This window comes from Phoca vitulina, unplaced genomic scaffold (assembly GCF_004348235.1).
Source record: "Phoca vitulina isolate PV1807 unplaced genomic scaffold, GSC_HSeal_1.0 scaffold6, whole genome shotgun sequence".
Taxonomy (NCBI): Eukaryota; Metazoa; Chordata; class Mammalia; order Carnivora; family Phocidae; genus Phoca; species Phoca vitulina.
The window spans coordinates 50226677-50752091 of NW_022589709.1; the positions used below are offsets into that span (position 1 = coordinate 50226677).

The 525415-nt window shown below is 40.6% G+C and overlaps 3 protein-coding genes across 10 annotated transcripts; 2 read left to right on the forward strand and 1 right to left on the reverse strand.

Annotated features, from left to right (window-relative positions):
* The first annotated feature begins 20388 nt into the window (after positions 1–20388).
* OTP (orthopedia homeobox) lies at positions 20389–28332 on the forward strand. Its single transcript, XM_032403498.1, has 3 exons — positions 20389–20425; positions 21733–22142; positions 27802–28332. Exons 1-3 carry the CDS (start codon positions 20389–20391, stop codon positions 28330–28332), a joined length of 978 nt encoding a protein of 325 aa, XP_032259389.1.
* Positions 28333–185593: 157261 nt separating this feature from the next.
* WDR41 (WD repeat domain 41) lies at positions 185594–238874 on the forward strand. Of its 3 annotated transcripts, none has more exons than XM_032404146.1 (13): positions 185594–185927; positions 188168–188283; positions 199050–199098; positions 200277–200408; positions 203123–203185; positions 208822–208933; positions 211672–211734; positions 215702–215812; positions 226669–226853; positions 229822–229943; positions 230765–230853; positions 231676–231809; positions 234240–238874. In XM_032404146.1, the coding sequence occupies exons 1-13, from the start codon at positions 185877–185879 to the stop codon at positions 234390–234392; spliced, it is 1380 nt and encodes a 459-aa protein (XP_032260037.1). In that variant the 5' UTR covers positions 185594–185876; the 3' UTR covers positions 234393–238874. The 3 variants fall into 3 exon arrangements, with proteins under 3 accessions (XP_032260037.1, XP_032260038.1, XP_032260040.1); XM_032404147.1 differs by lacking the exon at positions 229822–229943 and adding an exon at positions 229944–230005; XM_032404149.1 differs by lacking the exon at positions 234240–238874 and having other exon boundaries at positions 229822–230052; positions 231676–231763.
* Positions 238875–238931: 57 nt separating this feature from the next.
* On the reverse strand, positions 238932–486880 carry PDE8B (phosphodiesterase 8B). Of its 6 annotated transcripts, none has more exons than XM_032404155.1 (22): positions 486854–486880; positions 352716–352772; positions 339536–339726; positions 336153–336212; positions 333765–333822; positions 327219–327307; positions 321220–321298; positions 317406–317546; positions 315765–315853; positions 313572–313632; positions 263714–263756; positions 259852–259929; positions 254397–254473; positions 252818–252982; positions 250397–250442; positions 249826–249961; positions 248738–248936; positions 246117–246334; positions 244621–244741; positions 242270–242437; positions 239752–239881; positions 238932–239224 (listed from the first exon to the last, which is right to left on the reverse strand). In XM_032404155.1, the coding sequence occupies exons 1-22, from the start codon at positions 486863–486865 to the stop codon at positions 239115–239117; spliced, it is 2328 nt and encodes a 775-aa protein (XP_032260046.1). In that variant the 5' UTR covers positions 486866–486880; the 3' UTR covers positions 238932–239114. The 6 variants fall into 6 exon arrangements, with proteins under 6 accessions (XP_032260046.1, XP_032260045.1, XP_032260044.1 ...); XM_032404154.1 differs by having other exon boundaries at positions 352716–352775; XM_032404153.1 differs by lacking the exon at positions 486854–486880 and adding an exon at positions 476068–476154.
* Between the last annotated feature and the right edge of the window lie 38535 nt (positions 486881–525415).

Sequence of the window (525415 nt, forward strand, 5' to 3'; positions counted from 1 at the left end):
TCCATGTGGCAGGTAGAATTCCTCTGGGTCAAGACTTTTGTTCATGTTGTGTTTTTAAATTAGCGATCCTGATTTTTCTTCTTTCAAGATTTATTTATTTATTTGAGAGAGAGAGAGAGAGAGAGCAAACACTGAGTGGGGGGAGGAGCAGAGGGAGAAGGAGACTCCCCGCTGAGCAGGGAGCCCCATGCAGGCCTCAATCCCAAGACCCTGGGATCATGACTTGAGCCACCCAGGTGCCCCAGCAATCCTGATTTTTCTAAGGATTGCGTTAAATCAGCAAATGCTTCTTGTATAATTCCGCACCCACTATTGGACAGCGTGGGTCACTAAAATGTAGGAAAAGAATGGAAATTTGGGGTCCTGCTGCATGATGCAAGATTAGATGTCATTTGGGAATATTTTAAAGATATTAAATGTACTCTGTTCACTACAGTGACCACTATATTTCTTAAATTAAAGAATACTTTCTTTTGCTTGGCATGAAGTATAGCACTAGGTTTTGTGGGCTTTTGTTGTTATCGTTTAAATGAGGAAGTTAATGAAAATCGAAGACTGGCTGGCTGGCAGAAACAAAATAAAGTCACATCTGGAAACATTGTAGCTGCTCTTGTAATTAAATGGCATTTAATGTGACTAATATCAAAAGGGTGGGTTTTTCCTCCCCCTAGCATTAGGGATGCAAAATTCAGTGTTCCTGGCTGCTCTATTATAATAGTTTTGAGTCAGTGGGTGTTTAGAAGTCATTCTGATATTTATAAAGGAAAACCCCCAGTGAGCTATAGAGATTTGAGTCAAAAGAAAAAATGAACAAGAACTGCACAGTTTGAATTTTGAGAACTGACATAAATTTTACAGTCTTTTCCCCCCAAGCGTTAACTGTTCAGTGTTTCAGTTCAATGAAATAAAGGCCTCTTGTTTCCCATACCAATCAAGTGACCTCCTGCCTTGCCGTAATTAGTGGTAAACTTCAATGTGCAAGCTAAAAGACCACCTAATTAAAAAGTGTAATTAATTTACATAGATCATTCAAAATGGCTAGATTAGATAGCTTATGGAGATAATGTAAAACTCTCTGAGCTGCTTTTATTGGCTTCTTTCCCTGCTGTTCCTCAGGTTCTGAGTATTTTCATGGGAATGAGTTTATCAAAGTGGGAAGGGCTTTGAGGTGATGGTTTTAGCTAATCACTGCTAAACATTTAAAGCTTTGCAATTATTTTTTTATCAATTACTCAAGTATAAAACAAAAAAAAATGGCCTTATCTTCCTGCTTGGTGCTGAGTGGCCTAATGTTATTAGTGAATACTTATGAAGTGCCTGTTGAGTGCTAGATGCCACTCAAAACACACAGTTATTCTAGAGCCCGCCGTGTGAGCAGTGACTCCTCCCTCTGGGCCGGACAGCACTCTGGCTCTTCAGATCACTAGGAGACGGCTGCCAGATTCAAAAGCAAGATAACAGTCAAAGGGTTTCTCCCTCCCTTTACTCATAATTCACAATGCCAAGCAATGTCCTGTATTATCTACTCTTCAGTACAGACAGTATTGGACTGCAGAGCTTGGCCAAGCCCGTGGGTGACAAGCAGCAGGCTGTTCCAATGGTGAGGGAAGAGAGTTCTGATTTCTTGCCTGCCCCGGTGGAGAAATCGTGGCCTCATGGTGACATTCGATTCCAAATTTCCTCCCCTTTACCTGAGTTACAAACGGAGAAATTGCCCCCCTCTTTCTGTATGGAGGAAATACATCGGGAGAGAGATCTCTCAAGCAGGGGTTCTAAAGAAAGAAGCTTCAGACAAGAGATTTGTTACTATAGGCTGTCTTTGGGAGAGAATCCCAGGGACCTTGGCAACACCTTGCCAAAGAACAATAGATAAATCATCACCCTCTTTAGTTTCATCTGCTTCTCCTAAGAAGGAAAAATTGTCACAGCATTAGATGATCTTGGTCTAACTGTAACAGGGTTGTCCTGGGAGTATCTCGTCATAACAGCACATGCCAGTTTCCTCTCTTTGTATTTGACAATATATATCATTGTGACACGAACTTTCTGTAAGTCCTCAATAATTTGGGGCTCTGAATCATTTGATAAGGAATCCTCCCCTCTCCATGTTGTGTTATAAGTGTTAGAACCTGAATCCTATGATTAAATTCCTATTAGCTTCTAAAATTCCACCTTTTTGTTCTCTGTAAACATAATCCAAGTTCTACTTCACTTTCTATATGCCTCAGTTCCCTCATTACTATGCTTCTGGTAATAGCATCATAATCAAGCAACTTGAAACTTTGATACAATCAGTTAGAATAATAGTAAATATCAACTAAATTAAAGATGCTTGGGGCGCCTGGGTGGCTCAGTCGTTAAGCGTCTGCCTTCGGCTCAGGTCATGATCCCGGGGTCCTGGGATTGAGCCCCACATCGGGCTCCCTGCTCCGCGGGAAGCCTGCTTCTCCCTCTCCCACTCCCCCTGCTTGTGTTCCCTCTCTCACTGTGTCTCTCTCTGTCAAATAAATAAAATCTTTAAAAAAAAAAAAGATGCTTGAATATTGATGCACATAAGAATCTTCTGGGGAGTTCAGAAGAAAAAAAAAAAAAATCCAAATGCCCAGGCTGCATCCCAGACCAATGAAATAACAATCCGTGAGGAAGGATCCAGGTATCAGGCTTTGTGTGACTGAGCAATAAAAGCTTTTTATTATATGCCTTTGAGTTTTGAGGTGATTTGTTAGGAAGCACTGTTGTGAGTGTAGCTCTCTGATACACTCACTCATTCATTCCTTTCTTTTCTGAATAATGACTGAGTAGCTACTATGTCCCAGGGACTTGCTAGGTATTAGGGATACAGTGAAAAACAGTGATGGCCAAGGTCCTTGCCCTAGTGCAGTTTATGATCTTGTGATGAGCAAAAAAAGTGAACACATAGCTATATCATACATTTTCAGGCATCATTTAGAGCTATGGAGACAAATAATTCCATAGTAATGTGAGGTAAAGAAAAACAAAGTTGTATCTATAACCCATATCTTATGATAAAATTCCAAATAGATTGAGGACTTCAATTTTAAAAATGAGGAAAAATGGGGGACCCATGAGCCATAGACTACGTAATACCATCCTCAAAATCAAAAGGCAAAGATTAAACCAAGAAAAAAATATTTATAATTCATACATCCAAAGGGGGACTTTTCCTAATGTATGTAGATTTCAGAAAATTAATAAGATCCACAATCAAATAGAAGAAATGAACAAATAGTTCATAGAGAAGGGAACTAATAAGGGTTCTTAAATATAAGAGAAATTCAATCCACATGTAATAGTAGAAATGCCATGCTAAAACTACACTGAGGGGCGCCTGGGTGGCTCAGTCAGTTAAGGGTCTGACTGGTGATTTCAGCTCAGGTTACGATCTCAAAGTCTTAAGATCAAGCCCTGCGTGGAGCTCCCGTTCAGCTTGGAATCTGCTTGAGATTCTTTTCCCCCCTCCCCTTTTGCTCCCCTTCTGCTCCTCCCCATATGCTCTATCTAAAATAAATAAATAAAATCTTTAAAAAAAAAAAATAAAACTACACTGAGGTACTATACTCAATAGATTGGCAAAGATCCAGGAGCTCCATAATACGCTGGGTTGGCCAGAGTGCAGGGAGACAGGCATTCTCATATATTGCTGGTCCAAGTATAAATTGGCACAACTTCTATGGATGGCAGTTTGCTATAAACATTTTGTCCAGTGGTTTGTTCCACTTCTCTCTTACTCTCCGGATGTGTTTGCATACGTGTGAAATGATGCAGCATTGTTTTAATGGCAAAATAGTGGAAACAACTAAACGTTCATCAACAGGGGATGAGTTAAATGAATTATGACACATCCATGAATACTGGGTAGCTGCAGAAAAGACCGAGAAAACTCTTTCTATGCTGACAGGGAAAGATACCTCAATTATTCTCTTAAGTAAAGAACAAAAACGAAGTGTGCAATGGGGTACGTGAGTACACTACCTTTTGATGAAAAAGCATATAAAAGGGTAGATTAGATACAGACAAACACACATAGATACATATATACATACATAGGTAGTGTGAGTGTAAAAAAGTTTTAAAAGAATACAGAGACACCCAAATATTTGTTTATATATAAGCACACACTGAGACCAGTCATTTTTATCTCCTGTGGGAAGGAGAATTGTGTGGCTTTGGGACACGAGCAAAAGGGAGATTTTCACCATTTGCCTTTCTCTAATTTTAGAATTCGGAGCCATATCATTATTTATTCACAAAATTAAAAAATGTTAAATACTGAATATATACTATGAATGTGTTTATATGTAAACACATTTAAAATTAAAAAGAAAATTGTTAAGGGGTGGACTGCAGCAGAGCAGGCCGGATTCTGTATGAGACAGGCTTTTTGGGGAAGGGCTTTCTGCTGGGGTGGCATTTGATAAAGAGCTGAATGAAGGGAGGGCAGGGGCTATATAGGAAAGCTTGGGGGAAAGAAAGCATTTCTGGTAGAAGGAAAAGTCAATGCAAAGGCCCTGAGAGAGATGACTGGGATTTGGAGCAGCAGGAGAGTGTCCGGAGATGTGGTCCAAAATCCCTGGTCCCATGGGCCTTGTAAGTCATGGCAAGGGATTTTGAGTTGATTATGCCTGATAGGAAGACATTAGAGGTTTTATGCAGAGGAGTTACGTAATGGGCCTTCCATTCTAACCTCTGTGCAGAGAGTAGCCTGACAGGAGGCAAGGGCAGAGAAAGGAGGCTCTTCAGGGTGTCAGATGGTGGTGGCTTGGACCTGTGGCAGTGAGGGAAGGGGGTGAGAAATGGGCAGATTTGGGGATATATTTTGAAAGTAGAGCCAAGAAGGTTTGCCACCACATCAGACATGGGGGTGATAACAAGGGTTGAATCAAGGATGACGTCAATTCTTTCGGCTTGAGCAAGTGGGAGAATATTTAGTGAGCACATCTTGTATTCTGGACATAAAACAGACATGGCACTGCCCTCAGGAAGCTCACTGTGTAATGGGAGAGCCAGACAATAAATAAGCATGCACTTGATAAACTCAAGAATAGCCCTGGGAGAGGGTCAGGGAGGCATGTGTGAAAGCTTCGAATTAGGGGGGAAAGATTTGTTTTACAAATGTTCACCAAGCCAAGATGGCTGGTCTGGAGTACAACAAAGGGGGGTAGGTAGATAGGCAAATGGTGCTCATAGGCTAGGGAAAGGAAGAATGTTATTGTGTGGGTGTATTTATTTCTGAAAGGCAATCAACAAGTAAAGTTTTGTGACTTTATGACACCTGGCCTCAGAATTCTGGAAACAAAGGGGACAGGCATGGTATTCTGCCAAGACTTGGCCTAAACAGGTTTGGTGCTGGTTACTCCATTATTCCATTACCACCCTCCTTTTTTTCTTCTGAAGTTGGGCCCCCAATATTTTCTTGAGATGAACAACTTTTTTTTCTCCGGATCTCCTGGTTCCCCAGAAAGACAGAGAATCTGGTATTCTTTGACAGCTCAGACCGACTAGTATTGGTGGGACCCCCTTTCATGGCAACCTGTTCTGCTGCAGGTTGGCCCACTTTGCACCATCCCCTCATGAGCAGGAGCAAAATTCGGTGGCCATGAACAGGTGAGAAAGAGCAAGGACTACAAAGTATTAGAATCAGGATTTCCCAAGCCCAAGTGACAGCAGGGTAACCTGGAACTGGTGTGAGAGCCTGTGTGCTGTCACTACGTGAGGCAGGCTTTCCTCCATCTACCACAAGCACTACACCAAATTTCAGAAGAGGAAAAAGAACAACCTAATGGTGAGCTGATGAGCTGATCAATATTCTTAATTTACCTCTTTAGCTACAGGGTCCAAACTGAAAACAGGACTGTGAGAATCTCAAAGGGCTGCCACCGTGGCACATCCCTGCCCCCTGAGGAGCAGTGGCTTCTTGTCCAGTATTGCTGCAGAGGTTTGGGGGCACCTGCCTGGGAGAGCAGGGTGCTCCTGCTGCTTGGACCCTTACAGATCTGTGGGGGCTGCCTCCCTGGTTAGAACTTTAACCCTCATGAACACCCCCCACCTCTGCCCTGGATTAGAATGGGGCTCCAGGGGCCAATCCTGTTCTTTCTAGAATCACTGTGGTCCATAATACAACTTCTCAGCAAGAATATGGGAGATTTGTACATTAATGGATGGGAATTAAAAGGGTAAATTATGAACAGAATAATTGTTATCACTGACCTAGCATTTACTATGTATATGTGTTCTACACCAAGCCCTTTAAGGCTCAACCTCATGAGGTACATACTGATTATCCCCATTTTACAGATCATCAGTAGGGGTTCTTTTAATAAGCTTTGCTACACTTAATGTGTGATGGAAGTTTCATCCAAATTCTAGAAGTTTCTCTGAAACTAATCAGGGTTAATCCACGAGAGTGGAAAGAGACCTGGGGGGTGGGAGACCTGAACTCCAGCCCTAATTCTCCACTAGCTGTTATGAGCTCTTGGCTCCTCAGGGCCTCAGTTTCTCATCATTAAAAATAGACATGTTAGACATTAATCCCTAAGGATTCCTGGTTCTGATGGCGGACCCTTCATGTTGGCATCCTCTATTTTGTCTACCTCGAATTTCAGTCCAGTCCTCTGTTCAAACACTAAGTCTCTCACCAGTAATGAATCACAAGGCAGTCTCTGCACTGGGCTCACTTTTCAAGGCTCAAAGCTGAGCACAGAGCTGGAGAAGGAGAACCTGACTTCCTTGACAGAAGCCACACTTGACTTGTTGGCAACAAGGCCATCTGGACATTTCACCGTCGGTCTCCTTCTGGATCGCTCTGCACAAAGCTGACCAGGTTAGCACCATCCTACATAGGAGGCATAAATCCAATAGTAATGACCTCTCCTTCATAATTCAAATTGCTTAATAAGTGTAATTTGAATTGGAGTATCTGATTCCTAACTGCTATTGAACAACTATGCTATTCATTCATTCTTCCTTTCATTAATTCACTCAACTAAAACTTTTTTGAAAAGATTTTATTTATTTATTTGACAGAGAAAGAGAGCACAAGCAGGGGGAGCAGCAGACTCCCCGCTGAGCAGGGAGCCCGATGCTGGGCTCAATCCCAGGACTGTGGAATCATAACCTGAGCCCAAAGCAGACGCTTAACCGACGGAGCCACCCAGGCGCCCCAAAACTTTTTTGAACATTATTATGTATCAGGCACTGTAAAGGCTCTAGGGAAACTAAGGGGAGGAGGACAAAGTCTCAGCCACAGTGCTGGTTTTCTCAGATAAAGAGGCAAGAAACACACATGTAGCACCCTTTCAGGCAGTGGTTAGTGCTGTGCTGAAAAAATAAAGCAGGGTAAGGGATAAAGGATAAAGAATGATGGATATATTTGACTCTTGGGGGGGGGGGGACTTTTTTTAGACTTGGGAAGGGGATGCAGAGAAGGCCTCTGTATAGAAATAACATTTGAGCAGAGACCTGAAGAAAGAGAGAGCTAACCAGGTGAAAGTCCAGAGAAGTGAGTTTTGGGAAGAAGTGACAAACAGCAAGGTACCAGGGCTCTGAGGTGGGAATAAGGATGGCATATCTGAGGAACAAGATGTATGCATCTTGGTGGTGGCCTTCCATCTGAGAGATGAGGGCCTTCCTTCCTAACCTGACTTGTCACAGGTTGGAAATTAAAAGTATGAGCTGCAGGGAAGGATTCACACACAGTGTGACTTTAAAGATGACAAAATATTTGGCAAGACAGCCAGGCCTACCCCCTAACATTTGCAGGACCTGGAGCAAGAGAAAAATTAGAAGATCAAATACTATATGTCTAAATATTTAAAAATTATAAAGCAAGCTAACAAGCTGCTACATGACATATGTTCATTCTCTTATCTTGACAAGTATGTCTTCATAACAACCTAGAAGTTCAGATTGAAATTTATAATTTTTGGAGTCTTAGCCCCAGGCGCTGGGCTTTCCCCTTTTCCTCTTCCTACCTCCCAGCTGCATCCAGGGCTGCAACAGGCCTTCCCTATATGCACGTGATCAGCCTAGCCTTTTTGTCCAAGCTCCAAAGATATCCCAATACAAACAGCTGCCCCTCAGGCCTAGAGGTGTGTATACTGTAGAGGAACTGACATGGGAAGAAGCCCACACAAGTCCTAGAAGCAGGAGCAGGATGTTGGGCAAGGAATTCTGGAGCTCCAGGAGGGTGTCGAGGGGGGAGAACAGGCTCTGAGGGGGCTATAGCTGGTCCAAATGGGGCCATCTAAAGCCAGAGACCAAGGCAGGGAATACCTTATTGCTCAAATATAGGGTGACACCATAGGTAGTTTTTGAATAATTAAGGGTAAAACCAGCATTCTTTGTGCAGAAACAAGCTGGGGACCAAGGAATGAGGGCTGTGGTCCAGGGGCCATAGTTGGGCTAAACCTCTGAGACAAGAGTGAGGAAGAGTTGGTAGATATCTTGGACTTTTTAACCTGGGGATTTTTACAAGTTTCTTATATTTTCTGTGTTTATTTCTTCTTTGTTTTCTTGGCATTGATAGTCATCTCTTTGAAAACTCCATTCAGTCTTGGCTAAGGAAATCCAGGGAAAGGGTTGAATCTTTGCTCGAGCCAGAATATTTAAGAGGGCAACACACCTGGGGGACAGCAGAAACTCAAGTGAGAGAACCCAAAGCAGAAGGTAAATTTGTGGTTCAACCCCTCCCCCTCCACACACCCGCCTAAAAATGTTCTTTCCAGAGCCAACTTTGGAAGTTCTTTCCAAGTAAGAAAAGGAAACCCTTAGTGCAACAAAACTGTGCGAGGCTCCCAGTGCCTGTTCTCTCTCTCAGTAACAGAACTCCTACTGTCACCTGGAACATGACTGCCTAGTACAAAGACACTGGTCCCCATCCTTCCTTGTAGCTAGCTGTGATTTTTTGACCAAGTTCTAGTCAATGGGATTGGGTGGAAGTCCTGTGTACAACTCCTGGCTTGTTCCTTTAAAGCAAGAAGGATCCTCTCCTCTTCCCCCTTCTTCCTTCCTGATGACTAGAATTCAAGCCATCCTGAACAACATAGACAAGGGGGATGCTCTAGTAGCTGCTGAATTCTCATCCCAACAAATACAGTACTTTGACCACCTCTTGGAGGGAATGATTTTCACAAGTTTAATTTCCCCTGTATAAAGAACTTCCTTTTATTTGCCTTGAAGATTGTGAGTTGTCTCCTAATCCACGTTTACTTTCTTGTAACTGTCTGGAACTGTAGAGATTTTGATCACATGTCTTTCAGCACATGTCTTTCTAAGTTGAAATCCTCCAAGTTTTAGTCTGACCTCATGGAGAATGCCTCCGCATTTCCTCAAATTCAGTGACTTCAGTTTTATTCTCTGCTTTCAGTTAAATGGTACCATAGGCTATTGTCTTCAGGCCGGTAACCTAGCCTGGAACCTACAAATGTTTATTGAATTAAATTAAGTTGAGTTGAACTTCAAACAGCAGTTTCTCTTTAAAGAGAGCATGAACTAAGTTCAAGTTTCCAGACTTCATAGCCCCGGCTTTCAGGTTCTACCCCAAGTACACAACATGAAGCTATGCAAGAAATGCAGTAACCTTTGCAGGAACATTTGCAGGAACCCTCTCCCTCTTCTGTCCCCATCTCGCCTCCATTTCTTGGCCAGTCCCTATGTACCCTTCATGTCTCAGCTTACACATCACTTCCCAGACCCCAAGACCAAGTTGGTTCCTCCTCTGATATTATCTCATGGCTTATGGTACTTGGTTTTTATTATTATTATTATTATACACACTCATGTTTGTATTCACTTCTCTGCTGTCGTCCTTCAACTCTAAAGGCATGATATTCCCATTATATCTACAGGTCTCAGCCCAATGCTTGGCTCATAGCCAATGCTCAAGAACAATTTGGCAAACGAATGAGTGAATGAACTGTCAGTGAATAGATGAGCAATGAATAGCATTGTCCTTGACTCTTCTCTCTCATCCCTATGTCTAGAAGCAAATCCTAGGCTCTCCCTAAGAAATATTTCTAGATTCCAACCACTTATCACTTCTTCCACTGCTCTCATCATTTCTCCCTTGGATTATTGCATCAGGCTCCTAACTGGCCTCTGTGTTTCCATTTCCCTTCTCTTCTCCCCCAACACACACCAATCTTGCAGTACAAATGTGAAGAAGTCCTAAGTGAGGGCCATGTTGAAGATAGCAGTTTAGTCCCGTTTAAAGCAGGAAAGCCATGGAGAGTCCTTTCTTGTGTTTTAACTAGTTCAGATAAACACTACAGTTCCCAGTCCCCACTGAAGTAGCAATGGCCATATGACAAATTTTGGTCACTGCCCCGTGAGAAAAAGTGATTGATAGATGCATTTTTGAGCCATGACCTTAAAAGAGGCCGCAGTGGGGTGGTGGTGGAGGGGGGAGCGTGATGGTGAGTCGTCCTCTTCATCTCCCTTTCCTGCTGCCTCAAGCTCACAGGCAATGGTAGGAGCTGGAGCAGACATCTCAGACCACAAGACAGAAACCAAATGTTGAGGAAAGCAGAACAAGAATAAAGAAGCCTGGGTTCCTAACCTTTTGGAGCTGCTATATCAGCCTTGGAATATCAGAGAGAATAAAATTCCATGTTTTCGAAGCTACTTCAATTTGGGGTCTCTGTTCCAGCAGCCTAATATGTATCCTAACTAATACCTACTCCCCTCCCTGTTGCCGTCCCTCCGTGGGAAGTAAAACAAAGATTATGCCAGGAAAATGGATATGGAAAAGTCAATATCCCTCCTGATGGGTGATGTGGGAGACCTCGTGAAAATTAAGGGAGAGGCGGAGAATAAACCCTTGTCCTAAAGCAGCCAGGAAAGAATGATCTCCTGCCTCAAAAGACTCCGTGGTTCCATATGTTAGCATCTTGGGAAAGCTTGGGAGGGTGACGAAGGCAGGTCTACCACTTGGTTTCAGTCCTAAATGTGAAAAATTCCTTTGGGGAGTGAATAAGAGAATTAGCTTAAGCTCTGGATTTTGGGGCTCTAGTGGGCTTAAACAGACTTTTAATCACCCTTCACTCCCTATGGTCCCAGGGTGTGAATTTTAATCACAGTCACTTGCATCTCCACCAGGGCAAGGTCTGAGTATTTACGATGCACCATGGTGTGAGGCCACTGCCCTCCCCAGCCAGACGGCCCGCTGCCCAGGGCCTGCATCTGGGCGAGAGCTGCGCACCAACAAAGTAGGTTTCCTGACAAGTCTCTGCAATATGGAAAAATTTTATATAGATTTGGACTAATATCAACCTGTATTTGGGTCAAATGGAAGATACGAATTTGTTACAAATTTGTTAGACTGGGGGCGCCTGGGTGGCTCAGTCGGATAAGCAGCTGCCTTCAGCTCAGGTCATGATCCCAGGGTCCTGGGATCCAGCCCCGCATTGGGCTCCCTGCTCTGTGGGGAGTCTGCTTCTGCCTCCTTCTCTCTCTTCTCCTTATGTTCTCTCTCTCTGGCTCTCTCTCTCTCTCAAATAAATAAATAAATAAAATCTTAAAAAAAAAAAAACCTTTAAAACAAAACAAAAACCAAAAAAACAAATTTGTTAGACTGCATGCCTCTTCTCACCAGTTGTTTTCTTGGAACTTACTGGTTGACAATTTATTTTTGATTTTTGACTTACCTCTTCCCTAGATGCAGATTTATTGATAGAACTCCTCTGGAGATTTACATGATTTCTTCTCTGAAAGTCTTAATCACAAATATTAAAGGCTCATCTAGATACTACTCTTTCATAAGCTGGGGCTTGTGGGGGGCCGAACCCCCTGAAGTTGTTTGCAAATACATGCATTTTGGGGGGAGGAGGGACACAGCTTTCATCAGATTCTCAAAGGGATCTGTGACTCCCCAGGGGAAAAAAAAAAAAAACCTCTTTTAAGTGCAAGAGTTTCTACCAGAGCTAGCCCTGTTGATTAGGGAAGCAGTAATTTGGGATAGCAGTGATTTACCTCCAAATCGTCCTCTCCCAAGCCTCCAACTGCCAGCAGAAAGATGTGGAAATCACTCCGCCAGGCAACTTGCCTCTCCTTGAATTCCTGTTTTAAAATGGGAGCATTCTATGGAGGATATTTACATTAGCACCTAACACCAAAGGAAGTTGGTTTGTCAAACTACTTTCTTCCTTAGGACCCCAGCTTCCTGGGTGGGGAAGGTGGGAGGCTCAGACGACGTAAGATAGACTTACCTACTTCCCAGGTTTTTCTGTTTCTCAAAGGGTGCAATGCCTAGTGGCCACATTCACCCACATTCACACATTCAGCACCCATGGCTGAATAATTTAATGCAGGGCACGCTGAACTCTAAGCTACACTAGGCCAAGGATCTGCCCCTCTGTTCATCTCTCCCTCACCAGGGCCCAGCTCAATGTCTAGCACATAGTAAATGCTGGGTAAGTATTGGTTGGATGAATAAAGGAAAGTATATCAGCTACGTCATTGCCACGTTGTATGGATAACGTGCGTTTCCTTGTCCAATTCAGAATGGTCCGAAATGATAAAACTGAATCAAGGAGAGGGTTAACAATCGAATTAGAAATAAAGACGGAGGCATCACCTTGTCTGGATAATGGGAAGGTGCATGTGTACACACCTTGATGTAAAGAAGGAATTCATAGGCTCTCCTCAACCTCACAAACCTGAAAGGTCAGAGCTACCCATTTAGGAAATCTTTGGAATAATTTATTTAAGACTTTTTTCCTATGAGGTGGTTAGAACAGAGTTGTTGCCTTGTCAGTACTTTAATAAAAAGTTTGGGAAATGACGTGGAGGGAATGAGAACCCCCAAGGCCCTTCCATGCCAGGTCTCTACGCGGTGGGAAGACGCAGCGTTTGCCGCGTGCTGATGCCTCCCGCCGCGCCGCACTCCTGGCGTCTGAGCACCTGTTTGTTGTGACTCGCTCTTTCCCGGACGAACTCACATCCCACCTCACCCCACCCCCACCCCCGTCCCCAGAGGGCTTCCACCTGCGCCCAGAGATTCCCAGGCCTGCCCCTCAGCTCCCGCTCGGGGCAGGGGCTCCCCGCTCGGACCTGCTCCTGCGTCGGCCGGTGTCCTCGAAGTTGTTTGTGCAAACCCGGCTCCGGACGCGGAGCGGACGCGCGCGGCCGAGGAGCAGCCGGTCGCCCCCACACCCGGTGCGGCCGCCCGGGTCCGCCCCGCCGGTCCCGACCGCGTCGCCCGCCCTAGGGAGGAGGCCGCGCGGCTGGCGCTGCGCCCCCTGGGGGCCGGGCGAGACCGGCCCGGGCGCCCCTCGGGGACCGGCGGGACGGCGCGACGGCGTGAAAGCTCGGCGGCGGCCACTTCGGGCGGGCGGGCCGGGCCTGCAGAGGAGTTGGGCTATTTTGTAACTGCACCATCCACCCAAGCCTCATTACCACCTCTTAATGAGACCCCTTTACTCCGTGACGTGCAACCGCTCCATCTCATTAAGGAAATCGCTCTTCAATGCTGATTATTTTATTTGCAGCCATAATTATATTTCTTTCGGCTAAATCACGGTTTAATCGAGCCCACATGGAGGGCAGCAGCACTAATTACGGCGGGGGATGCGGCGGCGGCGGCGGCGGCGGGCGCGGGCCGGCTGGGGGTGGGGGGCGGTAGGGGGTGCCCGGGCGGCGGGCGCGGCCGGGGGGCCTGCGGGCGGGGAGGGGCGCGGGCGGGGGGCGGGGGCCTGGGCTCAAACACAACAACTTATTACTTCTAATTCCCCAACTGTCACCAAATCACCTGCACGAAACAAGAATCTAATTTGTTAAGCTGGCATGTCTGCAGATGGAAGATCGATCTTCTCTGTAGATTTCTCTAATTGAGTGAATATAGACGCCCGGAATTAGCCGCACTCGGGCTGCGGGGAGGGGACAAGGGAAGGGGTGTAGAGAGAAAAGAAAGGGAGGGAGGGAGGGAGAAGAAAGCAGAGAGGAAGGGGAATAGAGAAAAGGGGATAAAGAAAGAGAAATGGGGAGAAAAAGGAAATAAAGAGGGCACGAAGGACGGAGGCAAAGAGAGAGCAGAAAGAATGAGAGGAAAGAGTGAGAAGATGAAAAGGCAGAAAACAGAGAGAAAAGAGAAAGGAGGAAGAGAGAATAAAGGGAAGAGGAAAAAAGGAGTGAGGAAAGAGGAAAAAGGAAGAGCGAAGGCAGAATGATAACGAAAGAAGGGAAAGAGAGGGAAAGAGAAAGTTCTGAGGAAGGCTCATTACGTATAGAATTATATCTCCCTCCCCTACTCCACCCCCAAAGTGTAAAGTAGCCAGAGAAACCTAGCCCGGTGTCAGTCGTAAGCTGGGACTAACTGCATAGGAAAAGGAAAAGGCTAGGACCAGGGAGCCCGGCGGGGAGCGAGGGGGGAGGGGCGGGCGCCGGCGGCTCCAAGAAATGGCTTACAGAATTACATTTGTTTTTCTTGTGATTTTATTAAAAGTCACTCCTCATCTCCAGAATGCGTGAAAATATCTACTTTCCACTCAGATACACCGCATTAACTTGTTGGAGGCGAATTTGTTTGTTTGTCTATTTTATTTATTTGCTAGATAAGATTGATGCAGTCTTATTAGCGCTATATCTAGTTATAGAAAGAGATAAGGATGAGATGTTTTTCTTTTTATTCCAATTACTAGCCTTGTCACCTAACTGAATAACTGATATATGATTATTTATCCTGAGTAAATAGAAATCAGAGAAGCAGCGAACTTAACACATACAAATAAAATCTCTATGTCGCTTATTGTATTCCGTGTGGCTAATTGGGGCCATTAAAATTACAGGGCTAAAGGCAAAAAAAGAGGAGATACGGAATCAGGGGGCAGGTTCTGATCCGTCATTGTTTTGTGTAGAGCTTTCTGCGTTGAGGACCGCTGATGTTAATTGTCAGAAGGCAAGGATAGGAAAAAAAAAAAAAAAAAAAAAAGCAAGGGACAGGCCCCAGCGCCCACGAAGAGTCACGCAGGTGGGCTTCATGGTTATAGTTTGTAAACTATATGTTTGCAATATATGGGATGTATGGGAATGTATGGGAAACTGTTTATTGCAGGAGAAAAAAAAAATTATGTGGTGCTCCTGTATCGCCACAGGCTTCCAGGAAGGGTAGGAAACCAGACCCTTTCCGGGCGAGTTTTCCGCCGCTCCGTCGCTCCCGGCACATGCCCGAGGTTCGGGTGAGCAGGCAGTGGACACACGCCGCTCACACAAGCGCTCGCAGAAGTACACGCGTCACGAACACGCAGCCCCCGCTCCCAGGGCTTAAAGAAAAAGAAGCCTGGAGTGTGGGGCCTTGGCTTTGAGTTCACAGGCTGGGGAGCCCGAGTCCTGTTCGCAAAGAGTTTTTGCGGCCCTGGGCTCCCGCAGCGACATCCAAGGGACAACCCTGGCTGAGAGCTGCCCAGAGTCTCCGCGCTCCCGGCCTAGGGAGGCCTGGAGCAGGCAAGTTTGGGGCTAGCCCCAAGCCAGGTTGGCTAGGGGTTAGAGGCGCTCACTTTGCGTCCGAGAGCCGCCGCCGGAAGGCGAGCCGAGGGGGCTTTCGCAGTGGCCAGGCAGAAGCACTCAGCCAAAGCCTCTTTGGCTGTGATCTCTTTTGCGGGGAACCTCAAGAGAGTTCTTTTATGCAGAAGAGTGTGGGAGTGCCTGTCACCCTTTCCCAGAGACTTGGCTGCCCTCCCAGATCTCCTTCCTTCCACTCATCCACCCTCAGATTGAGTCCCTTCAAATGAGCCATACATCAAGCAGTCCCAAACTCTAGCGTGGCGAGTTGTGGACCACTGACCCCTGTCCCCGACGGGGGCGGGGCGATGAGGTTTGGGGCTGGGGGAGCTTCCATTCTGGCACCTGGGGTAAGATATAGGAGAAAGTGGTCACCTTTGTTTCAGACACAGTGGACTTGAGAGCTTCCTGTTTCTTTTTTTCTCTCGAGGATTTGCCCCCCACCCTTTATTCTTTTTGAAGTTCTAAGGTAGGCCTGAGGAACGCGATCTGATTTGCCACTGCGTTTGGGTTATTGCATATCTGGAAAAGTAAACAGGATTGTTCAAGTCACTTGATTTGTTTTCTGTAAGCAAATAATACCCAAAAGCATGGCTGTAATTTACCACGAATTAAAATTGATTCTTTTCATCAGGCAAGAAAATAGGAAAACGTGAGATCGTTAATTATTGAGGGAGGCGCTCCTCATTAAAGGGAACAATGTTACAATTCAGCATTTAATAGCAGGAATGTGAATAATAACGCGCCATATTTCAGCCCACTGTCTGCAAAGAAAAGAGAGCAGTTTACAAACAACCCAGGCAGCCGAAAGTTACATTTAATAAACACCCGAGGTTTCTGTAAGTGGAATAAACAATCAGGGAGCTGGGCACACGACCCAATTCTTCAGGAGCACCTAGTATAAATTTTTATGCTTTCTGTCTGTCTCTACAAAAGATTCACAATGAGCACAGAAATACAATTAGAGAGAAAATCAGAATTACAAACCTAATTAGCATAAATCCATCATTAGGGCACTTGCTGCCAGGATCTCCCACCCCAGTCACCTCTCCGTCCGACTATACTGTATTTCTAAATCTTTCTCTGGACCAGGATGGCAAAGCAGGAGGAGAGACACCATTTGGTAGTCGCTGTGCTTGTAGTTTACATAATCAGCCATCAAGGTTTTGATTTAATATATATAAATATATCCCAGAAAGCCCATTCTCTCAAAACTACAAAGTTCTCGGGCTCGGTCTGGGCGCTCGGCCGGTCGGGAGCAGGAGCGGGTTCCCTGGCCTTTAAATGCTCTTTGTGCTTCGTTAAAAAGGAGAAGGGGAAAAGAGGAGAAAGAAAAAAAAAATGATTTCCCTGTGCATCGCCCCTTGGCAGGCTCTTGTACAAAATTCAATCTCTATTTTTTATGAGAAGTAAACTGTCTAAATAAATTTTATTAGGGGCAACCAATATATTTTCTGGTAGTTCCCTTTGTTCCACTTCTACGTGTGTGTAACAATCTAAAACCTATTTATTGAGGAAAAATCACTGGATCCGTCATAGAAAATCCTTTTACTTTGCTTTGAAGTGATTTCTGAAGACATTCTTGTCATTCCGAAGATTTGGGGGCCATTGCGCTAAAGCCTCGCCTTGTTAGGGACTTCAGTTCCCATGATCATGTGGGAAATGCCTTAAATTATCAATAGCAATGGGCCTGACCGGCACTTTCCCGGCTGCCCCAGGAACGTGGGAAGATGACAGGGAATAAAACTCTGGTAAATACATCTCAGGCGCTGCCCAGGTGGATTCAGACATTGGCCAGAACGAGCTGCCGAGAGGGAACCGGGCGCGGGGACGAGCATTTTACATCCAGACGATTGTCGTTTTCCTCGCCACGCCTGCTGGCAGCCGGCTCCTGACATCCGGCTCCAGCTCCAGCTTGCACGCTCCCCACCTCGACGCCCCCACACCACCCCCCCCCCCCCCCCCCCCCCCCGATTTCCCTTTCTTTTTTTTTTTTTTTTCCTTTTTCCCCCCCCCCCCCCAAGATGCTTATGCTCTGAAGTCTTGGAAGAAATGATTTAGTTTGTTTATACTGCTATAAAAATCAAGACCAATAGAAAAGTCATAAAATGAAGCGGGCTATCAATCACGCCGCAACATTGTTATTCAGTGGTTACTAACAGAGATGGATAATCCTTTGATTTCGTCCCATTGTTATTACTCTGATGTGTCTTCACATTAACTATTACACATTTATTTATCGACCTGAAAGATACAACAAAACAGAATATACGAGCGGGTGCGTGTGGGAGGACGCTGCACGGCCCGCGGCTGTTCTGGGAGTGGCTGTGGGAGGAGGACAAGAGCGCCTGTGTGCACACAGGAGTGGACTCGGGGCCCCGCGCCCTTCTTCTCTCCCCACGTCGCGGCCTCTCCTCCCTCCCTCCAGACACGGTGCATGGCCAAGGCAAAACGGGCCTCCACGGACTTGCCTGTTTGGAGGAGCAGGGTCAGCTCCCAGGCCCCCTCTCTCTTGCTCTGACACTTCTGCCCACCTATGCCCCTGCGTTCCGGTCTTGGACCCCCTGCAAGTCCCTCCCAGGTGGACACAACCCCCTGCGAATCCCCGGGAACGTGCAGCCAGGTGCGCACTTGGGAGCCACGTCCAGGGCGCACGCCGCCCCGCCCCAGGCCGCAGTCTGGCCTCTCGCTGCGAGCGCCTGGCGCCGTCGCTTCTGACTTGGGGTTTTGTTTGGGGAGGGGGAAGGTTTTACAGGAGGGACTGTATTTGCTTTAGGTTAGGTATGCTACTTCCAACCAAGCCTTTCTCTAAAGGACAGTAGGCGTCTGCGGAACACCCTGGTGGCTTCCGAGCGTGCCGCTGCCACCCGGGCTCCGCCGAGCTGCTGCCCGCGTTCCCGGCGCCCCAGCCCCACACAGGCCGTGTTGGCATCAGTTGCGGCGGCCGCTGAAGCTCGGCCAGGCTCAGAGATTCCGGGGAAGCGGTCTCCGCAGCTTGGGAGGAACCGATGTGGCTGATGCCCGGCATTCACGCGTGTGTGCATGTGTGTGCGCGCGCACGTGTGTGTGCATGGGAGGAGGGGAGCAGGCTGCAGGAGAGAAGGAGGAGGAAGCAAAACTGCCCCAGAGTTCGCCTTCCTGCCTCCTTTGTCTCCTTGCTCGGTCCCTGTCACACATACAGCTAAGGACACACACACACACACACACACACCCATTCCTCTCGCATCTGCTCTCAGGCAGCATTTCCAATGTTTTGTGTAAGTCAATTGGACGGCGAACAAAAAAAGCCATTTGCTCGGTATTATTTAAAACAGACTTCATAGGACCACCCTTTTGTGGAAGCTTTATTTGCACTAAATGAATAATCTTAATTGCATCACTCTCGAATTAAAAATCAATGTTAATCAAGATGAGAGTAGTAAATATCAGTTTTCATTGTGCCTGGGTAGAGGGCATTTTTCTTGTGTTGCAAATAAAAATACAAGTCAAATAACTTTAAAAGGGCATTATGTTCTGCTACAAATACAATTGAAACGGATTGTTTAGGAGCAGATCAGAAATGGTACAGAATTTTGCACTTAATTTCCTCAGTTATCATTTACAATAAGAACCTCTGGGCTTGACAGCCAAGTCTAAACAGTAGTAAATTAGTACAAATTTATACTGATTTTACTCTAATAATCGTAATAAAAGCTTATAGATTTGGCACTAATTACATAAATGCCTAATGATCTTGAAAATTACTCTGGTTAGAAATATATTACTAATCTAAACTTTGTTGTTGGCTGGCTCTGAAAAATCAGAACATTAGAGATGGTTCGCTTCACTTGTGCAAAGCACTTTAAATTGTTCAAGTAGTTTAACATATTCAAGAAGAAAATAAAGAGCATTTAACTTTATTTACAGCCATAAGTGGAATTGGGAACCGAGCTGAACTTAGAAACTTTGACCAAAAGAGCAGGATGTGGGCCAGGATGCAAGCGCGGTGGGCCGGGCGGAGGATCGGGAGCCCGGCGGGAAGGGTGCAGAGGGCGCGAATCGACACTCTGCGCGGGACCCTGAAGCTGACTGCGGGCCCTGGAAGCACCGCGGGGGGAGCCGACTCCTTTTTTCCTCTCTAGGCCTGCTGAGGGGGTGGTACTCTTTAGGCGCGGGGTCCCAGCCGGGGCATCTGTACCCTCGGCTCAGGCCTGCTAGGCGGCAGCGAAGTCTAGGCGCAGTCTAGAGGCCGCGCTGGGCCCTGGTAGTGCTGCGTATTGGCAGGCCCGAGCCCGCAGCAGGCCAGTGTTGCCCAGAGCGCGCGGGCGGGAGGGATTCTCGGGTCACGCGGGGGTCAAGCCCTGCTCTGTCCTTTGCACTGCCTCGGGCCCGGGAAGATCCTAGTCGTCGGCGACTGAGCTGCACCTGGGAGGGACGAGGGGCAAGGAAAAGGAAAGGTGTGACTGGAGAAAATCGCGGGGAAGAACCATCGGAGGCCGGGCCGCGAAGCCCGGGGCGAGGCCGAGGCGGCCTCCGCTGCTTTAGCGGCTGCTCGCGGCTGGAGCTGCCAGGGCTGCCGCCACCGCCTCCTCCGGGCGGGCGCGGGCGGGCGGGCGGAGTGGGGGACTCTCCCGGCGCTGACATTTGCAGGCTGCCCTCCTGATTGGTCCCCTCGCCGAGCTGCTCACGGGTTCATTCAACTGTTAAGCACCTCCCCGTCTCTCTAAAGGACATTATAATGCAAGAAGCCCCCTTTTTAACCACAAACCGAATTTTCTTTCATTTAGGTGATCTATATATATCTATATCGTATAGCTTATAGCTTATATCTATTTTAAATAACTTAAAGCCGCTAAAATTTGGGGGGGAACAGCTTTCGCCCTGGAGCGGTGCGCGATGCTGTCTCACGCCGACCTCCTGGACGCCAGGCTAGGTGAGTGCGCGCCTCTCGCCCGGGCAGCCAGGAGAAGCCGGGGCAGGAAATTGTCAATTTGTTCCTTATTTTACCTTAATGCGCCCTAAATGGACTAATTTCTTTAAAAGTAATTGTGCTGTATTAAAGTTTAATTTGATTTAACATCGTCTTTTTTAAAAAAAAATCTATGGAATATGTAGATCCAAAAAAGGACTAGGGAAATGTTACTTTTTGTTTTTCCTTTTTTCCCCCCTTTCCTCCCTCTCCCTTATTATTACTAATTTTTTTTTTGAACGGCGATCTATCCTGAGATAATTTGTTAGGAGGTGTTTTTCTTTCTCTCTTTCCCCCTCCTGTTTGCTTTGATTTGGGATTTTTTTCTTCTCTTTTTTCCTCTCTCTCTCCCCACTACCTCCTTCTCTACCCCTCATTTAAGTATGATTGAACTTGTAAAAATCTGGCATAAACGAGAAGCCGCTGCAATCGAGGCGGATTTTCTAAGTGTGTTCATTGAGAAAGGAGAAAAGCCAAATTCATCCCCACAGGCATCCCCGCCTGCAAGGGACTCGGCATTGCCAATGTCTGAGACGAACGCGCCTTTTATTTCTCCGGAAAGAAAAGTTGAATTCTCTAAAGTTTGATTCACTGTTCTCCGTATAGAGTTTACTTGAGTTTCCTTAATGCGGTCTGGGTTGCTGGGCTCTGGGTTTCCGGTTTGGGAATCTTTGGTGATGGATGTGACTCCATTTTCCAAACACTTTCTCTGATTCGAGGGAGAGGCGGAGCTGATTTGGGTTGATTTCAGAGGGAGGAAGGCTTGGAGAGAATTATTCATCTTCCAAAAGTGAGAGGGAATCGGCTGAGGGCCGCAGGTAGAGTTCGCTAAGCTGCCTAAGCGCAGGTGGGGCAGCAACCAAGGAATCGCTTAATTTTCTTTCTTTCTTTTCTCCCCCCGCCCCACCCCGCCCCGGTCCGAGGATACGCTTTCGCGTTCCTGCGGCTTACAGGGGTATGGTTCATGAAAGGGACTCGGAGGCACGTTTCTTTGCCGGGACTGGGAGTGTTTCACTGCGGGAGATAAGAAAGCATGTGCCGGTTACTACGGGAGCTGGCTGCCGAGAGAGGGGAAAGGGCCGGGAGATGGTATTCCAACCTGGCCGTCCAAATTCTGGGGAACCCGGCTGAGCATCCCGGGAGTCTCCCCCGTAGGGCGAACGTGGGCGCGGAGGGAGCCGAGGATGGGGCTGAAGGCGGACCGCGCCGTGAGGACAGTCCCTCCTGGCATCGCCAGGAAAGTAGTGACCGCGATCCCCTTGCCTCCTCAGGTATGAAAGATGCCGCCGAGCTTCTGGGCCACCGGGAGGCGGTGAAGTGTAGGTTGGGCGTGGGGGGCTCCGACCCTGGGGGCCATCCGGGGGACCTAGCGCCCAACTCCGACCCAGTCGAGGGAGCCACGCTGCTGCCCGGGGAGGACATCACTACAGTGGGCTCTACGCCGGCCTCGCTGGCGGTGAGCGCAAAGGACCCGGACAAACAGCCGGGGCCCCAAGGCGGCCCGAACCCCAGCCAAGCCGGCCAGCAGCAGGGCCAACAGAAGCAGAAGCGCCACCGGACGCGCTTCACGCCCGCGCAGCTCAACGAGTTGGAGAGGAGCTTCGCGAAGACTCACTACCCCGACATCTTTATGCGCGAGGAGCTGGCGCTGCGTATCGGGCTGACGGAGTCGCGAGTGCAGGTACGCCGGGCTTGGGCGCGGGGGCAGCAGACAAGGAGGGGCGGGAGGATTTGGGCGAAAGAAGTGGGGTCTTTTCCTTGCCGGGATCCTGGGCTTGCGCTGCGGCTGCCTGTGAGTTCCATGGACAAGCAGGTCCCCCATCTCCCACCAGTATAGCCACATTCCCACAGAAATGCCTCAAAAGCGAAGCCGGCGTTGTTCGACTGTTAGGTGGTCTCATTCGTCTTGACTGAGAAGGGAAGCTCCGTATCTCCCGGCCTCCGCACCTCCCAGCCTCTGCGTCTCCCTGGCGGCTAAGCTGAGCGCGCACCTCCACTCCAGCTCGAGTTATTGACAAGTATTTCATTACCCCCTAATGAGTTTGTGGAAGGCGTCTGGATAAATGGGGGAATGCAACAATTACACAGAAAACTTGAAAAGGCGGAAAATAAGACATAATGGCACCTTAACAAAAAATCCACACCTGGGGTTCACGGTGTAGCTTTATATCTCCCTCCCGCCGCTCTCAGGGAAAATACCCCTAGCTTTCATGTTTGCAAAGGTTTTAAATTTTGATGGTCTACCAGTGCGCTGGGGGTGGCTGAAGAGATCCGTTAGTCTGTGAGCCCTGGTTTTCCCCTAAGGAAACTGGGAAGGGGAGATGAAGGCTTTCTGTTGTAGATATCCGATCTGAAGAAAGGACATTTAGGGCAGGAATGATTGACAGGTAGTAGACGAAATCATTACTGACCCCTTGTTCTCGTCCAACCACCCTCCAAGTTGTAAATTATATATAACTTATAAAATCACACCTATAACTTTTCCGAAAATTGGGGAATAAAAATATAAGCCCAGCGAATCTCAGATTTTTTTTCGCTTTTTAAAAGAATGAAAAAAATATATCAGGTATTTTATGGACAAGTGCTGGAGGTGAAGTTCCAAGGCGCGCAGTTAGTCTTGAGCTATCCAGGGTTCTGAAAACCTTCCTTTCCTGTCTCGGTCGTGGTATTTTCTCTCTGTCATGCTGGGTGTCAACTGTAGCTCTAGGTGCTTTAACAAATTAAGTTTAAAGATCTCAGTTCCTTTGCATTTGATCTAAGAAGTAAGAGACAAGGGTGTCCATAATCACAGGGTTGAATATTTCTGTCTTTGTGCGACATTTTAAAGACAGTTTAACCTGGAAAAATAGCATATGCTCTGTTCTAAATAGTCAGCAAATGAATATCATCATTGGGGACTTAAAGTGGTCAGATTAATACAGAAATAATCAAGGTATAATATAGATTAACATTTTAACTCTGTATAAGTCTGGGTGGTTTAATTAGTGAACTTTGGAAGCCTTGAACCATGGGCCATTGAAATTAAATACCCAGAGTGTTAATTGCATTGTGCAGATATATACTATTCATGCTTTAAAAATTTTTTTACCTACCTCCTCTTTTTAAATCTGAAGTTGAGTCCAAACCTTAACAGAAATACACAGTTTCAATACTTCCATTACTGTTAACGATAATACTGACTTGTTAAAATCTTGTAGGTTCAAAGTTCATAAATTTGCTTTTTGTCCCTCAAGAGAAATACTACCTAATATTTTTTGTTTTAAAGAGTAAAATGCTGTTGCTTAACCTAGACATAGTGGTAATTAGCTTAAATTAAAATAGAACTTAGAATCACAAATAAAATATAATTGGACAACTGACTTTATGAAAAAAGAAAATGAGGTCTATTAAACTTTATTAGGTCTTCCAAAGGTTAATGGCAGTGATTCTTTTAATAGAAAAAGTTGTAAATGAAATAAAATACAAACTATGTAATAGAAAGTTATTTTCAAAAAGTACACAAAAGAATAATCAAGAAGAAAAAGACAAAGTACTTTAATTGTTCTAGCATAATGTTCAACAAAAGATAATAGCTCGAGGCTGCTGATAGGAACAATTTAATAGAATGGCAATTTCAATATTTTTAAAAATAATGTTTCATAGTTTAAAAAGTAATCAGATCAACATAACCTTCTTAATTAACACTTCAGAATGATTAACATTATGTAATGTAATGCAGAAATAATTTATGGAAAATGTATTTACTTCACAATTCACTGTACCACTGCTCCTTGACCAAATTCAAATTAAATAGTAATTGGTTTATGTTCTTATATGATGAGTCCTTCATAGTTTTCTTTATAGTTAACAGATTGCCACACATTCTTTTCAGTATGTGGGCCACTGCACTGATTAAAAATGATCTAAACATTTAATTTATTACAATTGTATGTTTTTAAAGATGCTTTTTAATTCTAGACTAACTGATCCAACATACTTGTTTTTATCTATATCTGGTATATATCATACTTTTAAGTATTTATTAAAGCACCTCTACTTACATGGAGGCCAATTCCATGTCTGATATTGCTGCCTTTTTCTGGCTAGTGTAATAAAACCGTTCCTTTTATAGCATGCCATTATTAGAAACCAATTTCAGAATTATTTATAACCTGGAATGGCTTATTAAGCAGCAATGCGAGAATCATGCAAATTATGCGATCAAATGCAATATAATAAGCATAATCATTAGTCTCTAGCACGGATTAATTAACTTTCAATATTTTATTTACATAAAAACCAAATCAGTGAAATAACTTCTGCACAGTCAGGCTTGCCTTTCAATATTTTATACGAACAAAAATAATGTGCTGTAATTCCATTGACCGTGTCCCCCAGAATGGCCCTGTCACCTGCCACATCTTAATAGGGGGACAAGCTGAGAGTATTTTCTAGTTTTCTAATGGAATGAGAAATTGCATTTTCTTCCTCTCCCAGCACTATTAAAGTGTAATGAATTCGGCCCAGAGTTCACGGCTGGCTGATCGAAATGAACCTGAGATCTCGGCTTTAATACAGCTCCCCAGATTTCCTCCCAAATCTTCACATTAATCATTTGCTGGATTCCAATGAGATCTTCATAAAGCGTTTGCTTCGAGGGGGGGAAAAAGTAATATTCTCTCTTTCTCCCTCTCTTTCTCTATTTCTGAGCCATTTATAGTTGGGGAATTAAACGGGCTATATATTTTAAAATACATTTACAGTATGTCTATATTACTGTAACAGCAGATATCATGAAAGTGGATTTTTAAATTCCAACCTCCATTAGATTCTCACTGTTGTATTAAGCATTTTCTAAGAAGAGCTGCATTTCAGACTGAGTACAAAGTTGGCCCTTGGCTGCGGTTAATATATTTTCTGGAGTTGTCATCTGTGCATTCTCAAAATCTCCCTTAGGTTTTCCCTGCATTTTAATCCGTCATGCTCTAGTTTTCAAGTGGAAACATTCACATTTTAAAAACATATGCATCATAGCTTGGAACGGAGGTGCTCAGACCCCATGCAGATTTTTTTCCCCAACCCCAGTAAGCCATGAAACATAAAAAATTTTGTAGCCATCATTTGACTACTAACCCTCAAACATAATTGAGCACAATTTTTCGATTATTCCTATAATATTTAGTTCTTTAACAGCTGTTCTTTTCCACCTGTGCCTGAGGTTCAGAAACCTTTCTAGCAGGTGTGTTTTCCACTGAAATTCTATGGGGCAATCCCACCCCCCCTTCTTTCTTTCTGCTGCTTCTCTTCCCACTCCCCCACAGATGTCCGCCACCCTCCTCCCCCACTGCCCGTTCCAAACATTCAAACATTTCGGGATTCACTGACACTTCGCAGGATGTTAGGAACCAGTCTTTATAGATACCTTTCAAAATATATCCGGCTGTGGAATGTGAGATGGGACCACTTGGATATAGACACCGTCCCTGTCTAGGGCTTCACCCAGTCTACTTCCCCTCATTCCAGCCTTGGATGGGGAATGCAAAGTGACCTGTGGCCGCAGGTCTCCTCGCTGGCTCCTGCGGGTTACTCTCCGCTCGAGGCCACTAACAGCTCAATTCGTGGCCGGCGGCATTGATCCCAGTTACTATCAAGGGCCCCACAGCCTCATTAATCCGTCGTGCCACCAACTCAAGGGGCTTTAGCAAGTAAGGGACCCGGCATCTTTATACATCCGGAACTTGGGGTAGGCAGAAACATGGCAAATGAGGCAGAAACCAGAGAAAGATAATAGGGTGGGCAATGGCACCAGTAGAGTAGCAGTGCCAGGCCCGACCCAAAGGCGGGCAATAATTCTAGATTGCAATGCCGTTCACACTGTTAAGCATAGAGTGTCTCCACCTGCACGGGTGTAACACGCCTCTGTGAATAGCTGGCTCACCGACAACGGGTCAGGTACGTCCATACTCAGGATCCTTTATCTTGCAGAATAAACACTAAATATTAGCTTGGATTAACAGATGAATAACATTTTGGTCATGAATATGGTCAAATTGCGTTTGCCAAATTCTAAGAGGAAACTCCCATCAGTACCTGAGCTGTGTCTCGCATCATTTATATTTATGCACAGTAAACCTCCAACTGACTAGATGTTAAAGTGCAAGCCTGCCAAGTAGGCATGCTGCATATTATTATCATCATTTTTAAATATCAAATTCAAATATAGCGAGACAGGAGGCTCCCTTGGTCAGGCAGCTTACTTGACATCTTTCAGAAGAAACTTTCCTTCCCCTATGGTAGTGAATATGACATTAATAGGCAAATTTGTCTGGTAAGTTCAGAAATTCAGGGTTACTGTGAATAAAGAACGAGTAGAAGGTTTATTTTTATTTGGAGTATATTTTATCAAACACATCTCCTGGCTATTGGGTCTACGCAAAATTAAATTTGATTCATTACTAGTGTGAACTTTAAACTTGACCTTTAATTTGTAGTCAGAAAATTTGCTTTCAGTTCATAGATGAAACGGATGAAACGGGAGGGGGGGACTTGAGGAATTGGAGACCTTGTAGTCTCAGGTCCTCAGTAAGTTCCTGAAAATAGACTGGCAGGCCCCAGGGCTCAGGGTTCTGGCAGCAGGTTCCAGCATATCTGCACAGCTCAGATAAAAGGTGCTCCTAGAGGGGTTTGAGAATGAGGCAAGGAGACTTGTGGCAGTAGCACCAGTCGCTACGAATCACAAGTCACGGTGGCGACCCAAACTACACCGTAGCTCAGTGCCGCCCGCTTTCCCACATGGATCACTATATTAACCTCTCCGCTCTGTCATCCGTGGCGTTAGAGGTTTTCCTTTGTCTTTCGATTTTGAAACTGGCTATGTCATCCACAGCCTTTTATCAATTTCCAAATTTCCAGCGTTTCTGAAAATTCTATACCCCATCAGTGTTATAAGGCACGCTATTAAGCCACATGGGTACACATGTTTATCTTCATTTGTACACCTGTGGGTCCAATTTTGACACATGCCTGCCTGCAGACTTGTGCATCTAAGCTGTGCACAGAATGTGCCAGCGTGCAGGGGCGTGGTGAACACTGCACGCGGTTGGTATGTTTGCCCCGAGTGTAAGCTCCGGGGCACCACCACGCAGGACCCCGGAAGTTGGCGCTTGCTGAGTGCAAGGGGCACCAGTTGTCTCCAGCTGACGTAGAACCGCGGTCTCTGGCTGGCCGTGGGGCGCGTTGGGTCGAAGGCACTCGTTCCACCTGGGGCAGTGCCTGACGCAGGTTTCTCAGGCTCCAGCCCCCGCCCCTCCGGGCCGGCGGGCTTGCTAATAGCGCTCTGTCTCCCGCCCCGCCCGCTCCAGGTCTGGTTCCAGAACCGGCGCGCTAAGTGGAAGAAGCGCAAGAAGACCACCAACGTGTTCCGCGCGCCGGGAACGCTGCTGCCCACGCCAGGCCTGCCTCAGTTTCCGTCAGCCGCCGCCGCAGCCGCCGCTGCCATGGGCGACAGCCTGTGCTCTTTCCACGCCAACGACACCCGCTGGGCGGCGGCCGCCATGCCGGGCGTGTCACAGCTACCGCTGCCGCCGGCTCTGGGCAGGCAGCAAGCCATGGCGCAGTCGCTGTCCCAGTGCAGCCTGGCGGCCGGGCCGCCGCCCAACTCCATGGGCCTGTCCAACAGCCTGGCGGGCTCCAACGGCGCGGGGCTGCAGTCGCATCTTTACCAGCCCGCCTTCCCCGGCATGGTGCCCGCCTCCCTCCCCGGCCCCAGCAATGTCTCCGGCTCGCCCCAGCTCTGCAGCTCCCCGGACAGCAGCGACGTGTGGCGGGGCACGAGCATCGCCTCCCTCCGCCGCAAGGCGCTAGAGCACACAGTCTCCATGAGCTTCACTTAATGCAGCCGCGCCCAGCCCGCTCCGCCCCCGGCGCCGCCCTCAGAGCCGCCCCGAGGTCCTTCGGCGCGCGCCCGGGCCCCCGCTCCCTGCCCGGGCCCCTGCCCCGGCGCCCTGCCCCATCCCCTCCCGGCCTCCGCCACTTCTCGTTTTGTTCTCTCCTCTCTCGTTCGCTCTCTCGGGCTCACCCCAAGCCCCAGCCCGCGAGGCCTCCCCTCCGCCTGATTTCGCTCGCCCCGGTCCCCTCGCCCCCTCCCGCTCAGCTCCTCTTCCCGTCTCCCCTAATCTTCCCTGGCGCCCTTCTCCCGCGCCTCACCGCGCCCTTTCCAGCTACCCCCGGCCACCCGGCTCGCACGTAGAGTGCTCGCGCCCTCCTCCCAGCCCTCCGACTGGCGGCACTCTCACCTACACCTTCAACACGACGCCTACGACCCCCTCGCCCGCCGCCTCCCCTCCGGTCCCTTCTTTACCCGCACCTCACGCCCCTCCTCCCGCGCCCTGCAAAAAGCATCCTTCCCGCCATTTTACTTACCAGGGAGTCGACTCAGGATCTGAAATCAGACACCAATGGACTGGTTTGTGGGCAGAAACACACACACTCGCAACTCTCGCTCACTCTCAGACACTACATACACTCGCGCACACACACATACACAGTGCACCTAGGTCACACACGGACGTGTTCAAGGGACAGCACAATGTTAGGGATTTTCGTCTTAAAGGAGGACAAGCATCTGCTACAACCGCCTCATCTGAGGGCCCAACTGATATAATTTGATTTGTCCCTGTATTCTTTCTCCGAACTCCTCGTTTTCTTTCCTCTCCCACCACCCTACCCTTGCACCATCCACCCAGTCACATCCATGCAGCCCTCTATTGGCTTGCAAAAGAACACTTTTATTTTATCTTTTATTTTTTTAAGCACAACTGTGTGAGGTTATTGAAGGGAAGGCTTCTCAGGAGGAACATGCCAGTGGATTGGGTGGCTGGAGTAGACTAAAACAGTCATATGATGAAGAAGAGGTGATCTTACCCATTTTGATTAGTCTTTATAAGGAAGAATAAAGTAAACGTAAGAAAATTTTCCTTTTGTAAAAGTAAAAGCCACATCTCTTTTCTGGATCCTTCAGGACTGGGGTTTGTTTGCTTCCTTTTCCGTTTTCTCTCTCCTCGCTGCTCTGTGCCCTAGGTTGTTTTGTGGTCGTCCTGTCGTCCCTCGTGCCCCTCGGCCACCGCCCTGGCCCTTGCCGGCTGCCGATGGATGCACTCGGACATCTACAACCCTGCAACTTTGTACAGAGAAACACAATCAGCTCTTTCTGCATGTGCTGGTCAAATCCAAACCCAGAGAACAGAAGCGCTTTCGAAGAATGAGCAAACATGTGAAATAGGATGTTTTGTGTAGATAAAGCATTCTTGTTACATACTGGTCAATTTGTGATATGTTTTAACTTATTGTCTGTGCTTATTTATGGAATTTGGTTTTCTTAATAAATGTTTGAGCTAATATAAAGCATATTATTTGACTTTTCCGGACAAGTTTATATCAAGTTAAATGTAAATGGTTAAAATAAAATCATTTTCAGTATGTGATATGGAGAATGATGGGTTTTGCTGTGACTGAATTTCAGGAGAGGGTCTCATGAGGGAGGGGGAGAGAGCTCGTCCTGTAGGCTCTCAATTCGAGCTCAACCGGGCCGCGGGATCCCGGAGTTCGGGACTGTGAGCCCTCCAGCCGGCTGGGGTTCAGTTTCCGGGTTGCACGGCAGCCTAGGCAGCGCTCTCCCGCACAGCGTCTGGTCGAAGAGGCCAGGCCTCGAATCACGCAGTGCGCAGGCCGGAAGTGAGAAGGCCGGGCGGTGAGGGCCTCAAGCGAGCTCGAGGCCTCGCGAGGCTTTGGGCCGGCCCGGGCGTAGGGAGCGGGAGATGGGCCCCAGGGCACAGCTGCGGGCGGGCACAGCTGCCGGCACTAAACGCAGGGCCCGTGAGTTGATAAGCTTTTCGTGTGAACGGTTTCCCCCGGGCAAAGGAGTGGAGGGCGACCCTGGGCTGGCTGCGTGCGTGTGATGGGAAGGCGGTAGGGGAGCGTAAGGACCACAGAGAAGGAAGCGTGGGAACCGGGAGCTCTGCCCTCCGGCGTCACCGAAAGTCCCATCTGGCCTCAGGTACACAATGGATGTGAAAGGGCCGGGGTGGAGGGAGGTGGGGGGTGGGGGAAGGTAGTGATTTCCTTTCCTAGGCCCTAGGCCTCCCGGCCTTCTGAAGGAGGCTACCGGGTCCCTTTGTGTCCTCAGGATCTAGGCTCGGCTTCCGGTACCCGGGACTCTGGACCTCCCATGCGGAGGGAAACTGCACATCTGAAAAAGTGTGCCCTGGACGACCTGGCTTTGGGTTGTGCCTCTCAGGTTTTGCCTCATCTGGGCACTCTCATTTTCTCAGGGTCCTTACTTGGTGCGAGCTAAGCTCGAATATAGCCACGTGCTCGGGGGACATCCCCACACTAACTAGTAGTGAAAATTGCTGTTTCTTTGGTAGTCTGGGAGGGACGGTGGTGGGTGTGTTTTAAACTTGGAGGCAAATCAATATCACAGGCTTTCTTTGGAAGGCTAATCAAAATCGATCTTGTGGTTTAAAATTTAAGGGTCATTATAGGCGTTGAGAGTGCACCCATTCCCATGGGAAGATTTCTCATTTGGTTGCCACTGAGTGTAAATCCTGAAAGGACCCTTGCCCTAGAATATAGTTTTGTACCACAGGGCTACATGTGAATTTTAGGAACTATTGTAATTGTTACTCAACTAAGAGCACAGTCGAATCTCCTCGAAGGCAAGGACAAAAAGGCATGATTTTTCTATGATAAAGAAAATTTATATCTTCATGTTACCTTAGGAATTAGAGGTAAAATTGGTGGGTAGGATTCACAGAATATTTCAATTCTACATTTTCTAAAGGGTATTTTTAATATAAGGTTAAAATATTAAAGAAGATAAAAACATGCTCATTTGGGATTTGATATAAAAATGGAACATTTCTATATTTTAGAATTCTAGAATTTAGCATAATAACTACATTTCTGAAATGTCTGTAGATGAAAAATACGTTTTCTTGTTTTTACATTTCATCATATTCTCTCTTGTCTTAACGTAGTGCTGTTTTTTTTTTTTTAAATTGAAATCGTAGCTACTGTAATCTCAAGTCACATTTAAGAGATCAGTACAAATTACAGATTGCTTTACCAGCGAGCATGGAAGGTTGTTTACAAGGATGCTAATTTTACAGCTTTTTTATGCTGCTATAAAGCATAACTTTATGATGTAGGAATGCAATAAAGGATGCTAAATGGAATCCTTAAAAATTGTATTTCTCAAAAGCAAGGGAAATCTTTCATTTGAAAAAAAAAAAATGGCCCAACTCAGAACACTGATGAGAAGTTACAAATCAACTGAAGTGATAGATGCTTTCAAATATACTTATATTTCATAATATAGTGGTTATTTATCAATATTATAATGAAAGTGTACAGAGTTTTTTTCACTTGACCTGACTTTAGAATAGTATTTGTTTCTATAGCAATAGATTTCTGTGTTAAGAATCCTGAATATTTTAATGTCATATATGCTATTAGCATAAGGGAAGGCAACCTGGTCTAAATTGTTAAAGTTGACAGTTTAGAAAATGGTCATAAAAATGAGAGAATGAAAACCTTAATCATAAGCCTGAAAGATTTCTGCATTTTGAGGGAGGAAAAAGAGCCTAAAAACAAAATAATGCTTCTTATTATTTTTTACTCTTTATCAGCAGCAATTGTGTCTCAAAACTGTTAAAGTTATAATAATAATTACATTCAAAAGGGAATAAAGACAAAAATGATGACTAATATTAGAACACAAGGTAGATAAGTACAACATGCTGGATGTCCTGCCTCTAATGAATTGTACTTTTTGCTGAGTTGCCTGTTTGGCATTGAATACCATCACCACATGCTGGCTAGAAAAAGTCAAAGTTTATCATGATGTTACTATGTGATTGATTTATTTGAATATACATATTCATCCTTGTGTATTTTTTTCCTCAAGATTGGTACTAAATATATGTGGCATAACAAGATGGCCTAATAATGATGTTGCACTTAGTTTACCTTTTGCTGATGGTGGAAGAAATAGGGTATAGGAATTCAACCTACTAAAGATGATGTTAGGTATTGAATACAAAATAGGATGTGGAGCAACTTGGGTAAATCAAGGTAGATGTAAATGGAGAATACAGACGAAATCCTAACATTGGAGCAATTTATGTTTGATGTCCTCAATGACTGCTTCTTGTAAAAATGAAAATGTTTTTAATTTGTGTTGAGGACTTTATATTTTAATTTTTTAGGATAAAGAAAAAACTTAGCCCACAAAGATGTGTCTTCTAGTAATGGCAGTAGTTAACCTGTCAGTTGAAAGAATGTAACCTTCCTTTTCTCCTTTTCATGAAGTAAAGGTAATCTCATCTGAGGGCATTTATGTGAACAAGTAACAGCATGGCATGGTGAAACTACTGGCTCATTAATCGTGGCATCTACTTCCTACAGGGTTCCTTGATTAGTTAGATTCATTCATTGGGCATTTCGGAGTTTTTGATTTGTCACCATTGACTAGGCTCACTGAGTTCAGGCTAAATTGAGCCAGAAGCAATGTTTATTAGTAATTTTGTAGTACAGGCTACCCTAATAATTCAGCCCAAATATCTCATCTGAAAAATATCCAGTCACCCTCGCTTCTAATGTGGGTTGCAGCTGTGTTCATAGGGAATTGAAAGAGCACAAGTGATTGGGCATGTATTTTCTAAATTATTAATATGATGGCTAATAGCTGTAAACCCATCCTCGTATCCAATGCAGAAATTATGATTCATTTTAAAAATGAAAGCAGCAACAAAGGGGGGCACCCCCTGCCTGGCTCTCGGCTCTCATCAGTGCAGAGCTTTTGGTACAGGAACCATGGCCTATTTAGCATGTGGTCATTACGGAGAGAAACAGAACAATGCCTTTCGCTTTTCTTCTTGTGTGCTCTATCAAAATAAGGCATGCATTTATAAGACTTACTAGAAAATGCTTTTAAAGAATTTTAGGCATGAGCTACAAAGAGGCCCTCTCTTGATTTTGACAAAGTTGTAATCAGTCTTTAAGCAGGCATAATTAGTTGTTTGTGCAATTAAACTGCATCATCTAGTCACATGATCAAATATTGCATATAGCCAAGTTTCCATCTTTAAAGCCAAGTTGGATTTGAGATAGACTTGTTGCAGTTGCTCATGCTGCCACAGTCCCTTTTAGTTCTGAGTTGATGTAAATTCACAAGTACCAGGAATAGATAATTAACCCACATGACATATATAGTATATGTTCTTTATATCTTTCATCGAAATGTCATAGGGCTTTATATGCTTCTGCTCACAGTCATTATTGAATCTATTTTTTTTTTTTTTATTGAATCTATTTAAGATAAACTCAAACAAGGTCAGATTAAGAACTCTAGAAACCCTTACTGAAAAGATTATATGTGATACTTAAGAAATTAAAAAGTAAAAATAGTAAAACACAAAACATAGGTATACTGACAGTAAAACAGATTCTTTCTAGATTTTATAATTGCAAAATTCTGAAGGGGTTCAATGAGGCTGAACTGGTTTCTCTTCTTGCTGTCCTTATATTATTAATTATCACATGCTTAGTCTGCCATTGGTACTCCAACAGAGTATTTCAGAAATAATATTTCAGATGGTGTTTATTACTTATCCTCTAGTACCTTACATTTGAACCCTGTTTTTCAGTTTACAGAGCACACCATCTCTTTTTAATCATCATGTCACCTTTATGAAGTAGATATTATAATCTTTATTTTGCAGATGAAGAAATTGAAACTCATAGAGACTAAATAACTTGCCCAAGGTCACATACCTAATAAGTGGCAGAGATCATTTTTTAAGTCAGGTCTTCAGATCTTTCAGCAATACCATTGTATATGTGACATGTAGATGTTGTTTTTATTCTTAAAATATTTTCAAGGAAGAAACTAAATCACTTTCTTTACTTAGAGGTTTAACAATCCATCTCTGTTATTTAAACAGGACAGATGATTTTTGACGGGACATGATAGCTGCACTAAAATTAAACATGGTTTCAAGAGTCTAGAAAGCACCTTTCCTCTTAAACGTTACCCTCTTTCTAGAAGTGAATTCAAGGTGGTTCTACCATGCCACTGAGAAGACTCTTTACTGTGTGAGGAGTGTTTGTCAATGGAGCTGTCTTTTTGTGGCATGAGCTTTGGGCTGATGTAACAAGAAACCTGGGAACCGGCTCTGAGAGTACTTTGGGGGGGTGTTGGCATTGTAAAGGGGAGGGGTTGGTTTGACTGTCCACAAGGGAGAGCATCCTTGAATCCCTTGGTGCTACAGATATGTTTTTTGTCTTTCCCTGTAAGATTTTATAGGGAGATCTTTTGATGTTGCTTAATATATTAAATAGTCACAACTCGGGATAATCTGTTTTTCATTTTTCCGTCCTTCACATATTAGAAACCCACTGTCAAACATAGAGTCATAAAATCTTAGCATTTGAAGGGGTATTTGAAATTACCTAGTTCACAGTCCCTGACCACAGTTGTTCTTTTTCATTTATCACCAAGTGGACTTGCAGATTCTGGTTGATCACAAGACAGATCTCCAGTATTGGCTCAACAGCCATGGAGTCCTTCGTTTTATTGACCTAGTCTGCTTCCTGTTCTTGCTGCTACAGTCTTGCCTTATTACGACTTTACATCAGGTATCTTAGTATCTAGATGATTTTTACTTTTAGCCTTCTGTTAATATTTCTATTAGTATAACACTAGGTTATGGTATGGTACCACATAATCCTATCTCTGGCTTTATACAACCTGTGTTTATTTCTTGCTCACAGAAATTCCACTGTAAATGAATGATTCTCAAGGACAGCTCCCCTTCATGTAGTGACTCAGTGATCCAAACTGTTTTCACATTTTATGGTTTGACCACCTCATTATGGAGTTTCCATCGTCTTTTGGGAAGGAAAAGAAAGAGCTGCAAGGTTGTGAATTGGCTCTAATGCTTTGGCCTGGAAGCTTCTGCTTATGGTCCAATAAGCAGGAACTAGTTACATGGCTTCCTCTAATTGCAAGAGGGCTGGCCAGTATAGGAGAGCACATGGATATTCAGTGAGTAGAAAATATCTCCGCAGTCTTACTTTCTCTGTCATAAATACCCTTAGTTCCCTTATTTAACATGCTTTCGTACTTAGAAGTCAACAACTACTTTTTTTTGTGCTTATTGTAAAGGCAGCGGAGATGGGGGTGCCAGAGAAATAGATGATGTCCAAGCTCTTTTTTTTAAAGATTTATTTATTTATTTTAGAGAGAGAGCATGGGGGAAGATGCAGAGGGAGAGAAAGAGAGAGAATCCCAAGCAGACTCCCTGCGTAGTGCAGAGCCTGATATGGGGCTCCATCTCACGATCCTGAGATCGTGACCTGAGCTGAAACCAAGAGTCAGATGCTTAACGGACTGAGCCACCCAGGCGCCCCAATGTCCAAGCTCTTGAGGATCCTACATATAGATTGTGAGACAAGACAAATACATTTTTTAAAGAAAGCTACACACGGCCATTTTTTTTTTTTAAAGATTTTATTTATTTATTTGACAGAGAGAGACACAGCGAGAGATGGAACATAAGCAAGGGGAGTGGGAGAGGGAGAAGCAGACTCCCGGATGAGCAGGGAGCCCGATGCGGGGCTTGATCCCAGGACCCTGGGATCATGACCTGAGCCGAAGGCAGATGCTTAACGACTGAGCCACCCAGGCGCCCCACACACAGCCATTTTTAATGGTTTGATCAAGTGCTAGGTACTCTGATCTATATAATAAATGCAGTAGGAATTCAAAGAAGTAGGATATCACTGGGGCTAGACTTGCTGGGCAAGGCTTCCTGAAGGAACTGGGCCTCATATGATAGCAATGTCTCCCTTTAGGATTTTCTTTTCCACTTTACTGGAATTCTTTGACTTCTCTTTCTGGGCTTTATTTTCAGATCAATAAATTAGGTGTGGTATATTTATCTCTATTATTACTAAGTTCTCTATTATCGTCTTAAATTTGGAGCCATTGATCAGATTTAGGTCTCTAATGACCAGGACAAGCTATGGTGGACCATCTGCCATACCCACATTATTAGCCATTTATAATCTCATATAGTGTTGTTATGGTATCACTGATGGATAGTATGTAGTGTTGGTACAATATCACCACATGGATAAATTGTAGCAATGTAATTCCCCAATGTCTAGCATTGACTCTGGCACATAGTAGGTGCTCAAAGATGTTTATTAAGTTGAATTTAGGTCAGATGTGTTAGTGTTAATGCTCTCAGCTTATTATTCTTGCTATTTGTCTGTTATATCTAGGGGAGTAGTTACCAATTAAAAAAATACCATATATTAAAGGGCTTATATGATTGTTAAGATGAAAAATAAATCACTCCTGACTACAAGCAAAATTATATTTTCATTCCCATAAAAAGAGACCATTCTCATCCTATGGTGAGCTCAGTGCTCACTTGGAGTAAACTAGTCACCCATGGGAGGATAATTACCTTTTCCAAAGAGCCAGGCTACCAAGTAGTGTCTTCACAAAGATAATTTAGTAAATGATGCCCTGGTATCTTGGAAGAGTTAATATGCCACTCTTAGAAACTCCAGTGACAGGATTGTTTCCCACAATAGAGGGAGGAGCACACGCTTGCCAGGAAACCTGCTATCTTAGATTTCCCTGTTGGAAGACTTAAGAGCTTCATTTTCATTTTAAGCCTAGTGGCTTCTCAGAGAACTGGTTGTATGCCATGAGACATTACAGATTTGAAGAGTTATGATGAGAATTTTCTCCTTAGGCATACTAACTCCATAGCAGGACCTCGAGGCTTGCTTTGGATACCCTGGATTAGGAGATTGCTGCTTCTCCAGGAGATGTTCCCCCCGCCCCTTTAGTTGTAGAAGAACAATCCTTGCCCCTATTCTGCTGTAGTTGAGGACCATGAAGATAGGCAGCATGGTTTGGAAATCATAGTTGTAGTCCTTGATCAGCTATTACTGAACTATGATCTCGTTTCTTAGCAGCTATGAGCTTCTATTTCCTCATCTATTACCTGACGTTCTTTCCCATTGCTAACCGTATCTAATAATGCTGTTAGGTCTGTATGGGTGACCAGTGTGGGGATGTCAGTTTAAAAATACTTGTTAATCAGAGGCCTGGGCAGCTCTTTGTCTAATATGTCTTTTAAAGGTATTGTTCTTTTATTTGGGAGGAAAGGATCTGATTGTGAGTCAAGTCAGCATTGTGATAAGGGGGTGAAAAGGTGAGCACATAACATCAGTGCTCTGCTGAGAGTTGCGGCCACTGATAACATCCCTAACCTCCTTGTAATGGGACCCAGGCAAGGGGTTGGGACTGCATTGAGATTATTTTCCAGGATAGGAAAGGAAGATTGGAATATGCAAGAATTTAACTCTCCATAGAAAACATGGCTGTGCTAAGAAATCCTCATCCCTGTCCTTAAATCATTAGTGCCATTGGGTTTTTATATCATTCAGTGAAGTATGGTTAGTCCATGGATTCAACTGAAAAGGAGAAATTAGAAAGAAAATAGACAACCTAGACATATTCTCCTATAAGAAGCACTCAGTAAATTTTGGTTGGATTGACTGGGTTTGAATAGTTATATATACTATATATAGTTATATATACTATATATATTAATATATATGTATACTATATATGTATATATATAGTTATATATATAGTATATATATATTAATATATATAGTATATATAAAGTGTATATATATACTAGTTCCTTGTATAAAGTTCGCAAGGCACCTGGACAACTACTTAGAAGCTAGTATGTGGCAGTGGCAGTGTATTTATTCAGTTGCCAAGGCAATGCTAGGTGTTTCTGACCACACGGGAGAATGAAAAGAATGGGCAGCCTAGTGGCTTGTTCAGCTGAGTGCATGGACGTAGGCCAGGAAGTATCTCTGCTCATACCTCTTTTTATGTATGGATGAAGACAGATAGTTCAGGTCCAGGGGAGACTAGTGAAGTATGTGAAGTTTTTTAGGAGGCTTCGGCTTTTTCTCTCCCCTGACATTTTTAGTCAGGACCTTCTCTTTCAAATCTTTTTTCCCATTCCCCAGGAAATTAACAGTTATCATTTACATTTTGACTGAATAAATTTAAAGCAGTATGCTAACTCATCCATTTCAAACCCTTTTAGTGTAGAAGGAATGTCTTTATCTTAATTAAAAAATTAACCATTAGGAAGCAAGTAAGAATGATGTTGGAGATAGAGTGTTTGCACAGGGGTATTCTTCACTTTAAGGAAATTATATCACACCTGAGATATCCCCAGATAAATCTACTTTAGTTGTTTAGGGATGCTCCAGAAGTTGGAGAAAAAGGAGTGAAGAAAAATATTCTTGGTGTGGAAGGTAGAACATGGGTGTATTTTATTATTCTTCAAATGGTATATATATTCTTTTGTTTGTTGGACATTTTCACAATAAGAAAAAACAACAAAGTATCAGTTGAAATTTCCTCCCTGCCACAGTGTCCTATCTTCAGACATCAGCTTTTCTAGAGTAATCAAGATTTTACAGATTTCCTTAGAGATTGATTGTCTAAAAACTTCTGAGGCTGCAGAGGCACCTTCCACATTGTAGGATTCTCCTAGGTGACACCGTGGGCTCCACAGTTACTTGGGCCTTTTGTCTGTCTCCTAGCTTTAAAGTAGTCTTCCCCACACACTGCTCCCCTAAAAAACAAACAAACAAAACCCACCTCTTTTTCTTCCCCATCTTTTTTCCTCTGCTTTGAAATCCCCAGAGTCCATTTTTATTATGTAATATACTGCTCTGAGCTTCCTTCTTCCTTCCCTGTGGTAATCCTGTTGTTCTTTCTAGACAGGCAGTCCTCATCCTCCTGGCCCCAAATTTCTGCTGCCTCAGGGACATCTGGAGCTGGGGTCAGGGCTGAGGACAACAAAGAGCTGGGACATGTTGTCCATGCATCCCTCAGGTAATTGTGGTGAGGGGGAGAGGGAAAATGGAGGCTTAATTGGGTATAATACAGGAAAGTCTGACCTGGAGCATAGGGATAGGTTGAGACAATGAAATCTGAATTTTGGGAGAATGACATCTGGGACTTGGTCTCTTGTGTGTATTGATGATTAGTTTAACTATTTCCTGGCCTGAATGCATGGCACCTGACACTTCCTGAATGGTAAAAAATAATCGTTGAATAAATGATACTGAGGTGGTAATAAGGTGAAAATACAAAATTGACTTTGATTTTAGGTACTGGAAAAGCAAAAGAGGAGTCAAATGATTTGCAGTGTAAAAGTAAAAAAAAAAATTATTTTGTTGTGAGTTGCTTATCTAATTATCATGAACCACTGAAGCAATTATATATAAAATCAGATACTTTAAAATGAAATTTGAGGGTTTTTTTGGTAACAGTAGTAAGTTCTACTAGATGTTATGTCAGATAAAGGGCTAATATAAAAAATCTATAAAGAACTTACCAAACTCAACACCCAAAAAACAAAAAAGCCAGTCAAGAAATGTGCAGAAGATATGAAGAGACATTTCTCCAAAGAAGGCATACAGATGGCGAACAGGCACATGAAAAGATGCTCAGCATCACTCATCATCAGGGAAATACAAATGGAAACCACAATGAGATACTCACACCAGTTGGCATGGCTAAAATGAACAACCTAGGAAACAACAGATGTTGACAAGTATGCACAGAAATGGGAACCCTATTATACTGTTGGTGGGAATGCAAACTGGTAGCCACTCTGGAAAACAGTATGGAGTTTCCTCAAAAAGTTGAAAATAGAACTACCCTATGACCCAGCAATTGCACTACTAGGTATTTATCCAAAGGATACAAACATAGTGATTCGAAGGGGCAATGCACCCCAATGTTTATAGCAGCAATGTTCACAGTAGTCAAACTATGGAAAGAGCCCAGATGTCCATCGACTGGTGAATGAATAAAGAAGATGTGGCATATGGATATACAATGGAATATTAGCCATCAAAAAGAATGAAATCTTGCCATCTGCAACGACATGGATGGAACTAGAGTGTATTATGCTAAGCAAGCTAAGTCTGTCAGAGAAAGATAAATACCCTATGATTTCACTCATATGTGGAATTTAAGAAACAAAACAGATGAACATAGGGGAAGGGAAAGAAAAATAAGGTGAAAAAGAGAGGGAGGCAAACCATAAGAGACTCTTAATTCTAGGGAACAAACTGAGGGTTGCTGGAGGGGCGGTGGGTAGGGGATGGGATAATTGGGTGATGGGTATTAAGGAGGGCACTTGATGTAATGAGCACTGGGTGTTATATGCAACTGATGAATCACAAAATTCTTCCCCTGAAACTAATACTACAGTATATGTTAACTAACTTGAATTTAAATAAAAAAAACAACTTATTGAAACAAAATTCTACTAGATGTTAGGTAGGGTGTATTAAGGTAGGAAGGAAGGTCACTGGTCATCTAATCGTATTGTCAGATCCTTCACACAAATTCTAGACCAGATGGTTATTTAGCATCAGTTTAGACATCTTCAAGAGACAGGAAACTCAGTACCTGATAAGATATTTCATTTCTTCAAATACATTCTTATATTACACTGAAACCCTCCTCTATCTTACCCTTGATGTCCCAGAAAACAAGTCTGCAACCATTATTATTACTTGACAGGTCTTCCCATGTGTAAAGACAGCTTTCCTATTCTCCTTCCTTTCCTAAAATCTTTGAAAAGATAAGGGGCTAGGGTCAGAGGTGCCCAAGTTATCAAAAAACACGTTTAGTGGGACACCTGGGTGGTGTAGTTAGTTGAGCCTCCACCTCTTGGTTTCAGCTCAGGTCGTGATTTGGGGGTCGTGAGATCGAGCCCCACATCAGGCTCCAAGCTCAGTGCGGAGTCTGCTTAAGATTCTGTCTCTCCCTTTGCCCCTACCACTCGTTCTCTCTCTCTCTGAAATACATAAATCTTTAAAAAAAAAAACATGTTTAGGGGTGCCTGTGTGGCTTAGTTGGTTGAGTGTCTGCCTTTGGCTCAGATCATGATCCCAGGGTCCTGGGATCGAGCCCCACATTGGGCTCCTTGCTCAGTAGGGAGCCTGCTTCTCCTTCTCCCACTCCCCCTGCTTGTGTTCCCTCTCTCGCTGTGTCTCTCTCTGTCAAATAAATAAATAAAATCTTTAAACAAAACAAAAAACATGTTGTCTTTATTAAATAGAAGACAGATTTTATCTGTAAGGAGCATGGGGGGGTCCTTATTTTTTTTTTCCTATCCCAGACATTTTTTGGGTGTCAATTTTTTTAAAATCAGTATTTCTCAGTCTTAAGGGATGGGCTTTAAGAATCTCATTTTGAAGTTTGAGAACCACTGTTTCATTCATTGAAGCTGTCCAGATGAATTAAGTGTAATAGATGCTAATCTCAGGAATGGGTCTCCCCTAAAAAGCAACGTTGAGCCTTTCTGACCTCTCTGCTAACAGACTTGGAACAGTCTTAAGTCTTTTACTGACTGAATATTAACATCAACTCACATTAGCTCTCATTTACAAGCTTTCTTTCCCCATTTTCTTAGTCATAGATTTCTCAATTTTAGTTACACCTTCCCCCCATAGCACACGAGTTGAGTTCCTTTCAGTCTCCTTATCCTCAGCCCTCTAGGTTACTGCTGATGTAGGATGGTCATCTGCTCTCAACATTCTGAGATTATTTCTATGCTCTTCAACCTTACTTTATTTTTCTAACTTTTGTGTATATACAAACAATGCAACTCAACATGAATGAAATCCACTTTTAATTCCTTCCTCCATCTGATGATTTTTCTTTGGTTTATCATCCCTTCTAATCCTCATACATGTACCTATTTAAATTTTTAATATTTGTGACATATATATGCATATATATAGTTTATATATATAAATATATATATATTTGTTTTTTAGCAAGAGAGAGCGCCTGAGCTGGGGAGGGGGGCAGAGGGAGAGAGAATCTCAAGCAGGCTCCATGCCCTGTATAGAGCCCAATGCGGAGCTTGATCTCACGACTCTGAGATCATGACCCGAGCTGAAATCAAGAGTTGGACACTTAACCAACAGCCACCCAGGTGCCTCCCAAAAATAGATATTTTGTATTCTGTTTCTGTATATTTTCCATATTGGGGTATGTCTTCATATGTATAGTTTTAATGACTATAGCATATATAGTTTATATCCTTTTCTGATAATAGTGTTAACTGTTTATTGTAAATATTGTTAAATATAAACACATACTTATTCATTCAAAATATATTTTGATTCCATAGCTCCATCATTCAGTTAAGTACTAAGATTTGATGTATGAGCATGTGTGTGTGTAGATGAAAGAGAGAGAGACAGAGAGAATGAGATCTCTGTGAAAACAAAATAGTCACTTACAGCTACACCATCCAGTATGGTAACCATTAGCTACATGTGGCTCTTTAAGTTAAATAAAATTAAAAGGTCAGTTCCTCAGTCACAGTAGCCACATTTTTTTTTTAAAGATTTTATTTATTTATTTGACAGAGAGAGAGATAGTGAGAGCAGGAACACAAGCAGGGGGAGTGGGAGAGGGAGAAACAGGCTTCCCGCTGAGCAGGGGGCCCAACACGGGACTCGATCCCAGGACCCTGGGATCATGATCTGAGCCGAAGGCAGCCACCTAACCGACCAAGCCACCCAGGCGCCCCCAGTAGCCACATTTTAAGTGCTCAAAAACCACATGTGATTAGTGGCTACTATGTTGGTTGTTAATATAGAAAGTTTTACTGGGCAGTGCTAACTTGTAGCATTCTAGGCTAGGGAGATAGAGAATCTGGTCGCTCCGCTTCTTGCTGAATTCCATGGGACTTTGCTCTGTGCTGTAGCTGTGGAATTGAACAATAGAAGTGGATAAGGGGTACAGGGTCTTTGAAGAAATGCATGTAAGAACTTACCTAGCCATGGGGTTTCAGTCTAGGTTCCAAAGTAAAATTTAAAAAAAATGAGGTTAAGTGGAAATAAGGAAGGTGATTTTAACTACCAAGGGTATGAAATGGGAGGGATGTGCAGTTTGGGTCTACTATTTCTGTTCTTGCTATATATCACTCTTTGAATCCACCATTTCAATGATTATCTTTGTCAGTGGTAACCGAAGAATGCTTTTTATATAAGGTTTTAGATTGGCTCTGTAGATAAATTTGGGGATGTACCTTGGCCCTTTAAGGTGGGTATATGAGAGATGTGGTGAGGAGTAAAGGAGGAGAGCAACTATGATTTGAGACAGATGCATGTGTGTACACACACATACACATTAAGCTTCTCCTCCAGCTATGTCATTGTGGTTTCAGAAAAACAACTGTCTTACCACTTACAGCTTGTCTGGTGCCTGATCTGAAATTAGCCTTACTTTCTCCCCAGAGCATCTTCAGTTCCCTGAAGATCTCAAAAATGGTTATGCGTCAAAACCCTGTGGACCTGGTCAGATGTGCTGTTACATTAATTATAATGCAGATCAAGGTTGTGAATTCTGTATGCAGATGTGCATAGAAAGCCTGCAGATGTGCATAAAGGAAAAGCTGTTGAAAAGGCTTGAATACATTGCACTGGTGCCAGGCATATTTATCACAGGCTAGTTACTGAGAATGCTGATGGATTTATTTCATGATGTAGGCAGTGTCAAGTATATAATGAGAGAGATTCAATTGAGCTAGTAGGAGAAAAATATATATATATTTATTTCCTCCTGATACCCCTCCCCCTCCAAAGCCCCCAAACAAATACAGTGGGCTTATAAAAACTTGTGAAGTTTCAAATTGTGACTTAAAAGTAACCAATGAGTGTTTTTATGGGGACTTAAAATAATTCTAAAAATGGAAACTTACTTAAAAATGATAACCTGGTATCTTTGTTGTTGGCAGTATTGGGGAATCACAAACTCATCATAGATTTGGTTTGTAACAGTGACTGTGAGAGGGTATTATTGTAGCCATTAATTTTTAAGATTATAAAAAATTCCAAACATATACAAATACAGAGAAAATAGTACAATGAACTCTTATGTATAAATTACCCATATCTAATAGTTTTTAAGATTTTGATTCATTCTTTTTTCCATCTTTTTTCTCTGTTTTAGTCTATAAAAGCATATCTCAGACATTGTACATATTTCAATATGCATCTCTAAAAGCATGAATAAATATTCTCTTCATACCCCCCAACAATTAAATTTTTTTTGTTGGTATCATCTAGTCCAAAATCAAATTTCTTTGACTATTTCAAAATGTCTTTTTAGAGTTAGTTAGAATCAGGTCCAAACAAGTTCCATACATTAAATTTGTCTCTTAAGACTTTTTAAGAACAATTCAGTAATATTTAGTAAACTTAAAGAGTTGGGTAATCATCATTATCATCATCCAGTTTTTTAGCATTTCCACACTCCCCAGAATTTCTTCAAGCCCATTTGCAGTCAATCCTTGCTCCCACCTCTGGCCCTTGGAAACCACTCATCTGCTTTCTTTTTGTGTAAATTTTCCTTTTCTGGACATTTCATATCTTAAGTCTTTTAAAATAGTGTCCTCCTCCCCTTCCTTTTCCCTTCTGCCATCCTTTTATTGTTCTGTAGAATGCCCTGCATTCTGGATCTGTCTGCTTGCTTCTTTCTGGAGTCACCTTCTTTGTTCCTTTATTCCTCTTGTTCTTCCATATTTCTTGTAAATAGAATTTAACTCCAGAGCAGTATAGGGGCGCCTGGGTGGCTCAGTTGGTTAAGCGACTGCCTTCGGCTCAGGTCATGATCCTGGAGTCCCTGGATCGAGTCCCGCATCGAGTCCCGCATCGGGCTCCCTGCTCGGCAGGGAGTCTGCTTCTCCCTCTGACCCTCCCCCCTCTCATGTGCTTGCTCTCTCTCATTCTCTCTCTCTCAAATAAATAAATTAAAAAAAAAAAAAAATCTTTAACTCCAGAGCAGTATAATCCAGTAGAACTTCTGCAAGTGATGGAAATGTTCTTTATCTGCACTATTCTGTATATGTACTGTCTAATGGTTACATGTGGCTTTTGAGTACTTGTGATTAGGAAACTGAATTTTTAGGGGCACCTGGGTGGCTCAGTTGGTTAAGCGTCTGCCTTCGGCTCAAGTCATGATCCTGGGGTCCTGGGATCGAGCCCCTCGTCGGGCTCCCTGCTCAGCTCACTCGTGATCTCTTTTGCTATCTCTGTCTGTCTCTCTCAAATAAATAAATAAAATCTTAAAAAAAAAAAAAAAAGAAACTGAATTTTTAGTTTTTAACTTTACTTTTTAAATTTAAGTAGCTAGCTACATGTGGCTAATGGTTATCATATTAGTGCAGCTCTGGAGGCTTAATCAGATTTAGGTCCGACATTTTCAGGCATGAGTATTTCATAGGTTGTGCTATATGCTTCATATTGGATCATATCAGGAGGCACACAATGTTTGCTTGTCTTAATTTCAGTGATGCTGTGATTGGCCACAGCGTTCAAGTTGTGACAGCCTGATCTCCATTGTATAGTTTCCTGTCACCATTTTAGTTAATGGTTTCATATATTTGTGAATGTTGTGTGAAGCATTTGTTTCAGTTGGGCTTGCAAAATGGTGATTTTCTCATTCTGTCATTCCTTCCACATTTTTTAGCTAGAATTCTTTAGTAAAGAACTTTCCTTCACCAACTAGAGCTATTTGATTAACCTAAAATACATTTTGTACATAAAAGGCAGGATAAATGTTTAATTTTTTCCATTTTAAGTGCCAATCTTCAGAATAAGTAACGTATGCCCTAGTTATTTCCAGTAGTGTTTAATGAAGAGATTTTTTTTTAAAGTATCATTATGAACTTGGGTTTATATATTTGGTGTACTTTAATCAGTTATGTTTGTATATTTTTTGATGCTCAAAGTATCCCATCTTTGGCCATTTGGAGCTCTTTCTGTTGGCTCATATGTCCTTTTGATTAAAACCATAGAGAACACTAATCATTAGGGAAATGCAAATCATAATCAGCTCATACCCATACTATCAAAAACCAAAACAAAACAGAAAAATAGCAAGTGTTGGCATGGATGTGGAAAAATTGGAACCCTTGTGCACTATTGGTGGTAAAGTAAAATGTTACAGTTGTTTTAGAAGACAGTAGAGTGGTTATTCAAAAAATAAAAATAGTATTGCTGTATGATCCAGCAATTCCACTTCTGAATATATACTGAAAGAAATTGAAACAGGGACTTGAAGAGGTATTTGTATAACCATGTTCATAGTAGCATTAGTTGTAATAGCCAGAATGTGGAAGCAGTCTAAATGTCCATAGATGGTTGAATAGATAAACAAAATGCTTTAAAAATGAGAGGAAATTCTGACACATCCTGGATGAACCTTAAAGACATTATGTTAAGTGAAATAAGCCAGTCACAAAAGGACAAGTACTGTATGATTTTACTTATATGAGGTGCCTAAAGTAGTCAATTTCAAAGAGACAGAAAGTAGTAGGGTCGTTTTCCAGGGCTTTGGGGAGAATGGGAGTTATTGTTCAATGGGTATTGAGTTTCAGTTTTACGAGATGAAAAGAGTTCTGTGGGGGGACAGTGGTGATGGTTGTGCAACAGTGTGAATGTACTTATAATCACTGAATTGTACACTTAAAAATGGTTAATATGGTAAATTTGTTATGTGAATTTTACCACAATTTTCTTTAAAAGTAGTTTCTTAAAGTTCCATATGGGCAAAAGCCTAATTGGGTATGCATTTAAGTGAGAATGAAAAGGAGTGGAATTGGAGAATGTAGATATAGGCAATTATTTGAAAACTTAAAATATATATAAAACCAACAAAAAGTGTTTATTTTTATTTATTTACTTGTTTATTTTTTAGTAAACTCTACACCCAACATGGGGCTTGAACTCACGACCCCAAGATCAAGAGTCACATACTCCACCAACTGAGCTAGCCAGATGCCCCCCTTTCTTTTTAGTAAGAACAAAAAGTATTTAAAAACCCATTTATATGGCACTTAAAAACCAACCATTGTTATTTTTGTACATATGTGTATATTATTGAAGAAATTTCATACGTGTGTATATTATTAAAGAAATTTTTATCATTAAACCTATAGGGCAAATCCTCCCTCCCCCACCCCCTGCCCAGTATCCTATGACACTTTAAACACATTTAAACCAACTTATCTTGGGATATCAGATCTGGAAGAGTCATATAGAGCATCTAGTTTAATCTCATTTCTAAGAAAAGGACATGGGGCCACGAAGTTGTGTTTGTTCAAGATTATGTAGCTGAGGGATGGTGCAGCTGGCAGAATACCTGTTAAGTCTGGTATTCTTAACACTGCACCATAGCTGCTTCTATTACCCCCTTGAGAACTGGTTTTACCTCTTTGTTTCCTTATATCTTTCTGTGTCATCATCATTGCTCCAGCTACCAGGGGGTATATGGAGGTAGTAATCATTAATTCCTATTCTCTTCTTTTCTTTTGTCTCATATCTAATAAAGTCCTTTGGAAATTTTCTTTGTAGCATTTATCACACTCCCATTTTCTCACTTTTAGTAATGCTGTAATCAATGGGATTAAGTGGTGACAGCCTTACCTTCATTGTTTAGTTCACTATTAACTTTATAAAACATCCTTTCCTTGATGGATATTACTCTACTCTTAATTCAGAGACTTATTTCTTCTTGCTTGTCTTCTTGTGATTTTTGGTTTTCTCTCCATGTGTACTACTGCTTGGTTTTTCTTTTTATATATCTTTCTGATCCTCCTCCTGTTTTACTCAAAACCTTTTTCATAGCCTAGCAGATGTCTGTGGCCTTACATTGTGTGACCGGCAAAGTATTTTTTCTTTAATTTGAATGCTTTTATTTTTTTAATTTATAGATATATTTATTTATTTGAGAGAGAGAGCACACGTGTACGCAGAGGGGAGGGGCAGAGGGAGAGAGGGTCTTAAGCAGACTCCATGCTGAGTGCGGAGCCCCTTTGGGGCTCCATCTCACGACCCCAAGATCATGACCTGAGCCAAAACAAAGAGTTGGATGCTTAAGGGACTGTACCACCCAGGTGCCCCAGTTTTAATGCTTTTAGATATGGCATAGCTTCATCCCAACTTGCATGATTTTCTTTTGCTTTTATTTAGCTCACTTCACTCATTTGTACTTCCTACTTGTCCTGTAGCCATTTTGAGTTGCCATGCTTCTTGATATTTAGCATGGTCTTCAGTGCCCTGAATAATGTTAGCACTCTATTTTCCCCGACGTTATTTCTTACAGCTCCCTCTGTAGGAAACCGTTATCCATTTTCTTACCTTTTTTTCCTTTTCTTCTCTCTTACCCTTAACCAAATGCTTTGAAAATGGACTCATCTCACACTTATGACCTGTTTCTGGCATTCTGTGTGGAATTAATGGATGAATGACTTTTTCTGGCAGTCATTGGGCTCATAAAATCTTTGTCTTCAAGGAACTCAGACTGTGGGAGACTGTGGGAGAGACTGGTATGTAACAAGCTAATTTTAATAGCAAATTTAAGGGACGCCTGGGTGGCTTAGTGGGTTAAGCATCTGCCTTCTGCTCAGGTCATGATCCCAGGGTCCTAAGATCCAGCCTCGTGTCAGGCTCCCTGCTCAGTGGGGAGTCTGCTTCTCCCTCCCACTCTCCCTCTGTGCTCCTTGTCTCTCTCTCTGTCTCAAATAAATAAATAAAACCTTTAAAAAAATAGTAAATTTAAAAAGGCAGTTGTAAAGAGTGATGAATTCTACTTGGGAGGGTAGGAATGGTAAATTTTGCCTGGGAGAACCATATCTTCTGGCTTTCCCTGACTGCTCCAAATCATTGACTTCTTGCCTTGTCCTCTGACCATACCATTGCTTACCATGTGTTTTTTAGTTGTTTATATCTCTAGATTATGATCTCCTTGAGAACAGTGATTGTATTTGAATTTTATACTTTCGTATCCTCCCCTGCTCATAATTGGTTCTCAGGTTTTTTTTTTTTTTTGAAAGTATATCAGTCCAGGTTTTGATGACAAGAAAAGAGAACTGTCTTGGTGTTGTAAGGAAAAAGGGTGTATTGTAAGGATAACGGGGGATCACCGAAATGACAGGAAGCCAGAGGAGCAGGCTTAGAAATTGGGCAGGAACAAGAAGGGCCCCAGAGTGTAGGCAGCCATAACATCTGGCCAACTAGTTGCTTTCATCTCTGGATACGGCCATCCTTACTGCATTCCTCCATAAATCAATCCTAATTGCACCTTTGACTTTGGGTCATTCTTCTAAACTTCAGAGTTCTAAGCAGCTCTGCCCTTAGAGAGTAGAGAAGGGAATGATCTGTCCCCTTTGGCCCCTCAGAATAGAGCGTCTCACAAGACTATATACAAAATAGATTCCCCCAAATAGGAAAAGGATTTGACGCTGGACAACTCCCATCCCAACATGTTCCCAGTCCCAGGGAAGTGAAAAACCAACAACAAGTATCCATTACTAATAGACGAAAAATGTATGTAATCTTTGCCTTGGGCAATGTGGGGAGAAAGTGTGGTAGAGAAGGTTATGGTGAGGATCCTTGGGCATGTAGGGTAGGAAGACAGGGTCAGAGATGAAGGCTTTGAGCATAGACAATGGTAGGGAACAGAGTGTGTGCTAACATCGGGAAAGCAGAAAAGTAGGGTGAGGATCCCAAGGACAGTCTCCATCATTTGACTTAGGGCTGGTTCTAGTTAGCATATCTTTGGTGGCTCATCCAGGAGATGAAAGTTGGCTCATCCAGTTGGAGAGGCTAGATTTTTCAGCACATAATATATGCAGATGCTTAAGAATTAAAACATAAAAGGGTCTACAGTAAAAAGCCTTCCTCCCACCTACCCCTGACCCCATACATCAAAATTCTCCTTCTTAATGGGTAGTCATTAGTTTCCTGAATGTGCTGGAGATTTTTAAAGTGTATCACAAACAAATGTGATTATATATCCCCCCCTGCTTTAGTAAACAAATGGTAACATTTTGTTTCACTGTTCTATGCAGTGCTTTTTTTCATATATTTTGAAGAACTTTCTTATTCTTTTCTTCATAGTATTTCATTGTATGGATGTAATATTTAAATCCCCTGTCAATGGACATTTAGGTCTTCTCTTATTACAATTAATGCTATAGTGAATAATTTGAACATTTATCATTTCATGTGTCTGAGTATTTCCTTGGGGTAATTCCTGGAAGTAGAATTGCTGTGTCAAAGAGTTTTGCACTTTTAGTTTTATACATAATGCCAAATTGTCCCCCACAAAAGTTTAACAACTTTCTGTTACAACAACAATTTATGAGAATTCTGGTCTCCCCATGACTGAGGATGATTTTTAAAGATTTAGCCTTGAGGTTTATGATTAGGAAAAGAGGCTGAAGAGGAGTTATTTTTTACTTCATTTCCACTTTGAATCTTTGAAGGAGACATCAGAGGAGAGATGAGTGATTGGGCAGTGAACTTGAGATGTGGGTAACAGTGAATATCTCCTTATTGGAGCAGCAGACACTTTCCCTCCTGAGTCCTCAAGTGCCAAACCCTTATTACATTGTATTAAAGGCTTTATAGATGTGTCTTCAGGCTACTTTTTTCCACTCTCCTAAACTGGCAATGTAAATGTTTCATTGATGAATATCATACACAGTTTCTCTGCTTTATTGACGTCCTTGCAGTTCTTTCTGATGTGGTTTCAGTAAAATACTATAGCATTATTCCTTCCCTCCCCAGAAATTGGCAATTGGCTGATTCCCAGCAGTTGGAAAATAAAATGATTTCCAACTCTCAGACCCACTTTAGTTTAGGTTTCATCTCAGTTGATATGTCTTGGCAAAATTAAAATTCATTGAAGGATCAAGTTTTTACCCTAAAATTTTCCTTCTGATAATTTAAAAAAGTAGTCCGTAAATCCGTCCTATTCTTTTACCAGTTCCACACCTTCATTTTGTCCTTCAGGTTGAATTCTTTCGGTTTCAAAGGGAACATTTCCCCTAGCCAGCCTTAGGAATTTCCAGAACTCCAGTGTTTTAAGTTTTGCTTGAACCCCTTTTCTGACTCTGTCCTTCTTGAATTTACTCTTGCCTTGGATGGTGACTAGACACACACTAAGTCACCCCTTTTTTTCATAGGTAGTTAGATATACAGCTAGAGGAAAATTTATGTAGTAAAATTCACCCTGTTTAGATGTACAGTTAAGAGTTTTGACAAACATATGCAGTCATGTAACTCACACCACAATCAAAATATAGAATATTTACATCACCTCCAAAGTCCCCTCAAAGCCTCTTTGTAGTCATTCCCCTTCCCCTACTCTCAATCGCTGATCTGTTTTTTATCCTAACAGGTTTTGTCTTTTTCAGAATTACAAATAAACGGAATCATGTAGTATATAGCCTTTGCATTTGCATTCTTTCACTTAACATAAAGGTTTTGAGATTGAGCCATATTTGGCATGTATCAGTGTTCTGTTTTTATTGCTAGGTAGTATTCCCTTTGTATGGCTGTACCAAGGGCCATAATTTTAGTATGTTATTGTCAAGAGAGATTTGAGTATATTGGTCTGGTTTGAGTACATAGATCAGTGATTTTGGTTCATTCATGGTCAAGCCCAGGTTACACTATGAAAGTTCAGTAGGGCACTCTGGCATAGGATTCTTAAAATTTTTTTAGGATTAGGCTATGTAGAAGATAGCATATGAGTTCTACTTGGAGGCATAAGGAAGAAGAATGCCATGAGAGAATCCATGGAAGAGTGTTACAGAGCAATAAGTGAGCATAAACATTAGACTCTGAGTTCCTTGAAGAATTTGTCTTGATCTTTTCTTTTTTTTAAAATCTGTTTCATTTTGTTTTTTAATTTTTATTCCTCTTTTCTATATTGTTTCACTCTCCAGTGCCCTTGTAGTTCCTTGACAGTTATTTGTTGAGTAAGCCAAATTTATCCCCAAATGTTGCCAGGTTATGATGTTAATGTACTTTGTCCTTGAAGCATAGTGCTCTTAAAACCACTGTACACTTTGGATTATGCCTTCTCCATCCCCTCTCTCCAAATGGCTATAAAGAAAGATTATCAGGGGCGCCTGGGTGGCTCAGTCATTAAGCGTCTGTCTTTGGCTCAGGTCATGATCCCAGGGTCTTGGGATCGAGCCCCGCATCAGGCTCCCTGCTCAGTGGGAAGCCTGCTTCTCCCTCTCACACTCCCCCTTGCTTGTGTTCCCTCTCTTGCTGTCTCTCTCTCTCTGTCAAATAAATAAATAAAATCTTAAAAAAAAAAAAAGATCAGCCTCTTATATTAGTGGTTTTAAAAATTTTTTAATAAGGTTTTTAATTTTAACTCCATTATAGTTAACATACAGTGTTATATTAGTTTCAGGTGTATAATAGAATGAGCAATTCTATACATTACTCAGTGCTCATCGTGATAAGTGTACTCTTGAATCCCCATCACGTATTTCCCCATCCCCCATCCTCTTCCCCTCTGGTTACCATCAGTTCTCTACAGTTAAGAGTTTGTTTCTTGGTTTCTCTCTCTCTCTCTCTCTTTTTCTTATGTTCATTTATTTTGTTTCTTAAATTCTGCATATGAGTGAAGTCATATGGTATTTGTCTTTCTCTGACTTATTTTGCTTAGCATTATACTCTCTAGCTCCATCCATGTTGTGCAAATGAGAAGTTTTCATTCTTTTTATGGGTGAATAATATTCCATTGTGTGTGTGTGATATTAATATCAGTGGAAATATATATATTATATACCCTACATGTTCTTTATCCATTCATCTATTGATGGACATTTGGGCTGCTTCCATAATTTGGCTATTGTAAATAATCTTAGGGATGCATGTATCCCTTTGATTTAGCATTTTGGTTTTTTTGGTTAGATACCCAGTAGTGTGATTATTGGATGGTAGGGTAGTTCTGTTTTTAAGTTTTTGGGTTATCTCCATACTGTTTTCTTTCTTTCTTTTTTTTTTTTTTTAAGATTATTTATTTATTTATTTGAGAGAGAGGGAGTGAGAGAGAGAGAGCACATGAGAGGGGGGAGGGTCAGAGGGAGAAGCAGACTCCCTGCTGAGCAGGGAGCCTGATATGGGACTCAATCCCGGGACTCCGGGATCATGACCTGAGCCGAAGGCAGTCGCTCAACCAACTGAGCCACTCAGGTGCCCCTCCATACTGTTTTCCATAGTGGTTGGGCCATTTTGCATTCCCACCAACAAACAGTGCACGAGGGTTCTTTTTTCTCCACATCCTTGCCAACACTTGTTGTTTCTTATGTTTTTGATTTTAGCCATTCTGACTGTTGTGAGGTGACAGCACATTGTGGTTTTAGTTTGCATTTCCCTGATGATGAGAGAAGTATCTGTTCCTGTCTTCTGCCCATTTTTTAGGGATTATTTGGGGTTTTTTGGTGTCGAGTTGTGTAAGCTCTTTATATATTTTGGATACTCACCCTTTATCAGATATGTCATTTGCAGATATCTTCTCCCATTCAGTAGGTTGTCTTTTAGTTTTGTTCATTGTTTCCTTTGCTGTGAAGAAGCTTTTTATTTTGATGTAGTCCCAGTAGTTTATTTTTGCTTTTATTCTGTTGCCTCGGGAGACATATCTAGAAAAATGTTGCTGTAGCATTACCTTAGTACTGTTTTTTTCATCACCAAGTGCCATAGCCCTTCTTTTTTTTTTTAATCCTTCACCTCCCCTCCTGTGATCAGACCCCGTGTTTTGGAAGATTTTCACTATCATATAGCATTTAATAAGTAAATAATTTTCTTATTTGGAAAATCAGTCAAGGATATCTATCTAGCTGTCTCACTAGCTATGTATCTGACAGTAATCTGAGCTTCTGATTAGCAAGAGATAACCACTGTTAACTGCATAGAGTAGATATAATTTCTACCAGGAGCTAATATATTTATGTTTTAGTTAACCTCATTAAGGGAGCATATATAACTTGCTTTACTCTTTTTAGAAATTGTAGTAATAGTTCTAGGTTGCTCATTACTGCATTTATACATCCCTAAATGTCTAGAGATACTAGGTTTGAAATTACTGTATGATTTCTTTTTTCAAGAATGCCTGATCTAAATATTAACCAAATGTTTTGAGAACCTGGACTCGTGGCTTACTTAAAACCATAAGAATTCCAAAGTCTTAAAGACAGGCATTGGCATTATGCTTCAGCCCTCAGTAGCAGCATTAGCGTTCGTTGAACCATAGTTGTCTGTGCAAATCTAGGTTGGGCCTTATGGAAAAGAAAAAAGAATTACATCAGACTGGACGCTTCCTACTGTTAATGCCAGGAAACGCAACTCAAACTAACATAGGAAAAAGGAAATTCATTGACTAACATAATTCCAAAGACCAGGTTAGTCTCAGGAATTACTTGATTGGAGCTCAAGCATTGTTCACAAAACCTAGTTCTTCCTTGTGTATCTCTCAGCTCTAACATTACAGTGTCAGAATGAACCCATTACATTCTTAGGCAGATTCTTCCCTGTGGTTCTAGGTTGGCTAAAGCAGCTCCTGTCTGCATCTTTCCAGGTTCAAGTCCAGTGGGAAAGAGAAAGGCTCTTCTTCCCAGGAGTCCTAGCAGGAATTTGAGTCTCATTGGCTTTGACAGAAATACATGGTCATCTTATACAGGGAACTATGCACAGGGAAATGATGCACTGATTGTTTAGGCCAAGGCCAATAAGTCTAGGTCTGAAGCTCCATCCATGGGCTGAGAACTGGGGTGGGGTATTCTGCAGAGGCAACTTGGGATAAAGTTATGAAGGGAAGGAGGGGTAGGTGTATGGTAGTCTAATACCAAATGGCTACGCACTTGCATTTGACATGTACTTGTCATTTCCTATTTGCTAGGTACTGATCTAGATACTTTAACAAGTGTAGTTTCATTTAATTTCATTCTCACAGTGTGAGATAGTTATTTATCTCTCTGCTTTATGGTTAAGGAGATTATCTCAGAGAGGTTAAGTCATTGCCCAGTTTCTTATCAGTGGTAATTTCTAGAACCAGGATTCTAGCCAAAGTCTTTCTGAATCCAGCTGTAGTGCATTTTGCACCACTGTCTCTTTGGTGTTCAAAAAATACTCTTAGCAGTAGCTGCGGCATCACTGGAAAATGACTGTAATCTCGCTAAGTAATTATTTTGAAGATTGAAACCCTCATTTGGATGTGTTTATAAGATGATGAATTGTATTATTAGTTTTTTCTTGTGTAGGCCCATATGGGCTGTGTTCATTCATCTAATAAATATTTGTTGAGTGCCTATTTTGAGCCAGGTAGTGTGCTAGGAACTGAAGATACAGTAGTGAACAAAACAAGTATCCCATCTCAAGGAGCTTATATTCTGGTGTAGACGAAACACATAAAGAGCTATATAATATGAGATCAGGTCATCTTGAGTCTTCCCTTTTAATTTAGATTATTGAAGGAGCTTCAGCCCTCACAGACATTTGCTGGGTCAGGCAGAACCATGAAATTTCATTCATAGTTTGTCTAGTATTGACTCATAAAACTACTCATTGAGACCAAACTCAGATGAGGGCCAGAAGCAAGGTAGAGGAATAAGCTAAGTATCTAAAATCAGTCAAGCTATAAGGAAAGCCAAATGAATTAAACATTCCTTTATATTCAAAATGTCTTTTCCTCAGTTTTCTGGTTTTTTAGAGTTTTTCTTTTTTCTTTCCTTCCAACCACTGCCTTCCCTCCATTCACCCAAAATTACCGATTGTTTAGAGCAGTGATTCTCAAAAGGTAGCCTTCAGATATCTAGGGTTCACTTTTAGGAGGTTTGGGAGATTAAAACTATTTTTATTATAAGACTAAGATATGATTTACCTTTTTCACTGTGTTGACATTTGGTCTGATGGTGAAAAAGCAATGGTGGATATAACTGCTCATGTTTTAGAGTGAATCAATACAATGACACCAAACTGTACTGGTAGTCATGGTATTCTTACAGTTAAAAAAAAAAAATGAAAGAAAAGAAAAAAAAGTTGCACTTAACATTTTAGACGGACACTTAACGTTTCGATCAATAAAAAAATAATTTTATTAAGTCTCAGCTCTTGAGTAGATTTTTGTTTTAATATTCTGGGTGAGGAAATGGGAATCATGCATAAAGCACTTTTGCCTGCATTTCAAAGTACTGTGGTTCTTGAGGAAAAGCACGTGTGTGGTTGAATTGTGAGCTGACCTGGCTGCTTTTTTCATTTTACTTGCGAGAACAAATGACAAAGTATAGCTATTCAGAGTTGAGTATTTGGCAGATATTTTCTCAAAAATGAATAGTGATCTTTCAAGGGAAACAACTGATAGTATTTGTTGTCAATGATAAACATTCGACCTCTCAAGTGAAAACTAGAAATTTGGAAAACTTGTATTAGCCACTGTGAGCTTGATAGTGTCCCAGTATTTAAAAAGACTTTTCTGATAAGATTCATGGTTAATTGATGAATGTGATTTTTAAATACTGTATAATGAAATGTGTCAACATTGGAAAGATCTACATAAGTCAGTAAACTAGTATTTTCCAAGAGACCAATGCATGATGGTACAAAATTATGCAAGTTAGAAGATGTAAAGTGCAAGATAAACCAATGTATTTTTAATGTAACAAAGTATGAAAATTTCATTGCTATGGTTTCAGATTCCATATTGTAACTAACTAACATTTTGGTTTTTTATCAAAGTAGAATATCCACAATTATCCAAAACAAATGTTAAAATAACCTCTTTTCCAACTACATATCTGTCTGGGGCTGAATTTTCTTTATATACGTCAGTCAAAATAATATATCATGACAAATCGAAGGCAGGCTTACATATGAGAATTCAGCTGTCTTCTGTTAAGACTGTCTTCTCATTAAGTTTTTTTTGGGGGGAATAGGTTTATTAAACTATGTTATTTATATTAACATGTAATGGGTTTATTTTAAAATTAATAAATACTCAGGGTTGTTTTTTTTTTTTAGTTTCTCATAGTACAACTATTGAAATAATCTATAAAAAAAAGCTCTTTGAGGTCCTCAATAATTTTTAAGGGATCAAGAAAGTTTGAGAACTCACATGTTGAGAACTGCTCCCTTAAAGAGCTGTTTTTTCCTTCCAAGGATCAATAGATTGTGTTTCAGTTCTCTACTTTTTCTGCATAGTGAACCTAACTGAAGAGTTCCCCACAAAAGTGAAAATTTATCAGGAAACTCTATAATTAGGTGGCAGAATTTACAGATCTCTCTCTGATTATCAGAGTCTAATTTCTAATAATTAAAATCTTGGGATATAAATCACTGGAGCTTTTTATTAAAATTAGAGGATTTCATTTCAGGATGAGGCTGACGTCTCTCTGGGTAGGGAGCTAGTATATGGCCAAGGAATATCCGTGGTATGTACTCCAGCTAATAACTCCTGCCTCTAGAGCTCCTTACCACTTTGCCATGTGAAATTATCTTTTTACCTCTAGCTCACACCATTAGGCCCCTTCCCCAAGCAATTGGTGACAGAGTCAGTACCTTAAAGTAGGAGCTTCTACAAACTCTGTGGCAGGTAGCAGAAGAGTGGGAAACCATAGCTGAAAGACACATGTTCTTGGTTTAAACTGAATGCTCTTTCCCATTGAAATAGGGGAAATAACTTCTGTGGCTCGCTTCTATGACAAAGTTACATGTGGATGGAATAGGCATCTGTGGGCTTGCCTGGAAGCCTTAAGTGCCCTAAGTTCCAAATGAAATGTTTAGGATTTAACTTCTTCATAGTTGGGAACTGCTTCTACTTTTAAAAATATTTTACGTTTTAAATTAGGATAAATATTCTTATAAGGACAGGTAGAATTAAGAATGGTTTTACAGTAGTGAAATGGAGTAATTTTGCTCTTTACAAGACTGAATGATGGAATTTGAACCATAGGTTATGAAATTAAGCCTACAGGCAATATGTAGAAACACAACAGGGGTATTGATCAAGAAGTGCCTGAATCGCCAAATTTTATAAAATGGCATTGTATGTCTCTGGGCTGTTGGCATTCAAAGAAAAAATAAACATTCCACAAAATTGTCTATTTTCTAGTTAAACTGATGTCCTATAACTGTATCTGAAAAGCTAAGTTGTAATTTTGAGGACACCATGGATGAAAGAGAAAAAAAAATTACTACCACTAGTAACAGATGTGAAATTACATTAGATAAATATAATCATTAGTTTCAGTCTCACCCTGGTTAATTTGTTTGTGGAAATGTGCAACCCATTATTCATTAGATAATTTTTCACACATTGATTAGAAAGCCATGTCGAATTGTGACCCTGCACATTTGGGCTTACCTATCTTGCAATGAAGTGTACCGCTTACAATAGTGGAAATGGGGGACAAAATGTTTATCTCAGGCTGATTTTGTGCCAATAAATAAAGTAAATCAATAGCCAGTGAAGTGTGAACAACATTTCTCTGCTGTATAATATGGTTTTGGGGGCAATTTGACATGCTACAAGGGGAAACAAGGGTCTTGAACAGAAAGGTAATAAAAGCAAATCATGCTGGTAACTGTTATTGAAGTCCTGTATTTTTCTATACTTGGGCAGCTTTAAGATGTGAAAAATAATGCACATAAAATTATAAAAATATTGAGGCAACTTTCCCCCATATTTATAAACACTCTTTCTTATAGCTGGACTTTATTTTATTGGTCATGCATTCTGTACCTGTGACAAATCTTTTCTATTTTCTATTTGATCTAATTTAGTGCACAAATTCAGATAACTTTAATATATTTATAGCAAATACAACACAAGACCTTAAATTTCAAGTAGACTTTATTAGCACTCAGTAAGACTTCATCTGAATTTTACTTTCCAATATTCAGATAACTACATACAGTAATCAAAAACCTCTCAAATTAAAAAATTTGTTTTCTGCCCTGCGAAAAGCTTCAAAGAGAAACCCCCATTTTATCATCTTGCACCTTTCTTACCACTCCAAGCACCACAGAACCATAGGAAAATGAAGCTCTTTTCTAATTCTCTGAAGAATAATGATATAAGTACATTTGTAAAGTGTATCTTCTTGCCAGTTTGAACCTCTGATGTGTCTTTTAAATTAAGATGAAAGTAACACATTTTTCCACATAATGCAGGATGCATTCAAGTAATTAATGGTTAATTAAAAGCAGTTTTTTTCTCCTGTAGGTCAGACAGTGAAGGGCTACATATGCTATGTTACCATAGAAAGGAGGAGATTAGGCTGTATGGTTTCTAGAAGAAGCATTTTGGCCCTCTTGGTCTAAAATAAAATCCTAGCTAGGGAAGCCTGCAGTTTCAAAGGAGAAAATGTTACTGGTGTCACAGAAATTGTGCTTTGCTGCCCTGGAATGTTACTTCCTTGACAAATTCTTTATACTGTTAGAATTTCAAAAAACCATTGGCATTTTGATAATGGGGCTAACAGGGGCACCTGGGTGGCTCAGTTGGTTAAGTGCCTGACCCTTGATTTTGACTCGGGTCATGATATTGGGGTTGTGGGATCAAGCCCTGCATCGGACTCCGTGCTGGGCATGGATGGAGACCGCTTGAGATTCTCTCTTTCCCTCTCCCCCTCCCACCCTTCTTACTTGCCCTACCAAAAAAAAAAAAAAGGGTGCTAACATGTAGTGTGGTTATTTATAGTCAATGACTTGATTCATGTGAAGAGTCCTACAAAGAGTCCTACAAGCCATATGTATATATGGCTTATTTTGAGATTACCCTTTCTCCTCTACCTTTTTTATTTGAACATGGCTTCAGTCTACTATAGATGAATTTTAAAAATCTAGATTTAAAAACAACTGATGTTGGTGAGGATGTGGAGAAAGAGCAACCCTCTTACACTGTTGGTGGGAATGCAAACTAGTGTAGCCACTCTGGAAAACAGTATGGAGCTTCCTCAAAAAGTTAAAAATTGAACTACCCTAAGATCCAGCAATTGCACTACTGGTTATTTATCCAAAGGATACAAACATAGTGATTCGAGGGGCACATGCACCACAGTATTTATAGCAGCAATGTCCACACTAGCCAAAATATGGAAAGAGCCCAGATGTCCATCGACAGATGAATGGATAAAGAAGATGTGGCATATATATACACAATGGAATATTACTCAACCATCAAAAAGAATGAAATCTTGCCATTTGCAATGATGTGGATGGAACTAGAGGGTATTATGCTAAGTGAAATAAGTCCGTCAGAGAAAGACAAAAACCATATGATTTCACTCATATGAGGAATTTAAGAAACAAAACAGATGAACATGGGGGAGGGGAAGGAAAAATAAGATGAAAATAGCAAGGGAGGCAAACCATAAAAGACTCTTAACTCTAGGGAACAAGCTGAGGGTTGCAGGAGGGGAGATGGGTAGGGGGATGGGGTAATTGGGTGATGGGCATTGAGGAGAGCACTTGATGTAATGAGCACTGGGTATTATATGCAACTGATGAATCACTAAATAGTACCCCTGAAACTAATAATACGGTATATGTTAATTTAAATTTTAAAAATCTAGATTTCAGCATATTAATAATAGTAACGGGTCTAGAGGGCATACTGCTAAGTGAAATAAGAGAAAAACAAATACCTTATAATTTCACTCATGTGAAATTTAGGAAACAAAACAAATGAGCAAGTCAAAAAAGACAAACACCAAAAAAAGACTCCTAAGTACAGAGAATAAATTGGTAATTGCCAGAGGGGAGGTCTGTGGGGGAATGGGTGAAAGAGGTGAAAGGCCTTAAGAGTACACTTAGCATGATGAGCACTGGGTAATGTCTAAAACTGTTGAATCACTGTAGTGTACACCTGAAACTAATACAACACTATACAGTAATTATACTGGAATTAAAAAAAGTATGTTAGTAATAAAAGATTCTGTTTTGATTTCTCATATCAATGTCAAACTAGCAGACCATGGGTGAGATAGAATGAACATTAGATTGAAAATCAGATCTATATTCTAGGTTATTGCTGTCAGATAAGACCTGTAACTTTTCTGATTTTGGTAGACGAGGTGAGCTCTAAGTCTTTTCTAGCTTTAATATTCAATGCATGGAATACCTTTATAAAATACCATCATACTGTATACTGATGAATAAACTTTATGATTCAGATAATAGTCTACATTTAATATAAACATTTTTCTTTGTCCTTATGTATTTTTTTATACCACTCATAGTTGACATTGCTTATAATGGCTGTATCATATTCATTATATAGATTTATTATAAATCATGTAACCATCTCCCTGTTCCTGGACACAATCAAAGCTATCATTGTATCTTTCTTATAATGCTGCCATAGTTTATTAATTGATCTCGCTTTTTCTGCTCTTGCCCCTGTATCATCTATAATCCTCACAAGATAATTTATTTTCCTTTTAAGGGCAATCAGATACAATACTGCCCTGATCAAAACTCTCCAACCATCCTTAGAATAAAATCCTAAATCATTATGTGGCGTATAGGTCACTGTGTAATCTAGCACCTGCCTACCTCTGGGACCTTATTTCTATAGTCTGCCTCACTCTCTGCACTCCACCCTCTGTTCTTTTAGCTGTTCTCCAATTCTCTAAGCATGTCCCAACCACAGGGCCTTTGTTCTTGGTGTTTCCTCTACCTGGGACACTCTTCTTTCTTATACTTGGATAATTTTTTTTTAAGGTTTTATTTGTCAGAGAGAGAGAGCACAAGAAGGGAGAGTGGCAGGCAGAGCAGGCAGAGGGAGAAGTAAGTTCCCCGCAGAGCAAGGAGCCCGATACGGGACTCGATCCCATGACCCTGGGATCATGACTCGAGCCGACGGCAGCCGCTTAACCAACTGACCCACCCAGCCATCCCTGATAATTAGTTCTTTTATTCCTTTAGATCTCTGCTCGAATGACACTTCCTTAGATAGTTCTCTGGATATTCTCTCTAAAATAATATTCCTCCACCATTCTCTATTCTTTTGCTGTTTTTTTTTCCCTACTAACACTCATTACTACTTGACATGATGTTATGTATATCTTTTGAAAAATTTTCTGTCATCAGTGTATAAACTCCCTGAGGGTAGAACTGCATCTATTTTTTTTTTCATTCTTACATCTCTAGCACAAAGAAATATGCTTACCTTATAGAAGGCACTTGAAAAATATTTGTTGGGTGACTTGAGGCTTTGTTCAGTATTCTTCTGTTACAGATGTAGTAGGATGAGGAAAGTTATTTTGTTAGTTATCTTTGTTGGGAAAAACATCTTGATGAGCATCTAGAATGTGTGGCTCTGAGGAAATGGGTTGAAAGAAAAAGACAAAGACATAGTTACACTACCTTAAAATGAATAATAATTACAGGTAGAAGAGAGGAGAATGAAGAGGATAGGGGGATGAGTGTGGAGAGGGAGGGTCAGACTATAAGGCAGAAGGCTAAAGCATGAGTAGTTAGAAATGACTGAAGTTTTTAATAGAATGGGAATATTTCATATTTATATTGTAGTAATTTGGCAATATAAGCCTTCTCCCATTAACCCCTGAATCTCCCTGGCACACAGCTGCCTGATGTCAGTGGCAGTGTTTTATTGGGGGAAATCAAGAAAAGCAGGTCTTATGTTTGAGTCAAAACCCAGATGGTGCTAAAGGAACAGTTTGTTCATGGAGAATGAGTATTCAACAGAAATCAGAATGAAGCCAGAAGTTACAGGGAAGCCATTGGATTGCTCGCTGGAAGTAGGAAGGGGAATTAAGTAGACCTCCTCTAGCTCTCAAGCCTGAGTTATAGAAACAACACAGTGGTAAATCTTTGTAGCTAATTCTTTTTTTTTTAATTTTATTTTATTATGTTAATCACCATACATTACATCATTAGTTTTTGATGTAGTGTTCCATGATTCATTGTTTGTGTATAACAGCCAGTGCTCCATGCAGAACGTGCCATCTTTAATACCCATCACCAGGCTAACCCATCCCCCCACCCCCCCTTCCCTCTAGAACCCTCAGTTTGTTTCTCAGAGTCCATAGTCTCTCATGGTTTGTCTCCCCCTCCGATTTCCCCCCTTCATTCTTCCCCTCCTTCTATCTTCTTCTTCTTCTTCTTTTTTTTTTTTTAACATATAATGTATTATTTGTTTCAGAGGTACAGGTCTGTGATTCAACAGTCTTACACAATTCACAGTGCTCACCATAGCATATACCCTCCCCTATGTCTATCACCCAGCCACCTCATCCCTCCCACCCCCCACCACTCCAGCAACCTTCAGTTTGTTTCCTGAGATTAAGAATTCCTCATATCAGTGAGGTCATATGATACATGTCTTTCTCTGATTGACTTATTTCACTCAGCATAATACCCTCCAGTTCCATCCACATTGTTGCAAATGGCAAGATTTCATTCCTTTTGATGGCTGTATAATATTCCATTGTATAAATATACCACATCTTCTTCATCCATTCATCTGTCGATGGACATCTTGGCTCTTTCCACAGTTTGGCTATCGTGGACATTGCTGCTATAAACATCAGGGTGCATGTACCCCTTCGGATCCCTACATTTGTATCTTTGGGGTAAATACCCAGTAGTGCAATTGCTGGATCGTATGGTAGCTCTATTTTCAACTTTTTGGGGAACCTCCATACTGTTTTCCAGAGTGGTTGCACCAGCTTGCATTCCCACCAACAGTATAGGAGGGTTCCCCTTTCTCCGCCAACATCTGTCGTTTCCTGACTTGTTTATTTTAGCCATTCTGACTGGTGTGAGGTGGTATCTCATTGAGGTTTTGATTTGGATTTCCCTGATGCCGAACGATGTTGAGCACTTTCTCATGTGTCTCTTGGCCATTTGGATGTCTTCTTTGGAAAAATGTCTGTTCATGTCTTCTGCCCATTTCTTGATTGGATCATTTGTTCTTTGGGTGTTGAGTTTAATAAGTTCTTTATAGATTTTGGATACTAGCCCTTTATCTGATATGTCATTTGCAAATATCTTCTCCCATTCTGTCGGTTGTCTTTTGGTTTTGTTGACTGTTTCTTTTGCTGTGCAAAACCTTTTTATCTTGATGAAGTCCCAGTAGTTCATTTTTGCCCTTGCTTCCCGTGCCTTTGGCGATGTTTCTAGGAAGAAGTTGCTGCGGCTGAGGTTGAAGAGGTTGCTGCCTGTGTTCCCCTTTAGGATTTTGATGAACTCCTGTCTCACATTTAGGTCTTTCAATCATTTTGAGTCTATTTGTAGCTAATTCTTGATACCATGTCCATGATTTACTTAGGGTAAATTTCTAAAACTGGAATTGCTGGATCGAAGTGTGTTGGCATTTTTAAGGCTTTGGATATGTGATCATACTGCCTTCCAGAAAAATGGTACCAATTTAAAATCTGAAATGTTTTATAAAAGCAAGAGTTATTAAAAGAAACCTCAGGGGCACCTGGGTGGTGCAGTTGGTTGAGCCTCTGAGTCTTGATTTCAACTCAGGTCATGATCTCAGGGCCATGAGATCCAGCTCTGCATCAGGCTCTGTGCTCAGTGGGGAGTCTGCTTGAGATTCTCTCTCTCCCTCTCCCTCTGCCCCCTCCCTCATGCTCTCTCTCTCTTGCTCTCTCAAATAATAAATCTTTTTTAAAAAAGAAAGAAATCTCAATATTTTAGATCTACTAGGCTGGCTATAATAAAGATGGAAAATAAGTGTTGATGAGGGTGTGGAGTAATTGGAACTCTCACCTATTTTGGATGAGAATGTAAAATGGTATAGCTGCTCTGGAATACAATTTGGCAGTTCCTCAAAAAGCTAAACATAGAGTTGTCATATGACCCCAACAATCCCACTCTAAATTATATTCCCAAGAGGGATAAAAACATATATCCACATACTGATACATAAATGTTCATAACAGCATTATTTATAGTGGCCAAAAAGTAAAAACAAAACAAATGTGCCCAGTAACTGATGAATGAACAAATAAAATGTGGTATATCTATACAATGGAATGTTATTTGGCAATGAAAGTACTGATACATATTATAACATGAATGAACCTTGAAAACATTACCCAAGTAAAAGAAACCAGTCACAGGGGTGCCTGGGTGGCTCAGTCATTACGTGTCTGTCTTCAACTCAGGTCATGATCCCAGGGTCCTGGGATTGAGCCCCGCATCAGACTCCGTGCTCCGCAGGAAGCCTGCTTCTCCCTCTGCCACTCCCCCTGCTTGTGTTCCCTCTCTCACTGTGTCTCTCTCTGTCAAATAAATAAATAAAATCTTAAAAAAAAAAAAAAAAAGAAACCAGTCACAAAAGCCTGCACATCTGAGATTTGAAACAGGCTTGATGTGATGAACACAAGGCTGGAAGAAGTAAAGGAATGAGTAAGTGATATAGAAGATAAAATAATGGAAAATAATGAAGCTGAACAAAAGAAAGAATTATGGAACACGAGAGTAGACTTAGGGAACTCAGTGACTCCATCAAATGTAATAATATTCACATTATAAGAATCTCAGAAGACAGAAAAGGGGGTAGAAAATTTATTTGAGGAAATAATAGCTGAAAACTTACCTAACCTAGGGAAGGAAACAGATATCCAGATCCAGGAGGCACAGAGAACTCCCATGAAAATCAATAAAAGCAGGCCAACACCAAGCCATGTTGTAATTAAATTTGCAAAATAGAGCAATAAAGAGAAAACTCTTAAAAGCAGTAAGACAAAAGAAGTCCCTAACATAGAAGAGAAGACCCATAAGTCTAGCTGCAGATCTCTCAACAGAAACTTGGCAAGCCAGATGGGAGTGGCATGATATATTTAAACTGCTAATTGGAAACATCTGTAGCCAGGAATGCTCTACCCAGCAATGCTGTCATTCAGAATAGAAGGAGAGAGAGTTTCCCAGACAAATAAAAACTAAAGGAGTTCATGACCACTAAAGCAGCCCTGCAAGAAATATCAAAGGGGACTCTTTGAGTGGAAAGGAGAGACCAAAAGTGGTAAAGACAGGAAAGAAGCAGAGAAAATGTCCAAGAACAACAACAAAACAAGTAATAAAATGGCACTCCATACATATCTATTAATAATTACTCTGAATGTAAATGGACTAAACACTCCAATCAAAAGACATAGGATGTCAGAATGGATTAAAAAAAACAAGACCCATCTATATGCTGCCTACAAGAGACTCATTTTTAGGCCTAAAGACACCTGCAGAATGAGAGTGAGAGGATGGAAAAACACTTATCATGCAAATGGACTTAAAGCCGGAGTAGCAATACTTATATTGGACAAAGTAGACTTTAAACCAAAGACTGTAATAAGAGATGAAGAAGGGCACTATATCATAATAAAGGGGTCAGTCCAACAAGAAGATCAACAATTTTTTTTTTTAAAGATTTTTATTTATTTGACAGAGACACAGCGAGAGAGGGAACACAAGCAGGGGGAGTGGGAGAGGGAGAAGCAGGCTTCCCGCCAAGCGGGAATCCCAATGTGGGGCTCGATCCCAGGACCCTGGGAACATGACCTGAGCTGGAGGCAGATACTTAACGAATGAGCCACCCAAGCACCCTGAAGATCAACAATTCTAAATATTTATGCACACAAGATGGAAGCACCCAAATATATAAAACAATTAATAACAAACATAAAGGAACTCATTGATAATAATATAATAATAGTAGGGAACTTTATTTAACACCCCACTTACATCAATGCCCAGATCATCATCTAAGCAGAAAATCAACAAGGAAACAATGGCATTGAATGAAACACTGCATCAGATAGTGATGAACATAGATGAAATAACCCTCAAGAAAGTAGGGTTAGAGGGAACATACCTTAATATAATAAAGGCCACATATGAAAACCGCATAGGGTAATATCATCTTCAGTGGGGCAAAACAAAGCTTTCCTCTCTGATCAGGAAAAAGACAGGGATGTCCACTCTGACCACTGTTACTTAACATAGTACTGGAAGTCCTAGCTGCAGCAATCAGACAACAAAGAGAAATAAAAGGCATCCATACTGGCAAGGAGGAAATCAAACTTCCACTATTTGTAGATGACCTGAAACTTGATATAGAAAACCCAGAAGACCCCACCAAAAATTGCTAGAACTGATACACAAATTCAGTAAAGTTGCAGGATACAAAATCAACCTATAGAAATCTGTGGCATTTCTACACTTGATCTTAGCCAAAAGGCCGAGAAGCTCTGTGGCATTTCTATACAGCAATAATGAAGCAGCAGGAAGAGAAATCAAGGAATTGATCCCATTTACAATTGACCAAAAACTGTAAAATACCTAGTAATAAACCTAACCAAAGAGGTAAAAATCTGTACTCTGAAAACTATAGAACACTTAATTATGAAAGAGATTGAAGAAGACACAAAGAAATGGAAACACATTCCATGCTTATGGATTAGAACAACAAACATTATTAAAATGTCTATTTTACCCAAAACAATCTACACATTTAATGAAGTCCCTAACAAAATACCACAAGCATTTTTCACAGAGCCAGAAGAAACAATCTTAAAATTTGTATGGAACCCATAAAAGACCCCAAATAGCCAAAGCAACTTTGAAAAAGAAAAGCAAGATTTATTTTTAAGTAGTCTACACCCACTGTAGGGCTTGAACTTAAAACCCTGATATCACGAGTCTCATGCTGTACTGACTGAGCTAGCCAGGTGCCCTGGTATTAAGTTTTTTGAAATGTTTGGTAGACTTCACATGTGAATCCATCTTGTCCTGGGCTTTTATTTTTTGGTAGTTTTATTATTATTATTATTACTGATTCAATTTCATGACTTGTAATTGGTCTGTTCACATTTTTATTTCTTCTTGGTTTGGTTTTGGAAGATTGTGTGTTTCTAGAAATTTATTCATTTCTTCTAGGTTGTCCAATTTGTTGGCATATACTTTTTTGTAATATTCCCTTATAATATTTTGTATTTTTGTGGTGTCCCTTGTTATTTCTCTTCTCTCTGATCTTATTTATTTGGATCCTTTCTCCTTTTTTCTTGATGAGTCTGGCTAAAAGTTTATCCATTTTGTTTATCTTTTCAAAGAACCACCTCTTGGTTTTATTGATTTTTCTCTATTGTTTTTTAGTCTCTATGTCATTTATTTCTGCTCTGATCTTTATTATTTCCTTCCTTCTACTCACCTTGGGCTTTGTTCTTCTTTTTGTAGTTCTCTTAGTTATAAGATTAGATTATTTGAACTTTTTCTTGTTTCTTGAGGTAGGCCTGCATCGTTACACATATCCCCTCAGAAATGCCCTTGCTGTGTCCCAAAGATTTTGGACCATTTTGTTTTAATTTTCATTTGTCTCCATTTTTTTATTTCTTCTTTGATTGCTTCATTGACCCATTGTTATTTAGTATTACATTTAGTCTCCACATGTTTGTGTTTTTTCTGAGTTTTTCCTTGTGATTTATTTCTAGTTTCATACCACTGTGATAAAAAAAAAAAGATGCATGGTATAATTTCAGTCTTCTTCAATTTATTAAGGTTTGTTTTATGGCCTAATAAGTGTTCTCTTTTGGAGAATGTTCTATGTTCACTTGAAAAGAATGTGTATTCTGTTGTTTTGGGATAGAATGTTCTGTATATATCTGTATGTCCATCTGGTCCACTGTGTTATTGACAGACATGTTTCCTTTTTGATTTTCTGCCTGGATGATCTATCCATTGATGTAAGTGGATGTTAAAGTCCTTTACTATTATTGTATTGCCATCATTTTCACTCTTTATGTCTATTAATATTTGCGTTATGAATTTAGGTGCTCCAATGTTGAGTGCATTGATACTTAAAAGAAGATATTGTTATGTCTTCTTGTAGGGTTAATCACTCCATCATTATGTAATGCCCTTATTTCTTGTTACAGTATTTGTTTTAAAGTTTATTTTATCTGATAAAAGTATTGCTACTCTGGCTTTTTTTTTTTTTTTTTCCCAGTTCCGTTTGCATGGTAAATATTTTTCTATCCCTCCACTTTCAATCTGTTTGTACCTTTAGGTCTGAGGTGAATCTTTTGTATAGTGCATAGATGGGTTTTGTTTTTTTTATGCATTCTGCCATTCTATGTCTTTTGATTAGAACATTTAAGCCATTTATATTTAAAATAATTATTGATAGGTACATACTTATTTCCATTTTAAAATTTGTTTTCTGGTTGTTTTTGTTTCTGGTTCTAGTTTTTTTTTTTTGTTCCTTTCTTCTTTTGATCTCTTTGTGTCTTTTTATTTTTCTTTTGCTTTATTTTTATGTATCTATCATAGGTTCTGGTTTTATGGTTACCATGAGGTTCATATATAGCATACTAAAGAAATAGCAGTCTATATTAATTTGATGGTCTTTTAAATTCTAAAATATTCTTAAAAAAAAAACAGAAAAATCCTTTCTTTCCCTTCTTTTTTCTTTCCCCCTTCTTTTAAATTTTTTAGTCCCTCTTCCATGTTTTATGTATATGTTGTCATATTTTACAAATTTTCATTCATAATTTTCTTGTGTCTAAGTATGGGCATTTCTTTTCCACTTAAAGAAGTCCCTTTATCTTTTCTTGTAAGGCTGGTTTAGTGGTGATAAACTCCTTTATCTTTTGTTTGTCTGGGAAAATCTCTATCTCTCCTTCAAATCTGAATGTTAATCTTGATGGTTGGAGTATTAATGATTGTAAGTTTTTTTTCTTTCATCACTTCAATATATCATGCCACTTTCTTCTGGCGGTGAAGTTTTTGCTGAAAAATTCACTGATAGCCTTATAGATTTTCCCTTGTAGGTAACTTTTTGTTTCTCTCTCTGGCTGCTTGTAAGGTTCTCACTCTGTCTTTAACCTAATTATTACATGTCATGGTATGGACCTTCTTTGATTAATCTTATTTGGAATTCTGTGTGGTTCTTGGACTTGGATGTCTATTTCCTTCCCTAGGTTAGGGATATTTTCAGCTATTATTTCTTCAAATAAGTTTTTTTTTTTTTTAAAGATTTTATTTATTTGACAGAGAGACACAGCGAGAGAGGGAATACAAGCCGGGGGAGTGGGAGGGAGAAGCAGGCTTCCCGCTCAGCAGGGAGCCCGATGTGGGGCTCGATCCCAGGACCCTGGGATCATGAGCTGAGCCAAAGGCAGACGCTTAATGACTGAGCCACCCAGGCGCCCCTTCAAATAAGTTTTTTACCCCTTTCTCTCTTCTTCCTCTGGACCCATATAATGCGAGTGTTTGTTCACTTGATGTTGTCCCAGAGATCCCTTAACCTATTCTCATTTTTAAAATTCTTCTTTTTCCTGTGTTTTCCATTACCCTCTCTTTAAGATTGGGGTGTGTTTTTCTGCGCCTGCTAATCTACTATTGATTCCCTGTAGTGTTTTTTTTTTTTTAATTTCAGTTACTGTATTCTTCAACTTTGATTGGTTCTTTTTTAATTTTCTGTCTCTTTATTGAAAGTCTCATGAGTTCTTCCACTCTTCTCTCCAGCCCAGTGAGTATCTTTAAAGTCATTATTTTATATTCTTTATCAGGCATATTGCTTATCTCCTTTACCATTTAGTTCTTTTTCAGAGTTTCCTTTCTTTCTTTTCTTTCTTTTTGGAGCACATTCTTCTGTCTCCCCATTTTGCTGACTTTCTGTGTTTGGTTCTGTGGATTAGGCAGAACAGCTACTTGTAAATGTGTCTATATTTGTGCCAGTACCATACTGTTTTGATTACTACAGCTTTGTAGCATAACTTAAAGTCTGTAATACTTCCAGTTTTGTTCTTTTCCAAGATTACTTTGGCTATTTGGGGTCTTGTGGTTCCATACAAATTTTATGATTATTCATTCTAGTTCCATGATAGTCCTGTAGGTATTTTGATAGGGTTGCCTTAAATCTGTAGATTGCTTTTGGTGGTATAGACATTTTAACAATAGTTTTTCATCCAGTCCATGAACATGGAATGTCTTTCCATTTCTTTGTGTTGTCTTCAATTTCTTTCATGAATGTTTTTATAATTTTAGAATACAGGTCTTTTATCTTTTGGTTAAGGTTATTCCTAGGTATTTTATTATTTTTAGTGCAATTATAAATGTGATTGTTTTCTTAATTTCTCTTTCTGCTGCTGCATTATCAGTGTTTAGAAATGCAGTAGATTTCTGTACATTCATTTTTTAACCTGTGACCTTATTGAATTCATTTATTACTTCTAGTTTTTTGGTAGATTGTTTTAGGTGTTTTATATATATTATCACATCCTCTATAAATAGTGAAAGTTTTACTTCTTTCTTACCCATTTGGGTACATTTTATTCCTTTTTGTTGACTCATTGCTGTGGCTATGCCTTCCAGTACTATGTTGAATTAAAGTGGTGAGAGTGGACATCCTTGTCTTGTTTGTGAACTTAGGAGAAAAGCTCTCAGTTTTTCCCCAGTGAGTATGATATTTGCTGTGGGTTTTTCATAGGCCTTTGTTATGTTGAGGTATGTTCCCTCTAAATCTACTTTGTTGAGGGTTTTTTTTTTTTTAAATTGTGAATGGATTTTGTACTTTGTCAAATGCTTTTTTTGCATCATCTATCAAAATGATCATATGGTTCTTATCCTTCTTTTATTGATGTGATGTATCATGTTGATTGATTTGTGAATATTGAACCACCCTTGCAATCCAGGAATAAATCCCATTTGATTGTTGTGAATGATTTTTTTAATGTATTGTTGGATTTAATTTGCTAATATTTTGTTGAGTATTTTTGCATATGTATTCATCAGAGATTTTGGCCTGTAGTTGTCTTTTTTTTTTTTTTTTTTTTGGTGTCTTTATTTGGTTTTGGTATCAAGGTAATAATGGCCTAATAGAATGAATTTGCGTTTTCCTTCCTCTTCTATATTTTGGAATAGTATGAGAAGAATAGGTATTGACTCTCCTTTAAATATTTCGTAGAATTTACCTGTGAAGGTATCTGGTCCTGGGCTTCTGTTTGTTGGGACTTTTTTGATTACTAGCATTGAAATTGACAGTAATCAGCGTGTTCCATTTTTCTCTTTCTTTCTGCTTCAGATTTGGTAGGTTATATGTTTCTGGAATTTAGCCATTTCTTCCAGGTTGTCCAGTTTGTTGGCATATAGGTTTTTATAATATTCTCATAGTTGTTTGTATTTCTGTGGTATTGGTGGTGGTTTCTCATCTTACATTTGTGATTTTATGTGGGTTCTCTGTCTCTGTCTCTCTCTCTCCTTCTTTTATGAGTCTGATTAGAGGTTTATCCATTTTGTTGATCTTTTCAAAGAACCAGCTCCTGGTTTCTTGATCTATTCTATTGGTTTTTTTAGTTTCTATACCATTTGTTTCTGCTGTAATCTTTATTATTTCCTTCCTTTTGCTGAGTTTGGGGTTTTGTTTGTTCTTCTTTCTCTAGCTCCTTTAGGTGTAAGGTGGGTTGTTTGAGACTTTTCTTGCTTCTTGAGGTAGGACTGTATTGCTATCAACTTCCCTATTAGAACCATTTTACTGTATCCCAAGGATTTTGGAGAGTTATGTTTTCATTTTCATTTGTCTCCATATATTTTTTATTTTTCTCTTTGGTTTCTTGGTTGACCCATTCATTGCTTAGTAGCATGTTACTCAATCTCCATGTATTTGTGGTCTTTCCAGATTTTGTCTTGTGGTTGATTTCTAGTTTTATAGTGTTGTGGTCAGAAAGGATGCATAGAATGACTTTGATCTTTTAGAATTTGTTAAGACTTGTCTTGTGGCTTAATATATGATCTATTCTGGAGAACGTTCCACGTGCATTTGAAAATAATGTGTATTGTTCTATTTATGGTGGGAAGTTCTGAATATATCTGTTAAATCCATTTGGTCCAGTGTGTCATTCAAAGCCCCCATTTCCTTGTTGATTTTCTATTTGGATGATCTGTCCATTGATGCATAGGGGGTGTTAAAGTTCCCTACTGTTAACATTATTCTATTACTATCAATTAGTTACTTTATGTTTGTTATTAACTGTTTTATGTATTGGGCGTGCTCCCATGTTGGGTGCCTAAATATTTAAAGTCGTTATATCTTCTTATTGGATTGTCTCCTTTATTATTATATAGTGTCCTTCTTTGTCTCTTTTGTTATATTCTTTGTTTTAAAGTCTGCTTTATCTGATAGAGGAATTACTACTCTTTGTTTTGACATCCATTTGCATAACATATATTTATCCATCCCCTCACTTTCAATCCACAGGTGTCTTTAGGTTCTGAAATGAGTCTCTTATAGGCAACAAAGAGATGCGTGTTTTTTCATTTGTTTGTTTTTGTTTTATGTATTCCATCACCCTATGTCTTTTGACTGGGGCTTTTAGTCCTTTTATATTCAAAGTAATAATTGACAGGTATGTATTTATTGTCATTATGTGACTTGTTTTGTGGTGGTTTTTGTAGTTCTTCTCTGTTTCTTTCTACTCTTGCTCTATTCTCTCATGGTTTGCTGACTTTCTTCAGGATACACTTTGATTCTTTTCTCTTTATCTTTTGCGTATCATTGGTTTTTGATTTATGGTTACCATTTTTTTTTTTAAAGATTTTTTTTATTTTTTTGACAGAGGGGGACAAAGGGGGGGGGGGTGCAGGGGGGGGGGGGGGGGGGGTGAGAGAGGGAGAAACAGGCTTCCTGCTCTGGGGCTCGATCCCAGGACCCTGGGATCATGACCCGAGCTGAAGGCAGACGCTCAACGACTGAGCCACCCAGGCGCCCCGTTACCATTGTTTTTATATGAAATCTTCTGCATAGAGCAGTCTATATTAAGTTGGTGGTCACTTAAATCTCAGCCCATTCTTTACTCCTTTCACCTTGTGCCTCCATTTTGGGTATATGTTTTCATACTTTACATCCTTTTATTTTTGTGAGTCCTTTGAATGATTTTATAGATATATTTACTTTTATTGCTTTTGTGTTTCCTACTTTTCATACCCTTACTTATGGTCTTTCCTTTCCACTCTAAGAGTCCCCTTTAATATTTCTTGTAGGGCTGTTTTAGTGGTCATGTACTCCTATAGCTTTTGTTTGTCTGGAGAACTCTATTTCTCCTTCTATTCTGAATAATAGCCTTGCTGGAAAGAGTATTTTTGGCTGCAGATTTTCTGACTGCCCTTTGAATATATCATACCAGTTCCTTCTGGCCTGCAAATTTTCTGCTTAAAAATTTGCTGATAGCCTCATTGGCTTTGTATGTAACTGTCTTTTTTTCTCTTGCTGCTTTTAAAATTTTTTCTTCATCGCTGCTTTTTGCCATTTGAATTACTATGTGTCTTGGTGTGGATTCCCTTGGGTTGGTTTTGTTGTGGGATCTCTTTGCTTTCTGGATCTGGATATCTGTTTCCTTCCCCAGACTAGGGAAGTTTTCAGATATTACTTCAAAGAAATTTTCTGTCCCCTTTTCTCTTCTTCTTCCGGGATCCTTATAATATGTTATTACACTTGATGGAGTCAGTGATTTTCCTAAGTCTATTCTTATTTGACATAATTCTTTTTCTCTCACCTGCTCAGCTTGATTACTTTTCATTACTCTGTACTCCACATCACCAATTCGTTCTTCTGCTTCCTCTTGCCTACTGTTTATTCCATCTAGTGTATTTTTTTTTAAAAGATTTTATTTATTTGACAATGAGAGATACAGCGAGAGAGGGAACACAAGCAGGGGGAGTGGGAGAGGAAGAAGCAGGGTTCCAAAGGAGCAGGGAGCCCAATGCGGGGCTTGATCCCAGGACCCCAGGATCATGACCTGAGCCGAAGGCAGATGCTTAACGACTGAGCCACCCAGGCACCCCCCATCTAGTGTATTTTTAATTTCTTGTATTGTTTTCTTCACTTCTGATTGGTTCTTTTTTCTCTCTCTTTTAAAGGTCTCACTGATGTCCTCTGCTCTTAAGTCCAGAGAGTATCTTTTTTTTTTTTTTTTAAAGACTTTATTTATTTATTTGCGAGAGAGGGAGAGAGTGAGTGAGAGAGCACAAGCCATGAGGCGGGTGGGAGGGGGGACAGGCAGAGGGAGAAGCAGACTCCCTGCAGAGCAGGGAGCCCGATGCGGGACTCGATCCTGGGACTCCAGGATCATGACCTGAGCCGAAAGCAATTGCTTAACCAACTGAGCCACCCAGGCGCCCCAGTCCAGAGAGTATCTTTATGGTCATTACTTTAAATTCTCTACCAGGCATATTACTTATATCTGTTTCTCTTATGTCTTCTGCTGTGTTTTTGTCCTGTTCTTTCACTTGGGACATATTCCTCTGTCTCATTTTGTCTAACTCTGTGTTTCTCTGTTAGGAAAGTCAGCTTTGTCTTTTGCTCTTGAAAGTAATGCCTTATGAAGACATGGTCCTATAGTACCCTGCAGTGCAATGTTCCCTGTTCACTAGAACCTGGCGCTTCAGGGGTTCTCCTATGTGTGTTGTGTGCACCCTGCTGTTGTGTCTTGGCAGCTTTTTCATTCGGTCCAGTCATTTGCAGTGGCTCTTTCTGCCTATGTTGTGGGCAGTGTTTGGTCCCTGTGGTGTTAGTGGACTAGTCTGGGGCCACTTTGGACTTGAGTTTAATCAGACCATGCGTTTGCCTGAGATGCAGTAGCCACCAGACTGCCAGGCACCCTCCTATGTTGTAGGAGCAACAGATGAAGCTCTTCATCTTAAAAACAACAAAGAAAAACCTGTGTTGTTCCCTGAGTAGCTTTTGTTGGTGGCAGTGCCTGCAATGAGATCAGATGAACTGTCTTGCCTCCAGCTCTCTGCTGGGGCCACCTTCTGAATAGTGTGTTAGGTTATCTTCACCTCACCCCAGGGCAGGATCACTTGGGAGTGGTGCTGGCCCCTGTCTGGTCTGCTTGCACACTGTCAGGCTTGTGACCCTTGTTCACATGGGCTCCAGCCCAGAGCTTATTAGAGGGGGCAGGTCATGTGATGCCAGCAAGGTTTGCCCTGAGACGAGGCCCACCGGGCTAGGCCACAGTTTTAACAACGTGTGGGCAGGTCTTCCGTGGGAGGGGACCTGCAGTGCTGGGAGTGAGGCAAGTGTGCCTGGAAAGGGTAGAGCCACAGAATTTGGGATGAGGTGATGAGGGAGAGGGTGTTGGGGCAAGGCTTGGTGTAAGCAAGTTAGGTAGTGAATGTAGATGCTCTGTTTATTCCTCAGGTGGCCATGTGTTTATGCTGTGCCGTGGGGGAGGGAAGTGGTGCCTGCCAGCTCCTTTGTTCATTGAGAGCTCCCTTAGCCATCCCTGTCCCTCCTGGACCAGCTCTGAGATAAGTATATAATTCTCCATTCCATGTGCCCCAGGCATTTTTCAAATTGCTGTTCCTACTCTGTATCTCTGTGGGGTATTTGTGCTACTGTCTCTTTAAGGGAAGGGACTCAGCTTCCTGTCACCCTCTGGGCTCTCTCAGAACTGAGCCCACTAATTTTTAAAAATTTCAGGCTTTAAGTCTTGCTGGTTGTAAGAACTCACAAATTTTGGTCCCTCTAGTTTTCACAGCCAAAGGTTATGGTGATTTGTCTTCCCTATGTGGGCTTCAATGTGAAATAGTCTGTTTCTCTCTGTTCTCTGCACTCTCAGGTTCCTCTCTCCCGCAGATGGCCCCCAAGGTCAGTTTAGCTTCCTATTCTGGGTCTGCCCTGCCTACCCTCTTCAGTGTAGCCTCTTCTCTACCTTTAGTTTTGGAGTTTGTGCTGCCAGTCTTCGGGTCATTTTCTGTGTTATTTACACTGATCTGCATGTTATCTATTTTTATCCATGGGACACAGTGAGCTTAGGGTCCTCCTACTGTGCCATCTTCCCAATTTCTCCAAACCACAGCTTAAAAAAGAAAAGAAAAGAAAAGAAAAAGAATGAAGCAAGAAAAAAAAAGAAAACAAGAAAATAAAACTAGAAACCCAAAACAATAAAAGCAAAAGCAACAACAACAAAAAGAAAAAAAAGCCATTCAAACAAACAAACAAACAAAACCCTGTGGCTTATTTTCTGTGCCTCAGTGTTTGGAGGCTGATGTGGACTTGCGAACCGTGAGCTCACTGAGGCTGCAAGCTGGTTATGCACTGGACCCTGTTCTAGTCTGGGCTTTTAAGGTGGAAGGGGGAGAGAGTATTTCCACAGCTTCTTAGCCCTATTAAACTGTGTTTTGTGTGCATGTGTATGTGTGTGTCCTGGTGTGGGCTTGCGGACCTTGAGCTCACTGAGGCCAGAAGCTCACTGTGTCCATTGGACTTGCCAGTTATGACATATGGACCCTGCTCTGTTTTGGGCTTCTAAGGTGGGATGGGAGCATAAACTGTGTCATTTTATAATGCCTCTGTCCTGGAGAGCATTCCTGTAGCTCCTCTGCCATTTGGCTGAGTTCTAGTGCTATCTCTTTTATATGCTAGTTGCTCTTTTAAACCGCAGTTTTTTTGTGTGCTCAAGGACAGAGGAATCTCTTCCCAGTTCCTCAGTACTATCCCTTCCCACTGCTGCTTGCTGTTCCCTTTGTTGTTGTGTCTCCCTCTCTCTTGCTGTTCTCTTTGGCCTTTCTCTCTATTTTTGGTTGTGCAGAAGCTGTTCAGTTGGCTCTCAGTTCTTCAGGAGAAATTGTTCTATAAATAGGTGTAATTTGGTGTGTTCCATGGAGGAGGGGAGTTCAGGGTCTTCCTACGTCCCATCCTGGACCAGCACCTCTGTTGACAGTTTAAATCAGTGAATTGTATGGTGTGTGAAGTATGTCTCAAAGCTGGTTAAAAATATTATAGAATAATTACTAGAATTAGATTAGAGAAAGCTAAACTATTTGCTTTCATTACATGATAACTTTGACTTTTAAAAATGTATTCAGGGGCGCCTGGATGGCGCAGCTGGTTAAGCATCTGACTCTTGGTTTCAGCTCACATCATGATCTCAGGTGTCCTGAGAGGGAGCCAATCACAGGCTCTGCGCTCAGGGCAGAGTCTGCTTGTCCCTCTCAATCTCCTTCTGCCCCTTCCCCTGCTTGCTTGGTTTCTCTCTCGCTCTCTCAAATAAATAAACAAAATCTTTAAAGTGCATGCCGAAGCTGCTGGCTGTGGAAGCTACCAACTCTGAGTCATGAAGTTAGATGGTGGAGGCCAGAAGATAATGGGATAACATCTATAAAGTGTGGAAAGGGAGCACAGGTGTGGCACAATGGCTCAGGTCCTGATGTCAGGGTTGTGAGATTGAGCCTTGCCTCTGGCTCCATGCTGGGAGTGTGGAGCCTGCTTAAGATTCTCTCTCTCCCTCTCTCTGTGCCCCTACCCCACATCTGAAAAAGAAAAGTGCTTAAAGAAGATAGCAACCTTAGATTCCTTACACAATGAAAGTTCTTCAGAAATGAAAATGAAATAGAGACATTTTCTGATTAAAATAATTGAATTTATTATCAGGAGACATGGATTATACAGTTCTGTATAAGTACTGCACAATGACTGTGCCACTGGGGCACTTTAAAAGGGAGTTCTTTAGCCAGAAGGCAGATGATCACTGGATGGAAACACAGTAATCTAGGAAGAAATGAAGAGCACTGAGAAAGGTAAATATGTGAATAAAATTAAGTGGCTTTGGATAACTGAAAATAACAATATAGGGTTTAAAATGTCTGTAGGAATTGAAAAAATTTATATATATAATATATATATTATATATATTTCACAGGCTGGGTAAAATATATTTTAAAAATAGCACAAAATGTGGGAGGGGATACATAGTGTTGAAGTGTTATAAAGTCCTTGCATGGTCTGAGTTAATGGTAAAAATACTGATTTGTAGTAGATTATTAAGGATACAAGTTCTCGTTTTTAGGGAAACTGATAAAAGAATAATAAATGAGTGTATAACTAATGTGCAGTAGAAGGTTAACTCATCAGGCCTGAGTTGATCAAACCCTACACATTCCAAGGTCTTCAGGACTGGCCCTTGACAAGCTCCTGAGAAATAACCTCTAAGCCCTTGGATATCCTGTCTTTGCATACCTGGTGCTGTGGGCCATACCTGCTAGTTTTTTTGTTAACAGTGTGAATTATGATAAATACCTCCTTTTGTTCATCTGTGGCCCTGGGCCATGCTTTATCAGTTTGGGGGTGGTGGTGGGAGGGGCTGCACTGGAGACTGATTGGCTGAAGTTAGTCACCCAGGTGCTCCATGCCTGTGTGTGATGACTAACCCTCCAGCTCCCCTCCCCCCCAAAAACCTCTTTATATGTCAATAATACCTCAGTAGTGCTGGGGTGGACCCTTGGACACTAAGGCCTGGGTGAGCTTCCCTGGCACTACATCTGTTGGCAATTGTTTGCATGTGTAGTTATACATCATTGATGGGAGAATTACGTGCTGTTACTTTGATTCCACTGGGAGAGGTCACCTGGAAAGCTGAGCCTGGTTTCTTCTAGATTCCACTATGCACTTTTTTCCTTTGCTGATTTTAACCTATGTATTTTCATTGCATTAAATCATAATGGTGAGCGTACAGTTTTTCTAGGTTCTGAGTTGTTCTAGGAGATCATTGAACTTCAGAGTGGTCTTGGGATCTGCTGACACAACAAACAAGTTGTTGATTAACAACTAACAAATTAATACTAACAAGTCAATAGAGGGGAAAAATGGAATAATAATAAATTCTTGATTGATAGACAAAAAAAGTAAGGGACAAACAAATAACAGATGAGGCAAGTGGAAAATATGAATTAAGCTGGGAGATTTAGATTCACATATTATTATAATTATACTCCATGTAAGTGGGCTAAATAATTTTTTTTTAAGGTTTTTTATTTATTTGAAAGAGAGAGAATGAGAGAGAGCACATGAGAGGGTCAGAGGGAGAAGCAGTCTCCCCGCTGAGCAGGGAGCCCGATGCGGGACTCGATCCCAGGACTCCAGGATCATGACCTGAGCAGAAGGCAGTCGCTTAACCAACTGAGCCACCCAGGTGCCCAAAGTGGGCTAAATAATTAAAAGACAAACTGTCAGACTCAATTTTTTAATCCAACTGTATGCTGTTTACAGTGCCACATCTGAAATATAAAGACATGAAAGATTTAAAATAAAAGGATGGGAATAGATATTCCAGGCAAACACAATCCACAGGAAAGCTATTGTAGCCATACTAGTATAAGATGAAGTAGATTTTACTGAGGTAGAGACATTTAATGTTAGAAAGGCCAATTCCACAGGTAACAGTCCTATATTTGTATGCCTTTAATAACATATCAAATAAAATTTACAAAAAGAAAATTGACCGTTCCACAATCATAGTTGGCTATTAATTTATGTCTCAGTCACCAAAAGAAACAGGAAAAAAAATAAGTAAAAATATAAAACATTTGAACAATCTTAATCCAATGGACATAGTTAGAACCCAGCATTCAATAACTGAAGAATGCACATTTTTTCAAGTGTGCATAGAACATTCACTAAAATTGACTATTTGCTGAGACATAAGGCAAATTTCCATAAATGTCAAAGGATTGAAATCATACAGAGTATGTTTCCTGCTTGCTGTGGAAATAAGGTAGAAATCAATAACTGAAAAATAACTAGTAAGTGCCAAAATATTTGGAAATTAAGCAACATTTTATGTGTAACTCATGAGTGAAAGGAGCAATCACATGGGAAACTAGGAAATATTGAGCTATATGATAATGAAAATATAGCATATCAAAATATGAGATACCTCTAAGGTTGTTTTTAGTGGAATGCTTATATCTCTAAAGGCTTTATACTGGAATGAAAGAAGGGCTGACTGTCAGTGAACTAAATATACAACTTACGAGATTAGTAAAAGAACAGTTAATTAAACCCAAAGAATGTAGAATAAGGAAAATAATAAAAGAATAAAAAGCAACTGAATAGTAAACAAAGATACAGTAGAGAAAATCCACCAGAAGCAGTTCTTTGAAAAGACTAATGAATTTGATAAACTAATACTGATGAAGAAATCAGAGAAGGCACAAATGACCAATAACGGTAATAAAAATGAGACATTGCCACAAATCCTAGATATTAAAGAGACAACAAAGAGGATGTTATTTACTCCTTTTTTACATATAAATTTGAAATTTTCAACAGAACAAATTGAAAAAAATAACAGTGGAATCAAGGAGGAATAAAAAAATTCAATTAAATTTTCTATTGAAGAAATTGAGTCTAATTAGAACAACCACTGAAAACTGAAACTAAAGTTTCAGATGATTCACCAGTGAATTCTTTCAAACATTTAAGTAAGCAATAACTCCAATACATAAACTTTTCCAGAAAACAAAAAGAGTGCATTTTCCAACTCATTCTGTGAGACTAGAGTTACTTTTATACCAAAACCCAACAAAGACAAGAAAATACAAGAAAAGAAAATAAAGGCCAATCTCTCTTGTGAATACTGTAGTGAGAAAATACTTTCTTGACACGGTTACTACAATGACATCTGTCATGGATCAAAAGGGAAAAATGGACTTAACCTAGGGGAGACTCCTCTCTTTTATCACAGAAACTACCAACCCATACTAGTAACTCTTTCCCTTTGCTATCCTACTAAATAGAATTCCTTGTTGTCTGCTTTTTTATCTAAAACAACCCACTGTCAGTTTCTCTCTGCACTTCTTCTTAGTCTTTTTTTTTTAAGATTTATTTATCTTTAGTGAAAGAGCACACGTGTATATACACACACACACGTGTGCGCACGCGGTAAGGGGAGGGGCAGAGGGAGAGAGAATCCCAAGCAGACTTCATGGTGAGCACAGAGCCAGATGTGGGCCTCAATCTCATGCCCCTGAGATCACGACCTGAGTTGAAACCAAGAGTCAGTCACTTAACTGCACCACCTAGGCACTTCCTTTTATTCTTGACCTAGCTTTCCAAGTGCTTTCATTCAAACCATCCAGTTTAAGTGTGTTGATGGGGAAGCCCTGCCCTGAAAGTCATACAAGACCTCAACCTATTCCCAGCTCTGCTTTTGTTTTCTTTTTTAAATTTTTAAAAAAATTTTAAATTTTATTATTTTTTTAAAGATTATTTATTTATTTATTTGACAGAGAGAGCGAGTACAAGCAGGGGGAGTGGCAGAGGGAGAGGGAGAAGCAGACTCCCCGCCGAGCAGGGAGCCCGACGTGGGGCCTGATCCCTGGACCCTGGGATCATGACCTGAGCCAAAGGCAGATGCTTAACTGACTGAGCCACCCAGGCGCCCCACTGCTTTTGTTTTCTACTCTTTCACCCCTATGTGCCACCTGTGAGGTCCCTCAAGGCGTGCTGTATTCTTCCTCAATGGAGTTGTAGATCTTAATAAATCTGACTGGTTTCTTCTCCATCCAGTCTGGATGTTGTGTGCTCAGTCATCTGAACCTATTGAAGAAGGAGATGCCTGCCAACCCACTGTGGGCATTGGTAAGCTAGTGAAAACAAACAAAGACATGTAGATCTACAAATTCAGAATAAAATATTAGTGAATTGAATCCAGCTATATATGAAACTAATAACAGTCAAATTAGGTTTATTTCAGGAATGCAAGATTAGTTCAAGATTTAAAAAAAAATCATTGGAATTCACATTAACAAAATGAAGGACAAAAAACCCCAAGTGATCATCTCAATAGATAAAAAACATTTGATAGAAATATAGCACTTGTTTATAAAAGCTTTTAGCAAACTAGGAATAAAAGCCTACATTCTTAAACTCATACAGAATATTTACACAAAATAGTGCAGTAAACATTAAATTTGATATTGAAATATTAAAAACTTTCCTTCTTGATATAGGAACACAAGGATGCCAACTCTCATCATTTCTATTCAAAATTATACAATGCTATACGTCAAGAAAAATAAAAGTTATGAGAATTGGAAAGAAACAAAACTCATTATCCATAGGTAATATGGTTGTGTGTGTACAAAATAAAAAAAAGCACAGATAAACTATTACAAAGCTAATTTAACAAGATCAAAATACAAAGATCAATTATATATCTGTGTATTATCACTGAACAATTATAAAATGAAATTTTGATAGAGCTTTGCATTACCATTGAAAACATCAAATACTTAGGAATAAATATATTTTTTAAAAATTTTATTTTATTATGTTAGTCACCATACAATACATCATTAGTTTTTGATGTAGTGATCCACAGTTCATTTTTGTCATATAACACCCAGTGCTCCATGCAGTACGTGCCCTCCTTAATATCCATCACCGGGCTAACCCATCCCCCCATCCCCCCCCAAAACCCTCAGTTTGTTTCTCAGAGTCCATAGTCTCTCATGGTTCATCTCTCCCTCCGATTACCCCCCCCTTCGTTTTTCCTTTCCTTCTCCTTATGTCCTCCATGCTATTCCTTATGTTCCACAAATAAGTGAAACCATATGATAATTGACTTTCTCTACTTGACTTATTTCACTTAGCATAATCTCCTCCAGTCCCATCCATGTTGATGTAAAAGTTGGGTATTCATCCTTTCTGATGGCTGAGTAATATTCCATTGTATATATGGACCACATCTTCTTTATCCATTCATCTATTGAAGGGCATCTTTTTTTTTTTTTTTAAAGATTTTATTTATTTATTTGACAGAGAGAGACACAGCGAGAGAGGGAACACAAGCAGGGGGAGCAGGAGAGGGAGAAGCAGGCTTCCTGCCGAGCAGGGAGCCCAATGCGAGGCTCGATCCCAGGACCCTGGGATCATAACCTGAGCCGAAGGCAGACGCTTAACGACTGAGCCACCCAGGCGCCCCTATTGAAGGGCATCTTGTCTCTTTCCACAGTTTGGCTATTGCGGACATTGCTGCTATGAACATTGGGGTGCATATGGCCCTTCTTTTCACTACATCTGTGTCTTTGGGGTAAATACCCAGTACTGCAATTGCTGGGTCATAGGTAGCTCTATTTTTAATTTTTTGAGGCACCTCGACACTGTTTTCCAAACTGGCTGTACCAGCTTGCATTCCCACCAACAGTGTAAGAGGGTTCCCCTTTCTCCACAACCTCTCCAATGTTTGTTGTTTCTTGCCTTGTCCATTTTTGCCATTCTAACTGGTGTAAGGTGGTATCTCAATGTGGTTTTGATTTCAATTTCCCTGATGGCTAATGATGATGAACATTTTTTCATGTGTCTGTTAGCCATTTGTATGTCTTCTTTGGAGAAGTGTCTGTTCATGTCTTCTGCACATTTTTTGACTTGATTATTTGTTTTTTGGGTGTTGAGTTTGAGAAGTTCTTTTTGGATCTTGGATACCAGCCCTTTATCTGTAGTGTCTTTTGCAAATATCTTCTCCCATTCCGTGGGTTGACTCTTTGTTTTGTTGACTGTTTCCTTTGCTGTGCAGAAGCTTTTTATCTTGATGAAGTCCCAAAAGTTCAGTTTTGCTTTTGTTTCACTAGCCTTTGGAGATGTATCTTAAAAGAAGTTGCTGTGGCCGATGTCAAAGAGGTTACTGTCCATGTTCTACTCTAGGATTTTGATGGATTCCTGTCTCATATTGAGGTTTTTCATCCATTTTAAGTTTATCTTTGTGTATGGTGTTAGAGAATGGTCGAATTTCATTCTTCTGTATATAACTGTCCAATTTTCCCAGCACCATTTATTGAAGAGACTGTCTTTTTTCCATTGCATATTTTTTTCCTGCTTTGTCCAAGATTATTTGAACATAGAGTTGAGGGTCCATATCTGGGCTCTCTATTCTGTTCCGTTGGTCTGTATGTCTGTTTTTGTGCCAGTACCATGCTGTCTTGGTGTGATCACTGCTTTGTAATATAGCTTGAAATCGGGCAACGTGATGCCCCCAGCTTTGTTTTTCTTTTTCAACATTTCCTTGGCAATTCGGGGCCTTTTCTGATTCCATACAAATTTTAGGATTGTTTGTTCCAGCACTTTGAAAAATGTCATTGGAATTTTGATCGGGATGGCATTGAAGGTGTAGATTGCTCTGGGTAGCATAGACATTTTAACAATGTTTATTCTTCCGATCCATGAGCATGGAATGTTTTTCCATCTTTTTGTGTCTTCTTCAATTTCTTTCATGAGTGTTCTGTAGTTCCTAGAGTATAGATCCTTTACCTCTTTGGTTAGGTTTATTCCGAGGTATCTTATGGTTTTTGGTGCTATTGTAAATGGAATCGTTTCTCTAATTTCTCTTTCTACAGTTGCATTGTTAGTGTATAAGAAAGCAACTGATTTCTGTGCATTGATTTTTATATCCTGCCACATGACTGAATTGCTGGATGAGTTCTAGTAATTTGGGGGTGGAGTCTTTTGGGTTTTCCACGTAAAGTATTATGTCTGCGAAAAGAGAGAGTTTGACTTCTTCTTTGCCAATTTGAATACCATTTATTTCTTTCTGTTGTCTGATTGCTGTTGCTAGGACTTCTAGTACTATGTTGAACAATAGTGGTGAGAGTGGGCATCCTTGACATGTTCCTGATCTTAAGGGAAAGGCTCTCAGCTTTTCCCCATTGAGGATGATATTTGCTGTGGGTTTTTCAAAGATGGATTTTATGAACTTGAGGAATGTTCCCTCTATCTCTATACTCTGAAGAGTTTTAATCAGGAAAGGATGCTGTATTTTGTCAAATGCTTTTTCTGCATCAATTGAGAGGCCCATGCGGTTCTTCTCTCCCCTCTTATTAATGTGTTCTATGACATTGATTGATTTGCGAATGTTGAACCACCCTTGCATCCCAGGGATAAATCCCACTTGGTTGTGTTGGATGATCCTTTTAATGTATTGTTGGGTTCTATTAGCTAGGATTTTGTTGAGGATTTTGGAATCCATATTCATCAGGGATATTGGTCTGAAATTCTCCTTTTTGATGGGGTCTTTGCCTGGTTTGGGGATTAAGGTAATGCTGGCCTCATAGAATGAGTTTGGAAGTTTTCCTTCTGTTTCTATTTTTTGAAACAGCTTCAGTAGAATAGGTATTATTTCTTCTTTGAATGTTTGGTAGAATTCCCCAGGGAATCCATCAGGCCCTGGACTCTTGTTTTTTGGGAGGTTTTTGATCACTGCTTCAATCTCGTTACTGGTTATTGGCCTATTCAGGTTGTCAGTTTCTTCCTGTTTCAGTCTTGGGAGTTTATAGGTTTCCAGGAAGGCATCCATTTCATCCAGGTTGCTCAATTTATTGGCATATAGTTGTTAATAATTTCTAATAATTGTTTCTATTTCCTGGGTGTTAGTCGTGATCTCTCCCCTTTCATTCATAATTTTATTAATTTGGGTCCTTTCTCTTTTCTTTTGGATAAGTCTGGCCAGTGGTTTATCAATCTTATTCTTTTCAAAGAACCAGCTTCTAGTTTTGTTGATCTGATTGTGTTTCTGGTTTCTAATTCATTGATCTCCGCTCTAATCTTACTTATTTCTCTTCTAATGCATGTTTTAGGCATCGTTTGTTGCTTTTTCTCTAGTTCTTTAAGGTGTAGAGTTAGTTGGTGAATTTGGGATTTTTCTATTTTTTTGAGTGAGGTTTGGATGGCTATGTATTTCCCCCTTAGGACCGCCTTTCAGTAACCCATAGGTTTTGGACTGATGTGTTTTTGTTCTCTTTAGTTTCCATGAATTGTTTAAGTTCTTCTTTGATTTCCTGGTTGACCCAAACATTCTTGAGCAGAGTGGTCTTTAGCTTCCAAGTGTTTGAATTTCTGCCAAATTTTTTCTTGTGATTGAGTTCCAGTTTTAAAGCATTATGGTCTGAGAATATGCAGGGAATAATCTCAGTCTTTTGGTATCGGCTGAGACCTGATTTGTGACCAATTATGTGGTCTATTCTGGAGAAAGTTCCATGTGCGCTCGAGAAGAATGAGTATTCTCTTGTTTTAGGGTGGAGTGTTCTGTATATATCTATGAGGTCCATCTGGTCCAGGGTGTCATTCAATGCTCTTGTTTCTTTGTTGATTTTCTGCTTAGATGATCTGTCCATTGCTGAGAGTGGAGTATTGAGGTCTCCTACAATTAACGTATTGTTATCAATATGACTCTTTATTTTGGTTAACAGTTGGCTTATGTAGATGGCTGCTCCCATGTTGGGGGCATAGATATTTACAATTGTTAGATCTTCTTGTTGGATAGACCCTTTAAGAATGATATAGTGTCCTTCTGTGTCTCTTATTACAGACTTTAGTTTAAAATCTAATTTGTCTGATATAAGAATTGCTACCCCAGCTTTCTTTTGAGGTCTGTTGGCATGGAAGATAGATCTCCATCCCTTCACTTTCAGTCTGGATGTATCTTTAGGTTCAAAATGAGTCTCTTGTAGGCAGCATATGGATGGGTCCTGTCTTTTTATCCAATCTGCAACCCTGTGCCGTTTTATGGGAGCATTTAGGCCATTCATGTTGAGAGTGATTATTGAAAGATATGAATTAATTGTCATCATGTTGCCTGTGAAGACCTTGTTTTTATAGATTGTCCCTGTAAATTTCTGTTGTAGATCACTCTTGGGGTCTTTCTCCTTTTATAGAACCCCCCTTAGTATTTCTTGCAGGGCCAGCTTAGTGGTCACATATTCTTTCAGTTTCTGCCTGTCTTGGAAGCTCTGTATCTCTCCATCCATTCTAAATGACAGCCTTGCCGGATAAAGTATTCTTGGCTGCATGTTCTTCTCGTTTAGTACCCTGAATATGTCTTGCCAGGCCTTTCTGGCTTGCCAGGTCTCTGTGGATAGGTCTGACATTATCCTGATATTCCTCCCTCTGTACGAAGGAATCTCTTCCCCTAACTGCCCTTAAGATGGCTTCCTTGGTTCTAAGATTTGCGAGTTTTACTATTACATGCCAGGGTGTTGGCCTGTTTTCCTTGATCTTGGGAGGGGTCCTCTCTGCCTCTAGGACACGAATGTTTGTTTCATTCCCCAGATTAGGGAAGTTCTCAGCTACGATTTTGCCCAAATATATCTTCTAGTCCTTTCTCTCTCTCCACTCCCTCTGGGATTCCAATAATTCTAACATTGGAACGCTTCATGGTGTCACTTATTTCTCTGATTCTATTTTCATGAATTCTGAGTTGTTTTTCCCTGGCCTCCTCTTTTCCCTTTTTATCTATTAAATTGTCTTCCAGGTCACTGATTTGTTCTTCTGCCTCACTTACCCTAGCTGTTAGATTATCTAGATTAGATCGGATCTCATTGATAGCATTTTTAAGTTCTGCCAATTCAGCTTTCATTTCTTCCCTTAGAGACTCTATGTTGCCATTAATTGATTTCTCCATTCTAGCTATTGTCTTCACAATTGCTAGCCTGAATTCGATCTCCGACATCTTGGTTATATCTGAATCCATTTGTAAATCTGTGGCATAAGTCATAGTCTCTGAGTCTTTCCTATTTTGGGGGTTCCTCCTCCTAGTCATTCTGTTGAGGGGTGGTTGAGGGAATGTATAGAGTCCAAATTATTGACCACAACCCAAGCAAGATGCACCAGTTTTATAGGGACCTTAGGGTTGCTGGCCTCTTGTTTTTACAGCCCATCTTCTGGGGAAGGGGCCTGCTGCACTGTTACTCAGGCAACCCTGTTTGGGCAGAGTTGCCCTTCCCCCTTTGGTGGGGGGTGTGCTCAGTGAAAACCGATTTTGGGGGCTTTTGTTCTCTGGCGGCTTTCTCTGGGGGCTTTCTGCATCTCTTCTGAGAGAGCAGAAGAGACCGTTTCCAACCCTCTACCTCAGAGCAGAGAGATGGCAGACTGTTCTTCAGTGAGCTCTTCAGGCCACACTATCTCTGTTTCTGTCTGTGCTGCTATAAACTGCAGCATCCTGGCTTGTGCACCCCTCAGCAGTGCTCCCAGGCCTCACCTCCACATCGGGGCATGTCTCTGCCTTTTGTGCCTCTAAAACCTCCAGCCGCCCCCAGTTCTTACACACAGCCCCGCCACTCTAGGTTTCCATCCGGGGGCTGCCCTAAAGTCCTTCCCCTTTGCTACAGGTCTGCGAGTCTGTGCCCTGTCCCCAGTGTGGGAGGCTATCGCTCACCAGTGGTGCAGGATCCTCACGGCCAGGCTCCCTCCCCCTTACATTTATCCTCTGATATCTGCCTGTGTAATCACAGCTCCCTGCTTTGTACCTTGAAACCAACTGCCTGCGATACTGTTTGTAGAGATCCAGATCTATCTTCTTACATCTCAGGCTGATTTCTGGGTGTTCAGAGTGGTCTGGTAGATATCCAGCTCGATTCTGGGGACTGGTTGGAATAGGGTCCCCTACTCCTCCACCATCTTTTTCCTCCTTAGGAATAAATCTTAAGAAAAAAATGTAAAAGATCTCTACAGCGAAACCTGTAAAACATGACTGAGAGAAAAACATGAATAAATAGAATGATATACATGTGTGGGGTTGGAAGATGATGTAATTTCCCTCAAATTGATCTGTAGATTCAGTGCAATCCCAATAAAAATCCCAGCAGTTTTTTCTTTTTTAATATAATGCAATATCAGTCAAAATGCTGGAAGCCCTTCTTTAAAACTTGATAAGCTGATTCTAAGATAAATACTCTGAAAATCCTGAAAAACAAAATTAAAGCATTTATGCTACTAGATACTAGATTATAAAGCTACAATAAATAGAATGGAATTGGCATCGTGGAATAATATTGCCGTGAACATTCCTATACAAGTATTTGTTTAAGTATCTGTTTTTAATTCTTTTGGATATATACCTAGGACTGGAGTTACCTTTCTCTGGCTTGTTTTATTCAGCATAATGCCCTCAAGGTCCATCCAAATTATAAATGGCAGAATTTCCTTCTTTCTCATGGCTGAAGAATATATTACTGTGTATGTGTACAACATCTTCTTTATCCATTCATCTGTTAATGGACCCTTAGATTGTTTCCATATCTTGGCTGTCATGAATAATGCTGTAATGAACATGTTCCTGTTTTCATTTCCTTTGGATATATACCTAGAAATGGGGTTATTGGATCACTTGGTAGTTCTGGTTTTAATTTTTTGAGGAACCCCCATACTTTTTCCATAGAGGCTGAACCCATTTATATTCCATTTCTTCTTTAAATGTTTGGTGGAATTCAGTGATGAAGCCATCTGGGCCTGGGTTTTTCTTCATGGATAATTTTTGATTACTCATTCAATTTCTTTATTTTTTATTATCCATTCAGATTATTTACTTTTTCTTGATTCAGTTTTTGTTGTTTGTGTCTTTTGGGGAATTTGTCCATTTTATCTAAGTTATCTAATTCATTGGTATACAGTTCTTTTTTTTTTTTTTTTGCCAATTGCCAGTGATTTAATCAATCATGCCTATGTAATGAAGCTTCCATAAAAACCCAGAAGGATGGGGTTTGGAGAGCTTCTCTTGGTAGACAGATGGAGATTTGGAGAGAGTGGCGTGCCTGGAGAGGGTATGCAAGCTCTGTGCCCTTTCCCCACACCTTGTCCTATGCATCTCTTTCATTTGACTGTTATTGAGTTATATCCTTTTATAATAAACTGGTGATCTAGTAAGTAAAATGTTTCTCTGAATTCTGTGAGCTGCTCTAGCAGATTAATGGAACTCAAGGAGAAGGTTGTGGGAACCTTCAATCCATAACAGATTTGTCAGAAGTACAGGCAACACCCCGGACTTCCTGTTGGCACCCTGAATCGAAGGGGGTTGTTGGAAGCTCTAATTTGTAGCTGGTCAGTTGGAAACAGAGGTAACAGTCTGGTTGGCACCCAGCATCTGAAGGTGAAGTGAGGCAGCCCTATAGGACTGAACCCCTACCCTGTGGAATCCAATGCTATCTCAGGGGTGAGAGTGTCAGAACTGAGTTGAATTGTAGGCATGCAGCTGGTGCCCGGAACATTGGTTGTTGTTGGTGTGGGGAACACCTCCTGCTTTGTACACACATCAAAATTGGGTCCAGGAACTTTTTTTTCTGAAGTTCTTGAAAAAGCAGTTTGTCTCAATTTCTTTACTTCTATGTCTCTCATTCTCTCCATCCCACTGCAATCCGGCTTCCAGAAAGTGGTCTCTTTTCTGTTCAGAGAGTTGCTGCTATTCTTTTCTTCAATCTCCTGTTGAGTTTGTAGGTGTTCTGAATGGTTTGATAACTATCTGGCTGAATTCCTGGGACAAGACGAAATTTAGGTCTCCTACTCCTCTGCCATCTTGCTTCTCCCTGGTATACAGTTGTTATTAATGTTCTTAATATTTGAGTCTTCTCTCTCTCTGGTTAACTAAAGTTTGTCAATTTTGTTTATCTCTTCAGATAACTGGATTTTAGTTTAAGTGATTTTTCTTTATTGATTTTCTGTTTCACTTATCTCTAATATTTATTATTTATTTCTCCTGTTTTAAGTTTAGTTTCCTTTAGGTTAATGAGTTATGGTAGGAGATTTGGTTATTGATTTGAGATCTTTCTTAATAGACACTTTTGCCACTATAAATCTTCTGAGCACTGCTTTAACTTTATCTCATAAGTTTGGTATGTTGAATATTTTCAATCATCTCTAAGGATTTTATGATTTCCCTTTTGATTTCTTTTTTGACTCACTGGTTATTTAGGAGTGTGTTGTTTAATTTCCATGTATTTGTGACTTTCTACATTTCTTTTTCTGCTATTGATTTCAAATTTCATTGCACTGTGGCCAGAGAACATATTTTATATTATTTCTAACCTTTTAAATTTATTGAAGTTTGTTTTATGGCTTAGTATATGATCTATTCTGAAGAATGTTTCACATGCACTTGAGAAGGATGTACGTTCTGTGGTTGTTGGGTGGAGTATTCTCTTGATGTCTGTTAGGTCTAGTTGGTTTATAGCATTGTCTGTGTCTTCTGTTTCCTTATTGATTTTCTCTTTTATCCATCATTGAAAGCACAGTATTGAAGTCACTAACTATTATTGTTGAGTTGTCTATTTTTCCCTTCACTTTTGTTAGTTTTTGCTTTGTGTATTTTGGTGCTCTGTTATTGGAGGCATGTCATTTTATAACTGTGTTTTCCTGATGAGTCAACCCTTTTGTGATTATAAAAGTCCCTCTTTACTGAATTACATGTTTTTGTTTTAAAGTCTTTTGTTTTTAGTATAGTTACTCCCAACTTTCAAGTGGTTTCAATTTCCATAACATATATTTTTTATCCATTTACTTTCCATGTGTTTGTATCTTTGAATCTAAAGTGTGTTTTCTGTAGATCTTTTTTTTTTTTTTAACCTGGGAATCTCTGCCTTTTGATTGGATTGCTTAATTGATTTACATTTAGTGTTATTATTGATATGGTTGGATTTACATCTTCCATTTACTTTTTGCTTGCTATATGTCTCATGTGTTGTGTGTTCTTCTATTTCTGCTTTACTACTTTGTTTTGCATTATGTGGATATTTTCTGAGGTAGCATTTAATTTCTTTAATGATTTTTTTTTTACTTTTTTTTGTGGTTGCTCTAGGGTTTACTATATATATCTTATTGGAATAAACTTCACATTTGTACTATTTTAATTTCAGTGACATATGGAAATGTTATTCCTATATTGCTTTATTCCTTTCCCCCCATTTTTGTGGTAGTATTATACATATTATACCTATTAATATCATAAACACAATAGCACATTATTTTAATTATTACTTTACCATCTGTAGTAATTTTTAAGTCCATACAGCTTTGTTCCCACCCACGTCCTTTTTGCTGTTATTAGCAAATACATTACACATATATTGCATTTATATGTTGTAGGCCCAACAATACATTTTTATGATTGTTTTTTAAATCATAGAAGAGAAAAAGGCATTTATACTTGTTTTATAATTATATAATTACCTTTACCTTGTGTATGTATTTGAGTTACTATCCAGGGTCACTTGCTGTCAGCCTGAAGAAATTTCTTTAGTATTCCTTGTAAGGTGGCTCTGCTAGCAACAAATTCTCTGTTCTCTGTTTTAATCCAGAAAAGTATTTATTACATCTTCATTTTTGAAAGATAGTTTTGCTGGATGTAGGATTCTTGTTTGACAGGTTTTGGGAGAGCACTTTGAATATATTATTCCAGTGCCTTATGGCTGTCATTGTTTCTGCTGTGTAGTTGGCTGTTAGTCTTACCGGAGTTTTCTAGTAAGTGATGAGCCATTTCCCTCTTGCTACTTTCAAGATTTTCTCCTTGTCTTTGACTTGAGCATTTATAATATGATGTGTTTGTGGGTCTTTGCATTTATTCCTCTTGGAGTTTGTTGTGCTTCTTGGGTGTGTAGATCTATGTTTTTCCATAAATTTGGGAAGATTTAAGACATTATTTCTTCAAATATTTTTTCTTTTTCTTTCTTCTCTCCTTCTGCTATTCCCATTATATCCATGTTGGTGATTGTGTATTCATGCTCCACATTTCTCTGAGGCTCTTTTACTTCATTCTTTTTCCTCTATGCTCTTTGGTGTGCATGATTTCTATTGATTAATCTTCAAGTTCACAAATTCTTTTTTTCTGCTAGTTCAAATCTATTGAAGTCCTATAGTAATTTTTTAGTATTCAGTTATTGTACTTATTTTATTTTATTTTATTTTATTTTATTTATTTATTTGGCAGAGAGAGACACAGCGAGAGAGGGAACACAAGCAGGGGGAGTGGGAGAGGGAGAAGCAGGCTTCCCATGGAGCAGGGAGCCCGATGTGGGGCTCGATCCCAGGACCCTGGGATCATGACCTGAGCCGAAGGCAGACACCCAATGACTGAGCCACCGAGGCACCCCTCAGTTATTGTACTTTTTAACTTCAGAATGCTTTTCTTTAGTCCTGTGAATATGTTTATAATGGCTACTTTGAAGTCTTTTACTGTTAAATCCAACATCTGATTGCTTTCACCAGCAGTTTTTGTGTCCTGCTTTCTTTTCTGGTATATGGGTCATACTTTCCTGTTTCTTTGATATCCTTATAATTTTTTGGAGAATGGACATATTAGATAATATATTGTAGTACCCTGGGGACCGGGCCCTCTTTTCCCTGGACCTTGTTGTATTTTGTTTGTATGTTTAGTGACTAGCTGGATTATTTTAGTGAATTCTACTTACCCCAACCTTCCTACAGTTTTAAGCCTCCGATGTTGTTTCTCAGAGTTGCAGCTTTGGGTGTGCCCACAGTTATTCTGAGATGACAGTGGTATTGGTAGGGTTCTTTTCTCTTTCCCTGACCACATCCAACTATTAAACTCTACTAATTGCTGGCTGATTTCTTTTCTTTCTTTTTTTTTTTTTTTTAATTTATTTGACACAGAGAGACAGCAAGAGAGGGAACACAAGCGGGGGGAGTGGGAGAGGGAGAAGCAGGCTTCCCGCCGAGCAGGGAGCCCGATGTGGGGCTTGATCCCAGGACCCTGAGATCATGACCTGAGCCAAAGGCAGATGCTTGCTGGCTGATTTCTCTATTGTTTTCAATAATGCTCTGGAGAAGTAAATTACTTTACAAATGTATCCAATAAATTATGTCTCCTTTGAAGGAATAGTTTCTGAAATTAGTGTTTGATATTTGTTCTGATACCAAGAGGGCTCTGTCTAGCTGTTTTATTCCCCTCTTCTCACTTGCAAACTAGTTACCTGTAGTCTAGTCTGTATTTTTGTTAAATCTATTAGTCTTCTCCCAATTGCATTTCACCACAACTTCTACTGTTCATGAGAATACCCTAAGGTTGAACCTCTCATACTCTGTTACAGATGTGAATTCATTTGGGAGGAGATTAGGCTTGCTTCTCGCCACAGGCAAAGTCTCTGAGGCAGCATTCTGCAGCTGGGGGTAGGGACAATGGAAATCTTCTCCCTGAGTGTTACCTCTGCTCTAAGAGCTGAGTGCTCACTGGAGGGGCGCCATCAGCCTGAGATCCTCTTGGCTTGCCTCTCCTATCATGGTACCATCTCTTACCTTTTGAGTTGAGGCAAGGGTAATCAGGTCCCCATTATTCTCAGCATACCATACCAAGATGGGGCCCCATTTCCATGAATGGGGCCTGGGTAGAAGAAGGGAGCTTTCACCTCTTGACCACATTTGCCCAGTATGTAGCCTCAGCAGTAGGTTTCTGTGGGCAGGATGAAAAATGGCAAAGTTATTCTCCAGGAAAGCAAGCCATCCAACTGGTAGATGGGGGCAGAGGGAGCCCTGTGTTCTTAGCTGCAGCAGTCTTGAGTCTCTGCCTCATTAAGCTGGGAGTGGGAGGGAGGGAGCGGTCTTAGTTTAAATACCATAGACTCTGGCCTTTCTTAATGAATTTTCATAGGTTTTTTTGAATATACGTTTCTTCATTTGCTGTTTTCCCTTAGGACCATTTCCAGAGGCCCTAGAGGTTGCTTTTTAATAATTTTCACCAGTTTCACTGGAGAGTGAGTTCATGGAGCTCCTCATGCTGTCATTCCAGAAGTCATTATTTGAGTACTAATTTTTTCTCTCAACATTACTTTAAAAGTATTTATCCTTATTGACACATATTTCTGGTTAGTTCATTTTCACTATACTGTTTTACTGCCAGTGCGTACTATTCTATTCCATGAATAAAGTACGGTTTATTTAGCTATTTCTCTAGTCAGGGATAATTAGGTTGCTTTCACCCTTTCATTAGAAACAGTGCTTCAATGTGCCTTCTTATACATACCTCCTTATGCACTTGTGCAAAGCCTCTCTATGGTGAACCCCTGAAATAAAATTTCTAGGTTATTGTGTAGTGTTACAGCCAACTTTATTTAGTATTGCCAAAGTATCTTCTGGAATATTTGAATGAATTTATACTTCCTCCATCCTTAGCAACATCTAGTGTTACCACACCTAGTAATTATTGTAATTCTAATTAATGTGAAATGATTCTTTGTTTTATTAATTTGCATCTTTGATTGCTACTGAGATTGGGCAACTTCTTACATTTTATTGGTGATACTTCTTTTCTGCTTTGAAAATTATCTGTCTATACCCTTTGCCCATTTTTCTGGTTTGGTTTGGTTTTGTTTTGTTCTGTTTGATGGGGCATGCTGGGTGGAATGGGGATATTGATTTGTAGGGGAGATTTTTATATTGTGGTACCAATTCCTTTTTGGCTGTATGGGTTGCAAATTAATTATTCCAATTTGGGAGCCATAGCTGATTGACTTACAAGTGACACATGACCCAGGCTGGGCCAGTATAGTTCTTTCCTTAATAATATGAAGGAAACTTAGAACATGGAGAGACAGAGACCAGGAATTTTGTTTTTAATTAGGCTCTGGAAAAAAGATCATCTCCTGAAGTTCCCTGTGATGTCCTTGTTCCATCATTTCCAATGTCATCTCTTCTTTGAGTCTGTAAAATATCCCAGTATCCTTTCAATACCCATCTACTGTGCAATCTTGGGTTGATTTCTTGTTGCTTTTAACTACAAAAGCAAATTTTCAAAAGTAACTCTAATACTAATGACACATTTCTGGCTTGAGTAATTTGTCTGTTAGTGGTGCCATTAACCAAAGTAGGGATTATAGGAGAGGAGGAGGGAGTAACATTTGAGGAAAGGTAATTAGTACAGTTTTGGACATGCTGAACTGTGGTACCTGTAGAGTACCCAAGTAGTACTGCCCAGGAAGAATGTGAGGTATGAAAAAGAAAAAAGACTAAGAACAGAAATCTAGCCAACAGTCACTCTTAAAGGATAGGAAAAGGAAGAGGGGTAAAGTTAAGAGAGGTATCCAGAGCTCTAGGAGAACTCATAGCATCTAGGGGTGAAAGAGATTCAAGAAGGAGTGAATAGTTAACAGAATGAATAAGATGCCAGAGTTTCAAGGAGGAAATTGTTATGCTAGGTCAAGTAAGATTTGACAGTGAGGGATCATAAGTGACCTTGGCCTCTCAGGGGCTAGAAACTAGACTGGAGAAAGTCAAGGAGTGAATGTGATATTAGAATGTTAAGACTGAGGGTAGAGAATTCTTTTGAGGAACTTGATATAAAAGGAAGCAGAGAGATAAGATATCTAAAAGGGGATGTGAAGTTGGGGAGGGGGTGATTAAAGATACAAAATACTGTACACATTTACATGTAAAGGAAAGGGACTAGAAGGAGAAGCAAGAAAGACAAAAGAGAACATTATTTCCAGGAGACAGGAGGGAATGGGCAGAACACAAAGGGGTTCTTCTAAGAAGGAAAGAGAGTAAGGCTGTGTTTTGTCACATGGCAAATAACTCTATCCTGATAGAGTACTCTAAATACTCTATGTTTAAGACATGCTATGAAGTAGGTACAAAGTAAAAAGAGGTTATAAGGGAGAGAGCTACTAAATGTCTGTGGTGTCAGGAAGACTTCATCCATTTGATGAAGCTCATTTTGATCTGATACAACTGACTGACTGCCTGTCTGTGTAGCCTGAATATCCAGGGAACCACAGACATGAGCTTTGTCACTTCATGGTCCTGGGGATCAAGGATTCTGTAGACTTGATGCATTTTTTAGGCTCTTCTCTAACTGTATTAAAATATGGCAGGTGATACAGAAAATAAATCTTGCTAACCTTGCACTTTTTCCATATCTCTTTATATGCATTCCGTGAGGAGTCTCAGTTTTTCAGCCAAGTGACTGAGTCCAGAAGTTTTTCTTGCGGTACTTCCCTACTTTTTCTATGTTGTGACATACAGGAAAAAAACAAACAAACAAACCCTGATAATACTAATCCTGCATACTGGGATGAACATACTTCTCACAGTTGGTACTAGGGACTCCTTCCTGCCTGTCTGCCGTAAGGGCTTCAATATCTTGAGCACACCTGAACACACCTGTAACTCATTTGGTGTACTAAGGCATACCAGTTGAGATCTCTGCTTTAAGATGCATTCTTCTACACTTTTCTTTTTTTTAGTTTCTTCTATGAGGTGAAGGACTTTTCCCTCCTGCCATTAAAATCCTTACCAAAACAATTCAACATGTACTTTGGAAGGATGCTTAAATGCTAAAAGCAGATAGTTTGCTGTTCTTTTATATATCTCCTTCATAAATGCATAAATTAAAGAACCATATACATTCAAATATATTTCATAGGTCTGTAAATTATCTCATTGTGAAGTTCTTTCCTGTTTCTCACTATATCAAATCTAGTATAGGTGTCAAAGCTTATTCTTTGACTCCTTTTTTTTTTTTCCAGAAATTACAGATATTTCTTTCACAAATTAGAGTGGTATAATGCTGGGAGAAACTGTGTTCATCACACCAGACATTATACCACAATGTATGCTTAATGCATTGATAAAGAAGGTTCAGTATAATAAAATGATTCATGTATCCTAGTAGGAAATAAGTTATCTTTGTTTTTTAATTTCCTAAATGCCTTTTGGGCTGTTCTGCCATGGACAGAGGCTTTTATGGAGTGTGATTTTTGTAATTAAAAAAATTCCTCATTTCCAGTTATGCATAATGTTATCTTTGGTCTCTGGAGATTAAGAAGTATCATTAATTGTATGTGCCCTTTGTATTTGGCAAAGTTGTGGGAAGATAAGAACTTGGCTTTTCTCATTTAAATTGCAACAAGAAGAAAAATACAGGAATTTGTTATGCAAGGAAGTGTTGAGTTGTATGGGAAATTGTGTTTTAAGACCTACTGTAGATCTATGTCGGTGTCTGTGAAAGAGAGGATAATTAGTGCCTGCACTCTCAGTCATATCAGACGAAAGGTAATGGGGTGTAAGAAATGGTTCATTAGGCTCTCTGAAGTACTTTTACTGTGTCCATACTATTTATACCAGCAGAAAAAATTCAGTCTTTAAAATCAAGTCAAAGCATTAGCCTTAGATTCTTTGGTATGAGAAATAACATTGAGTAATGTTCCCTTAAAGTCAAATGAAAAAATGTACATAAAAAACTTACACATTGTTTATTGGCTTATATGTCACCCACACTGACTAGTTAAAATGTTTGATCTCCTCTCTTTTTGACTGCTGGCTCCACACCTGCTGTGTTTCTAGGAGTTTGGGGTGAAGGAAGAGGTGAAGTCAGAAACCAGTTAGCACAGTAACACAATCAGTATATGGGAATTTTAATTGAAAAGGAACTTTATTGTTAAATGTCTCCTTACCTGAGGTGGGATAAGGAGTATAGATGAAGGAAGCAGGCAATAATAAGGCCTTGATTCTCAGTCCTAAAAAATTGCCTGTGGTGGTAGATAGGAAAATTGGGTTAATTAACAGAGGTTATAAGTATTTTTCCACAAACTTGTTCGAATGTTGCTCAGAGAGGTGTTGAGACAGAGGTATAGTAAAAGGGAAGGGTAGTGTGTTTGATCTTGTATGGACCATGTCTAGTTCTAATGGAAATTTCTCAAATCAGTCTCTTTTAATCACCCCCCCCCCCCCCCCCGCCCCGGTCAGCCATCGTTCCTACTTCTTAAAATACTGCTGAGATGCACTTCTGAGTTTTGGAGTCCATGCTGGGCAGGCATTAGTTAAAAATTCTGTGCCTGCCTGCAGAACAATTTCTCAGCCTATAGGAAGAAGGAGGTCCCAGGAAGAGTTAGAAGGGGGAAAATCTGTCACAGTTAGGAGCTTGGGATAAGTTACATATTTAATTCTTCTGAGTCCCTTCTGTAAGTTTAGAGAATAGGGATAAAGTTGAATAACCTGTAATTTCTGTGCTGAATGGCGTCTATGTGTGTTCTGGCAGTGCTCTGAAAAACTTACCAGATGGGAAGAATCTTGCAGTAGATGACAACAGGCACTTGACTTGTGCCTGGTTTAGTCTTTTAAGACCTCATGAGTTTCTGGACCCCCTAAGCCTTGCAGGTAGCTAAGCAAAAGTCGTGGAAACAGCCCTATCCCATATAGGGAGGGAACTTTGTAAATTCTTTGAGGGCATTGACATCTGAACAATGGTTCTGTGGCACCAAGTGCAATTGTTAGTAAATGCTTTTTTGGTTTGATTGGTATGATAAGAGAGGAAGATTAGTAGAGAGGAAGGAAAAAAAGAACAGGAAATACACAGGAACTGCTTACTCCTTTGCTCACACAGAGACCCTGTTTTATATATCACTTTTGGGGCCGGATTAATCTAATCAAAGAGATATGCAGTGAAAATCAAATACCTACTGTTACTGAAAAACTCAGTTGCCAGTAGATACCTTGGTTAAATAAATGTCAAGAAACTAACTTGAGGGATTTAAAAAAAAAATGAAATTGACTGCTTTGACAGACTTTGCCTTGCTTCAAGTAAATGTTTCTTTCTTTCTTTTTTTTTTTTTAAAGATTTTATTTATTTGACAGAGAGAGACACAGCGAGAGAGGGAACACAAGCAGGGGGAGTGTGAAAGGGAGAAACAGGCTTCCCGCTGAGCAGGGAGCCCGATGCGGGGCTCGATCCCAGGACCCTGGGATCATGACCTGAGCCGAAGGCAGACGCTTGACGACTGAGCCACTCAGGCGCCCCAAGTAAATGTTTCTGAAATGGTAAAATTTCAGCATAGCAGGGAATATGTTTTTTGATAGGCAAAATGTTCAGTACTTTTGATGACTGACTTCGTATTACTTCACTCTCAAGACTGGTCTTGTCTTCATCTACTCTCAAATTATGTCAGGAAATTGGGAAATGGTTAGGTAAAAATTGTCAATGGGAAATGCGTGTAATTAATCAATGCTCTTTATCAGATATTAGAAGTTTCAAATTGGATTGAAAGTCCACAACATGAAACAAGAAAATAAAACCATCTTGAACTAACATTTTTAATGGTTATAGCTCTTACAAAGCAGCAACGACTATTGAATACTCTTTTTTATATAAATTTTTCCAGTTTTATTGAGATAGAACATTGTATAAATTTAAGCTGTATACTATGTTGATTTGATACATGTACATATTGAGAAATGATTACTATAATAAAGTTGGTTAACACATCCATCATCTCACATAATCACAATTTTTTTTTGTGGTAAGAAATTTTAAGATTTGCTCCTGCAGCAACTTTCAAGTAAACAATACAGTATTGCTAACTATAGACACCATACTGTACATTAGATCCTCAGAACATATCCATCTTATAACAGGAAGTTGTACGCTTTGATAACGATCACCCATTTCCCCCATCTTCCCCGCTCCTCGAAACTACCAATCTATTCTGTTTTTGAGTTCAGTGTTTGTTGTTGTTGTTGTTGTTGTTGTTAGAGAGTGGGGAGGGGCAGAGGGAGAGGGAGAAAGAGAATCCCAAGCAGGCTCCATGCCCAGCACAGAGCTGGACCTAGGGCTCAATCTCACGACCCTGATATCATGACCTGAAATGGACACTGAACCTACTGAGCCACCCATGTGCCCTGAGTTCAATTTTTTGAGATTCTACATATAAATGAGATCATATGGTATTTGTCTTTCTCTGATTTATTTCACCTAGCATAATGCCCTCAAGTTTCATCTATGTCATCATAAATGGCAGGATTTCCTTCTTTTTGATGGCTGGGTAATATTCCATTGTGTGTATATACACCACGTATTCTTTATTCCTCCATTGACAGATACTGAAGTTGTTTCCGTGTCTTGGCTATTGTAAATAATGCTGCAATGAGTATGAGGTATAGCTATCTCTTCAACATAGTGATTTCATTTCCTTTGGATATATACCCAGAAGTGGAATTGTTGGATCATATGATAGTTCTCTTTTTAATTTTTTGAGGACCTTCTACACTGTTTTCCATAGTGGCTGTACCAATTTATATTCCCACCAACAGTGGACAAGGGTTCCCTTTTCTCCACATTCTTGCTCACACTTGTTATCTCTTGTCTTTTTAATGACTGTTGTTCTAAGAGTTGTGAGGTGATAGAATGGTTTTATTTTGCATTTCCCTGATGATTAGTGTTGTTGAGTGATTTTTGGTGTGTTTCTTGGCCATTTGACTACTGAATACTTTTGAGAGTTTTTTAAGTTATTAAATCACGTACCTAGAGCAGATACATATAAAAATTTGAACACAAGATTTGGAGTCACAAGAGCCGAATTCACAATTTAGCGTTGCTGCTTCCTAGCTATCTCTGTCTCTTAATTTCTGAGTATTTCACTCATCTGTGAAATGGGTAGAATAACATTAAAAAATAGTATGTCTCACAGTGGAAGTACACTGTTAGTTCGAAAGTGCTGTACAAATAGGAATAGTGGCTGCTGTTTTTATTACTATGGTTTTATAAAGTGAGTCTTCTCATCTTTTTAGCTTGTCTCATTTGACAATTTTCCATATTCTCTCAAGTTTCAATATCCATTTCATCTCAAGCACACTAACCCAGTGAACTTAAAAAGAGACTTGGTTTTTAGGCCTTCCGTGGTTGCTTGCAAAATTGTGTGACTGAGAAGCCTAGCATTTTTCTTGCTTATTCAGGCACTAAGAATGCACATATTAACCCAGTTTTTTTCCATGGGTAAAACACTGTTCCCCCTTTCACTGAGAATTGGGATTTAAACACATTAACGGCAATTAGTACTTGAGCCAAGAATTCAGGTTTTGATAAAAACTATGGTTGACATTTGCTCCTGGAAGAGAGAGTGAAAAATGGTCCATAAAGTTTCTATTAACTTCAAAAGCAGCAACATCTGCTCCAATCCACAAAGCTTCAGGGTCTACTATGGAGGAAGAAAATGCTCTTTGCAAGCTGAGAATCCAGCCAACAGTCCTGTCCACAGTCTTTGTAGCTTGGCATTAAAACATTGAAGGGGGAGAGCATCATTTCCAGCAAAAACTTGGAGAAGACTTATAAACCAAGATGTGAATCCAGTATTCTGCTGTAGACAGACTGAGGGAACACGGATGTGCCACAACCTGAAACAAGTGCTGCCAAATGCATTTATTTCACAAATATTACTCCCATTTCTCTTATTCCTCCTCTTTTTTTTTTTCTTTTTGCCTCCTACTACAAATGTTTGCATAATTCAGTTTAGAAGTGGGGCTCCTGGGTGGCTCAGTCAGTTAAGTGGCTGCCTTTGGCTCAGGTCATGATGCCAAGGGTCCTGAGATGGAGCCCCGCATCAGGCTCCCTGCTCAGGGGGAAGCCTGCTTCTCCCTCTGGCTCTCCCACTCATGCTCACTTGCTCTCTCTCTCTCTCTCTCTCTCTCTCTCTCCTCCCCCCCCCGCCCCCTTCTCCAACAAATAAAATCTTAAAAAAAATTCAGTTTAGAAGTTTATATCCTATAACTCTTCTGGGCTGCTTGCTGATACAAGCACTGACTATTAAAAACAAAAAACAAAAAACACCTTTTCCAAAGAAACTGTGGTTTTTCTCAGTTACACAAATTTCCCCCCCCAAATTCAGGGGAATTCCAGACCGTTTTGCAATTAGTTAAGGATTATATTTCCTTATTTTTATTAATTTTATGTAAAGTGGGATTTATCAGCAGAGCATTCATTGACACTGACTTCAATTTATTCTGATGAAACTGACTGACATCTGTGTGTGCTATTCATCAGTCATAATTTAAACCATTCTTAATTGCATTAAATGTAAATTAAGACATTCAATTTCAGCCATTATTTTTCATAAAACACTGTGAACTGAGTTTTAGTGGGTCATGAGATCTTACATTCAAGATAAATAGGGTAAATTCAAAACCTACCATTGATGTTCATATTTCACACTTTGTCGACTATTACTTTTGTTGCTTACTAGATTGGAACAATTAATTTACTCTCTGAAGAGACGGATGGCTAAGGAAGATGTAGCTGAAGTTTTTAACAAATGATTTTATTATTTTTAGAGCTTGCTTATGTTTTAAATAATGTGATTTTTAAAAATCATTAACTATTTATCTCAGCCAAATGATAATTTGAATCAAAAGTGCCAAACTAAGTTCTCTGATTTGGAATTCATACCTTTAAATCCTTAGATTTTAAGAATTTAGGATTACATATTTTTTTTAAGAATGGCTCCATTATGCTTATATAAAATTTCAGCACTGTGGATTAGACATACTAATGTAAAATTAGCAACATCTATGACATATTACAGGCTATATGACATAATACAGTAAAGTATGACCTCTCCCCTCCTACCTTCTTTATAAGTGTTGCTTTTTCCAAATAATATATTTTGGTTTCATTTGTAAGCAACTGTCCTCAATGCCTGTACTTCTCCCCATTGAATGAAAACAATCATCTTTTAATCATATAATAATTAGAGTGACAATTATAATCATTAATAGTATATAATAGTAGGTATTTATATTATGTATTTTCATGAGAAAATATATAAATCTGTGGTTAATATTCACCCTTAAAGAAGCATTGAAATAATACAGCTCATGATGAAGAGCCTGAGAGAAATCAGGCCCAAGTAAAAATCATGTTGTTAGCAAGTATTAATTTTCAACAGAATTAAATATCAAATAGCTGTGCCTGAGAGATTAGGTTTGGTTAGGTTCCTGTTGCTTATTTTTATCTAGGGAGATATGGGAACACTTTTATGGATGGAGTTTTTGTATCATTTGTTTTGTTTTTTTTACGTTGTTGTCTCTATGTGACTACACACTGGATAATTGAGAGATAGAAAGGAAGTTCCCAAGATCTTCTGGATCTGAGCATTTGCTGAGGCTGTATTGTACTGTGCAATCCCCCCTCCCCAGCCCAGGATATCTAGATTTATTTAAGAGAACACTCCTTTGCTGCTTAGCCCAGAGCTTACAAGGGAATCTCTTGATAGTAAGAGATTTCCTTCAATAACAAACTAGCTAGAACTCTGCGATGTCATTAAACCTTTTTGCTTTCCAAATAAAAGTTGGTCAACAAAGAGAAGGAAACTGTCACACTTGCCTTAGTTACTCATGTAGTAAAATTTTATATGACTATTATATATGACATTTACATTCCCATGTCAGTTCAACTGATGGAGAATGAAGTGTTGCAATAAGTCTGGAGATGGGTAGTGATGCAATCATCCTACCAGTTTCTTGCTATTAATATATGTCTCTTATTCATTTTTAAAGATAGCATAAATGAGAGTACTGAATATAAATGGCTTTTGTAAGTCATTCAGGTCAGTGAAGCATGTCATTGTTTGCAACCTGAGTTCCATGAGAGCCCTGGCTGTTGATAGGCACACCATATATTTTTCTCATAAATGAAAAACACAATATTCACAGTGTTTAATGAGTAATATAAAATAATACAATATGAGTTTCCATAGAAAAAACTAGTTGCATGTACTTAATAGTATGACCTTAGTGTGTCATCTTTGGAATATATAAAGCCTATATAGAAAGGCATTGTGTAATTTATTTCTCCAGATGTAACATTAACAAACATTTTATTATGATTTATTTTTGGCTCCTTGAAAGATGAAGTAAGTTCTTTAGTATTAGCATTGCTAATGATTTTAATGAGGCATTAAAATGTTGCAGTATTGTAGGAACATTTTTCTTTTTTAAAACATTATTTCATTAATATTTCACAGGAGTTTTAATGTTAAATTGATGAAAGAACCTGAGACCATAATCCACAACATGTCAAAGTGCTTGAATAGTGGGAAAGAACCAGAAAAGGCAGGGCACAGTGATGTGGGGAGGTCTGATGAGGTGCCCCTGCACTGGAAACACTCCATGACATTACAGTCTATTATTGCTGAAATGAAAAAAAAATTTTTTTTTAATTTTCTTGCTCAGGGTTTTTCTGCCACAATCCACAGGAATCTAGCACACATAACACATACTGTTATATTCCCAGATTAGGTGTGGGGAAGCCAAGCACACAGAGAGGAGTTTTTCTTGTAGAGGACAGTCTGTTGATGGACTTCTATATTAGAATAATCTTCCTTGTTGGACATTGACAGTTTAAATCCTTTCTGCTACATACTGTTTAATAATTTCTAGTGCTTTCATGGCATCTGGGAGTATGCAGAATGCTTAAGGGCATTACATTATTTAATCCTCACAAAGACCCATATGAACTATGGGAATGTTAAAGGCAATCATCTTTTACCCCAAATCATAGTACTTGTGCAAGGAGTTACTATTTGGATAACTTAAAATTACTACAAAGTGACTATTCATAAAATATATGGACCAAAGGAAATGGGGACACAAGGATTTGTTCCTAGGCAGCAGAGTTCTTATTACAAGTCCATACTAGGAAGAATGACCGGCTTTATTTTAGGCACTGAGAAAGTTTAAACAGCAAGTGAACCAAGGACTAAGCAACCTTTGCAGCTGAGAGTGGAAATCCTGGCACAAAGGGGAACTGTTCTTGAATAAATTCTCCAATGTCACAGGCAAAAATAGCCCTTGTCATGGTTTGGCCTCAGCAGCTGCTTGTTCTGCCTGAATCAGAGCATGGCAGAATCGTATTCTGGCTGGACTGTATCGCTATCTTGTACATTTCATTATCTATAAGCCTGATCCTGCCCTTAAGAAGCCCTCAAGGCTACACCTTAAACCTCCATACACCCTGTGAGTGAACACTTTTTATCACCTCTTGCTTTAGAGGAAGTGTATATTGGATCTTTAACATGGTTTCTGTGTCAGCATAGCTGATTTAGACTCAGCTCACCTGGGGGTCGTGGGACCTGAAAAACAAAACAAAAAAAGATCTCTTGGTTCTGGAACCAGATGCAGGGATATCCTACTCCATTTTCATGCCCCAGGCAGTGACTTTCAAAGTGTGGTCCTTGGGTCTTTCAGACCTGAGTAACTGGGCTAGGAGTAGGGGTGAGTAGGGTGGAGTATGGGTGAATAAAGGGAGAGGGAGTGGGTACTTCTTAAAATGCAGATTCTTGGGCCCAAACCTATGGAGTCAGACTCTCCTTTGGGAAATTTTGGGAGTCTTTATTTTAAACAAGAGCCTTAGGTGATTTAGATAGCAGTAGTTCCTAGTCTTGAATTATTCCCATTATTTATTGATAGCTGGCTTATGGTAAATGTATCATATTTACTTCAGTACATAATTAGTCTGTAAAGATGCCACTTACAAGTGATTAAAAGTAGTTCCATTCACAAAATATTTGCACTACTGCTTGGCATGAGGGGTTTGCACTAACTGTAATGTTGCCATGTGTTAGGCGTCAAGTACCTCTGTGAGGATGGAAAGTGGTGGTCCTATTTCAACTCCAGCATCAACCAGCTGTTTTGCAAGTGCATAAACAGTAGTTTGTCATGGTGGACAAGCTGGAAGTGCAGATCTCTTTTTTTCTATTGGCTCTCTTTAACACCTACCCCAGGACCCAAAAGATGTACAGAAAAAACTAAAAGCTGAAGTGCAAGCCAATCAGTGATACTGCTTGTTAGCTAATATGAAAGCTTCATTGAGGAGGAGATGGCTTAATACCTTGACTAAAATTAAATTTTTGTATTATCTGTGGATTTCAATTATTCATGCTATTCTAAAACTCCAAACCATGAAAAATCTAGAGCTGCTTATTACCTGTTCTAGTAGAGCCACCAATAAGTACGTGGAAGCCATTATCGGTGTAAATAGAGCAATGGACTCTGTCTCTCTACTTCATTTGTTTTTAGCATTTTAATAGGGCTCAAATTTTCGCGTCTGGCCCAAGATATGAAATTTGGTTCAGTACTACCATATTGGACTCTCTCTTAAATGTTGGAACTTATTTTTTTCCCATTGACATGAGCTGATAGAAATGTCTCATTCCATCACGTCGAGTGCCATTTAACTCTGGTGACTTCTGGTGCCCCTCAGATCATGCTGACTGTCAGGAACACCAGACCCCTAGGCCTAAACACATCGTGCACAGACTTTGATTGCATCCAGTTCATGTACCCTAAGGTATAGCAGGTTTGTGTGTCAGAAGTATGTCATAAGTATACAACATATAAACAAGATAGAAAACAAGTCTCTACCCTGACACAAACAAATTTTGATGTCTACTCTACTTTCAAAAGCATATTCTTTTAGCCCCTAGGTTCTCCCTGCCCACTGCCATCTAACCGTGAGCATGTGCGCATGCACACACACACACACACACCTCACTGAATTAACAAATTCCATTCTTTAAAAAATGGCAGAAAAGACCCAGAAATACTGAAAAGGATAACTTCCAATGAAATGTGTCTTGGCCTGCTTTAATGCTTTTCAAAATGGACGGTTTGGTTTAGAAGGAGTTTTTATTTGCATCCTTTTTGTCATAGTATTTTGTTAGGTACACATCACTGCAACTAATATGCATATATTTAGAGTCATCTAAAGAGTTTTATATTATCAACAGAAATAGAACTCCAAAGGGACCTAAAAGACATACAGGAGAGAACAGGTACCTTTAAATAAGCAAACATATGCAGATTAATAAATAGAATAATACCTTCTTAATAGTAGGTGGATAAGCTAGGTGGCCACTAAAGGCCCTTCTGGTGCTAACGTTCTATGGTTCTGTGGTGCATTGGTTAAGAGAATAAGCTTTGGAAAGACTGTCAAGGTGTGAATTTCAATTCTTCCACTTGTGAACTGTTTAAGGCTGGTAAGTTATTTAACCTTTCTGTGTGTATTTTGTCATCTAGAACTGAGTTTAGTGTCGTTGTGAGGATTAAATGAATTAATACAAACATCTGTTATATAGTAAGTATTCAGTGAAGTTTTATTAATTATAATAATCTATTGAGCACCTATAATGTACCTTGAGATACTATGAAGAACATGGAAAAATATTTGACATAGTTTTTTCTTAATAAATTTACAATATATACCTATGGACAGAAGATTTATAAAAATGTTATTCAAGAAAAATTATGAAACAGCAAGGTGCTGTCATACATCACCATAGGAGACAGAGAAGAGAAAAGTATAGGGGAGTAGTATGACCAGAGGACATGTGATGAGAAGGTCGGATGGAGCTCATCTTTGAAGGATGGGTAGTATTTCGGTTGGTGGGATGATGAAGGAATGGTTTTAAACAGTGAACCAAGAAATTGAAATGGGAATAAGATTGTCAAATTAAGAATTTGACAAATTGTTGTTAAATAGTTGTCAAATTAAGAATTCAGCCAAAAAGTAGGGTGGGGCTAGATTATGGAGACTTGGACATTGGCAGAGGAATTTCAGTAGAAATTCCATTAGAATTTCTGGCAGTAGAAAACAATTAGAAAGTTCTAATCACTTAGATATAATCACTGATGTGCCATGATGAAATTTAAATATACCTTGGCTATTGAAATTGGAGAGATAGAGACACGGAATCAATTATAATAGTGGTTCCAAATCTGTTGTGCGTAAGAATCAATTGGAGGGCTTTAGCCTGGGGTGAGTAAGGCTGTGGTGGTCTGAGAATCTGTATATGCAAAGTTTTTTCAAAGTATTGTAAATATATTGAAGTACTTGTGATATGAAAGTGTTAGAGCATCCAGGATTTGAGAAGCACTGAAGTTATCGATTCATTCCAGGCAGAAGGCCCTGGACTACAGTCATGGCCATGGGAGTGAAAAGGACTATTTGGATTTGAATGACGTATTAAAGAAATACATTGGTGGTGGATTGACTAGAGGGAATTAAAAAAAAAAGTCAAAGATTACTTCTAAGTTTTTACTCTGATGGAAGAGAGAAGAAAGGTAGTTTGAAGGAAGGCATGCTGAGATAAGTTATGAGCCAGTTGAGTTTGAATAGATGGCAGTTTGACAGGGCATACATATCCTGGAGGCAGGTAGAACTTAAAGACTGGAACACAAAGGTCAGGACTGGAGACAGGATTTTGGAGTCACTGGCATAGAGTTGGTTGTTGAAGCCACTAGAGTAAATACACTCGTAAGTGGAGAGATGAGAGACCAGTGTTAGGAGTAGAACCTGGGTATGATACCATCCACTGGAGAAAGAGGCAGTAAAGGGATTTCAGTCAGCAAAGGAGACAAGTTAGGTCATTTAGAATGTGAGATGATTGAACTGGAGGCTTTTGAAAGTTTTAAAAGTGGTTATAAAACTAAGTAGATCATCTGATTGGTGTCTATGAAGTCTTAATGGGCGGCTTACATGCAGAATATAACTGTATTGTGAAAGAACTCAATTTGACGATTAACCGCTTGTATCAGTTTTTCATTGGTTCAGGTGTAAGGATTTGAAGTGGCAGCCTTGCAACATAACATTAGGGTCTGGTACGTCTCTCTTCTAGGGGATGAATAAAGTTCCCATAGGGAGAAAGTGGAAAGGAGAAAAGATCACTTACTATGTAGTATGTGCTATCTTTTCACTTTACATGTGTGAGTTTAATCTCTACAGTTGCCCTAAAAGATAGGTATATTATACATATTTTATAGATGAGAAAAGTTTGACACATAATGATTAAGTAACTCACCCAATGAAACATGGTTAGAAAGAGGAGTATTTGGGATTCTAATCAAGATTTTCTTATTCCAAAATATGTGTTTTTTGATAAAGTTTATAAAAATTTTTCAACTGGATTGTCTTGAATGGCGGAAAAGAATGAATTTATATTTAAGGGGATGAGAAGCAGTCTACTGAGAGTGGGAATTGTTTGAATTCTTATGTTTTACAAATTCATGTATATTTTACATTCTATTTTTTTTTTTTTAAAGATTTTATTTATTTATTTAATTGACAGAGAGAGAGACAGCGTGAGGGGGAACACAAGTAGGGGGAGTGGGAGAGGGAGAAGCAGGCCTCCCGCCGAGCAGGGAGCCCGGTGCGGGGCTCGATCTCAGGACCCCAGGATCATGACCTGAGCCGAAGGCAGTCGCTTAACCAACTGAGCCACCCAGGCGCCCCTACATTCTATTTCTTTATCTGTGTTCATTTTAATGTAAAATAATGTTTTGGATCCGTTAATATGTACCATTTTTCCAGTAGCTTCAGATACTCCCTGGAATACTACCTGGTACCTCCTGAGGGTACACAGCACTATATCTTAATTAACATTTTGTGCCTGGTGCATAGTAGGCACTCAAAGAGTTAGAAAATTAGTGTATCAAAGGGCCATAAAAGGTAGCTGAAATATGGGATGGTTTCAAAGGCTTGCCAGAAATGGATAAAGTTTATATTCTGTGAATTGCTGTGTGGTCCAGTGGAGGTATTTAAGTTTATTATACATAGAAGGGATATGAATAGTATGTGTAGGGGACTGTTGGTTTGGTGAGCTTGGATGTAGAGTTGTCTTAGATGAGAATAAGGTCTGGCATGTGATTTTGCTAATGGGAGGCAAAGTCAGAAATCAGAAACTCTGAAGTGAGATCTCTGAATATTAGAGGGACCATTGACCTGTATGTGGTGATTGAAGAAATGAAGGTTTAGGAAGTCATCAGGCATTTATGTTAATGATAAATCTGACAGCTTTGAAATTTCATCAAACAGGAGACTGCTACCATGTTGTAGTCATATATTTGTCATTCATTAATTCATTCAGCAGACATATATTGAGCACTTACAGTGTGTCAGGCACAGGGCTAGGTAAGGTGCTGATTTTAAAGATAAAATGGGGCATGTGGCTGGCTCAGTCGGTGGAGCATGCGTCTCTTGGTCTCAGGGTCATGAGTTCTAGCCCCATGTTGGGGGTAGAGAGTACTTAAAAAATTAAAACATTTTAAAGATAAAGCGGATGTGGTACTTGCCCTTAAAGAGCTTAGAGTCTGTTTCAGGAACTGAGAGAGTATCTATCATATAAGGAAAAAAGCAATAATAATAGTAAGAAAATCATATATCAAATATCAGTAAGAAGCTCAAAGAAGGAGAGGTTTCTTCGTGGGAGAATCAGGAATTTCTTTTGGAAGAGACAGCATTTGAGCTAAGTCTTAAAAGATGAATAGGATTTGATCACTTACAGATGTACTACTCATATGTTTACTAGCCTCTTGGCATGAATTACTCTCACCTAAGTGAGAGCAAGTAACATGTAGGTTTAGAAAGCAAAATTCACCTGATTTTTTTTTTCTGCATACGTGGAACACCTTTCAGTAGTCAAAATACCTAAGCAGAATGATACATAGGCCAAGATGTTATATTTTGTCTCTAAATTTATCTCTTTCTATAACAATTATCATACCATTTTGTGTTTTCTTAGAAGGGAGAATTTGGACATATGCAATTTTCTGTTGAAGACATCATTAAGTAACAGAATTTATTAACAACTATAGTTGAACCAAAGGACACATCAACTGATTGTTAGTTCCCTGGCACCAAATGAAGATATATTGTCAATATTTGTGTTAAACATTCCATTTTAACAGTGCAAATACATATTCATTAGCAGGCAGAGTAACCTTAGAGTTTGCACTTTGCATATGCTTGTTATTTTCATGAAGTCTGAGCAGGTTTTAAAACTTTGCATGACTTCCTGCATGTAATCTCAGAGTCTGTCATTCACATGTAGAAAACTCACCTCTCTATTTAGCCCGTGGTTGGTAAGAGATAGACATTTACAGGGCCCCTCTGCCCTTGAGCTGTTCCATTAGTGCATGGAAAGCACCTTGCAGCCTGTGACAAGCGCAGCAGATCGGCACTAAATCAAAAATCAGTGCCAGCCAGGGATCTAAGCCACCATGAAGGTCACAGCCATCAACTGCATGCCATCTCAATCCAAACAAAACACATTGGATACAGGGGGGATTTTCACAACTCACAATAGGTGACAAACACTTCATGTTAGAGTAATCCATAGCAGTGAAACTGGGAACTGACCTTTTAAGTACTTTTGAGTATTTAATCAAACTTTGAAAAATCTGGAGGTAGTTTTTGATAATATTTTACATTTAAAAGCAACAAAAACAAATAAAACCTTCACAGCATGGTGTTACTGTAATCAAGATTTTGATGAAGAATATTTTTTGTTTTTGGTATTCATGTGTGCTTTTAAGAAACAAAATCATCAGAAACTGTATATAAAAATTTTCATTTGCTTTCTTGAAATATGTGCAATTTGATTCATTATGAAATGAACAATTTATGCTTTAAGCTGCCCAGTTTTACTTATTCTGAGAGTTTATAATTAGCATTTATATTAAATAGGAAATATTAAGACTAGCCTGACTTTAGTACAACTTTACCTTCAGCAGTGTAGTTCAACTGAATTTGGTGAATTTGAATCTACATATTATAGAATTTCTACACTATCTAGTGAAGGTTTTAAATAATATTACATTATTTAAATGTTATGGATCAAATTCCCTTTTCACCTATAACACACACACACACATCCAGAAGGTAAAAAAAGTATGAAAATTAATTTATAAATTTTCTACCTACTTGATAGGTTTTCTTTTATAATTCTGAGACTTAATTGCCTCGGTTAATAAGGATTGGATAGCCAAATGAAATAAGCCAGATTTTGCTAAATTAACTTGGAAAATGCCTGTGCTTTACAAAATGAAAAGCTTATATGCAAAAGTTATTTTCAAAATGGAACCAACATGTTAATGTGACATGATTGAATTATATAACACTGTTATGGGGGTGGGATGTGGCAAAGGTTAGTTCTTCTACCTTTGATGTGATAACTGACAAGGGCTAACATAAGAGATACATACATTATTCTTACCAAAATTAACTTTTGGAAATGATAAACAGCAAAGCAGTGGATGCAGAGAAAAAATGAAATTCTCTTTACAGTCTAATCAGGTTCATAGTGACCAAGACTATTTTGAGAATGTGCCATTTCAGTAACCCAACTATGTCTACCACTGAGTGAGTTCATGGTTAATTTACACTAGCTGGTGAAGTTTCAGGAAACTGAAAATCCAAGCAGTCCAGCAGGAGGGTATGTAATGGAAGAATGCCATCTGCTGGTGAACCCTGTCAAATCTGTATTTAATTAGGAAAGCCTGAGGACACAATCTTTGCAGACCAGGAAGATTCAAAGTTTGTGGAAGCATTTTTTTTTTCCTTCTGACAAATCTGCTGTCATTAAGCTGATACATACCTTTGATATACATTATTCATTTTAAATTAACTTGATTACTCATTTCATGGAGTCACTAGTCAGGAAAGGAAATGGGCGCAAAGGGCTTTTTTTTTTTTTTTCCCCCTTTTTACCAATTTACAAAGTTTTTGTGTTCATCATTCATCAGTAGTCAGCCAGTGAGTCTGTTCTGTTTAAAAGCTCTGGCTTTTCACTTAATGCATCCCATCTGTTTCTGAAATAAATTGCAATAATCCGTGTTTAATTTTAATCAATGTATTACTAAATATGCAAATTATATTAAAAGCCGTGGTTTGAAAAAGCTTTCATTTGTAAATATGGTAGCTTAAAACAGGAAGCATATCTAAAAGCCATTTAGCTACAGTAGCCTAACTCTTACACTGTAGCTGATTTATAAAGCAGATCACAAGTTGATCTTTCTCCCACAAGGGGATATGTAAAACTGTTGCATATCAGATTTTGTTAACATCTGATGGGCTAGTGCTAACACTGTAAGAGACTCATCCTTCAGCAACCGTGTCTTTGACATTTAAATTAAGGTAATCTTATTCCATTCTACATCTTTTTATTATTATTATTTTTTTACACAACCTAACATATGAATTTGCGTGATTGGTATATGAATCACAGTTAAAGCAATTTGAGCAAGCTTTCAATCAATCTTAAATTTTTAGTGTCTAATTTACTTGTGATTTGCATAATTAATTGTGGAAGGGATCCTTTGGGAATCTCTCTTTCCCCCCTTTTCCTTTCCTACCTTGTGTCTTGTTCACTGACTAGACAGAGTGGGAATGATATTGGAGTTCTTTAAGGTCTGCTGGATGACTTTGTTAGGAATCTGGAAATTACATGTTACGTTGCTGGGTCTCATGGGGCTAGAATAAGGAGTAAATTCTGAAAATTATATCTGTTATCTGCAGAACAGTCTATTAACATAGTTGTCACTGAATTGTATATGTAATTTACCAAGCAGTTACCTTAAAGGAGAATTTTGGAATTTTTTTCTATATACAGGTCATGAGTTTATAGGAATACATATAATCACGTTCATATACAGAATTCTGTCTTTTACTAATTGTTGTTCTGGTTTGAGACATAACCTAAAGTGTAGTCTTATCAGTCAGAGGTTGGAACAGAGTTTCAACTGTGTTCTTAAACACAGTCATTAAAAATAAAATTACATAAGCATACATTAAAATAAATTACACAGAAAACAAAGGTAATAAATGCTCAAACATCACTTCCTAATTACTGTGCTATATTTTCTTGTTATTTATGCTTGTAAGGTTTTTACATCTGTTTCTTCTATCTGTATGGTGAAAATACTAGATAATGATGTGCTACAGTGCATTTTTCCGAATTCCGTATTTAGTAACATCAAATTGGTAGCTTGTAATAGGCCTTGGTGGGAGTATTTACACCACTGAAATTGGCAAATGCTACACATACATCAAGGCTTTTTCTCCTCCATGAAGCTAATTGTTAACCAGCACATCACTGTCTTTAATTATAATAGACGTGCTCTGTATATGTTATCTGTTATTTATTCTTGGGCTCTTATAAGAGAAAAACAATATAATTCTCACAGATCCCTTTACAAAAAGCAGAATATGTATTTGACTTCCTATGGAATCTTAGCCCCAGTTTGTTGAACTTTAAAAATTAACTTTTTCTTCCTATGATAATAGATAATATGGAAAATACAGAAATATTTTTTCAGTGACTGCATTATGTTGAAAGGAGTAAAGTCACTTCATATTCAGAGTTTACTAAACAATTTGTGTCTTTTTTATTAGTTTACCAATTTATTGCTATCAAGCAATCCTGAGATTAGAATGTGTTAGAAAACTAGTTTGTGGAATAAACTCACTGCAACAGTATAAATAGTAGAATTATGCCAAGGACCATCTTTGTTAGCAATAAACTTACTTCTCTATGCAGAAGATTTATTAATAATGTATCAGGACGTTTAATAATCAGTGTAAACAAATTAAAAACCTCAGCTTGTGATTCAAGGTCATTTTCAAATTGGAAGTGACCTCAGCCCATCCTAAGAGGGTAAAAATCAGTAGGGCCAAGTCCTCTGGGGAACACAGTGCAGGTCTGCAAGGCTCTTCTGGTGAATGTACCAATCTGCTCTGCTTCCACAGGCACTTTGTGTAGCCAGACTCCCTGGGAAAGGTGGGCTGTCTGCTGTTGCCTAGCACTTATATAAGAATTTTCTGTTTTCAGTTTCCTTGCCTGTTTTCTGTTCTTGGTTTTATACTCACTGAAAAGAAATAACTCATAATCCATTAAAAATATAACCACGGTTAAGTTTTCCTCTCCTAAACAAAAAGAGAATTCAAGATCTATGATTTTTTTCTTGATAAAAGTTTTTTTAAGTTAAATATTAATTAAAAATATGTTAAGATCTGGGGGTCCCTGGGTGGCTCAGTTGTTAAGCATCTGACTTTGGCTCAGGTCATGATCCCAGGATCCAGGGATGGAGCTCCCCCATCGGGCTCCCTGCTCAGCAGGAAGCCTGCTTCTCCCTCTCCCACTCCCCCTGTGTTCCCTCTCTCGCTGTGTCTCTCTCTATCAAATAAATAAATAATAAAATCTTTAAAAAATATATGTTAAGATCTGAAGAACAAAATTTTTATGATTACCTATGTGCCTACTCTTATATATGTATAAAAAACATTTGAAGTACCTTGTGTTTCCATCCCTTCCCCATTGACTTAAGGTCATCATTATACTGACTTGGAGTTTTCATTTGCTTTCTTTTACTCAGCATTTTGACATATTTTTTCTTCTAAACAATATATTGATTAATTCTGTATGATTTTGATATTTATATAAAGAGAATTATACTTGCATATATTCTTTTATACTTTATGGCTTCCACCATTAGTCATTAATTTTCACTGTCATATAGTACTCCATTGTAATGAATATGCTACAATTTATTCATTCTATAAACATATAAACATAAACATATCTGGAAGAGTTTCTTTATGTAGTGTCAAATTGTTTTCCAAAATGATTATACTGATTTATACCACACATAGCAGTGCGTGTGTATTAGTGCCTCACATCAATACTTAATATTGTCAGAATTTTAAATTTTTACAGACTTGACATATTTGAAATTTTATCTTACTGTGCGCCTCTTTCATCTGTTTATGCTATGGCTACTTGTACTTCTTTGTGAAATGCTTGTTCAAGTATTCTTTTTTCTATTGGGTTGTATGTCTTTTTCTTACTGATTAATAGTAGCTCTTCGTATATTTTGGGTTCAACTTCTTTTGGGCATTTAGAGGGTATTACAAATAACTTTTTCCAGTGGTTATCTATGCTTTTTTTTTTTTTTTTTTTAAGAGGGTCGCAGAGGGGCAAAGGGAGAGAGAGATTCTTCAGCAGGCTCCGTGCCCAGCGCCGGGGCTGACACAGGGCTCGATCTCGTGACCCTCAGATCATGACCTGAGCCAAAATCCAGAGTTGGATGTAACTGGTTGAGCCACCCAGGTGCCCCTATCTATTTACTTTTCTTTATAGTATCTTTTGGTAAACAGAAGTTTGTAACTTTTCCCGACTGTGTGCAATGCCACTTTACTAAAAAATCAAGTCTGCTTCTGGGATATTTTTTTCTGCTGGTTATTTTGTCTACTAGTGTGCCAATACCATTGTCTTAATTGTTCTAGCTTTATAATATACAATAATATCTGGTAAGGGTAATCTCATTTGTTTTTCTTCCTTAAAAGTGCCTCAGCTATTCTTGGCCCTTTTTATATAAAATTTAGAATCAGCCTGTTTCCACAGAGAAATCTTGTTAAGATTTTGATGGGACTAGTATTGAATCTTTATATCTTTATGAACTTGTCTTCCAGTTAAGAGTATAAGAAATATCTCTATTTATTTAGTAGTTCTCTAGTTTCAACAAAATTTTATAATTTTTCAATAAGGATCATATACATTGTCTGTTAGAATGATTTCTAGGCACCTTACTTTTTTTATGTTACTTTAATTTATGTCTCTTTTTGATTTTAGATAATTGTGGATTCACATGCAGTTGTATGAAATAGTATAGAGAGGTCTCTTGAACACTTAGGCCTAGTTTGTCTCAATGGTAATCTTTTATAAAACTGTAGTATAATATTATAACCAAGAAATTAATGTAAGTCACTGATTTTATTCAGATTTCCCCAGTTTTAATTGTATGTGTGTGTGTTAAACTGTACACTTTTGTCACCTATTGTTTACAATATCCAAGATAGGAAAGCAACCAAAGCGTCCACTGATAGATGAATGGATAAAGAAGATGCAGTGTACGTATATATGCATATGTATGTGTACACACACACACATATACATACATACATGATGGAATATTACCCATCCATTAAAAAATAATGAAATCTTGCCATTGGTGACAACATAGTTGAACCTAGAGAGTATAATGCTAAGTGAATTAAGTCAGACAGAGAAAGACAAATACCATATAATTTTTGGGATTGGCTTTTTTCACTCAGAGACTCATCCAAGTTGTATGTATCAATAGTCTGTTCATTTTGATTGCTTAGTAGTGTACCATGGTATTTATATACCACAGTTTCTTTCATCGTTTACCTGTTGATTCTAGTTTTTTAGCAGTTACACATAAATCTGCTATAAATGTTGATGTTTAGGTTTTTGTGTGAAAATAATGTTTATTTTTCTGGCATAAAGACTTAGGAGTGCAGTTAGTGAATTGTGTGATAGTTGCATGTTCAGTTTTTAAGAAGATTATCAAACTGTTTTCTAGAGAGGTTATACATTTCACATTCCCTTCAGTAATGCATGAGTGAGCCAGTTTCTCTGCTTCTTTGCCAGCATGTTAATATTTTTTATTTTTGTCATTTTGATATGTATGTAGTAATGCCTCATTTTGGTTTTAATTTAAATTTTCCTAGTGGTTAATGATCTTGAACATGTTTTTATGTGTTTATTTTTCATCTCTATATCTTCTTAAGTAAAATGTTCATTTTTCCCCATTTTCTTACTGTAACTTTTGTTTTTTACTATTGAGTTTTGAGAGTGCTTTATATATTCTAGATACTAGTCCTTTGTTAGATATGTGATTTGTAAATATTTTCTCCTGGTCTTTAGTTTGTCTTTTCATTCTCTTCCCCTGGGCTTTCACAGAACAAGTTTTTAATTTCAATGTGGCCCATTTTATCAATTTTTCCTTTTATGGATCATTGGTGTCAAGTCTGAGAACTATTGGTTTAGCCCCAGATCCTGATAATATTCTCTTAGGTGATTTTCTAAAAGTTTTATAGGTTCATATTTTATATTTAAATCTGTGATTCATTTTGAGCTAATTTTTGTGTAAGGTATGCAGTTTAAGTCAAGGTTCTCTTTCTCTCTCTCTCTCTTTCTTTACTTATGGATGTACAGCATAATTTATTGAAAATGTTGTCCTTCCTTCATGGAATTGGTTTTGCACCTTTGTCAAAAGTAAGTATAGCATATTTGTGTGGGTCTATTTCTGGGTCTGCCATTTTGTTCCTTTGATTTATGTGTCTGTTTCTCTGCCCATACCACACCGTCTTGATTACTCTAGCTATATAGTAAGCCTTAATATAGACAGAATAATTTTTCCCAATTCTTCTCTGTCAAGATTGTTTTAACTACTCTTGGGCGTGTGCCTTTCCATATGGATTTTAGAATAATCTTATCTATGGAAAAAATGTTGCTAGTATTTTGATAGGAATTGCATTTGACTGTAGACCAGTTTGGGGAGAATTGACATTCTAGCTATAATGAGTCTTCCAATTCATGGGTGTGATATATGTCTCTATTTTTAGTTTTCTTTGACTTCTTAAAATCAGCATTTGGTAATTTTTAGCATATAGATTATATACATGTTAAGTGTATAAGCAAGTTTTTCATTTTCCTTGGAGTGATTATAAATTGTATTGTGTTTTTAATTTCAGTTTTGACATGTTTATTACTATAATTGATTCTTGTGTGTCCTTTATATTTATTTAAATTACTAATAGATTGATTTTAACAATTTTATTTCATGATTTCTATTTGTCCTACCTATTCTGTGTTTCTTTTTCTCCTCTGAGGCAGTAGCTTATTTTTTTCATTCAATTTCTTCCCTATTATCGAATTTTATGCTCTATTATTTTTATTTTGGTAGTCATTCTTTTTTTTTTTTTTTTTTTTTTTTTTTTAAAGATTTTATTTATTTATTTGAGAGAGAGAGAATGAGAGAGAGTGAGCACATGAGAGGGGGGAGGGTCAGAGGGAGAAGCAGACTCCCTGCCGAGCAGGGAGCCCGATGCGGGACTCGATCCAGGGATTCCAGGATCATGACCTGAGCCGAAGGCAGTTGCTTAACCAACTGAGCCACCCAGGCGCCCCTATTTTGGTAGTCATTCTAAAATTAGCTTTTGAGTTCTAACTTAAGAAAATCTAACATTAATCAATATAATCACCCCTTTTTAAACATACAAGGTTCTGTTAACATTTTAACTCTAATCACATCACTCCTGGCTTACATGCTTTGACTTACATGCTATTGTTGTTATAGATTATAATTTTATTTATCATTTTTGTTTAGCTCCATGAAACATTACTATTGCTATTTTATAAGAAGCAGTGTTTGTTTAAATCTAATCACATGTCTACCATTTTCTCAAATGGAGATGACTTTCCTTCTATCTGAAGTGTGTACTTTTGAAAGAAACTTATCCTTTTGTCATTATGATCATATGCATGTTAGACCTTCTTACTCCATGGTCCATGTCTCTTAACCTTTCTTTTATATTTTCTATATCCTTGTTTGGTTTGTACAAATATGATTCTGCTGTATTTTGAATAAATCACTGTAATCTACCTTCTAGTTCACTATTTTCTCTTTACCTCCTATTAACCTGCTATAGAATTTATTCATTGAATTTTAAATTTCAATTATTATATACTTGGTTCTTTTTCAAATGTTTAGTTATAATTTATTTTCTCATTTTTTACTCCTACCTTAATTCTTTTTCACTAAATATATTGAAATACTTCTATTCTGTGATAGATATTCTAACATCTAAAGTTTTCATACATTTGATCCTGTTTTTTGTTATTTTTGTTGGTTTTTATTCATAGCAGTTTGTGTTCTTGTGTGTTTTGTGAATTTTAATGACCATGAGTTGATATTTTTTAGAATACTGGGAATTCTTTGAGGCTTGCCTTGGAGGTGAGTTACACCAGGGAAGATTTATATTTCCTTCTGTTTTACGTCTGGAATCGCTTAATTCTTGGCTTGAGGTTTCTTTAGACTACCCAGATAGTATGAATTCAGGATACAAACCATAATATATTGCAGTTAATAATACTTGGGGGGGTTTTGTTTTGTTTTATTTTGTTTTGGGGTTTTGTTTTGTTATGACTCTCCATTTATTCTGCACTAAAGTCAGGCAGTTTTCCCTGCAATTCTTTTTGGGGGCTTGAGGGAAGTGGATTGGGATTATTTTTAGTAAACTTTACATAAAAGGTATAGCACTCTGTGTCTCATCTTTATTAAAGGAATCACTTATTATGCTTTATAACGTGAGCAAGCCCTAGTCTTTTTTTCTCCCTCTCAACTTCTGGGAGGCTGTGGAAATCTAAGATCAAGTCATTTAAGTAGGTATATGCTCTCAAAAGAAGAGTAGATTGCTGTGTTGCATTTACCTCTCTGGGTTCTCGTATTCACTTAGTTTTGACTTCTAAATATTCTTTAGTATCTTGCCAGGTGACTGATGACTTAAAAAAAAGAGGTTTTAATACTTAATCTAGCATTTTAATATTTTCATTAGGAGGTCAGGCAGGTATCTAGCCCACCATACTAATAGAAATGGATGTTCATTTTTCTTTTGAAGGCAATTAAAGTGAAGGTTATAGTTATCCTTACTAGTACTCACAATGACTTAATTTCTGAACCTAAGATAGATACTTTGGTTCAAAATTAACAAAGGGCATATAACTAAATAAATCATCTATCACATATAGATATTCAGTGTGGGGGGATCCCCTCTATAAATAAATTAACAAAAGTAAATGTTAGAACAAATGGGAACATCTGTACTGTTATGGCTTCTCTCCCATTTTTTTTTTACAATTTTTTTTATCAAGATGTATGAGATGTTCTTTACAACAATCCTGTGAAGTTCCTATTTCCTTTGTGCAATCAAGGTGTTCTAAGAGTTGAAGCTGGTAATGAATGAGGATAATAATAGCTGCATTATATTTCATTGACTTGATATATTCTTTTTGTTTTAAAGTTTTTACTTAAATACCAGTTAGTTAACATACAGTGTAATATTAGTTTCATGTGTACAATTTAGTGATTCAAAACACTTCCATACAACATCCGGTGCTCAACACAAGTGTACTCCTTCATCTCTATTCTGTTTCCCCCATTCCCCCACCCACCTCCCCCCTGGTAACCATCAGTTTGTTCTCTATAGTTAGGAGTCTGTTTCTTGGTTTGCCCGCCTCTCTTTTTTGTTCCTTTGTTCATTTGTTTTTTTTCTTAAATTCCACATATGAATGAGATCATATGGTATTGGCCTTTCTCTGACTTATTTCACTTAGCATTATACTCTCTAGCTCCAACCACGTTGTTGCAAATGGCAAGATTTTCATTCTTTTTTTATGGCTGAGTAATACTCTGTTGTATATATTTACCACCTTTTCTTTATCCATTCATCAGTTGGTGGACATTTGGGCTCTTTCCATAATTTGGCTATTGTTGATAATGCTGCTTTAAGTATTGGGGTGCATGTATCCCTTTGAGTTAGTATTTTGTATCCTTTGGGTAAATACCTAGTAGTGCAATTGCTGGATTGTAGGGTAGTTCTATTTTTAATTTTTTGAGGAAGCTCCATACTGTTCTCCAGAGTGGCTGCATCAGTTTGCATTCCCACCAACAATGTAAGAGGGTTTCCCTTTCTACACGTCCTCACCAACACCTGTTGTTTCTTGTGTTGTTAATTTTAGCCATTTGACAGGTGTGAGGTGATATCTCATTGTAGTTTTGATTTATATTTCCCTGATGATGAGTGCTGTTGAGCATCTTTTCATGTGTCTATTGGCCATCTGGATGTCTTTGGAAAAATGTCTATTCATGTTTTCTGCCTACTTTTTAACTGGATTATTTGTTGAGTGTTGAGTTTTATAATTTTTTTATGTATTTTTCTTTAATTGTCACTTGTTAGCATTCAGGTTAGTTCCAATCTTTTGTTGTTTTTTATTTTTTTGTTATAAACACTAAGGTCATAAATATTATATGCATTTTCATCCTCTTTTTTTACTTATAAGAGCATTCTTTGAAATAGGATTTTTGGGTAATAGAGTATGGAAAACTTTAATTATTAAAAGTCTCATTTAGGTATGGTGACTTTTGAGATACTACATTTTCAAGTTTCATGTAATAAACCTCAGAGAACCAAGAAAAACTTTATACTGTTGTTATGGTGGTAACCTCAGGATCTTTACTAGTAATTTTTTTCCAGGACTTTGACTGCTCTTGTATCTGCTCATTTGTAAAAAGACTTTTTCCTTTTAGTTGTCAAACTGTCTCCTTCATTAGTAGAAGCCCATAGGCCTTAGATGTGAAACAGGTTTATACAAGTTGATTGCAATACAATAGTTTGAATTTAGACAAAAAACTGTTTGAAATGGAAGAAGAATTATGTAAACTCTTAGCACTATATTTAAAAAGATTACTGGTTTACTTGGGCCTGAGCAGCATGGCTGTAACCAGGGTACATAGGTATAAGAGCACCTGGCTCCTGGGGTCCCAAATAGACCAGGTTGGGCCACTTGCCACTGACAAAATCCAAAGGCAGAGAGAGAAATGGTGGTGAAACAGGAAGGGAATTTATTTCAGTGAGTCCAATACTGGGAAGACAGCAGACTAGTGTCTCAAAGACTGTCTCCAAAGTGCTGAAAATACTTCTACATTTATATAAGGAAAATGTGAGACAAAGGTCTATGAAGGTGGGCAGTAAAGGTCAAGTTGATCATTGTCTTGGAGTTAATCTCTTGAGGTCAATCACTCATGGTCTTGCTGGCTCAGGGTAGTCCTTATTGCTTGAGAAGGTAATTTCGTTTCCCGTCATGGGAGGCTTTGCCCTCTGTGTCTTTTTTTTGTTTTTTGTTTTCTTTAAGTAGACTCCATGCCCAGTGTGGAGCCCGATGTGGGGCTTGAACTCACAACCCCAAGATCAAGACCTGAGCTGACATTGAGAGTTGAACGCTTAACCGACTGAGCCACCCAAACATCTCTGCCCTCTGTGTCTTTTGCCCGAGTAAGAGACAATCTGGAAAGAAGAACTTAATCATTTAGGAAGTACAGACTGGCCTCTAAATATCTATCCACTCTTGAAAAGTTGTGAGAATTGAGATTTAAAAATTGAGATTCTTTGACCATTTCCATTAGTTAGCTTGTAGCAACAAGACAAGCTGGGGTTCTTGGTGCTGCTGCTATTGTACCTACTAAGCTATGTCCACAGAATTACCAAAGCAAGACTCATTCCATAGGGTCCTGCCAGCTACTAGAGTGACACCCAACCCTGCTCCCACCTCCTTTTACAGAGTATGGAGAATATGAGATACCATAACCATTTCCCTCTCAGGTGAGTATCTTTCCTTTTTCCTCCTCCCTGGGTTGAGGGAGGCTAGGAAATAGTCTTAAAGATTGCTTAGGTTTTATCTTGTGACTGTGTTCTCTTTGCAAAGGCCTAGTTATGTAGAGTGAAAAGAACCTACTCTTGTTTCCCCACCAGGGAAGAAGAAGTAATCTTAATCAGATTAATTTAAATTTTCTTTTTGGGGACTGATGCAGTACCATTTTAAAGTCCTGACCACCAAGCTGTCAGGAAGTCTCATTGGATCCAAAGTTGGTTTATGAGGACATCCTTCTATCCTGAAGACTGTCATTGTTATTATTGCTGCTATATTTATTATTATCATCTTTTTTTACATTGCTGTATTTTTTTGGCTGTTGTACAAATAGTGTGCTAATTTTAGACCAACTCTAGACCAAGTGTTATTATTATCCTCATTTTACAGGAAACTGAGGCTTAGGTTAAGTATCTTTTCTGATGCAACAGAGCTAGGATTCAAACCTATTCTTGCTCTTAGCCAGTTCTATGTACTATATTTATATTGCCTCTCTATTAATATTAGAAAATAATCCATCTAAAATCTCTACAGGCTTTCAGTTCAAAGTGTAACCCACAGACCAGCATCAAAGGCATTACCTGGCTGCTCATATTTAAAGAGGCAGAATCAGCCCTACCCCACACCAGACCTGTTGAGTCATAATTCGTACTTTAACAAGATGCTCATTTGATTCTTATGCACATTAAAATTTGAGAAGGGCTGCTCTAAAACAATACTAAAGAGGCAGATTAGCTTGATCAAGGAAGATGTTCTGGAGGTGGGACATTAACTGATACTTGAAGATGGGTAATTCCAACTTTGTCTACACATGATATGTAGTAATACTGAAAACTACTTCTGAAAAAAGTAAGCAAACAAAAACCTCTTCAGTTTTCTAGTCATTACCTGATTGGTCAATGTATTTATCCTGACCTCATTACAAGACACATAGTAGATATTCAATAAATACTTTAAAATGTGTTTTAAGACTCAGCTTCTTGGTGTGATATGCAGGTCCTCTCATCTGTCTTCAGGATACATTTTTAGTCCTAATCCCACTACACATTTCCATCTGTTTTATATTTCAGTCACATTTAAATAATTTTTCATTCACTTATTTTTTATGCACTATATTCATCCATATAGCAAATATTTGTTTTGCCTCTGTATCTACCAGGCATTGCAGAAGCAGTATAAATTGACTGTATATATTATCTCATTTTCTGTATTCTTGATCCTCTGGCATTTGAGACCTTGATCCTGAAAAATCTGTCCCTCCCAGGGCTATCTAATTCCTAGAGGTAGGAAACACCTCCCCTGTGAGCATGCTTTTGATCTACAAGCCAACCAATGCAGAGCCCGCACCCAACATGCTCTTTATCAAACTCACACACACCAAGCATATATTTCCCCTTGACCTAAATCACTCTAGGACCAGGTACTAGACAACTAAGGACAATCCCTATAGCTGAGAGCCCTCTGAAATCATTCAAACTCTCCAATCCTAAATTTACTGAGAGGACCTATCCTGCTTTGCCCTTCCTTCCCAAGACCGCTCCAATAAAGACCCTGGGCGATGCTCTCCCCACTTCCTCATCTGCCAACCTTAGTATTTCCCTATGTGGCCCTGTGGACCATGCCATGCCTCCTGTTTTTAGGTATCTGTGAGTATCAACTTCTTCCTTCATCACAATCATTTGTGTGTTTTTGTGTCTTACTGTATCTGATGAAAACAAATCCCCAGTGCATTTCTAGAACAAAGCGGTTAACAATGGTTATTCTCATAGAAACTGCATTCTAGGTAGGGGCAGATAGGGGAGGAAGAAGATGTAGGTAAGTTGGTATTCACTTTATATGCACCAAAATATCTGTACTGATTATTACAGCCAACGTCTGTTTTGATTGGTCGGTCGCCATACCAATCTTTAAAGATTTTGAATAACATCTCTCTTAGGCAAACTCTAATCCCATTTTTCGTATCAACTAAGTTTCTTTAGAGAGTAAGGGATGAGGCAGGAACTGAAACCTTAGTCTTGGGATTTAAAATCCTATGTTCTTCCTCTTTTAAAATATAATTCGGAACTACTTAATGCTTAAGCCCCTTTTGACTTTGTTGGTAATGCCCTTTTTCTTCTCTTCTCTGAGTTTAGAAATCTTATTTCTAATTTAACTGCTACATCTTCCATAAAGACTTCTCTGGTATCCCCAGGCAAATTTCACTACCCTTTTTTTTTTTTTTTGCACCTTGCTTATGCATCTGTTAGAATTCTTACTTCATTTTGCTTTGTTTACATATCTGTCTCTTCTATTACCCTCTTAGCTCTCTGAGCACAAGGGAGATATTTAAATTGCTACCTTCAGTACCTAGCACAGCACTGCACACACACAGTAGGATCTCAGTAAATGCTGGAATGAAATGACTAATCATCAGGAGACTTGTAGAAGGGCTTGCTCCTTGGAACCTAAGGTCTAAATATAACTTTCCTCATCAACTAGCATAATCTTGTATGTATACTTGGTAAAGGAGGATATTTGAGGTAGGCCAACAAAACAGTGAGGTATTCTTTAGTGTGTTCCAAGGAATGGGAAACTTATTAGACCAGTAACTTTCTTTAATTTCTTTAATCTGGCTCAGACCTTGATGACCCAGGTCCACTGTGATAGTGAAATCCTTGGACAAAAATTTTGACTATGGAATTATTCATCCTTTTAAGGGCAGATGAAAGAAAAAAAGAATTCACTGGCCCATTTCTCAGTATAACTAAGCTGATCTCATATGAACTAGGAAGGCAAATCCTAGCAAGTAAACTTCATTTGTTCTAATTTTCATAATTTAAACTTCTGCTGATGAGCCTATACCATAATACTCTAATCGAGGAGCAGAGACAATTTGGTCTTGTCATCTGGCAGCTATTCATTAATATTGGTGACTGATAAAGGCTAGACAAATTAATAAAAATAGTTTTTGTGAGTCTAGGATAAACAGTTGAAGCTAGGCCAACTGTTCCTTTTCCTGTAATTATGGAGTTAAACACCTTAGTATTTTTGTGACTCAGGTAACCACTGTGGGAACTACTTAACTGCTGAGATGTGGCAGAAAATAAACTCTTTGTTGTTAGCCCTCTGGGCTAGTCATCCTTGCCTCTGAGCTGTGCTTACACGGAGGTGTTTGTGTGCAATACAGACATAACTGACATCAAAGCAAACGTAATACAGTAGTTTTCCAAGAGAGAAAGCCTTGTTGTTACCTTAGGGTCTGACATTACTTTTGACATTCTAAATCTCAGTGTGCATGAGAAACATCAATACTAATAACCACCCTTTGCATGGGTACAGCACCTTTCTCCCCAGGCTCTGAGTGTTTCACAAGCATGAAGTGTTCTGTGCAGAAGGGGAAGATGGAGTGGGAGAATCTGGCCCCAGACAATTAGGAGCTGAACTTTTTCTCTACAGTGAGCATGGAACATAAGGAGGACAATTTAGGACAGGAAATGAAGGACATTGAGTCCAGCTGAGACTGTAAGGGGAATTTAGCAAGATGGTAATGACCTGACTCAGAGTTTGTCCAGCTAAAATTCACCATGACTCTAAAAAAAAACAAAACAGAACAAAAACAAGAAAAACACCTCAGAAATAACTGGATCCATGAATATCTTTGGTATTTGCTCATAACAGTTAAAGCATCAGATAAAGTTTAATCGTAACTGCTGGCTTCACAAACTCATGTAACTTCAAAACTATTTTGTCTTAATTTGTTAACGTTTTATAAACACAGTCAAAACATTCCTTTTGGTCTGGGGATTTAAGGCATTAAAAACACCACTACCACCACCATATATCGTTTGTTGTTTTTAGATATTGGTCTTTGAGGGCAGGATCTATGTCTTACTTCATGTTGGTATCCCTAGCTTCTAGACTATGCCTTTCCCGTATTTTTTTTTTTTTAAAGATTTTATTTATTTGAGAGAGAGAGAATGAGAGACAGAGAGCATGAGAGGGAGGAGGGTCAGAGGGAGAAGCAGACTCCCTGCCGAGCAGGGAGCCCGATGCGGGACTCGATCCCGGGACTCCAGGATCATAACCTGAGCCGAAGGCAGTTGCTTAACCAACTGAGCCACCCAGGCGCCCTATGCCTTTCCCGTATTAAATGCATAATAAATGTTTGCTTAAATTGAAATTTTGCAGGTGCTTTATAAAAACTTTTTCATAGTCTTTGCTCAGTTACCTTTGGTTTTTAGTTTTTTTTTGTTTATGGAAAAAATTTGCACATATAATGGTATGCACATAAAATGGTAAATTTGTTCTAAAATGTTATCTGGAATTTTATGTTTTAAACATAATTTCCACATAAGATCTATATAAATTATTAGGGCGCCTGGGTGGCTCAGTCGGTTAAGCATCTGCCTTTGGCTCGTGTCATGATCCCATGGTCCTGGGATCGAGCCCCACGTCGAGTCTCATGGGGAGACTGCTTCTCCCTCTCCCTTTGCCTCTCTCCCTGCTTGTGTTCTCTCTCGTTATCTCTGCCACTATCTGTCTCTCTCTCTCAAATAAATTAAAAAAATCTTAAAAAAATTTAGAAATCTATATAAATTTTTAAAAAGCAAAAATTATATTTAATTTTAAAAGAAGTAATGAGTTTTTCAAAACTATTTAAACTTCTTTTCTTGGAATAGAACCTTTAGATTCAACTGGGATGGTTGAAATTTTCTCCAGAAATATTATATTTTGTAGGTTAATATTTATATAATAGCTGAAATGGTAATATGCCTTTCAAAATTCCACATAGATGATATTTGTAGAGCTTATTTCTTTGGTGCAGTGTAACAGCTGTGCAAAGTGATTTTGTGTTTTGCAAAGAAAGATGCGGTGCTGGTGAGAACAGCTCTTTAATATTTTGGAAAGCACAGCATAATATAAGAAGTAGCCACTGCAAAGGGAACCCTAAGAAATAAATCTGGTAGGTTTTAAAGATGTGGATGGTGTCCCCACACTGTTCTTTTTTCCCCCACATCTTAGCCAGTACTTGTCATTTCTTGTCTTTTTGATAGTAGCCATTCTAACAGGTGTGAGATGATACTCATTGTGGTTTTGATTTGCATTTCCCTGATGATTAGTGATATTGAGCATTTTTACATGTGTTTGTTGGCCATCTGTATGTCTTTTTTGGGACAAGGTCTATTCAGATCCTCTGTCATTTTTTAATTGGGTTGTTTGTTTTTTTGCTGTTGAGTTGTAGGAGTTCTTTATATATTTTGGATATTAATCCCTTATCTGATAAATGATTTGCAAATATTTTCTCCCATTTAGTAGGCTGCCTTTTCATTTTTGTTGATGATTTTCTTTGCTGTGCAGAAACTTTTTAGTTAGATATAGTCCCAATTGTTTGTATTTCTTTTGTTGACTTTGCTTTTGGTGTCACATCCAAAATACCATCACCAAGGCAGATGACAGAACACTTATCATCTATGTTTTCTTCTAGGAATTTTATGGTTTCAGGTCCTATGTTCAAATCTTTCATCCACTTTGAGTTGATTTTTGTGTATAGTGTAAGACAGTGGTCCAGTTTCATTCTTTTGCGTGTGGCTGTCCAGTTTTCCTAGCACCTTTTATTGTAGAGACTGTCCTTTCCCCATTGTGTATTTTTGTATTTTTTGTCATAAAGTAATTGACCATATATACGTGTATTTATTTCTGGGCTCTCTGTTCTGTTGATCTATGTGTCTGTTTTTATGCTAACATCATACTGTTTTATGATAATCTTGTAGTATAGTTGGAAATCAGGGAGCACGAGGCCTCTGGCTTTTTCTTTCTTTCTCAAGATTACTTTGGCTATTCAGGGTCTTTAGTGGTTCTGTACAAATTTTAGGATTGTGCAGTCCTTTGGGTCTCCTGGACATAAGCCCTGTTGATTTTCAAAGCCAGACATTTTGGGACTCCACTATCCAATGCTGGTCCTAAGGCTTGGGATGTCTCCTCAAGGAGAAGTTTTGTGTTTGTGAGATCCTCCCTGATTTGGGGATTGCTACACTGGAGATGGGGTATTTGGTGAGACTATGTGTCCACTTCCCCGTCTATTTTTGTTTTTATTTAAATTTTAGGTAGTTAACATACAGTGAAACATTGGTTTCTGGAATAGAATTCAGTGATTTATCACTTACATCTAACACCCAGTGCTCATCATAACAAGTGCCCTCTTTAATGCCCATCACCCATCTAGCCCATCCCCCACCCACTTCCCTCCATCAACCCTCAGTTTGTTCTCTATCATTATGAGTCTCTCATGGCTTGATTCCCTCTCTTTTTTTTTTTCTTCTTTTTATTTATTTGACAGAGAGAGACACAGCGAGAGAGGGAACACAAGCAAGGGGAGTGGGAGAAGGAGAAGCAGACTTCCCACTGAGCAGGGAGCCCTACACAGGGCTCAGTCCCAGGACTCTGGGACCATGTCCTGAACCGAAGTCATACTCAATGACTGAGCCACCCAGGCGCCCCTCTCTCTTTTTTTTTTTCTTTTTCCCCTTCCATTTGTCCATTTGTTTTGTTTCTTAAATTCTACATATGAGTGAAATCATATGGTATTTGTCTATGACTGACTGACTTAGCATAATACACTCTAGTTCTATCCATGTCATTGCAGATGGCAAGATTTCATTTTTTTTGATGGCTGAGTGATATTCCATTGTGTATATATATATCACATCTTCTTTATCCATTCATCAGTCAATGGACATTTGATCTCTCTGCATAGTTTGGCTATTGTTGATAATACTGCTATAAACATTGGGGTGCGTGTATCCCTTCGAATCAGTATTTTTTGTATCCTCTGGGTAAATACCTAGTAGTGCAATTGCTGGATTATAGGGTAGTTCTATTTTTAACTTTTTTTTTTTTTTTTTAAGATTTTATTTATTTATTTGAGAAAGAGAGAGTGAGAGATAGCACAAGCAGGGGGAGGGGCAGAGGTAGCAGCAGGCTCCCTGCCGAGCAGGAAGCCCGATGCAGGCCTTGATCCCAGGACCCTGGGACCATGGCCTGAGCCAAAGGCAAATGCTTCACTGACAGCCACCCAGGCGCCCATCTGTTTTTAACTTTTTGAGGAACTTCCTCCATACTGTTTGACAGAGTGGCTGCACCAGTTTGCATTCCCATCAAGTGTAAGAGGGCTCCCCATTCTCTGCATCCTTACCAACAACTGATGTTTCTTGTGTTGTTAATTTTAGCCATTCTGACTGATGTGAGGTGGTATCTTATCATGGTTTTGATTTGTATTTCCCTGATGATGAATGACATGGAGCATCTTTTCATGTGTCTGTTAGCCTTCTGGATGTCTTCTTTGGAAAAGTGTCTATTCATATCTTCTGCTCATTTCTTAATTGGGTTATTTGTTTTTTAGGTGTTGAGTTTGATAAGTTATTTGTCGATTTTGGATACTAACCCTTTATCAAATACATCATTTGCAAATATCTTCTCCTATTCTGTAGGCTGCCTTTTAGTTTTGTTTATTGTTTATTGTTTCCTTTGCTGTGCAGAAGCTTTTTATCTTGATGAAGTCCCAATAGATCATTTTTGCGTTTGTTTCCCCTGCCTGTGGTGATATGTTTAGTAAGAAGTTTCTTGTCAAAAAGGTTGCTGCCTGTGTTCTCCTCTAGGATTTTGATGGTTTCCTGTCTCACATTAAGGTCTTTCATCCATTTTGGATTTATTTTTGTGTATGGTGTAAGAAAGTGGTCAAGTTTCATTCTTTGGTATGTTGCTGTCCATTTTTCCCAACACCATTTATTGAAGAGACTGTCTTTTTTCCATTAGATACTCTTCCCTGCTTTGTCAAAGATTAGTTGACCATAGAGTTGTGGGTCCATTTCTGGATTTTCTATTCTGTCCCATTGATCTCTGTGTCTGTTTTTGTGCCAGTACCATACTGTTTTGGTGACTACAGCTTTGTAATACAGCTTGAAATCCGGAATTGTGATGCCTCCAGTTTTTTCTTTTTTAGAATTGTTTTGGTTATTCGGGGTCTTTTTGGTTCCATATAAATTTTAGGATGTTTGTTCTAGCTCTGTGAAAAATGCTGGTGGTATTTTGATAAGAATTGCTTTAAATGTGTAGATTGCTTTGGGTAGTAAAGACATTTTAACAGTGTTCTTCCAATCCATGAGTATGAATGTTTTTCCATTTCTTTGTGTCCTCTTCAGTTTCTTTCTTTCTTTTTTTAAAATTTAAATTCATTTAGCCAATGTATAGTATATCATTAGTTTCAGATGTAGAGTTCAGTAATTCATCAGTTGCATATAACACCCAGTACTCATCACATCATGTGCCCTCCTTAATGCCCATCTCCCAATTACCCCAACCTCCCTCCCACCTTCCCTCCAGCATCCCTCAATTTGTTTTCTATATTTAATAGTCTCTTACGTTTTATCTGATGACTTCCCCTTCAGTTTTCCCTCCCTTCTCCCATGAGCCTCCGCACTGTTTATGTTCCACATATGAGTGAAACCATATGATAATTGTCTTTCTCTGACTGACTTATTTCGCTCAGCATAATACCTTCCAATTCCATCCACATCAATGTAAATGGTAAGTATTCATTCTTTCTGATGGCTGAGTAATATTCCATTGTGTGTGTGTGTGTGTGTGTGTGTGTGTGTATACCACATCTTCTTGATCCATTCATCTGTTGATGGACATCTTGGCTCTTTCCACAGTTTGGCTATTGTGGACATTGCTGCTATAAACACTGGAGTGCAGGTGCCCCTTCGGATCATTACCTTCGTATTTTTGGAGTAAATACCTACTAGTGCAATTGCTGGGTCATAGGGTAGCTCTATTTTTAACTTCTTGAGGAACCTCCATACTGTCTTCCAGAGTGGCTGCCCCAGTTTGCATTCCCACCAACACTGTAAGAGAGTTCCCCTTTCTCTGCATCCTCACCAACATTTGTTTGCTGACTTGTTAATTTTAGCCATTCTAACAGATGTGAGGTGGTATCTCATTGTGGTTTTGATTTGTATTTCCCTGATGCTGAGTGATGTGGGGCATTTTTTCATATGTCTCTTGGCCATTTGTATGTCTTCTTTGGAGAAATGTCTGTTCAAGTCTTCTGCCCATTCTTGAATGGATTATTTGTTTTTTGGGTGTTGAATTTGATAAGTTCTTTATAGATTTTGGATATTAGACCTTTGTCTGATATGTCTTCAGTTTCTTTCATAAGTATTCTATAGTTTTCACAATACAGATCTTTTACTTCTTTAGTTAGATTCATTCCTAGGTATCTTGTTGATTTTGATGCAATTGTAAATGGGATCAATTCCTTGATTTCTTTTTCTGCTACTTCATTATTGGTGTATAGAAATGCAACAGATTTCTGCCTATTGATTTTATATCCTTTGACTTTGTTGAATTCATATATGAGTTCTAGCAATTTTTTGCTGGAGTCTTTTGCGTTTTCTATGTACAGTATCATGTCGTCTGCAAATAGTGAAAGTTTGATTTCTTTCTTGTGAATTTGGATGCCTCTTATTTCTTTTATGTAGTCTGATTGCTGAGGCTAAGACTTACAGTACTACATTAAATAGTAATGGTGAGAGAGGACATCCCTGTCTTGTTCCTGACCATGGGGGAAAGCTCTCTGTTTTTCCACATTGAGGATGATACTAGCTGTGGGTCTTTTGTATATGGCTTTTATGATGTTGAAGTATGTTCCCTCTATCCCTACTTTGTTGAAGGTTTTTATCAGGAAAGGACGCTTTATTTTGTCAAATGCTTTTTCTGCACTTTTCTATTGAGAGGATCATATATGGTTCTCATCCTTTCTTTTATTAATATGGTGTATCACGTTGATTGATTTGAGAATATTGAATCATGCCTGCAGCATGATTCCCACTCGATTGTGGAATACTATCCCAGTTGATTGTGGGATAAATCCCACTTGATTATGGTGAGTAATTCTTTTAATGTACTGTTGAATTCAATTTGCTAGTATTTTATTGAGAATTGTTGCATCCATGTTCATCATGTAATTCTCCTTTTAAGTAGGGTCTTTGTCTGGTTTTGAAATCAAGGTAATGCTGGCCTTGTAGAATGAGTTTGGAAGTTTTCCTTCCATTTCTGTTTTTTTGGAGCAGTTTCAGAAGAATAGGTATTAACTCTTCTTTAAATGTTTGGTAGATTTCCCTGGGAAGCCATCTGATCCTGGACTCCTGTTTGTTGGGAGATTTTTGATTACTGCTTCAATTTCCTTGCTGGTTATGGGTCTGTTCAAACTTTCTATTTCTTCCTGTTTCAGCTTTGGTAGTTTATATGTTTCTAGGAATTTATCCATTTCTTCCAGATTGCCCAATTTGTTGGCATATAATTGCTTATAATATTCTCTTATAATTGTTTGTATTTCTGCAGTGTTGGTTATGATCTCTCCTCTCTCATTCATGATTTAATCTATTTGGGTCCTTTCTCTTTTCTTTTTGATAAGTCTGGCTAGGGGATTAATGATCTTGTTAATTCTGTCAAAGAACCAACTCCTAGCTTTGTTGATCTGTCCTACCTTTTTTTTTTTCTATAGCTTTTATTTCTGCTCTGATCTTAATTATTTCTCTTCTGCTGGTTTAGGCTTTATTTGCTGTTCTTCCAGCTTCTTTAGGTATAAGTTTAGGTTGTGTATTTGAGACTATTCTTGCTTCTTGAGGAAGGCCTGTATTGCTATATTCTTCCCTCTTAGGACTGCCTTTGCTGCATCCCAAAGGTTTTGATCCTGTTTTCATTTTCATTTGCTTCCATGTATTTTTTTATTTCTTCTTTAGTTTCCTGGTTAACCCATTCATTCTTTAGTAGGATGTTCTCTAACCTCCGTCTATTTGCAATCTTTACTAATTTTTTCTTGTGGTTGACTTCAAGTTTCATAGCATTCTGGCCTGAAAATATACATGGTATGATCTCAGTTTTTGTCCTGGTGAAGGCCTGATTTGTGACCCAGTATGTGATCTCTTCATGGTTCCACATACACTCGAGAAGAATTTGTATTCTGTTGTTTCTGTTGTTTAGGTGTTTATATACTAGTTTTCTTTCCCTCTTCTTTTCCGCTTCTTTATTTTCCATAATTTTGTCTTCTATATAACCTATTTGTTCCTCTGCTTCTTCCATCCTCGTGATTACATTCGGTCAGGTTTGCATCTCAGTTAAGCATTTTTTTAAAAAAGATTTTATTCATTTATTTGACAGAGAGATAGAGAGCACAAACAAGCAGAGCAGCAGGCAGAGGGAGACACAGGCTCCCCACTGAGCAGGGAGCCCGATGTGGGATTCAATCCCAGGACCCTGGGATCATGACCCGAGCTGAATGCAAATGCTTAACTGACTGAACCTCCCAGGCGCCCCCTCAGTTAAGCATTTTTTATTTCAGCCTGACTTGTTTTTAGGTCTTTCATCTCTGTAGCCAGGGTTTCTCTGGTGTCTTCTATGCTTCTTTCAAGCTCAGCTAGTATTCTTATGACTGTTGTTGCAAATTCTTGTCCAGATATATTGCTTATATCTGTTTTGAGCAAATCCCTGACTGTGATTTCTTCTTGATCTTTTTTTGGGGTGGGTTGAGGCGGGTAGAAGATGACATCACCCTGCACTCTCATCCCTGGGGAGGGGAACTTGCAACTGCAGCTGTTCAGGAGGCCCTCACAGAAAAGTGAGTATCTTCTCTTCTGTGTCCGAGGCTTTTTTCAGATCCCTGTTCTCCCCATGTCTGTGCCTGGCTGTTGGTATGCTCAGTGCCACAGTTCTCCTATGTTTTATTTCTGGACAGCAGCTGGGATTCAAAATAACAAATCTTAAAAGTACCTGTAGTGCTCAGACCTGCTCCCTTGCCCTGGAGGAGAGCCTCAAGCACTGTGCCCAGCACCTTTCTGTCTCAGAAAAGCAGTCACATGCCTGTGGGAGTGCCCAGAGTCTATGTTGAAACACACTGAAAAGCTGCAACCAGGTTATCCGTGCTCTGCGTGTGCCTCTGTCCCCTGCTGTTAAATCACTTCTCAGCACCACCCGGCAAGTCTTTTGTCCTTAGAGAGGCAAAATACCCTCCTCCACATGCATTCCAGGAAGGAGAACATTCTCTCCCTTTGCAACCCAGGGGATCCCTACACCATGGCATCTTGTGCAAACCCGACACACTGCTCTCTCCCTCTGTTCCTGACCTTGCTCCGTGAAAAGGATTCCCACCCCTCCACAGTACTGTGGCTTTTCTCTCTCCCAATTCACATTTTCAAACCTTGCATCTGCCAAGTTCTCTCCCTCCAATTATGCAGATTGTTTTCTTAATCCTCAGGTCGATTTCCTAGTTGTTCAAAATGATTTGATGTTGATCCACTTGTGTTCGAAGGACAAGACAAGTCCAGGGTCCCCCTACTACTCTGCCTTCTTAACTCCTCCTGGTAAATCGTATTTTCAAAAAAATGATCCTTTTTATCTAAAATTTCAAATTTATTGTTATGACTTGTTTAAAATAGCCTTTTAATATCTTTTTAAGGGTTGATATCTGTAGTTAGTTCTTCTTTTGCATTACTGTGTTGAAATCTGTGCCTTCTCTTTCTCTCTCCCTCTATCTGCTTTGATAAATCTTGTTAGAGGATTGTCAGTTTTAATAGTGTTTTCAAAGGATCAGTTTTTGCTTTGTTGAGCCTCGTTGTAAAAATTTTTAATGTTTTACTAATTTTGATATAATCTTTATTTCCTTTTTCTCTTGACTTTAATTTTGTATTCTTCCCCTAACTTCTTGTGAATAATGCTTACCTCATTAATTATCAATTTTACTTCTCTTCTAGCATACATTTAATGTTAAAAATTTCTTTGGAAGCACTTCTTTAAACTGCATTTCATGAGTTTTGAGACTTCATATTTTTGGTTCAAAATATTTCCATGATTTGTCCAGTCCTTGCATCACTTAGAGATAGATTTCTTTTTTTCTTTCCTTCTTTTTTTTTAAATGTCAAACTTCCCCATAAATGTAATGCAGTTCAAATAGAATTCTTAATAGCATTGTACATTGACCCAAACAAACTGAATGTGAAATTTATGTGAGGAGATCATGGTCCAGAATAATTCTGAAAAAGTAGAACAAAGGGTGGGGGGTCTTGTCTTAGCATATCTGTGACAGTATAAAACTTTAATAATTGGAACAATATGGTATGGATTTAATGCCAAGTATCTCTGAGAACTAAGGCCTTGAGAGAGGAATGATTTGAATTTAGTTGGAAAAATAAGGTGTTAGTAAATAAATGATATTAAGTAAATAAATGATATTAGGAAAAGGGATCTTTTATACAGGAAAAAATTTGACTTCCATATGAATTAATTTATCAGTTTTCATTTATATTTAGTAATATTTCATAGATAGCTTCGAAAGTATTTTTCCACTAAGCATTGTCTTTTCTAAAGCAGAAATGTAGTTAAACTTGTATTGTCTAATTTTGTTTAACCAAAGTGTTTTTTGTCAGAATTGAATAAGATCTAAATGCTATTTTGGTTACTGTCTGACTTAATGAAAGGGAGTAACTGAATTTCTGGCAAAATTAGACTAAACAAACAATATTCAGATTTTCCATATCATTTTATTATAAAGTTCCAATTTCAATGTTGACCTTTCTTTTGATGTTTATATATTTTCCTCAGGCTTTCACATATTTTTATAGTTTAAAATATGTTTAATAGTTTAAAACAGAAGGGAAGTATTTTAAAACAACGTGGTATTTCTTTCAAAAGCCAATTCATAAGCAAATCCATTTCTGGCAAATTAACTATGAGACAGAAAAAGGCAAAGAATTATAGTCTGTGATTCATAATGACTTAAACACAGACCCATTTATTAGGGCTTTGTAAGCAAATTACATGATATTGAAAATGCTGTTGGTCAAATAACTTTAGCATTAGTACTTTAATATGTACGGCAGACCTTGGCAGGGAGTAGTAGGCAGTGGTCCTTATACATTAGCATGTAGAGCAACCACTTGAGAAGGCTGTTAAAAACTAATACCCCCATATACTGCCTGAGAGATCCCAGGTACAGATTTTAGAGGCATGGCCAGAGCTCTTCATTGGTAACAAGCATCTACGTGATTTTGATGCAAGAGCCCTTTGACCATGTTTTAGGAAAGGTGGGGGAGGAGAATCAGGGGGATCTCCTTTCTGGTTCTTCTTTTGACAAGTAGCATTTCCATCTTCCTCTTCCTCCTTTTTTGCTGCAAAAATTCAAAGAAGGACGTAGTTGAAATGGACATTGGCCAGGCTGGATAGGGAGAGAAATACCAATTCCCTTTATAGTCTTTATCCTAAGGTCCTTTTAAGTATATTTGTCTGTTTATTTGAGGTTCTCTGTAATGTTATGCAGTGACGTAATCCAAAAGATCTGGGTGTTTGGTTTAACTTTTCAAACATTATCTCTGAGTCTTGAATATCAAAACTGTAAGTTGGTCTAATTCACAGCAGTGCAGTAATGCTGAAATAAAAAAGCATAAATAAAGTGTGATATAGTTGGAAAATCATACCTTGCTTTAGATTTTATTTAGTAAATATTAAAACATCCTTAAGATAAATGTCTATACTCTTTGAATACAGGTAATTAAAAATTATTGAAAAGGAACCATATTACTGTAAACTCTAAATAAGAATTTGAATTCAAATCTTCTACCTGAACAGTGTATTCTTACATCTTTGATTGCTTGATGAACTAGATATAACCAGAAAAACCCACTTCTCCAGCCAGAAAAACAAATAGGATGATGTATTTTCTATTTCTCTGGTTAATCGCTTGATCCCTCCTCTATATCCAGTAGCCATATAAGGCAGCAGTCCAGAATAGTCCTTTTATGATACCTTTTGGCCAGTTGTCCCATATTTTTAGGTTTTATTCAGGTCCAGAGTTGTGGAGCTGCTTCCAAACATGAAGTGGTGAGCATTGGGACATTTTGATCAGTTCATTGTCGGTTGCTGATTCAGGGTTGCCATTGTGTCTGTTTCCAGAGGTAGATTGCTTATTTTCCAAATATTTCCAAACTTGGGAATTTTCAAGTTATCTTTTTTAAATATTGTCATTTACCTTAGTTATATTGTAGCCAGAACATCTCTCTGCGATTTCATTTCTTTGAATTTATTGAGACTTGCTTTGCAGCACATGCTCAATTTTTGAAAATGTTCTATATGCATTTGAAAATGCATTTGAGTTGTTGGGAGGATAATCTGATTATATCAGTCAGGTCAAGTGTCTTCTTTTTTATTTAAATTATATATATATATATAGTCTATGTAATCTATCAATTTCTCCTCATGATTGTCCATCAATTTCTATTCATGATTTTGCCTCTAGTTCTATGACTTTTGCCTTATATATTTGAGGCCAACAAATTTAGAATTGTTATATTTTTTGTATGAAGCAAGCTTTTTATTCTTATGAATTATCCCTCTCTATTTCTCATACTGCTTTTTTGCCTTAAATACTGTGTTGCCTGATATTATTCCAAATACACTAGCTTCTTCTTTTCAAGTGTTTGTATGGTATATGTTTTCCTTCCATTTTACTTTTAATACTTTTATATCCTTCTTAACTCTATGCATTGTTAGAGTTAGACTTTGTTTTTTAATCCAATCTGACAGTATTTTTGCTAGAGCATTCATTCCACTAATGCTTATTTCTTCCAATTATGGGTATCTCTGCTTTGCTTGGGTGACGCAGAGTTAGGCTTTTATTAAACTAAGGCTTATGGAATGGCCTTTCTGAGATATTTACAGCCTACTCAAATTGTCCAATTGTGTCATAGTCATCTTGAGAAAATTTCCTTATTTGTTTAAAATACTCTGAAAAAGGAAGGAGACTGTGGATGTGGTTTCAACCTGAGATTTAAAGAAATTAGATTCCATAAAAGGGATTTCTATTAGAAGCACTGGCCGAGAAAGGAGCCATATCAAGTTTACAAATACAGCCAAACTCAATCTTCACTTTGGCATTGACACAGAAAAGAAAGTATATAGGCTTATTGAGTTATGAATACAGCTGTATGAAATACATACCTATATATATATATATACACACACACACACAGAAATACACGCACATACACATAGCAAGTGTGGTTTTATCTGTAATATAAAAAGGGTCTTTTAAATGGGGCTTTACTGTAATTTTAATAGACTGGAGAAAGTAATGAGAGAGCCATAACTTATGTGTATTGGGGTGAAAGAACAGGAAGAATATCTGAAGTAATCATTGAAGTGTTAAAAATATATCAAGGCTGGGATAAGGATTGGGGAGGTGTGCCTGAAGTTAATGACTTATGTATAAGACCTTTGTAAGTAAGGTACAAGTTCAGAATAGAAATTGTAAAAAGCAAGAAAAATAGTATTGCTGAATCCAAATATTGAATACTTTTTTGTAGTGAAGTAAAAATAAATATTTTAATTTTTTTAAGATTTATTTATTAGAGAGAGGTGGGGGGGGAGGGGCAGAGGGAGAGACTCTTCAAGCAGACTCCTGGCTAAGCATGGATCTCATCTCAGGGTGATCCCATGACCCTGAGATCACGACCTGAGCGGAAATCAAGAGTCCAGTGCTCAACCAACTGAGCCACCCAGGTGCCCCTAGAAATAAATACTTTAAATGAGTGGAATAGCTGTAAAAAAGATGCTTTTTGAGACAAAGAAGGAAATTTAAATATTGATCGGATGTTAGATGTTATTAAGAAATCATTGTTGGGGTGCCTGGGTGGCTCAGTCCATTAAGCGTGGGACTCTTGGGGCGTCTGGGTGGCTCCGTCAGTTAAGCATCTGCCTTTGGCTCAGGTCATGATCCCAGGGTCCTGGGATCGAGCCCTGTGTCAGGCTCCCTGCTCAGTGGGACCCTGCTTCTCCCTCTCCTCCTTCTCCCTCTCCTCCCCGCTTGTGCTCTCACTCACTATCTCTGTCTTTCTCTCTCAAATAAATAAATAGAATCTTTAAAAAAAAACAAGTGTGGGACTCTTGATTTCAGCTCTGGTCATGATCTCTCAGGGTCCTGAGATTCAGCCCGGCACTGGGTTTTGTGCTCAGCGGGGAGTCTGCTTGAAGATTCCCTTCTGCTCCTCCCCCTGCTCATGCTCAGGTGTGCTCTCTCTCTCTCTCTCTAAAACAAAGAAATCTTAAGGAAAAAAAAAAAAGAAATCATTGTTAATTGTGTACATGTGACTGTATTGTGGTGATAGAAGAAATTGTCTTTACTTTTCACATATACACGTAGAAGAATTTAGGATTGAAAACATAGACACAATGTGAGGAATTTACTTTAGAATTTTGTCCTAACAGAGAGAAATGAAAAAAGGAGATAAAGCACATGTATCAAATGTTAAAAACTATTGAATTTGATCAATAGGTTATACGAGAGTGTATCATACTATTTTGTCTAGTGTATGTTTGAAAGTTGTAATACAATTGTTTTAAAGAGTTTTTTTATTTATTTGAGAGAGAACAAGCAGTGGGGAGGGGCAGAGGGGGAGAGAGAGAGAGAGAGAGAAGCAGACTCCCCCCTGAGCAGGAATCCTGATGCGGGGCTCGATCCCAGGACCCTGGGATCCTGACCTGAGCCGAAGGCAGACGGTTAACCGACTGAGCCACCCAGGCGCCCTGTAATAAAATTTTTAAAGAAAAGATACATTCCTGGAAAGGCACTGTATCATGTTAATGTTCAAAAAAATTTACATGTTTTTATGATGGATAAAATTATATAAGTTTTTAAAAAATGACTGGAGGCTAGAAAATGACCTAGAGATTGCTAAGGATGATGCTGGCTGGCATTTGTTGTAGTGGAGTGAGCCCTGGTGTGGTTATATACTTCAAACTACCACTAATGAGTTCTGCCTTATTTGGTAGGACATTTACCAGTCTGGGCCTCAGGAGTTTTTGTTTCTAAGATGGGGCATTGGGCTAAATGAGCTGGAAGTCCATTGTAGGGTCTGTTATATGGGGTTCTGAATGAACTGCCTTTATACTGGGCCTGTTGGAACTTTTTGTTTACTAGAATTGGGAATGTGCATAAGATACAAGGTTTCCAGATTGAGCCCCTCAGAATTCTGGTGCTTTTAAGGAACTCCTTCAAGTTAAAGGAAGAATGCTGAGTGATCAAGCCACAAGTTAGTAGAATAGCTCGGCCTCTATTTTTTTAAATTCCTTGGGGTTTTTTTTTTGTTTGTTTGCTTGTTTTTTGTTTTATTTTCTTTGTTTTGTTTTTGTCAATTCCCCTAGGAAGAGTTGGTCTCTCTGTGCCCACTGTGTACAGTTATTTTTATGATTCTTACTCTCTTGTACTGCTTGTCCCTTTCCACAAGACTGTGAGATCCTTAAGGTAGGGATTTTCTATTTCATTTTTGAATCTTGAGTACCTAGCACACAGCTAGCTTGAAAGGGGCATAATGCATGTTTGTTGAATGAACAAATCCTTGAATAAATAAAAGAAACTAAAGGAAACTTGTGGCATTTAATTTAATTTCATGGGACATATGAAAATAATATGAATCTATCCTTACCCTTAAGTTTAGAAAACTTGGGCTCTTCACTGGAGTTCATTTACATTGGCCCACTCACTCTCCCTGTTGCCTCCTTATCCACCCTCAGCAGTACATCTCCTGCAGGATTGATTTGATCAAAAAGCATTAATTTTTGTGCTCCTCTCATTCCCTGAGTTCCCATAGCTCTAGTTCTAAAACTAGGACTGAGGGAAAGGGAGTTTGGGAAACTGTTGGTGAATTGTGGTGCATCTTCCTAGAGGGTTGATTTTACCCAAATATTTAGGAAAATGGAATGTAAATGGTAGAGAGTTTAGGGCACTGTTTTATATTAAACACAGATGTTTTATGGAGTGGAATGTTCAGTTAACACAAAATTCTAAGATGTATCTTAAGATTGAAGGGAGCCTTTTGGGCTGTGATTGTCCCTCCTACCCAAACTCCTGGCTCTGATTTATTCTTTGCTATGATACTTGGGTAGAAAATCCCTGAGTTGGACTAACTGAAGACATGTAAAAACTCTAGAGTAATAATAAGAGAAAAAAAATTTATTTTTAAACTCACATTTTCTTTAGGAGTAACTTGATAGCTTTGTCCCTTTGTATGAACACATGTATCCTGCTGTTTTGAACTGTGAAATATAATTTATGAAAAGTGTAAGAAAACACATTTAGTAAGATACATAATTTTTAAAAATAATTTGAAATAATTGTAAATTCCCCAGATAATTAGATGCCCCATTGCCCTTTAATAAAAGGATTGGATAATTCAAGTTCTTAGTTCATTCAGATCCTCTTTTTTTCCCCCTTGTTTACTTAGGCTTCAAATGAATGGGCGTTTAAAATCTTCAGTCAGTACAGTGAGTATTCAGTGTTCAGAGTCCTTACTGAACTGTAATTTGATCTTTATTCTTTATATTCATTTTTTTTTTTTTTGGTGTATATGTGGGTATATCCAAATCTATTTCTCATCATTTCTGACTGTTGAACTAAGAAAGTGCCTGGTACTCCAGAGGTCTATATTGATTATAGTGACACTAAATTCAAATATCCCTAATTCAATTCAGTTAAAAAAATTATTAAGCACTGAATAAAGCCAGGCACTATAAGAAGCATGGTACTAGTGTGGCTTTCTGTAGATAGAAGGTAATCAATAAAAGCTTACTAACTAGAAATAGTAATAGAATGAACAAAGTACTTAAACTCTGTGCCTTTGCTCTACCATCTGCAAAATACAGTCACTTCTTATCAAAGTTATAAAGCAGAATAATAAATGAGATGCTTTCCAACCCTCTGATAAATATAAAATTGATGCTGTTATGGGGAGAAATGTTTAGATTATTCAAAAATTGTTACTCCATTTTATTTTGCAAAGGCATGAAGTGTTTACCATTATTTTTCTAATTTTCTGTTTCGTAGGTAACTACTACAGTTGTTTTGTATTTTTTCTCAAATGAGTACCCTGCATTTGTCACCTTCACTCCTTTACTGCACATCAAACATTCCCTTGTTGCCTTACTGAAACTACACTTTCAAAATCTCTAGTGACTTCCATCTAGTCAAAATGTTTACCATTTGCTCAGACACCTCAAAATCCCTAATCTTTTTCTAGCATTTAATTTTTTTGGTCACTCCCTTTAGGAAGTTATATCTTATCTTGACATTTTTTTTAATTATGTTATGTTAATCACCATATATTACATCATTAGTTTTTGATGTAGTGTTCCATGATTCATTGTTTGCATATAACACCCAGCACTCCATGCAGAACGTGCCCGCTTTAAAACCCATCACCAGGCTAAACCATCCCCCACCCCCCTCCCCTCTAGAACTCTCAGTTTGTTTTTCAGAGTCCATAGTCTCTCATGGTTCGTCTCCCCCTCCGATTTCCCCCCCTTCATTCTTCCCCTCCTGCTATCTTCTTCTTCTTCTTCTTTTTTTTCTTAACATATATTGCATTATTTGTTTCAGAGGTACAGGTCTGTGATTCAACAGTCTTGCACAATTCACAGCGCTCACCATAGCACATACCCTCCCCAATATCTATCCCTCCGCCACCCCATCCCTCCCACCCCCCACCACTCCAGCAACCCTCAGTTTGTTTCCTGAGATTAAGAATTCCTCATATCAGTGAGGTCATATGATACATGTCTTTCTCTGATTGACTTATTTCACTCAGCATAATACCCTCCAGTTCCATCCACATTGTTGCAAATGGCAAGATTTCATTCCTTTTGATGGCTGTATAATATTCCATTGTATAAATATACCACATTGTCTTTATCCATTCATCTGTCGATGGACATCTTGGCTCTTTCCACAGTTTGGCTATTGTGGACATTGCTGCTATAAACATCGGGGTGCACATACCCCTTCAGATCCCTACATTTGTATCTTTGGGGTAAATATCCAGTAGTGCAATTGCTGGTTCGTATGGTAGCTCTATTTTCAACTTTTTGAGGAACCTCCATACTGTTTTCCAGAGTGGCTGCACAAGCTTGCATTCCCACCAACAGTGTAGGAGGGTTCCCCTTTCTCCGCATCCCCGCCAACATCTGTCGTTTCCTGACTTGTTTATTTTAGCCATTCTGACTGGTGTGAGGTGATATCTCCTTGAGGTTTTGATTTGGATTTCCCTGATGCCGAGCAATGTTGAGCACTTTTTCTTGTGTCTGTTGGCAGTTTGGATGTCTTCTTCGGAAAACAGTCTGTTCATGTCTTCTGCCCATTTCGTGATTGGATCATTTGTTCTTTGGGTGTTGAGCTTAGTAAGTTCTTTATAGATTTTGGATACTAGCCCTTTATCTGATATGTCATTTGCAAATATCTTCTCCCATTCTGTCAGTTGTCTTTTGGTTTTGTTGACTGTTTCTTTTGCTGTGCAAAACCTTTTTATCTTGATGAAGTCCCAATAGTTCATTTTTGCCCTTGCTTCCCTTGCCTTTGGCGATAGTTGCTGCAGCTGAAGTCAAGAGGTTGCTGCCTGTGTTCTCCTTTAGGATGTTGGTGGACTCCTGTCTCACATTTAGGTCTTTCAACCATTTTGAGTCTATTTTTGTGTGTGGTGTAAGGAAATGGTCCAGTTTCATTCTTCTGCATGTGGCTGTCCAATTTTCCCAACACCATTTGTTGAAGAGACTGTCTTTTTTCCATTGGACATTCTTTCCTGCTTTGTCAAAGATTAGTTGACCGTAGAGTTGAGGGTCCATTTCTGGGCTCTCTATTCTGTTCCATGGATCTATGTGTATGTTTTTGTGCCAGTACCATACTGTCTTGATGATGACAGCTTTGTAATAGAGCTTGAAGTCCGGAATTGTGATGCCGCCAGCTTTGCTTTTCTTTTTCAACATTCCTCTGGCTATTTGGAGTCTTTTCTAGTTCCATACAAATTTTAGGATTATTTGTTCCATGTCTTTGAAAAAAGTTGATGGTATTTATAGGGATTGCATTGAATGTGTAGATTGTTCTAGGTAGCATTGACATCTTCACAATATTTGTTCTTCCAATCCGTGAGCATGGAACATTTTTCCATTTCTTTGTGTCTTCCTCAATTTCTTTCATGAGTATTTTATAGTTTTCTGAGTACAGATTCTTTGCCTCTTTGGTTAGATTTATTCCTAGGTATCTGATGGTTTTGGGTGCAGTTGTAAATGGGATCGATTCCTTAATTTCTCTTTCTTCTGTCTTGTTGTTGGTGTATAGGAATGCCACTGATTTCTGTGCATTGATTTTATATCTTGCCACATTACTGAATTCCTGTATGAGTTCTAGCAGTTTTGGGGTGGAGTCTGTTGGGTTTTCCACATAAAGTATCATATCGTCTGCAAAGAGTGAGAGTTTGACTTCTTCTTTGCTGATTCAGATGCCTTTTATTTCTTTTTGTTGTCTGATTGCTATGGCTAGGACTTCTAATACTATGGTGAATAGCAGTGGTGATAATGGACATCCCTGCCACGTTCCTGACCTTAGGGGGAAAGCTCTCAGTTTTTCCCCATTGAGAATGATATTCGCTGTGGGTTTTTCATAGATGGCTTTTATGATATTGAGGTATGATACTGAGCTATCCCTATACTCTGAAGAGTTTTGATCAAGAAAGGATGCTGTACTTTGTCAAATACTTTTTCTGCATCTATTGAGAGGATCATATGGTTCTTGTTCTTTGTTTTATTAATGTATTGTATCACATTGATTGATTTGTGGATGTTGAACCAACCTTGCTGCCCAGAGATAAATCCCACTTGGTCGTGGTGAATAATCCTTTTAATGTACTGTTGGATCCTATTGGCTAGTATTTTGGTGAGAATTTTTGTATCCATGTTCATCAAGGATATTGGTCTGTAATTCTCCTTTTTGATGGGGTCTTTGTCTGGTTTTGGGATCAATGTAATGGTGGCCTCATAAAACGAGTTTGGAAGTTTTCCTTCCATTTCTATTTTTTGGAACAGTTTCAGAAGAATAAGTATTAATTTTTCTTTAAATGTTTGGTAGAATTCCCCTGGGAAGCCATCTGGCCCTGGGCTTTTGTTTGTTGGGAGATTTTTGATGACTGCTTCAATTTCCTTAGTGGTTATAGGTCTGTTCAGGTTTTCTATTTCTTCCTGGTTCAGTTTTGGTAGTTGATACATCTCTAGGAATGCATCCATTTCTTCCAGATTATTTAATTTGCTGGCATAGAGTTGCTCATAATATGTTCTTATAATTGTTTGTATTTCTTTGGTGTTGGTTGTGATCTCTCATCTTTCATTCATGATTTTGTTTGTTTGGGTCCTTTCTCTTTTCTTTTTGGTAAGTCTGGCTAGGGGTTTATCAATCTTGTTAATTCTTTCACAGAAGCAGCTCCTAGTTTCGTTGATCTGTTCTAGTGTTCTTTTGGTTTCTATTTCATTGATGTCTGCTCTGATCTTTATTATTTCTCTTCTCCTGCTGGGTTTAGGCTTTATTTGCTGTTCTTTCTCCAGCTCCTTTAGGTGTAGGGTTAGGTTGTGTATTTGAGACCTTTCTTGTTTCTTGAGAAAGGCTTGTATTGCTATATATCTTCCTCTTAGGACTGCCTTTGCTGCATCCCCAAGATTTTGAACAGTTGTGTTTTCATTTTCATTGGTTTCCATGAATTTTTTAAATTCTTCTTTAATTTCCTGGTTGACCCATTCATTCTTTAGTAGGATGCTCTTTAGCCTCCATGTATTTGAGTTCTTTCTGACTTTCCTCTTGTGATTGAGTTCTAGTTTCAAAGCACTGTGGTCTGAAAATATGCAGGGAATGATCCCAATCTTTTGGTACTGGTTGAGACCTGATTTGTGTATTAGGATGTGATCTATTCTGGAGAATGTTCCATGGGCACTGGAGAAGAATGTGTATTCTGTTGCTTTGGGATGGAATGTTCTGAATGTATCTGTGAAGTCCATTTGGTCCAGTGTGTCATTTAAAGTCTTTATTTCCTTGTTGATCTTTTGCTTAGATGATCTGTCCATTTCAGTGAGGGGGGTGTTAAAGTGCCCCACTATTACTGTATTGTTGCTGATGTGTTTCTTTGCTTTTGTTATTAATTGGTTTATATAATTGTCTGCTCCCTTTTTAGGGGCATAGATATTTATAATTGTTAGATCTTCTTGTTGGATAGGCCCTTTAAGTAGGATATAGTGTCCTTCCTCATCTCTTATTACAGTTTTTGGTTTAAAATCTAATTTGTCTGATATAAGGATTGCCACCCCAGCTTTCTTTTGGTGTCCATTAGCATGGTAGATGGTTTTCCACCCCCTCACTTTCAATCTGGAGGTGTATTTGGGTCTAAAATGAGTCTCTTGCAGACAGCATATCGATGGGTCTTATTTTTTATCCAATCTGATAGCCTGTGTCTTATGATTGGGGCATTTAGCCCATTTACATTCAGGGTAACTATTAAAAGATATGAATTTAGTGCCATTGTATTGCCTGTAAGGTGACTGTTACTGTATATTGTCTGTGTTCCTTTCTGGTCTATGTTGCTTTTAGGCTCTCTCTTTGCTTAGAGGACCCCTTTCAATATCTCTTGTAGGGCTGGTTTCGTGTTTGCAAATTTCTTTAGTTTTTGTTTGTCCTGGAAGCTGTTTATCTCTCCTTCTATTTTCAATGACAGCCTAGCTGGATATAGTATTCTTGGCTGCATATTTTTCTCATTTGGTGCTCTGAATATATCATGCCAGTCCTTTCTGGCCTGCCAGGTCTCTGTGGATAGGTCTGTTGCCAATCTAATGTTTCTACCATTGTAGGTTACAGATCTCTTCTCCTGAGCTGCTTTCAGGATTTTCACTTTGTCTCTGAGACTCATAAGTTTTACTATTAGATGTTGGGGTGTTGACCTATTTTTGTTGATTTTGAGAGGGGTTCTCTGTGCCTCCTGGATTTTGATGCCTGTTTCCTTCCCCAAATTAGGGAAGTTCTCTGCTATAATTTGCTCCAATATACCTTCTGCCCCTCTCTCTCTTTCTTCTTCTTCTGGGATCCCAATTATTCTTATGTTGTTTCGTCTTATGGTATCACTTATCTCTCGAATTCTGCCCTCATGATCCAGTAGTTGTTTCTCTTTTTCTCAGCTTCTTTATTTTCCATCATTTGGTCTTCTATATCACTAATTCTCTCTCCTGGTTCATTATCCTAGCAGTTAGAGTGTCCATTTTTGATTGCACCTCATTAATAGCCTTTTTGATTTCGACTTGGTTAGATTTTAGTTCTTTTATTTCTCCAGAAAGGGTTTCTCTAATAACTTCCATGCTTTTTTCAAGCCCAGCTAGTATCTTTAAAATCATCATTCTGAACTCTACTTCTGACATCTTACTAATGTCTGTATTGAGTAGGTCCCTGGCAGTCGGTACTGCCTCTTGTTCTTTTTGTTGAGGTGATTTTTTCCATCTTGTCATTTTGTCCAGAGGAGAATAGATGAATGAGAGAACAAAATACTAACAGGGTAACAACGTCCCCAGAATATATACACTAAACAAATCAGAAAAGACCTGAAACCAGGGGAAAAAAAGGGAAAGAAAGAAAAAAGAAAGAAAAAAAAGAAAAAGATACAAACAAAAACAAAACAAAACAAAAAAATAGAATATGATCAAATATGATCAGGCTAGTGCATAGATCAGTGCCACACAGTAGATTTTGGGCATATTTTGGTCTGTTAGAAGAAAGTGCCTCCCAAAACTTTAAAGAAAGAAAAACTTATATATGTACAAAGTAAGGATTAATACGATGAAGGGATTGAATATGACTGTAAAGATGAAAATTATAAAAGATTTTATAAAAGGAATTGATAAGATAAGGAGTTGGCTGAAAAAAGAAAGAAGAGGATTTAAAAAAAAAAAGGGAAGAGAATGTGATCAGGCAGGAGACTAGAACAAAGCCATACACTAGAGATTTAGGGTATATTTTGATCTGTTAGAAGAAACTGTATCCCAAAATTTTAAAGAGAGAACAACTTATATATATATACTAAAAATAAGGGTAACTACTATGAAGGGATAGAATATGGCTCTAAAAATGAAAAATAAAAAGACTTTTTAAAAAAGGGATTGATAAGATGTTGGTTGAAAAAGGGAAAAAAAAATTCAAAAAAAATTCAAAAAGAAAAAGACAGTTAAAAAAAAATTAACTTTGAAAGACTAAAGAATCATGGGAAAAAAGCCATGAATTCTATGTGCGGTATTCCCCTAGTGCTGGCATTCTGCCGTTCAGCTTTTTTCGTTGATCGTTAAATTTGGTCTTGGCTGGCTGTTCTTGCTGATCTTCTGGGGGAGGGGCCTGTTGCCATGGTTCCCAAATGTCTTTGCTGGAGGTGGAATTGCCCCGCCCTTGCCAGGTCTGGGCTAAGTAATATGCTCGGGTTTGCTCTCAGGAGCTTTTGTTCCCTGCAAGCTTTCCGTACAGCTTTGGAGGCCGAGAGTGAAAATGGCAGCCTCCCAATCTCCACCCCAGAGGAGCCAAGAACTCGGGGCCCCACTCCTCAGTGCGCCCCCAGAGAAAAGCAGTCAGTCACTCCCATCTCCCCGGTCTCTGGCTGCACTCGGTGCTCACCCGGCCTGTGACCGAGTGTTTCTATCTCTGGCGCCTGAGTAGGTGTGGAGTCTCCAAACCCAGCAGATCCCTGCCGTGCGCTTCCGCACCACTCCTCCCGGGGGAGGAAGGGGAGTCTCCCCGGATCTGCCACTTGTTGGGTCCCTGCTGGAGCAGTGGCCCGACTGTGCCACGGATCACAGTTTATGGCAACCCCAAGCTGAAAGCCCACGCCCCGGCTCCGTCTCTGCAGCTGGCTTCCCCGCTCTGATCCCTGGGAGCTCTGCCGCACTCAGGCACCCCCTGGTCTCTCTGTGACCCCGAGGGTCCTAAGACCACACTGTCCCAGCGAGGGTTCCACCCCCTATTTAGCTGCTGGAGCGACGTCCCTCAGAGGAGCTGACTTCTGAAAGTTCTGATTTTGTGCTCTGCTGCTCTATCATTAGCCAGAAGCGGCCCACGGAGGCCCCTCCTCCGCCATCTATCCTCCCGAATATCGCCTCGGATTCACTTCTCTGCACTTCCTACCTTCCAGAAAGTGGTCGATTTTCTGTTCAGAGAGTTGTTGCTATTCTTTTCTTCGATCTCCTGTTGAGTTCGTAGGTGTTCAGATCCCTATCCAGCTGAATTCCTGAGACCAGAAGAAATCCAGGTCTCCTACTCCTCTGCCATCTTACTCCTCCCTCTCATCTTGACTTTGATGGTGCTGTGGGTTTTGTCCTTCTCTCTTGGATGGTTTTTTCTGTTTCTTTTAAAGATTCCTTTTTCTCGGGGTGCCTGGGTGGCTCAGTAGTTGGGCGTCTGCCTTCGGCTCAGGTCCTGATCCCAGGGTCCTAGGATCAAGCCCCGCATTGGGCTCCCTGCTCCGTGGGAGGCCTGCTCCTCCCTCTCCCGCTCCCCCTGCCTGTGCCTGCTCGCTTACGCTCTCTCTCTCTCTCTCTCTCTGTCAAATAAATAAAGTCATTAAAAAAAGAAGAAAGATTCCTTTTTCTCTGGCATTCTCTGGGACTATCTTTCTTGGATTTTTTCCTCTGGAATTAGCTGCTGTCTCACAGTTCCAGTTTTTAGTTCTGTCTCCTTGGCTCTTGCTCTGGTACCAGCAGAACCGCAGTCTGTCTGTAAATCTGCCCGGAGGGCCTCGTCACATGTCTTCTCAGATGCAGACAGGCATGGAATTGAATGCATTTCAGGCATGAGGTTCCTCCTAACTTCACCTCTGATGTTTTTAGTCACCTGTAAGTCATGAAGTTCTATTGATTCGTCTGGAAAAATAACTCTTGTAATTATCTCAAACTTAGTAGGAACCAAGTAATTTATTCAGTCACTGAGCTAGTAGTTGGGCCCAGGAATAAATCTGAAGTCCTAGAACCTGAACACCCAAGGCCTTATCTGAAATTCTTGGTACCAGATGTATTTCAGAAAATAACCTTTTGGATAGCACAGCACATGTGATCAACACACTAATATTTCTGCAGTAAAATGTGTGAATATTCACATGTAATGTGATAAGTCAAGACTATAAAAAGCCTCATGTTAATTTAGGTTAGGTTTTGCCACAGAATGTGGTAGGTCAGGTGAAGGTTTTCCACCAAATGAGTTAAGAAAAGTCTTCAATTTTGAGAGCTTTTTGGATTTTGGAATTATGGATAAGAGATTGTGGACCCAGAAAGTTGCTCACTTGGAATTAATGTTTGTAGTTTTGATACAGCATTTTTATTGGGTTGACAGGCGGTTCCCCCATTATTATCTAGGAACAAAGTATTTTGTATCTTAAAGAGAACTTTGGGAAATAATAGGGAGCCTAGGGACAATACCAGTTTGTTTGGGCTACACTTATAATGCAGCCATAGTCTCCTGGCATATAAAATTCCTACAGATTAGGGATTGAGGACTAGACATTCAGGTGGTATTAACAAGTTCCAGCCAGTAAGGTGTTCTGGAGGACTGGGGGACTTAGAAGGATGAAGCATGTATGTATTCAGGTAGTAATGAGGACTTAAATGGGCAGTTGGCCAAGCAACATACTAATCTTTTTCTCCCCTCTTCACCTCTCTCCATTTCACTTCACCTCATCTTAGCATGTTTTCGTATTAGAGGTATTTTATGAGTCTGTGTAGTGAGGAAGTAAGAAAAGACATCAAGTTATAAAATTGAACAAGTAATGGATTACAACTTCAGTTCTCTGGTTCTGGGTTCGGTCATAATTTAGTTTCCTTGTCTTTGGAAAAGGAGATTCAGTGAATTATTACAAAGGCCCTTTTTAGTTCTCAAATGCTATGATTATGTCCTGTCATTTTGTCCACAAATTTTTCTTTACACTCAGCCCATCTGCCTTATCAAAAACCCTACCTCAAAGTCCTGAATTTTCTTAGGCTGTGGCTGCACCAGGCTTATAATTTATGTAGGGGGCAATGAAATAAGCATATAGAAACAGGGAGAATTTGAGTTGACTTGGAAAGTACAATTTTGTGATTTTTTTCCTCACCAGAGAATGGTTATAATAACTAACCATTTTTCTCCCATATAGATAGATGGGCAGAAATAAGGTTATAACAGTAATAGGTATATAAGCTATATAGTAAGGTCTACGTTAAGAACATCAAATAGGAAACTAAGTAATTATCTAATTATTTGGAACAGTGTAAGATAGTTAAATATCATGACTCCAAGGATTTTAGTCCAAATAATTCCATTTGTTCAATTCTCCTGAGAACTGCTTGCTTTTTTTTTTTAAGATTTTATTTATTTGAGAGAGGAAGAATGAGACAGAGAGAGCATGAGAGGGGGGAGGGTCAGCGGGAGAAGCAGACTCCCCGCCGAGTGGGGAGTCTGATGTGGGACTCGATCCCAGGACTCCAGGATCATGATCTGAGCTGAAGGCAGTCGCTTAACCAACTGAGCCACCCAGGCACCCCAAGAACTGCTTGCTTTTTAAATTAAAATTCAACAACATCTGGGGTATTCTTTATAATCCTCATGCTTTGTATAATCTTTTATAATTATATTAACAAACCTAGAAAGAAATGTATTTCCATATTACGGGTGAGGAAGCTGAGATTCAAAGAGGTTAATTGTTTAAATTTAGACTAAGTGGCAGAAATGGATTACTATCCATTTGTCAGAATCTAAACTCTATTCATTATCAAACCAAATTTTCTGCCCTTTTGTTTTTTAAATAAAAACTATTTTAGGTCTTGCTATGTTAAATAGTACCAAGTATAATCCCCACAAGTGGCTCTTTTATTTATTTATTTATCTATCTATCTATCTATTTATTTATTTATTTTTATTTTAAAGATTTTATTTACTCATTTGACAGAGAGAACACAAGCAGTGGGAACGGCAGGCAGACGGAGAAGTAGTATCCCTTTTGAGCAGAGAGCCAACCTGGGGCTCGATCCCAGGACCCTGGGATCATGACCTGAGCTGAAGGCAGAGGCTTAACCGACTGAGCCACCCAGACGCCCCACGAGTGGCTCTTTTTTAATAGCTATAGTGGTACTCCATAATGTTTGGAAACAGGGAGCAAAGCAGTGTTATGGGGTTCAGATGTCAAAGGAAGTTTCTTTCCAGGATGATCATTAGCAGAGGAGGAGCAGGAGGGGAGAAAGTGAGGAAAGGCTTGATTACATGGGAATAAGGCTAGTAAATTTGGTGATGGAGATGGTCATTCTGTGTACACCAGTGTATAAAGCACCTCCTACTTACTCAGTTAAGTTTCCAATCCTTGAGATGTTTCCTTGCATGTGTGACTTTGAGCAAGTTCATTTGTTGTTGATTTGTTGTTTTCATGTGGAAAATTAAATTAACCGTACTTACATCTTACTGCCTCACAGAGAAAGTGTGAAAATTAATGGGTTAATGCTGGAAAAGAGTTTAAAGATCTTTAGACAATAGTACTGTTATCAATCCTAGCATAGATGCATTTGGACTCTAGAATAACGTTAAAGCAATTACTAAGATATTGTCAGAACACATTTATTAAAGTAGATATTTTTTCACATTATATCTGTGGTTTCTAATTTAACAAATGTAATTTTATTTAATCAAACCATTCTAAATGGGCCTGGAACCTAGTCAGAGAGTGATCTCACACCAAAAGGCCAAGATAGATAATTATCCTGGCTTTCTCATCTGACTGTTAGTTCTGTAATTAGGCATTTTTTTCCAGTGAGGCTATGCATGGGCTCTCTGAAAATAACACTCTACGTGACTTCAAGGAAAGTAGTTTTAGAGACCTAAATTTTTAAAGTTATTTTTCTTTAATTTACTGAAAAGTAAAAAATTTTAATGTACTAGAAAAGCATATTGAAATATATTGAAAAAGTAATGTCCTTTAATATTTTCAATGAGAAATACAGGGTCTTAGATTAACTAATCTTCTAGAATTTTGAATATAATAGCTTTCTTGTATGTGTCTGTGTATGATAGATACCAGAAAAGATTTCATACTTTTTGTTACCATGAAAGTTATAAGTAAAAACTTATGAAAAATTTTAAGTGCATGCCTAGAATTGGAATAGTTTTGGCATGGACTGCATATTTAACATAAAAATACAAACCTATTTAATAAAGATGAAAAAGAAAAGACTTAAAAAGCTTGGAATTTACCTAATTTAGATGCAAACGAGACTGTCTCTATCAATATTGTTGTAGAAAAAATTTTAAATCTGGTGTAAGTTTTCACAAGAAGCTATTTTCCAGTTGAATCTTAAATAATTATGTCTCAATAAATACTATGTTTGAATATCTTAGTACATTAAGTTAGAGATAATTTGATACAGCAGGGAGTAGGTTAAATTTGGAAAGAACAAAGACTAAGTACTTGGAGTTAGATAGCAACCTGAACCTTCAATTTAAAATTATGCTGATTACTTAGTAAGTAAAGTGAAAACAAAAGTTATTGTCCTATGGATAAAAATACAAGACCTATCTATATGCTGCCTACAAGAGACTTATTTTAAACCTAAAGACACCTGCAGATTAAAAATGAGGGGATATCAAAAACTAATGATGTAATGTATGGTGATTAACATAACATAATAATAAAAAAAAAAATTAGGGGATGGAGAAACCTCTATCATGCAAATGGATGTCAGAAGAAAGCCGGAAGAGCAATACTTTATATGGGACAAAATAGACTTTAACACGAAGAATGTTACGAGAAACAAAGAAGCATACTATATAATAAAAAAGGGAACAATCCAATGAAAAGATATAACAATTGTAAATATTTATTCACCCAACATGGGAGCACCCAAATACATAAAACAGCTAATAGCAAACATAAAGTAACTAATAGACAATAATACAATAATAGTAGGGGACTTTAACAATCTACTTCCATCAATGGACAGATCATCTAAGCTGAAAATCAACAAGGAAATAATGGTTTGGAATGACATACTAGATCCGATGGACTTAAGATATATTGGAACATTCCATCCTAAAACAGCAGAATACATATTCTTTCAAGTGTGCACAGAACATTCCGCAGAATAGATCACTTATTAGCCCACAAAACCAGACTCAGTAAATTCAAGAAGATCGAAGTCATACCATGCATTTTTCTGACCACAAGGCTATGAAACTAGAAGTCAACCACAAGAAAAAATCTGGAAAGACCACAAATGCATGGAGGTTAAATAACATGCTAGTAAATAATGAATGGGTCAACCAAGAAACCAAAGAGGAAATCAGAAAGGACATGGAAACACATGAAAATACAATGGTCCAAGACCTTTGGAATGTAGCAAAAGTGGTTCAAAGAGGGAAGTTTATAGCAATACAGGCCTATCTCAAGAAGCAAGAGATATCGCAAATAAACAACCTAACTTTACACCTAAAGGAACAAGAAAGAGAACAAACAAAACCTAAAGCCAACAGAAGGAAGGAAATACTAAAGATTAGAGCAGAAATAAATGTTGTAGAAACTAAAAAAAACCAATAGAACAAATCAATGAAACCAGGAGCTTATACTTTGAAAAAATCAACAATATTGATAAATCTCTTGCCAGACTTATCAAGAAAAAATAGAAAGGACTCAAATAAATAAAATCACAAATGAGAGAGAAGAAATAACAACCAAAACCACATAAATATGAGCAATTATAAGAGAATATTTAGAAAAACTATATGCCAACAAATTGAACAACCTAGAAGAAATGGATAAAGTCCTAGAAACCTACAACCTCCCAAAACTGAAACAGGAAGAAATATAAAATTTGAACAAATCAATAACCAGCAAAGAAATTGAAACAGTAATCAAAAAACTCCCAGCAAACAAAAGTCCAGGACCAAATGGCTAAATGGGTGAATGGTACCAAACATTTAAAGAAGAGTAATACCCATTCTTTTCAAACTATTCCAAAAAATAGAAGAGGAAGGAAAACTTGTAAATTCATTCCATGAGGCCAACATTACTCTGATACCAAAACCAGATAATGACACTATGAAAAAAAGAGAACTACAGGCCAATATCTCTGATGAACATAGATGTAAAAATCCTCAATAAAAATGGTAGCAAGCTGAATTCAGCAATACATGAAAAAAATAATTTACCATGGTCAAGTGGGATTTATTCCTGGATTATACAAGGATTATTCACAAATCAGTCAATGTGATACACCACATCAACAAGAGAAAGGATAAGAATCCTATCATTTCAATAGACACAGAAAAAGCATTTATCAACATACAACATCTTTTCATGATAAAAAACCTTCAACAAAGTAGGTTTAGAGGGAACATATCTCAACATAATAAAGGCCATGAAAAAGCCACAGCTAACATTATCCTCAGTAGGTAAAAACTGAGAGCTTTCCCCCTAAGTTCAGACACAAGATAAAGATGTCGACTTTCACCACTTCTATTCAATATAGTACTGGAAGATCTAGCCATAGCAATCAGACAGCAAAAAGAAATAAAAGGCATCCATATTAGTAAGGAAGAAGTCAGACTTTCACTGTTGACAGGTGACATTTCTATATTTTATATAGAAAACCTGAAAGACTCTATCAAAAACCTGCTAGAACTGATAAACGAATTCAGTAAAGCTGCAGGATGCAAAATCATTGTGCAGAAATCTGTTGCATTTCTATATACCAGTAATGAAGCAGCAGAAAGAAAAATTAAGGAAACAATCAAATTTACAATTGCAGCAAAAAAATAATAAGATACCTAGGAATAAACCTAACCAAAGAGGTGAAATACCTGTATTCTGAAAACTATGAAACACTGATGAAAGAAATTGAAGATGACACAAAGAAATGGAAAGACATTTAATGCTCATGATTTGGAAGAATATTGTTAGAATGGCCATCCTCCCCAAAGCAATCTACACATTTAAAGCAGTCTCTGTCAAAATAATAACAGCACTTTTCACAGAACTAGAACAAATAATTCTGAAATTTGTATAGAACTACCAAAGATCCCGAATAGCCAAAGCATCCTTGAAAAAGAAAAGCAAAGCAGGATGCATCCCTGTTCTGGACTTGAAGTTACATTACAAAGCTGTAGTAATTGTGCCAACTTTCCAAGATGGCAGAGGAGTAGGAGACCTTAGTTTTGTCTGGTCCCAGAAATTCAGCTAGATAGCTATCAAATCATTCTGAACTCAACCAGAGAGCTAAGAAAAGAATTGCTGCAATTCTACAGATAGGAAAGTGACCACTTTCTGCAAGAATGACAAAACAGAAAAACTCACCTCAAAAAAGAGTAAGAGGCAGTACTGACTGCCAGGGACCTAATCAGAACAGATATAAGTAAGATGTCAGAACTGGAGTTCAGAATAACGATTATAAAGATACTAGCTGGGCTTGGAAAAAGCATAGAAGACACTAGAGAATCCTTTTCTAGAGAAATAAAAGAGCTAAAATCTAAAGAAGTTGAAATCAAAAAGGCGATTAATGAGGTGCAATAAATAATGGAGGCTCTGACTGCTAGGATAAATGAGGCAGAAGAGAGAATTGTGATATAGAAGACCAAATGATGGAGAATAAAGAAGCTGAAAAAAAGAGAGATAAACAACTGCTGGATCACGAGAGGAGAATTTGAGAGATAAGTGATACAATAAAGAGAAACAATATTGAATAATTGGGATCCCAGAGGAAGAGAAAAGAGAGAGAGAGGCAGAGATATATTGGAGCAAATTATAGCAGATAACTTCCCTAATCTGGGGAAGGAAACAGGCATTCAAGTTCAGGAGCCAAAGGGAACCCCCCTCAAAATCAATAAAAATAGGTCAACACCTCAACATATAATAGTGAAGCTTGCAAATCTCAGAGACAAAGAGAAAATTCTGAAAGTAGCTCAGGACAAGAGGTCTGAAACCTACAAGGGTAGAAACATTAGACTGGCAGCAGACCTATCCACAGAGACCTGGCAGGCCAGAAAGGACTGGCATGATATATTCAGGGTGCTAAATGAGAAAAATATGTGACCAAGGGTACTTTATCCAGCCAGGATGTCATTCAGAATAGAAGGAGAGATAAAAAGCTTCCAGGACAAACAGGAACTAAAAGAATCACTAAGCCAGCCCTGCAAGAAATATTAAAGGGGATCCTTTAAGTGAAGAGAGAGCCCAAAAGTAACATAGACCAGAAAGGAACAGAGACTATATGCAGAAACAGTGACTTTACAGGTAATACAATGGCACTAAATTCATATCTTTCAATAGTTACTCTGAATGTAAATGGGCTAAATGCCCCAAACAAAAGACACAGGGTATCAGATTGGATAAAAAAGCAAGACCCATCAATTCGCTGTCTGCAAGAGACTCATTTTCGACCGAAAGACACCTCCAGATGGAAAGTGAGGGGGTGGAAAACCATGTATCATGCTAATGGACATCAAAAGAAAGCTGGGGTGGCAATCCTTGTATCAGACAAATTAAATTTCAAACCAAAGACTGCAATAAAAGATGAGGAAGGACACTATATCATACTTGAAGGGTCTTTCCAACAAGAAGAGCTAACAATTGTAAATATTTATGCCTCTGACATGGGAGCGGCCAATTATATAAATCAATTAATAAAAAAATTAAAGAAACACATCGACAATAATACAATCATAGTAGGGGACTTTAACACTCCTTTACTGAAATGGACGGATCATCTAAGCAAAAGATCAACAAGGAAACAAGGACTCTGAATGACACGCTGGACCAGATGGACTTTGCTGATAAATTCAGAGCATTCCATCCTAAAGCAACAGAATACACATTCTTCTTGAGTGCCCATGGAACATTCTCTAGAATAGATCACATCCTGGGTCACAAATCAGGTCTCAACTGGTTCCAAAAGATGGGGATCATTCCCTGCATATTTTCAGACCATAATGCTTTGAAATTTGACCTCAATCAGAAGAGGAAATTTAGAAAGAACTCGTAGGATTACATGGAGGTTAAAGAGTATCCTACTAAAGAATGAATGGGTCAATCAGGAAATTAAAGAATTTTAAAAATTCATGGAAACAAATGAAAATTGTTAAAAATCTTTGGGATGTGGCCAAGGTGGTCCTAAGAGGGAAGTATATAATATATAGTATATAGAATATAGAAAGGTCTCAAATACACAATCTAACCTTCCAGCTAAAGGAGCTAGAGAAAGAACAGCAAATAAAGCCTAAACCCAGCAGGAGAAGAGAATCAATAAAGATGAGAGCAGAAATCAACGAAATAGAAACCAAAAGAACAGTAGAACAGATCAACAAAACTAGGAGCTGGTTCTTTGAAAGAATTTATAAGATCAATAAACCCCTGGCGAGACTTATCAAAAAGAAAAGAGAAAAGACCCAAATAAATAAAACCATGAATGAAAATGGAGAGATCATAATGAACACCAAAGATATACAGTTATAATACAGTTATAAGAATATATTATGAGCAACTATATGCCAACAAATTAGGCAATCTGGAAGAAATAAATGCATTCCTAGAAACATATAAACTACCAAAAGAGAAACAGGAAAAAATAGAAAACCTGCACAGAACCATAACCAGCAAGGCAATTGAAGCAGTAATCAAAACTCTCCCAACAAACAAGAGCCCATGGCCGGGTGGCTTCCCAGTGGAATTCTACCAAACATTTAAAGAAGAATTAATCTTCTGAAGCTGTTACAAAAAATAGAAATGGAAGGAAATCTTCCAAACTCTTTCTGTGAGGCCAGCATTACCTTGATCCCACAACCAGACAAATACCCCACCACAAAGGAGAATTACAGACCAATATCCCTGATGATTATAGATGCCAAAATTCTCACCAAGATACTAGCCAATAGGATCCAACAGTACATTAAAAGGATTATTCACCACGACCAAGTGGGATTTATTCCTGGGCTTGCAAGGGTGGTTCAACATCTGCAAATCAATCAGTGTGATACACTACACTAATAAAAGAAAGAACCATATGATCCTCTCAATAGATGCAGAAAAAGCATTTGGCAAAGTACAGCATCCTTTCTTGATTAAAACTCTTCACAGTGTAGGGATAGAGGGAACATACCTCAATATCATAAAAGCCATATACGAAAAGCCCACAGTGAATATCATTCTCAATGGGGAAAAAGTGAGAGCTTTTCCCCTAAGGTCAAGAACACTACACGGAGGTCCACTATCACCACTGTATTCAAGATATTGCTAGAAGTCCTAGCCTCAACAATCAGACAACAAAAAGAAATAAAATGAATTCGAATCGGCAAAGAAGTCGTCAAACTCTCACTCTTTGTAGATCACATGATACTCTATGTGGAAAACCCAAAAGACTCTACCCCAAAATTGCTAGAACTCATACAGTATTTTAGCATCCTGGTAGGATATAAGATCAATGCACAGAACTCACACAATGAAATACCTAAATGTGAGTGCATTTCTATACACTAACAATGAGACAGAAGAAAGTGAAATTAAGGAGTCGATCCCATTTACAATTGCACTAAAACCCATAAGATACCTAGGAATAAACCTAACCAAAGAGGCAAAGGATCTGTACTCAGAAAACTATAGAACACTCATGAAGGAAATTGAGGCAGACACAAAGAAATGGAAAAACGTTCCATGCTCATGTATCAGAAGAACAAATGTTGAAATGTCTGTACTACCTAGAGCAATCTATACATTCAGTGCAATCCCTATCAAAATACCATCAACTTTTTTCACAGAGCTGGAACAAATAATTCTAAAATTTGTATGGAACCAGAAAAGACCCCGAATAGCCAAAGGAATCAAACGACGAGAGACTCTGGACTCCGGGAAACAAACTGAGGGTTACAGAAGGGAGGGGAGTGGGGGGATGGGATTAATGGGGGGATGGGTATTAAGGAGGGCACTTGTTTGATGAGCACTGGGTATTATATGCAATTAATGAATCGTTGAACACTACAACAAAAACTTATGATGTACTATATGCTGGCTAACTGAACATAATGAAAAAGAAAAAATAAAACCAAAGCTGGTGGCATCACAATTCTGGACTTAAAGCTATATTACAAAGCTTTGATTGTTAAGACACTGTGGTACTGGTACAAAAACAGACACACAGATCAGTGGAAAAGAATAGACAACCCAGAAATGGACTCGTAACTATGTGGTCAACTAATCTTTGACAAAGCAGGAAAGAATATCCAATAGAAAAAAATCTCTTCAACAAATGGTGTTGGGAAAATTGGACAGCCACATGCAGAAGAATGAAATTTGGACCGTTTTCTTTTTTTTGTTGTTTTTAAAAGATTTTATATTTTATTTGACAGAGAGAGACATAGTGAGAGAGGGAAAACAAGCAGGGGGGGTGGGAGAGGGAGAAGCAGGCTTCCCGTGGAGCAGGGAGCCCGATGCGGGGCTCGATCCCAGGACCCTGGGATCATGACCTGAGCCGAAAGCAGATGCTTAATGACTTAGCCACTCAGGTGCCCAAAACTGGACCGTTTTCTTACACCATACACAAAAATAGACTCAAAATGGATGAAAGACCTAAATGTGAGACAGGAATCCATCAAAATGCTAGAGAAGAACACAGGCAGCAACCTCTGTGGCCTTGGCTGCAGCAACTTCTCACTAGACACGTCTCCAAAGGCAAAGGAAGCAAAGGCAAAAATAAACTATTGGGATTTCATCAAGATAAAGTTTTTGCACAGCAAAGAAAACAGTTGACAAAACCAAAAGACAACCAACAGAATGGGAGAAGATATTTGCAAATGTCTTATCAGGTAAAGGCCTAGTATCCAAAATCTATAAAGGACTTATCAAACTCAACACCTAAAGAACAAATAATCAGGTCAAGAAATGGGCAGAAGACATGAACATTTCTCCAAAGAAGACATAGAAATGGCCAAGAGATACATGAAAAAATGCTCCTCATCCCTCGACATCAGGGAAATACAAATCAAAACCACAATGAGATACCACCTCACACACATCAGAATGGCTAAAATTAACAAGTCAGGAAACGACAGATGTTGGTGAGGATGCGGAGAGAGGGGAACCCTGCTACACTGTTGGTGGGAATGCAAACTGGTGCAGCTACTCTGGAAAACATAAGGAGGTTCCTTTAAAAGTTGAAAATAGAGCTACCCTATGACCCAGCAATTGCACTACTAGGTGTTTATCCCATAGATAGAAATGTAGTGATCCAAAGGGGCACCTGCACCCCAGTGTTTATAGCAACAATGTCCACAATAGCCAAACTGTGGAAAGAGCCCAGACGTCCATCAACAGATGAATGGATCAAGACCACTGATGTGGTGTACACACACACACACACACACACACACACACACACACACACACTGGAATACTACTCAGCCATCAAAAAATGAAATCTTGCCATTTGCAATGACATGGTTGGAACTAGAGGGTATTATGCTAGGTGAAATAAGTCAATCAGAGATAAACAATTACGTGATCTCACTCATATGGGGAATTTAAGAAACAAAACAGGATCATAGGGAAAGGGATGGAAAAATAAAACAAGACAATCAGAGAGGGAGACAAACTGTAAGACACTCTTAATTATAGGAAACAAACAGGGTTGCTGGAGGGGAGGGGGAGTGTGGGGATGGGGTTAACTGGGTGATGGACATTAAGCAGGGCACATGATGTAATGAGCACTGGGTGTTCTATACAACTGATGAATCTCTGAACTCTACCTCTGAAACTAATAATACATTATATGTTAATTAATTGAATTTAAATTAAACAATTTGGAAAAAAAAGCTGTCGTAGTCAAAACATGTGGTACTGGCACAAAAATAGACACATACATCAATAGAACAGAATAGAAAACCCAGAAATAAATCCACAACTGCTGGTTGATTAATCTTTGACAAAGCAGGAAAGAATATCCAGTGGAAAAAAGACAGTCTCTTCAACAAATGATGATGGGAAAACTGGGCATCAACATGCAAAAGAAAGAAACTGGATTGCTTTCCTACAACATACACAAAAATAAATTCAAAATGGATTAAAGACCTAAATGTTAGACCTGAAACCATCAAAATTCTAAATGAGAATACATACAGGCAGTAACCTGTTTGACACTGGCCATTGCAACTTTTTTCTAGATATGTCTACTGATACAAAGTAAACAAAAGCAAAAATAAACTGTTGGAACCACATCAAAATAAAAAGCTTCTGCAGGCAAAGGAAACAATCAGTAAAACCAAGGGACAACCCATAGAATGGGAGAAGAATTTTGCAAGTGACATATCTGATAAAGGAGGGTAGTATCCAAAGTATATAAAAAACTTATAAAACCCAACACCAAAAAACCAAATAGTCCAATTTAAAAATGGGCAGGAGACATGAACTAATGTTTCTCCAAAGAAGACATGCAGATGGCTGACGGACACATGAAAAGATGTTAATCATCACTTACTACCAGGGAAATGCACCTAAAACCACACCTGTCAAAATGGCTAAAATCAACACAAGAAACAATAGGTGTTGGCAAGTATGTGGAGAAAAAGTAACCCTTTTGCACTGTTGGTGGGAATGCAAACTGGTGCAGACACTGTGGAAAACAGTATGGAGTTTTCTCCAAAAGTAAAATAGAACTACCCTACAATCCAGCAATCACGCTACTGGGTATTTACCCAAAAATTCAAAGACACTAATTCTAAGGGATACATGCACCCTTATATTTATAGCAGCATTATTTACAATACTCAAGATATGGAAGCAGCCCACATGTCCATTGATTGATGAATGGATAAAGAATATGTGAGACACACACACACACACACACACACACACACACACATCAAAGGAATATTACTAAGCCATAAAAAGAATGAAACCTTCCATTTGCAACAACTTGGGTGGAGCTAGAAGTATAAGTATAATGCTAGGCAGAATAAGTCAGGGAAAGACAAACACCATATGATCTTACTCATATGAGAAATTTAAGAAACAAAACAAATGAGCCAATGGGGAAAAAAAAGAGAGACAAACCAACAGACTCTTAATTATAGAGAACAAACTGATGTTTACCAGAGGGGAGGGGGTTGGGGGGTTGAGTGAAATAGATGAATGAGGATTAAGGAGGGCACTTCTTGTAATGAGCACTGGGTGATGTATGGAATTGTTGAATCACTGTATTATACATCTGAAACTAATGTAATACTGTATGTTAACTAAATGGAATTAAAAACTTAAAATTGTTTTTAAAAATTAAAAATAAAGTACAAATTCTGTAAGAGGTTAGTTAAAGTCCTTAGAAACTCAAACAGTAGAATTGATTACGGTGTCTAATACTCAAATACAGTTTGGTAAGTTTGGCATTATATATTTTCAAAATAATTTATAGAAGATTGATGTGTGAGAACTGAAGTGTACAAGTACATAGAACAATAATTGAAACAGATTTATTTTGCTGAATATAAATAACTGGGCAGGACATTGTAATAAAGATTATTTTCATTTTAGTATTCATTACAGTAATTTACTATTGAATTCTGTTAGTCATGTGCCTGAAATTAATGAATATACAATTTCCATTATTTAATACTAGCTGAAAAGCATACTCCCTATACCAACTCCAAGCATTTAGATAACAATCTTGAAAGTGTTTTTCAGTTCAATAAATGTGTGTTCTTTGAAATCAGAGAAACTGAGTCTAAGAAAATTAATAATTTTCAGAAGTCACAAAGAAAATTAGTGACAGTTGCAAATGAACATCTCCTCTGAGATTGTTCATTTGGGATTAAATTTATACTGTGCATATATATTTATTTAAATCTACAGTATGGGTTCTTAAAGACACCTGAAAAAAAATTTTCATATTTTGTTCTTTTTCTGGAAATTTTGGTTTATATCTTAGGAAAATGTTTTCTCTTATTTTAATCAAAACACATTTTAATTTCAAAGCTACTTCAGAATTAGAACTTATTTAACGTAAAGAAGTAAACAAATTAAGAAAATAGTATTTTTCAAATTCACATTTATCATTGGAGTAAAGGGAATTTCTTGTTGAAGTAGTTTCTGATTTGTGCCATATGAAAACAAATGACTTGGGAAAAACAAGGCTGTAATGCCATCTGGGGGCTTTTAGGGACATCACACTTCACAGAACTAAGAATCATATAGGGTAATTCACAGCTACCTCCATTTGCCCTTCATAACAATAATTACCATTTATTTTTCCCTTTTCACTGGTTTTTACGTAATTACATGGAAGGAATAATGGCTCACAATATCCTGTCTTCTACAATCTACATTACCAAGATATTTCTTTCCTGTAGCCTGGCAATCTTTTTTTCTTCTCAAGAGGGAGGATATGTACTACATAAAATGTCTAAAATTTTATGTTACATTATGAGATTCAATAGGATTACAGGGTAAAACCAAGTTAGAACAAACTTAACAAAAAGACATATACTTACATGCATCTCTGGCAGTGGAAATATATCCCTTTTTGGTGGGGGATTAACCTCAAAAACTCATAGAAGGGTTGGTCATACCAGCAGAGTCACTTTATCAGGGTAGCATTTGAGAAGTGGTTACAGTGCAACACCCATTTTTGAGGGAGTTCATTTGCATTCATCAATTATAGTAGTCTTAACTGAATGCGTGTTGTTTGGTAAATATTGATTGTTAAGGAAAAAGAAAGATCCTCTGTGCTAGCAGGAGGTAGTATATACAATACATACAAGATAAAAACAAATAAGAGCTATTAATGTCCTTACAGTATTTTTATTTGTTTTGTTTTACAACAAAATGTTTGCTTTTAAGAATTCTGAAAATGAGTTTGGTAAATCTGATGCTTTAACTGTATCTTTCCCATTTGGTTGATTTCCAAATCCCTGCTGCTATAAGAAATGTCATATTTAATGAGAAGCTCATTATTCTATTTGCCAATTTATACACATCCTTTTTTCTTCCTGTTAATTACCAATTAATCTAATATATAGTAAATGTTCAATAAATGTGAATAAATAAGTCAGTATTTTGGAGTTTTCCTAGTTGTCCCAACAAAAAATACATCATAAAGGAAAAGAAAAAAGTGGCTACTTGTGGGATGAAGGATTTGGTTCACTGTTCATAGGCTGACTCTATTGCCATTTATGCACATGTTCAGAGGACTCGGTCTAGCTGTTGCAGGGGCATTTAAAACAAGTAGAATAAATTTGCAATGAAATCTGATTGTTTCTTAGACAGTTGGTCACTATTGCTCTCTTAAAGCCTCTGATCAGAGTAGATAAGATTGGTCATCTAAAAATGGACGTCTGTAAATTATTTGTAGATTATTTGAACTGTATTACATTACTATGGCAGAGGCTAGTAGTAGTTCTTCAGTATGTCCATCTTTGTCATCAGCAATAGTTTTTATCTGGGCATTAAAATAGAGGCTACGGTCAGCAATCAGACAACAGAAAGAAATAAAAGACATCCAAATCGCCAAGGAAGAGGTCAGACTGACTCTTCACAGATGATATGATACTCTATATAATATAGAAAACCTGAACGACTTAACCAAGAAACTGCTAGAACTGACACATGAATTCAGTAAAGTTGCAGGGTAGAAAATCAATATACAGAAATCTCTTGCATTTCTATACGCCAATAATGAAGCAGCAGAAAGAGAAATCAAGGAATTGGTCCCATTTATAATTGCATCAAAAACCATAAGATAGCTAGGAATAAACCTAACCAAAGAGGTAAAAGATCTATATTTTGAAAACTATAAAACACTGATGAAGGAAATTATAGGCGACACAAAGAAATGGAAAAACATTCCATGCTCATGTATTGAAAGAACAAATATTGTTAAAATATCTATCCTACCCAAAGCAATAAATACGTTTAATGCAATCCCTATCAAAAATACTACCAGCATTGGGATGCCTGGGTGGCTCAGTCAGTTAAGCATCTGCCTTCAGCTCAGGTCATGATCCCAGGGTCCTGGGATAGAGCCCTGCATTGGGCTCCTTGCTCGGCAGGGGGCCTGCTTCTCCCTCTGCCTCCCACTCCTCCTGGTTGTGCTTTCTCTCTCTCTCTCTCTTTCTGACAAATAAATAAATAAATAAATAAAATCTTAAAAAAAAAAATACCACCAGCATTTTTTCACGGAGTTAGAACAAACAATCCTAAAATTTGTATGGAACCACAGAAGACCCTGAATAGCCAAAGCAATCTTGAAAAAGAAAAGCAAAGCTGGAGACATTCCAATTCTGGACTTCAAGCTGTATTACAAAGCTGTTGTGATCAAGACAGTATGGTATTGGCACAAAAACAGACACATAGGTCAGTGGAACAGATCAGAAAACCCAGAAATGAATCCACAGCTATATGATCAACTAATGTTTGACAAAGCAGGAAAGAGTATCCAATGGAAAAAAGTCTCTTTAACAAATAGTGCTGGGAAAACTGGACAGCAACATGGAAAAGAATGAAACTGGACCATTTTCTTACACTATACACAAAAATAAATTCAAAATGGATGAAAGACCTAACTATAAGACAGGAAACCATCAGAATCCTACAGGAGAACACAGGCAGCAACCTTTTTGATCTCAGCCTCAGCAAGCTTTTTTTTTTTTTTAAGATTTTATTTATTTGCGAGAGAGACAGAGATAGCAAGAGAGAGCACGAGCAGGGAGAAGAGGGAGAAACAAGCTCCCCGCTGAGGAGGGAGCCTAACACCAGGCTTGATCCCAGGACCCCAAGATCATGACCTGAGCTGAAGGCAGATGCTTAACTGACTGAGCCACCTGGTTGCCCTGCTGCAGCAAATTTTTGCTAGACATGTCTCCAAAGGCAAGGGAAATAAACGCAAAAATGGACTATTGGGACTTCATCGAGATAAAAAGCTTCTGCACAGCAAGGAAGCAATCAATAAAACCAAAAGGCAACTTACAGAATGGGAGAAGATATTTGCAAATCACCTATCTGATAAAGGGTTAGTATCCAAAATACATAAAGAACTCAACAAAAAAAACAGTCCAGTTTAAAAATGGGCAGAAGACATGAATAGACACTTTTCCAAAGAAGACATCCAGATGGCCAACAGACACATGAAAAGATGGTCAACATCCCTTATCATCAGGGAAATTCAAATAAAAACTACAATGAGATATCACCTCATGCCCATCAGAATGGCTACAGTTAACACAGGAAACAACAGGTGTTGGCGAGGATGCAGAGAAAGGGGAACCCTCTTACACTGTTGGTGGGAATGCAAACTGGTGCAGCCACTCTGGAAAACAGTATGGAGGCTCCTCAAAAAGTTAAAAAAAACTACCCTAAAATCCAGCAATTGCACTACTAGGTATTTACCCAAAGGATATGAAAATACAGAGATGAAGGGATACATGCACAGTGATATTTATGGCAGCATTATCAACAATAGCCAAATTAGGAAAAGAGCCCAATTGTCCATCAACTGATGAATAAAGAAGAGGTGGTATGTATATACAATGGAATATTACTCATCCATCAAAAAGAATGAAATCTTGGTATTTGCAATGATGTAGATGGAGCTAGAGAGTATTATGCTAAGTGAAATAAGTCAGTTATAGAAAGATAACCACCTAATTTCACTCATATGTGGAATTTAAGAAACAAAACAGATGAACATAGGTGGGCAGGGGGGAAGAGGCAAACCAGAAAACAGATTCTTAATTATAGAGAACAAACTGAGGGTTACTGGAGGGAAGGTAGGGTGATGAGGATTAAGGAGGGCACTTGTTGTGATGAGCACTGTGTGCTGTATGTAAGGGATGAATCACTAAATTGTACACCTGAAATTAATACTACACTGTATGTTAACTGGAATTTAAATAAAAACTTGAAAAAAAAATAATAAAATAGAGGCTTCGGCTACATTCTTCTAGCCAATGGGTTGTAAATATCTTGTGGCAACTTTTAGAAAACAGCACATGCCATTTGCCTCTTCTTAATCTCTTCATCTGTTCTGCTGCCTAGAACCAAGATGCTACTCTCTTGAGCCATAAAATAGAGGTCACACAAAAACTATATGCAAGGAGCTAGGATCCTTTGAGTGCTATAACAACCCTGAACCACTTACCGGGGAGAGAAATCAACTGTTATTATGGTACTCATTTTAGGGTTTTACAACTTGCAGCTAAATCTAATATCAACTAATTGCCATGGAAAATAGAGATTCAATTGTTGATGACAGTAAGAATGTATTCATGTTTTCATATTTTTGTATAATATATGTGTTTTTATCTACTGCATTAAATTTGTCCATCCTCTCAGCTTAGAAGTATTGCAATAGTAGTAGAAATGTTGATTTAAAAGAAATGCAAATAATAAATATAAAAATTCAACCTAAAATAAAAATTACAATTAAAATAATAAATTATCCTTTAACTAGTAAATTGAAAGCACTTTTCAGAAGTAAATTGGAATATCAGTTTATTACTTTTGGCATTATAAGTTGGAAAAAAAATTGGAAATAATATGTATCAAGAACCATAAGAGAGGCTCCTGGGTGGCTCAGTCAGTTAAGCGTCTGCCTTCAGCTCAGGTCATGATCCCAGGATCCTAGCATCCAGCCCTGCGTCAGGCTCCCTGCTCAGAGGGGAGTCTGCTTCTTCCTCTCCCACTACCCCTCCCCCTGCTCATGCTCTCCCTCACTCTCTCGCAAAGGAATAGTATTTTTTTTAAAAAAGGAACCATATGAATATATTTGCCTTTTGATCCAGCAATTCTGTTTCTGAGAAGCAGTTATAAGGAAATAATCATAAACACTGAAAATGTTATGTACACAAAGATACTCATTGAAGCATTATTAATAATAGTAACAAACTGGAACAAATCTAAATGTCCAACAGTAGGGAGTGGTTAAATTATGATAATATATATCAGGCAGATTGTCAAATGACCATTAAAAGTGAGGATTACTGGGCACCTGGGTGGCTCAGTCGTTAAGCGTCTGCCTTTGGCTCAGGTCATGATCCCAGTGTCCTGGGATTGAGCCCCGCATCGGGCTCCCTTCTCCACAGGAAGCCTGCTTCTCCCTCTCCCACTCCCCCTGCTTGTGTTCCCTCTCTCACTGTGTCTCTGTCTGTCAAATAAATAAATAAAATCTTTTAAAAAAAGGAGGATTCAACAAATTTATATTTTTTGGCACTTAGTGACATGTCAATAAGTATTTGTTGAATATGAATGCCTACTATGTTGCAAGGATTGTTCAGGTTATATAATGATGAGGAAAAGTAGATAGACATAGTCTTGGTACTCATGGAGCTTTTACATTTTATAGCCTTGTGAAAAAGACAGATGATGAAATAATTACATTTATGGTTAGTGCTATATAGGAAAGGAACATAGTTCTATGAAAGCAAATAGTAAGATAACCTGACAAGGAATCATATGTTAAGATGAGCATCATTAATTAAAGATGTGACCTTTGGGGGCACCTGGCTGGCTCAGTCAGAAGAGTATGCGACCCTTGATCTTGGGGTCATGAATTCGAGCTTGGGTGAAGAGATTACTAAATTAAAAAAACAAACAAACAAAAATATTTTTAAAAAGTGTGACCTTTGAATTGAAGTCTAAAGAATGGATAGAAACATTATGTAATAACATGAAAAGTGCTTACGTTATAGTAACTGGAAAACACCAGGTACAAAAATGAATCTACGATATGATTATGTGCAAAAACAAATGTACAGAAAGAAAGACCGGAAAGGAAACATGAAAATCTAAGAATGATTTAAATGATGGTAAGATTATAGGTCATCTTCCCCCTCATGTGTTCCCAGTTTTCTGTAATTGTGTCATAATTTTATGAAGTTTTTTTTTAAGAAATGCTATTTTTCCATCATGCTAACATATGAAACTATTAGCATAACTCATGTAGGGAAGCTTTGACTGTTACAGTACAAAAAAAAAGTTTTTGTAAAGCAAGATAAAGAAAATAAATGATTAAGTAGTCATTGATAAAAGCCATCTGTGGGCATGCGCAAAGGGTATAAGAATTTGGCTCTTCCCAGACTAAAGGGAGGAAGGTTTTTTACCATTCATAGGGTCTTTTATAATTGAAGGAGCTAGAAAAATAAATTGGACTCATGAACATTTAAAAGGCATACTTAAACTGTGGCAGATACTATGTGGAAATGATTAAGAGTTTCTGGAAAGTTCTTTTAGTGTATGTTTAAATTTTTATGAAGAAAAAAACTACCCCTTTTAAAGGGCTAGTTTAGGAAAAAACTGGACAATTTCTTTATGTCATCTCTAATATTGTGTGCAAAATAATTTCTGTTCCTTCACTCAGTACCAAGAGGAAGAAGGCAGATGGATGAATGAGGAATAGTAATTTAGTTCCCAAGGAAACCCTTTGCTAATTGGAAAAAAAAAAAAGGCTGTTTCAGGATCTGTGACTATGGCGATGTATCTAGACAGCTGTGAATTTTCCTGCTGTTATTTTCTAATCTTGAAAGGAAGGAGTTTGCGTTACAGATTTTAAGTTTAAGAGCTAATTTAGTTATACCACTAGCAACATGAGAAAGGCAATGCCAATGAAGAATTCAGGTTACTACTGTTAGGAGCACAGATCTGTAGAGTGCCAAGCAGTAATAAGACACGAGAGTCCATGAATTAGGCTCAGAAATCTTTATAAAATTTCATTAAATGGGGGTTAACAGAAGAAACTATATAAAAAAGTACATGTGGCATATACTTGACATGTATTCACCCCAAGAATATAGAGGTGGAACAAATCCATATGTATTACTATACATATGTTATTATATGCATATATATTATTAATATACCAATCACTTAAGTATGTTTTAGCCAGCATCTCTGGAATAAAATCATAATTATTTGAAGTCAGCCTTTAGTCTTCAATCAAGTAGGAAATTTATAAGCCTTTTTATTATGCCTTAATCAGAAATTTTCCACTGCTACTTAAGATTCCCTGGGGGCTTGGCACGAGTAAGAATATTATATGTGAGTGTTCAATATGATAATGCATTTATGTGTTAATTACTTCTACTTTCAGAATTTTAAAAATCATTCTACTCGCAGGAAAGCTGAGGTCTCCAGCTCAATTTTATGTCCTGAAGACTTTGCACTGTTGGTCTCTTTGTGACTACTCTCAACATGCGTACGCATGTACACAGACATACAGGCATACACGTAATAACAGACCATAGCTTTTCTTAACTTTCAGTGCATATTACAATCATATGGGGAATTTTAAAAATCTGATGCTCAGGTTGCTCCCTATACTAGTTACATATATTGTGGGTAGAATCCACTAGCATTTTTTAAAGCTTTCCAGGTGATTCTAGTGTGTAACAAAGTTAAGAATTACTGTAATTAAAAGGGATTATAAACAAAGGAAGAATTATTGTTCTAGATAAACAAGGAAACCAGCAAAATTATAAATTCATTTTAGCTTTTCCCTATTTAATCTAACTAAAGATATAATACTTTTGTTCTGTATTGACAGTTCCTGGCTATGTATCCCAATGGAATATTGTATTCATTGATTGATTAACTTTTTGAACCCTAAGGATGGTAGAAGTGGAATAGGTGGTAAAGTAATTAAAATATATATTACATGTTACTGATGTCTTAAATGTGCTCATCTGTAGTATTAACAATTAGGGTGGCTTATGGCTTAAGTTATCCAAACTTATGTAATTCTTCTTGGTAACCTAAATGGAGATTTAGTATCTCAGAAGTTTTATGTACCAGAATTCTAAACAGGCACAGTGATAGTAACAATAAAGCAATTAAGCTTATGTATTCTTGCAACTTCCTAGCTGCTGACAGTGAACTAACCTAAGCTGACCTTTACTAATAGAACTGCAGATGTGATAGAACTGTGGATGGATGTTTGAACAGATTCATATTGCTAAAGATTACTCCATGGGCTACATGGAGAGCAAATAAAAATTCTTTGCTTGTGTTGTTCAGAGATTTAATGTGATACACTATTGACTGACTGTGGTTGATTAATAAGTCATTAAATAAGAGTCTGAAGCTAATTTACACAATGGAAAATGTTATGGTGGATTTCTGTCATCGCCAATGCACTCATTACAAATACTATAATTATGAATGAAAAGCCATTAGAGATAGAGACCAAGAACTCAATTTAAAATTCTGCATTCTGTTTAATTCCATGAAGTATACAACAATTTCTTTAGTAGGAATGCAAAATCCTTAGCTGAACAGTTCCTTGTTTGAGTGAGAGCACAGGATATATTGGTGCAGTGGAGTGTGTTGAAAAGAGGTCACCTGGAGAGAAAATGAACTGGTTGTATTTGTTAAAGGGGAGAGTAAAAAAGAGCTTTAAATAAGAATTGTGATCTAGAGGATATTTCAGTGGAAAGTTATAAAAATTCCAAGTAACACTTGGTTTAGTACAAATCCTACTTAGGGTATGGTTTTTAAAATTCTAATTTAAAATTTTGAGTCAGAAAAACTTGTGTTTGAGTCCTACCTCCATCACCTACCAGACCATATGACCATGATTAAGGTACTTCACATCTTTGTGACTCAGTTTTATCATCTGTAAAATGTAGGTCCTTCTCCTGCTAACCTCATAAGGTAGTTATGAGGAAAAATTAGGACAGTAGAACGGGATTGAAACCTGATAATGTTAAGTAAGTGTGTAGCAAACATTGTTAGCCTGTACAATGGCCATTACCTTCTTTATTCTTTTTGGGAAAACTCTAATTTTGTTTAGATATTTACCCATCTTCCATGGGGTAAATCATGAACTAATTTAATGTGGTGATCCCAGGTCCATACTGGTGATTGTTTTAAAAAGCAGAAAGAGAACCAATCCTGGTCAATGAGATTTGATGGGAAGTTTCTCAAGAGGTTCTGTTAAAGAGTTACTCTCATATGTTGGTAGAATAACAAGATTCAGTGACAGCTGTAGGTTGCCAATAGATACCTTTATGAGTTTAAATTTTTTAAAATAGCTTGATTGAGATATAAATCACATACAGTTCACCCATTTAAGGTGTAAAATTCAATGCTTTTTAATATATTTACAGGTAAGTGCAAATATTACCATAGTCAATTTTAGAATGTTTTTTTATCAACCTGAAGGAAAAACCTTGTATCCTTTAGTTACCATTGCTCTGACCCACTTACCCCAGCCCTAAGCAACCACTAATCTACTTTATGTCTCTCTAAATTTCCCTATTCTGGACTTTCATATGAATGGATCATACAGTAGATGGTCTTTTGTGACTGGCTTCCTTCACTTAGCATAATGTTTTCAAGGTTCATCCATGTTGTAGCATGTATCAGTATTTGATTTCTATTAATAGCTGAATAATATTTTATTGTATGGATTTACATTTTATTTATCCAATTGATGGACATTTGAATTGTCCCTGAGTATGTGCTATAAGCATGCATGTACACATTGCTGTGGGGACATGTGTTTTCATTTTTCTTGGTTATATACATGGGAGTGGAATTGGCAGGACCCCTGAAAAAAAGGGAATTCCAGGAAGATGACGAAAGATACTCCAGGGAGACAGCTGTGCATCAGGCCTAGAAAACAACCAGCTCAGATAAGAGCAGAAAGTCTGAAGTTTTAAGGAGGGAGGTCTCTAGGAATAAAATGGAACTGGTATCTTACAGGTTTGATCAATTGGAAAATTATATTGAGAGCAACGAAGTAAATCATTGATCACTTAGTTCACTAGAAAGAACGAGGGAAAGAGACAGTAAAGAAGAGCCTTCCTGGGAACAGAACAAAACTTAAACAATGACCTCAAAAACTGCCTCTGTCTGAATTTTATTGGATCAGACTGTGAAATAAGTTGTACCCCTGGGGTGTTGTCAAAAACAACCAGACAACAATTAGTGGAGAATGACCGCTAGTTGTAATATCAAAAGGGGCAGAACACTTAAAAGAAAAATTAGGGAGGGACGTCTGGGTGGCTCAGTTGGTTAAGCTGGGATGAGTCCACATGGGGCTCCTTGCTCAGTGGGGAGCCTCCTTCTCCCTCTGCCTGCGGCTCCCCCCCCTTGTGCTCACTCTGACAAAGAAATAAATAAAATCTTAAAAAATAAAATGAAAAAGAGTAAAATCAGGGAAAGAGGCAGTTAGAGAGCCCTGCTAAAACCAGTCATGCCATAGTGACTGTTCCATACCCAAGGCTGTGCCCTCCGATGAGCCACAGAAGTTCTCACACTGTGTTTGTGGCAAGGAGAGGGGGGATAGACCACTAGTCTGTTAGATTAGTCACAAGTCTATTACTTTAGTGATTTAGCCAAGACACTAAATTAATACAAAGCAAACAGCAGCAAAAACAAGCACCAGAGAAAAAGAAATATGTATCCAATGTTTATATAGTACATTACCTAAAAGTCCATTTTTCAATAAGAAAATCATGGCACACGCAAAGAAACAGGAAAGTGTGACCCATACACAGGAAGAAAAAACATGTAATAATAACTCCCTGTGAGGGATGCCAGACCTAGGATTTCACAAAGAGTTCAAAGCAGACTTTATAAATATGTTCAAAGAGCTAAAGGAAGCCATCATTAAAGAAGTAAAAGATTATGTGATGACAACATCTCATCAAATAGAACATACTAATAAAGAGATAAAAATTATAAAACAGAATGAAAAGGATATTTTGGACTTGAAAAGTAAAAAAAAAACAAAATGAAAAATTCACTGGAGGAGCTCAACAGCAAATTTGAACTGTCAGAAAAAAACAATCAGCAAACTTGAGGATAGGTTGGTAAAGATCATGTAAGCTAAAGGAAGAGAAAAAAGAAGAAAAATGACAGAACCTCAGAGAAATGTGGGACACATTAAGCATACCAACATACATGTAATATGAATACCAGAAGGATGAGAAGGAAGAAAGGAACAGAAAAAAATATTTAGAGAAATAATGGCTGAAAACTTCCCAAATTTGATGAAAACCATTAATCTACACATCCAAGAAGCTCATTAATTCAAGTGGGATAAATATAAAGAGATCCACAACTAATTACATCATAGGAATGAAATCCTATTAGTCTACCTTACTCAATAGTGAGTAACATTTATAGTCAAATGTTATAGCCATTAGACTGTAAACACTGAATACTGATTTAATAAAAAATTTATTATACTTTGAGAGGATGGTGAGAACTACAGGTGGACTAGTGAGGTGAAGGAAGTCTAACGTGAAGGCTTGATGGTTAAGGTTTACATTTAGTGTTAATCCTCATCTAACATAAGAAATCAAAGATCTCAAAATGATGCAAAGAGAGCAAAAATAAAAGCAAGTGATAGCACTATATGCATATTTTCAGAAATTGAGAAAAAAACAGCTACAGCCTTGGAAGTGGTTGCCTTTGGAAGCAGCACTGGGACCAGGAATGGGTGGGACAGTGTGTTTCTGTTTTTCATTGTAAGCCCTTAGTACAATTTGACTTTATGTATGTACATGATTTTACATTCATAAAATACAAATTTTTTACCTTCCCACACTTTGGTGATATTTTTTCCCCAGCTTTATTGAGATATAATTGACATATAGCATTCTTCAAGGTGTATAATGTGATTATTTGATACATGTATACATTGCAAAATGATTATCACAGTAAGTTATCACACCTATCACATAATATAATTATCTTTTTTTTTGGTGAGAACATTTATGATCTGTCTTAGCAACTATCAAGTATATAACATAATATTGTTAACTGTAGTCACCATGCTACACATAGATCCCCAGAACTTATTCATCTTATAATTGGAAGTTTGTACTCTTTGCCCAACATCTGTTTCCCCCAAGCCCCTGGCAACCACTCTTCCACTCTGTTTTTATGAATTCGGCTTTTATTTTTTTTATTTTATTTTTTTTTTTAAAGATTTTATTTATTCATTGAGACACAGAGATAGAGAGAGAGAGAGAGAAAGCATGAGCAGAGAGAGAGGCAGAGGCAGAGGGAGAAGCAGGCTCCTCGCTGAGCCAGGAGCCCGATGTGGGGCTCGATCCCAGGACCCTGGGATCATGACCTGAGCTGAAGGCAGACGCTTAACCATCTGAGCCACCCAGGCGCCCCTGAATTCGGCTTTTAAAAATTCCCTATATAAGTGAGATCGTATGCTATTTGTCTCTGTCTGACTCATTTCACTTAGCATAATACCCTCAGGGTTCTTCCATGTTGTCACAAATGGAGGGATTTCCTTCTTTCTCCTGGTTGAATAATTGTGTGCGTGTGTGTGTGTGTGTGTGTGTGTGTGTGTGTGTGTGTGTGATGTTTCTTTGTTTAATCATAGTTGGATGGACATTTAGGTTGTATCCATGTCTTGGCTATTGTGCATAATGCTTCAGTGAACATAGGGGTGCAGGGATCTCTTCAGGATAATGATTTCATTTCCTTTGGCTATATATCCTGAAGTGGGATTGCTGGATCACACGATAGTTTTCTTTTTAATTTTTTGAGGAACCTCCATACTGTTTCCCTAGTAGTTGCACCAATTTATATCCCCACAACAGTGTACAGTGTTCCCTTTTTTCCACATCCTCACCAACACTTATTTCTTGCCTTTTTATAGTAGCCGTTCTAACAGGTATGAAGTGACATCTCATTGTGGTTTTGATTTGCATTTCCCTGCTAATTAGTAATGTTGAGAATCTTTTCATGTACCTGTTGTCCACTTAAATGTCTTCTTTAGAGAAATATCTATTCAGGTCCTCTGCCCATTTTTGAATTTTTTTTTTTTTTTTTTTTTTGGTAGTTGAGTTGTATGAGTTCCTTGTAGATTTTGTATATTAATCCCTTATCAGATAGATTATTTGCAAATATTCTATCTCATTCTATATATTGCCTTTTCATTTTGCTTATTGTTTCTTTTGCTATGCTGAAGCTTTTTAGTTTGATGTAGTCTCACTTATTTTTTTTGTGTTGCTTGTGTTTTTGGTGTCATATCCACAAAAATCATTGTCACAATTAATGTCAAGGAGACTTTTCTGTGTTTTCTTCTAGGAGTTTTGTGATTTCCGGTCTTATGTTTAAGACTTTAATTCATTTCAAGGTAATTTTTGTGAATGGTATTAGATAGGAGTCCAGTTTCATTCTTTTGCCTGTGGTTATTCATTTTTCCCAGCACCAGTTATTGAAGAGACTTTTCTTTCCCATTAAGTATTTTTGGCTCCTTTGTCAAATACTGGTTGCCTTTATATGTGAGGGTTTACTCCTGGGCTCTCGATTTTGGTACATTGGTCTGTGTGTCTTTTTTTTTTAAGGCAAATTCCTGGTATTTTTTTTTTTTTTAAGATTTTATTTATTTATTTGACACAGAGAGAGAGAGAGAGAGCACAAGCAGGGGGAGCTGCAGGCAGAGGGAGAAGCAGGATCCCCAATGAGCAGTGAGCCCAGCGTGGGGCTGGATCCCAGGACGCTTTAACCGACTGAGCCACCCAGGCACCCCTGTGTGTCTGTTTTTATGCTAGTACCAAGCTGTTTTGACTACTCTAACTTTCTTATATAGTTTGAAATCAGGAAGTGTAATGCCTCCAGCTTTGTTTTTCTTTCTCAGTATTGCTTTGGCTATTTGGGGTCTTTTGTGGTTCCATATGAATTTTAGGATAGTTTGTTCTATTTCTGTGAAAAATGTTCACAATTGCCATTTGAAGTTTTATAGAATCTCTTTAAAGTTTTTGTCCGATAATTTCAACATCTGTGTCATCCTGTCATTGGCATCTGTTGATTGTGTTATCCCCTGTGAGCTGAGATTTGTGTATTTCTTCATATTCCAAGTAATTTTGGATTGTAGTTTTGGACCTTTGGAATATGACACTAAGAAACTGTTTTATTTAACTCCTGTAGAGAATGTTGGGTTTTGTTGTTGTTGTTGTTGTTTGTTCATTTGTTTTTAGCAGTTTACCTGGCTTGATTTAGGCACAAGTTCCGACCTTCCTTCTGTGACTGATTCCACTGTTGATTCAGTTTTAAAGTTTTGTAGTGTTGTTTGAATTTGTCCCATATGTGTGCCACCTTGTAATTAGTCTTGGACCTGAGTGAAGTTGTTACTTTAGTTCTCAGTGTCTTTAGTGTGCTAATTAGGATAAGAGCCTGCATATTCAGGTGAAAGAAGTGAGCCCAGGAGTTCATACAGAACTTTATGGAATTGTTTTCCCTTTCCACTATCTCTGTAGTACTTTCAGGTTTTTTGAGATTTCTGTTTGGATCTCTGGTCAGAAACCACTTGCTTCCACAATTGTTCCACCTCTAGTACCAGTTGGTGGAAGAGTAGATGGGGGAAAGACTGATAAAAGGCTTTGGATCTACCATCATGCTGCCTTAACTTCATCAAATGAAGAAGTTTCTTTTCCTTTGGGGTTCTGGCTCCTGTGGGCTCCTGTTGGTAGCCACTGTTGCTGCTACCATTGTTATGGGAGATCTTGGAGTCTGTGACATGAGAGATTGGAGAAAATAGATTGAACTCTCCCACCTCCATGAATTACCCCCAAGATTTCCTCTGAACTTTTAGGGTTTTTTGTGTTTTTTTTTTCTGACTCCTTCAGCCAGAAATAGGGGGATTCTTCTGCATCTTTCTCTGTCTGCATGAGAGTGTTCACTTCGAGATTTGAGGCTACATTGGATTCAGGCTGGAGAGATATTGGAGGTAAAAGAAATGCAGACTTGGTGGTGTGTGAATTATAGTTTTCTTCCCCATTCTACTTTTTTCTCAGGTAGCTGCACTACTTGATCCTCAAGTAGCTGCATTATCCATTCTGTCCAGGTTTTTACAGTGGTCAGTTGGAGAAAAAAGGTATTGTGTGTCTATTCCATCTTACCTAGAACTGGACCCCTGCTACATTTTGAGAATATACTGGATATAAGCCCTTTATTAAATAATGATTTACAAATATTTCCCCTGGTTTGTGGCTTATCATTTCATTCTCTTAAAAGTGTCTTTTAAAGAGCAAAAATGCTAATTTGATGAAGTACAGTGTATCTTTTTTAAATATTTGTACTTTTGAGATCAGATCTAAGATTCTTTGCCTAATGCAAGGTCACAAAGATTTTTTTCTATGCTTTATTCTAGAAGTTTTATAGTGTGAAGTTTTACATTTATGTCTAGAATCCATCTTGAATTTTATATATGGAATGAGATATAGATTTAAGTTCATTTATTTGGATATGGATGTCAAAATGTTTCAGCACCCTTTACTGTAAAAACTATTTCTCCACTGACTGCCTTTATACCTTTGTAAAAAAAAAAATTAGTTTCCCTATATATATGGTTCTATTTCTGGACTCTATTCTGTTCCATTATTCTATCTGTCTTTTGTGGTAAAATATGCATAATATTTATCATCTTAGCTATTTATAAGTGTATAATTCAGTGACATTAAGTACATTCACAATGTTGTATAATCATCACCATTACCTATGTCCAAAACTTTATCATCCTCAACATAAACTCTTTATCTATTAAACAATAACTCTCAAATTATCTCTTCATCCCAGCCCCTGGTACCCTCTATTCTACTTTCTCTCTATATGAATTTGCCTGTTCCAAGTACTTCGTATAAGTGGACTCATATTTGTCCTTCTATGCCTGGATTATTTCCTTTAGCATAATGTTTTCAAAGTACATCATGTTGTAGAAATACAAAAATTCCATTCCTTTTTATGGCTGAATACTGTTCCAGTATATGCATATACTTGGAGATAGTTGAGTTTCTTGGATTTGTAGATTGATGCCTTTCATCAAAATTGGGCCATTTTCAGCCATTATTTCTTCAAATATTCTTTTTTTTTTTTTTTAAGATTTTATTTATTTGACAGAGAGAGACACAGCGAGAGAGGGAACACAAGTAGGGGGAGTGGGAGAGGGAGAAGCAGGCCCCCTGCGGAGCAGGGAGCCCAACGCGGGGCTCGATCCCAGGACCCTGGGACCATGACCCGAGCCGAAGGCAGACGCCTAACGACTGAGCCACCCAGGCGCCCCTCAAATATTCTTTCTGTCCCTTTCTTTTCTTGCCTTCTAGGGCTCCCACAATTCATATGTTGATCCATTTGGTGGTGTCCCTCAGGTCTCAGGTCCCTTAGATTCTCTTCATTTGTCTTTTTAAAAATTTTTTGCTTCTGTTCAATTACACTATCTTCACTACTTCTTTTTTCTGTCTGCTCAAATCTGCTTTTGAACCCCTCCAGTGAATTTTTCATTTCAGTTATTGTAACTTTCAGCCTCAGGATTTCTTTTGGTTCCTTTTTATAATGTATTTCTCTTTATTGATATTCTTATTTCATTCATGCATTGTTTTCCTTTGTCCCTGTCTTCCTTTAGTTCTTTGAGCCTCTTAAAAAAGACAGTTTTAATGGGGAAATTGGAGAGGGAGACGAACCATGAGAGACTGTGGACTCTGAAAAACAAACTGAGGGTTCTAGAGGGGAGGGGGGTGGGAGGATGGGTTGGCCTGGTGGTGGGTATTAAGGAGGGCACGTTCTGCATGGAGCACTGGGTGTTATGCACAAACAATGAATCATGGAACACTACATCAAAAACTAATGATGTAATGTATGGTGATTAACATAACGTAATAATAAAAAAAATCATCTGCTTATCTCTGGAAAAAAAAAGACAGTTTTAAAAAAGTCTTTGTCTAGTAATCTCAGTGTTGGGGCTTCCTCAGGGTCAGTGTCAATTAATTTTGTTCCTTTGGATGGTCCATACATTTCTATTTCTTTGTATGCCTGTGATTTTTTTGTTATTTGAAAACTGGACATTTGAATCTTTTAATGTGTTAACTCTGGAAATCAGATTTTCTTCCTTCCCCCGAATTTGCTGTTTTTTTTCTTTTTGTTTTGTTTTGCTTTGGTTGTGTTTTTGATTGTTAAAGGGTGTCTCTGTGTTGGGGATTAGCCAGAGTTGAAAGCTCAAGGTCTCCTCAGGTCTTTTTGAGCCAGTGTCTTTCCTTGGGCGTGTGTGATGGTGGCTTTCTAAGTTCTTCTATATGTTTATTTGCTTTTGAGTGACCTAATCCTTAAATGTGTGACTCCCAAAACAAGGGAAAGGGTAGGGAAGAAACCCAAACATGTGTCATTCCTTCAAATGCTCTGGAAGCAGCTGTGGTCAATAGGGGTTGAAACAATGGTGGCCGGAAACTGCTAGCCAAGATTTCCCCTGAAAGCTGCAAGCATTTAAATAATGAGAGCTCCAAGATAGTTAATACAGTTCCTGCCAGTACAGTTGTTGTGTAGCTAGAGAAAGGGATTCCTGGTGCTTCCTACTCCTCCAGCTTCTCTGAGGTTACTTTCATATAATCTTTTATAAAGTTCTTTCTCAGCTGTCCTGAAAGGAACCAAGGGAGGAAGTATTCACCCCTGGGCCAGTGCTTTAGAGACCAGAAGAGTGTTCCTTAGATCAGACTAATGAGGCAGTGGGAAAACCCGCCCCCCCCCACAAGAATATGGAAAATCAGAAAGATAAAATGTAGACTACCTGGACAACCATGTTGCCTCACTTGAGGATGGACTTCCAGGACCAAAATCCTGGTATATCTGGGTCCTGTTTCCCTTAAGATGAGTCCCCCTTTTCCAGGACTGAGGAGTCTCTATTTTGGTCTATCTTCAGTTGCATGCAGACTACAATTTGGGGCTCGAATATTGAAGGCAACCTTTTTCTGACCCTTGGGAGTGTTCCTTTGTCAAATGCACTTAAAATGAATACAAAGAGATCCCAGTTCTCCAGGGACTGGCAGTTAGATTGAGCAGCTGCCCTTAAATAACATACCTTTAAGTAGAGTGTATGGTCCTCTATTAATGGTGTTCAGTATATTCTGCCTTGATCCTAGAGAGAAGCAATTTTATTGCTTTTTGCCTTTCAGCACATCTGTACCCAGCACATATTTGTTGAATTAATGCATTGGGTGGAACAGTTGGATAGGTTCTCTGTAAGAATTTACTGCTAGGACCCTCATTTGCACCTAATAATCACGTATGCAAATATATGTATGAACTTCTGTAGACTTAAGTATAAGTAGTCCCTAGACAGTGATTCTCAAACCTTGCTACTCATCAGAATCTCCTGAAGAACTTTCCCCAAACCCTAATTCCTATGTTTTAACCATAGAGATTGTTTTAATAAGTCAGGGGTGGGAGCCAGGAATATGTAGTTTTCAAAAAAAATACCTGCATTATTCTGATAGGCAGCCAGAGTAGAGGACCACAAACCTTTGACTGCCTAAGACAATCTAGTAGTCACAGTAGAGGATATAAAGTGCTTTCTATTATTTAGGGAGATTCTGGGTTAGACATTATAGCATACAGTCAAGAGCAGTAGTTTTGGAGCGTGGAGATTGTATTCCATTCTCAGCATAGTCACTTCCAAGCTGTTAGCCTTAGACAAACTAATCTTTCTGGGCTTTGGGTTTTTTGGTTTTTGTTTTTAATAGAATAGGGACTTTAGGGTTACCATTAGAATTTATGTAAATCCTTCCTTAGCACAATACCTCTATTACAGCACACAATAAATGTTAGATTTATTCTGGTGTATACACGTGCCACTGGATTAGTTCGTATGCAGAATATACTGAAGTACACCTTCTCCAGTCAGTTCTTTAGGAAACTGGTGGGGGGTGGGTGCTAGTTTTCCGGTACCCCAGCCAAGTGAAGGTCAAAAGCCAACCAAAAATGAGGAGTACTATTGGTACTGGTTGTTTTCCGGGCTCCAAGTGCTGTGCTACACATTGTCCACCAGGGGCCGCTGAAGCCACCTAAGCTCAGAGCGCAAAGGGGAGGCCTCCGCGCGTGCTCACTGGGTGCTGCGCGCGCCTCCGAACCCCCTGCGCCACTTTAGATTTCGCCTGCTGTTTTCCTGGTGGCTTCCCCAAACCAAACCTCTGTGGCTGAGTACGGCAGCGCTTCGGGGACAAAAATCTTTCTCTTCTCTGGGCTCCGCCTTGTTAATTGTTCCGTGGTTAAATCGAGCGGCAAGTATTTGGGTCTCCATTGCGCTGCTATTCAGGAGGTAGGGGGAGGCTGAGCCCGGCGCTGAGTTCGGGCTGACTGGGGCTTGGGCCCAGCGAGTCGGTGCCGCTGCGCGGATGTTGCGATGGCTGATCGGGGGAGGCCGAGAACCTCAGGGACTGGCGGAGGTAAACACCCAGGCGACCCTGCCTGCCCCCGCAGAGGCCGAGCTTGCCCGAGCGTGGCTTCGGTCTGAGCTCTGCTCCCCGTCCACACGCTGGAGCCCCATGCAGAGGCGGGGCCTGTGGGTTTGGAGGCTGTCGAGGGCGTGGTTGGCGTGCGGGGGAGGGGGGATTGGCGCGGATGGGGACACTCTGACTGTAGCTAGTCGGAACGCCTGCTTCCCTTAAGACCTCGAGAATTAAATATCCCCTTTTCAAAAGGAGGAAACTGAAGCTGATATGATTCAGCAACAGGTTCAAGAACTAGTCTTCTCCGTACTTAAACTAGCTTCATTTCAATTATAAAATTTATCTGACTTACTAAGAAGCAAACAAGTGGTGACTGCAACTTCCTAGTTTATTAGAATTGGTGTCACTGCCCAACAACAGCTGATGCTTGCTCAGGGACTAGAAAATCTATTTGATTATTTATTCAACAACAACAAAATATAAAATTATTTTAAAAAATTAATAATTTGCTTCAAAGTCAAGAAAATTATTTTTTTAATTAACTCCAATTTTTGGTTCCATAGTCACTCTTTCTTCATGGGCCTGAATAATTGGATTGACTGTAATTTACATTTGAAATGTTGAGAATAAAATAATTTTGGAATCTTAAAAGGATTGAGGTCTGGAATTTATTTCGGTTGCCACCCGAGAATTAGAGTTTGTATTTGGATTCCCTTTTATTTATCATAGGAAATAGTTGTTTTGATTGTTTAAAAAGTTGGGGTTGTGAGTCAGCAGCCTTACTTCTCACTTTTAGCTTCCTCATACCTTTGCAATTGAGGCTTACTGTCTATTAAAAAAAATATTTCAAATCAGGTTCATTTCAGATAGGCTGAGATCTTAAACGTTAGGGAATAGTTGTAGATAATTATGTATATGACATGATAATTCTGTATTAACCCAATTATTTGATTAATCATATAATTTCATTATCTAATTCTGCCATGCCTGGTAAACTTTCATTTGAGGGAAGTGGTATATAGTTTTCAAATTTCTCACTTTTGCTTTTCTTTTCAGAACCACCGCTAGAAATGAGATGGTATAAATAAAAAGCACCCCCTCCTTTGGGGGTGATTTTTTGGAGAAAACATTTATGCATGTTAGGTTACACATTTTTCATGTTAAAGTACTTCACTTGTATAACCATTGTGAATTGTACTTTGTCAGAACCAATGATTTTCCTTAATTTATGCAAGAAGTGCTTCTAGTTTTAGCAGTATTTCTCTGCTGGGATGATTTTGCCCTTAGGACATATTTGGCTTTGTCTGGAAACATTTTTGATTTTCAGGATGGGGGAGATTAGATTTCTATTGCATCTAGTATGTGGAAACTAGAGATACTGTTGAATATCCTACACAGGATAGTCCTCAACAGCAAAGAATTACCTGGTCCAAAATCTCAGTAATGGCAAGTTTGAGAAATTTATCATGAAATAGTACCGGGTTTGACTATAGAAAGGGGTTAGTAAGAGCTACCTTACGGAATAGTTGAGTGAATTATATGCCATATGTGCTTTGCACAGTGTCTGGCAAATGGGCTGTGACCTAATTCTCTGTAAATGTTAGCAATTATCTTTATCAATATTATTGTCCAAACTTGAATTTATTGAATTTATCAGCTCTGAAAGATTTCATTCCTTCTTTTATTCAGTCAGCAATCATGTATTGAGTGCCTATAATGGTTTGGGCACTGTTTTAATCTGTATTTACCCTTTTGACATGCAGTTTTGTTTCTGTCAAGTTTTAATTGAGAAACACTCATTCTAAATACTGAATTGGATTGGCCCATTGATTTTTTAGGTCAGGTTTATTGAGGTATAATTTCTTAACATAAAATTCACCTTTCTGCAAATTTATGGTGACTTGAAAATACTAAAATTTATGGCAAGGTGAGATTTCCCCCTCTTTACTTACATTGTTTTTAGTTAACAATCTGAAAGAATGATGATCTGAGTTTAAGGATATTTAGATCAGTTCTAACATGATGTAGATTTGTAGTAAGAAAAATGTATGTTAAATTGGTAGTTAATTGATATTAGGGGAAATAGTATATAGTATTAGAACATGGTATCTCACAGCTCTTTAAATCTTGTATTCTTAGACGTATACCATGCAGTTTTATTTCAGTATGGTCTTTTATCATAAATCATTTAATCTCTTTCTCTTTTGTTTTTCTTTTCTTTTTTTCCCCAATGCAAGAAATCTCCTTTACAGACAATAGGTGAAGAACAAACCCAGAATCCCTACACTGAACTGCTTGTACTGAAAGCTCATCATGATATTGTACGATTTCTGGTGCAGTTAGATGAATACAGGTAAGAAGCTCTAGTTATCCAATTGCCTACTGTTTGGAAAGAATTTTTAGGGAATCATATATTTAAAAACAACTTCATAATTAATATCTTTTGTAAAAATTTCAGATCTGATCATTACTAACATTTATTAGAAATCAACATCTGCATCTTGATCAAATATGTGCCAAAGTCATTTTTTGCCCAGAAGTCAGGGTGTCATATCTGGTGACTTGATGGTGATTCTTGTTTGAGGTTTTTTTGTTTTTTTGTTGTTAGTGCTTAGAAATGTTTTTTTTTTTGTTAGTTTTGAGGAAGGGAATGACTTTAAAATTTGAGTGGGAGTTAATGTTAAGGTGAACCTAAATTTGAGAAACAAATATAGGGAATGTTTAACTATGAAGTACCTACTAGGAATGTGCTATTTTTAGTGGAAGGTAAGGTAAGTAATCTGAATGTTTTGTTATTGAGGAAATCCTTTTAAAATGTGCATTATTTACTTTCTTGTCAGCATGTTCAGTGTTGTGTTTAATTGCAAATAGAGATGAGGTATGTAGGTCTTAGGACTGTATTTAGCTTATTACTGATCTTTATATCTGTTTATTAAGCCCTTATTCAACTAAATGCTTAGTAGCATGTAGCATAAAAACAATTAAATTTTGTAACTGTTTAATATTTATCTTCTCTAGAAGCTAAACTTCATGGGGGAGGCATGTTTTTCTTATTCACCACAGTATCCTTAGTACCTGGCACAGTGCCTTACATGTAGCAGGTAATTAATAGATAGTTCTTGAATGAGTGACTCCCAGACTGTTAAGTGTGCATGTTGCATGCCATCCTAACTCCCTAACCCCCTGTCTGTTTTCCCTATCAATTTTCCCACTCTCATCTCTAATTTTCTCTTTTACCTTTGATACTATCTTTTTTTTTTTTTTTTTCCACTTTTGACTCCATGGGTGACTGCTCTTGTGATTATTCCTAATTTTGACCATCACTTCTAATGTCTATTAACCTTGTTTTTTCTCTGCTTTTTTTTTTATGTCTTTGGTATTGCTTTTCCCATGTGCAGTGCAAGTGTGACGGCACCTGGAGTTAGGTCAGATTTTACAGGTTAGGGGCATAGTCCTGCAGAGCACTTCCCTCACCTCAGTCACCAGCTGCAGTCTCCAGGGGTGCCAGGCCACCCCCACTTCTGACCAGCTGGCCTCAGGTTTGATACTTACTAGAAGCACTGATAGAACTTAGGAAAGCAGTATTCTTAGGATTACAATTTTATAAAGGATACAGTCAGTACTAGCCAAGTGCAGAGATGCTTAGGACCAGGTCTAGGAAGGCCTCGAATGCAAAGCTTCTGTGTCCTTAGAACATGTCACCCTTTCAGCACATCAGTGTGTATTACCATCAAGGAAGCTTGCTCAAGCTCTGGGTATCCAGAGTTTTTATTGGGGTTCATTACTAGGAATGATTGAGTCATTTGCCACCTGGTTGAACTCAATTTCCAGCCCTTCTCTCTCTGCCCTGTCCCCACACTCCAATGCCAGGTTGAGAAGTCAGGCTAATATCTGTGGCTCAGAGCACAACCCTCTAATTACGTGGTTCATATTTCCTACATGGCTAGACCCTATCCTTAAATTGTCTAGAGGGCCCACCCTGAATCATCTCATTTGCATAAACTGAGGTGAGGTCTGGGGAGCCCAGCTCCATTCTAGAAACCAGGGACACAATCCAGCCAAATTATTTTACAATAATGTGTTCCTCAGCTTTTGCTTGAGAAGATTCGTTTCTTATATATATTACTAGCCTGTCAACATTGTTTTGTTGTGATATGAGCCAGCCAAATAATAACATGTAAACAATAGTATAATAATCTTCAGACTTTTTGGTAGTATTCATTGTTGGTATGTTCTGAGACATTGTTTATTTAGCCAGCCAGCCAGTCAGATCTTTGAAACTAAACATTTCTGGAAATATAGGATATTTGGACAGCTAGCGTTTCTTGTTATTTTACCATATTAAGTTGCTAGGTAGGTTTTAAAAAACCCAAATGATTTCTTAGGCCATAAATCACTAATATTTGGGTCTTAAGGAATCCTCAGATCATGTTGTCTGAGAAAGTTAAATAAAAAATATACAATGTACTTTCAGGATGCAATCTTTAAATTTTTATATAGAATAACTGTTAAGATTCCATTTTCATTGTTATCCGTCCTGTGAAATGTCCTGTTGGCTCTTACTACATAGAAGAAGAATCTGCAGAAAAGCCCATCTCGTAGAATAATGATCATTGTGCAAATGCTGATATTTGATTACGTGTTCCCCACAGTGATGCTCCTGTATAAATCAATTGTTTAATGAGGTAGTAAATGTTCTGTAAACAGTAAAAAATTATAGACAAGTGTATCAGTTCTCTATTGCTCTCTCAAATACCACCCCAAACTTAGCGGTTTCAAACAACCTGCTATTTACTTAACTCACTAACTGCAGGTAGCTACTGAGGGAGGCTCAGCTGGGTGGGGTACTTTTTTTTTTCATCTGTGCCTGGATCAGCTGATCTTGTTTAGGTTTACTTAATGCATGTCTGGTCAACAGGTAAATTGGCTGGGGCTGGTTGGTTCATATTGGCCTCAGCTGGGATGACTGGGCTTTCTCTCTGTATGGTTGCTCAAGTGCTTGTGGCACATAGTGATCACGGAGTTCTGATATGAGCGAAAGGGCGAACCCTGATGTAAAACTCTTCCCAAGACTCTGTATCATGTTTGCTGCTGTTTCATTAGCCAGAGTGAGCCGGGAGCTTGCACAGATTCAGTCCCTGGATAAATAAACTCTACCTCTGGAGGGGAGAAGCGACTAAGTCCTCTTGCTAATGCTGGTGGACATAGGAAGGGAGGATAATTTGTGGCCATGTTTGTTACCAATCACAGGGAATCTGAATGCCTAGAAATAGATGAAAAACCTACATTTTGGCTTTTGCAATAAAGTGAAGATTTTACTACATGAGTCACATTTAATTCTTTGTGCTCAAGTCGTTACTGTGTCAAAATTTACATCTAGTTAGATACAAGGTTTTCCTGTCAGTGAAAGACCTGTAGAAGTGTCAATGTGTGTTTGTTTTAAAAAATTTAATTCTGTCCTGAAAAACCCTGAAGCAGTCACTACTGCTAAGGAAGATATAAGAAATCTACAAACTATATACTTACTTAAATTAAGAGCATGGCATTTTCATTCTTAATTTAGTAGTTTAGATAATTTAGAATTATCTTTACCATTGCTAATGTACATTATTTGTGTATGGTCAAATTACAGAAATACATATTATACTTTCTGTGTTTTTATTTAATTTTTGTGGGCCTTACATTCTGGTTTTTTGATCAGCTGTTGTAATCCAGGTTTCACGCTTCAGGTCTTTAGATAATATCATTTTATTGAGAATTTTGCAGAAGGATTTTCTTGTTTTCTTGGCGGCTCAGCTAAAATCAGTGAGTGGAAAATTTTCACAGATTGGTTTTTGAGGATACCAAATAAATCCTGTATAACCTAACAGACAGCTGCCTTTTCTTTTCTTCTTTAGTGTTTTTTGAACATGAAGTGAGGGTCATATTGATTGGGAGATCACTAGAGAAGGCTAAGCCTCAGCAAGAGATTTCCAAAAAATGGACTGTGCTAAAATTGCATGTAATACTCTAGCATTTGACATATTAAACTAAACTGAGTTCATAACACATTTTAAGAATAGTTTTCTTTGTTGCTTATTTGACCATTCCTTGCTCCTCCAGGAAACAGACAAGGTTATGTAGGATGGTGATCATGACTGGAAAAGAATTAGGTGACCCATGAAATGCCAGACTGGAGAACAGAATGTGCCCCTAGGATAGCTGGTCCAGCTGTACATTTATAAGACACTAAACAAACTCATCCAGTTGGATAATTCACTAATAACAAACATTATGTTATATCTTTAAGGAAATATTCTTTTTTTTTTTTTAATATTTTATTTATTTGACAGAGAGAGAGCACAAGCAGGGGAAGCAATAGGCAGAGTGAGAGGGAGAAGCGGACTCCCCACTGAACGGAGAGCCCGATGCAGGGCTCGATCCCAGGACCCTGGGATCATGACCTGAGCTGAAGGCAGCCGCTTAACTGACTGAGCCACCCAGGTGCCCCATTTAAGGAAATATTCTTAAGCTAAAATTATCTTTCTCACTGACATTTGGAGAATAGAAATTAGTAGTCAAGGTGATTTAGACCCTTTTCATACCTGAGTTCCCTGCAAAGCAGATAGCAAAATGGAATGAAGCACACAAGTGGTTTATTAGAAACATCAATGAGAGGAAAAGGGAGGAAGTAGGATTAGACAAGGGGAGCTATCTCAGACTGTGGTGTAGATCTGATAGTCTCTCTAGGCCCAGTGGGGAACTCTGGAGGAAAGAATGCTCTTTATAGGAATTCTGTGTTGGATAGAAACAAATGGGACTTTTAACCCTGCCTTGCTTAGTCGCTGGCTGAGGGTCATCCAGGAATGTACGTAATTTCCTTTGGCTGGGAGCCAGCTGAGATGGTTATGACTTTGGCTTGAAAGCTGAAATGGACCCTAAAGTGAACAGCTGGAGGCAGGTAACCACATTCCTCAGAGCTGGGCAGCTTTGTCTCTTGAAGGGCTATCTGCAAGATGTATATTGCCTTTCCTATACAAACTGTATCTTGGGATCAGTAATAATCAATGAGAGGAAATTTCTCTTTATAGAAGAATTCAAGCTAGGAAGGATCATGAAATTGGAATATTGTAATTTTGCAACCTCTGATAACAAATTTAGACAGTTTATTGATGGTTGTTAACATCACATGCTCATAAAAGAAAGACTACCAGAAATTACATTTCCTGTTGGAGTATGTGAACTCCCCATGAAATGGCCCTACCAATAAGTCAAATTTAAATCTGATTAAGCCTCTAGATCTATCAATTTACCAGAAATACAGGGGACAGAGGTGCATGTTGAATGGTCGCAAAGGAAGGAAGCTAGCAAAATCCAGACTGAGAACTCTGTGACACAAATGTTTAATTGCAAGGAGAAAAATAGGAAGAAGGAATCGGTAGAATAGAAGAGACTTCAGAGATGCATCAACCACTGCAACTATGAACTTTATTTAGATCCTGCTTCTCATAAACTTAAAAAAAATCCTGAGATAGGGAAATTTGATCCTTGAGTATGTGGCGACATTAAGAAATTAAATGGTAACTTTAGTCCTGATGTAAAGGAGTTCGAAAAGATACATACTGAAATATTGCCTGATGAAATGTAGTTACTGGATTTGCTTCAAAATAATCTGCAGAGGGGGTTTTGGGTGTGTGTACAGATGAAACCGTATTGGCCATGAGTTGATAATTATTGAAGAGAGATGAGGAGTACCTGGGATTTTTGTTATGCTGTTTATACTTGAATGTATGTTTAAGTTATCCATAATGAAAAATTGAAAAATGGTATATATTTGATAGAGAGGAAATTAAAATGCCAATTTAAAAGGTATTTTTGTTTCAGAATAAAACTTTTTCTTAGATATTAGGTGCAAGAATCACACAATTGGACCTGAACATAAAAACTAATAACTGGCAAAAAGCTGGGTTAAACGATGTTGGCTTTGATATACAACCCTAGTGGGATTTCTGATTCTTCATCTTGTGTTAGGTAGCCTTGTTCACCCAAATCACTGGTACACACCTGGACATCTGCAAGCCTCCCACTCAGATGTAGGCTTCCCTAAAAAATAAGAGCAAAGCACAATGTTTCCCCTATAGAAACACATAAATCCTCAGAGAAAACCCTGCAGGGTCCTAACTGAGCATGCTCAGTTCATTCTCATACACTCATTTATTTGACCAGCCAGGCAGAGAGAGGCCAGGGATGTTTCTCTAGTAGTAGAAATTCTTTCACAGAAATTTGAGCTCAAGTGAATGGAGGCTTCCCCTGATAGAAGTCCTAGGGAGTTTTGGGTTTCTAATATTTGTAAACTTTGATGTTGTAGTTTAGCTTTCTGTTTGTGATTTGGGGAGGGAAGAATTTACGAAGGGTTTACCTCTCCTAATGACCATGAAAACTGTGTGTGTGTGTGTGAGCTAAAAAAGGACCATAGACATTCAGATATTAGAGTTATGTTAATGTATGCATTTTTCTTAAGAAAAAAGAGTTTGATGTTCCAGTAAATCTATTGAAAGGATCAGTGACATCAATGTGTATGGCTCATGAAAATGCTTTCAAGTTCCCTTCCGCTTCTCTTCCAAGTTTCCACATACTTCTCTGATTTTCTTCAAGTAGTTCGAGCATACAAGATAAGTAAAAATCTATTTTAAATGGAAGTTTTCTATTTTTTCAGTTTGGTTGGGTTTTTGGTATTGTACCATTTTTCATTTCTATTGTAAAAAATATATACTATTTTAGTTGCATCATGCATTAGAAAGTACTTGTGGATTAGGTGAGGAGTTAGTTAACCACAGGGATTTTTTGTTTTGCCATAATAATATTCTCTTTTTATTTTTCTAGTGCTTTATGGTAGATATTGAATACAGGAAGTTTTATGGACTGTACCTTTCATTATGTCCTCTAAGGTTATATTTGAATCTGTAGCACCTTTGACCTAATTGAAATAAATTCAAATGAATAAGAACTATTAAATAAGCCCTTAAGTAATAGACATAGGAATTACTTGTGAAAATATTTTGTGTTATACAAATCTTTGAAGTTTTGCTGTACTTTTCAGTTCACAGTTGCAAGAATGAGAGTACTTTCTCTGAGATGTTCAAAGGGAAGGTGTTTAAAAGGAATGACTTCTATAAATTGAAAGGAGTACAAATGAGAATTCTCAATGGATTCATGATCTGGACCCTATAACATTACTTAGTAATGTAGACTGAGTTCTTTAAGGGCAAGAACTATTCTACTGATCTTTACATACAGTATCAAATATATAGTATCAAATATACATATAATACATTTAATGCTTAATATATAGTTAGTGTTTAATATTTCTTGAATGAATGAGTGAATCAACTCTCATGATAAGTTTAGTTCTCATAATTAGGGTAGGAGAGGATGGAACATTCTAGAAGCTCTGCTATAGGTCTTCATAAAATCATGTTTCACCTTGTTAAACTTCTTTTCATGCATATAGTTTTTGCTGGGTCATTTATTTATTTATTTATTTATTTTTAAAAGATTTTATTTATTTATTTGACACAGAGAGAGAGACAGCTAGAGAGGGAACACAAGCAGGGGGAGCGGGAGAGGGAGAAGCAGGCTCCTGGCTGAGCAAGGAGCCCGATGCAGGGCTCGATCCCCGGACCCTGGGATCATGACCTGAGCTGAAGGCAGACGCTTAACGACTGAGCCACCCAGGTGCTCCTTGCTGGGTCATTTAATCATATACTCTCAATGAGTGTTTTTGAAGACATGGTTTCAAGTTGAAAGATATATGTAAGTATGGGACAGGAACATGAAAAGAAAAGGAATTTATGTATGTGTGTGGTGGGTTTCTGGGTTTTAAATTTTTTTTAATTTTAATTTTTGTTTTGACAGTATATTCATACGTTAATAATGATAAAAGGAAAAATGAGGTTACTTTAATACACTTAATGATTACCTATTTTACAGAGCCCTTGCAACACTTAAATGTTCGCTTATTCATTAATTTATTCATTGAAAAAGCATTTCTTTGGTGTTTTAAACCTCCTAGAGATAATCAGAGATTTGTTGGACTCGAAAATGCCACATCATAAACACCAATAAATATGGCAATTACTATATTTTATTGATTCTAAGAAGCCTGTTTTTTCCCTATTTTAAGATCTCTGAAATTTGGAGATACTATAAAATTGTTAGTGTCTTTCAGTTATAATTGGCAGTATAGAATGTCTTACACTTGATATCTTAAAGTTGATGAAATACATTTCTAAACAATCACTGAATTTTGAGATCTTGAAGCAAGATCCACATGTAATTGATCTTGACATTTCCCTGTCACCTAGCATGAATCTCACTAAATATATTTTGTACTAATCAGTAAGAAGCGTTTCTCTTAAAACCTTAGCTATAGACTTGAATCTTTGGATTCTATGAGTTTAGAATGTTTTAAAAAGTTATATGTAATTTTAATGCAATACAGCCACAATTCTTCCTTCCATTGAATAGTTTAAACCTTATTGGCATTTTAATTACTCCTTTTTTATAGTTCATGACTTCTTTTTAGCAATTACAATGTATCTTACTATTAGGAATTCTTGGGTTGAATTTTCATTTCTGATTTGCAGATGGCTGAAGTGTGTGCTTGACTGATTAGGATGAACTGATTATAGTTTAAGATAAACTGATAAAAGTGTAGCTAGTTTTCAATTATCCATCCTAATAGCATGGATAATTGTAATTTGCAAATGATCTCCCAACCCTTTATTCGTTATTTTATGGGTGATACTAATATGTAGCAAAGTTATATTGATTTGCATTTCTAAGCTTCATGTTTTCTCTTTAGAGGAGGTAATAACAAATACTGAAATGGCAAAAAAAGAAAAAGGCAGCAATAGAGAATATATAAGAAAATTGAAAGACCCGAATATCCACCAACTGGGTAATTGACCTCTGAGCAATAAAAAATTGGCTGTGATTTCATGCATTACATTGAGCATTGTTTAGATTTAACTTTTGTTCACTACTGATTAAATTAAAGTTTGAGGTGAAATGCTCTGTATCTCATTTCTAAACTCTCAACCGTTCAATCGTCTCTCATTGTGAACTCATGAGATTCAGACATGATAAAACAATAATGAGAAGTTAAAAATCAGGGTTAGAAAAAAGTATGTATTTTAAACCTGCAGTCTTCTAGAAAGGAGAAAAGCAATTATAAGAGTTTCAAGAATCAATAGAAATTGATGTTTTATACCAAAGAAAACTTAAGACCTTGAGTCCTGCCTCCCCACCATCACTATACAAATAAAAAGAAATCAATAGGCCTAGAAACATAAACTATTAAAGATTGACGTTCAGCAACTATTTTTGATACTTAGGCATTGTTTCGTATTCTGATTCAGAAAAATGTATGTTATTAAATAAGAAATTGTATTTTTAATTTAAAAATGTTTTCTTTTTAATCTCCAGATTTTTTATATACTTCATTTTGAAATAAGAATAAATGTTAGACATGGATTTAAAAAATAATTCTGCATGTGATTTCTTACTAGTTACCTAGGAAGTTCTAAAGGTCCTTCCATTGAAAAGATACATAGTTCTATATTAAAAAATTGTTAACAGACTTTGGTGAGGATGTATTTAACTAATTTCCCGTCTCCTGAATAATCTCTTAGCTCCTATAGTAGGAGATGTAATTGAAGGATTTAGAAATGAATACTGAAATGAGCCAGTGAAGACAACAGTTACTTACGGGACTCCGAAACTGAGCATGAGAAATTAGAACTTGAAGCTCAGTTTGGAGTTTTAAGGAAATGGCTGAAGTAGTGAGATTTTATGGATCTCATATAGTGGTAAAATTTGTAAGAATTTCCTGATACTCTGAGTAACAAAGTAACTTTTGTGTCTTAGTGTATCAGTTCCCCAGTGATAGACCTGAATGGCTAACAGTGTTTCCTGTAATGAAGACATTCAGGGCATACCCAGATTTTGTGAAACCCACTAACAGTCTTGCAAGGAAGAACACATTTTTAAAATGTCATAGCTCCCAGTGGATTATCATTATTAATGTTTTTATTATTATTATTATTAATGGTTGTTAACTATAAGGGGCCAGTTATGCACAGTTCATAGCTGGCTTTCTATAATACCACTTCTTTCCTTTTCAAAAAACAAATCTTGAATTTAGGTGAATGAAAGTGATATGGGAACAACTTTGGATCAATTTTGATTCATTAAAGAATCATTTACAAACTTATATACTACATTATTAATAAATTACTTGACATGCTTATGGTGTGATTGCTGTATACCACGTGTTGGGACATTGCTTGAGAACAGTGCTTTCTTGATTTTACTGTAATGCATTCACTATGATGAGTAATCGTGTACAACAAATTATTTTTCTTGGCATTCTTTATATCATGGATATCTTCTACTCTACAAAATGTATACGATTGTTCCTTTATGTATAGTGAATGGGAAGTAAAGAGGAGAGAGAAGCTATAACCGAGTTCATCACAGCTCTTTTCTCATGGCAGGAAATAAACTTTCCTTTACCTTTTTGCATTTCAAACATATTCACTAAAAAAACAAAACAAAAACCCTCAAAAAACCTCAAAGCTTCCAAACTAAGAACACAGTATTTACATGAAAAGACTAAGAGCCAAGTGGAGCTAAGGAGAGATCTTGGCTTTAAATAGTAAAGTTAAAATATCTTTACAGAGAAAATAATAGAAATAATGAACTTATCTAGAGACATGATTCCTTTGTTCCACTCTTGGAATATCACTTCCTATCAGTGAAGCTCTTCCTCAGTTTGGTTTCATATCACCTGTCAGGGTTTAATCATATTTTTAAAGCCAGGAAGGACTTGTCTCCTTCTTTCTTACAGTTTTAGCAGTTGATTCATTGTAATGCTGTGAATGGCTTTATTTATCTTTGGATCTCAGTACCTGGCATAAAACCTAGAAGGTAGTCCATAATTATTTGTTGAATTAGCTTAACTTAATCAGCCTTAATATTAGTCAAAATACCATTAATAAATTCTGATAGTTCTTAGAAATTTTAGCATATAAATGTCACCAGAAATTTCTTTTCTTTTTACCTTTTTTCTCTACCCAGATTTGCATCTGCTGGTGATGACGGAATTGTAGTTGTGTGGAATGCCCAGGTGTGTATTAATTCTGTGTGAATTGTGTAATAAGGACATGACTGTATAGTTGAGTTTGCATTCATAAACACTATTTGGGTATATACCTGCATATGAGTATACTGAAACTAATTAATACTTGAAAAAGGCTACTTACGATGAATCCATTTAAAATGGGGGGGCCAATATTTCATAGTAGAGAAAGTTTTAATCTTACTGAACAAAATTTAAGTTATCAGCAACTATGTACTGACTCTGAAAATGAATCAAATGTTGATTTATTTTTGTGGGAGATAGAATTTTTATTTCAAACTTGTACGATAGCATAATGTAATATTCTTCTCATGTTTGACTTTAATAGGAATGTAATAAAAGGCTAATTTTTTTTCAAAAATATTTAAGGCTTCACCAAACTTTTAAGGCTGATCTTTTGATACTCAAATTATTCTCTTTTGAAACATTTATCTTCTCACTGTTACTTGGATTGTTACCTGGTCTGACTCTTTCAGATCCTCATTTCTCAGTGGCTTTGACAGTGATTAAAGCAGTTATTTAACATTATGTTCACCATGTTCATGAAATCCTGCAACCTTGGAAGGATTTGCAATTTATATTATATTTACATTGGATCTTTTGTGTTTACTACTTGGGAAAGTCAGTGAGAGACTGATAGCTGAAGACACTGGATAGATAGGAATAGCTGTTGTTGTTAGAGATGGAGTGGAGACTGAGTTTATGAGTGGTTGAACTACTACTCTTGGATGTGTACAGTATATGTATTGTGTTGTTATGCTAACTTTTATTTCCCTCAACAACATTTTAACTTTGGAGATTAGATAACAAATACTTGGATAATGAGGACTCCCTATTTTTTTCCTACAGATTAGTTACTGATTTTTTTATGCTTAATTTATACAATTCTTAAAACCACATGGTATGGTTTTAAGAATATCCCTTTAAATTCATGTAAAAATATGCTAAAAATTAGTATTTTCTATTAGAAAATAATTAATTATGGCTACTCTTTCAGTACCTGTTTAGATTCTATTTGATTGCTTAAAGTTAGATTATAGCATCTAAGTAATTAAAAATGCAATTATGTTATTTTCTACATGGTGATTCTTCTAAATGTTGTCATTTAAGATTATTTACGTTATAAATATGATATGAGCCTATTGAAATTTTTATTGGTATTTCAGACAGGAGAAAAACTTCTGGAACTTAATGGACACACTCAAAAGATAACAGCTCTTATTACATTTTCTTCCTTGGAAGCTTGTGAAGAAAAAAACCAACTGATCTTGACAACCTCTGCTGATAGAACAGTTATTATATCCTTAAATCTGGAAGAAAGTGAAATAGCTATAGTGACCCAAGGGACCAGTACATACATTATTAGATTTTAGCCTTTGGGGGCTTGTCTGTGCATTCATTTTAGCAAAAATGATTTTGCTCTAGCCTTCATAATACACTTCTTAAAAGTATTAGGCATCTGAAAAGTGTTAGACTGGAAATAGGTTAAAGGCTTATTGTTGATAGAAACCCCATGACTAAAGCTGTTCTTTCCAGAGTTACTATTATATCAAGTCATAGAAAATGGAGAATTTGGGCTTAAAAGTACTTACTTATCTTAGTTTGTAAGAGATATTTAAAGAAACAGAGATGAGTTAGACTGGAGAATAATTTACATTTTTGTCTGTACAGTATTATACAGCAAAAGAAATGTAACGGCCCCAACCCATAAGAACCTTCTGAACATCTGAGCTTGGCAGAAAAGTGAATTACCATATGCTTAGTGTTTAATATTTAGTTTTTAAAAATAATTTTAAAAGAGTAGATTCTCCCCCTCCCCTGTTTTTAGATAAAAATTTAAGATGTAACAAAATGGTAAAGTTCTCTAGAGAGCACTTATGTGTGCCAGGCATTGTTGTGTTTAACATATATTACATATGTTTTTACATATATTCCATATTACATATATTAACATGTTTAATTCATATAAGTATTTTTATTCTCAATTCCAGAAAAGAAAAGAGAGGCACAGAGAGGTTAAGTAACTTGCCCTAGGTCATACAGCCACTAGAGGGCAGATGGCAAGCAGTCTGACTGCAGGGTCAGAACTCTGAACCACTGTATATTATTGCCTTCATAAAATACTTCCCTTAAACAAATTCAGCCTTTAATATTTATATGAGGAATTAGATTTGTGAAGGCCTCAGCCAAATACTTAAAGGAAACTGTAATCTTACTTTAAAAAAAAAAAGGTATCCGAGATTAGCTTTAAATTGTGCTTATCTGAGAATTCTGTTTAAATAGTTTGAAGCATTAGGAAAGTAAGTTTTGGAGTATGCCCAAAGGAGTAGGTGTTTCCTGGGCTTCTACAGAACCAGGACAGACCTTATTATACACTTCATTATTTTTTTAAAGATTTTATTTATTTACTTATTTGAGGTAGAGAGAGAGAGCATGTGAGCGCATGCAAGCCTTAGCATGGGCGGGGTGTGCAGAGGAAGAGGGAGAAGCAGACTCCCCTGCTGAGCAGGGAGGCCCGACCTGGGGCTCAGTCTCAGGACCCTGGGCTCATGACCTGAGCTGAAGGCAGATGCTTAACTGACTGAGCCACCCAGGCGCCCCATAACACACTTTAAATGAGTTCATTAGCTCAAGTGATTTCTAGACAGATTGCCAATAGGTGAAAAAATTTCAAGGTAAGATTTACATGCGGTAAACTGTATTTTGTGGTGATGACAGTGTTGCATAAGCAATATTACATATATTTAAGAGTAATTTTATTACTACTGTTCCGTTGAGACAAATATTATTTTAGGGCCTAAGCTTTTTGTTTGTTTTCAGTATCAGTATAATCTCCAAAAATAGAATTTAAAATACTTTGTTTTTATTAGACCATTCCTGAGGTACTATAATAATGCTTAGAGGCAAATACTAAATTGCTGTTATAGTATGGAGATGAGTAGTTGAGACATTATCAATATGAACTTTATTTTTAAATGATGGTATCGAGTCATTTTCTTCATTGAATTTTCTTGTTAAAAATAATTCCAGGCTGCTTGAGCCTCCACTGTTAACAAACTTTATTAAATGTTGAAGATAAATTTTTAATTTTAGTCAGGTGATAGTCTTAAGTTTATCCATATACATGTGTGTGTGTATATATATATATTTGTATGCATGTATATAAATGTGTGCTCAGACATGCTGTAAAATGTATATGTTATCTTAGGAAATGGGGTGAAAAATTTGAAAATCGTTACGCTCCTTAAGTCAAACTAACCTTGGACACTTAATGGAGGTCTTCTAATTATTTTAAATATGTTTACAAGTAATACACTGTAACTGGCTTCTTTGAATTAGTATAACAGTAGTAAATTCTGCCATGCATGTTGAAGGAGCTTTCAAGTAAGAATTAATGGAGTTGATAGTTTTTAGTATATATACTTTATGTTCAATGTTTATTAGATTATGGTGGACTATTTTAGAGAATAAGTTTGAAATTTAAACATTTGTAATATTTAATGCCTATAAATATTCAGTATTCAGACCATTCATTCTGTTGACATTTTCAGATAGTTTAATAGTAAAATTTGCCTCAAACTTATTTTAGATTGTAAGCTTGCTGTGCTAAGTTGATAACTCACTATATGATTTAATTTTAGTAATAGTATAAATGCTAAATATTTTATGCTTTATTTCAAGATTTTTCTACCTGAATGTGTAACATTTATAATTTAATTATTAGAAAACTTATCTCCTGGGGCACCTGGGTGGCTCAGTCGTTAAGCGTCTGCCTTCGGCTCAGGTCATGATCCCAGGGTCCTGGGATCGAGCCCCGCATTGGGCTCCCTGCTCGACGGGAAGCCTGCTTCTCCCTCTCCTACTCCCCCTGCTTCTGTTCCCTCTCTCGCTGTGTCTCTCTCTGTCAAATAAATAAATAAAATCTTTAAAAAAAAAAAAAAAAATAGAAAACTTATCTCCTAATTGAGATTTTAACGTTCTGTTTAGAAATTATTTCTTAACATAAGTTTAGTTATGGGATTGTGATACTGGCAGACAAGTTCGGAAAGTATCCTGCTTCCAGTCTACTATAAAGGTAAAATCTTAAGCTATTATTTTATGATAATAAAGTTTTTGTTTCAGAAAAAATGTTTAATAAGTTAGATGAAATTACTTTTGTTGGTTTTAAGAATTATTTCTTCCACACATACCTACAGTCATTTGATTGTAAGACTGGATTTTTGAGAGCTTATATATTAAATGTTAGAATGTTTGAATTTGAAATTAGATCAAGGGGTGAATATATAACAACATAAGGAAAAGGATAGTACCTAGTATGTTTCTTGTAGATAATTCTAGGGAGAGATGTTACTTGCAGAATGACTATACCAGTAGCTAGTCTGGTTTTTTTTGTACTTTGAACTAAAAGCATGGATTTATTTGTCCCTCAATCTATGCTTTTTATAAGGTCATAAAGATGAGACAAATCAATTACTTCATTCCAAAGAAATGTTATGTGGCTAATTGGCTACTACTATTAGTTTCATTCATTTTACAAACAAATAGTAGTTGGGGCTTGTTACATGATAGGAAGTCTGCCCCATGTTGGAGAGAACTTGGTTACTTTGATTCTTACAGAAGAAATTACCTAGGATGTTCTTAGAAAGTGCCACTGTTTTTCAATAATGTCAGCAAGTTTGAGGATAGAGTCTTGTAAAATGTGATGTTTCCTTATTTGTTTTAAAGATAATTTTTCTTTATATTGGAGCTAACACTTTTTTTTAAAATGTAAAAAGAATTGCTGTGTGCCAGTAATCAAGGTATTTGATTTTTTTCCTAAAAAGCAGCATCTGTGGTAGACATCTTGTGCTACTATTGCTATTCTTATTATCAATTTAGTAGAGCTTCCAGGGAAGAAAGTGCCCAGAAATGCTTGTATCCAATTTAACAGTGGACTCTCTTTGAGGAAGTTATTAAAGTATTGATTTGATGAAAATTTCCATGGTTTATTTGATCTGAAAAGATGCTTTTTTAAAATTCCCTAAAAAATATTCTTGCTGTTTGACAGAGGTCATAAGGTTTCAAATGAAAATACATGAGTGAAGGAATAGAGAATAGGAACAGGAGAAAAAGTTTGGTGTATTTTGGACAAATTCCTTTGGTGAACTGTTTATAGGAACTGATCATTAAGAGGTATCTTATTCCACTATGGTGAAAGTACTTTTTAAAGAGGTTTTACTATAGGGGCGCCTGGGTGGCTCAGTCGTTAAGCGTCTGCCTTCGGCTCAGGTCATGATCCCAGGGTCCTGGGATCGAGCCCCGCATCGGGCTCCCTGCTCGGCAGGAAGCCTGCTTCTCCCTCTCCCACTCCCCCTGCTTGTGTTCTCTCTCTCGCTGTGTCTCTCTCTGTCAAATAAATAAATAAAATCTTAAAAAAAAAAAAAATAAAAAAATAAAGAGGTTTTACTATAATGTTAGTTAGATGGTTGTATTTACTCCTGCTGTGATCATGTTTCACATAAGACATTGATAAAAACAGCATTTCACTCATTTTATTTCAGTGATTCAGTTCTTCTTGAAGAGATAATTTATCAAATTCAGATCTCTAATAAATATAAGAAATACTATTATTTATTTTTTGAGCTAGTGAAGTCTTTATAAGGGTTCGTATTAGCAAGGAAATGGTGAAGCTGGCATTTTTATTGCTGTTGAGGTATAAATTGAAGATATTCCTAGAAGGCAGTTTGACATTATTAATGAAAATTTTATTTTTATTTTTTAAAGATTTTATTTATTTGAGAGAGAGAGTGAGAGAGAGAGAGAGCACAAGAGGGGATAGGGTCAGAGGGAGAAGCAGACTCCCCACCGAGCAGGGAGCCCGATGCAGGACTCGATCCCGGCGGGATCATGACCTGAGCTGAAGGCAGTTGCTTAACCAACTGAGCCACCCAGGCGCCCATTAATGAAAATTTTAAAATAATTACATGAATTGACCCAGAGATTCTACTTACAGAAAGCTCTTTAAAGGAAATAATTAAAAAAAAACTTAGGCAGAGATTTATGAATGGAAATGTCTATTGAAGATGTATTTTATAAATGAATGATTGGCAGTATCCTAAATGTCTTACAGGAAAATACTTAACGTGCAGTAGATAGATATGCTAAAAATGGTATTTCAGAGAATTCATAAGGAGTTTGGAAAATTCTAATAAGATGTTAAGTGACAAAATAAGTATATTATCCTTAACAAAATACTAGCAAGCCAAATCAACAGCATATAAAGAGGATTATACATCCTGACCAAATAAGACTTATCTCAGTTTAACATCTGAAAATCAATAACTGTAATATACCATAGTAAGAATAAAGGACAAAAGCATGATCATCTGAGTAGATGAAGAAAAAGCATTTTACAGACTTCAGCACCCTCTCATGGTAAAAATAGTCAACAAACTAAGAAGAGATGAGAACTTCCTCAGCGTAACAAAGGACATTTGTGAAAACCCCAGAGCTAACGTCATATCAATGGTGAAAGACTAACTGGATACTTTTTCCCCTGAGATCAGGAAGAAGACAAGGATGGCACTGTTCAGTGTTATGGGCAATAAAAAAGAAATAAAAGGTGTCCATGTTGAAAAGGAAGAAATAAAACTGTATTTACAAGTGACAAGATCTATATACTAAATCTTAAATTCATAACCAAAACTATTAGAACTAATAAATGAATTTAGCAAGGTTTCAGTACACAATATCAATATACAAAATTAATTGTATTGCTATACACTAGTAATGAACATCCAAAAATGAAATTAAGACGAAAAAAAAATTAAGAAAAACTAAGGAAATGAAATGAATTTACAGTAGCATCCAAAAGAATAAATTTACATAGAAATAAATTTAAAGAAGAAATGAGAGTTGCACATGAATAACTACAAAACATTTTTTGAAAGAAACTCTTAAGGAAATGGAAAGTCATTCCATATTCATGGATCAGATTTAATATTGTTAAGATTGCAGCACTAAAAAAAGAAAAAAAAAGATTGCAGCACTACCCAAAATGATCTGCACATTGGACACTGTCTCCACCAAAATCCCAGCAGACTTCTTTTGCCCTCCAGAAATTGACAGACTGATCCTAAAATTCATATAGAAGTGCACAGGACCCCAGAATAGCTAAAACAGTTTTGAAAATAAAAAGCAAAGTTAAGATTCAAAGTTCCCAATTTCAAAATTTATTACAAAGCTATAGTAATCAAGACAGTGTGGTACTGGATAAGGAGGACACACAGATCAGTGAAATATAATTGAGAGTCCAGAAATAAAACCTCACATATTTGATCACTTGAGTTTTGGCAAGGTTGCCAAGACTTTTCAAAAAGAGCAAAAATAGTCTCTTCAACAAATAATGCTGGGTCAACTGGATATCCACATACAAAAAAATGAAATTGGATCCCTGCCTCATGACGTGTATAAAAATTAATTCAAAAATGGATCAAAGATCATAATAAAAGCTAAAACTGTAAAAACTCTTAGAAGAAATATGGGAGAAAATATTTGTGATCTTGGGTTAGGGATCTTGGATGACACCAAAAATACAGTAACAAAAAAAAGTGATAAATTGGATTTCATCAAAATGAAAAGTGTTTAGGGGCACCTGGGTGGCTCAGATGGTTAAGCATCTGCCTTCAGCTCAGGTCATGATCCCAGGGTTCTGGGATCAAGCCCCACATCGGGATCCTGGCTCATCGGGGACCCTGCTTCTCCCTCTCTGTCTGCCTCTCCCCTTGCTCATGCTCTTTCTGTCTGTATCTCTGTGTCTCAAATGAATAAATAAAATGTTAAAAAAAAAGTTTATACTTCAAAGGACACTATCAAGAATGTGAAAAGACAACCCATAGAATGGGAGAAAATATTTGCAAATCATATATCTGATAAGGAACTTGTATCCTGAATATATAAAGCACTCTTGAAACTCAACAATAAAAAGACAACCCAATTAAAAATAGATACTGTGAAAGATATTTCTCCAAAGAATATATACAGATGGCCAATAATCATGTGAAAAGAAGCTCAACATCATTAGGTATTAGAGAAATGCAAGTCAAAACCATAATGCAGTACTATTTCATATACACTAGATGTCTAATATGTGAGACAGGTAATAACAAGTGTTGATAAGGAGACAATGGAACCTTCATATGTTGCCGCTGAAATTGTAAAATGGTCTAGTTACCTTGAAAGTTGTTTGTTCATCAGAATGTTAAAGAGTTATCATTTGGCCTAACAATCTCACTCGTAGGTATTCCTATTTCATTGTCAAGAGAAATGAAAATGTATGTCCACACAAAAACTTGTACGTGAATGTTCATGGCAGCACTATACATAATACAAAAATAAAGTAAATGTCCACGAACTGAGAATGGACAAATGTGCTGTATCCATATAGTGGAATATTATTTGGCAAAAAAAGGAACAAAGTACTGAAATATTAAACATTCAAAAATTAGGGTAGGAACTCTTTTTTTATTATTATTATGTTATGTTAATCACCATACATTACATCATTAGTTTTTGATGTAGTGTTCCGTGATTCATCGTTTGCGTATAACACCCAGTGCTCCATGCAGAACGTGCCCTCTTTAATACCCATCACCAGGCCAACCCATCCCCCTACCCCCTCCCCTCTAGAACCCTCAGTTTGTTTCTCAGAGTCCATAGTCTCTCATGGTTGGTCTCCCCCTCTGATTTCCCCCCCTTTATTTTTCCTTTCCTGCTATCTTTTTTTTTTTTTTTAACATATATTATTTGTTTCAGAGGTACAGGTCTGTGATTCAACAGTCTTACACAATTCACAGCGCTCACCATAGTGAACTCTTGAAATATAAACTGCATTATTTTCAAACCTTTTTATTCCAGCAGCTTTAAAAGCAACTCCACCCTCTGCTTAGACAAGACCACCTTTTCTTTTTTATTCTTCCCTGTCACTCTTACCTTTGTGCTCACTCAGAGTCATGGATGGGCAGAGTACAATTAAAGGTGTGGACTTTAAAGTACTATTCAAGGTAAAGGACTTCTGTAGACGTGAAACACTCATTTTCCTAAGTTAAGGACTAGGAGCTATTAATTTGACAATTACATAAAAACTAAGGTCATATTTCCATTTTTATTTTTAAAGGAAGTTTGTTTAAGCCTTGGTTATTTATTATCTATTACTGAGTATCAAATTACATCAAAACTTAGTTGCTTAAAACAGTAAATATTACCTCACAGTATTTGTGGTCAGGAATAAAGAGCAGCTGAGCTAAGTAGTTCTGGCTCAGTGTGTATTATGAAGTTGCTGTCATCTGAAGGCTTGACTGGGGTTGGAGGTTCCTAGGGAGCTCACGTGCTTGGTAAGGTAGTGCTGGCTTTTGTCCAGAGGTCTCACTGTTTTGCATGTGCATCTTTCTCTATATGGCTGCTTGTATGTGTTCGCCATAGAGTGAGTGATCCAAGAGAGAGCTAGGAGCAAGCCACCATGTCCTTTATGACTTAGTCTTATAAGTCACACACCATCCCTCCTGCCACGTTCTATTTGTTAGAAGCTAGTCACTTAGAGCCCTCATTCAAGAGTGGGAGACTTAAGCTTCATCCCTTAAGAGAATGGTAGCAAAGAACTTGTGGACATATTTGAAAAACACCAGTGAATGCTTGAAATTCTAAACTGATTTACATTTCACATGAATTTTGCAGTGTTTAATTGTTCTTCAGAGACTAGATGTTTGGCTCTCTGGTGGGAATGACCTATGTGTGTGGAACCAAAAATTAGATCTCCTGTGTAAGACCGGTCACCTTTCTGATACAGGTAAGAAAACAAATCAAAGTAATTATGAACCATGATTGATAGGCTTTAAAAGACATAATGAATCTTCAAAGAGACTTTCCATGAATACAGAGGTTAATATAGGGGATTTTTCTTTTCAATTCTGAATATATCCTGTACCGTATTTCTCCAGTTCAAGTTCATGGTTGCGTAAAATATATTTCCATCTCAAATTGGAGGGAGATGATCCTGCCCCTCCTCTTGGCCTTCCCTTCTAGTCTAACAGCATTTCTCAAAAGTGGTCAAGAAAAACCTTTTCATTTATGCTCTTAGGCTCTGTTCCTAAACTGAGTTTGATGAGCACATTGACACGTGGAATTAAACCTTTCTGACTTTATAATAGCATTTCCTTCTTTATTTGTGGGGTTATTGGACTTTGAATAGATTCCAAAGGATGACTTCGTTTTACAATTGGTTTTGCTATAAAGTTCATACATTGTGCAAACTTACTAATAAAATTCTATTTTCTCAGAATTTGGTTGATATTTTTGGTTTTAACAGAAGAAAATCAGTTTTGACTTCTGATACCAAGGATCTTAAAAAATAAAACTAAAAACTATTCAGAGTAAAAATATTTAAGTATAAATGGGTAAATTTGAGTAATAACCTTGAAGTCATGTGATACACTGTTAACTATGTTTCTGAAAGTAATCAGATAAACCCATAGACATTGTAGAAAGAACATTATTAAGCATATCGATGTCTTAAAGGTAGCAGGAGCCCTGTGAATTTAATTTACAGTTCATAATTGGAACTAACTCATCTCCACATAGATACTATAAAATGTTAGAAAACTAACGTGATGTCTTAGCAAAACTAAATCCATACTGTTCTAGGATTTACAGTTTTAATTCTCCATTGAATGATCACTAGTAATCTTGGTGGTATCTAGATTGTATTTTCAAATTTCCTATTATGAGTTATAGCTCTATTTACATGTATATTTTCCTTTGTGTTTCTTACATTAGCTTGTGGCTACCTGTGAATTTTATTCCATGAATTATTAGTATCTATGTTGTGAAATACGGGCTAACGAAAATGTTTTGTATGTTAATGTAAGGAACCACCTATTACTGTAGTCTCCCTTTCTTTTGCAAGTTATCTTGGAGTACTGCTAGGTAATCACAGTATTGCCCTATTTATCAGTGTCTCAAGAGATAGTGGAAACCTTTGAGAAAATCTTTTAGAAAGCTTTGAGAAGACCATAGGGTACCATTGGTGAGCTTTTTGTGATTTGGGTTTTCCAGATTACAGGATGCTGTTGAATTAGCAGTGCTCTTAGACCTTTAGCTCAGGAAGCTTCTTTCATAAGGCTTGCTTGATTTTAGGCTAGCAGGGCTTCTGGGGGCAGTTACTCTATATTTGGAAATAAGCAAAGATAGTCCTAGTACAATGCAATGGAAAGAACCTTGGCCTAGAACACAGGATATCTTTCCTTTTCCAAAAGCAGTATGTTCTGTGATTTGTGTATTAAGTTGCTACTTCTAGATTGCTGAGTTTCCAGTATTTTCATTATTTGATAAACATCTTTTTATTCGAGTATAGTTGACAAATGTTACATTAGTTTCAGGTGTATAACGTAGTGACTCAGCAATTATATGTTATACTGTGCTCACCACAAGTGTAGCTGCCATCTGCCACTGTACAGTGTTGTTATAGTACCATTGACTATTCCTTGTGCTGTACCTTTTATTCCTGTGACAATGTTTTAACAAGCTGTTTCTGCATCTAGAATTCTCCTCTTGCTACCTCTTCCCCTGCTCTCCTGTCTCCTCTACTTTTTAGCTTGTACCACTTCTCCCCCTTTCTCCTCCTCCACTATCTCCTCCTCCTCCTTGAACATGGAAAAACACAAAGCATACTGTCAAAACAACTCTACATGGAGAAAAGATTTAGGTTAGAAATACTCCCCATATCCTAAGAGTGCTAGTTTTTTGATGGGTGGGAAGTTAAAGCAAATGAGTAGAATATTTTCCAAATTTGTATGTATTGTAAATTACATATATATTTGTGTGTGTGTGTGTGTATAGATATAAATTCATATATTTCATAATGGAAAATTAACTTTAATAAAAATTTTTTTTTTACCAGCTCATGGTGGTTCTGAATCTAATATATCAATTCTTTAATTCTTGCTGACAAAGTAATAATTGTAATGTCTTTTACAAAAGTTAAGGTTACCCTAAAATCATTTCATGATTCAGCTATAAAAACATACTCAGAACTCTCTTACTCTTCCAGTAATACAAGGAATTTTGTGAATGTACTAATTGATTATAAACATGCTATTTGAAAGCCATGTTCTTAGCTGTTGATTGTTGTGACTTAACTCATTTACTGCCAGGCGGTCTGCTCAGGCTTTTTAAATTTACATTGAGGAAAATGCCAACTTTGCATCTTGTTTGAGCTAGCTATCTTGTAAATGATCATGGTGATTATCCTCAGGGATTCCTGGTAAAAAAGTTGACCACAATAGTAAAAATGTTCAAAGAGCATATTCTGCCCTTAGTAAATCAATGTCTTCTTTAGGTCTCACATACTTTTCACAGAATCATTTTCCATGTTTAGGTAAGCACGGAAGTGTGGTGTAGCAAACTATATGAGCTTTATTGTTACCACTGCTTTTATGGGAAATGACTGACATAAATCTGAGAATGTTTTTATTTTTGATGTCATCCTTGAAGAAAATAATTTGACCTTTGTTTTATATATTTTTTAAGGGATCAGTGCTTTGATTGAAATACCTAAGAACTGTGTTGTGGCAGCAGTTGGCAAAGAACTGAGTGAGTAGGACTCTTCTTCTTCTATTTCTTTTTTAAAAAATTTAAAACTAGACTTGTATACACATGTTGGAGAGACAAGTTAAGTTTTTAATTTAAGGGACATCCGCCCTTGCCCCAGTGTTGGCCTCCTGCGATTTTTGAAGTGATGTGGAGACTGAGACATTTTCAAGATGTTGGGTCAGTTTTTGTTCTGTGCTTGATCTAACCCAGAGAAGTGGGAGCAGGGTAACCCTACATGTCTGATGCCAGAGAAGGCAATTTACATTCCATAGTCCTCTCTGTTGCTGGTCCATAGTCATACACTTAGCAAACATTTTAACCACGTAAAGCAGCTATCAACATTCTGGCAACTAAAAACTTGAGTTGGATGGTTGGAGGACGATCTTTGTGGAAATTCACTGAGGTAGCCACTATGGCGTTTTTTGCCTCAGGAAGCCAGAGTGGGGCCCGTTTTCTTGGGAGGAGTTTATACCATTTCCTTCAGAGTGTAGTAGGGGGCCTTCAGAGCAGAGGGAAGGGGGTAGCATGAGGAATTTTGTAAATGTATTAATTGATTATAAACCTGCTGTTTGAAGGCCACTTCAGTGTTGACTGTTGGCTCTTTCACTGCCGGGGAGCCCACAGTAAATAAGCCTTTTGTTCCCACTGCCTTTTGAATGGAATTTGGGTGCTGAGAAGTGATAGTAATAGTAAGCATGCTGCTTAAAGGCTGCTTTTTTCTACAAGAATTTTTCTAATGTACCCCAGAGGGCATTTGATGTTACTTGTGCTACTTTTCCCACCGACCAGACCTGAGACTTGCAAATGCCAATACGACGTGAGCTAATTGTTTACCATTTATTACGTGCTGTTTGCAGCCTCCATTGCTTTGTAGCCAAGTTTCTCTTTCTTCAACTGACCTTTCCATGTGTAATCATGTCAGAGGAGTAATTTTCTGGACCCTGTGCTTATCCTTTCTTTCCATAGAATAGTTTCAAAAGATATAATGCTGTGTTTAGTTTTCTCTTTTCCTTGCAGAAATTTAGTTTTCCCACATTTTTGATGGAGCTGGAAACCTGCCTCGCTCTTCCCTGCCTTTCTCCTCCTGTAGCCAGCCATGATATCACTTTGAGTTTTGCTGATTTTACTACCTAACTCAGTGGTTCTCAGATTTTACTGTGCATTAAAATGACCCAGAGTGCTTGCTAAAAACACAAATTACTAGGTCATACCCCTAGAGTTTCTAATTCAGTAGGTCTGGATTGGGGCTGAGCTTCTGCATTTCTAACACGTGTTTTGGTGCCACTGAGGGTGCCGGCTGGGGGCCATATTTGAGGACTGTGGCTCTAAATATTTTGATCCTCTTCTTTCTATCTCACTACCATTGCTCTGCTCCATTCAGGCTCTCATCTCCCCTTTTGCCTGTTCTGTTGTGCTAGTCTCCTAACCTACCTTCTTTCCTCTCCTCTACTGTAGTACTTCTCCAGTGCCTTCTCCTCTAGTTTACAGCTTCTCAGATACATTTTCCAGGAGGTGCCAGAGATGATCGATCTAAAAGGCAGTCTACTTCCCTGCTTAAAACCTTCAGTGGCTTCTATTGCCTACAATGGTCATTTCTACACTTTCAAATTTCTAACTAGTACAAAGTGTTTTGCTTAGTAAAAACATTAGAAGCAAAAACAAAAAAATAAACTATCATTTACCGCCTTTATTCTGTAAAATTACTTTTTAACAAAAATTATGAAGAACATGATCTCAGCAAAGAATAGGTTTTATGCAGAAAATAAGTTGTAAAAAATATGTAATCTTAAAAATAAGGTTCTGCATTTTGTTAGTTTTATCATATATATAGTGCCATTTTTCCTTACATAAAAATAAATTTCAGGGGCACCTGAGTGACTCAGTCGGTTAAGCCTCTGACTCTTGATCTCAACTCGGGTCTTGATTTCAGGGTCATGAGTTCAGGTCCTGCATTGGGCTCCACAATGAGTATGGAGCCTACTTATAAATAAATAAATTTAAAAAAATTAAAATAAATTTCATTCTGTAAATAGAGTATCTTTTGTATTTCCAGGACCCAATTTCTGCCCATGTTCTTGGTTTTAAATGTTCCATACCAATTTCTCTTTTTCTGTGTTAGGGCATGCTCCTTTCAACAGGAAATACAATTTCTTTCTTTATTTTTTTTTAAGTTTTTATTTATTTATTGCGTGTGTACATGAGTGAAGGGAGGGGCAAAGGGGAAGGGAGAGGGAGAGAATCAAGCAGACTCCGCACTGAGTGCAGAGCCCGACTGAGGGCTCAATCTCACAACCCTGAGATCATGACGTGAGCTGAAACCAAGAGTTGGATGCTTAACTGACTGAGCCACCGTGCCCCTCAATAGGAAATAAAATTTCTGAGTGTACTGTGTGTTTCAGTGATTTTGAGGCTTTGCTAGCTAAGCAAGGCTATCAGCTCAGAGGCTTCATCTTGGTTCAGAAGACCAGGCTATTTTTTCTTAACCATTTTTTAGAATTGACTATTGCTTCTCTTTTGTCTTTGGATCTAATTTATATTTGTTTTATTTCCTTGAAGTTATTACATGGGTGACCCTGTGAATACTTGCCTGTGGGGACCATATTTATGGATTCACTGAACAGTTTCACATTATATTTAGTACCTGGTATTTTATAGAAACCTACTTGGTAGGTTTCCTTTTCTTGTCAGTATTTCAGGTTATCATTTCTCTTAGTTTGATTAAATAGTACATTGTCTGTTATTCCACAGTCCCAATCTCAAGGTGATTTAGTAGTATTCAAAGTATAAGTAGAATTTTTACACAACTTTGGTAGGTATCCAGAAGCATTCCCTTTGTATTTACTGAAAGACCTTCTTCTTTTGATAGCCACTGTTTGAATGTGAATGGCTGTCAGGATGAAATAACTTGGCTAGAGATTTGTCATTTGGTAACATATTGTCCAGAGACATAGACAGAAATGTGGTATGATTTGTTTTCCAGAGAGGAATGTGAGAAAGAAGAGAAACATTAGTAATTAGCTACCACCTGGAAAGGATATGAGTTCTGAGGCCTACCCACTTCTCAGATATTAATCATCCTAATCTGTGAGCATCCATAGTACTTGGTCCAGTGGCTTATCTACAGCACTTAATACATTGATCATAAGCTTGTTTATAAGTCTCATTCCCACTCTAGACTGTATTTTAGGGCAGTGACTGGGCCTTTCTCACATTTGATGTCTAAGTTTCTGGAACATAGTAAATGTTTAGTAAATGTTGATAGAATCACTCCTGTTGATTTGATTTTTGGGTTTTCTGTATTGATTAAAGTTAGGATTTATACAAGTTTAAATAAAACTATTTGTTAAAAAGTCAGATAATGACTAAAGCAACACACTGACCATCTATTATAGTCAGAAGTATATTAAAGGAACACATTGAACATCTGTGACACACAAAAACTATAAGGCATGTTCTCAGAGAATTTATAATTCAATAATGTATGCCTAAATATCAAGAAAATTTAAAAAAATTAATGGCTGCTGAAGTCTTCACTGAGTTGAAGTTAACCATGAATTTGTAGCTTCTTTTTGTAGCAGTGCTTACTGACCTGAGAACATGAGTAGAGAAAGCTGATGATGAAGATGATTCTAGGTTGTAGACCAGTCACTGTCCAAGGAGAGAGGGAGGCAGGGTAGCCAGACTTATACTGAAGCCCTAGATAAGATGGAGACTTCTGGGCTTAAAAGAGTTTTAATAAAGGAACAGTTGTAAAGACACACTCACTTGGGATTTTAGTAGATCATCTCAAACATCTCAAGCATTTGAAAAAAATACTCTAAAGTAGTATGAGTAAGGCTTTCTTTGGAGATGAGTTTTTCAATATTTTAGATCTTTCTCACTTAATGAAATGCTAGCTTTTTGACCAGAAATAGAATTCTATCTTCTTCGACCATTTTAACAAAATTATATCTGTATTTTCATTTAGTAATTTTCCGGCTGGTAGCACCCACAGAAGAATCACTGGAATGGGATATTCTTGAAATTAAGCGCCTCCTTGATCACCAGGATAATATTCTTTCATTGGTTAATGTCAATGGTAAGCTTATTGTGTACATGTTTATATTCTGTAAAATTTTGCACTTTGTTAACAGTACCAATTCTAAACTTTAGTCTTGTTTTGTTCTAGGATTCTATAATTACCATCATTAAAATAATGCTTTACACTAGTAGGGATCAGCAGTCTACTATAGTCTGAGGTTTAAGCCAATGGAACTGATGAAGTTTCGTGGGTTGGTAGGTATCTAAGATGTAGGAATAAGAAAAATAGAGTGAGGCAGAGAAAGAAGATGATGGAGGGAGCAGGATTCAGGTGCTGCGTGGTAGCTGTGGGATGCCTATCATAGGCTATAAATAATAATGCTTAGTAGCATTTCAGCATTTTTGGCAAATGGTTCTGGCTAGTTTTTCTTCTATGGACCACACATTACAATATCATACAGCAAGATATACACTTAGAGCAGAAGGAGCAGGATTCAAGCGGGTTGTAATCATGACTGAAAGACTGCCAGAGAATACCACCAAGATAAAGTAAAGGTCTGCAGAATTTGGGTCCTATCTGCCCTTCTTCATGGTTGTGAGCTGACTCTGTCATCAGATGGCAGGGTAGGATCACAAACCACCAGTCCTGGGATTTGGTTGGCTCACTTTCAAATAAAGTGACACCTTGTATCATCAGACCTCTATTGGGGAATCTGTATTCCACGGTCACACAAGAGGAGTCCTGGATAGCTTAGTTTGATGATAGTCTGATGGAGACCATAAGAGAATTGTGAGATGCTATGAATATGATGTAGTGGGAGGACCGGACTGCACTCCCTGACCTGAGCCCTGGGTTGGCTCTTTTTGAGCAATACTTTGTGTAACCATGAAGGAAAAGGAAATAGAGGTACAGACAGCACCAAATGTAGTCTCTATTTTTATGCCATTGAATCACATTTTCAGATACATGTGTGAGAATGTCCTTTCCAGCTCCAAAATCCTCTTCCCTGATAGTCATCTTCTTACACAACCCAGCTGCAAGTCTTTCTAAAGACCAGATTGTCTGTGGTGATAGAAGTAACATGTTGGGAGCACCCTTTTATTTTTCTCTGGGGGCTTTTATTTTCTCTAGCCATGATGGGCAGCACAAAAGACAAGCTCTTATTTGGGAGACCCTCTGATACTGAGCCCTTAACTCCAAGGCCCTGGAGCTGCTGAACAAAGCACAATTACACTGGTCAGGCCTAGTTGTTCTGTTTTAGTGATGAAGCACTGGTACCATTGGTCCAGCATGGCTCCTTAATGAAGGTGATGGGATGTTACTCAAGAGACCTTAACCTCATGGCGTTTCTTTTGCTGCGTGATATGCAAAGAAGCTTGTAACAGTTTAACCAAGAAAGTGTTCTTCAAGTATTTCTTTGCCAGCTTCTTAAGGGAAGGAAAATGGAAATCTAAACAAAAAAATTGGTAATGAAAATTACAGGAAACTCCTAGTACTTTTTACTTTATTAACTCCCTGACTGTAAGATTACACTACAAATAATAAATAAGCCAGAAGCATATTGAGGAATCATATATGGACAAAGTGTTTGTTAGAATTTGAAAATGATATTGTGACAGTCTTATTGTGTACACAGGCATGTTTGCTGTACCGCAGATTTCAGTGATCCTGAAATGATTATGTTGTACAATTCCCAGCTCCATTCTCAGCCCTGTGTCTTTTCCCCATAGTTACCATGGAAGATGTGGCTAGTTACTGGGTTTGTACTTCACAGGGGAAGTACATTTTCATTGAGGTGGCCCCAGGCAACCTTAGAATGGTAGGACAGAATTCCCACAAATGTGGATAATGAATAACAGGTTTGCCAAGATACCTGAATTTATGAGCAGAAGGTTTTCTAACACAGACATACAAGATAACCTTGTTTATGTCTTCTAGCAAAAGGCTCTGGTGCTTCTTCATTTTATTCCTTTTCTAGTTTTGACAGCATGGTATGGTAATCACAATCTTTAGTACTTGTGAGGGAAGGATAGACAATTACAAGAATAAGATTTCATACTAAGTGACTTTTGATACTTACACTGGATGAAAATCCATCCATATATATCATTGAGGTTGTTATATGTGAAACATTTTGAGTGACCTGTTTGGGAATATATGTTATACAGTGAAAATTACACTGACTTAGCTGAATGCCAGTATTTTGTTTTAAGTGGAAAATTCCAACTGGGCAGAAATACTTTGTGTAAGAATTGTGTAATACTTTGTTTCCAATGCATAGCTGACTCACAGACAGTTGGGAGGATTAAGTCAGAGCAGGCAGCTGTGTGGTCTCGGGGTTACCTGTTATGATGACCCATGCAGAGTTAGTGTCAAGAATCTTCACTCCTTAACTTCTCTGGTTCTTTTGTAGTTTGAATGAAATAGGAAAGAGAAGGGAAAGGGATGGAAGAGAAGGTCACGGAAAGAGTAGTACTGCCTTACCTGTCCCACTATTAAAATTAGAAACTTGTTTCTCTGCACAGATGAGAAGTGAACTTGTTTCTTCACAAAGCAAATTCTGTAGTGTGTTAATAAACTATAGAAATTGGACTTGGAACCAAGACAAAATAATGTTTACATGTATGATTGTTGGTAATTTTTTATTTCTAAGCAATTGTTCATCTAGTTATTAGATATTTATGTCATGGTTCATTTGATAAATGGAATAATCAAATCCTAATTAACTCATCTTTGTATTCCTAAATTACAAATAACTGAATTTCTTAATACCATTATTATGGAATAATACTGGGGGCTCAAAGTAATCCCAGGGACTCAAAGATAACATTTGATATCTTTTTTAAATGGCTATACATTTATTATTGGATTTTTACAATCATCCTCATTCAATGTATGAGAAATCCAAAATAGAGAAAGGTTAAATGACTTTCTGAGGACCAGGGGGCTAGTAATAGAGCCACAATTAGAACTTGGTTTTTAGACTCACACTTACCTAAAATATGTAAGGATTAAAATAAATTAATTTCTTTAAGATAATTTTTAGTGTCAGCAGTTGCCCATTTTCTATTAAATATATAATCTATAAGGTTTCTTAGTTGGCTCACTAATTTTAAGGTTATAAAAACTTGTTATTATACAAGTAATACATAGTCATAGTAGAGAAATGAGAAAATAGTGAGAAACATGTAGAATGTAAAAATTAAAATTGTCCCATGCTACAGAATTAAGCACTGGTCATCCATATCCTTCTAGGCATTTTTCTGAGTGTATGTATATATATACACATATGGCTTGTGGTTTTGTAATAATATGTCATGAGTATATTTCTAAAGCAATAGAAACATACTTTTACAACTTAATTTTTAATAATAGCATTACTGTTTTGTTTGCCTTTTTTAAAAAATTTTATTATGTTAATCAACATACATTACATCATTAGTTTTTGATATAGTGTTCCATAGTGTTCCATGATTCATTGTTTGCGTATAACACCCAGTGCTCCATGCAGAACGTGCCCTCTTTAATACCCATCACCAGGCTAACCCATCCCCCCACCCCCCTCCCCTCTAGAACCCTCAGTTTGTTTTTCAGAGTCCATAATCTCTCATGGTTCGTCTCCCCCTCTGATTTCCGCCCCTTCATTTTACCCTTTCTATATCTTCTTCTTCTTCTTCTTCTTTTTTTAACATATAATGTATTATTTGTTTCAGAGGTACAGGTCTGTGATTCAACAGTCTTACACAATTCACAGCGCTCACCATAGCACATACCCTCCCCAATGTCTATCACCCAGCCACCCCATCCCTCCCACCCCGCACCACTCCAGCAACCCTCAGTTTGTTTCCTGAGATTAAGAATTCCTCATATCAGTGAGATCATATGATACATGTCTTTCTCTGGTTGACTTACTTCATTCAGCATAATACCCTCCAGTTCCATCCACGTTGTTGCAAATCACAAGATTCCATTGTATATATATACACCACATCTTCCTTATCCATTCATCTGTCGTTGGACATCTTGGCTCTTTCCACAGTTTGGCTATTGTGGACATTGCTGCTATAAACATCGGGGTGCACATACCCCTTTGGATCACTACTTTTGTATCTTTGGGTAAATACCCAGTAGTGAAATTGCTGGGTCGTATGGTAGCTCTATTTTCAACTTTTTGAGGAACCTCCATACTGTTTTCCAGAGTGGCTGCACCAGCTTGCATTCCCACCAACAGTGTAGGAGGGTTCCCCTTTCTCCACATCCCTGCCCACATCTGTCGTTTCCTGACTTGTTAATTTTAGCCATTCTGACTGGTGTGAGGTGGTATCTCATTAAGGTTTTGATTTGGATTTCCCTGATGCTGAGCGATGTTGAGCACTTTCTCATGTGTCTCTTGGCCATTTGGATGTCTTCTTTGGAAAAATGTCTGTTCATGTCTTCTGCCCATTTCTTGATTGGATTATTTGTTCTTTGGCTGTTGAGTTTGGTAAGTTCTTTATAGATTTTGGATACCAGCCCTTTATCTGATATGTCATTTGCAAATATCTTCTCCCATTCTGTCAGTTATCTTTTGGTTTTGTTGACTGTTTCTTTTGCTGTGCAAAAGCTTTTTATCTTGGTGAAGTCCCAGTAGTTCATTTTTGCCCTTGCTTCCCTTGCCTTTGGCAATGTTTCTAGGAAGAAGTTGCTGCGGCTGAGGTCGAAGAGGTTGCTGCCTGTGTTCTCCTCTAGGATTTTGATGAACTCCTGTCTCACATTTAGGTCTTTCAACCATTTTGAGTCCATTTTTGTGTGTGGTGTAAGGAAATGGTCCAGTTTCATTCTTCTGCATGTGGCTGTCCAATTTTCCCAACACCATTTGTTGAAGAGACTGTCTTTTTTCCATTGGACATTCTTTCCTGCTTTGTTGAAGATTAGTTGACCATAGAGTTGAGGGTCCATTTCTGGGCTCTCTATTCTGTTCCATTGATCTATGTGTCTGTTTTTGTGCCAGTACCATACTGTCTTGATGATGACAGCTTTGTAATAGAGCTTGAAGTCTGGAATTGTGATGCCACCAGGTTTGCTTTTCTTTTTCAACATTCCTCTGGCTATTCGGGGTCTTTTCTGGTTCCATACAAATTTTAGGATTATTTGTTCCATTTCTTTGAAAAAAGTTGATGGTATTTTTATAGGGATTGCATTGAATGTGTAGATTGCTCTAGGTAGCATTGACATCTTCACAATATTTGTTCTTCCAATCCATGAGCATGGAACGTTTTTCCATTTCTTTGTGTCTTCCTCAATTTCTTTCATGAGTATTTTATAGTTTTCTGAGTACAGATTCTTTGCCTCTTTGGTTAGATTTATTCCTAGGTATCTGATGGTTTTGGGTGCGATTGTAAATGGGATCGACTCCTTAATTTCTCTTTCTTCTGTCTTGTTGTTGGTGTATAGGAATGCCACTGATTTCTGTGCATTGATTTTATATCCTGCCACTTTACTGAATTCCTGTATGAGTTCTAGCAGTTTTGGGGTGGAGTCTGTTGGGTTTTCCACATAAAGTATCATATCATCTGCAAAGAGTGAGTTTTACTTCTTCTTTGCTGATTTGGATGCCTTTCTTTTTGTTGTCTGATTGCTATGGCTAGGACTTCTAGCACTATGTTGAATAGCACTGGTGATAGTGGACATCCCTGCCGCGTTCCTGACCTTAGGGGGAAAGCTCTCAGTTTTTCCCCATTGAGAATGATATTCGCTGTGGGTTTTTCATAGATGACTTTTATGATATTGAGGTATGTACCCTCTATGCCTATACTCTGAAGAGTTCTGATCAAGAAAGGATGCTGTACTTTGTCAAATGCTTTTTCTGCATCTATTGAGAGGATCATATGGTTCTTGTTCTTTCTTTTATTAATGTATTGTATCACATTGATTGATTTGCGGATGTTGAACCAATCTTGCAGCGCAGGGATAAATCCCACTTGGTCGTGGTGAATAATCCTTTTAATGTACTGTTGGATCCTATTGGCTAGTATTTTGGTGAGAATTTTTGCATCCATGTTCATCAGGGATATTGGTCTGTAATTCTCCTTTTTGATGGGGTCTTTGTATGGTTTTGGGATCAAGGTAATGGCCTCATAAAACGAGTTTGGACGTTTTCCTTCCATTTCTATTTTTTGGAACAGTTTCAGAAGAATAGGTATTAATTTTTCTTTAAATGTTTGGTAGAATTCCCCTGGGAAGCCATCTGGCCCTGGGCTCTTGTTTGTTGGGAGATTTTTGATTACTGCTTCAGTTTCCTTAGTGGTTATAGGTCTGTTCGGGTTTTCTATTTCTTCCTGGTTCAGTTTTGGTAGTTGATACATCTCTAGGAATGCATCCATTTCTTCCAGGTTATCTAATTTGCTGGCATAGAGTTGCTCATAATATGTTCTTATAATTGTTTGTATTTCTTTGGTGTTGGTTGTGTTCTCTCCTCTTTCATTCATGATTTTATTTATTTGGGTCATTTCTCTTTTCTTTTTGATAAGTCTGGCCAGGGGTTTATCAGTCTTATTAATTCTTTCAAAGAACCAGCTCCTAGTTTCGTTGATCTGTTCTACTGTTCTTTTGGTTTCTATTTCATTGATTTCTGCTCTGATCTTTATTCTTTTTCTTCTCCTGCTGGGTTTAGGCTTTATTTGCTGTTCTTTCTCCAGCTCCTTTAGGTGTAGAGTTAGGTTGTGTATTTGAGACCTTTCTTGTTTCTTGAGAAAGGCTTGTATTGCTATATACTTTGCTCTTAGGACTGCTTTTGCTGCATCCCAAAGATTTTGAACAGTTGTGTTTTCATTTTCATTGGTTTCCATGAATTTTTAAATTTCTTCTTTAATTTCCTGGTTGACCCATTCATTCTTTAGTAGGATGCTCTTTAGCCTCCATGTATTTGAGTTCTTTCTGACTTTCCTCTTGTGATTGAGTTCTAGTTTCAAAGCATTGTGGTCTGAAAATAGGCAGGGAATGATCCCAATCTTTTGGTACCAGTTGAGACCTGATTGGTGACCTAGGATGTGATCTATTCTGGAGAATGTTCCATGGGCAGTAGAGAAGAATGTGGATTCTGTTGCTTTGGGATGGAATGTTCTGAATATATCTGTGAAGTCCATTTGGTCCAGTGTATGTGTATCATTTAAAGTCTTTATTTCCTTGTTGATCTTTTGCTTAGATGATCTGTCCATTTCAGTGAGGTGGGTGTTAAATTCCCCTACTATTATTGTATTGTTGTCAATGTGTTTCTTTGCTTTTGTTATTAATTGGCTTATATAATTGTCTGCTCCCATGTTAGGGGCATAGATATTTACAATTGTTAGATCTTCTTGTTGGATAGACCCTTTAAGTATGATATAGTGTCCTTCCTCATCTCTTATTATAGTCTTTGGTTTAAAATCTAATTTGTCTGCTATAAGGGTTGCCACCCCAGCTTTCTTCTGGTGTCCATTAGCATGGTAAATGGTTTTCCACCCCCTCACTTTCAATCTGGAGGTGTCTTTGGGTCTAAAATGAGTCTCTTGCAGGCAGCATATCGATGGGTCTTGTTTTTTTATCCACTCTGATAGCCTGTGTCTTTTGATTGGGGCATTTAGCCCATTTACATTCAGGGTAACTATTGAAAGATATGAATTTAGTGCCATTGTATTGCCTGTAAGGTGACTGTTACTGTATATTGTCTGTGTTCCTTTCTGGTCTATGTTACTTTTAGGCTCTCTGCTTAGAGGACACCTTTAATATTTCTTGTAGGGCTGGTTTTGTGTTTGCAAATTCCTTTAGTTTTTGTTTGTCCTGGAAGCTGTTTATCTGTCCTTCTATTTTCAATGACAGCCTAGCTGGATATAGTATTCTTGGCTGCATATTTTTCTCATTTGGTGCGCTGAATATATCATGCCAGTCCTTTCTGGCCTGCCAGGTCTCTGTGGATAGGTCTTTTGCCAATCTAATGTTTCTACCATTGTAGGTTGCAGATCTCTCGTCCCTAGCTGCTTTCAGGATTTTCTCTTTGTGTCTGAGACTCGTAAGTTTTACTATTAGATGTTAGGATGTTGACCTATTTTTATTGATTTTGAGGGGGGCTCTCTGTGCCTCCTGGATTTTGATGCCTGTTTCCTTCCCCAAATTAGGGAAGTTCTCTGCTATAATTTGCTCCAATATACCTTCTGCCCCTCTCTCTTTCTTCTTCTTCTGTGATCCCAATTATTCTAATATTGTTTCGTCTTATGGTATCGCTTATCTCTCGAATTCTGCCCTTGTGATCTAGTAGTTGTTTATCTCTCTTTTTCTCAGCTTCTTTATTTTCCATCATATGGTCTTTTATATCACTAATTCTCTCTTCTGCCTCATTTATCCTAGCCCTTAGATCCTCCATTTTTGATTGCACCTCATTTTTGATTTCGACTTGGTTAGATTTTAGTTCTTTTATTTCTCCAGAAAGGGTTTCTCTAATATCTTCCATGCTTTTTTCAAGCCCAGCTAGTATCTTTATTATCATCGTTCTGAACTCTAGTTCCGACGTTGTACTAATGTCTGTATTGAGTAGGTCCCTGGCAGTCGGTACTGCCTCTTGTTCTTTTTTTTTTTTTTAGGTGATTTTTTCCGTCTTGTCATTTTGTCCAGGGGAGAATAGATGAGAGAACAAAATGCTAACAGGGTAACAACGGCCCCAGAAAAATATACACTAAACAAATCAGAAGAGACCTTCCAGAAAGTGGTCGCTTTTCTGTTCAGAGAGTTGCTTGCTATTCTTTTCTTCAATCTCCTGTTGAGTTCGTAGGTGTTCAGAATGGTTTGATCCCTATCTACTCAATTCCTGGGACCAGACGAAATTTAGGTCTCCTACTCCTCCGCCATCTTGCTCCTCCAGCATTACTGTTTTATTTTGTAGATGTCTTATTTATTCAGTCCCCAACTGGATGTTTAGATTATCTTCACATTTTTAATATTATGTATAATAGCCTTGTTACATATATCTTTTATCTACTTTTTTCAGGATAAATTCCTAGAAGTGGAATTGTTGGATCAGTGGGTTTACATTTTTTTTAAAGGTTTTGATGCATATCAACAAACTTGAAAGGATTGTAGCAGTTTGTACTAGGACATTAGTAGGACCAAAGTGTTGATTTCCTCTGCTATTGCCAGCTTGGGTATTTTCCTGTTTTTTCAATCTTTCCCAGTTTTCACATCAATAAGTAGTATCTTACTGCTTTTAAATTTCTTTGATTATTAAGGAAATTGAACATCTGTTCACATGGTTACTGACCATTTGTATTTTTTGTTTTGCCTGTTCAGGTCTTTTGCCCATTTTCTCTCCTGGAGTATTTGTCTTTTTTTTAGTGGTTTCTAGGAGCTCCTTATGTATCAAGTATAATAAACCCATTTTGACATCTGAGTTGCAAATGTTTCAGTCTTTTGTCATTTAAATATGATTTTTTTTTTTTTTTGCTTAGCAGATATTTACACATATATCTTTCCCTACCCTGCCTCCTTTAGAGCTTTTTAGCACTCTACATTTATAAAAGCATTTACCTTTATTTTTTTCAATCTTTTAAGCACTTTTTTTTTTAAGATTTTTTTTATTTTAGAGAAAGAGCATGCACTCGAGTGAACAGGGAGAGGGGGAGGGTGAGAGCATCTCAAGCAGACTCAGCTCACAACCGTGAGACCATGACCTGAGCTGAAACCAAGAGTCAGATGCTTAACTGAGTGAGCCACCCAGGCACCCCTCCTTTAAGCACCTTTAATGTTCTAATATATTTGAAACTTACTTTGGCATATGTAAAATAATAGGAAAACTATATTGGTCTCTGCTCCCAGTTCCTGGCACAGAGCTCCTAAAACCCCTGTAATTTCCTAAGTGATAAGAGCACAAGGAGCATCTTTTGTTCTAATATTTGGTCTAATATTTCCTGACATAAAAGCTCCTAAATCTCTTGGAATTTTCTGGGTGATAGGAGAACATTATTTCTTAGTGGGCTTCTGGATGGGGGCTGGTCACCAGAAAGACCAAGTGGTGATTAGAAACTTGGAATTTTTAGCTCCACCCCTCATTTTCCAGAGAGGGGCTGGAAATGGAGTTAATAATTGATCATGCCTACATGATGAAGCCTCCATAAAAGTACCAACAGTGTGGGGTTTGGAGAGCTTCCAGATTGCCCCCCATGTGGAGGTGCTGGGAGAGTGGCAGACTTGGAGAGGACATGGAAGCTCTACAGCCCTCCAGCCCTTCCCACACACCTTGTCCTACAGATCTCTTCCATCTGGGGTTTCATCTCTCTGTACTTTATCGTATCCTGTCATAATAAGCTGGTAAACAGGAAACTTTTCTTGAGGTCTGTGAGCTTCTCTAGCAAATTAATTGAACCTAAGTGGGAGCTGATTGGTGAGAAGCACAGGTAACAGCCTGGACTTGCAATTGGCATCTGATGCTACCTCCAGGTAGAGTGTCAGAATGAGTCAAATTGTAGGACACTCAGCTAGAGTCGCAGAATTGCTCGGTGTGGGAAAAGCCCACACACATCTGGTGTCACAGGTGTTGTGAGTGTGGTGGTAGTGTGACAGGAAGAGAGAGACACGGCAGAAGGGTCCGTTCTCTACACAGTATATGTTCCAAGGTAAGGTTCTTTTATTTCTATTCTTCAGTTAGTTAACCAGATAATCCAGTGTGAGGCATTTCTTTCCTCACTGAATTGAAATGCTGTTATCACATACTAAATAACCAAATAGACTTGAGTCTCTTTCTGGTCTTGCCATTCTGCTATATGTATCTTTCTGTTTGGCTTGTCTAGGTACCTCACTAGTCTAAATATTGTTGTTTTATAGAGCATTACAAGTAGGCAGTCCAGTTCTTTTTTACCTTTAGCCTACGTAAAATGATGACTAATGAGACAAATACGAATTCTGCCTAGATGTGAGTTTTGTAACTGGCTCCCATGTTGGAGAAATGATCATCTGGGATATCCTGGACTGGACCGTGCAAGCCTGTGAATGCAGCTTCTGGGACCCATCTCCACAGTTGGACACCCAGCAAGAAATAAAACTCTGCCAAAAACCAGATGACATTTCTATTCATCATTTCACATGGGATGAAGAGGTAAAAAAAATTGAGAAAATATCTGTAAACTGGCTTTTTTAATAAACCCAGTTTCTAATTTTTTTAACTTAATCTCTTGATGGATATAGAAAGGTATCATTCCCCATGTTCAGGTTATGCTTTAAAATGTTCTTCTATTTTTCAAAGATTGCACACCTTGCATTAAAAAAGCATTTTAATCTTAGCTCCTTTCTGTGAGGCAGGAAGTGATTAAATGTCCATAGATTTAAAAATACTTTTGAAATTTTTGGTTGGATTAAATAATCCCATAGGATTTGAGGATAAGCCTTAAAATGGGCTTTGAGAAACACTTTGGGAAAGGATCTTTTGAAGATGCTTGTGCATTTCCTACAGAGGTAAAGGAAATTAAAAATTTTAGGAATGTTTTTCTCTTAGCCTACTAGCATCCTGGGGCAAGATGATTTGTGTGAGAATTACTAAATTCATTCCTTTAGGCCTTGGTGGTGATGCTATTGAAACACTTTACATCTTTTTTACCAACAGATTACTGAATGTTGGCCCTGATCTGTACATTTCTTCTTTTGCCTTCAAAGGCTTAGAAAATGTGTGCAAAGGGGGCTTACTTCTCTAAATGTAATCAGAAGAAATGTTTAAGAGTTGTAACCCTTGAGTTACAAAGGGGGGAGACTTTTTTTTTTCACTTTATTTTGTGCCTTTCTGTACTGTTTACCTTTTATAATCATATGCATTTTTTTTTTAAGTTTGTTTATTTATTTAAGTAACCTCTGCACCCAGCATGGGGCTTGAACTCACAACCCCCAAGATCAAGAGTCACATGCTCCTCCATCTGAGCCAGCCAGGCAGCTCTGCTTGTTATTTTTATTTTAAAAAACTCAGTGATAGTGTTATGGATAGGGAGAGAATGGTCCATTTTTTGTTTTCTTTGCACTTCTTTTACTTTAAAAACAAAAGCAAAACAGAATACTAACATGCCCAAAGATTTTTTTTTAAGATTTATTTATTTATTTAGAGAGAGCGAGCTTGGGGAGGGGAGGAGCAGAGGGAGAGAGAGTGTCCTGAAACAAACTTCCTGCTGAGTGGGGAGCCCAACATGGGCCCCATGCCAGGACCCTGAGATCATGACCTGAACTGAAATCAGGAGTCGGCTGCCTAACCAACTGAGCCACCCAGGTGCCCCCAAAAATTGTTTTTTTAAATCCACGCTTTATTTTGGAAAAAAAATTAATACATATGATAAACATGTTAGGGTCTCAGAAAAGATGGAAACCACATTTCTAAGAGTTGTGGCCTTAAAAAGTATATTTTTTTCATTTGATAACCTCTTTTGTTTATAAAAATTAGTGTTTAAGGTTTTTCATTTTGTATTTTTAATCTCAAAAGTTCTGATTAATGCTTATTAACTGCTATAAATGCTTAATAAAGCATTACTCAGTTTTCCCTAGTATTTCTTCTTTATAGGAGGTTGGTTCTTTCTACAGGGAGCCTTTTTTTTTTTTTTTTAAGATTTTATTTATTTATTTGAGAGAAGAGTGAGCAAGAGCTGAGGGGAGGAACAGAGGGAGAGGGAGAAGCAGACTCCCCGCTGAGCAGGGATGTGGGGCTCCATCCCAGGACCCTGGGATCATGACCTGAGCTGAAGGCAGATGCTTAACTGACTGAACCACCCAGGTGCCCAAAGGGGCCATTAATTATTGATGATAGGTGACTGATGCAGTGACTCTGTTGAGTAATAGCTATCCAAGAGCTCATTAACTCTCTAGTTGTGTTTATAATTTTCTTTGTGACCTTTGGTAAATCACTTAAACTCTGCACAGATTTCTTGGTTTGTAGAACTAGTTTTGGGGCTTTCTTTGCATTTGAATTGCTACCCATAGGGCTCTAGACTTTAGCAAGTTGGCCAGCTTTTATCAATGTCCCTGACACTGGTCCTCAGCTCGTCTTGCTAAATGCAGAGTACCAATCCCTAGGGCCAAGGGCATCATTCCAGATTTAGACTCTGATAAGCCTTAGGGGCATGCTTTGGTCTAAATATTATAGGTCTGAGTTGGGTTTGTCGCCTTTGAGGGTGCATGAGAAGACTTTTTTGGTATAAAACAGGGAGGCAATGTAGGGGTTTTGAAAGGGCTGCCTTACTGGGGTACCTGTTGCATAAGAAAGTGATTCTTAGGCGAGTGCTACCGAAGTCTAGTGATGTGCAGAATAATTTCAGAAGCTAGGTGGTGTGGTGTGAGGCAAGAACAAAGGACTGGAGTAACATGACCTTGATTCTAATATCCGCTCCATGTCTTAACTTTCTGAGTGACTTCAATCTTCTTTTAAAATTTTAACGGGCTTATCTGGAAAATGGCAATAGTACTTGCTTTCCCTACCTTAAAGAGATGTTGTGAGGCTGTCATAAGATAAACATTGGTGAAAGTATCTTCAAAAAGTTAAAGTTGTTTTAGTAAAAAGGTATTTCTAGTAATACATTTGGAAAAATGTTTTTGCAAATCCTTCAGAGGATCTTAAGACGATAGTGTCCGTACAGCATATGCTTTTTTGTGTCCTTTATAGGTCTCTTGCATGCTTAAGATATGCGGTACAGGTAATTTTGCTCACATTGTCCAGGCAGAAGCAGCTAAGTACCTTCCCAAGGATAGAGCGTTACGTGAATGAACACCTAGGTACCTCAGCAGCCTCCGCTGTAGGGCCATTCTGCAGCTGTAGTCGCTCTCTCGAGTTGTCGTATTTTAGTGAGGGAAGAAGGTGATGTTAAGGGGTGTGATATGCAGAACTTCCTCTGTATTGGTGGTTGTGTCCTTCTACCTTTTAAATGCTCTGAGCTTTCCTTTGCACTTCAGGGGGCAGTACAGTAGGTAGGACTGAGAGCTAGGAATAGGGAAGGTAACGGTGGCTTTCTGATGTTATAGCCGGGCTGGAAATCTGTTATACTGTGTAGTGGTAAGTACTAATTTTATGCCCATTTCTGAACTTTTCCCCCCACCAGAATGTATTTGCTGCAGTCGGAAGGGGTTTATACGTGTATAACCTTCACATGAAGCGTGTGATTGCTTGCCAGAAAAGTGCCCATGACTCTAATGTCCTGCACATTGCCAAACTTCCAAACAGGTACACGGTCCCATCTGTTCTACAACAAATGAAAGAAACTCACATTTCCCAGCGCCACCAAGGTAATTTCTCAAGTGGCAAAGCTCATCTGGCTCCTTGGTTTGACCTGGTAGGTTCTTTTGGAAATGGAGAATACCCCTGGCTGTCTCTAACAGAAGAGTTTGTGGCAAAATGTTAAAACATTTACAAGAAGCTGCATTCAAATGAATTACATTGAATTTGATGATAGGAAGAGATAACGTTAAAATTTCGTATTTATTTAAAAAGACAAAGACTTTTGGGCACTATGTGCTCATTTTTCTTATATTTTCCAGAAACTCATATGTTCATTGTAGTTGTTGACGGCCAGAAAGAAATGGTCATCTCCTTGTTGTGTGAGGCTACTAAGCAAGGGCTTTCCTGTCAGGATAAATTTGGCTGCTGAGTTTCTAGGGATGAAATTACAGGAAGGGAATACTATTTTCTATGCAGGATACTGTTAGTGTTAGAGCTGCCCTGAGAAGAGATACTGTGAGAGGAGGGAAGGGGGGACGCGTCAGGATATTGTGAAAGTGTAATTCATACAGTTTTCGTAAATGTGTTTTACAAAATGGGATGAAGTATTTATCACATTTGAGCCAGTTTAACAGTGTAACGGGTGCCCTTCCCGAAGAGTGCTTTTACTTTGCATTGTAAAGCCATGTTAAATTATGATTTTTATCAGCTCCTGCCCAGAACTGAAGAGAAGCGGTTGAGGGCTCCACTGATTTCTTTCACTGCAAATTTCGCATTGGCCCTCCATGGCGCATTCTCTTTTTATTACTGATTTTCTGTTCTGACAGGCAGTTAATCTCATGCTCGGAAGACGGCAGTGTACGCATTTGGGAGTTAAGAGAAAAACAGCAGCTTGCAGCTGAACCTGTACCAACAGGTGTGTGTCTTTTCTCCTATGAAAGGCAGAAGGCGCATGTTCACATGAAGCATATGCTAGTTGGGATCTCGGATCATATCTTAATATTGCTCTAATGTAGAACTGCCTGGTTTTTTCCATCTCAACTAGTATTTTATTGTTTTAAGGGAAACTGTCATTTCTGAACAAATGGCCCATTGACGTAATTATTCATTTTATATTGTCTAGCATAATGCTTGATACACAAGGAGGATTTGTACCATCAGATACCAAATTCAAGTGTTCTTTCAGCCTGGAAGCATTAATATTGAACTCAGTTTATGGAAAAAAACACTTTTGTGTTTATATCATAATCTCATGAGCTCTTGACCTGCAGGTGTTTGCTTTGAAAAACAAAATCCTGGTTCATTAGCAACCTTTGCATAAGAAATCAGATGCTGCTACCTCTGGAGTTCCTTCTGGTCATGTGACGGTGCTAGGATATTGTTTTTGGACACACGTTGCTTTTCATCTATGCTTTGTTGATAGATCTGTGTTGTGGCTTTTTTTTTTGGACACTGACATTCAGGCCTTTTACTGCTCTCCTTTATTCCCAGTGCCTTTTTGTCATGTTAATACACCTTTACCAGTGGGTGAGTAGGGCCAATAAAAGAGATGAGCAGCAAACCTGGTAGTTAAGATGAAATAACAGATTTACAAAAACCCTAGCTTAGTGTTTCATACCATCCCCTTAGCCCTTGACTAAAGTACAGAACATCTTTGCATTTAAATTTTCTGTTTTTCTGATCTTAAGTAAAGAGTACAGTAATTTTAGAAATGACCAAAATGATTTTGTTTTTCTAGGTTTTTTTAACATGTGGGGATTTGGAAGAGTGAACAAGCAAGCCAGCCAACCTGTTAAAAAGCAACAAGAAAATACTCCTCCATGTTCATTGGAGCTTATTGGAGATTTGATTGGACATTCCTCATCTGTGGAGGTATTTTTAATAGGCATGTAAAGGTTTAGGGCATTCATGAAGTCCTATACTTTTTTTTTTCTGTATGTTTTTGCTGAATCTAAACGTGGATAGGTTATAGTATGTGCAATTAAGATCTCCCTTTACAGAGACACGAAGTGAGGAAGCAAGGAATGTGTTGTTTCTAAAAATGGGCTTAATCACCATTATTTATGAGATGGAGACAGCCTAGAATCAGATGATATGAATCATGTTGAATACCTAACAGTAGTAGAGGGTGCATGGAGGGTTGGGTTATATGTAGAGTTAAAGCCTTGCAGAGTGGAATTCAAGGGGCCTTTATCACATTCATGAACAGAGTACTGTTTTTACCTCCTTTTGAAGGATCATATTTTGTTAGCTTTCCTAAGACTTAGGGTCTTGGTTATTGTTGTGCATATATGAAAATACTAGTTGAGAATTGTAAGATGTATACAATTCTACCTTGTGGAAATCCAAATACATTAATATTTACTATATGCACCATTGTTGATAATGAAAGGGAGAGGACTGGAACTGGTAGTAGTATAAGCAGAGCCCTAAGTGATGAATTTCTTAAATTGTTCTTCCCTGTTTCCCAGCCAGGGAGGAACAAATTACTTTTCATTTGAATGTGCATTTATGCTTCGGGGCAGCTGTAGTGCACTTAGCAATCACTGCTTCTGTTTTAGGCAGTATACTAGACACTGGAGTTTACGAAGATACAGGTCATCCAGTCCTTGCCCTCCTCGGTCTTCTAGAGGGGAAGGATACAGCCCAAATCAGTTGTTAACCTCAGCTGCTCAGGCAGGCCCAGATGACTGTAGACAGCGAGTGCTCAGGACTTAGAAGGTTGGGGAGGGTTAACATACATAGCCTTGTGACCCTGAGTTCCCTAATGTTGGGTATTGGGTCTTGTTTATCTTTGCTTTCCTCTAACACGTAGCGCAGTTGTTTTCCTTTTGTTCTGCTTTTTAACTTTGCTTTTGCTTAGGTAGCTATTGTGTAGTTTGGGATTGGGGAGAACAGAATGTGGTAGAAGTGCAAAGATTGCATCTCCGTGGTGGCACGAGCAGACTGGCTGGGTTGGAGCAGTGGTTTTCTGTGAACAGACACTAGTAGGAGATAAAGCCTGAGAAAGTAGTTTTGCATCAGATTAATTTTGGCTTTATTTTTAAAATAGTAGGTACCCACTAAAGGTTTTTAAATGGTGGGGGTAGGGGCGCCTGGGTGGCTCGGTTGGTTAAACGTCTGCCTTTCGCTCAGGTCATGATCTCAGAGTCCTGGGATCGAGTCGTGCATCGGGCTCGCTGCTCAGCAGGGAGTCTCCCTCTGTGCTCTCTCTCAAGTAAATTAATAAAATCTTTTTTAAAAAAATAAATGGGGTAACCTTCAAAGTGGCATATTTGCCATAATGTAGACCTGAGGAATTTTCCTGAAAGTGTTGACATTGAAGTTTTTTTTAAATATCTCTGGCTTGAGAAAAATCTTGGCTCCCTTTTAGGTGCTACCTCCTGAACTTCTTCATTCCTTTTATGTTTTTACCCTTACTGTCTAGCCAACCCTGTTACCTGTAGTATTTTGCTTCCCTCCTTCCCCCTCTTCACTTACAGATCATCAGCTGAGGCCTTATCCTGCTTTGTTCAGAATTGTTATTTCAGAGAGAACTCCCATCCTGTTCTTTGATGTTGTATTTTTCTCCTTCGTTTTAGTCTCGCCTTCGCCAAGCTCTGCTCTCTACTGCGGAGGTAGCTCTGCTGCCTTTTCGTGAACACTTTTTTTTTTATTCTTCTCTTCCAGCCTATTTCTTCACCAGGCATGACCTTCCCTTCATTTCAGAAGTTTTAGGTTTTTGAAGCTTTGACAGTTTCGGTGGTTACTGATCTAGATCCTCTCTTTCTGTGGCAAATCCTAGTGTGAACTACATTTTTTAGTACCTGGTTACATAGTCTTTGTTTCAACTATGATGTGGTTTTCACAACTGAACTAGAACCTTCTTCATGGTAGGGACCATAACATATAGATGGCATTCTGTAAATGCTTATGGATTAGAGAGCTCAAGCCAGTGTTTATCTTGCAGAATTAGGAGTTTGGACATGTTACTGGTAGCCATTTGTCCATAAATAATGAGGGAGGTATAATTGATGAAGCAGTTCTGGGAGGACTTCTGACATAATCTTAAAACGAATACCTGAAGAATTAGATTATAGTAAAACTGAAGAAGATGCTGTGGGAATTCACAAAGATAGGTATTGTAGTTCTGATTATTAAAATACAAGATAATGCTAGACCATTACACAACTTGTCCTGAAAAAATGAGTTTTATATTCAGATTCAAATAAGTCTGCAAGTTAACTATCTTACAAGCATATGTTAGTCTCGCCTTTTCTCTTTGAAGTTCCTATAATCAGGTGGCTTTAAATTTCTTTACAGATGTTTCTGTACTTTGAAGATCATGGACTAGTGACATGCTCTGCTGACCATCTCATTATTTTGTGGAAAAATGGAGAAAGAGAATCTGGATTGCGCAGTTTAAAATTATTTCAAAAGTTAGAGGAGAATGGTGACTTATATCTTGCTGTCTAGTTGAAGGAATTTGGAACACATGTGCATGAACCTTGAACATCAAATATAGGGTAATACTCAAATTTGTAATGTATTATTTTTTTAAAGAGTTTAAGTAATCTCCACCCCCAGTGAGGGGCTCAAACTCACAACCCCCAGATCAAGAGCTGCAAGTTGTTTCTCAGGTATTAACATTCACAAGAGAATACACTGCAAGTTTTTTGTTTGACTTTTCACAGCAGTAACCTGAAACCACTGAGGAAATGGGTCTAATTTCAGCAGTGAATTTTCAGAAAGTATTCAGATCAGAGCACAAATATTGGTAAAGAATTTTAGCCTAGTTTCCGTATAGAAAATTTTTTTAAAATAACACTTAAATTGTATGAGCTTACGTTTAATGAGAAAGTGCTCAGAACCTCTCACTTCATTTAGTATAATTTCGTTGCCTCTAATTACATTCTTATTCATCACAAAAATTTTTTAAAAAGTTAAATGTACTTTCATTTAGGCCTTTCTGAATTTTGAAGTACCTGGCTTTATTCTCAAAATGAGTATTTTAACTATACCTGTTTTTAAAAAACTTATGAGCCTACTTTAAAAAATATAATAATTATAGAAGATATTTTGGGATAAAAATGAAAAATCCACTGAAAAACAGGTAGGACGTAGCACATCTTGAATTTACACCTTGAGACCTCCAGGAGATTGTGTTGCTGCTCAAGGGGTGCATGCTGGGTTTGAGCTGCTTCATTTGAACCTAGACCCTGTGAAGAGGTGGAAATAGAACAGCATAACTGTGGCATTCGTTAGAAGTTTTATTTTGTTCTTTGGTTTTCCTTAGAGCCTGTTGGATTAAGAATCTGTGTGATAAATATATCCTACCTCCTACAGATTCCCTGGTCTTTAGTAACTAATTAAGAATGTTCTATGAGCAAACTTGAGTCTCTTACTGTTTAATTCCAACTTTTTTTGTTGGTGGTGCCAAGTAATTTGTTTAAATGCCTTTGTTGTGTTTTAGTTTAGCTACTACAATTCCTATAAACTCAGATCAATAGGAATCTTACCAGGGTGTATTTTTTGCCCCCATGTGAATTGGCTGAATAGCGATTAGCTAGATTGGGACCGGACCAGCACCTAGCCCTCATATATGCCAGGGATGAGAGCTAGATCAGTAAAGAGGTACGGTGTTTCCCAAGTCAGAGACTGGAGCCGCAAGTACCTGATTGATCTTACTGTTCCTCCAATATGAAATACTTGAGAAAGGCTTCATTTGTGTAGTTACTTGCTGTGACCACTCAGATTTAATCCTCTTTATCACCCTACCAGCCTTAGAACAGAATATTCTTTCTCCCCTTTGGTACTAAAGAATAAAAATTAAAAAAGAAAGTGGAGTTATTCTTAAAGTGCTGATCAAAGAATCCTATTATGATGTTGGAAGACTGATCCTTCTCCTTTGCTCTCTGCCAATTCACCTGTTCATCCCACTCATCTCTAATGGAATTTTTATAAATTGTTTTTACTAGTTTTATCTTTGACCATTGCTTCCACAACTATCTACAGACTGGAAGAGCTAAGGTCATCTATGCCAGACCAATGCCCTAATGTTAGGAATGAGGAAACTGAGGCCCAGGCAGGTAAGGCCTTGCAATTAGCCCTATTCCATCAGATTGTTGATCACTTTAGTTAGGTATCTCTGAGTCATTTTCAGGCTTTAAAATTTTACTCAATAGCTGGACTTTCTTCTGTTACTAGCTAGCTTTTTCTTTGGACATTTTACATGAGGTCTTTTTCAAGTTGTTTTCTTGAGTTGTAGAAGACCTCTTCCATGAATTATACAAGGAATTCATAGATTTTTAACTGCTTTATTTCCTAATAGTTTTTGGGTTAGTAATCTATTCCCACGGAGTGACAAACTATAGGTGAGTTTTGGCAGCAACCAGTACTGTAAGCACCATCAATCCTCTTATCTGTCTGGAGGGAAGCCCCCCACTCAGGAAGATGGGAGCTTCTACTAGGGCTCAGACTTGATGGCTGCTCAGTAGTTGTATGTAGACTGCTGCTAGAAGTTGACCTTGAAGCACCCCAAGTAACACTATGTAGTGGGCCTTGTCATTTTTATTTAAAAATCCCCTATTACCTCCCTCTCTGGCTGTCTTCACATAATGCAAGCAAGAGCCTAAATTTCAGGGGCACTGTATCTTTCCTTTCTCAGCCGGAGGCTTGTTCTTTGCCCCCAAGACTAACCAGTCCTGACTTAGGAAGCAAATTTTAAAATCTAAAATTGGAAGTAAATAATGACTTCGAATTATAAAACATTGTTACCTCTACAAGAATGACCTTATAACTAACTTCTAGTGAAGTACTAGTCTTAATGTGACTTCTACCTATATTAGAGTGCATTCTTCTCAATCAGTAGGGGGTCCCTTCAACACAGAATGTTTTAGTAAACAACTAAGTATAAAGAGGCATTTATAATAGTTTATACCTGCTGAAAGACTATATGGGAGAATGCAATATTTAGTTAGCAATTCAGAGGATTACACACTGATTAAGATCATAGCTGTGCTAAAGCTTTGGTACCTGGCAGTCTTAAAGCCTTTAAGTTCTTATGAAATTAATTTGACATTACAGGGAGTAAGCTGTAACATTCATACAGAAAAAATGTTACTTACCGAATGGAACTGAAAGCGACATGGCAAGGTAAAGATTGTCCTTGTCTGGAGCAAGCTTCTGAAGCCTAGGCAAGTTATTTAGTTCTTTAAAATAGGATTTTGATATCCTGACTTTAATGTGTCTGAAAGTAAAGTGTGTGACTCATGAAATAAAGGACAGTAAAGCGAAATTTTGAAATAATGAAAAGTTTAGGCCAAAGAGATAAAATAAAAACAGCTGTTGGGAATGAAAAATGGCTGTAGGAATTTAGTTACAAGTACTTCACAAAAACATTTTCATCACATTTACATAGTGCAGCATTACAACACAAAGCTAGCTGCTGTCCTGACCAAGCACATTCGCTTTTCTAACAAAAATAATTTAGATACATTTCTTTACGTGGAATTGTCATATATGATTTCATTTTTTGGTACAAAACATAGAAAAAAAACATTGGCACATTATGTAGTGATAAGTCATTTTTTTTCTTCCCATGTACTGGTTTCAAGTGTTCTACATTCCAATTTTCATTTGAAAAAAGTAACTACTATTCAACTAATTCAGCCTCTGTTTATACCTCTTAAAAATGCAGCAGGGAGTACAGAGGATTTGAAAAGGAAAAGGAAGATACTTTGTTTACTGAGTTTGATATTTACAACACATAGAGAAGGGTTGTTTGGTAAAAGAGAAAGGAAAATCTCAAGTCTGACTTCATGTAGATCACAGAAAGTTTTCAAAAGAGCTGTATAAAAATATGCACTTGTGCTTTAGAAGCTTTTAGCATACAATTAAGAGCATAAAATAGTATTTACTGCTTCCCCTTATGCCTATTTTCTGATCTATTTACACATCTTGCAGTCTTGTCTTTTTTACATCATTAAAGCAAAATGGCAAGGTCTCAAATATAGATAGGTTAAAAACATCTGAACCTTGAAACTGCCCCATCCCTCCCCCAAATATATATGTATAGATGGTACACGGCACAACCTACTCCATGGACTGACTTACACCCAGTAAATTTAGAGTGCTTTAATAAAAATTTTAAACAGCAAATGTATATAAATTTTTTTTTTTAAAAAAAAAGCTTATCCAAGGGCATTCAAATTTAATGGCTTTTATATACTCACCATAGTGCCTTGTGACTGCCTCTGTAAACCAGGAATAAGGGAAGCTCTTGGATTCCACCCCCCAAACGAGGTGTCAGTCCCTTGCCCATCATGAAGGGCTTTGTGTTAGGCTGAATTCCTCTTCTAGAAGGAGGGCCACACAGGCTGCTACCGGTGTACAGCAGGCACTCACCAGGCCAAGGCGGTGGTCGGCCTTGGGTGTCACGCCACTGAGCAAAGGAATGGCTTAGCCATAGAGGCGGTGAAACTAACTCGTTTATCGGTAATTTGGTCCTAGTTGTTTTGCTCATTTTTTTTCTTACGTATTATGAATGCTTCTGACTGAGACTCTTGAGAAAAAAGTCAAGCTAAACAGTGATGGTGACTTTTATGGTAAGAGACGAGCTGAACACTAGCTAAGCTACTTTGTCATCCAGCAAGATGGGCTCACAGGCACCAAGTCTTTGCTGCGTGTGTCCTGCTAGTTATAGTAAATGAGCTCCATGGTTTGATGAGGACAGACAGGGTGACAACAGGACAAAGGATTTTGCCCTGTGTTTATTCTGTCACTTCAGTGTTCAAAAGAACATGTATTTTTCTTCATGGAATGTAACTTTCTAAAAATGCAGTTTGGGGACTTGGATGATTCAGAGTCCAATATTAAACACCATCTCTTTGGGGCGCCTGGGTGCTCAGTCGTTAAGCGTCTGCCTTCAGCTCAGGTCATGATCCCAGGGTCCTGGGATCGAGCCCTGCATCGGGCTCCCTGCTGAGCGGGGAGCCCGCTTCTCCCTCGCTCCCCCTGCTTGTGTTCCTGCTCTCGCTATCTCTCTCTCTGTCAAATAAATGAATAAAAAGTCTTAAAAAAAAAAACCATCTCTTTAACCTACACCTGTCCTTTTCACTAGAAAGGAATGCCTCTTATTTACATGACTGTGATTCACAGTGCCCTTGGCAGATCACGAGGTCCCCTTCTGTCTTGGCTCTAGCTGTCAGATGGAAGCCTCAGACTTTTGCACTTGAGGTCATCTAATGTCTTCCAGTGTTTGTAGTTATCAGCCAGATGTTGCATCAGGCCTGGCAGATGGGCAAAGGCTGCAAGGACATCAAAGGATCACAAGTTAGGTGGCCGGAACATGTGCAAGACTGGGGCTCTGTGGGACAGATTGGGGCTCAGAAGTGGAAGAGAGGTACCATAGTGCACACACCAGGATGAGAAGTAAGTTAACACTAGCTTCTGAAATACAAACAGGCCCTTGCAGTTAAAAATTGAAGCGCCACTTACCAGCAACATTACAGAATGTATTCAGTCTACTCTAAGTCACAGATTCTGTCAGTATTCTTTCTAGAGGTTCTCCAAGGACAGGCTAAAACTGTTGCAAGCTTTGGAAACCTATGCTTCCCAGAGGTTAAGACTTGGTGCTGCAGTTATCAAACATCCATTGAGTTTTCAAGGTGCTGGGCATGCAGAGTGCACATGCGCCCCACCCCATCTGGCTCCAAACAGCCGACAGCTAACTTTTCACACACACACAACCAAAATTTAACATTTCACTTACACCTTTAGGCCCAACTTGTGTCATTAACAAAATATTCTGTGGGGGGGTGACAGAACAACTTACCATCCCAAGCGTCAAACATGTCTGTTATGAAGTAGTCAATGAAGGAGATTTGGGATTTGGGGATGCTGCAGGTGTTCCGGTCAAACACTGGCATCACCACAGGGAGCCCCTGTCTCTTCTCCTCATCAGTCTACAAGACATGAGAACACAGGGCTGGGGCACCTGAGGAGCTGTCCCAGGAGCATCTCATTTCTCAGAACAACTCTAAACATGGGGCCTCATCCAATTGTAGGTATGAAGACATAGGTTCAGGAAGCTCCCGAGGCTTACGTAAGTCAACCACCCGATGAGCGGGGGTGACTAAAGGCAGGTCTTCTGACTCTGAAGTCTCTTGTATGATACCAGAGCCCCTCCTGAAGCACCGATCTCAGGATTTTTTTTTTTTTAAAGATTTATGTATTTGACAGAGATAGCGAGAGAAGGAACACAAGCAGGGGGAGTGGGAGAGGGAGAAGCAGGCTTCCCGCAGCGCAGGGAGCCCGATGCGGGGCTCGATCCCAGGACCCTGGGATCAGGACCTGAGCCGAAGGCAGACGCTTAACGACTGAGCCACCCAGGCGCCCCCGATCTCAGGATTCTTAACCCCTTTCCGGAGATGTTTCCAAAGTCCTACTAGCACCACCAAATGCTAACACAAATGGAATACTGCTCTTTACAGTGAGGGTGCAGAAGCGATGGGGGGGGTGTGAAGGGGCTTAGGCCTTAGCGTGGATCAAGGCACTGCCGCCAAACTGTACCAGGAGTCACTGTATTCTTGACTGTCACGTGCCTGAAGTTTAAAAAGCCAGTTCTACTTACCAATATCCTCATTAAAGCAGTAGGAATTATTAATATTAATACATTTTGACCTCTGAGTATATGTCCTTTTAAAATTCTCTGTTGTGACAAAATGGGAAGTACACTGAAGCCCTCACACTGCCTACCACAGTATAATGAGGTGGTCTGGAGGAAAAGCATTTATACAATTGAGCTGAAGCAGCCTCCTTGTTCTATTTTTACTTGAAAGAAGGACAAACTGATTGTTCAGGTTTGGGTACTGGTCATGTGGCTCTCTCAAGGAGTGTGTCAGTCTGAGAATTTTGCACAGTAGTGTGTGTTTATTTGTGTAAGGCCAGCCTGTACTGTGCTGAATATTAAGATCCCCATTTTCCTGATGGTGTGCTGAACCAGAGGCCAGCTGATCAGAGGCTTCGTTTCTGACTTTTGATTTTTAGGCCACAGTGCTTGTGAACATTAGTACATTCCTTTTTGGGAGAAGGACACCTGAACAAGAAACTTACATTAGATAATTTAAAAGTGCTTCTTTCCCATTCTCCATTCCCGTACTTAGAGAATAATTACGAGTAGGATTTTAAGCCCTCTCTATGGGTCCTGGGAGGTCCATTAATGGCCTCCTACCAGCTTTTGGCTCAGCTTGCTCATTTCAGGTTAATCGATAAAGGCATCTTTAAAATCTCCACTATTGTTCAAGGAGTAGTTTGGATTTTTTACTCTTACCCCTTCTCTCTGGCAAGCTCAGAACTGCCTGTCCTACTTTCCTTCACTTCAGGAGCTCGTCTTTCCGGCCTTGAAAGCTGCAGTTAACTTACTGAGTACTTGACTGGTCATGCCCCCGCCAGCCCTTCTGGACACGAGCCATTCTTTACCCTGCCTTCATGGTACACTCAGCCACACTGGCCCTCCCACAGTGCAGGACTTGTAACTGTGTGTGTGTTTCTGTCTCTGCCACACACATGCACCTCAGCCCTAGAGCCTCTTCCCTGGAAGTAGGCCTGTATTTCAGAAGGCATCTTGTGCTCTACTAATTTCTGGATTTTTTTTCCTTCAACTCCTTCACACTGGCAAATTGAACTACATATTGCTACTCTCCTTATATAAAAATTATATTTTTCTTCCTTACGAATTTTACACAGGATACTTTCTCCCCCAGAAAGTCCTTTCCTATTTCCATATATCTAAATCTTTTCAAAAAACAAAAACACAACTTTAATATCATTTCCCCCAAAGCTGCTTTTTTTTTTAATCATCTAGGAAACATATCTGAACTCAGATAGCACTTAGCATACCTCCTTTAGAGATACTTCCTATTTTTAGCGATCTGTGGACCTATCTATGTCTACACCTCTCCCCTACAGTTTATGAGCTGCCCATGAGTGGGAGTGTGTCGTGCTCCTATCTGTGTCCCCACAGGGCTCAGTGGAGAGAAGAATAACCTGGTAAGTGAATGGATGGTAGCCCAGTTTTTGTGAAAGTTCAGGATCTCACATTTTGATGATGAAACGATACTTCCAAAGGCTCAGTTTATCCCCTTTCTCCTAGAATGACTTTGGTCAGTGACCAGCCACGTCACTCACTCTTGGAAGGAACCAGAAGTCTACTCTGGGCCGGGGTGAGCCATTTCTTTCCAGAGAGGATTCATTTATTAATTGATGGCTACTCGACTGGAAAATCTCCGGAGTTCCATGACCTGGAGCCATTTCCAGAAGAGAAGTGGAGCTTCCCTAGAGAGGTGGTGTACCTGTGCAAAATACTCCTCAGAGATCCTCCCAGCCCATTCGATGCACAGGTCCAGGGGGCGACAAGGGTTGGCTACATCAGCACACTTGATCATCATACGCTTGATCAGGATTTGGTTTTCAGGAAAGTTCTTCCCAGTAGGGTTGCATTCACAGTCGCTGCCCTCAATCTGGAAAACAGATGGTCACATTAGGGTTAAAATGATGTTAGGACCACAGGGACCAGACATTAGATGGTCAGCACCCAGGCCCATTTAGACCTGACTGGGACTCAAGTTTTCCCATCCTTAATTCCATATATAATACACTGACCTATCCTTGTACAAAAATAACCTCAGTCAAGACAAAAGCAGTTTAAAACCTCAAACTCCCTATCACCACTCATCCAGTCCCTCGCTGTCATGCTCTTCCCCAGAGGTAACTATTACAAGCAGGGTTTGGATTTGTTTTTAGTAGTTTGTTATGTCATTTTCAAGGAGAGTTTTTCTCCGATTTTATCAGGATGTGTAAAAACAACTTCCAGGTTTTAAAAAAATCTATTAAAGAAAGATAGGAAAGAACACATACATATGACCCTTCAATCATTTCTTCACTTATTTCTACTACTTATGCCTGCTCTCTCCTTCTCTCTCCTATTACTTCTGTCCCATTCTTTCCCACTTTGTTTCTTTCTCTTAAGGCATCCGTCCACTCAGGCTTTCTTGGCTGCCGCTCTGAGTGGTGGCGAGTCATGAGCCATGTACATTCTGGGTGGGGTGGGGGGGGCAAAGAGCAGAAAGTGGCCTGGGGCTGGATGGGGTGTATTCAGTCCTGTTTAGAAAGACCGGTTATGCAGGAGTACAGACCTAGTGACCAATGTCAGGGGTCCTGAGCCAAGTGGCCAGCTCTGTGACTAGGCTTACATAAATGCAACAATAAGCCAATTACACAAAACCTGGAAGATTGCTATTTTCTGCTTGCAAAGACATCAGATTGTGTGAAAACACTTATATTTCCAGAGCTCTGCCAAGCTGAAAAATGGCATGACATTTTAAGGATTTTTGTTTTGAGACTAGACCTATTTATTAAACCATCAGTGGACAGAATTATGTTCTGAAGGTTATTCTTTTGATTACTTACCACTGGTAAAATACTGCTTACAGTAGACACTGTGGTAAATGATAAATCTCAACACAGAGCTGCTGGGAGCTTATTTTAATAGGTGAATTTCCTCAACTCTAAATTCTGTATAATTTTTCCCTCCTGAATCCCCAGATCCTTACCCCCTAAGTCAGTCTCCTAAAAAGAGAGGGCCCTGGCATTATGCTGTGGGACCCCTGGGGGATGAAGTAGAACAAGTGAGGTGGAACTGTCCATCTACGCTGGTCATGTGAAGGGTCCTACACAAACAGTCTCCTTACTGATCATCAAGTTACTTTTAAGACAACCGTTCATCATCCATCCACATACGCAACCTCTTCTCAATGAAAATGAGCATAAAGCTTTCCTAATTTTACAGGGCTATGAACAGCTTCATGGTTTCGGAGGTCAGTTGAACTCATTTTAAGATGTGGACGTTCTGTGCATGTTTCTAAAACCCAAGTTTGGAAGGGCTTTAAGGCAGGACTAGGGTATATCAGTAAATTTTAAAAAGGAAAAATGACATAAATGCTTTTGTTTTCAACTAGCACTCACAGTTTGACTCTATGGAGTTTTTAGGTACTGATGTTTTTAATGCAAGTCAGCAGAAGTACAGTTCTTTAAAATATCCACTTTTTTTCCTAATACTAAATTTCAGCTTCTATTTTATTTTTTTATTTTATTGAATTATTTTAATTCCAGTATAGTTAATATACAGTGTTGAATCACTATATTGTACACCTGAAACTAACAGTTGTACACATTGCTCAAGTGTTCATCAGGGCGAGTGTGCTCTTTTATCCCCATCACCTATTTCCCTCCCTTCCTTCCATCCACGTCCCCTCTGGTAACCACCAAGTTTGTTCCCTATAGTTAAGAGTGTTTCCTGGTTTGTCTCTCTTTTTTAAAATAGCCACTTTTGAGGTCTCAAATGACAGAAAATTAGAAAGGGCTTTGGATCCTCTAAAATACCCCCATTTAGGCTAGCCTCTGCTGTCTGCAGGCCTGTCTTCTTACTCTTTGGGCCTACCACCTCCTGTCACCATGGGCCTTATCTCAGGACCTTTCTTTCAAGGAGCTCAGGGTTACTGTGGCCAGCACTTCCAGCCCTTCTTCACCAACTCCGAGCAGATAACCACCTTGTATTCAGGATGAAGAGAAAGTGTGTTGAGGCCAGAGTAGCCTCTAATGGAAATAATACTTGGATGTATCTTATTACAGGGGAAATGCTTACCTCAGCTGCCATTGGCTTATTGATGCTGTTCACAAATTTGTTCACATGTTCAAAGTGTTTGGTCATCTCTGTTGCTAAAACCATGTCAATAATAGCCTGGCGCAGTGTTCGATAATGGGTCCTAAAATAACCAGAAGACAAAGAGCCTTGTTCATATCAGGTCCAGAATGAGAACTGTTCTGCTACCATTTCACCACACTTCCACAGTGTGGGAGGAAGCTGGGGGCACAGAGTTGAGAACTGAGTGCAGATCATCAAGTTTACCTGCTCCTCTTCCCAGTAAGCCAGGACCTGTTGACGCCATTCCATGGGCCCCAGTACAGCTGACCCTTGTAGGACATGTTGTGTGTGTGTGTGTGTGTGTGTGTGTGTGTGTGTGTGTGTGTGTGTGAGAGAGAGAGAGAGAGAGAGAGAGAGAGAGATGTCACGTAGTAGGCACTTATTTTACAAAGTAGTTTCCTTCTACCTTCCCTTGGCAACACAGAAACAGCCAGGTGGAAGGAAATGACAAGTTCCTGCCCGGCAAGACTGGCGGCTCAGACATGGAGATTTCTGTTACAGAGACTTGTCTGTACTCCTTTAGCTGGTGGCATTGGAATAATGTTTTCCCATGAATAAGTGATTCTCTAAGTTAGATAGAAGGGGTAATTACTCTCCAGTTCCTATCATCTTTTTCTAACTTCCAGGAGCCAGAACGGAGAGCTGAGTAAAGTTGGCTCTTGGAGAAAATTCTTTCAGTGAAAGTTCTAAAAACAGTCCTTGACACTGATGAAACGTTCTGAAGGTGGAATAACTGGTCTCCATGTTTTCTCAGATTTCTGGAAACTAAAGAGTTAGGTTCCTGTTGACGCATTGTCCCTGAGGCCAAAGTGAGCTCTGTGCTCTGTGCATGCTTGGCCCTCCAGAAGTCTGCTGCTCTGCGGGAACTAGCCGTAGCCTGACTGCAGGGTTAGGGCAGCTGACAGGAATTGCTCCTGTCTGTTCCCAGCTGTCCCACTCTGCCCAGATGGGAGTACAACGGCCAGGAAGGGGGAAGCCTGTCCAACCCTTTGGGCTCTAACAAGTCTGCTGGGACCTGTCGAACAACACTATCTCCTCATGTGTTACGTTTTTAAGGGGCAAACATTGAACTGGGGAAAGATGAGGAAGGATGCATCTTCCTTGAGTTAACAAAAGGTGGGATGTCCTCCTGGGAGGGTATAAATATCTGCTGTACTTACTAGTAAGACAATATTTTAAGTATTTTGTATGTAAAACGTGTCCATGAACCCACTGAAAACCAAACGAAATTCAGAAAGATGAAAGCAGTCTGAAAAGTACAGGTAAGCTTATAAGGGCAAGATTACTATTTTGTTGTCTGATACAGTGGTCCAACTATTGTTATTTCTCCTTGTCCTTACCCTATGAAGCAGCTAAGTACTTGGAGAAGTTAGGGAAAACGGTATTTCCCACTTATACTTCACAAACCTGAGCACAGGAACCCAAGCACAACAAACCTGTCAATGTTCTTGAAAATGTTGCACTTGCTGTCCTTGGCTGTGAGCTGGAAAGCCAGCGCGGTGTGGTGGCTCTCCAGGACAGCGGTGTCGTTATAGAGCACGGCGAGTTCACTGCCTGCATTGCACAGGAAGGAGTTGGTCCTTCCTGGGTGATCCACGTCATGCACTGTGGCGGCGATCAGTGCTGCCACCTCATCCAGCTGATCAAGGCTTCCCTGGGGCCACGGGGAGGCAAGGTTGAACATTATCCACTGGATGTCAGAGACCTACACTCCTGTCTGACCCTCAGGAGGGACAGGATTATCAGAATATTTTCTTAGCCTGATGAGCCTTCTCTGACTTTCTAGAAATTGAGAGGCTACCTAGGATATGCAGCATAGTGGAGTATCTGGAGGGAAACCGAAATCTGAGCTGTGCCGTATGACAGATATATTAAAATGGATGCCTAAATTCTTCTCCTGGCACCCACTCACTCCAGTTCTTTCCAGGAAGAAGCGAAACAGGCCTTTTCAAATGCTGGCCCGGTGGTATTGCTATGACACTTCCCCATGGGTGGAGAGAACACAGAGTGGCCTCCGGTCACAAGTAGTACTTATTTTATGTGCTTACTTACGCAAAGAATGAGAGAATGGCAGTAAATGGCACACATACATCAGAACTCTTCACACAGAGGTAAAAGGATTCGAGCCAAGCAGTACAGGAGAACCAAGGACAAGAAAAAGAATTTCCCCAGGACAACTAAGGTTAAGGCAGCTCTCGCAGTTAAAAACAAAATTCAGCTCTAAGCTAGCAGGTAGGTGGCAAAGGCAAAAAGGGAGACCCTCTTTCTTAAGCTCTTGTTATGAAATCTGAGAACACAAACCAGAGTGTAAGGGCATACAAATGTTTTCTCAGATTGCAGCTTTAGGAGGAGGTTATTAAATGGGCTACTATCATGTACGAGATCCTATACCTTAGGACTTCATTCAGTAATCTTTTATTACAGGCTTACTGGGCTTTAGTTAGTAGAGTGCAGGCACTACAATGATGAACTACACTGGCATGCCTTCTGCACTGATGGGGTTGACAGGTTAGTGGGAAAGGCACAAATCTCACACACACACACACACACAGAAGTAAAAGTAACTAAATCTCTGAGCTCAAGAGCCCCTTCCAGCCCAATTCTCCAAGGTTCCTTGCCGTTCTACATTTTCTGCCGAGGCTGTCAGAATTAGAAAATGTCTTTGGAATTTTAAGTATATGAAAGCCTTAGCCTTGTTTCCAGTGCGACTTGAGCAATTCAATCAGAATTTGAAGACACTAACAGAACTCACAATTAAAAGGAAAATTCTTAGAGGAGGGAGAGTAAGGAAGATGATAGGGTGACCAAGAACTCCCTGACTCATCAAGCATTTAATCTCTATTTTTCTAGCGTGGTTCTGCTTGAGTGAGGTTAATCTCCAACTCTGGACTGCAGGGGCTGCCAGCACTTTGGTCTTGGCATTCGTGCTTGAGGACTTGTCCTGCACTGGCCGTGTGCAGCCTCAGTGGGGCAGTATCTCATGCAGTGTGTGGTGGAGGACTGTGAGCCCGGAGTAGGGAGCTGGAAGGGCTGTGGCTCCTCCAAGAAGGGGCTATACAAACCTAGGCTCATGTCACCTTTCTAAACCGTAGGTGATAAAGATCTTCAAAAGCATCACTCTTGGACCACATTCTTCACTTTGTTGATGATGAAAGTGAATACCAAGCTCAGCTTTTGTCTGATCAGCTTTGGCAAACTCTCCCCATTTTGGTGCCACTTCTGCTCCTTCTAGCTGACCCACTACCACTCTTCTAAGTACCCAGGGTCTTAAGAATAAAGAAATGATCTCATGTCAGGCCATTGCAGATTCATACAAATTTCAGTCTCTAGATAGCAATTCTCCCAGGGGCATCCACGTTCTAAGCTTCAGTTCTAATTGTAGCGCAGGAATTACAAGCTTAATTACGAGCTTCACTGTGCCCCAAGTGATGGTGGATGGGAAGGAGGGGGGAAGGGGATCTCTTGCCAGCTGCACATGGGGGTACCCAGGGCTTCCTATAAATCAGCCCCTGTACGTGACACCACTGACTTCTAAGTAAGACTGAGGGACGGGGAACTCTCTCAGAATTATGTAAGTCATCAGTACAGGATATACACATTCACACCTACACAAAACACACACATATATGTATGATCAGCCGAATGTGGGATGGCTCATTACTGTCTGGATTATAATATGCCATTGGCCAAATTCTGATCCTAAAATGTCACCTCTAGACCGAGTAACCACTTGCTGTAATAATCAAGTCCTGTCCTCCCTCCCTCACAAAGGCCTCCTTGTACGTGGAGAATGGGTTCATGAATCAGCCAGCCATGTAAAGGAGTCTCTACAGTGACATCAATTATTACTTTAGGCATTTGCGGGAGGGGAGAGCCGGGAGAAGAGGCCATGTCTTTACAACATCAACATGAGCAGTTAATTTGATCACTCAAAAAAATGTCAGATTGGTTGCAGTTTATATATATATATTAGCTATTTGCCTTATATATTTAGTAAGATTGAGCTCCTGGACCTCCAATTTAGGCAAGTAAGTAGACCATGGTATCAGAATTCTACCTTCACTCGTTCCTTTCCGAGGAAGAAGGCAGTGGCGTGCAGGACATCGGCGGCATGGGTGGAGTTATGGTAGGCATTGGAGGAGTGGTAGTTGGCTTCAATCACTTGGAGCCAGGCGCGAAGAGTAGTTTCAGAGCAGTGTAAAAATTCACAAACTCCAAACCGAGAAAATACCTTTAAGCCCAGGTAAACCAATGGCCTGGAAAACAGGAAAACAAACCCTGATTCATTGTATTCACTGGTCTAGAAACTGCTTTCTTTGATGACACTGGGGAATAGAGGCATTTTTCTTTAGACGTTTTTACTTCACATGCACAAGGGCATAAAAGTATCTCCTCCCCAAATTAGAAGGAGAGAGAACATCAGTCACCTCTTTACAAGTAGGTGCCTCAGGCGATCAATACATAGGATTTCTAGATTGTCTTTAAGTCATATAGCCTTCAGTGGTTTCAGCAACCAAGATAGATCCCTGATAGTCCTTCCCCATCTCTACTTCCATATAAGCTCTGCACTTCCTCTGTGTCCCCTCAGGAAGTTACTGAGCATAAGGACAGTCGTCTCTGCAAAGTCCTATCATTTACAGTCACATTACTTATGTACAGGTAAGAATCATTCACATCCTATACACCAACCGCGCCAGAAGAAAGCCTTCTCCTACTATAGAAGAGGGCTTTCTGAGTTATTTAATTATTTCCCTGCCTCCCGGATAGATCCAAAGTCAAATCTGTAGTGCTCTCAAACTCATTTTGTAAGGTGGAACTTCAACAGTTTGGAGCTGAGAGTACCTGGAACTCTTGGCTCACTAGCACAAAGGAATGACCTGGATAAATCTGAAAAGGACACACAGTAAGTCCTCATCCTCGGTCATCATCAGGCTAATCCCACATCTTACCAACTCCGTCTCCATAAAGGAGCTCACTCAGGGGCCACAGTCTCTCTGCTTGTTCGACATTCCAGCATGGCATGACAGGTAGAACCTGTGAAGTTTCTTGTGGCAAGAACTCACGTCTCCCTCAAAGTTTCCAGATGTGACAGTCTTGAGCATGGCCATCAATCTTTCCCCACCTGCAGCCAGAGAAGCCACATACCTTTTATGTGTAACAGCTTCCAATTCAAAGATGTTGAACTCCCAGCTTTCTTCATTATCAAGTAATCGAGCGATACAAGGGGGGACATCGTTGATGGTTACTGGCATCGCAAGGTGACTGTGACTCTGGTGCACATCTGAGCAAACAGATGGGGTTGGGGAGGCTGGTTAATTGCGTAATCTTGAGTGCCCCTGAGCATCTGTCATCGTCTTCATGGTTGCTACTAGAAAGGAAGTCTTGAACTTCTAAGGGTGGAAAGATTTTTCACTTCAGGGTTCTCTTACATTATGAAACTTCCAGATCCCCCAACAAAAAATAAAAATAAAAAAATCATCCCATTTAACTGTCTGTTTAAATGTACAGAGATGTGCAATTCTACCTCAGACAGTGCTCAAAGAAGTAATATTTTAATGAGGAGACCTGGTTTCAAATGAAGACCACAGAGACCATGAACTCCAATGAGACCAAGAGAAAGTAACACCAACACCCTCCCCAAACAATAATCCCAACATGGGGCAAGGCACAAGCTGGAGACTGGCCATCACCATAATGTGGGCAGATGATAACTTACTCTTAGTGAACACATACTCGTTTCCTGACAACCTTCTCAAGCCATCCTGGAATAAAGAAAGCTACTATTAGAAGCATGCTTTCCATGCTCTTAGCATTGTTCTCTTATTTCTTCCATTAGCCTGAGACCTTCATCCTGAACAACCCAATCTGGAACTCCAAGTTGAAGCTCAAAATTAAATCAGAACAGTATCTACAAGACAGAGGATATTCTCCCTTCCACAGCTATTAGCCCCAGGAGATGGAGAATTGAGAATAAAGTGGCTAGGACTTCATTCAGGTTTCACACCTGACCTCTGAGTTGCCCTCGTTCTCACTCCATCTTTGTCTTCTGGCTTTTTGAAGCCTCATTCGTGCAACTGCAGAAGGGTCCTGCTTTTGGATGTGGGTTATTTTGAAGGGACCCCACTTACCCTTATAGGGACTGTGTTATTCTTGTGTTCTTACATTTACATATTGGGGAACCGAAGTCTTGGGCCACATTTTGGGGATGACTTAATGTAAAGATGTAAAAAGGGTGGGCTGATTTTTGACTAATACCTAAATTTTTTCCAACTCTATTTTCTGTTTTGCAACATGGGCATTACAACTAGCCTTTAAAAGAAAAGTTTCTGGATTTGAGATCTTTGGTGGGGGGAGAGCATAAGGGAGTGGAAAGAATTCCAATGATCTCCATTAGTACTAGGCTCTTGAACTAGGCCCCAGATGTTTCTGCATCTGTTTCCTTCCCTCTGCTTTCTACCCTTGAGTACCTAATTATTTAGATCTTTGCTTAAAAGTCATAATTGTCTCTCTAGAAAGTGTGTGCTAAGGTTTGAAGTATTAATGAAAAGGGGCACTCTGGTGGCTCAGTCAGTTAAGCCTCCAACTCTTTTTTTTCCCCCCCTAAAGATTTTATTTATTTGACAGACAGGGAGAGGCAGAAGCAGGCTCCCCATGGAGCAGGAAGCCTGACCTGGGGCTCAATCCCAGGACCCGGGGCTCAATCCCAGGACCCGGGGATCATGATCTGAGCTGAAGGCCGACGCTCAACTAAGCCACCCAGGTGCCCAAGCCTCCAACTCTTGATTCCTTCTGCCCCGCCCCGTCACGTGCTCCCCTTCTTTAAAATAAATAAATAAATAAATCTTTAAAAACAAAGTATTAATGAAGGGCTTTCCTGAAGTCACACCTTGGATCTTTAGGCCAAGACCTTAATTTTTAAAACTCTATCAATAGACAAATAACAGTGGCTACAACTGTCTTGTTGTAAGGGAGGTATCACAAGGTAGTCCTGGATTTTTTTTGCCTTTCTTTTTCTGGTTCCCTAAAACCAAATAAAGGTAGGTAGAATCCTACACTGGTTCCTCACAGCCTTACCTGCAGAGGAACCACAAGATGGTACGCCAACAGGGGGAAGGAGGACAGGTAACTGGGTTCCGAGAACCAGAATGCTCCCAGTGCGACTCTGCCGTGGCTGCCCCCCTGCAAGACCCCGCCAACCCTCTCCAGCACTAAGTCTACACTGCACTGCGATGGGACAACCCAGGCCGGCCCAGGGACAGGAAAGCATTGAGAGGTCACTCCAATTACAGGTTCATTAAAGACCTTCAGCAGGAACAAGGAGAATGGACTACAAAGCCAGTCAACCCAGCATTTGGTGACAGGGCTGGACAGAAGTCTTCAAAGTAAAACACACAGATGAGTTTGTTTTCCTCCCAAAGAATTCTTCCAGTTTCAGCCTCTGATAAGGATTACAAATGAGTAATTTGAATTTTCTCCTTTTTCTTCACTTGCTGGTGGATGATGATTACCACCAAATCACAGCAAAACACAAGAACAGATGAGTCCTTAGACATCAGCTGCTCCTGGTGGTTACAGACGGTGGTGGGATTGGCCTGCTGGCAGGGGGGGATCCCTCCTCCCCTCGCCCTATGGAGCCACAACAGCTCAGCTCTGCCTTTACCGGATTGTAAAGGGAACTTCTATATAAGCTTTGATTTAAAGAACGGATTCTCTAAGATTTTGGGAACTAGTGCTCTAGTCTAAGTACAAACCCTTTCATAATCTAAAGAGTCTGCAGTCCAAGGAAACCTAGCCATATCCCTCAATCCAGTACTGCCCCAGGTCAAGGGGAGGACGTGCATACTTCACCCTCAATCAGCTGCCTACTACTCTTTACTGTAATGATGATTCTGCAGGACTGTCTCCCATTGCTGTGGTCAGTTAGCTTCATGGAAAGATAAATTCAAGAATTCCTTGAATTATACCACACATATAATACATAAATTTTGGTGCAGATGCTTCTGGTTATGCTGACATTAGCCCACACAACAGGCGTTTCTGCAACTATAGGCACCAGTTTCTATGTTACATGTTCTGTGTGCCCTGGAGGGCACTTCATGTCTCTCCCCTGCATTTCTGGGTTTTCCTCATCACTCACAGTCATCAGGCCTCCAACGAGATCACTGGTGTGGGGATCTTCATCTTTGGTACCCAGCTGAGGGGAATACAGTTCTGTGGTCCGTAAAATTTCTAGAACTCTGTCCAAGGCTTCTGCTACTGTAACGGGGCTGTTCTCTTGGGCTGCATTGATTATATTTATAACCTAAGGAAGTAAAGAGAGAAAGAATAAATTTGAGGATATTAGGATTCTAATTCCCAGAAGTTAAACGTATGCCTGGAAATGGTAAGAAATCAGATGGTAACACATTTTATTGTTCAAAATGATCCATGTTTCCACACAACCAGTCCATTCTTCCTGCGGTGTGCCCTTCATCCTCCCTCTCCTGGTGGTGCTCCTACCTTGGAAATTACATTCCTTCCAGCTTCTTTGCTGATCCTCCTCTAGCTCTTTTCTACAGGTTGGAGCTCCTCAGAGATTGGTGCTGGGCTTTCTCTCACTCCCCAGTCCTTCCAGAGATAAGCTATTTCCATGATTTTGGACCCATATGATCCATATGTTAAGGACCCTCAAATTTACATCCCTGTCTCAACTCCTTTTTGACCTTCAAGTTTATATATTCAACGGCCTATCTGATGTATCTATTGAAATGTCTTACTTACATGTCCAAAACTAAATTCATGATATTGCTCCCTTCTCCCCAAAGCAAGCAAGTGAACAAATGGAACAAAAAAATCAAAGACAAGAGCTCCTTCTCTGGTCTCTACACTGGAGCAAAAGAAAACAACACTTTTATCCACTTGTCCTCAAACCCAAAACCTGGGAGGCCCCAACTGACAAACAGCTTTCCCCATTTCTCTGCCCACTCTCCTAGTGTCACTTGTCACTGAATTAAATGGATTCTACCCCTAAATATTTCTTCATCTATTCATTTCTATCTCCACTGCTTTAACTCTAGTCCAACTAACACCACTTCTTGGTCTAGAATTCTGGAAAACCCCTAACTGGTCTCTTCTCTTTCATTCTTGACATTTCTAGTCCATTCTCTTCATGGCAGCTGGGTGTTCTTTTTAATAAACATACTTGATCATGTCACTCCCCCACTTGAAACTCTTCAGTGGTTTATTCTGCACAGAACTAAAATATGAACCCTTCCTGGCAGCTCCGTGTCACCAGCTTCTCCCCTCCCTTCCCACCCCCAGTCTCCAAGCTCTAGCCACCCATACTTCCTTTCAGGTCTTCAAATACTCCAATCCCCCTTCCTCATCTCTTTGCTGCTTCCCTTGCTGTGCTTGCTGTCCACAATTCTCTTCTCCCACCTCTTCCAACATCCTTGCATGCTTCAGTTCTTACTTCAAACATTATTTCCTCTATAGAGAGCTCTCCCTGATCACCTCACCCAATGTAAATAGGCCGTAATTTTTCTCTTAGAACCCTATTGTATTCCTTACTAATAGTCATTGCAATTTGTAACTACAAATTTATTTATTACGTATTTATTTAATATCTGTTTCCCCTCCATGGTATTAGTAGTAAGTCACTCATCACTTTATTTCCAGAAGTTAATCCAGTGCTGGGTAACTCTGATTGCAGAGTGGAGGAGGCAGCTGCCACTCACCTTTGTGATGGGAGCCTCGATGGTCATGGAATGGATCCTTGCCATGGATGGATAGCGACGATTCTGTAGGCTTGGTGCTGAAGAGAATAAAGGAAGTTGTATCTGGTTCTGGTTCTGGTGGCTCAGCTTGGCTAAATGCACCAAAGGAACCCTTCATGGACTGATTCTCATAGGAATGCTTCCCCACTGCCCTCCACAAAGCAAAGGATTTGCCCATCTTTTAATCCTAAAATAGGGCTCAGAGATCAGGCACTACTTGCCAAAGTCTAGAAAGGGTGTTCTGGCCTGGAACCTTGATGGCAGGTAGGTTTGAGGAGTCCCATTTCCAGAAGGGAAATTTCAGAGAGGGTTAATGGGATCCTGAGGCCCCATCTCACTTTCCCATAAATTACTGAAGCCCAACTTGGGCAGTTCCTAACTTTCAGTCCCCAGCTGTTGGCCATGTAAGCGGATAACTGCAGTGTGGGAGAGGAAGCAGGGGCCATGGTCAGGGTGGGTGCAGATGAGAGAGTCCTCTCTCTGTAGTAATTAGGGCCAGGCACTCGACCTCCCTGAGCCTCTAGGTTCTTAACACCCAGAATCCAGTGATGGTTCTAGCTCTAATCTATAGAAACTTTCATTTTAAATTCTAATTTTAAAATTTATTTTTTTGTTATTTTTAAATTCCAATACAGTTTTAAAAAGTGTTATATTAGTTTTGGGTGTATAATATAGTGATTCAACAATTCTATACATTACTCAGCACTCATCATGGTAAGTGTGCTCTTTATCTCCATCACCTATTCACCCATCCCCCCCACCAGCCTCCCCTGGTAACCACCAGTTTGTTCTCTATAGGTAAGAGTCTGTTTTCTGTTTTCTGTTTTTTGTGTGGGTTTTTTTGGCTTTATTTGCTTCTTACATTCCACATGAGTGAAATCATATAGTATTTGTCTTTCTGACTTATTTCATTTAGCATTATACTCTCCAGATCCATCCACGTGGTTGCAAACAGCTAGATTCCATGTTTTGTTATGGCTGAGAAATACTACATTGTGTGTGTGTGTGTATTACATATAATAATATACATATATATTACATATAATATATATTACATCTTTTTTTCTTTCTACTACATTGTGTGTATATATTATATATGATATATACAGTTACATATATATATATACACACATATATTACATATATATACATATACATATTACATCTTTTTTTGAATCCATTCATCTATCAATGGACACTTGGGCAGCTTCCATAATTTATCTATTGTAAATAATGCTGCAATGACCATAGGGGTGCATGTATCTTTTTATATCCGTGTTTTTGTATTTTTTTTTTTTTAAAGATTTATTTATTTGACAGAGAGACACAGCGAGAGAGGGAACACAAGCAGGGGGAGTGGGAGAGGGAGAAGCAGACTTCCCGCGGAGCAGGGAGCCCGATGCGGGGCTTGATCCCAGGACCCTGGGACCACGACCCGAGCCAAAGGCAGACGCTTAACGACTGAGCCACCCAGGGGCCCCAGTGTTTTTGTATTCTATGGGTAAAGACCCAGTAGTGGAATTATTGGATCTTATGGTAATTCTTTGAGGAACCTCCATACTTTTTTCCATGGTGGCTGCATCAATCTGCATTCCCACCAACAGTGCACAAGGGTTCCTTTTTCTCCACATCCTCACCAACACTTGTTACTTCTCATGTTTCTGATTTTAGCCATTCTGACAGGTGTGAGGTGATATCTCATCATGGTTTTGATTTGCATTTCCCTGATGATGAGTGATGTTGAGCATCTTTTCATTTGTCTGTTGACCATCTGGATGTCTTCTCTGGATAAACATCTTCATGTCTTCTGCCCATTTTTAATCAGATTATTTGTGGTTTTGTTGTTGAGTCGTATACTTTTTAAAATATATTTCAGATACTAATCTTTTATTGGATAGGTTCATTTGCAAACATCTTCTCCCATTCAGTAGGTTGTCTTTTAGTTTCTTGATTGTTCCTTCTCGTTTGCAAAAGCTTTTAATTTTGGTATAGTTCCAACAGATTATTTTTGCTTTTATTTCCCTTGCCTCAGGAGACATATCTAGAAAAATGCTGCTATGGCCAATGTCAGAGAAATTACTGCCTCTGCTCTCTTCCAGGATTTTTATGGTTTGAGGTCTCACATTTCTGTTTTACCCATTTCGAGTTTGTGTGCATGGTGTGAGAAAGTGGTCCAGCTTCATTCTTTTTCATGTAGCTGTCCAGTCTCCCCAACACTATTTGTTGAAGAGACTGTCTTTTTCCCATTGCATATTCTTTCCTGCTTTATCAAAGATTAATTGACCATACAATCGTGGGTTTATTTCTGGGCTCTCTATTCTGTTCCATTGATTAATATATCTCTTTTTGTGCCAGTACCATACTACTTTGATTACCACAGCTTTGTAGTATATCTTGAAATCTGGGATTGTGATACTTCTAGGTTTGTTCTTTTTCAAGACTGCTTTGGCTGTTTGGGGTCTTTTGTGGTTTCATACAAATTTTAGGATAATTTATTTGACTTCTGTGAAAAATGTTTCTGGTATTTTGATAGGGACTGCATTAAATTTGTAGAATGCTTTGGGTAATACAGACATTTTAATAATATTCGTTCTCCCAATCCAGGAGTATGCAGTATCTTTCCACTCATTTGTGTCATCTTAAATTTCTTTCATCTGTGTTTTATACTTTTCAGAGTACAGCAGATCCTTCACCTCCTTGGTTAAGTTCATTCTAGGTATTTTATTATTTTTGGTGCAATTGTAAATTGGATTGTTTTCCTACTTTCTCTTTCTGCTACTACATTAGTAGTGTATAGAAATGCAAAGGATTTAGGTACATTGGTTTTTTTATCCTGTGACCTTACTGAATTCATTTATCAGTTCTAGTAGTTTTTTGGTGGAGTCTTTAGAGTTTTCGCTATATAGTATCATGTCATTTGCAAATAGTGAAAGTTTTACTTCTTCTTTACGAATTTGGATGCTTTTATTCCTTTTCTTATCTGATTGCTGTGGCTAGTATTTCCAGTACTAGGTTGAATAAAAGTCACAGTGGACATCCTTGTCCTGTTCCTGATTTTGGAGGAAAAACTCTTTTTTGCATTGAGTATGTTGTTACCTGTGGGTTTCCTATATGGCCTTTATTATGTTGAGGTATGTTCTTCATGAATGTAGGTTGTACTTTGTCAGATGCTTTTTCTGAATCTATTGACATGATTATATGGTTTTTATCCTTCCTCTTGTTGATATATCATGTTGACTAATTTGCAAATATTGAACCTTCCCTTGCATCCCAGTAATAAAGCCCACTTGATTGTCATGAACGATTTTTTTAACGTACTGTTGAATTCATTTGCTAATGTTTTATTTGGGGATTTTTTGCATCTACGTTCATAAGAGATACTGGCCTGTAGTTCCTTTTTGTAGCATCTGTATCTGGTTTTGATATCAGGCTAATACTCTCATAGAATGAATTTGGAAGCTTTCCTTCCTCTTCTATTTTTTTGGAATCATTTGAGAAGAATAGGTACTAACTCTCCTTTAAATGTTTGGTAGAATTTACCTGTGAAGCTGTCTGGCTTGAACTTTTGTTTGTTGGGAGTTTTTTGATTGCTGATTCAGTTTCATGGCTGGTAATTGGTATGTTCAAAGTTTCTATTTCTTCCTGATTCAGTTTTGGGAGGTTCTATGTTTCTAGTAATTTACCCATTTCTTCTAGGCTGTCCAGTTTGTTGGCATATAATTTTTAATAATATTCTCTTATAATTGTATTTCTGTGGTATTGGTTGTTACTGCTTTTTCATTTCTGATTTTGTTTTGTTTTGTTTTGTTTTAAATCTGGCTAGAGGCTTATCAATTTTGTTGATCTTTTCAAAGAACCATCTCCTGGTTTTATTTTTTCTTTTTTAGTTTTCATTTATTTCTGCTCTATTATTTATTTCCTTCTACAGGTTTTGAGTTTGATTTATTCTTTTTCTAACTCCTTTAGGTATAAGGTCAGGTTGTTTGAGATTTTTTTTTTCTTGAAGTAACTCTGTATTGCTATAAACTTCCCTCTTAGAACTGCTTTTGCTATACCTGAAGGTTTTGGACCAATATGTTTTCATTTGTATTTGTCTTCATGAATTTTCTCATTTCCTCTTTGATTTCTTAATAGACCCATTTGTTTTTTAGTAGCATGTTATTTAACTTCCATGTATTTATGTTCTTTTCAGCTTTTCTCATGTGGTTGATTTCTATTTTCAGGACTTGTGGTTGAAAAAGATGCATGGTATGACTCTGATCGTCTTGAATTCGTTGAGGTTTGTTTTGTGGCCTCATTGGTGATCTTTTCTGGAGAATGTTCCATCTACACTTGAAAAGAATGTGCATTCTGTTTTAGGATGTAATGTTCTGAATATATCTGTTAGATCAATCTGGTCCAGTGTGTCATTCAAAGCCACTATTTCCTTATTGATTTTCTGCTTGGATCGGTCTATTGATGTAAGTGGGTTGTTAAAGTCCCCTACAATTATTGTATTACCATCAATTACTTCATGTTTGTTATTAACTGCTTTATGTATTTGGGTGCTCCTATGTTGGATGCATAATTAATTATTTACAATTGTTCTATCTTCTTGTTGGATTGTTCCATTTATGAAATAGTATCTTTGTCTCTTGTTATAGTCTTTGTTTTAAAGACTGTTTATTTCCTAATATAAGCATCCTTACCCCAGCTTTTTTTTTTCACTTCCATTTGCATGAGAAATGCTTTTCCATCCCTTCACTTTCCATCTGCATGTGTCTTTAGGTCTGAAATGAATGTCTTATAGGCAGCATATAGATGGGCCTTGTTTTTTTATCCATTCCATAGCCTTATGTCATTTGATTGGAGTGTTTAGTTCAAAATAATTATTTATAGATATGTACTTACTGCCATTTTGTTACTTGTTTTATGGTTCTTCTCTGTTCCTTTCTTCTCTTGCTCTCTTCTCTTATGGTTTGCTGGCTTTCATTAGTGATATACTTGAATTCCTTTTTATTTTTTGCATATTACTGGGTTTTTAAAAAAGATTTATTTATTTTAGGGAGAGAGAACATGAGCTGGCGGGGGAGAGCAGAGGGAGAGAGAGACTCTCAAGGAGACTCCCCACTGAGCACAGAGCCTGAAGGGATGAGGGGGTGCTTTATCTCACGACCCTGAGATCATGACCTGAGCTGAAATCATGAGTCAGATACTTAACCAACTGAGCCACCCAGGCACCCCTATTACTGGTTTTTGATTTGTGGTTACCATTAGGTTTATATGTAACATCTTATGCATATAGCAGTCTATATTAAGTTGATGGTCACTTACTATGAACCCATTCTTTACTCCTCTCCTCCACTCCCATGTTTTAGGTATATGGTGACATAAAGGTCACCATAAAAAGGTCAAGGAAATCTGAAAAACTTCTTACCATCACTGCCTCGAGATGATATCGATTTCACATCAATGGACTCTTTCCTTCTGTTCTTGTATCTGAATGAATGAGACTCTAAGGATTTCAAATTAGTAATAGAAAGTGAATAGTTTTCAGCTTATTTACAGGTGTAATTTAGACACCCCCCCCATTATCTAAAGAAAACGAGGTTCCTTTTTAAGCACTACAAAATATTCTCAAACAATAAACCACTTTTTCTTCAAATCATCAACACAAAATCATCAGTCTTATTAATTGTAAAATGATACTCTTGTGGCACCCCATTATATCATGGTAATAGGGCTTATTACCAAGGGCTTTTTAGTTCCATTAATAAAGTAAAGTACTTTTTAAAAAATAAACATCAAAAGGGATGCCTGAATGGCTCAGTAGGTTAAGCGTCTGACTCTTGATTTTGACTCAGGTCATGATCTCAGGGTCATGAGATCCAGCCCTGCGTTGGGCTCTGCACTCAGTGGGGAGTCTGCTTGAGATTCTTTCCCTCTGCCCCACCCCCTGCTTGCACACGCGCGTGTGTGCTCTTTCTCCCTAAGATAAATAAATAAATCTTTAAAAATATAAACATTAAAAATTGGGGTAAATTTGGGGGGTTCATTTCAACCTGAAGGACAGTACATGTAACTGGGTGGGGAAGGCTTTTACGGGGATATCTGCGGAAATAAAATACTAGTGAAATGCACAGAAAGTTGAATTTATTTGAGAAACTAATATGGAGTAATTTTAGGCCCCTCCAGATGGTCTTCTAGGTTCTCCTGAGGATGTCATTTCGTCAAATGAGACATACTGCCAGTGCCAGGAAGGAAGAGAAGGCACGTTTTTAATCCCAACAATTTCCACAACTTAACTCTCGCTTTTGTCCTTATTTTCTGAGTGGGGGGGAAGCACTTAAATTCTGCCTAAGTCTTTGCTGACTTTGAATGTACCACTCAGAATGTGCTGATCCAAGAATGAAGTTAATCCAAGATTGAAGCACATAGTGCACGCTACCGGTCAGGACCCAGAGATCAAAATGTCAGGGCAGCAGAGCTGGCTTCTAAAACATGCATTTTCAGGGCACTGGATGCTTATGGAGTAACCCAATGGTAAGGAGAGAAACTTAATCCTAACAGAACTCCTTCTTACTGGGCTAAGACAAGAGGCAGACATGCAGGTTCCAGCAGGGAGAATGCATTTCTCAGACACCAATATTCCAAGAAAGAAAAAAAATTCCAATGTTCATATTCCAAGAAAGAAAAAAAAAGATGTAATAATGCTCTTTTAAAAAAGAATTGTCTATTAGCGCCAAAAAAGGTATAAGAGAGAACAGTAGAGAATAAGCTCCAGAGCCCAACTGCCAAAGTTCAAGTCTCCACCATGCCATCGACTAGCTGTGTAACCTTGGGAATATTATTTCTCTGTGTCTCAATATCTATATCGAGTGGAGATAGTCACAGCCTCTCATTCCCAGGCTGTTGGGGGACATAAATGAGTTAATCCATCATAGCAGCTAGCACAGTGCCTGCTACACAGTAAGTATGTAGTTCATGCTGGCTAATAGTATTAATTACATCTGTTCATTTGCAAATATACCTTCTTTCTAGGCACAAGTGGGATCATGGTATAGTATTGTTTTTTTTGCTGTTTTCACTTCAAAATAGGTCTTAAATACTTTCTTCTGGATCACCTTTTTAACCATTTACTTTAGTGTCCTAAAAAATCTGATTCAATAAAAAAAGTTAAATCAGTAACTAAACTTGAATTATACATTTATACAGCATAAAGTAAAAAGCAGAACTATTATGAAGTTGATCTGAACACCATAATCATATAGCCTTGTCTTAAATGATATAGCTTAAAATAATTACACTGTCCCTTTGCCTCATTTTGTCTTCCAGATTCTGCCTTAATAATTTTCCTGGCCTTGCATAGGAGTTTCAGTGTTTATAAAGACAGCTATGGGTAGTAGTACTTTAAATGACATTGTTAAGATCATATGGCATCTTTCAAGCCCTGAAAAACTAACAGTGGTCACTTGTAAGACATTTCTTTAAGTCCTCTTCAGGTACTTAATAATCTCACGTTCCTAATACTCATTTATCACATAATAAATTAAATCTAACTTAATAAAGATTTAAGATTACATTCAAGATTAAAAAAAAACCTCAAGAATTCCTCAAAATTTAGTTTCTAAATAAAACTGAAGTAGGGAAGTTAGTCTTATGGCTGGCTGGCTGAATTCTAAATCATTCACTAGAAATTATTCAAAGATATCTAATGCTTATTCTTCCTGATTTTATCTCAGCTAAAATGAAGAGAATATAGCAATAGAAATTATTAAAAGTTTGGAGAAATTATTCTTCAATAAAGGCCACTTAAATGGTTCATTATTCATTCTCTCAACAGATGCTTGTGGAATGAATTTAAAAACCAGAGAAAATAAGGATAAAGGAGATTTAAATAAATGTATTCAATGACAAAAAGGGATATAATATCAACAATTTTTTAAAAAATAGCTAACATTTACTGAGCACCTACTCTGCACCAGACATTGTGTTCCAATGTTTACTTTAAGTATAGAAATTTTCTTATATGATCATTACAACAATTCTGAAAGCTACATAGTGTGATCCTCATTTTACCAGTGAGAAAACCTAAATTTGGAGAGAGAACGCAGGTAGCTCAAAGTCAAAGAGCTACTAGTCAAATGGCGGAACCTATGTTTTGTAAGATGAGATGTTTTCAACTTAGCCATGTTCTGTGAGCAATTTTATTGAGTCTATTATGAGCAAGGCAATGCTGGGCACTGTAAAGGATGTGAAAATGCAACAGTTTTTGGCACACAGAAGCTCATAAGTTAGTTAAAATATTACTCTTGCTGTGTTACAAGAAATAAACTAAAACATCAGAGAGCGACAGGGAGAGACGGAGACATAACAGATGGGACGGAAAGAGAGGGAGAGGGAAGGGCAGAATAAGGAAAAGGGTAGGGGAATGGAAGGACGATACCCAACAGTTAAGTTTCCGTTAGATATTATATACACTTTCTCTTTTAGTCTTCCTAGCAACAATGAGATGGACATTGTTAATTCATTTTACAAGCAAAGACACTAAAACTCAGAAGGATCAAATTAAGTCTGAGTATGCTAAAATATGGACCATCCCAGAGTCAAGGAGAGGGACTAAATTAGTAGCTCAGGGTCTAACCTTATGCATTAGTGGTTGGGAAAACCACTAACAGAGCAAAGAATGTCATGCATGTATGCAGGAACAAGAATTTTAAATCTTTGAGAGCAGACTGGTTTTCCCCTCTAATGATCAGAGAATTCCAGACCTTTCAAATGCAACAGTCATCTGGTCTAACCCACATTTGAGGGTAGAGGAAACAAAGGGTCAAACAGAGCACTGCCCAAGGTATAAAGCAAGGAGGTAGGGACTGAAGTGGTGCCTCAGTGCTCTTGACTTCCCAGACAGGGCAGTCCACCCTTTCTAATCATCTAGTCACCCAGAGCTACGAGGGAAGGGTAGACTGACCAGGGTACAACAACAGTGGTCTCCCCTGGACTTCTGGGCCACTCTCTCTTTTGGGTTTATTTGCTCTACAAGGTCTCCAGCCAGCAAAATAAAACCAGGATGGGGAAGGCATTCAGTAGAAAAGGTTGCCATGAATCAAGAGTCCAGAGTTTTGAAGGGATTCTGCTTTTATTCTGGCTCTCTCCAGCCTTCCAATATCAGCACTCAGATTTTAGTAATCCAAATTCTGGGGTGGTGAGTGTCAATCTAGACTTCTTCAGAGTAATTTATAGACTTGAACCCACCAGTGCCACTGGAGTGTGTAAGAGTGAAAATGAAGTATTCTCACCTGTCTGAGAATTGTCTCCTGAATCACGATGAACCTTGTGAAGCTAAAGTTGTTCAAAAGTTTGGTGAAAGAAGAGAAAGAAATTTTAAATATGGTATTAGCTACATTTCCAGCTGAACAATTTCATTAAAAAAGCTCTGGAGATTCAAGAAATCAAGAAGTTACACAGATAATATGAACAGATGAAAGATGATAATACTACAAATGCTCTATTACATTCAGACACATATAGAATGCCCGAGCCTGAGAGCAAGGAGATACCCAAGGGATGTACTTTCTAACCAAGACATCTACATCTCCACTCAGCTGCTTCCATTTTGACCACTGCAGAAATACAGAAAGACAAAAATCTGTAACAAATTTTTTATAAGGCTAATATGTAACCTATTTAGATTTCAGACATGTTATAAAATTTTTCTGTCGATAAAAGTAATCTGAATTTAAGCTTAGGATTTTTAAAAACCTCGAAAAAGCTCTTCAAGTGTTCCTCAACTATGGACAGTCGATTTACAAAATGTTTATTCACAAAGGGATATGAACTTTGGATGCAGCTTAACACCTAGTTCCTTCTCATTATCAAATTTTTGTGTCCTAAGGATTTTATGTTAATGCTCAATAAATATCTGTCAAATGATCAAGTCATTAATACTAGAAAATAATAAATATGCTTTGGGATTTTGCATTGTTTTCTGTTTATAACTAAGACACTGTTATTGGGGTGCATCTAGCTTATATCACGCTTATAATCATGCTCCTTTGCTGCTAAATCATCTATTTCCATTTGCTTAGACAATCCAGTCTTTGTACCTACTCAGTGAAAGGGATAAGTTAACTTGAAAAGCAAGACAGGTGACTGTATAGTGCTAACTCTGAAGGAAGGTTAGTTTGGTTTAGCAACACCAACTGTAATAGCCAGAAGTTCCCTATGTATCAGGTAACAGGTACAATGTTCCAGCTTGATGCAACCATTGAAAAATAATTACATAAAACTGAAGCGTTAAAGAAAGGGGGCTTTTTATGAATCATTCCACACAGTCCGGGTCACATAATTACAGAGACAATTACATGGCCGGCCTGGGTGAGATCTTGGCCAAAATGTGACTAAGGGCTGTGACACATTTATCCCATAATTATGGGACCTTGTTATTTCTTCTGTGAACAACTGTTTATGTTTTTTCCTTTACAGATAAAGACCATTTGCTACAAAGCTAGTAAGTGCAGTGTGAATTTCTGATACTATACCAAATGAATACAACTTCTGCCTTGCAAATGGTTTTCTCAGTCAGCTTTAGCTCAAAACCAAGTAATCTTTAAATACTTACTTTTCTCTCTGAATCACAATACATCTCTCCTTTAGGAACAAAATCCTATGACTTTGCTGCTTATCCCCAAAAAGCCCTTGTCTTGTCTTTTGTTGACCCCCCAGAGGCGAGCCGAATGACCTGTGGAGCTCCTACGAGGTCAGCATGGGTTTTGGGTTCTGTCTAGATGGAGCCCGATGAAGCCCAAGGGCCAGCAGATACACAGCCCAACCCTGCCTTTCGGATGGCAGTGCCGTGGTCCTGGCCAGGGAGAAGAGGAGCAGGGGAGGAGAGGTGAGAGGTGCCAGGTCCCTCTGCTGAGGGAGCTTCCCATCTGCCTTTCTCCACATAGAATGTGGTATTTGGCGCTTTTGGAGCTGAACGCACTGCACCCCCTCCAAAACCCAGGCCCCTGAAACGGCTCATCTACCTCTGACGGATTCTCTCCTCTGGACAGGAACAGAGCCTGGAAGTAATGCCTTGATGTCACTTGCTTTACAAGCAGAGATTTCGCAGGGCCATGTCAGCACCTGCTGCCCAGGACCCCGTTTCCTGACTCACTTCCTGATCCCCTGTGGCAGGAGCAGTGCCTGAGGCCCTCTGCTGGTCACACCCCAGCTGCGCTAGGTTTTCTCAGAGCTTCGGGCTCAGGTTCTCTCCATTCCTCTTCGGAAGACCACCTCCTCCCCCGCCCCCTTTACAACTGAGGATTCACTTGGATGAAAACAGTCTTTAACAATTCCAACTTTTTTCTTGGAGGTCTAAACCCACCAGTCATTTATAACTGGCCATGAACGATTCCACTAGAATTATTTTCTCACATTTCTCATCTGTGCTGTCTGAGGAAGTCAACAGGGAAGTAGCTGCTCTGTAGTCGGCCGTTCTCTGGTAGGCAGCCAGGGGGGTTAACTGTGGGGCAGGGAGAGAGACGGAGGGGCTGTCCGTGACAACAGCACCATCTCCTACGGCTCTGCCACGTGCTGGCACCTTCACATGTGCCATCAGGCTAGTCAGGACGGTACCCCTGCGAAGGAGGAAGGCCAGTCATTCCTCTGACAGGTGGGGAAGCGGAGGTTTCACTTGCCTGAACCTCCCAGCTAGTACTTGACAGCGCCCCATTTCCAACCCTGATCAGCTGGCTCTAAAGCCACTTCCTGTTTGTCACACTGCTGTCTACAGGGAGGACCCAGGAAGCTCTGGGCCCAGGCCTGTGAAACTGGGGTCTGAGGACAACATCCTCTGTGTGAGAGCAGGGCAGCCATTTGGAATATAATTTCTTTTGAAATTTTGGGGAAGGCTTGAATCTCTGCTATCGAGAGGTTTTGTCACATGTATGCTAAAGCAAAGCCAAGCAATCATATTTCAACGTCCCCATGTCAACCACTGTCTGTGGAGTGTTTGTTTTTCCTTTTGTGAAAGAAAGCTTAAAGTGCAAAATGTGTCTACATGAAGTCATGACTGGGAATTTGGACCCGTGTGTCCCTGGGGAACCCAACGCTTCTGCGCTAGTTCCTACAACACTTCTGCGCTAGTTCCTACAACATGAATACCCTGGCCTGCACTGCTCCTGCCAGAGCTCAAAGCTGGGAGTTCTTAGCAAGTCCTTAGAAGCTTACACCTTGTTTGGGGCGGGGGGGGGGGGGGGGGGAGGGTTATTCATCATTTCAAACCTTTAATTATTGAAAATGTTATAGGTTCCCACAGACGTTGCTATCCTTGTGCTAAATGCTTTGTTTACAAAAATTTGATTATGCTTGGCTCTAAAAGGCCCTACAAATTCTGGGTTTGTGTGTATGTGTGTGGGAGAGAGAGATTTCAGGGTCATCTGTTTTCCTCTTCAGGAATAACCATTTCAAATTTTTATTTTCTCTACACACCCACCACAGTGTCTTAAACTAAAAAGAAATTCTGTCAAGGTTGTGGAAAAGCTGGAACTCTCACACCCTGCTGCAGAGAACAGAAAATTGTACCATCACTCTGAAAACAGGTGTGGCGGTTGCTTATAAAATCCAACATACACCTACCCTATGACCCAACTCCTCAGTATTCAGTTCAACTCCTAAGTATTTACCCAAGATAAACAAAAGCATATGATGTTCCCCAAAAGACTTCTCAAAGACTGTTCAAAGGAGCCCAAAACTGGAAACACCCCAGAAGTTCATCAATGAGGGAAATAAACTGTGGTCAATTGATACAATGGAATACTATTCTATTTAGCAATAAAAAGAAAAAGGGAAAAAAGTACTGATATATACAACACAGATGTATCTCACAACATGGTAATGAATCACAGAAGCCAAATATAAAAGCGTAGACACGGTATGCAACTCTAGGACAGGCAAAACTCATCTGTGGTTAAGTATTCAGGACAGTGTTCCCTTTAGGGGTGGGAGGGGTAGGAGCAGAGGTGGGGATAACAGGCAAGGCCAGGAGAAAACTTCTGGGGTGGCAGATTCAGGACCTTCCGGGGGCCTGGGTTACAGAAGTATGTGCATTTGTCAAAACTCAAGTAATGCTATACCTAAGATCTGTGCATTTCACTATATATAACTTTCACCTAAAGAATGAAAAAACCTGGAAACAAATATTAAACTCTAGTTAATTAAAGTGCCAAGGGGTGAAATGTCCTGATATGTGTAACTTAGTTTAAAATCTATCAAAGAATAAGATGGGCTGATGACTAAATCAAGGATAGATGGACAGATAGATGATTGAGCAAAATGGTCATTACAGAACATAGGTGGTGGCTACATGTGTATCTACTTACAATGCTTCTGACTCTTCTATAGGTTCAAAAAATTTCATAAATGTGGGGAGATTATATAGTTAACTGAGAATATGGAAGGATGGCTAAAAATTGCAAGCCTGAACTATAATTTAAAAATCTGTAAAAATATATAGGATGAAGGAAACTGAGAACAACTTGAAACTGAACAAGGTGAATTACATGTCATGGTCCCTGGGACTCCCAGCCTACCATGAGCCTGGGCATGAAAATGATGTTCCACTTCAAACCGTAACTAGTGAATTGTAAATAGCAGCAGTCTTAGAAGCATAGATTTACCTGGTTAACTATTTAATAGATGGATTTTAATGTTTCACTGACTGATTTTATGAATTATATAATTACAAACGAACCTAAATTCTCTTACATTTTGTGAGAGAAAAACCCTGAGAAATAATTATATGAAAACAACACTCTTAATACAATATGTTAAATTAATTTTTTCAAACTGTAAAACCATGAGACTTTTTAGCAGTTAAAATGAGTCAAGGCTAGGATCAGTGCAATAATTAGTAAGCAAGCAAATAAATACTAGATAACTCCTTCAACCTTCATTCCAGAATCACGCTGGGAATGTAAACAGCATTTGGTAGAAATGTCCGAGGCTGCTTTTGTCATTATGGAATGGCCAAGTCATAAAAAGCACCCGTCTCAATTCAAATCACCAGATTTCCCAGTATATAAGCCTGGGGGATGCTTCTTTTTCTCTCATCCGCATGCCTAGTCCACCATCAAATCCAGGAAAATCTCCCTTCTCAATACCTCTGGGATCGCCCCCTTCACCTCTCTCTACTGCCAGCGTGCAGATGACCGTCAGCTCTCCTCTCACCTCAGCCCATTCTCAACTCTTCAACCAGTGTAACCTAAACTACATTTAATCCTGTCATCCTTCTGCTTAAAACTCGAACTTCCCATTGGTCTTAGGGTCAGCCTCTTGAGACAGACTGGCTGTGGGGCTGTGCACTGTGGCCTGGTCCCTGCCTCTCTGCTGGGCTCCCGTCTTGCAGGCCACACTGGCCTCCATTCCACCTAGTTTTCCCAGGCTCTTCATTACCACAGTTCCCTTACACATGTGACTCCTCTGCCCGGGAGGAACTTCCAAATCCACTCTCTTCCCTATGCCTCTTTGCCCTCTAGATCTTCACCAAAAGGTAATTTCCACAGGGAAGCCCTCCCCTCCTCAAATAAAGAAATCTTTAAATTAATTAATTAATTAAATGTCAAAGTTTAAAAACAAAGAATTTTAAAAGCTGGAAGAAACAAGTAGTTACATAAAAGGGAAACCCCCATAAGACTATCAGCTGATTCTTCAGCAGAAATGTTGCAGGGAGTGGCAAAATAAATTCAAAGTGCAAAGGAAAAAACCTGCAACCCAGAATACTCTACATGGCAAAATTATCATTCAGTATTGAAGGAGAAATAGAGTTTCCTCAACAAAAAAGTTAAAGGCATTCATCACCACTAAACGTGACTTACAAGAAATGTTAAAAGGACCTCTTTAAGTGGAAAAGAAAGGGCCATAATCAGAAGAATACTATGAAAGGAAAGGAGATTCACAAAATAAAAATTTCTAAGATGTGCACATACATAAAATGGCGAGTGGGATAGTAAAATAAAATTGTTTCAGAATGTGTTCAAACTTAAGTGACCATCACCTAAATATAGACTATTTATATACTTAGGAAAACCTGTAATAGATACAAATACACAAAAAGAGAAAGAAAGCCAAGCATAACGCTAGAGAAAGTAAAAAAACAAAAACAAAAACAAAAACAAGGACAGAGAACAAGAAGAAAGGAATAGAAGACTAACAGAAAAACAACGAGAAAACAACAAAATGGTAGTAAGTAGTTATCAATAATTACTTTTAAATATAAATGGTCTAAGGGCTCCAATCGAAAGACATGGGTGACTGAATGGATAAAAAAGAATACCCATCTACATGCTTCCTAAAAAGAGACTCACTTCAGACCTAACATACAGACTGAAGTGAAGAGGTGGAAAAAGATGTTTCATGTAAATGGAAGTGGAAAAAAAATAAAGCCAGGGTAGCATACTTATATCAAAGTTGACTTTAAAAGAAAGACTGTAACAAAAGACAAAGGAGGGCACTACACAATGATAAAGGGATCAACCCATTAAGAGGATATAATTATGTAAAATATCTATGCACCAACAAATTCAAATATCTATGCACCCAAGACTGAACCACCTAAATACAGAAAGCAAAAATTAACAGACATAAAGGAAGAAACTGCCAGAAATACAGTAATAGTAGGGGGCTTTAAGACCTCACTTACATCTATGGATAGATCATACAACAGAAAATCAGTAAGAAAACAGTGGCTTTGAACAACACATTATACCAGATGGACTTAACAGATATATATAGAACATTCCATCCAAAAACAGTACAGTCACATTCTTTTCAAGTGCTTATGGTACGTTCTCCAGGATAGATCACATGTTAGACCTCAAAACAAGTCTCAATAAATTTAAGAACAGTGAAATAATATCTAGCATCCTTTCCAACCATGTAGTATCAAACTAGAAATCAATTACAAAAAAAAAAAAAACAACTCATAAAAGCCACAAACATGTGGAGGCTAACCCAATGAACCACCAATGAATCAACAAAGAAATCAAAGAGGAGATCAAAAAAATACCTAGGGAAACTTGAAGACGAAAACACTGGTCTAAAATCTTTGGGACATAGTGACAGCAGTTCTAAGAGGGAAATTTATAGCAATACAGACCTATCTCTAAAAACAAGAAAAATCCTGACAATCTGACCTTACACCTAAAGGACCTAGAAAAAGAAAAACAAATGAAACCCAAAGTTAGTAGACAAAAGGAAATAATAAAGAGCAGAAATAAAAGAAATAGAGACAAAAAACATAATAGAAAAGATCAGTGAAACCAAGAGCTGGTTCTTTGAAAAGATAACAAAATTGATAAACCTTTACCCAGACTCACTAAGAAAAAAAGAAGACCCAAGTAAGTAAAATCAGAAATGACAAAGAAGTAACAACTGATACCACAGAAATAAGAGAGCTCTATTAAAAATTATATGCCAACTAATTGGACAACCTAGAAGAAATGGATAAATTCCTAGAAACATATAATCTTCCAAAATTTAATCAGGAAGAAATGAAAATCTCAACAGATTGATAGCTAGTATGAAACTGAATCATTAACCAAAAATTCCCATCAAAGAAAAGTCCAGGACCACATGGATTCACAGTGAATTCTACCACAAATTTAAAGGAGAGTTAATACCTATTCTTCTCAAATTATTAGAAGGAAACGGAAGGAAAGCTTCCAAATACATATACAGGGCCAGCATTACTCTAATACCAAAACCAGACAAAGATATTAGACAAACGACAACAGAAAACAACTACAGGCCAATATATCCCTGATAAACATAGAGGCAAAAATCCTCAACAAAGTATTAACAAACTGAATTCAACAATACATTAAAAGGATCATGCACCATGATGAAGAATGATTTATTCTGGAGATTCTAGGATGGTTTAATACCCAGAGAAATCAATCAGTGACACTACATCAACTAAGTGAAGGATAAAAATCACATGATCTTCTCAATAGATGCAGAAAAAGCATTTGACAAAATCCAACAACCATTCATGATAAAAACTCTCAACAAGGTGGATATAGAGGGAACCTCAACTTAATAAAGGTTATATATGACAAACACAATTAACATTACACTCAGTGTTGAAAACCTAAGAGCTTTACCTTTAAGATCAGAAACATGACAAGGATGTCCACTCTTACCATTTTTATTTAACATAGTAATGGAAGTCCTCACAGCCATCAGACAAGAAATAAAATGTATCCAAATGATAAGGAAGAAGTCAGATTGTCAGTATTTGCTGAGGGCATACTCTACATAGAAAACCCTAAAGACTCCATCAAAAACTATTAAAAGTAATGAGTGAATTCAGTAAAGTCGCAGGATACAAAATACACAAAAATCTTTTACATTTTTACACACTAATATCAACGTAACAGAAAAAGAAATTAAGAAAATAATTCCATTAACAGTTGCATCAAAAAGAATAAAATATCTAGGACTAAATTTAACCAAGGAGATGAAAGACCTATACTCTGAAAACTGTAAGACACTAATAAAAAACAACAGAACCAAATGGAAAAGTATTCCATGCTCATGGATTGAAAGAACAATGTTAAATTTTGCATACTACCCAAGGCAATCTACAGACTCAGTGCAATCTCTATCAAAATACCAATAGCATTTTTTACAGAATTACAACAAATACTAAAATTTGTATGGAATCACGGAAGGCCCTGAATAGCCAAAGCAATCTTAAGAAACAAAAGTGAAGGTATCATAATCCCAGATTTCAAGACATGCTACAAAGCTATAATAATTACAACAGTATGATAATGGCACAAAAAATAGACACCTAGGGCAATGGAACAGCATAAGGAAGCCCAGAAATAAACCTACACTTACATGGTTGATTAGTCTATGACAAAGAAGGCAAGAATACACAATGGGGAAAAGACAGTCTCTTCAATAAACGATGCTGAGAAAACCGGACTGTAAGATAGCATTGTGTGTCAACTATACTTCCATAAAAACAAAATAAATATAAAAAGGGATTTAGAATGGCACTTAGCTGATAAAGGACAAGGTTTGAGAGGACAGACTCTAATGTTGAAAGAAGTTCTACTGTAGGTAAAATGCTATCAAATAGCATTACATGCTATAGAGAAATTGCTGGTGCAAGGAAATGTCAATCCCTGTGGCAAACTTCCTCGTTGTCTCATTTTAAGAAATTGCCACAGCCACTCGAGCCTTCAGTGACCACCACTCTGATCAGTCATTAATACTAAGGCAAGACCCTCCACCAGCAAAAAGATTACAGTGCACTGAAAGCTCAGAGGATGGTTAGCAGTTTTTAGCAATGAAGTATTTTTATGAATGAAAGCCTTAACGTGCGACAGGAAACCATCAAAATCTTAGAGGAGAACATAGACAGAAACCTCCCTGACCTCGGCCACAGCAACTTCTTGTTAGACACATTACCAAAGGCAAGGGAAACAAAAGCAAAAATGAACTACTGGGACTTCATCAAGATAAAAAGCTTCTGCACAGCAAAGGAAACAATAAACAATAAACAAAACTAAAAGGCAGCCTACAGAATAGGAGAAGATATTTGCAAATGATGTATCAGATAAAGGGCTAGTATCCAGAATACATGAGGAACTTCTCAAACTCAACACCCAAAAAACAAATAACCCAGTTAAGAAATGGGCAGAAAACATGAGTAGACACTTTACCAAAAAAGACATCCAGATGGCTAAGAGACACATCATGTCACACCTGTCAGGATGGCTAAAATCAATAACATAAGAAACAAGTGTTGGCGAGGATGCGGAGAAAGGGGAACTCTCTAGCACTGTTGGTGGGAATGCAAACTGGTGCAGCCAGTCTGGAAAACAGTACGGAGGTTCCTCAAAAAGTTGAAAACAGAACCACCCTATGATCCAGCAATTACACTACTAGGTATTTACCCAAAGGACACAAAAATACAGGGATACAGGCATCCTGATGTTTATAGCAGCATTATCAACAACAGCCAAACTATGGAGAGAGCCCAAATGTCCATCGACTGATGAATAGATAAAGAAGACGTGGTATATATATATACACACACACAATAGAATATTACTATATACTATATACAATACACAATAGAATATATATATATATACATACACAATAGAACATTACTCAGCCATCAAAAAGAATGAAATCTTGCCATTTGCAATGACATGGATGGAGCTAGAGTCTATCATGCTAAGTTAAATAAGTCAGTCAGAGAAAGATGTAAATACCATATGATTTCACTCCTATGTGGAATTTAAGAAAGAAAACAGATGATCATATGGAAATAGGGTAAAGAAGAAAAGGAGAGAAGGAATCAAGCCATAAGAAACTCTTAATGATAAAAAACAAACTGAGAGTTGATGGAGTGAGGTGGGGGCAGGGCCTAGAGGGGTGATGGGTATTCAGGAGGGCACTTGTTAGGATGAGCACTGGGTGTTGTATGTAAGTGATGAATCACTGAATTCTACTCCAGAAACCAATACTGCACTGTATGTTAACTACCTAAAATTTAAATAAATAAAGTATTTTTAAATTAAGGTATGTACATTGCTTTTTAGACCTAATGCTACTACAGAGCTAACAGACAACAGTATGGTATAACCGTAAATTTTGTATGCGCTGGGAGACCCAGTACTTCGATTCACTTGCTTTACTGAGATATTCACTTCATCGCAGTGATCTGGAGCCAAGCCCGTGGTATCTCCAAAGTATGCCTGTATATTGTTTTCGTGTCACCTTTACCCCCAAATATTATGAAAAGGGGTAAAACTCCGGGTACAATGAAGACAAGTACTATTCTCCAAAATAATTAGTGTTGCTTGCAAAGTCAATGTATTAAGAAATGTTTTCTTTTTAAGATTGAACATACCTGATCAACAACTTCAAGACAGAACTGAAGGCTTTTGTGTGTGTGACAAGACTTCGGTGATACAGTGGAGCCCAAGTGCCGATGAGACATGTGATCACAGGAACAGAGTCGTTTGAGACCCTCCCTTCATTTACATGTAAGAAGAAGGGCAGTGTGAGTGGTATAACACAGAATTTCTTTGATCATCTTTCTTTACTGAAGATGCTTTGCTCGGATGCTAAAAGTATTTGATGCCTAGATCAAAGATGTTTTCTGTCTACTCTATTTTCAAAAGCTATTTGGTAATACACTTCTCAAAATTCCCACCCAAACAGCAAACCAACACCAAACAGTGTTCCCCAAACACGGCAACAAAACACCCGATACAACATTCTGGATCCCCGTCCTCAGTGATCAACTTTACACAGCTCCTAAACCACGGGCCGGCTGCTGCCACCGTTTACATGGATTCTGAGTCTGGGCTCTCAAAATACCGGTGCACCAAGACAGGGGAGAAACTGCATACACGCCAATCCTGTCGCTGGCGTCCCATCTCTTCACTTCACTTAATTATATGAGCCTAACATACTCGATATAACATCATCTCTCCCCTTTTATCTTAAACTTAAAATATTACTTTGGCAAAGCGACATGCATTGATCTGATATAAATGCTAATGCATTTGAACTTTTCAGATTACACTAGGTTAAAAAGAAAAATCCCAAGTTGTTTTTAGAAAATTTGCCATATGCCAAAGAGGAACAGATTTTATCTCCTCTCTGCCGTTTGGGATTTTCTGGGAAAAATTTAAGTGTCCCTCTTCTGAGCAATGCTAGATCTAGTATGCTTGGGTATCACCGGTATCCCCCAGTCAACATTTTCTTCGCTCAGGGCTGGTGCCCAGGGCCCCACAGCCAACGTGCACTGGCGAGAGCCGTTACAAAGCAGCACTCATCAGGTAGCCGGTGATAATTCCCTTTTTTATCTTTATCTCATGGAAACACACTTAATCCAAGGTGCCTTTTGGGTTTACATGTTTTATCTTTTTTTCCCTTGTCCAGTTTCTCTTTTAATGGCTTTCAAATACCTACAATGTAAGCACCACTTTACTTCATACCTGTCAAACAGTGAGTTTTCTAATACGGAAATATGATCATGGTTTTCAAACTTCAGCGTGAATCAAAATTGCCTTAAGGGCTTATTAAAATAGGTTGGGGGCACCCCTTGAGTTTCTGATTCACTAGGTCTGGGTGGAGCCTAGAATTTGGATCTTTAACAAGTGCCCAGAGGAGGCCAAGGCTGTGGATGTGGGGGCCATGCTCTAATACCTGGGGACCCCCTACTCAGAGTGCACTGGGCACCAGCAACTTTGCTGACACCTGGGAGCCTATCAAAACTACCTACTCTCAGACCCACTGAATCAGAATCTGTATTTTGACGGTTAATCTCCAGGTGATTTTAACATCACAGTTTGCAAAGCACTGATTTAAGTGGAAAAATCTCAGGCTTGCCAACAGATGTTTTAATAGCTCCATTTCCAGTTGTATAAACCTGGGGAATTTATGAGCTTCACTGAGTCTCAGTTTTCTAATGGGTAAATGGGGATCAATGCCTACTATTCAGGATCTACAAAGATCAAATGAAATCACGTGTGCAAAATGCCAAACCCAGTAGCTTCCAGGCTTGTATTTTTTTTAAGATTTTATTTATTTATTTGAGAGAGAGAGAGCAAGTACAACCAGGGGGAGCAGCAGAGGGAAAGGGAGCAGACTCCTCACTGAGGAGGGAGCCCAACTTGGGGCTCGATCCCAGGACCCTGGGATCATGACCTGAGCCAAAGGCAGATGCTTAACCGACTGAGACACCCAGGTGCCCCCAGGCTTGTCTTTTACCAGAATCACCTGGAAGGTTGTGAAAGCACGTTGCTAGGCTCCACCCCCATAATTTCTGTTTCAGTAGAACTGGGTTGGGGCCTGAGAAGTTGTGTTTCTAACAGGTTCCCTGTGAGGCTGAGGCTGCTGACCAGGTGGCCTTTCTTTGAGAACCACTGGACTAGCCCATAGAGGGCACCCAGATAGTGCTGGTTCCCTTAGCCTTCTCTCTCTCACAGATGTGTCCTTTTTGTCAAGAATCTGGATTCAGGGATGTTTCTATTGTTTATTATTTCAGTACTGATTTTAGTTTACAAAATCATTTCCTTTAAAGCCTACATTGAGCGCATGTGGTGTGCTTCTCACTTCTCTGCTGTCACTCACTTAGCCTGTGTCCCCTCACTGCTCAGTGACGAAGAGAAACATATCAATAGCTTCAGAAAGAAATTTCATTTGGCTTCAAGTTTCTTGTTCTTAGAGAACTGTCACGGACTGATGGCACTTCTGCAAAACACTTTTATGTGTAAACTCCTATGCCTGCTAGATTTTGTCAGGGGAATGAGGGAATTGCAAAGATCCCAGTTTCCCACTCCTGTTCCACTAGTGCTCAACAGAGAGTCATTCAAGTGTTTAATGACACCAGGGCTTCATTTGCACCGCCATTAGCCTAAGACAGAAGCAATCAGCAGGACCTTCGCTTCATAAATCAGGCCCTTTGATAGCTACAGCTGAGACAGGACAGCACAAAGGAAATATTAATAATAATGAAAGAACAGAAGAGTAAAACAGCTTTATCACTGTGTGTCTGAGGTTCGGAAAATGCTGTTCAGTAGAATTTTTGTGTACATTTTGTGATCACCTCCAGAAGAAAAGGGCATGGCTAACTGCTATCTCACTTATCTAGTTCAACTCAAGAAATATTTATTGGGCCTAAGAGACAAAGATGGGTAGAACACAGTCTCTGCTTTCCAATGATTTATTGTGTAACAGGGGACAAAATACAAGTACTGTCACAATGCATCTATTCATTGTTTGTTGAATGTCTACTATGTGCCAGGTCATGCTTTAGGCACTGGGATGTGTCAGAAAACAAAAGAGAGGATCTCAGTAAGCTGGTTCAGAAGTGCCAAAGATAGTATTTTGCAAGGGTGGGATGCTGAGGGTTAAAAAATAAGTTGAGGGTATTCCAAAATATGACACCAAGTAACAACCCACACCACAGAAATATAATTGTAAGAGAATATTATGAAAAAGTGTATTCCAACAAACTGGACAACCTAGAAGAATGGATAAAGTCCTAGAAACATATAACCTCCCAAAACTGAAGCAGGAATACAAAATTTGAAGAGGCCAATTACCAGCAAGGAAATTGAATCAGTAATCAAAAAACTCCCAACAACAACAAAAAAGTCCAGGACCAGACATCTTCACAGGCTAATTCTACCGAACATTTAAAGAAGAACTGATACCTCTTCTTCTCAAATTAATCCAAAAAATAGAAAAGGAAAGAAAACTTCCAAATTCATTCTACAAGGCCAGCATTACCCTGATTCCAAAACCAGATAAAAACACCACAAAGGGGCACCTGGGTGGCTCAGATGGTTAAGCGTCTGCCTTCGGCTCAGGTCATGGTCCCGGGGTCCTGGGATTGAGCCCCACATCGGGCTCCCTGCTCGGCGGGAAGCCTGCTTCTCCCTCTCCCTCTCCTCCTGCTTGTGTTCCCTCTCTCACTGTGTATCTCTCTGTCAAATAAGTAAATAAATTCTTAAAAAAAAAAAAAACACACAAAAAAGACAATTACAGGACAGTATCTCTGATGAACATAGATGCAAAAATCCTCAACAAAATACAAGCCAACCAAATTCAACAATGCATGAAAAAATTCAGGGGCATCAGGATGGCTCAGTTGGTTAAGGGTCTGCTTGCCGCTCAGGGTCCTGGGATCAAGCCCCCCTGCTCTTGTGCTCGCACTTGCTCGCTCTCTCTCCCTCTCAAATAAATAAATGAAATCTTTTTAAAAAATTCATTTACCACTATCAAATGGGATTTATTCCTGGGATGCAAGGGTGTTACAATATTCACAAATCAATGTGATACATCACATGAGTAAGAGAAAAGATAAGAACTATATGATTATTTCAATAGACGCAGAAGAGCATTTGACAAAGTACCACAACCATTCATGATAAAAACCCTCAACAAAGTAGGTTTAGAGAGAACATACCTACACAATCAAGGCCATAAATGAAAAACCCACAGCTAAAATCATCTTCAGTGGGGAAAAACTGTGAGCTTTTCCCCCAAGTTCAGGAACAAGACAAGGACGTCCACTTTGACTACTTGTATTCAACATACTACTGGAAGTCATGGCTGCACAATCAGACAACAAAAGGAAATAAATTGTATCCAAATTGGTAAGGAAGAAATACAACTTTCACTATTTGTAGATGACATAATACTATATATAGAAACCCTAAAGATTCCACCAAAAAACTACAGAACTGATAAATGAATTCAGTAAAGTCACAGGATACAAAATCAATATGCAGAAATTCATTGCATTTCTATACACTAATAATGAAGCAGGAAGAGATATTAAGAAAATAATCCCATCTACAATTGCACCAAAAATAAGATACCTAGGAATAAAATTAACTGAAGAGGTAAAATACCTGTACTCTGAAAACTATAAAACACTGATGAAAGAAATTGGAGATGACACTAAGAAATGGAAAGATATTCCATGCTCACAGATTGGAAGAATATTGTTAAAATGTTTATACTACTCACAACAATCTATACACTTAATGCAATTCCTATCAAAATACCAACAGCATTTTTCACATAACTGGAACAAATAATACTAAAATTTGTATGGAAACATAAAAGATCCTGAATAGCCAAAGCAATCTTGAAAAATGAAAAAACAAGTTGGAGGTATCACAATTACAGACTTCAAGTTATATTACAAAACTGCAGTAACCAAAACAGGTATGGTATTGGCAAAAAACAAACAAACAAACAAAAACCAGACATATAGATCAACAGAAGAGGATACGAAACCCAGAAATAAACCCACAATTATGTGGTCAATTGCCTCTCTGACAAAGGCTAGAATATGCAATGGGAAAAAGACAGTCTCTTCAACAAATAGTGTTGGGCAAACTGGACAGCTACATGAAAGATAATGAAACTGGACTACTTCTTACACCATACAAACTCAAAATAGATTAAGAAGCTAAATATGAGACATGAAACCATAAAAATCCTAGAAAAGAGCACAGATAGAGAAATCCTCTGACATTGGCTGTAGCATCATTTTTCTGGATAGGTCTCCTAAAGCAAGGGAAATAAAAGCAAAAATAAACTATTGGGACCACATCAAAATAAAAAGCTTCTGCACAGCAAAGGAAACAATCAATAAAACTAAAAGACAACCTACTGAATGGGAAAGATATTTGCAAATGACATATCCAACAGTTAGCTTCCAAGATATATAAAGAACTTCTACAACTCAACACCCAAAAAACAAATAATCCAATTTAAAAAAATGGGCAGAAGACATGAACAGACATTTTTCCCAGGAAGACATCCAGATGACCAACAGACACATGAAAAGATGCTCAACATTACTCATCATCAGGGAAATTCAAATCAAAACTACAATGAGATACCACCTCACACCTGTCAGAATGGGTAAACTCGACACAAGAAACAATGAGGTGTTGGTGAGGATGTGGAGAAAAAGTAACCCTCTTGCACTGTTGGTGGGAATGCAAACTGGTGCAGCCACTGTGGAAGACAGTATGGGGGGTTCCTAAAATATTTAAAAATAGAACTACTCTATGATCCAACAGTTGCTCTACTGGCATTTAGCCAAAGAATATGAAAACAGTAATTCAAAGGGATACCTGACTCCTACTATGTTTACAGCAGCATTATTTATAATAGCCAGGATATGGAAGCAGCCCAAGTGTCCACCTATAGATGAATGGATAAAGAAGATGTGGTATACATATACATACAATGGCATATTATTGAGTCATAAAAGAATGAAATCTTAACATCTGTTTTTGTTTTTTATAAAGATTTTATTTATTTGACAGGGGGACATAGCGAGAGCAGGAACACAAGCAGGGGGAGTGGGAGAGGGAGATGCAGGCTTCCTGCCAAGCAGGGAGCCTGATGTGGGGCTCGATCCCAGGACCCTGGGATCATGACCTGAGCTGAAGGCAGACGCTTAATGACTGAGCCACCCAGGCGCCCCAAGAATGAAATCTTAACATTTGTAATGACATGGATGGAGTTAGAGTATCATCTAAGTGAAATCAGTCAGTTAGAGAAAGACAAATACTATATGATTTCACTCATACGTGGAATTTAACAAAACAAATGAGCAAAGGGAAAAAAAAAAGAGAAAGAAACAAACCAAGAAAGAGAATCTTAACTATAGGGAACAAACTGATGGTTACCAGAGGGGAGGAAGATGAGGGGATGGGTTAAATAAGTGACAGGGATTAAGGAGTGGACAGGTCATGATGAGCACAGGGTGATGTATGGAATTGTTGAAGCACTATATTGTATACCTGAAACTAATATAACACTATACGTTAACTATACTGGAATTAAAATAAGAAAAGACACAGACTCTTACCTATAGAGAACTGATGGTTAACCAGAGGGGAGGTGGGTGAGGTGGGGATGGGTGAACTAGGTGATGGGGATTAAGGAGGGTACTTGTTGTGAAGAGCACTGAGTGAAGTAGAGAATTGTTGAATCATTATATTATACACCTGTAACTAATGTAATACAGTATGTTAACTATAGTGGAATTAAAATAAAAATTTATTAAAAAATAAAGAGAAAATGTTACACCACCACATAAATACAAAGAATTGTAAGAGACAAATCCAAAAGAAAAAAAAAAACCATACACCAACATAATGGATAACCTAAAAGAAATGGATAATTTCTAGAAACAACAATCTTCCAAGACTGACTCAGGAAGAAATAGAAAATCTCAAAAGACTAATTACTAGTAACAAAATTGATTGGTAATCAAAAAACTCCCAACAATAAGTTCTGAACCAAATGGCTTCATAGGGGAATTCTACCAAACATTTAAAGAAGAATTAATACCTCTCCTGGGGGAGCGGAGCAAGATGGCAAAGGAGTAGGAGACCTGGATTTCATCTGGTCTCAGGAATTCAGCTGGCTAGGGATCAAACCATTCTGAACATCTATGAACTCAACAGGAGATTGAAGAAAAGAATAGCAACAACTCTCTGAACAGAAAAGCGACCACTTTCTGGAAGGCAGGACATGTAGAGAAGTGAATCCGAGGTGATATTCGGGAGGAGAGACGGCGGGGGAGGGGCCTCCGTCGGCCGCTTCTGGCAAGTGATAGAGCCGCGGAGCACAAAATCGGAACTTTCAGAAGTCGGCTCCGCTGAGGGACGTCGCTCCAGTAGCTAAGTGGGGGGTGGAACCCTCGCGGGACAGTGTGGTCTCAGGACCCTCGGGGTCACAGAAAGACCGGGGGTGCCTGAGTGCGGCAGAGCTCCCAGGTATCGGAGCAGGGAAGCCGGCCGCAGAGACAGAGCCGAGGCGCGGGCTCTCAGCTCGGGGTTGTCATAAACCGTGATCCGCGGCACAGTCGGGCCACTGCTCCTCCAGCAGGGACCCAACAAGCGGCAGATCCGGGGAGACTCACCTTCTTCCCCCGGGAGGAGCGGTGCGGGAGCGCACCACAGGGATCTGCTGGGTTTGGAGACTCCACACGGGGTCGGGTGCCAGAGATAGAAACACTCGGTCACAGGCCGGGTGAGCACGGAGCGCGGCCGGAGACCGGGGAGAGGGGAGTGATTGACTGCTTTTCTCTGGGGGCGCACTGAGGAGTGGGGCCCCGAGTTCTCGGCTCCTCTGGGGCGGAGACTGGGAGGCCGCCATTTTCACTCTCCGCCTCCAAAGCTGTACGGAAAGCTTGCAGGGAACAAAAGCTCCCGAGAGCAAACCCGAGCAGATGACTTAGCCTGGACCTGCAAGGGCGGGGCAATTCCGCCTCCGGCAAAGACATTTGGGAACCATGGCAACAGGCCCCTCCCCCAGAAGATCAGCGAGAACAGCCAGCCAAGACCAAGTTTACCCATCAATGAGAACGGCAGAACTCCAGTGCTAGGGGAATACTGCACATAGAATTCATGGCTTTTTTACCATGATTCTTTAGTCTTTCAAAGTTAATTTTTTTTAACATTTTTTTTTTTAATTTTTCTTTTTCCCTTTTTCAACCAACATCTTATCAATCCGTTTTTTAAAAAAACATTTTTATTTTTCATTTTTAGAATCATATTCTATCCCTTCATAGTAGTTACCCTTATTTTTGACATATATATATAAGTTGTTCTCTCTTTAAAATTTTGAGATACAGTTTCTTCTAACAGATCAAAATATACCCTAAATCTCTAGTGTATGGCTTTGTTCTAGTCTCCTGCCTGATCACATTCTCTCCCCCCTTTTTTTTTAAATCCTCTTATATTTTTTCAAACAACTTATCTGATCAATTCCTTTTATAAAATCTTTTACAATTTTCATCTTCAGAGTCATATTCCATCCCTTCATCGTATTAACCCTTATTTTTGTACATATATAAATTTTTCTTTCTTTAAAATTTTGGGAGGCACTTTCTTCTAACGGACCAAAATACACCCAAAATCTAGTGTGTGGCCCTGATCTACGCACCAGCCTGATCATATTTGATCAAATTCTGATTTTTTTGTTTGTTTGTTTTTGTTTGTTTTTATCTTTCTTTTCTTTTTTTATTCTTTTTCTTTTTTCTTTCTTTCCCTTTCTTTTCCCCTGGCTTCAGGTCTTTTCTGATTTGTTTAGAGTATATTTTCTGGGGACATTTGTACCCTGTTAGCATTTTGTTCTCTCACTCATCTATTCTCCTCTGGACAAAATGACAAGATGGAAAAAATCACCTCAACGAAAAGAACAAGAGGCAGTACCAACTGCCAGGGACCTACTCAATACGGACATTAGTACGATGTCAGAAGTAGAGTTCAGAATGATGATTTTAAAGATACTAGCTGGGCTTGAAAAAAGCATGGAAGTTATTAGAGAGACCCTTTCTGGAGAAATAAAAGAACTAAAATCTCACCAAGTCGAAATCAAAAAGGCTATTAATGAGGTGCAATCAAAAATGGGGGCTCTAACTGCTAGGATAAATGAGGCAGAAGAGAGAATTAGTGATATAGAAGACCAAATGATGGAAAATAAAGAAGCTGAGAAAAAGAGAGAGAAACAACTACTGGATCACAAGGGGAGAATTCGAGAGATAAGTGATACCATAAGATGAAACAACATTAGAATAATTGGGATCCCAGAAGAAGAAGAGAGAGAGGGGCAGAAGGTATATTGGAGCAAATTATAGCAGAGAACTTCCCTAATTTGGGGAAGGAAACAGGCATCAAAATCCAGGAGGCACAGAGAACCCCTCTCAAAATCAATAAAAATAGGTCAACACCCCGACATCTAATAGTAAAACTTACAAGTCTCAGAGACAAAGAGAAAATCCTGAAAGCAGCTCGGGACAAGAGGTCTGTAACCCTTTCTAATGGTAGAAACATTAGATAGGCAACCAGACCTATCCACAGAGACCTGGCAGGCCAGAAAGGACTGGCATGATATATTCAGAGCACCAAATGAGAAAAATATGCAGCCAAGATTACTATAGCCAGCTAGGCTGTCATTGAAAATAGAAGGAGAGATAAAAAGCTTCCAGGACAAACAAAAACTAAAGGAATTTGCAAACACGAAACCAGCCCTACAAGAAATATTGAAAGGGGTCCTCTAAGCAAAGAGAGAGCCTAAAAGCAACATAGACCAGAAAGGAACACAGACAATATACAGTAATAGTCACCTTACAGGCAATACAATGGCACTAAATTCATATCTTTCAATAGTTACCCTGAAGGTAATGGGCTAAATGCCCCAATCAAAAGACACAGGCTATCAGACTGGATTTAAAAACAAGACCCATCGATATGCTGTCAGCAAGAGACTCATTTTAGACCCAAAGACACCCCCAGGTTGAAAGTGAGCAGGTGGAAAACCATTTACCATGCTAATGGACACCAGAAGAAAGCTGGGGTGGCAATCCTTATATCAGACAAATTAGATTTTAAACCAAAGACTGTAATAAGAGATGAGGAAGGACACTATATCATACTTAAAGGGTCTATCCAACAAGATCTAACAATTGTAAATATCTATGCCCCTAACATGGGAGCAGACAATTATATAAGCCAATTAATAACAAAAGCAAAGAAACACATTGACAACAATACAATAATAGTAGGGGACTTTAACACCCACCTCACTGAAATGGACAGATCATCTAAGCAAAAGATCAACAAGGAAATAAAGACTTTAAATGATACACATACACTGGACCAAATGGACTTCACAGATATATTCAGAACATTCCATCCCAAAGCAACAGAATCCACATTCTTCTCTACTGCCCATGGAACATTCTCCAGAATAGATCACATCCTAGGTCACCAATCAGGTCTCAACTGGTACCAAAAGATTGGGATCATTCCCTGCATATTTTCAGACCACAGTGCTTTGAAACTAGAACTCAATCACAAGAGGAAAGTCAGAAAGAACTCAAATACATGGAGGCTAAAGAGCATCCTACTAAAGAATGAATGGGTCAACCAGGAAATTAAAGAAGAAATTAAAAAATTCATGGAAACCAATGAAAATGAAAACACAACTGTTCAAAATCTTTGGGATACAGCAAAGGCAGTCCTAAGAGTAAAGTATATAGCAATACAAGAAATGTCTCAAATACACAACCTAACCCTACACCTAAAGGAGCTGGAGAAAGAACAGCAAATAAAGGCTAAACCCAGCAGGAGAAGAGAAATAATAAAGATCAGAGCAGACATCAATGAAATAGAAACCAAAAGAACAGTAGAACAGATCAAAGAAACAAGGAGCTGGTTCTTTGAAAGAATTAACAAGATTGATAAACCCCTGGCCAGACTTATCAAAAAGAGAAATGACCCAAATCAACAAATTCATGAATGAAAGATGAGAGATCACAACCAACACCAAAGAAATACAAACAATTATAAGAACATATTATGAGCAACTCTATGCCAGCAAATTAGATAATCTGGAAGAAATGGATGCATTCCTAGAGATGTATCAAGTACCAAAACTGAACTAAGAAGAAATAGAAAACCTGAACAGACCTATAACCACTAAGGAAACTGAAGCAGTAATCAAAAATCTCCCAACAAACAAGAGCCCAGGGCCAGATGGCTTCCCAGGGGAATTCTACCAAACATTTAAAGAAAAATTAATACCTATTCTTCCGAAACTGTTCCAAAAAATAGAAATGGAAGGAAAACTTCCAAACTCGTTTTATGAGGCCACCATTACCTTGATCCCAAAACCAGACAAAGACCCCATCAAAAAGGAGAATTACAGACCAATATCCTTGATGAACATGGATACAAAAATTCTCACCAAAATACTAGCCAACAGGATCCAACAGTACATTAAAAGGATTATTCACCACGACCAAGTGGGATTTATCCCTGGGCTGCAAAGTTGGTTCAACATCTGCAAATCAATCAATGTGATACAATACATTAATAAAACAAAGAACAAGAACCATATGATCCTCTCAATAGATGCAGAAAAAGCATCTGACAAAGTACAGTATCCTTTCTTGATCAAAACTCCTCAGAGTATAGGCATAGAGGGTACATACCTCAATATCATAAAAGTCATCTATGAAAAACCCACAGTGAATATCATTCTCAATGGGGAAAAACTGAGAGCTTTCCCCCTAAGGTCAGGAACACAGCAGGGACGTCCATTATCACCACTGCTATTCAACATAGTATTAGAAGTCCTAGCCACAGCAATCAGACAACAAAAAGAAATAAAAGGCATCCGAATCAGCAAAGAAGAAGTCAAACTCTCACTGTTTGCAGATGATATGATACTTTATGGGGAAAACCCAACAGACTCCACCCCAAAACTGCTAGAACTCATACAGGAGTTCAGTAAAGTGGCAGGATATAAAATCAATGCACAGAAATCAGTGGCATTCCTATACACCAACAACAAGACAGAAGAAAGAGAAATGAAGGAGTTGATCCCATTTACAATTGCACCCAAAACCATCAGATACCTAGGAATAAATCTAACCAAAGAGGCAAAGAATCTGTACTCAGAAAACTATAAAATACTCATGAAAGAAATTGAGGAAGACACAAAGAAATGGAAAAACGTTCCATGCTCATGGATTGGAAGAACAAATATTGTGAAGATGTCAATGCTACCTAGAGCAATCTACAAATTTAATGCAATCCCTATCAAAATACCATCAACTTTTTTCAAAGACATGGAACAAATAATCCTAAAATTTGTATGGAACCAGAAAAGACCCCGAATAGCCAGAGGAATGTTGAAAAAGAAAAGCAAAGCTGGCGGCATCACAATTCCGGACTTCAAGCTCTATTACAAAGCTGTCATCATCAAGACAGTATGGTACCGGCACAAAAACAGACACATAGATCAGTGGAACAGAATAGAGAGCCCAGCAATGGACCCTCAACTCTGTGGTCAACTAATCTTCAACAAAGCAGGAAAGAATGTCCAATGGAAAAAAAGACAGTCTCTTCAGCAAATGGTGTTGGGAAAATTGGACAGCCACATGGAGAAGAATGAAACTGGACCATTTCCTTACACCACAAACAAAAATAGACTCAAAATGGTTGAAAGACCTAAATGTGAGACAGGAGTCCATCAACATCCTAAAGGAGAACACAGGCAGCAACCTCTTTGACCTTAGCCGCAGCAACTTCTTCCTAGAAACATCGCCAAAGGCAAGGGAAGCAACAGCAGAAATGAACCATTGGGACCTCATCAAGATAAAAAGCTTTTGCACAGCAAAAGAAACAGTCAACAAAACCAAAAGACAACCGACAGAATGGGAGAAGATATTTGCAAATGACATATCAGATAAAGGGCTAGTATCCAAAATCTATAAAGAACTTCTTAAACTCAACACCCAAAGAACAAATGATCCAATCAAGAAATGGGCAGAAGACATGAACAGACATTTTTCCAAAGAAGACATCCAAACGGCCAACAGACACATGAGAAAGTGCTCAACATCGCTTGGCATCGGGGAAATCCAAATCAAAACCTCAATTAGGTATCACCTCATACCAGTCAGAATGGCTAAAATCAACAAGTCAGGAAACGACAGATGTTGGTGGGGATGCGGAGAAAGGGGAACCGTCCTACAATGTTGGTGGGAATGCAAGCTGGTGCAGCCACTCTGGAAAACAGTATGGAGGTTCTTCAAAAAGCTGAAAATAGAGCTACCATATGACCCAGGAATTGCACTACTGGGTATTTACCCCAAAGATACAAATGTAGGGATCCGAAGGGGTACGTGCACCCTGATGTTTATAGCAGCAATGTCCACAATAGCCAAACTGTGGAAAGAGCCAAGATGTCCATCGACAGATGAATGGATAAAGAAGATGTGGTATATATATACAATGGAGCATTATGCAGCCATCAAAAGGCATGAGATCTTGCCATTTGCAATGACATGGATGGAACTGGAGGATATTATGCTGAGCGAAATAAGTCAATCAGAGAAAGACATGTATCATATGACCTCACTAATATGAGGAATTCTTAATCTCAGGAAACAAACTGAGGGTTGCTGGAGTGGTGGGGGGTGGGAAGGATGGGGTGGCTGGGTGTTAGACACTGGGGAGGGTATGTGCTATGGTGAGAGCTGTGAAGTGTGCAAGACTGTTGAATCACAGATCTGTACCTCTGAAGCAAATAATACATTATATGTTAAAAAAAAAAAAAGGAAGAAGAAGATAGCAGGAGGGGAAGAATGAAGGGGGGGAAATCGGAGGGGGAGACGAACCATGAGAGACTATGGACTCTGAAAAACAAACTGAGGGTTCTAGAGGGGAAGGGGGTGGGAAGATGGGTTAGCCTGGTGATGGGATTAAAGAGGGCACGTTCTGCATGGAGCACTGGGTGTTATATGCAAACAATGAATCATGGAACACTACATCAAAAACTAATGATGTAATGTATGGTGATTAACATAACATAAAAAAAAAAGAATTAATACCTCTCCTCAAACTATTCCAAAAAGTACCAGGGGAAAGAACATTCCCAAATTCATTCTATGAGGATAGCATTACTCTGATACCAAAAGCAGACAAAGACACCAAAAAAAAAAAAAATTACAGGACAACGTCCCTGATGAACATAGGTGCAAAAGTCCTCAACAAAATATTAGGAAACCAAATTCAACAATACTTTAGAAAAATCATTCACTACAATCAAGTAGGATTTATTTCAAGGATGCAAAGGTGGTTCAATATTAACAAATCAAAGTGATACAACACATTAACAAAATAAAAGATAAAAACAATATGGTCATACCACTAGATGTAGAAAAAGCATTTGACACAATTCAACATCCATTCATAATAAAAACACTCAACAAAGTCATTATAGAGGGAACGTAAACTCAACATAACAAAGGCCATATATGAAAAACTCACAGCTAACATCATGCTCGAAAGTAAAAAAAATAAAAGCTTTACCTCTAACATCAGGAACAAGACAAGGATGTCCATTCTCACCACTTTTATTCAACATAGTACAGGAAGTCCTAGCCACAGCAATCAGACAAGAAGTAAAAGGCATTGAAATTGAGAATAAAGAAATAAAACTTCCACTATTTGCACATGACATGATACTTACGATACACAGAAAAGCCTAAAGACTCCACCAAAAAGTTATTAGAATAAATGAATCCAGTGATGTTACAGGATACAAAATTAATACATAGAAACCTGTTGTATTTCTATACACTAACAATAAAGTAGCAGAAAAAGAAGAAAACAACTCCATTTACAATTTTACCAAAAAGAATAAAACACTTAGGAATAAATTTAACTAAGGAGGTAAAAGACCTCTATTCTGAACTCTCAAACACTGGTGAAAGAAACTGAAGACAAAATAAACAAATGGAAAAATACACCATGCTCATGTATTCAAAGATTTAATACTATTAAAATGTCCATACTACCCTCAGCAATCTACACATTCAATACTATCCCTATTAAAACACAAATAGCATCATTCGTGGAGCTAGCAAAATTATCCTAAAATTTGTATGGAGCCACAAAAGACCTCGAATAGCCAAAGCAACCTTGAGAGAAAAGAACAAAGTTGGAGATATCACAAGCCCAGATTCTAAGATATACTACAAAACTATAGTATGCAAAACAATATGGTACTGTCACAAAAACAGATACATAGATCAATAGAACAGGATAGAGAGCCCAGAAATAAACCCACAGGTATACAATTAATCTATGACGAAGCAAGAATATACAGTGGGAAAAAGACAGTCTTCAATAAATGGTATTGGAAGAACTGGACAGCTACATGCAAAAGAATGAAACCGGACCATTTTCTTACACCATATGCATAAAGAAACTCCAAATGGAGTAAATACCTAAATATGAGTCCTGAAACCATAAAACTCCTTCAAACACCAGGCAGTAATCTCTTGGATATCACCCTTAGCAGGGTACTTATGGATAGGTCTCCTCGGGCAAGGGAAACAAAAGCAAAAATAAACTACTGGGGCTTCAAAGTAAGACAAAGTTTTGCACAGCAAAGGAAAACAACAAAACCAAAAGGCAACCTACTGAATGGAAGAAGAATTTGCACATGATATATCTAATAAAAGGTTAATATCCAAAATATATAAAAAATTTATACAAGTCAATACCACAAAACTGAACAATCCAATTAAAACATGGGCAGAGGACCTGAATACACATTTTTCTGAAGAAAGCATACAGATGACCAACTAATGGCATCACTAATCATCGAAAAATGCAAATCAAAATGGCGATATATATCATCTCATACCAGCCAGAATGGCTAGCATGAAAATGACAAGGAAAAAACAAATGTCGGTGAGGTTGTGGAGAGAAGGGAACCTTCATGCACTGTTGGTGGGAATGTAAATTGGGGCAACCACTGTGGAAAACAGGATGCAGATTCCTCAAAAATTTCAAAATAGAAATACTGTATGACCCAGGAATTCCACTACTGAGTATTTACCCAAAGAAAATGAAAACACTAATTGGAAAAGATACATGCACCCCTATGTATTTTTTTTTTTTTTTAAGATTTTATTTATTTGACAGAGAGAAAGACAGCCAGAGAGGGAACACAAGCAGGGGGAGTGGGAGAGGGAGAAGCAGGCTTCCCACGGAGCAGGGAGCCCGATGCGGGGCTCGATCTCAGGACTCCGGGACCATGACCTGAGCCGAAGGCAGACGCTTAACGACTGAGCCACCCAGGTGCTCCCCCTATATATTTATTGCAGCATTATTTACAACAACCAAGATATGGAGGCAACTCAAGTGTCCATCAACAGATGAGTGGATAAAGATGGAGTATATAAATTCGTACAATGGATTATCACTCAAGCATAAAAGAATAATGAGATCTTGCCATTTGTGACACCATGAATGGACTTAGAGGGCATGATGCTAAGTGAAGTAAGTCACACACAGTAAGTCACACAGAGTAAGAAACTATATGATTTCACTTATATGTTGAATCTAAAAAACAAAACAAATGAACAAAAAAGACTCCTAAACACAGAGAACAAACTGGGGGTTGTCAGAATGGAGGTGGGTGGAGGAATGGACAAAATAGATAAAGGGGAGTAAGAGACACAAACATCCAGTTATAAAATAAATAAGTTTCAGAACCCCGCATCGGGCTCCCTGCTCCGCGGGAAGCCTGCTTCTCCCTCTCCCACTCACCCTGCTTGTGTTCCCTCTCTCACTGTGTCTCTGTCAAATAAATAAATAAAATCTTAAAAAAAAAAAAAGACTTAAATAAATAAATTTCAGAAATGAAAAGTTTAGCATAGGAAATATAGTCAATAATACTGTAATAACATTGAACGGTGACAGACGGTGACTACACTTACCATAGTGAGCACTGAGTAATGTACAGAATTGTTGAATCAATATGCTGGACGCCTGAAACTATTATAACACTGTACGTTAATTATACTTCAATAAAAAAAATTAAAAATGAAATAAAAAAATAATAAACTTTAAAAGAGAAAGGCATACCCATAGACTCTCATATGATTTGAGGAAAACGTCAAGTCATTACATGACAAAGCAAAAGAAAGGTGAGGGATCCAAAGCTGGAGAATTTAATGCCAGCCAAGTATGGTCTGACATTTTAAGAGGTTTGAATTTTAAAATACAAAGAGAACAGGAGAAGCAGCTTCTGCCAAGCAAGAAGCAGCAGACAAGTTCACAGACCTCATGAAGAAAATCATGGAGGAGCAGAGACACCTCTGTGTACAGATTTTTAATACAGATAAAGTGTTCTATTCTGGGGAAAAAAATGCCACGAAGGATATTAGTAAAGAAGAGAAGAGAGCACCAGAATTAAGGCAGGAATGGAAAGGCTAACTATTATTTTGTGCAAATAAAGTCAGCTTTTATGGTCAGGACTCTTCTGTCTATAAAGCCACAAACCCCTGAGTCTCGGAGGCAGAGAGCAATACCAGCTGCCAGCTTCGCAACAGCTGTGCACCAACGGGGCCTGGATGATGGGATTTTTCTGGATTGGTTTTGTGGATGCTTTGTCCTTGAAGTCAGGAAGTATTTTGCTAATAAGGGACTGCCTTTTAAAGTTCCTTTGATACCGGACAATGTCCCTGGCCACCCAGAAGCTCAACACCAAAGGCATCCAAGTGGTCTACTTGTCCCAAACACAATGTGTCTTACTCAGCCTCCAGATCCAGGGAGTCATCAGGATCTTTAAGGCTCATTAAACATGGTGCCCTACAGAAAGGATCATTGAGGCCACAGAAGACAGAGCCAACAGAAGAACACCCTCAGTCTGCAAGGATTACACCGTCGAAGGTGCCTCTGCCATTAAAGAAAAAGCTGTAAAAGCTGTAAAAGCTGTCAAACCAAACACAACAAATTCCTGCTGGAGAAAATGGTGCCTAGATGCCGTGCAAGACTTCCCAGGCCTATGACAGAGCCAATCAAGGAAATAATGAAAGAGCGTGGATATGGCAAAAAAAAAAAAAAAAAAAAAGGGGGTGGGGTGGGGGAGGGAGTAAAGGGTTTCAAGATATGGACCTTGGAGAAATTCCAGAGCTGACAGACATCCCACCAGAGGAATTAACCGAAGATGACTTGACGGCCATGAGCGCCTCCGAGCCAGTGCCGGATGATGAGGAAGGGGACGCAGAAGCAGCAGTGCTAGAAAACGTTAACCGCCATTAGACCATCTGGCAGAAGCGTTCTTATTACTCAAGACGGCTTTTGACTTCTTTTATGACCTGGACCCTTCTCTGATACAGGCTCTGAATCTAAAGCGAACAGTGGAAGGAGGGTTGGTAACGTATACAAGTATTTGTAGAGAAATGAAAAAGCCAAAAAGTCAGACAGGCGTTATGATGTATTTCTGTAAAGTGACATCGAGCACGCCTGCCTCTCTTGCCTCCCCCACCATCGACCCCCGCCACCTCTTCTGCCTCTGACCCCCCGAGACAGCAAGGCTGGCTCCTCGTCTTCCTCCTCCTCCTCCGTCTACTCCATGTGAAGCCCAGACAGTGAAGGCGTTTATGAAGACCCACTTCCACTTCATGAAGAGGAAACCATCATGCCACACATTTAATAAACTTATCAGCTGCGTATATCTGAGCGTCTTCGGGTGGCAATCCAGTGACTGTAGGGCAAGGACTGTGTGAGACGTCTCTGTGTCATCGTCGCCTGAGCGGCCATCGTGTAGACCATCGTGGGCCGCACCTGGACGGGAGCAGACAGCCTATTCTCACAGGCATAAGGCAGCTGATATTTAATGTAAGATTCATCGTGGGTCTTCTAGCTTTGCTCTACAGACTGCCACTCTCTCTCATAATTGCAGAAACTGCATATCAGCCTATCATCACAGGTAAGTGGTTTTAAGAAAATGTAAGAACGTTTCTAATACTGTATTAGAGGTAGGACTATAATACTATATGCCATAAAAATTTTATAACGATTCATTCACTAGTGTAGAGGCTCGGTTACCATGAGGCAACCATGTCCATTACACTAGACTACAATAAAGCCATCACAGTGTTGCTTTGTTGTCAATGCACGAATCGTTACTATAAATAGGAATTTCCTTTTCACATTATCTTGTCATTTTTGATGTCCAGTATAAGATGTATAACATATACAGCACTCTGTCATATAAAAGGATATTGATGTAGGTACTGACGATTCATCTTCTAAACAGATGATGTAAACTACAGTATCAATAAATACAGAACAGTACTGTAAATGTATTTTCTCTTCCTTATAACATTTCTTAAAACACTTTCTTGAGCTTACTTGATTGTAAGAATACAGTACATAATACATACAACACACAACATATGTGTGCATTGATTTTTTTACTAGTAAAGCCTCTGTTCACTAGTAAGCCATTAATAAAGTTTTGGGGGAATCAGATTTTTACATGCAGTTTTGTGTTGGGGGTCGGCACATGCAACCTCCATGTTGTTCAAGGGTCAACTGTGTTGGTCACCTCCCTTAAGGCCCTAAAGAAAGAAGACACTGGAAGCTCCTTGGAACAGTAACCATAGTGGGATGAAACCTGACCAAGTGCTGGGCTCTGTGATGCAGCCGGTGCAGCCGAGGCTCGGAAGGGACAGAGGGCCTGGGGAGGGGACATTCAGCAGGAGGAACTGGTTCCTAAATCTGCCTTTGAATATCTATCTGGGGCTTGGGAGCGAACACTAAAAAGTGTGCCAAGAAGCTGAGCTTTCCATAGTGGAGGTTCCGTGGGGGAAAGTATGTGCCATGCCAAAGGAGGGCCAAGGGGCCACAGGCTGGGGCTGTAAGCCACCTGGACAGACCTCACAGGCAACAGGGAACCAGTGCAAGTTTTTAAGATGAAAATAAATGATCCGGATGGCATGTTGGGAAGATGAATCTGGCACAGAGTGCAGGATGGATGGGCATGGAGGAGTGGCTTTAACTCAGTGATGCTGGAGAAAGTTAATGTTCTTCTGCAGGAAGAAAAGATGGACCTGAAAGACCATCATGAATCACACTTTCTTCTCTGAGTATGCTACCAAAAATGCAATGCTAAAAGTCACGATTTCTCCAGAGAATCAGACGATTTCCACCCTTGAGGAACCCTATCCTCCCGTGGGGAAGTATTCGTTACCAACGCCAGGCCAGCTTCATTGGCCCCTGCTGAGGAGTTGGAGGTGACGATTACACTCCAAAGGGATACCCAGTGGAGCCAGTTTATGAGAAGAAGTGTTAAAAAAAAAAAAAAAAAGTAAAAAAAAGAAGTGTGGGCTGTTTATGCGAAGATGCATACACAGACAACTCACTTAGGTCTGTGACTCAAGTGACGTTAGAACCTTAGCAAAATGTAAAACTTCCTAGGCTACCACTGGTATTTTGAGAATCAAAGGTTAAGGATGCTGCCAGCAAGACTGGGAGTCAAGCGTGCCTTGGGCCAGAGAGGAGTTCAACCACAAGAGGGGGTGACGCTTCTGCACAGCGCACTCCAGAGCTGCCTGCTAACTGCTCTGGCCACCGGACCCAGAGGAACGTGACCAAGTCCCAGAAAATAAAATGCTGGCTCACCTCCAGCGGCTGCAGAAGGAGCAAAGTCATTATGAAACGAGTTGCTTTTCCTTTCATTTTTATGGAGAGATACTTATTTTGTGTTTTCTTGGGAAACCAAATTTTATATCCCCTCTTCTAAGTTTCCAAATAGCTGTCAGTATTGTCTAAAAAGAAGTTTTTTTTAATTAATTTTATTATGTTATGTTAGTCACCATACAATACATCACTAGTTTTTGATGTAGTGATCCACGATCCACTGTTTTCGTATAACACCCAGTGCTCCATGCAGTACGTGCCCTCCCTAATACCCATCACCGGGCCAACCAACCCCCCCCCCCCCTCCCCTCTAAAACCCTGTCCGTCTCTCAGGTCCATAGTCTCTCATGGTTCATCTCTCCCTCCAATTCCCCCCGCCCATCTAAAAAGAACTTTTGACAGATCTTTTTCCCCAGCACTTTACCCTCTTGCCCCAGTAGAAGCTGATGAGTTGAGAAGCCCCGAAGAGGCTTTGTGCTTCCGCAAGGGCTGTTGTGGGCTGACTCACGGCCGGCGCTGGCCCAGAGGTCCTGAGCGGATACCCGGCACTGAAGGGTGCCTTGCTGGCCACCAGGGGGCTGCCGGGCAGGAGCGAAGCCTGGACCCCGAGCCCCCCCCCCCCACCATTAGATATTTTAAAGATGCTACAGTTTTCATTCCACTTTAAACTCCGAATCCAGGAAACAGCTCCAGAGCCAGTGCTCCAACAATCCCTGTTTACTGACTTATCCAAAGTAAGGCAACAGGCCCAGGTGCCCGCCCCGGGGGCCACAGCCCTGCACCCGCGACGGCCTGCCAGTCATCACGGCGCTGCCGCGGCCCGAGAGAGCTTCCGGTCACCCCGAGGCCTCCATTTCCACAGCGATGAACTCCCCCAGCACCGGCACAGAGGCTCTCAAGGCCCAGGGGAAGAAGCAACCACCGGCCACATGGGGACTCCCGACCCGCCCTCCCATCACTCGGAAGCAAGAAGCTGCCCCGCCCGAGCCTGGCCAAGCCGCACAGCTCCCCGTGCCCAGGGCCCAATCCGCGGACCGGGACGGTGCAATCCGGGGACGGGGTCAGGGTGTCACCCCTCACGCAGACCACCTACACAGAGCACAGTGCTTCCGAGGCTCAGGGGCAGCCAGGCCGCCACCTCAGCCGGGGCCACAGTGACGGAGACAGACCAGACTTGCCATCTCAGCCCTGGCCGGTCCTGAGGACAATGAGTGATCGAAAATTACTTTTTAAAAAATAGATGTTCTCATGGCCTAAAGGGTGCTAGGTGAATTTTTCGAATTTAAATTGAAACCGAAAACTTAATAAATCCCACCTACACCACTGCTTTCCCTACCAGAGCTCAAAGCCATGAAACATTAATGTGGAAAAGAAATGGGAAAAAAATACTGTCAGCTGAAATGGACAGCAGGGCTTGGGAGGTAGACTGTGCAATTTCTCTTGTTGCATGTGTCCCAAATCTGACTGTAACCGGGAAGTCAAGGGCCTTCAGGTCAGGCCCTGCAAAGAGAAGTTCCCATGCCCAGAACCAACGTCAGCATGAGTGACCACCGGGCAGAACATCACCCATCATTCGGGGAGCGCCCCCCACATGGCGGGCTCGGGCATTTCCTCAGGAGACGGGCAGGGCCCTCTCTCCTCACAGAGCTCACAGAGCCAACGGGGACGGCAGTTTTTCCCAGTCAGCTTTCTCGTAGGAATGCCTGTTCCAGAAGCCCGCCTGCTGACCGGCTGGAACTGAGTCCGTGCTGTGCTCCGTGCTCCCTAGTCTGACACGGACTGTGGATCAACACGCACAGGAGCCTCTACCACTACCGTAAGCCCGCAGCTTCCCTTCCCCTGGGTGCAAACATTCACTGAACACACGTTTCCTGAGTGCCCTCTGTGGGCCAGGGCTCAGGAAGTTCTAAAGGTGACGAAGACCTGGTCTCGCCTCTGGCAGCTCCCACAGAGGCCTGGTCCTCCCCGTGTGTAGTATACACACTCCATCCTTCCATCTGCCTACCCTTTTGCGGTTCTTTGGTCAAACCGTACCCCTGTCCCTCTATAAAATGTCCCGCGGGAAACCTCCCTAGACTCATCTAACCAGTCATGGCAGATCCAAAAAACACAGAGCTTTCACTCTGTAGCCTTGTGGTTCTCGACCTTGACAGTCCCCTGGGATCTCCTGGGGAACTCTTCTAAGTGCTCATGCCCAGCTTCTACGCCAAACCCATTCCATCAGAGTGCCTGGGGCCCAGGGGTTGCTGTATTATTTTGTTTTTAACTCACCAGGTAATTCCAGTGTGCAGCCAGGGCTTAGGAACACTGCATTAGCCTTTCACAGGCCTCACCTTTGCGCGCGACAGCTTATGGGTACTGCTGCTCTCCGGAGCTGGGGGACAGAGGGAAACTTTCCTCCCACAGGGAATTCCATGGAAGAACAGGCCCAGCGTGCCTTATGGGATACAAGCTGCTTCTTAGGAAACTGCCTTTTACTTCTTCTGTAACTCCAAGGCCAAGGCTCTGTTCTAATGATCCAAAAGCTTCTCACAAAACTCTGTAAGACCCAAAGCCATCTGAAGGCAGGCTGCGCCTGTGATTTCTCTGCGTAGTACCGCAGTCCTGGTTCATGGTCAGAATGAAAGATGAACAAGCACTGGCCGGATGAACGGCACCAGTGGAGACCAGGCCCTTCGCTTCCTTCCCTCTCACCTCCAGGTACAAATGTCTCACTTGTTCAGCATACCATTCTAGAGCCGTCTTAATGTAATCAGGAAAAATACCATTTAACCCACTCCTTACATTATAATTCTGGGTTTAGGTACAGAATGGCCAATAAGAAGAGGAATAAATGCTTGCTTCCTCCAGTCTCCTGGAGCTCAGCTCTGAGATCCTCACCAGAAACTCAGGAAATCTGGGCAAGAAGTTGACTTCAAGACTCAAATTTCTCCCGAATGGGGCGGAACAAGTTTAATGGAAACCCCTCCAAATTATTCCTCCTCCTCCTCCTCACTTCTTTTTCCAGCAATGGCAGTGAAGGAGCCCATCCTTACTGGAATTTTGTTCTTAAAAATTCTCTAAATAAGGCACCACATATTTGAAGGCCCAGAAGCTTGAGTAAAATTCTCCAGGATGAACACTGCTCTGACCACAGTTGAAACAACAGATCCTTTCAGCAAAGATGCTTGAGTTACTATGGTTAGGTTTTGTTTTTGTCTTTGTTTTTTTAAGTAAGCTCTAGGCCCAACGTGGGGCTTGAACTCACAACCCCGAATTAAGAGTCACGTGCTCTGCTGACTGAGCCAGCCAGGTGCCCCACTATGGCTGCGTTTTCAGTTTTGATTGGCTGCATGACTCCAAAATACAATGGGCAGAGAAGTTTTGGAATGCTGCAGTGAGAACCGACAACACACGATGTACACCTACCACCATGCCTAACGAGCCCCCGGCCGTGGGATGAGGCGCCCCAATGGCCTTAAACCAGCCGCAGAAGTCGGAGGCTCCAGCTTTCCCAAGGAGAGGGCAACAGCTCCTCTAGAGACATTTTGTGCCATCACCTTTTAGCGTTCTACACAGACCCCCAAACTGTCCTGCTGTAACTTCTCGCATGACTTGTCAGATGCTCATATAAACTTGATTTCATCGGTAAATAGAGGTTGGATTGCTGCAGGGAGTACATGGTCTAATTTACTCCACTCCAAACAGCCATCAGGATGGCTCTGGACCCTGAAGCACCTGGAGGAGGATATGGATGCTCAGAGGAATCTAGGCAAAGGCAGGTAGGCAGGTGGGCAGCTGAGCATCCGAGCCCCAACTTTACCCCTAGCTTCATCTCCCCCACGCTGTAAGGCATAAAGGGATCAAGCCAAATCCAACCGTTCTTGCTTCTCCTGTCTCTGGTTGCCCTTTTTCTTCTGCATGGGATTCTTCTCTCTATAAGGATAAATTCTAGCTTACCTCAATCAACACCTTCTTCATTAAGTAGTCCCCAGCTTCCCAAGTAAGGGTAGCATTTCTCTCATGTGACTGCTCAGACATGTACCTAATATTTCTTTTATAATTTCTTTTATATATGCTAACTACTTAGAATTTGAATCCAGTGTAAAACCTGGACAGGTTGCTTAACCACTTCAAACCTCAGTTTCTTCATTTGTAGAATGGGGATCATAGTATCTACCTCACGGAGGTACAGTGATTATTACAGGAGTTAGTGTATGAAAATCACTTGCAGAGTAAGGGATACAAAGTGTTCAATATAGGATACATCTTATGATTATTAAAATGTAAGATCCTTAGCAAGCTCCACTCATCAACTATTTCCTGGGTTCAGGTAGCATCAGTGGGAGATGGGGATGTAGGGCACTGAGACATGATGTCACCCTTGATGAGCTGGATCCAGTGGGGGAAGTGCTAGATGCCCTCTGTAGACAAGAAGAGAGAGTGGTTGGGGAAAATCATAGAGAAATATGACCTGGACCAGGTGAGAAAGGGTTCTCCGGGAAGACAGGAGGAACGAAGAGCAGGCTAGACAGATGGAAAAGTACAGTGCCCAGAGCGATGGAAAGGCTGGGTATGCTGCAGGGAACTACAAGGAGCTTGGTGTGGCTGAGCAGAATGGCAGTGAATGACACAGGCAGTAGGCAAAGACAGGATGACAGAACACTTTGTGTGCTCCTAAAAGAGGTGTTGTGATTTTATTTATTTATTTGTTTGTTTTAAGTAGGGTCCACACCCAGCATGGAGCCCAATGTAGGGCCTGAACTCATGACCCTGAGATCAAGACCTGAGCCGAAATCAAGATTCGGATGCTTAACTGACTAAGCCACCTAGTCCCCCTATTTTTTAATTTATATTATTTATTTTTTTTAGAGGATGATGAGCTATTGGGAGATCCTTCAGAATGGGGACTGTGGCCCGGATAGCATGCCGGTCAAGATTTACCAACTGGCTCTCTGAAAAATGCCATAAATATCCACATCTAAGTTTACTGTAAATACTACTGATTAAAGAGGTCAGTAAACTATGGCCTAAGGACTTTGTAAATATATTTTTGCCTGGTTTTGTAAATATAATTTTATTATACCATAGCCTGGCTCATTTACTCACATATCATGATTGGGTGACGGCTGCTTTCCTGCTATAGGGGAAGAGTGGGGTAGTTGTGATAGAGACTGTAGGGCCTCAAATATATACCTTCTGATCCTTCAAGAAAAAAATTTGCCAACTTGACATAAAAGATGTGCAGCAATTCCTAAATACTAAAATATAAAATATTCTTACCATAAATTCTATACAGCCAATTGATTCTCTCCAAACAGTTTTTTGGCTTTTTGCTGACCTCTTATATGAGCAGCCTAGCGATGGTTTCAACTGATGAATGAGTAGAGGTTCAACATGAATAGGAGTTGACATTTTCACTTGCATTAAGCCATAAGATGAAAGGTAACAGATGCATAGGCACTCCACTCGTTTGTTAATGATGTGAACACCTTCTTTGCTGAATCATGTAATAGTTTCTGAATACGGGAGGAGTATTTCTTTAATTTTTTCTGCTATTCACAATGAAACTGCTACAAATTTGATGTGCATTTAAATTTAAGCTGTATTATTAACATTTTCTCCACCACTTTTTTTAAGTCTAGAAAATCAACCAAAAAATAAGTCTTGGGAATTTTTAGGTTTAAGAAAGTGACATAGGAGATTCCAGAACTTACCTTCTCCCACAGACACACTAAGTCTATGACTACATATGAAACAATCACCTCTGAAAGAAATCCTGAAATGAGCTGAACAATGCCTATACATCAGGCAAACGAGGAGAAAAAACCTACATCAAAGTGGGTAGGAGAAGCTGAGAGAGAATCCTGCCATTAGCCTCGCCCTCAGTGGGTCAACACACAATCAGGAGGAAATTCAGTTTCCAGCTTATCTCTGTGCAGTGAAGGGTCTGAACCCCAAATCTGGCACCTCAACTTTTAAGACTTCCTTCCACCTGAGAGATGGACACACAAAAGATCTAGTTTTGTAAACCAATGGGGCTCACATGCTTGAGACCCACAACGCTAGAGAGAACTAATAGTTCTTAAAGGGATCATGCAGACTCACGGTGGTTAACATCTAGGGCCCAGAACATAGATAGCAAACTGAAAGCACCCAATCTCTCTGGGAAAGAGGCCTATTTGCTTATATTAAAAGCTTCGGCTTGAGGGGCAGGCTTCTCTTTTTTTTTTTTTTTTTAAGATTTTATTTATTTGAGAACGGGGAAAGGATAGAGGGAGAAGGAGAAGCAGACTCCCCAATGAGCAAGGAGCCTGATGCGGGACTCCATCCCAGGACCCTGGGATTATGACCTGAGCTGAAGGCAGACGCTTAATGACTGAGCCACCCAGGCGCCCCAAGCGGCAGACTTCTAATTTAACACACATCTATGCTCTGACTGCAATATTCTCCAGAGACTGGGAGGCTGGCAGACACTGTCTTTCCACTCTTCCTCTGTCCTGCCTCATGTCACTGGTATCTCCCAGAAAGGAGCATGTGCACATATATGGCACCCTGGTTTTTGTGGCTGTCACTCAGGGACACCCCTTGATCACTCAGCTCCAGTGGCCACTGGGACTTATTTTTGCAAATCCTACAGGACTGTAACAGACATAGTTCTTAACAGGCTGCCTTTTCAAAATTCCAATGGTAACTTCACAGAATAGAACAATCCTAATATTTATATGGAAGCACAAAAGACCCCAAAGAGCCAAAGCAATCTTGAGAAAGAACAAAGCTGGAGCCATGATGCTCCCCAATTTCAAAGTGTATTACAAAGCTATAGTATTCAAAACAGTATATTGTTGGCATTAAAATAAACACACAGATCAATGGATCAGAATAGAGAGCCCAGAAATAAACCTACAAATATATAATTAATTAATGCATGACAAAGGAACCAAGAATATACAATGAGGAAAGGACAGTCTCTTCAGTGAATGGTCTGTGAATACAGGACAGCCACATGCAAAGGAATGAAACTGTATCCCCATCTTAGACCATACACAAAAATCAACTGAAAATGGATTCAAGACTTAAATATAAGATCTGAAACCATCAAACTCCTAGAAGAAAAATCAGAACATCAGAATCTTGACATCTGTCTGGATGATGGTGTTTTGGATGTGATATCAAAAGCAAAGGCAACAAAAGAAAAACAAACAACTGGGACTACAGCAAACTAAAAAGTTTCTCCACAGCAAAGGAAACCATGAACAGAATGAAAAGTCAATCTATGGAATATTTCCTAGTCACCTATCTGATAAGGGGTTAACACCTAAAAATATATAACAAACTCATACAACTCGATAGCAAACAATCTGATTGATTTTTTAAATGGACAGAAGATCTAGATAGACATCTTTCTAAGAATGACATACAGATGGCCAACAGGTACATGAAAAGATGCTCAACATCACCATTCCTCAGGGAAATAGAAATCAAAGCCACTGTGAGGTATGAACTCATGCCTGTTAGAACTGTAATTACTTAAAAGACAAAAAATTACAAGTGTATGAGAGGATGTGGAGAAAAGGGAACACTTTTATGCTGTTGGAAATGTAAACTGGTGCAGGCACAATGGAAAACAGTGTAGAGATTACTCAAAAAATTAAAAATAGAACTACCATATGATCTGGCAATTCCACTTCTGGGTTTTTATTAGAAAGAAATGAAATCACTCTCTGACAAGATATATATCCCCTGTTCACTGTAGCATTATTTCCAGTAGCCAATATATGTAAACAGCCTATGTGTCCATCAACTGATGAACAGATAAAGAAAATGGGAAACATATATACAATTGAATAAAAGAAGGAAATCTTGCCATTTGCAACAATATGGATGGACCCTGAGACAGTACGGCACATGAAATTAGCCAGACAGAGCAAGAATAACCCCATATCACCATATTATCTCACCTATATGTGGAATCTACAAACCAAACCAAACCCCCGATCTCACAGATACAGAGAACAGACTGGTGGTTGCTACAAGCAGGGAGTGGGTGAACTGGGTGAAGGTGGTTAAAAGATACAAAGTTCCAGTTATAAGATAAGTAAGTCCTGAGGATATAATGCATGGCACGGTGACTGTAATTAACAATACTGTATTGCATGTTTGGAAGTTACTGAGAGTGTAGATTTTAAATGTTCTCATAAGAAAGAATATTTTAACTGTGTGGTGAGGAATATTAACTAAATTTACTGTGGAGACCATTTTGCAATTCACGCATATATCAAATCATTATGCTGTACACCTAAAACTATACAATGTTATAGGTCGATTTTACCTCAGTGAAAAAAAACTGAACCAATACAGATGTACTGTGATCTAGATTAAGCCACAAGTACAGATTAAAAGTTTCTGGGTTTTGTCCACTCAAACATTCCTTTCCTGATCATATTTCCCTACAATGAGTTTCTCTGTTCAGAATTTACTATGGGTTCATGTTGTTATAGAATGAATTTCAAGACATAAATAGCTAACATATACATACATAAACATTGCTCGGAGAGGGAGGGGATGCCCATTCATTGTCTGTCTTCATTGTAATGGTATTAAAAGGAGCACTTAAATAATAAACTAAGCAGGTTTTGTCTAAACATAAAAACAAAACAAAACAAAGTCCTGATTTGTAGTGTTTGCCGATTTCCCTGGTCTAAACATACTCCCAGCCTGGCTGTTTGAAGCTACCAACGTGATGTCGTTGAACGTGGCAGCACAGCTTCATGTGGTCTTTCTGTCACACAGACGAGACAAAACGTCAATGACCTTAAGAGCATAGCTAATAGTACAATGTGGTAACACACTGAAGCAGCGATGGATTTTGAGTACTTACTAGTTTTGAAAAAATAGACTGCATGTTTCCGTAATTTAAATGTTTAATAATGGGGGCCTTAACAACTTGCTCACACAGAAAATGAAACCATCAGTTCTCCTGAGCCTGAATGGGCTGATGCCAGTACACCTGGCAATGGAGGCAGAGAGCAGACCGGAAGCTGGAGCAAGACAACCAGACCTACAGTGGGATGAGGAGCAGCTATGGAGTCAAGAGCGGTGAGGAAGACACACTCTTCAGACTAAGTGGCTTCCAGGATGCTGGGGACGCAAGAAAGGAAGCGTGCTGAAGGGGGTTCCCCGGTTTAGGGTAAGGGTGACTGACTGGATGCGGGGGGGGGTCCCATTAGCCACCCAAAGATTTCAGCAGAAGCGGATGTGGGGAGAAACCTGGTTCCTCAGCCTCATCCGGCCTTGTGACTTCCACTGGGCCAGAGCGCCTGGGGGCAACTGATGCTCACTCCGCGGATGGCTGAATGCCCAGCTTAGGCCAAGCATGGCCACAACTGAGAATTTCTCAATGTGAAGTCAATTAATTCCTTCTGAGGAGTCAGCCACCAGCTGTTGCTTCAGAAAACAAAAAATTTCCAGATAGTGCTAATATCCATAAGTTGCATTAAAAAAGTAAGTAAATAAAACTTTTAACCATCAGGTCTAAGATAACATGAAAGTCTCTTGGGCCCAATTAGTCTAAGTCTGCATAGTGAGCAGAATCTTCCAATAGCCTGAATGACAAATCAATAAAAATGCAGCCTTTAGAAGTTCAGTTAAATTTAGGAGAAAAAAAAAAATCCCTTCTCCTCAAAGGCCAACATAGTATCTCCTCTTTAAATCCTAGTGGTCTTAAATGTGTCTATGCCTATTTACTGCCTGTGTCCTAAGTCAAACTGGTTTTTCTGCGTGCCAACGCCTCCCCCCGGGAGGGGGGCTGGGCTACCACTAGTGAGAGGTACCGACAGTTTCACACAGTGGAAAACCTGACCGGCACCTCAGACTTTCCCCTCCCTCAGTTTTGCCCATACTCCTATCTGTCCCTAACATGGGACAAACCCCTACTGTGGTGGCAGAGAGGACAGGATGAGAGCGTGGACAGTGCAGAGGAACCCCATTACCGTGCAGGGCGGACAGCCCTGGGGCCTGCGGTCCTGCTGACCACACAGTGCCGAGCCGCCCTGACAGGGTGAGGGCCCCTGTGTCTGCCTGCTCCCCCACGGTGCTCAGTGTAGGCCTGCATGCTCCGAATGTTCCAGGTTCACCCTCCACCTCATCAGCCAGGGAACGAACTCCCTCTCAGCTTCAGCCCCCAGCGGCCACCTGCAATGCCAGCCACAGAGCTGTGTCTCTCCTCTCCTGTGCCCCAAGACTTTCCCGCGCATGTAATTCCATCGCTGCATCCACAGTGTCCCTGCCTGTCCCTGTTTCCCGCTGGGACCTCCTAGTGAGGCTCTGCTCCCTCAGGCACGCAGCAGGTACTCCGTTTATGTCAGCTCAGGCTTTGGCAGTTCCAACGTAGTTCTCAGGAAAAATTGTGGTTTTGCAACATCAGAGGCCTTTCTTTAAATAGCTTCATGTAAATATGTACTAAAGCTAAACAGAAAAGTTTTGTTTACTTAGTGGCTTTAGCAAATACATCGACAAATATTTGGAGCATCTACTGTGGGTCAAGTCCATGTGCACAAACTCAGCATCATGCTAAGACACTGATGACAGAAACATTTCTAAATGTGAATAGGTACTTCCAGGGATAACTGAAGTCATGTTTTCAACTGCAGTTCCCTTTTTCTCCAACTTCCTTTTAAGAAGTTAAACTTGGATGTGTGCCTTGGAAAAACATGGAAAATAAGCACATGAGACATATTAGCTCGAGAGAGATCAACATGCTATACGTAATACTAATTTGGGACTAGACAGAAGCTTCAGCTTTAATTCCTAGACTTGCCAAAGGTTACTGTGCTAGAGATTAAAAATTAGTTTTCAAAATAATTTCTGGATGTCTACAGGGCACACACGGTGGCGTCCCTTCCCCAAGGTGAGAACTGATCCAAAGCAGGATAAAATTAACAGTCAGACGGGTGATGCAGAAGAGAAACATCACCGTGCCCTCATGGCAGGTTCGGGGGACATATGGCTGGCGGGTTCTGGAAGTTTTCTTGGAGGAGAAGCTGGGTTGAGTCCTGAAGGACAAGGAAGCTGCAAACAGTTGATGCCATTAAAAACATGAGACGGATCTCAAATATTGGGCATTTAGGACAAATTCAAACATTTTTATCACTAGGGATTAGCAATGAGCAGAAACCATCCCGGGATTCTGGGTGCCTGTCTCCCCTGGTTGCCTGCACCAGCCACTTCTTCTGTTTTATAGAGAATACCATGAGCTATGAGACTGTCTTAGCATTAAGGACCCTGTTCTGCCACACCCTAGAGGACAAGTCCAAAAATCACGAAAAGCCTATTGGCCAAGCCACTTACCGGGAAGGAAAGGATTAGGGGGAACAGAAGTTGGCAAACATGGAAAGAATAGAGGCCTAGGGGCAATGAAGGGCAAGGACAGACCCAAGAGAAGACCAGTCTTGGGCTGGGAAATGGGAATGGGTCTGGGGGCAGTGGGCAGGAAGCTGCCAGTGGGCAAGGCACCCGGGTTCCCACTGTCCACCCAAGAACTCTAAAAGTGAGAGCTAACTTTCTGTCGCAGTTTGAGAACTAATGAAAAGATGCCCCACATCTCCCCAAACAAAAGTGTTCCCTTAAGGTCTGCTTAAGTGCCCATCAGATCATCTTCCTGTAATAGGGAGAGCATCCTCAGGGGCCCGGAGAATGGATCACAGCTTCATCTCGTGGGATCTGCTGCTGACTCACTGGCACGAACTAGACTATACGCACAGCCCGTTGGCCCTCGGCACCTGTCAAAGGGCAGCGGGATTCAGGGTAAGATTTGACAGGGGAGGGAATGGCTAGACCAGCTGTCCCACAGAAATACTGCGTGAGCCACAAATCCAAACCACGTGTGTGATTGTACATTTTCTAGCAGCCACATTAAAAAGTAAAAACAGGCAAAATTAATTTGAATAATATTTTAGGTATAATATGTACAAGATATTGTCACATGGCATCAATACAAGACTATGATACTTTTAATGAGATAATTTACATTCTTGTCCATACTAAGACTCTGAAATTGAGCACACGGTCTATACCTGGAGCCTGTCTCTAACTAGCCACATTTCAGGACTGGACGTGCAAGCCTAGGGCACAGGCTGGGCGTGGCTGGAGCAGAGCTGGGGGTCCTCTGCAATGCAATGTCCTGAGCAGTGTGGGTCAGGGTCCCTGTACTCAGGAGGGGAGGAGGGCTGGATGGCCAGAAGTGGAAAAAAAATCTTTTCTGACTAGATTTAACCCAGAAGAGACCCTATCCATGAAACAGTGATCCGAGTTCATAGTATTAGAGCCTGGCAGCCACTCATCTTGTCCAGTCGCTCTTCAACTTCAGCATGAATCAGCACCATGGGGAGGGCTTGTTAAAACCGACTGTCCAGGCCCTACCCTTGGACTTCTCAGGTCTAGCAAACTCCCAGGGCCGCTGCTGCTCCAGGGAACCACACTTGGAGAACCAGCGATCTAGTCTACCCTCTGGCCAGTGAGTGACCTCCCCAGACAGCTTTTCCTACCGAGTGCTCCATCTACTATTTGAATACTTCCCTTGGTGATGAACTCACTACCCACAAACTACATAGGGGCCTGGTCCATTCTAATCATTCTTTCCAATGTTGAGCCTAATCTGATTCCTTTAAACTTCCCACTGTTTTTGCCTTCCTCAGGGCCCAGTCCCTCCTTCCCTACACAAAGCCTTCACAAGCCTGAAGACCTCTTCTTTCTCCCTGACACTCTATACCCTTTGTATCTTGTTTTAGGCACTTCTGACAGGCTTAGTCATGGGCATTATTACTGTAGTAAAGTTCTATTATTTTTTTCCTAATCTTTACAATTTCAAGATTAAATAGCAGACTATAAAAATATGAATGAACCCCCCAAAATTGATCTCAAAGCAAGTTTCCATCACAGCAAACTTGGACAATTCCGCTCCCATTTCTGCTCCTACTATTCTCAAACAAGTTACATAGGTGAACGTGTTTTTAAAGCAATGACCCCCAGGGGTGCCTGAGTGGCTCAGTCGGTTAAGCAACCCACTCTTGATTTCAGCTCAGGTCATGATCTCAGGGTTGATGTTGAGCCCTGCGTCAAGTCCATGTCGGGCGCACTTAGTGCAGAGTCTGCTTTTTCTCTCCCTCACCACTACCCTCTCTCGCATAAATAAATCAGTATTTAAAACAAAGCAATGCCCCCCAAACATCTGTCCCCAGACTGATGTCAGGCTGTGACAATGCTCCCATTGGTCTGCAATGGAAGAAACAAGTTTTTCCATTAAGCCTAACTTATTCAAGTTCAATAGCTATTCTTCTTTCAGAGATTAGGTCCTCCCCGGTTTTCTCATTGCTGAAACAACTCTTCTTCCCTTAAATGAGAATGTAGAGGTTGTCAGTGGAATTCCAAAATCAGGTCCTTCTCTCCCCTCTCCCCACCCCGGGTCTGGAAAGTCCTGTGCAGAAGGCAGGTCAGACTGCTCCCTGCCTTTTCTTGGAACCTCGATTAGCCAGAGAGCCGCAGGCCTCCGCTGAGCCGGGTCACGGCCCCTCCCCTGCTCTACCGCAGTGCGACAGGGAATATTTTCGGGAGCTCTTCATTGGGTGCCTGTGCTCCCTGACTTCACAAAATCTAACGACCTCCTCTTACTGGACAGGCAACCTCTGCACCAATCTGGGGCTTCTCCATGGCCCGGGAGTCGTCCGTCCATGAGAAGAGGGCCCCGGGGAGCCGACCTAAGCGCACAACACTGCACCGCCGCCCTCTTGCCCGCTGGCTTCCCGTACTCTCTGCCCAGGCTCCACACCTGCCCCTGGCACGCTGGCTTTTGGGAGGGCGGTGCTCTCCGTGTTCCCGTGGCCGAGGCCTGGAGGAAAAAGCGAGAATGGGGGATGCACTGAGGGTGGGCACTGTAGGGATGCCAGTGGGGAGGCCCCTCTGCTTTGACCAGGCCGGCTTAGGAGAAGGTAGTGTGAAGTCAGGATCTAGAAGCCTCCTCTCCCAGTACGAGCTGGACTCCTGGACCATGGTAGCAGGTCCGTGAAATTCCACTTTGGGTCATGCATTTGGATTTGGATTTAGACCTCACGAAAAGGCAAAAGCCTGAAGGGAACAGCTCCTCGTGTCTTACCGGTCTAAAGGGGTTGAGACAGCCTCTGCACCAGGGTACAGGGGTGGCACGAACTAAGGGCCCAAAGAAGTGTGTGTGCACCTGGCGGGGGGGCATTTCCAGGGTGCCAGACGGACTGTCCTGGGCCCAGCAAAGTGGGTAGTCCAAAAAGAAAATTATCCTCTTGAAATGGGGTTGGCAAACTTTTTCTGTGAAGGGCCAGAGAGTAAACATCTTAGGCTTTGTGGGCCACATAGCGTCTGCAGTAACTTCTCTGCTGCTGAAGTAGGAAAGGGACCACGACATCACAAAGTGTGGCTCTATTCCAATAAAGCTTTACATACAAAACCGACCACACTTGGCCTGGAGGCTATCATTTGTCGCCTCTTGTCCTAGATGACACCTAAAAAAATTCTAGCCAGTCTCCTTTGGTCCTGTGTTCTGTGCTTCTCCTGCTCTCGGTTCCTACCTCCCCTGCACCATGCTCTAGAATGTATCCTGTTGATCTGTCCGTGACCCCCACGGCTTCTGGGGCAGAGACCGTCCCTGGCATATTTGGGGAGCAAGTGTGTGCGGTGGAAGACGGTGTTTACAGCCACCAAACCTCCCTGAGCACTTCCAGCCCCTTGGCAAAAAGCTCCAGGGTCCACCCAGGAAAAGGGATTTGTGCTGATGCCAGGCACTACCAGAAGATAGCACCCTGGCTTACAATTTCATTCCTTGTTAAAATGCAAACCCATGGGCGGATCTTGACGTCAAGGCTAAACCCCAGAAAGCAGTGCGGCCAGAACCGCCTTCAGACAGGCTGCTCCCACCCTCTGGGGAGCCCTTCCCGTCACAGACCCATCACCGTTCATTTCAGCCTCCTTAGATGAGTAGGAAAAACACTGTGGCTAGCCAGAGACATAAAAATTCTTTGTTATTGGAAAATCTAAGTGTCTGTCCAGGCCTGTGCAGCACCATTAGGTGACGTCAATGGCTCAGGTATCTGAGCTCTGCGTTTCCACTCTTCTCAGAACAGCAGCTAATTCACAGCAATAAAGACGTTTCTATTTAGAGCATCAGAAAAGAGGTGGCCCTGCGATGCTGCATCCCTAGTTCTGTACTAAGGGATTGCCTCCTTTCTCTGTGAAGCAGGAAGGGTTTGAAGGTGGCAGGAAGCCAGGACCTTGACATGCAATTCCATTCAAGCTGACCCACAGCTGCAGGACCTACTCTGCCCCAGGCAGGATGGGCTCACTGAGACAAGCACAGGCTGGTGACCCCACCAGAGAGGAGAGGGCAGTTAGGCACACAAATGGCCGTGGTAACGGTGGGGGTGATACCCAGCAAGAAAGGTACTTGGGGGTTTGAGGATGGGGATGGCACTCAACACTGCGTGGGAGGGACCATGAAGGATGGGTAGAATTGGGGCACACGTGGTTGCAGGGAGACTGGTGGTAAGGAGACTGGGGGTCCAACTGACCGATAAAGAGAGGAAGGAGGAGGAGCAAGCCTAGGTTGGTAGGGGAAGGCTGGGCTTGATTTTGGACGTGAACTGTACTTGGCTCACTCCTGGCATGAGCGTGAATGAGCCCACGGGGGCCTGTGTACTGTGCAGCAGCTTCACCACCCATCACAGGTTGACATGCGCTGGCTTGGGTTCAGTAGCTTGTCTCTAAAGAGCCACCAGGATGCCCTACACCTCTCCCGCTACCCATGTCACCTCCCACGTAGACCTCATCCTTCCTCCTGGAATGTGTCAACTTTGCTGCTGGCAGAATTTATTTTTCTATGAAAGTCAAGTCCCTTCCTTTCCCAGAAGTCCCCAAGGACTTGCCTTTCTATGTGACGATGATATTAAGTGAAAGCTTCCTGATTCTCAATGAAATTCTCAGTGTTGAAAGAGGCATTTTATGTTGGACTAAATCTTAAGAAAAAGCACGATTCCCTTCGCTGTTCTAGAATACTGTGAATAGCCAAATCAATCTTGAGAAAGAAGAACAAAGCTGGAGGCATCATGCTCCCTGATTTCAAGCTACATCACAAAGCTATGGTAATCCCAACGGTATGGTGTTGGCATAAAAACAGACACACAGATCAATGGAACAGAATAGAGAGCTCAGAAATAAACCCACATATATGTGGTCAATTAATTTATGACAAGCCAACAATATACAATGGGGAAGGTATAATCTGTTCAATAAACGGTACTGGGAAAACTTAACTGCCACATGCAAAAGAATGAAAGCGGCCCATTATCTTAGACCATACAGAAAAAATCAACTCAAAATGGATGAAATATTTGAACATATATATTATCTGAAACAATAAAACGCCTAGAAGGAAACACAGGGCCTAAGCTCTTTGACATCAGTCTTGGCTATGATTTTTCAGGTATGACACCAAAAGCAAATGCAACAAAAGAAAAATAAATAATTGAGACTACCATCAAACTAAAAAGCTTCTGCACAGCAATGGAGACTATCAACAAAATAAAAAGGCAACCTACCAAATGGGAGAAAATACTAGCAAATCATATCAGGTTAGGGGTTAATATCCAAAATATATAAAGATCTCATACAACTCAATAGCAAAACAAAAAAAATCTGACTTAAAAATTGGCAGAAGATCTAAATAGGCATTTTTTCAAAGAAGACATAAAGATGGCCAACAGGTACATGCAAAAAGGCTCAACATCACCAGTCATCAGGACAATGCAAATCAGTAACAATGAGGTATCAACTCACCTCTGTTAGAATGGCTGCTATCAAAAAGCTACGAAATGAAACGTGTTGGCTAAGATACGGAGAAAAGGGAACCCTCATGCCCTGTTGGTGGGAATGTATACCGACACAGCACTGTGCAGCTTCCTCAAAAAATTTAAAATGGAATTACCATATATTCTAGCAATTTACTCCTGGACATTTACCCCAAGGAAAGGAAAACACTAACCCAAGAAGATATATACATTCCTAGGTTCATGGCAGCATGGTTTACAACAGCCAAGACCCAGAAACAACCTAAGTGTCCACTGATGGATGAATGGACAAAGAAAATGTGGAAAATATATACAATGGAGCATTATTCAGCCATGAGAAAGAAGGAAATCTTGCTATGTGCGACAACATGGATGGACCTTGAGGTCATTATGCTAAGTGAAATAAGATAGATGAAGGAAGACAAATACTATATGGTATCACTTACATGTACAATCGAAACCAGAAACAAAAAACCAATCATATAGATACAGAGAACAGGTTGGTTGCAAGAGGCGGGCTGGGGGCAGAGGAGTGGGGAGGGAAATGGGTGAAGGGATCAAAAGTACAGATTTCCACTTATAAAACATGTAAGTCATGGGGATATAATGTACAGCACAGTGACTCGTTAACACTGTAATGTAAATTTGAAAGTTGCTAAGAGAATAGGTCTCAAAAGAAGATCTCGTTATAAGAAAAAATTTTATGTCTAGTGATGCATGTTAACGTGACTTATTGTAGTGATAATTTTGCAATATATACAAGTATTGAGTCATTATTTAAAAAAAAAAAAAAAAAAGGATGAGGCATGGGTACCTTCGATGGACTGAGACGCCAGCTGAACGTCCTGCACAGGCTCACGGCTCCCAGGCCCGCCTCCCCTCTGGAAGCTGCCTACTCGAGGTGGGGGAACCCAGGCGTCCACTGGTCCTATCACCCAGCAGTTCCTCTCCTTGCCTGGCCAGCCTCCACCATCTAATCCCACACTCTCCAACTCCCCGACCTGCTCCCCTAAAATGTATTATGCCCCAAAGACCTTCATATCCTTTTAAGATATTATCCCTTCTTTTAAAATCTCCATATACATCAAAGGTCATACTTGTGTTTTCAAACATAGATCACTGGTAATTACTTCAGTACCTTTTAACCAATAAACTTTAAAGCATGAAAATACACATAATCCAGTATTAAAAGTATAATTAAAAAAGAAAATAACAGCATTGCTCTCTATGATAAAACTATCTTTAAATGTTCTTCAACATAGCAACTTACTAAAATTCTGTTACTCCGAAAACAAGATTCTAATGTATTGTTCTACATGATGTAAATGGTAAAAACAAATAGTGCTCATAGTACTAATTTTTACTAATTTGGAACGATTGTTTTTGATAAGAATTTGTAGGAGTGAAATGCTCAAATACATATATGCTTTTCATTCATTTAAGAAATTAAGATGGAAAAAACAGTTATTTGGAAGAAGAATTTTATGCTCTAATATATTAGTCTTTAGTTGCATGGCCACAAGCTAAATCATAACTGATGTGCATTACTAATAAAGCAGAAGCTTGCAGGAAATTTTTTTTTTTAACTATTTGTTAAAGGAGCCTAATTTTGCCATAAACCTCCTAAACTGACAACTACAGTAAGCTATGGAGAAAGACAAGCAGAAAACAATGGTGAGAACGTAATGCGTGGTCAAGCTGACAAAGCGAAGGAAGGAAACTGAATACCGTACCTGCTTATTATTGTCAGTGGTACAACACAGTTTCTTGAGGGAGACAAAATGCCTAATTTTCCTAATAACATAAATGATCAGTTATTAGTGAGTCAGATAGGAGATGATTCAACAAATCAGCAAATGAAAACATCAACAGAATTTCTTAAAGCAAAACCCCAGGGTCCATTCTAGGGCAGATTTAAATTTCAAACAAAACGTAGTCTACGGAAAACCCATTTTTCATACAGAGCCCACACATGCCTTCAGAAACCGGGCTTCCCTTTTAGTCACATTTGGCTCAGAAGCACTTTCCTAATGGGTATTTCATCTTGCAACAGACTCCTGAAGCTTGTCTCCTAGGCATCTTCAGTGATAGGATGAAATGCTACTCCAGACAAAATTGGTTTTAATTCTACTGACACTAATAATTTTACAGCTGATATAAAAAGCAGAAGACTCATTCGGACAATGACCAAATTACATGGCCGTTGTGTTTACATTAATATTCCATATTCTTTCACAGCATGGTCGTCACAATGATGCCATTTTTCAGGCAGAGAAAACTCGTCTTAATTCAAGGTTATGGACAGAATCCCCAGACAGCCTACAGTCTAGCTCATGACCACAAGGGAGACCAGAAAGAGACTATAGCTGCCTCAGCCCGGCTCAAAAATCAATTCAAGGTAGATTTTTCTACTGACAGTGGAACCAGGAATTCCAGGGGGCTATGTGAGATTTTATAGGAATAGGAAAGAATCTCCTCTCTGTCTCTCTTCCTTTGATTCAACTTTCTCTAGAAGACCCTGAAGAGAGCATAGAAAATACCGGTTATTCTGTAATGAGCTTCACTAATCGGGAAGAGGAGAGATTTACCTACTTTTCATAAGAATTTCCTGATAGTACACTGCCTACACCTCAGGGAAAAATAGCACTGTGTCTAGACAAAAGAACTCTCTTATCTGTAAAATCAGAAAGATCAGAAAAACTCATTCTGACAGAAATTCCAAGCAATAGGGTCTCTTCGTCCTTGGTTACCTAAGAACTCTGGTCACAGACACACACACACACAGACACACACACTCCATCTTAGCTCAAGTTCTCTGAAAAGACGGTCTGAGGATGATAATACCACCAATGTGACAGCCATCATGGCCTCTGAGCACGGACCGCTGGTGGAAATGGCCATGCCAAGGGGGCCCGGAGGCCTCTCTCTGTGCTCATAACCCTTGTCAGGCCTGCCAGGGCCCCGCCACCCAGAGGGAAGCTAAATGCCAGGAAATACAAGACAGTGGTCTCTGAACTGAGGGGTAACAATTTCAAAACTTACCAAACAAGTAAAATTGGAGAGGAAATGACTTCCAGGCATTTTGCTCACTTTACAGAATGTTTTGTTTTCTAACCACCCAACAATTTGGAAGGAACTCAGGTAGTCATAAGAGTCACAGGCAGGACTTTCCACTTCTGGTTACTGGCCTGAAAAACTCATACCTCTTCTTCCAAAACATCACAGGACAGCATGTGTCCGTTGTAAACTGTGCTATGAAACTAGTGTTGACCTTCAAGCCAGTTTACTAAAGGCTCCTCAGTGACATACTGTTTGGGGATCCTCTTTGCCTTTGTAAACCCTCTCACAAAATTGAACTGGGAGAAGGAAAAGAGATTACGTATTTACCTTCTTGAATAGTCTTCTCTGATAATCTGAGATTAAATGAAATCAGATCACCTCAGGTTCTAATCAAACACACCTTTCTCTGTGTAACCATGACCTCCAGGGCTCTCTCTGCCTTGGGGAACAAGCCCAGAGCCAGCCCAGAGAGAACCACTACAGAGCCAGTGCCTCAAGGAGAGAAGCCTGGCTCCCAGGGCAGGGTTGAGGCCAGCGAGCCCCGCTGTTTTGTTGTTATTTTGACAGGGGAAGGCCTAAACACAGCTCCTTCAGGGGGTAGTGGGGATAATGGAACCACAGATGATCAGGCGAAGGTGGGCAGCTGGGGAGATGCTTTGTAAAGCCCATCAACAGGAGCAGAGAGGGGGAGGGAAAGCCACATCTGGGGGCTGTTGCGAACCATGTGGAATTGTCCACGATATATGCTATGCACAGCCCCAACCCACCGTATCTGGGGGCCTAACGCTTACACTGGCATTTCAATATGCAAACCCAGTGCCCACATGAGCCCTTCAACTAAAAGAGATCAAGAAATTCATTCTCACCCTCCTTGGCCAATCACCGGGGTGATCTTCACGTGCTGTTGGATGCTGTCCCCGGATTTCCGTCTCGCATAGTAAACCCCCTGCCACTCCTACATAGACAAAGAGAGCTCTTAAAATCCTTCCATCAAAGCTTATGGCTGCTTCTACAGAGGGTCTCGTCAAGCTGAGCAATACCATCCCACTAAATACTGCTCTATCACTGTACCCATTGTGATGCTTACTACCCAAGACTGCGGTGACCATGCACCAAGTCCCCAAAGGCCAACGTGTCCACCTCCAGGCTGGCCTTCCCAGGGTCCAAGGACAGCTGATGAGTAGGTGGAGTTGCCACGCTCAGCCTGTGGGTGTAGCAGCCCCAGGTCAAGGGATTCTTACAGGGTCTTCCCTAAAATCTTCAAGCAACCTCTGAGCTCGATAATATCATCCTTAGTTTATAGACAGGTAAGCCGAGGCTCAGAGAGTCTAATTTGCCCGCATGAGGAAGTGGAGAATGTAGTTCTAAATTCTTGTCTCTTAATTCTCCTTGAAACCTGTCCTCCCCTACTCTCCTATGGGCATCCTACCAAGACTTCTCTGGCATTAGTCTGGCTCCTGGCAGTTTCCATTGATCGAGCAAAGAGGAGTATGAACATTCTGGCTGCCTCTGGACCCTGGGGAGCCAGCAGGGATGAAGAGCCTGTGCCCTCAAGGGGGATCCTGTGGCACCTCCACAAGTTCTGGGAGGGAGGGAATAAACGAGAACCAAATTTTCTCGACAGCCTTTTCTTGCCGCCCCCCCCCCCCCCCCCGCCAAGAGCGGCTAACTGGTGTGCATTCTGGGGTCGCCAGGTGCGTGGTAGTGCTCTCCTGGCCGATTTTTTTTTTTTTAGAGTACTTGATAATGTCCTGATTCCATTTCAGGCTTGCTGTCCCTATTTTTAAGAAATTGATGTTGCCTATCATGTAAACCCAAACTTATTTTATTCATAAAAAGTGGTCCCTAATGAAAAAAATACAGTGCTTATCTAACTTCTTCACATCAGAGAAAGCAAGATCAAAGAAGTCGTACGAGCAAGCATTCTGAGTGCCTAAAAGAAAATGCACAGGGAGCCCCCACCGTGGGAGCCGCACCCTTCCTCTGCAGGGGAGGGCTTGAGGAAAGGAGCCTGTTGCACTCACAGCCTTGCCTTCAGCTGCTGGACAAGTGGACATGACAGGGAGAAGCGAGCTGTAGGTCTCTACCCAGCTATGATGCACACAGGGAACAGAGAAAGGAAAACTGACCAAGAACTGGGCCCATATGTAAATACTGGTATTACAAACTTCGAGTCCCCCGAACACTGGGCACACTAACAACACGACAGCTATATGGGGGAACTCTGCTCAGAGCCAGGAATGAGACTGCGGCAACGACAGGTGGGATATCTTCACCCCAAGGATAAACTCTCCTGTTGCAAACTCATCAGATTCCACAGCATCATAAGGAGCACGTTCATTTGGTATCCAAAATTAACCCAACAATGGACTCATTTTGCAAATACAAGCGATCTTTCACTTAATTATCCTGTTAGGAAAGGAGCTAATCTTAAAGACGTGACATAGAGCTCGCAGGGGGAAAAAAAAAAAGCATCAGGGAGGGGTTTGCAGAGCTCTCTCACTGACCTTGCCCTTCCTGATGCAGGTGTTGATGGTGTCGAGAAGGTCGGCCCGGTTCTTATCACTTTTGGGCAGCTCGGCGAGCTCTTTCCCCAGCAGCTCGCCTTTGTGGTAGCCCATCATCCTTTCAAAGGCTGGGTTGACGTACTGTGAACAGGAGGTGGTTATAGGTCAGTGCGGGTAATGCTGGGTGCCCCCAGGAAGGCTTGCTGGCACACAGAGGGACACACTGCACTATCAAGTAAGCAGTTCCCTGGATGAGCGCTCTCTGCTGTGGGTGCCAACTGGTCCTCATCACTACGCCCCCCGGAGCAGCTGCTTCACTCCTGAGCAGCTACGTATTCATTCAGCACGCCAGCACCCTGGTTCCCTCTGGGACACTGGAAGAAATTCCTTAGCAGACCAAGAGCAAGAAGCCCTCATCTAGCAGAGCCAGCTTCGTGTGGGCCTAATTCATCTTCAATGAAATGAAGTTTTTTATGAAATAAAAAACTCAAAAAATAAAAATGAGTTAGAACAAAAGTTACTTAGTTCAACAGGTTGTGGGTTTACTTTAGTCACACCTCTGCAAGGCCGAGATTTGCTCTCTCATGCCTCCTAACTGCCACTATCTACTAACCAACGCTACGGCTTGGGGCCACTTCCCAGCTCATCTGAACAATAAATCTAATTAAATAGTTTGGGCAGAAAGCAGCCCTTTCAGCGCTGGGCACACATGCGCGCGAGACGAGGCACCCTTAGCACATTCCGAGGTCAGCAGACTAACAGGTTTCTTTCCAAAATTCTGCCCGGGGCCCTGGAATTCAGAGCTCTTTCCTTGCCTGACTCCCAACTCCCAACTCCAGCCTCCAATTTCTTCTCAAAGAATAATCACCAGATGAGAAGCTGAATGAGGGGAACGAGACAAAGAACATGGGGAAAATGGGACCATACGGCCTCTAGGTCATGGATTTCTTTGGGCATCATGCACATCCACCTGCTGCTTCAGACACATTCTTGCAAACTGTAATCACAGTCACTTCTGCACTCCACTCCAAGGACAGCAGTAAGGAGCCCAGTGATGCAGGGACACTCGGGGAGCTAGTCCCTTGAGAACAAAGCTTTACTGACACCATGAAATCCAGGAGCTGGAGGGGTTGGGAGGTTGCTTTGGAGCCTTAGCAGGCAGCCTTGTAGGAGTGATTGATAGAAGAGGAGGGGTGGTGACATTGTCTTCATGCCTTCTTCTCCCATCACCCACATGTGGTGGGCACCACCCTTCTGGGGCTGGGCAGCATGGCCTCTCACCTCGGGGCCTCTGCCCACATGCTCTCCACTTACAATGCCCTTGCCCATCTCCATGCCTTGCCAAGTCTGATTTGTGCCTCCCCTCCTCTAGCAAGCCATCCTTGACCCCCTGCCTAGTCTGAGCTGGTACCACTTCTACAAGCTCCCACTCTCTCCTGTGCAGGCTTCCAGTGACTTCTCATGCCCAATCCCAGTTTTTATTTATCTCTCTCCCTGACTAGACATAAAAATCCTCAAGGGCAAGCCTACTTTGGATTTATCCCTGGATACTCAGAGCTGTTTAGTAAATACGTGATGTATGTACTGTTTTCCTTGTTGGCTAAATCCTCATACCTTTTCCTGTCTGTTTAGTCTACCCTCGCTATTAAATTGAAAACATAGGTAGAAGTCAGGGCCCTTTGCTCATGCTAGGGTTGCTGTAACCTCAGAACACAGCAGGTCCTCTAGGACCTTGACTCTGGAGCCAATGCGCTCAAGTGCAAATCCTGGCTCTGCCAATTACCAGCTCCGTGACTGTGGGCAAGTTACTTGTCTTCTCTGGTTCTCAGCTTCCTCATCTGTAAAATGGCTGCAACAGTAGTGCCTGGTTCATAAAATGGTTTTAAGAAATAAATAAGAATATCTAAAATGCTGAGTGAGGACTGTGCCTGGCACATGGTCAGCTTCGTGTAAATGTCGTCAAGTAAATAGTTTAGATGGAGGGATGAATAGGTAAAGATTGTTCCTGAAGTTAAGTGCTACCCCCTAGGCACACACTCTTCAGGGGCCGTGCCCTGAGAAGGACTCTGGCATGGAGCAAGAACGTTCATGAAATATCCCGTCCAGGAGGACTCCTCTTGAAATCCATAACCCAGATGTCATTTTACTTCCCCCTACACAGAACACCCTCTATTCAACTTCTTTCTCCTTGCTTTTGAGTTTTATATTCAGATCACCAGTAGATTTTAAAGGGGGTAGTCCCTTTCTTCCTGTTCACCGTAAAGGTGGGGAGGGGATGGCACCACCAGAGTACCTCCCCCAGAGATACAGGGTTTCTAACCACTTTAGAATGCTCGCTATAGATTGACGGGCTCTGTTCCCTGTTCAAGGAGTCATCAGTTAGACTACCAACGGGGAAGCCAGCGAGAGCAGGGAGCCCCTTCCACTCGTTATGGAAATCACAACCTGGCTGCCCACTGTCAGAGGCGGGTGCAAAGCAAACGTGTTTCAGCTTCCTCATCTGTAAAATGGCTGCAACAGTAGTGCCTGGTTCATAAAATGGTTTTAAGAAATAAATAAGAATATCTAAAATGCTGAGTGAGGACTGTGCCTGGCACATGGTCAGCTTCGTGTAAATGTCGTCGAGTAAATAGTTTAGATGGAGGGATGAATAGGTAAAGATTGTTCCTGAAGTTAAGTGCTACCCCCTAGGCACACACTCTTCAGGGGCCGGAATTCATCGGTCCTGTCTGGATGTAAGTGAGGGGAATGCGAGATGTGCACCTGGTTGGAAGCAGACATGTCTGGTTTCTCTGCGGTCCAGGGTACAGACCTGTGTGCAGGTGGGCAGTACGGTAGCACCGTGAAGAAGCTTCCAGGCCCACTTCAGGGAACAGCCAGAAAATTCTATAAAGACAGTCCAACAGGGAACCAGGAAGGCAGGTTCTGCAGTCAGAAAGACATGGCTACGTATTTTGGTTCCAATACTTACTACTGGGGCTTTCCTTGAGTAAATTCCTTGACCTTGCTGGGCCTCAGTTTCCCATCTGTATTATGGGGCACTCTCCTTCACGGAGTTACTGAATGGAAAGGAGGTAACGTTATGGACCTGTTTATGACGGGGCCCAGGCAGGGCAGGCTGCTGCTGTTACTGGTTGGGGACGAGAGCAGGGTTTGCCTGTGTGCAGTGGGGGCTCTGTCGTGGGGCACGGCCTTTGGTTTCTACGGATGACCGGAATTGCTCCAGGTGTAAACTCAGTGCCATTACGCAAACCAACTGCAGGCAGGCCGCTATCTACTGATGGTAAAGTCTACATTTCAGAATATTGTTGAGTGTAAATGTCTTACCTTCCAACAAATATAGTAAGATGACTTTACTACAGTAAAGGTTTGTCTACTATACCCATTTTCTTCAGAAGATAACTTTACCATACAAGACAGCTCTATGATTATAATACCAACTGTAGGCAAATAAATGAGTACCTCTGAAATATTTCATTCCCATAGGCACCCCCCCTTTAGCATTTACTCTATAATTCTGACATACTTCTGTGTCATGTAAATGCTGTCTTTACAAATGGTCAAAGAATTTCACCTATCTTGGTCAAAGAAAGCACAGGTTCTAATCTAACTAATTTTTTATTCTTATTGGATATCTAATTCTTAAACTAAGTCCATCAGTTGTTTTTTTTTTTTTTTTTAACATATTTTGATGCTTCTTTCTCCAAAGAAAATATACAAAAATGTAAGGCTTATTGCAAAGTCCCTTGAAAAAGGATGGCTCAAACTTGAAAGGTTCTATTTAGACATCTCCGGATAAAAAGTGTCTCCATACCTGAATCACATGGTCATCGCTTGTGATCTCTATGGCTTCGTGACAGTGGTCTAACGCTGTAAACACTGAATTACAGGCCCTGTAAGTTGCAAAAGATGGACTTTAGTGCAGCTATAAAACCATTAGCATATCATGTGTTAATTTACCAAAGTGAACAGTTGCCCCAAATTCATTAAACCCATGCCCTTTTGGAAGGAAAATAAACACCCTAGCCTTTCAAACTAAACTAGTTAGTTTGAATAAACAACAGCATATATTTCTGTGACTAAAACACAAAGAACTATAATCCCGCCAACTCTTCATGTATCATGGAATGAATCACCTAGATGCCAAATGAAACCTTAATACTGACAAAAGAGAACCAAGTTGCAGGAGACCATCTTCTAAGTCTCCTGAGTCTATGTTAACACTGTTCTGTTTCATTCCTAGTGTGGTCATGGAAAAGTCAAGACCCCAGCAATTAGGAGAACTCAATTAAGCCCAAATTGAATCTGAGGTATTCTGTCTGTCCTTTTGCAACAGACACAGAAACATTTTTTCCTCCTTTCTTACTTTCGTCATCTCTGATAAACAAGCCTTTATACGGTACTTTGCTTTCAACCCCACCCACTGGCATGACGGAAGGCAGATATGGCAGAATTCCCCTTGCCTGGTTAATCATACAGCCCTCCAGGTAGGCACTTTTCTTGGTGACCTTTCTTGTCCGAGTGGAAAATTCGACATCATTTCAACTTCTAGTTTCTTGGTTAGAATTTTAAGTACCTTCTAATCTAGTGCAACTCCAAATACAGCAAGTTATTTACTACCTAACACAGAAAGTATGTAGCTAGTTACTAGAGCTTTGTTATTTGTACGGGCTGTTTAAAGAATCCCAGTGAGGGCTTTCTTACCCATTACAAAAAAAAACAAAAACAAAACCAAAAAAACCAAAAACACAGGTTTAGTTGATTGATGCTGCTTCTTATAAAACATATCTTAAGATGTTATTCATTTTTTCCACTCATGAAGGCATCTAACTTTGCCATCCTGTTTTAAACTACTGACAAGGGAGAGGGCAGAAAAAACTGAGTCAAGTTTGGTTCTGTATTTTGCCAGTTATGGGACCCTGAGCAACTTTTTATCCTGGCTGGTCCCCAGCTTCCTCGTCTACAAAATGAGAATAACAACACCCATTTTACAGGTTGCTGTAAACATCAAAAGAGTTTATGTGAGGCATTTCTCAAAGTGCTTCGGATAATGTAAGAATTCAGCATATAGTCCTTAGTATTATTTGTAAGCTCCCAGGGCAGTATTTCCTTACTCTCTAACCCTTTCAATGGCCAGTGGTAAAAAGAAAAGTGAACCATAACCTATCTTTTCTCATGAGTATCCCTGAAATATCTAATCAAAAACTGTATTCAATATTAGCAAGGTAATCTGCAGGAGGAGTACAAGATCTTAGTCCCTTGAGGGGTACGGTTCCCGTAGCTGCAGGGATGAAGGTACCAGTGTGGGCAGGTAAATAAGTAATCAACGATGGGGTGAGCCGAGCACAAGGTAAGCCTAACTCCTCTGAGATCCCTGATAGATGCAACAGGTTTCCTTATTTCAATAGCTTCAGTCTAACTAACTTGAACCATGGACTGTCTTAATACCGTCGCTGCATTTGTAAACAAGATCATTTAATATTAGAAAAAGAATAATAGAGGTTTTAAAATTCTTACCAAAGTCACTACTATACTACCTTTCACGAAGAGGCAAGCAAGAGCTAGTCCCATCAGTAGTATTTTCTAGGCACGTGGGTCCAGAACCCGGCCTGGCAGCACAGGAAAGGGTATCCTGATCTCCAGGGGTCCCATGTGGAAACACACACTGTGTGTGGACTAATCCTAACATTTGAGAGCTGGATAATTAAGCAATAACACACTTTATCAAGGGATAAATTCCTCTCCTGCCCATTTTCTGAAAGTGCCTGTACGTCTCACCTAAGCATTTAAACGGGTCCTTCAGCCTATTAGTGTTTTTGTCAATTCGAGAGCTGCCCTGATGTAAGACCTTAGCTCCAACTGCCGAAATTTATCTATGCAATATTCACTGTGTGATGATCCACAAAGCATAAAACCTTCCGTGTAATGCCCGACAGAACAAGACAAATTCGTACCAACCGTCGAGGGAGGAGAACATGAGCAGGGCCAGCAGGCTGTTCTCTCCCAGTGACAGGCTTCATGGCACTGTTCAGACCTAGGCTTTAAACCAATTTGGTTGATGGTTCTATTTAAATAAACCTGCGGCAAAATGAGGTAATCAATTTAAATCATGTTCCTAGAGTTTGGAAATTTAATTGCTTGTATTAATTATTAATAGTCTTCATGCAGAAGAGCCTTAGCTGTATTCATTTTCTGTTCTCAGGAACCATGTAACTGTGCCTCGGATCTATTTTTGTATCCTTCAGGTTGAGAAGTTGCAAAATCGGAAACAGCTCAAAGGCAAGGTAAACTCGATGTGGAAACCCATGAAGTGCAGGCCATGGAACCACGACCCCTCACCTTCGTAAGGGCCCTTGAAGGTCCCAACGGACACGGCAAATATTACAGGGGCCCTGGTGTGACGTCTACAAAGAACATCGTGCTGTGACGGGGTGCCGAGTGTCTCCAACCAAACAGCAGGATGCCTGGATCCCACCCCACACTGCCACCGACACACTGGGTAGCTGTGATCCTGTCAAGAGTCTCCCTGGCTCTCAGTGTTTTCCTCTGTCCCAATATTGGGGCTGGGATGGTCGGGTGGCATTGTGCCTGCCACCAGGGTCCATGCCAGGAAAAGGCGCTCTAGAAATGTCTACGGATAATGAGAAGGGTAGCATTCCGTGGAATACAAAGTTTTGTCCCTCAGGCACTTAGATTCTTGCTGAAACTTAGGACTGCTACAGTCTTAAGACTAGGAGTAAACTAAACCTGATGATTTGAGTCTACGTCCTGGCTAACAGCTATCAAACTGATAGGAAATAACAGCTGGTCCTGCGTTAGTATCAACCGATCAGTTTAAGTTCCCAGTAAGTAGCTAAATCTTATCTGCATTTTGGTTAACATAGCCCTTTTCAATGATAAAGAGAGAAAACATTAGTAGAGGTAAGTGGTCATAATTTACCCCATATTTCCCCAGACAGTCCCCATTTCATGATTTGTGCCGTTTAATATAGTAATTCATCCAGCACACATAGGATTTTCTTCTCTTTAGAAGTTATTCTTTATCATGGAATTTTAAAATTCAGTATTTGCTTGAGCACATGATCCTTCTTTTGTCTTGGTTAAATTTCGTTACCACAAACCAAGACCTGGACAAAAGCTTCTACCTTCAACATTTGACATCACCCTTGTAGTACAGCCTGTCCTTGAAGAATGCTGGTAATGTCACATATTTAGCTGCAGCTGGGGGAGGAATTGCAAAGAAAAGTATTATATAATTAGACTATAATTATTCTGGCATTGTATAATAAAGAGCCTCATTTTCCCCATCGGCAGCAAGTGACAGAGTGGCCTGCCTGACTCTGAGATGCAGGTGGGTTCTTTAGATGTCCTCGGATGCGGAAGGAGCTGGGGAGATCACGGAATGGGTCATTACCCCCCGACTGAGGGGCCCAGATAGAGGGTATGCAGGAAGGGTCAAACCAGGCCCACATACCCTTCTCCAAAAAAGGGAAGGAAGCTAGAGATGCTTGAGGCAGAACCAGCCAAAAAGCAATGGAAGAAACTGACTGCTTAGTCCTTCTCTGGCCTTCTGTGAAGAACTCTTGCTTTCCTCTCCCCACTGTGGGGGCTGTTCTCATGCTGGCTGCTCGTGACTGGGAAGAGAGACTCTTTACCAGCCAACCTGAAGCTGCTGTGGAAAGGGATCCGCACACGGGGCAAAGCCAGCCTCCTGGCACCACTGCCTGCCTGGGTCAAGTCCACTCACCAACCGCACATTGATTTCTATTACTAACTTGAGCCTTTGCATTATGACCTCTCCGACCAGCTCCCGTCAGTGAGGGGTGAGAAGTTCTAAGATCTACATCATGCTATGTACTTAGAAGCTTGCCAAGTTCTGAACCTGATGAGACCTTCGTAAGTGGTCAGTGCCCTGGCTCTAAGCAAATTTCATCAGCACAATAACGGGAAGCCCTTTCTTTTAACCCTCACGTTGGCTGAGAAGGTTTATTTCGGATCGCCAGACCTGCCTTTGCCCTGTGTGGACAAGGTACCTTCTGACTTCCTACACATGCCATCACATGCGAGGTTGCTGAAGAGAATTCAAAATGCAGTTACTTAAAATGCCATGAGGGAATTACCTACCAACGCAGTAAGGGGACTGCTGTTCATTTCTGTTGTAGATAATACACAGCTGAAGAATTAAAACAAAATGAAACCCCTGTTTTTCTAATTCTATTTTGAAAACATCTAAAAGTACAATCTTTTTATCCCCAATGAAAAACAGTAGAGACCCCAAGGAATAAAAAGAATGTACAATAAACAAAAATTGCTGAAGTAAAGGCAATGAGTTTTCTCAAAAAATTTTATGAAGTTCTCTGAAGCTGATAAATACAAAGATACAAAGAAACCAAGGCCTTTAAACTTATGTATTCAAAACTCCTTAGCAATATTCCTCACTATAGACTGTTAAAATACCTGAATTTTCACTAGTTTGACTTTTTAAAAAAGTACTTTCCCACCTAAGAAAGTGACTATTTATCCCCATACTGTTTTTTTTTTTTTTTTAAGATTTTATTTATTTATTTGAGAGAGAAAGAAAGAGAGAGCACAAGCAGGGGAGGTAAGGGCAGAGGGCAAAGGAAAAGCAGACTCCCCGCCGAGCAGGGAGCCTGATGCAGGGCTCAATCCCAGGACCCTGAGATCATGATCTGAGCAGAAGGTAGACAGTTTAACTGATTGAGCCATCCAGACATCCCTCTCGACACTCTTTCTTAAAGCTCTCTGTCCACCAAAAAGTTACTTCCCTAATCAGGGTAAACCCCCAAAAACCTGCCTTTGTGGGTTTACGTCAATCCATTTTACTTCAAAGGATGTCAGAAAGAAATTAAGTTTATAAATGGTTTTGTCCTCTTTGAATGCAAATTAAGTAATCAAGATAAGCATAATCATTACACTGAGATGCTATCTTATTTTTCACTGAGCCTCAAACCATCATGACCTCTGGGTTGGCCAGAGAGAGAAGCCCTGCCAAGGACGTTCTGGCATCCAACAGCCTGGAGCTGCTAAGGACTTCAGCGCCCCTCGCACCCCCCCGCCCAGGCTATAGGTTGGCAAGAGCCTCCTCTCTGCCCTTCTCTCTCTACTCGAGGGGGACAGGTTGAAGAAATCGGGGTCTGGGAATGTGGTAGAGTGGAGCCTGTGTAAAACCAGGAATGAGCTAGGGCCCTCATATCCCGAGACATCCCCAAAGCAGAACATCCTGCCAACAGCTAGACATCTACAGAGAATCCCAGCTCAGAGGTGAGCTTCATGAAAAGCCTGCTTTTAAAGCACTATATGCCTGTAAAGAGATGTAAGATTTCTTGAACATACGTCCTTGCATACTGAAGTCACAGACTTCATGAAACTGCTCTCATGGTTACAGAGCAGTTCTCATGGCTAGCATAACAAATATACCCACTGGTTTGCCCCATTCATAACAATCCAAGCAGGCATTTATAAGTGTTAAAGTAGTAAATAGAAAGTAATCCTCAAAGGCTACTCTTAACCTCAATTTAAGTATATGAAAATTATACAGTATTTTTCCTCAAATCTAATTTTAAAACTGCCGTACATAGTGGAAAATATTGTCAAAACAAGAAATGATTTTTCATTTATTTCATTTAAGCAGAAGGCTCCCCATTTAGAATCTGCTGTTTACCAGCTACCATCACCCACTTAACAGTTTAGAAACCCCTGGGATTCAGCTAGGAACCTGTGAACAGCGGCCTCATGACAAAAACAGCTGTACAACACTGTTAACCTCGCACTCCTTCTTATTTTGCTACATACCGTAATTTGAACTGAGAGCGAACTTCCCCGTGTTCTATTTGAATCAGTTCGTTATAGCAAGCAATTATGCTGCTATTCTCCATAAATCTCTGAAAAGAAAACAAAAATAATATGTAAGACATACAGTTACTTCTTAAAGAGTCAAATGAACTTAGTTTTTCCCACGCCAGGTAACTCTGTTACATAAGACAACTTGAGAAGTTGAAATGAGCTGAGATGAAAAAAAAAAAAAAAGTCAAGCTGTTTGAAACCCTTGTTTAAATGTATGAGAAACAACAGACCAGATTTTACTGTATATTTAACTCCCTTGATGACAAAGGTGGGGAAAAACTTAAGAATACTCACAGGAAGATAAACACACAAGGGCACAGATTACCTCCCCAGGCTTGTGAATTACTGAAACATGTTTGCTTCACATTGCGCTAAAGCTTTTAAATCCAACACTGGACATGTTCAGTGTGTGCATGGTATGAATGACCCTTTTCAAGAGAAGAGACCCGTCTTTGCTTACTTCCTCATCTTCTGACTTCATCCTCCTCCTCTCACACTCTCACTCACTCACACACACATACTCTTCCATGCATCTAGTGTGGATGGCTTCTACTTTGGGGAATACTTCTGGCCTCCCACTATCCCAGGGGGGAAGCTGGTAAGGGGTACCTTACAAGCTGGTAAGGGGGGAAGCCATGAACACACACAGAAGAGAAATACTTTCTCTTTTTATTGCAAAGCAAAGCTAAACATGGTTAGGTTCAGGCTCAACTTCTGGATGGGTGAAGATTATGTAACAGCCTGTAGCCAAGCTCTGAGCATTGTTAGTGGATGCTTTCTAAGATACTAAAAAGGATCTGTGATAAAAATAAGTTTCAAAAATGTTGCAATAAACACAGTTGGGCAGGTTTCTTTTTTTAAGACACAAACTTAAGTAGTTAACTTTTGTTGTCTGTTTTTAATTATAAAAGTTACACACATTAATTTAAGATGTATAAATTCAGGGGATGCCTGGGTGGCTCAGTCGGTTAAGCATCTGCCTTTGGCTCAGGTCATGATCTCAGGGTCCTGGGATCGAGCCCCGAATCAGGCTTCCCTCTCCCTCTGCCCCTTCCCCGCCCCAGCTCATTCTCTGTCTCAAATGAATAAAATCTTAAAAAAAAAATGTATAAATTCAGAAAAATATAAAGAAAAAAGCCCTCAAGTCACTGATCATGTCAAAAGCTACAGATATCATTACATTTGGTTTATTTTCCTTAGGCTCCAAAGCCTTTATGTACGTATATATGTACTATATTGATTACAGTATATAAAATCTGTATATAAAGTCAGTATACAAAATCATACTATATTTTCACTTTCATTTCTAATTACTTAGTTTTTATTTTTCTTTAGCTCTAAGAACTAAACACCGTAGTATTTAGCGAACAACAGCTTTCTAAAAGTGACAGTTCCTAAAACACTGGAGCACTGGGGTGTTCACAGCTGACACTTAATGCAGGTTTTTGTAGTCCAGAGGCAGACTCTACTACCTCTCCTTGGAGGATTTCCTAGGCTATAGTTAACTGGTATCACTGAAATAATGCGAGTGAATCAAAAGTAGTGGCCTTCAAACTTCAGCATGCTAAGAATCACCAGGCTTTCTGCTAGATTCCTGGGCTCTGCATTCAGACATTTAAAGCTGTTTCTTCTCAGAGCGCTCGCTCTGCTCATGGGCCATACTGCTAGCGCGCCCTGGGTATCACCAGGGGTGGCAAGAGTAAGAACAGAGTCCTCACTCATTTCCCAAGTTGATTTGACCCCAGACGCCTTTTTCCTGGAACACCTATCAAGAGATTTTGGAACACTAGTGCTCCACGGTACAGTCTGGGAACTACTTTACTGGACCCAACAGGGAGTGTGGACTTCAGTAACACACTGTTGCATCTTCACTTTGTCATGACTAGGAGCTCTGGCAAGCTCTTTAGTTATTTTGAGCCTGTTTCCTCCTCTGCAAAAATGGCGAAAATATTAAATCTCTTGAGTGTAGATGAGGATTAAGCAAATCCCCTCAAATGGAGCTTGACCAACGATCCGTCTTAGCACTCCACTTTCTCCTCCGGAGGAAGCCTCCCCAGGGAGAAGCTGTGTCCAACCTACATAGCCCTGGCAGGCCTGGCCCACTGTATTTCAGAGTAAGCGCTCCACGCACACCTGGTGAGAAAGTGTCCCATCCAATGGATAAAGGGACACAACCAAGGTTCACAGAGATGCCGCTGCAATCGTCCTCTGCTAAGTAAGACACTGGTTTGTAAAAGGCTCGCAGCGGACTGAGCCCCGTGTGGTCGGTCGCTTACACACAGCTACCGAAGCTTCAAGGAGAAGCTGCTGTGAAATATCGGATGGCACATTTTGTTCCTGGATCCCCATGCACGGACCCAGACTGCTGCACTGGCCAATCGGCTCGCAACACAGAGCTGAGTTTCAGCAGATGATTTAATACAATCAAAACAGCCCAGAGATGACAAACAATCTCAAGGAAGGCAAGAATAGCGGGCATATTTGGAAGGGTGCTTGGGGAGAAAGCTGCCAAAGACAAGATTTTACCCAAAAAAGGAGACTAGCCACCTGGAGAGCTGCTTGAGCTGATTCTGAGCCACAGTAACTCAGGAGGGAAAGGCTCAGTAGGTGCAGTGTGCTTCTCACAGAAGAGCTCGAGCTCTCTGGGGGCACCCTGACCTAGCTGGCAAACAGCCTTGATCAGACCCAGGGCTAAAGATTACTGGGTGGTCCCTGACAGGTACCATTTTTCATGCTCCCAGGAAGGGTGTTATCCAAGGGGCTGCCTGCAAAAAGCAGCACCATATCCTGACAAAGGCAAATGAAACCTACTAGAGCTGCCACTACAAGAGGTGACTGACAGGCTCCAAGAGAAATAAAAAGAAAACAGTGGATTTTACCTCCTCAATTTGCTTAGTGGCATTTGCACCCAAAGAGGGCCAGGTGTCTCTCCTGGTAGTAAATGTGTCATCTCAGCCCTCCAGCCAAGACAGCAATCTCTAAACCAGTCAGAGGTAGGATCAATGAACTAAAAGGCAAATTCTAGGACAGTTAACAGCATCCATGTGGCTCCTCATTGACAGAAACTACAGGGTGTCAGGCCATTCTCTCAGCTCCCAGAGAATTGAGGAAAACCGCTGCATCCTCATACTCCCAGAGATCCTGCCTCACAGGTGAAGAACAATGTTGGGGTGGGGGTCAACATTTAACCTCACATCTAGGAAACCTGTGAATAATTTTACATTATTTCTCAGCAAATGGAGTTGTAAGAGTTGGTCTCAGCCACATGGCTTGACAATTTTTCTTTTCCAATTCTCCGTTCCAGAACTCAGAGGCATTGTCTTAGGCATTCTCATTAAGACACAGCACCTAAGAACAGCATTCAGAACCAAATGCCAGCCTTTGAGAAAGGAGATGGACAAAACTGTCAGGAGAGTAAGTGACCCTGCTAAAGAGAAACGTTCGTTTCCATTACAACACATGTGAACGGCGATGCTACCTTTAATATTCTACCTTGCACGGCGACTTCCACACTGAAGCATACCAAAGCACAAAATCACCACATTATACACGCAATTCCTGCTCCTCTGTGGTCTATGACAAGGATTTTTTTTTTTTTAAACCCAGGATAGCAAAGTAGCATTATGGATTTGGGCTCAACGTGTTTGGGGTCCTCTGGGCCTCATGGATCGGGATGTCCATTTCTCTCCCCAGGTTCAGAAGTTTTCAGCCATTATTGCTTTAAATACATTTTCTTTACTTCTTTTTCTTCTTCTGTAATACCTATAATGAGAATATTATAGGTATTTTTTTTTCCATTGTGTCCCATGATCACCATAGGCTTTCTTCACTCTTCATTTTTTTCTTTTTACTCGTCTATAATGGAGTAATTTCCAATGTCCTATCCTCCAGGTTATGGATTCTTTCTTTTACATGGTCAAGTCCACTTTTGAAACCCTCTACTGAATTCTTCATTTCTTGTGTTTTTCAATTCTAGGATTTCTTTTTTTTTTTTTTTTGACGGCTATTTCCTTGTCAAACTTCTCATTTTGTTCGTCCAACTGTTTTCCTAATTTCGTTAGTTGTTTGGGTTTTCTTGTAGTTTTACTCAACTTCCTTCAGAGGATTATTCTGAATTCTTTGACAATTCATAGATCTCCATTTCTTTAAAGTCCGTTATTGGAGCTTTATTAGTTTCCTTCGGTGTTTCATATTGACCTGATTTTTCCTTGACTCCTCATGTTGGTATCTGCACATCTGGGTAACTGGGCTCATCTTGTAGACTTTGTAGGTTTGCTTTGGCAGACACAGTTCTTCATCAGCTCCGTTTGGGTTTCCGAGTGTGATTTCTGGGAACGACCTTGGGCAGGTGGAGCATGCTGTCATGGTCTCTTTCAGGGCAAGGGGGCAGGGGTGTGTGCCCACTGGCTCAGAACTGGACAGGACTGACACCTTGGTGCCCTACCCAAGTGAAGCTCTAGGATGGGTTCTACAGTTGACTGAAGTTTCTGGTCAGGCTTCCTAGATGGTCAGAACTGGGGACTATATTCAGTAGTAGATAAGCCTAGGAACTAGCCTTCCAGCCCTGGCAGGGCAGCAGGATGGGACCCGAGGTCTGCAGAGCTCATTTTTTAGCGACCCAAATTAGGCCAGAGTGTGCACTGAATTTCCTGGTCAGGTGAAGCCCCCAGTTCTGCTCTATACTCTTGGTTCAAGTACCCCTGTATGTAGGGCTGCCGAGTGGGCTCTGCAGCTTCCTGTAAGCTCTGGTTCGGTGCGCTGGTTGGACAGGCTAAAGGCTGTGTTCAGTGATGAGTGAGGCTATGAATGACATTTCCTGCCTCAACACAGTGGCAGAAGCATCTCCAAAGCTAGGAGGACTCTTTGTCTTAACTCAAGCAGACCTGCTTGGCAAGTTCCCTGACGGAATAGGGCCACTGGCTTAGTTATGCAAATGGTCAGTTCTGGCCTGCCTCTCGCTCAACTGCTGCTGGGCCACAGGGCTTCCAGGAGTTATCCCTAGCCATTCTGGGCAGAATGGGCTGGAAGACACTCTCCAGAGCCAGTGTGGCTGTGTCTCCCCTTCCCTGCCTGGGTAAGAAGGGGAGGGGTCACTCCAGGCTACTCTCAATGTCCTCAACAGGCCCTGCAGGCTGGGAGAGGCCGGGAGCTACCCTCAGCCTTGGCTATGAATGAATCCCTCTGCCTGTGCCAAGTGTGTAGCACGGAAACACTCCGGGCCAGGTACGGCCTTGCCTCTGGGGACCGTCAGCTCTGCATGCCCCCTCTTGGCTCGTGAGCCACTGGGCTGTATTGCTTCCAGGAGCTGGTGCCAGCCCTTCGGGTCAGACAGGGCCTGAAGACACCCTCCAGAGCTGCCGAGGCTGTGATTCCATTCCCTGCCCAAGCAAGCCAGTTATAGGGCCAGCAAAACTCCTCAGCTCAGGATCCAAATCAGGTAGGTCTGCACTCCGCAGTTCCCTGGTCAGAGCGCGCCTGGGACGTGGTTCTGCAGATGAGCAAAACCACTGCCTGGGGAGACTGCCGCGGCACTGCAGGAATGAACCTGGTCTGCCAGCATCCACATGCTCGTTGCCGGCTCACCCTCTTCTCAGTGTGTGTGTGGGGGGTCAGATTCCCAGTGGGTGAGCCACGCACACTCCCCTGCGATCCCCGTGGTGCAAGATCAGAGTAGGGGCTCCCACCAAGCAACCCAGTGTGCTAGGGTGGGGAGCTCGCTGTCACCACTGAGGTCCCTTTCCACTAGACGAGGAGGGGAGACCTCTCTGCGTGGAGCCGCAGTGGCGGGGGGAGAGGCCGTGCGGGTCAGTGTGGAACTGCTTCCCTCACCCTGCTAACACAGTCTGCCTGGTCTCTGTGAGGCAGGGGGTGCGTCAGCCTCACCTCCACGTTCAACGATTCTCTCAGCAGTGAGGAGTGAAACCAGGAACAACCCGTGTCTCTGTCTTGGAGACATCACCCCTGGAGTCCTCCATCTTGAGCTTCATATTGAACGTCAGTGTTACTCCTACAGTTGTCACTCAAAGACCTTGTTGTTGCTGACATTTACGGTTTAAACCAGGAGTTCATAGATACGAAAGCCATCATGGGCCTATCCCTGGCGTCTAAGCCCTGACGAGGCCCTGATGAACACAGAACCCTGGGTGCCAATTTGGTGGACTTAACCGTATCTAATACTCACATATGTATAATGAATCTCACAGACGGGGCTCATTTAAGTGAGGCTGCTTTGGGACTACAGAATTTTGACCTGGTATAGGAAGATGTGTTTTTAGGTCATTACAATTCTGTAACTAGGACGCATGAAGTTATGAAGGAAAAAGCTTGACTAGCCATTGCTTGTTACCCTCCTGTGAGAACAGTTATTTCCTTTCCCTCACGGTCCTGGAGCTCAACTCTCTAAAGCTGCTGTGCAGCTCCATGGCTGTGCTGTAAGAGTCACCGGTGAGGTGTCCGGCCTGCGGAGAGCTGCTGAGTCTCCTCCTACATACATACCCTGTTGAAGCCTGCATGCAGGAGAGGGAGGACCGAGGCCTCTTCACGGTCACCCGATCTGCAGCAAAGCAGAAAATGCAGTCACTCAGCAGATACAAACCAGGGTTCCTCACACTGAAACATGGAGAGAGAACAATGAGGCAAGCATGGCGTTTGCTCTACCAGTGGCTTCCTGACCAGCATGTGCCCACGGGATGCACCTGCCTTCCAGGACCCACATCTGCCTTCCAGATGCAAAAAAAAGGGAACATAAACAGTAGAGAAAACTCCAGCAGTGTGCCCGAAAGCATCACCACAGGTCCACATGAGTGGCCATCTCCAAAGCTGGGCTGCCCTTGAAAGTTGCAACAAATGGATGGGACAAGGTTGGTCCGATGCTCATCCCAGACACCGCTGTTCTTTATGCTGTCCCCAAACCTTCTGGAAGCACAACTCCCACCCCAAGACCTGGCTAGGTCCAACTCTCAGTGTGAGGAAGACACCTGGCACTACAGACTACAGCACCCCATAGCCAAATGCAGAAAAAGGGTCATCAGGAATGTCACGTTAGAAAGGAAAAAGAGAGAAAAAAAAATGGATTATCGTCCCTCATTTCACAGGAAGGTTTCCTACACTGAGCCTACAGCTGGGTCTCGGAACTTCATTTGGGTACAATGTTTGCTCATCATAAAGACATGCTACATTTCTGCTTCCATCGTTATAAGAGAGAAAGGGCATCCCTGAGATAGCCAGCAAGTAACATGGAGTATATACCTTGGAAAACAGAGAAGGAAAATGGAATAAAAGATATTAGGTGGAGGAGTGGGTGACCAGGGAGGGAAATCCTGGGGCTTGTTTGTGGCTTTCCCCATAGCTCACGCCTTCCCTACAGGGAAAAGCAGTCCTCCTTGCTTTTTCTACTCAGGAACTCCACATTCTACCTTCTTCGACTGATAAATGAGGAGGGGCACAAAAAGAGTCCGAAGCTGTTAATAACATTCTATTTCATAAGCTGGGTTCCACAAACTCAGCATTCATTTTATTATTGGTCTGTATCTATATAAAATATTTTATTTTAAAAACAGGGGGGGAAAGGGTGGAAAATAAGCCATAGCAAGTCCTTATTTGTCAAAGATTTGTAAGCATTTCTGCTACATGCCTAAAGTAAAAAAAAATTGTGTTTCACTTTTGGGTTCGTGGAATGAGCCAGCCTTGGGGAGTATGGTGTGTGGCCTGGTATACTCCTGGAATCCATGCACAAGACTCAGAACACTCTAGTAACCCCTCCCAGTGCCCTCAAGACAAAATACAAGGGGGTGATGAAGGCTAAATATACCTTGGTCCCCCTCACTCATTCCACTTGAGACCCCAAGTCCCACCAGGATAATGAGATCAGGAACCAATGGGAATGATTTCTTTCCTTTCCTTGGACCAGAGCCCATGGTAGGAATGAAGTGAAGCAACACAGTTCTTAAAAACAGACTCAAGGAATAATAGGTAAGAAGAGTCTTTGGTTGGGGTAAAACTTTGTAGCCACGATTTCTTCCTGTACCAATAAGCAGTATTTCAAATCTCCCCTGGGCCAGGCTTGCCTGGGGGAGACCTCAACTCTCCTGTCTCCATTGCTGGCTTGTCGCAGAATCTGTGCCAGCTCCCATAATGGGGCCAAGTCCAGTAGGGCTCTAGGCCCTCATCAAAGGCCTTCTTCTCTCCGAAGCGAAGGATGGCTACTAAATGAATACAACAATTTTGATACTGCAAGGATTCCAATGACTGTAGCTTGTACCAGCAGCGTTTGTTCCTTTTCGGTCTCTCATTCTAGGGGGTGGCCATTTCAGACAACAAACCCAGCAGAGAAGCTTCTCATCCCACTGTCTCGTACCTATAGCCCAATCCCTCTTCTGTTGCCTTCCAGCATGGGCATACATCCTACTGTCCTGCTTCTAGACACAGAGCAGTCCTGACCCCAACTATACAATCCTTTCCTTCCAGTGTATTTAGTGCTTCTTTGTGCTCATGCTATAATTTGTTTCTTCTCCAGTGAAAAACAAGAAGTCTGCTACCTCTTTTCTTCAAAGAAAAAAGATGAGTGGGAACAAATTCTCCCCAGACATCTCCCTCAGATCTTCTGTTCATTTCTAGCACGCAACGAGCACCCATTTTCTCCTCATGTGTACTAGTATGGGTTAACAGCAGTTAAGGATGACAGAGAGAAACCTAAATATATCCAGAACCTCGCAACACAAAGGACACCCCCACAGAGCGAGATCTAAAGTTGGTGTTGTGGGGCCAAGGGCATGCCCACTGCTCTGCTGGCTCACAGACTGGATTCCATCAGACACATGTTTCAGAATGAACAGTACTACCGCCAACTGGGGATGGGAGTGGGGGGGCGGGGGAGGAGCTTACGCTTGTGAAACCACCGCAAGGATCACCGTGTGCTCGGAAGGATTTGTGGCCCGGATCGACCTGCAACGAGAGAGCTCCAAGTCAAACCAGGTGATCTGGGCTTTGTTACAATGAACAAATGTGGAACTTGACATTGAAAAATGGCACAAAACCCAATCTTCCTCTCAAGAGAAAGTCTGAAAACATGTAAAGACAACAGAGAAAGATGCCCTTAAAGATTAGGACAATCTCTGTTTTTCCTTAAAAAAAAAAAAAAAAGTTTTTTTTTTTTTTTAAACGCCTGGGCAGTTGTCCAATGGGTCAGATCTGCCAATTTTTCACTTCAAAAACTGGCAAATTCCACTTAAGTTCCATGTTTTCTGACTGAAATTCCACTCTGCAAAGAAACTGGCAGTCCTACAGCTCTCCGGTTATCAGTTTGTACTTAGGGAGCTAATTGCTTTGCATCTTTTTTTCTTTTAAAATAGTAGATAGCTCAGAAAGATGACCTTATAATAAAAATTAAAATACTCGCTGGCCGCTGGACATACCAATTCAGGTTGAAACTCGTAAGAGCAATACAAAGAGCTGCCTAATTTGTTTTGGTCATACTGTTGTTTGTGCTGAAATGCTTTCAGCGAGTGGGTCACAAACTAGGGCTGGGCAATGCTGTGGTGCGGCCACTGTCCCTGCTGATCCCCGCTGTACCATGACCACCTGTGTGTTGTTTATTCCCTAAGATTTTAATAGGATTGGACTGCGTAAGGATCTAGAACTTTGAGGTCCATGCATCTTCTTACAACATGTGCTATTGTATGCCGCAGCTCTGATTCTGGATTATCCTGGTCAGGGCTCGTGAATGGAATGAACTATTAATAAAAGGCCACATACTTGAAGCTTAGTACAAATAAGCCTGCTTGTTTTGACCCATTTCCTCCATCTGGACTCTGTTTATTTTGAGATCCCCGGGAAGAGAACCATCATCTCTAAGAACAGAAGGCTCAAGGCTGCTCCTGAGTAATTTGTGAAACAACATGTATTTGTTGTTCTTTCTAGCTATTGGCATTTCAGCTCTTCTGCACTACAACATATTTGTACTACAGCTCCCCTAGAAAAAGCCAGCTTGTATTGCTTCATTTCCTTCAACTCTCACATTTCTTGACCTTTCTCAAAAAAGGTACTTTCCCAATTTCCTATTCCTTGAGATCTCACTCTACGTGGGTGGGAGGTTCAGGAAAGTGACCAGCTCTCGTCTTCCTGGGAAGTACAGTTTCCCATGGTAGATAAATGGCGTTTGAACAAACTCCTTAAGTTCAATGCCTTAACTCACTGTGGGACAGGAAGAGTAAGTCAAGACCCCCTATTAAGGCTAGCACAGACTACTTCCTATTCAGCCACCCCATAGCACAGGTCTTGATGAGGCCAAGGTACCGTTTTTTTTTTTTTTACCTAAGAGCCTACTGAATTCTCAGCAGAAATAACAGTTACCACCTAATGAAAAAAATGCATAGCAAGTCCGAGGTGCACCCTATTGTCTAGGGAAATACTAAGCACTTCTCAGCCTTGTGCAACCTCTTCCACCCCAACGGGAAGTCAAGGCTACACTGCAAGGCTACGTTCTAAGGAGTGGGCCTCAAGAGGCGCAAACACTGTTAAGAACGTAACTGGGCTAGAGCCCATGCTCCCTTAGCTTCTTTTGAAACTGGCTTTCATTTTGGGGGTTGCTTCCTGCTGCTTATCTCTTCTTTCTCATTCCTCCAAAGGAACTGGTATAGCCAGGGAGACCCAGACCTCTTCCTGGTGGAGAGGACTAAGGGGAACTGCAATCGGTGGGGTAGAGGTCCAAGGAAGCATGTTAAGGTCCAGTCTAGCTCAAAAATCCAGGGATCTTGGACCATGGATGACAGTAATGAATGTACATCTGCCAAGAGCGTGTCCCTTACTCATTTTAGGGGGACATGTACTGGCAGTCGTGCATTCAGGAATCTGGCTGCCCTGAACATAACAAGTAAGAGTCGGTAAACACACCTCCTGATACACAACCTGGCTTCTGACCTACACAGATCCCCCACTGTTTTTCTGTGCAGCTAAGACAGAAGTACATTAGATAAAAAAAACTAAATTTCTTTATATTCAAGGAAGATTGTAAAGCTTATCTGCTAAATTTCTTCACCTGAATAAAAAGAATTTATTTTTACACCTGAATCTTGTCTTAAATCATTCCATGTATGCACAAAGGACAGTGGTGTTTCTACTACAAAATCATTTAAGAAAATTAAGTCAAGACCAAGAAAAAGTAGATCTAGTTATAAAGGACCAAATTCTATCCTGTAGATCATTTAAAAAGAAAAAGTATTTTTTTCTTAGTATTTCTTACTAAATATTTAGTATTTATTTTCTTAATACTGAAAGTACCATCCAAATATTTTATGATACATTTATTCATATCTATAATAATTTAAAAAGAAAATATTTCTATGTACAATAGTAAGATTATTTGAGGCCAGTAAGACATTTTAAAATAGGTTCTATAAGAAAAATTCTTCTTTGAGAAACTGAGAAGGATCAAAGAGTAACAAGGCAATGCCTATGATGAGAAATGTCTCTTAATCCAATCATTTCTTGTCAGGGTGCCAAAGGATCTAAGAAGCCACTTCCTTACCTTTCATTTCACTTACTAATATTCAAGAAAATTCCAGCTCCATATGTAATTGGAGTCTGTGCTGGTCTAGCATTTAATTAGTGACCTCTTGCTGTCTAGCTTCAAAGCATTCCACTTGTGCTAAATGGATCAGTTCATCCACAGAAAACTCTTATGATTGCATTTATTTATGAACAGGCATGCATTTTTCCCCCTGGAGTGCAAGCATTTCTGTAAACAAGTGGGGCGTTTGGATCCCTGGAAGATTTTCTGCTGCGGTAAAGTAGCTGCTTGTGCTCCCCAACCGCTGTAGAATCTACCCATCTGTGTCAGGCAGGGAGACATGTGTATTTCACACATTTCCGATGTTCATTTTGGGACAGAATAATTAAGATTAAAATATCTGGTTTAAATCCAAACCCCATCTGTATACCAAAAACTGTGTGAATTTCAATGTCTCTTGCGTGTGTGTGTGTGTGTGAAATATGAGCAATACTTGGGGGGAAAAACACCTTGACATTTTCAGAGACACCCAGCTCACACCTCTAAATTCACTGGAACTCAAATGTGGAAAAACAATAAAGGGTGAAATAAATCTATAGGAGGAGCTATAGCTTTCATCACAGAAATCTGCACAGACTGCTTAGACACATCAACACACATTTTAGAAATACTTGGGATGGAACTAAAGACATCTCTAAGTGACGGTCATTCTAGGCTATTAAGTGAACGTTTAACGAGCATGTTACATTAGGAAAGGTACCTGCACACGGCTTCTGCATCAAAGTTGCGGGTTTGTCTGTGATCTATTACGATAATTTCATGATGTTTATCTAGAAAGCATTCAAGGGCTGACTCTGGAGTCCGAGCAATATTGCATCTATAACCAGCTCTGTCACAGGCCCACCAGAATCCATCACTCTGACTATCTTCCTTTGCAAAGATCAGCAAAACCTGAAATACAAAAGAGCATCTTAGAAGCAATCATCCTCCTTACAGACCGTATTAAACATGAGCCTACAGTATACAGGTTTAAAATGCGGCGTCTAGAGAGGAACTACCTGGGTTCAAACCCCAGCTCCTCCAACTGATTCCAGTGTGTGTCTTTGAGCAAGGTATTTCATCCCTTGTGCTATAGATTCTCCACGGTCAGATGCGCCTCCCTAGCTAGCTGTGAGACCTACATGAGCACGAGTAGGTGCTCAGTCATTCTGGGGGGTTGTTACTCATTTTTAATTTCCCAATTGGCTTTGTTGTTAAGTATATTAAGCAGTGAAATTATTAACAGGAGAATTAACACAGCTGGGACTATGGTTCCCACATACACATGTTTGGTTTCAGTGCAGGTGGTGTTGGCCTCTCAGTACCTGGAGGTCAACTCTCTGATCTTAGTAATTAAATCCCTTTAAAGACACAGGAAAGGGAAGGAACTCAAAGGAACTTCAAAAACTAATTCTAATACCCAACCCCTGCTGGAATCTGGAAAGAATGACCATGCAAGGAGAAGGTGATGCAGCTAAACTGAGGAAAACCTGTCCCTTCTTGCCTCATTGAGAAGTGTGGCCCCACTGGAAAGAAGGTACCAGACTTCACCCTGGTCGCCCTCACCAGCCCCTGGGCTCCAGCGCCCAATTCTCTGGCGGAAAGCCAGAGACAGCCTTACCACCACCTGAACTGGTTCATTTATTTGCTTGATCATGATCTATCTTCTCCACTGGGACTGAGCTTCAGGACCACAAGGAACTGCCTGCTATGTTCCCTATTACCCCCACCCCCACTGCTGTGCTCAGCACCAAGCTGTCACTTACTAGCTGCTCAGCAAATATCTGGTGAGGTAAAGGTTAACTACCTGTAGAGTTTCCTACAAAACACAAAAGGGTTTTACTATTATTACAAATAAGAGGTCCAATAGAAACACCTAATTATCTCAAGACATGGATAAAGCGTTGAATGTTCTTGAGCATCCACTCCTAAAGAATTAGCAACAGAAGGGGTTTTTTTTTTTTCCTCAACAAGAAAAGCCTTTAAACCAATAACCAGTATCATTCTTTTCTTTTTTAAAGATTTTATTTCTTTGTCAGAGAGAGAGAGAGAGAAAAAGAGAGACCATGAGTGGGGAAGAGGAGCAGAACGAGAGGGAGAAGCAGGCTCCCAGAGCCTGATGTGGGACTCGATCCCAGGACCCTGGGATCATGACCTGAGCCGAAGGCAGACGCTTAACCAACTGAGCCACCCAGGCGTTCCAACCAGTATCATTTTGATGATGAAATATAAAATGTGTTTCATTTAAATTCAGAAAGACAAACTGTCCAACCATTATATTTTCAAAATGTTTTATTAATTGAGAATTGGCAATATACTGAAAAATAGACACAACAGTCTAATAAGCCTAATGCACCCATCTCCCAGCTTCAGCAATAAACCAACTCCGGGCCAGTCTGGCTTCATTTCCATCCCTGCCCACTTCTCGACTCTGACATTAGTTTGCAGCAAAGCCTGCATATCACATCATTTCAACTGCACGAATCTACTGGAGATAAAGACTGTTTAGGGGCGCCTGGGGGGCTCAGTCGGTTAAGCATCAGCCTTCAGCTCAGGTCATGATCCCAGGGTCCTGGGATCGAGCCCCACGTTGGGCTCCCTGCTCGGTGGGAAGCCTGCTTCTCCCTCTCCCTCTGCCTGCCCCCCCCTGCTTGTGCTCTCTGACAAATAAATAAAATCTTAAAAACAAAACAAAACAAAAACCACAATACCATTTGGGGGCGGGCAGCAAAGCAACACTTATTGAGCAATAGCAAAGTGATAGGACAAAGCCCCCAAGGAGGGAGGGGACCCAAGGGGGTTGCCCCCACAATACCATTTCATACCTAAACTTCCCCAATAGCTCAACATCATTAAATATCTGAATATATCATAAATGTCATTTGTTTTACATTTGTTTAAATCATTTCCTGTTTCCCAAATGCCACGTTTCCAGAAGAGATATTTTTCAACAGGATTTTGCCATTTTCTTCTTAGCACATGGCTTAAAATCATACCCTTGTAACACATAAGGCAGCCAGCCAGACTTATTAAGAGCTCATCTTGGTCTGTCACTCCTCTGTCCAGAGAGTGTTTCTAAGAGTTTTTGACCAAAGAGCTAACTTCTAGGAAGAAGTGAGAGTGGCTCTTCCAAGGGAATTGAAGGGCATCGCCCTGTGGATTTGATAATGAAAAGAAAGCCTTCAGATCAAATAAGAGAGCTACAATGAAAAAGTCAGGTAGAATCAATTGGTTTGTGTGTAAAGTCATTGGCCCTCTACTTGGGGTAGCTATGGTATTAACAAGAAAAACTCCATATACAGAGCCTCAAAGTCAGCAAAGGTGAGAGAATTTCTTCTGTCATCTGGCTGGCTAAATGAGGGATTACTAAACAAGAATCTCACCACTTTATGTTTCCTTTACACTATTTGGCCTCAATAATTGACTAATACAGTAAGAACACAATTGTATTCCCATGTTGGACATTGCTACAGGTTAATCTCATATACCTTATACATCCTCTGAAGAGAGTGTACCACTTTTGGAAAAATAATATTATTGAACAAAAATTTCCCAAGCACCTGTTATGTTCCAGGAACAGTTTTGAGTTGCTTAGAGTACACTGATGAACAGAGTAAAGACCCCCGCACTGGAGAGGGACCAAGAGCACGCATAATAAGCAAGCAAACGACACAGCATGTTAAAAGCGGTACGTGCTACCTACAAACAGGGAGCGGTAAGCAGGAGCCGGAGTGGGTACCGACTGCTGCATTAAGTGGGTAGGCCTCACTCACAAAGTAACAGATGCAAACGAAAAGGAAGGAGACAAAAAGGAAGCCAAATTGCTATCTGAGGGGCAAGTATTCGTAGCCAAAGGAATGGTTCTATGGGGCCTACAGTCGGACGTGTGCCTGACGCGTTCGAGGAACTATAAGGAAGCCTGTTTGACAGAGGGGAGGGTGACAGGGAGAGTCTAGTTCTCAGCAGAGGGTTACATCAAGGTAAGGCCATTTCAGGAACTTAAACTAGATTTCACATGAAAACTCACAACCGACTCAAAGGGAGAAACTCTCTTCATCGGGTCTTGTTATTTTTCTATAGTTCTGATGCTTTGACATCTGGAGCCTTGCCAACCCTGCGGAGACCGCTTCTGAGGGTTGGCCAATTTGTAGAGGTAGCAGGAGACTTGCCTAGGAAAGCACCCTTCGAAGGCAAACCAATCCAAAGCCCATACTCCTACCCCATCTTTTATCATGCCTTAATGCATGGAACCACTCTCCACCTGCCCTCATCACTCCAGGGCCAAGTACCAACCAACTAGAGACAACAGCTGTACCCCGGATTCCCCTGAAATGATTCATACTAGCCAAACCTGCTTACCCTCCCTTACCCATTCCTTCCCACAGAAGCCACAGGGGAGGCTCTTGGCCATATTTTCCCCTTGCTCTCTCTGCCTCCTTGACCAACCCTGGTGCTCTGTGTGTGGTCCTTTACGGCAAGGCATGGCCCCTCCTCTCAGTGACAGACTGTTTAATCATAGTCCTTTCCTGATCGGTTGGCCTCACTGTACCCGAATAATAACATCTACATTTTAGAACAGGACTATATTATAAAAGCACTCATGAGAGAATTTCTTTAGGTAGTATTTAAAATTCTTCCCATTTAAGGCTGATGTATGGAACTTTTAAATTACTATACTGTACACTGGAAACGAATCTAACACTGGTTGTTAACAACTGGAATTAAAGTAAAAATTTTAAAAATAATATTCTTCCCATCTATAAAAAAAAATCAGAAAAACTAGTTTTCAATAATTCAACTCCTAAGTGAAAAAGCTACAGGAATTAAAAATATATACATTTTAAAGTACTATAGTAATTACCCTTTTTGGATGTAACCAGGCTTGGACTCTCCGTCCCTATCTCCCAGCACAGCTGGGCTAATGATACTCTGTTTACAGAAATTTGGAATTTGAACAAAAGAGACACAAAAGCTGGGAATTGAGACCTGTGGCTCGGTGATAGTAGAGACAATAAAAGCCTTCAACTCTTGCTGTCAAAGTACTCAGACAGTCCACAGCCACACTCTGTAAGGCACAGCTTCTCAATTCCTCCTTCAAATCTACAAAGAAAGGGGCGCCTGGGTGGCTCAGTCGTTAAGTGTCTGCCTTTGGCTCAGGTCATGATCCCAGGGTCCTGGGATCGAGCCCCGCATCGGGCTCCTTGCTCCGTGGGAAGCCTGTTTCTCCCTCTCCCATTCCCCTTGCTTGTGTTCCCTCTCTTGCTGTGTCTCTGTCAAAAAATAAATAAAATTTAAAAAAAAAAAATCTACAAAGAAAAAAAACTGCACAAATATGTTTAATTCACTTATTTACTTGGTTGTCTAAGGCAGCTCTTACTTGCAGCCAAAGAACAAAACCAAAAAGACCTTAAGCACTACAGTCCCTCCCCGTATTTAACTTCCTATTTATCACTATTTAGTTTGTCAGAGGTGGCCATTTTAAAATATTTTTTGGCCATTCACTGAGGCCAATCTCAAAATGTCAGAAAATATACTTTAAAAATCAGTTCTAAAGGCATACAAATGAATTGGATTTGTGAAGAATAAAAGTTAACTGACCCTTTTTATTTGCTCTAAGTAACACGCAGAACATTCATTCAAAGAGTATGTATTGATGATCTATCAGGTAAGAACTGGGAGTAAAAAGCTGATAGGGATGGACATAGTCTAGTTTCCGTCCCTAGAGAGCAAGCAGATGAGACAGGTAAAGATAAACACAATAAATGCACTATGGAGTGGTGATCACACCAGGGTACAGACAGGATGCTTAGACAAGAATCTAGGTACAGGGGAATGGGCAGAAGGAAACAATTTTGTTATAACAACTTAACCACACTGCTGTAAACATATCAAATGAGTAGAAAATCTGATCTGGGGTGAAGCCAGGGACAATGAAGCAACACCTTCCTTCTGGGATAGATCTGGGTCTACTTGGGTCCTGTCCAGGATCAGAACACAAGTATAGGCAATCCTTGCTTCACGTGATAGGGCCAGACTCTAAAAACCACCACAAAAGGCAATCTTAAACAATAGTAAAAATGACTGTCCTAGGACCTTAGAAATTTTTTCCAAACATGAAAACTTTTTGTTGGTTTTAACTGAAATATGAAATAAAGTAAAACATTTTTTCAGGATGCTGTAAATTAAAACATTAGAAACACTGAAAATTAAAATACTTTCTTTTTAAAAGGAACTAAGGGTAGCTTCAACAGGGTATGCCTTCTCCAAATTGGATAAATTAAGGATACAGAGTGTAAGCATCTTTTTGATGCCTTGGGGTATTAGAAAGCCCTAAGCCTGGGTCAGCTCCAGTGTTTTATCCAATATTTTGTCCTCCCTACTTTCAATGCCATGGAATATCCCCCTGAGTTCCATTAATTAACGTAGTTTTTTACTTCCTCTGGGACATTTCATTCTTTTCACCACAACCACTTTCCTCACTGATGTTGACCATCACTGCAAGCTGAACTACCTCTGGCTGCAGATCTAGAATACGTCAGTGTGACTGTGAACATCCTCCGGGTCAGCTCTCCCTCCTCTAACCTCATTTACGTTCCACTTCAACTTCCCTCTGGCGTTACTACTTTGCATTTCTTTGATGCACTTTCATCTCTGTTGGCTACTTCCCTCTTTTGATGCTTTATTTGTGCTTAACAAACGCCATGTGAGAGGCCAGATGGCAACAGCTATACACTTTGCTGTCTGTGCTTGACTGGAAGAACAGGTGGCAAAGACCAATCATTAAGACTTTTAAAAAGGTGTTGTGATTGGTTACTGATGGGGCTACACATCTGTTAATAGCATAGTGGTGTGTGGACTCATGAGCTAGCAACAGAACCCATATTTACTGCAATTGCTCAGAACACTCATGTAATTGCAATCTAAAACATGTTGTGGGGATCTGGTAGGATTTATCTCAACTCTGAAATCTCTACATATTAAGACTGTACAAAGCAAGGGCTACCTCTACTGCTTTTCAAACATAACTACCAAGACCCCAAACTCCACGCAAGGCCTCTTTCTTCCTGCAAAGAGAGTACTACCTAAACCTTGTTACAGCCACAGTGTTTTATTCATCTCTCCATCCTAGCTAGAATAATGAAGTAAGGGCTGATCCAGGGCAGGGCTAAGAGAACCAAGTACAGTGGTCTGGTATGAGCAGCTGCAGAGGGGTAACATAGACCACAGGGAATTGGGGGAGGGGGGTATCCTAGTGGCAATGACAAGAACAGAGGCCAGGACTCTCTGGACTTCCCGGAGCAAGAAGGGACTCTGAGGGTGATCCATCACCCCCCATTCCATAAATGAGAACAACACCTTCCCCAAGCCAAGCAGCAGCACAGCTGGATACCCATCTCCCCAACTCCTCCTTCAGTGAGCTTGCCATGGCTCCAGTGGAGGTTCTCTTGTTTGCTGGAAATCCTTATAACCAGTCCTTTGACAAGTTTAATCAACAAATGCTGAAAAATATCTTTGAGGAGAGCAATAATCAGTCTTGGATAATCAAATTAGAATGTAACTATTTTTCCTCTGGTAAGGCTAATTATGAAAAACATGAAGATAAAACTAACTTCTCCTCAACCTGAAGAACAAACGTTCATTATCGGTATTTTTTATCAGTAAGAATGCCTCCACACATCTCCACATGCATTCCCTAGGTCTACTACTTTGCATCCATTTTCAAAATACTTGGTTTGGCTTTAAGCAAATCTTGCTAACAGTTTCTAGAATAGATCACATGTATAGATTTTATTAGTTGTATTCACATACTAAACCATTGTCAATCTGGGGAGGAGGTGAAATTCGTAGGAACAAATGGTTTGAAAGCTTTCCATGAATGTCCCTAGAAAGTGATGCTAGTCACAGCCACAGTTTGATGTGAATTTAAGGGCAGCCATTATACTGAAAGTACTTTAAACACAGGATCTTATTCAATAACCCTTTAACAATTCTTGGAGGTGTGAACTATCCCCTAATTTGTAAATCTGGAAACAAAGGGTTGGAATGGATAAGAGACTCGCCTACAACCACACAACTATCAATATTTGAACTGAGGTCAGCCTGACTCCACAGCCTGTGTAATCATGTGAATTTACTTTTGTTTTTACCCCCTAAAATATGGGACCAAAATTCCTACCAACTCTGTAGTTCCGTGGAACTGGCTGCGCTTGGTGGAGGCTATGACTTGGCAGTAGCTAAGGACAGACAGGATGGGGTATGTAAGGGTAGCTCCCCATGAGGCCACATGAGCTCCAATATTTAACAGTTCCAGACCATCTGCATCCATATAACATGAAAGAATAAAATTTTAAAGCTAAGCACTGCCTTGGTAGGAAAAGCTTAGTCCACAGCTCTGAGTATCATTTGCAAATCCAGTTGAAAAGCCCAGTTGGAGTGGGAGGGGAGAGGAGGACAGCACTCGAAGCAGAAACACGTCAATTCTACACACTCAACAAGTAAATATCCTCGAGGCATTGATGAAGGAAAGGCCACTTCATTTTGAAATGTTGATATGAATCTATTGCCTTATAACATTTCCCCTATTTTTAATTTTCTTGCGAAGACTGGAAAACAGGACTTTTACTATGAGTCACAGCCACTCACCCAGGAGAAATGCCCTCTATTATACCACACTGTACTTTTCTCCAACACCCCCCACCCCATTCCACTTCTCACATTGCTCCTGCCAGCTCCCTGAGGGCGTGCAGAGCCCCATGTTACATGTCCTGACATGGGAGCAAGTTCCCCCTAGTGAACTTAGAAATGCACCCTCAAAAGCAACCCCATCCTCAAGTGTTCTTATCAACAAGTACCTTCCCAGCCCTAAGGACTCTGGTTGATGTAGCTCATTAACATTTTCAGCATGCCACTGCACTCCCAATAGGTATTTTTTGCCAGGTCAGGAGGAAAACCGAATACAAATACAAAGACTCTAAGACATAGTATGATTTTTCTAAGATAGTTGCAGTATCAGTAGCAGAAGCACAAAAACACTTAACTAGGTGTCACTGTCCCTGAAGTTGGAGTGTTACAAATAATAGAACGGACTGAGCAGACCCCTCTGGGTGGTCAGGGAGCCGTGTGCAGCCTCTCTTCCCTTGTAGCACATTATGGAGCCTTGAACTTACAGGTGCTCTGTCGATTGTTTTCTGGATGGATCAATGAAACTACGCTTCAATACGACCAAGTAGGAATGGCATCCTTAGATCTAAGTTGAGCTTGTGAGCTTTTTAAAAACAATATTCTTTCCCTCACGCAGGGACTGTTGACCACTTGAATCTGCTGTCATTTGGGGCCAAACTCATGTGATGGGAATCAGGCAGGGTCCACGGTAGCACTAGAAACATTCCAGCTCTCGCATTGGGTGATGAGTTCACAGTATTCCTTTTGTTATTTCATAGCTTATGCGTACAAGCTAAAAATAAATCCAAAATTATAGACAATTGCTTTTTAGTAATGGAGTATAGAGCTGTTAATGGGAATTTAAATCCTACCAAGGACTAGATCACATTTGATATGACAGGATACAGTATCTCTGTTATAAAATTTGACTGGCAACCATGCATATTAAAAAATTACTTAAGGGTAACCACCAAAAAGATAAAGAAAAGAAAGAAACGCCACCTATAGTTTAAAAAAAAATTCTGAAAACTGCCAATTTGACATAAAGCAGAAACATAAAAAAAAGGCTAAGAAGATAGAAAATATAAGACTAATTGTATCAGTAATCACACTTCAAGTAACTAGACTGAATTCACTTATTAGAAGACAAAAAATCAGAAAAGATTTTGGAAAAATAAAAGCTATGTGCTGCTTAAGTAGGCATATTTAATATAAAGTTATAAAGAAAAACTGAAAATGAACAGCAAAAACATACTAGAAAAAAGTTAACCAAGAAATGCTGGTGTGGCAACATTACTAATAGATAAAACAATGTAAGGAAAAAGTTTAAAAAGACACCTCATAATAAAAAGGTCACCAGGAATATATAATTAATACACAGTAACATCACAGACAAAACATCAAGTATTAGCAGATACTGATAACAACATAGCCACTGCCATAGAAACTGAAAAAAATTAGTCAAAAAATTAAGATATAGTCTGAATAGCATAATTAGTAAGGTTCAGTTAATTCATGTGTATAGAATTTCTTATTCAAATAGAGATACATCTTTAAAAGCTTTTTGTTGAATATTATTTTCAAAATTGGTTTACATTATTGCCCAAACAAGCTGCAACAAACAAAGAATCAGTAACAAAGGCATCAAATTCAATGGAAGATCATATAGTCTTTTCAGCAAGTGAAGCTAGAATTAGAATCAATATGAGGATAAAAAATGAGCTGAAGCCTCCTTATCATTCCATACCCCAAAATGAACTTGAGATTGATGATAGATCTAAAATTGTTAAACAGTAGTTTCAAAAAAAAAAAAAAAAAAACCTAAGGAATTATCTTTTCTTTTCTTTTTTTTTTTTTTAAAGATTTTATTTATTTATTTGACAGAGAGAGAGAGAGCGAGAGAGGGAACACAAGCAGGGGGAGTGGGAGAGGGAGAAGCAGGCTTCCTGCGGAGCAGGGAGCCCGATGCGGGGCTCAATCTCAGGACCCTGGGATCATGACCTGAGCTGAAGGCAGACGCTTAACGACTGAGCCACCCAGGCGCCCCAGGAATTATCTTTTCAACCTGGGAGTAGGTAAAGATTCGTAGGATACAGCAAGCAATAACCTTCAAAGAAAAGACTAATTAGGTTAGATCAAAATTAAATTTTGCTTAAAAGCTTAAGAAAATTTATAGAAGAACCAGATTGGAAGAAAGTATTCTCAAAATCTGACAAAGGACTTGTGAAAAGAGTATATGAAGAACTACAATTCAGTAATGTTTTAAAAGTCAATCCAATTAAAAATAAAGACTTAACCAAACATTCACAAAAGATAAAAGAATGGGCAATAAGTCAATAAAGTGCTCAACATTATCATCAAGGATTTGGAGTAACCAGAACTCTCATATTGCTTGTAGGAGTATAGAACATTAACAACCCATTTTGAGAGGACATATGGAGATCTCTTAAAAAACTAAACACATCATTGTTTTGGAGTTTCTAGCAAAACAACTAGGCAAGTAAAATAAAGTAAAAGGTATTCAAATTGGAAAGGAAGAATTAATGGCATGACCTTGTAGATAATTCTAAAGAATCCACAAAAAAGTCCAAGAGCTAATAAAGGAGCTCAGCAAGGTTGCAAGATACAGGATAAACAAAAATTGTACCAATGAATAACCCAAAAATGAAATTAAGGAAATAATTCCATTTGCCATAGAATCAAAAAGAATAAAATATTTTAGGAATAATAACCAAATATCAAAGACATACACTAAACACTATAAAACATTATGGAAAGAGGAAAATTTAAAGAAAGGGAAAAAATCTCTCCATTAACAAATTGGGAGACAAAATTGTTAACACAGTAATACTTGCAAAATTGATTTACAGACTTATTGCAATCACTTAGGGGACTCACACTTTGAAGCACAGCAATCAAGACAGTGTGGTACTGGAATAGGACGGACATATATACCAACGGAAGAGAACTGAGAATCCAGAGGTAAACCTTCACAATTATGGTCAGTTGATTTTTGACAAACGTGCCAGTACAATTCAATGGGGAAAGAATATTCTCTTTAACAAATAGTGCTGCGACAACATCCACATGTGAAAGAATGAAGTCCTATCTCACACCATATACAAAAATTAACTCAAAATGGACCATAGACCTAAATGTAAGAGCTAAAACTCCTCGAAGAGGGCGCCTGCGTGGCTCAGTTGGTTAAGCGACTGCCTTCGGCTCAGGTCATAATCCTGGAGTCCCAGGATAGAGTCCCATATTGGGATCCCCACTTAGCAGGGAGTCTGCTTCTCCCTCTAACCCTCTCCCCTCTCATGCTCTCTCTCTCTCTCAAATAAATAAAATCTTAAAAAAAAAAAAAAAAAAAAAAAAACTCCTTGAAGACAAAAAGCAGTGTAACTTTGTGACCTTACATTAGGGGATAGACTCTTATATATGACAGCAAATGATGTTGAATAAAGAAAAATTTCCTAATGATGCCTGTAGCCTGATGCCTTTCAAATGAAGCTTAAAAACACCCCAAAACAAAGTAATTATTATGAATGGACACATACATATATAAAGTATGCAAACATCTAGCATAACAAATTTCCAAGTAGTGGTTACTTCTAGGGAGGAGAGGATGGGGAGGGGGGACAGAAGGATAATTAAGGGTAATCTTTTGTTTCTGGAAAAAAAAAACCCAAAACTTCAAATAGAAAAAGTATACTGTTAATATCTGATGAAAGTGGTACGACTATACCTATGTACTCTTATGAATATTTGAAATACTTTATGATTTGACAAATTACATTTTTTTTAAAGGAACGAGACATCCTTATGATCACTAATTTCCAGTACAACACAGGGCAAAAATTAAGGTAAATTAAACTAATTGATCTAAAACTCCACTAATCTCAAGAAATGTTCAGGAAATTGCTTTGGGAATAAACACTATTATTAGATCCTTTGTCATTGCCTTTATTCAAAATGGAGAACAAAGTACATGCCCCCAGAATGATCACTGGAATTTTCCACTTGTTTGTATTCTATACAAATAGTTGTGGCTTATGTTTATTTTAGTAAATTCTTTTTTCTCCCTCTACTCCTAAATTTGTTTTCATCAAATTTTCCCAAGCTTAAATTTCTTCCTTTTTTTTTTTTTTCCTTTCCCTAGATTTGTATTTCCTTTCCTAAGCAACAATAAAACATTATTTTCTTTTTTCCATTTGCTCATAAATCAAACAGTACATTTCCTTGTTTGGTTTTTCACTTTCAACTACACGTTTGGTTTGCTTACATTTTTTCTGCTATTCACTTTCCCCACCGAGTACAAGACATGCTTCCAGGTGTTAACAAACTACTTTTTTATAGGGAAAAGTTTCACTTATTTAGACCTATCAGGAAGATGTGCATGCAGATGGGGATTTAACAATAAGCACTTTCTACTTAAAAGGGTACAAACCATGTTTCTCTGAAGGGGCCATTGGATGCTGAGGGCTGTAGGGAGGACAGTTGGTAAGTTGCTGACATTATTACAGGGAGGTGAAGGCCAGAGGCACCCGGCCTTCTCTTCCCACCGCCAGCTCCCACCGTGTTACAGAGCCTAGACCACAGCCTGGCTCAAGTCACAGGGCACAAGAAAGGGGAGACTCTTGTCATCTTTTCGACCCAGCCAACAACAGTTGTCATTTACTGAGACGGCCCACTGCCAAGCAGTCTTCTGGGCACTCAATACAACTTCATTGGACTCCTAATTCCCCATGAGAGAGGGGGATTATCTCTACTTTATGGACAGGGCACTGGGTAGAGAAGTCAAGCAATACAAGGAAGATCACCCAGCTTTGCCACCTGGCTGGAAGAGCCAAGATTCACGTCCAACTGCGGCTCGTGGCACACGCCCTGCCACGTGCACACACAGCTTCTTCCCTTTCCAGCTGCTGCAGGGTGTGGAGCAGGGCAGTTTTTTGGTGGAAGAGTTGCTCTCCCTCCCAACCCACCATGCACCCTACCTACTGTATTTATGCTCACGACAGGGCAATGGTTAAGTCCTCAAGGAAACGATTTGATTCCTCAAGTATGGCATTAATAGAAACAAGCATTTACACAGAGGCATCTGTACACAGTATTTATGTACACATAGGTGTGTTTGTAGGGGCAAGGCTGGCTACCTGCTGTGGTACTGAAGGAGCCCTTCTGAGGGTGCTCCTATAACCGGGTGCTCCAGAAACAAAGCCCCACGAATAATGGAGGCCTACCTGAATAGGATCCTGCGTCAGTCTCATGGGCCCAATGCGCACCTCCGCTGAAGAGACCTGCTAAATAAGCGACAACACGTTAGATGTGTCAAGTCAAACTACAAGAATTGACAAATTCTTCCTTACTTAGAATATTACATGATACGACTTTGTAGACACTAACTACAAGGATCCAATTTACTGACACAGAGAGAGTTTATAAAACATATATGGCATAATCCTAGTTTTGCGTAAGAACGTACACATTTATATGTGCACTGAAAATGTCCTGGAGGAGATCATCAAATGCTAAGTAGTGGATTTCAGGTTGTTTTTACTTTAAGTACTTGGATTTTTATAATAAGCAAGTACTGCTTTACGGGAGAAAACCAATCATTTTCTGAGCACCTACTATGTGCTCAGCACCATGCTAGACACTTCTTTTTTGCTGGACAGTTCTTATTCTAACATCTCAAATAAAGGTTTTTCTCAAATGTGAAAGCTAAAACATTTGAAGAGCTGTTCCTCTATTTACTTCTTAATTTTCTTACCTTCATGCTTCGTATGAGGCATAGACAGCTCATTCTTACCCATGTTTACCACGAATAAACTCATTTGAATTGCACTTCCTCCAATAAAGTGGGGAAGCCCATACCATGACCGCAAGATGCAAATTGTGCCCCACGACTCAGTCCAGGAATGAGCTTAGGTGTTCAGTGGCCAACACCATCTAACTGCCTTCAGCTCCAAGCACAGAGCAAGTATTTGTAATAACTTTGCTTGGATTAGTCACGTTCTCAAAGTGACTCTTTCTAGGTAACTTTATTGAGAGTCTTGACCTCACCCCTAAGGATCCAATTTTATTGTTCTCCAAGAGGAAGCAGTCATTTTGCCACCACTTGGAAGCTTATCCTGCATTCTACACACGAGTTTGGCCCCTGCCAGTCAGACGGAACACCTTCAACAAGCATACAAAATCACAGGACCAGAGGTAACTCAATAATGAATCAAGGGCCAGAGGAAGCTTTTATCAGTTAACAAAAGCAGAACTTTCTTTAAATTATAATTTTTTTAAGAGATTTTATTTATTTATTTGACATAGAGAGATACAGCGAGAGCAGGAACACAAGCAGGGGGAGTGGGAGAGGGAGAAGCAGGCTTCCCGCAGAGCAGGGAGCCCGATGCGGGGCTCGATTCCAGGACCCCGGGATCATGACCTGAGCCGAAGGCAGACGCTTAACGACTGAGCCACCCAGGCGCCCCTTTAGATTATAATTTTGAAAACTGAAAATTTCCCTTTCTCCTTTCTTCCCTTTTCTCTGTGCTTAATTCGTGGTGGGCATGGTGTGAATCTTCTTCCAAACATGACTGAATTGGTGACATTCTTTTCCTCTTTAAGGTTGATCCCTCAACCCTGGCTTCACCATGTGAAGCAATGATGCTGGGGGCTTTGGCCTCTCGCCAACCCAGCCAGCAGACAGCTCAAAACCCTCCAATGACTGCTCAACAGAGGCTATTGGTCCTCGGTGCTGGGTTCTGCTTGGTGAGGCAGCCCCTGACCAGTGGACCCTTGTAGGAGGCCTGGCACAATTCATACCAACACGGGGCCTCGACTCCCTGAGCCATGGACCAGTGGCGAGTTCCTTCAGTGTTTCACTGCTGTCTTCAGGTAGAACATGTGATCCTATGCTTCTTTCCTTCAAACAAAACAATATCCTACAAAGTGTTACTGCTGATACCAGCACCCAGCACATACACACAGCCCTAAGAATGATTCCACTGAAAAACCAGCGGTACCAGGCCTCCTGTGTCACTGGGACTCAGCAGCCCACCCAGCACCCCAGCTCTACTTGGACACACTGTTTATTTCTGAAACAGACATGGTCCTTCAAAAGCAGTGTAACTGCCAGAATTTTACTAAAAAGTTAATAATTAAGAAGTAAAACCCATTTGATAAAGTAAGATCAAGTTGACCGATTATCTAGGATATCTTTTCACAGTCCCTGTGATCTCTCTTGGGTTCACTGCCCCCATCACACACCTAAGTGCCCCTCCAACAAGGCTACAGCTTTTCTCCGGCTAAACTGACTCCCAAAGGGGTCTTCCAGGGGAAGAAAAAAAAAAAATCAATGAAATATGTAGTATAAAGTTTAAAAGGAATAAAATAAAGTGACTCACTTTGGAAGGCTAAGGGACGGGGGAAGGATCCCTGCTAGAAGGGTACAGACTGTCCAAAAAACAGTTCACTCTTAACCAATACATTTCTATCTAATTTCGTAAATAACCAAGATGTGCACCAAGTAGTTATAAAGGGTGTGTGTGTGTGTGTGTGTGTGCGTGTGTGTGTGTGTGTGTGTGTTGGAGAGCTCACAATACGTTCCTGATGAAATCTCTCTCTAGAACCAATCCCGTGAAACAGTGTGATCACTCCTGGCACACAAATGGTTGGATTCGCTTAATGAAAATAATTCTCATTATTGTCTCCTATTCATTTAGGCTCAGAGGATCCTATCATATTTCAGCTCTTTATGTAACTGAATTTAGACAGGACACAGGTCAAGTCACTTTTTACATAGGTCTCTTGGTGGGATAAAAGCCCTGAAAGGCAGGGGCCTGGGTGGCTCAGTTGGTTAAGCGTCTGCCTTCGGCTCAGGTCATGATCCCGAGGTCCTGGGATTGAGCCCCGCCTCGGGCTCCCTGCTCAGGGGGGAGCCTGCTTCTCCCTCTGCCTGCCGCTCCCCCTGCTTGTGCTCTCTCTCTCTCTAATAAATAAGTAAAATCTTAAAAAAAAAAAAAAGCGCCCTGAAAGGCAGCATTTATGGGCCTTTATTATCAACATTAAAAAGAAAGTCAATTCCATTTTCCTTATATGTAAGGAAATAATGACTAATTTGGAGTAATTCTGAAATAAAGTCCTTGCGTTATTGACAACACTGGTAAAGCTCTTCAACTATGATCATTTTTTGTCATGCATTTTAGGTCTTTAGAAAACATGATGTTTTTGTTGGAACTATCGAGGAAGCTCAGTATGTTAGTTTCCCAGGGATTGTGAAGTTTTGAATAAAGAGGAAGAGCTCTGATGGGAGGAGAAATACCTTCTGAATCACTTCTGATCACAATTCAGAAGCTGGGGGAAGAAAAAAAAAAACCCTGAAGTTTATTATCTCATTGGTATGTGGTAAAATAGTTCATGTACTTTTTCTTTTAATTTTGGGATGTAAATATTACTTTTTTTTTTTTGCACTAATGAGCCCAGAGTTGAGAAGATGGTAAAAACTGACATGTTAAAACTCTGATAATAGGTTAGATATGTGGGAGAAGATTAACATGTTTTCTCATTTAAATCTCAAAATCCATTTCACTGTTTTAGCTCTGAATTAGAATAGGCTCAATTATACTGTGGTATCAAAGAGACCCCAAATCTCAGTGGCCTACTAATAGAAAGTTTTTTTTTTTATTCATACGAAATTCACTGTGGTTCCAGGTGACTTTCCTAAGCAATTCCTCCTCGTGGTTACTTAGAAGTCCAGGCCAAGACAAAGTCAGGGGGGAAGTCACAGGAGACCCAGGCATGGGTTTCTAAAACCTCAGCCTGAAAGTTAGACAGAGTCCTTTCCCAGCCCATCGGCTGGAGCTAGTCACGTGGCCCCACTTCACTGTAAGGGGGTGGGAAATCTAACGAAGCCAAAGGGTAGTAGTTACATAGGCCTTTTAAAACTTTGCCAGGAGAACATCTGAGGATCCTGTGAACACTCCTCAAGGCACCTGCTCTCCCCGAGGGACTGTGTAGGCACCTTCACAGGAGTGACCTTTGCAGGAGACGGGCAATGGTCACTGAGTGACAGTATGGAATTTTCCAAGTGACACCTGACCTAGAACATACCCTTCTCCTACTCAACAGCAAAGACGCTACAACTGTCTTCCACAACCGTAGGAGTCCCCTGCCTGACCCAGCTCAGCAGGAAGCCGCCACGAGGGAGGCAGAGCCCAGGAGACAGTACTGCAAGTTTGGTCGACCTTTCCCAAGACCCGGGCCTCCCCCGTCTCTACCCACTTCTTCCCAAGCCCACCTCACTGTGCCACCTCCCAGGAGGCACCCTCCACCTCCACCACCCAGCTTGGGGCCTCAATTTACCAGTTCCTTTAGTCCTGACCTACACTTAGCTTCCAGTCTCTTGGCTTCCCTTTTCCTTCTTAGGCTGCGCTCCCGTTCATCTGACCTTGGCTCCCACGCCCAAGAGAGGTCAACTATCTCGGCAGAACGGCAGCACTTCTTGCCGGCTCTGCGGGCTGACGCAAGGCAGCGGCCAGCAAGGCAAAGCGGCCGCAGCGCTATCCGCAGCAGCAACACCTTGCAGAGGTCTGTTCCTGACACAGCAGCCTGCTGCCTACATGTCATCGATCTACGACAGAGCGTTTATGAACATGAGCAGACCCTTTACTGAGGTCTCTGTAACCAAGCCAAGACTCTATTTCCAAGAGTGAACTGTGAGCAGCTGCAGATGCACGGACCCCCAGGTAGGGTATGAGCTCTGATTCCCGGAAGTGAAGAAGTTTGCCAAGGTCACAGAAGCAAGCAAAGGGTGGAGTCAGAGATAACCTAATTCTAGTGCCCACGGGGGAGGAGGATGGGACAAGAATGGGAAGAGACACACTCCCTACCACTCTGACCACACATCTTCCCCCAACAGTCCAATGAGGAAGGACTGCTGACCAACAGTGCAGCCTGAACTCCCCCATGTTTATAGTGTGTCAAACATTCATGTGCACACACGTGCACACACGTGTAACATGCATACACCTGCAGCAGGGTAACCAATTCACATGCAGCGGAGCTGGCTCTCTAGGGGAAAAAAAAGTCCTATTTTGTAGCATTTGCTGATGCTCTGGTATAAAAACCTTCACTTTAGTTCATCTCAAGCTAGCAACATAGGGCCCTGAGTGTGCAACTGGGACTGTATCTTTTCATTCTGAATAAAAAGGGTCTACGGGTGGCAAACTCATTGGGTCTTTGTTGGTCTACAAATGTCTATCACTCACTTTTGATAGTTAAAGGAGATACACAATTCTGGTTGATAGATATTTTCCCCTCCAACTTTAAAGATGAAAAGGAGAAAGTACTTCTGGTTTTCAAGGTGGGGAGATCAAGGAAGGCTCCATTAAGGCAAGTAGGTCATGAAGAACAAGAGACTGGCTTGGGAGAAGAAATTCCAGACATACGAAAGAACAGAACCAAAGGCATGGAGGTAAAAATGCTAAGGTACAATGGCAGAGAAAGTGAAGACTGGGAGGACTGGGGTCAGTCCCTTAGAGCATCTTGGAAGGTATGCGCCACTACCCGCGCCCCCCCCCCCCCCCCGGCTTCCTTTCCTGTAGGCAGCAACCCCACTGTAGGTTTCTGAGTGGAAAATTAACAGGATCCAATTAGGACTTGGGGCAGGGGTGGGGGGGTGGGAATCAAACATCTGGTTTGTCTACTTTCTGGATAGATAAGAACAGATTTAGCAAAAACAAAACAGACATTACTATGAGTAGGAACTAGAGCAGTGAAATCAAGTGAGAAAAAGGTCACAACGAACAAGAATAAAATGACCAAAAAACCCAACACAGCTTGGCCGCATTTAAATAGAGAGGAAAGTCAAGATCAAAACTTGGCACAGGTCAGGCCGACGAAAGACATCATCCAGAAAGAAGTCCGGGTAGTTCAGGCTAATCCGCCTGTCACCACACGGTGCTCCCTGCTGGGGACTGCCACACCTCTGGGAACTTCCAGCTTCAAGAATTTTGTTAGAAGCCTGGACTCGGAGTTGTAGAGTTTCCCCCAAACAGGAAGGAAGTGAGAAGTCAGAAGAAAAGCAGTTGACCTGGAAAAGCCCTTGCTACCCCATCTGCCAGCACAGCTTACACCACCCCCTCCAGCAGCTGCTCACGTGCCCCCACTCTCTGAGGGCTGTCCAAACCCAGCTGCATCCAGGCACCCCTAACGGCTCTCCTCAGCACCCTCCTCCACCGCATCGTCACCAACTTTATTACTCATTTAAGTAGCTTTCGCCTTGGCAAGACCCAGTTTCCGGAAGACACAGCATCAGTCCTCCTCACAATTTTATCCCCAGCATCTGGAACCGAATTCAACTGCCAAAAATCACATGGGTTTTAGGCAACAGAATCAGGAACTGAGGCTTGATTTCCCCCCCCCAGCACATCCAGTGTGTCCCATTATGTTCTTCCATTATGCTCTAGAATTTAGAGAATTCTGACCCCTTTTCTACCCTGAGGTTCTGGACCTCATTCTGATTTTGCAGAACAGATGCTCCGTAGCCAGCGAGCCCTGCTCAGGTCCTGGGCATCTGCACTACCATTAACAAGGCTGCCACTAGGACTAGGAAGCAAAGACGAAGGTGTGTGTCTACGTCAGTGTCTGGGCCACTGTGGCAGGCTTCCACCTTCCAGAAAACAAGCTCCAAGTCCAAATCTTCCCCACTTCAGGGATGTTGTATTTGGAATTGCTTCCTCCCCACCAGCAGAACTGAACATTCACACACGTGTACATACACAGCTCAGGGCAAGTGGGGAGGGGCGACTCCATGGGGAGATCAGTCCATCACTAAAGGCATCAGCTGTGGGCTCAGGAATAAGCATTTTAAATACCTTAATCAACTCTGCCTGCTACCCTGTTCGCTCTGACTTTAGTATTTAATTCTCTCAAGGTGTCCCCTCTCCACCCTCCATTCCCAGGCCAAAATTCTTTCTTTATTCCTCTGAGCAAGCAAAGGTTGTGTTTGACTTTAGCCTTTTTTTTTTTTTTTTTTTTTTGAGAGAGAGCGATCAAGCATGTGCACATGCAAGGGGGGGGCGGTGGTGGCAGCAGAGGGAGACAGAATCTCAAGCAGACTCCCTGCTGAGTGCAGAGCCCTATACCAGGCTGGATCCTACAACCCTGAGATCATGACCTGAGCAGAAATCGAGTCAGATGCTTAACCAGCTGAGCCACCCAGGGGCCCCTACTTTTGCCTTTTTAATAGTTCCATGCCTGCCCTCGGGCTTTCAGTCCAAAAGGCACCAGCACTATGAGGCTGCACATCCCTGCCTCATCCTGGGCTGCACTCTGCAGGCCCCCTGCCCTCAGCCTATCTAGCATGCTTCCTTCGGTCTCTTTGTCAGCCTTGGGGCCCTGGCAGCAGGCTCTATCTACCCTCACACCAGCCTCCAACCCTCCCCTTGCTTTGCTTCTGGCCACCCTAGAGCAACTCAGTTGCCCCAGACCTTTCAGTGCCCAATAGGTGGTTCTGACCCTCCCCTCACCTTCCTGCTGACAATTCTCTCATCTAGACATCCTCAGCCTGTGCTTCCTGTTCCAAGTACCTGGGACTTATTAAATGTATCAATGCCCGGGTCCTACTTCAAACTACAAGAATCAGAATCTCTAATGATGGGGCCCAGGCATCAGCATTTTTAAATCACAGGTGCAACCAGAGTTGAGAATCACTGGTCTATGCTGAGCAGTCATGTCTGTTGTCAACAGAAGACTCAATTACTTTATTAGTTTATTCAACAAATGTCACCTGAGTACTTATCTTTTGAAAGGGCAACAAAACCCACCCAGACACCCCCTCTCCAAAATCTCAAGATCACTTAGGCAAGAGAAAGATAAAATCCTTCACATTTGAGGATTTCCCCAAACCAGTATCTCTAAATGAGTATCAAAAAAAATTTAAGTCTGTTACAAACATATATATGGAAGATTACTCAGTCATCAGATACTCACAGTTGGTGACAGGTCTACTGACTTTGTTTTGTGCTCTCTTATGTTCTATTACTATAGTACATTCATTTGGCAGCATAAGGTTTCATCACAAATACAAACATACAGATAACTACTCATCAAAATATACCACTATAAAAGAGATCAACTTGACTTTGAAATTTAAAACTTCTATTCACCAAAAAACAAAAAGCAAAAAACACTCCAATAAAAAGAAAAAAAAGGGGGCGGAGCCCAAGAGATAGATCTAAAATTCAGGAAACAATCAAGTATTAGTAACCAGAACATAACAAAAACGTTTAAAAACAATCAGTGAAAAGACAACCAAAAAGAAAGTTCAGGGGGTGCCTGGGTGGCTCAGTCGTTAAGCGTCTGCCTTCGGCTCAGGTCATGATCCCGGGGTCCTGGGATCGAGCCCCGCATTGGGCTCTCTGCTCCGCGGGCAGCCTGCTTCTCCCTCTCCCACTCCTCCTGCTTGTGTTCCCTCGCTTGCTGTGTGAGACTCTCTGTCAAATAAATAAATAAAATCTTAAAAAAAAAAAAAAAGAAAAGAAAGTTCAGCAAAAGATAGGAAAAAGAAACTCAGAGAAGGAAATTTAAGCATGAAAAGATGCTCAATCTTTAGTCATCAGGAAAATTTTAAATTACAATGAGATACTATGTCACACCCAGCCATGTATTAAAAGCAACAGAATGGTAGAGTTAAGAAGTTAAACAGTATCATGGGCCAGAAGGTTGACCTATAGGAACTCATACATTGTTGGTGAGTGTGTAAATGGCTTCAGCCACTTTGAAAAATATTTTGGGGATTTCTAATAAAGATGAAAAAGCATGTATCCTACCATCCAGCTCCTATGTGATTTCTGTGGGTTTCTGTGTGGTATACAAGGAGGTACTTACAAAAATATTTGGAGCAAATTTTTAACAAAAAATTGGAGACAGCCTAATCCACAATCCATTAGCACCCACCACCAGGAAAATTATTATTTTGAGGAATATCCATACAATGGATATTATACTATGAAAATATATCAAGAGCGACCCATTCAAAATGGATGAATCTCATAAACCTCAAGTAAAAAAAAGATTTCCAAAAACACATACCTTAGAATACCACTTAAAGTTTTAAATTATTTAAAATACTGAATATAGGGGCACCTGGGTGGCTCATTTAAACATCTTCCTTTGGCTCAGGTCATGATCTCAGGGTCCTAGGATTGAGCACCCCCCACCCCTCCCACATCAGGCTCCCAGCTCAGCAGGAAGTCTGCTTCTCCCTCTCCCTCCCTGCTCCACTCATGCTCTCTCTCTTGCTCCCAAAAATAAATACCAAAACAAATAAATAACTGAATATAATTTAGGAATATTGTAACAGTACAGAGAAAAGCTTATAAATTCCCAGTTAAGGCAAGAAGTCCCACTGGTAGAAAGGAAAAGGGGATTTATGTAGGGAAGGAACTACTAGGGGCTTCAACTCCTGTTCATGATCTATTCTTTTTTAAGCAGTGAGTAGTGACTACATAGATGTTTACTGAATTATTTTCTCTCATTTGTTGTCTATCTTAAATACTGCAAAATAAATTTATAATGGGTTTCATTTTATTGGAAAAGTCTTTTCTATTTTTAACATTAACTGAGCAGTAACCACTAGACAAATAGCCTATATATACTATTTCTTTCCTACTATAAAACCTTTATTTGGTAAAATAAGGTAGTGTGTTTAAAATTCCTCAGAATATGGATACAATTTCCTTGAAACTCAGTAAAATGAAATCCTAGAAAAGTGGGCTGGGACTCAGGGGTCCTTGCTCAAAATAACTGCTCCTTGCCTCATTATGAAAGGGCTTATGAATCCCCCCCCAAGGGCCAGTTCATGTAATGGTCACAGCAATACCCCTTCTTTAACCGCTAAAGAATTTAAACCTCCGGGGTGCCTGCGGGGCACGGTCCGTTAAATGTCCAACTCTTTGTTTTGGCTCAGGTAGTAATCTCATGGGTCCTTAGATTGAGCCCCGTTGGGCTCTGGGCTCAGCACAGGGTCTGCTTGGGATTTTCCTTCTGCCCTCCCCTGCGCTTGCACTCCCTCTCTCTCTAAAATAAAAAAATCTTAAAAAATCAATCAATCAAGGACTTAAAGCTCCATCACGGTTAAGCACCTCATCCAAGGCACTTGAGTTGAGATTTAAGCCCAGACTCATCTTACTTAGAAGGCCATGCTCTTATTTATATATTCACTTATATTTTGATTTGTCCTAGAAAAGTCTTAAGATGCTAGGCAAAGAAACTAAGTGAAACTTTTCGAATGATTTATAATTAAACGAAAGCTCTGGTTGAAAAATAATGAGCAAAGGGCCCATGAAGTGGGGAGATCAGTATGCACAGCCCATGGCAGGGCCAACACGGCTGTCAAAGAGGGAGGCACGTCTCCTGCGCAAGAGGAGACCGTGATGGGCTTGCCAGCACGGTGTCTTACAAGGCCCCCCACCCAGGCCCTCTCCTCCATTCCCCGTCACTGCTGTTAACAAGGCTGTTCTTTCTCAACAGGGATCCCTGCTACCATCAGCTAAGTGGGAAAGAGGGTCATCTATCGCACTGTGCCCGGACAACACCGCAGTAAGAAAGGATAGAGGCCGTCATCGAGACCATCCACAGGTTAGCACCGAGGTGGTAAAAATCAGCGCTGAGACCCCTGGCTGCCACCAGATCCTAACACAGAAAATGTGACCAGCATCGTCTAAAGGAGGTGGCGTCCACCCCACACACATAAATCAGATGAAAGAAATTATTTAAATGATGAGTCACTTCATCTATAGCCATGACAAAATAACTCTGCCTGATACCAATTCAATGTTAAAAGAAAAAAAGAAAAAAAAAAATGGTCAAGAATACAATCCATGAGGGGGGCCTGTGTGGCTCAGTTGGTTAAGCATCTCCCTTCGGCTCAGGTCATGATCTCAGGGTCCCTGTTCAGTGGGGAGTCTGCTTCTCCCTCTGCCTGCACCACCTGCGCCCCCCCCCGTATTCTCTCTTGCTATCTCTCTCTCAAAAAACTAAAATCTTAAAAAAAAAAAAAAAAAAAAAGAATACAATCCACAAAATGGGTGACTACCCGAAGAAGGTGAGCACAAGGAAGCATTACAGAAAACTGGCTTTGGAGGAAAACAAAAAAACCTTAACTGCGCTCAGATATTATGATTATGTCAAAAGGCTTTACAGGGCGCCTGGGTGGCTCAGTTGGTTAAGCAACTGCCTTCGGCTCAGGTCATGATCCTGGAGTCCTGGGATCGAGTCCCGCATCGGGCTCCCTGCTCGGCAGGGAGTCTGCTTCTCCCTCTGACCCTCCTCCCTCTCATGCTCTCTGTCTCTCATTCTCTCTCTCTCAAATAAATAAATAAAATCTTTAAAAAAAAAAAAAAAAAGGCTTTACATTCTACATTCAATCCAAGAATCAAGGCATCACCGTTCATAAGCGTAACAATTCTGCCAGTATCACCCAGGCTGAGGGTGTATAAACATAACACCATTCCCAGATTCCAAAGGTCAAACCCAGAATCTGACTTGGAAAGCAGAGGAATGTAAAGGCAACCACAAAATGTGACATACCTCAATGAACTTCTTTCCTTTTATTAGGGATATTACTGATAATAAAACTGCCGGATGGCTTCGAGCATTTACAATTACATTGTGTAACAGAGGACGAACAAAGCACAGTCGATCTCTAATTATTCAGGAGGCAGTTATCCAGATTGTGGAAAAATCCAAGCATTTCTGATGCTTTTCCAGCCTGCTGCATGCCTTCTCGTGAAAGTTAAATGAAGACGAGAAAGTGAGGGGGGAGGATATTCAAATCAGTCAATTCTGCTAGATGGTCAGCAGTTCTGGTAAACAGATTGGATGGGCAAGGCAACAGAAACCATCTACTAAAAAGGAGTTTGAGATTTCCTGTGGATTTCAATTATCCATACTGCCTCTATCCTAAATTTTGTCATTGATAATGTAGAGTTGCCTTAGAGAACCAATAGCAAAATATCTCCCCTGCTCAGCTCCAGGACAATCTCACACCAGGGCCCCGCTGACCGTGAAACAACTCTATTTTTTCACCACACCTCGTATTGCATCAAAAATTCAACCACACATGCTTTCCTGACTCTTGTGTGTCAGGGCCACTCACACAGGTATAAAATTCAACCATCAGTCCCTGAGAACATGGATCTCATGGACATTGGGATTAAAGAATCAGTGTCAAGCTGATTCCCAATTTAAAACAAATCCCATTTAAAATTAAGTAATTCGGGGGCACCTGGGTGGCTCAGTTGGTTAAGTGTCTGCCTTCAGCTCAGGTCATGATCCCAGGGTCTTGGGACTGAGTCCTGAATCAGGCTCCCTGCTCGGCAGGGAGTCTGCTTCTCCCTCTCCCTCTGTCTGCCGCTCCCCCTGCTTGTGCTCTCTCTGTCTCTGTCAAATAAATAAAATCTCAAAATTAAGTAGTTCATGAGAAGTCACTTGCAAAATGCAAATGCCCACTTTTCTGAAACAGAGTTTGACTTATTTGGTATAAACAATTATTTCTAAACAATTATTCATAAAAGTACAATTCATATCCTGAAAATGTAAGACTGAAGTGAGACACTACACAATTAAAACCGCAACATAATTATTAGAAAGTCAGCAAGCAAGATAGCCGCCCTGAGACTGTATCCCAAGGGCCCTGAGACCCCTCTTCTACCTAAGATTACAGCCAGTGGCAGCCAAGTCCCCACCGTGCCCTGGCCCTCTGGTTCCACCAGGGCTTACGTCAAAAGTCAATGGGACAACACCCACCATCTTATTTCTTCTTTTCCAAGAATATTTTTAAGATTCAGAGACAGGGACAGATGAGCTCTGTAAGGGCAGAAGCAAAGTCTTCACGGGGGTGTGGCTGAGCTGAGGAAGGGCCCCTACGGCAGCACCCTCCTTTCCTCCAGAAACCCAGAGATTTAGAAAGGGGTACGGAATAAATGTGTCCACTGGTGGAGAAAAATAAATGAAAAACTCCACAGCCCAAAAAAAGATTAAATCCCCAAAGACCACTTTTGAATTAGCCAAAGTACATTTCTTTAAAAACGTAGTTCAAACTCACAACCTAGTTTGGATCCTCACATCTTCCTCTTCTCTTGGTTGGAAAAAAAGCTGAACAAGGACACTCTCACAGGACGGAGGAAGGTAAGTGAGAGGCTCCCTTTTATTCTTGTTCTAAAGCTCCGCCCATGTGCTCATTCTGGTGAGCCTCGGGCTCTCGCCTTTTGGTACTCAAGGCATTAAAATACCATCCTCAGAGAGCACAGCGTTCTGCAGTCAATTCAATAATGGTGGTAAGTAATAAGCCAGCAGTACCTGCAGGGAGCTATGGGAATCCAGGCAAGATGCATTTCGCTTCATCTGGGAATTCAGGCAAACTTCTAAGAAGATCACAACAGACCTCAATGATGAAGGAGGAGTGGGAACTAGTCAGGTGAAGACCATTGTAAGGGGCATTTCAGGCCCCCGGGAATACCATGAGGCATGTAAAGAAAAGCAGTGGGTTTGTGGATGGGCGACACTGAGGCTGGAGAGGGTGGAAGGAGCCAGGTCGTGGGGTCATGGTCTCGATGTGCTGAGAAAGGTGACAAAGGTTTAGTAATGTTGGATTAATATTTAGCTGAATCCCTCTGGTTGAAGTGCATAGATGAAGGAGGTCAGGACTGGAAGGCCAGAGATCAGGACCGAAGGCCAGAGATCAGAGAGAAGCTTCTGTGATGATCTAGCCCAGTGGTTCTCAAAGTGTAGTCCTGGAGCCATTGGCATCATCTGGGACTTACTAGAAATGGCAAATCTCAGGCCCACCGTAGACCTGCTGAATCAGAAGCTCTGGGAGTGGACCCAGCAATGTGTGTATTGACCGACTCTCCAGGTGATGGGATGCCGCTAAGGCTGGAGAACCATGGGTGTAGGTAAGAGGTGATGAGCACCTGCACTAGAGGCAGTGGTAGGAGATACAGATAAGAGGATGAATTAGAGGCAGATATGGTCATAGAATCAACTGAGACCTAGGTGGGCAAGGAAGAGAAAGAAATGGAAGTTCAAGAATTTTGGTCTGAGTGACTGGGTGGGGTTGTAAAGAATACAGGAGGTCAAGTAGGCTAATGCGGGATGATGAGTTAAGTGGTGGACATGCAGTTTGAGAGGCTTCTGGGATATCCAGCTTGTCAGGCTGTAGGATCTATGAGTAGGAAGTTCAGAGACAAAGATACCAGCAGAGAGGAGAAGCAGATAAAACTATACCATCACTAAGAGCAGGAGACCAAAGACAGAGTTCTGGAGATACCAGCGTCAGAGGGCTGAGGAGAGCCAGAGAAGTCTGAATCAGAGCTGGAAAAAGGAAAAAAAGAAACAAGCTGATTCCCCCAGGACCTTAGTTACTTCCACAGGGCAGAGGTAAGTAGGTTTTCTCCCCATAATTCAAGATTAGGGTATCTACCTATGTAACTCACCATAATCAGTAAAAGAAAAATCAATACATGATCATCTCAAGAAATGCCAAGATGGCATTTTGATAAAATTCAATATTTATCTAAAAAATCCCTTTGTTGATAGTTTCCCAGCATTCGTTCCCTCTCTCTCACATCCCAGGCCTTACTGACTCCTGTGTGGGGATCTACATAGTTCTAAACAAGACATGTAAATTTATAGAAGTATGACTAAGCCTTTAATTTCCCTGGCTACAGTGATTGGTTAGGGGTAGTCAAGTTACTTAGGCTGGTCCAAAGCAACGCTGAGAAATAGCTTCTCTCTCTTTCTCTCTCTCTCTCTCTCTCCATTCTCTCTGGTAGTCAAAAGAAACATAGCCAGGTTGTTGCTCATAACATCCTGGTACCACGTAAGAATGGACATGACACCACAGGAGCACAGAGTGGAAAAATGGAAAGAAATCAGAAACCTTTGTAGCACCACCAAACTACCAGATAAAGTCCTGGCCAAAGCCATTTCTACCTCTGAACTTTTCAGTTATGTAAGCCAATAAATTGCCTTTTATTGCTTATGTAATAAAATTGCTGAAACAAGGCTGAATGAGCTTTTCTGTGCTCAACACAGGAAGAATCCCAATGGAAACAAATTACTTCCTCCTGTTGATATTAGAAAGAGATCTGTTAAGAGATATCTTTTGGGTGGAGAACAGGCCACACAAGTTACACATGTAATGGTATGTGGCTTCCCAAAAGAAAGGATATGAAACCATCGCAACTCAAAAAACTAGAGTCAAGACCAACATCTGAGCGGAGGAGAAATGGTATTCCAACTGAGGGATAACAGAGCTAATTTCCACAGCTGTCTTTGGGTCAAGAACACTTACGGAATTCCCGGAAAACCAGAGGTCTAAACAAAAGCTACCACAACCCAGGGTCTCACATGCCAACCACCAGTCCTTAAATCAAAGCTTCTCCAGTCATATATGTTGTCAGAAGATTTCTCAAGAAGGGTTCATGGGAAACTCATTCCCTGAGTCCTGGCATGTTGAAACTCTTTGTGGTTTTTATATTTGAAGGTAAGCTTGGCTGAATATAGAATAATTGCTTCACTCTTTCTTTTCTAGATTATCTTTAACATAGTTCTCTATTGTCTCTGGCTTTAAGCATTGCTATCAAGGTCCAATGCCAATCTGATTTTCTTTCCTTTGTAAATGACTTGGTCTTTTTGCCTGGATGCCCCCAAAGATTTTTTTTTTTCTTTATGGGCAATTATATTACTAGAATACCTATTGGTGTTGTCCATTCTGGGTCAATGTTCCAATATGTTATATTCCCTTTCTGTAGGTGAATTCTAGTCTTTTTCCAGGAAGGTTTTCTTTAATTTACTTGATAATATATGTTCTATTTCATTGATTTAGCTTTCATTTTCATTTTTTTCAGAGACTCCTATATATATATATCTATATATATCTATATATATATCTCCTCTGCCTATATTCCGTATCTCCATTTTCTTTCAAATCTTCTATTTCCCTTTTCATTTCTGTTTTTTCTTCTTCTTTTCCAACTTCTGTTTCCCCTACAGTGCTTTCTGCATTGTTTATTCATTCTTACAGTGCATCCAGTTGGGTCTTCATTTCTTAAATTTTTTTTTTTGCTTTTATTTCTACTTTTCTGATTTATTAACTATTTTGTTCATATCTCTGTTGTTTAATTATTTAATCTGTGTTTTTCTAATTTGGATTCCTGCTGTTCTTTCATATTTTTTGTTTTCTTAATTTCTCTTAACTAATTTTGAAATATTAGGTTACAGTTTCTCCTCTGTTTTATGAGCATATTTTTCTCGTATGCCTTCATTTTCTGCCATTTGGAGCCAGTGAAGCACCCTGAACTTTTGGATGTTGTTCTCAAACCATATATATATATATATATATATATATGCCACCTCTTCTTTATCCATTCATCAGTAGATGGACATCTGGGCTCTTTTCATAGATTGGCTATTGTTGATAACTCTGCTATAAACATCGGGGTGCATGTACCCCTTCAAGTCTATATTTTTGTATCCTTTGGGTAAATACCTACTAGTACAATTGCTGGGTCATAGGGTAGTTTTATTTTTAACTTTTTGAAGAACCTCCATACTGTTTTCCAGAGTGGCTGCACCAGTTTGCATCCCCACCAACAGTATAAGAGGGTTCCCCTTTCTCCACATCCTTGCCAACACCTGTTGTGTCTTTTGTTGTTAATTTTAACCTTTCTGACCCTTGTGAGGTTGTATCTCATCATAGTTTTGATTTGTACTTCCCTGATGATGAATGATGTTGAGCATCTTTTCATCTGTCTTTTGGCCATCTGGATGTCTTCTTTGGAAAAGTGTCTATGTGTGTCTTCTGGCCATTTCTTAACTGGATTATTTGTTTTTTGGGTGTTGAGTTTGATAAGTTCTTCATAGATTTTGGATACTAACCCTTTATCAGATATGTCTTTTGCAAATGTCTTCTCTCATTGCGTAGGCTGCCTTTTAGTTTTGTTGATTATTTCCTTTGCTGTGCAGAAGCTTTTTATCTTGATGAAGTCCCAATAGGTCATTTTTGCTTTGTTTCCCTTGTCAACAAACATATATTTACTGAGCACCCACTATATTCCAGTAACTGGGGAAAAAACTGCTCACTGCTATACAAGCTAAATAAAAGGCTTGATTTGGATTTGAACTCAGACTCTCTGACTTCAGAACCTATGCTTTCACGTAACATACAATACTACATGCCAGACTACCTGAATGGCATCAAAGAAGACTGAAATAAACGGAATGATATAGTGCCTTCCTGGATGGGAAGCCAGTATTAAAAAGACATCAAGTCTCCCCTAAATTAATCAATACATTAATTACTATAAATATCCTGGCACAACTTTTTTTAACTTGTAAAATGTTTCTCAAATCCATGTAGAAGAATCACTTTACCAGTAACTAACAAAATTATAAAGAAAGCGTTGTGAGTATTTTGCTCTGACAGATGTAACAATAGACTTCAAAGATATAACTACCAAAACATCATGGTTCTAGCAGAGAGATGAATGGAAGACAACAGAAAGCCTAGGAATGAAATATATAAATATATTCATATATACATTTGTGTGTGTGTGTACACAATGTATGTGTGCATGTGTGTGTTCCTAATCTTTCCATTATCTTCCATTCATCTCTCTGCTAGAACCATGCCATTTTGGAGGTATGATTTTAGTAAACAATAAAAGTGTCACTTTATATCAGTGAGGAGGAAGTGAATAATTCAATAATTTCACTAATGATAGGATAATTGGTTAACATGTGGAGAAAAATTACATTAGCTCCATACTTCACGAGACATATCCACATTACTTCTAGACAGTTTAAAATTTTAAATGGGAAAAAAAACCCGTAAGAACACTGAAGAAAAAGTATAGATGAGTACTTTTATTCAAGGGCCTGGAAGGCCTTGATAAGAATCACACCAGACATAAACCCTGAAGGAAATGATTGTTAGATTTTTACTAATAAAAATAAATATTTAAAAAGTATAATAAATATAAACAAAAGAAACTAAAAAAGATATTAGTAATATATGATAGGAAAGAAAGTGCCATACTTATCAGAGTTCTTTAAAACTCTAATAGGATAATTATTTAAAAGGCAAGCATCTCCATTAAAAATGGGACAGTAAAGGACAGGCAATTCACAAAACAAACACACAAATAGGCTATAAAAATTATGCAACAATGCTCAGCCTCTCTGGCAACCTAAAGCTGTAAATCAAAACTAGATACTACTTTGGCTCATCAAATTCCAAAGATTCTACAATGATGATCCCCAGTGCTGTTGAAGGTCTGGGGAAAGATGTATTTTCTTTGCTGGAGGGAGAGAAAAACTGTCCCAGTGACTCTGTATCCCTTAACACACACCAAATGCCTTCCTGGGCTATGGTAATGTAAATGGCTAGGACCTTCAAATGTGTTTGAGACTCTTTCAATTGCCATCCCTTTTCCTCTGTTTATTACATCCACCATGATATTTATCATGTAATAATTTTGCCACCATAACCACAAACTGTGCGGGGCAGGAGAATCTTCGGAGACAGATGACAATTCCATCCAACCACAGACAGAGAACCAGTAAATGATCAGCTGTGACAGGTGTATCCCAACACCCAACACCCATATCCATCTGCTACAACCAGGACTCACAGATATTTGGTGAGTGGGTGTTTCATTTAATACATCATTATAATACAAAAAAAAAACCTTTTGTAAATGGAAGATTATTCTGCTCCTTGGCACAAAATACAGGATGCTGGAAAACTAAAGCTGCCAATGTTGCTATTTGGTAAAAGGTTTTTAATACAACACCAAATCTGAAATTCCTTTTCCCCATGTGTATCTAAGGGGCAATAACACATGCCTCTGGGAGGGCAGATATCGGGTCTGATTATTCATGGATGGATCTCCAGTGCATGGTACAGCAGGCATTTGAAAAATGATATATATTATGATGATGATATCTCATTCATTCTTTTGGAAATCCTTACAGTGAGCCAGAAACTAACTAGGTGCCTTACATTTATAATCTAACTTCACAAGCTGCATCATCAAAGCATAAGCTCTTTCTTTAGCTTGCATCAAAATTTAGTCCCAAAACATTTGACTTGCTTATATGAAAACACAAATGCCTACTTCTAGATTAGCTAACTTTACCCTCTCCCCCCACCCCCCATCCGATGCCACAGAAAATCAAGAACTGCTTTACATTCTTACTTGTATTATTACACAATATTCTTCCACATATTACCTCCTGGTAAACAATAATTTCCAAAAATTTAGGATTTGGAAGCATCTAAAGGGACCATCTTCTTTAACTCTTTCATTTTACAGATTGCCAAATAAGGCCTAAGAGGGTAGGGGGTATGTTCAAAATCATACACAAGCCAGACGTCACAGTGGGATAAAATCGAGGTCTCCAGGCTTACAGACAGTGATACTTCCATTCTGCCCTGCTGTTCCTTCCTGGTAATCAGCGAAATGCCTTCCGTTTAATAACAGAAGCATAGAATACCACATTCTTAGGCCTTGCAAAGAGAAGATGTTGGAACAGATTTACTTGTGGTCAGCTTTATTCCCAACCCCAAACTCATGATTCTGCTTATAATTTAATAGAAGAATCTATAAATATATACCATGTACTTGAGCAAATGGCAGACAAACCACAAAGGTTAAAAGCCTTTACTAGCAATTCTGGAAGAGATTATGGGTTATTTTTTAATGAAAAGGCTAATCATGACTTTAAAAATGTCCTCAAATATCTCATCTTATCATTTTCCTCTACAACTTATTTTCCAAAGCCTTCTACAAAATCTGACATATTACATCCAGCCATAAAAGAAGACAGACTAATTAAGCAGTGTCTGAAGCCACTCTACTAGAACACATGCCTTCCAGTGTGGACTTACCTACCAGCCAAAGACAAGATATAAATGGCAATGTAAAAATCCAGAGAAGAAAAGGAAACAGATGGAGATAAGGGAAAAGCAGGTAAGAGCTGACTTTCATAAATGGTTAGGTAAATCAAGGACAAATTTCCTATAAACGAAAGGATCCTCTTAGACCACTGAAATGTGTCTTTACTAAAGCTGAGATGCAGGCCTGGGTCCCTGAGTAATAATAAAATCTAATTGGAGGGGCGCCTGGGTGGCTCAGTCGGTTAAGCGGCTGCCTTCGGCTCAGGTCATGATCCCAGGGTCCTGGGATCGAGCCCCGCATCGGGCTCCCTGCTCAGCGGGAAGCCTGCTTCTCCCTCTCCCACTCCCCCTACTTGTGTTCCCTCTCTCCTGTCTCTCTCTCTCTGTCAGATAAATAAATAAAATCTTTAAAAAAAAAAAAAAAATCTAATTGGAGCCAGCAAGGTGTAATAGGGAAAAACTGACTGAGGATCAAAGGCCTATGTTCTGTCCCAACTCATACATTAACTAGCTGTGTGATCATGAACAGACATCATGACATCACTCTGGGTATCAGTTTTGTAAAACGAGAGTTAAACTCAATGTTTCTCAAACTTATCCACAGATATAGCTAAAAACAAAGAATGATGATGGTTGGAAATGTAGGCTGCTTGCAGCCCCAGATTTCTCCAGTCTGTGTCTTCTATTTAAAAATATTTAAGGAGGGGGTGGAGCATGTGGGTGGCTCAGTCGGTTAAGTGTCCGACTCTTGATTTCAGCTCAGGTCATGATCTCAGGGTTGTGAAATCAAGCCCTGTGTTGGGCTCCGCACTGGGCATGGAGTCTGCTTAAGATTCTCTCTCTCCCTCTTCCTCTGTCTTTCCCCCCACACTTGCTCTCTCTCTTTCTCCCTCTTTCTCTTTCTCTCAAAAATAAAAATAAATAAAGATAAAATAAAAATATTTCATGGAGACTCTACTTCCAGGTCCTGTATGACCTGGAGTAACTTAAGTATCCTCTATGAACCTCCATTTTCTTGGACCAACTCTCTTACAAGAAAAGCTAGAAAATGTGGACAGAATATTTTTTTAAAACGTCAAAGTATTAGAGATACTGCAATGCAGTGAGGCTTTGTGAGAACAAGATCTGGAAGACGAAAGGAAGGTGAGAAGCAAGAATGTGGCTTTTGGTCCCCATATCCCCTCAAAGTTATTGACAATGCTGATAGCAGCAGCTGACCAGCTGAGCAGAGTTTTCATCCATCTTACAGAGACAGAAGGACAAAACTAGAATTCAGGGCCTGTTAGGGAGTAAGGACCTTTGTAAACATCTTAGGTTTTCTGTTAAGACCTCAGTGCTCTACTGTGTAAAAATAGAATTGACCTTGAAACAGATCAGCCTTCACATGGGATAAAACCTCTGAATCATTTCAATCACTGATTAAATTATTATCACCTGTCCCTTGCCCATCTGCCAACTAGATGTAAAAGTAAATTCTGCCTGGAGGAATATGCCATCACATAAAGTATCAAAATATCTCTGAAGTTGCTCAAATACATTGTCCAACACTCAATAAAAATAACTAGGTTATCATGGGGAAAAAAAAAAGATAAACCAAAAATCAAAAAGGGAAAATAATTAAATAGACACATAGAAGATCCAGATAGTGGAGTTACAGTACACAGAATTTAAAATAATCACAGTTAATATGTTCAAAGAATTAAAAGACAAGATACAAAATTTTGGCAAAAAGCTAGAAACCATTAAATAAAATCAAGTGACAATTTCAGTACTGAAAAATACAATAATTAAAAATAGTCACTAAATAGGTAGGTAAATAAGGATAGAAGGCCCGGTGAAGAAAGAGAATTGGGGGATGGAATATAGGTCAGAAAAAAAAGATCTAGACTAAGGTACAGGGAGACAAAGTATGGAAAATATAGGAAAGAGTTTAAAAGGCATCTGGAACACAGACAAAAGGTGTCATGTATATACATGTAACGTCATTTCCAGTAAAATTAGAGAGAATGGGGCAGAAACAATATTTGAAGAAAAAATAGCTGAGATTTTCCAAACCTGAAGGAATAAGTCAAGCCACAAATTTAAGAAGTACAATGGACCCTAAGAATAAAATATACAAAGAAAACAACATCTACTCATATTATAAGAGAATAATTGAAAGCAAAATACAAAGTGAAAAATGTTTAAAAATAGCCAAGGAAAAAGACATATTGCTTTAAAAGAGCAATAATAATAAGACTGACATCTAACTTCTGGATGGAAATAATGGGCGGCAGAACACAATGACATGATATCTTCAAAATGCTGAAATAGATTACAGGCCAGCCTAGACCTCGATACCTAGTAGTATGATATACTTCAAAAATAATAACAAAATAAAACTTTCAGACAATCAAAAACTGAGAGAATTTTTCACCAGGAGTCTGGCACTAACGAAAAGACTAAAGAGAGATCTTAACAGGTAAATGATCTAAGATGAAAGCTTGCAAACGGAGAAAATAATGATTATCACTGGAAAAGGTAAATATGTGAGTAAATCTGAATTAATATTGAGTGCAGAAAACAACAGAAATGTCTTCTTCAACTTAAAAATGTAAATAATTAAAATATACAACAAAAAGACCATAAAATTAGTAGGGAAATGTGGGTATTCTAAGGTCCTTTTATGGTCTGGAAGATGGGTAGAGGTATTATCATTAAACTAATAAGAGTAATTTTGTAATTTCTACTAATTACAAAAGAATATTAGACAGAATATGTAGCTAAGAAGCTACTACAGTGGAGTCAGAATAAAACACTCGAACAGAAACCAAGAGAAGAAAAATACAAAATACAGGACAGGTGGGGAAAACAAAGCAAAGAGTAAAATAATAGCATTAAATGCCAATATATTACTAACTGTATTTAATATAAATGAACTAGGTTCCTCTGCCAGTTAGAAAGAGTAAACTCCGAAACCACCAACCCTCTCACCAATAACAGTGGTAAACTCTAGACAAAAGTAACAAGCTGAGGGCTCTGGAGAGTGAACAAAAGCAGGCCGTTTTATGAAGGGGACTCTAAGCCTGGAGGAAGAGTCCAACACCTGTTGAGTTTCCCAGTTTTTCAGTTTTGCCTTGAAGGCAGGCCATAGTTACAGCTTGGCACGGGAGGGTCAAACTCTAACAGAGACTTCACCATCAACCTTGCCTAATGAATCAGAAGATGGAGTGTGGGGCCACGAGGGCTGCTAGACAATGAAGGAGGAATTGCTGCGAAGAGGGAACCAGACAGGGAGAATTCTAAACTCTGCCCAAATCTCTGGCTGAAACTTGAACCACACATGCACAGGGCAGATTCCAAGGAGGCCAGCTCAAGATAAAAAAGCTTAACTGATATTTGAACTGCCATCCACCTCAGATAATAGTGTTTACAGTTTGAGTCTAGTCAACTTAATCACCTGCTAAAACAAACAAAATCAACCCTCTTCATGAGGCTCTAACAGAATCTGGAGTCTTGCCAACACATCATTCACAATGTCCCTGGTACAATTCCAAGTCACTGCACATAAGAAAAATGACCCAGATGTTGAAACTATCAGACAAGGATTTTGAAGCTGCTATTATAATTATGCTCAATAAGGTAAAGAAATATATGCTAGCAACAAATGAAAAGAGAAGAAATCTCAGCCCAAAGTAGAAAATATAAAAAAGAAGAAATGGGGGGCACCTGGGTGGCTCAGTCGTTAAACGTTTGCCTTCGGCTCGGTTCATGATCCCGGGGTCCTGGGATGGAGCCCCGCATTGGGCTCCCTCCTTGGTGGGGAGTCTGCTTCTCCCTCTACCTGCCACTCCCCCTGCTTGTGCTCTCTCTCAGATGTTCTCTCTCTCAAATAAATAAATAAAATCTTTAAAAAAAAAGAAGAAATGGAATTTTTAGAACTGAAAAATACAATATCAGAAATAAACATTTGGGGCCCCTGAGTGACTCAGTCAGTTAAGCATCCAACTCTTGGTTTCCGCTCAGGTCATGATCTCAGGGTTGTGCGATCCAGCTCCATACTGGGCTCCAGGCTCCACGCTCAGTGTGGAGGCTGCTTAAGATCCTTTCCCTCTACCCCTCCCTCCCCCTCTACCCCTAACCCCATGCGCTTGCTCTTGCGTGCTCTTCTCTCTCTCTCCAATAAATAAATAAACAAAATCTTGAAAGAAAGATTCCCCAGATGAGATAAATATCAGAATAGAGATTACAGAGAAAAGAATCCATGGATATGAAAATAGATCAATAGAAGTTATCCAATCTGAAGAAGAGAGAAAGAAATTGAAAAAAAAAAAAATAACAGAGACCTAGGGATTTGTGGGCAATATAAAAAGGCAAGTAGAGTCTCAGGTGGAGAAAAAGAATGGGAGATAAAAGTATTGGTGAAAAAATAGGCTGAAACATTTCCAAATTTTCAGAAAGACATATGTTTATAGATTTAAGAAGTTAACAAAATCACAAACAAGATAGAGATGAAGACCTAGGCACATTATATTCAATCCGGTGGAAGTTTAAAATAAAAGCATTCACAGGAAACTACACACTATGCATAGTAGGACAATCCAAACAACTGCTAAACCTTCACGAGAAACAGTGGAGATGGAAGACAAAGGAACAACTTTGAAGTTAAGACAGTTCGAGACAAAGGAAACCTAGACAATTCACTGAAGCCCACAGACCTGCAGTACAAGAAATGCTAAAATAATTATTTTAGGTTTAAGGACATGACAGAAGGAAACATTAATGTTGAGGAGTAAATGAAGAGCATCAGAAATAGTAATTATAAAAGGTTATTTTAGTTTATCTGGGTTAACAGGTGAAAATAAAAACTCTTCTAAGAGATAATATGGGAAACTACCTTCATGGCCTTGGGGTAGGTAAAGATTTCTTGAACTACACTAAACTCCTATTCATCAAAACACATACATATTTATTGTCAAATGAGGATGATTTTGAGGAATGAAAGGCAGCACAATTAATCATTACTCTGGAAGACTGTAAATAAACTGGGACAGTTAGGCATGAACTTAAAACACAGACACATTACCTACCTACTCATAGGTAAAAAGACAACAAGACTGTGCCCATATGTGCACCAAATATATGTACCAGAATGTTCACAGCAGCATTATCTAGAACAGTCCTAAATGGAAATATCCCAAACGTCCATTAACATTAGAAAACAGAGTGGTACAATCGTGGGAAGAAATACTATACAATAATGAAACAATGTTGCTGTATGAGATACAGCAAAACACAGCAACACAGATTCATCTATGAAAGGTCATGCTGAGCAAAAGAGGACAGACATAAAATAATACATGCTGTATGATTTCATTTACATAAGATTCAAAAACAGGCAACACTACTGTATAGTTTTACAGATCCAACTAGTAAAATAGGGAGTAATGATTGAGAGGTGGTTTCTGGAGTACTGGTTCTATTTCCTAACCTGCATGATAATTTCAAATATGTTTACTCTGTGATAACGCATCAAATAGTATCCTTATGATTTTTAAACTTTTCTGTCTGTATCTTGTTCTTCAATTAGAAAGTTTATTTAAAGAAGTAACCTAGGGGCGCCTGCGTGGCTCAGTCGTTAAGCGTCTGCCTTCGGCTCAGGTCATGATCCCAGGGTCCTGGGATCGAGCCCCACATCGGGCTCCCTGCTCCGCGGGAAGCCTGCTTCTCCCTCTCCCACTCCCCCTGCTTGTGTTCCCTCTCTTGCTGTCTCTCTCTCTGTCAAATAAATAAATAAAATCTTTAAAAAGAAAATAAAGAAGTAACCTAGACCTAAATATAAAATGCAATGCTATAAAACTCCTAGAAGATAACATGGGGGAAAATTTGCATGACCTTGGGTCTGACAACAGCTTTTTACATAGAACACCAAAGGCACAACCCATGAAAGAAATTGATAAGCTGGACTTCATTAAAATTAAAAAATCTGCTCTGCAAAAGACAATGTCAAGAGAATGAGAAGACAGCCACAGACTGAGGGAAAATATTTGCAAAAGATACACATAAAGGACTGTTACCCAAAATATAGAAAGAACTCTTAAAAATCAACAATAAGAAAACACCCCAATTAAAAAATGGACCAAGGACTTTAACAGATAACTCACCAAAGAAGATATACAGATGGCAAATAAGCATACGAAAAGATGCTGCACATCATATGTCATTATTGCAAATTAAAACAATAATATACACACATCTATGAGAATGCCAAAAATCCAAAACACAAACAACACCAAAAGCTGGCGAGGATGTGGAACAACAGAAACTCTCATCTATTGTGGTAAAAATGCAAAATGGTACAGCCACTTTGGAAGACAGTTTGGTGGTTTCTGGCCAAACTAAACATACCCTGACTATATAATCCAGCAATCATGCTCTGTGGTATTTACCCAAAGGAATTGAAAACATGTCTACATAAAAACATGACCTGGATCTTTATAGCAGTTTTATTCATAATTGCCAAAACCTGGAAGCAAGATGCCTTCAGTCGGTGAATGGATAAGTAAACTGTTGTACATCCAGACAATGGAATATTATTCAGCGCTTAAAAAAAAAAAAAAGAGCTCTCAAGCCATGAAAAGGCCTGGGGGAACCTTAAGTGCATATTACTAAGTGAGAGAAACCACCCTAAAAAGGGCACATACTGTAGGATGCCAACTACATGACATTGTAAAAAAGGCAAAACTACTGAGACAGTGAGAAGATCAGTGGCTGGGGGGAAGATGGGGTGAGCAGGCGGAGCACAGATGATTTCTGGGCCAGTGAAACTCTTCTGTACGATGTTATAATGGAGGATACATGTCATGATACATCCATCACACCCATACAATGTACAACACCAAGAGTGAACCCTACTGTAAACTCTGAATTTAGGGTGATTATGATGTGTCCATGTGGGTTCATCACTTGTAACAAACACACTACTCTGGTGCAGGATACTGATAATGGGGGAAGCTGTGCATTTTATGGGCAACCTCTGTACTTTCAGCTCAATTTTTCTGTGAATCTAGAACTGCTCTAAAAATAAAGTATACTAAAAAAAAAAAAAAAAACTACTTCAGTGTTTACACACATAATGTAAAAGATATGCAAAATTCTTATACTCTCATCAATAATGTATCCACCCTTTTATTATTAAAACATATTTAAAATACATGGAATTTAATAAACTCCTAGACTGGAAGAATGTACAGCGTACCTGTGGCTTCCTGGTGCGGCAGGCCCAGCTTGGAAAGCTCTGGAGGAGGCACTTCCCCCACAAAGGAAGCCCTGGGCAGCACTCCCCAAAGTCAGTCTAGGGTTTAGGTTCTAATTCTCATGACACCTTCCTTTGCTTGGCATTTTATGGTTCCATCAAGGGGGATTCCGAACAGCCTTATCCAGGAAGCCTTGGGAAGCAGCTCAGATCTTCTGACCCATCTGGCACATACCGCCACGTCGGGCTCCTGCCTCAGGCCACCAGGCAGAGAGTTCTTGACTTTCAAATTTCCCGAGTCTGCTGGACATTGCTCCTCCAGGACGCAGAACCTGCTGTCGGAGCTGATGACCCCGAGCCTAACAGCCTTTCCCAAAACTCCAGCTGCTGCTGTACCAGCTGCTGTCCTCCAAATGTGTTGCCGGCACTGCTTCCTCAATGCAAACAGAAGGCTCCAGAAGGTACCAGGGCCAGCAGAAAGAAGGAAAGGTCTCCCGGTAGCACGGGGATGTGAGAAGGCCCTCCAGTGCACTCTAACGTCTGACTTCTAGCCTGGAATGTTTAGTGACATATCATGACAGGATCAGCAAAATTCAAACTCAGGCAGCGTTCGCTAATTTCCAGCTCTATTCCTGTCCAAGGGGCAGCACAATGTGGGGGTGAGAGACAGGCTGCCTGAGAGAGTCAGCTGGTTCCTCAGAAGCTCTCCGTAGCTGTCCCTCCTTGGGAAGGTGCATCCCCTAAGGCCAGCAGGGAAAGGAAAAAAAAAGCTGGGACCATAGTGCCAGGCTGGGCCAGTGCTTGGGGGATGGAGACATGCTTGTAGTCCAAATCTCAGGGTCTGCCTCCGTCCAGATTAAGGAGGAATGGGCAACACAAGGATTTTCCCTCTCACTTTACTGAAAATGCAAAGTTGGTTCAGAGAGGCATGTTCAGGGTAATGAGTCAAGGGCAGGCTTGGGATGTAAGACCTGTCTTCACCTGCCACCTTTGTCACTACCCAGATGGGCAACCCTAAAATTACTGAACCTTTCTGAGTTTGCGTATTTGTAAAATGTGAACACTAATATCGGCATCACAGGGTTCTCATGATAATTAAACAAAGCAATGTCTGGGAAACACTTGAGACACAGCACCTGGCCCAAAGTCCCCAATAAATGATGACTTTAACAAAAGGGGGTGGCGGGGCGCCTGGGTGGCTCAGTCGGTTAAGCGTCTGCCTTCAGCTCAGGTCATGATTCCAGGGTCCTGGGATTGAGTCCCACGTCGGGCTCCTTGCTCAGCGGGGAGTCTGCTTCTCCCTCTCCGCCTTGCTCATGCTCTCATTCTCTCTCTCTCTCTCTCAAATAAATAAATAAAATCTTTAAAAAAATAAAAAATAAAAATACAAGAGGGGGTGGGAGAGGGGGGCTACATTAAGGTGTGAAGGAGCCCTAAGGACAACAGTTCCTGCAGGGCTCGTGACGCACCCACAGATGCTGGGAAGCTGACAGCTGCGGCAGCACCACTGACTCCAGACGGATTAAAAACATCAGGAATATCGAGAGGGAAAAATACAGTATCAAATAAAAGTAGGTGACATGGGAATAGCAGCTCTTGCTCAAGTCACACCTCACATCTTGTAAGCGTAATAAAAAATTATCCTGTTGATAACCTCATCATTAAAGAATTGGGAATACAGAATTAAACAAGTTTATTTTTTTGGTGATGTCCCCACTGAATCTAAATTCCCTTTTCTTATTTTTATTACATATACACACTCATCAGAACGCCACATACTCACCCATAGTTAGTGAAACGTAACACAGAAATATACTTATGGATGGAACAAAAACAATAAAGAAGGCAATTAAAATGATTTCACAAGCTGGTTTATATTTATTTCATTGCATAAGTTTATAATAATTAAGGTACTAAACCAAGCACTGTCACAATCAGGAGTAACAGGAGCCACAAAGCTTCCCCAAACAGTGAATGAACTTGGAGCATTTTTTGAAATACTGACTTAAATTAAACTAGTGTTTATCGGAAAGAGAGAAATTAAAATGATGAAGATTGAGTTTATCCTGCTTTCAGTGTTAGTATTAATATGCAAAACAATCCACTGAAATATTTTATAAATTCATCTCTCTTTAAAATAACATGGAGTCTTGCTATGATCTCAAGTAGAATTCTTCAAAGAGAATTGTCTCTGGGATTTCCCTCTCAGGGGAGGTCTGTAGTTGAAAAACTAAGATGGGTAGTCTTGAGCAAGGCCATCATGAGGGTTGGGGATGTTTAATGACAACTTGGGATGACATCACACTCTCTTCTGAGCCAGAAGTCAAGCTCCTACCTACCAGAACCTAGCCAGAGCATGAAGTGCACGACAATGGCCCAAGTACTGAACAGAGGATCACCTGGGGGACTTTTTTCTCTAGAAGAGGTGGAGGTAAACTTGGGCTCCGACTCAGTTGATTATATGTACAATGAGGACAAAATCAGAAGCCACAAAGGCCCAGTGATGGTCCTAGGAAATGGCAGAGAGTGGTAGGCTGAGACAGACAGAAATGTAAGGGCATTTGGTGCCCAGGAAAACAGCTCTGGTGACCTCAGCCTCCAAACCATGGCATTCTGGCCTCAGACAATCATGGAGCTCACTAGGCTGGCCCCGACTCCGGAAGGATGTGTTCTGCAGAGTTTACTTAAGAAATGAGGAACTGTGAACTGTATTTCCAAAGGAATTAAAATGATCATTATTTTAATGTTTTAGTGCTTAACAGAGTAAGTCTCACCCATATAGAAAATGGGCTCACTGGGAATCTTTAGTATCTGACCGCGACGAGTGAAAGAGGTGGGAGCGAGCGGTGGTGTAGGGGACACTGAACTGATAACTCAGCATCTCTGTTCAGTGTAAAATGTTCCAGTAAAATGGATGAAAGAGAATAAAGAGAAATAGCGGGTAAAGTACCAGATACAATAAAAACTAGGCACGAATTTCAAAAATACAGCTTCTTGAAAGTAAGCCTAAATTTGGGGACATGAAGCAGAAAATGTGTTTTTCTCATCAAGAGGAGCAAACACAGAAGTAAAATCCCCACCAAATACACCTAAGACATCCTGCAACGTTTGATGCTCCCGCTATCAGGAGATCCGCACTGACGGCAGTTACGATGGACACAGAAACGGGAAGCACAAACAGGGAACCCAGAGAAGAGCTTCCTGCGCTGAAGATGGGCTGAGCTTTTGCATTCTAACAATCCCAGGCATAGATAACAGGCGCTTCCCACAAATGCACTGATAAAGGCCATCTAAGTGATACCCCGTTTGTATAAATCTCATCTCACAAAGATGACTTTATAAAAGTGAAACACACAGATGACTTTATAACACGATTTTTAAAAGTTCGTGATATTTAACTTTATAAATGCAACTTTCTGAAAAATCTCCGGTTTTCTACCATAGTGCCCCTCGGAGAACCAGTCTTCCTCGGGTAACTTCAGTCGTGCACACGCGGTAGGAAAACTGGGATGGCAGGGTCCTGGGGAGAACAGCCACCCTAACTACCTTGCTTCGGATTCGGGAGAGCAGTGACTACGCTCGTGCATCTGGAGACCGGGAGGGGTTGTCACTGCAGCAAGTGTCTGACGACAGCGCAGGAAGTGGCAGCGTGTGGACGCAGAGAAAAACTGAAGTGTGCATAAAAGGCGACACTGTAAGGGCACTTCACAATGAGAATGTGTCATAACAAGACTAGGTCTCTCTACGTAAGAAAGAGATGTACCCATAATATGTTTAAAGAAGATTATTATCCAGTATCCTACTGCCTTATCATTCATTCATTTCCATCATTTACTTTTCATTTTGGTATCTGAGGGGCTAAGCATAAATTATCTGAAAATTTCACTGAGCAACACCCCCTTGCCATGCCCAGAGCCCAGTACAGTGACAGACACTGCAGGTACACAGCGTCTGTGTTGCTGATGCTGAATGGATCAACAAAGGAGTGAGTGAAGGAAGGAAGAAGGACCAGCGAAGCCCCTTCTCCATCCAACAGGTATTTACTGAAGAATCAACTATGTGCCAAGGTAGAGGAGTAAGCCGACAAACACGATAATGACAGACTGTGACAAGTGCCATGGAGGAAATAAATCTGATAGTATCCTACAGAGCAACTAAAGGGAGAAGATGCTCTAGATAAGGTGATTCTGGGATGCTTTCTGAGGAGGAAGCCTTTGAGCTGAGACCTAAAGTGTGAAAAGACATTATTCTGCCTTGACGTGGCAGGGAAGTGTTAGGAGTCGAGCAAAAAGAACTGTAGGTGAAAAGGCCCTGGGGCCAGAAAAGACTTGAATTATTTACAAAACAGAAAAGAGGCCAGTGTAATGCCATATTTTAAATGCTGAGGGGAGTAGTGCACATGGAAATGTCACACCCAAGAAACCACTTTCAGAAAATTTTACTAAGCTCCACAGAAGTCTACAAAGAAATGAAGTGGAGGCTCAAGACAATCACTTGATTAATTCAGACAATTCATCACACCATTACTATACCCACATTTAAGACTTTATTATGTCACGTAATTAAGTCTAAACATGACATAAACACACACATGATATTTGCTTTGGTTTAGAGGATAATAATATAGATATTTATACCCCATTTTATATAATTTTTAAGTTCCCTTTGGTGTGTTCACAGGATAATGATGACTTTTAAGCTTTCCAGTCTCATGAGGTTAGATTTTTTTTTTTCCTTCTGAGATACATAAATGAAATTCATCACGGTCCACACAGTCCACATGGCTTAGGTGTGGTATGCCCTTGGGCACTCAGGTATACCAACTGCTAAAATCCTAAAACACTGATGTGTTCATAAGATACTTACGTTGTAGTTTTTCCAGCTATGACATTTTAAGAAATATCTTGGAAGCACTTTGCACTTGGGAGACAAAGACTTATAATCCTCATAACAATTTCTCACAATTTGTCAAATCTGACTTGTAGCGTGGGTGGATTCTTACAAGTTCACAGAGTAAGAAGAATTGCATAGCAGTTAGAAAGCAAATCCACAACTTCTTTAGAGTCTCTGGTAGTATTTTAGTCAAGTCAAGCTATTTCTCTCTTACTTCCAGGCTTCCTATGCTGAAGAACGCTGCCCCCAAACTGACCATAGACCACCTTCACAGCCTTTCCTACAACTTGCTAACATTATCGTGTAACAAAATGACGTTATCTTGCTAACGCCCTCGTCAGAGCAACCTTAAGATGTTCTCTTCAAAGTCAAAGAGATGTTAAATAACAGGCCTGAAGTTGTGCTAAATTAAAAAAAAGCAAATGGCAGAAAAATTAAAATAGAGTAATGGCCCTGTTTTTGTAAGAAATCAAATAAAGAGTGTATATAAAAACTTAAATAAATCAACCCGTCACATCTATGAATAAGGCGTAAGTCTGAGTCACCATTCAATAAGGAGAAACTACATTGGTATCAGGGCTCACCTCTGGGTGGGGCTGGAGGAGTAGGGTATCGAGGAGACAGACTTTGCTATATATATGGGACAAATGGAGAAACAAACACGTCCACACACACACACATACGCATATATATTGACTGGTGATACTATGGGTGATTTTTTATTTCACTTTTTGTTTCTCAGTATTTTCAAAAGATTTTTTTAAAAATACAGGCCAGGGGGCGCCTGGGTGGCTCAGTCAGTTAAGCGTCTGCCTTCGGCTCAGGTCATGATCTCAGGGTCCTGGGATCGAGCCCCGCAGCGGGCTCCCTGCTCAGCGGGGAGTCTGCTTCTCCCTCTGCCTCCTTCCCTCGGCTCTTGTTCTGTCTGTCTCTCTCTCTCTCAAATAAATAAATAAAAATCTTTTAAATAAATAAATAAATAAATATTTTTAAAAATTAAAAAATAGGCCAGTAGATTACATTTCTGACCACATAACTTCATCCAGTTGTCAACAAAACCTCTCAAACACATGGACTTTTATCTATATCACAGTCTGCACAGGTGAAGTATGCTCTTGGGCACTCAGGTCTAGCAACTGCTAAAATCCTAAAATACCAATGTTTCCATAAAATATTTAAGTTGTACGTCTTCCAACCATGACACCTAAATATTCTCTGTTTTTCCATCTATTATTTCTCAGAACTGTGCCTTTTCTAATGACTTGATGAGGGTAATCAATTAAGGTGTTTGATGAGATCAATAAAGCAAATTAGTCCTCTTCACTGGAAACTGTAATGTCCCAGAAATGTCAGGATGTTATTTGCTTCTCCACGTGTCCCATACATTTAGCAAGAAATATGGCACAGCCTGGCTGTGTTGCCAGGGAACCTGCAACTTAGCTCACGGCAACAGTCCCGATGCCTAGCACAGTCCCTGGAACACGTTAGATACTCGATAAATATTTGTGGAATGAATGAATGAATAACTGTCAACGTGTGAACAGGTCCACAAGAAGGCAGCAGGAAGTAGTAGAAAGAGCATGAGCTTTGGAATCAGACCAATCTCTGCCTGAATCCCAGCCCTGCCACATACTAGCTGCACGACCTTAAGCAAAATGATTCCCTTCTCTGAACTTCAGTTTCCTTAGCTGTTGACAGGGATAATAATACCTCCCCACCTCATCAGGTTTTTGAGACAACTGATTGAGATAATATACACGTACCTACACATTAGCGTTCGTTAAATGGTAGTTCCTCCTTTTTGTGCATACTTAAACTTTTGTCTAAAAATACAACCATGTACCGTCCTCTCTTTTCACAATATGTTTGTGAAAGATAAAAATTTATTTTTATATAATATTTTGTCCGCCTAGAATGTCACTTACCCTATTCATTCCTGTCAAGCCCAGACTCAACCTGAAGGTCAAGTTGAATAACAACCTTTGCCTCAAAGCTTTTATCACCTACTCCTATCCCCAGAGAAAAGTGAATTATTCTCCCTCAATAAACATATTATCCCACCTCTCTTAAAGCATGAGTTACATAGTTTAGAGTCATGTCTACTGGGGACATCTCCCCTCCCAGGCTACCAGCTCTCTGAAGGACAAGGGTAATTTCTGTTTCATGACTGCATCCCTCAAATGCATTGTTCATAGTGCTTTCCAGGTAACAGATGTTTAGGGAATTTTTTTAAACTAAATTAAGAAACTTGATTATATTTTCCCATGGGAAGAATGATATAATAGGCTATTACAAGCCTGTTCAAGAAATTGATTTGAAATAAATTCCAGATAGAATTAACAGGATAGAAGCTCAGATTCAATAACTATAAAAATAACCACGCAAATGGTAAACTTAGGCTTCAGGTTTTATTAAATGTGCATAAATGGGAGCTATGCACAGTACATCGATCACAAAAGCTTCAATATAGCCACAAAAATGTACCTATAACTTAAAAAAAAAACTCCGCCACATCCTAAATTTGTCCTGACTCCTATCATCAGCTATAACAAATACAAAGCTTTCTTAAAAGTAGGATACGTTGGATAAGCTACTTTTTCAACTGATGCCTTTCTCTTCCTCACCTTGTAAGTGACCTTGTAGCAAGGAGATCTATTCAAAACCATTCCAGGGGCGCCTGGGTGGCTCAGTTGGTTGGGTGACTAAGACAGTCATGATCCTGGAGTCCCGGGATCGAGTCCCACATCGGGCTCCCTGCTCAGCAGGGAGTCTGCTTCTCCCTCTGACCCTCTTCCCTGCTCATGCTCTCTCTCTATCATTCTCTCTCTCTCAATAAATAAATAAAAATCTTTAAAAAAAAAAATAAGGGCTCTTATTTAAAAAAAAAAACAAAAAAACAAAAAAAACCATTCCACTGCCTCTCTCTTGCCTTCTCGCCCTTCCTTTCTCAGCACAGAAAATTCATAGTCACCACTTCAATATGCCTCTTGCTAGAACCTTTGGTTATTTTTCCCCCCTTTATACAGTGCTGCTTCTTCTCCACCACGTGTCCTTCTAGCTCTCAACTACCTTCATGCCTGTTCCGGGCCAGCAGCGGATGCTAGTGATTCTTGAGCACTCTGTGCCAGGCATCAGGCCAAGTCCTCCAAAGGTCCCCTACCAGCCACAACCTTGCAGTGTGGCAAATGGGCCACGATGGGGGCTCTACATCACACCAGGGCTGGAATGGTCCAAGGAGGCTTTTCAGAAGAGACAGCTCTCAAATGGAGGTTTTAAAGGACAAATCAGACAAAGAAGAAAGAAAAGCAACTGCATGTACAAAGGGCACCAAGCTATGAAAAAGCAGGGCATGCTCAGTGCACTCTGCAAGTCCTTTCATAACAGATCAGCCAGCTGTGGTATGACACTCCCAAGGGACTGGGTAACTGAGACTATTAGAACAGCAGAGTCAGCTGAGGTTACTTGGGCATTCTCTCTGGAAGGCACAATTATATCAACTTACTTGAAGCCCTTATGCAGTAAAGCCTTAACCTGTGACTTAATAGGTATCATAACCTTCTAGAAAGAAGTTTTCTCTCTTTTTTTTTTAAGATTTTATTTATTTGAGAGAGAGAACACGAGAGAGAGAGCGAGCAAGCACGAGCGGGGGGTGGGGGGAGGGCAGAGGGAGAAGCAGACTCCCTGCTGAGCAGAGAGCCCGATGCGGGACTCGATCCCAGGGCCCCAGGATCATGACCTGAGTCAAAGGCAGACGCTTAACCGACTGAGCCACCCAGGCGCCCCAAAAGAAGTTTCTCTTAATATAGCCCATCATATTCTTATAATTGCTGTTCCAATCCATCCTCTCGCTACTGCCCTCATCCTGCTCCCCTGACTTTGCCAAAACCAGAGAGCCAAGCCAACATCCTATCCCCCAGGGACAGCAGGGAGCATCGGTTCAGACCAGGGTACTCAAACTTTCACCTGTATACACACCACCTGGGAATCTTGTTTAAATGCAGGTTGGTTAGTCTTTTTGAGGATGGGGCCTGAGATTCTGCATTTCTAGGAGGCTTCCAATGCTGTTGTTCCTAGGACCCCACCTGGAGTAGCAAGACTCTGAGAGAGCAGATTCTCCAAGTCACACTGACTGGATTGACTTTCTTCCTCCCCTCTCAGATCCCCCTTGAATAACCAGCTCTTAGCTCCAGTTTTCTCATCTTAAAGTGGCTGCTGAGCAAATTAGATGAAAATGTGTAAGAGGCATCTGGCACCTGTTTGGCCTTCAAGAAATGGTGGCTCTTAATGGCAGTAGTGAATACCTTTGGGAACTGTCCAAATGTCTACTTTCATATCCTCAAAAGTAAACTGTCCCTGTGACTTTGTCACCACCTTGTTTCACAGTTCAACTTGAAATTGGAAATATTTTCCTCCATGCCTTCGGCTGCCCCACGTACACCACATTCTCGACTGTCCACCATTGATCTGGGAACAGGGAAATCCTATGGTCTCTTATAAATTGTCATTCTCCTTTACTTATTTAAAAAAAAAAAAAAAGATTTATTTATTTGAGAGAGAGAGAGACCATGCATGTGCACAGGGGGAGGGGCACAGGGAGAGGAAGGGGGAGAGAAGCAGCCTCCCCACTGAGCGCAGAGCCCAACAGGGGGCTTGATCTCAAGACCCCGAAATCACGACCTGAACCAAAATCAAGAGGTACTCTTCTTTACTTCTTGATATTGGTGGCCCATCACTGGAGCGACTCAGGAAGAGGCAAGATAAAAGCAGGGCCTGGCCATTTAAATGCAGTTACACCACAGCCCCTTACATTTTACAGTCCCCTCTACTGGGAGTTTGGCCAATGTTCCCACAATGTCCTCATCTCAGGAATTCCATGAATAGTGATGTCCCCCAGGGCTAACTTGATTCCTGAGCAAATGGGAGGGTTGAGCCTCTGCTCTACACTGGGAAGGGCACTGTTTTCAGGAGATTTTTTACTTCCTGTGTGACTCCAGAGCCCACCTAACTCCCATCCGGCTGGTGAGGAGGCTAGGCCAAGAACGTAACCACTCCCAGAGAAAGCCTGGACCCAGCCAGCCCTGGCTGCACACCTCAGACAGGAGAGGTATCTCTGGTTGGCTCATCCTTCTGCCAGAGGAGTTCTCCACGTGGTCCAGGGGAGAGAGCTCTCCTGGTCCCACATTTGGATGTGGAACCAAGGTTTAACATCAAGAGCCATCCACAATCTCTATTCTCTGTGCCAGGGTGACTAATTAAGATCGAGATTCAAGAGCTCCAGGACCCCTCATCCAAACACCCTCATCACATCAGCCCATCTCTTAGCAGGTGCTAGCTCCAGTGCTAACACGAAGTAGAAGCAGGAGTGAAGGTTTAAGAGGAACCATGGGAGTAAATGAGACACAGAAAGTACAAAGGTCATTGAAGCTGTTTAATGATCAATACAGTCACTACCCTTTAGCCAAATCCCCTCTCTCATTCCTAATGCCCAGCCTTCCACCAGTTTTGTTTTGTTTTTCTTAACCTGGTAAACAAGGACAATCACTAAGACAATTGGCATATAAATACCACTGTTCCATAAGGAGATCTCTTCAAAGAATCTGTTCACTGTAAGTGTTTCAGGAAACATTCTAATCTCAAACTGAACAATTTCCCAATTCACCTGGAGACAATGCATTTGCTCACTCAAGACAATGCCCTCACCTGAACTCTGCCTTCTGACTGGTCTTGTAGGGGATCTCCTTGTTTCACATCACTCTGCTTCAATGTCATACAAGAAACCCCATGAAATTTGGGGTGGGGTCCCAGTTGCCTGGGGATTGGATCAACGTGATAACCCATGAGGCCTGTGAGTAAACTGATTAAGATCTTGGTTAGGATCAAGAACGGGGGACGATGCAAGTTAGAGAGGGATGAGACTCAAGGCAGTGGCTTCCAAGTTGGACGGGCACAATGAATGCTGTTCCACTTGTGTCAGCCTCCAGAAGAAAGACTCATCCCGCCACCCCTGCTGAGATCTGCTGGGGTGGGATGCTCGAGGCGCAGCCCACCCCCAACCCCCACACCAGGGGGAGGGGCAGCAGGGACGGAGCCACAGACTCAAAAATGAGGCAACACCTTCACTGCTGTTCAATGTTTTCCTGCTATTTTTAGCAGTGGTGCTCAACCTCCGTGAAGTGAGAGTCCGTGAATGAATCAAATGATCGACAAATAAATCAGAATGCAGGAAAATGGGCCGAATGGGTTTACAGGAAATAGAATAAATCAAATTCTGTAGTTAATTTTCAAAAACTCATGACATACATATTTTGATGTTTTATTTTTTCATCATTATTTTGTACTAATTATTATTAATGCCTACCAAACTTTCTTATTTAGAAAGACTTTAGAGAGAGAAGCAAGAAAATAAGAACTAAGACTACAAATTGCCCTATCAAAATGTGTGAGTGAATATTATACTCTCTTTTTCAGCACATTCAAAGTCTTCTACATTGGAGACCATGAAATGATTTGTTTGCATGAAATTCGTTCACTAAATATCATCTTTCAACTTTTGAAGTTTTACTGTTAATAATCTTCTCTGGATTTATAATGTTGTGTAATTTGATGTCCAATAAATCATTCTTTCCTCAGTTCTACAGTGATATGTATTTTTCCACATTATGAATGCCTGGTATATAAAGAGAAACACATCCTATACACTTACCACATCCTGTGAAAACATTACAGAGAGAAGCTTGAGCAAAGGCTAAGTTCTCCATTTGATTAAAGACTGGTTCAATGTTTGGAACAAAGACCTTGCAGATGACTTTGACTAGGTTTTCAGAAGCTCAATTCAACACTATATAGTATTTATAATTTGTCAAGTGGAATTCTCCAGAGAAACAGATCAACAGATCCAAGAAATCCTTAGCCCCATGCTTTACCCTGGAGGGCTGAAGGCAAGGACTCACAAACTTGAAAAACCATGAGGGTAGGAAGAGAAAGAGAGTTGAATCTCATCATTCACAGTAGTTATGTTCTACAAAGTCACCGCAAACAATGAATTAATAAATACCGAAGCACTGTGCCTAGGAGAAACACTGCGTTAGGTTCCTGCAAGCCTCTGTTTACAACATTTTTGTCATCTGATCAATATATAACCTTGTTTCATGTGTGTTTCTGTTTAAACACATCTCGTTTACTATGTTGATTCACTAACAGGGAACTCACGGCCGTCAGCACTATGACTCAGGCCTGAATGGAGCTTCTGCAGCACATGTATTTTCTTCATAAAGCCATCGCAGCCTTCTTGAAGGTGCTTAGGAACACTAGACACCGTTTCTGCACTATGCTGGAGGGCTATGCTAAACAGGGAAATCACCAATGAAAAGCGCAAAAATGTGAAAAACGAGACAGTAAGTAGACTGCGAGAAAAGCATGCTTGTTTACAGTGTGAGAGCTGAAACAAGAAGGCAGAGCATTGCCTTGTTCAGCCGCAGCTGAGGACAGACACGGTGGGTGAATCAAATTTTTCACTGCTCTGCCCGTGTCCACAAATGACCACAAAAGCACTATATTGATTTTGGGTTTGCAAATAAATTTTAGAGAGCAGGCAAATTCTCACATACAGAAAGCACAATAAGGATGGACTGTATATGTCTTCTACCTTGGGGACAACAGGCTACCCAAAGGCAGGAGGCCCTTCCGAGGCCCACCCCAACATGTTAGGGTGATGTCCCCTTCTTCCCCGAGCAGCCTGGTCAAAGCAGAGTTTAAGCTGAGCTCTCCCAAAGGCCTGAGGAGCAGGGCGGTTCTCACTCTGGTTTCACAGGCTGTATATACTCCTACTTGGTCCCTAGAAAAGAAATAAAAATAAAGAGACTACTCCATATATATACATCTTAATCAAGGGCAATTTGAATTATCTCAGAAGAGCTTGCAGTTTAAACTTCAGCCCATTTTCCCCGTAGGATATTTAATCTTGAGAGAAGTGCCTCTTTATCAAGCATTTTGCCTTTTCTAATTAAATTCTGGAAGAACACTCAAAAGAGTTACTCTCCTTACCTGTCCCTGGCACAAACAAACAAGGGGTGACCTCAGGTGGTAGAGAGCCCAGAGAAGGAAGGCTCCTCTTAGAAGAGCCACTTAACTAAATCAAATCATGAGATTTTCAAGAGGCCTATCATTCTGGAGAGAGAAGACAGTGATATTTTATGGGCAAGAATTTTTAAAGTTCAAAGGTAGCTTACAATTAAAAAAAAAAAAAAACCTGTAAGATCAGGACAATTAAAAATACAACTTAAAAATCGGAAGAAGAACTGTAAATGTTATATTGAAGACATTGGTGAATTGAGTTAATTTGGTGAAACTAAAAAGACCCCTCAGCTCTGAGCTTTCTGGCAGCAAATTGGAAAAGGCAAGATTTTTTTTTTTTTAAGATTTTATTTATTTATTTGTTAGAGAGAGAAAGAGTGGGCGAGAGTGAGCAAGGGTACAAGCAGGGGGAGCAGCAGAGGGAGAGGGAGAAGCAGGCTCCCTGCTGAGCAAGGAGCCTGATGCGGGACTCGATCCCAGGGCACTGGGATCATGACCTGAGCTGAAGGCAGACGCTTAACCGACTGAGCCACCCAGGCGTCGCAGGAAAAGGCAAGATTTTTGATGCGCCACCTTCATCAATAGGTAAAAGCTAACATAACAGATAATCTAATCTAGAAAGAGTACATTTTGTGGGTATTAAAGTCCAGCATGTATTCATTGTGCCAACACCACCATTATTCACCATGTCTCGGTTTCCAGGCCAGCTGATGTGCTCTAGACATGGCCGCAGCCAGCCCACAAGAGGACCATGAGCTCCGTGCTAGCCAGACGAGTCTGCTGCCAGAACGACAGGTTGGAGGACTGGAGGCCCCCCTCACACAACATCTTATAAGAACGCTATCAGCCGGTCACTAACAATATAAAAAAGGAATACGATGACGAAAATCCATAAAACCTTAAGATCTAATAACCTACATAAACAACCAGGAGAGGTCCAGGAGAGGGATGCACTTCAAAGTCCAAAGAATGTCCCTGGTAACAAACTACAGTAAGAGTAAAGGTCTGATTAGATTTCCAGTTACATATTTGCCCCTGGAGCCAATCTTGGACAAAATGGCTTATATTTCTCCTGGTTAGGGTTGTTTCACCTATTGAACAGAGGTGGTCTACCACTCTATCTTACTATTAAGAATAATACAATTGTGCCCTGTAAAAATGATTTTAAGGGCCTTGATTTCTTTCAAAATAAATGTAGATTTGATCATCACAAACAGTAATAACTACCCTTAGGACATTATGATAAACCTGGACATGTCCTTCTTGTTGAATATATCCAATTGCTACTACTTCCTGGCACTCATCTCCATTCCCTTGAAATGTCCTCCCACCTTCCCCTCTTCTACTACTCTGAACAGGACTCCGTTCCGCAGAGTTCTAGAACAATCAAACTTCCTGGTTAGCTTGGGATATTGACACCTGGTTCATACTCGATGTAATTTATAAGCACTCACTTTCACTCTCAAAATTGTCCCCACTATAAGAAAATGATATAATAACAAGTGTGGGTAAAAATGTGGAGATTTTGTAACCCTCATACTGTTGATTGATATAAAAATTTGTGCAGCTGCTTTGCAAAGTGAGTCTGGCAGTTCTTCAAAAGGTTAAACATAGAAGTTCATTCGGCAGTTCACCCAACAATTCCATTTCTAGGTTTATGCCCAACAGAAATTAAAATACATAAATATGTAAGCTTGTGCATGAATGTTTATATCATCATTTTTCATGATAGCCAAAAAGTGGAAACAACCCACGTGTCCATCAACTCACAAAAGGATAAATAAAATAAAATGGTATATCCATAAATGGAATGTAATTCAGCCATAAAAAGGAATGAAGTATTGATATACACCACAACATGCATGAACCTGGAAAACATTATGTTAAGTGAAAGAAGCCAGTTACAGAAGGCCACACACTGTATGAGTCCATTTATATGAAATGTCTAGAATAGGGAAATTTATAGAGACAGAAAGATTTGTGTTTTTCTGGGGCTGGGATGTGGTAATGAGAAGGAACATGGTAGTGATGGCTAATGCATCTAATATTGATTACGGTGATGGTTGCACAACTCTCAAAATATACGAGGTACCATTGAATTGTACACATTAAGGGAGTGAATTGTATGGCAGGTAAATTAAATCTCAATAAAGCTGCTATAAAAAGTAATAACAAATAAGTCAAATAATAATAATAACCCCCATCAGGAAATTACTTATATGATAACTCTACCCAGCACCAAATACCAGGTAATGAGAGGGGACTTGTAAACCTTTAGCAGTGACCTGGTAAAACCTGCTCAACTTTAATAAACCATGTGAATGAGCTAATTATGACATTTTTATATCATCCTATTTTAATGGGGTGGGGGAAGGGAGCAGAATGATGAGTTCGTGTAATTTAGTCTTTCCACAGAAAAGCATCAAATTTTTTCTCTGTGAAAAATTACCAGAATTTACAACAGCATTTCAGAAACTGTCTCAAACATAAAGCTGTTAGTACTAAAGAGTAAAAACCTTTATTCAATTAAATGTGATCCAAGAAACAAAGGTTTTTATTTATTTAAACATGTTCCAAGAAATATGTTCCACTGAGACATTAGAATACATTAATTTACCTGCTGCAAAATCAGCATTTGAATAAAATTTCACATTGCTCTTTATTCACTAAAGACAAAAACATTTCTTATCCCCCGGACCAAAGAGTATTCTGTCCTCAACTCTCACTGAATCTTTGCCCCCCTGTTCTACTTGCCACTGATCATTCCAAAATGTTCCTTGATGGCCTCTGTATGATCCACTAATCCTTTTGCTTGGTTTTCTCCATTTTGCTTTTATTTTGGTGAAAACTTATAACACTGTCCACAAAGCACATGTGTTACAGTCAACTCAATCAATTTCTATGAAGTGACAACCATGCCCATTTCAATTAGTCTCCAGGAGAGCCTCTAAAAATTACTATTATATTTTTTTAAAAAAGTGAAGTCTTCTGTGGAGGATATTCTATCACATGTCAAATAAAATGAAAAAAAAAAACGATGAGTACTAATCCTCGTGAAATCAGGTGAGAGTGCCTGAGTGGATGGGGAGGGCACCTACTCCTAAACATAGAGGGTCCTTAAATCTTGTGGTTCACAAAACAGATTTTGGGAAAGAAATCAAGGGTCTTCTTCAAGTCCATCTGGCATCCTTTCAAGGACCGGTCCTGATAGTGGTATGTTAAAAGTGCAATAAAGACAAAAGTAGAAAACCAAGGGGGCACAACAAATTCCTTATATGAAATAAGAAAGGTAACATGAGGTGCCAAATTAAATATAACCAAAGAAATTTATTTTGTGCACTGGATACAGACACAAAATGTACACACCTGATAATAAGGTATAACTATAAAGTATGGAAATCAATTTTTGTGCAAGGGGTATGCAATTAACCCTGTTACTGTCTACTCTTACACAATCATGTGTTTTAAAAACGAACACCAGCATGATGCCTCCAGCATAGATTAGTTATTCAATATTTCATTAGGGGTACAAAGTGATAGGGACACCTGTTTCCCTCTCTCAGTCCTATTTTTGAAAAATAATACTGATTATGCTTAATAACCACATGGGGAGACTGTGAACACTTTAATACTAAAGAACATGTTAAAGAAACATATGGAGGCTCCTCCGTCCCCTTTTGTCTCTGTGAGCACTTTGTTCCATCTGTCTTCCTATTGCTCTTCATTTTCTGCCTTTTTTGGCCCTTTTTTCTCACCAGATGTTTTCACCAGCCCCACCCCCATTTCCACATGCAGGGTTTCTTCATCTTAACCAGCCACAATATAGACATGAAGTATACTGTTACTATTTATAAAGTGAGTAAAGATATGCATTTCCTGCTACTACTTTTAATACATAAGTATTATCATAGAAAATGTTTTTCATGTATAAAAAGTACAGCCCAACTTATTTGATCCTGAGCAAAGATTTGGAGAGAGGAAAAATGGAAAACAGGAGGCTGTCAGTAAGCTGCAGAGGAATGCCCTCAAAAGTTACACAGGAGGGGCACCTGGGTGGCTCAGTCGGTTAAGCCCAGGCTCAGGTCATCATCTCAGAGTCTTGGGGTGGCCTGCTTCCAGCTCTGCACTCAGTGGGGAGCCTGCTTCTCCCTCTCCCTCCGCCCCTCCCCTTGTGCGCACCTGCACTCTCTCTCTCTCTCTCTCAAATAAATAAATAAGTCTTTTTTTAAAAAAGTTACACAGGAATAAAAATTATGTCACTGTGAATACAAGACACTTCTTTGAATCCGCACATGGAAAATCCCCTTTGCTGCTAAAGGCAAAATCAGGGAAAACGTCTAAAAGTCAGGTGCAGGGCCCAGCCAAACATCTGGATTCAGAAGGACACCAAGACAGTCTTTCTCCTTTCTCCCTCTTGCATATCCTTGGAAAGCACATCCACTAGCACTTTACAGATCTGTGTAGAGCAAACCCATTGGCCAACAACCTGGGCAGCTCCCATGAAACACAAGGGGTATCTGGCCATGAACAAACAGATACCTCTGATGCGGGGAGAAGACTGCAAATCTAGCTGAGTTCTCAGTTACACTATTTTGTTAGAATGCTAATGACTAATTAGAAACAAAATGGCATAACTGAGAGCAAAACACAGAGAAATACGTGTGGCTCCCAGAGTCTTGCCAAACTGTTGTCAATCAGTGTTTAATTTCATGCTGGTTTCCAATATATCTTGATCTACGTTAAAGAGACATTTTTAACAACCACTTCACGTCCCCTCTCAAAAGGCCTTGGGCTTCCACCCAGGTGCGACGGATTAGAGCTTCTTCTTAGCATCTTTCCCCCTTTCCATGGAGATGACATTCCTCACCATCACATCGGTGTGTATCATATGGGGAGATCTCTTCAGGAGGACTACAGGCTGGTTTTATTACCTCCACAGGAGAATTCTAACAGGATGGCTTGACTTTTTTTAAGCCATTAGATTTTTCCTACGCTTTTTAAAGATGTCAGGCCATTTTTATTTTTGGACATTTAAAAGCCACAGAATACAGTGATCTTTCAAATATTCTTAATCAATGGTCTCTCCACAATCCCACAGAATTGGAAGGTGGTCTTGATCAATATTTCTTACTGTGTTTCTCTGTCTACAGTCAGTATTAGGACAGTCAGATCTTATTTTTCATCACTTTTCTGATAAAGAAACAGGGACTTGGGGGAAATGGACCAACAATTGATTAAGAAGTGAGCCTCAGTGGAAATCATCAATAAAATGCCTGAGGATATATTTTTATTATGAAATTAATTAATATTCAAGTTCTATGAAACTGATGTCTATGGATGTACTTAATATTTTGTAATTTACCAAATCATTAAATTGTACATAAAAGTTTTCCAGAAGCATTTACATAAATGGTAACTAATTTTTAAACGTCACTTTTTAGGGGCGCCTTTGGGTGCCTTAGTCAATTGAGCATCCGACTCTTGGTTTCAGCTCAGGTCATGACCTCAAGGTCCTGAGATCAAGCCCCGTGAAGGGCTTTGCACTCAGCAGGGAGTATGCTTGAGATTCTCTCTCTCCCTCTCACTCTGCCTCTGCCCCTTACCAGCTTACTCATGCGCTCTCTCCCTCTGTCTCAAATACATAAATAAATCTGTAAAAAAATAAATAAAATGTCACTTTTTAAAATACCTCTTCCAGGAAGAGGGCTCTTCCTTCCCAAACCAGACTGTAAACTGATGAGGTGATCTCTGAGAAACACTCTTAATTTAGCAAGGTCTTAAATTTCTACTGCTATATTAGAGCTTTTCAAAATAATCTTGAATGACCCAATTAATTGGTCCTTTACATTTCATTAATATAATTAACTGTAAATGATAGCTTTATACATATACTCAAACATTTTTCTACATGTAACAGGATATTAAATGGCCAAAAGCTGAAATAAGAGTCAGCACACCATAGACTTACTTACAGAGAAATTACTAGGATAGGGCTACGGCACTACCACCACTCTGAGCTCATGTCCCAGCCTGTTTGAGAGAAGGCTGGAGATCTGCTGGCTGAATAAGGAAGAACGTTTAAACAGTTGTTGGCTTGGTAAGGATTGCTGTGGAGTTCCCCCTCCTTCTTAGAGCTCGAAGGGAAGAGAACATCCCAGGGAGGGCAGCAGCAAAAGAACTCCCCCAAGACAGTGGAGGTGCGGAAAGAAATCTGGTGTCTCCCTTCCAGGCAGAATTCTTGCTGAGCTGCCAAATGAAAAGCACAGGCCTCCATATACTACCACCAGAAAACTGTGGGGCAGGGGCATATATGATAGGGACAAGGGTTCCCTACACCTGCCCCTGATGGGAGAGGGCAAGTGGGAGAAGCCTACATTTCCAGTTTGGTGGGGCAAGGATTTGTAATCTGTCCTATGGGCCAAATAGACAATGGAGAAGGCAGCAGCAGACTTAAATCACCTTGAAGGGACCCAATCCAAGATGCTGGAGCTGTACTCCTAAGAGCAGGATCAAAGGCCACACATACCTTCCCTTGCAGCAGATTTTCAAGACAAGGTCAGCCTTGAGCTGAAGGAAGCATTAGAAGCGTTGCATTGGATGATGGGTGGGGGGAGTTTCCATTTATATCAGATTGGACTTTTTAATAACTGAAAATAAGACTAGACTCAAAAGCTGTGACAGAGGGGCGCCTGGGTGGCTCAGTCATTAAGCATCTGCCTTCGGCTCAGGTCATGATCCCAGGGTCCTGGGATCGAGCCCCACAACGGGCTCCCTGCTCGGTGGGAAGCCTGCTTCTCCCTCTCCCACTCCCCCTGCTTGTGTTCCCTCTCTCGCTGTGTCTCTCTCTGTCAAATAAATAAATAAAATCTTTAAAAAAAAAAAAAAAGCTGTGACAGATCCCTGAGATACAGTCCAATGGAAAGATCTGATAGAACAGGTTTCAAAGAAGTGATGGGAGAGAAACAAATCTGTTTCTGTATCCTATCAAGTCCAGCCTCTTTTAAAATATGAAGTTCACTTTTTGTCGTCTATTGTTTTCAGTTTTGGGCCACAGAGAAATTCTAAGAGCTACCTAACTGATTAATATGTATTAAATCAAAGTTAGAATATGAGGCAAACACTTTTGCTCTCAAACCTGTTTTGTGCTTTTGTAAACCCCTTATCATGGTCCACAAGATCTTATGCAGCCTAGCCCCTGCCTACTTTTGTGGCCTACCATTGACCATGCTCTCTCAACTCACTCTGCTCCAAACATATTGATGGACTGCTTTGGGTTATCCCAAAACAAACTCTTCCAGACCTCAGGACCTTTGCACATACCTTTTCTTATTCCTGGAACATTCTTCCCCAAATTCTTATTGAGAAAAAGGTGTTAAAACCTCTGACTATAAATGTAGATTCATCTATTTCTCCTTTAAGTCTATCAGTATTTCTTCCAATATATTTTGAAGCCCTATTATTATATTTTAGTATTTTATTCTCTTGATTTATTGACCCCTTTTTTATTATAAAATATTTATCACTGTTAATATTCTCAATTCCAAAATTTATTTTGTTTGATATTACTATAATCATTTCAGCTTTCTTTTGATTAGTGTGAGCATGATGTGACTTTTAACCTATTTGCGTCTATATTTAAGGGGGGTGATTTGTTATCGGCATACAATTTTCCATATTCTTTTCTTGTATCCAATCTCATAATCTCTGCCTTTTGAGGTGTTTAAACCACTTACATTTAATATAATTATTGATATGGTTAGGTTTAGATCTATCATCTCCCTCTTTTCCACTGTCTCCTCTGTCCTCAGTTGCCATTTACCCTCTTTTTCTGCCTTCTTTTGGATTTACCAAGTATTTTTAAAATATTTAATGAACTTTATTTTCTATGTTGTTTTATTAGGTGTATCTTTTCTTTCTTTTTTGTGGTTGATTTAACTTGGCATATTCTATGTTCACTATCATTCAGTTCACTTTTATTACCCTGGCATCTAAAAAAATGCCTCAAATCTATGTGAGGTTCAATAATTTATTGCTGAGTAAATTGATAACAGAGCTAAGCAAAATATCAATTAAACAAAATACTCAAAACATGGAACATTCCTGTTAACTGAATTTCTAATCAAATGAGGGTTCTTCAGAAAACTATATGCTTCTACCTTTTTCTGGTTTGATTTTTTTTTTTTTCTAAAATGTAATACTTGGGTCTCAGGCCTTACAAGTTTAGTGTACTGGAAATAATTTTGCGGTACCTCATTCTCATCATTCTGAACACCAGTGAAACTGATGTCTGAACAAAGAGACGGAAGAGAAGGTATAGAATGAAATAGATCTGTACAGAGCTCAGGATACACCCTAGAAGTTATTTATTTAGTTTCTCTTTGTTTGAAGAAAATCGTAATGTGGTATGCTTTCTCTGTAATCTGACCTTGTCCTTAACACAAAGAGGGAAAAAAAATTCTTCTAGTTGCTGAAGACTAAAGGAGCATATTTAGTGTATGGTTAAAAAGAGTAAAAGAGAAAAATCATTTCTATGCCAGACTCACAGAAACTAGTATAGAATTTTAAAAATGAAATCAAATCAGATGAGATTACAATAATAATAATGTACTAGTAAATGCTGAATGCATAATAAAATTGCGCGCACATTTAAATGTGGTCAGGACATGGTAAATAGACCAAACAATGCATTAGAACAGCTCCCACAAGGGTTACACTTCTTTTGTGGTACATAAAAATATGACCCTATCATTGCTTTCACGTATTATTTCCAGTTCACAACCCACTAGGGCAAAAACTATCCTGAAGATGTGAAAATAAATTGATTACTGTAAATAATAATTAAATGATGATCAATGGCAAATAACTGTAAATAACCATTCCTACAGAGATAAAGGACACTGACAAATTTAAATTACACCTTGTCTGAACCAAAGCTTTTAAATAGTGATTAATAACAAATACAGATCACGTTCTAAATCTGTAAATCCTTGTTACAAAGAGAAACCTCCATAAACTGAAAAAGTTCAAGTTATCAGCTGAACTAGCATTTTCTCTATAAAGCACCGCAATGATAAACATCTATTAGCCAGCAGGTATTCTCATGGAACTTCTAGAAGATGGGATAAAGGTTCTCAAACAAGGTCCTTGAACATTGGTCACTTTAGAGTTTATTTCTCCTTCATGATTGGGCTCTGTTGGTGTGACTATATGCAGTACTTGCACTATAATATTTACAATCAACAATAGGCCTATGATGTGTGTCTGTGAAGGGGTATATACATGTATACGTACATACATATATACATGTATATAAGTGTAGTCCTTCGCTTGTGAATGGAAATATAGAATCCCTCCAAAGGGCGCCTGGGTGGCTCAGTTGGTTAGGCGACTGCCTTCGGCTCAGGTCATGATCCTGGAGTCCCTGGATCGAGTCCCGCATCGGGCTCCCTGCTCAGCAGGGAGTCTGCTTCTCCCTCTGACCCTCCCGACCCTCCCCCCCTCTCATGTGCTCTCTCTCTCAGTCTCTCTATCTCAAATAAATAAATAAAATCTTAAAAAAAAAAAAAAAGAATCCCTCCAAGTACCACTCAACTCCTAACCAAACACGTCAGGTCCCAAGCTGATCTATACTATAAGCACCCATATCACCTATTCCTTCCCAGCATAGTCAGACGGGCAAAAGAAAAAAGTAAATACCTAAATTAGAAGTCAACAAGGAGGTCTCCCAACTTCCTATGTCTGAACTCACTAAATGACTCTAAAATGGGGAAAACAAGAATAAGCCTTTTGCTGAGGCCTACAAAGCATGAGGCAGCTGAGGTTTAAGAGGCTAGATTAGGTCCTAGTTTTGTAATCTGTGATATACAGCATCTGGGGCTAATACTTGACTGCCCAAGAAAGCCAAGAAGGCAGAAGATGTGCATCTACATATGCATGGATGTGCATACATGCGTGTATTCTGGGAGAGGTGCTACTTCTCCCAGCTTACTTTGAAAGGCCCTATGGAGAGAGGTCCCACAATCCCTCTAGAACTGAAGAACTGGAACAGTCTTAGTCCTTACAGGCTGGAAAAGGCTGGCTCACAACCCCCACCCCCCACTGCATGTCAAGGTTGGAGAATTAAGGCCTTCCTTAATCATCACTGGAACAGGTACAGTTCCTTCTCCTTTTGTGACCAGGGACCGCCCCTAGCAAGGATTGCCTGGTCTTCTATCCCCTCCAACTGTGATACTACATGAGAGTTTCCACAGCCTCAATGCATTGGTGCCGAGGGTACCCAACCTAGAAGTAGGCAAAGAAATCTGCAACCCCTAAAATGGACTTGGTCCCTGGGGAGAGTGCAGGGATGGTAGGAAAGAAACAAACTGAAATTAGATGAGTCTCACCAATAGAAGAGACCAAAAAAAGAAGAAAAAAGATTAAAAAATTAATGGACAAGGAAATGCAAATCCTCAAAGTGATGTAATTAGGACACAAAATATATTTTCTGAAACTAAAAAGTTTGGGGAAAAATTGTTAATTCCATAACCTAACTGAAGGAGAATATTCACTCCCTAGAACAAAATAGAATAGGACTTGGCAAATTTTCTATAAAGATCGAGTTAGTAAATATTTTTGACTTTGTGGCCATATTCTCTCTGTTGAAATTGCCTAAATTTGTCACTGTAGCATGTAAGCAACCATAGACAACACATACATAAATGTACTTGGCTGTGTTCCAATAAAACTTTATTTATAGAAGCAGGCAGCAGGATGGATTTGGCAAGCAATCTCAAGTTTGTAGATCCCCGGTCTAGAAGGTCAAATAAAAAATCTATCATGCCACAGAAGACAAAAAAGAAAAGAACTAGATCCAGAATATTTAAAATGCAAAATCAGTAACTCTAGAGAAAAAAAAGGTCTGGATGAAAACATAGCTGAAGAACTAACACAAGAAAACTAAGAAAGCCTTAAACCTTCAGGCTTAACCAGGCATACCCTACTGAAATATTTGAACTACCAAAATAAAGAGAAAATTTTATTAACTCACATTAAGAAAGAAAAAGTTACCTAGAAAAGAGAGAAAATTAGCATTAGATTTTTCACCAATGTCAACATTGAAAGCTACAAGATGAAGGAACAATTTTTAACAAGGTGATGATACAAGATAAACATATAAAATCTAGTAATCTTCTTCTCTACTAACATTAACCTGAAATAGAAAACCAATTCCATACATGATAGCAACAACAGCTATAAAACCCAGAAAGGAAACAGATAAATATTTTTAAATTATATATTTTAAAAATTAATATTGAAACTTTAATTAATATATAAAATTCCGATCCAAATCCCAACAGAGTTCTTAGAATAAACAGAAGAAATTATTTTAAAGTTCATATGAAAGAGTACATTAGAATTGATAAGAAGGGAGCCTGGATGGCTCAGTCATTAAGCGTCTGCCTTTGGCTCAGGTCATGATCCCAGGGTCCTGGGATCGAGCCTTGCATTGGGCTCCCTGCTCAGCAGGAAGCTTGCTTTTCCCTCTCCCACTCCCCCTGCTTGTGTTCCCTCTCTCGTTGTGTCTCTGTCAAATAAATAAATAAAATCTTCAAAAAAAAAAAAAGAATCGACAAGAAAATTTTGTAAAATAAAGAACAGTGAAAGAGATGTTCTTCACCAAATATAATATTATAAATTCATCATATTTAAAACATTATGTTATTGGCATGGGAATACACAAGTCCATTAGCAGAAGAGAATAGAGAATCTAAAAACAGATCCAAATATATGTTGAAACATAATAAGTTATGAAAATGTGAACGAATTGTTTTATAAATGATACTGGCTATAATAATTAACCATCTGAAAGGAAACAAAAATTATATGAGATAAAATATATAGAGTTCAAATGGATTCAAAATATTTTTTAATTGTAAGAAACTTAGAGGACACTATGTTACAACCTCAGCATCAGAGATCATTTCTTAAGCAAGTCAAGAAATATAAAACCAGAAAGAAACCACAGACATTTAATTTTAATAACTACATGGCAAAGATATCAAGTCAAATGACAAATGGTAACTGAGGAAAAATCCTGCCACACAGATGAAATATGAGGCTAATCTCCCTAACAAATAAAACTCTTTCAAAACCGGTAAGAAAAAGACAAGTATTCCAACAGAAAAAATCAACAGCGGATGAACAGAAAATTCACAGAAGAGGAAATACACATGGCTAATAAATACGTGATAAGCTGCTTGACCTCACAATAACTAGGAAAATATAAATCAAGACCAGACATCATTTTTCACCACTCATATTAACAAGAATGTACAAGACTGATAACTTCAGTGCTGGCAACAGTGTAGGGAAGTAGGCATTCATATACTGCTGGTGGGAGTGTGAATTCCTCCAATCTTTTTGGAAAGTAAGACACCCTGAGTCTACACTTTGGAGAATTCATCCGCATGAACTAAGAGCACAAAATATAAAGATATACGTAATAGGCTTATTGGCTTATTTGTTGCCTTGTTTATAGCACCAGAAAAACAACGTAAACATTCATCATGACAAGACTAGCAAATGAATTCTGAAAAATCTACACCATGAATATAGAATACTGCATGTTATTAAAAAGAATGAGTTGGATCCATATGTACTGAAACAGAGGGACTTTCAGGATGTCAAGGTATAAGCATTTTTGCCATTGGCACGAGTGTGTGTGTGTGTGTGTGTGTGTGTGTAATATGATCATGAATAGAAGGTTGGGACAATGACACATATACACTCAATGTGAACACTGGTTACTTTGGGACGAGGGGAAACAGAATGTTGACTTTTACTTTGTACACATTTATGTTGTTTGTTTTGTTGCAAAAAGTATTAAGTGCTTCTATAACTTGAAAAAATGTCAATAAGGCAAGTGAAAAGAAATCATGAACTTCTGGTTTCCCATGAGATAATGACCATTGACTAAATGACAGCTGAATCTCTCCCAAAACCAAAGAGATCAACCAGGAGAGCAAATGAAACCACCCATCACTCACATCTAGAGCCAAGACTCAAAAAATAATTGACAGGGCCCAGCACAAAATGAAAATGAGGGGCACCAGCCAGGGCAGAGATATTAATCTCCCCTTCCCAGGGGCCTATCACTGCCAACAACCCCGGACTGGCAACCTGCCAGGAATTCTGACTTATGTGCTAGGGATACACTCTGCACTTGGATCAGTGGTAGACAAGAGGGCCCCGCTGAGTCACCCACTGAATGCACCATGACACTGACAAACAGGGACAAGGACAGCCGCCGCTTTGCCCTGATCCCAACCTCTCCTGCACCTGCTCCCCTAGTGGGTCTGGAGGACTGGACAGAGCACAGGCCTCCACCTGCCCATGCAACTGGGCTGCCCCTACCAGAGAGGGGCAATGGTCACAGACCAGGGGCAGGAGCAGGTGGCTGAACTAATCCAGGAAAGGTGGAGAGGTAAGGAGGAGGTAGAATGAAAGAAGGAGGAAGAACCATGCATGAGCTGGGGATTCAAGGCCCTAATGCATGTCCAGCGTGCCATCAAACTTCACTTACAAAACACAAACTCAAAGATGAAATTATTAAGAATTTCAAGACAGTGATTACAGAGCATTCAGCCCCTTCTGAACAGGGCCGTGTGGAAATGCACGGTAGCGTGCCCATGAGGCCAGCCCTGCCTATGGCATAACCAGGAGATGGAGCACAGAAACTTCAATTAATGCACAGGGAGGAAACAAACATCTGAAATCAGCAGAAACCTGGTCAAAGAAGAGAGTCAGGTGGCAGCAATCACCTCCAGAAAGAGATTTCCACCCTGAGTGTGGAAATACAGAAAACAAGCCTGACACTTGGGTACAGGGGAAACAAAAAGGGAGGGCTGGAAAGTTCATAGGACCAAAGATGGCCATCTTGTGTGGGCACCATTTCCAGAGGGAGGACAGTAACTTGGGGGGTCACATCCCCCCAAAGCTTGATGGTTAAGGGGAAAAAGAAGAAGTACACAATAGAAATTAAGGGCCCTTTGGAAAGAAGAGAGTCACAAAATCAGAAGACACATCAACCCTCCCTCTCTCCCCAAAAGGCACCACTGATGAGAGAAGCACTTCCCTGCACAGAGAGGAGGCCCATATAAACTAAGAAATCTAGTGGGCTCTCACTTCTGTTGGCAGAGTCACCAGTCATTGCTTGTCCAGCCAGGAAAACATAATACATTTCAAGATGAACAGAAAATGGCAGACGTGAAAGAAATCAATCAACCCTGAAGAACTAACAAGTGATAAAAAGAAAATTAATTCCGATTATGATTCCTTTCATTTCAAGGTACAATGAATATTCCAACCATTATTCAACTGTATTTCAGAAGCAGCAACTTGATAGAAAAGAAAAACAAAACAAAACAAAAAACAAAGACTGGAAGATCAGCCCCTTTCTGAGAAAGGCAGAAGGAAACTAAGTGCGTGCGTCATTACACACCTGGTGTTGGGGGTTTGGTGTAACAATACACTGACTGCAGAAAAGAGACGGTGAAAAAAAAAAAAACCATTAGAGATGGAGAACTTGAAAGACAGCACAAACCTATCATTCTTCAGAGCAATTATTTCCATTTTTTTTTTTTTTTTAGTGACTAAATTTTCTAAATTGAAAAGCCTTTATTCAAATAGTTCTGAGATCTTTTCTGTCTACTTTTGAGACTGTTTTTCACATGGTTGTTTTCTGAGCACAATTCATATCTACTTTAAAATTGAGAGATTCACGATGTCCAAGGTATTTCTCAATTTCTAAAGCATTAACACATAAAGTTCTTTCAAGGAGTCCCAGCGTACGTAATCTGGTTGCCAAGCAAAAGGATTCTTTTGGAACTGCGACCCATAGTGGATAAAGAATGGATCTGAAAGGTATATTGTAAAATTTTCCAAGTAAAGATACAATCATAAAGATCCAATAGTAACAAAAACACATAAAATACAAAATACTCAAACTTCCTTATAGTCCATTCGACAGTCACATTAAATCTATCCACTTAGGAGTTATGTATCTATCAATTTAAATAAGAGAAAAATACCATCTTTTCATATAATGCATTTGTGACCAATGATGCCACCTAAGATTGCCCTTCTGTAAGGGTCAGTTTCAAGTTTCACCTTAGCACTGTACAATGAAAACTTCAGGTACAGGTTTCCCCCAATATCTAAAAGTAGAGCGTGTCTATAAAACCTCTAGTAAGCCGAAATGGCATAGAGTGAAGAAGCAATCACCATTAATTTATATGGAAAATCTTTTGAGCATCTCCAGACCCCAAAAATGACCTCTCTTAGGCTTTCCTGATACCTTAGGACACATCTTGCTAACAAATGCACAAAATAAATCACAATAAAACACAGATGTTCACGGGCACAGTTCAAGGCCATGGGGGCCTGATGCTCGGAGGCTGAGCGTAGTTCCCAGGGAAGGAGCTGGGCGGCCCCACCCTCACGCTGGAGGTGCACCCTGCCTCTATAAGGGCTGGCTTCGGAACACACACTGAAAGCTATTTTTGTCTTTCACCTTCTTTTCATAAAAACGAAAATCCTCTTCGGATTTCTTTTGTTTATCGAAGATAGGTCTTTCATAAAAGTGAAGTGGCACGATGCAAACTTTCGAAAAGCAGGGATACCTGTATCCTAAGCTGTTACTCCAAAACTTGTGCTCCAGCCTTCTAGGCTGCCTTGGGAGAATGACATCAAATAAAGAATGCTGAAAGATAACTATATTCAGAGTAAGTTGTCTTCGTGCCAACGAAATGTCAAGTGAATAAAATAGATGTATACATGGGGCAATCTTCAATTTCTTTCTCTCTCATACTTGGAAAGTTTCTCTCAGAAGCAGAATGAAAATGTTAAAATTTTGAGATGCTTTTACCAGTCCTCTTGAGGCCAGTCCTTCAAAGATGGGAATTTGGAATCTAAGGATATAAAGGGGGGAAACTGCTATAAAAAATACATATTAATAACATGAAATGGCACTTCTCACAGTCAACTATTTTTCTCTGCAACCTCACTTGCATTAACAATTAAGTGTCTCCAGGTAAAGAACGTATTTTTGAAGCATTAACGGATTACTGCAATGATTTATCCTTTAAAATGTATACCCATCCATACTACCATTGCAACATACTTGGAACATTGTTTTCTTCATAATTGCTTTGAGCTAAGATATTCATAGAAGAAAATACAAGCTGCCCTCACAAGAGTGCTTCATGTCTCCCTAAAACAAGTGATTCGTCCCTGTTCCTTGTGCACTGATTAATGTTCTTACTGCTTTTTTATTGAGTTGCATTTATAGGGAAAAAATCAGTTATATCACATAAATGGTATTTGCTCTCCAAAAATATAATGCTGTAGGATAGGATGTGAAGTCATAAGAGACTAGACCGGTAAACTGGAAAATGGAAAGGTTGAAATAGGAATTATCTACTCAAATTCTAAATGCTTTGAAGATGGTAACAGAGAAATTAAGGGAGATGTTGATCCAAAATGGTTTTTTACCAAAGCACCAGCTATCAACGGTTCAAAAAAAAAAACTTCTCACACCTCAAAAGCTACCTCTTCCAGGAGGGAGGATGAAATAGTTATAGCTACCCCTCTTCCAAACAGAGTATCAACACCTTTCTACTCATTCCCAAAAGAGGAAATGGGCAGATCCAAAAGTATCTTCCTCAAACAAACACAATTAACAGGGCCACCAATCTTGCTGCATCCAAATCAGAATAGGGAATTGCAACTCTAATAATGAGAAACTAGGAAATTAGGACCAATTCACAATAAGGACAATGAAAAATACTGAACAAGGTATTATAAAGCATCCTCTCAAAGGCCTCAAAGAAGTATCAATATAGTGAGGAATTACCAGGCCAAACTCTAGAAGATGAGAACCCCGTTGGGTAAGTGTACTATCCAGGAGTATTTCCTAATTTAAAACAAAGTTGTGAAACTGAGCTTATTTTAAAAGATTCAAGGGGAAAAGGAAACTAAAGTGAAGGCTAGGGGCCACCAAAGGTGGAGAATGTAGTGAACGACTACAGGGTTCATCTGTGGCCCCAAAGGGGAAAAGAGTGAGCCGAAGCCAACCAGCCCTTGGGCAGACTCGAAGCATGCACCAACTAGGTCATCCAGGGAACCTCAAGCCTTGAGCTCAGATTAAGCCAGTCAGCACCACAACCACCGACCCTTGGCAGAAGCCAAAGAAAGGCTCTGAAGGATAACCAGGCACGTGTGACAATATAAATGAGAACCCATACAACCAAGAGAAATAGAGACAGCCTCCACATTTTCAAATTAACAGATACATTGGTAATACAACTGTACTTACACCATTCAAAGATATTGAAAGCAAAACCTGAAATTTTCAGAAGAGAATTGAAAATTATATTTTAAAAAGCGATTTGGTAGACTTGAAAAAGAACCGAATAAAAATTCTAGAACTAAGGAAAAAAGTAATCAAAATTCATAAATCAGTGGAAAGATTTAACAGCGGATAAGCTACAAATGAACAGAGAATTCCTAAACCAAATGATGTCAGAGAAACTACCCAGAATATATCACAGAAAGACAAAACGATGGAAGAGCAAGAGACATGGGGTAGAGAAAGTCCAACATGTATTTACTTGGAGTTCAAGAGCAGGAGTCCGGAGATGAGGGAGAAGCATCACGTGAAGCAGTCAAAGCTGAAGGTATTTTAGAACCACTGAAAGACATCAATCCATGGACTTAGAAGGACTAACAATTCCCAAGCAATCTAAATAAGAAGAAGTCCACACCTACACACATCGCAATGACACTGTAGAAAACCAAAGACCAAAAAGAAAAATCTTAAGAGCAGCCAGAGGAAAAAATACAGATGACCTTCAAATGAATCACCCTCAGAATAGATACTTCTCAGCAGCAAGAGGGGAAGCCAGGAGACAGTGGAGTGATATCTTCAGTGTGCTGAAAGAAAATAACCGCCAAACTAGAATTCCATATGCAGTGAAAATATGTTTCAAGAGGGATAGTGCAATAAGGATATTTTTAAACAAAAACAGAGTTTGCCAGCGAGGACCCACACCAAAAGGAATAGGGGTGCTCTCCAGGCAGAAGAAAAATGGTCCCAGGTGGAAGGAATGCAAGAAATAACAAACAAAAAGGGACACAGGTGGGTCAACCTCAATAACATTGACTGCAAAATGCAGTAACATCTCAAGAGGATTAACATGTCCAGGGAAACAACACATAAGACGACAATAGCGTGTAAGCCAAACAGAGACAAACCTTCTGTGTTACCGGAGGCAGGAACGCTGCTGACTCACTTTACACTTTGGTAAGTTAGAGGTGCAAGCTCTATTTTCTCTGGTAACCAAGAAAAGATGAGAAACACGTTACTGGGAGGGAGAATCAAACGACTAAAAAAAAAAAAACAAACCCCAAAAATGCAATCCATCTAAAAGAAGGCAAGAAAGGAGGGAAATAAAACAGATGGAACAAAGAGAAAACCAGAAAAAAAAAAAAAGTGGTAGATTTAAACCCAAATATATCAGTGATTACATTAAAATATAACTAGAATAAAAGAAAGGTGGTAATGGAATCACAGAGTTAGAATTAATAGGGGCTTTACAGCTATTCTGAACTCCAGATTTCACCTCTCTCTCCTGTTTAACCCTACTGCTATTAGGATAACATCTAAACTCCTTAAGCACTCCTCTTGTGAAGGGCTGCTCACCTTTCTTACCTCATTTTTCACCCCTGTTTGTGCTCCCACAGACACATGGGGCCAAGGGCCACCATATAGAACAGGGCAGCTAGCTGAGGGGCTGTGAAGTGTTCAGTAAAATCTAAAAGACAACACAAACTTTGATGATATTGTATGTTTTGTGATTGCCTTGGTAAATTAATTACTTGAAATATCCTGATCCTGGATAATTAACCTTGACCACTCATTGTGCAATTCCATAAGACCAGAATCACATGTGTTTCACTCATTTTGTATACTTTACACCAAAAAGAGTGCCTGGCACATAGTAGGTACCCAACAGTTGACGAATGAATGAACTACATTAATGTGGGTGCTGCCCAGCTAGTAACTCTCATTGGCACACATTAACTTGCAAGTTATATAGATCAGAGCTAATGGCCTGAAGGCCTGAAGGTGCTAATACCAATGTTCTCAATCACCTCCGTACCTGATCATTCCCATGGCCATTACCATCCTAGCTAATCCTCTATACATCTCATTATGGGCAAGGGCCTGTGCCTAGGAACTTTTCATATATTAAATTGCTGAATACGCCTAACAACCCTGTAAGGTAAGTACGATTACCATTCCCACTTTATAAATGAAGAAACCAAGGCACAGATAAGCTAGGGAAACTTGCCCAAGGCTACAGGACAAACAAATGGCAGAGCTGGGCTATGAACCTGGGCAGTCTGACTCCAAAGTCCACGCTCTTAGCTACTGTTGCCAAAAAGCTTCCCTAGTTATCAAACTGTCTATACGCACCCATAATGTGGCTGAATGATGCTACTAAAGATGACTATTTAATCAAGAGGGCCCGTATTATGTACTTTCATAACTTCACCGAGAAGGAAATGCACCTCGTGATGTTCAGCTAAAATGCACTTGCAGAATCACGATACGGCTCCTGTAGCCTTTCCTATCTTCTCCTTGTACCTGCAAAGAGAGAACTCAGTGGCCTGGGAAACATGTCTTGTTCTCTGGAGTTGTCAACAAAGCCCAAGCCCACCAATGACCCAGGCTGAGAAGTCAGTACAAAATGATTGTGAATGATCCAAAGCTACAAAGAGGCTGAGACCTCCCCACACCCCAACCCAACTGTTGGGTTGGAGAGGGAGCTATCATTGGGCAGACAAGGGTGCAGAAGTTACTGTCACATGGGAATACAGCCTCTGCTTCTACCCAGGGAGAGCCACGCTCATGAAGATGGGAAGGCAATCCAACACCTCAAGAGGACTTGCTCTTTACACAGAGGTGGACATTTTACACAGAAGCATAGGATGCAGGGGAAGTGTTCCTGACCCAGGTCCCCCATCTTCACACAGCTCAGGGGCAGTAGGGCCTCCCTTGACCCCTGAGTCACCAAAGACAGAGAAAGGCATCAACAGTGAGCAAGGATTTTCTGAATCATATGACCTTGTTTCAATGCCCAACTTTAAAAGAGAAAAATCTTCAACAAGGTGTTCAACCACTCTATTTGTTCATTTGAAAAAGGTTGCTGGTGAAGACAAAAGTATGACAAACCCACCTAAAGAATCTAGCACAGTCTAATAAAGAGGAGGCATGCCATAACTGAATTTCTTATTCCTCCTTCCAGTTTGACGACATGCCCATAGATGCAGGCTTGTCCCCTTCAATATTAGTCTTCTTGTGTTGTTTGTGCTTATGCTGTTCTTTTTGAAACAGAGGCAACTGAGAAAAGCCGTAACGTCATAATTGTGCAACGGGGACGTATGCGCACAGCCTGACCGCCAGAAGGAACTTCTGCACACTTCTTCTTCTATGAGGCCTGCACCAACCTGTAATTGCTGCTGTTTTCACAAGCCTTCCTGTTTTCCAAATAATCAGATCCAAGCCTGCAGACACTTTAGCCAAAGGACTTTTCTTACGTGCTGGGAAACTTGCCCTAAAAACGTTAATTCCTTTCATTCTCCCCAGTGGAAAATCAAGTGTTTCTCAAGTGGCATGCTCCCGGTGACCAAGAGCGAGCAGCCTTGATGGCTGAGAAGTCTGGATGCTGCTCCTGCCCCCCCCCCCCCCCCCCCCCCAGTTCTCCTTACTCTGCATAGTAATTGCTGCAAATGTGGCATGCTGCATCCCACACAGTTCTGAGACATCCATTACTTCAGAAAATGCTGTCAGGTAAATTAAGGACAAAGACAAAACTTTAGTTCTAAATTTTCCTGCTTTCTCCTTGAGTTACAGCACTTTATTTTAAGCTCCTTTTTGCCACTTAGTAGACGTGGCCATTATGGGCCAGAAGATGTGCACGACGCCCCTGAGCCTGTCCAACCCCGCCTGAGAGTCAGGCAGCCCTTGACTCTGCCACTTGCAAGCTGTGTGGCCTTTCAACCTCTCAACTTCTCGGAGCCCGGTTTTCCTTACATCCCCCAACAACACGGCACAGCTGTGATGAGTAAGTGACGTGTTTATGGTGTTACCTTTTGTACACAGAAAAGGATTAAATGCAGTTTTCCCTGTGATGAAAATATGGGCCATTATACCTGCTACTTACTCGGATAGACTGTATTAACTGCTAGCGGCACCATTTGGAGAATTCTGCGTGTGCTGTTGAGGATGTAAAGTCCTTGGCAGCCAGGTCCTAGTTCTACGGACAAATGAACGTGGGGAAGCCACGTGCCTTAGTCAGCAGAGGCTGCCTAACAAAAACCACAGACTGGGGGCTCAAACAACAGGAGTTTTTCTTGCAGTTCTGGAGGCTGGAAAGTCCAAGATCCAAGTGCCGGCAGATTCGGTTTCTGGTGAAACTCCTCTTCCTGGCTCGCCGCCTTCTCGCTGTGTCCTCACAGGGTAAAGAGAAGAGTGAGCTCTCTGATGTCTCATCCAATACAGAGACTAATCCTACCTGATCAGGGCTCCACTCTTAGGACCACATTGAACCTCAGTCACCTCCATAAAAGCTCCATCTTCAAGTCACGGTGGGGGGTAGGGCTTCGACACATGAATTTGGGGGGGACATAATTCAGGGCCTAGCACCAGTTTGATGTGTCAGTTTCCAGAGGCTGTCTGGCCTAAGTAGAGATCCCTTTCCCCACAGATCCACAAGATTCTGCAAGTGCCTCTACCATGCTGTCTGGGTGACCTTCACACCTTTACCTCATTACAGCAGGTGCCCGTGGAATCTTTTTCTGTAGTGGTGATGTATACTGGGGGGAGGATGCTTTTGTCACCCAAGGCCAACGGTCATGTTGTGGATGAGGAATCAACTGACGCTCATGAAACAAGCTAACTTAGTTTGGGGTTTTGATTTACTCTGAGGATATAAAGCATACCACTCACCGTACAGTTGTGCTCGCTCCCTGTTCCCTGTCCAGAAAGGAAGCTCCTGGGGCCTCTGCACCACGACCAAACAATACTCACTCACTTTACCAGCATTTTCTGGGGACTGACCACGAACCAGGTGCTGTTCCAGGCCACTGGGATCCAACAGCGAAAGACACAGGCAACGAGCTCTGCCCTCACAGAGCTGGCAGTCTGGTTAATACTTACCACCCCTTAACTCGCCATCTTCGTGCTTAGTTTCAGAGTCAGAGCCGGGTTTGGAAGCCCAGCTAGGGACTGCTTGTGACTTTGGGACATCGCTTCACTTCTCCGCACCTCTGTTTTCTCAGATGTACTACGGGGAAGAGCAGGTGTGACCCAGGTATGCTGTTAACCCAAACAGTACCATGTGAGTAACATGCTTTGGATTTTTCTCTGTTTTTCTACCTGTAACCTCAGACTTTCCTGCATGGGTCTCTGGACAGCATATTTTGGGGGTGGGGGAATAAGGCAGGCAAGGGGAGGGGCAGAAAGGACCTACAACTGTCAGACTCAGGATATGACTTCCACCTTTCTTAAAAGAAACCAGATCTCTCCAGAACGCTGGCCCCCAGGAAGGGACAGGGACACATTTTACCCTAGATTCAGGAGAGGGACTCCCCCCAGATGTACAGGACAACTCTGCAAGGATTTTGTAAGGATTAAGGATACGACCAGAACCCCTAGCCCAAGGCCTGGCACGTGGTACATGCTGCATTAAAGAGATACTGATGAATACATGAGATGGTCTCACACAGGACACACGAGTTCCCCACTGGACCAAGAGCCATGGCTGTGGCCCCACATGGCCATTGGGAATGCTGTCATGGTGACCTGACATGGAGGGAGGCCCATGCGAGAATGACACAGGCTGAGTTCGGGATCCTGAGGGCCCAGGCGCCATTGCAGTGCTGACATCATGGCTCCTGCATGGAGCCTGGAGTCGAGGCGGGAGCCTTGCGAAGAGGCTGGGGTAGGGAGCTGCTGGCCCAGGAGAAAGAAGGGAAATGTATGCCTATGTGTCACTATGCTGGGGACGGAGGGTCTCCGGAGGTCTCATAATTCTGAGGGTGGGAGGCTATCCAGAGAGGCCAAGTTTTGGGGGCTACTAGGGCTCTGCTGTACCCAGCCCAGAGAGACCTGTCCATGACACAAGAATGAACATCTTTTCTGTGCATTATATTTATATAGAGAGCCCTGTTTACTTGTTTTACCTATAAATATAATCCTTATAACAACCTATGAGGGGGGACTATTGTTATCCCCATTTTACAGACACAGAAATGAAGGCACAGACGGGTTAAGGAACTTGCCCAAGGCCACACAGGTGGTCATTAGTAGAGTGGAAATCAAACCCAGAGCCTGAGAAGCTCTTATGGGGAAGTTCATCATCCTGCTTGCTGCCTCTCTCTCCTCCATGAAGCTCAGTAACCATCCATAAGAAGCTCTTGGTTCTCCCGCCTCTTCCGGAAGAGCACGGGCTGGCTACATTTTCCTGTAAACGCCCAGAGAGTAAATATTTTTGGCTTTGCGGGCCACTTGGTCCCCATCACAACTACTCCACTCAGCCACTGCAGTGTGAAGTCAGCCGAAGACAATACGGAAATGAATGAGCGTGGCTCTGTTTCAATAAAACATTATTTATGTTCACTGAAATTTGAATTCCATATAATTTTCACCTGTCACAAAAAAAAAAAAAGTTCTTCTACTTTTTTGCCCACTATTTAAAAAATGGAGAAGTCTTTCTTAAGCTCTAAGCCATAAAAAAACAGGCGGCGAGTCAGATTTAGTCTGTGGCCCAAGCCCGCACATGCCTGCAGTAAACGCACCTAAGTGTAGCTCTGCCTTTGTTTCCCCAACCCCCGACCTCGGATGGCTGGGGAGTCCCCACGAACAACCTAACTTCCCTGCGCCCTGGGAGGCACTCAGTTATGTATAGATCAAGAAGGTAGATCTGCAGATCAAGCATGCAGTGCAATAAATCCACCAAATGACCTAAAACACACCCTGTTTTTATATTAGGACCAGTTGAGGAGGAAACCAAAGAGGTGATGGGAGAGAGAAGGAGGGATACAAAATACAGTGGTAAAAACACAGATTTAGTCAGAATGACTTGGATAAGTTAGGTAACCTTAAGCCTCCATTTCCTTTTCTATAATATAGCCATCTCCTGAGGCTGCCTTGAAAATCAAAGGAGATAATGCATACAGGATGTAAGCACACACACAGCCTCCCCCATGGGATGAAGACCAAAGAGATGAGGGAAATGAGGCAGGCCTAGGAGGCCCAAGGATGACCACCTCACTCCATTGTCTGAGCTCCAACTTCCCAAAGGACAGGCCTTGTCTTCTTTATGATCAGAGAGACTCGGATGCTCAACGAGTAGTTGGTGGTGGTGATGATGAAGATGAGGAGGAGAAAGAAGATGAGGAGGAGGATGTTACCCACATGCCTCTTAAAAGAATCTAATGTTTTGCATATAAAGTCACTGAAAAGTTACAAAGCTTTTTGATGGAGATGCTCTGGTTTCAATTTGACTGATATTTTAATAGAAAACTTGTAACAGAAAGGGTTGATGTCTTTCCTAAAATCTCACTAGTAAAATCTAATCACAATAAACTGGATCTCCAAATCATACTTATTATTTTGGATTAGAAATGGATCTAGCTTCTTTCAAGGGTTTACACATGGCTTAATTCCAGACAGCTCTGGACCCCCCACTATTTTGTTTGTTTTCATCTAATATCCTCCACAACTAGTAATCTTTGAAACACACTTTAAAACATGGGGATGTAGATGAAATATGTTTAGCTAATATCTGTTATCATCTCCTTAAGCACCTTTGCTAATGATACCTGGTCATCTCTCTTTTCTCTAATTCTCTCTATAATTAAAGGGTCTGCGCCCATGTTTTCTCTCCTTTGCTGGATAACTTTAGTGTGGGAAATAATATCCAATCTTTCTGAAATTAAAATTCCCACTATCAATGAAAATAGCCCCATCTTTTATCCCTGTGTGATTTAGAAACTTTCCACCTGTCTCTGTAACACACACAGGCTCCTCCAGCTTCAGATCTTTTGTGAAGGTCTCGGGTGAGGTTAAACATGTTCCTATTCAGAACTCTCATTCTTGTAATAAGCCAGGCTCGTCTCTCCAGAATGCTCTTCTACTTGGGTGGCTTTTAAAGCGTGTTTATTTATCGCTGCTACTGGTCCATTATCCCCTGGGAACACAGTGTCTTATAGGGGGGTCCTCGAGCTGGAGAACACAATGCAGCACTTGGATGTCAGTCTATCCAAGTGCATCCAAATTTAAATAGTTTTGTTTTCCTTCACCAGTACTTTTTCTGTGATTCTTCCATTTCACAAGCTCTCCAGGGACAGCACAGAAGTCAAAATGAAGCCATTTTTTTGCATTTTGTTTTAGTCATTCAACTGAGAGTTTTTCAGAAGGGCAATTTAAGTTTTAATTAAAACTTTGGGCTCACAGGAAGGCTTGTAGACTGGATTCTACTCATATATAAATCAGCTTAGCCCACAGTATAACCTAGCGTGCTTCTGCCTTTTCACTGGTCAAATAATCCTATACCAACATCTTCTGCATCGCTGGGGGCTAGTTATTAAAAATTTGCAGTAAATTATGCAGTTTAAAATGTTATACCCACATTTAAATTATTCAAAAGCATCTGAATTTCAATTAACTAAGTAAACAATTATTTAGTGCCCATTTTATGCAGAAGACCAATAAGCATGTAAAAAGGAATAAAGAAAAATATAGAATTCTTACCTCCAAGAGCTTCCTCATTTGCATTTTTACAAAATAAAAATATTTTGCCTTTCAAATACAGATTTCCAAATAAGGAGGAATAAAATATTTAAGAAGACTTTTGAATAATACATAATTACAACCAAGCAGCATTTTGATAAATATGTTTACAAAACTTCTTAGGAAGTGATCAAACTGTTATTCATTTCAGTAAACACATACTGATTTTTTAATATAAAAATGAAAGATGAAGAAGAGAAGAGTAAGACAGCTGCAAATAAGAACCGCAATCAACAGGGATGCCTGAGTGGCTCAGTCGGTTAAGTGACTGCCTTCGGCTCAGGTCATGATCTCAGGGTCCTCGGATCGAGTCCCACATCGGGCTCCTTGCTCAGCGGGGAGACTGCATCTCTCTCTGCCTGCCACTCTATCTTTCTCTCTCTCTGACAAATAAAATAAACTATTAAAAAAAAAAGAATTGCAATCAACAGAGGAAATAACAGCCCTCGAAAAGAAAGAAGTCTTTGTCCAGGACACTCACTAGTACACCACATTTGGAGGGGCAGCTCTTGGGTGAAACATCCAGAGAGGCTTACCATAACTCCACTACATACACGCCACTGCTCTTCTTTGGTAAGTACTGACAGTAACTCACGATAACATTCAAATATTTATTCAAATACTTTCGTTAGCAGAAATATGGTTCAAAGCATATTGCTCTTGAAACTCAAGAAAGAACGTTAACTGATGTTCAATATGAACTGAAATACTGAGAGGAGGAAAGTAGTTAGATGCCATATATTTAAACAGATTAAAAGTAATCTGAGGCAGTAAATAGACATAATCACTTACTTATGTCACAAACAATCATATAAAAATAATTGCTAATTATTTATTAAGCAGCATATGAAGAACATTACCTACATTACCTCATTGAATCACACAGCAACTGTGTCATGGAAACACTATGATTATTATCCATTTTACCCACGAAGAAACGGAGGTTAGGGACATTCAGTAGCTTGACCAAGGTCGCACGGTTATTAAGTAACGAAGCCAAGACTGGAGTTCAAGTATGTCTAATGGCAAGGCCAGCTCCCAACCACCTTCCCTGACTCTCTCATGGGATAAGGTGTTCTTAAAGCAAGTTCACATTAGCCATTTGATGATTTCTCTAGGGAAATGGGAAAGCTACATTGATTTGCTAAAGAAACCACAAGCATCTGGCCAACTTGCATTTCAGATTTTGCTTTTAAAGTTTCCAAAGTTGTCATTTAAAAAACAGAGCTGCTGTAGCTGCTAAAATGCCTCTGGAAAAAACACCAGCAAGAACCCACCGCCTTGCTCACTATCACTACAAACAGCAACAGAATGCTTTCTTATGGTTCAAATCCTTCCTTAACTGGATCCAACACCAAACTCATGCATGGCACATGCCAATGAGCCTCCTATAAAGCAGCCGGAGGTTCTGGTTCTGGGTAAGATGGAGTGACCACATTCCATTCTGTCTCTCTAACCAAATGCAATTATAAAACCTGGAAAAAAATGCATGGAGCAGTTACTTGAGAACCTTGAAAAGTAAATACTAGCAGGTGGATTGGAGAAGACAACCAGAAATCAAAGTATCCTCAAACTAGTGGTGAGTTGATCATTTTTTCCTCACTGGTATCCCTTGGCCTGTATCCAATGCAGTCTGAAAACCATTAGCGCTCTCAAAATAAGCTCCAGAAGACGCTCTAGTTCTGGCTCAAGGAATGGGAAAGAGGTTTCCTCAAACTTGCAGGAGGGTGGGGGAGAGATTTCCCATTTTTTAAAACTCTTTCTCCATTCTCTCATGTCCCAGCCTTCAAGCGATCCTGTGAAAGCAACAGAAGGAAACGAAAACTCTAAAGAAAGAAAATGTTTCTCTCAAATCAGAGAAGCTGTGGTCTGGAGAAGGTGTTACCATTACTCTTTTTCCTCCCTCCACCCTCTCATCACTTGGCTCCAAATGTGTCCACAGTTATGGCAAGTGTGCAGCAGAGTAAAGTGAAGAAAGGCCCAGAGCTCTGGCCGGAGGACCAAGAAGGGGAGCTCTAGAGAGCTAAAAAAAAATACCAAGAGTTGCAAAGAAGGAAGAGCTTGGCAAAGCAAAACCATAAAGCTGTGTATGTACTCTTGGGGTCACCTCCACGTTGCACACACATGGATCTCATGCTAAACAGCATACCATGGACTTTGACAAGTAAGTAATTAATGAGACAAATCTCCTCCCAGGTCACAGAACGGCCACTGGGTGGCATCCACACCAGTCTGTGCAAAGAGCACCGTAAAGTCTTTGAACATGGAACTCATGGAAACCACAACTCGCAGAAGACAAATAGGAATTTGTAGCCTGACCCCAACTGGGTTGATTCCCTGCTGAAGCAAAAATATCAAGATTCACCATAAGATTTAATCAAGATACGAAGTCTGATAATACAATCCAAAATTCCTAGACATAAGAACCAGGGAAGTGACAACTTGCATGGGAAAAGATAATCAAAAGATGCAAACATCTAGATGACAAAGATGCTAGAATGATCTAACAAAGACTTTAAAGCAACTATTATAAATATAGTCCAATAAGGGTTAACAACACTTGAAACAAATAGAAAGGTAGAAAGTCTCAGCAAAGAAGAAAAGATAAAAAGAAGAACCAAATGAAACCAAATGAAAATTTTAAAATGTAAAGAATAACCAAAGTGAAGAACTAACTATATTGGTTCAATATTACAATGGAGATAAAGGAAACAGTCAATGAACTTACAGATAGATCAAGACAAATTATCCAATCTGAACAGCAGAGAGAAAAGACTGAATAAAAGATGAATAGCACAGGGGTGCCTGGCTGACTCAGTCAGTTAAGCATCTGCCTTTGGCTCAGGTCGTGATCCCAGGGTTCTGGGATCGAGCCCCACGTCAGGCTCCCCACTCAGCAGGGAGTTTGCTTCTCCCTCTGCCCCTCACCTCTCCAAGCTCATGCTCTCTCTCTCTCTCAAATAAATCTTAGAAAAAATGAATAGCACAATAACACACAGAATATCATGTCACTGGAGTTTGAAAGGAGAGGAGAAAAAGAATTTGAAGAAATAACAGTTGAAAGCTTCCCCGTTTTAGTGAATTTTGGTGAAACCTACATATTCAAGAAGCTTAGCAAACTACTACTACTACACAGAAAAGCAACAAGGATGTGGACAAACTGAATGACACCATCAAACAGCTGAAACTAACTGATGTTTATAGAACATGTGCCCCAGCAGACATCATCCCGTTTCTTTCCTTTCCTTTGCAGAAAAACTTCCCAATACTGGTCTTCATCTTACTTGATCTACTAGCAACATACACTACGGTTGATCACTCACTCTTCTTTGCAACGTTACTTTTCACTTGGCTTTCAGGTCACCATACTCTCTTCCTCCTACGCAGCGGTCACTGATTCTCAGGCACTGGATTTCTCCTCATCAACCCCATCTCTAAGTGCTGGGTGCCTCAGGACATAGTCTAGTTCTTGTATCTTCCTTCTGTGTACACTCACTCCTTTGGTGACTCCACCCCAGTTCAGAGCTTTAAGTGTCATCTATGTAGTGATTACTCTCAAATTTATGTCTACAGGTAGGACTTTGCCCCTGAACCCCAAACCTGTATATTCCACAGTCATTGCAACCTCTCCACAGAGATATCCAAAAGACAACTCTAACTGAACATATTCAAAACTGGTCTAGCCATTATCATCTCTTCTTCAAAAAGTACTATTCACCACCTCAGTGATTTTGAATTACTCAAGGCAAAAACTTTAGTTTACTCATGGCTCTTTTTCTCAGCATAGAGGCAATAAAATGTAATAGTCAAAAACAGACTCTGGATCTGGACCACCTAGATTAGAATCCTATTTTCATCACTAACTGGGCTGTGACACTGCACAAATTACCTAAACTTTCAGTGCCTCAGTTTTTCACAGCTATGGGATGGGGATAATAATGGTACCTACTTGCTCCTAGATTTGTTACAGGAATTAATTGAACTAGTATGTGTAAAGTATTTAATGAGCATATATGAACAGTGGCTATAACTTTTAGTATCATCACCATCACCATCTCATACTCACACATTTCATCCATCAAAAATTATGTCACCTGTGTCTTCGAAATATATTTGGCATTTGACTACTTCTTACTACCTTTGCCGCTACCAATGTCAGCCAAGCCATTGACATTTCTCTCCTGAATTATTCCAAGGAGCTCCTAACTTGTCTCTTTCAGGCTATTCTCAATGCAGCAGGCAGAACAATCCCAGTAAAATAAATCACTCATCTGGTCAGAACTCTCCAGTGGCCCCTGTCTGGTTTAAAGCAAACGTCAGAGTCTTCACACCACATGAAACTGCCACACGATGTGCCCACCCTTCCCCTCGCTGCCCTTCACTCCCCGTTCCCTCTCATGGGTTCCACTTCCCAAACGCAGGCCTGCTCGTGGTTCTCTGCAAATGCAAACATGTTTTAGGCTCTGGGACTCCCTCTAAGATATCTTCCTCCAGGTATCCACATGGCTTTCTCCCTCTCTCTTTCAAGTCTTATCTCAAAACTCACCTTCCTGGAAGACCCTCCCTGGCTAAACTTCACAGCAGTTTAGAGCCCACACTCCACAGTCAGCCAGCCTGGGTTCCAATCCTGACCTTGCCACTTCCTGGTGGTGTGACTTTAAGTATGTTATTTACTCACTCTCTGGGCTTCAGGTTCCTCATCTTTAAAAGAATGATAGTGGAAACCTAATAAGGTTGTGAGGATTCAATGAATTCGCTAAGCAATTAAATTGCTTAGAACAGTGCCTGGTACACGGTGAGTGCTGTCATATTTATTAAATCTAAGAAGCTATGCATTATAAGACACACCCATTATTTTACCTGCCACTTAATGAAATAGTGTCAATTGAAGGAGCAGATATCGTCAATTATAAAGTGCATCCCAATTTTAGAGCTGCAGAAATGTTTTTGAAAAAGTGCATTTTAACATCAATGAAATCGATAGCTATTTTATAAGGTCATTTCCTTTCCCCTTCCCTGAATTTTCTTCCTCCCTGACACGCATCACTAACATACTTGTCTTAGTCAGTTCAGGATGCTGTAACAAAGTACCACGAACTAGGTGGCTTAAAACAACAGACATTTATTTCTCAGTTCTAGAGGCTAGAAGTCCTAGATCAGGGTGCCAGCACGGTCAAGTTCTGATGAGAGTGCCCTTCCAGGTTGCAGACTGCGGACTCCTCATTGTGTCCTCATATGGCAGAGAAAAGGTGAGGGAGCTCTCTGGGGTCTCTTTGGTAAGGACACTAATCCCTTTCATGAGGGCTCCACCACATGACCTAATCAACCAACCAAAAGCTCTATCTCCTAATGCCATCACATTGGGGATTAGAATTTCAACATATGAATGGGGGTGGGGTGGAATTTAGTCCATAGCAACATTTCTATGTCACTTACTTGTTTTTTTATTGGTAGTCTCCCCAACTAGAATGTAGGCTCTAAGAAGACAGGACCTTTTGCCTTTTTTTTTTTTTCTTTTGCTGCTATAACTGAGTATCTTGGGCATTACCTGACACATATTAGGCCCCCAGCCAATATGTGAACAAATAAATTAATGAAAGTGTAAGTGAAAAAAGAGAATATGAGGAAATGTTTCTTACTAGTAAGAAGATAAACACAGTATTTCAAGATTTGTTTAATGAATGGATGAAAATGGTGAATGAATTACAACACACGCTGCATAAGAGCTTAAGGACTTTGTATTCCCTGGACCTAGGACATAGTTGGCACTCAACGGTTACTTGCTGCATAATGGACTGAATGAATGAATGCACTGTTTGCAGTCTCCTGGTCCTTGATCTGTAAGAGAGTGAGTCCCCAACAGGGAGAACATAAGCATAGCCCAGACTCTTATTCCCATGCTGGCAGGCCGAGTGCTAAGGAACACATGGGAAATGGGGGTAAAATGCTGGACAGTTTTTACAGCAAAAGCTACTCTGAATACTTCTTCAATTGAATAATATACTAAAAGGCCAATGAATATAGCCAGTTTTTGGTCTATGCCCCAACTTGGAGTTCACACATGCGTGCACTCACGCACACACGCACGCATACACCACCACCACCACCACACACAGGTAGATACTGGAAGGAAGGGAGGGGCGTGGGTTTATTCTGTGATAAAAGAGGGGCCCCGGGGCAGCTGTGGGACAAGGTAAATGACAACCCCTCAGCTTCTGTGGGGTTCCTCTGCAGGATAAAGGCTGTCGTAGTTAATGCTGAGGTCAGGAGGACTAAGGGTGGGCCTCAGATATGGGGGGAAGGGGGGCGGTGACTAGAAAGGGATGGAATGATCACAAGCATTCACCAAGTGTCAGGCACTCCGCTGAGCACTCGCACATATGCTTTCATCTAATTCTCACTCCTCCCAGAGCGAACGGGTATTACTCTTACCCCATGAAACAGAGGAGAAAACAGCCTAAGCAAGGCCACTGATTCTCGAAGATGAATATCCTGGGACGGTCTCAGCCTCACCTGTCTGGACTTTAGGGGTCTAAGAATCCTGAGGAGGACTGCAGAGGAGAAAGGACAAAGGTCAGACTGCTGCAGAGAAGCACTGGGTAGGGAAGGCCAGACTGAGGTCTCCAGTAAACTGGACAAGAGCTGCCAGCACCTGAGGGCAAACCAGAGAGCCCAGCTTCAGAGTGGTCTCCCTGCTCATTCTCTTTTGTCATCCCTGAGCCTTTGGTGAAGTCCTCCTGAATGTGACAGTCTTGTCTCATCTCTGCTCTGGGGAAGCACAGACAGAACCTTAGGGGTGTGTGGCTTAGTCAGACTATTAGCGTAGGGAGGACGGCCCCACTCCCACCCTGAGGTCTGCTGGGGACAGAAGTAGCAGGGATCAAAGCAGAAGCCAAAACTCTGTGGGATGGAGTCAAGAGCCACCGAGTCCTTCCAGGGCTAGGTTCTGGGGGCATTTTACCAACAAAGGTGGTAGTCCCGACAGAAGGTCAATCCTGGAAGGTCGTACAGAAACAATAAGCGTGTGTACCATGTTGTCACCAAGAATTGCATTCTGACTCTAATATTGGGGAAACAGCCAAAGGTATAAGAAGCAATCCACAAGAACACAGGGACCTCAGCAAGGGGATCCCAATACGGCTGCCAGATGGCATTCTCCTGGTTGTGGCCATTGTGGACGGCCGAGGGCTATAGCTAGCTTTTGTCTTCAGCTCCTTAAAGGTACCTCCTGGCTCCTGACAATTCTTTTGTACATAATAGGTGTGAAGTACCCCGCACAAAGTAGGTGTTCAGTACTACATACTAAATGAATGAATGAATGAAAATAGATTCGGGCCTTAAATGCCGCTCAGTGAAGTGCTGATTTAAATTGGCTTGTTTCCATTATCAATCTGAAGACTCATGCCTAGAGTCAAACTTTTCCCCCTTAAATGCAAAAAAACCTCAAACCTCCATTAAATTTGGAAATATTAATAAAAAATATTTTGAAAAGGTCTAAAACAAATGAGCAGATTTAATTCAATGCAGTACGAGTCTACTTCACGAACACGCGCGCGCGCGCACACACACACACACACACACACACGTAGCTGGAGGGTGAGGAATGAAACCCCAGGAGCTAAACCTCCATGGAGGCAGATGAACTACTAAACACAGTACAAAATCTCCTTCTAGTTCAATTCTTCTACCCTGGCGAAGTAGTTTCATTTGATAGTTTATCCTAATAAGCTAGCGATCAAGATACAAGCAGCATTCATCATACCTACAATGCTAGAAAGTTTTGTCCTTCATCCACAGAAGAGGGAAATATTTCTTCCTTGAGGGCCCTGAGAACCACCCCAGGAAGTCAGGGCAGGCTCTGTTCCGACATCTGCTCTGAGCAAATTGGGGTGTCTGTACGGGTGTTTAACAGAGAGAGCAAGCCTAGGGCACCATTTCCACACGACAGGCCCTTGTGAAAGCGCTATACTGTCACCTCTCAGCCTGCTCTTGGTGGAGGGGGCGTCCTGTGGGGGGTAAAGGAGAAGAAAGCCTAACCGACCAAGGAACTAAACCAGAGTAACCTTGCTGAGACTCACGGTGTGGGTGCGCTGCCTTCCACGTCACTCAGAAGCTCCTGAGCTGGGGTCAGTAATAACACCCCACAGCAGTAAGCCACAGGGTGAAATCATGGTTTTCTTACTCCAAACACAAGCAGGAAAACAAACTGATTAGCTCCCATCACTACATACAGCCGAGTCCCCAACCAACGTGAATTACGTTGCCAGGGAAATCTTCCCAGACAAAAGATTTGCTACTTACAGCAATATTCCCCTTAAAGTTATTGGTTTTTCTCATTACACTTTTTTATTATTTTTTTTTTATCCATTAACCCTGGATTACAGGGGTTTTTTTAATCATTAAAAGATAAATTAGTCAGACAAGGCAATGATGCCCTTGGTTTCCATGACAACGCTTCACAAAAAAGTTCAACCTGCTGCATCACCACAAAGCACTTTGAAAATCATTTCCTAGCAACCCCATAGGCACCCAGAGACACAGAGCTTCATTTGCCCTTTCCTCAGACCTGGGAGAATTACACCCATGACGACAGAGAAAACAGGTCACGCAGTTACCACAAACATTTCAAGTGGGTGTATTTCATCAGCGTATGGCACAAAATAATTCCCAGCTATGTCTGCAGGGAGACGTGTGGCTTTCTGGACGTCTCTAACACTGCATCTTCCCCTCGGCGGTGGGCTACCAAAACGTTCCACTAAATTCCACCTGGGCTAATTTGATGTGAGGACAAGTGACCGCCTTGGAATAATTCACAAATATCCATGCACTCTTCAGAAAAATCACCCTCTGCAGTCTGTAAGACACAGTCTAGCTCTCTGTGCCTCAGTGTTCACGCAGTGCAGTGGGATATTCCACTGTATGGCGGAAAATAAGAAAAAAATGCAAAGTTTAAGAGACTTCATAATGAAGTTTACCATCTAAAAGATAGGAAGTTTTTGCATAGGTAAATGTGAAAAGCAGTGGAATTTTTTTTTAAATGATAAACAAACATTTTTCTCTACTTGCGATATTTCTCGAAGTCTTCCAAAATAACACCTTCTAAAATCACAGAAAATAGAATGTGCTCACTGTAAAATAGTTGGTTATTGTACAAATTGATTCTCCAGTTGCAAACCACCACCCCCTCGCACTGTCTGCTCTGCTCTGTGCTCTGCGAGGCTCACCTCTGCGGTCCATACCCCAGGTCTCCCTTCCCAGCTCGCTTCACGGTGGATGCGTCCAATGGGAGGCACTGGCAGGGTAATGGAAGGTGGGGAGAGACGGAGGTTGGGTCCCTTCTTCCCCACTCCTCCCTGGCCTGGCAATAACTTGTGCTCGCAAACAATGCTCTTTCCTCTCCCGGCCCCTTGCCCCTTCCGCCCGAGGGCCGGTAAGGGGGCACCTCCCTGTCCCTTGTCTTTCCTAATCTCTGCTCATGCCTCTGTACCTAGAATCTCCATGGAGGTCTCTTCATGAGAACCAGCTGGGGTAAATTGTTTCCCCTGGGACCCTGACTGATGCAACTTTGACAACTGCAATCAGTTGAATTAACATGTAGCAAAATCTTTTGTCACACAGCTCCCTTTTGACATTACCATTATTATCATTCCTACCTTCTCTGATTATCATACAAAAGAAGCTAGTAAAGAAGGTTTGAAATTCTCATCTTATTTTAAAACCAAATCTGATTCATTTCACTATAACCTGGCAAGAACAGCCTAAAGAGAAACAGAATGTTTCCTTAGGAACTTTAGGTCCATCGACAAAGCAATGCTATTTAGTCAAATAAGAAGCAGGAAGAATTGGATAAGTAGGAAGGGAGGTTTCCACAGATCTTCCCCTAACCTTTTGAGGTGGGGGAGTCTTCATAGCCTGGCTTGTTTTGTTTGCTGTACTGCGAATCTCCGTACTGTTAGCTGCATCCCGCATTCATATGAGCATGTAGAAAATGCATTCCAAAAAAACCACGCATGAATTTTGCACGAGCCACCTTTTGGGAATTATCTTTACCACCATTCCATCTAAATTAGCAAAACAAATATCAAGAACCAACACACACTGTGTGACTCATTGTGCCCAAACCAGAAAACCAGCCCCTCATTTAATTCCAGGGCTTCCAATGATTTCATATTCATATTAAGCTTCTGAACCAAACCTAAATTCTAGTTTCTGATTTGTAAAAATGGTGGCCCGTCAATTGTTACTGCGAGATCGTGAACCGCGTTCGCTCAGGAGCGCCTCCTATGGCAGCAAAAGAAAGTGCCGGGAAAAGCCACGTCTCTTGCCTTTCCTCCAGATCCTGCCAGTGAATAGCTTCTCTTAGACTGGAGTCAGGGCGATGGCTCAAACAGGTAGCTTTTTTTTTTTTTCTTTTTAAATGCACAAGCTGGGTCGCATTATATTGTGATTCTAGAGCTCTGGAATAGGACTCCACGGGGAATTCTGGTACACAAGGGTATATGCATGAGTGTAATGCAGTGGGGAATCATGCGTGTGCTCTGCCTTCCTGACGTAAAAGCCTGCAGTGTAAGTAAAACTGACTAGGAACATTAGCACACTTATTCTGGGGGGTGGTCCCCTGAATCTAGCACAGAACTGAGCACAAAATTCACGTCAGACTTCACCTATGGTATCCATTTAACTCTTAAAAACAGCTCCGAGTTAGCCACCAGGGAAATGTAAATCAAAACCACATTGAGATCCAACTTCACACCCACTTGAATGGCTATAATAAAAAAGACAGATAATAACAAGTGTTGGCAAGGATGTGGAGAAACAGGGACCCTCCTACATGCTAGCAAAAATGTAAAATGATGCAGCTGCACTGGAAAATAGTTTGGTGGTTCCTCAAAAAGTTAAACATAGAGTTACCACATGACCAAGCAATTCTACTCTTAGAATCGCCCATGAGAAATGAAAGCATATGTCCACACAAAAACTTGCACAAGAATGCTCACAGCAGCATTTTTCATAATAGCCATAAAGGAAACAACCCAAATGTCCGTCAGTGGATAAACAGATAAACAAAATGTGGTATAGCCATACAATGAAATATTATTTGGCAATAAGAGGGATAAAATACTGACACCTGCTACAACATGGATGAGCCGTGAAAACATCATGCTAAGTAAAAGATGCCAGACACAAAGGGCCATATATTGTATGAGTCCATTTATATGAAATGTTCAGAATAAGCAAATTTGTGGAGTCAGAAAGTACATTAGTGGTTGCCAAGTGTTGGGAAAGAAGGGATATGGGACTGACTGCTAATAGGTATGGTGTTCCTTTTCGGTGTGATGGAAATATTCTAGAATTAGACCATGGTAACGGTGGCCCAACATAATGAATATACTAAAAGCCACTGAATCGTACACTTTAAAATGGTGTATTTTTTATTTTTATTTTTTTAAGATTTTATTTATTTATTTGACAGAGTGAGAGAGAGCACAAGCAGGGGGAGCGGCAGGCAGAGGGAGAGGGAGAAGCAGACTCCCTGCTGAGCAGGGAGCCCAATGTGGGGCTTGATCCCAGGACCCTGGGATCATGACCTGAGCCAAAGGCAAATGCTTAACTGACTGAGCCACCCAGGTGCCCCTAAAATGGTGGATTTTTTAAAAAGATTTTGTTTATTTATTTGAGAGAGAGACTGAGTGCAAGTGGAGGGGAGGGGCAGAGGGAGAAGGAGAAGCAGACTCCCCACCGAGCAGGGAGCCTGATATGGGGCTCAATCCCATAGGGATCATGACCTGAGCCAGTCAGATGCTTAACTGACTGAGCCACCCAGGCACCCCTAAAATGGTGAATTTTATGTCATGTGAATTATATCGCAAAGAAAGTCAGTGACATGACACTTCATACCTAGTGTTCTACAGTAGGACCTGCACTCAGGGACCACATTACAAGATTCCAAGCACTAGACACAACTGGTCAGGGGCTCCGCACCTGTGGTCTTAGCTTACTGAGCTTCTAACACCAACTTTTCTTTTATCAAACTGTTTGTAAGGAAAATGAATTCTGTATTTGATTCTATATCCTATCACTGAGGCATATGGTTTGCCTAGAAAGTAAATTTACATAGTGACACTGATTAAATTATGAACATAAACACTGTAAAGAACCCTTTGAGTTAAGCTCTCCTGTAGTCAGTCAATAAATTTACAAACCTACATACACACTTACAGACCTCCTCCTTCCACTCTTCTTCTCTCTCTCCCCCCTTCTCTTTCCTCTGATCCTGAACAAGGATGTTCTGCCAAAACTAAGCCCAAACCTGGGCATCATTCCAAATTGCTCCATTTCCCACATCTGCCTTGTCCCAACATCAAATAACTTCTTGATTTAAAAACATAAAAATCTAATGCCTCTTCTCTGTCACCACTACTTTAATCCAGGCTCCCTTCATCTCACACCATGAATTATTGTAGAAACTAGGGAAATCAATCTTCCACAGTCTTCTTCAATCAAGTGATGACATCACTCCCCTGCTAAAATCCTCCCCGTGATTCCCTTGATAAAGTCCCCATTTTCTTTTTAGTCTAGCAAAGGAAATATCCCCAAATCTGACCTTTGCATTATAATTCTGACTCACGTGTCTTCCACACACAGTTTACACTGACCTGTCAGATGATGGTCCTCAGACATCCCATCCTATTTCACCCCCTGAATGTCTGCTCACATTCTTCTCTCTACTTAAACATCCCCCTCCCCTACCTCCTTTCCCCACTACCAAGTTAATACACACCAAATTAATCTTTATATGTCCTTCAAGAAGATTACACTCAGACAATGCATTACTTGAGAAGCCATTTCCATGCCAGGCTGAGTCAGACACTTTTCCTGCATGTTCCTGTGGAACCCTACCTCTTTCAGACACTACAGAGCTATAGTAAACACCAGTATAGAAAGCAGACCCTAACATTTCCAGCTCCTAGTATTCATACCTTTGTGTCATCCCTTCCTCTTGAGTATGGACTAGCCTAGTAACTTCCTCTGATCAATAGAATACAGCAAAGATGACGGGATGTCACATCTGCCACTAGGCTACCCAAGACAGCGACTACCATCTTACTAGCAGACTCTCCCTCTTGTTGGCTTTGATGAAGCATGCTGCCGTGTCTAGGAGGTCCAAGTGGCAAAGCAACCGAGGGTGGCTTCTGGCCAACAGCCAGCCAAGCACTGAGGCCCTAGGTCTAAAAGCCATTAAGGAATTAGGAATCCTGCCAACAGCCATGCCACTAAGCTTAGAAGAGGATTCTTCTCCAGTCAAGTCTGCAGATGAGACCTAGCCCTAGTCAACACACGGCAACCTTGTAAGAGATGCTGATGTAGAGGTCCCAGATAGGCTATGTATGGATTCCCAACCCACAGAAACTAATCATAAATGTGTGTATCTTAAGCCACTAAATCTGTGGTATTATGTTACATAGAATAGATAAATACTTATTTGTGTATCTTTCTCCATCCTAACTAGAATAGAAACTTCCATAGGGAAGGAGTCATCTTTTTCATCTTTGTACTCCTAAGTTTAACAGAGGTGTTTGATATGCAGTTAGACCTCAAAAAATATTTGTTGAACTGTTGAACTGAACCAGTCTACCCCCAAATTTCTCCATGTTTGACAACCAAGCTGCCTTAGTCTGACAGCACCACCTGATGGCTAACACAGGGAACTGTGACCCAACCTTGATTTCCCTTAACTGGGGCACATAAGCAATTCTGTCTCCCTTCTTTAATGGCACACATTGAAGATACCTTTAAGAGTGTCTCTTTGGGACAGGCACAGGTATATATCCACTCTTTATATCATTTTCTCCATCTTTTAGTTTCCAATCTGTACTACTCCCCCAATTTCTCTTATTCTTTCATATTTGCATGTGCTGTTTCTCCCTATCTTCCCCCCCACCCCATCCCACCCCAACTTCATTGCACTTCCTCATTCACTCATATACAACTCGTAAGCCAAGACACTATATTGAGCATTGCTAGTTGATAAAACTGATATATCTTCATAAGAAAAAAACAAGACCCATTTATAAATGATATTAACCATGCGAAAGCACTTTAGGAAAAGTATCCATAGATGAGACATGTGATTCTATCACAAAAATAGAATCATATATTTCCTTAAAGATTTATTTACTTATTTGAGAGAAAGAGCAAAGGGAGAGGCAAAGGGAGAGAGAGTGGAAGAGAAACAGACTTGCCACTGAGCGTGGAGCCCAATGCGTGGGGCTTGATCCTACAAACCTGAGATCATGACCCCAGCTGACATCAAGAGTCAGTGGATCAAGAGCACCACCCAGGCGCCCCTAGAATCATATTCTTAAAACATATAAAACAATATACATCCATGCATAAATTTGTAAAATTTTTTTTAAAAAACCTTGATTTTAGGTCTTAATGATTAAAATTAAGATAAGGAATTACTTACGCTCTAAGTCCTTATGAAGGCTCAAGGAAATTCTTTCAAACGATCTGCGATGCGGAGCCCCCTGTGGCACTCCATGGAAGCTGACAGGGTTGATGACAGTGTCAATGCATAGAGATTTCTTTTTTTAAAAGATTTTATTTATTTATTTGACGGGAGGGAAGGAGAGCATGAGCAGGGGGGAGGGGCAGAGGGAGAGGGAGAAGCAGGCTCCCTGCTCAGCAGGGAGCCCAATGCAGGGCTGGATCCCAGGACCCCGGATCATGACCTGAGCCGAAGGCAGACGCTTAACTGACTGAGCCACCCAGGCGCCCCCACACAGAACTTTCAACTAAGGGAACATGAAGAGGCAAACTGTTTTGCTGCCATGAAAAGATGTGTTTACCACTGTGGGGACCAACCTCTTCTAGGAAGTTTGTCTCCTTGAGATCCCACATCTCCAAGAAAACGAAACGGTTGCTGGGTTAAAAGCAGAGAAGACCAGGTTGTACACACAGAGAAGCTTCTGTTAGAGATACTAAGCCTGAGCTTGAGCGAAACCTATATTACTAATCTACAATTAAAGGACCTGATGACAGTTCTCTTGTGATGGGCAGAAGTTAATGCCCCAGATTAGGTAAATATGGCCTTTCTGGGAAGAAAATATTTCACTAATGTATTAAAAACAGTTTAGACTTTGTAATATAAAAAAGATATCAACACAGGGCCATTCTCTGCAGCAACACTTATAATAGCAAAAAATAATGGAAATAATCCAAAAACTATCAATGGGGGTTGGTTGAATAAGCTATAGTACGGATTATAATGGAACATTATGCAGCTATAAAAAGAAGTGAGGAATATTTACTAATGGAGTGATCTCCAAGATATATTTTAAGTGAAAAAAGCAAAATGTAGAAATATGAGTTAGCATGTTACCATTTATCTAAGAAATGAAGGTTATAAACCTATCTTTGTGTGTAATTAAAACAATGGTATGAAAACTATAAAAAATTTAAATATATTTACCTACTTGATGGAGGGCATAGGATATAAACAATAGGGATTAAATCTAATCATCTCTGAATATACCATATTGTAAAGATTTTGCTTTGTAACATGTAAATAATTCATGTTATTATAACAAAATTAAATATAAAAAATCTAAAATTAAAAAAAGACCAAGTCAAAAGTAAAATGAAACAAATGAACATAACTGCTCATAACTGTGAGTTAATCACTAACCATTCCACTGTTAGGATTGCTACATAAAAAGGAACTGATTCAAACAACTTAAAAACACAATAACTTTCCTGGTTCATCCCTAGTAGAATATACTCTAATGTCAAAAATAACTGGGAAAAAATACTAAGCTGTTTTCAGTGATGATTCTGAGCCTGTTGTGGGTATACTAAGGATAGAACAAATGAGGAATTATCCCCAGTGTTGTTAAGAATCAGTAATTTACGTCACAGGAAGAAGAAATAGAAATGCAAGACTGATGAGTTAAAGTAAAGCCTCGTGGTCCTAAATCTGAATTGGAAGTATAAGTATAAGCTTATGGTGCATTTAATCTCTAAAAAATATTTATTTCCTGGCTGTGTCCACTTAAAAAGCCAAGAAACAATAACCAGTCCATGAGCAATGACCACTCCACTGCCCAGATCATGTCTCTATATACCATCTTTCAATAAAAAGAATTAGGTTCCTGAGAGAAACTACTGATTCCAGATCAGGGAAAGAACATGATGAAACTGGAAAATCTTGTCATACCATCAGGCAAAAATACCTATCAAAGATAACTAGGAGCCAACGCGGCTACTCCCAGTAGCCAAAGAGAGGACCATTGAGCATCAGTAAGAACAATGATCACAACAGACTGGGACACATCTAAGATTTATAAACTGATAAGTTTATACCAATACCAAAAACACCACTGGAGGATGGTAAAAATCAAATCACTATTTTAAAAACTGGTAAATAATAAAATAATCAAGCATTTATCCCATCTTTCTCATATGAGAATAATCAGGATAATCAAAGAGTTGACGAAAGGGAGGTTCTCTTTATGGAAGCAACCCAGAATTATTGCAAGAAAAAAATGAATGATAGACTTTTGTAATCCCCAATGAATTAACAGATCTAAGCAACAATCATCAAACATCACAAAACCAGAGAGAACCAGACGTTATGTGCTTCCTGATGGAGGTACAGAGCACTACCTATAAAGTAGTCTTGCCAAAATAAATACGTAAATAAGCCTGAATCCTACCAAAATACCTCTAGATGGAAGTACCAATATTATAGGGAATATAAGGCCAGAAGAACATGGTACATGATACCTGGGAATGTAATCAGCAAAATCCAGACTGTGGCAAACTCTGCTGGACAAATGACCCAGTTTTGTCAACACACAAATTGTAAGGTTAAAAACAGAGAAAGGAGGACCTATAGATTAAAACATACTTAAGAAACACATCAACCAATGAGTGGATCTTATTCCAAATATGATTCAAACAACAATTTTAAAAAAGACATTTATGAGACAAGTAGGGAAATTTGAACATTATCTTGGTATCTGATGATATTAAGGAATTATTTTAATTTTTAGGTATGCTAATAGCACTATGGTTATTTTTTAAACAGTCCTAATGTCTTAAGGTTACATTGCTGAAATACTTACAGCTAAAATAACATGATATTTTAGATTTGTTTCAAAATAATCCCAGAGTAGGGGGGAGAGTGGGTGGTGTAGATGAAAGAAAAGACTTAATTTTATAACTGTTGAAGCTGGGTAATATGTACATGAAGTTCCATTATACTATTCTCTCTATTTTTGTATGCATTTGAACTTCTCCAGAATAAAAAATGTTAAATGACAAGCCTTCAAACATTGGTTTGTATATTGTTATCAACAGCAGACAACACTTAACTGAGAGTGAGGTTGAAAGCTAGCAGTGATGTTTATATATACATGTGTAAATTATACCAACAATTCTATGAGGCGGTGACTTTTATTATCCTCCTTACACAAGAGAAGAAATTGAAAATGAGAGACGTTAAGTCACAGAACAAAGTAAATGGCATACATGAGATTATAACCTAGTTCTTTCTGTCCTCAGATGCCAAGTGTCCGGTGGGAAAAAGAGAAACCATTGTACATATATTAAGGAGAGAGGAATCAATGTAAAGAATGTTTACAAGGTGTTGGAAGGTATAAAAGAGCCAAAAGAAGATGAAGGCGACCTGGAGAAACAGAAGGTGAGAGGGTAACATCCAGAGGTCAGAAACCCTGGGCTGGAACCCATCAGCCCTCCCTCCTCCTCATGATGCTGGCACCATCCCTGTTCCAGTTCTCCCACGGCTACTTCGCAAGAGCCACTGCTAAGATATCTGCCTTTCTCCCACTCCCAATGTCCTACCTGGACTTCCTGCCTCCAGAATCGAAGAGGAGACCAGTTAGCAACAGGATCTGGAAGATGCAGTTTGTAGATTTCTAGCCACACATAATACAAAGGAGAATATGGACAAGCAAGTATGGAGCTGAGAACCAAGAGACAACCAACTACGGTGCTATACTCCCTGTCAAGTTACAAGGTCAAATCGTAACTGCTCAATTTAGAGCTCTTATGTGAAGTTTTACTTTCTTCCTCCCTTCCTCCACTGTAATTCTGTATTCCTCCACACAGTAGCTACTATGTGGCCAGTAAGCACTTGGAATGTGCTAGTCTATACTGAGATGCCCTTTAAGTGTAAAATACATTCCAGATTTCAAAGACCTAGTTACACACAGAGGTACACACACATTCGTGGGAACTGAGAAGGTTTACAGGGACGGTACATCTGTTATACTTACACCAATCTTTTTGACAGCGCATTATTCCCACCTTAGGAGAAGTTACGCAGCTTCTCCAAGGTCACAAGGCTTGTGTAAGGTGAGCTAGAGCTCAAGCCTGGGCCAGTGAATATCTTCCCATCACACCAGGTTGTCTTTTTGTAGCCACAAAAACTACATGAAAGGAGCTGCAGTGGGGCCTTGTACAGTGGGTCCTCTCAAAAGCTCCATGATATGAGAGGCTTGGTGTGACCAGGAACGGCTAGGCAGGCACGAAGCCGGGCCTTCGCCTCCACACGCTTAGCAAGTCCTCATCTACAAGAATGTTTTCAGAATAAGGGCATAACTTAATCAACTTAGCTGAAACTATGTCTTCGAGGAAAGTGCCTTACTAATTTGAATTCGCTCCCTCCGGTCAATAATGGGCAATTTGGACACCCAAATTGTATAATCACTGCAATGAATTAACACACATCAAATAAATGTGTGATCCATAGTGATTCATAATGATTCTAAGCAAGCAAGCAAAGAAACAAGTTAAAAAAAAAAAAATTCCTTATCACCTTAGGAGAATGCTAGAGTATCAACTCATTATTTTGAAAACTGGAAATAAGAGGAAAAACTGAGGCATTTAACCTGCCTTCCCTACATAAACTGTATCCCAGGGAAACCAACTAATTGGTGAGAAGTAAATTGTCCTTCTTAGAGACATTGCAGCTAATAAGAAGAAATGATACAATGAGAATATCACCATTTTATACACCCCCTGATGATGAATGAATGTAAGCAATGGTCATTACTACTGGTTAGCATCATAGCAAAAACAAAAAACAAAACAAAACAAAAAAACCATGTGTTTCCTGCTGTGAAAACACAGTATCATTGAAAAAGCATTCTTGCCCCACCCCCACCCCCAAAACTGAGCATAATTTGATCAAACCTGTAAATCTACCTGCGAGTTTCTAACAAACACAGAAGGCGCAAAAACACATTCGACCCACTCCAGGAATGCAAGAAGTAAAATGCAGACAGGGGGATAGCCACAGGACAAACAACGGAGGGTCCTCAACAAGCTAAGTGCAAGTATAAAGATAGAGGCATGGGGAACCTGTGGATTAAGAGAGACTTAAGGGATCTATCAATCAGTCGTAATGAGTGAATTTTATTTGGATACCCATAAACTGTAAAAACTAATAAAGCAATTAGAAAAATCAAATGATATTAAGTAGTTGCTATAGACTGTTTCTGTCCCTGCCAAATTTATGTGTTGAAATCCAAACCCAGTGTGATGGTATTCAGAGATAGTACACAAGTCTTGAGGGTGGAGCCCTCGTGAATGGGATTAGCGCCCTTACAAAAGAGATCCCAGAGAGTGCCCTCCCCACTCTGCCATGTGAGGACACGGTAAGAAGATGTCTACTGATGAACCAGGAAGCAGCTGCTCACCAGACACGGAATCTGCTGGCGCCATGATCTTGGCCTTCACACCCCCCAGAACCATGAGATGTAAACTTCTGTCGTCCAGAACCGTCCAGTCTATGGCATTTTTGTTGTTGTTGTTGTTATAGCGACCTGAACTAAGACAGTTGTCGTTCAATTTTTTGGTGTATAATGGTTTTGTGTTTGTTTGCTTGTTTTTAAGAATTTTTTTTTTTTTAAGATTTTATTTATTTATTTGACAGAGAGAGACACAGCGAGAGAGGGAACACAAGCAGGGGGAGTGGGAGAGGAAGAAGCAGGCTTCCTGCTGGGCAGGGAGCCCGATGCGGGGCTCGATCCCAGGACCCTGGGATCATGACCTGAGCCGAAGGTAGACGCTTAACGGCTGAGCCACCAGGCGCCCCTGTTTTTAAGAATTCTTAAGAGTTAAAAGATATAGACAGAAGTGTTTGTAGATAAAACAGAAAAGAAGCACCTAAAAGAAACAAGATACACCCTGTTAGTGCCTTTGGAGATGAACTAGCCCAGATGAAAAGAGGACAGTGTCACAGCACAGCTCTGAGTCCCTGGGAGTGAGATCCTGGTCCCTGCACCCCAGCTCTCTCCCTCACCTCCTCAGAACGCCAACCATCAGGCAGAAGCACCACTCCCTGAGGTGAACGCCGCAGGTTCTCCCTCATCTGCTTCATCGCCCTCTAATTAAACCCGCTTCTCCCAAAGGACACGTGTAGAAAAGAAACACTAGTTCTAATTCAATTTTACGTTTCTCTCACAACATTGTAAATATATTCCAGCTACATAATGGTCTAAATACTTTTTTTGGGTTAACCTAGAAACCTAAATGCCATGTATAACATTGCTTCTATATGAAAATCCTTTCCCCGATACCAACTAGACGCCTTACAAAGTGTTTTTGTCACATAATCTGCATATAAAAGCGAGGGTTGTCTTTTTTTTTTTTTTTTTTAATTCAAAGTTCTCACCTTTGACACACAGAAAAGGCTCTGGCCTTTTGCCCCATCTCCTTCCTCCTTCCTGAAAATCTCCACAAAGGTGAGGGAAGAATGTGTCTGCAACATTCCACCCTGTCAATACCCTCAGGGAGGTCAGAAGAATGGAGCACAACCCCTTCCCTCCACCAGCTCCTCCCAAAGGGATGAAGACTCCCTCATCTGTCAGCCAGTCCTGAAGTCTCGCTGTAGTCTCATGGTCCTAGGGGGCCAGATCACTGCAGAGAGAGGTGGGGGCTTTGGAAAGCTCACCCAGAGTAACCCTTTGACTCAGTAAACAGACAGAGAAGCCGACCACAGGGACATAAAGGCCGGGTGGAGGGGGGGGGGTGGTGTCCAATGTGTAAGGGGTCCCAGAACTGGCTTTGCAAACTCAGCCTTATAGATTTGGGAGGAAGAGGGCAGGAAGCTTCAGGCCAAGCCATCTGCCTCAGTCTCCTCTCCCAGCACTACTTCCCAGAGCACATACGTGGCGGACTCCCTGGAAGGCAATATTAACCAGTGCTTGGCGGTCGCTGACAAAGCTGATCCTTTGCTCTGTTCTACCTTTATTTGGCCATCATTGTTTTGGGAATCACTCTCTCGAGGGAACTCTGGAAAGGAGATATTGTAGCCCAAGTTTGTATTCGATTGTGGGGAAAAGAAAACGTTTCAGTTCCAGCTATGGCTCGGATCAAAACGCTGCTGAAGCATCAACAGATGGAGCAGCTTTTGCGTTCCTCACAACCGGTTTCTAGGCCAAGATTGTCAATCAGTTTCATAAGCTGAAAATGAAGATGAATCTCCAATGCCCCGAAACTACTTGGTAAGTGTGGTTTGGGCCAGTGGGTCATTACTGGCCTCCATAAACTAGTACTTTCCTCTCCATTTGGCCATTGCTCTTGCTTGAAGCTCCCTCAGCAGGAACCCTCGAGTGGACAAAAGCCCCAACTAGTCTGAACTCATCACCTTCCAAGTCTAGAGCTTTCATGTTATTTGGGGACCTGACGTCAGAAAACAGCACTTTTCTTTTTATCCATGTCACCCTGCATGATAGGTTGCTAAAAAATCTCTCATGTGTCTTCCTGTAGAAATTTCCAACACTCAGGGTCTTCTCTGTTTTGTGACTCACACAGGCAACGCCATCCCTAGCCAATCCTTACACCTTCCTCTCTGAGAGAAAACGGGCCTTACATTTACAATATATCGTTTTTTCCAACAGTATACTACATTTGACGCCACTGAAAGGCAGCAGTATAAAAACCAGCAGCGCTTATGCAAAATGGCTTTAAGCCCAGTTGTCGATGAATGCTTTAGGCTATAGATTTATGCCAAAGAATTCCGCACAGAACCACCTCAAGATAACACCAAGGCCCTGATCTTTAAAGGCCAAGCTTTGTGCAGGTGCAACGCTCATGGAACACTCAACAAACACCAGCTTCCACCTTCAATTGGCAAGATTCTACCATGCCATCGCCTTCGGAAATTCAGCGGATGCAGACCGAACCCATGTCTGTGGCAGCAGTTTCCAAAGCTTCCAGATATCACATCTATATTTAAATCCAGTTAGTCACCTACATTGGCCAAATCAATCTACTTGTAAGTGGAATACATTTTCCAATAAGACACAAATATGTGTCTCAAAAACGTCAAAATCAAAATACCAAAATCTCATTTTAATTACCAAAACAAATTATAGCAACTGCAGGATTATTAGGAGCTAATATCTGTACAATACTTACAAATGCCAAGTACTGTTAAAAACAATGACAACTGTGCTGCCAAACTTCTCCAATTCTGTATGCATTTTGCACTCTCCACTCATCTCAAAACAACATACCAGTTCAAGCCAACAGAAGGGGTGACAATGAATGCATAAGAGGAGAAACCTCACCCACAAGGCCCCCCGACTGTTCCCCCTCACCATCACCTGTCTATCACCACTCTGCTCTCAGTAACACCCCAGTTCCAGTAGTACCCACACTTGGGTCTTCAGGCTGGTGTGAGAGGCACTAAAAGCTGAGTAGCTGGATTTGGAGTTGGATTCAGACAATCTTGTATTCAAATTTCAGCCCTCACCTTGAGCAATTTATCCCACCTCTTGGAGCCTCCTCTTCCTCATTTGTGAAATGGTAATGACAATTTGTAGCTCATAGTGTTTCTATGTAGATTGGGTGAAACAGTGTATGTGAAGGGGTCCACAAATAGCAAGGACTTAAATAATACCTGATATTATTATATCCATTCTATATACCTTGTTGCAAAATGTACAAACCATACACGAAAATTTGAATCATCTTGGAAATAAGAGGCAACCATGAAATATTCTTTCATTGATGGATTACCCAAAAGTAAAAGAGTCTCTTGATTTTTATTATAGCAATCACAAGCTTCTCAACTACTTGTCTGTGAGCTGTCCCTAAGGGGGCAGAAAGGAAGAGATGAAAGAAGATAATGGTAAAGAGTAAGGCATCGTAATCCTAAGTAAAAGCTGGCTTTTAGGGTGCCTGGGTGGCTCAGTCAGTTAAGCGTCTGCCTTTGGCTCAGGTCATGATCCCAGGGTCCTGGGATCAAGCACCACATCGGGCTCCCTGCTCGTCGGGAAGCCTGCTTCTCCCTCTCCCTGCCATGTCCCCTGCTTGTGCTCGCTCTCTCTCTCTCAAATAAATAAAATCTTAAAAAAAAAAAAAAAGCTGGCTTTTATCCACCAGTGGGAAAAAAGAGAAAATGGAGATGAAGCTATCAAGAGCCAAATCTAAACTAATCTATATTGCAACTTGTTAAAAAGGTGGTATTTTCTATCAAAACATAATAACTACCCAGACTTCCACTGTGTTAAAGGTAACAGCTATTTCTAAAAATGAACTCCTGAGCACATTTTAACATTTTTAAGAGTGTATGAAATATATGTATTCTTTAGTAAACATATCAGCTTGTAAACACATAGTAAAACTTGTTGATCAACTTTCTGAGGCTGTGGAGAAAAGGTACAGAGAGGAGTAAAGTACAAACCGAGAAAATTGTAATTAACTGGCTAAGCTGCGTTCCTACTTGGGGAACTTTGAACTTGAGAAAGAGTACTTTCTCCCCCCACCGCCCCCTCCTGGGCTTTGAGATCACAGGGATGGGGGCAGTGGGCAAGGGGCAGTGGAAATGATAGAAACATGTCTTACAGACCAAATGTGTGTGTCCTCCAAAATTCCATTGCAGCCCTAATCCTGATGGTATTTAGAGGTGGGACTTTGGGGAGGTAATTAGATTTTTTTTTTTTTTAAGATTTTATTTATTTATTTGAGACAGAGAGAGAGAGAGTGTAAGGGGTGGGGAAGGGCAGAGAGAGAGGGAGAAGCAGACTTCCCATTGAGCAGGGAGACCAATGCGGAGCTCGATCTCAGGACCCCGAGATCATGACCTGAGCCAAAGGCAGACGCTTAACCGACTGAGCCGCCCAGGCGGCTCCTTGACGTAATTAGATTTAAATGAGGTCATGAGGGTGGGGTTCTCATGATGGGGTTAGTGTCCTGTGAGAGGAGGAAGGAACACCAGAGCTTGCTTGCTCTCTGCCACATGAGGACAAAACAAGAAGGTGGCCATCTGCAAGCCAGGAAGAAAGCTCTCACAAGGCACGGAATCTGCCAGCACCTTGATCTTGACTTCCCAGCCTCCAAAACAGTCTGAAATAAATGTCTGTTGTGTACGCCACACTGTTGATGGTATTTTGTTATAGCAGCCCAAGATGACTAAGAAAGTGCCTGAGCAGAGTCAGGGTGGAGAATGAACTGAAGAGGAGCATAGGTTTTCAGCAAAAACTTAAAGGTCTCCAAACTAGGTAATTGAATATATTTTAATATTATTAATCATTAAATAGGAAACATAAATAATACATTAAGTGGCCATTTAAAAATGCCATTATTTCAGAAAATCATCAAAATTGCCCATCTCAATTTGAGCTTACCAGGGTACCTCCAATGATGTCCAACATCTTTTTGACACTTATTTCAGGGAGCTTTCTGGGGTATGGTCAGGATACTCTCTCTATCCTGCTCTGGAAAGCCTCAATCAATGGGCTCCTTTGCCCTCTGTTTTCCAGGTGTGTTTGGACAAAAATGGTACTGGCTGGAGATCAATGGAGGGGAAAACAATAGCATGGAGGTATTTATTCCTTGGCTCTCCATGCCAGGCCCAGGCCTCCAATGACTGCAGTCCTCCTTAAGACCCCAGCTTCTGGGGGCTTCCCTGACCAACAGGTTTGGTTTCTCAAATTCCCATAACCATTCCCTACTGTTACCTCTTCAAGGTGGTAACAGTAGCCTCTTCTTTGAGTTTTAGGGGGCTTCCGCATCATTTCTTGATTTCCTTTCATCTGGCCATCTGTAATAGTCTCTTCAGTAGAATAATTTCAGTTGAACCCTTGTGCATACGCAATCTGTTTCCTGCCCAGATACCATCTGACCAGGTGCGAGGAAGATGTGAGGAGTTAGTCTTTCCTCACCTAGGTGCAGAGTTTAATTACAGCCCTCTGACTGGTCACTGGGATCCCCCGTGGGACCCAAGCTCTTTACACTGAGTAGAGAACCTCAAACAGAAAAGAAAGTAAACACCTTCTGTTCCCCAGTCAGAGGTCTCAACCTAACTTGACAGCGGTCACATTTGCTGAGCCCCTGAATTCCAGATTTGACTTGCCCACCTAGCCCTGAAATGCTCACCTGCTCCTCCAGACTCTGGACTCTACCTTCCCGCCTGGTTCCAAAGGGCTCACTCCCTCCTTGCTATTCTGATTCTTGGCCTTAACCCCTCACCAGCCTGGTACCGTAGGTTCTGTTCTGCCCTCATCAGCATGTCCCGTCCTGCTTTAGCCCAAGTCCTGCCTGGTGGTCACCACGGGGGGAGTTTCTATAGAGAAGTATCACCTCTGAAAGTCAGCATCTTACCCAACATTGTCTTTCTGGTTTGAGGGCTTAACTAGCAAAATCAAAAGGGAGAATTACCTGATATTTCTTAAAAATTAGTTTAATTACTGAGAAAAGCAGTGAAAATTAGAAAGGTTTTCTCACTGATTATAATTAATACATTGGAAGAAAGAGAGGGACTAAATTGTGATGAAATGAGCTATGGTAGAAAATAAATCTGAGTTTTACTAAATCAACTTGCAAGACTCAATTGGGCTTACTAAACTTTATGTTCCATTTTAAAATGAAAAATACGGTGAAAAGGACCAGCAAGAACTCCAAAAGCTAAGAACTGAATATGAGCCTATATCATGTCACATCGACCCATTTTAAGCTCCTCCTTGCCTTGCAATTTCCCATGATGCAGGACAGGGCCCCAGCAGGGCAGAGGCATGGGAGGGGCTGCGATGGCAGAGCAAGCCATCAGGACTTGCAAACCCAGTGGATCCTGAGGGGAAGTCAGACCTCAAGAAACCAGAGTGGTCTGGCTACCCGGTGCACACTCTCCCCACTTAGAGACTTTCCAGCTAACCTTGGAGGCTCGGAGTTTGACTTCCCGAATGGAGATGGCAGGCTGCCCCTACAGAAGTAAATGACGATGAAGGCAAGGCTGCGACTAGTACCCCCAAATACATGCAATACTACCCACTCTGCTAGAGGTAGCCCCAACCTAATTCATTTGGTCAACAGTCAATTCAGTTCTTTTAAAAGCAACACCAGCGTATCCTAGAAGCTTGTTAAAAATCCAAATCCTCAGGCCCCACCCAAGGCCTACTAAATCAGAAACTCTGGGAGTGGGGCCAAGCAATCCACATTTTAAAAAGGCTTTCAGGTAATTCTGATGTACACCAGAGAATACTGACTTAGAGAACAGACAAAAATGACTTTTTTCACAATAGTTCTACCCCTCCCCCAAATAAATTACTACCAAAATTATTATTTATTATCATTAATTATTTACCAGAAGGTTGGAAAAATATTTATTTTCCCTTTATATACAATCAATTTGGGATTATCCTCACTGATTCAGAAAGCCATGGAATGGATAACATAGACGTCATTAATCAGTGACTTAGGCACACCCTCTTACAAAAGATTCACCATCCTCATTAGGCTTTGCTTGCCAAACTTCATGGATAGTCACTGAATCCCTAGCATCTACAACAGAGTCGGGCACAAATACTGGCTGAATGAATAAACGAGCGTAATGAATGGAGGAGAAAGAGGGAGCTGGTGATGCTGCCTGTCAACACAGAATCATGTGGAAACTAGCGATGTCCTGTGCCTGACCCACAAAATAGTTACCCACCCAGAGATGGCTGCAAGTTGACTATATCATCAATACTCGTCTCTACAGCTGGCTGCCTAGTCCTGGCTGCCTCCCAGCTGCAACAGCTGGTACGAGAAAAGAAGACTCGTAAGAACCCCCCCACACACCCCCAATCTTCCCGGAGAGAGGTTCAACCATCCCCCCTGAGGATTTCTGAACAGGAATTATACAACTGGCACAGTATGATGAGTGAGCATTCTGCAGGAGTCTCCTGTTGGAGTACTATTTTTAAAAAGGCAAACAAGAGGGAGACAAATTACAAGGAAGTTGCATTTTTACAGCAATCGGGAGAAAAAGCTAACTTCTTACCAGAAATGGAAACCCATATGATATCACTGTACTGCCTATGAATTATTAATGTTTATAATTTTTTTTATAAATTAGTATTCAGGAAGGTTCCTGTTGACGTCATGTTTGACATCATAATGCTTCATCATTCTAAAAGCTTAATGAGATGAATTATTGCTAGAAAAAAGGAGAGAGAGATCAAGCACACATTTTTGCACCCTGGGGAATACCAGAGACCAAGTAGATAATGAGAATATGGTTTATAATTGATGTACAAAGAGGAAATTTAAAAAAAAACTATTATGACCCACCACCACTGTAAACAGGACCAAATGGCAAGGACTTTATTTTTTTCCCCTGCGCATTTTGGAAAAGGGGGATGGAGGGGGGTAGGCATGACTAGCAACTATCTCAAACTGTTAAGGCAGAAGAATTCTCATTCTAAAAAGAAATGCAAGCAAAGTTTTTATAAAATTGCCTCATCCTCAAAAGAGTATAGAACATGTGAAGATTGAAAAAGATAACACTGAGTCACAAGTCCTAAAAGGGTACTATTAAATATATTAAAGCAATTCTGTGATAATAATTCTGTATGACTTGTATAAATAATAACTCTGGTCTCAAATGTAATTTCAAATATATAGTTTCTGAGATCTACACATGCAAATTAATGTTGAATCACTGAACCAGCAGTTTCATTCCCAACATTCTTAGTGAAAGGTTGGAATGAATTAAGCTCTTATTTGAAAGTCCTGTTGATAAAGCAATGTGACTTAAATTCTTATTCAGGTCAAGCCTTTAACACTTCAGCCAAGTAGCAATGATATTTCTACAAGTTTATACTAGCTGCTAATAATTGGGACTCATTTTCCCTCCAGTTTTTCCTCCATTTGCTAAGTAGCCTCTTGAGGGAAGTATTAAAACATGGAGAATGAATTCATTCATTATTCCTTCTTTCAATAAACAAACATGGAATATCTAGAGTTGCCAGGTATTAAATTAGGTCTTGCTACTCTAAAAGGCAGAAATATACAATTTCTCTTACACAATCAAAAAAAAAAAATTATCACAGAGTTCATAAGTTGTCACCATTCTGAACTACTCCAAGATCTTCAAATTGCCTTTTCAACAAGAAAGCAAAAGGTTATTTTTTAAAATAACATCCCTAATTATTCCACCAAATATATCATTTTAATCCCCTAAAATTGCTCCTAATGCTTTTTTCTTTCTTCCTTCCTTCCGTTTGTGTGTGTGTGTGTGTGTGTGTGTGTGAGAACCAGTGTGGGGGGAAAAAAGCTTGACAAAAGAAAAATACAGTGTTTGGCACATGCCTCTATAACAAATGTTCAACTGGTAAGTTGTACTGTCACGAACCCAGGGCTCCGGTCTTTGGATATTTTATCATCACACAGTTAAGATTCAAAAGCTAGAAGAGAAAGCTTATACCTGGTACATAGTAGGTGCTTAGTAAATGGTCTTTCTTATTATCATGATTATTATATTATCATGTTATATGACTATTACCAGAGAAACACTACAACTATAAATAAACTCAGGTAAGCTTCATGTAACAAAATCCAATAAAGGCTAGGTGCCTTTTCACCCTCGGCCAACTGTTGAACAAGTTTTCAAGTACTAAACATACAATTTTCTTTGCCACATAATCAATGCAAAGGTTCCTGGTAATCTATTGACCATGTAAAAGCTGTGATTCTAAATAACATTCAGAGTCATAGGGATGTATTTTTTTCCCATGGGATGTGCCACTGTCATTCTGTTTCCTATAACGATAAAAGGCCCAGTGGCCAGACTTACACAATGAAAACCCTCTTGAATTTAATAGTATTTTGAGAACATACAGGAGGGCACTATTAACACAATCGTTTTTCTTTTGCCATTAAGATATTGCTAGTGCCTGCTTTAATAATTTAAACACTTTTTTTCCGCTTCCTCAAAATTCCACTCTCCCGTGAGATGAGAGGTATGTTCAGAATCTTCATCCTCAGACAGCTGCACTGCACTGGAAACCACGGCCCCTCACTGTAGCTCAGCTGACCCTCCAAACTCACAGCCAGGTGCCCTCAATTATGCCCAGGATGCGGTGAACCCAAAGAAGTGACAAACAACAGGTTCCACTCTGGTCCTCTTCCTCTATTCCCTTCCTACATCTGTCCACACGACACAAACACCCTCATTCATTCACAAATCCCCACCACATCGGTGCCCGTGGCTAAGACTCCGTGCAGCCTGGCTGGCTTTCCCAGGTAAAAAGCTGAATCCGAGGCACTATCCTATCCTTGCCCCGGGTCTGCACCGGGTCTCACCTACGAGGCAGGCCAGTTCGAGCCGGGGGCTGAGATTTCGTGCAGCCAGCCACGGCAGGCTCTCCGTGAAACCCAGCCCACCTCCCGAGTTAACGGAACCACAGCCTGCCTTCCCTCAGTGAGAAACGGGGCCAGCCCACCGGCCTCCCACGGCGCTCCCTTCTCCACCGGCCCCCCAGAAGCAGCTCCCAGGACCCCTCCACGGGTCTCTTCTGCTCACGCTTCCCGGGCCCTCACCGCTCCCACACATGAAAAGTAAACTCCTCCTTAGTGACAACCTCCCAAACCAACCGCGTCACGGCCACTCAACTCCGCCGGAGCCCCCTACTCATGCTAGCCCCGCCCGGACGGGGCGGGCAGCCCCCCACCAGCCTGGGCCGGTTTACCTTGACGCTGGTGTAGCTGGTCTGGGTCTCGGCCTCCGCGCTGCTGCAGCAGTGGCGCCTCCGGCCCCTGCAGGTGGTCGCGGCGGGGGCTGCGGAGCCCGTGCTGCCGCTGCTGCTGCTGCCGCCGCTGCCCAGCTCGGCGCGGGCCCTGCGGACGCGGGCGGCGCCCGGGGGTCCCGACGCGCGGCTCGGGGGAATAACGTCGGCGGCGTCGGTCTGGACGAAGAGGCCGTGCAGGGGGGCCGCGGGGCCCTGCGACACGCTGGTGGTCTGGCGGGGCGAGTTGGACTCGTCCGAGTCCCGGCAGTAGATCACGCCGCTCTGCGAGACGTGGATGCTGGGGGCGCAGCCCATCCCTCAGCCGGGCTCCCCCGCGCGCCCGCCCGCGCCCCCGACCGCCCGGACCCGGGGCACCCGCGGCCACCTGCAGTGAGGGGGCGGGCGCCTCGGCGGCGGCGGAGGCACCCGGACTGCGCGCCCCCCCGCCACCCACCCCCACCCCCCAGGCCTGCCTGGCCGCCGCTCCGTCGGGCTCGCCGCGGCGGCCCCCGCCGAGCCTCCGGGGGCTGCGCGCGTCACCCCAACTTTCCCTTCTGGGCCATCTTCCTCCCCGAGCGGGAGAGCGCGCACACACAGCGCCCCGCGCGCACCGGCGGCCGCCACCCTCCCTGCCGCGGCGCCCCAAACACGCTCCCCGCGCCTCCGCCTTCCCCTCCTCCCTCGGCTCGGCCCGCGCCGCCGCCCAGCTCGACCTGGCCGGGCTCCCGCGCCCGCGGCCCCTGGGCCAGGGCGCCCGCCCGCCTGCACCTTCTTTCCCCACTTTCGGTCCGCGCGCGTCCCCCTCCCGCCCTCGCTCCCGCCCTCCTTCCTCCCCGGGAGCCCCCGCTCCGCGGCCGCGACCGCTCGCGCCCCACTGCGCCCCCCCCCCGGCCCCGCCCGGCGCTCCCCGAGCTCTCCCCGGCTGGGCGAGTGTACCCGCCGCTCGGCTCGGCTCACGGGGCCCGGGCGCGCTGCAGCTGGCACGACGCCTCCGCGCCCGCCCTCCTCCGCCGCGGTCCGAGGCCTCGTCCCTTCTGCACACGCTGCCCCTCGCCGCACGCACCCCGGGCCGGCCCTGAGGGCTGGGGAGCCCTGCAATATGCCTCTCGCCTTTCACGAACACATTTTACCACAGCCCTGAGCAAAAACACCAGGACGCCCCTCCCCAACAGCCCAAGCCCACCCAACTGACTAGCTCTCCCCTTGGCACACTCAGGGAGTTAGGGAGAGACCTCATGCTTCCGTAGTCTGCCCATCACTTCCCCCACGTACTCTGAGGGCTGAGTCTTCACAAGTCCATTCCATGTCTAACCTCAACGTTTGGAGGTTCATGCCAAGGGATGGGACACCCTGCAGAGGAAGGAACCTTTAAACACACAAATTCCCCTAAGATCCATGCAAGGAACCGAGGAAGCTGTCCTGTGGTTCTGGGCTTTCCCCTCCAGAGATTTCACCTCCTGCTTGGATGTCACCTAATTTTCACCCTGGCTTCACCCCCATCCAGCCTCCTGTTGTCAAGGTCTCTTCCTCACACTCGGGGCTGGGCATTCAAAACTGCCTTCCCTTAGTTGTCCGAGTGAGGCATACATGGGCCATGCTTCACTCAAGGAGAGTAAGAATACCTTTAGAAGCAAGGCTGCCCTTCAGTCTCCCCATGATATGGAATGTGGATTCGAGATGTGAGACACCACTGCCATTTATTCATTGGCTCTTTTAGTGATTCCTGCCTGCTGCCACAGTGGCAGAGGGGACAAATGGGGTGGTCTAAGAAAGGACTCCATCTAGAGTTGTTTACAGGGGCAAGGGCAAGAACACAGAGTCCTAATGCCAAGGACAAAGAAGTACTCAATTTGAAATAATTTCTTTGCTTCTTCCCTTCCTTTCTCTCTCCATACTATCAACTTTTAGAGTGGCTGAAGACTTCAAATGACAGCTCCTAACCTTTATAGAAAAGCAAGATGTCACCCCATATCCCAAATGCAAATATGGAGAGGAAAAAGAACTAGTCTAACCTAATTCCATCTTTGTTTCTCTGCTTCTCAGTTTAGTACTCCAACCTTCCAACTTTTGTCTTTTTTTTTTTTTTTTTTTTGATGGCATGAAGAAGTCTGTCTTTGGTTATTGCAGAAAAAGACTATGCTGTATTTCTAATGGACAGGCAAATTGCTCATAAAATTTCTGTGCAGGTTGGGTTCTCCAAGAAGCAGATTCCAGGATGGCGTTTAGCAGGCAAAAAAGGTTTATTAGGAAGCTTTCTTGGAATCTACAACTGGAAGGGAAGGAGGGAGGATGGGGGGGAGGAGATTGAGCTAGGGTATGGTCTTAATGAAAGCCTCAGCCATCCCTGCAAGGAGCCGGGGGGGGGGGGGGATCTGTAGTTGGGATGAGGATTCAAAGTTGTCCTGAGGTGAGGCTGGGAGGATGGGCCTTTATACTCATGCAAGATGACCTGTAGGTCACCTCAGCAACTGTGGGCAAGGTGGCTCTCTTCAGCTGAGCCAATCCCCTTATGAGATGGACAGCTGAACTGAGGGCTTCCTGCTTGCAGCTCTCCCCCAGCTGGAGTGGTATTTCTTTCCCCAGCATCATGGCTTCCTCCACAGGTCCCTCCAGGCTCCCTGGGTCCATGCTTCCTTGGCCCTATCCATGCCATAAGAGCACTACATTAAATGGTCAAGACAGAGAGATAATCATTCATTCGAAAAAGGCCCAAGTCTCACAGCTGCCATCTGCTCTGCTTCCAAGGGACTGTTCAGAATCTGAGCAAATACCATCAGAGTTAAATTCCAAAACTGCTACTCTCCATACCAATCCCAGATTCATGTTAGACCAGGAGTTAATCATTCCTAACGCTTATCTATGATTCTCTCATATATGCCCATTTCAGTCATCCTTCAAGGGGCTATCGGGGGCAGCTTTTTGTGAAACTTAGAGCCATGTTAATTCTTATGCTATAGTGTCCACTTCAGAGTTTCCTCTATGAATGTGGTCACTATGAGGAAACTACTCAGAAGAGAAAAGGGCCAGTCACTGGCTGAGGCTTTTGAAGACAAGAAGATAAAACAGAAATTACAAGCAGTCTTCTGGTGGAGAACGCTGGAGGCCGAATCATGAAGGGACAAGTCACCCAGAAACCAATTTAGCTTGAACTTTCTACATTTAAAGAAAAAAAAAAAGAAGAAGAAGAAGAAGAAGAAGAAGATTAAGCCTTGAGAGAGTAGATAACATCAAGGTAGCTATTAAACAGTACCGAGCGGCTTTAGCGTATTAATTGAACACTTTGTACTGGGACCAGTGCCTTTCCCTGAATGCAACTCTTCTGAGAAGATGGAATGCACTAGGTATACGTTTTTCCTCCCATCCCCAGAGCAGCAAGAGTTCTAATATCTTCCTTAGACACAGCTCCCACTGCCAATTCTGACCTAGTAAAAGGAAAAAAAATAATAATGCATCCCTATCATCTCCACCAAGTGTTCTCAGTGGGAATGTGTAATCTGCCCTGTTGTGGGCACCGTTCTGGTCACTGAAACATGTGCAAGTATGCAAGTGAAGGAGAAATGGTTGACCTGAAATCATTCCCTAGCTTCGCTCTGAGGCCTGAGTTCTTGCTTGTATACGTGATTTCTGGACTGATTGCCATGCCACAATTTCAATGCATTCCAAGGCAATAGCAAAGCCTACAAGCTCAGACACTGCAGATAACATTTAGGCTTAAGTTACATAATAGGGCCAGAGAAACCAACATTATAAAAAAATTAAATTAGGTGGGAAAAAAATTTAGTTACAGTCAATGTCCAAGAAACGAATCAAAAGAAAGCAAACGAAATCAGAAATTTCTTCAAAAATTAAACCTCAAATATGTCCAAGGTCAGCTGAATGGCCTGTATGTTTTATACTGATGTCAAATAAGAGCTTATTTCAGAAGTATGACCCAGAGGCACTGCAAGTTCATGAACAGTTAAGGTCTTTTCCCATCCTAAAATGGCGTGACACTTCCAGAAATTCTCTAAAGAAGCAGAAAATGTGATTAATACATTCTAAATGATTCTTAACCAGAAAGGTTAAAACAATAGCAGCTTTCTGATTGATCTTTAGACAACCAAACATTTAATCAACCAATCAACCTTACAGAGCTTCTGGATTCAAACTACATTCTTAATGGTGGGGCTTATTGGAAATCTAACCACCTGATAAGTGAAATGAGAGTGTGTGTTAAGTAGCGTGGTACAGTGGAAGGTTCACTGAACTCAGAGTGAGGAGGGCGAATCCAAAACCTACGGCAGCCTCTTAGAGCTCTATAACCTCGGGCAAGTCACTTAACCTCGGGGCCCCAATTTCCTAGATAATCTCCAAAATCTCTAAATCACCAACATTTGGGGATGCTATGAAATTTCTACTTCCTTTTACTAAACTACTTTTAATTTAGAATAGTGGAATCCTTGAACAGAAAGAGTGGTGTCAAACCTGACTGCACATCAGAATCATCCTAAAGAATTTGTCAGAAATAACAACAGTTCCCTGGTCCCATCCCAGACACTTGGATTCAGGGGTCAAGGACAGGTCCAGCATTTGCCAGCAAAAAAAGCAAGTCCAATGTACCCTTTCCACAGACTCCTTTGGGAATTAGAGTAGAAATCACAGTCCTTATAAAGAACCTACAAACCCCTACCTGATACGGCCCCTGCCTGGTCTTTCTCAGCCCTCTTCCCTCTTGCCCTCGCTCTCTCTGTGTCAGCCGCACTGGCCTCCTTGCTGCTTCTCCAGGAGACCTAATATTATTAGCCAGGAGCTCTTCCATCTGACTGTTATTCTGTTCCATCAAATATCACATGGCTTACTTCCTCACTTCCCTTAAGTCTCTGCTCAAATGCCGCCTACACAATAACTCCTGTTTAAAATCACAACCCACTTCCCTCCATTGTCTCTCCATCACTCCTGATTCCCCTCAGCCTGCTCTATTTTTCTTTCTTCTTGGCACTTATCACCTTCCGGCTTATTATATAATTAGCTCATTTATTATTATGCTGATTGTCTATCTTCTCCCACTAGAACATAGGCCCTACTAGAGCAGGAAGTTTTTGTTTCTTATGCACTAAAGGATCCCAAATTCCTAGAACAGTGCCTAGCACACAGTAGGTGCTCAAATATTTGTTGAATAAATGAGTGAATTTTTTCTATTTCTTCCTCTTTTGCCTTTCTCTTAACTGTTATGACTCAAAATTGGGTATTTTTTTTCTTTTAATGAGTAGAATTTGATGTTCTATGCTCTTAGTTTTTAAAGTCAGTTTGATCTGGTAATCCTCCATTTGGTAATATACATCAGAAAAAGCCAATGGAATAAAATAATAATTTATACAAAGATGTTTGTAACAGTCTTTGCAATAATGAAACTGGAGATAATACAAACATCAAAGACTTACTAACATATTAGAATACCACTACTTAAAAGTACATAATGAAATAATGTTAGGTGGGGCACCTGGGTGGCTCAGTCTGTTAAGCGTCTGCCTTCGGCTCAGGTCATGACCCCAGGGTCCTGGGACTGAGCCCCGCATCGGGCTCCCTGCTGGGCGGGGAGTCTGCTTCTCCCTCTCCCTCTGTCTGCCGCTCCCCCTGCTTGTGCTCGCTCTCTATCTCTCTGTCAAATAAATAAAATAAAATCTTAAAAAAAAAAAAGAATGTTAGTTTAAAAATATATGGTATATGGAGATTGATTACAACTATGGAAGATGTGTATCCACCTGTCGAGGTTCCTAAGTGGATGTAAAGCGACACAGATGAGAAACAGGAGCTTAACAGATCTCGCTTTCTGAAAAACTGAATACAAAAACAATGTAAATGAATAAACATTATGTTTCCTAATATCTCCTCAAAACAATTTAGCTCAATATTTTCTTTTAGGAACTTCCACTGAGTTTTCGTCCTTCAGACAGAAGATGGAAGATGGAAAAAAATAAAGAATCAGAGATAGATGGAAACAAAGACAGAAATTAAATGCATACACATTTACAAAGGAAATACTGAGCCCGACACACAGTACAGAGGCAGAAAGAAAGTGAAAGATAAAGAAAGACACAGGGAGCCACTGTTGTGGTGAAATATTCCTACCAAGTGGGTGTACAGATATAGGTCCTTTAAGAATAAAAATTTTAAAAAAAGAAAAAGACGTTATACATTTAACTATAGGTGCATCACTTCTTGGATCTTTTGCCATGGACCAAATGAAATTTAGGAGAAGGTTTGGCTGGCCCATAGGGCAGTTTTCCCATGCTGGTTGTAAAAGATGCACAGAGAAGATGTAGGAAGAGATTCAGCTAACATCTGACTTCCTGAGGTCAACATCATCAAAATGGAATCCACTGTGCACTGGGCCCTGAATCCATGTAATACAGAAGTGATCTGTCCTTCCCGTTAACAAGGACACCCTGGAGAGGGACTCCAGAATATCCTCACCACTCACCTTCAGAATTCTCCTGGACCCAAATAGGCTATGAGAGGTAAAACACTCACTTCCAAAAAGCTTGTAAATACATTTCACAAGAGTATCAGACATTAAAAATATGTACAAATAAAACACACAGTATAGCCCTACTCCAAAGGAGTCTATAGAGCGATCATGTACACAGGACTTATAAGAAATGACAGAGCATAATCCATGAGCGTTAAGGTATGAGAAAAAAATGAGTGATACTGTCCATTCTCTTTGGTAGTTACAAAGGCTAGGGAAGGCTTGCTGGAGAAGGGCTGTGACAGCGAGACCTCCACCAGGAGGAGACTTTTCAAGTGAGGGAAATAGCATGAGCAAAAGCATCGAGGCAGAGCTAACTTTGGTGGATCCAGAAGACAGTTAGCAGATGAGCTAACTAGACAGTGGCTCCTGAGGTGGGGATGGTAAAAGTAGAAGGGGAAGAAAGAGACAAAAGATGGAAAATCCTGATACTCCCGTATGTAGGTTCTACCATCTGTAAGGAAACTCCCAATGTGAAAATCTGTATTTACAAAACAAATCCATTGCCATACACAATAAATTTGTGTTTGTCAAGTGATTAAGTGTTGGCTTTTTAAAAACAGTACACTGCAAGGCTTCATAAATCCTCATATAGCACTTTAAGTTTGGGCGTATTCAAAATCAGGGTACAAATTATTAATTCACTAATTCATTAATTCAATCTGACTTAAGATATACAATATATAAAGCAAAGCACATTTATTTCTACATTAGTGTACAATTTCCTGAATGCCTCATGGGTAAGAAAAAATGGTCAGGTTTCTAAGCAGGTCCTCCTCTGCCCACATGCCCTTTGCTAGGCATACCATTTGCTCCAAAAAATTTCATTCCACGAGGTGAGGCCAAAGTCATCCATTCATTCAGCAAATATTTACTGAGCGGCTACCATGTATCAGACCGTAACTGGGCACTTGAGAAACAAGACAGAAACAGTCTCTTACATCTAGGAGTTTAGAAGGTTACAGAAGGTTGGAATGACAAATAGTGGTGAAGGTTATACAGAGATCTAAAATTCATTGCTGCAAGAGAGACTGGGGGAGGGGTATGGATCTTTTCTCAGAGGGGATGACACGTAAATTAATATTCTCAGAAAACCTTATCAAAGGAGTGTCATTCTTTTTCATCCATCCATCCACCCATTCTCAGTGAGAACACTGCTTGAGTACCCACCCCTGTACCAGGCACTAGGAGGGACACACAGTAAGAGCCTCAGTACTCTCAGTTCCATCAGGAACACAGACATACACACAGAGAAGTGTGTTCACACTTGCTTTGAAAAAATAATCCAAGCCCAGAGAGAAAGATCACTGTGGGTGGACGTGATGGTGAGGACATGGAGTATGGCACTTGGAAGAAAGGGCAGGATTTGAATAAGTGGAAAAGAGAACATTCCAGAAAGGATGTGAGCAAAGACCTGGAAGTGGGAGCGAACACACACCAAATGCTCACAGAACAATAAAGCAGATTATTCAAAAGGTGTGTGGTGTGGGGGAAGAGAACAGCATTATTTTGGCTATGACCAGGGAATCAAACACCAGATCAAGGAGTTTGGTAAAATCCTAGTTATTGGGGATCACTGACGTTTTTCAGTAAGACTGTACATTAAAAGTGCTATTTCACTTGAGTGAGCCTGATTGCATATTCAAGAACTGGTGAATGGAGTCAGGAATGGGGATTAGCAAGGAGCTATACTGAGCCAGGGATGACATAATAAGGAATGGTAGGAACTGAATCGTGCCCCCACCACCACCACCAATTTGTATGTAGGGGCCCTGACCTACAATGTAACTATATTTGGAGACAGGGCCTTTAAAAAGGTAATTAAGGTTAATGAGTTCATAAGGGTGAGACCCTAATCCAGTAGAACTGGTGTCCTTACAGGAAGACGAAGAGACACCAGAGCTCACTCTTGCTCAGGCGCTTGCGAGCACACGCGCACGCGTGCTCTCTCTCTCTAAACACATACACCCAGAAAAGGCCATGTGAGGACACAGTGAAAAGGCACCATCTGCTCCAGAACTGTGAGAAAATATATTTCTGTTGTTTAAACCGCCCAGTCCATGGTACTTTGTTACGGTAGCCTGAGCAGACTAATACCAAGACATTGAGTTGATGGAATTTGTAAGAATGGAAAAGAAGGGAAATTCCAGAGACCTTACCGAGAACGAATCCCTGGGATGAGGTGCCGACTCAATGAAGGGCCAGGGAGCCAGTGATATCAAAACCAATTCCAAAATTTCCAGCTTGGATATCAATGTACATATGAGAATGGGGAGCACTCCCAGGAAAAATAAGTCTTGTTTATAAAAGGGATTCTTTACCAGGATTTGCACTCTCTGAGGCCCAGAATCTTGAGTCTAGAAACCAGAAAGTATCCACCCAATACCACCACTGACATTTCACCATCACCAGAACACAGAGAGAATGTGAGGGACGTGAGGCCTAGGTCCTCTTCTGTGGTCACTGCTGGATCTCTAGTGCTCAGATCCAGAGACAGCACGTGTTCAATACCTGTTCAATGAATCATGGACTTTTATGAAGATGACAGATTTGTCCACCTCTAGGTCCTCCACACTAACAAGTGCATGCCCCCCCTTCCCAGTGTGGCTAAGAAAACAGTCTCTTTGTCAAGACTTCCTTGGGCTTCCCTATGGAATGGTCTACACAGGGTTAGGAGTTTCTTGCTTCGCGTCCAGATTGCTAAATTCAGTCTTTTGATACTTCTGTTCCAAGAACAGCTTTTGAGCCCTGGGATTTTACTTCTTAACTAGCTAAAGGTGCCTCAAGGCTGCCGCTCAGCCCGAGGGGCCTGCATTAGCACCTTCTGAGGTTCTGATGTCTTAATCCTCTCCCTTTGGCGGCTAGGGCTGTGAAAGGAGGTGTTCTAGAAGGTTTTTGGCTGGAAGTCTCTTCCTTCTCAGAGTTTGACATTTGCTTAGCAGCATGGCACTTCCCGTGTTACACCATTAAACATCTCCAAGGCAACATGACTGATTACATCTTCATATCTCGTATGATGTGGTTTACAATAAATTAAGTCAGATATAGGAGACTTTCTGGGGTTCTCCACACCAGCAGCTGTTAAACTTTAGCATACACCAGAATGATCTAAAATATAGATGGAAGGGCCTACGGATTTACATTTCTAACTAGTTCCCAAATGATGTTGATGCTACCGATCCCAGGTCACACTTGGAAAACCACTGCTATGCATAAAGTAAGATATTGAAAAACAAAAGCAAAGACCAAAAAAACCCCTCACCTGTGATGTTTTATTTTCTGAAGCATAATATAACTTGTGTTTAAACATGAATGTTACGTTACACAAGGGAATGTCACAAAGCACTATCATCCACAAACTTACAAGAATTGTAAGGTTGTAGATCTCAAGGATGTCCCACCCAGGCGGGGACTTTTAAGGACATGTTTTCAATAGTCTTCACTCTCCGTGAGACATGGGAGTGGGGGTGGGGGGTTACTTACAGAAGTAAACTGAATGTTTGAATATACACCTGCAGAACTATGTAATTTTCAGTAGAGTGACTTTCCTTTTCTTAATACACACTGCTCAAGCCAAGGAAGACAAAAGCCCATTAACTTTTAGGAGCACTAAATAAAGTTCCAGGAAGCAGTGGCCTGGGATTGGGGGAAGAGAGAGAGTATGAATTCAGTCCACTGTAAGTACACAAAGCAGATAAAATTATTTTCAGAACAATGGTTGAATAATAATAGTAATGTCTACCACTTGGGAGGAAGCTTACTATGTAATAGTCTTATAGTTCACATGTTCTACCTTTGTATAAAATCTCTGTATGTATGATGTATCTCCATATGCTTCTCTTCCTTTACCCTTTGGATATAAAATCTCTCAACATCTCCTCTGTTTATATTAACCTAAACTCCCACCTAGCATGTTTGAGTAATCACTTGCTTTTTCCAGAGCAAGGAATCATCAAACTTTCATAGGTTATAAAAATCCTACATAACCCTTTTTAAAGAAATATATGGCTAAGGCTATATATACGGCATTTCTCACAGAGATCTAGAAGATTAGGTTCAGATCCTTCTTAATGGGGGATTTTAAAAAATCACCAACATAAACATCAGCTTTAAAAAAAAAAAAAAACCTCCCTAGACTTTAGAAATAAAAATGACATGTTAGGAGAAATGTAGTATAAGAATTGTCTCTTGTTGTTAAATTAAGAAATCAAGCCAGTATTTAAGATTTTCCTTCTCTTAACACTTTTTTTGAAAGCTGGAGCCCAGCCACCAAGTCCAAACATTTATAAGGCATGTTAACCAATCAGCTGCAGAAAGTTCTGTGAGAAATTCATAGCCCAATACAATTCAGATGGCATAAATATCCACATTAATTATACATTTAATATCTTGTTTCTCCTGTACATATAGTGAATGTAAAACTTATGTAATAATGAGTTAGGGATGCCACAACTACAAGTCATCTCCATTTTTAGAAAATAGAAGAAGCAAGTCTTGAATGGCCATTCTTAGAATTTCAGCCATGAGGGGCTTAGAAATTCCCTGGGAAAAGGTCTGAGAGCCATTTCAGAAACTAAATACTCTATCAAAAAATCACGTGCATCCCAGTTGGAGTGGGTGCGTGGGAAAGAGAATAAGGCATAGGAATCACTGTGGGAATACAGACAGTTCTGCAATAATAAAACATAGACAATGCAGTGCAGTTCTTTAAATTTATTTGAAATATCCATAGTTCATTTTTTTTTAATTATGGAAGAAGAAAAAAGAACACAAAACATCTCAGATTATATTTTCAAATTGAATAGCATTTTAAGATGGCAACTTTTGTGTAGGATGATGAATAAATATTTGTAGAATGGACTTATTTCTGGCCATGATGAAGAAACAGGGACCAAAATTTACCTTCCTTCCACTAACAACTAGAAAATCAGATAAAATATATGAAACAACTATTTTCAGACATTGGACAATAGGTAACTCAGGACTGTCAACGCTGAAAGAAGAAAAACAGATGAGATATAAAATATTACCTCAGCTTTCACCCTGGAGGCACATTCCCAGGCAGGGAAGAAATCCCAGGCAGAGTCCAGGGTTTTCACTGAGTTGCAGTGACAGAAATCAGAGTCTGGAAAGGCCTACGTGGCGAGAGTTTATACGGCAGAGTTTCAGAGAGAGGAAGCTATATATACGAGGCACTCTGAGGAGGACGTGAAAGTTACTAAATACTAAGACATGCATGGATAGGGTGAAATTCCACACACCAGGAAGAGAGTGACTGGAAAGCTATAAACTGAACAATTCACAGTGCTCCCAATGAACTAAGAGCCATCAAGTTCTCACCAGCCAGAATGGAGAGTTCTTGTTGATAACTCAGGGCATTCAGTAGAGAACCCAGTGGGTCATGCCTTAAGAGTAAGGCTAAAGAACACTTAGAGAAAAGACTACTCCAGATCGACCTTACGAGAAGTTTAAAAATAAGCCTTGAAAGGATCATACTGAACCAAAATTAACTTAGTTGTCTCCCAGAACAAAATCCAACATTCTTCAAAGAAAACAAAATCTAAACACAACAGTGTAACATTCAAAATGTCTAACATACATTCAAAATTACTAGGTATGCCAACATGCAGAAAAATATGAACAAAAATCCAATGAAAGATCAGTAAGTGGAAGTAGAAATAAGAGAAGAAGAAATAAGTAGATAAGAACAATAACCATTATCCAAGTACTGAAAGGAAAACATAAGCACTGTGAGAGGAGAAATGGAAGATTTTCTAAATGGAGCCTCTAGAAATGAAAAAGACAAGTTCTGAAATGAAATAGTCACGGACTAGGACTAAGAGCATATTAGACATTGAAAAGAAAAGATTGGTGAACTAGAAGACATTTTAATTCAAACTATTCAAATTAAAGAGGGGGAAAAAAGCTAAAAGAAAATTAACAGAGCCTCAATGATGCACAAATCTAAGAAATTTAGCAAACCTCAAGCAGGATAAACCAAAAGTGCTCCACACCAATGCACAATAGAATATAATTTCTGAAAACACTGATAAAAAGAAAATTTTAAAAGGATCCAGAGAAAAAGGACAGAGTAAGTACAGAGATAAGAGTGCCAGATTTTTCCAGGGGCGCCTGGGTGGCTCAGACAGTTAAGCGTCTGCCTTTGCCTCAGGTCATGATCCCGGGGTCCCTTCTCCCTCTCCCTCTGCCCTTCCCCCACCCCACCCCATGCTCATGCTCTCCCTGTCTCTCTCTCTCTTGTACTCTCTCAAATAAATAAATTCTTAAAAAAAAAAAAAGTATATATATATATATGAAAACCAGAATTAAATGGAGAATAATCTTTAAAGTACTATAAGACGAAACTGGCAACCTATATGCAGGAAAAATATCTTTCAAAAAATGAAAGTAGGGGCGCCTGGGTGGCTCAGTCATTAAGCATCTGCCTTCGGCTCAGGTCATGATCCCAGGGTCCTGGGATCGAGCCCCACATCGGGCTCCCTGCTCAGTGGGGAGCCTGCTTCTCCCTCTCCCACTCCCCCTGCTTGTGTTCCCTCTAGCCCTGTGTCTCTCTCTGTCAAATAAATAAATAAAATCTTTAAAATAAATAAATAAATAAATAATAAAACTGGGTCAAAATTTTGGAATAGACGCTTCACAATATAAGACACTAGAAGGATTAGAAAGCACATAAAAAATGCACACCATCATTAGTCATCAGTGAATTACAAATAAAACCACAATGAGATAACACTATATATCCACTAAAATGGCTAAAATGCAAAATACTGACCGTATCAGGTTAGTTAACAAGGATGTTGAGCAACTGGAACTTTCCACATTGCTGATGGAAATGTAAATTAGTACAATCACTTCTGGAAAACAGCTGACAATTTCTTATTAAACATATACTTACCATACAACCATGAAATTTCATTCTAGGCATTCACCCCAGAGAAATGAAAACACATGCCCCAAAAATTTGTCCATAGCAGCTTTTTAAAGAACAGGCAAAAACTGGAAACAAGCGAAATGTTCACTAGCAGGTGAATAAATACATTGTGATACATCCATAAGATAGAATACTACTCAATGATAAAATGTGACAAACTTCTAATACAAAAAGCAACAGAGGGAAATCTCAAAATCGTTTAACTAGGTGGAAGAAGACAGACAAAAAAACCCTACATGTATGATTTCACTGATAAGAAACTCTAAAAAAGATAAATCCAGTCTACTGGAATAAAAAGGTTAGTGGCTACTTAGGGACTATGGTAGGGGCTGAGAATTCACTGGGAAGGAGCACAGGGACAGGGTGATAGAACTGTTCTATATCTAGACTGTGTTAGCAAATACATGGACATATGTGATTATATACTTTGTCAAAATGCACACTTTAAAGGTGTATATTTTCCACTAACAATGAAGCAGCAGAAAGAGAAATTAAGAAAACAATCCCATTTATAATTGTACCAAAAAGAATAAAATAACTAAGAATAAACTTAACCAAAGAGGTAAAAGATCTGTACTCTGAAAAGTATAAAACTAATGACAGGAATGGAAGATGACACAAATAAATGGAAAAATATTCCATGCTTATGGATTGGAAGAACAAATATGGTTAAAATGTCCTTACTACCCAAAGCAGTCCACACATTTAATGCAATCCCTATCAAAATACCAACAGCATTTTTCACAGAACTAGAACAAACAGTCCTAAAATATGATGGAAGCACAAAAGAACCTGAATAGCCAAGGCAACCTTGAAAAAGAAAAACAAAGCTACCAGATTTCAAATTATACTACAAAGCTGCAGTAATCAAAACAGTATGGTAGTGGCACAAAAATAGACATACATATCAATAGAACAGAATACAGAGCCCAGAAATAAACCCATGATTATATGGTCAATTCTTCTTCAACAAAGGTGCAAGAATATGCAATGGGAAAGAGGCAATCTCTTCAACAAATGGTGTTGGGAAAACTGAACCACTTTCTTACACCATACACCAAAATAAATTCAAAATGGATTAAAGACCTAAGTGTGAGACCTGAAACCATAAAAATCCTAGAACAGAGCACAAGCAGTAATTTCTCTGAAATTGGCAGTAGCAACTTTTCTCTAGATAGGTCTCCTGAGGCAAGGGAAATAGAAGCAAAATAAACTATTGGGACTATATTAAAATAAAAAGCTTCTGCGCAGCAAAGGAAAGAATCAACAAAACTAAAAGGCAAATTACTGAATAGGTGAAGATATTTGCAAATGGCATATCTGATAAAGGGTTAGTAACCAGAATACATTAAGAAGTTATAAAACTCAACACCTAAAAATCCAAATAATCCAATTAAAATGGGCAGAGACATGGACAGACATTTCTCCAAAGAAGACATCCAGATAGCCAAAAGACACATGAAAAGATGCTCAACATCACTCATCATCAGGGAAATACGAATCAAAGCTACAATGAGATATCAACTCACACCTGTTAGAATGGCTAAAATCAACACCACAAAAAACAACAAGTGTTGGTGAGGATGTAGAGAAAAAGGAACCCTCTTGTACCGTTGATGGGAATGCAAATTGGTGAGGCCATTGTGAAAAACTATATGGGCGTTCCTCAAAAAGTTAAAAATAAAACTACCCTATGATCCAGCAATTGCACTACTAGGTATTTACCAAAAGGATACAAAAACACTAATTCAAAGTGATAAATGCACCCCTTTGTTTATAGCAGCATTATTTACAACAGCCAAATTATGGAAGCAGCCCAAGTGTCCATCCACTGATCAATGGGTAAAGAAGATGTGCTGTGTCTGTATATATATAATGGCATATTATTCAGCTATAAAAAGAATGAAATCTTGCCATTTGCAATGACATGGATGGAGATAGTATAATACCAAGTGAAATAAGTCGGAGAAGGACAAATACCATATGATTTCACTCACATGTGGAATTTAAAAAACAAAACAAATGAGCAAAGGAAAAAAGAGAGAGAAAGAGACAAACCAAGAAACAGACTCTTAACTACAGAGAACACACTGATGGTTATCAGAGGGGAGGGGGGTGGGGGGATGGATGGGTAAATAGGTGATGGGGATTAAGGAGGGCACTTGTGATGAGTACTGGGTGATGTGTGGAATTATTAAATCACTATGTTGTACACCTGAAAGTAATATAATACTGTATGTTAACCACACTGGAATTAAAATTAAAAAAATTTTAAGGTGTATATTTTATTGTATATAAACAATACCTCAATACAGGTTTTGTTTCGTTTTTTTAATTTGCAGCATTTGCCTGATGTTATGAACGGAAATGTGTCCTCCAAAATTCTTAGGTTGAAGCCTTAACCTCCAATGTAACTGTATTTGGAGATAGGACGCTTAGGGAGGTAATTAAAGGTTAAATGTGGCCATAAGGGCCAACAGGACTGGTGTTCTTATAAAAAAGAGGAAGATACCATTGAGTTCTCCACGAACACACAGCGAAGACACCACGTGAGGACACAGTGAGAAGGCAGTCATCCACAAGCCATGAAAAGAGGTCTCACAGAAACCAACCCTAAAGCTACCTTGATCTTGGGCTTCTAGCTTTCAGAACTGTGAGAAAATAAATATCTGTGTTTCAGCCACCCAGCCTGTGATATTTTGTTATGGCAGCCTGAGCAGAACAACACACCTAAGCATCAAGCCCAAGACAATAACGAACTCATCATTCCTTACTAATCATCTTATTCTTGGGCCTATTATATCTTTAGATTCTCTATACGTATTCTTTTCTAGAATACGTATAGAGAGATCAGCAGTTGTTATAATTCCATATAAGGTCTTCACCAACAGGTAGCCAACAAATCAGATAGTTGGTTTACATGATAGACCCCGAGGGATGATGGGAACACAACTTTTAGGCCTGTAAGAGCAACCACTGAAACCAGACATTTTTGGGGCCAAACAAGAGGAGGAAGATCATAGCAACATCTCGGTCACATCCTAGGTGTGTGTCAGATCTGATATTGGTGAAAGAATTGCTTTCTCTTGGCTTTCCACTGAGCCTCACTTGGCACTGGCACCAAAACCATGGATTGTGGGCTTCTCTCTCTTTTTTTCTCCACCATCTCATTTATTAGATGAATTTCTGCAACCAATGATTGCATTGGTTGTCATCTTTCTACTGATTATGGTTCAGTTATCAAGAGCAATAATTTTTAGCTGACAAACTATGATCCATCCTTCTCCTTTAAAGCTATCTTAGGGGACAGGGCACCTGGGTGGCTCAGTTGGTTAAGTGGCTGCCTTCGGCTCAGGTCATGATCCCAGGGTCCTGGGATCGAGCCCTGCATCGGGCTCCCTGCTCAGCGGGAAGCCTGCTTCTCCCTTTCCCTCTGCCTGCCGCTCTGCCTACTTGTGCTCTCTATCTCTCTGTCAAATAAATAAATTTTTTAAAAAAATCTTTAAAGCTATCTTAGGGGAATTCAAATCTGGTTATAAAGAAAGGCTTCTAAGGGGAGGTGAGCCTTTATTCTGACCTTGGCTTATTGAGAAGAGCTGTCACAGTTAGTGCCTGGCCTTGTATCTCCCTTGAAAGGTTTCTCTTCCAGGAAAACCAAGGGGCAAGAACTAAGCCATGCCATGGTCGCTCCCGATATCAGCCCCGATCATCAGAGTTGATTCATGAAGAATTCATTGGGGTACAAAAGGTCAGGGCCCAGGTGGCAAGGACCAAAGCCTGATAACAAAAACTGACACCATGTTAGTGCTGCAAGGAGTCTGAGAGATATCCTCAAGTTATCCTATCCCATCTGTCTGCAAATCCTGTTACTTCCATTTAAAACTTAAATCAGAATCTGACCATCATTCACCATCTTCACTGCTATCAGGTTGGTCTCAGCCACCACATCTCTCACCTGGATTACTGTGATGCTTCCTACCAGATGCCCTCGCTTCCTCCTGACTCCCCTCGGGCTCTTAGTGCAGCGCCACATGGGTGACCCACCCACACCTGAAGTCAGATTCTATCACTCCCATCTCGCTAGGTCTTTATAGCAGATGGCAAGGCCCTCAGCTGTCAGGCCTCCATGACCTCCCTGACAACCGTCTCTACTGCCCTCCCCTTGCTCATGCCCTCCTTGCCACACTGGCGTCCTTGCTGCACCTTGAACTTCTGGACATGTGGGGCCTATGCATCTGCTATTCCTCCTGCTTGGAATGTGCTTTCCAACCAGCCACATGGTTCATTCCCGACTTCCTTCAGGCCTCCCTTTCTCAGGGAGGCTTTCTCTGATTTAGTAAAGAAACATTCCCCAACCCATCCCGGGAAGTCCTTAACGCCCCTTCCTGCTTTATCTTTCTCCCTATCTTTCCCTAGTTTCTCCCTAGCACTCTCTCTCCCTGGCGCATATGGCCAGCTGACCTTCTTTGTAATTTTCATTTTTCACCTTCTCCCCACACCAGAAAGTAAGCTCCTAGGAGAGAAAACTTGGTCTGGCATGTGCTGGGTGCTCAGTAGTTACTTGTTGCATAAACAATGGAAATCTGCTCCTTCTACAGATGAGAAGTTACAGGGAAGATGTGACCATCCTCACAGTGCTCAATCTCCTCCGCTGCTCACAGCTCTTACTGACCTCCCGACCCTGCATGGGCAGAGACAGAGAAAAGGCCAGCCGACCAAGCATGTGCCCCTAAACATGGGGCTTAGGGAAGGATGAGGAAGGCCAGCTACACCTGGGCCAGGGTTAGAGGCCATCTAGGTACGAGAAGCAGGCAGGGGCCCATGATGCAGTGGCTCTGAGCTCTGCCCCTTCCTCCTTCCTCCTGAGAGCTACACTCTCCACCAGTGGACTGGCCAAACTGCTACAGCATGACAAGATATTGATTCTCTCAGCCCTCAGGCCACCCATGCAGGGCCTTGAGCAACCCCAGTCTCGCCCACTGACTCCAATATCTCAGACAACATTGCCATTGTCCTCTGTGTGCTGGGATTGGGAAACACTGCTTTAGCCTTCCTCCAAGCAGCCTTCCCCCTCTACTCCTTCCACCATCTTCTCCCACCTTCTTGCTTATTTTCTTCTCTCGAAGTTCCTGAAGCCACAGGATCTTTTCCGCCGCTGCAGAGACCAGCGGGTGACCTACGGCCTTTCGGACAGAATTTATTCCCACGATGAGTGACAGCACGTTGAGAACTCCAGTGCATGCCATATTAAAAGGTGTGAAATGCCCTTCCTTAAACAGAAAAGCCTGCTCACAGATGGTGAAAATACTTCAGTGGCCACTGTCCCTCTGAAAATGCTATCCTGGGGTAAAACTAAGTTCTTCCTCTTTGAAACGTGAAAACGGGTATTACAGAATGATGCTCTTCAGGCAGAAATGATGTCCAATGGGCCCTTTGACAAAGATGCTCATAGTATACCCTTTGTCAATATTTTGTATTTCGGGGCACCTGGGTGGCTCAGTCGTTAAGTGTCTGCCTTTGGCTCAGGTCATGATCCCAGGGTCCTGGGATCGAGCCCCGCATCGGGCTCCCTGCTCAGTGGGAAGCCTGCTTCTCCCTCTCCCACTCCCCCTGCTTGTGTTCCCCCTCTCACTGTGTCTCTCTCTGTCAAATAAATAAAATCTTTAAAAAAAAAACTATTTTGTATCTCAATCTTGTGAATATCATTCCATCACCAGCCAGGACAGGATCTAGAACTCCTCAACCTTCCAAAGCACTCTTAGGTTACTAAGAGGACCTTCTGTGCTGATTTCAAAACAGAGGGGATTTAATGAAAGCTACCTGAGGAATTTATTTTCCTCTTTATATTCCAGTCCATTGCAAGGAAGATGGTCTGGAATTTTCTTTTAAAAATCACTAAAAGGAACTAGAAAACAGATCCTAAAAACCTAGAGAAATCATTTGTTTTCCTATCACTTAATCAGCCATGACTAATTGTACAAAGGTACTATTGTAAAGAATGCATGCAGTGTGTTAATACACTTATTAGGTCACTTTCCTGACAATGTCCCAACTGCTTTCTTAGTAACATTCTCCATAGATCTCATCCAGGAAGAGTAATATTTACACTGGAGGATACTGGATGACCATGTGTGTTAGATGAGTGCATTTTCATCCACTTACATCTCAGTTTAATTTTCTTAGTCATTTAGAAACTGATTCAAAGATCAAAACCAGGGCTGGGACTATGGTAAGCCAAGCAAATCAGGTAAGCCACAACATTTTTTTAAGATTTATTTTTATTTTTATTTATTTGAGATAGAGAGTGAGAGAGCACAAGCATGGGGCAGAGGGAGAGGGGGAAGCAGGCTCTCCGCTGAGCAGGGAGCCCGACTCGGGGCTCGATCCCAGGACCCCGGGATCATGACCTGAGCTGAAGGCAGACGCTTAACCAACTGAGCCACCCAGGTGCCCCTAGGCCACAACCCTTAAGGAGGTCCTCACCCTCACATGCTGACCCTGCACTTGGGGGCCTCCTTACATTTTGCACCCTAGCCTCCTCACTCCTAAGGAGGCATGCACACTCTGGGTCACGCAAGTGACCTATGTCACCAATCTGGACGCTGGGATCAGATAACACCTGAGTCAGGGATGTGCACCTTTCGCAGGCAAGGGACCTAGGTTCCAGTCTCTTCCTTGCCGCTTCTGCCACATTTCACCAAACTAAGACACCACTGACTATACAAAACACCATCACTTCATGTACCACTAAGAAAAACATGCTGCCCATTAAACTATGACATAATGGTCTAATGCCGGTCCTATAAGATGCACAAATTGGCCCCATTAGCCTCTCACAGCTTTGAATTTTTTCATCTATACCGATGAATTAGGCAATTTCTCCTGCCTTCAGTTTAGTTACTTGACATGTGATAAGTAATCCTTCTGCACGCATCTCAATAACAAAGCATAAATCTAGCTTTATGTACTTGTGGGTATCTTTTCTTTATTGAACACCCTTGGCTGCTACTTGCAAAAACGAACAAAACAAAGCTGAAATTGCATCATCCTTCAATGACAAATATTTGCTCTATCAATATCAAATTTATGCCCCATTCTCTATTTCCTTGACTCTCTGTGTAACTGTGTAAACAATAACTTTTTTGTTTCAGTGCTGAATCACAGTGTAACCTTTTGGAAGTCATCTTAATCAGCAATTAAACTCAACCCCATGGATTGACAGCAATGCACCCACCTCAACTGAAAAGTTGAAAATATCAAAAGTTAAAACTGAGTAAATACATCCCCCAGGGGATGACAAGTACTTTCACAACTGCTGCCTGGCTGACAGTAATTTATAAGGTGCCGCGTCCTCCCCACCCCCAACCCCACCCCCCGGAAATGGTGATCACAGATTCAGACTGGTAATCGACACACTCTCGGCTTTAATCCAACACTGCCTTTACTTGCCTTTAGAGTAGGAAACACGACGGGCAAGACAATATGACTGTCTGCTATCTCGTGGGAGGGCCGGCAACTACCCAGGATGCAGTCTTGGCCTCCCCGCACCACATGGGGGATGCACACGGTGCCTAGGGATGAGGTGCATGGCTCCCCTTGACCCAGAAACGCCACCCACTGGCTTGTCTATTGCTCCAGTACCGCAGGCCCAGGGTCACGTGACAGCTCCAAGCTCTCCCGTTCCTGGTGCAGGCCCAGAAATCCAGAGTTTCCCAGTAATCAAGACAGATCATCTACACCAGGGGTAGAGCAGTCCGAACTTATCTTAACTCGTTATGTTTCCAAGGGAAAGATGTGTCAGAAGGAAAGTCGGCAGCTGTCCTTCCAGGCCCATTAAGGGGAAAAGGTTTCCAGGCCTAGCTCTCAGGCCCCACTGACTGAAAAACACACCCTGATTCTAGGAGCAATTAGAAGGGGACAGGGAGCATCTCAGAAAAACTGAAGTGCTGCTTTTACATACTGCTTTAACTGCCAACCCTAGCTGCTCAGCTGGAATGGGGAGAATAATTTAAAGGGCTACTTAAGTGAATGGTCTCTTGTGTTCCCTTTGGGCTCACAGATCTAACCGTGAACCTATGACCTAAATGTGTGCGCGCTATTGGGAGTTTTCAAGTGGTCACGTGATTACTTTCCTCCAAAGGCACACATGCCTCCCGGGCCGCCTGGAAGCCCTGGGAGCTCAAGCCGCAGAGCCTCTGGGTTGTCTGTGCCCCTAGGGTGCAGTCTGGGACACGGACACTGGGCCTGGACAGCTCCAGGAGCTTCTGAAGTTGCAAATAATCAAAGGTCATCACTTGGTCCCCCGGTATATGCCAAGCACTCTACATATATTAGCTCGTTTAATTGGCACCCTAACCCTGTAAGTACTATTCTTCCCATTTTACAGATGAGGAAACATTGCTGGTATGGGACAGGGCTGGGATTAGAGTTTAGGCCGCCTGCTTCAGGATTCATGCTTTTAGCCCCCACGCTCATCGCCTCACCTGCAGTCACTGTCTCACCTTAAATCCACCGCCACTAGTAAAGGTTACTTGATGCAAGTAGTAACGTTGGGCCACTTGAAAACAACACCCAGGGAATTCAGAAAAACCACACTTTCTTTGGTCAAGAGGTGAGGATGAGATGTGAGAGATGGCTCTGCGATGTGGCTTCAGAAACACCCCGACCTCCTCAAATAAAAATGGGGTGACTACACCTCAGTATGGGCCACATAGTGACAGAGACAATGGTTTATGGGCTGAATTGTATCCCCCCAAATTCATAGGTTGAATTCCTACCGCCCCTCCCCCACCTCGGAATGTAACCGTACTTGGATAGGGCCTTTAAAGAGGTCAGTAGCATTCATCGAGCTCATTAGGGTAGATCCCAACCCAGAAGGACCAGTGCCTTTATAAAAAGAGATTGCGGGGGCACCTCGGTGGCTCAGTCAGTTAAGCATCGGACTTTTTATTTCGGCTCAGGTCAGGATCTCAGGGTCATGAGATCAAGCCCCGAGTGGGGCTCTGCGCTCAGTGGGAGTCTGCTTAAGATTCTCTCTCTCCTTCTCCCTCTGCCCCTTCCCTGCGCACATGCGCCTGCTCTCGCGAGGGCTCTCTCTCCCTCAAATAAATAAATCTTAAATAAAAATTTTTTTAAAGAGATTATAACACAGACACACAGAGAGAAGATCATGTGAAGATGCAGGGAAAAGATCGTGAAGGGGAGCAGAATGTGCTACCCCAAAATATGCCTCTTTAGCATAAGGATTATTCTGAGCTGATTATTTTTTAAGGAACTGCAGACACAAAAGAAGCTCTGAAAACAGGGTAGCAGTTACCTTTTGTGAGGGAAATTTACATTAGAAAGAGATCTTGTACCAGGAAGGGAGCTACTACCAGGGATAACTTTCCCCTGAAAGACTTATCCGCAGGGCAGGGCAACCTTTGTTTACCAAACATTCACTTTTCTCACCTTCCCTTGAATTGCCTTTTCCCCTTGGAAACCCCAGACCCCTTTCCCTCTCCTTAGCTCAGATGATATATAAGCTGCAATCATGTGGCCGCCTTTTGACAGGTCTCATTATCTTTGTGGGACTCTGGGATGTACCTAAGTACATGTACATGATTAAAATTTGTTTTTCAGCTGTAGATCTGTTTTTTATTTCAGGGGGCAGGGTCTCAGCCAAGAACCTAGAAGGATAGAGGGAAAATATGTTTCCTCCCCTGCGGTGGTCATCTATAAGACAAGGAGAGAGACCCTCAGAAGAAATCAACCCTGCTGACATCTTGATCTAGGACTTCTCGCCTCCAGAACTGTAAGAAAATAAATTTCTGTTGTTTAAGGCCCCCAGCCTGTGGTACTTTGTCATGAAAGCCCTAGCAAACTAATACAAAATGCTATGTATTTACCATTCCATTTCCTCTTTCTGGACATAGGAAAACAACATTTTCTACCCTCCCTGCATTGGGGTGAGGTCCTTGTGACTAGTTGTGACCAAAGGACCATAAATAAAAGAAATACACTTCATCCCTGGGCTGAGGCATTTAAGGGCAGGTGTTAATTACCTACAGTCTTTCTCTCCTCCTCCTCCAAACTGCCATGGGACCAGGGAGACAGTATGTTCTAGATAATGCAGTTACAAGATGGCAGAACTCCTGTCAGCCTGGCTCCCTCAGTGACTGTGTGGAGCAGGGAACTCTGTTAACCTGCTTGGGACATATAATATGAGAAATAAATAAACTTTTTTTTTTTTAAAGCCACCAAGGTTTCAGGGTTAATTTGTGACCACAGCATAGCCTAGCCTTACCTCACACACAAATCCACCTTAGAAAAGACGAACTACCAAAAACCTATTTCAGGACTTCATGTGCCATTAGGTGAAACCATATTAAATTTCTGTTTTTTGCAGGTGAAAATGCTCACATATGAACAATTTCATTTGTTCATACTCTAATTGTACATATTTGCAGAAACAACCTTAGAACCAACAAGTTCTGCCACCTCTAGTTTACAAATGATACACGTGAGACCCATTCAGATTCCCGGTTTACCAAAAGCCCAGAAACATGTTAGTGGAGGAACTCGACTCCAAACCAAAAATTATATTTCCTTTTGTGACAGCAAGTTGGCAATATCTATTTTTTTTTAAGATTTTATTTATTTATTTGACAGAGAGAGACACAGCGAGAGAAGGAACACAAGCAGGGGGAGTGGGAGAGGGAGAAGCAGGCTTCCCGCCGAGCAGGGAGCCCGATGCGGGGCTCAATCCCAGGACCTGGAATCATGACCTGAGCCGAAGGCAGCCGCTTAATGACTGAGCCACCCAGGCGCCCCGGCAATATCTATTAAAAAGTACATACCAGGGGCGCCTGGGTGGCTCAGTTGGTTAAGCGACTGCCTTCGGCTCAGGTCATGATCCTGGAGTCCCGGGATCGAGTCCCGCATCGGGCTCCCTGCTTGGCGGGGAGTCTGCTTCTCCCTCTGACCCTCCTCCCTCTCATGCTCTCTGTCTCTCATTCTCTCTCAAATAAAAAAAAAAAAAAAAAAAAAGTACATACCAAATGGTAACCATGCTCTTTCATCTAGCAACTCGACCCTTAGTATTTATCAACCAGAAATAGCTGAACAGATGTGCAGAAATATATAAATAAGAAGACACACTATGCTAGCACTATACGTGATTGTGAAAATTCAGAAATAATCTAAGTGCCCACTTAAAGGGAATTGGTTAAATAAATTATGGTTCATCCATCTGCACTCAAATCTACATAGTTAAAAAAAAGAGTTCAACTTTTTTGTCCAGATGAAAAGATACCCAAGTCATAATATAGAGGCATACTGATAAAAAGTAGAAAAAGAAAAGTAAATTAGCACTCACGAAAGATTTCTTAATCTCCATGCACTAAGGTGTATCAAGTACCTGACATCTGGCAGACACTTTTTGTCCTCCCAACCCTCTCTTGCATTTTGCTTGAATCATTGTAAATAAACCCAAGTAGGTGATCCAACTCTACTAGTACCAGCTGTGTGACCTCAGGCCAGAACTTTCAGCTCTCAGACCTATAAAACTGAAAGAAATAATAGCACTTCCTTCAAAAGGTGTTGATAGAATTACATTAGACTATGTACATAAGGTGCTTAGAAGGATGCTTGGCACATAATAAGTGCTTAGTAGATATACACCATTATGGTAATGGTAATGATGATGATATTCATCTCTGGAACCAGAAGAAACAAGCTTTCTTGCAGTCTGTTACATTTACTTCTGCTTTTTATCTCTTTAAAAAAAATTATCTAGTAAGAAAACATAATAAATCATTCTGCTTATTTCCATTCCTGAAATTAAATAAAAAGACAATGTTTTTTAAAGCAGTGCTTATCCCAATAAACTCTAGCAATGTTAGGTATTCTAATATTTCATGTGGCTTCTAAAGACAATTTCATTATTTCATTACCAAACAGATAAACTGCTTTTCTGGGGAGTTAATAAAAATGGAGTCATTCCCAGGTAGATAAAGTGTTTATCAGGGATAACCTAAAGTACCCCCACTAGATGTGTGGCATATTTGCCCCCTTCTGCTGAGGGATCAGCTTGGGGCTTCTCCTCTTCTGATTTCTGTAACACTGTACTTATGGCAAGGATCTTTCAAATGCACAGAAAGGACTTTTTATGTGACCGCACTCTAACTTAAACAGGCCTTTCTATTTGAGGTCCTACCCAGTGCATTCTAAGTATTAACTCAACCAACCAGGCTTATTTCCACAGACCTTAAGCCTGAAAGATTTGTGTGGCTCTATAAACAGACTGGAATTAAAATTCAATGCACCCACCGTTCTGATCCAGTATCTCTTCAGTCCATGGATGCTCTGTGGAACCAAGTATAATGCAGATGCAAAGAACTAGTGAGCATTTGTGGGCTATCTAAGCTTGGCAAATTGCTGCTACAGTGGACCCCAGAATTAAAGGTTCTTTTTGGAGCCTTTCGTAGCAGCTGAGTCCCAGGTTTTGTGTGGCTTGCCCAAAAGTTTCACAGCTGGTCAGTGATAGAGCTAGGGCTGGAACCCAAGGACTTGGCTTCCCAGTGAATGCTCTTTCCACTGCTGCTGGATTATCATTCTTCCGTTTTTGCTTCTTGGAAAACCGAGCAAAGTTAAAATACCTCATTCAAGGTCAGAGGGGCAGTCAAGCAGAACTGGCAATGCCAGCCGGCGGATTATAAAATCCTAGAGGGAAGATCCTCGCACCTCACCTATCCCCAACGGCCCGACCCGGCCCGGCGTAAATATTTTTGTTGACTGTCTCCCAACACAGTTTAGAGGAAGTTTCTCTTCTAGGTTCGTACTAGGTGTGTAACTTCAGGTCCTGACACACGTGTCTGTTACCGGCCGAGCAGGCACACACGCCCCGCCCCCTCCGGGGCCCGACCGGGCAGCTGGCAAACGTTGCGGGGGGCAAATGCCCACCGTGGCACTGCAGTGGTCGTCCAGCCCCAGCAACTCGCCGGTCGCCGCCCGCCCATTGCAACTATTCAGCGACCCTTTTTCCTGGGGTTGGCAACTTGGAGACTGCAAACTGTGTCAAACTGAGCCGGAAGCAGAATGGATGAGCAGGGCTAGTCTTGAGGGTACAGAGGAGCCTGTTGCAGACTTAAGACCGCTAGCCAAGCCTCATCTTCCGCCACGGTCCGGGGACCGCGACTCCTTGATCCTGGAACTAAGTGCACTCCGGTGACACTCGGACGCCCAGCAGAACGCCCCCAAGTTCAGAGCGGCAGCTGGCGGGTGCAGCTTCCCCCTCGGACGAAGCGCCCCTCCCTGAACTGCAGACTGTTCTCAGCCGCACTTTCCTATGCCCCCCGGTGTGAGAGGCTCCTTCGCACCCACGTTTCATCTCCCCCACGGGAGGCGGGTGGTTTAAACCTCACGCTCAGTCTGCGTGCCCAGCGAGCGCCGGCCGCGGAGCCGCGCGCGCGGTGAGAGCGGGTCCCCGGGACCGTGGAGTCCCGGGCGCCGAAGGGAGGGCACGGAGGCTTCCAGCCCCAGGACGCCTACCCTAGCTTCCCCCTGCCCCCCGCCCCCCTGGCTGGGGCTGGCGGTGGTTCGCTTCCCGGGAAGGGGGGCACCGCGGCCGCGCAGAGAAGCGTGGGAAGAAGCTCGGGGTGCAACAGGAGCGGGCGGACCTGGCCCGTCTCGGCACTCGCTCGGGGTAACGCCAGGGAGAGCGGCGCGGCCGCTGCTGGTGGGCGATTGTTATCATTCGGAATTATAAACCGGGCGGTTACACCGGACACCCGAGGTGCTCTCCTCCTGGGAAGAAAGGAGGGAGTGGGGCAGCAGGACACGCAGAGACCGGGTCGGGGGGGGGAGGGGCATCCCTCCTCAGCCGCGCGGGTGTCCAAGAGGAGCTGTGGGGGACAGCTCTGGCCTGGTGCCCGCGCACCCAGCGCGCCCAGCCAGCCGGCCGCCGAGCCCCGGCGCCGGGGGGTGTGGGGAGCGGGGGAGGAGGCGGCCTCGAACGGCGGCCGGGCGCGGTGCCCGCGGGACGTGCGGACCCTGCGCGAGGGACTCACCTGGCGGGCGCTCGGCCGGCAGCGCGTCTGCTCCATGCCGGCGGCGAGCACGCGGCTGCGGCACCCCGCGCCCCGCGCCTCGCGCCCACGGGAAGGGTCTGGTCGTTCCGAGGGACTCTGGCCGGGAGCCTGAGCCTCTTAGAGCCTTCACTCCCCAGGCACGTCCCGAGGCCGGCGGGTGCCTGGGTCCTAGCGCCCCTCCCGAGGTGAAAAGCCCCGACTTTGAGCCCGCTTAGCGCCCCTCTAACTACTCCGCTCCCCGCAAGGCCTCTCCCGCCCCTCGAGGGAAGTCGAGTCTCGCTAGAGCTGCCCGGTCTGGCGCTGCTTGAGACTTAGGGTTTGGGCACCCAGGTTTCTCCTCATCGTGCCCACCTTCTCCACTCTCTTCTGGCGTCTCTACCCCCAAGAAAACCGTGAAGGATTTGCCCCATTCCTCAATTCAAATTCGTATATGTTATTATTTTAAAGAGATTCTAAAGTCAGGGACATTAGTTATTATTAATACATACACGATAGCATATGAAAGATCATTCGCCCTCAAAGTGAAGGAGAACTTTTGTATTTATATGAGTATGTTACCAATATCCTATTATGTATGTGTTGTGGGGGGTGGAGGGTAGGTAGGATTATCCCTCAGTCTTAATTAGTGCAGACAATTTACCAACTGTGGATCAAGCCAAAGGTGCTGCCACCCTTCCCCCCCCCCACCCCCCCAATCTGTTTGAAGAGCTGGAATCAAAGGTCTGGGCAGAAACTTCTATGAAGCTTGCAGACATTTTTTAAAAGTAATAAATTGTATCTACTTAAATGCGTCAGCTGTAAATAAGCCTGGCTTCTTGCTTGTGATTATTATCATGCCTGCCCCATACCTGGCTCCCTCTGAGTGCAGGGATTTCTAACAAAGACCTAGAGAGCATTTGCAAAGACTTTTCCTTTCTCAGCTGCCCACAGGGCTGAGTCAGTCCAGTTAAAACCAAGATCAACAACAGCAATCTTTTCCTGCTGACTTTCTCATCCAGAGAGGCTGATGAGATTTCTAATGACAGAAAAGGAAAACAAATAGTATGAAACTAGTCTATAGGACATGGAGACAAAGAGAGACACTATTATTTTGGTGTTAGCCATAATCCATAAAGGCCAACCGTAAGGCATGCCAGCAGTATGAATATAGCCTTTATAGTCTTTTTTCTAAGGAGCTCAAAGTGTTTCCCCTCAAAAGCATTCCTCTCTGTGTGGACAGACTCTAATATGGTCACCGATTATCCCCATCTCCTGGTGTTCATGCATTTATGGAATACCCTCTCCTTGAGTGTGCCGGAACCCTGTGACTTGCTTCCTACCCGGAGCGAATGGTGACAGGATGTCACTTCAGTGATTATGTTACATAGCCTTGCTAGGAGACTCTCTCTTGCTGGCTTTGATAAAGCAAAGAGCCATGATGAGAAGGCCCACGTGGCAAGGAACTGAGGGTACCTCTGGCCAAGAGCCAGTAAGAAACTGAGGCCCTTAGTCCAACAGACTAAAAGGAACTAAGTCTTGCCAGCAACCAGGAGAGCTTGAAAAGAACTCTTCCCTAGTCAGACCTTGAGATGAGACTACAGCCCCAGCTAACACAGAGGACCCAGGGAAGCCATCTCAGACTTCGGACCCACAGAAACTGAGATAATGTGTGCTGTTTTAAGCCACTAAATCTGTGGTAACATATAATGCGCAATAGCAAAACTAATATACTTCCTCCTTCCACAGATGAAAAAGTGAGGCAAAAGGTAGAAGGGCTAACTAAGGTCATTTAAATTGGCAGCAAAATCCCCCATTATGTCATAGTCACAGCCTTTTCAGGCCCCGTACAGACAAGGAAAAGCAAAACAGCAAAGACATCAGGAGGTGAAAGAGCAATGTCAGCCTGAGATTTGGTGGTGGTAGAGCAACAGAAGAACTTGAAGAAAAGTCTGAGGCAAAAATAACCCAGCAGGTAAAAAGATGGCTTGGAAAACTCAGGGTCAATTGACCCAAGCAAAAAATACACACGTTTTCAGTAAGAAAAGCAAATAGATTAAAAGAAAAATAAGAAAGAGAAAACTAATAACAAAGAGACAATGAGGAAAAGCAAAGATACTAAATCCTCTGAATCCCCTTTCTGATTATCTATAAAAGAAAAACAAAAGCCATACTTGCTCCTGTGAATGCGGGGATTTTCCAGAAGAGCTGCTCAAGAAGTCCTAGCAATCTATCTGCACACAGCACATGCCCGTGGCAGCTAGCAGGTTGTCTATGGTTCCCAAGAAATTGCATATAATCAGATGGCATCGTGAAACTATTAGCCAGGGTTTGGAGGGCTTGCACCTTTTAAACTTTGGGCATCCGAAGACATTTAAGTGTCTTTGGATGCCCAAAGTTTAAAAGTTTTCTATCCCACCCTGGCTGATATACAGCACAATCAAGCCCAACACTTAACCCACTGGACATTTCCTGTCATGTACCTTGAAAGGTATTATAGAGTGGTGTATGATTTTCAAAGAGAGGAAGAGGAGGAAGAGGAGGAAGAGAGGGAGGAAGAAAAAGAAAAGTTAGGAGAAGGAGAGGGAAAGGAGGCAGAAAGAGCAGAAAAGAGAACTGAAACAAAGAGAAGGAAAGAATGAAGAAAGAAGAGGAGGAGGAGGAGGAGGAGGGGGAGGGGGAGGAGGAGGAGGAGGAGGAGGAAGAAGAAGAAAAAGGAGGAGGGGGAGGAGAAAGCCGAGGCACAGAGCTCCCAGTCTAGCACGATGTACCATTTAGGGTATTGGAGCACATCACCGGTCATTCTTTGAAGACTGAAGATGTTGATGTTGCTGACAAACTGGTGCTTGTGTGATTGCCACCGTATGAAAGCCCGGTAGAATCAGGTGCTACCAGTGTTTGGTAATTTCTGGAGAAATTAAGTCCATGGTTTACCTTCCATGATCATCAATGTCACTGGCAGCAGATGTAAACTCCTTTTGTAATTCTTCCTTTTAGCTGGCATAGCATTATCCTGTTCCCCCATCCCTCTCCTGAACCAAGGGAATATACAAACAGTCCATAACTGTCCTCCTGACAACAGAGGAACAGACTCTGAGAGGCCACTTGGTGACACCTGTGACCTCCCTCGCTCCATGAGTAGTTTCAGGATCCTAGCCACCCCAGTTTTTCCTAATCATAGGGATTGGCAATGGATGGGCTGTGAGTGGGTGACTCCTGGGTGCAGCAGTTCCACTAAAATAGCAGTACTCTCAGGTGAGCAGTTTCCTAATCAGACAAAATCAACCAAAGCTACTCTGAGGAAACCAAACATACTTCCTACAGAATTCGAGTCCAGACATCCTCCAGCCTGGATCCCTGGCCCCAGGATGGCTCAAGACAAAAAGAGAAAGGAAAAGCAAGTTATCACGTGGATGGGCATTAGCCCTATGGCCTGGAATTACAAATTTGCAAAGACTAAATAGGAACTGGGAAGTTCAGTGTTATCAATAAAATATCTCATTATTGTTTATTAGCAGGAAGTCCTAAGCATTAGTGATGAGAGCCTTGCCCTCGTATCTGAGGAGAGGCCCCAGCGTCTGGGGCCTTTAAGTGTGTTCGAGAGCTGAACCTCTCCCACTCCTCACTGATACTTACACCACCCTCAGCATATCTATCTATCACGGTATTTCTAGTAGGGGCAAATTTATTCAATTTTATAGTTGACCCTAGAACAACACGGGTTTGAACTACAGGGGCCCACTTACACACAGATTTTTTTCAGTAAGTACAGTACAGTATACTATAAATGTATCTTCTTTCTTCTCTTCCTTATTATTTTCTGAACACTGTCTTTTCTCTAGCTTACTTTACTGTAAGAATACAGTATATAATACACAGAACAGACAAAATTTGTGTTAATCGACTATTTATGTTATCAGTAAGGCTTCTGGTGATTAGTAGCTAAGGTTTTAGGGAGTCGACAATTTCAAGTGCATGGGCGCCTGGGTAGAGGGAGGGCGGGGTGTCAGGGCCCCTGCCCCCTGCACTGTTCAAGCATCAACTACATATTCATTCATCCACCCAAAAGATCTTTTTGAGCAACTACTGCATGCCAGGAATGATTTTAGGTGCTGAGGATAGATTGTAAATAACATGAATCCATACTGTCATGATGCTTACATTCCAACGGAGGGAAGAGAGACAATTAAGGAAAAAAAGGAAAACAAAAGATCATTTTATTATGATCTGAAGAACTGAAGCGTAGGCCACTTTAGTTTGGGAGGTCAGAGCCAACTGCTCTGGGAAGGGGCATTTGAACTGACACATGCAAAGAGCCTCAGGAGCCAAGGCCATATAATAGGAAGAAAACCCACCAAAGAGAATGAAACTATTTAAATGGGTTGTCCACTGACATGAAGAGCTAGAAAGTGGAAAACTCTGGAAATGATTTGACACAAGGAACAGACATGGAGGTTGCACATTATAAACATATATCTGATGGTAGAGGAAAGCATGGGTTGAGAAGACAAAGAGGGATAGAGAGATAATTAACAATCCAGAAGGAGCTGAGGAGAGCCTGAAGAAGAGCATTGGCCTTAGGAATGGAGGGGAGGGGGAGAACAGAAAGGATACTTGGGAATGGACTAGGGATTGGTAATGGATGGGCTGTGAGTGGGCGACTCCTGGGTGCAGCAGTTCCCACTAAAATAGCAAGTACTCTCAGGTGAGCAGTTTGAGTCTGTTGGGTCTGAGGTGCCCATGGAACACACAGGAAAGATATCTAGTCAGTAAGAGGAAAGAGGTCTGCAGGTGGTGGGAAATATTTGGGTTGGAGCTAAAAATCCAGCCATCATCACTACACAGATATGAGAGGACGCGTGAGCAGGAGAGTTAAGGATCCAGCCTCAAAGTGTTTCCAGAGGTGAACACTGAGAGGATTGGACAAAGGAGACTCCCGCAGATGGAAAGTAAGATAACCTGCCCTCTGACCAGATGTTGATTCCCCCCTAACTTCTTCCAGGCAAGGACATCAAAACTCTCAACACCTTAAATGGAGAGTTACTCCCTAACAGAAGTAAAGTTCTTACAGAAAATGAAAGATAGCTCTGCAAGCACATGCACAAACACACACACACACACACACACACACACACAGACAGACACACAATTAACTTCCCAGGGCTGGAAGTTTTTCCTCCTTTAAAAAATAAGATGGAGAGAGGTAGTAGTTTAAAAAAAAAAATACTTCTGTTTCCCAAATTTATCTAAGAATTAAAATGCATTTCAATCAAATTCTTACAACTTGAGTAGGCTTTTTAAAATATAAATATAAAAGCATAGATACAGATAAATTAACAAACCATTGCCCTTAGATTCTGACCAACACTCTATTTCTGCCCCCCCACTCCACCCCTCCTCCCCCAACTTATGTTTTCCTCCTATTGCTAGTAATAATACCCAAGTTAAAGACAAGAAATGTCCCAATTAACAAAACCTCTGGGAAGAAAGCGATTTTGTAAGAGAATTGTCTGTGTTTTGAAGCCAGCCATGCACCTTTGTAAATCAGGATCATGCAGGTCCATAACAACACTTTTGAGACTGTGCCCCTACATCACAGTTGCTAGAGGCTAAAAAACAACCGTGCAAGCGCAAGCAAACAAACAAACCTCCTCACATATTTTCCACTTATTTGCAAAGAGAGAGAAATAGTACTGACCCTCCCCCAAATTCTGAAGTCAGTGAGGTTTGTCTAGATGGCCCCCTGCTTCCCTTCTTTGCCTGTCCTCTCTTCTTCCCCAATCCAGACGCCCACGTTGTGCCCTCCTGACCTCCTGCTCCTCTTCTCTAGGTGGAGGAAGGGCTGTCCCCTCCACCTGCGCTCACTGATTGGCTTATGGCACTTGTGTGAATGCGCCCAAGTCAAAGTGTTGCCTCAGGAATTTGCATTACCCATCATTTACTTACTTACTACTTTCTTATTTATTGGGGGCTGGGGGTGGGGTGGGGAGGGGTGCCAGAGATAAAGTAAACAGGTGGAAGAGTGCTTCAGGACTCAACACACCTAGGCTGTGCCCTCCGGCCTGTGCGGGGTGTCTCCCTATTTCTCCCATAGTGCCCTGCACTCTCAGTAGCCAGCACTAGCTGTAAAGTATAGCCAGCACTATTCTTTCCTAACGGCCTGTCTAGCTCCTACCAGACTAAGCTCCTTGAGGGCTGAGTCTGTATTTGTCTTATTTTTGGATTCCCAGGCACAAAATAAGCACTCAGTAAATGTTCACTGAATGAATAGATGAATTAATGAAGTTGGGTTGTCCGAGTTAGAATGTTGTCCTTTTAAGTGACTGAAAAAGATGGAAAGATTGTTTAAAAACAAGACTATTCTTTATCTCCCAAGACCATGAGATGGCCTTTGTTCCCTAGCGGGTGCTAGAAACTATGACCTAAATAAAAAGTACTAGAGGTAGAAAAACAAACTCTATCATCCCCTGCTTCTCCTAGGTCCAATATGTTAGCGCCTGACCCTAACTTTGGATTCTCCTGTCCTAAGACTCCCAGATGCACCTTTTATGTTGCTTGGTGTTCTTGATGTTTCATCTATCATATCATTCAGACAAACATTTATTGGGGTATACTAAGTTCCAGGCACAGCGCTATGCATCGAGGATTTGACAATGAACAAACCCAGCCTAGTCCCTATGTTCACCAAGCTTGCAATCTGGTTGAGTTACTATTTAATGAACTGTCTCAGCAAAAGACTCCTTCACCATCCACCATTCATCTATCTATCCAACCAATTCCCTGTGTTTCTTATTTATAAATTTCTGAGAACAACAATACAGTAAATGAAGGCTTACTGTAGTTTGGGTTGTTTTGGAACAGAAATATTAAAGCTAAAGAGGATTGTGCTGCAATCTCTCTGTCTGCTCTCCAGATGGGCTCTACGTCCTTCCTCCCCCACCCTGTGCCCTGGGAGGGGGACCTGGACAGAATACAGCAATGGGGCCCTTGCCCTCTGACTTCCAGTCAGTTGGGTTCAGCCAATGCGGGGCATCAACACAGGGTGATAATGTGGACAGTAGCTATGAGACTCCATGAGAGCACAGAGCTCTCTCCAAGTTCCTATGTTTGCTGTGTCGCCTGTCCTAAGGGTGTCACCATCAGCCTAGAGATGGTAACAGCTTCTAGACTCTCACCAGCTCATGGATACTGCACCATCCCTTGTGGGTTTCCTTACACCTGTCCACACTTGTGTAGGACAAGCCTTCATCTGTTTCCTGAAGGGACTCTGATATAAAACCCTTCTCTTTCAACCTCCAGACATGGAATTATAAATTCCTGAAGAACAAGACCTACTTTTAATCCATGGCCTTTAGGGCAATTTGGAGCCACAATGGGATGGTACTTCTGTCAGCATACACAGACTGATTTTTTAAAACATATCCTATGGGTTGGACGAAATTATGCCAAGATGAAGGTCAGGCCTGAGATGCCAACTAAAACAAATGTACAAGAAACCAAGTGACAGATGCTTGGCATTTCAAATTCCAAGAAGTCACAGCCAGGGGAATCAAGTTCAAACTTGGCTGTGAGGCTGATATCTACCTATTCTAGTTCTTTCTCCAAGTCATACCCCTGAACAGGCCAAAGTGCCATTTCTCAGTGATCTCCCACCCATTTGGTTCACAAACCTACCTCTGTCTGGAATATCCCCGCCCCCCCACCCTGGTTTCTGTATGTCCAATCCCTTTCCATCCTCTGAGGCCTAGCACAAATGGCTTCTCCATCAATGTTCAAGCTTTCCATGATTATCCCAATCAGGAAATAACTTGTTTTCCTCAAGATACTTGGAGCATTTTGTTTGTACTCACTCATATTACTTACCACCACTTATGTTAGAGTTATTTACATTCAGGTGTTTTTCTCACTCCTAAGCCCTGAAGAATCCTGAGGGCAGGACAGTATCTTATATGTCTTTGTTGCCCCTAAAGGACCTATTGCAGTGCTTCAAAAATTGAACTTTCTAACTAAATATTTGTTGACTAACTAAATACATGAATGAATTAACAACCAAAATTATTTTCACTTGGGATGGCAATAGAATTTCTTCTGTGTCTCAGCAGACCAAACCGTATTTTACTTTTTCATCCAGAAATAGCAAATTCATAAAAGCAAATGGCACTATATTTGAGGAGAAATATTTTCAGATTGTTTCCATATGTGTTTCTATATATACCAGTTTATGTGATATTTTAAATCATATTCAATACCATGTGGCCATGTATCTTCTAGAAGCTCATAATGATGATTTAGGTCACAGCTTAAAACAATAACAATAAAGTTCTTAAAAGAGGTTTGTTCATTTATCCCTCAGTTCTGCTCATTCTCTAGATGTTTCCTTTCTAGGCCTGGCTCCAATGTCACTTTCTGTCTGTGACCTTCTCTGACTTCCCCGGGCAAAACTGCTCGGCCCGAGTTTCTATTGCCCTTTGTACGGACCTTTGTTGTGGCTTTCATCCCACTGCTCTGTGTTACTTATGTGCCCATGTCCCAGTGAGAGTAGGAGCTCAAAAGCAGGGACCTCGCCTTGTTCACCTACCTCTGTCTTCCCAACACCTAGAATAGCACCTGGCACAGAGTGAGCACTGAGTAAATGTGGTCTAAATTGAGTTGGCGTAATGTCAACTGTGCACTTTGGCACCCAAAAACCCAGCCCATGCTTTCTTCGGTTTAAAATTCGTGACATTAATGAATTGCAGGAGATGCAAGAGAACACACACACACACATACACACACACACACACACACACACACACACACACACCTGCTCTTTGGAAGCGGTATCCAGATTTCTTATCTATACCCAACTATTGAACCTTATCCCCATTTAGATAGCATGGATCACTTCCACATTAACTCCTTTTGCTTGCAGCTCTAGGTTAACACCTGAGCACCCATTTGGGAACATGTCCTCTTCTAGCTAAACTATAGACAGGGTCATGTTTCAAGTCAGGGAAAGCAGGAGGAAAGACATCTAGAACAGACTAAGCATTTAGCTTAGCCTTTTGCATACATTACCACTTTGAATCTTCACAGTACCTCAGGGGCAGCACTATTCCATTAGCCTCAAGTTGTAGCAGACATCTCTCAGGGTCAATGGAACCATTCATCTTAGACATGCTACCACTAGAGAGTCTCCGGTGGAGTAAGTATCAGGATGGGAATAAGGGTTAGGTTCACCTCTAATATCATCTCATCACCACTGGTTCACGAATTCACGGTCTTGCAGACACACTGACCTTTCTATTACCTGAACCCCCCCCCCGATCTTTTCCAGATTGGGTGTTTGTACATGTTGCTCCCTCTGCTGTACTGGTGTCCCCCCACCCCCACCCCACTCTCTTTACCTGGCTACTTCCTACCAATCCTCCAGCCTCGTGGTTCTTAAAATGTGGCCTCCAAACCAGCAATCTCAGCATCACCCAGGAATTTATTAGAAATGCAATCTTGGACCCACCTCAGACCTACTGAATCAGAAACTCTGGTGGGGGTTACCCAGAAATCTGTTTTTTTTTTAAACAAATTCCAGGTGATTCTGATGCACATTAAAATTTGAGAAGCACTAAAAATAAATAAAATCTTTAAAAAGGGGGGGGGGCGCCTGGGTGGCTCAGTTGTTAAGTGTCTGCCTTCGGCTCAGGTCATGATCCCGGGGTCCTGGGATCGAGCCCCGCATCTGGGTCCCTGCTTGGCAGGAAGCCTGCTTCTCCCTCTCCCACTCCCCTGCTTGTGTTCCCTCTCTCACTGTGTCTCTCTCTGTCAAAAAATAAATAAAATCTTTAAAAAATAAAAATAAAAAATAAAAATAACTTGAGAAGCACTGTTCTAGGCTTTATCTGTCAATTCCTCAGAAAGAACTATCTTGACCCCAGCTCCCCAATCTGTATCATATCCCCATTGTTACTCTCTAATTATTCATTTATCACAAACTGCAAATTATGCAACTGTTGGTGGGTTTGTTTAAAAATCTACCTTCCTCAGGGCACCTGGGTGGCTCAGTCAGTTAAGTGACCCACTCTTGGTTTTGGCTCAGGTCATAATCTCAAGGTTTTGAGATTGAGCCCCTTGTTGGGCTTTGTGCTCTGCAGGGCATCTGCTTGAGAGTCTCCTTCTCTCTCTTTGGCCTTCCCCTCCCCTCTCTCTCTAATCAATAAATCTTTTTTAAAAAAAAATCTACCTTCCTCACCAGATCTGAGTTCTGTGAAGGCAAGGACCATGTATACTCAAAGCCTTACACCATGCCTGTCACAGAGTAGGTACTCAATGCTTATTGGTCAGGCTTTCCTAGCCAACCTGGTGTGAGACCCCAAAGTATTTTTTGAGTTCACCATGTGAACTTTTGCCTCCAGTCAGAAAAGGCATAGCATGAAAAATAACCACGTCTCATTTATTCACCATCTAGAGTAAAGACCACTTATGACTCCCTGTCTCTCAGACTTCCTTCCCTGTCCATTGTCAAGATCCCTCTTGACAAGTGTGTCACTCAGTGCTTTTCCTAGCTGAGACTTCACCTTACACAAGAACACCCAGAGGATTGTGGGTAGCTGGCAGCTGGGGGCCATGATGGGCGATGGGGGTCAGGAAAAGGGGCTACGGTCTTGTCCTGGGTAAAGTGTGCTAGGGACCCTATAGCATACTTCAATGTTCCCTTCCTGAATCCCAAGACAAAATCAGGTTCACTTGAACCTTCAAGGCAGACTTAAGGCAGAGACAATCTGAGCAGAGGCAGCCCCACCTGACCCAACTCTACCTTGGGCAGCATGGCAAGGATCAGGCTGGCCGTGTTTCTGTGTTCCTCAGCTCTGCTCTTCCAACACTTGTTCACGAAGACAATTCTTCTCTCCACGCTGTGTTGACTGAGTTGAGAGGCTCACTTGTCTCTTCACCACAATCTTAATCAGCACAATCATATCTGTTCAGTCAGCATACGGATTCTCAACCTTTGCATCTGTCACAAAGAAAACTCATAGAAGTGGACCCACCTGGCTGGGCTAAGACTTAAAAGCAGGCCTTCTGTGGGGTTCTCTGATCTCCAGTCCAAGGAGGGAGTCCTTACTCTGTGTTCAATGCGGTAGACCGCTTTGTTTTCCTAATCTCATTTAACCCCCACATTAACTCTATGTGACAGGCTCAGTATCTCCTTTTTACAGATGTGGGAACTGAGGCCTAGAAAACTTAAGTACCCTCCCAAGATCACAGAGCTACTAAGGAAGCATTTGCACCCTGGACTATCTGGCAACAACTTTCATGCACTTGTCCCAAGCAACCTTCCACTGAGCCTTGGGAAAGGGACTTCTAAGTGACACCAGCCTCCCAGTAGAAAACCTAGAGCATGTCCAGTTATACCCTGAGCCTGTGGAGTCCACTTAGTGTGAACATACCACCAAACTTGTATTTCCTGCAGCCTTGTGTTACTGCTGTCCTTTTTTGGCTGAGGAAAATGACCCGGGTCTAATTCACACCTCCTTTGCCCTTGGACCTCACCTCCACCCCAGCACCTGGTATAATCACCCATGGGAAGGGGAAGCATGTGAGACGGGCTGATAAAACAGACACAGGCTTTCAGCATTGGTATAAGGTGGGTTCTGTTGCAAATGGAATTGTGAAGGCCTGGCCCCAGCTGGGGCACATGAAGACAGCCCCTTCTTCCTCAAGCAACTCTCACACTGCTAGGCCAGTTCGGGGTGAGATACCACAGCAGCTTGGAAGGTGTCCCCTGTTTTCCCACACTGTATTTCTACACAACAGCTTACTCTGCCAGCTTTACCCAAACTGACTGAGAAAACTGACACAGAGGCGGAAAGCAAAACCAAGTCAAGCATAGGAACTGCAGGAGAGTCAATAAAACACAGATCTGATTTTGTTGGTGCTATGGGAAACTCTTGTTTCAAAAACAAAACAAGACATCCAGAGTAAACGTAGTAAAGCCCTGCTAACACCCGTTTCTAAATATCTTGGATGATTTCAGGTGACAGGACCTGGCACTGGGCCACCTCTCAGGGCGTGGCTGTCCTTATGCTTCTCGGTTTTCAAATCCTTGGACTTTGTTGGTTTACGAACTCAGAAGGCCTGAGGCCTCTCTTATCACACCTCTGCATCAGAATCCTGAATAGCAAACATCTTCTGAACTGAGTACAAGGAAGTTGAGATTACTCTGGGGTCAGGGGCTGAAAAACAGGGTTGAAAACCTGGCGGCAGGAGGCCCTCCTGAAAGAGACAGGTTTGCAGGCACCCAGGTGGAGCTTTCGTTTCAGGACAGTAGAGACACTGTGTCTGGATTGGAGGCCCTGGCAGGTCATGGAGGGGGGCCATTGGTAGGGCTGAGGCCCCTAGTCCGCAGCAGAGCAAGGAAGCGGAGTAAAGCCTGCTCTGTCCGCTCGCTGGACACACACCCATTCTCTCCTCTGTCCTAGGCACACCCCCAGAGGCTGCTCCTCTACGTGGAGACATTACTTGCTTTTGCCACAGCATCCTCTACTAGCTTCTGCCATTCCTTCCAGATCCATCTCTGCTCCTGAACCTGCCCTGCCTGAGGGGCAGAAGGACTGGGCCTCACCAGGGCCTGAGGGCTGGGGTGGTCGCTGCACAGGCAGTTCTGGCTCAGAGAGCTAGAACCACGCTCCTGGTGCCAGAGCCCAGTTTCATGCCCAGACAGCAGCCAGGGCTCCGAGCCAAGGCTGCCTCGCGGCCCCATTGCTCCCTGGCCTCCCGCCAGCGCCCATGCCAGGAAGGAACAGCCTGTCACCCGAGGGAAGTGGGCCACTGGGCACCTTGCGCTCTGACTTCTCAGGCAGCCTTGCCTGGTAGGAGCATAATGCCTTTTGCCCAATTTGATGGTCAGTACAGAGGTTCAAGGGAGGGGCAGGCGGGCAGTGAGATAGAAATAGACACCGAATCCTGCAGGATCCCAAGCTTCCAATTTGAAATGTTGTTTTCCAGGCTCAGGCACAAAATCATTCGTCATCACTCGGGTCCTAACAGAGGAAAAAATACAATGGAAAATTAGATCCCGTGTCACAATGTCATGGGTATAAATAAAATGAAAGGCAAGCTTGACGTCAGTAATGAGGATTCTCACATTCCACTTCACTTCCTCATCATCAAATATGCAGCTCAATTTACCCCCTCGGGTGGTGGAAACCGGTTAGTGTAAACAGGTGGGGGCTCTGATGTTGTGGGGACTGTGTTTCTTTCTCCCTCAAAATTCCCCAGGAGCCCTGGGCAAACAGTCCCAAGGGTGGGCCTCACTCTGTTGGGTGTCCCCTGGGTATGCAGCAACATTCTTAGCAGATGTCACAAATCTTTCCACTCATCCCCTCTGCTTCCCCAGTCTATATTCTTGCACTCAAACTTCCCTTCTTGGGGGCAGCCAGCTTGTCCCTTTCCACCAGACTTCCTGAGATTAGTTGAAGGGACATTTCTCTACCTGGAGAAAAGAAAGGAGAACAAAGGAGGGCAGAGCTGAGTGCTCCTTTGCACGGGGACAGGGCCGGTCTAGATGGTGGCTTCAGCCTGGAGAATATGGACTCATATTGATTCATATTTTGAACACACTCTGGAATATGATGCTCTAAAGGAACCCCATGGTAAATAATTTTGTAGCACAAAATTACTCCTCCCTGCCCTACCGCCAAGTTCTATCTTCGCAAATCTAGCTATTCCTCTATTAGGTTTTTCTCAGAGTGTCAAGCATCCTTGTACCCCAAAGCCAAAAACAGACATGGCCTGGTACACAATCTAACACACCTTTATCATCAAAAGTTACGTGACTTCAAAGCATGCTGAGGAATGCTGACAAGCAGTGCCACTTACGAGAAAACCAGTAGCCATTCATACAAGACAGGGATTGGTGTCTGCCATTATCTGGTTTTATGTCCTCTCAAGTGGTATCGCTGGGCCTGGAATAGTTGTGGAGTCTCTGCCCAATTCACACGCTGCCAGGCAAACCCTCGGATGTTAACTCATTGTTCTGAAATAACTACATCCAACAAGGATTTGTGGACTCTCCTCTGTGCTGGGGACCGTTCTGGAGCTGGGCACAGTGCTATATGAGTATGACCCAGCTCCGGACATCCCTGCTCTGACCTGTGAAGGGTGGGACCAGCAGCGGCACAGTGTAGGGTCTTTGGTTTCTAGCAGATCCGTTTAAAACACAGTTCTGGAGCTTCCTGGCTGTGCAACTGCCCACCGCAGAGGTCCTCAAGCACTGTGTGAGGTAAGGGATGGAAGGTGCTGCACGTGGTGTCTGGTCCTGATGAGTCCTCAGCAGCGTCCGCAACCTTCTCCCAACTCCCCTGTTCGCCAGCATTGAATCTGCTGCCCGGAAAGAAAATACGAAACAAGAAAGAAAATTACTGTTGCATATATGCACAAGGTAGTATTCATTTCCTCATTCTAGCCTACACACACATGAGCACATGCACGAGAGAGAGAGCGTGCACACACACACATGCACACACACACTTTAACCTGGCTTTTGATAGGTGTGATTATTCCAAGCCACAGATTACAATGATATTTTTAGAACTAGATTTCTAATCTGCTGCCACTCAAGAAGTAGATTGGACTGATAATGGACTGAAATGGCATGTGGTCATTTTCCTCTCCATGTGTCCTCAGCAGGGCAGAATTTGGTAGCACCTAGGCCTCAGGCACTTCTCATTTTGTGTGTCATTATGGCTGCTGAGGACAGCTCTGTGGCCTGAATTCTGAGAGACCTATTTTATAAGACGTGTTTCTGAGACCACAGAAGGTTTTTTCCCTTTACCGTAAGAATCTCGTGAGGAAATGTTCTTCAAACTTTGTGCCAGAACGTGCCCAGGGCAGAACTGTGAAGGGCAAGGAATTAGTTTCTTCCGTTATCCTTCTGGCTTTCTCTCACCAACTTAAGCATCCAGTGTCCAAATACCATACCTGGCTTCTAGAAACTTCTATGATAGTCTCTGTCCGTTTTGACACTACGCAAGCTCCCCTCTTCTTTCCATCTCAAAACTTAGCCTTCCTATAAACCTTCCATCCCAGACCTGCTATCTGCTAGATGGATATGGGTTAACCATGAGGTGGATGAAAATTCTGTGCCAGCAGGTAATGGTTTTGGAGTTTTTTTGTTTTACTTTTTGTTATTGTGATGTTAAAGGAGCCCAGTTGTTTGTTGCACACCCATTTTAGGGCTCTTCTCCTGTCAGGGTAGGGATAAAGTAGGAGGCAAGAGCCTTGTATTCTCCTTGGAGTTTGGATCTTCCTCTAACATACTGAGTGTTTTGTTCTCCTTTAGACCCAATGTCCAAAACCAGCTTGTACTGGAGTCATGAGAGCTGAGAGCCAAAATTTCAGGAATTTAGCCAGATGGATGTTGAAACACTGCCATCATTAAAAATTAAATTATATAGGCATACAATTAAAGAAATTACATTAAAAATAAAGACAATAAATACTTAAATCTCGTCACTTCCTAATTATTTCATTATGCCTACTCTTATCTATGCACTTGAAGTTATTTATGTCTCCTGGATCTCTGTGTGGGGATACTGTATATGGGGTGTTACTGCTCATTTCCTCCCAACTCCATGTTCCATGATGTCACACTGGTAGCTGGAACTCAGCCATGGTGGTAGTACTGACACCCGAGAAATCAGCAAACACTGCAGATCAGGGCTTCATTTATTGCCTCTTTCCCTGCCAAACCAGTTGTTAAGCACTCATCAGCATACCACTATTTTGCCCCACACTGGGCTCAGGAGCCAGGCCTGTAGTCATCTAGGAGTGCTAACATCCAACTTCATGGATGTGGGGAGACATCTTCAGAACCTCCCCGAAGCTCTGCCTGTGCCTTCCCAAAGCCATTTGCCCTAGATAGCTTCTGACACTCTCAAGTCATTCTTGCTATGTTCCCACCACCACCACAGAGACACATGTGCCCCCCACCACGGACACTCTCCCTTTTCTGTCTGTCTGTCTCTCTCATAGTCAACATAATCTGCTTGGGTGTGAATTCTGTTAACTCCAACACAATTCTAGGGAATTTGAGAGTCTGCAGCCTGGGGCTTGGGGGTTCTGAAGTATGAGAGGGGAGAAGCAGCAACAAATGGAATATTTTGGATATAAGGTTACTGTGCTGGGACGCCTGGGTGGCTCAGTCAGTTAAGCATCTTCCTTCGGCTCAGGTCATGATCCCAGGGTTCTTGGATCGAGCCCCACATTGGGCTCCCTGCTCAGCGGGGAGCCTGCTTCTCCCTCTGCCTGCCACCCCGCCGCTTGTGCTCTCTCTCTTTCACTCTCTCTCTGGTAAATGAATAAATAAAATCTTTAAAAAAAAATGTTACTGTGCATACAATCGTTTGGTCCCACAGGTTGACTTCAAAACTGGGAGATAAGTGGTTCTCCTCAGTTCTCCACTGTAGACATATTTTTTTTTTTTTTTGGCAAATGCATACTGGAACTGGAATTTTTACAAGAAAACCTATAGCTTTGACCTCTGATTTTCAAGACACTCAGCTTTTTTTTTTCCCTCAGAGTGAATGGGGTCAAAAAGTATCACCCTTAAAGGAATACACAGTGTTTTGCACTCTACGGAGCCCCATCACATTGATCATTATATCTAGCTTTTAGAATAACACTGAGATGGGAGCAACACACACATCCCTATTCTCCTTATGAACAAAAGAGGCCCAAGACACCTAATTTAGCATTGCCCACCTAGTTAGTTTGTGAAATGGCTGGGATTAGGTCCCACAATGCCAGGTGGAATTGAAAATGCCACACCTGGAGCGCTGGGGTGGCTCAGTCGTTAAGCGTCTGCCTTTGGCTCAGGTCATGATCCCAGGGTCCTGGGGTCGAGTCCCGCATTGGGCTCCCTGCTCAGCAGGAAGCCTGCCTCTCCCTCTCCCACTCCCCCTGCTTGTGTCCCCTTTCTCACTGTCTCTCTCTCTGTCAAATAAATAAATAAAATCTTAAAAAAAAAAAAAAAAAAAAGAAAATGCCATACCTTACAAAGATCAGAAACAGACATGCAATTATTTTAACCTGAAGTCAACCATGTCAGCCCATGTGCTATTCTCTCTTCCTCCTCCAAGGACGCTCAAGTCTGCTTTCCACCTGATTCTATGGCATTGAGCTATTTAGAGATTCATCTTGGCCATGCAAACCATTTATTTACTAGAAAGTGAGATTAGGGGTTGACCTTCAGTGTCCTTAACAGATGACACCAGAGTACAAAGAAGAAGACCACAAGGCCGTGGCACTGCAAGGCCACACATTCAGTGGGGGAAGCAGGAAGTGGTGAAAACGCCCCACGTCTAAAACAGAGTACAGGTTTCTTAAAGTGTGAATCCACGTACCATCAACATCTAAACAATTTTTTATGAGACTATGGTTTATTAATTCCTGGCTAAAAGACTGAATGACATTAAGCCTTATTAATTTGCTGGCCAATTGGGCAGAGACTGCGAAAGGGGAAAGGAGAGAGGCCAGTTTTTGCAAAACAGCTGCTTACCCAGTCCTTGGGCCAGACCCAAAGAACCGGGGAAAAGAAACTCCTTATTATATCCTTGTAAGTGAGAGGTTTTGTTTTACAAACTGTGACTGGAAAACTTTGTACCAAAATGTTAATGGTGGCGATTCAAGGAGAAATGAATACTTTTTTTTTAATTCCCACTATCAGCATACAGTTTTTAGCTGATAATCACCTTTTTCCAGTCTTCTTTATACTTTCAAAAACACAATAATAACACCTTAAATTTATAAAGCATGTCAGCCTTTGCAAAGTGTTCTTGTCCGTTACTTCAAATGAGCCATATGAATATCCTGTATCAGAATTCCATCCTTAAACCAAACCTAAACCTCCCCCAAGACAAAAGAAATGTAGAAGGGACTTCACACCGAGGGGAGGGATCGCTCCAACTCCCTCTCCTGAATTGCTGTGCTCCCTTAGGATCCACATAATTTTACTCCTAATCCTCAATCCTACCACAAAATTGAGTTCAGAAGATACTCTGTTTGGTCTTTCTTTTGGTGTTCATTTACATGCCTGTCCCCTGGCTAAAATCAATGACAAATGGCTACTTTGAAAAGTAAGACAGAAATCATTTTAATGCAACTTTCCCATGAATAAGAGTAACGCTCCCTTTCCACCTGTCCTCTTAATTTGAAGTCAAGTAGATTTAGTCTTTAGGTCTGGTTAAAGCAACTTTGGGATTCAAGTCTTTGTACAAATAAGAACTACTGTGAATGGTAAATAATTCTTTAGGGGGCCACCTGTAGACTTGTACCATGGGAAAGGCAATTTACCTCTGTGATTTGAAAAAGTGGCTGATTTTCTTTCACTAGTAAAATCAAATCCACTGAATTATTGGTAGTAATGAGCTAGCTTCCCAAGAACTTCAATACTCCTGTTTTGCATCACTCTCACCAAGTAAACATGACTTCAATATTAAAATGAAGAATATTTTCATAGGTGATAGATGTATTATCTTGATCTTGATGATCATTACACAATATATATGTATATCAAACCATCACGTTGTACATTTTAAGTATATAAAATTATATTTGTCAATTATTCCTCAGTAAAATTGGGAGGAAAGAGGGGGAAAAGCATATTATCACTAAACCCAAGCATCAAGATGACTTGATAGAGAAAGGTGTCTGCCTTGGCGAACATAATCATATTTTCCCATATCATTGAGGAAAAGAGAGAGAAAGAGAAAAAGAAAGGGGGGAGGGGAAAGAGAGAGGAGAAGAGAAGTCAGTATTCACAGGGCACAAAACAGAAAAAATATTACCACTAATAAAAGTGTTCAGCTGTTCCCATGGCTGGAAAATAGAATAAAAAGACCAGAACTGATTCACGTGTCTATAAATACTTTAATATTTAATAAACATGGCATCTTAAATCAGGGGAGGGGGAGGATACAATATAAATAAATGGTATTGAGATAATTTCCTTTTTTTTTAGGGAGAGAGAAAGAGAAATAGAGAGTGAGCAGACAGGGAGGGGCAGAGGAAGAAGGAGAAAGAATCTTTTTTTTTTTAACATATAATGTATTATTTGTTTCAGAGGTACAGATCTGTGATTCAACAGTCTTACACAATTCACAGTGCTCACCAGAACACATACCCTCCCCAATGTCTATCACCCAGCCATCCCATCCCTCCCACCCCCCCGCCACTCCAACAACCCTCAGTTTGTTTCCTGAGATTAAGAATTCCTCATATCAGTGAGGTCATATGATACATGTCTTTCTCTGATTGACTTATTGAAGGAGAAAGAATCTTAAGCAGGCTCCACGACCAGTGCGGACCTTGACATGGGGCTCGATCTCACTACCCGAAGTCATGATCTGAACCAAAATCAAAAGTCAGATGTTTAACCAACTGAGCCACCCAGATGCCCCACAATTTGCTAATATTTTTGAAAAGTAATTCAGATAGAATAAAAATTCTAATTTTATTTTAATTTTAGATTAAAATTTTAATATTATAAAAATATCAGAAAATTATAAAAGGATAGTTGTCTAATGTTGGGCATAACAGTGTCTTTCTAAGAATAACACCAATGCTATCAACATAAAGAAAAGACAGATATATCTGACTTCTTTAAAATTTAAAATTTTTGCATATCAAAAGCATCCATGATACCAGTCCTTTGTCAGAAATACGTATTAAAGATATTTTCCTTGTCTTTTCACTTTCTTAAACATTTATTTTGAGAACACAACAGCCTGGATGAATTTCAGAAATGTGTTTTGTGGAAAAAGTATACATTGGATGGTTCCATTTATATGAAGTTCTAGAATAGGAAAAATTAATCTAAAGTGATGGAAATTGGGGCACCTGGGTGGCTCAGTCAGTTAAGCACCTGCCTTCGGCTCAGGTCATGATCCCAGGGTCCTGGGGTCGAGTCCCACACCCAGCTCCTTGCTCAGCGGGGAGCCTGCTTCTCCCTTTCCCTCTGCTGCTCCCCCTGCCTGTGCTCTCCTGCTCTCTCTCTGTCGAACAAATAAAATCTTAAAAAATATAAATAAAGTGATGGAAATTAGATCTATGTGAAATGGCACAAGGGAACTTTTTGGGGTGACAGAAATGTTCTATAATTTGATAGTGGTCATGGATACATGGGTATATACATTTATCAAAACTCATATTGCACATTTAAGGTAGATGCATTTTGTTGTTTATAAATTACAGAAAAAAGAATCCGTGGTAAATATCAAAGAAAATGACAAACTGAGAATATTTGCAACATCTAAGATAAACTTGTGAGGCCCTCATACACAAAGAACTCTTAAAAATCAGTAAGAAAAAAATTAACATCCCAATAGAAAGTTGCAAAAGGACCTAAAGGAGTAATTCAGGGATGCCTGGGTGGCTCAGTAGGTTAAGCGTCTGCCCTCGGCTCAGGTCATGATCCCAGGGTCCTGGGATTGAGCCCCGCATTGGGCTCCCTGCTCAGCAGGGAGCCTGCTTCTCCCTTTGCCTACGACTCCTCCTGCTTGTGCACTCTCTCTCTCTGACAAATAAATAAAATCTTTTTAAAAAAATAAAGGAGTAATTCATAAAAGAAGAAATAAAAATGCACAGTAAATTTGAAAAAGACTCCAACTCTTTGGAAATCAAGCAAACATAAATTAGAAAAACAACAACAGGGGTGCCTGGGTGGCTCAGTCAGTTAAGCATCTGCCTTTCGCTCAGGTCATGATCTCAGGGTCCTGGGATTGAGCCCTGCTTCGGGCTCCCTGCTAAGCAGGGAGCCTGCTTCTCCCTCTCCCTCAGCTGCTCCCCCTGCTTGTTCTCACTCTATCAAAATAAATAAATAAAGTCTAAATTATTATCTATCAAATTGATTTTTTAAAAAAATATTAAATACTTAGTTTTTTTAAGGGCAGGGAGAAAAAGACATCTTCAGATCCCTAATGGGGTGTAAATTGGTACAATATTACTGGAAGAAAAATTGTCCATATACAGCCAAAGTCTTTTTGCTTTAACAGGATGTCTAGATGTAGGGACTATGGGTGCACATGCCTATTTTGCTTCTTCAAATCACCACTGGTACAAAGATCCTTAGGTTTACGCCTCTGTTATGTACTTCTGTCCCAGGAATTAAAATATAACCTTATTTGATATAGCCCAGAATAAGCACTGTGTAGACCCCAAAATAATTATCAACTAACACTCTCTGAATGTGTACCCATTAAGGGACTAGAGGGATTTTACTCTTCAAATCATAGATGGGCCCCTGGTTCACACCGTGCTGGTTCACACCGGGTCCTGCCATTATGAATGGCACTCTCCTATAGCTCAAGGCTAGCAGGCTCGAGGGCAAGGGGCCCACCTGTCACCAGGCTTGGCCCAGTCACCATGGCCAGGAGGACGGAGTCATCTGGGTTACAGCTGTGGTAGGGGATGACATATTTGATTGAGTCTCATCTAGATCAAACAGAGTAGGGGAGGTGTTCCCAAGGGAAGGAATGATGGTCAGGCTAAAAAGATAGAGAGTTTACTCTGGGGATAAGCAAGCATTCTTCTCCATGCTCAGACTCATACCTCCATGCTCAGACTCTCCAACTTTCTCCTGCTCTGGGGCCATTTCTCCGAGTTACCTAAGGAATGAGCCATCAAGTGAATCAACTTAAGTCTCGTGTGTGGGATCTGTCTTCCCTGCTGTGGTCACAGGTGATGTGTGAAAAATAGAGTGGGAGAGGCTACATCTAAAGGGAAAACTGGAGTCACAGAAAAAGCCTGTCTCAACCTGGGAATGTGTATGTATGAAATGAGTCTGCTACGGGGTATCAGGCAGAGGAGTTAGTGAAACGTATTCCGTACCTGGGCCATCCATACTAGGCTCCATCCACAGGTGCTCAGAGCTGGAAGATTAACTAGATGCCTTTTCCAGTTGATACTAACCTCTCCCTTCTTTAATTTCACACTGCAATTTGCATCAGCCCACTAGTGACCTTCAAGTTGTTCTTGCATTGTTTCAAAGGAATTCAGTGTGTCTCCTTAAATAGCAGGAAAACCACAAGACAAATTCTACCTCCTTTCTGAAGCGTCTCCTGATTACCCCTGTCTGGGATGATCTCTCTCTCTCTCTCATTACCCCTACCGTCATATTGGCAATAATCAAATCCTGGTTTGTGGCAATTTTCCTTGTGTTGCCTTGAATTACTATATATTTTTAGCATCAAGGTTTACTCTTTGTGTATTCACATCTTTCCTCCGCACAGATCTGTCTGACGTGTCTTTAGATCCCCAACAGCACAGAGCTCACCATGCCGGGCAGTATAACCTAGTGACTCGGAACCTGGGCTCCAGAGCCCAACACCTGGGTATGAATTCCAGTTCTGCTCGTCACTAGCTGTGTGACCTTAACAAGTTACTCAGCCTCGGTGTGTCTTCCTTATCTATAAGATGAGGCCAAAAGTGGCACCGACTTCACTGGGCTGTTATGAGGATTAAGACAAATGCATGGCAAGTGATTAGCCCAGTTCCTGATGGTGTTGTAAGTGCTCGGGAAATGTCAGCTATTAGTATGTAAGTGCTTCGTAAATACCCGCTGATTGAATGGCTCTAGTGGGGAGGAACTTTAAAGAAAGAGAGTGGCACGAACCCCTGAAAGGGGGAAGGAAAAACCTACTGACCTTGTTGAACAGGTTACATGGGCCAGGTCAAATATTATCATGGCACTGAGGGTTCGGGATGAGGTGGGAGAGATGTAAGGAAGGGAGGGCACACCTGAGGTTTTATAACACAAATAAATTATTAGAATATTATTAATTCATTCAACAAGTATATATTGGGCACTTACGGTATTGCAGGAAAACAAGACATTTCCTTTTTTTTTAAACGTTTTAATTTTTAATTTTTTTAGATTTTATTTATTTGTTTGTCAGAAAGAGAGCGAGAGAGCGAGAGAGAGAGCACAAGCAGGTGTAGCTGTAGGCAGAGGGAGAAGCAGACTCCCCACTGAGCAAGGAGCCTGATGCAGGACTCCATTCCAGTACCCTGGGATCATGACCTGAGCCAAAGGCAGACGCTTAACTGAGCCACCCATGTATCCCAAGAAATTTCCTTTCTTGGACCTAATGAAGAATGTAATAGCCAGGATGTATCATCTCCTCTCCGTGTCTATCCATCAAGCTGTTATAGTTCAAGCCTCTATGACTTCTGACCTGAATCACTGTCAGAATTAACTAGGCTTCATGCCCACCCTGCTCTTTTCTTTACCAATCTACTGAGCAGAATTAGGTGAGTTTTCAAAGATACCTGAATACTTGATTCCCTTTCTGAAAATCTCTACTGGCTCCCCGCTGCCAGTGGTCTGTCCCTCTTGGATCTCCATATTCAAGCTTCTCACACTTCCAGGTGTATTTAGGATGGTCTTCCCGGGCTCTCTATCTAGGGAATTCTTTCTTTCCCTTTAAGAACCAGCTCCAGTATCAGCGCCCCCGGGAAGCCCTCCATATCCATCAGAGCCCAGCCAGAAATATAGAAACCACTTTCTATATTCAAATAGAGTGAATTTAGTACAGGAGATTGATTTCCAGGTGATGGAAAAACTGAGCCACCAACCAGGGGACAGTGAGGCAAAGCAGAGATTAGTAGCAGCAAGAAGCTGCTACCATTTCTAGGCTGGACATGCAAACAGAGGTTACCAGATCCCAGGGCCTGTGATCACCCTGCTGAAGCTGGACCCCAGTGGGCCTTTTCAGCAGGAGATGGAGTTATGGCAGAGACCCAGAGGCTTTGCAGATTTTGAAGACAGCACTCCAGGCAGAGAAGGAAAGAGAGAGATACCCTGACTTTCCCTCTCTCCCATCCTCCAGTCTGTCCCCTTTGTCTCTCATTGGCTGAACCAGCCAGAAGCCAGCTGCCCATGATCTGCAGGAATTCCCCACTCCCAACCCCAAAACAGAGCAAAGCCAAGGGAGAGTGAGGGATGGAGCTGCCCCCCTTCCTGACTCCCTTAGGCACATTGTCATGGTCTCCCCTCTGCTCCCTTAACTCTGATCCCATCTTTTTTATAGCCCTAATCTACTAAGTTGTGATTTCTGTGTTTATAAGTCTGTCTTCCTTAATAGATTGTGTAATTCCAAGGGCAAAGACAATGGCCTTATTCATCTTGGTATCCTTAGCTCCTGCATAATGCATGGTACATAACAGACATTTACTCTTTGCTGGATATCTGTTAAAAGGAAATCCTGGAGTCACCTCCAGCTAGCCCTCCTTTTCCATCTCCTTGCTTGATTTACCTACCTTGATTGAACTCTCAGTACTAAAGAATAAACAAGAAGGAGCTTGGGGTCCATTGAGCTCTCTGGGTCTGCAATCCATAGCCTTATATTTAAGTACACCCATCAACAAATTACCATAATTATTTATACTCAGAGCATCATCCACATATCAACCTTCTACCTTCCCATAGCTACATGAAAATTATCCATGGAAATTCCCCCCCAAATTTCAAGATACCATCCCTCCACCACCCAAGATGTTTCTAGGCCACCTCTCCCTGCTGTTAATCAGTGTGTGCTCAGGGTAAACAAACTAATTTTAAAATCAGCTTAAGCAAAACATAATTAGGAAGATAAATTAGCTGCCCCCCCAAATTGCATAATGAATGCCCAAGGAGAAATTATTTTTATTATCTACCATTTTTATTATCTGTGTAACATTTTCTCTTCCATCATTGGAGATGATACTCAGCTGACAGTGTAGAGAAATACCACAGAACTTAACTTCTGACCTTGATCATCTGTACAATGATTACCAAAGGAGAAAAACGAGCTGTTTTTGTTTTTCTTATCTTGAATTTACAACACCAGCCTAGCTATAGAGGAAAAGAAGCCTGTAATTACAGTCAGACAATCAGGGTTCAATTCTCGGTTCTCACTTATTTCTGTACAATCACGGGCAAGTTAGGTCACCTCTGAAAAATCAGTTTCTTCACATGTAAAATAAGGATGATGACAAAGCCGACCTCAACGAGAGCCCACACATGCTTCCTATCTGGTTCTAAGCACTTCATGTGAACTAATTCCTTTCATCTTTGCCATGAATTACCTACTGTTATTTTTATTTTACACATAAGGAAACAGGCACAGAGATTAAGTAACCTCCTCAAAGGGTTGTTGTAGAAATTTAGTGTGATTTTATACATTGAAATCATTAAGAAATTGTCTGAAACAGAGTAGGTGCTCAATTAATTTTTTCCTTTACAAGCCCCCCCACCCAACCCACCCACCCCCACCAAAATAACTAGTGTTTATAGAAATTGGTTTGTTATCGAAGCTTCTTTGTTAAGAGGCCTGGATCCTTGGGGCGCCTGGGTGGCTCAAATGGTTGAGCATCTGCCTTCGGCTTGAGTCATGATCCCAGGGTCCTGGGATCGAGCCCCACGTCGGGCTCCCGGCTCAGTGGGGAGCCTGCTTCTCCCTCTCCCACTCCCCCTGCTTGTGCTCTGTCTCTCTCTCTCTCAAAATGAATAAATAAAATCTTAAAAAAAAAAAAAAAAGAGGCCTGGATCCTTCATTCCTAGCTCTGTACTCACTGTGCCTCAGTTTCCCTCCGTGTAAAATGTCAGACTATATCAGCAGCCACCAATCAATGGCCTATGAGAGGAACCTGGCCTGCAGTTACATTTTGTTATCTTGCATAATATTATTATTATTATTTATATTTATATTAAAAAGTAGCTGTTAACATTTAAAAATCAGTAGGTCTCTCTCTCTCCCCCCCCTCTCTCACACACACACACACACACACACACACACACACACTTTTCAGGCTTCTCTTGAAAAACTGACCCATATGGCCAAATGGGCTCTTACTCCAGCAGGTCAACATTCATTTCCATTTGTGTGTGCTCACCTCCTTTTACAAAGGACACCTATTTCCCAGTTTGCCATAGTCCCCATTTCTCACAGTTTCTTGCAGACACAGGAATCTTTCCCCCTTCCATCACTAAGGGTCCATGATTCCCTGACACCTGACAGCACTTCCCAGAGGAAGTACCCACTGTAGGGCACCAGAGTTTTTCACTGAATGCTGTTGTCCCAAAGGGTGAGCAATTCATCCCAGTTTCATTAGGACTTACTTCCTTTGGGACTGAAAGTCCTGCATCCAGGAAACTCCTTGGTCCCAGGCAAACCAGGTTGGTCATTCCGTGTCACAGCACAAAACAACCCCAGAGTGGCCCCTCCCATCTAGGACATGAGGATGCCACACTGCACCGTCTTGCTCCGGAGTCTCCTTGGGCAATTCTGCAGGGCTAGAAGAGCATGTATCTGTGTATCTTGTGGAGGGGGCAGGGACAAGAATTAGAGACCCTAGACCTCATTACATGACTGGTTCTCCTGATGGGGCTCTGTATGACCTCATGTGGGTCACTGAGTCTCTGGGCCTCTCTGCTCTGCCATTCATTCATTCAACATCTACTTATCAAATGTCTTCCACATGCCAGGCACCATTCTAGGCACTGAGGACACAGCAATGAAAAAGCAAGAACAGCGTCCTTGCCCTTAGAGAACTCACATCTGCAAGAAGAAACAGATATTAAAACAAGTAAACAATATCTTAACAATATCTGATAAAATTTCAGGTGGTGATAATGCCATAAAGAAATCACTGACCACATGAGAGAAGCAAAGGCTATGGGGGCCATCACCAATTTTGGTGGGTGCCAAGGAATATCAGAAATCGGTCAAAATTCCACCTAGCCTCCTGTTTCGGACAGTATGTAATTCTTAACTTCAGGATCTTTTGGTACAAGGGATATATGTAACAATTTAATTTTTCAGTTACAAAATATTTCTCAGTAAAAAACTGCTTTATGGCGACAAGCCAAAACAATATCAAATCCGGGTCTCATACAGATGGATTGGAAATGTATCAAGTCAAATCTACCCAAATAACAGCACAAGGGTTGAGAAAAGAGAGAGGCCCAAGCTTATTAACACATCTGACAATATTTTATTAAACAAAGTGTAGCTAGAGTCAGGGGCCCATGTGCTAACACCAGAAGCAGAAAAATAAATGAATGGACAGAGTGTCCAGTACCTGTCTCTCTCCCCTCCAAAGAGCTGGATACTGCCTTAAAGAAGGAAATAACCACTTTATACAAATTCAGTAAGGGACACCACTATAGTTTGCCATTCATTCATTCATTCATTCATTCATTGCATAAATAGATACTGAGTACCTACTATATAACAACATTATTATAAATAATGAAAGAAGGTAATACTCAGGAAACCCAAAATATTTCTCTAGATTTAAAATAATCCTTATTGGGGGTACCTGGGTGGCTCCGTCCATTAAGCGTCTGCCTTCAGCTCAGGTCATGATCCCAGGGTCCTGGGATTGAGCCCTGTGTTGGGCTCCCCACTCCTCCAGGAGCCTGTTTCACCCTCTCCCTCTGCCTCCTGCCCGCTCGCCCATGCTTGTGCTCTCTCTCTCTGTCAAATAAATAAATAAAATCTTTAAAAAATAAAATAAAATAACCCTTATTTGATTTTTCTGGTTATAAAATAATAAATTGCTTTTTATAATTTTGAAGCTTAAAAATGCAATATAAGTCATCCTGTAATAAGCCGGGGTTTTTCAACCTTGGCACTATTGACATTTTGGGATGGGAAATTCTTTGTTGTGGGGGCTGTCTTGTATGCATCGTAGGATGTTTAGCAGCATCCCTGACCTCTACCCACTAAATGCCACCAGCATCCCCCTCCCCACCACCACACAAACACACACCAGTTGTTAACACTAAAAATGCCTCCAAGTTTTGCAAATGCCCCTAGGAGTCAAAATCATGTGCCTGAAAAGTGCTACTATAAGCAATCTACTTTGCTCACACAATAGGGAGCTCAGAAATGAAGGCCTATGGAGAGGCCCCTTTTTCCTCCAGGCAAATAAATAGGAGATTTTCACCTGGAAGAGCCCTGGCACTACCCTTCCCTCCTTGATGCCAAGACACCAGCCCTCTGGAGAAAGGCAGCACTGCCCCAAGTCTGGGATGAGAGGACGGGGAAGGCGGTGGGGATGGGCAGGCTTGGGCACTGCTAAGGAGATCAGCGAGCTTCTGGAGCTTATACTGTGTGCGTCATGCCCACTGATCCAGGCCATGCCCCAGACCTGCACTCCTCCAAATGAGCTTTGCTAACAACTCTGGGAGAAAAGCTTCTCCTGTTCCAGGCTTACCCACATGGAAGTCCAGCAGTCTGTGGCTGCTCTAAGCCAGGCAGATTAAAATTGTGCCCGTCTACCTTGAGCACTGATAGGAGTGAGTCTCCAAAGCTGGAAGCAGGGCACGCCTACCTGTCCTTGCCCTTCTACAAAGACTTGACAAAGAGTCCATTGTGCACAACCTAATCTGAGATAGAATTAATGCACCTGCCTGGTCATTCACCCCCACCTTTGGCTGGTGCTTCAGAGCAAATGCTAGTTGTATAGAAGCAAACATTTTCAGTTGATAGAAAATGTCAACATGGGCCCAAGTCAGGCACAACGTTTTAAGTATGTGTAATCTGAGTCCTGGCTCTTAGAACAGAAGGGAAATTAGTCTTGTGTGTCACCACTTAGTGTCTCAGATTCAACCGTTCCCAGTCACAAAAAGGAGAAGAGTTGAAGAAACAGGGATAGGGTAAGAGAATCCAGGTTCTGCTTTTATTCATTAATTTCCTAATTATTTGTTGAGTCCCTGTTATATGCCCAATGCTGTGCTCTACGCATGGGGAGAGTTTAGCTTTAGGTGGAAACTTTAGGGACCACACTTCAGCTCTAGCTGCTTCTTGCCATAATCGTCTATAAGCCAGTTTTGCCAAATCTTCTGACTTTCCAAGAGAAACTGGAAAACATGATTTTTATGTAATATCTTTTAATTTTTAAACATAGGCTGAAATTTTAAAATGAAAACAAAAAAAATCCTCGCCTGGACAAAACCAGTCCAGTTTCCAAGCCTTCAAACTATAGTAGTGGTTAAGAGTAAGGTACACTGGGGCACCTGGCTGGCTCAGTCGTTAAGTGTCTGCCTTCGGCTCAGGTCATGATCCCAGGGTCCTGGGATCGAGCCCCGCTTCACTTCGGGCTCCCTGCTCAGTGGGAAGCCTGCTTCTCCCTCTCCCACTCCCCCTGCTTGTGTTCCCTCTGTCAGATAAATAAATAAAATCTTTAAAAAAAAAAAAAAGGAGTAAGGTACTCTGTGATGAGCACTGAGTAATGTATAGAATTGTTGAACTGCTATATTGAACACCCGAAACTAATATAACACTGTATGTTAACTAAAATGGAATTAAAATTAAAAAACTTAATTAAAAAAAAGTGAGGTACTCTGGTTCTACCCCTTGCTTGCTGTGTGACCTTGGGCAAGTTATCTAACCTCTCTGTGCCTGTGCCTTACTTTCCTCATGTATAAAATGAGTATGATAAAAAACATACTGTAGATTTTTTCATTATTTAAATTCAATTAATTAGCATATAGTGTATTATTAGTTTCAGAGGTAGAGTTCAGTGATTCATCAGTTGCATATAACACCCAGTGCTCATCACACCACGTGCCCTTCTTAATGCCCATCACCCAGTTACCCCATCCCCCCCACCAAACTCCCCTCCAGCAACCCTCAGTTTGTTTCCTATGATTAAGAATCTCTTATGATTTGTCTCCCTCTCTGATTTTGTCTTGTTTTATTTTTCCCTCCCTTCCCCTATGCTCCTCTGTTTTGTTTCTTAAATTCCACATATAAGTGAAATCACATATTGTAGATTTAAATGCAAGAATACATGTACATGCCCGATCTATAATATCTCAATAAATGTGAGCTATTATTTTTGTAGGTCACCTGGCCCACTCTCCCAGGAATCTCTTTTACAACAGCCTTGAGAGTTGAACATTTAATCACTGCTCATGCACATCCTGAGACAGGAAGCTCATGACTTCTTAGGAAATGCCAGTTGTATAATAATCACCAAATCACAGTGGCTTAATCCAATGTATGTTCATTTATTGTTCATGTCCCAATCCAATGTGCTCAACACACAGACTGCTTTGTTCTGCTCTTTGCCCTGTGAATGCATGGACCTCCTATCTGGTGGCTCTACCATCCCTAAGGACCTTCCCAGAATCCTCTACTGGGTTCTCTGCTTTCAGCCAGGTAAGAGAGAGAAAGAGAAAACGAAAGAGAGAAATTGAGAGAATATCGGATGTATCACATCTGCACATTCCCATTTGCCAGAACCCTGTCACATGGTCCCAATCTAACTGTAAAGGAAGTTGGAACATGAAGTGTTCCTCCGCATCCAGGAAGAAAAAATAGCATTGGTGAACTTCAAAACTATCTCTACCATGCTCTGCATTCATATAGACACAATTCTGCAGACTTAGAATCTCTACCTGTTGGTCCCAGTCTTGCCCTTCAGGGCAACACACACATGACAGCAGGAGGACACAAGCCTGGGGACAGACAGGTTTGGAGATGAAACTCTGTTTCTATACTTGCTCAGTCCACTATTTTGGACCTTGGGCAAATTCTTTTAACTCTCTGTGCCTCAGTTACCTCATTCAAAAAATGAAGATTGTCATTACCTCCCTGGGTTGTTGGAAGGATGGAATAAGATAATGTATGTGTTAGCACACTGCATAATATCTAGTACATAACCTAGAAGGTGCTCATTTAACGCCAATGTCTCCTCTTTCACGTGAAAGATTTCCAGGTACTTAAAGACGACTATGATTGTTTCTGTAAGTTTTCTCTTCTCATGGTTTCATCATTATTTTTACTATTTTTATATGATATCATTGCCAGCCCCCTCATTCTCCTGATGGCCATTTCATGGAAATATCCCAATTTGTTCAGGGACCAAATATGATACCTGCCTTGGTTCAGGTTTCTCCGAAAGCAGACCCTGAAATAGATTGGTGCAGATAATTTGGGGTATAGATAATTGGGTGCAGATAATTTTGGGGAGAAGTTATTTTAGGAAACATAAGTGAAGGAAAGGAGAAAGGGAGAAAAGTCAATAAATGAGTGGGTTACAGCTTTGGCAAACAGGTTCAACCCCAAAGGAGGCTCTGAGGAACCACGTAGAACTCATCTTAGAATTGCCCCCACATTCTCTGCCCTGCTGGATGGGAAGATTGGGCCATTTATCCATGAAATCCTGTTCTTGTTGGTTTAGGGCTGCCTCCAACCAGGGGGTGTTAACTGCCTTGAAATTATGGGTTGTGCCTACATGTAGCTGAGCAGGCTTTTCAGACTTCTAGGATGCAAAGGTGAGAGATACTATGATGTGATCTTGTATGGACAGTGGCAAAGTACATGGCAGTGTTCACGCCACAGCTATGTTGAAATCTGGTGGCTGAAGGATGTGGCTCAAAACATCATAATCTGTGCTACAGTGCCTCTAGCAAAAATGTCTGGGAGAGTCCACCCCACATGTTCATAAGGGTTGTGGCTGGGTGTAGGGATTATAATGATAGTGGTTTTATCTTTTTAATTTTTTTTTCCCAAGGAACGTGATGGCCATGAATAAATACTATGATCCAAGAAAGGTTTTGACAAATGCAGAATAGAAGATACAATATTTAATTAAAAGCAGACTGAGGGTGAGGATGGCTCAGTCGATTAAGCGGTTGCCTTCAGCTCAGGTCATGATCCCAGGGTCCTGGGGTGGTCGAACCCCACATCAGGCTCCCTGCTCTGTGGGGAGTCTCCTTCTCCCTCTTCGTCTGCCTCTCCCCTGCTTGTGCTGTCTCTCTCTCTCAAATGAATAAATAAAATCTTAAAAAAAAAAAAAAAAGCATGGGGCGCCTGGGTGGCTCAGTCGTTGGGCGTCTGCCTTTGGCTCAGGTCATGGTCCCAGGATCCTGGGATCGAACCTTGCATCAGGCTCCCTGCTCAGCGGGGAGCCTGCTTCTCCCTCTCCCACTCCCCCTGCTTGTGTTCCCTCTCTCACTCTCTCTCTCTCTCTGTCAAATAAATAAATAAAATCTTTAAAAAAAAAAAAAGGAGACTGAGGGTAAAGGGAGAAGTAAAGCTGTTTATAGTCATAGATGACATCATGCTGTGCATAGAAAATCCCAAGAAATCCACATACAAAATGACCAGAACTAATAAATGAGTTTAGCAAGGTTGCATGATACAAGATGAATATTTAAAAATCAATTGTATTTCTGTATTAGGAATGACAAATCCAAAACTGAAATTTAAAAAATTCTATTTATAAAGCATAAACTAAATAGACTATGTAGGCATAAATTTAATAAAAGAAGTACAAGACTTGTATGCTAAAAATTATTAAATGTGATTAAGAGAAGTTAATTAAGAATCAAATAAATGGAGAGACATTACCCATTTATGGATTGGAAGACTCAATATTGTCAAAATGGCAATTCTCCCCAAATTGATCTATATATTCATCACAATCCCTCTCAAAATCCCAGTAGCTTTTTATTTCATTTTAGCTTTTAAGTTTATTTTTTACTAATCTCTACACCCAATGTGGGGCTTGAACCCATAACCCCGAGATCAAGAGTTACATGCTCCTCAGGAAACAAACTGAGGGTTGCTGGGGTGGTGGGGGGTGGGAGGGAAGGGGGTGCTGGGTGATGGGCATTGGGGAGGGTATGTGCTATGGTGAGTGCTGTGAATTGTGTAAGACTGATGAATCACAGACCTGTACCTCTGAAACAAATAATACATTATATGTTAAAAAAAAAAGAAGAAGAAGAAGAAGATAGTAGGAAGGGAAAAATGAAGGGGGGAAATTGGAGGGGGAGACGAACCATGAGAGACTATGGATTCTGAGAAACAAACTGAGGGTTTTAGAGGGGAGGGGGTGGGGGGATGGGTTAGCCCAGAGATGGGTATTAAGGAGGGCACGTATTGCATGGAGCACTGGGTGTTATACGTCAACAATGAATCATGGAACACTACATCAAAAACTAATGATGTAATGTATGGTGACTAACATAATAAAATAAAATTAATTTAAAAAATGACAGCATAAAAAAAAAAGAGTTACATGCTCTCCTGACTGAGCCAGCCAGGGCCTCCCCCAGCTTTTTTTTTTTTTTTTAAAGATTTTATTTATTTATTTGAGAGAGAATGAGAGAGAGCACATGAGAGGGGGGAGGGCCAGAGGGAGAAGCAGACTCCCTGCCGAGCAGGGAGCCCGATGCGGGACTCGATCCAGGGACTCCAGGACCATGACCTGAGCCGAAGGCAGTCGCTTAACCAACTGAGCCACCCAGGCGCCCCCTCCCCCAGCTTTTAAAATAGAAATTGACACAATGGTCCTAAAATTTATATAGAAATGCAAAGTGTAGTCAAAACATTTCGAAAAAGAAAAATAAGTTGGAAGACTTATAATACCTGATTTCAAAATTTACTATAATACTATGAATTGACACAGTGTGGTAGTGATGCAAGGACAGACATACAGATCAGTGGATGAGAATGGAGACTATAAAACTTCTAGAAAAAACCTTAGGAGAAAATCTTGATAACTTTGGGTTGGGCAAAGGGTTCTTAGATAAAGCATCAAAAACATGACACTTGAAAGACAAAAATGATAAATTGGACATCACCAAAATTAAATGTTTGCACTTTAAGATATCATTAAGAGGGTGCCTGGGTGACTTAGTTAAGCGTCTGCCTTCAGCTCAGGTCATGATCCCAGGGTCCTGGGATCGAGTCCCACATCAGGCTCCCTGCTCAGCGGGGAGTCTGCTTCCCCCTCTGTCTCCCTCCCCCTGCTTGTGCTTGCGATCGCTCTCTTGCTCTTTCTCTCTCTCTCTCAAAAATAAATAAATGAATGAATAAAAATCATTAAGGAAAAAAACTTTAAAACAAGCTACAGACTAGGAGAAAATATACAGACCATATACAGAAGAAATAAAAAACTCTTAAACTCACTAATAAGACAAACAACCCAATTTTAATTTTTTTAAAGATTTTATTTATTTATTTGAGAGAGAGAGCACAAGCAGAGGGGAGCAGTAGAGGGAGAGGGAGAAGCAGGCTCCCCTCTGAGCAGGGAGCCAGATGCAGGGCTCAATCCCAGGACCCCAGGATCATGACCCGAGCCGAAGGCAGATGCTTAACTGACTGAACCACCCAGGCACCCCAACAATGCAATTTTTAAATGAGCAAAAAATTTGAATAGATATTTCACTAAAGAAGGTATACAAATGTCTAATGTACATGTGGAAAAATACTCAAATCATTAGTCATTAGGGAAATGCAAATTAATACCACAAATGAAATTACTATACCAATGAAATTACTATACTGGAAGAGCTATGACGTAAAAGAGAGAAAATACCAAGTGTTGGTAAGGATGGGAAAGAAATGGAACCTTCACACATTGTTGATAGGTATGTGAAATGTTACAGACACATTGGAAAATAGCTTGACGGTTTCTTTAAAAGTTAAACATACGTGTACCATACAACCTAGTGATTCCATTCCTACGAATCTACCCAAGAGAAATAAAAACATACGTCCACACCAAGACTTGTATGTGAATAGTTATAGCAGCATTATTCATAACAGCCAAAAAACTGGAGACAACCCAAATATCTGTTAGCTGACAAATGGATAAACACAATGTAGCACAACCACATGAGAGAAGACATCACTCAGCAGCCAGGGTGAACTTCTGAAAGTGCAAATTAGACTTGTGATTTTAAGGTTCAATATGTAAGAGAATTGTGCTAACTTTGTTAACAGTTTTAAAATATGCAAGACTACATTAGTTTATATGATGTTATACTTTGGTACCCATATAAGTCATCTTGGAGCTGATGCACATCGGTGCTGATCTGCTGACTCACCTCATTGGTGTGAAGCAGCATCTGGGCTTGCAATTACCGTACTTCTTTGGATTCTCGTTCAGTTTTCCTCACTCCTGTGCATGTGTTTAGGTATATGTTTAGATGAAGGATGCCAGCTTCTATAGGATACCCATGTGGACAAGGTCAAAGGCAACAAAAACAACAAGTTTTAATCTGTCCCGGTGGGACAGTATTCCTTATGTTCATGAGATACTAGCCTGCTTGTGATGTTCCCTTCCTGACTACAGACTTCAAAGGTTTACCTGGGATCGGGTCTGCTTCCAAGTTCATGTAGCTATTAGAGCATTTAGTTTCTTGCAAGTTGTCAGATGGAGAACCTCACTTTCTTGCTGACTATCCATTGGAGGCTGCCTTCAGCTCTTTGCTGTGTGGCCTCTCCATATGGCAGCTCAAAATGTGGCAGCTTGCTTTTTCAAAGCCAGCAAGCGAGAGGCGGTCTTCTAGCAAGGTGGATTACAATCTTAGGTAATATAATCATGTACAAATAATCACATACATCCCATCGTCGTTGCTAAATTCTACTAGTTAGGAGGAAGTCCCAGGTCCCACTAACATGCAAGGGGAGATCATACAAGGGTTTAAACCGGGAAGTGGGAAATGTAAGTCTACCCTAGAGTCTGTCCATCACAGTCCACCCTCTGGTTCCCAGTGATGTGTGTCCCTCTCACATTAAAAAAAAAAAAAATACATTTACCCCCTCCCAAATTCCTCAAGAACCTCATACCATTAAAACATCTGCTTAAAGTCTAGAATTTTGTTATCTAAATCAGGTCCGGTTATGGATGAGGCTCTTAGGCATAGTACTCTCAATCTATAAAACTAAGACAAGCTATCTGGCTCCCAGATACACCCAACATACAATGGAGGAACAGATAGGGCAGTAAAGTAGTTACAGACATTCCATTTAAAAGGGGAGGGGAGGAATGGAAGTAAAAGGAGTTAAGTAGTTACCAGTCCAACATAGTTTTTGAAATTCAGCCTAGCAAACTCCTTCCAGAGCTCCTTGATTAGATTTCAGGGCCTGGGAATAATCCACTCTTGACTGATAGCTCTTGGTTCTGCTCTCAGTCATCTTTCCTTTTTCATGAAAGGTACCACAAGCTTGCAGCTGAGTAGTTTTACCATCCTGCTTCCAGCCAGTAGAATTTTGGAGATCTAACAGCCTCCTTTGATTTTGTACTCTTTCTGTCCCATTCAGTTTAAGCTGGCAGTGCTTTTGCTGATATAATGCATTTCTTAAAGGCACTGTGGGTCTCCTATCAATTTCCCTTTACACAAAAGCAACATTTACCGTCTTTCTGAGACAGGCCCTCCTTTACCTACAGTCAGGATGCTGAGATGGTTGAAGGACAACTCGAACATGGACAGGTCCTATTGTTTGAGGAGCTGTATGAGGCACAAATCTGTGTGGAGAGGGCCTTTTGTGAATGATTACTATTCTGATCCTCTAATCTTCCTGAGGTTTTAACAAAAGCTTGCACAATCACTACTTGGCTTTTTCTCTAGGCCAGGGCTTTTCTCTATGCCACAAGCTTGAAAGTCATTTCTTAATTTTAACATCTTTTGCCATTTGGAGAGACTGAGAATTTTCAAAGTCATCAAGTCCTGGCTCCTTTTTGATTAACAGTTCTTCCCTTAATTTTTCTCTCTCCCCTTGCATTTTACTACATGTAGCAAGAAGGACCAGTTGGCACCCTCAACACTTTGCTTGGGAATCTTTGCTAGATGACCTATTTTATCACATACCTGTTCTGCTTTTCCCATAATTGCAGGAGACAATTTGGCTACACTTTCTGTTACCACCTAACAAGAAAACCTCTTCCTTCAGTTTCCAATGACATGTTTCTTATTTCCTTTTGAGCCCTCCCTGGCAGCATCCTCCAAGTTTGAGTTTCTGCTGACAGTCTATTCAAGACAATTTGGGCTTTCTCTACACTGCTCCTCAAAATTCTTCTAGCCTCTAACCAGTGCCAAAGTCATTCCCACTGTTTTAAGTATTTGTTATAGCAGCACCATATTTTCAGTACCAAAATATAACCTTGTGTTTATAAGTTTCATTGATTAGGTCTATTAGAATTTCAACTACATGGGAAGGTTTTGTATCTTTGTAAGAAATTTCAAAACCCAGCATCTCCTTCCTGTGCTACTCAGAAATGATACTGTTTGCTTCTGATTTTGAGAAAATTACTATATCATCAGGAAAGTAAAGATAGATATTTTAAAAAGATACACTATCCTTTGGAAGAGTACAAGAATACTTTTAAGAATAAGTATAGTGGGATGCCTGGGTGGCTCAGTCGCTTAAGTGTCTGCCTTTGGCTCCTGGGATCAGTCCCACATGGGCTCCTTGCTCAGTGGGGAGCCTGCTTCTCCCTCTGCCTGCCCCTCCCCCTGCTTCTCCTGCGTGCATGCGCGCACGCTCTCTCTCTCTCTCTCTCTGACAAGTAAATAAATAAATAAAATCTTTAAAAAAAAGAATAAGTATAGTGATAAAGGAGAAATAAATTTAAATATCTAAGTACTTCACAACAGTTTAAGTATAATAGTAAGTTCTGTCATCGTGATGTTTCATTTGTGTGTGTTTCTGCTTTTCAAGGCATTTGTAGCCTTTAAAAGATTCAGATATAGGGTATTTGTGATTTTAGGAGAATCCGATTAGTTTGGAAATCAATGTTAAAATGTCTGGAAAACGTATTTGTTAAGTTCATAAGCTTTAATTTTTTTAGTTTTATAATAAGGAGAATTTGAATTTTTAGAGAAATACTGCTTAATCTATTTGTATAATTAATAAATTAAGCATTAAGCAAAGTACAGATAGCAGCGACTGTGCCTCTTGTGGACACAGGCCCCCTCAGACACTAAAGAATTTAATCAGATGTAAGCATTCCAGAAAGATTCATGGAGGAGACACGGAAAGTGGCAGAGTGCAGGAGACCTGAGCCACAAGCCAAACCAGTCGCTGGTGGACCGCAGAGCACGGAGGGCAGCTCTGCAATGCCGCTGTCCTGACTCCCTCTAGCGGCTCAGACTGCAAAGCCCGCCTTTCCTGAGCACCAAGAGAAAGGTGCTTATTGCTAGGTCATCTCGCTCTCCAGGAAGTTTCATTTGATTGGTGAGATCATAATAATAATAATAGTAATAACAACAACAACAATAATAATACAATAATAAAAGGTCCAGAATTTCTTCCGCCAAGGTTCTTGTGAGGCATTCATCCAGACTTTGCACAAACACTCCCTCGTCACTAGGCGCTGCAATCCGCTTTGAGCATCCCTAATGATGATAAAATGCTTGCTTCTTTTCAGCCGACACTCTCTCCCTGTAACCTGTATTCACTGGCTCTGCGTTTGCCCTCCAGAGTTGCACAGCACAATTCTAATCTCTCTTCCACCTGACAGCACTTCAAATATTTGGAAACAGCTTCTTGACACCCCCCACCCCCACCCCCTTTAAAAGGCTTATCTTCTCCAGGCCAACGGAGCTAGTTCTTTCAACCGCTCTTCCTTTGACCCAGTTTCCAGTTTCTGTTCCAGTTACTTTCCTCTGGAGGCATTTCTGGTTTGTCAACATCCCCCAAAAATGCACTGACTGTAGGAACTGCCTTTGCTCCCTGGAACGGGACCCACCTGTTCCACACGCGGCGGGGGCTGCCGCGGCCCTCCCCACACATGCTACTACAATGGTTCAGTGCTCTTTGGAGGAGCTTTGTCAAATGATGGATGGGAAGCTGAGATTTCTCCTGTCTGTATTTTCCCCACATGAGGCAAGTTCACACTTGCCTTACTTGACCCTCTTTGTAGTCCTGAAGCATTTTTAGAGTTGGGCAGAACTCCTCAGTTTCTCCAATAACAATGTATGCAAACAACAGAAGGCAGACGACCAGGTCCCAGTGAACTTCACCTGCCCCGATCAGAAAGCTCAAAAAACCCCAAGAATGACCTATTCCCTATTCTAGAAACAGCTTGGCCACCTGAGAATGGGTTCTGATCTTCAGGTTGGGACATCTGATGAGCCCAAATCCCTTCTGTTATTGTTTAAACTCACTTTTTCTCATATTGCTCTGCCGGGACACCGAGGGAAAAAAAGACTTGGTGTCAATAATGTAACATCTCTTTATAGTTTCAAGACTGATATTCAGCCTACTCACACCTCTCTTCTCTGAACTAATGTAGACTTTTTCCCTGAAGGGCTATTTTTCAAAACCTTTCATCATTTACTTTGTCTCCCCTGGCTCCTTTCCAATGTCTCTGTAACATCCTCCACTCATGGGTCCCAGGACTAAACAGTATGTTTTAATGACTAATATTGGCTATAGATTAAGAATTATATCTGTGAAAATATTTCCATTATAACATAGCTCATTGTTACTAAGATTTATATACCTAAGGAGTCCCTGGCTAGCATATATAGGTTATGTTTCCAAACTTTCTTTGTAGATCAGATACCTGGGCACATTTTTCCACAGAAACAACGTTATATCTGATACTTGGGCTCCCAGCCCAGCCAACAAAAACCAATTTAATTCACAGAGCAATAATGGTATCAGGCTGAATTTACAGAATAAGAATTCTCTGATCTTAAGAATAAGAGACACAGAAAGACAGAATGGCAATTTCTTCTCCAGTTTCTCAGCAAAGGCCGCTGCTTGGGAACATTTTGAACTGGGAGACTCTGGGAGACTCTTAACTTTGGGTATTTCCCTCATTCTTTTCTGGCCTTCTCTCACCTCTTTGGGTCCTTATCCCAGTAGCCCAGTGTGACCCAAAGTCTCCTACTGTACTGCCACACTCAGATCTCCCCACATCCCTCCATTCTCCCTGCTTCAGTACATCTAGGTTCCCCTCTCCCACAACACAAGCAACCCATTCTTCTGGTGAAGCTAAACTCAGGTAGGTGTTAGGATGAACCATTCGCCATGGGTGAGTTCTCATAATGCCTCTGGTTTTCAATGGGTATGTTAGTTCTCCACAAGACTCTCATTTGTGCACTTTCAGGCAGGGTCAGGAAATGAAAAACTACAAGTATATGAGAGAAGATTTTTGTGAATCTGGAAGCAATTATATTAGGTTTGCTTGTTCTGTCTACTTGGGAGTCTATTCCAAATGGTACCTGCTTTCCACAGATTCCCTCCTTCCTCCACTTCTGAATCACAGATCATATGTTCCAGATGGTTTTTCAGCAGTTACAAGGTTTTTAAAATTGTTTTTGAGAAATTGCTATTCTTTGGAGAAAGTTAGTGAAAGCAACCAGACCAAAAAAAAAAGACATACTGTAGGATTCCATTTGTATAAAATTCTAGAAAAAACAAACTAATCTATAATGATAGAAAGCAAATCAATGGTTACTCAAGTTCAAGGGAAAAGGGAGAAATGGATTACAAAGAGGCGTGAAGAAACTGTTGGAGGCAATGGAAATGTACATTGTCTTGATTGTGATAAAGGTTTCATGGGTATACACCTGACAAAATTTATCACACTGTACACTTCAAATATGTATAGATTATTGTACAGCAATTATGCCTCAATAAAGTTATAAGAAAAGGGAAAATGCAAAAAGGCTAATCTGTATGCACATATATATTTTCCCCCTCAGAACTGACATTTTTTGTTTATCATATTTGCCTCAAGTGTTGTTTACAGAAAAGAAATGAGATAAAACAGATAATAGTGAAGTCTCCAACCACAGTTCCATTTCTTCACCCCAGTCCCTAGAAGCAATTAATCAGGAATTTGGTATGTATCCCAATCAGTCCATTTGTAATAACTTCATATGCATACATACATATTCTTAAACAATATATATTATTTCTGTGTGCTTTAAAATTTACATAAATGACAGCATATACATTTTATTCCACAAATTTCTTTTTTCTTACAAGTTGACATTATGGAGAGAGAGAGATTTTATTTTATTTTATATATATTTTTTATTTTAAAGAAGTTGAGATATTTTATTTTCTATAAGTTGCATGAAATTGGTGATTTGAATAAATATTCAGATTCTAAATTTTTCTCTACAGTTAAAATTCACTAAAATAATTGGACTATTTTTTTTTTAATTTTATTATGTTATGTTAGTCACCATACAATACATCATTGGTTTTTGATGTGGTGATCCATGATCCATTGTTTTCGTATAACACCCAGTGCTCCACACAGTACGTGCCCTCCTTAATACCCATCACCGGGCTAACCAATCCCCCCTCCCCCCTCCCCTCTAAAACCCTGTTTGTTTCTCAGGTCCATAGTCTCTCATGGTTCATCTCTCCCTCCAATTCCCCCTGGCCCATTTTTCCCTTCCTTCTCCTAATGTCCTCCATGTTATTCCTTATGTTCCACAAATAAGTGAAACCATATGATAATTGACTTTCTCTGCTTGACTTATTTCACTTAGCATAATCTCCTCCAGTCCCATCCATGTTGATGTAAAAGTTGGGTATTCATCTTTTCTGATGGCTGAGTAATATTCCATTGTATATATGGACCACATCTTCTTTATCCATTCATCTGTTGAAGGACATCTCGGCTCTTTCCACAGTTTGGCTGTTGCGGACATTGCTGCTATGAACATTGGGGTGCATATGGCCCTTCTTTTCACTACATCTGTGTCTTTGGGGTAAATACCCAGTAGTGCAATTGCTGGGTTATAGGGTAGCTCTATTTTTAAATTTTTGAGGCACCTCCACACTGTTTTCCAAAGTGGCTGTACCAACTTGCATTCCCACCAACAGTGTAAGAGGGTTCCCCTTTCTCCACAACCGAGAGAGAGATTTTACATGTGGATATATTATGTTATAGTTAAGTACAATCTATTCCTTCTAATGACTATTATAATAATTCATATCATAATATAATGGAATATTATGATAAGTCTTATCACAATATACTATGGTATTATGATAATTCCTATCACAATATAATGTGAATATATCACATTTTACTTACCCATTTCCTCTCTGATAGGTATTTCAGTTGTTTTCAATTTTTCATAATTATAAGCAATATTGCAATAAGCTGCAAGGTTTTCAAAACAAATCTCACGGTACTGGCAGTAGGAGTTACTGGGTAGTGACCACCAAGTAAGTGTACAGATAGGTTTTCTATGAGTCAGAGGCTGGTAAGGCAAATGTCCTGCTTCAAAGATCTACGAACTGCACAAAAACATCCAAAGTTGGATATGAAGCAGTCTCTAGATTGCAACATAACAAAGCAGCTCTGTGAAGTATCCTACAGAGTTGAAGATGATTCAGAGGACATTCCAGTGGCTGACAGAGTTTAAATCTGACTTGGACACACTAGGAACCCAAAGAAGATGACCTTCCATGAAGCAAGTGGGGCAAATGCCTTTAGCAACAAGCCATGAGCCATTCAACTGTATCCATTGCTATTTAAATTCTTGAGAGTTTTAATGTTAAGTGAGCATCAGAAAGAGTATATTCAGGGGCACCTGGGTGGCTCAGTCAGTTGAGCATCCAACTCTTGGTTTCAGCTCAGGTCATGATCTCAGGGTTGTGAGATCAAGCCCCATGTTGGGCTCCATGCTCAGCATGGAGTCTGCTTGAGAGTCTCTCTTTTCCTCTCCCTCTGCCCCTCCCTCCGCTTGCACACTCACTCTCTCTCTCTCAAATTAATAAATAAAATCTGAAAAAAAAAGAAAGAAAGCATATATTCACTGCTTCTAGGTTATTAAGTTTGATATTTATGTATTCAAACTACCTTGTTTATAGCAGTATTCAGATCCCTCCACTGTGCTTAATTTTTACTTTCTTGATTTGGTAAAGTTTCCATGGAGCATGTTAAAACCTCCATTACTGGGGCACCTGGATGCCTCAGTCGGTTAAGTGTCTTGGCTCTTGATTTCAGCTCAGGTCATAATCTCAGGGTCATAGAACTGAGCCCTGTATCAGGCTCTGTGATTCTACTTGAGATTCTCTCTCTCTCTCCCTCTGCCCCTCCCCCCCACATTCTCTCTCTCTAAAATGAATAAATATTTTTAAAACATTATTAAAAAAAAAGTCCATTCCTATTGCATTTCTAAAAATTACTGCTTTATGTATTTTGATACATAGTGATTCAGCATATACATATTCCCAAATGTTTATATCTTTGTTGTGAGTTTTACCTTTCATTATTATAAAATCATGTCTCAAGAGTGTGGAGGGAGAACATCCAACAATTCTGTGGAGCGAGATGATACAGAAGAGTTCCCCTTCTGCTACTGTTATTACAGAGAAACACTGGACAAAACAGTTACATACATAACAGAGAGAAAACAGGAACTCTCCAGATTACAGAAGTAAAGAGGGAAGTCAGACTGGGCAGTATATAAGGACTAACACGACTGTAGCCTATTCAGGGTTTGGGCCAGCTCTAGGCCATAAGAGTTCCTGGGATTTTAATACCCTTGCAAGCAACATGGTGTTGTCTGGTGTGAGCAAGGAAGACAACTGGAATTGAGCACTCTCCAAAGTCTGAGTTCCTGAGAGCTAGGCTGTTGGCAAAAACAAGGTCAGACAAATTCCTATGTCCTCGGGTTACAGGTGAAAACAAAAGTTCATCCAGAAAAACATGAAACCAAGTCTATGCCGTATATTGACGTGAGTTCTGAGTTTTCACTATGAGGTAGAAATATCAAGCTGAGAAAAAACATAAAAGCTGGTTGAGAACTGGTGATATCTCTAGGACTCGAGCAGAAGCAAACCTGCAAACACAGTCAAGGGACAATCTAAAAACCCCAAGGCACACAGTTCTTTCCCAGGGGGAAAATACCCACGCTGACTATATAAGCTCATAATAAAAATTACAAACCACAGGAGGAAAGCATCTTGAATGTGGGATCACAAAATTAGGTCAGATCAGGAGAATTGATCCCCCCCGATTTAGAGAAAATAGATCTATAGATGATGATACAGTAAGTATGTTTTAAATGACTTACAACATTTTTTTAAAGGGAATAGAAAATAGAATGAAAAATAGGAAAATATGTAAAAAGAAAGGCAGATTTAGAAAAGGACCAAACAGTTCTTTTATAAATGAAACTTAAATTAATTGAAAGTCAAAACTAAAGATATTTAATAACTGAATAGAAAATAAGGAAAGTGGAACTAAGGAAATGACTCAAAATGCAGCAGAGAGAAAAATGGAAAAAAATGAATGAGAGTTTTAAGAATCACAAAGGACAGAATCATAAATGATAGAAAGGATATCCAATAAGAGTTATAGAAGGGGTGAGGGGTGCCTCGATGGCTGTCGGTTAGGCGTCCGTCTCTTGATTTCGGCTCAGGTTATGATCTCAGGGTCTTGAGACCAAGCCCTGTGTCAGACTTCATGCTGGGTGTGGAACCTGCCTAAGATTCTCTCTCTCTCTCTCTCTCTTTCTCTCCCTCTGCCCCTCCTGCCCCAACTTACTCTCTTTTATTTAAAAAAAAAAAAAAAAAAGGTTACAGGGGGGTGAATAGAAAATGGGAAGGAGGTAATATGTGATTCATAATTAGTTTTTTCAGAACTGACAAAAGACAGGGATTCTTCAATAGACAAGTACACTATATTAGTATCTATTGCATAACAAACCACCCCAAAACTGAGTGGATTAAAACAACAATCCTTTAAATCATAATTCTGTGGAATTAAAACAACCCCTTATTTAAATCATAGTTTTGAGGGAGAACAACTTGGACTTGGCTCAGCTGAGAGGTTATGGGCATATGTGGTCACTGGGCAGTGGCCTCACTCACATTAGCTGACTGAGAAATCAAGGGGAAGAGAATGAGGCTCAGCCCATGAGGGCTCCCAGCAGAGCGCTCTCTGTTTTACTTGGCAACTGTCAGGCCAAAGACAAGTTCGCAGCGATCGAAGGCCTCTGTGTTCTGATTTAATGTTTTGCAGCTGGGTTTTCAAATGTGCTGCTGTATACATGTTCTGCCCTTTTATACAGATTGCGACAGATGTTGACTTACTGGGAACAACCTGGTTTTAAGAGGGGAGTTGGAATCATTTTCATTAATAACCTGGTGTTTCTTTGCCTCGCTCTATTGCAAGCTTGAGGTAGCTAATTGTTAGTTTTACCTATGACCATCTCACCTTCCAAATTCAGTTCAAAGGAACTAAAAAAAAAACAAATCTCTTTGGTCAGTGTTAAAATTTGCTCTGCTAGGACTGCAGTCCTAAGATTTTTTTTTTTTTTTTGGATTATGGTTAATGTTTATAAGAATCAACAGGAATTATATTTACATAGTCTTGTAGGTTGATGGATGTGAAAAATAGGAAAGATGGGTCTGGATTATGAGAAATAAAAGGAGGTAAAAAATTGGAAGTACAGATCAAATAAAAGGAGAAAACAACAAAATTTTCCTATTTGGGATTTCCTAAACCATAAATCGTTATTCCTCTCAGCCAAGACGTGGAAACTAGAAAGTAATTTGTCTTTCCTAAACTAACTCCACACTCGAGTCTTTGATAAATTCATAGGAAATAAGGAAATCTTGTTAATAATCACAACAGATTTCAGAGTGAGAGTAGCCTATATAGGTCTGTTCTGAAAACCTTTTGTTCTGGAAAGAACCCTAGGGCAGGTAATCCCCACACAACTGTTTTACTCAAAATATATAAGCTATTGGGCAAAAAACTAGTGGCAAGAGAGAAAGGTGTCACCAATCCTAGCAAACCACTAACGTAATCCATTTAGGATTAAGGCAGGACTAGAAGATGAAGAGTTAGGGAAGGGTGGGGACAAGAAATCATTGAGGTGCTTCAGGGTGAGAGGGGCTGGGGAGATGGCATCCAGGCTCCAGATTTCCCAGGATGATACCTGTTTCAAATATTCAGACTGGAGTGCCCTTGTACCTGTCGTATTAGATGTTCAGATCTACGATTTTGAAAACTTGGTCACTATCAACACAGGGAGTCTAAGGGGCTGGGGAAGTGCCAGGAGCCTTTCCTGCTGCCTGGGCAACCATTGCTACTTTCAATGATTCTGGGGCGTCTGTGCCTTTGCTCTTACTAATCTGTATTTGGTGTTCCCCCTTGAACTTTTTAGACTTTGAAGTCTCCTCTTAGCTTTAATGATGACCAATCTCTAGCCATATGACCCCGCATCCCCCATATCCTATTTTACTCCTGCAGAGGAAAACATCCAAATTAGACAAGATCCACAAAGTGTGGGGACAAAGTAGAGCTCATAACTAGAACAAGAATGTGACTTTCTGAAATTTCAGTAAGAAGACCTTTTCTGCAGGGTACTCAGAAGGCACTTGGTGACCACTTGTGCTTCTTCCTTTGTGTTAAGACAGTGAGAACCAGAAAACAGTCTTCCCTGGGGCAGTGGCATCAAGGCAGGCCTGACATGGCCACTCGGAAAGCTTGGACAGAAATTCAAATAAGCTGCTTCAACTTTGACTCTGCTTTGCCCAGCCCATCAATACTAGTGCATCTCATCTCTGTTCCTTCTTCCACATATGACTGAGTCCACTCTCAACCCACTTACCATTCCCATTCCATTTCTTTAAAAAGATTTTATTTATTTACTTGAGAGAGCGAGAAAGAGAGCACAAGCAGGGGGAGTGGAAGAGGGAGAAGCTGGCCTCCCACGGAGCAGGGAGCCTGATGTAGGGCTCAATCCCAGGACCCTGGGACCATGACCCGAGCTGAAGGCAGACACCTAACTGACTGAGCCACCCAGGCGCCCCTCCCCCATTCCATTTTTGAACTGGTCATTTGGAAAAGTGCTCTTTCCCAGCTCATTTTCCTGCTTTTGGCATTCAGTCCAGCTGCATCTATGGACACCTCCACTGCTGGACTCCCAAGCCTCCTAGGCCAGGTCCTCCTGGGATAATCTACACAAGCTAGTTATGAACTAGGCATTTACTCTTTTAACATGAAAAGAGCAGAGACTTACAGTTTTAAGATGGTAGAAAAAAATATTTTATTCTCCTTTCCCCTCTCAGGAACGAGTAAGATGAAAACAGAAACACACATGCAGCATTGATCAAAGTAGTAGGCACTTCTCTTCTCAAATCATAATATATGAAGACAGAAAGTAGCTGGAAGATTCCAGCCTTAGCAGAGAAGAGAAAGGTAGAAGACCTGCACCTGCAGAGAAGGAAATCACCAAGAAGCAAATGGATTTTGTGCTGTAAAACCCCTGAAAACCTCAGGTTTGAGGTACTAGTTGGGGTGAGGCAACTGACGAAATAGGGAGATTTGTTCCAAATCTACTTAATGAGCATTTGGTCCTCACTCTTGACCTAAAGAAAGGGATAAAACCCTTTCCTACATATATTTTTTTGGGGAAAAATGAACCAGAAATTTTCTAGTATGGTGAGGTTAGATTCCGGAGTAAAAATATTGAATGATGCAAATGTCTCTTTCTTGTAGTCCTATGATATGCAGCTAAATACAACTAGCTCACACTTTCGTCATTTCATCTGGAGATCTCTTGGCAGAAATCCAAATGTTTTTAGGTGCACATTCTAACTTCCAAGTTACCAAATATTTATAAAGCAGTTCATCCCTATATAACACAGATCATTTTCTTTCCAGCCTCCTATTTGGCCTTTCCAGTTCCCAAAGCAATGTCCCTTATGTTTTGTTCTTCTTATGTCTCTAACCCACTACTAATACCAATTCCTAATTCCAATTAGAACCAATTTCTGATACCAAAGCTATTGCCACAAAATGTTACATGGCAAACATCCAAAAACTCAGTGCCTTCAAAGTAAATGTAACTTATTATCATTGATCTGTGAGTCAGCAGAGGGTTGGTAAAGCTCAGCTGGCCTGCTCTGCTGATTTAGGTTGAACGTGGCTAAGACCAATTGGCTTTGTTCTTTGTATTAGTCATCCTCCTCAAATCATCAACATGTTCTGCTGCTTCTGATGGCACAGCATGAGAGAGCAAGCTCAACCACATAAATGCTTTTCAACCTCTGCTTGCAACATAGCTGTAATATCCCATTAGCCAAAGCAAGTCACATGGCCAAGCCTAGAACCAAAATGCAGGGAAGTACATCCCACCCACATAAGTGGGAGGGGGACAGAGAACAATAAATATTTTTGAACAATAATCTGATCTACCATACATGGTATTGTGGAATTTTAGATCACCTCCAAAGAAGAAAAGTTATCAGATCCAAAGAATTCGGAATTAGAATGGCAAAACTTCTCAGAGCAATTCCAAAATTTAGAAGACAACGGAATGCCTTCCCAATTCTGAGTGAAACGATTTAAATCTAGAAGCCTATATCCATCTAAATTAGTCAATTATAAGGCTAGAATAAAGACATTTTGAGACATTCAGAGTCTTAGTCAATTAATTACCTCCTATATACCCTTCTTCAGGAAGCTATAAGAGAATAAAATCCACCAAAAAGAGGGACTAAAACCAAGAAAGAGCAAGATGAGGAATACAGGAAATAGGAAATCTAACATAGGAGAAAGATGAAGGAAATTTCCAGCGTGACAGTGTATGGAAGTTCCATACAGTTGCATGGTGAGAAAGAGCATTCTGGACCAGAGGGATGCTCTGTGGCTCTCTGCAGTGTGGGCAATTTAATTTTGTGAAAAATGTATATAAAATGCTACTGTACAGAATGGGAAAACTCAATATATGTACAATGAAAAACTAAGCAAACAAAAAAATGGTGCAATTATTAACTCTAGAAAAATACAAAAAAAGTATATGAAAAATATAATCATAGTTCACTATGGTTCAGTTGTAAACAATATTTCATATTAAGTAGTCATAAAAATTGTACTATTGGAAGAATGGGAAAAAGAAAGTGAAATCCTACCTACCACAGTAGGAAGTCACTAGATATTATCCAACATGGATACATCAAGAAGCAATATATCAATAAGTAATATAATACAAATATTTAGCAATATGGAAGAAATGTATTGACTCTGGAGAGTGGAATTAGAAAACATGAAGGGTGGGACATAGGATTGCTAGTTTTGGGTTGCAAGTCTTTTCTCAATATTTGGATCTTTTGTAAAAATGTGTGCATATATTATTCTGATAAATATTTTAAAGGCCTAGGGAAAGGTAATAAAATAAGCCTGCATAATACTTGGTGAGAGCGAATTTCGTCCATCTTGTCATTTATTGAATAATCATTTATGCTTGGCTCTGGGCATCAAAATAATGATTAACAATGCACAGTGTTCAGTGATTACAAAACAGGTTTGCATATATTTACTCTTGTGATTTGATTCTCACAAGTTTGTGAGGTTGATACAGAAGTAAATTTACCATGATACTGATCAGTCTTAAGCTTCAGGACCTCTCAATGAATGAGCTGCTTCCTAACTCTAGGAAGGGTCACTAGCAATATGCTCACACAAATGGCCTTTTGTTAAGATGACTGTTTCTTTCCAAATTCCAATGCATCATACTTCCCTTTATGTAGGCTTGGGTATTATTTCTAAATGAATACATTTTGAATACACCTAATGTATATTCACAATTTTGTAT

Coding starts and splice junctions, on each gene's coding strand:
- OTP (XM_032403498.1), top strand. CDS start 20,389: ATGCTGTCTCACGCCGACCTCCTGGACGCCAGGCTAG. Junction 20,426..21,732: donor CCTCCTGGACGCCAGGCTAG/GTGAGTGCGCGC, acceptor TTGCCTCCTCAG/GTATGAAAGATGCCGCCGAG. Junction 22,143..27,801: donor TGACGGAGTCGCGAGTGCAG/GTACGCCGGGCT, acceptor CGCCCGCTCCAG/GTCTGGTTCCAGAACCGGCG.
- PDE8B (XM_032404150.1), bottom strand. CDS start 448,874: ATGGGCTGCGCCCCCAGCATCCACGTCTCGCAGAGCGGCGTGATCTAC. Junction 254,474..259,851: donor ATCATCTCGAGGCAGTGATG/GTAAGAAGTTTT, acceptor TATTCTCTTCAG/CACCAAGCCTACAGAATCGT. Junction 248,937..249,825: donor GAAGCTGTTACACATAAAAG/GTATGTGGCTTC, acceptor CCTGTTTTCCAG/GCCATTGGTTTACCTGGGCT.
- WDR41 (XM_032404146.1), top strand. CDS start 185,877: ATGTTGCGATGGCTGATCGGGGGAGGCCGAGAACCTCAGGGACTGGCG. Junction 215,813..226,668: donor TTCATTGGTTAATGTCAATG/GTAAGCTTATTG, acceptor AATTCTGCCTAG/ATGTGAGTTTTGTAACTGGC. Junction 230,854..231,675: donor AGCTGAACCTGTACCAACAG/GTGTGTGTCTTT, acceptor TTGTTTTTCTAG/GTTTTTTTAACATGTGGGGA.